The sequence below is a fragment of the Struthio camelus genome, chromosome 2 (genome assembly GCF_040807025.1).
Source record: "Struthio camelus isolate bStrCam1 chromosome 2, bStrCam1.hap1, whole genome shotgun sequence".
Classification (NCBI taxonomy): domain Eukaryota; kingdom Metazoa; phylum Chordata; class Aves; order Struthioniformes; family Struthionidae; genus Struthio; species Struthio camelus.
The window spans coordinates 7,954,418-8,531,133 of record NC_090943.1 but is presented as its reverse complement, the minus strand read 5'-3'; the positions used below and the strand labels follow the sequence as shown (position 1 = coordinate 8,531,133).

At 41.6% G+C, this 576,716-nt stretch overlaps 3 protein-coding genes and 2 long non-coding RNA genes across 53 annotated transcripts in view; 2 read left to right on the top strand and 3 right to left on the bottom strand.

Annotated features, from left to right (window-relative positions):
• The window catches only part of KMT2C (lysine methyltransferase 2C), a 207,594-nt gene extending 33,890 nt beyond the window's left edge, over positions 1-173,704 (top strand). For 3 of the 31 annotated variants that reach the window (XM_068934226.1, XM_068934225.1, XM_068934242.1), the window contains 59 exons: positions 16,891-16,979; positions 28,863-29,001; positions 42,046-42,252; positions 46,134-46,273; positions 47,923-48,032; positions 73,255-73,417; positions 76,980-77,151; positions 78,948-79,062; positions 79,900-80,072; positions 80,915-81,075; positions 83,625-83,735; positions 85,791-86,521; positions 96,199-96,318; positions 98,811-98,927; positions 102,890-102,991; positions 103,171-103,275; positions 104,440-104,621; positions 105,373-105,537; positions 106,157-106,266; positions 112,058-112,123; positions 113,593-113,805; positions 117,471-117,599; positions 119,528-119,647; positions 122,095-122,225; positions 123,907-124,093; positions 130,033-130,137; positions 130,488-130,535; positions 131,727-131,864; positions 132,041-132,073; positions 132,156-132,275; positions 134,417-134,555; positions 134,804-135,018; positions 135,143-135,216; positions 137,793-137,975; positions 138,637-140,517; positions 141,581-141,906; positions 142,753-144,575; positions 145,957-146,068; positions 147,486-147,564; positions 147,684-147,747; positions 149,924-150,156; positions 153,361-155,055; positions 156,644-156,856; positions 157,325-157,489; positions 158,773-158,914; positions 159,696-159,843; positions 161,219-161,397; positions 161,506-161,660; positions 161,852-162,104; positions 162,674-162,813; positions 163,895-163,999; positions 165,980-167,099; positions 168,192-168,328; positions 168,494-168,636; positions 168,917-169,085; positions 169,960-170,076; positions 170,830-170,903; positions 171,292-171,400; positions 171,670-173,704. In XM_068934226.1, the coding sequence (XP_068790327.1) occupies positions 16,891-16,979; positions 28,863-29,001; positions 42,046-42,252; positions 46,134-46,273; positions 47,923-48,032; positions 73,255-73,417; positions 76,980-77,151; positions 78,948-79,062; positions 79,900-80,072; positions 80,915-81,075; positions 83,625-83,735; positions 85,791-86,521; positions 96,199-96,318; positions 98,811-98,927; positions 102,890-102,991; positions 103,171-103,275; positions 104,440-104,621; positions 105,373-105,537; positions 106,157-106,266; positions 112,058-112,123; positions 113,593-113,805; positions 117,471-117,599; positions 119,528-119,647; positions 122,095-122,225; positions 123,907-124,093; positions 130,033-130,137; positions 130,488-130,535; positions 131,727-131,864; positions 132,041-132,073; positions 132,156-132,275; positions 134,417-134,555; positions 134,804-135,018; positions 135,143-135,216; positions 137,793-137,975; positions 138,637-140,517; positions 141,581-141,906; positions 142,753-144,575; positions 145,957-146,068; positions 147,486-147,564; positions 147,684-147,747; positions 149,924-150,156; positions 153,361-155,055; positions 156,644-156,856; positions 157,325-157,489; positions 158,773-158,914; positions 159,696-159,843; positions 161,219-161,397; positions 161,506-161,660; positions 161,852-162,104; positions 162,674-162,813; positions 163,895-163,999; positions 165,980-167,099; positions 168,192-168,328; positions 168,494-168,636; positions 168,917-169,085; positions 169,960-170,076; positions 170,830-170,903; positions 171,292-171,400; positions 171,670-171,762 (14,788 nt within the window). In that variant the 3' untranslated portion in view covers positions 171,763-173,704. Of the gene's footprint in view, positions 1-16,890; positions 16,980-28,862; positions 29,002-42,045; positions 42,253-46,133; positions 46,274-47,922; positions 48,033-73,254; positions 73,418-76,979; positions 77,152-78,947; positions 79,063-79,899; positions 80,073-80,914; positions 81,076-83,624; positions 83,736-85,790; positions 86,522-96,198; positions 96,319-98,810; positions 98,928-102,889; positions 102,992-103,170; positions 103,276-104,439; positions 104,622-105,372; positions 105,538-106,156; positions 106,267-112,057; positions 112,124-113,592; positions 113,806-117,470; positions 117,600-119,527; positions 119,648-122,094; positions 122,226-123,906; positions 124,094-130,032; positions 130,138-130,487; positions 130,536-131,726; positions 131,865-132,040; positions 132,074-132,155; positions 132,276-134,416; positions 134,556-134,803; positions 135,019-135,142; positions 135,217-137,792; positions 137,976-138,636; positions 140,518-141,580; positions 141,907-142,752; positions 144,576-145,956; positions 146,069-147,485; positions 147,565-147,683; positions 147,748-149,923; positions 150,157-153,360; positions 155,056-156,643; positions 156,857-157,324; positions 157,490-158,772; positions 158,915-159,695; positions 159,844-161,218; positions 161,398-161,505; positions 161,661-161,851; positions 162,105-162,673; positions 162,814-163,894; positions 164,000-165,979; positions 167,100-168,191; positions 168,329-168,493; positions 168,637-168,916; positions 169,086-169,959; positions 170,077-170,829; positions 170,904-171,145; positions 171,210-171,291; positions 171,401-171,669 lie in introns of those variants that run through there. The other 28 variants (XM_068934227.1, XM_068934243.1, XM_068934237.1 and 25 more) reach the window with 20 other exon arrangements.
• Positions 173,705-177,546: 3,842 nt separating this feature from the next.
• On the bottom strand, positions 177,547-230,537 carry GALNT11 (polypeptide N-acetylgalactosaminyltransferase 11). Of its 9 annotated transcripts, none has more exons than XM_068934217.1 (13): positions 230,192-230,241; positions 225,962-226,098; positions 213,352-213,684; positions 209,564-209,687; positions 205,967-206,133; positions 202,973-203,098; positions 200,403-200,652; positions 197,292-197,409; positions 195,303-195,455; positions 192,317-192,535; positions 189,459-189,563; positions 180,758-180,895; positions 177,547-178,363 (listed from the first exon to the last, which is right to left on the bottom strand). In XM_068934217.1, the coding sequence occupies exons 3-13, from the start codon at positions 213,644-213,646 to the stop codon at positions 178,232-178,234; spliced, it is 1,827 nt and encodes a 608-aa protein (XP_068790318.1). In that variant the 5' UTR covers positions 213,647-213,684; positions 225,962-226,098; positions 230,192-230,241; the 3' UTR covers positions 177,547-178,231. The 9 variants fall into 9 exon arrangements, with proteins under 9 accessions (XP_068790318.1, XP_068790321.1, XP_068790315.1 ...); XM_068934220.1 differs by lacking the exon at positions 230,192-230,241 and adding an exon at positions 225,673-225,895 and having other exon boundaries at positions 226,075-226,098; XM_068934214.1 differs by lacking the exons at positions 225,962-226,098; positions 230,192-230,241 and adding an exon at positions 230,400-230,537.
• Positions 230,538-262,406: 31,869 nt separating this feature from the next.
• On the top strand, positions 262,407-552,434 carry PRKAG2 (protein kinase AMP-activated non-catalytic subunit gamma 2). 10 transcript variants are annotated; one of them, XR_011139516.1, is made up of 22 exons: positions 262,407-263,066; positions 339,599-339,670; positions 351,267-351,546; positions 425,239-425,453; positions 446,338-446,431; positions 468,380-468,489; positions 483,179-483,260; positions 484,560-484,618; positions 487,175-487,220; positions 488,672-488,726; positions 490,686-490,812; positions 491,591-491,756; positions 492,070-492,107; positions 496,050-496,196; positions 498,655-498,748; positions 529,608-529,679; positions 536,403-536,470; positions 539,548-539,630; positions 543,891-543,947; positions 544,028-544,095; positions 544,621-544,702; positions 551,914-552,434. XR_011139516.1 is itself a non-coding variant. In XM_068934204.1 (22 exons), exons 1-22 carry the CDS (start codon positions 262,965-262,967, stop codon positions 552,004-552,006), a joined length of 2,190 nt encoding a protein of 729 aa, XP_068790305.1. In that variant the 5' UTR covers positions 262,407-262,964; the 3' UTR covers positions 552,007-552,434. The 10 variants fall into 10 exon arrangements, 9 of the variants coding, with proteins under 9 accessions (XP_068790305.1, XP_068790306.1, XP_068790307.1 ...); XM_068934204.1 differs by having other exon boundaries at positions 544,048-544,095; XM_068934206.1 differs by lacking the exon at positions 262,407-263,066 and adding an exon at positions 324,878-325,012 and having other exon boundaries at positions 544,048-544,095.
• On the bottom strand, positions 317,237-324,750 carry LOC104148661 (uncharacterized). The gene is made up of 3 exons (XR_695175.2): positions 323,329-324,750; positions 320,780-320,929; positions 317,237-320,336 (listed from the first exon to the last, which is right to left on the bottom strand). It is a non-coding gene; the product is annotated as an uncharacterized lncRNA (long non-coding RNA).
• On the bottom strand, positions 429,813-445,998 carry LOC138066270 (uncharacterized). Of its 2 annotated transcripts, none has more exons than XR_011139517.1 (3): positions 445,758-445,998; positions 436,612-436,684; positions 429,813-435,770 (listed from the first exon to the last, which is right to left on the bottom strand). It is a non-coding gene; the product is annotated as an uncharacterized lncRNA (long non-coding RNA). The 2 variants fall into 2 exon arrangements; XR_011139518.1 differs by lacking the exon at positions 445,758-445,998 and adding an exon at positions 439,429-439,712.
• Positions 552,435-576,716: the final 24,282 nt, after the last annotated feature.

The window sequence follows — 576,716 nt, the reverse complement described above, 5'->3', positions numbered from 1 at the left end:
CTCTCATGCTGTGTGTTACCAGCCTCGCATTAGTGTACAATGAATTAACCGTTGGAACATGCTGATACGGGGCAAGTCTGTACTGAATGAAACCTTAGTTTGCTCTTGTTTTCGAAGGTAAATTAAACCTCAACTTTTGATTTCGTTATTCAAAGAATTAGATTCTCAAGAGATCTGAAGATTGGCGCGTAGAATTGGATATAGCAAAATAAAATATTGAGGTGTGCCTATCTGTATTTAGACAAGTACAAATTTTTGGTGTATTTTTAGTTTTATGTTTGCCTTGCATCATTTCAAAGCTGTTACAGGGAGGAGCTCTGGTTCTTTTGAAATACTGTACCTCCTTCAAGAAAACATTATTGCCAGGTGTTCAGATGAAAAAGGTTTCCCTGAGGGTCACTCAGCCACGTTACCTTTACTCTAGGATTCACACGCAAAGAAGAAAAACAGTGTTCATTCCTCTGTGGGATGACTCTGTGCTTATTTTCCTGCTTGTAGATCAGAACACTGGACCTGAAAGTTTTGGGTCTCTGAGGCTTTCTCCCAGTCTTGAGAATTAAGTATCTTAGAATATTTTTTCCAGTATTCTGAATGCCACAGATCCTGAATGTCATTTTAGCTGTCTTAATAAGCTTGAGGTAAAAAGGCGTTTCTTTTGGAATCCATTGCTAAAGCAAAACAAAGGAATGTGAAGAAGAAAGGTGATGATCAAGAATTATTGAAAGTATCCCAGTGCGTCTTTTCTGATTATGAAATAACATCCGATGAACTGTTCTCTGGTAATTTACTTACCCATGTGTTCCTAGTAATGGAAATTTGTGAGTTGGCTTTGTATTTACAGGACATTTAAGGCCACGATTGCAGAGATGGTTTTCTGCTGGCTGTACTGACTTCAGCAGTCACCGTTTGTTGCAGCTGCTCGTTTCTGTTCCTCGGCCAGTGCAACTGCTCACGTGCCTGCATGGGGAAGCAGGTCGGGAACCTGTTACATGTGGCAGTACCACCTCTCTTCGGAGAGAGTCCATGTTGTTTAAATGGTACTTTTGCTGCATATTTGACCATTGCCCTAGTCTGCTGTTAGCTTTGTTTTGGATCCGTCCTAACTTTTGGAAATGTTGGGTATAAATCTGTCCTTTGTACTTAAAGATTCTGAAATCATGGTATTTACAGAAGCAGTGCTTTTTAAAAGGAATAGATCTCATCAATAGTAGATGATTTTTAAAAAAAAAATTTTTTTTGATTTTTTTTTTAATTTAAAGTCTTTTTTTAGCTTTGAAATCAATATTTCCTTTCACTTTCTGTGGTTACAGTCTAAAGTCGGTAAGCTTTTATCATTGTTTTCTAGTTAACAGGATTGTTGATAGAATTTTAGTTCTTGCACAAATTTAACTTTTGTAAGTAGTTTGAGATTGGAAATAATTCCAATATGCAGAAAAAAGACAAGGCTTAGGATATCACTAGCATCGTTACCATGTCACTAACATACAGTCAGTTATCAGATTCTGCTTCTGCTATGTCTACTTTGATTTTCCTTCCAATAAGCTACACAAGTTACGCAAGTCAAGACATGCTATCTCTTGGCAACACATTGACATCCAAGTTTCCATTTTGAAATGAATAATATTATTCAAAATTACCTTGGCACTTTTGAAAAGTTTTGCTCTAGGAGCCCAGCCTCTGGCTTTCTTTGTGAGAATTCTTTAGATGATCGTAAAAATAATAATAAAAGACTGTTCAAAATAACAGGTGTCTAAAGAACTTTTGTTGTGATGTGTTAGTGCTGTGTATCCTCTATTTAGCTCAGAGATAAGAAAATAAATGTCGATAATGTATGTATTTTGCTTACGATACTTGCAGCACAGTTGACGAAACGAGAGATATGGGTTCTCCGTAGATGTGTTGTGGAAATTTCACTCGAAAAATCGATGCGAATTGAACCACTATTCCAGGGTGTTTGAAATTGCTTGTATCCGAGAAACATGGAACAAAGCCTGTCTAAAAGACTGGGGCTGGATAGAAATAGTTAATGGCAGATTGTAGGGATTAGTTAGATTCAGCCTTACTGTTCTTAATGAGCTGGAAGGAGGCGGAAGCAGCAAGCTAATGATATTGACGGACAGTATTGAAGTAAATGGATTGGTCAACATAAGGAGAGAGAAAATGGAAAGGAGCGTAGGTTAGGAGTACACAAAATACAGAAAAAGGAAAGAGAGATTCCCCCCCACCACCCCCAACCGATAAAACAACCAGTTTTGAGTCAGGGCTGACAGGATTTCAAAACACTTCACTGACGAGAGTGAGAACTTTGCGAGAAAGTAATGCTGCAAGTGGACAGCAGATAAATGTTGTGGTTTTTTTTTTTTTAACAGATTTTAATTACCTCAGAAACGTGTTGTGAAGATAAATGCATTACAATTTACAGTACAGCTAGACTTTCTGTTGATCAGAACAATAGAAGTGTCCCCAAGATAATAACACTTTGAGAGAATAGTTAATGTTCACACCTAAATTAAAATAAAATGTTGCATGGAAAAAACTTGCAAATGTGTTGCTGGTGAAATCTGGTAGTTAAAAGTTGAACATATGTAAAGCTAGCAACTTCCTATTTTTATTTGAAAAAACGTTCAACTTCTGTTTTATCTTGTAGGCAATGGGGTAACGATAGTTGTACCTTTTAGGCCAAGAATTGTTCTGTATTCTAAGAACTGTAAGGACAGAATTAAGAAGAAGGAAAGACATTTTCATAAAATACTATTTTCAATAAACAGTTTTTCTCTTTGAGAGTGGATGAAAACATGTAACAGTCATCATTGTTTTAAATAAATAAATAGTGAAATAAATAAAAATATCCACTCTTGAACTGCCCCAAACGTAGCCTCAGCTGTTCTACAGACGCTGACATGGAGACGAGACTGGCAGCGTTTACCAGCTGTGTGTAAGAGCTACATTGCACGTAAAGGGATTTCACGTTTTATTATGTGGGAGGGATGATGTCAGTTTGGTTGATTATGCCCCTTTCAAGCTGCTGTGATAATTACCTGCTTGTTACCAGAAGTGTCGAACCCATTTTCAGTTCTTGTTTGCTTTTGCTGTCATGCCCTAATTGCTACATAATTTTGTCCCTGCCAATTACTACCTTGGAGTTGAATTTTACACTGGAAAAGTCGTAAGAAGCAATAAAGTCATTGTTTTTCGGATCTCATAGTTTCAATAGAATATTTTCTTATGCTGCAAACTATATCATGCTACGTGCTACTCAGTCCTGTGAGATGGGGAGATCCCGAGGCGCCTGCTGAAATCAGTACGATTTGGAAGGCACAGCTTTTTGGGAAAGCAAGCCCCTTGACCTGACGGCTGTAGCATGTGCCTAGATAGTTAAATATGCCACATGTGGAAATGAAGAAACATGGAGTATGGATGGCATTTTTTTTTTTTTGGAAAATAAATATATTTAATGCTATATTCTCTAGCATGCACTTTTAGATTTTTTTCCTCCTGTTCCTTTTTTGTCCTTTTTTTCCCTTGGACTATGTGAGTTTAATAAGTTGCCTTTGATATAAATATTGGGTCACCTGATACAATTTTTAATGCATATTTTTCCATAAAGATAAAATGTATTTGGTTTTTTTTTTAAAGGTACTAGGTACAGGAGTGTTTTATGTTCTGATTAAAAATATCCGGTGGACTAAAACATACAATAACTGGGTTCAGGCCTGGCTGACAGATAACCATTTTGCAGGGGGAGGGGGGAACTGTAATTGAATTGTTTTGCTTTTTCTGGATGGCTCTCCAGCAGTAAAGTCCTGTATTATTCAATATCTTAAACTATGATCTGGAGTAATAATTAGTGCTGGTGAAATCTGTATAGGGAATGAAGACAATGAGGATAGGGAAGAGACGAGCGTGATTTAGATTGACTAAGCGTAAGCTGAACAAAATGCACTCGAATGCAAAATAAAACGTGTAAGAAAAGCAATGCTGAAAGGGTAGGATGTAGGGAGTACTTCCGGAAAGGAATTTAAAGCTTGGGATGCTTTTGAGCTCTGTTTATGGCATAGGTTAGACTGACTGCTTCCTTCTTAATGTGATTCTAATATCTATGATTAAAAAACTGAACTATTGAAGGAAATTCTTATCAAAGACCAAAAATTATGGAAAGCTTATGGAAAATTGCTTTTAGGGAGAAAGTTAAAGGTGCTCAATCTGTTTAGCTTGGAGGGAAGACGGGGAAATAAACCAAACCCTAAAACTAAGAAATAACTGCATTACAGTGCATAAATATCTCCAGAAGAGAAAATGTTGAGGACTTGAGGATTCCCTAATGCAGCAGGACAAAGTAGGATAAGAGCCAGCAACTGAAAGCTGAAACCAGAGAAAGTCACATAGGAAAGGAGCATGGATTCCTAACAGGGAAACAAACTGCAAAGGGGGGTGGCAAAGTGATGCCTTTCTGGAAGACAGGCTTTAATCAGTTACAGTTTTGGGGGGATATTTATGGGTATTAGTCAACGGATAATGATTTTGGCGTTGTGTTCAGTGAGTCTGTGAGCGGTCTGAATTTAATTTTGATAGTACTCTTTAGCAGCTTTTTAAGAGCTAATGTATTAAATGTTGGACATCTTTCTCTGCGTTAGAAGATTCTTTTTAAATGTAATCTTTCAATTGTTAATTGCAAAAAGTTGATTGCGAACTGAAAGTGGGTTCTGAGGATCGTGGTGCCTCAGCTGTAATTGTTTTGTCACCTTGAAGATTCTTTGGGTACTTCGGGCAAGTTTTCAGTGCGCGAAAATAAAGTGAAAATACTATAACAAAAATTAATGGCTTTACTTCTGAAATTTGCGTGTGACCAAATTGTGAACTACACCTTATTCTGACCTCTCATGATACCAAGGTGGCACTTGGGTGAATTAGAGGAGCCTTAGGGCTGCTGTAAGTTACACCTAGCTATGCGTACTTCCTTTGGCTGTGTCATCTCTGCAAGCAGTTGCGAATGTGGCTGTTACAGAGTTGCTCTACCAGCTTTCTAATACCTGGAAGTACTTCTGAAAGGTTTGATTAAGGTCATTTTTGAGGCTACTGTATGCCTGCTTAGTAGTAGCACTAAGCTTTCACACTGCAAATGTTAATCAGAAGTATATGTATATGTGCAAAAGGCAAGCTCTCATTCCAGAAGGTCTCTGTTCAGAAAAGATTAAGTGAAGTAAATAAATTGTCTCATTGTAAAGCAGTCTCAGTATCATTTTTGATGATTGCCATTACTCTTTTTCTGGTAGCTTCTGAAAAAAGTTACGAAGCTAGTGATTCATATTGTAGTTTCCAAATGCTTTCAGTTAGCTGAAAGAAGCTGTCTCTCAGTCTTATTACTCCCTGTCTTCCTTCTCTAGCTACTCTTCCCTGTCGCTGCACTTCTCCCTTACTGATACCAGGAAAACTTTTGTGGCCCTCCAGTGAATGAGATCAAATCACAATCTAGATGAAAATTAGCTGAGCTTTGCTGGGTATATATTCAATTTGATGTTAATTCTTAAACTTTTTATTTTTAACATTTTTCTTCTGTCTTCAGGTCAGCTCTGTTTGACTCTTGAATAATTTGGCTTTTTCCCCGTACTTGAACAGAAATTCTGGAAAGTAATTACGTATTACCCTAAAAACACATTTCCTTATCTGCTCAAACTGAGGAACTGGAAATAAGTTGCAGAACTCGAAGATTCTTGCAACGTGTGGCGCAAATAATTGGAGTAAGCGTCCTGCTTGTGTGTCCTTGGGTGATGGCCTCCGAGGAACTTGACCTGGAGATATCATTTGGTCCTCTTGGATGGCTTCCATTGTAGTAGTTGCTGTAACAATGTTCACTGGATACATGCTCCTATCATGTGACACAGATACAATTTTGTTTATAACTCTGACCTGTGTCATATGATAGAGGCTAAGCAGTAGGTCATTCTTCTGCTAGCACTTCTGTCACAGTCTGAGACTGAGGAGTGCAAAGAGGCTGTTCAGATAGCAGAGCTTCCCTGTGGTCAAGTTCTGGAAAACCCACCTGTTTCTTCATGTTTTTGTGTGTGTGTGTGTGAGTTTCTTTAAAGGCATTTTAAACAAATGAAAGAATTAACAGTTTTTGAAGAAAAATACTGGGAATTTATATATCTAACCTTCACTGGTAGAAGCTTAGCATAGGAAAAAGAGAAAGCAGATGGTTTTGGTTGGTGGTCATCTCAAATGTAAAAAAGAGTGAAATTCTGAGGATACTGGTATACAGCAAGAAATCCTCGTCCCAAATAAGATGATAATTTAACATTCCCCTGATCAAAAAATTAGAAGTTCTTTATTATAATAATCTGTGCATTGTTTTTAACATATATGTGGTTGTCAGAAGGCAAACTAGTGTCTCGAGGTTAGAAGACTCCTCTTCAGGGATGCAGAAAAGTGATGGACAGTTTTGTTTAGCAGATTGCAGCGTTTCCTGCCTTACCCATGGAGAGACTGGAGATTGATATCTGTGTGTACTGAACCTTTTAAACATGTTTAAAGACTTATATTAGTTGTGACAGTGCTTTGGAGTGTGCCTATTATGTTATTTCTATTGTTGTTTATATTTCACAATAGTGTTTTAGGAGTTTTGTTTACTCTGTTATAAAAATAGCTTTTGTGATCTGTTTTTTGGGATTTGCTTCTAGTTTGAAAACAATTTTGTTACAAGAAGAGCATTTCATCTGAATTATATATTTAGACTGATACCCATTTGATTACATTACCCGTTTTCTTTTTTACGTCTATTTTTATTCTTTTGAGGTTTTCTAAGTATTGTGGGTGAAGAAGGTTTAATGGATTTTTAATTAGTGAGCATATCTTGTGTTTTTTCCCTTTGGCTTCCCTAGGTTTAGCAGTTTTATTGAAGGAGAAATATTTCATAATACTTGTTGACGTTATTTGAAATAAAAATGCGTTTCTGTATAAGGAGTACTAATGGTGCTAACAGATGGATAAAATATGTGGTGATATGACATTCATTTCTGTTGATTTTTTAATGTCTGAATCCGTTTCAGGTTGGTAATGACAAACTGTAGTTAACATGCATAATTTTCTTTATATGTCATCCATTAATTTGAGTATTATTAAGACAGGTTTCCTGCACCAGATAATTCTAGTTAATTTATTTTAAGCAAAGATCCTGCATAAAAGCACATTGTTTATAACATTTTGGGTGTTGTCAGGCCTTATCATGTTTTGATGCTTCTAGATGAAGCTTAAACACGCGTTAGGAGGAACCAGTAGGGAAAACGCACCACCATTCCTGGTGGTGTTGCATATAGTTTATTCATCTCCTTCTGTAAACACAGAAAATCAGGTGAAATTGGAAGGTGGACACCTTTCTCGGAGCATCTTTTTGTAACACGCATCTGAGGGGCAAACAGTTTTCTGTGATTCTGGTGGGATAAGGAGTACTTCGAAAGCGTACGAATGAGTATTATCCATGTAATTTGCAGGAGGAAAGATTTATGTTTGCTATTAGGGCTCAAGAAATTAGCAAAATTGTCGTGAGACGAAAGCGACTGAACTTTATTTGATGGGAAAGCATGAGATGTTCCGAGTTGGCTGGTACGTTTGGCTTGATTTAAGATCTGGAATCCTCTCAAAACGGTGTCATGTGTGAGTGGGGTTTAGTTTGTGTTAAGGAAATTGAAAGCTTCTTGAATATTGTACCTAAATTAGCAGTGAATAAAAGCAATGGTTAGAGCATTCTATGATCGTTGTATGTGGGCTTACTATGTATGAAACTGTATTTTTGAGTAGAAACTATTAGAAGTTTAGGGTACGAGACCATTCAGTTGTTTGTATACCTACACTGCGTGCATCTGTTTGCCACTGCATGCAGCACAGTCTGCACCAGCACTGAATGTATCTAGTGACAAGAGTTAGCGTAGGCAGACAAACGTAGTTTGAAAGAATCTTCACAATCTTACTCTAGTAAGAGTGTTCATTAGCGGTGTTAAAATTACAACAGTCTGTTTAAAGAGACCAAAACTTCATGAAGTTCCAATAATTAGCAGTTGTTGCTCGCGTGTGATGACTTAGATATATCAAATTTTGTATGACGCGTTGAAATCGCTGAACATGACCGTTACAGTCATTAATGTGTTGTCACCTTTCTGCAGAACACAGTAGCAGTCAAACCCACGGCAGACAGTTGGATAATTCTTACTTCTCAAGAAAGACAAGAGCTTTGTCTTGTTATGGGTAAAAATTTTTGGTATCACTACTGTCACAAGATGGGAAAAATTAGAAATATGCATAGCAGTCGTTATAGAGGAAACATTCTTGTGTTAGGACGTAAATGAAATGCTGATGCTTTCCGGTCAAGAAAAGACAATTTTTCCAATATTCCCTGCAGTAGCAAGTTTGGATAGTTTTGTTTACTTTAAACAAAGGACAGAGCAGTGTGGACAAATAGAGTGTTTTCGATGTTGCAGGTGCACACCTGAAACTCTTGCAAAGGTTAGACGGTTTGTGTCTTTGACAATGCCAGTAAAGTCTCATCTGATAATGTTGGCATATTTAATAATCATTGCTTTTGAAAGCAACATGTCAAAGCGTTCACTGGTCTTGATAAGCATTATTACAGCAAATTCATCAAAGAGCCTCTCATTAACTGCTGCCTGTGGGCGTCATAAGAATATAGCCATTAGCAAGTCTAGAGCAGGGAGATACACAAAAGTAGATGGGGGCTGGAAACGTGCCAATAGCTCTACCTTTAGGAGCTGGTACTCTCGAAGATTTGTCAGATTTGGTTCCGGAAAAGGTTTTAAAAAACTGCACAAGTGCTAAAATGGTGGTATGTTGTTTTGAATCAATTTGATAGTGAATACAGTTAAGTGCATTGGTCACAAACCTGTAAAGGAAGTACTTGCTACAAAAATGCAAATAGATAACTCATCACAAGATTATAAATGCCCCATAAATTTTTTGTGATATTACTTCTGAAATGTGCGTAATGATTGAAGTCTGCATGTTCTGTATTCCAGAACTAAAACTATGAAGCTGCAAGTCTGCCAATGAAACTGTCTATCAACGGGAATGTAGTTCTTGAGAAATAAATGTTCAAAGCTTGCAAAGGGGAAAGAACTTGTGGCAATTCTTGATGCTGTATATTGCTGAGTTAATATGACAGATATTTCATTAAGCGTAATTTTAGCTCATAGATTTTTATAGATGTCTACACAGGCAGTTTGAGAATAGTAAAAAGAAATCTGAAAGCTTTTTCTGTGATTTCTCACTTCATTATTTAGAAATGACTCAACATCTAAACAGTCTGTATACATGTAGGTCAGTCAACCTGATTTCACACTTGTAGCCTCAAACTCAGATTTTCTCGTGTAATGCTGTCACAAAAAAGTATCCAGAAGTGCAAATTCAGTGTAGGAGCCCCAGCCTTGATATTTCTGTCCTTAACTTGACAGTAGCTGCGCTGTGACTCTGTAGATACTGTGTTGGCTCACGTGAAATATTTGTTATTTTGCAACTGTTATCGATAACAAACCCTCCCATTTTGGTCCTTCCCTGCTGCACTCTGTCCCCGTGCCCTTCCCCTCCACCCCTTCCAGTTGTTACCAAAAAAAGGGTATCAAGTTGGGAAGAAGATTTCATGGTCTGGTTAATAAGGCTCTGTTTCAGCTAGGACAGGTTGATCCTCAGCTGCTTTGTCTTTTACAGGAACAGTTCTAGAGTCAAACTTAACAACTGTATAACTGTATAGGGAAGAGCAGAGAAAACACTGAAGACAGAGTCACTTTGGCCAGACCAGCCTCATCACGCAACACAGTTTTAGCTTCAGGCTCCTGGATCTGGTGATCTTCTGCAAAGCTGAATTCAGATTACTAGAGCGATGTCTGAGAGACACTGGTTAGTAGTTATACCTGTTTGATTTGGGTGGACAGTTTTGCCGAATGTCTCCTGGCAGTACATCCTAATTGCCTTTTCCCAGTCTGCCATAGAAGGTAATTTTCCTGGGCACCTTCAGTTGAGAGCACCTTTAAAACAGTTAACTACGCAAGAACAGCTGAAGATTCAGGAAAACCAAACTTCACGTTTACTTAAAACAGTAATTCATTTGGCCTTTAAATTATAGTTAAAACTCTGCAATATGCAAATTCTTTTTGACATGGGATGTTTTACTCAAAACCTGTCTTGAGACAGCTTTTTTTCCTTCAAGAGCTCTGCATGCATCAGTTTTCTTTGTGTTAGCCTACTTTTTATAAATAGTGACCGTACTCTAGAATAAAAGCAAAGATGCAGCCACAATATTCCATGCAAATGATCTTTGAAAGGCTCCTGTTTGCATTTCTTTCAATAGTGTAGGATATCTTTGAGAAATCTCCCTTTCACAGGGGAGTACTGGAAATGTTTAGATAAGAATCATCATTCATAGAGAGGACTCTAGGTTCTTTTCATGTTTTTTCTCAGACATCTCTGATCTCAAAGGCTGTAATTTTTTTTTTTTTATTTCATCTGTTTAGTGCTTTCAATGCTAACTTTAAAAATATAAACATGAAAGAAGCTTCAGCTCTGAACATATTCAAGTCTGGTTGGATGAATAATGTTGAGAGTGAATGACGTTCTTAAAATTGTTACTGGTTAGAGATGTTAGGTGAGAAGCTGCACTGTTTTGCTTTTAAACGTAAACAGTGTCATTTTGCTTGGATGTAGTAGTTAATGAAAAGATTATGATGCTTTTTTTTAAGCTAGAAGTGATGAGATACACACCTTTTTCTGATGGTACTGTAAGACTAAGGATGTTTCAAGTGTATTTTTGAGAACTCTTGAAGATTGAACTGGGTTATGATCTAGAATAAGCTTACAGGAAGTCCATTTATATGGGTGTTAACAAAAATGTTTTTCTAAACTCTTTGACACAAGCCATTCTCTCACTTCTCTGTATCCCTAAAAGCCAGGTTTTTCACCTTTTTTTTCTCTTGTGACGTTGCTGTTGCACCTCTTTTCCATACATCCAAGTCCTTCTGCCTTTAATGTACGCATCTCTAATATAATAAGCAAATAGGAAGAAGGCAAACACTGAGGTCTTTTTTTATAATGTGCGAACTAAAATCTTGTGGAGGGCAGAAGAGCAAATGCAGAGGACATTTTCACCTGTTACTGATGACTCAATTAAAAAAACTCCTCTTAGGAAACTTTTAAATTGGGATCAGTTTGAAACTGGAATCAATGTAATCGTGAGTATCCCACTCTAGGCTCGCTAATGGTTAGAGCTACTGAAATTAATTCCAATTAGTTGGCTTCTGCCTTGCTTCCAGAGCCGTATTATTCACTTCATCCAGACTTAGATGTAGAATTTTCTTAACACTTAGAAGAAGTAAAGTCTCCGCATTGAAAAGCAGAGTTCAGAGGCGGGAGGGAGAAGGTTTCCTTACCAGGTTTTCCCAGAATTGATTCTCAACTTGCTAGCTGTAGTTCCCATTGCATGGGTTTCTTAGCCGAACCTCAGGTATTCGAGCTGATGCATGAGCACAGTCAAACCTTTACAGCCGTACTTAAGATTTACTATACAGAAATAGTGGGATCATGTACTTGAGCACACCTGTTAAAAAGATTCTTGGAAAGCCTGTAACAGCTTTCACTCGTGAAACTGTCATACGAACATTAATTTGTTCCTAGCCATGCTGACTGCAGCACTAATTGAATCTTTTTATAAATCATTCCTGTACCATCTTTCTGGGTAAGGCTGTGGACAGATGTTCATTTAACAAGACATCTGTGGTGGTTTAGGATGTTACTGTATCCCAGATGTTGCATCTTTTTTAAGATTATTGGCCTTGTTTTATGTATTTAGTACCACCATTGTGCTTAGCACTCTGCGGAGCACAGGAAGGAAGATTATTTCTGCCCTGAACAATTTAGAGGTTATGGCCTTTGAGAAGGAGAGTGGAGCTGTGCAACGGTTCTTATGGATGTGTTCTCATAAGCCTGAAACAAAAGCAACTGGATTAGCGAGGTATTTTCAGTGGGTGGTTTGAACAAACTGTCATCTGATTTTACTGGTAGCAAATTACAGAGAACTTGTAGGAACTGTTATCTGACCATAACTTCTGGGTAATCATAAACCAGCAGCCTGGCAGCGATGAAGATCTTAAGGCGTCTTCAGCTGTTCCATGTGGTTCCAGAAGTTATCGGCCCATAGCCTTATTAATGACGACCTTGTGGAAAGAATGAGTAAGATACAAGATATACTTTTGACCTATATTGTACTCATAAGGTTAAGGCGCTGTTGCCGCCATGTATGCATCAAAACAAAACAAAACAAAAATCTGACTGTGAGCAGGCAAATAGGGCGTTTTTCCCTTTTTATCCTGGGGTCTTCATCCACGCTGTTATCTGTGCGGTTTAGCAGAAGCTGCTTACGATATTTGGCAATCTGACTCTGTTAATGAAGTCAGCAAAGCTCTGAAACAAACTCAGAGGTTTTCCCCCAGTGCCAATGGATTACCTAATGATTTACTGAGCTCTAAAAAAGTGTGGGTTTTTTTTCCTGTGTGCTAAATTTGATTAGTTGCTTACACGCAGTAAAATTATGCAATCTTTGTTTACTACAGCATATTTAAAGACAGAAAATAAAAGGAGTTCGCTAAGAAATCTAATTGATGACAAATTTAGGAGTAGGTCACAAAGCATTTTGATAAATGACTCAGTTTTATGTAAATATGAGTAAATTATTGCAGACGATAGTTAATGTTCAACGGAATCCTACTTAGATACAACTTAATACATTATTGACTGTTTCATGCAATGTGGAATGCGCTTTAAACGCTTTTTGTTTAAGAAATTACATTTTTTTCAATAGATCTGTTCTTTTAAACATAAATAGGCATGGTTTTGTTTTTTCCTTCTAAATCGAACTCTGTTGTAGGAAAAAGACAAGTGAGAAAGCCAATTGCAGAAAACTTGGCAGCCGCTCAGCCTGCGTGTGGAGCCCGCTGCCTATTGTCCTGACTAATATTTATTGTTGCTTTCTTGTCATCCTTATTGCTCAGGCTATGCCTGTACGTTTTGTTCTTGATTTGGAGGCAGTGTGGAACGCGGCTCGTCTGTGGGTGCCGTACTTGTGCAGTAGCTAGCTAATGGGCTTTTAGAGTCTACAGTGATACATATAAGACATATTTATCTACCTCAAGTAAGAAAGTTCAGGAGAGGGCTTAAAAAGGTCTATAGCAGAACTGAGGTTATAATGCTCAGCTTGGTAGTTGTTGCTTGGTACTGCCTGGCGGTGTAGGAGCGAAGGATAAATAGGCGCATGCGTGCTTTAGTGCCGTAATTGTTTTAAGGCAGCAAACGCTGGGGCGCTGCTGCCAAGAAGCAGGCCCGCCTGCTCCTTGCCCCAGCGACCTTTTCCCATCTGCCCCCTTTCCTTGGGTCAGTAGAGATGCTCATGCTGGCCGCATGCTTCAGAACCTGATCCAGGTTAAAGCCAACCCCCAAAAAAGGTTTCTCGGCCTGGGTCAGTGTACGGCTGCCGGCAGAGGAAAGGTCGCTCTGGGCACAGGAGCGAGCGATGGGATGGGGGGAGCGGCTGGACTGCCTGTGTCAGCAGCAGTACTAAGTTGTTGTGGAAGAACGTGGAACTGTGTGCTTTCCTTTTGCTTTCCTATTAAGTTTACAGCAGAAATATTTGTAACTCCCTGTTTGAGAAAAAGTAATACTTACAAAAATGCAAAGTTTGGGTAAAACTGAGACGCAAGCTGTCTAAATTGGGCCTATTTCTAGCTCCTTTATGATGGTATTTGCGATGAGCCTTTTGCTTGAAAGCTGAACGCAATACTTGAAAACGCGTATGTACTATTCCAAGAAGAGCAGGAGTATTGCAAAGAGTGGGAAATACCTTACTGACCAATGTCGTTCTCTTTCGGAAATAGGCATCCTTGGTGATTTAAGACATACCGGGCTGCGTACCTCAAATCCAGTGTTGAGAACTATTGGGCTTTGTTGGAAGATACTGACTGATTAGATATATTGCTCTTTTCCGCATGTATCAACTAACCTGTTTTATGACCTGTTCACCATCCTAAAGATTAAACCCCCTAGAAGACTTCTCCGTGAGAAAAGGTTTAGGTTTGAGGTACGTTAGTAGTTTTAGGAGAAAGAGTCAAATCCCAAGAGCAGAACAAAATTGGTTACTTTTTCCCACTTTACTTAAAGGGGAGTGGAATAAGAAATTGAAAAACAACCAAGTTACGGGATTTGTCGGAGGAAAATTTAGTGTTATGCAAACCAGACAGTACCGTTATGCAACAATACTATTAAATAAAATGTATTAAATTTATTAAAAGTAATATTAAAGAAAACATTCTTATTATCATCGTTGTCACCATGAGATATACTATATGGCCTTTTCAAATAGGATTTTCTGTGGAAATACTAAATTGTAGTTGCCAGTACAGCGTATATTTTAGTGTTTTGTAACTTGAATTATTTTTTCTTGAAGCCAGACGCATTTGTTTGAATATAAAATCTCTTCTGATGATTGTGAAGTGAAAGTAATGAACAAAAATCAATTAAAGATATAATCCAGCTTTGTTCCACTTTTTATTCTAATGGATTTATGTGAATCCTGCACAGCATTATGAAGGCTTTTTGTAGAATATTTGCAGGGGGAGAACAATGACGACACAGTAGAGGGGGGATGGTAAGAAAACACCAGATGTGGTTATATCTTCTGCCGAAAAGGAGCAGTTATGTTTAATTAGTTCAAACCTGTGATTTTCCTTAATATTAAATAAGTTACTAAAATGTAGGAGGGATTTCAAAGAGTGAGTACTGCTTGTGGTTTAAAAAAAAAAAAAAAGTTTAAATGTGCTTTGTGAGGTACTTCAGTGTTTTAGCATATTAAATGTAGTTACAATCCAAAACTGTATGTAAATGTTTAAAACTAGATTATTTTTGGATAGTTAGTAGAAAATTAGTTGGAGATAGGTTTTAGCAGTAATCCCCGTTGTTAGCCGGTCGTGTTTTGTAAAGCCTTTGAGCGTTCCTGCATCAGTGGCGCAGCGGCCGAAGGGAACGTGGCACGGTTTCGTTGGGTAGCTCTGCAGTTTATTCTGCTTAAAATATTTGTGCAACTTCTACTTTAGAGAAGTACACTGGAAGCTTGTAGAGTGGCAAATAGTGAAGTGGATGGAGGCTCCGCTCTGTTCTTATAATGCCATTATTTTGTGAGTTACGTATATGATATCTGTCCTTGTGGATAAGCAGGCAAGGCCAAAGATAACTTCGTATGCCTAGGGTTGCCGTTGCTCCCACGTTCTTCGGCACTGTCCTGGACCAATTCATAGGGATGCCAAAAAGATAAAAGTCCTTCTCTCCTTCTCTCTCTCTCTGGGTTTCCTCTTTTCCCTCATTTCTTCCTTTGTAAATTGAGTGGTTTGTTTCAGGCTTTAGTTTTCACCGTTTGTTAATCGTTGTTTTCCTCCTCTACAGAGACAAACTGCTCCCAGCTTGATTAGAAAGGATCTTTTTGTTAGGTATTTCAAAACAGTCCCTTGCACTTAGCAGGAGAATAACAAAGTATAGACTCCAAAGTTTATAGTCCCTTCAAGTTTTTCGCACATCATCATCTTTGATCCGTGAGTGTCAAAGGCAGAGCATGGCAGAGTATATTCCTTAGCTGATTTAGCAGCTCTCCTTCTGAGGTAACGCTTTGCTCGATGCAAGTATTTCAACAGACTGTCCAAAAAAAGGAAATGCTGTTTTCAAATGATTTAATCACTTCAAAAAAATTTTCCCCACCATGGGACTAAGCCCAAACCTTTCAGAATCCTCTGTGAAAGAGGAAACGGAGTGGTTTCCTCTTCGGGAGGGCAAGCTGGGGGCCGCTGTGGTTGCCTGTGTCACATCCTGATTCAGGGCATGTTGGTTGGGTGAATGGTTGCCTGGGAGCTCGGGGACTCTGCAACCACTGAGATGCCCCAAACTGCTAAGAATTTGTGTATTTGGAATGAGAAGCTCCCAGGGTCTCTCCGGCTTTCTGTCAGCGTGCCAGGCAGGTTGCCAAGTAGCCTGAAAATTTGGGAGGCAAGGTGCCAAGCTCTTGGCTCCCTATCAAATGGGCTGCTGAACAGCTGGGAATCTGGATGCTCGGGCTCCTCAGCAGCCCACCCCACCGGTTGCTGTAGAGCCGGGCAGAGAGAAAAGGTTGAAATTTGTGGCACAAACCTGTCTGCTTTCTGTCAGACCTTGGTTGAAATTGAAACGACTGCGAGGTATTTTGGTTTTAATGCGCTGTTTATACCTTTATGAATTTGTTCAGTGTGTTAACGCCTAGCCATCTCTAGTAATTTATAACGTTTTTTAAACGTATCAAAATGATTATTTCACAAAAAATACTACATGTGTTTCAATTCAATTGCTTCAGCGTTATTAGCATCCTCTAGAAATTTCCTCCAAGGATGCTCTGAATGGCTTAGTGTCTATTTGGTAGCGCTTGTAACTACTGGTCTGATTTTGGATTGTATTCTCACTAATACCTCTGTATGTTGTTATCGCCTAGGTAATGAAAAATGTGGAGCAAACAGGACAGTCGTATCTTAAAATCTTGCTGCTTTAATGTATTTTTTGATCAGTAGAAGGGTGTGATTGAATTTTTCTTATAATAATAATCACAGGACTTACAGGGTCAACTGCTGATTAAAGGGTACCCTGTTGAGATTATTACTTAAGCAGGAAAAAAGGGTAGAAAACATTTGAGTTTTACAGGACTCATAAATCACTGGTTAACTTAAATGTTATTAATTATTCCTCTATATGAAATGATTTTAATCCTGGATAAATTTAAAATGGATGTACTTTAACAATTTTTTAAACAATGTTCCCTTTTTTTGTTTGTAGGCCTCGGAGTAGAGGAAAAACTGCAGTGGAGGATGAAGACAGTATGGATGGTTTGGAGGCAGCAGAAACAGAAAACACTGTGGAAACAGGTAATGAGAATATAGTATTGATACTATCTGGTTATTATTTCTCTCTCAGAAAGTAATTTAATTACGCGGGACCTTGATAGAGAAGAAATATTTATTTTTTTAATTGGATAGTATGAGACCTATCTCCATTTAGGCAGATTTAAAAAAAAAAAAAAAAAAAAGTCATATATTAACACTTTGAAGTAGTCTAATAGGAAAGCCCTGTCTGTTGTAAATATCTAGTGGCCCTTTTTCTCTTTTTGTAAGTCTCTATTGAGCAAAAGTAAAACTGTGTACTGTGATGGAGTAGCTGCTATTTTTAGAACACCTGCCAAAATATAGTATAAGTTACTGACCTGTATTTCTAGCTAACTAAAGCAGATTATACCGAAGCAATAGCCAGGATAACTTAATGCTTCCTACTGCTACTTAGGAAACAGAAAATAAATCTCTGTTCTTGCTTTTGTAAATATTTGTTATGGTAGTACCAAAATGCCTCAGTTACCGGAGGGATCTCATTCTCCTGGACAGAATACTGTTCTAACAATTGGAAAATTCTGTTCTGGAGGGTTAGGAGCTTAAAGAGACAAGCAGATGAACTAAAACATGAGATAAAGGCCTTGGTGAAGGACTGTCATCTCTTTGCCAGGCACATGTGTGTGGCTCTTTGCCTAGAGGTAAGAGATGCTCACTAAAGGAGGTGAAGTTGTGAAGTCCTTAAATATGAAGACAGGAGTCTGTGCTCAGTGTAGATTTACAGGGAGAAGTAGTAGAGGACTTCAAAGGAGCTATTTTTGCAGCAACATTTTATGTAGACCACATGGGAATATGGTTGCAGTAGTTTAAAGCTGTAAGAGAGGAGGCTGACATTCCCAAGTGGGTGGAGGCTGAGCTTGGATTGTACGTGCTGGTCTCCTCTCACTTGTCAGAAGCTGAACAGTGTTGAGAAGGCTTTGTGCTCAAGACTGCAGGCTGTAGGGAGTATCATGAGTTTTTAGTCGCTACTTGTGTTGAATTTAAGCGTTGTTAATGGTTTGTGGAGGGAGTCTATGTTACAGGTTAATACAAGGATGCTCCATCGTTTTAGTCTGTCAGTTGTTTTTCTGCCACTGGTAATAAGCCGCTGGTCATAGTGAACTTAGATGGTCTAGCCCAGTTTCTACAAGTAGGTGATTGCCAGTTATTAAAGTTGAAACTGAAAAGTTGTAGCAGGTATTTGTCTGTAGAAAAAGGAGTAGGGTAAAGGAAGACTAACCTTAACTGTATCTTGTATTCCGTTTGTTACTCTTTCCGTCCTGTATGCTAGAAATAGTCCTGTGAAATTTGGTGAAGGGGAAGGAAATTGTGGTTATACATGTGAAGTTTTTATATATTTTAAGGTATTTAAAAAAAGGAAGAAACACCAAAAAGAGAAACTCCAACCAAACAGCTACTGATACGATATTATCTAGGGAATTTAGTAAAAGCTGTGTTGTTCTGGCTTTACATTTCATTATTAACAAAGTTCTTCAGCACTCGGAGATCTGAGAATATGTTTTACTTCAGAATAGACAGGAGCACGGAGAATTATTTTTAAGACGCCAAAAGGAAATGCAGATAAGTCTCTCCATTTCCCTTCATAAAAACCATCCTCAGCATCACAGAGGACGGACTCTCATTTCTAAAGGCATCTGTACAGGGAGCAGTGGAGCGCTGCACTAGGAATCCCCGATAGCCACAGCCGCTGCTGCATCTGCTGCTGGGAGCGATGCAGCAACGTCACTTCAGTGCTGAGCCCAAGAGGATGTAGTGGACTGTACTGTTAAGGATCTCTGCAAATACCTCCTCGCTGCACTTCACCCTGTGGATATGCGAGCTGAGGTTCACTGTGTAGTGTAGCTGTGCCCTTTGTTTCGGCACTAGGAGAAGAAACCCTGCAGAAATAAGCAGAAAGACACCTGAAATCTGACTTGGAACAAGGGAGACCAAAATGGACTTAAATGAACGTTATCACGTTGAGCAGTTCGATAGAGACAATTGCAATTCAGTGATTTTGCAAGTTGAGCATCATGTGACTTGATAGAGCTTTAGTCATATGAACTGAAAAGGCAGCTGCTTCTGAAACGTAGAATTCTAAGTACTTACGTGCATTAATAGTAGTGTCAGAGAAGGAGCAGTCTCAGTCTTTTGCTCCTTGTAAAACCGTGTTAATCAAATTTGTCCTCCATCGTTTATGAGTTTTTCGTTTGACCAAAAAGATTTTGTATTTTGTTTCCTTGCTAATAGTGGACTTGCCAACAGTTTACTGTAGTAGTTGGCAAACCAAAACATAATCTAGTAATATTACAAAACTCAGGATGAGGTCATTTGAACAGAGAAGACTCTTGATGTGTGTCTTCAAACATATTTCAAGTCTCCGTATTTCTAGCTTCTTTGCTATTGTTTGTTCTGGGTATTGAGAATAGTCAGGAATTCTTCTACTATGTGTGAGTAGTTTTGTTTGGTTGGGTTTGGGCGATGGTTTTTATTTCTTATTTTTTATGGAGTGTAGCATAATGGTGCCCTTTTGTGGAGCATTATTTTAATAAAATGAGGAAAAAAGTCTTGTTATTGATGTTGTATTCAGTACAACGAGCACTACTTTTAGACAAGGGAGTAATGCAGGAGCAATGAGAACTTTCCTCACAGGGAGAAGAGAAGGAGATGCCCATGTAATCTCAGGAACCCAGAATAAAGCGATGTTTTCTAGCCATCAGATCCATTGTAGGGGAAAAGCAAAGGGAGTAGTACTAAACATAATTTAGCAAGTACTAAACATAATTTCAGTTAACGTCGGCCAAAATGTTTTGTTCCCCCTCCCCAAAAAAAGGGGGGAGTAGGCAGAAATTCTTCTTGAAATAGCTGTTTAGTAATGCTAGGGCATGGCCATTTTAATTGCAGTCCGGGAAACAACTTGTTACCCTTACGAAAATTGTATAATCTTATTTGTAAAAAGAGGCAAAAGTGGAACCAAAGCAGAGTAAGCTCTGTGACTGTGTAATCATTTCAGTATGGCTTATTATCCTAGCCAGCTAGAATGATTTCCAAGTGTTGCCCATTTTTTGCCAAGCGTTAAGTTCACTGTATTATAAATGAATGTAGATTTCTTAAGGGTGGAGAGGTGGGAGGATTCAGAAACATCTTTCCGGAGCTAAGCCCATCTTTTTCCTAAGCATGCTAACAGCAACCACTTCTACTGAACTGATAGGCTTTTGGATTCTTGTCACCATCAGGAGAGTCTTCTCCTTCCCCGACCAGCCCTGTCTCTTTGGTTTCTTGGCTCCCATAGACTTTTCTTCCTTTGGGGCTCCGTATTTGTCCAGTTATCTGTTTCAGATCTGTGTTGCTTACAGCCTATTTCTTAGTCCGTTTTTCTTCGCTGTGGTTCCCACCAGTGACTTTCCATCGGTATTTCTTCATCCACCTATGTTCATCTTACCCATCCCTCCTGTCGTTTTAGCGCCTTTCAGTATTTTTCACCTTTCTAGCTATCCAAAAAATACAATTCATTATGAAATACCATTTTTTGCTGTAGTTCCTCTTATTTTGCTCTTCTCTGCAAAGCGTTTACTTCTGGTAAGTGAGCCTCTGTAATGACCTAAAAAGAAAAAAAAAAAAAGAAAGGGGAAAAAAAAAAACCATGATAAGGTCTGGAAGGTATGGATCTGTGTGTGCACACGTGTATGCAAATTTAAAACTGCACATCTGAAGAAAAAATAATATAATAAATATGTCCTGGTAAGCTTTCTGTAGGTTTGGTGGCTTTGTTTTCACTGAACACTTGGCTTCTGCTTCTGTTTTCATCTTCTATTAGTTTCAGCATTCTGATTCTGCCTTTAACTTGACTGAAACTGAATTTTTGCATGTTAATTTTTCAATTACTCTCTCCCCTTTTTCAGAACACTTGTAAAATATCCAGCTCTTCCTTTAATCCATAATTCTTCCTATCTTTGTGTCACATAAAGATTCTGGGGTTCAGATTCTGATCTGGGAGAAAGCTTTCTGGGTGAAATAAGTGTACTGTAACTGTTGAGTCTCTTAGGAAACTCATAATAAAACCTTCAGGAATTCTCTTTACTCTCAGTACCACATCAACGAATTCTTAAAATAAATTAATAATTACTAATATTTGCTTACTTCCCTATAGTGTTTGGAGACATCAGAAGTGATAAAACATATGTAGCAATCCAGTTGATTTTATCAACCAGTAGTTCCTTGCTCTGCATTATCATCAGACCCGGTGACATTGTCTGGCCAGTCGCTTTCTTGTGCTGGACTTCTATTAATACCATCCTGAAGTTAAATCTTCCTCTAATTACCCTCTTTTGTCTCTAGACAAAACACAGAAGAACCAGAAACAAACATCTATCAGTAAAGGAAGGTTGTCTGTGTACAAGCTGCCAGAGAATTTTGGGCCAATTCAGGCTCTCACTGGTTTTGAAGCAGCCAGAAAAAACACCTTTCCTGAGAAAAAAATTATTGTATGCCACTCATTCGGGAAAATACAATCATGCTTTGTAAGTGCATGAAGTATAATGAGCACAGCTTTATGAGGAAAAAAAAAACAAACAAAACAAAACAAAAAAACCCACACCACACCTGAGAGAAATCCTGACTTGGGGAAATCAGTGGCAAAAACTCTTATCAACTTGCTAACACCAAAGATTGGCCTTTTGAAATCCAACTTGTCCTTTTCAGGCAGATACTTAGGCCTCATCAGTATCATAATTAATCACTTCTAAAATTAATGGAAGTAAAAGATGACATCACTGGTGGCATTGCCTGTAGGTTACATTTGTTCATAAATATTTTGGGCAAAGAAGTGCTTAAGTTAGGCAGCTGTCTGCTACCTGTCCAGCCCCTGGAAGAACTAATAGAACCAAAGTATCTTTTTTTTTTATTAGAAGTACCTTATTATTTTTCTTCATGTTATGATAGTTGTTTGCAATAAGGAAACCAAGCGAGATAGGAAGTTACTTGGTATTTACGTTTAAATCTTCACAGGCTTAGCTGATCATAGCTTTATAATCATACGCACTTGAAGTAGGTCAATTAGAAAATTGTCATTTTTGCCTTCTGACTGATGAGCTGTATGCCAGGTGTTTTGTGTCTTTATTTGTAGTGGGTAAAGTCTCTTATATGCAAGTAAATTCAAATTTCACCGAGTTTCTCATTGTGGAAGCTATTTCTGAAATACAGCTTTTTTTTTTTTTTTTTTTTTTGCTTATTTGTTTTCTTCAATTCTACTTTAGCATTTTTGGTATCAAATTATGCTTTGCTGAACATAACCAATTGGTTTTTAAAGGAGCTTTCAAGGACCCCAAAACGTTCAAACTTCACTTCCTAACGTTAACCGCTGATGCGGGTGTTAGTGATATGACAGAGGAATTTGCGTTGACGTTGCCAGTCAAATACAGTGAAATAGTCCACAGCTTCATGTTTGTGCTTGTGTGTCATGTACTCTTTTCCTCATTGGAAACAGTGCTGTTCTCTTTAGGTTTTACTTTCATGGCTCTGTCTCTTTTTTTGATAAAAATTGTTTTAATATTCCTTTTATCGGTGTTCCCCCTTCTCAAGAAAGGACAGACTATTATCAGGAAAGTATAAGGAAAGGCCACAAAGTATGATAAAAGATATATAATGACTTCTTTGTGGGGAATAGCTAGGTTACAGGACTTCAGTCTGAAGTGATACGACTGAGGAGAATTTAACAGGGTTCCACAAAATGATGAGTGGCACGGAGCAAATGAACAGGGAATGACGATTCATTCACAGAAATTAAGGGACATCAAAAGCAATATTGGGTCATGTTTAGAGCAGGAAGGTGGATGCGTTTGCTTGCAGCATATACTTAAATTGCAGAACTCATTGCTACTGGATGCTGTGGGAGTGAAAACCTTATGAGAGTTTCATTTAAAAAAAAACCTGCACAGATTCACGGGAAATGCTGTTGAGCACCACTCATAGCTTAGGAAGCTCCTTGGTCACAGATTATCCTTGGTAGCTGCTAATCCAGAACATGAAATGTGGTGTTTGGAACGACCTAAATTATAGTTTAAACGGTCCAAAAGAGGAAAAAATGGCTTCTGTATGAAGTGTATTTAATAAATAGAAATTCGATTTGAATGAAAACTATTAAAATACGCATTGAAATATGTAATTTAAAAAAGCATACTTTCTTCTTGTCTCCATATAATAACTATTGCAGTAAGCAAATCAGTGTATTGTCCTTCAAATATGGAAAAAATAGATATTTAGCTGTATTTTCATTTAGAAGACCCCATTTGCAACATGTGGGGGGAAAAAACTGCTTCTGAAGTTTGTGGGCTTTTTTGTTTGTTGTTATGTGGATAGAATTTTGGAGTGTCAATTTAAAATGAAGAAAGCGTTCCTCTGTCTATAGAAAATGGATTCTTACGATGATTTTTCTTGTCACACTCAAGGTTCAGTATGTTTTCTCTCTCTCTTTCCCATGGTTGTGCGTTTAGCAGGGAAGACTATGTGGCTACAAGCTTTCTGAAGCTCAAGTAGTGGCAGTAGCTATTAGCAACCACCTCCTTCTGTGCGTCCTTAAATACGGTTTGGTTTGGCTCTGCAGTGCCCTGAATGCTTGCTGGTGATCTGCAGAGGCTTGGTTAGCCACAATTTGTTTTCTTATTCTCAGCTGCTGAAACTTATACATACAAACGTAGAGTTTATGAAATATTTCTGTGTTTAAGTGATTGCTGTACTTGACAGTCCTTATTCCGAAGACACCAGAGGGAGAGGAGAGGATGAGGCGGTGTTGCTATTAAACTGCCTCCTGAACGGTAGCAGAGTTAAGCACTGTGACTAGTGGAGACCTGCTTTGTTCGTAAGCTGGGAAAGTAAATGAAACTTGATAGTGTATAGTACTAGACAGGCATTTTAAATTCATGATTTAAATTCCCTTTTTAAGACTTCTTCTGGTATTGTTGCTACACTGGCATGGTTTCTTCATCTGTCTGAGCTACTTCTGCACACTAGAGCATTTTGGAGTTACTTGTGCTTTTGTAGACCCCTACAAGGCTCTGTAAAACACCTTGTCAGCTTAGGTGGTTTTTGCAGCAGCAGTATGCCTTTTTGTGCAAAGGTTACAATTGCATCTGCTAGTAAAATCTTGTTGCTCCCTCTTGCAGAAGAAGGTCTAGAGTAGCAACAGGTGAGACCACTGGAATATCCCTGTAGTGTTTGGTGATACTGGACTATTCCAGCCTATAGTACTTTCTGTTCTTACTGCAAGTTGGAGGCTCATAGCATTTGCTTTGTTGTCTGCCGAAAGAGAAGTAGGTCTGACCGTAGACTCCCAACCACTAAATTGATTGAATAGTCAAATCGTATCTAAACAGCAGCAGAATGTCTGTTTTATGTTTCTTATAGCTGTTTTGATTTTTGTCGTCGTTACTGCATACTCGTCTAAGATGATTTAAAAAGAGTTTGTTTGTTTGTTTTGGCAAAAGGCTTACAGCTTTCAGTTGTTGACTTGGAAAATAGTTCTAACCTTCTTTTTAACTTTCGAAGTGCAGGTATCTTTTCATTGCCCTGTTGCCATAGCAGATGCACTCGCATCTCCCGGTCTGGCTGTGTGTTTACCCTAGTGGCTTGCAGAATAGCATCCTTTGGTTACTAGAAAACAGAAAAGGGTTATTTGTAATAAAAGAGCAGAATAGACCTTTAGTCAGTGTTGCTTCATCGCTCTTGCTTCATCGCGTCCGCAAAGAAATGTGTGATAACCTAATGCAATTCCAGTCATCGCTGAGCCTCCCCTCTCCCCCAAGCATACCATAGGGCAGTCTTCAAGGGAAGCAGCGCACCACAGGAGCGCTAACAAAACGCTGGCGCTTTTGCCCGTGAGTCTGCCTGGTGCACACCTCTTGCCTTAACCCCTCTCCAGGGATCTGAAGACAGACCAGGAAAAGAGGGGATTGTCAGCATGTTCTGAAAATAGTAAGACAGAAGTAGGGAAACACAAGCAGTATGATGGGAAAGTGGTTAATGCAAGAAATCAACTGAGAATTGTACATGTTATTTAATATTGAGTATTCACTCTGTTCTCCTCTAGGAAGAAAAATAAAAACAATCATTATGGGAAGGAATTTTTTAGTGCTTAAGATACAGAACCTTTTAAGAGGTTTTTTTTTAGTGTGAAAAGTTTCAATTGACTTTTGAAGTACTGGGAACCCTGAAACCCATCTTTTCGACCTGAAGCCCAATGCGTACATCTTATTAGTGCAAGTGTTAGTTACAAGAGACCTTTTATAAACATGCTTTAAATCTTACTAATTCAAGTGACTTCCCTGAATATCTGTCCCCTGTCTGTGCAATTTTTTCCCAGAGTATTACTGAAGTTGTAAAGCTTGCAGAAGCCTCAGCCCCTCTGATGGCTCATTCAGATAGGAGCTGTTAAACAGAAGTCTGGGCCCCAGATCGGTACTGGCTGCTTGTTACAATGTCTCTGGCAAGTGCCACTTTACATGATGTCGTGGGCTTTGTACAAATACTATCGTTCTATGTGCAATTTGATAAGCTGGTATTTAGCTTGCATCTAGACGTGCTGGTACTTCTTGTACTTTTGGGGATTTCTTTTAATGTTCTTAAGAAAAGAAAGCCCTTCTGTCCTCTCTAATCAGGTGGGGAGGAATTATTACTGTCTTTAAATTTTTGAAATTTCATGTTTACCTGTTTTAATAGAGTAAACTAACTTTAAAAAGAGCAAACAAAAAACTTGCAAACAGTTGGAAATTGTGTAATAAGTTTTTTCTGTTCTCAGTTCCCCCAATGTCTTATGTGTAGCCAAGACCTTAACTATGACAGAAACAGTCACGAAAATAGGTTGCAAAACAAAGCCTTTCTATGTGAATCTGCAAATGAGCTTCACGTTTTTAAATGATTCGTAGTAGTTCTATTCCCAGAAACTTCAAAGTAGGCTGCCATAACAAAGTCTGATGAACATTCATTAACTGCAGTGAAAAGCGGCTAATGCATAGTGCCAGATGCTTCCAAGAGTACCTCTGAGGCAGCGATAGCAATGTATACAGCACCTTTCCCGTGCCAGCGCTGGAGTCCTGCGTCGCAGGAGTCTGACTCCTGACACGTTCTCTCTGCTCTTCCTCAGGTTTGCTTTTGGAAAACCTGCTCTTTGCTTCTCGTTTCTTTCACAGAGTTAGTGTGTGGCATACACAACGGATATAAATGTTACTCTTGTCATGTTTTCCGAGCATCGTGTTTTCAGTCTTCCACCAGCATATTGAGACACAGTTTGGTTATTACAGAGACAGCAGTAGAGATGATGTTTGTCTCATTTAGTATAATTTGGGTGCTTTCTTTTCTAGGGAAGCAAACAGCGGGGGGAAAATCGCCATAAGGATATAAGCTCATATAGTTGTACTGTGTAATGAAGCAATCTGTCTTCTCACACAGTCCAGAATTTTTGAGAATGAGCTAGTGTGCATGAACTTGGCCTCTCTGGTGGCATGGACGTGTCAGGCTATTAGCTTATAATGAAATGAAAGCTGACAAAAGTGCAAATGACTTTTCTGTACTTGAAAGTCCTGCAGGCACAAAATAAAGCAAAGTTCCTTTCACAGAGTGTAAGTAGGTTGGATAAACTTTAAAAAGATGGAGCAGCAGCAACACTATGATTTCTGGTGGTCTTCCTTGAGCACTTCATGTGTGAGTGTCCTAGGCTGTGTAACGGGTTCTGGTTTTAGTGATTTCAACTCTGCCCATCTTACACGGGTTCATGAATTCTACACAAATTGTCGTGCACCTTCCAGAACACGTAACAGCTCTTCTCTAGTATATGCTATAATGGAATTTATCCTTTCAATTGAAGCTGTATTTGTAAAGTTCTGGTTAGTCTGGAGACTAACCAAAGATTGCTGTGAAAGGTTCAGCTGGACAGGAATCCTAGTCCAGGAACGATTGTAGGGATTGTGTGATTTTTATTTTTTTTAATTTTTGGCATGGAGCCTTTAACTAGTACAAGGAAAATATTCCCAGTAGGGTATTTTTTAGTGTAAAATTACTGTCCAGCCTTTTTTTCAGGATAGGTAGGTGGGCTGGTCCTAAAGCAAGCCGTTTGGCCTTGTGACAGGTTGTCGGTTTTGGACCATTATTCAGACATATGTTACTGAATAGTTTAAATATGTGAAGCAATTCCAGCTTACACCAGCTGAATATCTGGCACATCCACCTTTGCACCGGAATTTCTTATCCTCTTTTCTTAATGTCATGGTTCTCTTAAAACACGTTTTAGATGCCTTCATTGACGGTCTTAAACATTATACATTGTCTTTCTAAATGAATTCACTCCTGGTTAAACAATAATTTTACTTCAGTCTCTGTGCATCAAACAAGAAAGATTTCCCCTTTTGCAGCTACTGTGGCAGGCTAATTATTTTACTGTTACAGACCAAGGAATGCTCTGCTAAAGTTGCAGTTTTATGATGTAAGGATTTTCCTCTCTTTCGTTGTTCTTTGAAATAAAATTAAAGCTTGTAGCGGCGTTTAGTGCTTGCCCACCCAGTCTCGCAGATTCTTCTACCCATCCGTTTCTCCGCTTGAATCGTTTATCCTGTGCAGTACTTGACTGTCTTTTGAAATGTTTGACTTTTTTTAATAGAGTGAATGTATCTCGTTTTCTGCATGAATCATCTAAATCATCTGTCGCTTTACTCAAGTTGGATTTATTTGAAAGTGCTGCTTGCATTGACCTCTCAGCTCAAACCCATGTTTGTTGGGGAAGTTTGTAGTAGTATGCTGGACTGTGGCATGTAACACAGCCACAGGTCCTGTTCTGCCTGTGCTGTGGGGGACTAACGTGGCAGGTGGGGACACTGACAGAGGGAGGCCGGAGTATCTTAAAGCAGATGAAGAACATCTGCCAGAGACCTGACATTTTAGTATTATTTAGGTTTCCAAATCAAGGGATGGAGGAGTGTGGAAATACCAGATTTAATTGCCTCTGCAGCCTTGACCAGCTCCCCTGCGCCTGTGCATTCTGATACCTTCCTAATGGCACATGGCAACATTTTTTCCCAACAAATACCTGACTTGTTCAGTGCAAAGGATGGAGTGAAAGAGGAACAGAATTCAGGGGCACAGACATTGACAACTTACCGTTTCATGCTTCTGAGCAGAAACAAACTTTCTAGATGAACAGCAGCAGTATTCGTTGTAGATGTATATATTTCTGTCTAACAACTACTCTGAATTAAAAGGATGTGGCAAAAACTGCTTATATTCCAACACTTCAGCATGAACTTTAGGCGGGCTTAAGCCACTTCCTTCCATCCTTTTCCTTCTCAACCCAGTGCCAGCATGGGGCTAGCGTAATGAAGCGATGAACTGCTGCAGAGAATTGGATCAAAGGTAAAACTAATCTGGGAAAAAAAAGGTTAATTATAACGCAGATTATTGCAGTCACCCTGATGACTGTTCTGGGATGAAAGAGCGGGCGCCCAAGAGGAGGTGAGGGGGAGAGCAGGAGCTGCTGTTGGCAGCCCTGCGAGCTTGTACTTGCTGAAAATGTGTGTAAAACTGCAACCTCATATGAAAAGGTTATCATTTAACAACACTCCCCCCGCCCCATTTCTCATTACTTATTGAAAACATCTTTAGTTCACTGCCAATATGCTGCTTTATATAAATAACTTTATAAGCGTTCAGTTTCATGCTTTAGTTAAACGTGAAGGGTGACGTTTTCCCACTCTTTAATTTTGTTGTGTCTGATGGAATAGTTACATGGCTTGATCCGTATATAATAAAATGCATGTTTGCATCACAAGAGAAAAGCTTACAGTTCTGATTGTTACGGTCAAAAGAACATAACTCATAACCGTTTTCAATTATTCTATTTTTAAACAGAAGTCAAAGAGCAATCTGCAGAAGAGGATGCCCAAACTGAAGTGGACAGCATCAAGCAGCTAACACCAGTTCTTCAGCGCTCAGTATCGGAGGAGTCTGCAAGCTCCACCGCCTCTGTTGGTGTCGAAGCTAAAACCAGGTTAGTGAGAGAGGAGACAGATGCTGGGGCAAGGGGCAGGGGCAGGGCTAGGACCCCAGTAATGGGGTGCGGAGCGCTCTGAGCACAGGCTTGGGACATGCTGCTGGTGCTTTGAAGCATTAGCCTAGGTTGGCAGCTGCTTGTGTTTGAGGCTGGTGGCGTAATTAGTGTATAGGGAGATCGAAGTAAAAAGCATGTTTCTTGAGTGCTGTCCTCAAACTGCGCTAGAAAACCCTAGGATTGATGCATGTTTAACGGTTTGAATTAAAACACATAAGTGAAAGGAGAGAAAAGGTGATTACTGAAGTCGTCTTACTGAGAAAACAACGTATTAACAAATTGATATAAAAATATCTGAAGTTTGTTTGCATTTATATGTTTTCAGGGACAAAATAAAAAAATCCCCTGTCATCTCTTCTATATTTTCCTTATTTCAGAATTTATAATACAGAAATTAATGTTTGTGTTTCTTTTCTCAATTTTTAATCGACATAGATTACTCAAAAAGCAGTGGAAGTACCAATTATGTGATAGCAGGAAAACGAAAACACGCTATGTGTGATCACTAGTGAAAGTGTATCACAGAATTCTGGCAGAACTTCTCTATTGAAGCCCTGATACAGCTTTTAACCCAGTACAGGTCGGTTCTGCTGCAGAGATTGCTATTTCAGGTATAAGGATGTTTTGACAGATTTGGAGAGGATTACCTTAGTGATCTTGCTTCCTCCCAACCTGTTCCCCATAAACAAAACCATTAAATCATCTACTTGCTTCATTTACCATTTTCATATTTTACATGCTCACAAACTTACTAGTTCCCAGCAGATATTTTCCTTTTTTGGAAAGGAAAGGAAAATGTTTCCTATTTTATTGAGAGTTTCAATAAAATAAATCTTATGGGTATATTTTGCAGTTAAATACACAAAAAGCTGGTTTTAATGGAATTTTCCTAAGCTAGTGTTAAATTGTAGCGTGTATATATAGAGAGAGAGAGAGCACTTTGAACTGAACAGGTGTTTTGGTTCTTTATTTGATCCTGTTTAGGGTTATTTGCAAAAGTTGTTCTTAGTGCTGTTTCATATGCTCTCTACTTTTGTCAAGGTTACTTTATGGCTGTTATCATGAGTAGGTGATTGTAGCATTTTCCCTAGCTATAAACTTGTTCCTTACAAGCTAGACAACAGTCATCCAAAAAAACCTCTGCATGATTCTGAACCAGCCCTTGTTTGTACTCAAGTTACTAATCCTGCTAACAGAAAGGGTAGACTTTGATTACTCGAGGCTGAAAGGATATTATGGGTGCAATTTTTTGGCTGATCAGGACATTGAAAAGTTAAATGCTATAATTTTGCTAATTAAAATAATAAACCTCCGACCCTGTCTGTGATATTTTGGAAAGAAATGTATTAAGGGATGTGAAAAAGATAACTGGGAGTCTGAGGTTTCTCACATTCCAGGTAGTTTTGGTTTGAGATTGGGATGCAGAATTGGTATCGTGCTAGTTGCAAAAGTGGTTGATGTCCTTGTAACAACATTAAAAAAATTAGATGTCAGGTTTTTTGGCACTGCATCGTGAATCCTAACGGAGGAGTGCCACTTTTGATCTATGTCTTCCTGATCGATCGTCTGTATTGTTGTCGGGGATGTGGTGTTGACACATCTGTGGTGCCTTGCGTGGGTAGAAGGACTGGGTTTTGAGGGGTTCGGCTCCATTCTCTTAGGAAGAAGCACAGTTATGTGAAATAGCATGCACTGCAGGCTTTTGGGTCTCTTGTGTTATGGTGGGGAGGGAACGTATCAAGATTCAGGATGAAGCGCGACTCCATGGAGACTTGAAACCTGTAACTTGGGGAAACAGTTCTGAAACTGGCTTCCAAATTAGTCATGCTCATCAGTTTCATCTCTTTAAGTTACTTACACTATATAACAGAATCAGAAAAGTTTATATAATAATCCAATGGAAATGTTTGTATATTTAGTAATAAAATTGATATGTGAGGCATAGGAGAAATATGGAAGTATATTGGAACAGACAATGCAGAAACTGCCTACAACACAGAAAAGTAGCAAAGCCTCTACCAGAAGTAGATGCAGATGTGGGTAGAGTTACTTTTGCATCCCCTTCTTCAGTAAACAGTCGAGAGTATAAGACACTTGTGCGTTTCAGTCTTTGATAGGAAAGAGAAAGGAGTTAAGGAGAAGCATGCATGGCACACGGGGCATAAAATGAAGTCTTTTGCTAAACTAGGTAATTTCTGTTGAAACATAGTAATTATGGCGCAGGATGTATCAGAACTGGGATGGGCAAATTTCAGTAGGTGAGAAATTAGCCGAAGCTGTTCCTTGTATGGTATTTTTTTCTGATCGCTCTTGAGGGTAAATAAGAACATCTAAGAGGAAGATGATTGTGAAGATGGTCAATTTTGGAACCTTTTGGAGGAGCGTTGTACAGAGTGGGATATGTGCGCATGGGAGTCCGAGCGAACTAACTGCTAACTGCAAATCAGATCGCGAGGGGTAAACAGATTTAGGATTAGTACTCCAAAAAGCAATGAGTTGAAGCCATCAAAATAAACAGTATCTGAGCCATACTGGGGTACGGTAGGCTGAAATGGGTAAGGAAAGAGAGAGAGTGTGCGTGCATGCGTGCGTATGGGCTTAGAAGTAATGAGTCAATTACTGACCACGAGTGAGGAGGGGCAATAACATCAAGCAAAGATAAAGTACCCAGCCTGGCAGTGATAAAAGTGGTGCTGCCAGCTCTATGTATTATGAGTGTCATGGTTTTTGGAGCCTTTTCCTTTGTTTCTTACCTTTTTATAAACTTTGTGAGAAACTTCTGTCAGCCTAGGAGTTACGGCTGAGCAGAATCCAGCCTCTTCCAAAGGAATCTGCTCCCTGGGTTTGCGCTGCCTGTAGAGAGCAGGGGGAGTGCAGCCCGTGGGGCAGGCAAGCAGCCAGAGCCCGGCTGTGACGTACAGCAGAGCCCACTGCGACCTTCCTCCTCTGTTTCCCACGTTGTCAACTCCTAGTATTAAAAGCTTATGAGAAGGGCCTTAACAACACCATTTAATAGAAACACAAAACACCTTTGGATTCATTTGATTTTCCTTATACTTTCTGAGACTGTAAATTGCATTAATTGCATATTTTCAGTCTTTTCTGCCATAATCAAGACGGTGGTGAAATTTTGCAATAAAGAAGTAGAAGCTCGGATTTTCATACAGCTCTTTTTTTCTTCTTCTTCTTCTTTTTTTTTTTTAATAGTCTGGTATGCTAAATGTCTGCTCTTGTGAGACCGTCAGTAAAACTACAGAAAAAAATGGCAACACACCTTCCTGCTTTGTTTGTAATTGAAGAGAGTGCATCGGTTGCATTGAGCCCGACTACATCATTCCCCTTTACTTGGTTATTGCTGCTGCTGTGATCAAATTTGCAGTCTGGAGATGTAGGGATAGGGTGCTTTATTCCATAGAAAAAAGTGGTTGGTGAACATCTGCTGATTGTGTGAACAGAGAAAATAAGGTGTCCGGTGAAAAAGCAGCACTGGACTACTTTATCTGTGTGTGTGTTTTTTTGTTTTTGGTTTTTTTTTTAATCTTCAGAGGAAGAACATTACAAAACTCCTTGCAACACTCAGTAGAAAAAGAAATTGCAGAGTGGCATAGAGATTAGATAATCTAGACAGAATAACACTGCATTGATGGCAAGAGAACCTAGATCTTTAGTCAGGAGAGAGTTGGATTTAATATTTCATATAGAAATGTGTTAAAAATTGTTAAAGTTGCAAAGTCAAACACCTGTTTTAGGAAATACCGCCATTAAGTTTATTTATGAAACTCTTAGTTATTTTCTTTCATCCACATGTATTACGATAGCGTTTGTAGTTTTATGTGAATGTGTCCCTTCGCGACCTCTTTCTGCAGAGAATGGATGTGATTGAGGCATAAAGCAAGGCCCCTGAAATCATTGCATACTTTACTTTTAACTTTTAGACATAGATCCGTGCAAGGGTTTACAGTATTCTCCACGAAAGTCACTGATTGACTTCTGCGTCTACATAGTGGAGATTTTACTCCTTTGTGTTGCAAAACTAAATTGCTTAACAGTAGTGAAATATTTATGCATTATATTAATGGCCAATCAAGGCTTGCATGAAATTACTAATTCTGCTTTCAGGGCGCAATTTGAATATTGTCAGTAGATAAGGACAACACACTGAAAAATGAGAAAAAAGTTAAATATTTACCGGTTGTCCGTCCTGTTCATTTCATACACTGATGAGGGAAATAGTCTTCAGATAGATTTTATGACTGATCATTCTTAAAGGACGTCGGTCTCGGATTCAGAAGGTAGGAAGAGACCCTTTGGAAGTCATCTAGTTTACCTCCTTTTTCCAGGGGTGGATTTCTACATTCGTCTTTCCTGACAGAAGTGTGGGTAAACTGTTGCAGATCTTCCCTAAACAGTCTTTACCAATCTCTTCATCGTTTTTGCTGTTGGAAACACTTTCCTAAGGTCTAATCCGAATTTTCCTCTAGTTCCATCTGCCAAAGGATATGGAGGATAGATTACTTCCTTCATCTTTGCAGAAGACTGTCTGTTGTTCCCCAGCGCACTCTGCTTCAGAAGAAAAATCAGAAATTTGTTCATGCTTTCTTCATAGATCCTATTTCCTTTGAGCTGTGATTATTCTCACCGTTTTGAGTTCCTGTGAGTGGCCCATATCTTTCTTGAAGGACAGAATGCATGTTGCGCAGAGGGGGCCTAAAGGAGGTTTCACAGGCAGCTCTAATTATGGCATTTTCTTAAGTTGATGATTGGCCTTGTAACCTTAGTAGTTTTATGGTGCTTTCCTGTAGAACTTACCACTATTCAAACAAACAAACAAACAAAAAAACACAAATTACCTCGTGTGGCATTTAACACTCGTGAATCATCAGCCAGGTTGAAGCCTTTTAGAGCTGTTGCACAATCCTTCTCTACTTCGCTTAACGCTGGTATGTAAGATGGTCCAACCGTGGCAACCACATTTAGAAATATCCCCTGCCCCATGCAAGCAGGTTCCCCAGGTGGGTAGAGGAGTCCCATTCTCAGCCACTGCTCGCCTCTCACAGATGGATGGTTTTAGGCAGTTTCTCTTTGTCTCTCCCATCCTACTCAGGTTGCCTCTCTCCACTGGTTTCTGCCGAGCTGTTCACGTGCAGCTGCCCTGCGCTTGCGAGCAGCAAGCCTAGCTCCGGCAGGTCAGATCCGTTTACTCTTTGGACAGATGTTCTTTCCTCTGAGACATGGTAGTCAGACAAATAGAGGCATCGCCATGGGCTGGGTTTCATATCTGGTGGTCTATCAGACCATGCTGACGTACTGATAGCAGTACTCGTTATGCGGCCTCTTATGTAGACCAAGCGAAGGAGTGGATGAGGTGCTTTGTCAGAGGATATCACAGGTGCATGCTGATTGAAAAACTGTAGTAAGAGCCTGGAAGCTTCAGTTCCGTTCCAGTATTTAGCGAGCACATAGCCTTCTGTCCACTTCTTCTAAGTTAGACCTTTTCTGTGTTTTTCCCTCTAGCCTGTCTTTGTCAGACTCCTGTTGTCTTTTATATTGTTGACTCTTCATCGTATTCCCATTCTCCTTGCTTTTCCAAGCCTAGTTTGTATCCTGTGTGTTGCAGTTTCTTCTTTTTCAGTTCTTTAACCGATCCCTGTTCTCCTTGCCACCACTTACTTGGTAAGATTAGAAACATTTGGAAAAACAAGTTTTCACTGCTTTTCATAGGGCTACAGAAAATGTATCTCTAATTTCAAAACTGGGTGTAGTAAAACTTGAAAAGATTCACAGAGAAGCGGAAAGAGCGATCAGATACGGAATAGGGTTCGTATGGGGAGCAGTTAAGTCAGCTAGAACCCCTTCGATCTGCAAAAGAGACACTGGAGGCGGAAGTGCTAGAGGCATACAAAACCATAGGTGGCGTGAGGAGGGTGGCTGTTTATCGATTGTTCAGTTTGTTTTAATGCAAGAAGCCGGGCGTCATCAAATGAAACTTACAGGGGCCAGGTTCAGAACAAGAGGAGGTGGTTCTTTACCCAGCAGGTAGCTGTGTAATGGAAATCCCTGCCAAGGGCTGTTGTGGATTTCTAAAAGTTTGTGTGAACTGAAAAGCAGATAGGGCAAGTTCACGGAAGAGCAATGGAGAATTACTAAATGTATATAGGAATCACACCTGGTTTAGGAAGGCCCTGAACTGAAACACTTGGAAGCATGGGAAGTATCGTGTATGTTTGCCCTTTTCTGTACTACTACCTGTGTATCTGCTTGTCCTGTTTCTAACCCTGGCTGTATTGGGCTGGTTAGACCTTTAATCTGACCCAGCCGACTTGTGACAGAAGAACCCCACTCTGTTGTATATCTAGTCTCTTCTGTAAATATATTCTCAAAGAAAAGATCACGTAAAATTTGAATTATGCAAAACAGTATGCTTTTCCACTCCCTAATGTGACTAAACAATTTTGATGAGTGTTATTAAAAACAATTTTGTTTAAAATAGCTCAGTATGAGTTAAATTTCAGCAATTTTCTGGTGATAGGACCCAACTTAGTGTTCTTATGAAGTTGCCTGAGACGAATCTCCTAAGTGGTGCTGTGAGGCGTCTCTGTGAGGATTATGCACTGTTGTGTGTTATGTTTTCATTTGCTCAGACATGCAGTTTGGCTTGAACGAACCGTACTTACGGGGCAGGCACAAGGGCAGACTGAAGATGCAAACACAGAACTTTTTTTTCCTTTGGGTTTTGTCGCTCCCAGGTTAAATCTGCTCGCGAAATTGTGTGAAATACCACCTTTCAGGTGTGCTCACGGTTGTTGACTTCTGTGTAGCTTTTTGGTAGAGAGTATTCTTATAAGTTCACCTATACATTAAAGAATGATTTCTAGATGCCCATGGAATAGACCTTTAAACTCACTTTATTGAGCGCTGTCATTCTGATAACCCCTCCTGCATTTAGGGTATGTTGAGATGTCCTAACTGAGCTTTAAACTTTTGTTTAGATTAAAAATGACATCTATTGACTGTGAATAAAAGCATACTTTCATCTTTTTTGAATCTTAAGATGTCACTAAAATGTGTTTTGTTGGCAGTGATGCATTTAGGGGGTAATGTTTCCTTTCTTTTAAACGGGAAGAGTATCGTTAGGTTGACTGTATGGCTGAAAACTCCAGCTGTGCTGATTTGAAAAAATTGGAAAGCAATTAATATTTAATGTGGTTTAATTGCTTTGTTCATTTTGAAACTGAAAAAAAAAAGTTTTAAAATTCTTCCTCTGAAGTCCTTATGAACCCCTTCCCACCTTTTTTTAAGGAATTGTACTATGTAAGTTGAATACTCATTTTTAAAACATCTCTGTAATAGTATAGAGTGTCAAACTACTTGAAAAGTTTAAGTGGTTTTGTGATTCAGCTTCCTGCTGGAAGGAGAACACTTTGCATTTAAAACACATTTAAATACAGCCTGCATCTGAGAACTTCAGCATCTTTCTCTTTGTACTGTCTTCATTAATTTTGCGCTTTATATACTTCTCTGTCCTTAGTATCGTTACTTCAGAGGGTGATCTCTTGGTTCGGTAACGCCGTATCAATCTGAAGTTCTTATTGGGTAGTGAGATTTCTCCAAAGTTTGGTGATTTTCCTTCAAACCTCTTTGTTATCAAACTCCAGATACTTAGGGGAGCTCTGGAGTCTTCAGATGATGGTGGAAAGGTGGTATTCCATACTTGCCGAAGCTAATAACTTCATCTCTGTGAATAGCCTGCATGCCTTAGAACTCGGGCTGATGCAGACTTCTGGCACTTTTTTAACCTGGAAATTTTTTCCAGGTAAAATGCAGTTTGCAGGTCTCAGTTTGGATTGGTGTAAATAATACAGTGTTGCATCTTCACTAAAGAGAACAATCTTCTCTTTAAATAACACAACATGAAATGACAGTGAAGGTAAAATAGTTTGTACTTCAGCCCATCTTGGCATAGCTAAATAAATAGTAGCTCCCCTGTAGTGTTTAAGTTAGGCTTTTAACATATGTTGTTAAAACTACTAACAGTGTTAGGTGGGAGAGGAATTCTCAAGGCCGGTTCTCATCAGTCTACCTCTTTAATCAGTGTAAACGATGCTCTGAAATTCTGTTCTGCTCCCAAATGTTCCGGGTCGTTACATTAAACTAATTTTTAATGATGAAAAATAAATATAGAAACATTTTAAATTTATGCAACAGCTTAGCCTACACAAGCCAAGGGTTTATGCTTCACAGTTTCACCTTCCAAAAATGCTACAGTGTGTGTGAAAAAGACGTCTTGAAGGCATTTTTGAGACGCTGAGGAAAATTATTGCGTAGCAAATATCAAATGATATCCTCTTCACCTCTTTTTTCCTACAGATGGTTATGAGAAAGTTAAGTAAGGCACAAACCACAATGAACGTTTCAACTCAAAGGCTGAATGCAATAGATTTTTATTTTTATACTTTGCAAAATTTGGTATCTTCAGGGCAATCATTGTTGTGGCAAATGGCAGTAGTGTTCATCCATAGATTTGATATGTATTGTTAAGGCTAAGGTTACAGCTAATGGAGTATATTAGAATTGCCATGCCATGGGTTTCCTCAGATTTAATACAGTGCCTTTTCCTGTTTAAACAGCAACAACATCCTCTGCTTTTAATAATTAGATTGTTTGAAAAGATGAACGGACAGTAAAACGATTTTGATAAGTGATGTTCCATAGTAGGCTGGGAGGGATTTGAGAAGAGGTAGAAGAAGAGCGTGAGTTGAGTTCACGAGTTCTTATTTCTCTTGCTGGTCTCAGGTTCCGTTCACCTTTATTTTGGATGGTTGGGTTCATCTGTGCATGTTCTGCTGAAAGAAAGGGACCCTTAAAACCTCTCTGCACAGCAGGAGACTCTGGGATTTTTAGTTTATCCCCCTTGCCGTTCAGTGCTAAAACCGTTGTATGCCTTGAAGCATCTTACTGACAGATGTGCAGAACGCAGGCCACTTGCTTTCCTCCTTGCCGTTCGGCTGTTCAGAGATCCTGGTTGACGGTAAGGGAACTGCAGAGGTACGGGTGTCAGTGAGAGGGGATATCAGTGAAGTTATTCCTAGGAAAAGGAAGAAGGGAAGTGAATTCCCCCAGCTTTATACGCACAGTTGCAGATAACTGGCAGATCCCCAAATCATTGCAGATTGTCCTCGGTTCTACCCTTGTATGAAAACTAGGAAGGAGAATGAGGGTGCACATCTAATAATGTTGAGGGCCACGCCAGTTCATGTGGACCAGTGTAAAGATTTCTGCCAGCGGTCCAGCAGTCCTCATGCAGACAAATCAGTGTAGATCAGAGAGATATGGGACAGCACGTAAGCAAAATGTGTTTACTTCAGTCAGTCTGCACATCTGCTTGTTGTCAGGGAGCCTTGGCTGACACTGGATACCCCAGTGTCATTTGCCAACTCGGAAAGATCCAGAAAGAGCTTGTACGTATTTTTCGATGTTTAACTACAGGGCACTTGGTGCTCTTGAAGTGTAGGTAATGCTGATGGTCAGTCTTATTTCTGTTAAGGAGTTTTTAGGGATAGTCAATTTTACCTTGATTCCCTAAAGGAATATTTGCTGGCAAGCCAGAGGATGTTTTCTGGTTGTGATGTAATATTGTGGAACTAGTTGTCCAGTCCTGCTCGTGTTGAAATGAAATCCTTTGAGCAGGAAAGTCTGTGTTTTAGGATGAGTCCTAATGACTGCGTGTCATCCGTTGAGCTGAGGGAAATAGTGACTGTTCTCCCTTCCTCCAGGATTAACTGACTCTAGGGCATTTGCTTTGTGGATTGGGGAGGATTGTAGCATCTTAGATCCTTGTCAGGGGGTTGAGTAAGTTCTTCTTGTGGAAGAGAACAGTAGGTTGATTCAGGCAACTTAATGAAATAAGAACTTATAAAAGAAAATGGCTCCGGTAGAGATCTGAAATTGGCATGTTTCTTGTCAGAAAGTACATCTCGGGCACCTTGTGAGAAACTTGACATCTCCTCTAATGGCTTGGTAGGAGCGACATCAGTTACAGACATTAGCCTTATTGCCTTTTATTACATCTCCTTAATCCAGCTGTACATCTGTTTTGAAAATTTTTTTTCTTTCCGCATCATATATGAAGCGTTGCATGCATACAGATATATGAAACCCGTTGGGATGAGGTGCTGTACGTAAGCACCTACTGGTAAGGAGCCACCTATGGAATTTTAAAGGTTTATAAGAAGATAGAATTTGTTCTAGAAGAACTTGGGAAGTCAGGTGAAATTACAAATGACGAATTTGTATTTTGGTCCAGAGCAGCATAAATATATTTTAAATGCAGTATTGGTGAGCTTGCTCTTGTTCTTTCCTTTTTTTTTAATTTCCCCTCAGTAACTTACAGAAGAAAACATGACGTCATCTCTTGCTTGTTACCCTGTTTTAAATTGGTCGGTTCTGAAAATATGCTAATTATGATAACAGATCTCGGGCTCAATCTTAAGAGTTGCTAGTGTCTCCGTTTTGTTATCTGCAATGTGAGGGCTCTGCTTGCGTCGCAGGTTGAGGTCCTCTAAGTCAGTACTGACACACGGAAAGTGTGTCTGTTCTGAAGTACTTTCTGCTATTCCCAGATAGTATAAACAAAAAACCTACCTTCTGCCCATAGAGGCATAAATGAAAATATTTCACGAGCGCCTAAGGTGGCAAATCGGTGACGCAAGGCGTTGAGGAGCGAGGGAAGCCGGCTTCCCTGCCGCCGCCGCCGCCGCGTTTGGCTTCCAGGCGCTAGCCAGGGCGCGCGCCCGTGTGTTCGTCACTAGGTGCTGGGTGCCCAGACGTTTGAAGGCCCTCTGCTTACTCCTCCACCTCCCTTAAAAGTGAGAAACCGGTTTTATTTTTTCCTCTCCCATCTACCTCACCCCCCCCCCCCATCCAGTCTTCTGGCAGCGCCCTGAGAGTGAGTGAGCGCGGTGCGCCTCCTCTTCTACGTGCGCTTCTGCTGAGGAGCCGTTAGCTAAGGAGTCCCCCAGCCCCCTCCCTGCTGCGAGCGCTGGAGCGCCTGCTTCGGCCACGGCCCCCGCTTTGCGGGCACCGTAGCGGCGGCCCCGGCCTTGTGATTGCCGACAGCCTCCCGGCTGTCCGCGCCGCGCCGAGGGGTGGCCAGGGCGCTCGGGCCCGCGTCGGCCAGGAGCTGCGATACACGAGCTGTCTTACGGGCGCCAGAAAGCTCCGCATCGCCCTCGCCCTCCTTTATGAAATACCGCTGCTTTAAACGGTAGTTTAATAACTTTTCAGTTTTTTGGGTGTTTCTCTTTTATGAATCTTAACATTATGGTTGCATGTTTGCAACCTTCTTCTGTACTTTAAGGAAGGAGGTTTGTTTGTTTAGTCATAATTATCCTCAAGTCTTTTACTGAAGTTTGTCAGTCTGTCCTAACAGGATGTATGCATAATTATTTATTCCACTGTGGATAATCTTGTGTCTCTGTCTACTGAAATTGAGACACCATTGTGCGGCCTGTTGAAATCTCTTAAGTCTCCTCCCAAGTCTCTCTGGTCTCAACTAGTGTAAATGACTTTGCTACCCCTTTCATACGAACTCTGCCTATAAGGGCAGATCAGGTTTCACCGGTAGTCTTACTGGGTATGTTCACTGACTTACAAGTAATCATTTCTTTGTTGTTTTACCATGCTGAAAGTAAATTATGAAAGAGTAGTACTGATCAGCTGTAACTACTCCATTTCCCCCTTTCTTGCACTACTTTTGTTATCATTTTCTTTACATCTTTTTATCTTTGGGTACCTTCTTCTGAAGATCTCTGGGAAGTGTCAGAGACTTCTCACGAGCTGGACTGGCCCGGTGGGTTGTGCTGCCTCTTGCTGGCCCTGTGTTCGCGCAGGATCAGTTAGGGGCGTGTGGCCAAGGCCACGAATGCAAAGGTGAATGTTTCTTAGCAGTAGTATGGTAGGGTATTAATTTGAGCACTGTGGAGGGAACTCGTTTTACATGCCCACCAATCCGCACATCCCCAGAGGTGCGGCTGCCGTAGAGAAAGTGCCAGTGCCACCTGTACAGTGTTCAGCTCAGATAGGTTAAATCAAATCTGAGGGGCTTTACTGGATTCTGTCTTCTGTTCAGAACTAGAGCTTCCCTTTCTTAAATTTCTTCTTCTGCTACTGCTGGCTGAAAAGCACAGATATTCTATATACTTTTTTCCAAGATTTAATTAATATTATATGGGAATTTAGCCTTAAGATTTCCTCCTCCTTCCTCCCTCCCCCATCCAACACAGAGCGTCCCAAACCAAAATATGCCACTTTGGAGATGCACTTAAATCTATTTAAATGGGATCCACTGAAAAACCGGCCTCTACCCAGATCCTAGATTCCCTGAAGCATCTTTTGGGGGGGTCTTAGGGGCATACATATGAAGAAAACAAAATTGCTCATTTAAGCAGATGGATGTGTTAAATTGCTTTCCCTTTAAACTGGTGTCATGCAAATTGCATTAGTTGCAGAAGTTCACATTTAAACTTTGTAGATATGTTTATTACAGAAATATTTCTCAGTAGCTTCCATATGATGTGACACAAGGAGTGCTGTCAGAGCTGTCATTTCAGAGCTGTTGTTATTTTATGAATGTGAAAACATAATTGCAAATGGTACAGGGATGTCTTAACGATCTCAGTTCTGTAAATATAAATTCCTTTTTTGTAAAAGTTCTAGCTATTGTATTGTTTTTTAATTGTTAAAGTAAAAAAGGGGGGTTGGATTTGTGTGTCATATGCCCTGGTTTGTGTGAACATAGTCAAGCACTTTTGTGAAACAAGAAGTTCTGTAACATAACTTCAAACTAGCTGGAAAGAGGATATTGAATTCTGATATTTACAGTAGTGGGGAGTTTTTATTGTTGTAAATTGGCATGAAAGTTGCTCATGTATAGGATATTCTCTACTGTTCTTCCAAAAAACAAAGTAATTATCTTCCCTTTCACAGTGAACAACTCTGCGCCTTTTGTTACTGTGGTGAACGAAGCTCATTAGGGCAAGGAGACTTAAAACAGTTCAGCCCCACTCCTGGGTACGTTATCCCATGGAAAAACTCGCCTTTAACCAAGAGCGAAGGCAGCGACAGCACCGATGGAGCTTGCGAGAGAACTCCAAGGCAAAACTCAGTGCCGCGCAAACACCGAGGACACAAGAAGTAAGTCAGCTTCGTGATAGATGAAACTTTCTATGTATTGTATGAAGTTCAGGAAGCATGTTTACAAATGTGGTTCAGTGATAGGCAAGTAACTTGCAATCGTGAACATTTCATTTTGTTCATTAATATCAAAACTTTTTTTTTTTTTTTAATGCAAGCAACTATAGATAGGGACTGTCTTCTGCTTTTTAGGTTTGGTTTCTCCCCTCAAGTGAGAAATCTTTACTCTTTAGAAGGACAAAGAAAACAAACATATTTGTTGTAAAGCACAGATCTGTTTGTGGGATCTTAAAATAAATCGAGGGCGGTATGCAAAAGAACAGAAGATAATTGAATTCTGAGGCTTGGTGTGTTTTGTATAGCGGAGTACCTGGAAGCCTCTGCCCATCTTCTGAAGCTTTTTCCCCTTGCCCTCCAGAATTGATTCTTGCAGCAGCGTCATGCACATGCAGTGTGTTTTTGCTCTCCTGGTGAAGTGGGGCTCCTTAGGAGGTGTGCCAGCACTTTTAGTCATTGAAATAGCAGGCTCCTGAGTCCCTCCTGGCGGATAATCGTGAAGAATTGCAGGAACACACAGAACTCCCTGGGAAAGCTTTATTAAATCTATGATCTGTATGGCGATGGCACGTAAGATGCAACTAAATGGAAAAGCGTGTTTTTTAATCTGTCTGCATAACCCCTGAGATTTTTTTTTTTTTTTCCCAAATGTATTTGGATTGTGTCAGCGCCGGCTCCTGCTGTTACCACGGTTAGCCCTGGCTTCGTTCCCGAGGCGCGCTGTTGAGAGGGGACTGCGCGGTGCCGGCTGAAGAGGGGAGCTGAGCTTGCCGTCGCCTAGGGGAAGGGGCACGGGGAGTCGCGCCGCCGCCGCCGGCGGCCCCGCGCTCGGCCCGGGGGGGCGATGACGTCACGAGGGAGCGCGGGGCCGCCCCGCCCCGGCGCGCTGGAGCTCGCCCATTGGCTGCGGGCGCGGGGCGGCCGCCGGCCCGCGGGGCCCGGCCGGGGGGAGCGGCAGCGGCGGAGGGGGAGGGGCAGCGCGGGGGGCTCCCCCCCCCCCCCCCCCCCCGGGGCGCGGCAGCCGGTTTCCTCAGGGCCGGTGCCGGGCGTCCAGGTCTCACCAAGGGGCACACAGAAAGGACCGCAGTGAGGCGAGTGTAGTTGGCTGCGCTAGCCTTAGCGTTTCAGGTATACTCACCCTGCGAGGACTGTGCTTTTCGGTGGAGAAGCCATTCAGTATGCTTTCGTGCTTGCTGACGTTTGGTCAGATACGCTGTCTGAGGTCAGCAGCGTCAAAACGCGCGTTGTGCAATGCCCCTGGAGGAGAATTGCTTCTCTTGAAAGTGGTAACGCTGACGCGCTCCCCTCACAGAGTTACTCTGTTTATGAGCGTGGGGAATGCTACTTTCAAAAAGACTACATACAGGAAAAAAGCGGGATACAAAAGGCGAAAGGTGCATCTGTTCAAGACGAAACTGCAGAGTAAATTGAGATGGTTTTAAAATGGATCAGCTTGATCTAGTGAGAAAGCTTTCATATTAAAAAAATGCCATGTCAGTTGGGATTTCGTTTTTTCTCTTTCTTCATCCTTTATAAACTCTTGTATTCTGCGGTAACAGAGTTGAATGTTAGAGCTGGCCTGAGCGAGCATCAGGAGAGTTCAGGAACTAGCGCTGTTGCCTGGAATGGCTTAATAAAATGCTTTAGGAAGGGGAAGCTCGTGTCGACAATGTTAGACGAAACACCTTCTGTTAGGGGGTGTGGTATTCAGCCTCTGTCATGATATGAGTCATTAGGTTATTTAATAATTGAAAAATTTCAAGCTGTCATTGGTGTGCAAGAGGGATTTTTTTCATGAGCTACGGGTTTTTTTTTTTTTTTCTCCACATCCTTCTCAATGTAATCTTTGCAGTAAAGCACACATTGTACTCAGGAAGACAAAGTTATCACAGGTTAGAATTGCACTGTTTACTGTAGCTCTTGCCTTTACTTATTGGCAGCAAGGTATTATTTATCATCCCCTGGCAATATCAATTTCCATGTGCTTTTTTTTTTTTAGAGGTTATAAGCAATAGCAAAGCAGTCAGGAATAAGAGGTAGTTTCATGCCGTCTCAATTCTAGAAACACAGAAGTAATAGCACGTGTGCAAATTTGGGTTATTAATGGGGAAGAATAATAAAAATCAAAGTATCATAATAGAAATTGCAGCACCTTCTTTCCTACCAACCCTTGGAGCATCAGACCAGACCACATTTCATAGTCAGCAGCCTAATGCAAATCCCTAGCTATCCAAGAAAGTTTTTTACTTGCAGGAAATAAAACAGGAGGAATCATTACTTTCATTTGTGAATGGACTAATCTGTTTGTTGTTAATAATCTTCCGGTCAGATTAGAATTTGGGAGACAAATGATGGTTGTGCCTTGCTTGACCATGATTTTCTTTAATAAGGTTATAAAGTAGATCCTCTCATGTCAGCACAGTACAGTATTTTTTTATATGCTGAATTTTATAATCTCCCTCACCACTTTTTTTTTTTTTGAATACAGTGGTTACATGGGAGAGAGCCCATGTACCTCTTTCCAAGCAGCTTTTCCACTCTTTGTCTTTTTTTACCCTCCCCCTCATACTCATTAGTTGTATTTTAGCCAGGCACCTTACCTCTGGCTGGCATGGCCCTCTCCTTTGAGGATACTAACAGCTGGTCCACGGTAAGCACTGACAAGATTTCAAAGAGAGGGCTATATGAAAGCTGCAGCTGATGCCCTCCATTGACACCACCCTCTTACTTCCACGCCTCTTCTTCCCGAGAGTAGCACAGACTGCTTGATTTTACATAGGTTTCTGTTCTAAGGGGTAAGCAAATTTTAATATTGAACAAAAAGTTTTAATATTAAACAGAAATGAAAAAAAGAAGTGCATGTATCCTGAACAGATAGAAAAGAACGGGCCAGGCGAGGAGGTGCTTTAGCAAGCATTTATTTTTCCCCGCTGAATAGAAGCTCTAACTGAACATTTTGTTATTGGAAAAAGTGTTGGGTTAAAATGTTGGGTTAAGCATGAGCCAGCAAGCAATGTGCCCTTGTGGCCAAGAAGGCCAACAGTCTCCTGGGGTGCATGAGGCAGAGTGTTGCCAGCAGGTGGAGGGAGGTGATCCTGCCCCTCTCCTCAGCCCTGGGGAGGCCTCACCTGGAGTGCTGTGTCCAGTTGTGGGCTCCCCAGTCCAAGAGAGACATGGCGCTACTGGAGAGAGTCCAGCGGAGGGCTACAAAGAGGATGAGGGGACTGGAGCACCTCTCCTCTGAAGAGGCTGCGAGAGCTGGGCCACTTGAGCCTGGAGAAGAGAAGACTGAGAGGCGATCTCATCAATGTGTACAAGTATCTGAAGGGAGGGTGCCCAGAGGATGGGGCCAGACTCTTCTCCGTGGTGAGAACTGTCTTGTCCGGTGACAGGACAAGAGGCAACAGGCACGAACTGAAACCCAGGAAGCTCCATCTGAACATGAGGAAAAACCTCTTTGCTGTGGGGGTGACAGAGCACTGCAACGGGTTGCCCAGAGAGGTAGTGGAGTCAGCTTCCCTGGAGATATTCAAAACCCACCTGAGCGCGAACCTGGGCAACGTGCTCTAGAGGACCCTGCTTGAGCAGGGGGGTTGGACTAGATGATCTCCAGAGCTCCCTTCCAACCTCAACCATTCTGTGATTCTGTGAAAATATAAGGGAGAGGGGGTTTTGTTCATGGACATGGATGATGGACGTTTTTAATCATGCTTAGAAGAATTCTTGCTCTTTTTCTCAGAGTTTTGAATCATATAACAATATCTCACTAGTTCAGCATGAACGTAGACTCTTCTAAGTCTGTTTTTTTTTGCACCCTGGTACAGATCGCGATCGAGTATAGCATCATGTACGAGTGTAAGCACCCAAACTGCTTCTGACGATCAGGTTGTCAAATTTTGGGATGAGCTCAGTCTAGTTGGCTTACCAGATGACATTGATGTTGAAGCCTTATTTGAGCCAACAGGTAAGATAACATTACTAACCTTTCTTCTCTTATTCCTATCTGTTGGTAGGTAGTACAGTAGTTACGGTGACAATAAATGAAGTCTTTCAGCTGTTGGTATTCTGTGCTCTGGTGTTCATCAAGTGTTTGCTTGTGCTTTCTTAGTTTTTGCCAATGTTACCTGGTGTTTTTGGATAGCTTCCTTTTCAAGTACTGGACAGAAGCTTTGTGAGCGATAATTCATTTTTATATGGGGAAGTATTTGTAATCTCCTGCAAAACTGTTGTTTAGAAAGTAGTACCTTCATCTCAGTATCGCGATTGTATTTTGGGGAGAAGAAAAAGAAAGAAATGAGATACGGCTTAATGTAATTCTTAAAGGCCTAACGCCCTACCTTTACCTAATCTCATGCTGCCAGCACAGGGTTACAGAAAATAATACAAGGAAAGATTTACAAGATCAGATATTGACAGAATGGTAAATGTGTAGTACACTTGCATGTTTCCATTGTCTCTGGGTTATCAGTCAGAAAACTGTCTAGTTTGCCTTCTGCTATTTCATTTTAATCAGGAACTTTTCTTCGTATCTAGTTATGAGTTACTTTATCAGAAAGCATTTGTATTTAAGTGCTTTGATGCCAGTAGTCCACTCACATATTTTGCCTCAGAAATATAAATTCATGTGCGATCAGACTTTTGCTGGTATATAAATGTTATTCTTTCGTGATTATGGAAACTGATTTCAGAAGAACCTAATTACAAATTTTTTTAAAATGGATGATTTTCAATAGTTTTACTGTAGCATGAGGCTAATCAATCTAAATTATTTCAAGCCATCGTTGTTATTTGGAGATGACTTCCTTTACAGAGCTTTTTGGGTTTTGTTACTGAGTAATTTGACCGACTACAGGACCTAATTCCAGCGGCTAGTAAAAGGCATCATCTTGAATCTAATAAAAAGCTGTCACAAGATTCCTGCAGATGAGAAAAGAAATATTCATCATTTATATTGTCTGCCAGGACTGAATTAGAAAGTTGACTTTTGACAGATACCTGTTGAATTCTGCCTATTGTCTGTTTTTTTGTTATGCAGGTCTGCATTTATCAGCAAAGCATTTGCAGTTATTTCTGTGCAATATGTTTGTTGTATTGTTAGTCATTTATGTTGTGACCTGTTCATACTGAGTTCTGTTATATCCTTTTAAAAGTTCAACGTAGAATTGTAAAGCATCCTTTGGGCGTGTTTTAAATATACGGATCTGGGTCCTGTCCTTGAGAATCATAAGTTAAGAGTACATATAAAAACAAACATTATCTATGCTGAAATATAAGATCAGTTAACTCTGCGTGTGTGTGTGTGTGTCATACACACAAACGTTATTTGTACACCCCCTTGTTAAGTTTGTATGATTGGGCACCTGAAAATTAGAAATGGAAAGATACAGAATATGCTGAACGGAAAAGGAAGATGCTTCGCGTATCAAAAAGCCTACAGGATATTTAGTGTATGATGCTAAGGGCATTAAATATTATTGCAACAAGAAGAATAAGAGAAAGCAAGACTATTTATTTTATCTGGAAAGTATTTACTGTTAAACCACGTTCCGTACTTGCAGGTAGTTTTGGAGAAAGTTGTAAAGCTGAAGCTCTTTCTCTCTCATAATGCATTAGGTCACTGCTGGGCTCATCACCGCTGTGCAGAGTGGTCTTTGGGAGTCTGCCAGACTGAAGAGCAGCTATCAGTGAACGTGGACAAAGCTGTTGTCTCAGGGAGCACAGAAGTGAGTAAAATGACATGAACATTCAAGCGAGTAAGAAAATTTGGCGGGGGCGGGGGATGGGGGTGGAGGGGAGGAAGGGAGAAGAAAAGACAGTAAATCGATATGACATGAGGTGAGACCAAAAAGATCCTTATGCAGTTCACTGAGCTCACATTCACAATAAGCTTGCATTGGACAAGTCTTCATGATAAAATCTACTGTTTCGATATATTAGAGAGGCTTCTGGAATTGCATGAAATATATTATTATTAACTGACTTTAGGGGCAATTTTGAGGTAACTATAGAGTGTAGAAAGTACCTAGCTGACCAAAGGAAAATACAGACAAAAGACAAATTGAGTTCAAATTAGCAAATGCACTGCTGAATAGAGGAAATGCTTTTTCGTTCCTCTAGATTATATTGTGGAACTGTGAGACTCAAATGTAGTCATAAAATATTTAATTATTTTCATACTAGTTGTAAAACCAATTTAGTATAGGAAAACTAATGTTTGCTGCAAAGCATAGATTGTTATTTCAAGTATTGATATATTTTAAATATTGGCAGAAATAAACATTTGTGTTTGATCTCTTAATTTGAAATGTTACACTCTTTGAAAAAGTGGTTGCCTTTGAAAGGGGTGCACTTCTTTTGGTGTCACTTTGTGAGCAGCATTTTGGAATGATGAAAAGATTTATTTCACATATGTTTTACTATATTTTTGGTCTTATTTAATCATATCTATTGGATTATTTTAGTAATTTTAGTTTGTTCTGAATTCATCAGTTATACTATCAAAAGAGCTGTATGATTTTTGCTGTTTTTTCCAGTGAGCATACTTAGGTTTATTTTAAATTGATTCTTAAAGGTTTTCATACGTTATATTAAGAAAAGACAATGATGCAGAAGAAATCAGCAAATGTTCTCCATAGCGTGGAGTGAAAAGCTGCTGAAGTTAGTCTTCCAGTACAGCTGTACAGTACAGCTTTCCTTGTGCCTTCTACTTGTACATATGCGTGAATGAGCGTTTTACTTTGAATAATTTGATTTCTGTGCCTCTACTTTCAAAGCAACATACTATTCAGAATGAATGAACCTTACAGAATTGGACTCTAAATGAGCCAGAAGATGTTAAAAAATGTGTGTGTGTACTAAAAATAATACGAAATTATTTGAAAGACCATCCAAAATTGGCTACTTTTTTTTTTTTTTTTTTTTTTTTTAAATCTCACTACTGGGATTTTTACAGACTTTTTTTTTATTAGTTTGTTTTGGCTGATTATTATGGTGGTTTGTAGTCACTTTGTGATTAGTGAATAAATGCAGTTCATGCCCATCTATAGTAATTTTCATTTTATTATTCTAATTTAAAACAGAAATCCTTGATTACAGTGATCAAATTTGTATTTTGTTCTATTGAATTCCATCCTTTTTCCATTATTTCTGTTCCATTTCTCTCTGTATGGTACCCTGGTACTGCTCTATATTGATGGTAACTTAACTTCATGTCATCAGTACGCTTCTTTTTGTGTAATGTTCATAATGCAAATTCTGAGGAATTCCTCTCTCTCTCTCTCTCGCGCGTGCTCTCTGTCTGTCTGTCTGTCTGTCTCTCTCTCTCTCTCTCGTGTTATAGCTCCATTTTGATCTTGTCTTTTCATGTGCCACTGTGTAGTATCTCTACTAATCTTTTCAAAATCTGCAAATAATTTTTTAGGTATGCCTGTAACATGTTTTCAGTGTAATGCAGAGAGATGAAAAAATTCCATTTTGCATATTTTGTTTTCAGTCTTTGCTGAAACTGTTGAGAAGCTTTCTTCCCTGTAGTACAGCAGTCAGCCAACAAAGAGAGAAGTTGTTTTGGTTATTCTGTTCTGTCCTTCTTGTGAGATCCCCAGGAGAACAGAGTAAGAGCTCAACTGTGATTGTCTGTTTCTAGAGGAGCAGCTAGATGAAATGTTGCCCGTGGTCACGCTGGGGGATATCCAGGGAAGTTTTTGCTTTTAGTTTTTCAAAAAATAAAGAGCAAAGTCATCTGCAGTTCTCTGTTCCTGACCCTGGAGCAACAACGTCGGGGCTGCTCTAAGTTTTATGTAACTGGTTCTGAGCCGAAGAAATCCTGTGCCTGCTGGTTGTGTCCAGACTATAGAGCTCTGTAATCATTTCTCACTGTTCTCAACACTATTCAACTTGTCGCTACGCTGAAGAAGAGACAAAAAAAGTATAAGCTGCTGATTATGCCAGTTTGTGTGTAGTGGAAGGTCAGCATTAAGTGGAGAAATTCTTCATGTAAGGCATTTTCATTTTTAATTGATAGGTATTGCAGTTGCTTTTTCTTTTTTTTGCATGTACAGCTGCTGGTGTTTTGCTAAAGTTTGGGGCTCCTTTTTAGTGTGATGCTACCTACTGCATTTTAGAAGAGTCCCGTTTCTAGTTAAATGTTCCGAAAACTGTTGGCAATGTAGATGCAAGTATATGCCTAAGGGCTAACAGGAAAATAATTTAAATAAAAACAAGCTGTATGTTATTTCCTCTACTTGCCACCAAATTTGCTTGTTTTTTTTTCTTTTGGTTTTCTTGAAAGTCCCTCTGGCATTACATGAGTTTATGGTGTGGTCTAAAGCGATGACATTTTTCCTTAGCTGGGAAAGTATATTTTCTTTTCCCTATAATATTCGTGTGAATAGGATGATTTTTTGAAAAGCAACAACCTTTTTCTTGATAGCTAAGTCCTTTGTTGTTGTTGTTGTTGTTGTTTTTTTTTTGTGGATCTTTTCTTATCTTGAAGGTCTCTGATTTTTAAGTTACATTCGTGTTGCTCATTAGTTAAGAAGTCTATTGTTTGCAAATCGTTTTTAACTGGATTTGACAGTGTTTCTTATTACTCTGTTTACCAGTTGAGCTGTCCATTTGGCTTCACTGAATTTATGATTGCATTAATAAAGCTTGTGTGGACATATTTTGTTGACCTATTTCAAAGCATATATTAATTCATTTTTGTTCTCCTTGCTTCCTGAGAGTTTGGAATACGGTAGTATAGCGTTTTCAGTATCTGTACGTGCTTCACAAGTTACTCTGCTTAGGATGTTTTTCTTCCTGTGTTCTTTCTTTTGATTCACTCATTCTGAAGGCCTGGCAATTTATTTCATCAGACATCTGACCCATCTGTTACATGTATTTGTTTGTCTAGACATAAGTGGATTCTTGTACTTTTTTTCAAAGTCTTGGCTTTGCCTCTGTTTAATATTAATATATGCATATATATGCACGTATACATGAGGTCTTTGAAATCTTGTGCATCCTGTTACTTTAGAACAACTGACGAATAAAAGCTAGAATATACTGTTAAGTTTATGATACTAGATGTACTTTAGCGCTCAAGGGCAGCACAGGTGACTCGTTTCATCTTAGTGCTCATGTTACTTATGTTGTTTATCTGAGCAATTGGGAGAAAGGAGCATTGATTTTCTCGGAACCACTTTCTAAGTTTAAAAAGTTGGAAGGAAAAATTGGTGATCCAGGTGACAACCGTATTGAACGCTAAGTCAGAATTTTTTTGACGAAGACGCTTAAAAATTCAGATATTTATCCCTGGAGCTTAAAGTAAGTAAGCTAAGGAGTATGAACACCTGGACATGGCAGTTTTGCTTCCCTCAGTATTTTAATAGGCTTTCAAGGGATTTTGGAATCATCGTTTTATTTCAAGTTTTGAAAGGTAAAGCTCCTCAGAGTATGAGAGAGGGAAAGAAAGCTTACAGTGATTTTTCTTGATGCAAAACTTGTCTAAATAGCTTATCGTTTCGAAGTGCTCTGCCCAGTACATAAAAAATAGCATAGCAAAAAAGTTGTTAAACTGTCAGCTTTATGAAGACAGACTTTAATCAGCAAGGTCTTTCTACAGATATTTGTAGAAAAGTGCAAGTATGTTATTAAATAGAAACTTAAGAAAATAAACAAGGAAAACGTTTGAACAGAAGTCACAGTGTATTTGCTGCAAAAATGGTAGACATGGACCAGCAGAGAATTCTGCTTTTCCTTGTGTTTCTGGCTTCAGACTTGCGCTTTCTTAATTGTGCTGATTTTTGATACTTGGAAGCTTGAAACAGGATGATCTTGCTGGCTTTATCATTTAAAATGGAGGCCTGTAGGGCTTGCATGTGCTCAGCTTTTGACAAGAGCAAGTTTTGAAATATTTGCAGGTATTTTTAAATATTGCTTTTATAACTTCCTCGTTTATTTTGTGTATATTGAATAGGTGGCTGTTTCACTTTAGTCTGCTAAGGAAATAGTAAACTTTACCACTTGTCTACTCTAAATCATCCACCCATATCTTTTCTGTACAATACAAGCTCCCAAATCTCTTTTAGTATTGTCCTGTAGTTATTGAAAGTACTCTGCTCCTATCTAGAGGAGCTTACACTGTAAAGTACAGCAGTGTGCATCAAAATTGCAGTAAAGTGCCTTGAAGAACCCAGGTGGGCTGGACAGACACATTAGCAAATAGGGAATACATAGCTTGCTAAGATAGAGAAAATGGTTTGTGGTAATGGTTTAGGAAGTTGTGTAAATTGGCACGAAGAAAGCTTTTTTTTAGCTTTTTTTTTTTTTTTTTTAAATACTCAAGTAGCTCAATTCAAGAAGTGACTTTAAGGAGGACTCAGTGGATAACGTGTTTGAACCACTTCACAAGGAAGGATTGTAGTGGTAACTTTCCCAGACAACTTTCTCTTCTGATAAGACCTAGAAAGTAGTTTACAGTTCTCCGAGACTTTATCAAGGACACTAAAGTCAGAGAAAACAGCGTTAGTGGAAACCAAGAAGGAGGTTCCGTAACATTTACTTAAAGATCGAATAAGGGAAATACAGTACTAATGAAGCATCTAAAACAGTCGTTCCAAAATACTATATTCTTCTGTTTCCATTTTATAAAATGTGAATTTCTGTTTGCTTAAGATATATTTATATGTAACTCTTTGCATATGTATCTACTTTAAAGCTTTCATTTTTCCAGTAACAGTCAAATGTTTTTCTCAGGACCAAGATTTTGGCAGCCAAAGACAGCTGGAAAATTGCTGTCATCTTCTCCCTCCCATCCATTCTTCTCGGTTAATCAGGGCAGCGTGTCCTCTGTGTCCTAGGTACCTGTTTTCAGCTCCCGCTGAGTTTCTGCAGGCTGTATTTCGCGTGTTATCGTTACTGAGAACTGTAGGAGTTGCTGCTTTGCATAGAGGCAAGCTAATCAAATAGTATCTTGCCTCGTTCCAAACTCAAAATGATCTACTGTTTCTGCATTTCTGTCTTGTGTAACCCCCTTTTTGCATGGTAGTGCAATCTTTGCTTTTGTGTGTGTGTTTTATTTTTTATTTCATTTATTTATTTATTTTTCAGCAACTTCCCTTGAATTCTGTCCCCAGAGGCAGATTGTACTGCCTGCTTGCGGATGCTTCCGACTTGGGGCAACCCAAAAAGGCTTATGCATTAAATATCCCACCTAATTGTTAAAGCACTTTCCATCTACTCTTTTTAAATGTTTGCTCTAGGCTCAATTGTAATGTGATGCTTAAATCAAGCTAAAGAAGTAGTAGTAAAGGGAGGGAAAGCTTGAAAATGTTTTGAAAAGTATATATAGTTTTTAAGTGTTTGTCCACATTTTGAATATGCCCTCACCTCGTAGCCTTAGTATATGCCTTATCTTGTTGAGACTTGTCTGTGTTTTCATTGATTGTTTGCTTACTTGAGCTTGATTGAATTGATTGATTGTATACTTATGCTACTTTAGGTGAGTTGAAAACCTGTTTGGCTAAATCTGTATTTCCTTTTCTTGTTACTTGTATGCAAAGAGAAGTGTGAGCACCTCAATATACTATTGTCTTTGTCCACTCTGGAGGATTACACCTATTTAACCACACTAAATTTTCAACTAATTTTATTTTTATCAGTACCGAAACTGTGGAAAATGCCTTAGAGTACAGAATCCTGAAGATAGGGACAATGTTGGGCGTCATATATTATCTCCACTTCACTGAATAAAGCGCATGGTAATTTCCTTCTTCAGGAGAGAGTTCAGAATTTGCAACTCCCTGTTGTTCTAAAAGCTCCCTTCTTCCTGTTTCTTTATTGAAAGAGCTAGTAATTCTTAAAGCCAGGGGAAAATGCATTAAAAATGTCATCTGTAATAATTTATGCCTCGTCTGACCAGAGTCCTCGGTGTTTTATCTGTTTTTCAAAGAGGTGCTTTACAACTTTATAACGTGTGAGCAGCTCTGGTATTCAAAAATTCTTCTTCCAGACTCTGAGTATTTATAGTACATCCGCATATGCACAGGGCACTGAGCTTCTCTGCATCTCCCTTCATTAAAGTTTGAGAGTGACTGCCTTGCTGATCTATTGGATTGGCTTCCGATTTTACTGTAGAAGGTTTTTTCTGTAGTTACTTTTGTCTTGTATTTTGATGCAGGAGGTATTCTGTCCAAAAAAAATCCTTTTCTTTTTTTTTTTTTTTTTATTACGTGTTGCTCTCTATAATAGAGCTGTAGCTCTTCATGGCAAGTGCTAGAGAAAGTCTAGAAAAATATAGTGACATATGTCTCAGAAGGAAACACATTCATATAGTTTTGGGTAGCATGGGTTCCATCATTTATTTTAGTTTTACATGAATAGTATCAGTTTTCCCTCTTGTTATTTAGGAGTTCCTCTGGCGATTTATCGATATTTCCCTGCTGATCAGGACGACAAGTCAAGTCTTGTTGCACTTCAGAGAAAGCGGTAGTGATTGAGGGTACAGCCTTGATACCGTTTCAGTACTGTAAATGATCTTCCATGAATTAGTTAATTTGAAGTCATTGCCCCATAGCAGCTTCTTTGAAAAGCCTGCATCAAAATAGAGACACAAGGCATAGGGACAAAGAAGTAAGAACAAGCAGATAGGAAGAAGAAAAAAGGTTGACATTAGAAATTACTAGGATTATTGAAAATATCATCATTTCCTGTTTTCTTCTCACCTATAATGTGACTGTAGGAGGAAGAGCAGAAAAGCGTGATTTAAAATACTGTATTCAAAAAGAAATTTACTTTGTTGCTTAGTATTTGTTTTTACGCTTCTACATATTCTTTATTATTGTTTTCAAATTATCCAGTGGGAATTTGTAGTTCTTTTTTTTTTTCTACTGCACTGAAACACAGAATTGAAAAACCTGCTCTTTATGCAGCTGTTAATAACTACAGAATTTTCACAACACAGGACTTTTAAAATGACAGACTTTAGGACTTATCTTTAAGAAAACTCTTTCCAGTTTACTCAGTTGTCTCATAGCCCACGTTTTCTAGAACAAAACAAAATACAGTTGTCTGTGTCCCTAGTAATATTTAAGAAAATCCAGTAACAGTTACAATTTTAAGTAAACAAGAAAGGAAAACGCAGTGCTTTGCTTCCAATATATTTTCATTGTTATTTTGGCCTCTAAAGCATCGATACCTTAGGATGTAAGTAGACTACACACTTGGACGTGAACCTTCAGTAACACGTTTAAAAAGTTTGAAAAGATTGCCGTGAACTAAAGTGGTCTATCCAAATAGTATGACGACAAATTAAGAGTCAGCAGCCTGTGGAATGAATGTAGCTAATACAAAGTCTAGTCACTTTCAGTGAGAGGAGGTTTGTGAAATAGATCTTTATTTTGAATTTTCTACCTGTTGAGGAAGAAAATTTCGTTTATCTTATTTTCCTAGGGCTTTTGATGTAAAGATTGCTCATTCATGAGTGCTTTCATACTAAAGCACTATGTAGCCTGCATACGTACTGAAGGAGAGAGAGTTTGTGAGTAAGTGTATAGTGTGATAGTCTAATCAAGGTTTGCTGAATGAACGGCTGGTCTGTGCTTTCTCCTTTCCTTTTTTCCTTCCCCACCAGTTGTTAGCTGGATCAATATTTCCCTTTTTGTACTGTCTGAAGTAAAATGTGCTGTTCCCAATAAGTAATTTTTCAAATGTGAGACAGTAAGAAAAAATAAGAGAATAAAAGGTAAGGTATTAAACATTAAATAGGTAAGTAAAAAATTGCTTCTAGGATAGCCTGATAATTATCAGGCTATCTGACAAACTCTGTGTCTATCCAGACTTTAATTTTAAAGAAATATGTAATTTTTCACTTCGTTTCACATTAATTTGCTGTATTGTTAATGTTTCAATAAAGTTAGTATTATGGTTCAGCATGTAATGGTCTTACAGATTTTTCTGGGTGGAAAGGTCTGTTACAACTGTAAAGAAATGTTTATCTAGAGGCTCTGTGACACATCCTCAATTTAACACTTTTTTTCTCTTTAATTAGGATCTCAGGAAATAGAAAATGCTCTTTTCTTGGTACATATAAAGCGGTGTTTAAATGCTAGTATTTAGTAGAGTATCAACATACCACATGTTGAGAAAGGACTTGATTTAGAGGTTTATATAGGTATTCGTGCAGTAACAAGTACAAATATTTTGACGTGATTTTTCAGTCTTTTATAGCAGTTGCTTGTTTCATAGCCTGTTGTCACAACAATTCTGACCCTTTACTTAGAAAAAGGAGCACACAATGAAGAGACTAACTTAGCTGTAGATAATATTTATATAATCTTGGACATGTTGATTCTATATGCAAGATGAAGAGAGGCATTACTCTATGAACCAAAGTCCGGAATGGTCTTTGGCCTTTCAGATGAGGCAGGAGCAGGGATAGACTTCTTTTAACTCTTAATTTTTTTAAATTTTTTGAGATTTTTCTTTTGACTTGCTTTGTCATGAAGTTTCTGTGAAGTAACAGCTGTATTTGTATCTGTACGTTTTTGTTTCCAAATGTAGGAAAAAAATTATTGTAGATTTGACTGCGCAGGAAGCACTGTTGTCAGTGCACATTGTAACTTCTTATAGTGGAATTGTATCTTGCTCCTTCTTTCTGTCTCTAAGAAATATATGCTAGAGTTTACCTCCTGCCAGCTATTGTTGAGACAGTTATTAGCTTTATTATATTCTAGTGTGTATGTGTTAGGTTAATATAATAAACTTTATTCTAAGTAAGATAAGCCTTTTTGTAAAGTATCAAGTTTTTTTTCCATGCTTTTATAGAATTTCTGTGACTTCGTTGCCCAGTTAGCCCTGGGATTCTACAGATTTGAACAGGAACACAATGTCATTTTTGAGAGACTGGAAGAAGACTGAGCTACATAAATGATTCTTCCTATAATAAATGTCATTCTGGAAAGTAGGAGCAGATGGGGAGGGTAAACTGTAGAGTTACGTACAGAGCATGAACCTCCCATTCTTAAAACTGTTCTTATGTCTTCATCCAAAGGAAAGTGTTTTATTTTTCAGCCTCACCTATTCATTTTCTTCTCCCACCGAGGCATTGTACTTGGTTTCCTGCTGTAGGGCCAGGAGGCTGTTCTGTAGGAAATAACCCATGTGAGTGCACTCTTGGCACTGAGGTAGGAAAGCAGAGTCAGCCTTAAGTTTTCACTCTTTTTTTTTTTTTTGGGGGGGGGGGGGGAGGGGAAGGGGAGAGAGGGAGGGAGGGAGGAAGGGGAGAGGTTGTTTTGGTTTGTTTTTGTTTTTCTCCCAATATGAATGCTTTGAAAAACGGTCCTTCCTTCAACTTTAGATTCTGATTATGTGTTGCTAGAATCAGGGGAGAGAAATTGTTCCTACCAAGAAATTTCCCAGCAGCTTTTGATGATGAATGGAGCAAAGGTAAAGAACAGATGATAGGGGTAGTCTGTGAAGAAAAGTATAGGAAGCAGGCAAAATGGACTGGGGGCATCAAGAGAGACTGAGAGAGAAGCAGCAGTAGCACAGAAACGAAAGCTGGAAGGCCTAGCTGAGAGGCATGAAAGGGCCTGTGTTCCTGAAGGAATTGCCAGTGCCGGTTTCCTTTATTCAGTAACATTCACTGAAATAACTTACTGAAACCTGTGAAGTAAAATTGTTTAGTGTGTGTTCCAAACTGGTGAAGTGTATTTCGCAAAGACCTTTTCTTCCTTTTTGCTTGACTTGAGTAGAAAACGCTTTTTTCCATAACATCACCAAAGGGAATGTTTATATTCATTTTTTTTCCTGGGATCTTAAATGTTGCTCTCGCGCATTAAGGCAATGAGATACTAGTTCAAGTTGAGTCTGCACTCAACTGCTGGGCATTTCGTTTTGGAGTTTATCTACACCAGATTGTTTTGTAGCCTAAGTATCTCATGTTCACCCTTATTTAAAAAACAAAGAGAACCTGATCTCTGAAATGTGAAGAAATTCAACTGGAAGAAAATTGCGCTCTCTCTTAAGTCTTCTTGCTCAGATAGTACTCTTTTGGTATCAGCTTGCAGGAAGGACTAATCCATTTTGATGCTTTATTGTAGAACATGAGAAGACAGACGCTTGCTCTCCCTTTCCTGCTGTCTTTTTCTGTGCTCAGCAGCAGCAAAATAGTCCCTCAAACACTACAAGAGAAATAAAATGAGAAGATAGGGCCCCCAGATTTTAAATGTGGAACAAGGAAATGACAGTGTTGACTTAAGAAGTTATGAAAATGTTTAAACATTTAAATTATTATTCCATTAATATTTTCAGCAATATAAGAAGAATGGAGCTGTATATGGAAAAAAAAATCAGAAAAACTTAACACATCTTTTAATAAGTATGCCAACAGAAAGGCAGTAGAAACTAATAAAACAAAGTACTGCAATATCCCTATTTCATACTACTTGTAGGCGTCTCAATGCAACCCCCATTTTTTCTACCCTAACTGTCATCTCACTCGTTGCGTGACTGATTCATATTTAAATATTTGGCCTTTTCTGTAGCTCATACGAACTGATTTTGTTGTTATTAGTGATTAAAGGCCTAATTTTGCATTTGTGTGATGGTTACTGTTCTAGGAAAAAAAAACCCTAGCTGATCTTTTATAGTTTAATATTAGTTAGTTTTGGTCAAGACCAGGTCCTTGTTATGCTGTTAGCATTGCAGGAAATAAAAAGGCATCCTTCCTGCCTTCAGAAGCATGCTCTTTAATACATGAGTACGTGAATAAAAGGAAGAATATCCCATTGGACAAGCTACAGGTATATTTGCTGGCCTTGGCATTGTTTGGGTAGTGTTGGACAATTGACTCTAGTCTTGATTTTGTAGCTATTTTCCTTTTTAATAATGTTTTATTTAATCGTATCTTGTTAATGTTTCATGGGCATGGGTCATGTGGTTTTTTGCCTTGAGAACTTTAAAGTTCAGACACTTCAGTGAAGTTTGAGTACTGAAGTGTTTGTGACGGTTATTCAAATAAAAAGTCTCAGTAATAATTTGTCCTGCTAATTACAGGTTTCTTTATATTATGGGTTTTTCATTCAGGGTTTTCATCAGTCGCGTCTCCCCCACCCCGAAACCCCCACACAAACATATTTTAATCTAAAACTCAGGAGTATGCTTTTTGCAGTTTGTTGGCTTCAGTTTGCTTTTAAGCAGCAGCTTAAAAACTACTTTGAGATTGGTACTCAGCAGCTTGCAAAATCAGACCATGAGCAAAAAATAATTTTCAACTCCCTGAAGATTTTGGTAGTGACTACCATTAGCATACATTCTGTCCCAGCGTTGCAGATTGAGCATAAATATTGCCAGCATCAGTATGAAGCAGTCCCATTAATGCAGGTGTTCTTGAATGTTTTTTGTGACATGGAACAAATCATGCGAGAGAGATGCATGTTATGAACCATGACCTTCGTAAATATGGCCCAACAGCCCTTCATTTGCAAGTGCACAACGCTCTGTGATAAGTACAGCCATTACTTGCATTAAAGCTATTTTTTCTAATTATCTTAGCTACTATTGCTAGTGGTATCCTTAACTAAAAGAATTAATATTGTTTATTTCCATTTACCTAATTGTCCTCTCCCTTCCGTGAATCTTATCTGGAAATAAAAAGTAGGCAGCCAATGAAAGGTCAGCTGCCAAAAGTTAACTTGTAGATGTACCATGAATCATAGTCATGATTAGTATTAATAAAAATAATCCTATTTAATAATAATAATCAGAAGAACTGATGAAGTGGCACATTCTCAAATCAGCACTTCCCATAAGCTTTTCTACCAGTGTGTCTTGTCTTCATTGATTTTAGCATTCTCTTTAAAGGTGTCATGTTTCTCTTCAGTACACAGGGGGGAAAGTGGCTGTTATTTAAAACAAACAAACAAAAAAATTCCTAGAGCATCTAACATTGATAAAACAACATGATGCACTAAATAGATTGCTCTGACATTACTTCAAATGCAATGTAAATATATGTATTCAGCCTGCAATCTAGCCAGTTTTTAATAACACTGCAAGTATTTCCACATACAGCCTTCTCCCCTCCGATTTTTAATTAGTAAAAGCATGTTTTCTATGTTTTCTTCTGTTTGAAAACATTTTTTCTACTCCATTTTTATATGAAATTGCCTTGCAAACAACTGGGAAGACTGGCAGGTTCTGCAGAGTAAATAGTGAATCTGGATCTGCATAAACTGCTGTCAAATATCCAAACGTATACTTTTTTTTTTTTTTTTCCTTTCAGTTACTGCTAGTTGTTATGGCAATTTTAGGTGTTACCTGTATGACGTTTCCAGGGAGATGTGTTGACAAATCATAAACTTTTAAAAGTGAGTGGAGACTTTTAGACAAATAATATGAGAAGACAGAGAGTTCAGTTGTAATCATCATTCCTCGAGCTTTGTGCGGAACAAAATTCTCATTTTCCAAAATGTAAATGGATTTTGGTATGTTGAGTGTTTAAAAGTTTCAGGTATTCCACATGTCATTACCAGTGACTTTTTTTTTTTTTGGCGAGAGTAGCTTGAAATAGATGGTGAATTGTTGGGGAGACTGTTACAGGTATGCCTCCATAACATCAGATTGCGCCTTAGGCACCTTCAGAAATGTTTGCTTTCTGTCAGATTTAAAGTATTTTGATGGATAAATCCCTAAGTAAAGGTCGAACCGGGCAGGAGTGTTCAGTCATCTGAGAAGCTAAAAGGTCAGAATATTCAAGACCCAGGTAAGACTAGAAGCTGAGCATCACAGCAATGTTTTACTGTCGTACTTTCCCTCTTTTCGTTTTATGTGAGCCTGTTGCGTTTGGTACATCAGGCCAAACGCATTCTGTATTTCTTTAGGTGAGTGTACTGTTAAAATCTTGTGCACCTCTTTGGGTTTTATCCTTCATTTAACGTCTTTAATTGAAATAAATCCAGTCTGTAGTAAGCTATCTCTTGCTCTATGAGTTTTTGTGTTTTTTTTTTTTTTTTTAAAAAAAAAAGTATTCATCCTTGTACTGCAATAGCCTTGTTAGCTTAACATCACAGTATTAGGATGCTCATCTGGCATTAAGATTTCCATGCTATCAAACAAAATTGGTTCTAGAAAATAGCGATTGAATCTTGAATGTTTTAACCGTCTGAACAGTCTGCTAGTATTATTGGACTGCTCACATGAGTTAGCTGAGCAGGCTCTCTCTCTTGAAGAGATTGGTTGTACGTGGTGATTATCGTTAAGCTTGGGAACCACAATATAATACAGAGTTTTCATTGTGTTAAATAGTGGGAGGGCAGTCTGCTTTTAGGGACTTGATTGTAACCTCACTGTGGACTTGCCCTAGTCTGTGGAATGACATAAAAATGCACTATCCGAAGAGCAAAGCAGAATCCAAAATATGACTCTGAGCATCTCAGACTGGCTCCTCTTCTCCCCTGTCTTTTGTTGACCCAAGTTACTTCCCCTTCGCTATTTCTGATGTATTATTCATGTTGTTCTAATGTGGTTTTACTTTTAATAAAGAAATGGGATTTCCCCATTTTATCATACAGATACTGAAAAAAAGCTGTTATTAAGTTGTTCTAGCTTAACTGTAACTAGACAAGAATAAAACTGTCAAAAAACTCTTTTGGCCTGTCATTGGAGATTAAGGAAAAAACCATTATAAAGAAAGAGGACTCTGCTTCATTTGACTGTACTCTGCAAATGAAATGGAGACTTTACCTAATTGTGTGTCCCTTATTCTTTCAAGACTGTAAGCAGTCTGTTATACACAGCAGCCTGTTATGCATTAAAAAACATACAGTTTTGTAGTGGATAAAAGGAATAGTAATGTGAAAGAGACCAGGTGGGAATTGCTACAAGAACAGAAGTAAATATGTACATTTACTAAGGGAATCTGTGACATATAAAACATAACAGTATTTCCTGGCAGTTTTTTTTTCCTTTTGATGGCACTAATATCTCTATAATTAAGAGCAATGGAAGCATTTAGAGAAAAACTGTATAGTGTTATAAACGATTCTTTTTTTAATTGAACAGCTGTAATTTCTACCAATGGAACAAACTATATTATAAGAAAATGATTATTAGTTTACAATGCAAAGTTAAATGAATGCAAAATTAACAAACAGATGGTGAAGAATTATTGTGTTTTTATTTTACTCCTGGGCAAAAGGGCTCATGCATGATTGTAAAAATGTCATCACACTTCGTAAACCTGAAAGCAAACAGAATTTGCAGTTGTACACATCTGTTTTGGGACACTGCTAAAGGGTTGGAAGAATCAATGTTGTTTTCAAATAGGGGTATTCATCAAAAGGATATCATTTACTTAACAGTTACGGCTTCTGCTAAGCATCAGACTTAATGTTCTGTGGAATTCATTACAAAATTTGGCAGCTTTTTCTTCACAAGCTACAGAGGCAGGATGCTGCAAAGCAAGCCCCCCACGCCAGCCCCCCAGAACAACAGTTGAATTACCTGCAAAACGTTCGACCGGTAATTTCAGGGCTTTAAATTCTAGGTCAAGATGTCACACTGCAGAATGCTTGCCCAAGGAATGTCAGTGATCTAATACAAGTTAATTATAAGAGAGACAATGGACTTGTTTGGGTTTTTTTGAGTAGTGAATAAAAAAAATTAGGATATGTAATGTTTGGGGATATAATGTTTTGGGAGGAAGGATGGGAGGAATAAGTGTGAGTGATTAATTTAGTCAAATTGGGGAAAAAAAAAAAAAAAAACCCAAAGCCCTAGCCAGATGAAACATGTGAAGCTTTTATTAGAAAAGAAATTATATTAATGTTTCAAGCTGGTGGTTTCAAAGTATGCCATCTAATTGCTTTATTTGAGCTCAATTTACAAAAATTAGTGAACTGAAGATGTAGGATTTTGTTTATAATGACTCTGTGCCATTTGGAGAGCACAATTTAGGAACAGCCAAGGAAATAGGAATTATGAACAATAAGGTACTGATTGCAGTCAGTGGGGAAGGAATACTAAGGAGGTGCTCGCTAATGAGAAAGGTATTAAAGGCAGGAAATTCTTGTATCTTGTATGTGTGTACATAATCCAGAGCTCCTTCTCACCTCGTCCCTACTATTACCTTATAAATTATGCGTATCGTTGGGCGTATATATAGTGACTTTTACTGGCAGTCACTTTCCGTTAAAATTAATTAATATACCTACAAAATCTTTGTTAAAAGAACACATTATTGAGGTTATAAAATTAAACATACAAAGTTAGGACATGCCAGAAGACAGGTTGTCAGCGCTCAGTTAATTTCCTTTGTCCTTATGCCTAGTTATGCGATCTTTAATTGTATGATCACAAGCAGAAGAACCAGTGCCTAATTCAGTCCACAGGATGGACTTTGTCTTTGTAAAAACTTCTTCAGTATTACTTTTTTTTTGTTCAATGTATGGCTATGCAGACTATTCAAACACCAGTGCAAAGAATTGGTCATTGCTGCATGAGTTTTTCTATGATGATCCTAGTGTAGTAAACATTTGTGAGGAAGTACTTGTGTTTGATTCCTCTAAAGAGCATGTTTATGTAGCGCTTTTATGCATCTTGTGGTCTTTTTCCTCCTTAAAAGAAGTCAAAGTCTGAGTTGGATTTTTATTTATTTATTTATTTATTTTAAGACTATCTGCTAATATTGTATGACAGATTGGAAACTTCTGGAACTTGAGTTTTGAAAATACTTAGACTTACTTAGAAATTTGCATTGATATTGCAGTTCTTTCTGTACTCTGTTGGAGCTGTGAGCGCATAACCTATGTAGAAATCAAGACTGTGTTTTTAGGGGAGAAAAGGAACGCACTTTGTAACAGTAAGCTTAGGGACTGAAAAAAAAATCTGTGAAAATTTTGATTTAGTGACTCGCACAGTATTATAAATGTATTCTATGAGAGAAGTGGAGCTAGAACTGCTCTGTAGGTCATCATTCAGTTGCCGTAACTAATTGCTTTTTTTTCTCCCAAGCAATCTACAACTTCTTTCAATACACGCCTTTTTTTCTACATATCAAGCAGAGTCCTAGAAGTAACAGGCTTATTTAATGCATAACCCAGACTCCTTCTAACAGGTCCGTTTTATGCACTAAATCCGTGTTTGATCTGCAGTCCTTTTTATGTTTTAATGTACATTCATGGTTGTGTATATGTGTGTTTTTTCCTTCATGTATATCTCAGTGTATGTCTATGTTTCCTTGTAGTTATCTAAGCGTGTAATTTCCCAGCATTAAAAAAAGACTAACCTCCCACGATGCAGGTTTAAGACCTTTACAGCTCCCATGCAGACCTCTGCTATTTGAGCTAACTGAGTAACTGGCAGTGATACAGCACTTGGGAGTCAGAGGTTAGTGCACTTTTCCTCCTTGGAGTCTTCATCCAATTTCAGCTGCTTTTCACTTTTGACTCCTTGTCCAGGTTGATTTGCTAGCCACTTCCACTCTTCCGCATCCTTCCTGCATCTCAGCTCTCTAACCTCTCTGTTCTCTAAGATCTGTCTTTTCACCTTTTCCTATGTCTTAGCAACTCTGCTCCCTCAGCTGCTTACCCAGTTTTTCCGTCCAGTTTTAGGTAGTTGACGCTCAGGTGTCATCCCTGCCCTTCCTCAGCTTCCATCCTGGCGCGTGTTTTCTCTCTCTCCTCCCAGTCTCATCAGACTTGTGGGCGCAAGCTAGTCCCATTTCTCGCTTTGACCCATGTGTGTTCATTTGCCTGAATATTGTACAGTCTTGTTGCCCAGATAATTTGACAGTATTATCAAGAGCCTTAAAGATGTCTGCTTTCCGTTCCAGTACCTTTCTGTGCTTGGGCTTAGAGTATTCATTACAGACTTCCTTTCTGTAATCCTGGTCGTGCTTAAACACTCTTTGCAGAAGGCGCACGTGGTCTGATCAGAGTAGCCGCTTCTGTGATTTTTCTCTGATTAAAAAATTTAGATGTTTTTTCTATTAAAAAAAGTTGTTTGCTCACACTTGGTAAGATTTTGCAGGACAAGGGCAAAAGTTGCATCCCACAAATGAAGCTGTCTGTCCTGCCAGATTGCAAATTCTGTGAATGAGCATGTTTTCAGGATGAGCAAAACGTTTTTCCTATTGCCTTTTTATTCTCAGAAACGGCTAGAGAGTTTTCACCAAGTATGCCAAAAGTATTCAACAGAATTTAGGCATATGTCACGTGGAGCTGTAGCCTAAGTTTTTATAACTCAGAAAATTTGCAAGGAACTGAATAGAGAGCTTTTGTTAACGATATTTTGGGCAGGGTTCAGCTCAAGACTGTCATTTAAATTTAGACCTCTGTGTGGACGTATCTACCTATGAGCTGAGGGTTAAATTCCAATTATAGTCTATGGAGGTCTAGTTAGTGCTGTCAGTGTAGCCTGAAAAGGCACACCTGCTGGCTGGGCAACTGAATTGCAGTCACATAAATTCCAGGGAGCTCGAATGCTTGGCTCGTATATAGACACTTAAAGTTAGATGCTGAAGTTGAGATGTCTTCATCTCAAGCCTTATGTCCTTTGGAGACATGTTATATCAGCAGAAAATGTTTCTTATCAGTGAGCTGCTGTTAAATGGCTCTGCCAATGTAATTATGTCAGCCTGGGTGTAGCAGCAGAGAATCTGTAGCATAGACATAACCTACAGAATTCACAGGCCACTTCAGCATCCTTATATCTGATTTAGGAACTTAAGAAGAACTGTACTGGATCAGACAGTCGGTTTCATCCCAGTGCCTTGTGTTCGGTAACAGATGCCTAGAGAAGACGATCATTAAACAGCAAGCATGTAGCAATGTTTCCCACAATTATTTTTTCAAGCCTCCAACAATTTGTGGCTCAGCCTGTGCTCTGCTAACCAAGAGAGATGTCTGTACGTGCCTCTTAAGACCTTTGGAGCGTGAATCAAATGGAACTGATAGAGTAGTCTGTTTTCTGAATCGGCTGTGAAGCAGCTTCAGACCAAAACTGATGATTTCTTTCCTTGCTCTGTCTGCCCAGAAGTTACTGATGCTGAAACCTAATAAACAGAATTTAAATTATATTAAATGTTATTGACTTTCTCACTGTTAACTGTGCTAGCTAAAGAACAGGCTCACGTGCCCTTCTATCACTGTGCATATTAGGTAAGAGTTAAGAGAATGGTAAGTTGTTAGGTGTAAGAAGTTCAGATTCATTCAGAGGGCTTAGATTATCCTAAGTCTTGTAGGAAGTGGAGAGGTGAATTAAAATACTTTTCTTCCTAGAAGACTGAAGTGTGAAAAAAGCGGCAAAGGTAGTCTGTAGAGGAAAATATATGCATGCAGCTACTCAACTCACTTTTTTTAATGGTGAGGAAAATACAACTTTAGGGCACATAAACCCTTCTGTGGGCTTAATGATTAGACAGGCTTTTGGGAACATGCATATTATATGAAGAAGGGTTTATGGGCCATAAGGTTTGCATGTTTTCCTCCCAGCTATTTCAGATATCAAATTTAAAATATCATCTGCCCTTACCAAAGTTGTTTCTTGCGTATTATCAACCTGTTACAACTGTTACTAAAAATCCCAGCAAAACATAAATGCTTCAGTGTTCCTATTTTAATGTGCTTTGATTTCAGCGCCATTTATTTAACTTCTGGTAAAGGTGAAGAAAGCAGTCATTTTTAGACAGCCTGAACCTCCATATTTAAAGTGACGTCTTCTGCTGTCTTCCTTGATTGCATGTCTTGAAGGAGTCACTGGTAGTAGTGTTGTTCATCATCGTCAGTATTTCTTGCCTCTGTTCCTTGTTCCTGCCTAAGTGTGGGGCAGGTAATTACAGATGGAGTGTTTGTTCAAGAATTTTGCAGTAGAAGACAGTCTTTTTCAGTCATGTGTTGAACTTTGCCAAATTGCAGCTCTTCTCATTGCCCATGTTTTTTACGGAGTTCTGGAAACAAGACTTGATAGTTTGTTTCTACTGTTGTGATTCTTTAAAAACTTAAGAGTACTGGGAGCCTGAGATGGACGCTGGGGTAATGTCTGTTCATATACTTTCTCAGTTCAGGACGTTTTAGGACATTTTAGTTTCACACTACAGCGGTAAGAAAACACTACAACATAAGGCAAAAATGAATTAAATCAATCTGAATTTTAATTTCTTCACTTTTGGTGCGTGTTAAGGATCCGGGGGGGGCGGGGGGAAAAGTCGTGATCTCTACTTGTTGCTTGTTAAAAGTCTAAGTCACTTCCAAAAGTGTGGTATAATTAATATCAAATTCAACAGTTAAAACAGCATTTCCATTACTCCTGGAAGGGCAGGTAATTTAGTAGCTTTTCTAATCAGTAGTTCAATGGGAAACCGTTTACTCTTGTTGCCGTTTTCTTGCAATTTACTCTTAATGGCTTATGCTATTTAACACATTGTATTTGATGTTGGAGGTGCTAATGGCAATTAGTGTCTATAAGCAATGTAAAGCTCCCCTTCCCCCCCCCCCCCCCAATCATGGAGTAATCAGTGACGATTACTAAAACTACCGGAGAACATATTTCATTAATCACTGTTTACACTAAAGTTTCTCTGAGATCTCAGTAATGACAGGATCTTAAGGTCCACTTCTTCCCGCTAGAATAGACTGACTTGCATGTTTTCAGTAGCTAAACAATCTGCGATATAAATTGTTCATACAGATAATAGATTATTGTTTAATGAAGGAGAGATATGTTGTATGTGTTCTATTGGGACTCTATTATAAAATTAAAATTGTTCATGGTAAACAGTAGTTTTCTCAGATGACTCTTGTAAAGCTCTATAATACAATCAGTGAAAAAGTTTTGTCATTCTGCGTGAAATACATTTTTGAATATCTAATAGGAATATTTAATTTTACTGTACTAATCAAGCTGCAACTAAGTTTTTATTCAGTGTCCGTATTTTAACCTTTCATTTGTATCTGCCTCCGAATAGTGTGATTTCTTACCTGTCCACTTGCTGAGGCAATAATACTATAAAGTAATTCTAAAGACAATAAAATCGTGATAAAATATGACGTCTGATTTGCCTTAGTACTGTCTGGATAAAATGCCACATTATAACGAACATGTGCATCATTTCTTTATGCATGAAGAACTGAAGTATGAACTTGCTTTATGTTTTGAGATATGCCTTCAAAGTATGGAGCAGTAGAAAAGTTGATGTAAAGTCACAATAAATGTTTTGTAGATACTACTCTGATGTGGGAAAGAGTCGACTGTAAACTTTTTCTCTTATCCCCATTTTAGAGCTTGGCCTTTGGTTTCCATTAAAGCTAATAGTAATTGTGATGTTCAGCTGAGTTTCCAAGCCACAACTAACCTTTTTCTTCGGTTGATTTTAGTGCGACTATGATTTGAGTATGTCAGTATGAGTTCTTGTCTTTCAGAATTTTTCCTTGTAGTTTCTGTCATTTTAGTTCATGAAGGATGTACTTTGAATCTGATTTTTGAAAGGGAATAGGACATAGAAGTGTTGGAAATAAGCTCCCAGTAGGCACCTCTGCAGCCAGTTTTGGGCAGACGTACCAAGGGCGGTGGAATGTCAGAAAAGCAGTTTGAAGTTTTCTTGGTGATGTTATTAAAGGTTGAAAGTAGAGCAAATTAGCAGTCCCCTGCACTGAAACACGTGCAAAGAGACAAGTACATGTAAGCACAGCTGCCTGTGCATCAGCTAAGAACTGTATAAACAGCTGAGGAGTCACCAGCCAGGGGTTCACAGCGGCTTTCCACTGCTCTTGTCCCATTCCACAGCAAAACAGAAAAAGGAATGGGATTATAGTCTGCCCAGTTCCTGCCCCAGGCCAAGATTTCTTGCTTGTGTTGGAGTAGAGCCATGGTCAACCCCAAAGACTGAAGAGTCTAGTCAAGTTGAGGACCCTTTATGTTGTAAGAGCATTCACCCATCCCACTACCTATCTCTCGTAATCTCTTCAGAACCAGGATGACAGTGTGAAACAACTCAGGAGCACCAAGGGGATAAGAGTGAGGAAAATGAAGGTAGCATGAATACATTCCTGTGATGACAGAAAGATGCTATATGCACAACTCAAGAGTTCTGCCTTACATTCTCAATAATTACCTTGTTTTTTGATGGTATGAGACAAGAATAGGTTTTGAGAGATTGAAATAGCCCATGTGATACTGACAGAAGAACCGTACGTTTTCTTTACTTCAAAAAAAAAAATTATTTACTGTATTTATCACTTTGTGAACATTTTCATGTATTTTAGAGGAAGTGTTGGGGAATAACAACATTGAAACTGATATGTGTTGTACAGGGGTTGCCTTTACCAGGTGGCCAAGAAGATTATGATGAATGTAGGGAAGATGAAATGAAACTAATTCTACCTAGTAAAATCAGGCAACAATTTCTCGGGGTAACCAGAAAAGAAAAGGTGGATGGGTCAGATTGTTGTACATCTTCTTTTAATTCCCCTAGTTCGTTCTTTTTCATTTTGTTTGTGTGACAGTGTCACATTTGATCCAATAGCGTTGGTGAATAAAGAGAACTTCAGAATGAAAATTGAAAGAGCGTGTAGCCATTTCTTTTCAAAAATGAGAGATCCTGTTCTGTCTGTATGAAGAAATCAGAAAGTTGTGAGAGAAAAACATGAAAAGGAACAAGATGCAGAAGCAGGCAGGTGTGGGCAGTTTTAAATGATGGAAATGACAGCAGCAAGAAACGGTGAAAGTACGGATGGCATTGGAGCTTTTTTGCCACGGGTGAATGAATGCACTGGGAGCTTGCTGAAGAACATACTTGGTAACCAGTGAAGGAGTTTTTGAATGGGAAAATACTCCGCTGACTCTGCTTTAATGACATGTAGTTTATTGAAGGTACTGTGCATAAGTAATGAACTGTCTCTGTAGTTCTGTGACACTTTGTCGAGGTGTTTGTGTAGGACAGGATTCTAAACTACTTTGGATCCACGAACAAAACCGTTCTGCTTCCTTTAGCAACTTGCCATTTTCCTGTTCCTGTCCTTTGACTACTCTGATCCAGCTTCCATCCCCTTCGCATAAGTCCTTATTTTGTACTCATGCTAATGAAGCTGAAAACTGCATATTGTCTTCCTCTCTTACTGTCCTTATAACAGCGTGTTAAGACAATTGTATTATTGGAAATGTGATTTATTCCTTCCTTCTACCTCCTACAGACCTGATGGCATATTTTGGCAATAGAGCACTAAAGTAGCATTTGTTCTTGGTTTTTATTTAGCAGAGCTTTTAAACTTTTAAAGTTCATACACTTTTGCCGTTCATATATTTTCTTTCTGCATGAAGGTCAGTCGGCTTTAATAGTGGCATACTTGTTCTTCTTGGGTCATAGCATGTGGTCTGTTTTCAGAGAAGTGTTGGCTCCTACTGCTGGAAAAGTAACTCTTCTGATCAGCAGCTGTTGCCAAAATATCCCTTTGGGCATTTATTTCTTCAGACTGCTTTATCTGTCTTATAAATTCAGCAAATGTTGATATTCTGTGCTTTTTATTTGCTTCGGATGATATATACCACATTGTTTTTAAAGTGTGTGTTTTACTTAGCTGCCAAATGCTTTTCATTGCCGAAGTAGTTTAGCAGATGGGTTTGAAGGGTTCAATTAAAGGTAATTTGGGCTTCCATTTTTCTTCCAGCATCTTTATATGATTCCTTAAATCATCATCAGTGTGTTTCAGGGCTTTACTGTTATCCCATAGTTTGCTAATTTCTAATAATCCAGTTTACACCATTCATTTGTGTAACATTTGGAAAAAGGTATATTCTGAACCTACTTACAGGTTTATTATGTGCCATTGTTGACCTGTGGTTTTGCAACACGAATGCAACATTTAAAAATGCTATTACTATCGATATATAATGCATCTTCATTATTTCTTATTTTGAGTAAGTTTTACTCTTTGAATGTTGGCATTTTCTCATAATTTTATCTTCCATCGCATTTTTTTTTAAGGGTAAACTATGGGATCCAGTGAAGTCTTTGAATACCTTCGGGAGGGACTTTTTTTGGACCTTAGTTCCTCCTAAGTTCCTATTTCTAATGTTTGTTATTGAGTAATATCCCTGAAAACTTTGTGTCTTGCCGGTAAGAGCGGGAATTTAGCTGTAATCTGGGCCATCTAAATAGGATGTAGGACTGTTGAATGCAAAATGATGCCATGGGTTGTATGGTGTTGTGCCATTGCAGTTTATGAAGTTGGAAACCTCAGGCTGTATTTTCTTGACTTCCTCTCTAAATTCCGTGATTTATACTGTACAGCATCCTTAATGAGTGTTCAGTAATATATGGCTTCCTAAAATGAGTTTTTTGTATTGCTTGTTGGCAGTCTTTAAACTTAAATGATTATTGTTACCTTTTTCACCTGCTTTAGGAACTCCATTAAATTGTTTGCTTATCTTCTCCCCTGCCCTCTCCCTGCATTTTGGCTAGTGAGGTAACAGAATGCATCTTTTTCATCCTTAAAGTAGGTGTTAGAGACACAGGTAGAGGTGAGAATTCTTGCAGACCTGAAGACTGTAGCACAGAAAACTTGGCAGTAGCTATCCTTAATGAACTGTTTTTGATTTCTGTGCATAAATGTTTTATATTTTTACAATGCAGGTATGTTTTTCTAGCATCAAATAATACTTCTTCTTGCCATTGTCTATGAGTTGCTGCGCAAGGAGATAGTTCACTAAAGACAGTAATTTCATCTGGTTTTAAGAATGTCAACTTCGAAGTTAATACAGACATCTTTGTGATTTGTATATTCATATGGGTTATTTTTAGTTCTGTGGACTCCTAGTAGCATTATTTTATGCCTAACTTCATGCCAAAATTTGAGACAAGAATTACGGTAATAAATATCTTCTGTTTTCCAGGTATTAAGGCAGATCTAGTATGTAACTTTCCTTTGTTTTGAAACATGCTCCTGTCTGGATTTTACTTGCCACTTGATCTAGTAAACAAGCATGCCAGCGTTAGTGTCAAAGTATATATTTTTATCATGAAAAATGAGGGTCACTGAGCTCAGCTGTTGCTTTACATTATGTATATCGTCCTATGAGCCACTGACCTGTTTTTTCTTAAATTTACTCCAGATCTTACAGTGCTGTGCTCTTATCCCTAAAAAGCACTGTTGCCTTGGTGAAAAAGTGCAAAAGCGTGTTACAGTGCTTCAGGGATTGTAATGAGATCCCAGAAAGTAAAAAGACTGATTAACTGAATCAGAAAGGTGCGAGTGATATTTTACAAGCCGGCTGATGGAATCTGTTCCCTCTAGAATAAAGAATTGCAGGGTTACTGGGTAATTCTTTCTGATAAATGATTTCTTTACGAATGTGACTATGGCTTCTAATAATAAACGTGTATTTATGACTTCTGAAAGTTTTCCTGGTGGTGATATTTGTGTAACATTGAAATAAGAGATGAGAAGGAGGTACTAGGTTATATAATGCATTATCCCCCCAGAGAGAATTGTTTTATGCAATGTATAGTGTTGTTATGATGTTCTACCAAAAATCTAGTTTCATTTGTATTCATATTTCTGATAAGAATGTATACAGTGTCACGTTAAAGTATCTAGAGTAACATTTTTAATTACAACCTAGTACCAACATGGTATGGTCTGCCTTTGTTATTCAGAATGAGTCCTCGAGTGTTTTTACAGAGGACATAGCTAAAGTTAGACAACGCACGGAAGAGAAATGCTCCTCCCTGGCAAGAGGAATACAGATCATCAGAGCACATTTAAGCTGGGTTTTGCAGAACATTTTAAGATGTAAGGATTTGAGAGCGTCACTGGAAGACACAGCCCCAGCCAATTTTTCCTTTGTCCTCAATATTCACTCCCTTCTGCTAGCCTGGATTCTTGTGTCTTAAATGAGGCTGGGGAACTGATCTGGCTGAAAATGAACTAATGAGAAGAAAAAAAAAACATGTATATGTTTGTGTTTCAGCGATGTGCATATTGTAAGCACCTTGGAGCCACTATCAAATGCTGTGAAGAGAAATGTACCCAGATGTACCATTACCCCTGTGCTGCTGGAGCAGGCACGTTTCAGGATTTCAGTAACTTGTCCCTCCTTTGTCCAGACCATATTGATCAGGCTCCTGAAAGATGTAAGTACAAATGAGACAATTACCGCTTATGAGGTAATTGTATGTTTTTACACTATGGTGGTTATATCCTTAACCCTTGTCCCAGGCCAGAAGAGCAGAGTATCCTGTAAGATGCCTAGATTTGCTTGAATAAGCTTAATTTTAGCATGTAATTAACTGCAGTGGAGTCAGTGAAAGTGTTGTTTTGTAGGCTTGAGACTGTCACAAGTACCTGAGATTTTTTGGATTTCCATTAAAAAAAAAAAAAAAAAAAAAAGGTCTATTTTATTTTTAAAAGTCATTTATTTGCTAAATATTTATTTTCAGTTTTAATTTAAAGCCGCATGCATTTGAGTATATAATAGAAATAGAATTGTTGCTGTGAAAATTTAGCCTTGTTTGATACATCCTGAAACAGTGTATTAGAACATGAATATTTCTTGATAACACTAAAAATTATGTGGATTCCAGTTGTTACACCTTCTGAAAGCTTAATTATGCCCCAGCATATATTGCACTTAGCAGATTACCATATGATTAAAGATTCTCCATTGTAGGCAGGATACTTGATTCTGCCTGTAGATCACTGGTGTATTGCGGTATGGTAAATCCAACTTTCTTGTTACCTTTTCCGTACGGTTCTTAAGGGAGACATTGTTGAACACCACTTCCTTCAAACTTGGCAGTGCAGTTTGCTCAAACGTTTCTGAAGTTTTCTTTCACCATTTAGTATAATTCCTTCAAACATTGGCTTTTAGTAGTTGGAACAGAGTTGTGCTTGGGTGGGCTTTTTACTACTCTCAGGTCAGCTTGACTGCTGTAAATAACTAGTGGAAGGCAGAGCTAACGCCGCTGATCAGATACTGCCTTTGCTTTTCACTAAGCACATTTTTAATGTTGAAGAATAGCGGCACTTCCAACTTCTTATTTACTGTTTTGCACTTTTGAGTTTGAGGAAAGGAAAAAGGAAAAGCTAGAGCTCTATTTATTACATGTTTAAATCTGCACATTCATCTATTAAATCTATTAGCAAAATAAAACACGAGAATGTAAATGAGAGGAAAGATATTGAGCTAAACAGGTTAACCGTTCCGGAGAGGGCTAAACTCTCTTGAAGAGGGTGGCGTAAACAGGGGACAGGTGATAATTTCTAGGATAGTCTTTTAAGTACCTGTGTGTTTTCTGAAGTAATTGCGGAGTTGATTACCATCCATTAGCATTTGGAATTGAGTTAGTGGAGTAAAATTTTGGGTATGAATGAGTTTTTATGTACTGCTAAAATAATGATTCGTAACCTATTGCTCTTCACTGGACATGGAGACCATAGTTTTCATGTAGTCTTTCACAGCTTGGCCTAGCATTCTTCCCGGTTTTCTCACTGCAGTGCAGTTGCTGATTCTCTGTGTTTTCATGTCTTACGAGTTCGGAAACAGTTTCTAGCAGAGGAACCCTGTGGTCTAACATCCTTCCTGTGGGACACTTCCAGTTAACTGTCCTCAAGTTTGAAAGTGATGTCTGTAAAATGTTTTAAGATATTATTCCTTTGATGTTAGCAGCTGCTCCAAGCAGTCCTGTCGTCCTTTATCTCGACTAGCAATTAATCCTATCCTCACCTTCCCGTGAAGTTTTGTTTTGTTCTGCATCCCCTCCTGTCAGGTCTGTGCTGCCTGCAGTTCTTTAATCTCCTCTTCCCCAGAGCACCCTGAGAAGCGCCACGTACAGCAGGTGAAGGAGCTTTATCAGGGTGAGCTTCCACCCTGTAGAGGGGAGATCCAGAGGAGATGCTGCTCACAGGAGTGAGAAGGAGAGACTAGGACTCTCCGGAGCTGACTGAGAACTGCTTTTTATATCCCTTTCCCCGGAGTGACAGGAGGTGGGGTTGGGAGAGCTCTCTGGGTCTTCTACGCTGGCCTGGTTAGTCATTGGCACCTCACAGATCGGGTATTGAGAGCACTCAGCAGTCACAGTTGCTTTACAGCAGGCAAGCTGAAGTTCACAAGAGGATTGGAGGTCTTTTCCGTCATGAGACTGGCCTGTCTACTCTCACCTAAATTCTTCATCAGCCAGGAAACCATAATACAGTTTATACCCACAGTCAAGTAACGTAGCTGGATTTAAAACCTCCCTTCACCGTTAAGCATGAATCAGAGAACATAAAACCCCAAAGTGGGATGAGTCATGTGTTCAGAGGAGACATAGTCTTGGTTTTCACAAACTGTTAAAAAAAAAAAAAAGTTCTTGTCCTATTAGTCCTTCTAATTGGGTTGTTATTTTCTGTATACTGTATGTCTGTAAAATTCTGCATTTCTACCTTCCTGAAATAATTTGTGAAGCAAGTATAACAGCTATAGAAGTCAATTAAAATGATAAATGCAGTATTTATTTGTTTATTCAAATTGAATTAAGGAAAGAAAAGAACAATTTTGTTTTTTCCTCTTCTGTATTCTGAATGCATAGTCAGATGTTAAGTTGATTAAAGTAAATTTATATGAAAATGAAGTTGTGAAGGTTTAGGAGATAATATTGTAGGATTGTCAAGGTACCCGACCTCATACAATACCGTAAGAAGAGCATTGGGAGCGCAGGAGGGAGACTCTCCCTGCTCTCTGCTCTGCAGGGCACCCCCTCCGAGACCCCCGCAGTTTGGAGAAATAGCTGCAGGAAAAGTCCTGATCAGTCCCTGAAGCCCTAGGATAGAACAGGTTCGGGCACTATGCAAGACTGTGTGAGCTGTCGTCATCTGTAAGAAGCGTGAGAAGATGAGCATGATGTAATTTCCAGACAGTTTAGCTGTGGAACTGCAATACTACTACTTAGTAGATGTAAATGAGATTTATGCGTAAAGGCGAAATTATTATAGGAAGGACAAAACATGCATCTTGGATATCAGGGCAAGTATTTTGTCTTCCTTATTGTCGTACTTTTAATTCAGAGATTGAGACGTTAGAGCTCCATAAAATTATTTTTAAGGGTTTTTCTTGACGTGGATAAAGCTGTGAAGTCTGTATAAATGAGTGCAGTAGAACCAGCTTTAAGAGTATAGTTCTTTAGACCCGTTTTTCCTGTGTGCATACCTGGGTGCACAGCAGAGTTAGTATTTCTCTTTTTTTAATGACTGTGTGGGAAGGTTTACTCAGAAGACTTGTCTTCTGACAATTTTTAGTTCAAATTGATAGGCTTGCCTTGCTTGTCCTAATTCAAGCTAGAGCAACCATATTGCAAACACTTGAACCAAACAGTAGTTTTAGATCTGTTAGGAGCTTTGTTTTGTACTTTGTCCAGATAAGAGTAGGTCCTAAAGCGTTTGGTTTTATAGTGGGGAGAACCAGAGTAAACCTGTTTCTTTTGTTAAGACCTGAGCAAAACTTACAATGAATGTAGTTTTGTTATGAGATTGGTTGAGTACGTCGGAAAACCAGATGGAAGGAATATGTATCAAGTATATTAAATTTGAATTTTGTAAGAATGATCAAGTTCTGTATGCATAAGAAGCGCTAAAGAATTTCTTAGTTTCATTTGGTTCATTGAATTGTTTGTGCTTTTGAATGGCATAATAATTGGAAAATAATTTTTTTTTTTGTAGCAAAGGAAGAAGCAAATTGTGCAGTGTGCGACAGCCCTGGAGACCTCTTAGATCAACTCTTTTGTACAACCTGTGGGCAGCATTACCATGGGATGTGCCTGGACATACAAGTTACACCTTTAAAAAGAGCAGGTTGGCAGTGTCCTGATTGCAAAGTGTGCCAGAACTGCAAGTAAGTGAGAGCTGAAGGGCATGGGGAGGATGTTCTTAGGTTTATGCTCTGTGATTTTTAGACATATTTAGACATTTTAGATGTTTTTAGACATTTAGACACTTTATGAACTGTTTCACCCCCCCCCCCCCCAAAAAAAAAAATATAGATTGCTTGCCCAAATATGTCTGGCGTGATATTATAATAATTTAAGTAACTGATCAGATCCCAGGGTTTGGGATCTTTCTTCTAAAAGACCTGAGCTGGCATTCCTGCATACTACTTCCACAGAGTTGTCGTTATCTTTGCAGGTTCCAAAGAGCAGCAAAAATTTGTGATTACCTCCTTGTATACAGGAGGTATTTTATTCAAATATACTAAATTAACATATTAGTTTAACATAGTGCCATTAGAGTCTGAGAACTTGAGCCTTTTACTCAGCTGACAGTTCATCGGTGCAAGTACCGTATCCTGGCTGGGCCCAGTGCATTAGGCTGTCTCTTCTATTTCATAGTAATTTTCAGAGGCAGTTGATGAGTCATTACGAAAACAAACTCGTGGCTTAGTTGAGCAAAGAAAAAAGCGACTAATTGTCCATGGTTGACTTACTAAGCCAGAGGAGTATTGAGACAATAAAACAATAATTGTTGCAGTATTACAAGGCTTTGCTCAGAGAACTAGGACCACTTGTACACTTGTTCTCATAAAACCCGATCTGATGAGCACTGTAAGATTTTTTTTTTTGTTGGTTTATTTTTTTTTTACAAGCTTACCAGAAAAGAGTAAAGATCAGTTTTAGTCAGGTCAACTGGGACAGTTTGAGGGAATAACCACTTCACTACTGCTTCATATACCTGATCAGTCAGTGCTCTATTATTTTGCAAGTAGAAAACACTTGGTAATTGCCCATATTCAGATTCACTCACTTTAGAGAAGATTGTTCCCTGATCACACACAGATGATAGTAAATGTCAGCAATGAAGGTTTAATAGTGAGGCACGTTCTAGAGAGTATCCCTAAAAGAGTTGGGCAGGGTAATTACAGTATTTGCTAACTAACCCTCTCTCTTTGGGATATGTCCGTGCAAACAGACAACATTTACTACTTTTTAAAATACTGGGTCTCACAGGTAATGAAGCAGCATTTAGTGTGTAATGCCATATACTTTCTTAAGCTCTTTTCAAGCAATCCTTGTTGCATACTCTTTTAACTGAGTTCATTTATTTGAACCTAACACAGCACACAATGGCTTTAGATGTTACCAAAAATATTTAGTCTCATCTTCAGTCAGTATGTTTTATCACTGAACTTTGTGGTGAAGCTCTGTAATCGATGTAGGAAAGTTGAAATCTCCTCTTTTAACAGTTGTCCTACTTTGGCAATCATACTGGTTGACACTGTAGGAATTCTGGTGGTCAGAGATGATGGCTTGTTTTCTTTTTTGGAAGAAATACAGTCAGGCTGTAGAACTGTGTGTTCTCTTCAGAAAGAAATAAAGCAAAATATTTCATTTTTTGGAACTGATTTCAGTACAAAAAGGCGATTAAATCTACCTACGTGTATGTAAATGAGAACGGGCTGATTTCTGGCAGTCATAATAGTTGCACAAGCTCAATAATTTTTAAAGTGAACATGGCGTACCTGATTCATACTTAAATATGAATTTAAGGGCATCATCTTTGGACCTATTTGGTCCTGATGGTATTCATATATTCTAGTGTACCCAGTTACTTCCCTTTCTAATTAGACTTCTCATTAAGCAGATTTTTAATGGCTTAAATATATTTTTTTAGTATCACTCTTGTTATTTTTCTTAGACATTCTGGGGAAGACAACAAGATGCTGGTGTGCGATACGTGTGACAAAGGCTACCATACTTTCTGTCTACAACCAGTTATGGACTCTGTACCAACAAATGGTTGGAAATGTAAAGTAAGTTGAAAGGTTTTCAGCATTATTCTTTGTCACTATAGGGGTCCAAATATTGTTATCCTCGTTATGCCGTTCTGTGTTTATTGCTGACTGCTGTTACTGTTGAACTGACTGTGACCTTGCAGTTTCGGAAGGAATCCCGCTTGTATGGTAGTCATGTGGCTCTACTGCTGCTCCGTGAAGGTAGCTTTCAGTGCAGTGGCTGAAGCATCCTATGTAGGGCAGTAAAGCAAGCAGTCAGTATATGGGAAAAGGGAAGCGAAGGATCCAGGTGGAGTGGATAACCTTCACTTAATGACAGCTGCTCTCATGATTTGATGATTGCAGCACTACAGTGCATGCAAAGAAGTATATGTATCTGTCCTTGAGGACTCCATGTATTTTACCGCTTCTTGCTTGCCTGAACAGCAGTTCTGCAGCTCAAGGTTCCTTTGCGCTGGAGGAAGGCAGGATGAGTTTGCTGTTTTGTCAATAACTTGAGGTGTAGATAGTAATAAAAATACAGTTTCAACATAGCAAGGGAAGTCTCTAGACATGAGTTGAATGTAATTTTGTAAGTCACTTTGTGGTAGTCATGAGAAGACTGAGATTAGGGATAAAAACGTTTGGTTGCATAAGAAAATATTCCTTTCAAGTCGGGGAGTAGTGCAAGGAAACCTCCTCTTGGTTGTTGCCTAAGCTCTCCGTATTCTCTTAACAGATCCTGGATAATTTATCAGTGTTACCCAAGAGTGAATTTCTTTTAATTTAATTCAGAACAGGAAAATGTCAGTTGAATGGCAGTTCTATCACATTGTGAAATATCATAATTAACAACTAAATTCTTGTGATCTCTAGAACTGTAGAGTATGTGCTGAGTGTGGCACACGAACAAGTTGTCAGTGGCACCATAATTGTTTGGTGTGTGACAGTTGTTACCAACAGCAAGACAACTTATCTTGTCCCTTCTGTGAAAAACTGTGCCTCCAAGACTTCCAGAAAGATATGTTGCATTGTCACATGTGCAAAAGGTAAGAAGCTTTATATTTGTTAAACTGTACTAGAGCACCTGAAGTGTATGGTGAGCGGGTATGGCATTTGTGCGTTTGTGCGAAGGATGTAGACTGTGATATACAGTGCTGTTGTACCTTGCTGTGCAGCATCTTGATCTTTCATCCTTACATACAGTGGACAATATTGGGCAGTCTTATTTTAATCTTAGGAAATAAGTGGGAATTTGCAGTTACCTGTTCTTTTTTTGCTAGTGAGGTGTACAGAGAAATATGCTCTGCTGCTGCTCCTCATATTGCATCTCTTTTGTGAGTAAACAGACCAGAAGAGTCGTCGTCATAATTTCTACATGCACTAGTATTTAAATTTTTGTATGCATATTAATTCTGTAAGGCTGTTGTATAAAGAGAGTTGTTTACAATGGTCTCTGTTTGTTAAATTTTCAGATAGGTATTCTCTGTTCAATTTTGTGTGTTATGCTATGCAAGTAATAAAAAAAAGAGAATCTTTAAAAGTGTGAACTGTTTGAAATACAGTGCTGTTGTATCTTGCTGTACAACATCTTGATATTGCTGTACAACATCTTGATATTGCTGTACAACATCTTGATATTGCTGTACATGTTGTGGTATCTGACTGGCTTTAGAGATAGTTGAGGTCTTCATGTTTAAATTTGTTCAGTGCTTGACATACAGATATATTATTTTTATTTCTTCAAGGTGCTCCCAGATAAAGCACTGGTTGAAATATTCGATTTTCCTGAAGGAATGAAAAACAGTGCTTTTTTTTTATATTGATTCTAACCAGGATATTTTATATTTTTATTATTAAAATCATAGTCACACTAAATACATCTCCCCAGGTGGATTCACATAGAATGTGACAGATCTCCAGGTAGTGAATTGGATTCTCAGTTGAAAGACTACATCTGCACTCTTTGTAAACAAGGAGAAGGGGATCAGACTCAGTCATGTGATGTAATGGACACTTCTGAACTCATTCCTGAACCTGACAGTATGACAGGTAATTTTTCTCGAGTCAGTTTTGCTGAAGAAAGGTAGCAGGATGCATCACCGGTTCTCTTTGTACATAGTCTTTATTTTTCCAAAATACTAATATCAAATAAAAATATCTCTAGCTGTCCCACTAAGTCCTTTGTGAACCAGCCACTGATATTCCACTCTGTGGAGCTCATCCATTCCTTTATTTAGCGGTAGCTTCTCAGGCAGTCCGTGTGGGAGCTGTCTTCTCAGTGTGCTTTCTAGCCCTCTGGCTTCAGTAGCCTGTATTAGAGAAATCAGCAAATAAGCCCCTTACTGGCAGCTCTCAACCTTCGAGGTCCAGCTTCCAGGTCCAACCTGTAGTTGCAGATTGTCTGGGCTTTTTAAATCTGGTGCAGTTAGGTTCAAAAACATGCCGCTTTGATAACTGTCTTGGGGGATTCATATCTACCGTGCACATTCCTGATAAATATTCCTGGAGACATCTAGTTTTCCTTTTTCCCTCTTCCTGCTGTTTGCCAGGCTTGTATTGCCCATTTTCCTCACTACGTCCAGATAGGACACAGCGGTGGAAGCTAGACTATGTTCAAGGATCAGGTATAGTTAACTAAACAGGTGTGCTTTTCTTTTTTCAAGAAAATCAAAATTGATTGGTGGTCTTGTTTCTGGGTGCTTCTCGTCTAAATAGGCAAGACAGTTGAAAGGTGGGAAGGGAAATGGCGGGAGAGTGTGCAAAATAGATTTTTTGAAATTACTCCGTAGCGGCAAGGAAGCACAGTCTGTTGATCTTAGTCCGGCTGGACATCCACAAGACCCGTCTAATGAAGTTTCAAGTGAACTCCTGTGTGTATTTCATGCCACATGGATAGCACCTACACTCATGCAGGCAGAATTTCCTAAGGGAAATATAATTGTAGTTAAATTTGGAGACAAAGTGAAATCTATCCGATTAAATGCGCTGTCAGTGCCATGTGCGTTTTTCCTGTCTAAACAGCAATGCCTGTGTGTTGATCTTCTGTTTAAAAAAAAAAAAAAATCAGTAGCTCAGTTGCTTGTTTGTTAAAACTAAAGTTGCGCATAGGCGAGTCATTCTCTTTGATGTTAGCCAGTATACTTAAGTGCATACGTGAGGTAAACAGTAGAGGAATGCTGAAAAATAGATCCTGGAGAAAGGGCAGTGACAGTAGGTAAATTTAAATAAATGGGTGCAAGAAGTTTGTCAATGGACATGTACACCAAGTTAGAATGATTAGCAACTTAAACCTTTGAAGATCACGTCTGTTGTGAAAGGTTACCAGAAGCTATCCGGACTCTCAGACAGCGTCTTTAGACGATTTAGGAAGAATCTGAGTAATACGCAAAACTTATACCGAATATACTCCCAGTCTTCTACTGGAATCACTTTTGAGTAAATGACGTTTATTTGAAAGGCTAAAGTTTTGAGAAATATTTTTATTATTATTTCTAGCTAGGAGAAGCATTGATGAGCATCCTCTTTTCCCCAAGGAAGAATAGGACTGTCATCTCAACTACTAGGAGTAATCTGGAGCTATTATATGAGTACAGTCATGCAGTGTCTTATGCCCAAGAGAGCACTTTTGTACATTTAACTCAAATTTGGAGCTAATCTAAATGATCATTTCCTCAAAGTTAAAATATCACTTTAAAGTTGGCAGAGTCTGAGAGCCACTTTTAGGTGCTAAAAGTGGCATCACCTAATAGTTCCTGGCTTTTTGAACTTTAAAGAGGCTTTCCTGAACAGAAAGCTATATTAATTTGCCCTTTTTTTGCGCTAACATCTGTGGGGGATCAGTTCCTTTTGAGTTGATGCTTGCTGTATACTCTGATTTTCATGCTGCTACTTTGTCTAGTGCATTTTAATTAATTTCCTTAACTGAAAAAGCTTTTAAATGGGAAAAATATGTGCACTTCCTGTTTCTGTACTCTGTGATGATACTGTCAGCTTGAAAAGTATTCAGTACCACCTCTCCCATGCAACTTTCTGTAACATGGGGAAACTTGCAGATAAAGGTATGCTAGTTCTACAGAGGCAAAACTCATTTTTCGTGTTGTTGGAGCTGAGCAGACGAGTTGAAAAATCAGCATTTCAAATGCTGATAGTAGGTGGAATAGGTCTTATTCCTCTGTGTTATAGGTCTTTGTAGTATTTGTATAAAAATTTGAAGCCTTCATGCTACAAGGTCTTTAGAGTTTAGAAGTTTGGAATGTGATAAAAGGCCTTTTATGTTACTTGGGTAATGCAGAGGAATCTGTGACTATGTGTAAATTATATTTCCACGAGTAAGTTCATATAATTGCTTTACATCCTCTTCTCACTATCTAAAAAGTATCAAGCAGCTTCAGTGTTAGTGAGAAAAGACCTCTTAATCTTTAAAGAGCACTATATATTCTCCCTAACCGTCTCATTGACCTGATTTGCCCTCATTCCTATCACATACTTAAATATCATTGCATTTAGCCAAAAGGTCAAGCAGTGATAGCAACTACTGATGCCAAAGTAATAGAATAAACACCTTGTCAAAACTGATAACTTCTTTGCCTCTCCTTAAGCTTGTACAGATGAAATGGAAATTGAAAGTGGTACAGATGTGGCATTTCAGGAACAAACCGTTATTGGTAGTGGCCCTGGTCAAGAATCAGCTGTTGGATGTGTCACAGATGGTAAGAAAGAGTTTTGCAGTCTAAGAAAATACAAATCCAGCATTCAGAACCCTTTCCCACTCAGTAAGGATTTGTGGTGCTTCATAAATTTAATAGAAAAAAATGCCTGAAAAGCAGTAAAAGGAGACAAATTGTGCAAGTTCCAGTGCCTGAACTCTCAAGCAATAGTATTAACTTTTTTATTGAAGAAATATTTTATTGAAGGCAAAGATAGCTGTAAATTATATCTTCAAAATGTAAATGTAGCAGAAAATCCTTTTACTTGTTTGGTAGGACTTGCTTTCTCCAAAAGCTGGAAATACGGTTAGATACTTTTGTACATTGGAGGATTATAGTTTTTAAAAAAAAAAAAAATGTTGCTTTGTAGATTCAGTTATTTGTGTATTCTGTTCAAGTCTTTTTTTTTTTTTTTTGTAGCTGCACATAACAAGATGGGATGAATTTTTCCTTTTGTTTTGTGGGGCACTTAATAGCTAAGAACTTCCAGTTTATGTGCCACTTATTTGAACTCGTTCAAGTATACACTCAGTTAAGGTGTTCTCTTTCCCTTCTCTGCCCCCCCCCCCGATAATTTGTTTATTAAAGTACATTCAGATAGGATGTGCTACAGTAGATAGGATGCGCTACAGTAGTTGATCATTAAGGTTCTGGGAATAAATATATCTTAGCAATCATTTATCATGTCCCAGCCAGAGAAAAGAATGGAGCTAGGGTGGTCTTTGGCTTAAGCTAAATGTTTTAGTGACTGATGTCAATGGCAAACCTTAAAGTGTGACCCACCCATCCCCAGGCCATGTTGAGGGATGACTGCTCTAAGGGAAATCAGGAAACCTGAATTTAAAGCCAAAAGAAAAACAAAATATCTTGCAGCTTAACTGCGATCACCGTTTTGTACACCGTGGCGTGTGATACAGGGCCATGATTTAAAATTTTGTCAATGAAGATACGTTCAGGATAAAGTGCTAGGCTGTGAATGGTAGTGGCTGATGTGTTTGTGTAGCAGCATGAATTTAATAAGAGTGCAAGCATAATAGAAAATAGGTGACCTGTAATGGAGTCAGGGACCGTCAAGTGAAAACACTAGAAGCCACTTCAAAGCAGAAAATAAGATGTGGTGCTTCATGGACTAGATACAATGCCCTGGAACTCTTTGAAAAACAAAGTTGTGGATGAAATAATTTTGATGCGGTTCAAGGGGAGGCTGGACATATATTTGTGAAAGAAATAGATGGGGCAATACTAAATGATAAACCACAAACTATTTTCAGCTCAGGTGATTTCCTACAGTCTCGGTGAGCATTAGGAGGGAAAAGTGTTTTACATACACTTGTCCTGTTCCTCCTCCTAGCTATCTGCCTTTGGCAACTGTTGGGACAGTTGCTTAAACTACATAAATTTATGCTAGCCTAAATCTTAGGTGTGCAGAAATGAAAAAAGGCAGGCTACTTTGAGCTGCTTACATGGAAATGTAGATTCAGATTCCTTGATTTATTGTTTCGGGCCCACTGAATGCTCTTTGTAAGCCAAGTTCCCTGCTTTGCAGTTGTATACTGTAATTTTATTCATTTGTTAACTTGATTCCTAGCAATACAGCTGTGGGAACTTTTCCTATCATATACATTTGGGAGTATCTTTGGTACAGTGGAATCATTGTTACTAGCTGAGGAGCTGCCCCGATAGCCTAACGTAATCGTCTTTTGCCTGAGCGTATTTTTATGGAAAACATGTGAAGGAGAGTGTTTGAGTGTGTCCCTGAAAATGTGCTATTTTTTTCTGAGGTACTCTGCTATGTTTCCAGGAAAAAAAAAAAAAAAAGAGAGAGAGAGAGAGAAAGCAATCAAACAGTTGCGATATGTCTACTACAAATATAGGTTACTGCAAACATAGGTACAAAAACTGATATTTATAAAGTATATTTTAACCTATACATAACATTTTCTTAAGCAAAGTGGGGTGTACTTGATGCATGTGATGTGTACCGGCTGTACTTGGTGACCAGTACAGCTGTGTAAGTTGTTCATTTTTACATTGAGCTTTTAATGTGATTTTACTTAGTTACAGGCATACCACCAGAAGAAAAGACCACGGAACTGGAAACGGAAGTCTCTGGTGAAGTTAATTCAACTGAAATGGAAATATCTCCTAAAAAGACACCAGCATTGGATGACAGTCAGACTGAGAAAATGATGGAAGGTGCTCAAGCTGTAATACAGCAGGAGTCAGACAAACAAGTTGAAGAGACACAGCTGTCACAAAATAGTGTTGAGGTATCAGAATTATGCACAGTAGACTCTCGGTCTCTGGCTTCAGTACCTGAGACCTTAACTGTGATGCCAGAAATAGAAGGGACTGAAAGTAAAGGGGAAATTTGTGCCCATGTAGAACAACAACTGGAAACGATAGAAGTGCAAAAAGACATGGAAAAAGGAGAAACTCATGAAAACTCAGAAACACCAGCTCTTTTAGATGTAAAAACTGCTTCTGCAAATGAAGGTTTGCAAAGCAGTTCGCCAGTTGGAGACAAACCCATAAAATCACCAGCTGAGAGTTACCCTTCACTTCCACCATCAGTTAGTATAAACAAGACAAATATGTCTTCCTCACCAGATGTTTCATTAGACTTGCATTCTGCACGTGATGTACAGCACAGTCAGCCTCCAGCGTTGACTTCCACTGCTGGAAGTGCTCTCACAACAACTTACATATCAGTCACTCCAAAAATTGGCATGGGGAAACCAGCCATCACCAAAAGAAAGTTTTCTCCTGGAAGACCCAGATCAAGACAGGTAAGCATTTCATTATATGCATTTATGAAGTTAGTTCAGGTTTCAGTTTAGTAGGTCAATAAATTGACCTATTTTGGAGAATATAATGTATTTATTCTCCCAAGTGAGTGTATGGTTTATTTCTTGAAGGAGGTAATTTCATGTTAAATAATTGAAGGTCATGCCTAAAAAAGGTTCTCTAGTGAGAACTACAGTTTTTTTTTCTTTTGGATCATACTTAGAGCAAAATAATATTTTTAATACATGCTAGAATACATGTGCTAGAAATGCAGACATGCATAATGTGCTTTTTCTTTTAACTTGTCTCTTATTCATATATGCATATGTTTTGGCTAATATCTTCAAAGTGTGTTAACATTTCTTAAGCTGGCTTCATAGATGAACCTGCAACGACTGTGTTTCCGTCACGCTCCCAGATTTTTTCTTGATGGAAGTTTTTAATGAAGGCAGATAGAGCAGTGGTTTTGTTTTATGGGCAAATACTGTGCAAGAACTTTCCGGTACAAATTGTTGTGGTTTGACGAGGATTGGATTTGATAATTGAAAATTAATCATCAGGTCCATAGCCTTCTGCAACATCTTACTCTCTGTTCTGTTCAAATTACATAGTTAAGGGAATAAATGGTTTGCGGTACTTTATTTTGCGTTTATTTTGTGTTTGCAAAATTCTACCCAAGATGTATGTCAGTGTGACAGATTAAGTTGTGCTTCATTTCTGTTCTCTACACAGAATTTAGTTTTAGACTTTTGAACTTCTAGGCTGATCATTTCACATTTTTTCTGAACTTAGTGTTAAAGAAGTATTCTATATGTTGTAGAATGTTTTCCATTTTCTCACGTAAACTAAGGATTCAAAAATACAGTGGAAGTCTGTTTTTTAAGAGCAGCTATGAAGCAGTGTTCGGAAAGGGTTAAGAGTGTATAATAAAAAAACCAAACAATTCAACTTGGAAGATTTTAGAGCATCACCATTTTTTTTCCTCATTTGTAAGCACGGTGGAGCTTACAGAAATACATATGAAATAAAAATAGACCATAAACTATTGAGAAGAAAGTGTTCAGTTACCCATTGTCTGACGTTGTCTTACAGTAGTCAAACATCACTTTTACCACTGTGAACTGTTTTAAAAATGAAATTTATTTCCCTAGTTTTAAATGTATTCCAGTTTGTCATGCAGATTTAAAAAGGGTGGCGGGGGGGGGAGGGGAGGAGGGAGGTTGTCTGTTGGGGAAGGTTTTTGTCTTGTTTTGTGTTCCAGCAAAAGTCACGTTTATTTTTCTGTTCTGTTTGCCCCCGGTATGTGTGGGGGCCAACATCATGATGCTGGCAATAAAATTAATTACTAGAGAGCCCACTGAGGAAAAGATGGAGGTTGACCCCCAACTGTAAATGCCTGCATCAGAAGTGCATCTCTTAAAAAATCAGCTAAAAAGTATTGGTTTGTGTAGTCTATGTACAATATGGTATAGGCATTAACCTCTGAATATATGGTGTAAGTAATGCAAATAAAACGGAGTTGAATTACTGTTTCAATTAATGTCTAGCACAAACAAAATTCTAGCTGTAATGCTCAATTAACAACGGTCTAGTCATCAGTTTGCACATTATTTTAAAATAAAAAGGAACAAATAGCATCTTAGGAGAGTTAGCATCTTAGCAGTTCCTATTGTACAGTTGAATAAGTTACCTGAAAAAGTAATGAACTTTCTTCTAAAAACGTCGGCCTATGAAGGCTCCCTTTGATCCTCTTGATTTTGATAATCCTTTACTTGTGCTTTAAACACATACTAAGCTGGAACTTTTGTGAGGCTAATAGCAATTTTCTGGTAAGAGAAGCTCATGCATACTTTGTTTTAAGTCGCAGTACTCTTTCTTACTTTCCACTGATTATTCACGTCTGTTGTGGAAATTGGTAGAAAATTGTCTTGAGTAAGGCCTGAATACAAATGAAGAGCTTGTGGATACTTGATGAGTGAAAAATAGACATTGTTTTCCTCGTCTTCTACTAGTAATCCAAATTCAGCATAACTAGTATGTAGGGCTTTGGGATCTTTTTCGGAACCTTAATTGGTCAGTTTTTACTTTTGTTCATCTCATTTTCCATATTGGAGATGAAAATATGATGCTCGTGTCTATAGATAATGCCTTTTGAGAAAAGAGGCTTGTCTATAATCAATGTTTTCTGAAACAGCTCTTTTAGTAGGACCATACTTCTGCTTCCGCTCAGGAACTCTGTGTTTATTTTGCTGGACTTTGATTTTTGTAGGTCGTTGTGCAATAAGGTATATACTGTATTTACATAAATATTTATATGCTTTAGACATTGACAAAATTATCTTCAGTATTGTAAGCTTGCAATGCTAACTTCCTGCTTGAGGCCTTTGCTGAGGGACTGAAACCTTTAGAATGATGTGGTCTGTGGCAGGTAATAGATTTAGAAAAGTACAATCACAGATAAGCATTTTTCCTTTGAGCAATATGTAATCAAACAAGTCCCTGATGGGTAAGGCATATGTTTAAATGTACTAACCTTGGATTGCACCTAGAAATTGCTTTGGTTTTCTTTGCCCCAAGCAGTCAATTTTTTTAAGGAATTGTGTACTTTTTTCCAAATCAAGGGGTTTGGATAGGAACAGAAACCTCTCTAAAAATATTTGATTGTGAAAGAACAACACCTCACGTTTTTACCTAATTGTGCTCAATTTATGCTATCTTTAAAAGGTCATTTCATGTATAGGTTTATATATATGTATATATGTGTGTGTGTGTGTATATGTATATATGTATATTTTTGTGTCAGTTTTCAGGAGAAAAAAAGCTACGTCTTCTGCTTTTTGGTATGTATGCCAGCAGTCCTATACGTGACTTTCTGTCGTCGTATTCTATATGATTTTAGAAACTGATTCTCAATTTGGAAAAAGAAAGAAGAAACCCTGTAGCTGTGACTGCTTTTTCTTTTGTAATCTGCATTCTGATACTCCCCCTTGCCTCCGTTCTGTGTTTACCGTATACTCATATGTGTTGGGGTTTGGTTTGGTTTCCTGTGACATGAGAATTCTTTGGGACGGGTAATTAAGCAGTTTTTCACTAAATATAAAAGCAAAGAATTAAGTCCTTTTGTTTTTTTGTGTCATACTCTACAGATACTTCAAAATGCATATTAGCTCTCAACCGTGGCTCAGAGAGAGACCCCGTCTTGGCAGGTTCTGGTGGCTGAGGAATGCATTGCGTTCTGCTGTCCATCTTGTTTTCTCTGTCTCGCTAGTGAGGCCCCTTTGCTGCAGAAGGTTCATAAACTTATCTTCAAATGCTTTAGCCTAATAAATATCTCAGTGCTTGTCCAGTGGTGAGATATGCGTCGAGGTCCTCTCAGAAGATTATTCCCACAGTTCTACCTTTTTGGAAGAACTTGCACTAGCTTCCAGTTCAGGGAGAAAGTTGGGTCAAGAGAGCTGAAAGGAAACGGGGAATATGCTCAGCTAAGGACAGTTTCCGTTTCAACTTCTTAAGGTATAACTGCTTCCACCTCCTGCTTTCGAGACAGGAGCCGAGCTGCACTGGAGGAGCTGAATCTACTGGAAGGAAAGTAAGCACAGGCTAGGCCAGGTCACGTTGACCCGTAGCAAGTACCAAGTGGGGAAAACAATTCTGGAGGGGAAAAAATGGTTCTGTGAGGTTCTAGGAGTGTGATAGATAATGCATGAGTGCAGTATGGCACCTCAGTTCAGAATAGACCAGGTCATGTGTGACTCTTCTCTGTGTGTCTGTATACTTTGCCAAAAAGGAATTTTTGCCGTCTCAAATGCAAGTTAATTTTATGGGTTCGTGGTCAGTCTCTTTCTATTTGAAGAAAAGCACATAATGCTGTTCTGCTGATTTGCTAGGACCTAGGTTATGAGATACTGAATGTTACATTGATCAGTTCTCAGCTGCATGTATTGGGGGACAGCAGAATAAGAGAGAAAAACTACACAAAATAGGGTTGGACTTTTGATTGAGGAAGTTGTGGCTCCCACGCTTGGCCAACCTAACATTGGGTCCACAGCTACTTTCTCTGCTACATAAAGGAACTATCACTGCAGGACCAGTCACTTATCCAGGACTACGCAGGTTTAAAAGAGATATTTGGATGAGAGTGTGATTACTCTGTGGACCCCAAAGAGAAGCCAACATTAGGCAGTTTCTGCAGGCAGCAGTATTCTCCACTCTCTCCTAGAAGATTCAATTGCTTTAATATATAAACTACCGTGCTGGAATGTCCTGTTATTGTTAAAAAAAAAAAAAAAAAAAAAATATCCATTGCAGTGGATTTGTGGGACTTCATATAGAGAAAAGCAGTAGAAAAACTGTCTGGATCTTGAAATATTTTTTTCTCAGCTTTAGAAGACCCACAGATTTGGCCTTCACCGGACACAGGTGAATCGATATAAATTAATAGTTTCTGATTTGCATTTGTTTTCGTTAAAATTAATTTATTGTGCTGTGTAGTAGGATGAATGATTGTCTCTTTCTTCAAAATCTATTAATAACTTTACTAATAAACTATGTTTGATTATTCAGTTTCAGTATTAGGTACAAAGTTATTCATAATCTGAAGTGTTTTTCCATATTGGATCTTAGTAGTTTGCTTTTATTTCAGGCTTTAGTGATACATTTGAAATGCTGCACTGTCACTGCAATTTTAAAATGACTTAAACCCATCTGACAGAACAGTTAAGACAATATTCCAGCTAGTGCCCTGCTCAAAAAGATGTCATGGCTCCCTTCCAGGGCTGTGCTGTTGTCGTCGTACACCCCACCCTCCCCTCCATTAAGCTACTTTGGGAGCAACAGGAAAAATTCCATCTTTTTTTAAACAGAAGGGGAGTTGTATATGCATCCATATAGGTAGGTGCAGTTATACAGATACAAAATACGTTTGCTGGTGCAAGCTTATTCCACTGGGATAGTGATTTTTTTTTTTCCAGCTGTGTCAGCAAAAGAGCTATTGCCAGTAAGGTGCACCTCAGCTACTGATGTGTGTTAGGACATCTATTATCCATACCCGTAGCTAGCCCAGCAAAAGAACCCTCCATCCGCCTAGCGAAGCATTGTGTTGGCTTCCCGCGTTTGGTAGTCCATGGGATGTGTTTTTTCTGTTTTGGTTATCCTACTCCAAAATGGAACCGAATTATCTTTTTCATGTATCCTGACTGCAGTTGTTGTACATGAGATACTTGCAAGGAGCTGCCAGCATAACAAAGTTCTTACAGTGCTAACCGCCGACTTGTGTCTGTACAGTCTCTTTGCTGTGGATTGTACCGATTGTCCACCCATGCCTATAAATAATTTGCAAGTTTATGCCAGGGGGATCTCTGCTTCAGTCTTTTTTTTTTTTTTTTTTCCTAAAGCAGTAGTCTTAAAAGAAATTATCACATAAATTTGTTAATGATTATTGTGACACATATCTAGTTTGAAGTAAATATTCACAGGAAAAATACCTTATTTTTTTTCCGTGTTTGAATGCTCTTCAATATTGAGGCTATTCTTTTATGTATCTGAATCGGAAAAATTTGAAATCATTAGTTCTTTCACAACAGCACTGAGTATTGGGAAACAATAACATCAAGTCAATGAATGTGGGTATTAACAGCATGTGCAGCTCTGTGAGACTAGTAGATAAATACTTTTCGGAATGATTTGTAGTAGTATATTGAATAGAAGATAACTTTCACTCTTTCTGTTTCCCTGTAAGAATTATTTTAGAGTGTGTTCCATGGAAGGTACTGTGATTAGCTAAAACAAAGGTATTCGTTTTCATCCTGACAGTACTGGGGAACCTTAGTATATGGCACAGTACGTATTTCTAGGTACTTGGAGAGATTTTCTGCAGTGAGAATGCAGAACGTCATGATGGGTTCAGGTGCATGTTCTTTCTTGCGTATTACGGCTTTCTCACCATCTTTGACTATGTGTTGCTCTTTAGTATGTTTCTGTAGTGATGATAGACACTGGAAAAAAGATCAAAAAGGTATTGTTTCCAGAATGAGTTTGTATTAGATTTTTTTTTTAAGGGTTTTTATGGTTTTTTTTTTTTTTTCCTGTAAGGGGATTATATTTAGAACAGATTGAAGTTTTGTTCATATCCCTAAAGTTATATTAAAATGAAAATACATGTTTACGATTGCAGTATATTTCATAAAGCATTAGGCTGCTAAACACAGTAATTTAGTAAGATCTCCTGACCCTTGATGACACTATATTTCCTTTTATTATAATTTAGTTGCAGCTGTGTTGAACGTTCAAGTCTGACGACTCGAGAATATGATGGAGAATTAGAACTTCCTGTTTCTGTCAAAGTGCCTAGTTATTGCCGTGGTTTTGATACAAATGAACTGAATAGAACTTTTTTCTTCGGTGTGGTGTGATAATAGGCATTAATTAAAAGCCAAAATATAATTAACGCATCTCTTTGATTTAATTCATTTGTTCATAGTATTGTGGAAGAGTGTGTTTTTAATTAAGTTTATCTGACCAAGAATTCAAATGTTTCTGATCTGCAATAAAACTTGGATTAAATTTCCAATTTAATTCTTAACAATATGGTTCATGAGTCATATACAATTCATTTTGTTTTGAAAGACTGAATATTTCATATTGAGATTTAATATTCTATTAGCTTTTTAATCTTTTGAATATACTTAATCACTAGAGAAGTGTATCTTCTTAAGCGGAAAATAATTTCATAAGTTCCAAGTAAAAGGAGCTAGTTTCAGTTTTTGATTAATATTTTCAGTGTGTTGTGATATCTTGGATTTTGACCCTTAGCTGGCATGTTCCCTCCCTTACAAGTTTGAAGTAAAGATCGTTTCTACGATGTACAGGTTTTGTTTGTGCTTCCACATTATGAATAAAAGAACAATTACTTACCGCACACAATGCCTGTTAGAAATCTAGGAAAACTACAAGTAAATCCAATAAAAGCTCTAACTTGTACAGAAAACGTTTATTCTGCTCAAATTGAAAGTTACTGTTTCATGTTGCTTGATACTAAAAATCAGGCTAGCGTGGGAAAGTTAAATTTCATATTGCCACAGATCTGCTGGTGTAATTGCCAAGTACTGCGTGACAGTGTTTACGGAAAAGACGAGATTCCTACAAAAAAGGACCAGTAGACTGCGGGACTCACGTAACAAAATTAGACCTCAGCCTTTTCCATTTCCGTCAGGTGGAGATTGCTGCGGAGTCGGGGAGTGGGGTTGATTCACCTGCCTGTCGGCTTTGCAAAGCTCTGCCCTGGTCACCCGGAGCTTCCCCTTTCTAGCCACGGCAGAGAAGCAGGCCCACGTAAGCCTACTTGCGCGTTTATCAGAGGACTCCCACCAAGAATGGGCTTTCGTACGTGTGTTGAACCTCTGTTTCTGCGAAGGTTTGCTTGCTTGCTTTCCCCTCCGTGTCTAACTCGGTGCACTGGTGCTCCCGTTGTGGCATGGCCGTTACGGCGTGGTTTTGTGTCGGTGAACTGCTGCCCTCTCCGTGGCCACGATTGCGGGCGTGAAAGGTTTTTGCTTCCATCTGCTCAACGCTGTTCCCTTCTTAGAGGTAACTGATCCTTTCCCTCGGCTGTCTGGGCCGTCTGAGTGCCGACTAGCAAATTCAAGTCAAACAAAATGAACTGGGATAGCAAAGTCTTACAGTGGAAGCGGTTTGTTGGAGCGTGCAGGGCAGCAGTTGCCGGCGCTAGCCGTTCAGCCGAGCGAGCGTGTGAGGGGAAGCACCTCGGCCGAGCGGGGAGCGACGCGTAGTTGGAAACGCACCAGGAGCTCGCCACCTTCTGGGACCATGAAGCAGTTTGTAGTTGGTGTGTCTGCTTACCCCTTTGTGTGGACAAAGCTGTGAAGATTTTTTTTTAATATAATAATAAAGAAGTGCTCTATTATCCTTGTTCCGTTTCCCCTGCAGGAGTAGCTGCACTCATAAAAGCAGATTTACGCTGGATACCGCTGTGTCCGCGCTGTGCGTTTTACCACTCTGACAATCTTGGCGTTGTTGAAACGCAACTTTTAAGCGTAGTTAAGCTTTTAGGTCACAGCCGGGTGACTTCTTTTGGATGGGTTGTGTCAGCGCGAACACGGAGCCGACCTGAGCAGCTGGAGGTCACTGCCTGCCTGGTTTTGCAAGAAGGTGGCGTCACGTGAGCTTTCCCTGCTCTGCGTGAGGACAAGCCGGCTGGCTGGCTCATGCTCGCTTGCCTCAGCAGCCAGAGCTAACCTGGCACTGCCTTAAACGGATTAGGGAGCACTTGCCATGATCCTTTTGGCCTGAAATTACTTGATGGGGAGCCCCATTTTCGGTCAGCAGAGCTGTTTGCAGCGTGAATGCCTCTTTACAGGCCGAGATGAGCGTACATTTTGATGGATTGTTGATGCCGAAGAAATTGTTTTGCACGCGTTCTCCATGGAGAATATTTCCTTCTAGGAAAACGTACTTTGTAATACTATCTCATTTTTCTTTATGCCTATACTATAGACCAGTATTCAGAAGCACAAATGTCGTTACGCTTGTGCGTGTAAGCCGTTACCCACGTGTGAGTAGTTGCGTTAAGTTACTCCGTATCATCCATGCTGTTCTGCTGCTGGATGTAATTCTGGAGAAGTAAACCTGTACTCCTCTTCATCTGTTTTACTTCTCATCTTAGTGTTGTGTTTTTCTTGCTTATACAAGCTTAGAATTAGAAAGAAGTATTATCCTTTAAGTACGCTAATTTACACATTTAGCCATCAGTGACTCGATAAATAATTTCATTCTATCTTCTGCCGTCTTTATTCCGGACTGAAGACAGTTTTCCACACGTTTTAATGTGTATGAATAACTTCAGCATTTTTTTCTTCTGTATCTTAGCACGTTCTTCTTGTTTAACTATTTTTTTTTTTTGTCACAGAGTTAAATAATTTCCCACAGTGTTGGGAACTATGTAAGTAGGGATGAAAATACAATCAGTTACTTAGAAAGAGTTTCTAGGAACACCATATGTATGCATAATTATGACATGTATATAATAATATTATTTGATACCATAGTGTAAAAATTATCAGGATGAAGAAAACATTGGTATTGGGCTTTTATAATGGTTTATTTGCGATGTACTTGCAGAAAAGAGGTATTTTGTTAATTACCCATGGCTATTTTTCTTTTCTTTTGTTTTCTTTTTCACGTTTTATATTCCTGTTGTTTCCCGTGCTTCTCAGACTAGTTGCCATGATTGTCGGTAGGTTTAGACTCAAAAGTTGATTAAGGGCGTCTGCTCTTTCAGAAATGCAGTTTCAAGTGCAAAATGGAAAACTTTTCATCATCTCAAAGTACTCTCTGTTCAGTTTGATGCAGTAAAATTCAGGGATATAGTTTGTTGTTATGACTGATTGGTTTCTATTTGTCTTCTACTTTGTTTATAAAACACATTTCCTAGTACTTAACTGTCAGTTTGAGGTTAAAATTTTAGTGTAAGTTTCAGTGACAGCCTGAAAATTTCCCACCCTCCTCTCACTCAGTGCGAACTAACTGACTAGTTAAGTTAATGTAGAAATGCCTATGCCTGCATGTACTTTGCTTTTCAGATTTTTTTTTTTTTGGTTGCTTGCTTTTCTTTTTTTATGTTGCGAAGTTTTATACATCTATTTTCTCACCTACCGTATCCTAGGGGGCTTGGAGTACCAATAATACAGTCAGCCCACCTTCCTGGTCCCCAGACATTTCAGAAGGTCGGGACATTTTTAAATCCAGACAGCTTCCTGGCAGTGCCATTTGGAGCATCAAAGTGGTAAATAATTTGAATTTATTTACATGTATCCATTGCTGTCTTTCTGCTGTAGAGACTACTAATGAAATTCTGTATAGCGCATCTGAATTAATCCTCCATTCTATCACTGTTTAAGGCCTTTGAAAATTTTGTAAAACTCTGGAGCTTTCAGGTTTAAAAATGTGTGCTTTCCAGAGTGTACATGTATTATGATGGCAGTGCCATGGTTTTACACGGCAAAGAATAATTTGCATTATCAATTTTTATGTGTGTTTAGTACTTCAGTTCTTGTGGTTAGCTTTAAGTAGCTGTCAAAATAAGTTACTGGAGAAAGAAACGTCCTTAAGACTGGCAGTAAGGTAAGCCAGAGGCTGAAAAAAACCATATCTGAGGTGCGTCTTAAATTTGTTGCTACGGAGAAATCTTGCAGAATGGATCCAAAGTGACACCGATTTTAGGTTGTGAGGGAATAAATGCCTACTTTCCTACCTGATTAGACAGACAAAGCTTGTGTCGACAGTGATGTTTGTCGTTAAAAATACCTGAGGAAACTAACTGGAATTACGATTAAAAAGAAAAAAGAAAAAGCTAACCTATGAAACCCTAACAAATAGCTGTAGGTTCCAAATGATTTATTTTCATCTCACTTTAACTCTCATGCTAATTTTATTTTAATTTGGTATTAGCTTAGCTTTTGCTGCTTCAAGCATTAATTTTCCGCTTAATATTCAGCATTAACATTGGTACAAGTACGTGCTTGTTACTAGTCTTGTGAAAGTAACAATACTGATACCTAGTCTGAAACACACAAAACCGGAAACTTGTCAGAAGAGTTCACATCTTGAAAAGTTCACGCACTTATGTCCTGTGTCTACATATGTTTTGACTGACATATGTATGTGAGGACAGCGTTATCCTTTCCCATTTACTACCTACAAGTACTTCAGCCATCCGTGATGTCCTTCCTTTCACTTCCTAAAATAGTGTTGTCTTGTCTAGTGTATACCTTGTTGTATAAGAGTAAGGTAGTTTAATTTCTCTTTCCATTAGTACACGGACATTGATAAAATGTTAACACTGGGATACTTGGAATCTCCTTTTAATAATTACCATGAACTTGTATATCATCTTTGAAAACAGGATTTGGTGCATTTGAAAAATACTGTTGGCAGTATTGAGAAGTCCACCATGCTCCTTTCCATCCCTGGATCTCTTGTCTCTATCACTAGAGAGTGTTCATGTCTGTTGGTGATACCATCACCGAAGAGCTTTGTGGTTTAGTGAACACTGTTTTATTGAGCAAATGTTTTGTCTTGGTATTAAAAGTAGTTTCCGGCAAACATTTGGATACAGATACTGTAGACATCTAGATATTCTGTGAACAGAGTCGGGCTTTCTTAGCAGTAGATATTATTCACAAATTTGAAATGCAGTAAATAACCTCACTGCTCATTTGGTAGTAAGAAAGGATACTCTCTTGAGTATATACCGTAACTGTCATCATTTATGCAGAACAGAGCTTCTGAAACCGATGTACTCTGTGCAAAGGCATCTTGCCGTACTAGCCAGAACTCAATTAGGAACATTGTCAACACGTTCCTCTTCTCTCTGGAAGGGGTTAGGGAGTTCTTCTTACAAGTCTGTGTTTAGTTCATTTTGAAATGAAAAAACAATTGTGAAGTTCAAACTAAGTCAAAGTAGTAAAATCAGGTAATTATTATTGAAAAAGACATACTTACTTTTCCACAGTTCATTGTAGTTGAACGTACTTTGAGTACTCCAGAGTACATAAGCGCTGCAACTATGTGTTTCTATATAAAATAAGGACGGGGCAAAAAAGGAGCTGCCTAAAAATAAGTGGATATTTTATTAAGAAAACCATAACTTTAGGCGTATATGAAGTGTTGATCTGAGGTTAATTAATATAATGAGCAGAAAAAGCTCTCTCTGTACATGCTGAATTAAAGAGTTTGGTGGAACCAGGTCCTGCTTTTCTTTGGGAGCAGAATTAAAACCTAATGACTTCTAATGTTTGTTTGGTTATTCATAGCATAAGAAAAGTAGCTATGACTACAACTAACCAAGTGTCCAGACCGTATTCAGAAGTCACATAACTGTCTGAGCTGAACGTGCATACACACACACAGACAAAAAAGGCAAAGCATATGGCAGGGAATATTTATTTTGGATACTTTGCAATTGTCAAAAAAATATATTTCCTTATTTCCAGTAGTTCCTGAGCTGAAAACAAACATTACTGGGTTTGACTGCTTTCTCACTGATGATAAAGATGATCATATTATGTCATGTAAATAGTTACAGAAGTTAAAGGTGTTTCAGAGCAATTTATGCAGTAACTTAATGACTCTGGACTAGCGTGCCCATATTCACTTGAAATCATAGGGTTTTTCTTTTTTTATTTATGTTTTTCCCCAGATGCATTGAACAAGTTTGAATCCCGTATAACAAAAAGACTTTAGGTTGCATTTAAATTGTTATCTTATATTGAATAGGGCCGTGGATCAGGATTCCCAGGGAAGCGGAGGCCACGTGGTGCAGGTCTTTCAGGAAGAGGTGGCAGAGGTAGATCAAAACTGAAAAATGGAGTTGGGACTGTAGTCATTCCAGGGGTAAGAACACTTATTTTTAAGTCATATTGTAGTCTGTTAATGTAACGTAATTTTATTCAGCTGTACTTATTTTATTAACATGCTGTGTAAAACCAAAGAGCACTAAAAAGTAGAGGTATTTGGTAAAACCTGGTTAGCATTAAGTATTAGTAGTTAAGAGCTAGAATACAGTTTGCAGCTGAATGTACCTGAAGCGATTTTACACTGCCATTGCCATTTAAAAGGGTGACTGTTGTGAGTCTTGGAGTACTCCTTCCGTTTCCACAAGGGGAGAACGTGCTGGCTAAAGGCAGCATTCACTGGAACAGAAAAGGGCAAGACGTACGCATACAAATGTAGCAGCAGCCTTGGCAGATCAGACCAGAGGTTTGTCTATCCAGGGGACCAAAACTGAATGCTGAGGGAAGAGTACAAAAAAGAGTTTGCCACTTGGGGATTTGGTGAACTGAAGGGGGACGGCTTGTGCTGGAATTCTCTTTTATAAATTTGTCTGTTCATTTTTGAACCTTTTGAAAACCGTGTAACCCTTTTTGAGTTCTACAGCGTATCAGTCTGTAGGATACAGAATTTCCTCCTTTGTTTTAAGTTGCTACCTGCTGCTGGTTTCCTTGGCTGCTCTGTAGTGCTCTTGCAGAAGAGATAGTGGAGAGTTGGTTTTTTTATCACCTCCTCCATGCCTCTCGATTTTTATGCATCTCTGTCATTTCTCCTCCTTTTCCTTTCGCTCTGTCTGTGCTAGACGGAAGAATTCTAGTATTTTTAGTTGTTCCTCGTATGCAAGCCTTTCCATATTTTTGATCATACTTGTCAGTTGTTTTGCCATGTTCATTATTTCAGTTTATCTGTGTTGACTTTCATCTGCCATTTTATTGCACAGCACTCTGTTTTATGAGGTTCTTTTGCAATTCTTGACAGTTGCCTTTCACTTTTTATTGCTCTGAATAGCTTAATATTGTTGGCAAGCTTTGTCACCTTGCTCCTCTTTTGATTTTCTGGATTGTACATGAGTATGTTGAGCAGCGCAGCCTGTTAGCAGACATCCTATCAGGATTTCACTGTTCTTCCACAAAGAAAACTGTTACTTTATTCTACTCTTTGTTTCCTGTCTTGTATCAATACAAGGACCATCCCTCTCATTCTGTGTCTCGTTACCTTTTTTTTAAGAAGCGCTAGTTGAAGGACTTTGCCAAAAGAATTTATTAATTAAGTAGATTACGTCAATCGGATCTCCCTGTCCCCAGGCTTGCTGACTCCTTCGGAGAACCCTGATAGACCTGTAGGGAACGATTTTCCCTCACTAAAGCTCTCTTAACTCTTGAAAAAAATACATATCGATATGACTGCAGGTGCCCTGTTAAGATCAGGTGTCAGATATACCGTAGCATGGTACACAGTGTTCTGGGTTCTCCCTACAGAGTTTTGAGAAAATGGTATCCGCGTTTGCCATCTTCCATTTCTACAGCACTGGAGTGATTTTAGGCAAGTAATTCCTCACGACAAAGGATAGTTCAGCTTTTTCATACTTGAAGTCCTTTTAAAACTCTTAAATATCACAATAACCTGATCTGCTGCTTGTAAGGAGGGATTTTGGTATGAAAAGCCGTGGCAAACGTGCGTTGTAAAAAATACAGTTTTTTTCAGCTATGGACTTGTCTTCTCCAAACATAATTTTTATAGTTTGGTTATCAACCAGCCCTGCAGACTTTGACGGGCTTCCTGTTTCTGACGCGCTCAGAAAAGGATTTGTTCGTTTTTATGTCTTTACCAAGTCACTTCTCGGGCTTTTTAGAACTTTTTTTTTGGTGTTTTTACTTATAATCTGGTTGAGTTTATGTAGCCTTGTGCCACTTTTTGCTGCCTATGTAGTAGTCTCTCTGACTATTCTGCAGGTATTTGTGATCTGGAAAAGGAACAGCTGTCTATATTTTCTTTACTTTTAAAGCTCTGGTTGATCAAGGTGCATAAGCACGTACATAATTTGAAACATAGAGGATGAATTCCACTAAGGCTAATCTTAGGTACCTTCTTGATTTAGAAGCATTCACGTAGTTATTCTGATGTTACAAAGCACGCATTTATATTTCAGAAGAAGCCAGGTTTTATAGAACAAACTTTTCAAGGATTTTCTAACTGAAAAGAGAACTCCCTTTCTAGTGGAGTTCATTAAATTGATGTAAATCAAAATGGCGGTCACTCTCCACAAGTTCCTATAGAAATTTGATCTTATGACTAATAAAATAAATGACAGCTTTTCTGTTCCAGACTTCTAGAGCAGAGATATGGCTGTCTTACGATAAAGCAGAGGAAGGTAGCAATACAAAGAGACCAGCCTTTTGCAAGACAAGTGACTGAAATAGCGTAAGCAAGCTATACTTTCAGCCCCTTTGCACAAACAGATTTTGACTCCACATGGAATCGTGACCAGTGAGCAACTACTCAGACTTGGACATTTCCTGGTACATCTTTGGGGAGACGGGAGAGGAGGTGGAATAGGTTAACCGAAGCTGGGTCATGGCTGGAGTTAAGGTAGCATCAAAATGCAGTGATTCTGTGCTTCAAAGTCTGCTTTCTCATATATGCAAACGACTCTGAGAACTTTGCTGTCATTAAATCTCTCAAAGTGTTTCGGGCATTTTTTGATCAGTTTATTCCATCTACTGTGCTCTCAACCACACAATAGTTAAAAGGGCTTGACAGTATATACTTATGCTCCCTTTTCAGTTATTTCTCAGTAAATGCTGATTTTCAGCAACAGTGTTTCAAAAGGACTCCTTGTAGCTATTGTAACAGTATTTACATTTATCTCAGAGTGATGTTTGGACTAATAAAACATTTAAATTATTGTGTAAACAAAACTGATTATGTAAGATTTCGGGTTTAAGCTGTATTTAAAGTAATGCACCTTTATAAAATTAAAGCAGCTGGGAAAACAGAGTTACATTTCTCTATCGTTCGTTTGCTCTTTTTTTGTAGAAGAACATGCTCTTAGCTTGTAAACTTCCGTGGCCACTATCGGTTCAGAGAGTAAACGGCGAGGTCTAATAGTTTTAAGTTCATGGAACGTTCTGCGTAGAGAGTTTTGCATGAAAGTCAGAGCACAGTTTAAGTAACTCGTTAATGTTTTCATGTAAAAATTCCCAAAGTCACTATGCAACCTCCCTGCCCCCCCCCCTTTTTTTAATCCTCTTTTTCTTCCTGAGACGCTATATAAACCTGTATAAATCAAATCCTTAAAGGCCAGGGCAGAGTAACGATGCCCTTTATCAAAGGGAGAACGACTGTCTACAGTAAAAGTCGAGATCAGAACAGCAATTTCAAGTCCTCTGGTCAACACGGATTTTGATGGGCAAGCCAGATAGCCTCAAAAAACTACTTACTGAGAATATCTTAACTATTGTAACTTTAGCTATTGTTGGTCATTCTTCTAACTTACTTGCGACATTAGCTAAACCGTTTTTAAGCAATACGGGGAGGTTACATTTGTGTGATTGCTATTCAAGTATTAAAGTATGTCCCTGTAATTAAATTTTCAATTAGAGTAATTTCAGTGTTTATACACAGGGGAAAGAGCAGGCTGGTCACAGAAAGATAGTGGCTACTTAGTGAATTTTTCTTAGACTACCCTCTTTCCTTCTGTTTGCGTTTTAAAGTACATGGGATAAATATACAAAGGTGAGCAAAGGGGAGAAAGAGAATGCCTCTTTAAAATGAAATAGAGATGATGCTTGCACAGATGTGAAAACTGGTAAGAAGTTAATATCGTAATCTCTGATGAGGGTAGGTTTTTACAGAAGATCATATTGTACTAATAAACATTTGCATGTTCTTCTGGTTTCTTCAGAGCTTGTATTCTCTGGTACTATGAAAAAATAAACGTTTTTACGGACAGATTTCAACTTGTCTAACGTGTTAGAAAATGAGATGTGCATGCTATTTATTTTTTGGGGTTTTTTTTTTCATAGGTCACAACTATGGATATTTCATCTAGCAAAGATGAAGAAGAAAACTCAATGCATAATACAGTTGTCCTCTTCTCTAACAGTGACAAGTTCACTCTTCATCAGGTTAGGATAATAGTCTGGTTTCAATTTTGTTTATTTCTTTGTTTTTAGTTAAAAAGAAAAAGTAAGGGAATGTCTTCAGGAGGTGCGCTATGCAGTAAGCTAGTTGGACTTTACAGTTAGTATTTTCAGAATTTACTCTTTGGCATAGGTTGAAAATCTGCTCTTTTCTGTAATTTTAGGATATGTGTGTAGTTTGCGGAAGCTTTGGCCAAGGTGCTGAGGGCAGGTTGCTTGCCTGTTCTCAATGCGGTCAGTGTTACCATCCATACTGTGTCAGTATTAAGGTGAGCGCTTTTGTTAAATAAAAAATAACTTGATTACATTGTTTTCATATTGCACTTTAATAGCAGTGTGTTGCCTTTGGTTCTGTGGTAATTAGAGGAGTCGTTAACTTGTTAGATGTTCTTCAGCTAATGTGACCGTTATTTGTTTGCAACTTGAGAAAGACTTTAATTAAATGTCATTTTATCGGATACATTGCCTCAAGAGAAATTAACCTTTCTGTAATTTCACAACCATAAATAGCAGTGATTATCCAGCAGTTGGTTAAAATAACAGTTTGAGATATAAGTTTAAAACCTAAATACAAGCAGAATTAAAAACAAAAAACACACTGCATCTTGATTTACTAGAGGCATAAGGATTAGTTGATTCAATTTGTCTGTTGGCTGTCACAATTGACAGCAGTTGGAGTGGTTAATTAATACATTTTACATTCATTAGTCTGGGAGAGAATGTGTGAAAATTAAATTTGAGTGATATGAGATAATAAGCGCATAATAAGCTATTTACTGCAGTATATAAACTATACGCTCTTTGTTGTTTGTTGTATATGTGCATCTGTATAAAAGTGGGATTTTTTAAAACATGTCACAGAACTTTTAAAATAAAGTGCTTTACAAGATAGCATCTGCATTTTTCATGAAACTATAATTTGGTCTTGCGTTTATATATGGTACTATTAAATTATATTTTAAATTGCATTAAAATTGGTTATTTGCTTCAGGTCACTAAAAGCCCAGTACTGGTTATCAAAGGTAATTTAGGAAAGATAAAAGATAGAGGATTTATAACGAGCTGAATCCTGGTTTTACTACACCTGGAAAGAGCAGCAGTGTGTTCTCAATCTTCCCTGCAGGACCAGCTGTTCCTGTAAGGAATTAGCACTGTTCCACATGTAGATCCAGTGCAGTATGTATTCTCTGGCATGCTAGTTTATCTGCAAAAAATGGTGTTTGAGAATAGTACCAGCTGTCAGCCAAGTACTCACAGCTCCTTTCTATTTAAACCTTTCCCATTTAGCGAAGCTTCGGAAGGTCTAATTGCTACGCTGCTGCTTGTGATGTGCACAGAACAGCTTCCTGTGTTGGCCTAGCCAGACCTTAATTTGTACAATGATCGCACTTCATAGAGCAGTTTCCGAATAATTTTCACCTTCCTATCTGCAGATTACTAAAGTGGTGCTTAGTAAAGGTTGGAGGTGCCTGGAGTGCACAGTGTGTGAAGCCTGTGGGAAAGCTACAGATCCAGGAAGGCTGCTGCTTTGTGACGACTGCGACATCAGTTACCACACTTACTGCTTAGATCCGCCCCTGCAGACAGTTCCAAAAGGAGGCTGGAAGTGCAAATGGTATGTTTGGCTCTGCTATCAGAAATGCTGACTGTTGGCCTTTTTTGTTTCTTTTTATTACTTCACTTTACATTTGCAATGTCAGTTTGTCTGTAATAATGTTTTAATTGTAGTTAAATCAGGCATATTAAGCAAAACAAACAAAGGACCTTCCAATTGTTTCATTCAACTTTTAGTTAAGTATGGAAACTGTTACCTCCAATTTATACTGTTTGTTCCTGCCAAAAAACACTTAAACAGAGGTGGACAATTTTTTTTTTGAAATATTTGGCAAAATATACCAGTTGGAACGGTTGGAAAAATGCTTCACGCAATTGTCAATTCTCAAAATGAAACCCTCTGAAAACCATTTGTTTTTACTTGGGTGAAACATAAACGGAATAGAGCTCTCACATGGTTTAAGTCTGCACATCTCACTGAAGTGAATGACAGCTGAAATCAGGAATTCCTTTGACCTGCTGAACTGTTACAAACATGCAACTGCCGCATTTTCCAGATTGAAAGGGCTTCTTATTTAGGAACTTTATTTTAAAAGTGTCATAAATGTTGATCCTGTCAAAAATCTAAAGGATACGTTTCCATTCAAATAAAATATTATGTTTGACCTGAAACAACTTCTTTTTTTTCTTCTAGAAGTGGCTACTGATCTAAAAACGTAATTATTTATAGAGTTCTAAATAAAAGCATTTTAAAGGCGCAAAATAGTCTTACTGTGAACTGAAAGTAATAAATCATTTTGTCCGTTCTGCAGGTGTGTGTGGTGCAGACACTGCGGAGCTACTTCTCCAGGTTTAAGATGTGAATGGCAAAATAATTACACACAGTGTGCACCCTGTGCAAGTTTGTCTGCGTGCCCAATCTGTTACCGCACTTACAGGGATGAAGAGCTCATAATTCAGTGTAGACAATGTGATCGGTAAGGATTTCTAATATTTTACAGGGTCTTTTTTCTGCTGTTTCAGGCTCACTTTAACTTTTTCCCCCTAATAATGTAAAAGCATAGAGATAAAGGGAATAGTCTTGTGGTAAAGAGCACTGGACTGAATCGCAGAAGTCTCTTATTAATTCTTTCTAAACCGTACCACAGACTTCACTGTGTGACTCCGGGCAAATTGATTAATCGCTCTGTGCCTTGGTTTCCCCCTCTGTAAAGATAAAATAAACTAATTTACCTCACAAGACTGTTGCTGTGAGGCTAAATCTGCATTGCATTGTATCAAGTGAGTACTTAAGACGATCGCATATAAAGGAGAAAATTATGATACTAAAGCATATATGCTTCCGGGACATTGTTTTATATAGTTTCCCTTCCTGTTAAGGGAAATAGGTAATCTGATACTGTATATGCAGTATTTAACACACCTCACCGTAAGAGGAATGCTGTGTATGGAGAACCTGATTCATCATTTCTACCTAAAACAATTTAAGTTGAACAAGTATTTCACATTTACTTGGCCCATATACTGATATTTGGGTCTCCTAAAACACCACATATTTCCTTTAAATTGTATTTTTTTCCCCCACTTAATTTCTAGATGGATGCATGCAATCTGTCAGAACTTAAACACAGAGGAGGAAGTGGAAAACATAGCTGATATGGGTTTTGACTGTACCATTTGTAGGCCATACATACCACCAACAAACGGTAAGACGACAATTGAAACCAATGGCAGGATTGCACACTGCAATAAATAGGTTTGGGAATGTTTTATGGTTCTTTTTTCTGGTGGAGGTTTGGCTCATTGTAGACCCAAGATTTTTCATGTTTATTTTAAGGACCTTCCGGCAGTGTCCTCAGCTCATTCACGCCCACTAGTGATTGGCCATAAGGCCATCTCTATAGCAAAGCAAAAAACCTAGCAGGGGGGCTTCTGGCCAAATTTATTGAAGATAGGTTGGGTAAATGGCTTAAAAGCATTTGGTACTGAAAGGGTAAAACGCTTCTCGCTTTGTTAGATGGAAGGAGGAAAGCCTAGTTCTCTAAAGATTCTCACATCTTTATTTGATCTACAGAAGAACCTTAAAATCAATTCCAAGCAGAAACATTTTCAGTGCCTCAGTTCTTTGAGGCCTTCTGAAGCAGCAGTAGCCATAATGAGTCATATGAGCTTTTTTCCCCTCCTCGCTCACGTTTTATTAATGCCGCTCCCTCAGCTCTCCCAGAACTTAGGATCAGTTTTTCCCTGGCTGTATTCACTGAAAGAATGCCCCATACTTTTCTGTTTAGGAGTCACCGGTTTTTCGTTAGCTAAAATGCATCGTACTTTCTGATGAACTTCGCCCTTCTCTGCCCGTGTTTTCACTGAATGTATTTTCTTGTTATTCTGTATTAAACAGTTCCACAGCATTAGCGCTTTAGGAGCTGAGGTTACTGCAGTTGTTGTCCTTGCGCACAGCTACAGTGTCCGGATCTGTGGGCTGGTATCGGTTATTTTTGTTGTGAGTGGCCTGTTAGGTGATTTATGGCCTAGCTACGAGGGTAGTATCCTGGGTCTGTTTTCTCTGTTTTCTCGTAAGCTCACTGGAGTTTCTGCTCCAGTCTGCTGCTTTAACAGAGCACTGACATCTCTGCATGTTTTTAGAATAATAGCATGTGTAAGTATTCACGTTAACCCTTTCTTGGCTGTTTGGGGTATCACCGGTTTTTTGAAAGTGTGCGAGGAGGAAAGCACAAGAACTAAGAAAGTGTTTCAGTAAATGTTTATATCCACGAGGAGGATGTCAGTAAGAGATTGGTTTTCCTTATCAAGAGTTAAAGATGTCACGAGGCATGCGTTTAAGAGGTCTGCCAAGAAGAGTTCTGTAGAGCATCTGTTGTTCCTTTAGGCTGGCGTGTCCTCATAACAGCTTGATATTAATTGTAACTTATTGACGTGGCTTTGGAAGTTTATAAATTGTTCGACTATATGCAGTCGTGGAGCATTTCTTAGCTTCCACTGGTATCGCTATTAGAAGTTAGAATCACTTAGGCTTACATATTTCTCCAGGTCACTTCATTTTTGAGATCTACTTTCACAAATTCAGCAAATTCAGCAAGAAAAAGTTTTGTAGCTGGGAAAAACAAGAAACTTGCAGAGATGACACAGGTTTTTATTTCTTTTGATAATAAGTTTCTGGGCACTTGGGGAAAAAAAAAACAAAAAACCAGTCCACGTAACAAGTAGTGCCTCTTCCTGCCTCTTATAAGCTGGCAGAGCTACCTTTTTAGAAGATAATTAAAGCCCATAATGTGTGAGATGGGACAGCTTCAGTAGACAGCATCACAGATGTTTCACTTCCAGGCATCAAATGGCCCCAGAGCTGGTCCTTCCTACACACCTTTGTGAAGTTTTGTTGCTGAGGTTTGTCTTCTAGAGAAGTTGTTCCTGGTTTGTTGCCAGGAATCAGTCCTGCACGACCTGTTAGAGAGTTCCCAAGCTTTCTTTGCAGTTTCTTTTCACCCTTTTTTTAATGAGATAAGTTTCTCTGCTTATTATTCTTTGACTCCGTATGTGTAATAATCTCTTTAATGTGTGTACACTTCAACAATTGCATGTCCGAATATGTCACTTGGTGCATGTTCATAAAAAATACTTGCATGTACTTTTGTATAAAATATGTTTTAGTCTTTTGCTAATTCTTTTACAACTCATTTGAAAATTCTTTGTAATTTTTTGTTTCAAGGTGAGAATGGTTAGCATTTGATAAACTTGATGAAACAAACATTACTTAACAGCGTGCTGTTTCTCAGAATATTGCATATTGTGCGTTTCTTAGCGGGATGCTTCTTTCTCTTTCCATTTGATGTGTGACAGAGGATATTAACGTTTACAAGTAGTATTATGGGCTTTTAAACTACTTTCTTTGTAACAGAGGCAAGAGCCCCTCAACCTAAAAACGTACCAGGATATTGCAGGTGAAGAAATAGGTTTGTTGTTGGTAGTGAGTAAAAACCTTCTAGAATGTAGGAATTGAGAAAGAGCTCCCATTTTTCTCCGCTTAAGAAAACCGAAACATCTAAATTTATGAGAGCTCTTCCCTATCTCATCTTAACAACACCAGACGCATATCTGATAATCTTACAAAGTCATCTTCTTCAGGAACCAGAAATAAAAGATGAATTGGTTTCTCTTCTTGAACATGCATAAATATCCGCAGCCACAAGGTGGTAAAACTTGCTCCAAAACACCGTAAACCTGTAATGTCTAGATTCTTTTGAAATAATCATCTCTAATCAGTGTTCGTCAGGTTGTTTTTAATACGGTCTCAAGTTATAGCCTGTGACTCTCAGCACATTGTTGTGTGTTGTGGAAGAGGTTCTCTCATTTCATTTACTTGAGTATTATTGTGACTGGGCGCTGGCAACTGCTATAGGTAGCAGCAGCTTTTCCCTTGGTGCTGTAATTGCTGCGCGCGTACAGGAGGGGTGTGTGCATCTCTCATCTCTAGCCACATGCTCCCACACCAGTACGTCTGGACCATCCTCCCATCACTTCTGCCTCTCTCCATTTACCCTTGTGCATGGCAACTCAACTCAATGCCCCATCTGTAAGCTCCATCCCTTCCTCACTTATTCCCATCCTCTCTCTGTCCACATACTGCAGCTTCCTTCCACCTTGGTGCTGTTCCTCTTTCCTGCAGGAGGCACAGGTAGCAGCTCTGCCTGACTTTCTTTAGCAGGCGACAGAGCTGAAGAGAGGAGAGCTGCAGTGACACAATAACAGCCAGGTTTGACTGGTGTGCCTATAGCTTTTAGTAGCCACCTGCACGCATGTAGTCTTCCTGTGGCTCAAATAAGCTTGTCCACAGAGGCACTGAGGAGTTCATATCACTTACCGCTTCAGAGATGTGCGGTACTGCTGGTGGTGTACGTGTTATGCTTGGAACCTCTGTTGTACAGTCGTCACAAAACCGAATCAAGATTTTATTGAACCTAAAATTTATTCTGTGTGCTTCACGAATACAGGATAAAAAAGCAGTGTAGTAATATATATGAAAATGTTTAAGTTTTGAGTTTCTGATTTTTTGGAATGCTTATTTTAGAAGTTGCTGTTACCTACTTGTAGGTTGTTGTCTGTTTACGAACAAAAAAAACTCTTGTGTCATGCATGTAATTATGCAGGCATCTGATAATATTCTGGCATTGTCATGTTTCTACGTCAACCATTTTGCTCTGTCTCTTATGCTGAATTTGTTTCTGCCCAGAACTGTTCCTTTCTATTCCAGCCTTAAAGATTGCAGCATCCTGCCTCTTTCAAACTGTGATTTTTCGCATCGTATTGTGTTCTGTGCAGTTTTTTTAAACTGACAGTGCAAAACTCTGTCATTCATCACATTTAAACCCTTTAAAATTTTGGTTAAACTTAGCTAAGTGGCTTAGAAAGCAGTGACCCCTCTTTGTTCTGTGGATTTGTTTTTTTGTATCCAATCTCTCTCTAATTTAGATCTCATATTTCTCCGTTACCCTTTTTATTGATTTAATCCTTAAACTGAACTCTGATAGGCTCCTTTTTGGGAACTCTGTTTAATACCATCTGCAAATGTTGTTTGTTTGTGCGACTTCTGTGAGTTGGTCTCTGAAGGCCTCACCTTTGTCACTGTCAGCTCATTTATTTGAGTATTTCAACTCCGTTCTGTTTCCAGAGCTAGAAATGTTCATAATCTGACCTGGCCTTGAAGAATAGTCCCTGTTGTTTGACTTTTAATAAGTATATCAAGTTCTCAGTGACAGCTGTCTTCCTGCATTTTTTATTTTCCTTAGGTTCTCGTTCGATAATTGCTCTCTCTGATTTAAAACATCTTGTAAATTGTAATCAGTTAAATGAACAGATGAAGCCTCGTTCCTCTTTGAGTATTCATTGCAGTCTGCCATTTTCTGTTGTTTCAATTCAGTGATTTTAAATATTTTGCATCCTACAGCCTCACGTGTCTTTTTTTGTTTCTCTCCAGCTCAACATCTCTTTCAAAGTTTCATTTCCAGATTTTTCTCCCTTGTCTTTTCTTTCCCCTTTTGATTGTCATTTTTTTCAGTAATGCTGATGGACTACTTTCATTTACTAATTGCACAAAATATTCATTTTCTGTTGGTTATATCATGTACTTTAGTTACACCTCGCATAGAACATTTTGCAGGTGCAATATTCAGAGACTTTTAAGGGACTGGACTTTCACTTCATCTTTTACATGCTTAGAAAGCGTTCTCTAGATTTCAAGTCTTTTATCTCCTGCACACTTGTTTTGTATTTAGCAACAAATTAAAGCGTTATATGGAACTCTGTGCTTTTCCTAGTCTTGTCTCTGACTCCCATATTTGTGTGTGAGATCATTATCGCTAGCACACATGGAGTTGATCTGACATGTCTGCGAAACACTGAATCTACCACACATACTTTGCCTCGGTGGCCTGGGCTTGTGTAGTACATACAAATTAGGTATTCTGGATGCTTACCTGAGTCTTAAATTTGGCTTGGGTAAGATTTCTAGGAAAAAAAAGGAAAAAATGTTTAAGAAACTTGCATGAATGGTACACCTAGCCATGCCAAAATAACAGTTTTCTTGATTTTAGTTCTGTCTCATTGTTTCTGAGAAGGAAGCTTCTAACTTTCCCCATTCTTACTCTGTCTACATGAGCTCTATAAAGCTACTGCTTACATTAGAAGTCTAGTCTGCAGATCACAGGTTAATGAAGCGAGATTACAGTCACTGTAATTAAGGCAGGTGGGAAAAGCACTTCCACCTACAACAGTAGGAGCCAGCAGTGTAGGACGTCTTGATTGCTGTTTGTTCAGTCACGCTGTTCCAGTGCTTCCTGGAAGGCGCAAGCCATAACTTTCAAATAGAGTTTCTGCTGTTCCATCTATCCGTACTCTTATCTTGGAGAAGAATTACCACATCTGACTTCAACAAGTCGTTATCATCTGTTCCAGATGCTCCATCAACCTCATTTTGTTTCTCATATCTGTTACGTAAGACATCTGAAAGCATAGACCCCGCTGGACTCTTGCGTGTGAAGCTATTGGAGTGCCGAAATCAATCCTTGAGGAAAAGAAATAGCTGCAGATGCCTGATTCTCAAAGCTCTCCCATTAGTCACGCTTAGGTCAGCAAAAACTTGATGTCGTGACTAAGGTAGAGGTTGCTTTACCATCCAGTAGATCCAGCGAATTCATTTTTCTCTGGTCCGGTAGAAGGAGATCATCTACCACTGAATTCGGTGCGGTTCCAGTACCGTTCTTGGCTCTAGCAAATTGGAAGACTTCACTTAATACCAGGCTTGTTTTGTAGTCACATCTTCTGTGACGCTGAAGAGCACTTTAGTTTAAAGGTGCTGCTAAAGGTTGCCAGCATTATAAATTAGGGAATTTAACAGAACTGTTTGAAAGAAAATCAATTGATAGTTTCAGTTTAAATCAAGTCACCGTTTTTAAAAGTTGAAATGATTTTCCTTATATTTTTCAGTGCCTTCTTTGGACTGTTGTGATTCATCAGTTGGAGCTCAGATTATTTCAAAATCAAAAGAACTAGGTAAAAATGTAAATGCTTAATCTGTGATAATTTAGCCTATTTTAAGGGTATATTTTTACATGAGACAAAAATTACTTTCTCTATGATTTTGTAACACACCGCATTAACTGTCTTTCAGTTATCACAGCATGCTTTTCATTTTTTTTTTTTCTTATTCTCTCTTCTTTCTTTTCTGTTGCCTGCCATACCTGCACTGTAATACCTTTAATTATGCTGTGATCTTGCAAAGACTTCCTTGCTTGCCTTAGTACTGGCAGAGAAAACGTTGTGGGGCTGAGTCAAGCGTGTTTCGAAAAGTATTTACGTGCTCGAGCTGTAGGAGGAGGATACAGCTTTTCTGTATTTTGGTTGAATTTGTGCTAGGAAATGTATAATCTTGACAAACCTACTCAGAAGTCATTTATTGTAGTGACAGTACCTAAAAGCTTCCCTCAGGTCAGGATTTTGTTCCATTTGATACTGCCCAAGTGCATTCTGAAGGAAGGTTCTCCCCTCAAATATTCAATCTGAAAGAGTATGCAATCTTTTAAAAATATATATATTCTTCTTTAGTGCCACATAAGAAAGTTGATGTTGTGAGAATGATGTTCCATAATTCTGTTTCCAAGAACCAGCTGTGTTTTGGGATGTGAGATGTTACATAAGAAAATATTTTTGGTTAAAGGGAACAAGCGATATGATGTTTGTGTGCTTTCAGAACGTGTGTTGCCAAGTCATTATTTAATTAGCCCCAAGAGGAGAAGCATCATTGCAGCCTCTTCGTTATTTGGTAACTCCTTGAAAGTTACCAAACTGGTGCTTGCCGGCCCCCAGAACAGGTGACTGGACAGCAACGCCTTTCTCCATGGCGAATCAAGGAATGTTGGGACAAGTTTATTGGTAGACACAGTTGTCCCGTGACAGCTTGAGGGGAAAGCGCTCTTGCAGGTCTTGGGACACTTGGGTTCTAAGCAAGATTTCCCGTTCAATCTTGAGCAGCTCACTTTGACCTGTCCTGGTTTTTTTTTTGTCTGTAGGGTGAATAATTTACCTGTCCCGCTAAGGGTTCTAGGAGGCTGATACTGATTAATGTGAAGCTACAGTGCTGAGGGCTGTGTAAGGACCTGGGCTGATAAGCAACAGGGACCCCAACTAAGACTTGCAGAGTTTATACGAGTGCCACATAGAGGGGAATACCCTGCAGGACATCAGTTGCCAGAATCAGATCATTCTTTTAATGAGTTCTTGGTGTGAGTTGTTTTGTAGCAAAATACTGGCCTTGTTCCTGGGTTTAAGTTCAGGCTCTAAAGCTTTAACTGTAACATGTAAGACAGTATCAGATATCTCTGCGTTATTTATATTGATTTCCTCACTCATGAATCAGTGCCATACATGTGATTATTAACTCTTTAAAGTACAATTCATAAAAATCTAAGACTTGTAAATCAGAGAGTTTTATATTGCTGTTACGATTCATTTAACTTTTATAGACCCACCGAAGACATACACGCAGGATGGAGTCTGCTTGACAGAATCCGGCATGTCTCAGTTACAGAGCCTAACTGTTACAGTACCTAGAAGAAAACGGACGAAACCAAAGCTTAAATTGAAGATAATAAACCAGAACAGTGTGGCTGTACTTCAGACACCCCCAGATGCCCAGTCAGAACACTCAAGAGATGGAGAGATGGATGACAGTAGAGGTAGTGCTCTACTTTTTGGCATGTTTTCTTTTATCTTGGAGTGTTGCAGTAGATGTGTATACTGCATACATTTCTGAGAGCTTTTATTATAATGATTCTCATATGTTCTCTACTGAATGTTTTGTGAGAATTACTTGGACAACAATCACAGCTCGTTGTTGTCCGTGCCAGGGCTTTTCTTACTGTTGTTCTGGTTGTGTCATCCATGCCATATGAAATCTGCCTCTCTGAGGCTGGCAACGCTGGAAACACACATGGCCGTTTTGTCTAATTCTTGGGTTACCTGTGGCAAATATTGTGCGCTCACTGAGAACAAGTGCATTTTCAGGCTCTCAAACTTAGTGCGAACACTGTTTGAAAGTGTTATCATTGGGCTCAATAAAGCAATGTCACTGTAGACCTAACATTTAAAACTAAGGAGAAAGTGAAGTAATGAGCCCTCTGGGGGAGTGAATTTTCTTGTTTGTTTGTTTTTTTTTCCCCCCTCTGAAAGAAAGAGCTTGGCTGATCTGAGAGTCTGAGAGGGAAAAAAATACTTCCTTTTATTTCCCTAGCCAAAAAAAAAAAATGTTTTGTTTGACCTCATCTCCAAAGCGCAGAATTCAAGATAGAATTTAAGTTTGGAATTGAATTCTGGGATGTTGCTCTGGTTCCAATAGCTGACATAATACACAGAGCCCTAACAAAGGATTTCAATTTCCAGGGCAGAGTGTAGGGTCATTGGGGCAGGGGTAACAGTGTTTGCGTTGTCTCTGGGCCTGGCAAGAGGGCTGCTAGTACCTGCCCTGTACCCAGAAACCTCACCTGTGTATAGCGGTGAGACTGGAGTCAATTGTAGAAGTGCATGGGTGAGCTCCTTCGCTCCACGGCTGGACTTGGAGCAAACGTTCAGGTGTCCCTGGGGCCAGCAGTACGTGCCTCATCTGCTTCCCGCACAGCTAAGGCAGGCAGAGCAGCCACAGCCAGACGAGCCCGAGGATTGGAGGTGAGAGTGGGAGAAGACGCGAGTAGGAGCCGCCTGCCTCTTTGTACCTTAAATCAGCATTCTCCAACACTAGACACAGTAGCCAGCATGGTACAGTACTGTTCTGCTGTCCTGTTTGCGGTAGTCTGCCTGTACATCCTGATAAGTATATCGGTAGCATAGGTGTTAATCCATGGCCTGAGGAGAGGCTTACTTAAACAGCAGGTGTGAAAGTCATTACATTAGTCATGCAGGTGTCTGTTACAAGTGGAACACAGGCGCTGCACCTCCCCACAATCTAAAGTGCTTTCTGTTTATGCAACATTGCCTTGTTGTTAATCAGATTAAATGTCATAAGAAGCTTTTTTTAGATACAGAGAGTGTACTTGAGATAACTGGGTAGTTTAACCATCAGCGCAGTTTCCATGTTAACTTGTTGATACAAGTATCGTTCCTGTTGTTTGATTAGCACATTTTTACTTGCCTTCTGCTGTTGACTAGAAGTGTTTTTCGTGTTTTTTTTTTTTTATAGATTCTCTTTATTTGTTTAAAACCTTTAAAACAGTGAAGTAGTTTTTCTTTTGTTGTCTTCAGGAGTCATAGGGTTTGGTAGATTAGCATTACACAGGCTCTAGCGTTTCACCCCGTTATGCCTTTATTTAGTCCATCAGGTGGGTTGTTGAAAGCAGAGAAGCTTTTGATTTTGGTTTGAAGACATGGAGATAGAGAATTACCCACTTCCCTTGTTGTTCTTCTGTGGTTAATCTTTATTTTTACAAATGCGTACCTCTTAACTTAATCAAACTGCATCTTCCACCCAGTGGCCTTTTCAGTGGCCACGGTGTGCCTTTTCAAGTAGATAACAAGATACGTAAATGTAATAGCAAAGTATGAACAGGAAAGTCGAGGCTTGTACGGTCTTTCTTGAATTTCAGTTATAATCGTCTTTCCTTGCCTTTTTTTTCCCCCTGGGAGATGCACATGTTGCACACGTTATCTTTTCATGCATTGGGAGCGAGGGCACGTTTGTTTATGTGGCTGTAACTGCATGGCACGTGCATGGTAGGTTGACTGGGTTTCCTGGGGGGCTCTGGACTTGCTACATGTGCTCTGCAGAGAGCCTGCTCTCTGAAAGTCAGCAATTTTTGTATGGGCATCAGGCTAAATAAAGCTATAGTACTGCTTTCATTGGAACAACACGGTAATTTCAGGCAAACATGAGAAATGCTTAGTTCTACTCCAGAAGTTCCAGAAACGAGAAGAATGACGTATGCGGGAAATCTAGGTTCATGGTAATCCTGTTACCGTCTAACCCATTTTTCATCAAGTGTCCCACCTATCTTACAAATTCACTTGACAATTCAGCTTGCTTTAGGAGCTTCAGTGGACTTAATGTGGCTTTTCTGCTACTATTTGTAGAGCATTTGTGAAGAAATGGGAGCAGCTGTTGTGAAGTTTAGCGTTCTGCATACTGCTGTGGCATGTGGGAACGCTTCAGAACTCCAGCAGGTGTCTTTTCTGCCAGAAGGGGAGGTGTTACGAAGAAGGCTCCCCTGGGCTCTCATCAGCCCTGGTGTTCAGTGAGGACCTGCCTTTGCCCATCCACCAGCAGCGTTGTTAGAACTCCAGAAAGACTCGGTCAATGGGAAAGTCTGGGCAGCGACCCAGCCTTCGAAAGCAAGCGGGGTTATAGTTCTACCACAGTAGAAGTGGTTTGGAAGAGGCCAGTTCTGTCTGTCATAGAAGTATAAACGGAGAGTACACGGCGTGTTTCATAACCAGTGATTCTGTCTCTGTCTTACAGAAGTGTTTCTGGACTGTGTAGAATTATATGCCTACATATAAATCAGAGAATCTGTTCCAGTCCCTGGATTTCAGTATCTTTTCAGGGACTGGAGTATATTTAACATGTTTCAAAAACTTACATTAAAATGAAGATGCAAGGTTATTGTTGTGTTGACATTTTGAGGATATCAGAAACAATTAACTCAGTCTCTCTTCAGCACTAAAGGCTTTTATAATCCCATCGTACCTCACTTCTCTTTTCTCCCCTGCTTTTTCGCAGAACATAAACTTAAAATTATAGTCCTCGTCTTCAAGGTTGATTAATTCCTTTGGGCTGGATTTTCTACAGTACAAGTAAACTCCTCAGCATAGACAAGTCAGCTTTCGGTCAGTCACAAGGCTTCAGCTCAAAAACCCTTCCAACTAAGAGTCGTTATATATTACCTTCCAAGTGCAGGCTGTATTTTTTCAGTCTGTCTTCTCAGTACAAATAAACCCTACCAAACAACAGTTAGGGAGAGGGTGAACAAAGTATACCTCGTATGGTAGGTTGTAGCCATATTCCTTGATGTATTGCAAGAAATTGTTCTGCCACTCAGACAGTGCAATGGCATAGGATTGTGAGAGGACTGCTTAAAAAAAGTCTCCAATTCATTTATACAAAACCGTGACATTTGTTCTCGCTTTTTGAGTAGACGTTGTAATTGCACAGGAAATGTATGCGTATGCTTGGTCTATGTGTGTAGAGAGAGGGTAGGTTTCTTAAAAAGTGGCTAAAGGGCGCAGGTATCTTATCACCTTTTGAAAAACCTGACATTCGCAATCAGTTTCTCATAAATCACTGACATACAGGAAATGTGGAAAACTATCTTCCTTCCCTATTCCAGTTGAGTTTATAATTGCCTTTTTTCTCCAGAAGGTGATCTTATGGATTGTGATGGAAAATCAGATTCCAGCCCAGAACGGGAAGCTGTGGATGATGACACCAAAGCAGCAGAAGGAGCTGATGGGATTAAAAAAAGAAAGCGAAAGCCATACAGACCTGGTAGGATACAGAATTTATATGGTTGTGGGTCACGTGTTTGGTTTTACCACTTTTTCTATAGAGTTAATGGCATTTTAGAAAGAGTATGGAAGTAGTATGGAAGTGTTCCATTCTTAACTGTTGATTTTAGAATTTTTTTCCTGTTGTGATTAAAAATATTGTTTAGCACAGCAGCAGACCTGCCCTTAACATTCTGTCAATTCTAAGTTTACAGTTCACATCTATACCTTGTTATAGATTCTTAACTTGATAGGAAAATGTATGGTATTTATGCAATTGCTGGAGACCAATTGTATGTGTGAATATGTATGTTATGCATGTGTATATAAAAAAAAAATCTACAGTAATACATTCTATTGCATAAAAATGATTACATAGATACTGTGTAGGCAGGATCTGAACTTGAGAGAACTTTTTTGCAGGTTATCTTACCTATTTTCTAAAATTCTTGATATGAGTAATTTCTTAAGTAATTGCAGGTGACTTCTGGCAGTGAACTGTAATGAATTCAGTTATTGAATGAATTCATTTGTTTTAATTTATTAGTGTAGCCAGCTCTTAATTATCTTGACTGTGGATTAACTGTATGTTCTGGATGCAGAAACACTTGAGCTGTCTCCAGGCAGAAAAAGCTAGAGGTACCTAAGTGACTTTGTAGGAAGTAGCTCTGATTCATTAGGGCTAGTAATGAACTCAAGATAATAAGCTCTGCTTAGACACAGCTTGCGTTTTTGAAGAGCCCGTGCATCGCACCCCTCAGTATGTCTCAGAGCATCTATATTTTGTGTTGGTTTTGTTTCTCGTTATGCAACCTCCCAGTACTGTGGGTAGGTTGACTGTAGTCGTTTCAGTCATAAATACTGTTCTGGCCGGTTGTGTCCGTCCTTCTTGCTGTAATGGGCCACGTCATCGGGTTACGAAGATAGTAGGAGAGGGGAACAGAGAAAATGAGATATTTAAGGAGGCGAAGGAGAGGGATACAGCAAAGTAGGGAAAAGAGGTAGGAGTTAAGACGTGGTCCCATTTCTCTTCCTTCGCTGACAGCAGTTAAACAAATCTCTGCCACCTTTTCCACAGCCTGTGTTTTGCATGACACTGAGGAAGGGCCCCGTCGCAGCAGGTGATACCCATGTGTGTATTGCCTTCTGGGATGGGCAGATCCTGTGGAGATGGTGGTACGAACCCACATCAGTTCATAGAGATTTCCTGTTTCTCCACAAGCAATATGCCATAATAGGCCATTTATTTCTACTGAAAGGTCCTCAAGAGAAGAAAACTTCTTTTGCTCAGGAGTGGTTTTGGACCATGAGTTGAGCAGCCATCTGTTAGTTTCCTGCAGCCAGCTATTTCCCTGAAAAATTAAGCAAACCTCTATCTGATATATGTACAGACATATGCAGTAATCGTAAAGGGTCAGGAGCACTGCAGTCAGTCTTTAGTGGAGGATTCTGGAGTTTCCGGCAATGTAATTTTAGTTAATTATCTATTTTATTTTGTGATGCTTCCTTTTCTAATGCCATCAGTTGAAGTGGTGGGCTCCCTACACCAATTTGTAGAGTTTTTGTGATCCCTTAAGGTTCTCCAGGAGGTTTCATTTGATAGACGGATTTTTAATATTAGGAGTTCATCAGCATGCCACGGGAGAGAAAAACTGTCGTGTGAAAGTTGCCAGGTTTGGTGGTTTAAACTTACTGTGGATGTAGTACCGTCCTAAAATTCTGATACTTTTTGATAATTGCATGTACACCTACAGAGATATTAAATTATGAAATGCTTTGCAAGCCTCTGAATGAAAACAAGCACATCAGATTCATTCGTAGACCTCTACAGATGCGGTTATCCTCTTTGACTGCGGAATAATCTTGGCTCCCATGCTTACTGTGAAACATAGTCTTAATCAATATGCTTGACTTTTGCTTCCTTGTTAGGTATTGGTGGATTTATGGTACGTCAGAGAAGTCGTACAGGGCAGGGGAAAACTAAAAGATCTCTCTCCAGGAAAGATTCTTCTGGCTCTGTTTCTGAGCAGTTGCCTGGCAGAGATGAAGGTAAGTTCAGAAAGGTATTTTAAAATATTTGCTCATGCTTAATGCAGTAAAAATAATGGAAATCAAAGCTATATAATTCTGTCTGGAGATGTATTACACAGCAAAATGTTTTTAGTGATTGTCACGATGGCTTCTGTCAGGGCTCTGTTGAGCCTAGCTGTGACCAGTAGAAGACAGAAGAAAGCACAAGAAAAGGGGCAAGATTAGTGCAATCCTTTTTCTGATATACCTTCCTCCTGGTGCGGTCCCGATCCAGAATTGTCTTCTGGACTGTGTCCTGTGGGAGAATTTATGGACATATGATCTTGTTATGAATCTGTTTCACCTCTGTGACTCCTCTGTTAGTTACTTCAATGTTTTATTTATTGTTGAGTGAAGAAATAACTCCTTTAGTTTGTTTTAAACTTGACGTCTGAGAGTTTCATAGGGTACCCCCCAGGGTTTCTGTTAGGAAAGATTATGAAGAATCATTCGGTATTCATTTGTAATGCACAGAGATTTTCTAGGCTTGTGTGATATCCCCTGTCAGTCATCTTTTTTTCCAGGGCTGAAGAACACTACTCTGCTCTCTCTTTTTGTAGCAAAGCCATTTCATGTCTCTGATACTGTAATAATCAGTGGATTGGGCACTGAACAAGAGGTCGAGGTTTGTTTATGGGCCTGGCTCTGTTGCTTGCTATGTGTGATTAGACTAAATCATTTCACCCATCTGGCTTTATTCTCACTCTTTAATGTAGACAATACTGAGACTTGTCTAAGGTGAGATGCCGAATATGTATAGTTCAGAGTCCGTCTCCTGTATATTTAGGAGAAAGAGGCTTGTACTTCTAAAGGGTGGCTGAGAGCAATTCAGAAATCTCTGGCCTTTAATTTTTCCTGTTATTCTCTCTTGTCTGTTTAGATTTTAATTTCTTTAGAGCCAGAACTGTCTCTTGCTATGTATTTGTACAGGATGATGGAGACCTGATCTTTACAGCATCCAGGCAGTGTTAAAAACTAATAGTTAAGATTTTTTTCTTGTTGCACGTGTAAAACTGCTTTAGGAAGACAACCTATGTTTCTGTTATCAGTGCAACCCAGTATTGTGGCTGGGTCCCCTATTCAGAAATAGTAGTTGCTTTTTGTTTAATGTTTGTGTTACAGGTACATTTTTCTGCTTTGTAAATGTTATTTTAGGATATACTAGGTTGTTTCAGCTAGCGTTTAACATTTTTCTGTTAAGCTTTTAACTTCATATAGAGGGACCTGCTCCTTTAACTTTTTAAAAAAAAAAAAAAAAACAAACTTCATTCTGGGTAACAGGACAATGCATATTGTTAAAAAGCAATATTCTTAAGCAAGTATTCTTCAGTTGAACAGTTTGAGCTTCCTTTTTTGCTCATGCACAATTGTTTATTAAGGAAAAAAAACTCAGAAAATCTCTGTATGTTTTAAATCAGCACAGCTTGCTGACAGCCTGGCTCGTAGCTGCCGGGGCTGGTCAGCTTGCAGGGCACTTTGCTACTCTCTGCCGTCCCACTCTCCTTCCCCGCAAAAGCAGGCGCTTAAATAATGCAGAGGCCACCGTGCTGGTGAGCTTCGTTCTGCTCCCTGTCCCCTTAACACGTGACAAGAGATTAGTATAGTGCAAAGCAGAGTACGTTTCACTGCCTAGTAGTAAAGTTTGTAAAATAACTTCTCAGGGTCACTAACGTTATGTAGTTAGCTTTGGCAAGGCAGGGGGGTGGTGGTCTTCAAAAGTTTCGCTCTTACCTGCGGTGTTTTCACTGGTGTGTCGAAATAAAGTATCGATCGATTGATTGATTGAATAGCATACTGTGGTGTTTTGCCTGTTAGAAAAGCCTCTGTGCTACTTGGAATATGATAGCTGAATAAACATTTGGTTTTCCTTGAAGGAATTCTTTTAGATTCTAGATTCCTCTAGACTCTTTTCTAGCCTGTTCGTCGTTTACACAACAGTCACTTCTCAGCTTAAAAAAATCTTCTTTTACTTTTAATTTGAGAAAACTTATTGCATAAACTGAAAGCGGATGAGTACGTAACTCAGCGGTGTTGATTTTGGAGCTGCTTCTTCGGTGGAATTGTCTTTTAAGTATCTGGCTGTATGGCATGTATCGTTCTCAAATTAATACCAAATTCTTCGGTTGGCTTTGAGATATAAAAGTTAAAGGTCTATCTACAGCCAGTGGGTTATCTGCAGCCAGTGAGGTACAACAAGATGGTGATGTGACTCGTATTACCTATGGTAGTTTAGACCTCTGAGCCCAGATGATCAGGTGACGGTTCAAAGCTGGGTAGACAGAAGCAACCTTTACGGTATATCTAGAGTGATGCTGAAACTCATGCACCCTGATAGGTATGAAGCTGCCTTCAGCGAGCAACCGCCGTACCTCTAGAGCAAGAGACAGAGTATTTCGTATATTTGTGCCTGCATGTTACTTTTCTAGGTTGGACAGAACAGCTGCCAGACACTCCAGTTGAGGAGTCTACCCCAGCTTCTGAAAGCACAGAGAAAATAAAGAAGCGTTACAGAAAAAAGAAAAATAAACTTGAAGAAACCTTCCCCGCCTACTTACAGGTAAAGCTATTGGTATGCACTGTCTGTAAAACATGGAAAAATTAATCTGTATGTGTGTTAATTCTTAGTACATTTAAACCGTAACTGTTTCTTTCCTGTTTCCCAATTTATCATTCATATGAAATGGCTTTTGTGTAAGGAATGTTCCTAAGTTTGTATAAGCAACTGTGTAGTATGTGAAATCTCAAATCCTCTGATACCTCTGATATTACCTCTCAGTGTATAGGGCTCTACTTGCTCTGAAAAAACAGCTTGTCTGTTTTTTTCTCTACGAACTAGCACAAGACGTTTTCAGCTTGTCTACTTGTGCACTGCACTAAACTGTGCACGAAGTCTTAGCCAGATGATGTAATTTCCTCTAGATTTTTTTAAATTAAAAAAAATAGAGTGAATGATTTGATGCAGGCAGTGGTTTTCCTACAAATTTGTGTTTTTATATGCCTGGCATCTCTCTGACACAATGATCTCTGCTCTTCCCCGCCTCCCAATTACTTTTGTGATAGCCCTAGCAGGTAAGGGGTAGCACTTGTTATTGGGCAGGATGGCCACTATATTAATGTGGATTCACCAATTTACCTGCCTTCAACTGGATTATAAACCAACCAGTTTATATCTGTCTCACTGAGAACATTATTTCTCTCACTCTTCTCGGCCATGTTTTTTCATGAAAACCTTATTACCTTGTAGGTATTTACCAAATATCGTGACATATAGACTATACTGGGATGAGAAGTTAGCAAAGAATTGACAGAGAGACAGAACAATCTCTATCTAAAAATAACTTGTATTTGATAAGCAGGGAAATGAGCTAGAAAGAAAATAACGAAGCAAGATTTCCTTTGTATTATTAAGAATAAATATTTTTCCTTAATGCACGTTTTATTCATGGAAAACGTAGAATAGCTTCTTGATCCTTTCTTCATTAATGTAGGAATAACTGGTAATAAAGCATACTCACTCCATTTTTAGCTGTTATATCCTAATTCAAGATTTTTTTAAAGACTAAATGAAAACAGAAGAAGTTATATAATAAAATCGACTTGAAAATTTGCTAAGCTGTTTTCAGCTTCCTTAGTACTCGTCTTTAGGTGTCAAGTGCAATTGTTATGCAATATTAAATTTAAATACATAACTTAAAGGATATTAATGTAAGTTAAGCAGCTGTAGGTGTTTTATTCGTCATTGAGATGATTTTACACTAACTGAAATGTGCCGCATGGTAGTTCTAGAACTCAGACTTCAGTGTACTTGCATGTTTTCCATAAACTTATGTGGCCTTGATCAAATTGTTTGGTAGTATTCCTCTTCTTCAGCTCTCATTTTTGAGTGAGGAGCAATACTTTAAACCCTGGGAAAGTCATAGACTATATATACGTGTAATACAGGTACAGTGTCTATGCCATGTGTACTTAAGATGACTGTAGTTTTTCTGTATAATTTAAGATGTGGATATAATAATAACATAATAATAGCATAACTACTTCAGGTAAGTTGTATCCACTATATTTACTCATTGGGCCCTGGAAAAGATAGTGCCATACTAGAATGAGTATGGGATGGAGACTGTCTTTTTATATTTTTAATAATGATTAACTTTTTTTCCCTTAACTTTGCCATTTACATAACACTTTCAATAGCTAGTGCTTTTTTTCTACATTGAATCGCTTTGTCTTCGTTACAGGAAGCTTTCTTCGGAAAAGATCTACTAGACACCAGTAGACAAAATAAGACGAGCCTAGATAATTTGCCTGAAGAATCACTTCCACTTTCATGTAAAACAAATTTGACCACCAATTTCCTGGATCCTTCTTCTGACCCCCTTCTTAGCTCAACCTCCACTCCAGCTCAGGCGAAACTGAGCGCTCAAGGTATACAAAGCTAAAGTTAGTGATGATTCAGTAGTTTGATTGTGGTGTTGTCTGTGGAGCTTTTGCACTCTTTTCTTTCAACGTTTAACCCATACGTGTTCTAACATTCTGTATAGTATTGACTGTTCTTGTAAGATCAAATTACATTGATAATCAGTGATATCTGGCTCCAGGGCTTTAGCTGTTTCAGAAGGAGTATTAGATGGCACAGCAGTTGGCACATCTGAAGCTCTGTGATTGTAATTTCCATGACTACAAAATCCATGAAAATGGGTTAAAGGGTCAAACCCGTCTAAGAATAAGAATAAATTCATTAGAAGAGGAGATAAAAATAAAAAAAAAAGGTAAGTACCTTTTTCAGTAGTTTATTTTTGTCTCCTCTTATAATGGATATATGCAGTAGTCTGTTGAATATTCATTTATAAATGGTTACCATCCAACTTTTACAGTCTTCAAGGTTTTACATTATTTTAGGTTGCCAGGCTCCTCAGCATTTTTGGTTCACCGTGTCCTTTCTGAAAATGAGTGCCCTTTCAAGGTATAGCTTGTAGCCCCCAGGCAATCTTCTGCTTTCACTTTCTAGTGCAGAAGTCTACTGGAGATACTGTTGAGAGATTTGCAAATAGCCAGAGGGTTGTAAAGTGCTGCTGAAAGGGCACTTTCACACCAAGGAGCAATTAAAAGCAAAAGGCTGACTCTCTGCTCCAAGGTTTTTTTTTTTTTTTTTTTCCCCCCCCTCAATTTCTTGTAGTATGTGCTATGTAGTTAGAGCTGTCTTCACCTTCTGTATTTTTTAAAAACTGTTGTTATTATTTCTTGTGTACGTAGTTACTTTGTGAATCACATTTTGACTGATCCTCACCAATTTTTCTATCTAGCAAACATTTACCCGCATTGGTATAGCTTTTCAGTGTCCAGACAAGACTTTTGATGAGAGAAGCTCGCTTATTTGTAATTGTTACTCAGTGAAAATCTACTCAATGAAGAGCAAAAGGCTACGTTATAATTAAACATTGATTGTTATACAGGTCAAATTTTGAGTAATAGAGATTGCGAAGGTTCACATCCCCTTAAGGGGAAAGCGCTGCAAATGGAGTGTTTCATGGGTTATGTTCCAAGCTGCAAGAAGATACATTCATGTGTACTTTTTTCCTCTCCGGCATTCTTTGGAGCCAGAGAAGCACAGATTGAGAGGTCTTTGCTGGCATATCAACCTGCAGTATTAGAGTCATTAATGTTCATGTATTATGTCAGTGTAAGGAGGGTTTTAGAGATACACAATTTTGGTGTTATTTTAATGTTCTATTTGCCCGGTGTTTGAAAGTAAATTTAAATAATCTATTTAAAAAACCCGTGCAATTATAGACTTCTTGCTGGTAGACGTACCTTTTCTTATTGTTAACGTGACCTGTCTTCTGTTTCATTAATATGTTTGCATTTATAAAGCATCAGAAGCTGTCTCCTCAATAGGAGCCAGAAAACAAGTTTTAACTGCTTCTGGTGTCACTGTATGCTTTCGTATTACTTTTTTAGACATATGCTAATCAAGTGGATGAAACTTAGGAGTGCCGTTCCTCCAGAGCACTTTGGTCATTATTGAGACAATTCTTTCTAACTGTTTTGAGCCCTGAGGACCCTGATACATAGAGCAGATAGCTGGAGAGCATGGGAATTTTAAAACCAAAAGACCTTTTCCTTATAAATAAGAAAAGCTGTAAAACTTCATAATTTCCTGTTCTTTTCGTTCTGGAATTACAATGAGATAGTAATCAAAAGCAAATTACTAGCAACTGTTTTAGTGAATAACCCAGTGACCCATTTTATGTATGAGAGACTCAAACGACAGTGATTTCTGGCCAGAGGAATGTTCTCAACAAATGTGTCTCCACTGTTCAGATCCAGGCCAGAACTGTGACCTGTCCAGCCGGAGCTGTTTGTTAGTGTTGAGGGTGCCAGCAGGTGAAGTCGTTGGCCAGTGTTTATCAGTTCTAGTGCAAATATGTCTTCACTCTTTTACTGTGACTAGGTGGGAGACAATTATTTCTGCAATAACTTCCTGGTATCTGAGAGGGCAGATCCATTTTGAGTTACGGAAACACTGGTAAATTTGCTGGTTACTGAGTTGGTAACAGTTACATCTTCCCTTCTGGCTAGTGTTGCACAGGAGCTTGTGGTGAGAACAGTGTCTGAGAGCACCTGTGATGTTTTTGGTTCCTGTCATTTTGATGCAGACCTGGCTTTGGAGAAGCGATGGCACTAACCGCTTTGTTTGATGCACCAGGAGGTTGTAAGACCATACTGTACCATTAGGTACAAGGATTGCTAACTCCTGTGAGAACCCAAGCTGAAGAGGATAGGCCTTTTCTGCATGGAAGATGCTCTTCTCTTGGAAACTCCAGTTGTTCAATCCCAGGATTAAGGGTCGGATACGCTTGTTCATCTTGGAAAGAGCTCTCAAGTATCTTATCAAGGGGGAGATACTCTGTCTGCTTTGCTTTTCAACATACGCAGAGGACCACTAGGGAATGAAACAAAGTGGTGTGTTCAGTCTTCCACTAATGAATTAACAATGCATTTCAGTGGCACGTTCAGCGACTGTTTATTCTCAGAGCTTGGTTAGGGGTAGCTGAGGCTTTTGCCAAACAAGATTGCCGTAGTGATGCACAGAGCCAGCCAAAAGACAGTTTTTGGAGTCATTTGTTCACTGTTAATTACTAGTAACTGTGATCGAAGTGAACTTTAGGCTCCCAGTACTGTTTTCTGTCAGGCACAGAGGTGGCAATTTTTATTTCCAGTTAGAAGATTCCTCTTGGTTTCCCATAGTTTTATAACATTAGTGGCACAATGTTGCAGCAGGAATGTCTGCGTTGGTCCTACGCAGATTCTACGTAGGACCAAACCTTAAAATCGTTTAAAAGAGAAGGCTGGAGGAGAGTGCGGAGGCGTGCTCACTGGGAGCACAGAGCACCAGCTCTCCAGAGTCTCCCCAGCTATTCCTTGGTAAACGCTGGCAAAGCTGGAGGTGTTGATTATAATGTGTTGTAAGCTAAGTGATCTGAGGGCTGGCTGTGTCTCTCCTTGGATTCTTGCTCTGGATGTCCGGCGTGAAAAAGAGGCCGGCTGGCAAAGGCATGTTCTGCAAGGGCTCTGAAATCCATGCTTTCCTTTAGTATGAAGTAGCTTAAATTCAGTAGGTTTTTTTCCAGGGGTGGTAGAAAAGGCGTCATTTAAGTGAGGTCTCTGGAGAACACTGAAGAAATGCTTCGCAGACAAAAAGAGAGGAGCTGGCTGAGTCCCTGTGCAGCTGGTTCACATGCTGCTGGGACGTTTTATAAACTGCATACTGTGTGACTAATCGTGCTAGGGTGGCTGCAACTTTTGGAGAGACGATTTAATTCTTTTACACTTGCTTGTTTTTATTTATGAAGTTGTAGCAGAGGAACTGGGATTATTGCTAAGTGATAGCAATAAAGTTGTGCTCTGTTAGAGATTCAGCATTGCGAGCAAGTTATTTTTCTTTTTCCTTTTTGTGAGTTTCTAGCTCCATTCTGAAGGAGTCAAGCAGTACTGAGCTATTGGTTTGGCACCAGCTGTCAACCAGCTATTGAATCTGATCTGAAGCAGCTGACTGAAGTGATTTAGTTAATTCCAAGATAATGTTTAGCACATATTGGATTAAAACTGGCAAAATAAGAAGAAAAATGTAAAAATATGCTTTATATAAATGTCTTACGCAGGACTTACAGTTCATAGTCTTAGCCCTCTGCTGTCACTAGACCTCGGTCTATAAAAAGACTTAACAAGCTCCATCTTAAAAGCCATTAGCTTTTTCACAATCTACTCACCTCATCAGAAGGCCATTACAGAATCTGATTGCTCTAATAATTAGGAGCCTTTTAATTTGCAGCCTAAATTTATTCATGTCCAGTTTATAACTATGGGGGGGGGGGGTAAACTGTTCAGTTGCGTATTTTCACCTACGCCCTTCTAGGTACCTACTCAATATATTTACATTCAAACTACAAGCTGAATTATTAGGGACTGTGCTGAAGCACGTTACTGAAGTCTGTGGAGGAAAACACCACGACTTCGTAAGTGTTCCCCCCCCCCCCCCGCCAGCTATTTATGTATCTTCAGGTTGGATTTCAGAAAAGTGAAAGGACAGCTAAAGTCAATGCCTCGCCTGCCAGTCAACCGAAGTCATTAACACCACCTTGTGGTGCCTGGTGTTAGCTACGGACTTGCACAATTGTTGTGCTGGAACCAAATTGCTGGAGGGAAAATACGCATCTCCGAAGCAGAACTCAGTTCTGCTTACAGCCTGAAATTTCATAGTCCGTTTTACTCGGTTCACATATAAAATACCTATACCACAGGTGGTGTGATTTTTGAATATTTTAAAACACTACTGATGTTCATAGGAGCCCTATTCTTTATGTACGTGTAAATGGACTAGTCTGCAGTGACACGCTGACCCACCTAGCAAACATGAAACCTTAATTAATTAGGATGGTATCGTTTTATATATATATATATATATATATATATATATATTCTATATATTATTTTATATCTATATTACAAAGGAAAAAATGAAAGGTAAAAATAGCGAAGGGAAGAAAAGCTATTTAAGTCCTGCGCATTTTGACTTGGTAGAAGGTGAAAGAGTTGCCTCTGAAAGACAGGGGAAGGAACTTTAAAATCATTGTAAAGTGTAGCAGATTGGAAGGTAGCCTCATGATACAAATAAATCCCTGGCTCTAGGCCTCTAACTTAGCCTGAGTTAAGCTAGAAATACTTTCCTGGTAAAACTGGGCTGTAACCGTGAGAAAGATACCCATAGATCTATGAAATATGCTGTCCTTTGACTTTCTGGACCCTCTTTAATCTGCCCAGATTTGTTTCCCACATTGTGTACTGTATGATTTGTATTAATACCTTTTCTTTGTTTAATTGCATGCATATTTGCAGATTTTTTTCCATCTCTTCTTATTTAATTGTTCTCTCATTGAGTTTTCATGTAGTCATGATAGTCTACAGTTTTTCTGAAAAAGACTTTTCTAAACTTTTATTTACCTGTCAGAGTAATTTTCTTCGAATGCTGCATGTCTGTGATAGTCCTAAAAGTTAATTACTAAAACCAGATGAGTCATTGTGATGAGAGAAACTTTTAACAACCCCAGAGTTTCTCTCTAGGGAATAGGATGTCAAGAACATAATCACATCCAAAATTTGTTACTCCATATGCAATAATTTATTGCTAACACTGGGCTAGTTTTTCCTAGGTTACAGACAAACATGACATTTATACCTCTCAGTATTCTCATTTCTTCAGGATTTTTTTTTGATCTTAAAACCAGCATCTCCAGTTTGCCTTTGCTTACTACTACTTCTTCCTGTTATATTTTACTTTCGTGTTAGGGTATACTTTATTTAACTAGTTGCTCCATGTGCTTAAGAAAGATAGCATTGGTAAGAGAAGTAGTACCCTGATAGCTTTCTTATTTTTTGAGTACTCCCTACTGATTTACTGTGAACAGTAAACCCTTCCTTTACAAAGCACGTTTGTTGACTTTGACATTCGTAGGCCTTTGTTTCTTAGAGCTGGCAAGCTCTCACTAGATGATGGGATTTTTTCCTGAAGTCATCCATTCCTTTTTCCTTACAGCTGACTAAGTTACACTTCTGCTGCTCTTAAGAAATTGCTAAGCAAGTTAAGAATGTGCACATAGCTACAGTGGTGACTGGGGAGGAGGCAACTGCAGTGCAACACAGCTGCTCATCTCAGCGCGACTTGCAGTTTAAGGCCCCCTAGAAGGGCCTATAGCTTGATAAATCTGTGTTTGAGTTTATAGCACAAGCTGTAGTAGGTCACCAGAGTGCTGTATTAGCATACAAATGCTGTGATTGGTTGAATGTATTTGTTGCATTTTAAACAGGTAGCACGGATGACCCCTTAGCTGATCTTTCAGAGGTCTTGAACACTGATGATGATATTCTTGGAATACTTTCTGATGATTTGGTAAAGTCTGGAGATCATTCAGGTATGTATGCTTATAAGGTCTCTATGGTATTTGTTTTCTTCTTTCTCTTTATTACAGAGGTAGACGTTGTATTAAATCTGCAGGTTATGCTGTAGGTGATTTCAGATGTAATTTTTGTATCTTAAGAATACCTTAGTTTGGCAGAAGACAACAAAATCCCTCTCAAAAAACCCAACTTTTCCAACATTTTATTTTACTTAACTCTTTGCTTTTCTGCTTAAGAGAGAATAAAAAATAGCTTCCGTTGTCTATCATATCTGCGTAGCTTTTTCAGCATGCAGCTTTTTCTTTACTTTTTTTTTTTGTTTTCGTGTTATAATCATCCATTTTATCTGGTTTGGGTCCTGTAGGTCTTGATTTATGCACTTTCCAGGTTGAGAACTCACCCTCCCCATTTGGTAAGAAAATAAACAATGGATGATCCATGGTTAGAAGTAGTCATCTTTCCTAGTGGTCTTAGCTGAAAGAACTGCATGTGTAGAAACTAGTACTCCTTTACTGTGTCACTAATTCGTGCTCTCATTTCCCACTTTTTCTGTACTGTCGGACTCTTAACACAACTTACCAAGTCTTGCACTCCTCACTTTATTTAAATAGAGTACTCCGTAAAGTTTTGCTTACAGTTTTTAAAAGCCTTCCTGAGTTTTTGTGTGTTTCGTGATACAAAGCCATGCATTTTCTTGCTGTCACTATTATTTTTAATATTACTTGTAGTGTGTAGTGTTTATTGTAGTAGTCTCTTGTAAATTAAAAGCGTTTTAACAATGTGAATATATTAAAGCATGGATAAAGCAGTGAACATCAGTCTTTTTGTTGCCACTGGATGATGATTCATCACTTTATGTTAAGCACAGGTTGACAAGTAGAATGGCATGTTTCATTATTTTGAATTGTTTTTATTTGATATTTAATATTGAAATATCTTTTAAATACTAAAGTCTCCAGGGCTTTTTCAAAGATCTTTCACTTTTGAGAGATTTATTGACTTGTAAAGGATGTGATAAAATTTACATAATGTTTCCTCAGTATCCACAAATCACTTTGTCTAATGCAACCTAGAATATTCAGTAGTTGTTTCTGAGATGGAAGCTCCTATCACTGTTCAATATTAGGTACACCTTAACAGCACTTCAGTAGATATTTAATATATAAGGGCATCTGGGTGAAACTAAGGTCAATCAGGATGAAACATACTGACTGCTGGTGTGATAGTTTTTGAAATGTATAAAAGAGGTTTAGTGGAATCACTGAACTGAATACTGAAAACTGTATACTTGAAAACATCTCATACCTCAATTCAGTAATCTTACTTCACCAAATTTTTTTTCCCATTCTTTCAGTTTCATTTCATTAAATTAGCATTCATTAAACAGTACAGCAAACTGGGAGGTAAATAGGGGTTTTTTTCTGTTTACCTTTTTTTTTAAATGAAAGTCTTACTTTGCCTTACCTTTCAGATTTTAGAAAGTCTTGATTTAGTTGACAGCTCAGCTCTAGCAACAAGAAAAATTGAAATTGTGTCGTACTCTTTATTCTGTATCAGTAGGTTTTATTATTTATGTCTCACTAAATATTCTTTCCTCCTTCAGCTGGACTAGATATTGGTCCCATGTCTGATGATCCTTCTTCTCTGCCTCAGCCAAATGTCAACCAGAGTTCACGGCCATTGAGTGAAGAACAGTTAGATGGAATCCTCAGCCCAGAACTAGACAAAATGGTCACAGATGGTAATTTGTTTATCCTTCATCTTGGTCTTCTAGAAAACTTAAGTAGACACCTTCTTTCTTTTCTTTTCAAATTACTACCGGTGTAGGGTAGCCTGCCTGTTTGCATTTGGTTACAGAATTAGTTTTATTGCATTTTTTGATGATTGTTCATTCTGTGTTATTTTTACTTTGCCCAGGTGCTATTCTTGGCAAATTGTACAAAATTCCAGGTATGTATTGTGATCTTTGTTGTCTTTTGTAAAGCGTGGTTCACGAACAAGGCCAGCCAACTCATGCATAGCATTTTTGCAGAACTAGGAGGGAAGGATGTTGAAGACTTGTTCACGGCTGTATTGAGTCCAGCGACCACGCAGCCGGCTCCTTTGCCACAGCCTCCACCTCCGCCACAGCTTATGTCTTTGCACACTCAGGGTATGTTTCTTTGTTAATTTAAGAAATGGCAGCCCGGTCAAGGGAGTTGTGCATCTTCTAAGTACAGATAGGAAAGTAGGATGAGCCTTATTCTCTGCCTTTGCTAATTATAGAATATTATGGAATGCGCATGTAAATATGGCTAATACAAAGGATAGACAAGAACAGAAAGGAAAGACAATTATTTTACATTTTTATGACATTAGGGAGCTATTACTTGAGGTGACGCTTTCACATTCTGGAAATTAGTCTGTAATAAAGTGTGCGCTCTCTTTTGATATTACTCTCTTGTCACCTCTGAGTACTTTCTGCAGGGTAAAGAAAGACTGTATGAGAGTGATTTGCTGAGTGTTAATTTCCTTTAAGAGTTCAGCTTAACGTGTTGGTTAGTCCTATTCAAATAACAGAGAGAGGAGACTAAATAATTTTGAAATATAGCTGGAAGATTATCCTTGATTCTCTTTCTACTAAAATTTCCACGAGCAGTGTGTATCATGAGTTGATAGAGCACATTGTTGCCTTCACATTGGACGTGAGGAGTAGAGTGTGAGTTTATTTGTTGTTGTTACGAGTAGAGTGTGTTTAGGAGTATGCATAAGCATAATTAAATGCACACTTTTCTCACGAGACATTACCTCTGGTCAGTTTTCCCTGAGCTCATGTAAAGAGGGCCCATTCTGTTATACCAGTAGTATTGATTTCACCAGTTCTTTAAAAAATAAAAATAAAAAAAAAATAAGGGGCGGGGGGGGAGGGAGAAGAAGAAAAAAAGATTGGTGTCCTAGTTGGATGGATTTCCATAATAATGAAAGATATCAAAAAGCCCTAGACAGGAGAGAGTTTAAAAGCAAATAATGAGGTGATTTGAAACAAAAGATAATAGAGATATCATTGCCTGTTTCCCATTTATTTGGGTACTTGCAGATAACTTCAGCATTTGAGCTCTGTAAGATTAACTTTCTCCCTCTGGGAACTGCCACGATTACTTAAGTTTTAGCTTTATAATTTGGTTCAGTTATGGTGTAATGATCTACATATTTCTATGAGATAAACACTTCAGTAATGGGGAAGCTTGTATCGAGTTTCAGCAATTACAAATAAAATGAACGCTCTCTCTTTTCGTATAGACGTGTGATTTTGCAGCACACATCAGAGGCCTGACTCTCCAGCCTGTTTCTTTGCCAGGTCTTCATGGTTACCGTGTACCATCTATTTACCGGCTATCATAAAGCATATCCTCTTCAATTCTAATTGTTATTTTCATCTAAACAAAACCTACCTAGTGAATGTAACCTATGTGTCAGAAAACAGTCACCTAAAGCATGAGAGAATGGTAGTGTTTTCCTACAAATGCATCAAATTCCTGAACTACTTTTATGCTTTTAGGAAAATGTTGGGAACACAATTAAAATCTTACTTAAGTGATAGAGATTCAGAGGTCAGTGTTAATTCTGTGTAGGAACATCTGCAAAGACCATCTGCTGGAGTAGATCTGCCTGTGCCACGTTTGCCTAATATTTTAATCAAACAAATAAAAATTTCTGCCTCAATATTGCTAGGCTGGACATGTAATTACAATGCGGATGCTCATTTGACTAGATTTATCTGTTTCATTGGTTACAGATTATGGCTTTAGTAGATAATGAGGCTGGCTTTGGTGCATTGCTGTCTCAGAAGAGGAAATTTTTAATTCAGGTGGTTAATGATAATTCTGCAAGGACTGAGAGCAACCATCTCCATGCTTGTTGCTTGGCAGCATAGATTTTTTTTTTTTTTCTTTGTGTAGCACTGGATCTGGATATAACAAATGTTACAGACCAATAATCTTTAAAAATGCACCTCAATATAAAGTGTTGTACCATGGTGGTAGCATAGCCTAGTGGGAAGCTTTTGAGACTCCCATTGAAAGAACTTAATTGCCAGACAAGAAAAGATTCTGCACAGGGATGTGATGAAGTAGCAAAGAGTCCCTTAAATTTGTAGAGAAGCAAAGTAAATTGGTTTCAAGTCGTATCCAAAAATTTAAGGTTAGTACTGTAAAATTTTAAAGCAGTTAGTTTATTGTTAGATGAAAGAGATTCCTATCTATATCTCAAAAGCACTCATCCTTTAAAACAATAATTTAAACTTTTTCTTTCTAGGAGAGAATGCATTTTCAAGAGTACCACTAATGAATGGTCTGATTGGTCCTAACCCCCATCTCCCTCATACAGCTTTGACTCCTGGAGGTGGACTAGGCACTTTCTCTCCCATTACGCAGCAACCATATACTGATGCGAGGTAAGTCAAGCTGGGGAGTCAAAAATATCCATTGTTTAGCATTTATCACTTGGGGGTTGTTGTTGTTATTAATGTTGTGGTGGTGTTAGTATTTTAAATATTTAGCTCTTGACAGCCAATGCAAAAACTTCTGTGTTCTTACAGCCTGCTGACTACTGAATTAGCAAGCATAATAATTATTTTGCTGATAGGTTTCTCTCAATATGCAAAAACAATCTATAAAACGGAGCTCTTCTCTGATTTGTCAGGGATAAGAATCCAGCGTTCAATCCAATGGTAAGCGATCCAAACAGTTCATGGGCACCATCAGCGCCACCTTTGGAAGGTGAAGGCGATACCATGTCCAATGCTCAAAGAAGCACTCTGAAGTGGGAAAAAGAAGAAGCACTGGGTGAAATGGCAACAGTAGCGCCTGTTCTCTACACGAATATCAACTTCCCTAACCTAAAGGAAGAATTCCCAGGTGAGTGAGTGATTTACTTAATGGATTCAAATGTTCTGTAGCAAGTTAGGCATCTTTATTTGAAAGAGTTAATGTAAAACAGACTTACCACAGTCTTAATATATTAACTCTTTTTTGATTGCAGACTGGGCTACAAGAGTGAAGCAGATTGCTAAACTGTGGAGAAAAGCAAGCTCACAGGAAAGGGCTCCGTATGTGGTAAGAACAACTACCACCTGCATTCCCATACTTTCAGAGAAAATACACTTCATCTATAGGATTGCCATGAGATTTTTAAAATACATTAAGTTCTAGAGTTACTGGAAGTTCACTGTATGTAAGAATGCCTTTGTAATTTAACTGCACACCCCAAATACGTTTACCTATTTTCTTTGCTTTTCAGCCTTGAAATAAACTATACTGATGTTGTTGTACGATCCAAAGGCTTCAGCTGAGAACACTTACAGTTCCCACTGCTTCTTTGCTACGTTTGATTCATGCTTCAGGTCTCATTTGCTCTGTCTCTTTCTGCACAGGATCTCACCAGCTACTTCCCAAGGATAGTAACAAAACATGATGTGACCACCACCTTCATTTTCCCCTCTTACCATTTTCTTTTCCCCTTTAAGGATGCTGAAGTTTTTCACCTGTTGAACTAACCGTTCCAGAGGCCTGAATACCCACGTTCTGCTTTCCCCTTTTTCCTTTACACTTGTGGTCTTGCCTTACTGGTTCCCTTAACTACTTACTCTCTTCTCTCTCTACTCTTGCAGTGCAAACATATTTTGACATCTTCCGTGTTGTGGGGAGCATGAGGGACTATGATTTTTCTCTCTAAATCGTTCTCCTTCTTCACATCTGAGTCAGTAGAGCACACACTTTAGTCGTAGCTGTCTTGGCCATTGATTCCATTCTGTAGAACTTCTCTGACCCGACTTGGGACCCGTGTGCGCAGTTGAAGTTCTTCTTGTTGAAGACTGACCACATGCACATCTCGGAACCAGTATTACTTTCGTTCTTTTTGGACTGCACAGCCGTTATTGGCAAACTTTCTTCAATATTGGCAGACTTTTCTTTACTTTCCTGTTATTCTTTCCTGGTACTTATCTTTCTGCGCAACCAACAGCAATTGGATGATCATTTTCCTTCTCAGTTTGTAGATTTCTGTGAATTTCTAGGTTTTGTCTTCAGTCTCCTTCTCTTCTCCCTACGTTTTTCTAATCGAGTCTCATTAGCCAAAAATTTGACTCCCGTATACGTAGGTAACTCAGAGCTTAACAATACCAACATCATCTACTGTCTAAATTCAGAATTCCCATTACCTCTCGGACAACTTTAGGAGAATAAATTATTAACCCGAATTCAGGATGGGAAGAGGAGACTCAAACTACAGAGCTCCTGATCGCTCTGAAGCCCTTCCCACTTGATACGATCCCTCCTATTGTTTTCTTTTTATCATCGAGGCAGCATCATTATTCTGCTTATTATTCAGTCCCCTGTAACTTGACTCACCAACTGAATATGGTGCTAATTATGTGTAGTGTTTACAAGATGCTGTCTACTTTAATGAGTGTTTTTTTTATCTAGGCATTTATCACTTCACAATTATTTCAGTTACTGAATTTATCTCTTTCACTGCTCTTAACAAATAATAGTCCTATTTTCCTGATGGGTGTCCAAAAAGTAGCTGCAAAAATTATCTCCCTCTTGTTTGGGAGGGTTGGAGGGCACACACATGTACTCACACAAGTATAAACATAGTGAGAAGCAGTTAGGTCCTCACAGAAATTGCACTCCATATACTCTTACCATTCAGCTGTTGCCCGCGTGCCTAGCATTTTGCACACAAGAAGCTGCTGCAGTACTTGCCTTGAGGAGCTTTCACTCTAGGGGAATGAGTAAAGGCTTCCTTAGAAAAGAAATTCAGAAGAGATTTCTTATGCTTTCACTGTTGATTTTTTTACTTTCCCTAGTATGTGTAATCACATGACTTTAAGGGGGGGAATGACATCAATTCTTGTGCTGCTGAGAAACTGCTGCTCTCATCCGTATCACTGTTTGTGTTTGTTTTATGGGAAGGGGACATTAAACCTTTTCTGCTAGGCAGCCCCCATTTGAGAACTGCAAATAAAATTACGAAAAAGCAGATGTGAGGATTTGATTCGGAAAAGGAACCACATCCCATTTTGGTGGCAAAATAGACTCTTTGAAGCTTCCATTAGATGTTTTAAAGTGTCATTGTTGCTTTTAAATGCCTCACTGAAGAGGAATTGCTGTTGTTCGGTCCAATTTTTCTTGATCCCTAAGCCCATATTCTATGCTTGTACTGCTAACTTAACACAGACTGAAATCTATAGAGGCTATTTAATGGAGTAGGCTGTATTTTTCTTGTCATTGAAGTTCTCCACGTTAGTGGCCTTTATCGATCCAAACATCATCAGCCATCTTTTTGTCTTCCCATTTCAGACCACAGCAAGATGTGATTTGAAAGGTAAACTGGAGGATTCAAGCTTTCTTGGCACAGTACAGTACCTGAGCAGAGACTCCTAATACCCCTGCTAATAACTCCTTAGTTTTTTCTGTGTACTTTAAACACAGCCTTTCTATAGAGATGAAGTCTTTTCAGTTTGGAGTTCCCTGCAGAGGTGCATTAACTTGTTTTTTTACCAGCGTGTGTATGATTAAATCAAGCTGCATGAATAATTTGGTTGTAGATTTTGTAGGAATTAAAGATGCAGTGCTTAGCACTTACCAAAAGAAAGCAAGGCACACTACATGTTTTTATCTTTTCCCAGCAAAAAGCCAGAGATAATAGAGCTGCTTTGCGCATCAATAAAGTACAGATGTCAAATGACTCCATGAAAAGGCAACAGCAACAGGATAGCATTGATCCTAGCTCTCGTATTGACTCTGACCTCTTTAAAGATCCATTAAAACAGAGGGAATCGGAACATGAGCAGGAATGGAAATTCAGACAGGTGTGTTGCATTTAGAGTATTTCTTTTTTTTTTTTTTATTGCTGCTTTTTATTGCATTGTTGGAGTCTTTTTTCTATTGTAATAAAACCAAACTTAATCTTTGTGGAAGAGTATAGATTCAGGTGTTCTACATAGGACAAACGTAGACGCTATTGGAAGAATTGGAAGAAAAGCTTATTGCAAACATTAGAAAACTTTGTCTTAAAACTTTGATTCTGAACACCTACCTATTACAGAAATGCATTGTTCTTTCTCTGTATGACCAACTATTGCAGCAGTTTATATACTGTGTATTGCAATAACCTTGTCCTGCAGACTCCATTGCTTTTAATTAGACTGGTACATATATGGATCTCTCAGAGATCCATCAGTGCTGCATTTGTCAGTGCTTTCTTCTTCAGAATATAAGTTTGGGAAGCAGTGCTGCTCTTCAGGCAATCTGGGAAATGCTTTTCTTCCCAGGCAGAGCGTGTACGTCAAGTTAATTTAGCTTTGCAAATAGACATGCCCTCTGATCCTGTTGCGTTTAAGATTTGGAATTATTCTTAGCTGGTCTTTAATGTGTCCTAAAATTGTAATTATTAATTCATTTTCAGTCATCAGAAAGACGGTATCCCTTAGACTTAAAAGTGTAACCTTTTTCCTCATAATTTTAAAACAGCAAATGCGTCAAAAAAGTAAGCAGCAAGCCAAAATAGAAGCCACACAGAAACTTGAACAAGTGAAAAATGAGCAGCAGCAACAGCAGCAGCAACAGCAGCAGCAGCAGCAGCAGTTTGGTTCACAACAGCTTCTGAACCAGTCCGGGTCAGACACACCCAGCAGTGGGATACAGAGCCCCTTAACACCTCAGACAGGCAATGGAAATATGTCTCCTGCACAACAGACATTCCATAAAGATCTATTTACAAAACAGCAGCTACCTACTACACCGACTTCAGCATCCTCAGATGATGTATTCCTAAAACCACAAGCCCCACCCCCTACTCCATCCCGAATCCCGGTGCACGATTCACTCTCTCAATCTCAGACTCCTCAGACGTCATCACAACAGATGTTTTCTCCAGGTTCCACAAACACAAGACCTCCTTCTCCAATGGATCCGTATGCTAAAATGGTGGGAACACCTAGACCAGCACCTGTTAACCAAAACTTTGTTAGAAGAAGTAGCATTGCACCATTAGACACCTGTGCACCACAGTCATCTGTATCTAGGCCCATTCAGGTAACTGAACCATCAGGCAGCAGGCCTTCACCAGTCAGAGATTCCTGCTCTTCATCTCCAGGTAGCAGCGATCCCTATGCAAAGCCACCGGACACGCCCAGACCTGTCATGGCATCAGATCAGTTCTCCAAACCATTGGGGGTCCCAAGATCACCTGTAGTTATAGAACAGTCAGGGAAAGGTCCTTTACCAGCTGGAAACAGTGATCCATTTACTAAGCCAGCCCCTAGAACTGATACGTTTCAGAGACAGAGAGTGACTTCTGCTGATGCATATGCACGTCCACCATTGACTCCTACCCCTGTTGATGGTAGTCCTGGACCCTTTAAAACTCCTATGCGCCCGCCTCAGTCCCCACAAGATCCTTATGGATCAATGCCAGCCACACCACGGCGGGTTGCTGTTGATCCATATGAAAGGCCTGCTTTGACACCAAGGCCAGTGGATAACTTTTCCCATAATCAGTCTAATGATCCATATAACCAGCCTCCTCTTACTCCCCATCCTGCAATAAAGGAGACTTTCGCTCATCCACCCAGGATAATGCGACAGCAGAGTGATTCTTTCCCTCAATCTGGGCCCATTTCAAGGCCAGCTTCTCAGGACCCTTACTCCCAACCTCCAGGTACTCCCCGGCCAGTTGCTGATCCTTACGCCCAACCTCCAGGAACTCCTCGACCAACTACAGTTGACCCGTACATGCAGCAGCCACCAACACCAAGACCTGCTCAGCCAGCAGATTTATTCGTTCAGTCCTCAGCAAATCAGAGACATTCTGATCCGTACGCCCAACCTCCTGGAACGCCACGGCCAGTTCTGAATGATCCTTATTCTCAGCAACCAGCAACTCCAAGGCCAGGAGTCCCAGAGAGTTTTAACAGACCTGCAGTGACAAGACCGGGACTAGTACCAAATAGAGATCCTTTCCTGCAGACACCACAGAACAGGCTGCAAGGCACTTTTGTCAGGCCGTCAGACCCGTGTTCTCAAACTCCTAGACCAGCAGGACCTGCAATAACAGATTCATTTAGCCATGGTCCAGCTGCTCCAGCACGTGACCCTTATGATCAGCCACCACTGACTCCAAGACCTCAGCCAGAATCTTTTGGAACCGGGCAACTAGCCCATGACACTGCTGAACAACCACGGCCTGGATCTGAGGGCAACTTCAGCGCATCTGCAAATTCTCCAATGAGTTCTCAAGCACAACAGTTTCCCAAAGTTTCGCAAGTTCCTGGCCCAGCACCCACTACGGGAGTAACAGATACACAGAATACCATGAACATGTCTCAAGCAGATACTGAGAAATTAAGACAGGTGAGCATAATGTTTAATAACGGTAGTCTTAAAATTCCAAAAGCAAAAGAATTTCCTGAGGCCTTTTTATATATTTGAAGTTGCTTGGCACTAAACATAGCTGAGAATTATCTCCATTCACTCAGTATGTTCATTTGATTCTCCAGGGTAGAGCCAGAATACATAGAGTATAAAAAGTCAGTAATGCCTATGGAGTTTGGACAAGATCCAAAAGGAAGTGAGGGCCATTGCTGAAGCCATTGAAAATGTAGATGCTTGGTCTGCTATAGCTCTTTCATCTGCAGTGTGAGAGAAAGAGAAACACCTTGAAAGGGTAATTAATTCTGTCCTGTAATAGAGGACATGTAGAACAGGTTGTCAGTGACAACCACTCAGTGACTTGTTCCCCAACTGAAAAAGAGAGAGTAAGCAACGATCTTAAATGAGAAGTCTGACTATTTAGGTGACTAACATGCTGAGGTGAATCCTGCCGCTGGTCATTGATGTTCTGGAGCCACAATCACTCCTGGCTTTTATCGGTGAATATTTGACAGAAAGCTCTTACTGAGACATAGAATTACACTGTACTTGGGAAAGCTGCTCAGTCTTCTGCCTCAAAGGAGCCATGGGAAGTGTATTTAGCACAAACATCCATAGCATTTATCAAACAGAGTCAGAGTACGTTCTGCAACTGCCGTTTAAAACTATTGCCAAATTTTCTTCAGAGGACCTCCAATCACGTTTCTCCCTCAGAATACACATTTTCACGTGGTAAAAGGGCTTCTTATTGTTGGAACAGAAAAACTGAAAGAGTGCTGCTTGTGAGTTAATTAGTATAATAGGTCCACCTCATACACTTTTAATAAGTAGTCTGGAGATAAAGTTGTGTTATCAGCATTTTGCACCATCTCATCCTTCTTTTAACTTCTGAGGTGATTGTGGTGCTTTATAATGTTTTTCTGCAGTGAGTGGAGAAGATTTTTTTTTTTTTTCCTCCAAAAGGCTTTAACCAGTGGAGTGTAACACTTGAAAGTATGTCAGTTGCAGTACCAAGCACAACGATTTTATTCTTTTTTTTAAACAGCGCCAGAAATTACGTGAAATTATTCTACAGCAGCAACAGCAGAAGAAGAATGCAGTTCGTCAGGAAAAGGCCTTACAGGATCCAGCAGCTTCTCCCCATGGAACTCCTCTTCAGCACTGGCAGCAAGACAATTTAAATCAAATTTTTAACCGCCCTCCTCCTCCATATCCTGGGAATATTAGGTCCTCTGGTGTCCCTCCAGGTGGGCCAAGGTTCACAGTATTCCCAAAAGATCAACGTGGACCATTTCCTGTTGATGGGCAGTTCAATAGACCCCAGTTTCCAGGCGATATGAGTGCCGTGGGGATGAGACCTCATGGTCTTAGGTAAGCTCTTTGATCTCTTAAAAATGGGATATTGCAATAGTAGTTCTCAACTTATTAGATTTATTAGATAACGAATTTTTTGATGAAAAATCACCTGTGCGGTTTACAGTAGCTGGTAATTTTACTGAAATCCTATGCGCAGTGAGCTAAGTATTCCTGTAAGCTTCTGTAACATTAGAATGTATGTTTTACATTGAGTTTTTTATGCCTTTTACTGAGAATTGTTCAAAAATAAAAATGGAGAAAGTGCAATACTTGCAGAAATGTAGATGAGATGCAAGATCTTGTCACCTGTTGTTTTTGGACGTTTATTTAAAAAAATTGAAGTCTGACTCTGGCTTTGATGCCTTCGCGTTGAATAAATGTAATTTTTTGTTCTCACTTATAAAGAAGATGTGATCAAACTGTGACTTCCATCTGTGCCATTTTTAGAATGAATCTGTGATGTAAAATGAATACCAATACTGGTATATTCTGTAGTCTTGAGAATTATTCTTTTCAACATTTTGGATTGTGTGTGTTTACAAATCACTGAAAACAAAGTTATTTTAGACTTACTGAGTTGAATTAAAATGTAGTTTGTTTATTAAGGTAATTCTTACTGTCACAGAATTTTCTGTCCGTTATTATTAGAATTGAAAACAAGTTGTTTGTTAAACATGATCAAAATAATTATGTTATTCTAGTCATAAAGCTCCTTTAAATATAAGCATAATTAGTCAAACTATTTAAATATTTTAATGAATGTATCATTTAAAGCATTTTGGCGAATTGTCATGTAGTAAATATACCAGATTAGGCAATCCTGAGAAAAAAGATAATTTAGTCTTTGATACTTTGTTTTAGATTTGGGTTTCCGGGAGGTGGCCATGGTCCACCATCAGGTCAAGAACGTTTCCTTGGTCCTCAGCAGCCAATGCAACGCCCTGGAGTTCCACCGCAGCTGAGAAGATCTTTGTCTGTTGATATGCCAAGACCAACAAACAATCCACAAATAAATAATACACCCGGGATCCCTCAGCATTTTCCTCCACAGGGAATTCAGGTTCAGCAGCACAATATATTGGGTCAGGCATTTATTGAGTTACGTCACAGAGCTCCTGATGGCAGGCCGAGACTTCCTTTTAATCCTTCTGCTACAAATGTTATGGATGCGACAGCATCTCATCAGCGACATGCCGGGTTTATACCCAGGCAGGAGTTTCCAGGCCCAAGGCAGGCAGAACCACTGAGACATAGTTCTCAAGGTATGTCTAGCCAGTTGCAGATGTCTACAAGTTTGGAGCATATGTCACAGTCCCAGCAAGATCAAATCAGTCCTGACAACCCACCTGCACTTGTAATACGTTCTCTGAGTCATCCACCAGTTGCTGATGCTTTCCCAGGACCGTCGTTGCCTACATCTGCACCAAGCGAAGAATCTGCAAATTTACAGATTCCCAGCCAGCCAACGGATGGTCTAGAAGAAAAGCTTGATCCTGATGATCCTGCTGTAAAAGATTTAGATGTGAAAGACCTTGATGGGGTTGAAGTCAAGGATTTAGACGATGAGGATCTGGAAAACTTGAACCTAGACACAGAGGATGGAAAAGGAGATGAATTAGATACCTTAGACAATTTGGAAACGAATGATCCTCACCTTGATGACCTTCTAAGATCAGGAGAATTTGATATAATTGCATACACAGACCCAGAACTTGATCTGGGGGATAAGAAAGGAATGTTTAATGAAGAACTAGATCTTGGTGTCCCCATTGATGACAAGTTAGATATCCAGGGCAAGACAGAAGAACCCAAACAGAAAGAACAAGGTGATAGAATTGTTGCCCCTTCTGAGACTCTGTCCCCACAGAAGAAATCAGCTACAGAAAGTGAAATTAAAACAGAAGTACTTTCTCCAAACACTCACGAGGAGAAGAAGAGTGAAAATGAAAAAAGTGATGGAAATGCTGAATCTGCAAGTACTCAACAGGCTGCTGAAGTGGAGTTAAAGGATGGAGAAAAGGCTTCTGTGCAGCCTGCAAACCCAGAATTCCCTGACAAAACTACTGTTGTTCCTAATCAGGAAACAACTGTGCCTAGTTCGGATGCTCAGGGGTCTGCTCCACTGCCTGTTCAAGGAGCAGCAAGTTCCTGCAGTATTTCGGGATCCACACCAGTCCTCTCAAGTTTGCTAGCTAACGAAAGCTCAGATAACGCTGAGGCAAGGACAATAGGATCTCCGTCTCAATCTTTGCCAGAAACGCAAATGAACCATTCGTCAGGTATTCAACAAACACTAATGACACCTGGTGGACAGATCTTGGAAAACACTTTAAATACAAATTTGGCCATGGTTCCGCGAATAAACCATAATTTTTCTCAAGGGTCACCAAATCCGGGATTTATGCAGGGTCAGTCAGCTAATCATAACTTTGGGCCAGGACAAACTTCTAATCAAACTATGGCTGTAGCAAACCGTCCTGGTCCTAGTGGCATATCTGGCCCGCAACAGATAATGCTCCCTCAGCCATTAGCTCAGCAACAAAATCGAGAGAGACCACTCCTGCTAGAGGAGCAGCCGCTCCTTCTGCAGGATCTTTTGGATCAAGAAAGGCAAGAGCAGCAGCAGCAGCGACAGATGCAAGCCATGATTCGCCAACGTTCGGAGCCGTTTTTCCCCAATATTGGTATGTAGGTGATCTGTTTGTGTGCGTGATGGTTAATTGTTTAAAAAAAAAAAAAAAAACGCTAAATAATATGTAGCACCAAAAGAAGCATATAGCTGTTCAGACTCTGAAGTTGGCCTAACAAAAAGCAGCCTGACTAGTAGGTATAATGGAAGTCTGGGAATTGAGCATGTAGGTACAGTTCTGAGCTCTGTGGCAAAGCCCCTCTTGACTTCATTTTGATCAGGATAATGCTGTTTTACTGCCAAATTTCTCTGACATTAGCCCTGACATGTACTCTCTTTATGCTTCAGTTTCTCATTTGTGAAATGGAGTAAAATGCAGCCTTTGTAAACAATGAGATGAAGAAGTGCAGTAGCTGACCTTCAGATATTTGACCTATTCATTTTCAGTTTATGGTTGTTTTATCACAATGTTTTGCAGAGTTCAAAGTGTCTCAAGGAAAGGGACTGTTGAAAGCTGTATGATTAACTTGCATGAAAGCCAGGCAAGGCGCAAAGCTTCACAAATAATTCTGCGCATACTAAAAGCATTTAAGATAAACGGTCCTTGCCTGTTTCATGTAACATAGCTGATGGGGAATTAAGATTGAGAACATCATTGTGCTGTCATTCGATTGTTATTAATAAAATAACGAAAATTTTAGAAATGCGTTAGTTCTAACTACGCTGGCCATCAAGTCTGTTTGTAAGACAGAGCTAGCCCACCCCAAAGTGGCAATTCGTATCCGCAGTGTGGCTTGAACGCCCTCCCCGTGAGGAACGTCAGTCGTGTTTGTTCCACTCGGCATGGGGCAACCGAACGGACGGACAGAAGGCGGGACAGAGGCATAGATCACTGTGCTTGTCATCCTTTCAGATGCTCCCAAGTGATGTGTGCCTTCCTGGTGGTAGTACTACCAATAATTACAAAGCAACTTAACAGGTTTCCTTAGTATATGTTAGTGGTATTGTGTCAATATAGCCAACTAAACTCACAGAAACCGGTCGTCTTCCTGATTCTTAGACTTATAAATAGAATTCTGTATTCTAAATCTGTTGGGTCATAGATCGGATATGGTCTAAGCCCGTCTCAAACCAGTCTACTGTTCCTTTGTGTGTCTTGGCTGAGAACAAGAATTTTTTCTTTTTGTCACAAGAGGCGTTGTGCATCTTATATCCAAGGTAGTTGCTGCTGGATTATTTTTTCTTAAGAGGATACATGAACCTACGTTATTAACCATTAATTTCAAAGCAGAGAGAACAGATATATTTGGAACAGTTAAGCAGTTGCATTGTTTTACTGATAATTTATGCATAAACGAGATCTGAACAAGTCAGTTCTAGTTAAAGTCATGTAATATTGAGCTATGTAATTGACTTGTACTGTTTTTCCTTTATAGACTTTGATGCAATTACTGATCCTATAATGAAAGCAAAAATGGTAGCTCTTAAGGGGATCAATAAAGTAATGGCACAGAGTAACATGGGGATGCCACCAATGGTCATGAACAGGTAGGCAAAGCTTGATTCTATTCTTTAGGCCTACAAAATATAAAAGAAAACAATAGTGCTAGGAGGAACTGTGCACTGAAAATGAAAAAATTTAAAAGTGGGGAAGGATCTATTTGTTGTGTAGTTCATATAGTCCATGTTAATGCCGGATCATTTCCTAAGAAGAAGACCCTTGTGACAGTAGAAACAGTAGAAAGGATTAAAACTTGTTAGATCTCTGTTCCGATTATAATATCGTTGGTCTACTCAATAAACATGGCTTCCCTCTTGATTTCCGTTGTGGTTTCCCATTTACTAATTATGTAGTGGCACATCTCCTGCGCATTGTGTTTGAAAACTGTTGAGGGCCGTGTAGCAGTTAATCTTCATGCTGCAGGACAGTGTTCAATGCTGTGTACAATTTAAATTTAGCCCAAGTAACCGTTTTCATCGTCTCTCTAAATCAGTTCTGTGGACAAAAGGAGGTAACTATGAGTTGTGCAGACTTCACTATGACCGTCTTTACCAGAAGTAGGGAATATATTGGCCTGATACGGTCTGCAACTTTTTTTTCCTATGGTCCTTAAAACAGTACGCTTCCTTTTCCCCTTGTCAACATGTACGTCAGTGCTATCTGGTAGTATGTGGCTTTCCAAAGGTGCTTGGAAGGCTTATTTGATCTTGATAAGAAGATTTTGCACCCCAACCCATTTATTACAGCTTCCAGTATGGTATATTGCTGCAGCCTAATCTGGGTGACCTGCAACAGCACAAGATTCTAACTGCTCAGATACTCGTTGGGTACCTTATGTACCCTGGTTTATCCTTCTGTTTCTAGATGCAATAAGATGATTTTTTTTGTTTTAAATCTGTGCTCTATTACCATTCCATATAAAAATTTGCATTCTTCTACGCCGTTATCGTAGACTAAGATCTTCTGAATTGCGTTTGGTTTTGCTTTGTGAAGTTACGTTGTCTGAGAACAGTTACAGGGGCTTGTTTAAACTGTTTCTGAAACCCAAGCACATCTACCTTACTGCAGGAACTGTGTTGCCGTGATATCTAAACACATTAAATCTAATGTTTTATCGTTATAAAATGTAAATATATATGTTTCTTATGTCATTTTTATTTAGTTTGCACCCATGCATCTTCACTATTAGTAAAATACCACGTGTACTAATTTTACTACAATATATGATGTTTAGTTCATCTCTTTGAAGAGTATGAAATGCAATAGTTTAAATTTAGAGCAGAGTGTCAAATGAGAAATAGTATTTTCCAGACTTTGGAAAAGTTTGGTGTAGAGCTTCAAGCAAATATCTATAAATATCTGGACAGTTTGTTTAGGTTTAATATAGTACAAACCGTAGTCTCTCTTCTAAAATACCCACCAATTTTAAAGTTACAATTTCACCTTCTGTTTATGTATCAATAGGTTTCCCTTTATGGGGCAGCCAGTGCCGGGGGCTCAGACCAATGAAGGCCAAAGTCATATGCAGCAAGTAACCACACAGGTAGTACAACTTGATAGGAAATACACAGCAAAAGTGCCTGATAAAGATAACTAGTTTGTTTGTTTCTAATAGAATCATAATTTAATTTCCTTGTCTGTGTATTTTTCTGAAATTTCTAGGATGGAAATTTGACACCTCAGATTTCTAGGCCTAATCCTCCAAATTTTGGTCCTGGTTTTGTCAGTAAGTACAGCTGTTTCTTTCCAAAAATATTTTCTTAGCTTGACTAATTCATCTTTCTGAAATTGCACCATTTCATCATTATGATACCAGTTCATAAAAGGGCACGTAGTAAATGATATTAACAATTTGTCTGGAAAAGTGTCCTCCAAGAAATACCGTAAGGAAAGAGGGAAGAAGAACAAAGCTGAGTTTTCTGGTCTTAATCACAAAGAGTAATAAAATAATTAGCATCATTTGGATTTGTGTGAGGATAGTAATTGTATATATTATTTGACAGACTGCTATCTCAAGAATGTCGTGTTTTGTTAAGTTGTAGTATTCTGAGCTCAGTGAGAATAACAGCCTACATTGATAGCTTATTTTTTATCTGAGAAGCAAAAAGTTTTGTGTAGCATGATTGTCAGTTTAAAAAATATGAACAAAAGCCTTTCGGGTTTTAGTTAAGCAAGACTGACTGGGAACCACAGCTGGTGAAAACAAATACACGTGGCACTAGTATTTTGCATTCCTTACATCCACTTGCACTAGGTTATTTGTAGATCTTAGTCTCTACAGTAAGAAGTAGATTTGTTAGCAGAACTTTATACTAAGCGTATGATGGGGGAGGAAGACCACATGAGAAAAAGTGCTTCTGTTACTGCAAAAGCTTTTCTTAGTATTTGCTAATAGAAACAGAAGTTAACACTTTTTACCTTTTCCAGAGACTGGAGTAGGAGTGCTAAAAGGCAATGAGAAGCTTTAGTAATGTTTTATGTATTAATTTCTAGTAAGATTTTAAATGACCCTCAACAGTGGTCAGGCACTGGTGAAGGGAGAATTGGAGATGGTTCTGAGCGCTTCAGGAAGTCTTTTTTTTTTTTCGTTGCAGTAGCAGTTATTCTTATCTGGAACTAGTTAATATTTCAGTACTTTCATTTGCGCTTTCAGATTTCTCCCATCTCCAGTTATTCTCCATTTCCACTCAGTTGTCACTTCAGGTTATATGATTAGTTTCACAGAATTTATCATTGGAAGAAGCAGTGCCCCTTGAGACTGTAGCTAGCTCTGTGAATTGATTTAGCAGAGCTGTTAGATTCAGTGACCATCTCTGCAGCAGTGACAACGTAGAACGTGGTGGGGACTGGAGCACAAGGAAGACGTGGGTTGTACTGAAATCATATGTCACCTGGTTAACTTGATTCTTTATATGAGATAAACATGCTTTATAAGGGGAATTCTATGCCTGATTCCTGGTCATCCACTTTATTGTCTCAATGTTACCATGAGACAAGTGATATCGTCACCGAGCCTTGTCGCTTGCTTTCTGGGCTTAGTGCAGGTAAGTATTATTGAACATGATTGTTTTGCCTCCAGGAAAAATATCTGAGAACAGTGGATTACTCAGTCATGAGCCTGAGAGCAGATCAGCGTTCCTCATTTGTCAGAAGAATAATGTCACAGTTATAGTCTATGTGAGAATGCGTTGATTTGCGGGAAGGAAGAAGCATTGGAGGCCGAATGCCCTCTGATGAGGACCAAGAGAAAGTTACCTATACACAGAAGACGAGTTGTAAAAAGCTTATTTTTTCAGTTCGTTTTCTTGCAGTGACTTTGACTTGTAGGGTAGTTTGTATTTTAATTCGTAATTCTGAAAACGATTAATCAGAAATGTCTGCTGTGGTCAAAAAGAGAGTAGTTTGATGTGTTTTTAGAAGACGTAACAGAAATAGATTTAAATGTACAAAACTGTTCTTTGAGCACCAGAATTGATTAGGTCACATCTGTAAATTTGTGTCTTTTAATCTCTTGCCCTCCCCCCAGGTACTTTCGCATTCCCTGTTCTGTGGCACAGCAGGGTACCAATGGGTTCTGTACCTGGTTTCAAAGCCGGGTGTACTGACTGGCTAGCAAGTGCACGTTTTGCTGACTAGATAGTTGGCAAGCATCTCTCAAAATTGAAGGACTGAGTTAAAACTGCTTTCTCTCAATAAAGGCAATAAATTGGATCTCTTTCTCCTTTACTCAAATCACTCTTAAGAACTTCATGTCTCTGAGAGCTCAGCTCCTCAGTTAAATTTGGCTGCACTTGACCAACAGGCTCACAAAATAAGAGGGGAGCCTTACTATTAAATTGCAACTTTAAAAGCTAGATTCTACAGGATGAGATCATATCATGCGTTATTTCCCCTGTCTCTAGATGATTCACAAAGAAAGCAATATGAGGAATGGCTGCAAGAAACACAACAACTTCTTCAAATGCAGCAAAAGTACCTTGAGGAACAAATTGGAGCACACAGAAAATCGAAAAAAGCGCTCTCAGCAAAGCAGCGTACAGCCAAGAAAGCTGGCCGCGAGTTCCCGGAAGAAGATGCAGAACAGCTTAAACATGTAACTGAGCAGCAAAGTATGGTACAAAAACAGCTAGAACAGGTAATCATGTGGAAGACAAGCTAATCCCCTTAATATTGAGCTCTCATACTGGTAAATCTTGTAAATCTGTTAAAATATTAATTGAAATAGTTAAATGCAGTGGAGCTTACTTAAAGGGAACCACACTTTATCATATTTTGTGTGTGTGGCAGCATTGCTTCAGATTGTGAGTGACACAGGAGCTGTAGGAGAAGATGCTACAACAAAAGTTATGGCAAAAAGCTGTTTTACTTTGAGAAGAGGGGAAATTGTTTAGCAGAATGATCTGCAACAGAGTTCCTGGTGCTATGAAGAGCATAAATGAAAGATTCAGATTGTGGAGGAGGAATTTCTTACCGCGTAGGGTTCTGTTTCAAGCTTGAATGAATCTCCTAACAGGCTTTTTCAGATGTCCTCATTTAATCAGAACTTCTTGGTTGTATGCCAGTTAACTGTTGCTGTTCGAAAATCTCTTTTCGTTGTAACTCTAACGTTAGTGGAGTTTATGATTTATCTTGTTCCTAGACACTTATTATCACAGCATTATCTGTTACCATATCATGCAATAGTGTAGGTTGGAAGGGATATCTGGAGATCATCTAGTCCAGCCTCCTGATCAAAGCAGAACTAGCTTCGCAGATCGGGTTGCTCAGGGCCTCGTCCAGTCAAGTTTTGAAAGTCTCCCAAGAGCAGAGATTTTCCAGGCTCTCTGGGCCTCTGTTGCAGAGCGTAATCGCTTTTCACTGTGTGAGGCTTTTTTTCTTCCTGTGTTCAGTTGGAATTTCACTTGCTGCATCTTGTAACCATGACTGTAGTAACTGAGGTTAAAGTTAAGTCTGTGATTGTTTTGATAAACGTATGGTTTGGCCAACAGTATTGAGTGCTATTTTCCTCAAGGTGTAATTTATATATTGTCTGGCATGATGCCTCCTTATTGTATGGGTGGGGAATCTTTTCATTGTCAGGAACAAATAGACCTGCCAAATACTAAAATATTTTAAGAGTTTTCCTTTATTAAGGTGAGGGGAAAATTTGGCAGCAGGCTCCATGGACTGAAGTCATTAGTGGTACGCGACCTTCAGGCTCTTGCTCCTGTGGTGCCTCAGGAGTATGCACTGGATGGAATATTTGTTGGCTTGTCTCTTCACTATGTAGAAGAGAGGTGATGCAGATAAATTATGTCTACGTCATTTCTTCCTTTTTCTTTCCTTTCCACAATAAATCATGAGTAGAACAAATACAAAAATACTCCGTTTAACCAGTCTCTATTGTGTGTATATATATATATATATATTTCACTCCAGACTTAAACTGCAGTTATGTCAAAGTAACAGCTCTTGTCATGACACTGCTGGCAGATTCGTGTTGTGCCCCATAATTAAGTTGCTTTTATTTTTCATTTTTTAAACTTTGAGTTTCATGTACTGCTGGAAAACGCCTTCCACTCCCATTCAAGCCCTGATTTAGACCGGTAGTCTGTGTCCTAGACTGTACTTTGTTATGTGCCTACATGGAACTTAAATAAGCTTTATGTTAAAGTGTATTTTTAAGGACGTTCTATTTGAAGGCGTTTACCGTGTTCTTCTCCTGCAGTCAAGCTTCTGTTAGTTTTTAAAAAGGACAAACGATATATATAGAGAGAGAGAGAGAGCGAGCGAGAGCGAGAGAGAGAAGCTTTCAAGTTACTGTGAGTTGTTGGACCTAATCACAGGTGCAGGGAAACTGGAGTTGAGTTTGTGCAAAGTGAGCTTATGTCTGACAGGGTTATTAGCTCCGGCACAGAGCCATGCAGACACTACCATACTGTTTCCATAGCCAGGGCAGTGTAACTGCTCAGGATGGCGTAGCGCCTGTGCTAACAAGCCCTGCAGGCCAAACCCTCTGCTTCGTTCTCCCCTGCTCTGTTAGAGCCACCAGGTCGATCTGCATAGTTTCAGCTCGGGTCCAGCTGTGTGTATTCAGTGCTGCTCCTGTGAGATCACAGCTAATTCCAAGGTCAGTCACGTGGCTGCTTGCCGCTGCAGATCCTAGGAGGACGTGCTGGTTTGGGTGCCTCATTGCATAAACATGCAGAGCCACCACGGAGTTAGGGCTGTACACCACCTGAGAACTCCTGGAGCACAGGACAGTGCAGTGCAGATACATCCAGTCAGTGGCTCTGTGCAGTGGTAGTGTTTTCGTGGCAAGTACCAGTGCCAAACCAGAGCTCGTAAATCATTTCCAACCTGAGGTGACGCTGTAAATAACCTTTTGGGTGCACCTGCTCTGCGTTCTGAAGAGGTCCCTGTAGCATCTCTGTTGTTCTGACCTTTCTAGCTTAACCCTAGCTCCAGGTAAAGGAGAGTGCTATCAGACATTTTTAATTATGTTACGGACTTTTCACATCAGTGCAAACAGAAGTTGCAGAAGTCATAATCTAGTAAATAGAGAGAGATTTTCCGTATTCTATGCATTAGTAACCAGTGTATTGCAAGTACTTTTAATTTTTTTAGAGGGAAATGAGTTAGGTATCTATCATATTTCTGAAATACTCTCTGTTAGCCTGGTGAAGACACTGGTGACACTGTCATATCCCTCCGCTGGCTTCTCCTATTTGCATTAAAAATAAGCTGTTAGCCTTTACTTTTAACGTCCACGTCCAGTTGATTTTCATCCTAAAATTTAAAACATCAAAGCAGCGTCTTGTTGCTTTTTATTCCCCTGCTGTGTGATGTTCAGGGGATCTGCCTGTGAATAAATGTGAGTGTACCTCATTGTTTTTCTGTAAACTTTTCAGTTTCAGCTTTTAAAAATCGTAGCTGGTGCGTGAAGATCATTCATCTCGTCGTTTCCCTGTATTCCTTTTTCCCGTCTGTTCCCAACTCTTGCTGTTCTGTACATGGATGTTAAGGTTATTAGGGCAAGGATCAATTTCACATTTTGTATAATTTCTGGCGCCATGTGGTCTTGGTACGTAGCTGGGACTTCTGAGTGCTGTAGTAACGCTATTTTCGGTGACAGTAACGAAGTCATCAGTTTTTTTGGTACAATTTGGGGATGGATTGTATTTCGAATCAAATCATGCCCATTTAACCTTAAAAAGGGAGAGAAAATAAGATTGCACAGAAATGCTAATTTTGCGTGAGTTTCATTTTCTGCTGAAAGTATAATGCTGAATTACATGTTTTATGCCACCTCTGCAGTCAGTACATGTCAGAGACAAGTAATGAATTTTGTAATTTTCAGATTCGAAAACAACAGAAAGAACATGCAGAACTAATTGAGGAATATCGAATCAAGCAGCAGCAGCAGCAGCAGTGCGGGATGGCACCCCATGCTATAATGCCAGGAGTCCAGGCCCAAACACCAATGGTTCCAGGAGGAACATCACCAGCAATGAATCAGCAGAACTTTCCCATGGTGGCACAACAGCTCCAGCATCAGCAACACGCAGTGGTAATCCCTGGGCAATCCAACCCAACCAGAATGCCAAATATATCGGGATGGCAATCTGCAAATGCCCCGACGAGTCATATTGCCATTAGCCCAGCAAGGATGCAGCCTCCCATGACGCCATTGCCAATTACTCCTGCTACACCAGCTCCTGTGCCTGGTCCTAATGCAGCTGCACAGTCAGGGCCACCACCAAGGGTGGAGTTTGATGACAATAACCCCTTCAGCGAAAGTTTCCAAGAGCGGGAAAGAAAGGAGCGTTTACGAGAGCAACAGGAGCGGCAGCGCATTCAGCTTATGCAGGAGGTGGATCGACAGCGGGCTTTACAGCAGAGAATGGAACTAGAACAACACGGTATGATAGGGTCCGAATTAAATAACAGAACGTCCTTATCCCAGATACCTTTCTTTAATTCTGATCTACCTTGTGATTTCATACAAACTCCAAGACCTCTTCAGCAGTCTCCACAGCATCAGCAGCAACAAATGGGACAGATTCTGCAACAAGGTCCTGTGAACTCACCTCCTGCCACGACCTTTATGCAAAGCAGTGAGCGAAGACCAGTGGGGGCTGCAACTTTTGGACCTGATGCCTCTGCTGTTCCAGGTGGAGCCCCTAGTTTTCATACCGTTAAACAAACTCACGGAAATCTCCCTGGGGCCACCTTCACACAGAACCAAGTCAGGCCCCCAGTTGCTCCTCCTGTACCTTCATCTGCAGTACTTGGTAGTGGTCCGTCATGTGCTTCAGACACAAGCATGCCCCAGGCAACAAATTTCCCTGGATCAAGCCAGTCTCTCATACAGCTGTATTCTGACATAATCCCGGAAGAGAAAGGAAAAAAGAAAAGGACTCGAAAAAAGAAAAAGGATGACGATGCTGAGTCAATAAAAGCCCCATCAACTCCACATTCAGATATAACTGCACCATCAACTCCAACCATTTCTGATTCTACCTCTACCCCCGCAGTTAATACCCCCAATGAACTTTCACGTCATCAAGATGAGCAAGAGTCAGTGGAGTTAACAGGCCCATCAACATCAAATGGAGCAGAGGGCCGGACCTCTCCCGAGCTGGAATGTAAGCTCCCCAGTAGTAGTTTGCCGCAGAAGCAGCTGACTGTAAATACAGAGACTGAAAAGGCTACAACAGATGCACCTACTAGCATACAAGAAGTTAAACTAGAAAAGGCAGAAACTGATCAATGCGCGGGTCAAGCTGAGCCTAAAACAGAAAATCCAAGCAGCATTAAGGTGGAAGAAGATAAGGTCACCTCACATCCTGCCTCTTCAGCTCAGAGTCCAACGCAGCCAGCTAGCATCCCAGCAGCAAAAGGGGAGTCAGGGAATGAATTGCTGAAACACCTGCTTAAGAATAAAAAATCCTCATCTCTTCTAAATCAGAAATCGGAGAACAGCTGCCGAGCAGAAGAAGAGAGTGCTGGAGATAAGAAGTTACCAGAGAAGCAGAATCCAACTGAAGGAATGGTGAGCCTATTAGTGGTTTTGTTGTGCAGTGGTTATCAACACTCAAAGATTAGTTTGCACCATCACCACAATCATTTGTGAAAAGGCGAGGAGATAACCTGCCTGCGCAAGGGTGGAGTAAAACAGCTGTAAGGAATTTTTTTTACCTCCCTTCCTGTCATTTCTCCCTGCATAAATCATCGTTATTACTAAAAGGAGCAAAGTTTAGTATGACTTGATAGATCAGTGTATTCAGAAATTAGTCTTAAAATGCGGGGGGAAAAAAATCTTAAAACGTGCCACTTCCTAATGTTTGCAAGATTAAGGCAAGACTTTACAGTATGACAATTACCTACTAGCGTATTGCTGTACAGTATACTGTATGTCTGCATGCTTCTAGCTTTGTTTTGAGACACTCACTTTGGTCGTGGGTAGGATGACCTGTGTGCCTTTGCAGAGGCACAAGCTGGGCTTCACAAACCCTCTGCTGCAGCATCTGGAGTGTTCCGTGAATGGACCAAGTCCATGCTCGTTTTTTGCTGTGAAGATCATATATTGTCTTTAATTTTAGCAGATGTCAGAAGTGTGAAGTTTTAAAGTCTGCTAAAATTACTGGGTTCCTCTGTTACGAAATAGTTCCCTAATTAATGATTTTACTTTAATGGAAGGAAGCATTAATTCTCTATATTAATGGCTTTATATAATTTAATAATTTATGAAGTTCTTAGACCTAAAGAAAATGGCTTTCTATAGAGGCAGGATACACTTGACACTAAGTGTGTTTTATTGGTTACTATATTGTAGTCTTTAATCTCTACTTAGTTTTGTTTTATGACTCCTAAACTCTAAATGCATCCTTGAAACAAAATTTAAATACATTCAAAATGAATGCAAACTAATAAAAAGAAAGGTAATGGTGAGTAGCAGGTAACTGAGGTAAGTGTTTTAAGACCCATAGTTACAACGTAAATGGCAGGAATAGTTGTGAGAGTTTTTCAGGTAGGGGTTGTGTACAGCTATTTAGAATAATAATTGATAAAAAGAAATTAATATTTCTTTTTTGCTTGACACTGTCTGTTGTATTACCAAGTGCTGTTCTGATTGTTTTTACACAACTCCCCTTTAATGTGAAGAACGACTTTGAAAACTTGTACTGAAGGTTTGGACCTAGTGGCACAAGCCAGCACCAGAATACCATTGTTGTTTCCAAACTGAAAATACTTTTGTATCATATTAAGTCCTACAACTCTTTTCTTTAACCAAGTCTTCCTCTCATTATGCCCTAACGAATACCTCTAAAGTTGAGTGCCCGTAACTTTATTTTACTGAGCTGAGTATTCAAAAGAAAATGTTTCTGGTCTGTGAGTTTTAATGATGTTTTCAGGCACCAGTGGTGTTAATGATAAGTCACAATTCTGTGTGTAGGATCGGTACAGCAGTTACAGTTGCCATCGTAAACAGTAACAAAGTAAACAAAGTATAAACACAGTTTGTTATCTCTGTGATATATTTTATTGTGTGTGTTCACTTAGACTAACATGCAGTAATTTGAATGAGCTACATCTTAAAACATCAAAAATTCTACTTAACTTTCTTTTTTTTATACCAGCAAACTGCAGGAAACCAAACACAAGGTGCATTTGGGTGTAGTAACAGCCAGCTTCAAAGAGCAGATGTAGGACAGGAAACAAAGAAGCAGAGAAATAAGCGAACTCAGAGGACAGGAGAGAAAGCAGCTCCTCGGTCCAAGAAAAGAAAAAAAGAAGAAGAAGAAAAACAAGCCATTTACCCTAACGCTGATACATTCATCCAGTTAAAACAAGTGAGTATGTAGAGACTGGTTAGTGCATCAAGAGGGTACTTGAAAGAGTGGATCTCTTACGATGAGAATGAGGTTGATAGGTTGAATTTTGAGTGCAGGGTGGTAGAAAATACGTTTCCCAGTCTTCTGGAAGGTTTAAAGGTTTAGGTTTATTTCCATTTGGAAGAAGTTCTGACTTGGCAGGCATTCAGTAGTCTCAAAGCTGTGGGAGTCCTTTCAGCTCTGGCAGCCTGCTTGCTTGAACTGACAGGGAGGCTGGAGCAGGGAGCTATGGCCCCACTGGACAGGGGACCAATTTCCCTAGCAGTCAGGATGCTCTCTGTGTTTGAGACAGTTTTCTGGTAGGGGGTAAATTTAGATTTTTTTTTTTTTTCAATTAGAAACCACTCTTCTAATGTTTGTAGATCTGTGATGCATCTATTTTGTAGTTAAATTAATTTCTAACGTTTTTCTGTACTCTTAATACAGCAGCTTTCTCTTCTGCCTCTGATGGAACCGATAATTGGAGTGAGCTTTGCACACTTTCTTCCCTACGGCAGTGGCCAGCTAAATGGTGGAAATCGACTTGTAGGAAGTTTTGGTAGTGCAACTCTTGATGGGGCTTCAGATTACTACTCCCAGCTCATTTACAAGGTACAGTTTTAATCAAGATTTTCATTCCGCCCTCTCTATGAGAAAAGAAGATCCTGACATTATTACTGCTAGCTGGTTAGGATTCCTGCCTTTTGTGCAAGCACAAGAAAATGATTTTCTGTTGCTAGACTAGGTAGTCCTTGTTTTACTCTCTGGAAGTGGAAGTCAGTTCTTGTAAACAAACTAAAGTACAAGTATTCCATTTACAAACAGATACTAAATGGTGAAAATTGTAATCACAGTTTTATGGAGCAGAAAAGGCTTAATTCCTAGTACTTCACAAAGTCAGTGAAAGCACTAAAGCATCTCTTAATGTGAATTAAGTGGGAAGTAGACTTTACTCGTTTTGTCCACTAAGCCCTAACTAAAAACCTAAGAACTGTTAACAAATAGTCTGTTTACTGTTGAGCTAATAACCCACAAAATTTAAAACTCAAGTCTCTGAGATCAGAAAGGCAGTTTTGGGAGAGTAGGAAGATAGTGAACAGACAGAATCATATTTGCAGCTTGGCTACCCTAATAAATTCAGTAACTGATTAGAAAATGAGTGTCGTTTACTTCAGCCTTATATGAGATAACTGAGAATCTGACCCAGCAGAAATAGTTGCTGGCCCAAAAGTGGAAAAGATGCATTAGCTTTGTAGGCACAACTGCAACAAGAGTAGATACTGAAACTATCCTTTAATTTTCTTTGGAAATATGGGCAGTCGAGCAAGCTAGCAAGGAACCTGGCGCGTGAACTTGCATTGTATCTGCTTCTCCATGGTAACTGTTTCAGTGAAAGCTCATCCTGTGGTCAGTGTGCGGTAGCTTCCCTTTTAGTGAGAAAGGGATCAGCTCACGCGTTTACTGGGACAGAGAATGGCTGTGGAAGAGCTCTCACATTCTTAAGTTCAGGCCTTTGCTTAAATTGTAGTTACTTGCTAGGGCTCCCAGACAGTTCCTAAAAATGCTATGCTTGTGTGTAAATAATTTAGCTATAGATTCTTTCAGCGATGTTTGCTGTTCATGTAAACTGTTTTTCCCAATTATCCCATTGATAATTGGGAAAACATCCCATTGATGTTTTTAACAAAAAAAAAAAAAAAAAAAAAGGAATGCAGTATCTTTTAAAGCAGATATTTTCTTGTATTTCACCCCATGTTTGGGAATTAGTTTTCACTGTTCATCAGCTCTGCCTCTGGATATAAAAATACATGAGTGGGTTACCTTACCTAGTACTGGAACAATGCGAGTTTTCACTCTATTTCACAGCTAATTTATGGTTCTTTAATCTCTTGCAGCAGAACAATCTGAGTAATCCTCCGACACCCCCAGCCTCTCTTCCTCCCACTCCACCTCCTGTGGCATGCCAGAAGTTGGTAAACGGCTTTGCAACCACTGAGGAACTTGCTGGCAAGGCTGTTATGTTAGGAGGTCATGATGGTAAGCCTAATACTTAACTGTTTCCATAATACATGAGTCAGGTTTGTAGCAAATTACAAAACAGATAACAGGGCTGTTTTTCAGGTGATACAGTCTTCTTTTATAACAGCAGCATGCGTAGCCTCCTTTTTAAGGTTGTCATCGTTTTTATCCGGCTTTATTTTACACCAGTTTAAAGTCAAATGATAGTGTTCTCCCTCTCCAAAATATGTTGAGGTTATAAGCACTCTTAAGAAATGAAAACCTCAAAATTAAGTTATTTTGTCCAGTATAAATGAATACCCAGTTCGTTAAGCGAGCTCAGAAACGGTTTCTCGGAAATGTGTCCTCAGTAGGCTTTGTATGTCATCAGTATATATTTCTAATACTTGTAATTTTGTCAAATTAAAACCTGTTTTCTCTTAAAGAACATTTTATGCTGCTCTCTCTAGAGGACTGTTCTGTGATAAAATCCTTCTTTCCGACCCTTTCATTGGTTTTTATAAAGTGGGGTTTTTTTTGTTTTTTTTTAATTAAAACAAGAATACTCTCGTATAATGGGCGGAAAGTGCGCTCAAGAGCGACGTATATCTTTTTTGCTCAAAAATTGCAGGTTTTTGTGAATACAGAGATTAATCATAAACGGTCAAAAGTGTTTGAAGTACAAGTGAGTAAGTAGTGTTACCGTCTGCTGAAATGCCTTGGTTGCATCTGAAAGCCAGCAGCCCCCTGTTACACGGAGCGTATATCAATAAGAAGAGTTGTACCTGTGTCTCATTGTGCTGTATTTCTCTGGTTTTAGTTACCAAAGCTCTGGGACCAAAGCAGTTCCAGTTGCCTTTCAGACCACAAGATGATTTATTAGTAAGAGCAATGGCTCAGGGCCCTAAAACTGTGGATGTTCCTGCTTCACTACCAACACCACCTCATAACAATCAGGAGGAATTAAGGTGGGTTTTCCCCCCATCTTCAAATATTTCCTTGGAACAGATTCTATGCTCTTGCAGTAGGGGATGAGTCTGTGAAGGTGGGAAGAAATGAAATTCATTGTGCACAGCCACACAGTGCAGAGAACATAATGGGGTTATTTATTCTAATTAACTCTCAGCCTTCCACCTGTGGGACAGCAGTGTAGTGGAAAAGGTGACTTTCTGCCTTTGCTAGACACTATATCCTGACCAGTTGTCAAGAATTTATTATCTTGGTTTATTAAAAATGGAAGAAAACTATATAAATTGATCTTCCAGGAGCCAGCATGGTGATGACAGCATGCTGTGCAAATGTCACAGCGCCTACCTGATTCAGCTTTTGTTACATATGAGAAATGCTTGTTACGTATGAGGAAACATACGGGTTTCCCTGCAAAGACCTTACCTTTTGTGTCCCTTTCACTTGGCTAACCAAAGCTTTGAAGCGCTGAAGCCTGTCTGTAGATGCGGGAGGATGGACCAGTGAATTTGACCACAGAAATAGATGTCTGCCCTATTGTGGATCTTGTGTGTGGCCTTGGACCATTCACGCAGTCTTGTCTACCTCAGCTTGTCTCATTTGAAGGAAGAATAATAGCACCTTCCCATCTCAGAAGAGTCTTTGAGAATGAATATAGAGTTAAAGTCTGTGAGGCGTTGGAATATGCTGATATGATAGAGATGGCTGTTTTAAATCCAGTAGGTGAAGGCTTGCTCAAAATGCCATGAATTTTGAACACGTTTAAAAACACAAGTTTGTACAATAATCCAAAGCAACTTTCCAATCTTCTGTATATCCTTCAGGCCTGGTGAAATGAATCCTCATTTTTGCATGAGGAGGTTAATCAGCTAATACTGGGACAGTGAGAGCAGAACAGTGACTTGACTTTTAACAGCAAATCTGTCTCAGATGCCCTTCTTCCCTTGGGAAGAACAGGGAGTGCATAATGGAGAATAAGAGAAACACCAATTGATAACTTTTAATCTTCTTTTTCAACAGATGAATAAGTGACTGTAACAGTAGTATAATAGCCTTAGATAGAAATATGCAGTACAAAGAGTTTAAGTATCAGTATGGTTTTTACAGAGATAGGTGGAGCTGTGGGAAACGGGCAGTTCTGTGAGGGAGCTTGGGCTTCATTAGTGCCTCCTTGCTTTTATGTGTCTTTTCCAAGAAACCACCTTGTGCACTGGAGCAGTAGACCTGCAGAAATGATGGCATACCACGTAACTGTGTTCCCTGACTAGTAGTAAGAAGCAAGTTCACGACAGATTTGTAACAGTCATGATTTATAACTTTGGCTTACCAAAGGTTTTTAGACCATTTCCAAAACAGTTGTTCCGGATTTTGTTCCAGGGTTCAAGATCACTGTGAGGACAGGGACACTCCTGACAGCTTTGTTCCTTCTTCCTCTCCTGAAAGCGTGGTGGGAATGGAAATAAGTAGGTATCCAGATTTGTCAGTCGTAAAGGAGGAGAACCCAGAACCTGTACCATCTCCCATCATTCCCATCCTACCCAGCAGTACTGGAAAAGGTGAGGCTGCAATAGCAGAAACAATTAAAACTAGACTTTTTTTTTTTTTTTTTTTTCCATTCCTACCCCTGTAGGATTAACCTCATGTGTATTTCATTTTATTTCCAGGTTCAGAAGCCAAAAGGAATTATATAAAATCAGAACCTGGTTCAGGAGCATTACCTGGTTCTGGCTTCTTTGCCTCTCAGCTCGGACCATCCCAGAATGGTCCTAAATCTGGCCTTATATCTGTAGCAATTACTTTACATCCCACAGCTGCTGAGGTAAAAGAAATAAGCTTGTATGTTATATGTATAAAATACAGCAGGACTTAATATGTTTTATAAGTAATAACTATTAGAATGGGCTGTCGAATAGTATAATAAAGCAGCTGTTGTAATTTGTAATAATTTATCTTACTGCTGTTTTACTGCCTGTCTGGTTAAAACCAAGGTGTTTTTATTATTGTTTTTAGAACATTAGTAATGTAGTAGCTGCATTCTCCAATCTGCTCCATGTCAGAATTCCTAACAGTTACGAGGTTAGTAACGCTCCAGATGTCCCATCCACCATGGGAGCGGCAAGCAGTCACAGGATGAACCCATCTATGGAGTACAGACAGCACTTGCTATTTCAGGGTCCTCAGGCAGGATCCCTGGGATCTGCTAGGCTTGTAGGGTCGTACGGACTAAAGCAACCTAATGTGCCATTTCCTGCAAACAGCAATGGTGAGTAGGCATTAGTTCTTTGCCGTTTTCAGCACTGACCTTTTAGTTGAGTCAGTGTTGAAACTTTTTCAGCCGTATAAATTCACACTCTAGATCTAAGCATTTGATTCTTGTTTTAAGTAATACTTATGTGATCGGTGCCTGTGGACCTGCTCCTGATGTTAATCATAACTTAACGGAAATCAGAGATGGATCAGACCTATTATATTGTTCATCTCATTGCCAGTTAGGTGTTTCTTGCGGTAATATATAGTGGTGTTAAGTTTTCTGTCAAGTCTGATTCTAAATCCATCATTCTGGGAGATTGTTCCTATGCTAGAAAATTTGACGTATTCCTGTGTTACCTTCATTACTCATTTCACATACGAGAATGTATTTTTGCCTTGAATTTGGCATATTTGGCTTAGGTCTGCTTTAAACAATTTCCCTGTTAGGACATGATTTAAAGCTTGCCTGCCGTGCCCTATCCCAGAGGATGCTAGTCCTCTAAACCGCTGAATGATATTGCGACTCCGGCATAAATTTGATTTAGTCTGATATGGCTTCTTGCAAACTTACCTGTTTTCTAGGTATAGGTGGCTATAAGGATCACAGTCAAAATATTGCAGAAAGCTCAGCATTGAGACCTCGATGGTGCTCTCATTGCAAAGTGGTGGTTCTTGGTAGTGGCGTGCGGAAATCCTTCAAAGACCTGCCTTTCCTTAAACAGGTACTGCAATAGAAATTTAGTTTCTTACACGCAGTGGTCAATGAGCAAATGAAAGCGGCAAAGGTTGCTGCTTATTATGCTAACTGATACCGTTTTCCTGGTTTCTCCATATTCTCACCTCTAAGTGTGTGCTAATTCAAGATAGGACTTTCAAGCACGTTTGTAGTACAAATAAGAAATGTCAAAGGTGTCCCTTGTGTAAAATATATTTCAGTAAATTTCCTCAAATAGGTTACCTATAAATGACACCTTTCTAAATGCTTCCGCTACCATCATCCTTCCATAACCACTTCAGTTTAAGAACTCAGCAAGAGTCTATTTGTAAGGCATTTTGCCATTCTCCATTTTGCCTTTTCAAAAAGTAATAAAGAGCAAGGATACTTTTTTTTTTTTGGGGGGGGGGGGGGGGAGGGATGGGACACAGGGAAACAGTCTGCCAGGTTTCAGTCTCACCTTCTTGTATTTTTCATTATTTGTCTTTGTGTAAAGAAATATCCCAGCTAGCTCCTTATGGCCATATGCAAATACAGAATATTTACACTGGGAATTGTCATTCATTTAAAAAGGCACTGTTGGTCTTTGTTTAAATAAGATTGAGGTGGTTAGTATGCGACAAAGATATATAGTCAAAATGTATATATAAAAGTAATGTGGTGGTGTAGTCATAAAAGCACTGAATTCAGAGTAAAGTCTTGCAGATGGATCAGTAGATAAAACAGTATGATCTGTCTTTGACTAGCCTGAAATGAGACATTCTTTTGTCATCCAGAGATAAAATGGATTTCTACTTAGCAAGTGTGCCTGTGGAGCAGATGGGTGCACGGCACAGCATGCTTTAATTTGATTGTTAAACTTCTGTTCAAGGCAAGAAGTGCTCCAGAGCAAGGTTGTAGGTGGTGTTAACGCTAGATCTGTCAAATAATCAAGTATTTATATCACAGTAGTGCTCCTTATTTCACAAGTTTTCCACAAATAAAGAGGTAGACAAAGTTTCCAGCCCAGATTGGAAGATTTGTTTCATTAACTTACTGTGTGAAGAATGCTTTCAAAATACACTTCTAATAATGTGTTTGATTCCCAGGATTCCCAAGAAGGCTCTGATAAAATGAAGGACATTGTATTCTGTAGCAACAACTGCTTTGTTCTTTATTCAGCAGCTGTGCAAGCAAAAAACTCAGAGAGCAAAGTAAGTGTCAAACTTCGGTAGACCAAGTGAGCAGAGATTGCAGCGATTTTTTGAAGAACAGAAATGGGTTGAGGGATGTTTGTACTTTGTTTTAGAAGTTAATAAATGAATTACTCTATATTAGGATACTGAAATTTGGAACAAGCAGCATGAAGTAGAATTCATATTTACAAAACCTTCTGCCTAACAGAGGTGTACAACAGAACACAAACCGTCTTCTGCTGTCCCTGCAGGCTTTGAAGACCCAATCTCAGAAAAGCAATCTACACCTTTAAGTTCTCTGGGCGTTATAAGAAACCCCCGATACATCTTTTGGGGTGGTTTTCCGCATTTTTGTTTGGCTTATGTACAGTAAAAAACTTACAGCTGTGCAAACTGAACTGCAAGTTTGCAAAAGGACTTTACTTTCTTAGTGTAACTGGAAAAATAATCTTACTCGGTTATTCCTTTTTTTGGACAAAGTTGCCGTTTTCAAGTATTAATTACCAAAGCATTAATAAAGAGTCTGCTGGCTGACAGTGAAAAGGGAAAATAGCTTTGTAAGTATTGGAGATAGCACGGCGTTTAAAAGAAATTTGCTTAATCGAAAGTGGGATTAGGCCAGGAGTTTTTCCCAGGTGCCCAGAATACTGTGCCTCCGTTTTCTGCCTACAGGCACTAGGAGGGATATCCAACAAAACTTAAAGAAACTCAGTATTTTCTGCACAGGGCATTGTTTCTTGTTATGTTCAAATTCCTTTACTTTCAAAGGCAGATGCCAGTTAAGTGTCTTAGGGTGAGGATGGTCCCAGTATGAGCTTAGTAGATCCTCAAGTAGATTCTCAAATCACACTAACAACTTAATGTTGGTAAAACACTTGCATGTATCTCTCTTCATTTAATAATTACAATTAAATAGTCTTCATTCAAGACTAAATGGTCTGGATAGGTTTATTTTCATTTCACAGATAAAAGCTGTTGACAGTTTCTTTAAGCTAGCATAGTTTCTGCTTTTTCTAGTTCAGATGTTACTTTTTTCCCTAAACTGATGGAAATAACTGGCCACATGCTTCAAGCGTTACATAATTAGTGCTCTCTCACACTGTTTAATATGCAGCCTTCCTTCAAATGCATCCTACTTATTTTTTCAGAAGAAACAACAAAAATGATGGATGAGAAAGTATATGGTGACATTCACATCCCTTTAGTGTGCCATGTAACTCATGTTCACTTATTATTAAAACTGGGTGTCATTTCTGCACAAGTGCATCGCCGTGTACATAATTAAGTTAATTAAATTTCATGTTCTGCCTCTTTAATCCTTTCATTTACTCTTTCAAGATTAATCATACAAAGCGCATTAAGCGCTTTGAATCTAAACTTCCATTGTTCTTCTTGTTTTCTCTTTTTTTCTTTCCTTGTTCAATTTCCCCAGGTTTAATTCTTGTTTCATGTGACTGAATAGTTAATACCTCAAGGTATATGACTAATCCAGAGCCCTGCAGGAATTTACTCCTCACTTATTTCCATGAAAAATATATGACATTAATTCCCAGTCTTCCCCCTCTACCAAATAACACATTTCTTATTCTTTCAATTAATTCTGTGACCCGTATTTTAGATTAGTTTGTGTTGTAACCTGTTGGGGGAAGAAGCTATACAAACTTTCTAAAAATACCTAAGCGTTAAATCTTTCCGTTACCTTATCTGAGGCATTTGATTATTTTTTCTCGAAACCTAAAGAAAGGATTATTTGTGTTTCCTCTCCTGTATTAAAGGGAGCCATGCTCAAGGTGGCTTGGGAAAACTGTAGTACTTTGTAGCCCAGCCCAAGTTGTGGTAGCATGGGTCAAGGTAATTTCCATCTTATTTATTCCGTTGCTGCATCGTGACTTCAGGCATTCTGAATAATCTCTTCAATTCAGTTCTGACCTCAGAATGTTTTCAGGGGACGTTTAATGGTTGGGGATTTTTTTAAAGAATTTTCTCTTGATTTATCAGGAATCAGTTCCATCTTTGCCACAGTCGCCAATGAAGGAAAGGCCGCCTAAAGCATTCCATCAGTACAGCAACAACATCTCCACTTTGGATGTCCACTGTCTGCCTCAGCTGCAGGAAAAAGTTTCTCCACCATCTTCACCCCCGATCATGTTCCCTCCTGCATTCGAGGCAGCCAAGGTAGAGGCAAAACCGGATGAGCTTAAGGTAACAGTGAAACTAAAACCTAGGTTAAAAGCAATACACAGTAGTCTCGATGACTGTCGCCCTCCAAGTAAGAAATGGAAAGGAATGAAATGGAAGAAGTGGAGCATTCAGATTGTGATTCCTAAAGGATCATTCAAACCTCCTTGTGAAGAAGAAATAGATGAATTTCTTAAAAAATTGGGCACAACCCTTAAACCAGATCCTGTGCCTAAAGACTATAGGAAATGTTGCTTCTGTCATGAGGAAGGTGATGGATTAACTGATGGACCAGCAAGGCTTCTTAACCTTGATTTAGACCTTTGGGTCCATTTGAACTGTGCTCTTTGGTCTACAGAAGTCTATGAGACACAAGCTGGTGCCTTAATAAACGTGGAACTAGCACTGCGAAGAGGCTTGCAAATGAAATGCATGTTTTGTCACAAAATGGGTGCCACCAGCGGTTGTCACAGGTTAAGGTGCACCAATATTTATCACTTTACCTGTGCCATTAAAGCACAATGCATGTTTTTTAAAGACAAGACCATGCTTTGCCCCATGCACAAGCCAAAGGGAACTCATGAGCAAGAACTTAGTTACTTTGCAGTCTTCAGGAGGGTCTACGTTCAGCGGGATGAAGTGCGGCAGATTGCTAGCATAGTGCAGCGAGGAGAACGTGACCACACTTTCCGCGTAGGAAGCCTGATTTTCCATGCCATCGGTCAGCTGCTGCCTCAGCAGATGCAGGCCTTCCACTCCTCAAAAGCACTCTTTCCCGTGGGCTACGAGGCCAGCCGCTTGTACTGGAGCATGAGATATGCAAACAGACGCTGTCGCTATCTCTGTTCGATTGAGGAGAAGGATGGGCTTCCGTTATTTGTCATCAAGGTTGTGGAGCAAGGCCATGAAGATCTGGTTCTTACAGACGCAACACCAAAAGGTAAATTTTGTAAACTAAAGCGATGACTTTTGTGGATCCACCATTTGTTTTAATACTACTGTTATTTATTATATGTATGATAAACGTGTCAAGTTTTGCATGTTACTTTAATACAGAAATTGCAACGTAATGCTTATACTGAGCTTCCAAGGAGGCAAATTCTATCGTGAATGACTTTATTTAGTACTGTGCGTTTTTAATACAATGCTGTGAAGACTGAGGACAGCTTTGAGGAAATAGGATGAGCTGCAGATAAAAGAAGGGTATTTGTAATAAGCTCACAGAGGGAAACCTAGATGGAGTATTAAAAATTAATTAAAACAGTAGAAATATTAGTGTAGGTTTCCTTTTCTGAAAAGGGACTTTGACGTTATTAGTACACAATTATCTTTGAACCAGCTGTGCTGAAGTTTGCAAGTAACAGACAGTGAGTTGACCAAATCATTCCCAGGGCCTGGGGCCTGGGTTTGTTGTCTGTGGGGGTGGCAAGGGCGGTACATTGGACTGTAAACATACAGGGCAGGTGCGAGGAACTTGGGCCTGTCAGCGTGGCTGGTAACGCTCTGGGTTTTAACCACTTTGGGCAGAGCAAGGCTGAGTGTATCAGCACCCATAGCGCAGTTAGTTAAACCACTGCCTGGACAATTGCCTGGGCATGATTGAGTGCTGACTGCAAGCAATTTATGGAAGTAGAAAATAAAGTTTACTTTTTAGAAAAATCTGCACTGTGCAGGTTTTCTAAGGAGAATCTCTTTAGTGGCTTTAGAAGCTTGTCTGCCTGATTGCCTGAGGAGAATCGCACGTTGTTAGGGAACTGAAGGTTTTCATGCTACGAATACCAAAGCTGCCTTCCTGGGAATCGAGGTACAGCAGAAACATCATGCCTGGAACTTGTTCAAGAAAAAACAATAACTCGTCAAGTGATTCCCCTTTCACTTTCTAAACCCTAGCCTGTTTGTTTATATAACGAGCGATAAGATTGCTTTTCCAGTTTTGAATTCTGGTTCCTGGTATCTTTAGTTTTAAAGCTAGTACCATGGACCTTTTTTATTTCGTTGATCATTGTAATTCTTACTCTGTATGGTTCTGTAGGTGTTTGGGATAAAATCTTGGAGCCTGTTGCTTCTGTAAGGAAAGAATCTGAAATGCTCCAGCTGTTTCCTGGCTATTTGAAGGGTGAAGACCTCTTTGGTTTGACGGTCTCTGCAGTGGCAAGGATTGCTGAATCGGTGAGTCTTCACCACGGCAGCTCTTGCTGGATCAGCCCAAACTGTTGCATGTTTTATACACGCGTGAGAAGGGGGACAGGAAGAAGTGTGGAAAGTGACTATTTTGTTATGTGCTGTTGGCATATAATTACTTGGACTTTTTTGTTTTTGTCTGTTTTCTTGCAGCTTCCAGGGGTTGAGGCCTGTGAGAACTACACTTTCCGCTATGGCCGAAACCCCTTAATGGAACTTCCTCTTGCTATCAACCCCACGGGCTGTGCCCGTGCCGAGCCTAAAATGAGTACCCATGTCAAGAGGTTTGTGTTAAGGTATTTTGTTTTAATTTCACATAGTACAGCCCAGGGTTTATAGGCTGCTTAGGGTTATTTGTGCTTTCGTCTGCTGCTTACAAACCCTGTCGTCTTTGGCTGTGTATGTGCATGCCCAAATCAAAGGAATTGCTTTGTTGTCTCTGCTAGCTGGCTTTAAGTGTGTGTATGTCTTTTAAAAAAAAAAAAAAAAAAAAAAAGATTTAATTGGTTTTGTGGCTGTTTTCAGAGAAATCTTCAGTTTTTCTTGTATTTCCTGTTACATGCCCAATTCCTACAGGCCTCACACCTTGAATAGCACCAGCACGTCGAAGTCATTTCAGAGCACAGTTACGGGAGAACTGAACGCGCCTTACAGTAAGCAGTTCGTCCATTCCAAGTCCTCTCAGTACCGTAAAATGAAAACTGAATGGAAGTCCAATGTGTATCTAGCTCGCTCGCGGATTCAGGTCAGTTCTGGTATTAGGAAATTTATATAGAAATAACGTTTTTGAAAAAAAATGCAGTTGCTAAATTCCTTCAACTCTCTTTCCAAAATTGGCAACTTGTATGTAGTAAATCACTTCCACAGACTTCAAATAAGATTTCTTTTTAGTTAAAATAACTATCTTCCGATTTAATTTGTTATAGCTGTGTAGAAAATAAATGGGTTCTTTTGTTTTCTTTCAAGGTCTTTTTAGTATGTTTCTCAAAAGAAATCAGTGAAACGTAATAAAGATATGAATATTTAGACAGGCAGCATCATTGGAGATGTGATGTGTTCAGACCAAGCTGAGTCGAATGGCATGAGACTAGCCTGAAGACTTAAATACTTGATTGCGTTCATAAAATGAGATAAAATGAATTCATTGCTCTGTATAATTCTCTTGGTGGTTTTGCTGCACAAACTATTTTGCAAAAACTGTACAGTGTATCTTGCTATGTATGAACATAGTTATTGTTTATTCTAGGTTGGATTTAACTTTGCTGTGTTGAGTTCTTGTTACGTTCTTCCAGCCTTGTAAGGCCTCCTCTGCTTTTCAGTGCATTTATAATCTTTAAGCAGCTCAAGCAGGTATAGTGAGAAGGCTGTTTTTTCACCTAGATGGAAGCCAAATACTGCAGTATGTTTTCTTGCATCTTAAAAACTTAATGTAAATCTGGGTTTTGCACCCTTAAGAATGGATTGTTACAGCTGTAGTTACTGAACTGTGCTACTTTATTCTTTGTGGGAAGTTTACTTTTTGCATGATTTTCTCCAGGAATGGTTTTGGGGCACCCAGAAGAATGAAGTGTCAATGTAAATTTATTATGAAATTCTAAATCACAGCATGTTTTTTGTAGGGCCTGGGCTTATATGCTGCTAGAGACATTGAAAAGCACACTATGGTCATTGAATATATCGGAACTATTATCCGGAATGAGGTAGCAAACAGGAAGGAGAAGCTTTATGAATCTCAGGTACTGAGTAGTATTTGCTCACTGTTGCTTTTTTCTGCTTCCCTTGTCAAATGCTCATACAATGAAACAAATGCTGCCTTTCTCTTGATAAAAGCATGGCTGATGAGGGGGCCGCGCTCACTGATGGCTGCAGCAGGGTAATAGGAAGGAGTCAGGTCTCCTGGATTCTGTCTGCTGCTCTGCTGTAAATGCAGTAGGCTAAAAATATAAACACGGGTGCCTACAGTGTTTCTTATCAAAGGCTCTCGGAGTGCCTAAATGTTTAATAAATCTCACAGCACCATAGTCAAATAGGTAATATATATCCTCTTTCCTGGAGGACAAAAAGAGAGCTCTTACAGAGATGTCAGGACCTCAATTTGTACCGAGTACTCCTTAAAATTTAAAGCAAGCTTTTTTGTGTAGCACAGAGGTATTGTAACAGTTGAAAAGCATTTGTGAAGCGCCTCAAGATTCTAGATGGAGGGCGGTAAGTAAAGAAATCCGCGTAATTAGTACGCTACTGGAGGGCAGTATTAATTCACCAGAGATTTATGTTTATGACCCATCCATTCCCTCATAAAACAGTGAGGTGAATGGCAGTATCCCACGTGTCAGATGAAGTGTATGACTCACTAGTGAGCCAGTGTGCTATGTCCGATCAGGAATGCAGAAGAACACTTGGAAATATCCCGTGGCGCTGTTTTGTTTTAATCATTGGCTATTCTTTAAACTCTACAGGCGTCATTTTTTTTCCCTAATTCTGTTTTTCAGAATCGTGGCGTGTACATGTTCCGCATTGACAACGATCACGTCATTGATGCTACCTTGACGGGAGGCCCTGCCAGGTGGGTGGCTCTGGAGAGATCTCTGATCTCATGCTGGGCAATTAGCCGTGCCTCAGTTGCGTGCATTTCTCAGTGGCCTTTATCCTCTGAGCTGGTACACTGAGTCTTTGGACCAGCCCACTAAAATACTGTGTTCTTCTTCGTTAGCTTTATTCGTCCTTGATTACATATGATGGCAGATGTACAGCTGTGAAGAAAGAATGGAACCTTTTTAACATTTGATTTTTTTTGACGTTTTCTAGATAAAGAAGCAAGTACAGAGTAATGTAATTATATCTGGAAAGCCAGTGCACCCCTGAAGCTAAGGTCGTTCTAAGGTTTGCTTTAGATTTACCTCAAGTGATGCATCTTCTTAAAAGATAACCTTTTCCAAACTCTGTTTTCATAGGTATATCAACCATTCGTGTGCACCTAACTGTGTGGCTGAGGTGGTAACTTTTGAGAGAGGACACAAAATTATCATTAGCTCCAGCAGGAGAATACAGAAAGGGGAGGAGGTAGGGCTGTCTCATTCATTTTTACTTAGCTGTTGCTACTTACATTTTATTTCTAGATACTTACATAATTTTATAGCCACTAGCACGAGGTGTTTGTGCTTACGCAGGGTGGGGAAGAACAACATTCCCTTTCCCCTCTTCCAGTTTAAATCTTGACAGTTCCTAGCAATGCAATATCGCATGTATTTTACTGTTTAGAATCCTAGGTACGAGGAAAGATGTAGTAAAGCCCCAGTGTTTCATAACCGTTCTCCTGAATCTTCTTCCAGCTTTGCTATGACTATAAGTTTGATTTTGAAGATGACCAGCACAAGATTCCATGTCACTGTGGAGCTGTAAACTGCCGAAAATGGATGAACTAGAATGCATTCCTTGCTGTTTTTGAGGGTTGCTTGTCCCTGGGAAGAAGTGATTCACATTTTTGATTTTGTCGACAGAAAATCGTTGCCTTTTTGAAGGGAAAAAAAAAAAATCACTTCTGGAAGTACAGATTTCTAGTCAAGTATGAACAAAAAAAGAAAAAAAAATAACAAACAAGCACCAGAAGCAAGCCGGCAAAATCTGAAGCTGTCTTAACTTTCCAGACGTATGGAGGTTAAACTGAATTAACAGAATGGTCCAGCACTTTTGTTTTCGAGCTCACTAAGGAGAAACTGTTTAACTTGGGCAAAGAACTGATGGCTGACCTGCGGAAGGGCAGGTAGGCATATATGAATGTAAGACTGAAATCACCAGCGAAAGGGAGAAGTCCAAAGTGCTGGCCACAGCCTTATTTGATAAAGGGGCAGGCCCTCTAATTAAAGAAAAATTTTAAATAAAAGTAGACACCACTGAACAAGGAATGTACTGAAACGACTTCCTTAGGGATAGAGCTAAGGGAAAAAATAACTTGCACTAAAATACATTTAAATACTTGATTCCATGAGTCAGTTTATTGTAGTTTTTGATTTCTGTAAAATAAGAGAACCTTTTTGTATTTATTATTGAATAAGTGAATGAAGCTATTTTTAAAAAAGAAAGTTAGAAGAAAGCCAAGCTGCTGCTGTTACCTGCAGAACTAACAAACTCTGTTACTTTGTACAAAAGTGTAAATATTTTGAGAAAAAATACAGTATAAAAATAGTTATTGACCAAATGCTACCAGACTCTGCAGCAGTTCGGGTGCTTATTATAAAATGTCAATAGGGATGTTACAATATGATCTCATGTATTAACAGACATGCGATTACAATTATGGAATAACCAAAATCTCAATTTAAAGAGAAGGGGGTTTTTGTTTTTGTTTTTTTAATGTTTAAAGCAGTCTCAACTGTGGTCTATTAGTTTATTTTTTTTTGTTGTTGTTTTTTAAGTAAACCTTAAGCCTGGTGCAAGGCGTGTATATTACAACTATGACTTTTGTAGATGTTTGGGTAATTTAGACTGATTAATTTTATTTGTATTATATTGTTGCATCCCTATTTCTTAAGTCAGGTTTTTTGTGCTTACAATTTGTGATAACTGTGAATAACTGCTAAAACCACCCAAAATAGAGGCTGAACACTGTTTTCTCTTTTGCAAAAGTAGTCAAGATTAGGTGACTGTTCAGCCCAGGTTAAATCATGTAAACAGCATAGAATCATGTAGATGGAGCTTAAGTCTGATACGATAGCCTTCTTAAAAGGAAAACAAGGAAAAAAATTAGATGTAATGTGCTTGCAGCTGCAGGACTCTGGCAATAGGGTTTTGGAAAATGTAATTTAAAGATGTGTTTGTATGGATTGTTTTGTTTACATTTCCTTAAAAAAATAAACACTGTTTTGTGTTTGCTTGTAGAAATTTAATCAGCATTTTGAACCAGGTTAGCTTTTTATTTTGTACTTAAAATTCTGGTACTGACACTTCACAGGCTAAATATAAAAAAAAAAAAATGAAGTTTTTTTTTGTGTGCACAATTAAAGTGGACTGTAAACTGTTGGTATATTCAGTAATACAGTTCTGAACTTGTAATGTATATGGCATGATGTATTTTTATCTTACAGAATAAATCAATTGTATATATTTTTCTCTTGATAAATAGCTGTATGAAATTGTTTCTTGAATATTTTTCTTCTCTTGTACAATATTCCAACATCCTACCAGTATTTGTCCTACAGTTTTTTTTCTGTTCTGTATAATAGTATCTAATGTTGGCAAAAAAAAAAAACAAAAACAACACAAAAAAAAGAATTTTTTGAAGTATACAGAGTGTTATGGGTTTTGGAATTTGTGGAAACAGATTTAGAAGATCAGCATTTACAAATAAAAATATTTTACATCTATAAATTACGTCTTCCTGCTTCCGTTTGGCCTGTCTCTTTTTCAGTGGGTTCGGGATTGCCTTGCCGCTTCGGCCGGCGAGGCGCGTGCGGGCTGCTCGCGGGGCGCCCAGAGGCCCGGCAGGTCGGGCAGCGGCGCCGGGGGGCCGGCTCGCAGCCCAGCCCGGCGCTGCCCGCTGCCGCTCCAGAGGGCCCCGGGGCCCGACCCGCGGCGCTCCTCTGCTTTGACTTGGCGCCGCAGCAGCCGCTTTTCTCTGCCTCCTTGCCTGGTGCCAGCTGCCGCTCTGGCCTACGCAGCGCAGCTGGAAGCGGCAGAAAAAGAAGCAGCTGTTGTGTTGGGCATGGTTTTTCCTTATTCAGCCTTACTGCCCCGACCAAAGTCAAAAGCTGTCCGAGGGCAGTTTGCAGGCTCCAGCGCCGCACTGAACCATTGCAGCAGAGGTAGCAGATTCTCTGCCGCCAGGGGAACAAATTTGCTTTTCCAGCTCTCTTGCTTCCGAAGCGCATGTTGCTTGTTTGCATGAAGCCACAACTTTGTGTCAGCTTGTGGCTCCTCTAGCCTCTCCGAGGTTAAAAACTCCTGAGAAGGTTGAGTCACCATCCCTCACCAGCTCCATTTGGCCCTCCAGCAGCGTCACGAAGCCTCACGAAGTTTGCAGTCAGATGCTTGTCTGGGTTTTCAAAGCTAGGGCTACTCGGCGGCGCAGACCCATACTGCTGCTGTGTCGCTCTGCTCCTTTACGGCCTGGAGCGGATAAAGCAAATGCCTGCCGCCACATCCAGCACCTGCCCTCTGGCTGGGCCCGAGACTGGGCCCGACCTGGCGGGAGAGTGCAGAGCTCCATGAAGCCAGGGGAGGCACCAGGTGAGCGCGAGGGCCTGCTGCAGGGCGTCTGGGTGCTGATGTTCAAGGCCCCCCCCCCCCCCCCCCCCGGGCCGTGTGTCTGTCAGAGCAACAGCTTGGCAGGAAAGCGGTTTCTCTCCTGAACGTCAGCGGCCACCCGGCACAACCTGAGGGACAGCGAGAGAAAAGAGCCAGGAAGCAGCTCTCAGTCCTCACTTTCGAAGTCAGGCGCTCAGCCGTGGTCACTACCAGCTCCATGGGGCCTCATGAAGGCTTACAACTACTCCTAGACAATGTTTTACAAGTAGCAAATGTCGCTGTGTGACAATAGCAAACAAACGGTGCTGTGACAGCCTGTATTTCACAGCTGAGATTTTTTTTTCCTTCACTTCTTCCTATTCAGCTGCGTTAGCAAGAGCCACGTGTTGGTCAGCAAAGACAGACAACTGCTGCCTACCCACAGACAGCACCTGTAGCACCTGTCCGGGAAAGCAACCGCGTCAGTACTGGCGGTTTACAGACAGGCTGCATAACCGGCGCTGTTCAACTGTGGGACTCCCCCTCCCGCCACCCCCGCTGACTTAGTTGTATGGCTGAAGAACAGCTACGGCTCTGGCCAAAAAAAAAAAAAAAAAAAATTCTTCACTGCAAAAAAGCTTGTCACAGTGTGAGAGGGCGTTGCTGCAAGGTGTTCCTGGAAACAGGCGCCAGGGCCTAGGCTCGGCTGCAGGACTGCGCGTGCTGCCCAGGGCAAAGCGCGGTAGTGCGCCTGCAGCCCCACGGCCTGCCATGGCGGCAGTACGACTAATGTGCGGAAAGCTAAGTTTCACCTGGCCATCGGCCTGCTTGCCCTGGCCAGGAGTCAGCGTATGACCTGCACCCCCACGGTCCAGCCCGTGCGGCTGTGCGCCCCTGTGGAAGTGGTGGTGCGCTGTGACACAAGCCTGCGAGCGCAAGCTGTGCGCACGATGAAAAGCAAAAGCAAAGACAGAAGCGAAATTGTTGCACCAGGAATGGGGACACGCGCAAAAGTGAGCGCAGCAGTGCTTGGGAGGCTAACGTGGTGGGTTGTACTGCTGCCCGGGTGGGAAGTAGCTGCTAAAGACATCATCTTGGGTGCTGTGCTGTGCCTAGGCCACGTATGTGCGCGGCAGCTGTCTGCCCCTGCTGAAAGATGCCCAGACACCAGCAACTCAGTAGAAGGAGGATTATAAACCTTCAAATGACAAGTCCCAAAATGTTATATGTATGGGGTAAAAAAGTGACTTTTTTTTTTCCCCTAGAGTGTAAGAATATTTATCAATCAACAAGCCAGCCGCAATTCAGTGCTCCAGCAACTTTTTTTATGCTGTATCCTGTATTTCCGTATGGCTATGTGTAAGCCTGCTATTATTGCAGGCTTGAAGTCCACATTATTGAGCAGTTTTTGATAGCAGCTTCCAAATTTCCCCACAGGGCAGCAAAAGGTCAAAACCCCTCTGTGGCAATAAATTCAGACATTAAATAGAGAAAACAGCTGCTTTGCCTGCTGGAGGATTTGCTGGGTTTGTGATTATTCTGAAGCACGCAACACCATAAAGGCCACAGGGGGGGGAAAAGAAAAAACGAGCAAGGCTCGTGCACAGCCAATTTGAAGGCCAAGAAAAATTGCCCAGCCTACAGCAAAGCCCACCGAACAGCTGGCAGCAGCTGTACCAGCCCCCAGCTGCTTCACGCCGGCTCCCAGGAGCAGTCACCATTAAGCAGCGAGGCATAAAAGAAGCTGCAGCTCACCCTTCTCCCCCACCAGCACTGGAATTAATTCCATGCACAAAACTCACTGAGGTGTCACCACAAGGAAACAGGCTTTCATCCGAAATCCACTCTAGAGCCACTGGCAAACTGCTCTGGTCCATCTTAGGCCGCCTTTACAGCCCCTGCGGCAGGCTGCAGCTCCGGTGGTACGGCCAGAGGCTGCTGCGAGCAGCCACGGTGTGAACCTGTTCGAGCCCTGAAGGCCCAACAGTGCTGCCGCACTTCACCGGGCGTTTGGGAACGACTTCAGACTCTGCGTTCCCTGCAAGGGCCCGACTGCCATGGGGAGGCTCACGGTACGGGCCTCAACTGAAGGACAACTGCTGAAGAGGGCTGGGGTCGTTTCCAGCCTTTCACTGTAGGAAAGAGCTTGGCTGGTGTCTAAGTTACCTGCATTACAACGCTTTATCTGGAAGAACTTCCACTTTGGCCTGCTGGTCTGGGTTATGATAATTAAGACTCCGCTTACCTTGCTGCTGCCCGCTCCTGCGACTCGCCGCTTCCCCCGCTGGGGACGGAGGCAAGGCGCTGCGCAGCAGCCAGGCACTGCTCCTACCTGCTCGGGTTTCTTCACTTGCACGTTCTCTCGCAGCGCGGCTGCCCTGGCAGGCCGCTAAAGGACTGGACGCAAGTTGTCCCAAGTCAATCTGTCCTCTCCGCAGGACGACTCGGGTCTCTAATTACTCCAGCTTTACCGTTATCTGCCGCATGCTGCCAAACTGTCAATAATTGGATGCTGCAGTATTTCTGCGGTTGGAAAATGCTGCTGGTGCCCAAGTTAAAGGGCAAGGCTGTGCCGGCGCTGCTCCCGTTTGGCTGCCTGCGCGTCTCCCAGGGAGGGCTGGCTGCTCCCGCACGATAAACAAGGCCAACATTGGGAAAGAAGAGCTTTTTTCTTCTACAGCAGCTTCCGCACACTGAAGTGTGCGAGACTGAGGCAGGAAGTTAAAGAAAGAAAGTAGTGAAATAAATGAATTTGGGAAGGGAGAAATGCAGAGAAATGGAGGGGGAAAAAAAAAAAAAGAGAGAGAGAGAGAGAGAGAAGCTGCATCTGCCAAACCCTCCTGGAAGCGAGAGCTAGAGAAAGAACTGGCTGTGAAGAAAAGGGAGTGAAAACAAGGGAAGACCCAAATTATGTGAACGCTACTTTGCGTCAGTCTCTTCATTTGTGCTTTCTGGTCCAATGGCTACAGAGCAAAAGGCAATACTAATTAATAAAAAAAAGGGTACTTTATTTTAAATGTAGCTACTGCCATGAGTCATCAAAATAGACTTTGTAATAGTTGCTTTGCTTTAAATACGAGGTGACAAAGAATTTAAAATACATGAAATGTCCTAAAACTGGAAATTAACAGAACTAAACTTAAATATTACAAATGACAATTTTTCAGAAGATAAAAGGGAATAAAAATATTTTCCAGATAAGGTAAAATAATTTGGCCAGTTAAAACCATACTAAAAATGTAAATTAATGAGATACGGCAGAGGAAACACTCAAGGAGGACTCCTTTCTGTCACTGTCATTTAAAAGATCCACAGAGCTAAAAATCTCACAATTTAGACTACATTGCTCTAGTCATTTTTTCTTACTTAAAAAAACAATTCGATAATCCAGGGAAATCCAAGAAACTGCTGATAAATTGCACTTCTACATGCTGATTTGCTGTCGCGGGGCTGCCGCCATTACTGCTGCATCTGACCAGGGAGCGGTGACCACATGGACCTTCTCATGCACACAGCTTTTTGAGGCAGAGTATTTCTAAAGGGTGATCCTTGCAATGGTTGCTGCCCAGTGTAGTAGCCAAGGGCTCCTTGCAAAGCCCTCCAGAATCACTTAAAATCACAGCTGAAGGGCAATCAGATCGTAACGCTTCTCATAGCTGCATCCTTGTTGACTCAGCTCTCAAAATGCCACTGCTGAGGAAGGGACCCATCACAGATGGCCATGGTCATATATCCTTTACGGCTAAGTGGATCTACCACCTTCATGCACTGCCCCACAGACACCTGGTAGAGACGGTTGTTTTTCTGTGGGAGAGAGAAAGACAGATGGGATTTATTTATTAAAACCTCTGTTCTACTCCATTTTCAAACTGAAGCTGAACCTGATGCTTAGGGAGTGTTGCTGGCCGGGGGAGATGCCCCTTCCTTAGGGATGAGCATTTCAAAAACCTTTCTCCCAGGCCCTGGCACACAAGGCCCACAGCAGCAATAGTTAAAGCCAGAGTACAGCACGCCCCCCGCCCCATAACCACGTTCAGACCTTGACACGACAGCTCTCATACCCTTACAGGGGCTTAATTTGGATTTTTGTTTGTACCGTAGTTTCTTAATGAGGCGGAAGGATGATCAAAAACTGTTCCCCGTGCCTCAGCGGCGAGGAAGCCCACAACGGTACCCTGCAGCACAGCGACTGGTGCTCTCCTGCATGGTGGGGGCAGGTATGTGAGAACAGCCGCACTGGCCCAGACCTGGGCTCCGGGGCTCCGCTGACGGCCGTAAGCGGACAACCAGGGAAGCATGAAAACATGGCCAAGAATATTATGATTTCCCCCTCCACCTCCCCCCCCACCCCCCAGAGTGCTTATCCTGCCTCCAGCTATCTTTAGCTTAGAGGATTTCTGGAGCTTGATGCACTCTGTACTTTAGTCACCCTCTCCAGATTGCTCCCCTGAGTATGCGGCCACTCTCCCTGAAGTATTTTTTAACACCCACAGCAGCCTTTGGCGAGGTGTTGTACAGCTCATTGCCCCACCACACTATCAACCACCTCATTTGAACCTGCCTTCTATCATCTTCATTTGACAACCTCACGTCTTGTACTGCAAGACACAGTTCATAGTCAGCCCCCTACCCCCTTTCTACTTTCTCCATGCCACTGACTTACACCTCTACCTTAGTCTCCCTGCCCCTGCAAATCATCACTTTTCTAACCTAAAAAGAGTCCCAGACTACTCATGTGTTTTTCATATGAAAGATGCCCTACACCTCAGATCTTCCCTGCAACCTATCTCTGGACCCTATCCAGCCCTAATTTAGCCTTAAAGGAAGAGACCAGCATGCACAGCATGGACAAACTAAGGTGGTGTGATGACGTTTTTCTATTTTGGTCCCTTTTCCTTTCCTAATAAATCCTCGTGATTGAGTTGCTTTCTTTTGCCGTTGATCATTACTGAGCACCAATGGGACACGGTTACAGATACACCTGCATATGCCCAAGCGGCAATGCTCAGCTCAAAGCCCGTGTTTCCTATCTGAAGCCTGGATTCCCCACCACCACCACGTCCATCACTGAACATTTATACACATTGAATTTCCGCTGCAATTTTATTGTCCAGTCTCTTCTCAGGCTTGTCAATCTTTGTCCACTAATTTAAGCTGAAGAAACCTCAGTAATCCCCCATCACCAGCAACCTTCCTCAGCTCCCTGCTCCCACTCGCTCTCCCAGCAGTGGGCTGTGGTGCAGCCGGATGCAGGCTGTGGCAGAGCTGCAAGGTGCCTCCAACTGTCAGATACGTGCCTAACATCGTGATTGTCTGACAACAATAATGCACAGCAGATACATGCTCCAAATCTGCTTCTCTAGGTCTCTGAATCATCCCGGATTGCAACAAGCTTCCTTATTTGAATTCGTTTAGGAACCCATGCTCCCAAGGAGCAGCAAAACATGAATCCAGGACAGTATGTACAGGGCTGTCCTGCAAGTACACGACGCGCAACAGGCAGTTCTGGCAGTGCTCTTTTGTTTGTTCAATGCTATTTCTTTTACAGACTTGCTGCTATACCAGGGCATGTGAAGAGACAGTTTTTAACTTAACACTGAGGAGTCATATTTCATGTACATGCAGCATTAGTTCAGTTTTGTGAAATCAGTCACTCCAGACTCTAAGCTACTAACAAAGGAGATGCAATTGTACTGCAAAAGCAAAAAATTCTCTTAGTCCTCAGCGCTGCCCTGTAAGCGCTGCCCTGTAAGCCCTGCCTTCAATGAAGCACTAAGCAGAAATAACCGCAAGACTGCTCCTGTGTCTTATTCCTGCTAGTCCTGCAAGGCAACACAACACAGTGCTGTGAGATGGATTTTGTTCTTTCCAGCACTTCCCTGAGAGCCACAGTTCTGTGGGTGGCTGTGACGAAGAGGAAAGAGTCTAGATGGAACTGCAGAAACTTTCCTGCGTTGGAAAGGAAAAAGCCCAGAGCCCAGGGAACTTGTTCAGGCTGAAATGCAGCCACCAAAGCTGTGCAACGCGGGTATGGGCGGCATCACCCGGGGACTGGGACTGCTATGGTACAATTGGCTTAGTAAACGTGAGGTTTGTTCACAATTAAACCCCCATCCCTGATGTCTCAATAGCGTCACTGTCGCTTATCAGGGTGCAATTACAAGAAACGTGCTGCTATATGCCACCGACCCCACTTACCCCAAACGTCCACTGTTGTGACCCACCAGACCCATGGCATTTCATGAGACGTGGTGGATCAGATGAACGGGTTTCAGAAACATCCAAGCAAAGGAGATTATTTAAAATCAGCTCGTGGTCTTCATTGTAAACCCAGACCTGAAAGAGGGAAAGCATTTATCATGAATCAGGGCAGGTGCCTTACATCTTTTGTTCAGCCGCAGAGCCGGCGATGTCGCACATGGAGGCCAGAGACGGGCCTTGCAACACTCCGTTTCCTTCCCAGCGTTACATAGCATTACCCTGGGCAGAGGCACCGGTAGGACCACTTGTGTTCCTGCTCTGTACTAGCATTTTTTCAAAACTAGGCAGCACCCCCACATGTTCCTCCTGTCCAGGCTCCCAGACAAGACACAACAGACAAACAACAGAGGATCTCTGAGCAGGTGATGAGCTACTCTCTGAGCCAAGCCATTAAGCCAGGCACTAAATCCCCTTATCCAAAGGCATGAAGGAAGGCTGGTGGTTTGCCTCAGCTACATGCAGAAAGCCAGCCTGGGGGGCCAGAGGGGGAAGCTGGGAAACAGCAGATGGCACAAGAGCCGTGTGGAAGCAGCTTGGCAGGCACGCAAGGCAAAAAGGCATCTAAAGTCTTCCTGGAAACTGCTGCATTTGGCCAGAAACACATAAGAATTTGCTTAACACTTTGCTCTAGGAGCAGCTTGTGGATGCTGAACGATGAGGAACCAAAATCAGCTGTGCAAATTCCAGCACTAGGCTGCCTATGAGAGTCCCTGCACTGGTCCCAGGGTCCGACTCCTTACAGCCAGTGGCCTAGCACTTGGAGACCTTCACTCAGGTAGAAAATGATCTCTGACATCCAGATGCTGTCACAACTTTCCAGATCACTCTCCGGGGAGCGTGAGAAATTGCTGCTCTACCATACTCATGCTGAAAGCTACATGTTTCACAGCGTAGAGGTTTATGCCCTCTATGTTCCTCAGCCAGGCTGTGTTTGCTAGCTGGGCCAGGCTTAAACCTTTAGGGGGAAACCAGCCCTCCCACTTTACACCCACTTTGTTTCAGGGCAACAGGGGCCTGAATGAAAATCCTTGACCTGGACCTCAACAGCCTTCACAATATCCCAGAAGCCCATGTGGTGGTGGGAATCAAATTCACATTTGAAGCTCAGCTTCTCTCTACAGCCTATCTGCATAAAGCAAGAATGCGTCATTTACATTTGCAGCTACAGATATGTTATGTGATTTGTTCAGAAAGTTCCTCTGTTGCCACGCTGAAAATTACTGTCACCTCCCCACAACGAGCCCTGTCAGTTCATTCTCTCGCATGTGCTAACCCAGCGCAAGCAGGTATTTCTATCATCAGCAGAAAACCACTGTTGGGCACACCTTTGGTTGCTGTGGTTCATGCCCCTACCCTGCTGGTGCTCACTGACCCCATGGGCCTAAGCCTTGCCCTTGAGCGAGGCACATTTGCCATAGCTGAGGGTTCAGGGAAGCTGAACCATCCATCTGGTTTCACTCTGGGGGCTGCTGGTCCCACCTCTCTCCCTCAGCGCCCTTCAGGCTAGCAAAGACCTGAGCCAAGAACAGTTGGGTAGAGGATCCTGGAATTCTCATAACCAACAGCAAACTCTAACACTTGTGCTAGAAAGCAAAGAAACAGGTGTAGCTTTGGTGCGTGCACCTCAACATCTCCTAGGTTACATAAGGGTGGAGGCTAGGAGAAAGTATATGGGAAAACTGGAACTCAAAAATCTAAACAGAGAGAAACTATGACAACTGAGAGACAAAACCGCAGAGGGAACAGACCTTTAATCAAAAGCTGAGTAGTGGGATGCTGGGAGAAGAACACACATCGGTTAACATCCAGTATGATCCTTCTCCAGCCAGCCAAAATTAATTTCAAGGTAATTATATGTTTGAGGTGGAAAAGTAAGGAGAGAGAGAAACAAGCCCCACAGGACACTTCATAGTTCCAAAATTCAGATTCAAGAATGGAGAAAGAGAAGTTCCCCGCTGTGGTTCATGGTTTTGTTTTGCCCTCGTTATATAACTGCAAGCCTTTGCACACCTTGAAATTTATTAAGTTATATTGTTTCCCTGCCTCCGAAGACTGGAAGGATGATGTTCAGCTCTCATGGCTGTGAACTGGGCTGCTGCGCCACCCACAAAGCTGCAGTACAGAAGAAAATATCTCCTAGCAGAAAGCATCTGACCTACCAGGAAAGTCTTCTGCTCGTATGTTCTTTTTGTCAGTGACTTGCCTGGGTTCAGGCTCAAGCCAAATAGTGAAGCTGGGCCCATAATCAGTAAAGTGTCAGCCTGGAATTTACACCTCATTTCTAAGTAATGTCTTGTTTTATCCTCCTACATGTTTTCTAAAAAAAAAAAAAAAAAATGCTATTACCCTTTCTGGATAAGAAGCAACAGACAAGGTGCTCCTGCATCCACCTCCTAACATCTGGGAGACTGATTTTCTAAAAAGGTAAGTGTGCCTAGCTCCTACCACAGAGGAAACACCTTCAACCAAGTCCTCCAGAGAGGCACGCTAATCATCGATCTGCTCCACTGTCTACAGGTCTAAAGAAAGTCACTGACCCTTTTCAAGGAAGTCAGATCAAAGCACTGAGATCTAAATAGAGTCTAATTAATTGCTTGTAATCTTAGAGGCGAAAAACCCTCTCTCTCTCCATAATGAAGATTATGGTATTCCTGTTAAATGTATTATTTGCTGAATGCTGTTGGATTGATCTCTTTCCAGTAGCTCTTTTCCTCCGTCTCTCAGCCCAGAGAGCAGGAGAGGAGGAAAGGTGTGAGGAGCAGTCTTAGAGAGCACCAGCCCATTTACCTGCCAACTAACCTCCTCCTGAGGTTCTACTGATGCTCCCCAGCATTGAGATGCCTTTCCTCAGGGAAAGCATTTCAGTTCTGGTAGTGCTTGACAGGCTTTATACCTTACTAGGACCTATTAACTAGTAGTTTTGCACACTCTACTGCTTGGGCGCGATCTGAGACAAGCAGCAGCTCATAGAAAGGAAGAGACACCCGTTATCCCCAAGCACCCGTCACAGAATATGCACATCCACCCCTCTCTACTGCTGCTGAAAGGAGATGAGCCAACATCCTCCGCTGCTCCCCACCAAAGCAGGAGCTGCTCCCAAACAGCCAAGCACAGGGACCTGAGCATGTTCAGATTTACAAGGAAGAATTTAACATTCACTCCTCCAGGAAAGAAAAAAAAAAAAAAAAAAAAAAACCACACACACACACAAGAAGTCCCAGGTGTTTCACCTGAAATGAAAGACTTGCTCAGGCCTCCTATCAAGGTCAATACCTTCAGCAACAGGGGCCAGAGGTCCTGCTCCCATTTCAGCCAGGCACTTAGGGGCCTGGAGCACAGTAGCTGGTGCCCCTGTCACAGGTGAGGAAAATATGGAAGTGGGAGCTGCAGATCTGGAGCAAACGCTCTCGCTACTAAGGCAAAGGTTGCATGTGTACATATCTTTCTGGTCACCTAAACACACACACACGTGGCACTTGCTCGAGCAGGTTTTGCAGACAAAATAAATGAGAGAAAGGCCAGAGTACGACAGGCAGGCATTGCTGCAGAAATAACCAGGCACTTAAGGAGCAATGCCCCTCCAGCATCACCCCTTCTTTTACTCAAATACTGCTTATGAAGACTTGAATTTAGGCCCCTCGCTGGGTAGTTCAGACCATTTACAGATTTAAGACTGAGGTTTCCTAAGGCTTTTAGGATGTTGCTTTTACCCAAGTTACACATAAACAACCATCCAGCCTTCTCCTGGACTGATTGCCGGGACAACTTCACATTCTCATTATGTACAGACAGGCAGGTACAAAACAGGGCTCCTGCATTATATTATCATATACAGTTTAATGAAAAGTCTGAGGACAACTGTTATACGGCTGTCCTTGCGAGGAGTCACACCTTGCTGGATGCTGATGTGTTTTTTTGCTCTCTTCCTGCTAATATTTGTATTTCTTAATTGAGGTTACAGGTTGCCACTGTTGGTAACTGATGCATGCACTCTTTTCCCTCTATGAACCCCTATATCCCATGAATCCCTCTCTATCTTACCATAACAAAAAGATCCTAGACTATCTTACTGGTTTTTCGTTTTTTAATTGATGAAATTATTGCCACAGTGTGATCAATTAACATAAATGGACAATAGCTACCCAAGCTACTTAGGAGAAAATTCAAGTGAGGAGAGGACTTAAACGTTACCTCATCCTCTAGGAGGGTGGCCCACACTGTCATTTCCTTTTGCAAAAATGGAGTTAACCAAATGAAACTTTGGGTCAAGTATCAACGTGGATATCTGTTTTAACTCCTAACCTAGATAAAAAAAAAAAAAAATTAAGAATCTGCAGTAGGTAGAAGAGGAAAGCCCACTGTTTCTAGGGAATAAATACTTCAAAATGATATGGAACAAAACAGAAAGCAATCCCCCTGATGCCTTGCAGTACAGTGTAATAAAAGGGATAGCTGGCCAGCTGGCACAGCTTCATGCATATACGCTCTTATTTTGTCTGCAGATTGCATTAGCAATAGAGGAATGCACTGAAAAACTTCACTCCAGAAAAATATAAGACAGTAACTGCTAGAAAAACAGCTTTATATGTGAAAGAAAAATCACTGCCATGAACCATGTTGACAGGAGAAGCATTCCAGTACTTTGATCAGTGACAATCCACTGCTTAGATTGGCACTATTGCTTTATTCAGTCAGAGAGAGTTTTTAAAAGCCAAAAATTCAGCTTAAGAGCACAAAGCCGCCACCTCAGCACTGAGGAAGAGCTCTGCCTAGCTATTGCATCACCACAGCTAGCTGCATATACTGTAGTTCCTGTTATTATGGATAACAATAACATCACAGCACCAAATCACTCTTGTGAAAGTCACCCAGAACAGCCATGCTTGGCGTTGTACGATCGTTATCTGAAGCCGTTTTATCCAGCAAACCCAATGTCCACCGGAAGGTCATTCTAAAGCACATGCTTGTTCCCAGTTGTACATTTCAGCAAGTGCGTTCCTGATAGTTTGTAGAATGGATGAGTTATTTGTTAGGAAGGCTGCAGAAGCGTGCTGCTCAAACTGTTGATGAAATTGAAGTAGCAAGCCGATATCACAACCTGCACTTCTCCACGCTCACTCTAGACAGGTGGTGTATCAAAAAAGCAAACTTACATCCATGATCCAGACATACAGGGAGAAAGACCTTACAGAAGAAATGCAATGATTTCGTGAGTACAGCCTTCTAAAAAATTGCCTCAAGAGCAAGAGTCTAAAGTACTTGTTTGGATTTATAAAGTGCTACACAAGCGTTAACAGCGCTTTTCTGAAATTCCCTGCTCAATTATCTTTTAAAGTCCCATTCGGCAGAGTACAGTTGTACATGCTTCGACACCTGAGCACCATCACCAGCTGGAAGGGCAACAGTCACATGATTAAAGCTTAACATATTGCTAAGTAGATGAAAGCTTAAATTATTCAGATGAAGCAAACGCACAGAGGAAAGGTTATAATAAACAGTCCAGAAAGTAAAGCTTCAGAGTCAGCTTAGTGCATTTGAAAACAAACAAAGGAAAAGTCCACATAGCACACTGGATTTTAACAGGAGATGTTTAGGAAAAAATATTTGGCTTTAGGCAGTTAGTCAGGAAGACAAGCACGCATCAGATACACATTACAAATACAATCTTCTTTTAGCTGCTAGACCACAAACACTCCTGCTAATTTGTCTTGTTTTGGCCATTCTACTCCATCCCAAAACCTTCTTTGACGCTCTTTTTCCAAGTTAGTCAGTGGCTACTTCTATTTCTTCTCCTTTGTGGCAGTATCTACTGCAAAGCCTGCTTCAGGATCCTTGCGTCCTGATCACCACCTCATTAACCTTTGGTATGGCATTGCATTTTTGGGTAGAATCCATACCCCTTCAGTTTTTCACTTCTGCCTTTCAGACATTTCCAACCTTTTATGATCTTTCAAAGTTCTTTCATGTTTTCTATCATCCTTCAACATACAGGTCTTGTTGTGTGCACCATCGTCAGCATTCTCAGCCTCTCTTCCAGAAAGGGATCAGATTTCCTACTGACTTCGGGGAGGACAGTGCTTTCTCTGATGATGCTAGCAGTTCCTCTACACAATCTCACTCTTCAGCTACAAGACTTCTCATTCCATGTTGGTCTTCTGCCGGCAAAGTTCACATTCATCTTCTCTGTTTCTTAGCTTTTGTTACTTCAGACTTCTTTGTACCGACCTTTGTTCTGCTAGATCACATCACCTCTCCTACTCATGTCATTTCTAACTAAAAAGTTTTCGTTATTCATTCCAAAAGTTGTGTTCAGTTCCCAGTATTATCCCAGACTGCTGAATGTTTCTGAAACGGCTATAAAAATATGTCCTAATATGCATTATTATTACAGAACAACTCTAATCTTGGAATACTTTCTAGATGCACCACCTGTTAGAACCACTTCCCTTTTGCATTTTCTTACTATATCAAGGAAAAAAACTGCAACGCCACTCTTAAGTTCTAGAAAACGGGTTCCTCTAATGTGAATCATTTTTAACTTTACTTAATAATCAAAGTCAAATTGAGTTATTACCATACTGATGATACGATTGCAAAGTTTCCTAACATCTGTTATATCTTTAAATCAAGGAGTTAAGTGAGAATTTCAGCTTCTCTTTGCAGCCATGAAAGAGAAAACAAAGTAAGCATAAACTAAAGGCAAAGCTGACTTACTTGTGAAGCTAGTCTCATGACTTCAGAGATGGTACATTAAGGTTAGGTACATTAAGTTAGCACTTTGAAGTTTAGCTCTCATGTGTAGAAATTGCCAATACTACACAGAAGACCATTTTTTCAGTCCACAGAACTACAATTAATAAGAGTCTCAAGAAAGTTAAATTTTGTTTTCCCAGGCAGGCTGCATCTTACTCCTTACCAAAAAGTAGTTTTTCAAGACGCTATTTATTCACAAAGCAAAGGCAGCCTGGAAGGAGAGAAACAGTAACTGTGAGGACCCACCTGTTCTTACTGTGGACATCATCCACAGAGAACCGTTTCAGCTTTTTCACTCAGACTGGCTCAGAAAGCAGTTTAGCACCTCTGGCACTGTAAGTGTGAAATCTTTGATGCCAATCACTACATTTACATAGACAGTAAGACTTGCTGACTTTCTTATAGCTTATGGAAAGAAAAGATATTGGAAAACCTCGACCGCCCTTCCCGTTCCAGCTTAAATTCATCCCTCTTTAAAACAGAGGGCCTACAGTTTTGCTCACAGTGCCAGTCCCTCAGTACTCCCGAAGCAGATGCAGAAGAGGGAGGTATTTATCGCTGGTTTCAATGTGGCAGCTGGAGAACATGTGTCTAGGGCTACTCCACATTCACGCAGAGATTGACCAACACCCCTCACACGATCTCTCTGTCATAGCCAACAGGCGAGCCCACAGCCAGGAGCAGTAAGTCTCATAAATTCACAGAGTGTACGTTTTGTTTGGGACTGTTAAAAATATCAGTCAATATTAATATCAATATTTAAAAAGCTTCTACCGCTTCAGTCCTTAAGATAATTAGTCCCTCCCATACAGACAAAGTCATTACTAGAAATACTAATGAAGATCTGATTTAAGATTAATCACTTAAATTCACATCCACATCATTTGCTCTTTTTGTTGCCACTCGTCATTTCCATGAAGCCCCATCTTTAAACTCTCAGACTTTCAACTCTACCACCCATCTCAGCTAAGATTCTCCATACAGCTATAACATCAAGTGCTTTCATTGACTGACTGCTGCAGTTTTGTTGTCCTGAAAAGGACCGTCCGTTTCATAGAGTATCAAGTTAGTCTAGCACAACCCACCGTCGGTAAAGCAATGCTGCGCTACATCGCATGCTCCATTTAGTGTCTTTGATTACTTTTCTCCTTAGGAAAGATCTAGTTTTTAGACTTCGGTCCCAAGAACTCCTAAATCACAATGCTCTCAATGTAGTTCTTAGCTCCCTAAAGAAGTTAAAGGCATTAGGATCTCTCTACCTTGAAGATTATTTTTCTCAGCCCTAAGTTTCTGTTGCCTGGAAGAATGGAAGTGGCTTCTCATTCAGTAGTACAAGAATTCATTAGATTTTCACACCCATCCTCAGTTAAACGTCAGATTAGCAATTCACCTGCAGCCAAAGAACCCTCTAAATTCCTCAGAACTCCTTCTGTTTAATGGTAAGAACAAATCATTCATTCATCCCAAACCACAGCTGCTGCTGCAGCAGATAAACACAGTGGTACACTATACAAGCAGGACTAGGCCAAGAAAAGGCCACGCTGAGTCCCATACGAAGAATTGACTGGAAGCGCTTTTACAAAGCCTGAAGTGTCAATCAGTGGGTTATGAACTCATCAGAAGCTACCTGTGGGTAGTCTTCAACCACATACAGAGATTCAGCCCACAAAGACAGGAGAGTACAATATCCACCACTCAGCACTAGTGGGTACAGAGTACTAAGTTCCACAGGGTCCTTGGTGAGCTTTGCAGTTTGAAGAATACTCGTCAATCAGCCTCCCTGCATCAAAATGAGATATTATGCTAAGGTATTTTGCCAGCAGGAAAACCTACGAGCAATTTGCAATATGCGCTCCACTGTTCAGTATCATTAGGAAGCAAATACCTGGTTTTGATCATTGTAGTCACATTCGCGAACCACTACCAGTCCTCCTTTCTGACTCGGGTGTCCCTGGGCGACCAAGCATTTATTGGTTTGAAGATGATACAACTGTGAAAGCAAAACAGTTTGATGGACACAATAAACAGACATACCAGAGGGAACATATGGTAATGCTTTTGGAAGCTCCAGAACTCAATGTATTCACAAATAAAAATCCTATAACAAAAAAAAAAAAAATCCCTCATTCCCTTTTCAAATACCATTTTGTTTTTCAGATAATTTGGAGAAAAGCCAGCATTACATGATTTGGCTTTCTAACTACATCAAGATTTTTCTCTTTATGGTACAAATACAATATAAACAACCTGACAGTTTGGCCTGTGTACCCCAAGGCAGGTTTCTTTCATTTCTACACCCTGCAAAAGTCTAAGGTCACAGGTACCCACTAGCTCAAGAATTTAAACTGTCTTTATATAAAGTACATTTACTGCAACTTACGTTAAACATGACATTTCCCTCCCACAGCCCCTCTTCAGGAAGGAGGGCAACTTATTTGGAGAAGGAGGCGAAAAGAGGTACTTAAATACAAGTACCTTAACAACATAAGTAACTTGTTGCAACTTCATTCCCAAGAGTGTTTGCATAACTGAAAAACTATACTTATCAGCTATGTTACTTTAATTACAGGTCAGAGGAGAAGGGAGAAGTGTACACAAATGCCGACTGCAGTTCAAGTGAACTGCCTGCTCTGACCTAAAGTAACATGGCGTTGGCATTTGGCAGGGCGGAACAGATTCAAGTCAGGAGCCCATCCTGCTGATGCAGATTGGAAAGTATCTACCACCAAAGCAAACAAGGAGGTTCTGCAGGTTGGTGGAGATTTGGGGTTTTTTTTGTTGTTGTTCATTTAAACTAAAGGCACTTCCGGTAATATGCTAGAAGGAAAGCAAAAATTAGAGAGGATATATCAAAATAACATTCTCCTCTAAGCACCATCCCTGGCAATAGCAGTCCCAAGACACCACAGGCTTCCTCAAGTGCACCATGTTTCTCCAATTCCCTACACACATCTAAAACAAATTACACAAAACCTCCTAAGCAGCATTTCCTCGCACCCCAGAGATTTCCAGTCACAATCTCATTTACATCATTACTCGCTCAACACTAGGCTTTCAAACCGTACAGCTACATGAGTTTCACATAATTTTTTCCTTGTTTTTATTGACCATGATGATCAACACTTGACAATACTGTTAAGAACTGCTGCAATTTGTGATTATTACAGCTCTTCCCAGCTGTCAAACCTGCACTTATCTCCGGCCCAATTAGTTTCTGAGAATAAGCTGGGATTTGGAGTGATTCATTTTGAATCTGAAGAGTCTGGCACAAAGCGATGACATTGGCTGATCATTCTGTTCCTTATAGACATCTGGAAGTAGTTTATATAAATCAGAGCCAAAGCCGACTCTCACACAATGCCGGGTATAATTCTCAAACCCTAGAGAAGCAAGCTGAGGAACTGCATTTTACCGTGTCTTGCCTCCCTTCTTTTACAGGATACACCTTTTTTTTTTTTTTTTTTTTTTTTTTTTTTAAATCAAAGCATGGCAAATCATTGTCAGGAAGGCTTCTCCTTTTTGTGGTTGCTCAGACAAATCGAATCTCTCGGGAGTCTCTCCCCACATCAACTTTCTCTAGCTAAAATTCTGTCTGAATGAAAGCAGAAAGCCACTAAATTTCAGGGCGAGGGGGGAAAAAAAAAAAAAAAGTCTGCCTAGAGGAATGCCTGGATCAGCTCTCTATATCAGCTGTATTCAGGGAAGGCATGTTTGCCCCTATAATTAACTTTAGAACCGGGCTGGCATACAATTAAAAAAATCTGGATTCCCAGACAGCTACTTCAAAGCAAACAACTGGTTCTGTCCATGGATTGTGCCAGTGCTCAGGACCTCCAACCTGAGGGCACTTGCAGGATCAGCAACTGTCAGATTCTGCAGACTGTGTAACGCTGCCCTCATGGAGAAGGCTGCATCCATGGCTTAACAGTTTCAGTTCCTGAGTTAGGCTGGAATCTTTTGTTATCCATAATCTATATGCACATGAAATACTTCATGCAAAGGTCTTCTCTTTCACAGAGGAAACCTTGTATTTAGGCCTTTTTACCCATGATTTTTGGGAAGCATAAAAAAAAAACACACACACACGTGCCAAATTCAGACCTAGAGAGAACATATTCAACTCTGGCTTTGCCTGCATACAAATCCATAAATATAGGAGTCAGAACTAAAGGGTGAATCTTTATCCAGATTTTCTTTGTGAATACATGTAAAGATATATTTCCCTACTTCTACTTTGGAGGTTGGGGGGGGGGGCAAGACTTTTTTCATTATCTAGGAATTGAGAATAAAAACTCATTAACAGTCTCAGATGCAAGTAAGTGCTCATCGTTGCAGAAAATTCTCCAGTAAAAGAAATGAGTTTGGAAACTAATCATGGTGTTCTCTTATCGCAAACCAACAGCGTATGAAAACTGCAGACCATTTCTCTCTATCCAAATCCAGCTACAGAACCAACAACCAAGAAAGAGCATCCTAAAGACTTCAAAACTTCAACCTGGAGTCTAGAGGTAAACCACCTCATTGAATAGTATCTAGTCTGAAGATGACCTGAAATACAGATTAGAGTCAGATTGACTTACCTTTGTCTAAAGACTCAAAATTAATCATTTTCAAGATAGTCTACTGCAATATTAAAACTCTATGGAAACGCACTATTTCACTCATTATTGAACAAATTTTGAGATTCTTCTGAAAGGTAATTTGCGAGGTAGACTTCTGTATTTTTAAGAAAGTTTATCTTACCCTTCCACGCTGGATTATTTTTGGTCGTTTTTGCGCTCTATTAATAAAAACTGGCTGCTGAGCCTTGGCATTGGGGCCAGATATTTGCATCTCAGGATAGATATTATCTAAATACCACTTAAACGACTTGCAGTTCAATCTTTTTCTCAATTCCACACGATCGGTAATATTTCCATAGTTCCTGGTCCTTAGCTCAGGTCTCAAAGCAAAATACTGCTCCTGTATTTAGCAGAAACACAAAGGGGGGGGGGGGGGGAACGTCAGATTACTTGTTTTCAAGTTTCTCCCCGTTTTCAGAATCCTCAGCTTTCTGTTTATAGTAGTTAAGTTTCAATAGCATTTTAGAAATAACCTAAAGAACGTGATTAATCTTATCACTCAAAGGAAAACACATTCTGTACTATTTCTAAACCCCACTTTCAGGAACAACTAGTGCAGCTCATTTAGTAACTACGCATCTCATTTTGCTAGTGATTTAAATCATTAAGTCTGAAAAGTTACTCTGAAACTGTCATTATGAAATTCCAGTGTCTATTCTGCCACAAGATGATAGGATTTATCTTGTGGAACTCTGAGTCAGTCTGCTGCTGAGCTAGTCCTCCTAGACCGCTTTTCTGGACACCACACTTTTCAGTCATGATTCTGCTGACTTACTTTAGATGGTAACTTGAGGAAGAAACAAATCGGCCCTACGCTCCACTGGCTATAAAGGCATCCTAGAGCAATTAGCTCAGATGCAGATGGGTTTATCATCATCTTTATTTAGCCAAGGCTTCTGCTAATAAATTTGATTGTCCAGTTGATTGTTTTTGTTGTTTTAAGGTATTTTTTCCTCACCCACAGCTACCAACTAGGACAAAAGGATCATATGTAAGAATAGTCTTATAAGTGGGATCGTCTTGCCAGCTTCAGTGGGACCACGTATTTATTGCTATGCACATGAAGGATCAAGAGCTTCACCAGGGCTTCGTGTGAAGCTCTCCACTCAGTTGCATCATCTCCAGAGAGGCTCATACAAACATTTCTCATGTTTTATTTGTGACTGTATCCTGAGCGGTACCGGATCAGGCAAGGATGAGTTAAGATTCCGACTGAATCTCAGCTTCCATTCAACTTTAACGGACACAGCAGCGACAAATGGAAATACTTAAGTACATAACGCAGGTGTCAAACTAGAAGGAAAATTCCCTTGTAGATTCTTGAATTTAGCCAGATTTGTGGGGCTGACAAAAAAAGCATTTTATTTGTGTGTTAACTAATTTACTAGGCGTTATTTTGAATTCAGTTGTCAGGGCACTAAGCCATGGTATTCTGTTGACCGAACCTGTACAACAGCTAGAATTTACTAGCAACGTTATTCTGACAGTTTTCAATTACCTGTTGGAGTATACCACCGAGTGTGAGATGACAACGACAGACAGTGTCATCTCAAGACAGATCACGCATTTGTCCTTGCTGAGATCTTTGAGCATTCTGATGAGTGATGCATCACTGCTATTTCAATAATAAAGGAGATTTAGTAATAAAGGAGAGCAAAACCTTAAATACACTGGAATGCTGGACAATTCCAAGAAAGTTTGGAAATAGACTGGACATCACTATATCAGAAACTGCTCTGCTTCAAAAAACAGCTCTGCTACTTCAACTGATTCTAAAATTTGAACTTTTAACTAAAAAAGAATTCTCACTTCTCAGCATTATTTCAATTGCATATGCGAACTTGCACCTGTTCATAACTGTCAAAAGCAAAAAGTAAATTTTGCCGTTTCCTTTCCATCGTGCAGTTTTATTTATTAAATACTGGTATGCATTCTTTGCTGCACAACAGGCCTTTTAAGTCTTATCTTTGTGCTATTTATCAGACAATCATTTCAGTAAACGATATCCATTTGGCACTAATATCTGAGTTACAGTTATACGAATGAAAATATCTCCAGACCTGCCTTCCAAGCTTCTGTGATAATGATAGACTCTGGCAGCTGTCAGGGAATTAGATTAGAAACAGCTGGAAAAGGTCAGGGCACAAAATTGATAAGAGCCTGCTAGAATCAGCAGTTTAAACCCTTGTCGGACAAAGTGGTACTAGCTGGAAATGAAAACAGAGAATCAATTCCAACCTTCAGAGAAAAAAACCATCATTAATCACAAAACAACTGTGCCCACACACCAATAAAGGGAAAGTGTTAGATCAAGTCTACAAACACATTATGAAGATGGAAAATGGAGATAAAATTAATGATTCCTAATAGGTTCCTCAAATTGAGGGAGCATCAAGATAAAGGACAGGTTTTGAAACACAAACTTCTAAGAAATGCAAAGTTAGCAATATATGTCCTGTATAGAAATTGCAGGGACTATAGGATCTGGCTACAAAGCAAACCCTGTGGTCTCACAAGGCAAAAATGACCTGAAGTATCACAGAGAGATGATGGTTCCACAAAAACTGATGAAAGGCTTAATCTACATTTAAAAACACTGGTACCAAAGTCTGAAGACAGGGAAAGAACATTGCGGCCCATGAATCCTGAAGTCAATCCCCACTGACCTTCAATGACAGACTCCAAGAATCAGACTGCTAATTAAAACAAAAAGCAAACAACCAATTAAAGCCCTCACCTCACTGACATGGAACCTGAAGGCACACAGCAGTATAAGGTTGCCATGTAATATTGATTTGGACAGAGAAGAACACAGAGCTTACAAGAAGCTCTTTCATATTTTACCTCATAAAAAAGGCACAAGTCTGAACCTCCTGAAAGCAGCAGGAATAAAACTAAAGGCAGGAGTAACAGGGAGTAAACTTGAGTACTCAGAAGCTACATCACCGTCCTACAGAACTTAGGAATGTATACCAAAATGAACATTAGGAAATCAGAATACAGAAGCAAGCTCCTATTAGGAAGTGGCAGCAGCCCTCACCACAACACAACCCTCGACAAACAAGTCAGTCCATAACCTCATTTTGTGGCCTGGAAACGCCTCTTACCTTGTATTCATCCATCCACACATGTGCCAGCCTCAGAGAGTTATGAGCCATAGTGTCCTGTCCCCCTGGTGAGCCATAGGGGCGTCTTTTACGGAAAATGTGTCCCACCCTGGAGCAGGGGATGATCAGAAGTCTACCCCCACACATCCAGATCTGTCCATACAAAAGCAGAACATACCTCATTGTACGGTATACTGATAAGGCTCACTACCTCCTCCCCTTCTTCAAGAGATACTTAGGTAGCTTTATGCGTGATGACGGGATTAGATGTCAGCACTGTTGTCCTACATGCCATGCTTTCTGACAAGTGAAATTATTAGATTTTCAAGTTAGAAAAAGACCATTTTGGTCATACCATAAGACCTTCCACATAACACACACAATGCCTTTCACAAAACACAAACATGATACAGTTCTGTCTTATTCTCTAACGATCTATTGGAAGACATTGAAATAAGTGGCCTGGGATTCAGCTTGCAGATTAAGACACCTTAATTATTTGCCTACAGGAGAGTAACATGTCTACACTTCCACAACTCATAACGAAGATGAGTCAACACCATCAATGGAGGGTAGAAAGATCTTCAGCTAGGTATAAGTACCTATTTTACACAGTAGTTTGTTTCTATTGACTATATGTAAACTCAGAAACATCGCTCACATTCAGACACTACCTTTAGGTGTCTTAATCAAGCTCTGCTGCATCCCAAACTATTTCATGTATACTTTACTTCTATTTACTACTTATGTTTTTCTTTTAAAAACTTCAGCTTCCAGCAAATTGGTCGCTGGACCATCGTTGGATTAATGTGTTCTCTAATCTCAAAAAGGAAATCTTCTCACATAAGCAGTTTATAATCAAGTCACTCTTAAACCTCCTCCAGGAGGAGATAAATAGACTGAACTTCTTAAGAGCTCTCCCCCAAGGAGACAGGCCTTCCAAGAGCTCTCAGTTTCTCTGAACATAGCCCAATTGTTCAAAGGCTTATCATCAAAACTTGGCAACAACAAAAATCTGTCTCTACTGCCTGCTTTCCTATCTGTACATCTAATGATTACATTTTCTTACTGAAAACTTGGGAATTTTATTATTTAGTACACACTCCTTTAAAGTCACTCCAATTTATGAAGTCTCTATTCTTATTTTTGATCTCTATTCTTGTTATCTCTAATGACTTGATTAGACAATAGATTTCTCTGAAAAAAATTTAACTGCAACTTTTAACCTTCTCTGACATACACGCAAGTGAGATGCATCTCATTTTTGGGCAAGCTTGTCAAATCTATTGATGAATCAACTTCACAAAACTGAAGATGTAAACATGACATTGAACATGAAGTTTTGCTTTTCTTTCCAGGGAGCTACAGTGAGGGGGAGATAAAAATATAGCAACCTCAAAGAAGCATGACTTTAGAATCACCTATTGACCATTTTCTCTTTCTTCTTCCATCCAAGTTGACTCTTCTACATGCTTCTTCTCTATCTACTTATCAAAAATTACATTTCCAAGCCCTCAAAACAGCCTAGTGCGTCTGAAATGCCCCACACATGCCTAAGGAAACAATAAAATTCACTTACAGTCATAGCTGCTGTGAGCCGTACGTCTGCTTTTCAACTGTTTTGTGAAATTCATTAGATAATTCTTATAAACTCATTTCAGAAGTTTACATGACTAGTATTTTCTGTGCTTCTTTTTATATACATATATATACACATATATATGTACATATATATATATATATAAAACTCCCAGCCACACAAAGGAAAAACCACAAACTTAACTATGGCACTCAAAATTCCCTTTAATCTTCCCATTTAAACTTGAACTTTACTGTAAAGGCTGTTACTGTGTGCTGAAGGCATCCTTTCTAGGGATGAGTGTGCCAGTTTCTGCGCGCGCTATTCCAGCGCTAAAGAAGCTGTATATAGAGAATTGAAGGAGCCAGGCGCTGAGGTTAATACTCCAATACACATAAAAGCTAGATTACCCGAAAGGATATTTCCAAGTTCTCTCCTCCCCAGATGTCCATGCCACTATCATACTGTCCAAGTTCATTAAAGTACTCACGATCCATAGCAAACAGGCCTCCAGCCATAGTAGGTGACCTAAAAAGAAACATTGAAAGAGGTTCTCACTTTACTTTGGACAAAAAACATTGATCTTAGCTCAATCTTCTGTAGGTCTAAATGTAAGCTTTAGAACAAGCAAAAGTTTCAATCCTGCAGACATTAAAAAAAAAGAGCAAATCTCACTTTTACAATCTCAACATCCATTTTTAAAAGCAGACCTGTAAGTGGTTTTTGTGATCTTTCATTATTCCCTCACCCATACAGCATATTTTTTTGAATAAAAGAAATAAGCCAATTAAAATTGAGACAGAGAGATGGGTCAGGAAGAGAAATAAAGTGGCTGCCTCTTTTTACTCAAAGAAAAAAAAAAAAAGAGTCTTCTACTATGAAACTTAGAAGCTTCTTTTAATTGGCGTCTGATAAAGAGATCTAATTTCTCCAGCAGCTTGGGGGAAAAAAAAAAAAAAAAAAACCTAAAAAGAAACATACCCCAGGGTGTGGGGGGAGAGTAGCGCTCTAACTTGGATTGTGCAACAGGATAGCAAGTTTATCATGTCACTAGGATCATTAGTTTGTATTTGGCTCTGAAGAACCGAAAGATCTCACCTAATCAGCTACTTAGACCAAGGTGTATGGATGCACTGCTTATTTTACATAGCAGTTCTACAGAAATGCACCGATTTGCGCACAAAACTTTCTTCCCCTCTTACAAGGGCAAATTATAGAGTCTGGCCCTGACCCAGCCAGAAGAAAGAGCAGAACCCAGAGCACACATTGCTTCCCAAACTAAATTAGACGAAGTAATAATTCCTTAGTTATTTAAAACAAGGTCCAGATTTAAACTACGTAAGCCAGAAAGGCAAGGGAAATGCCACTATCTCATAGATAGAATTCAAGTACCAGGAACAGCATTGTTTCATCACTGATGAAACCTGTTTATTCAAAACTTAATTACAATTCCTGGAATCATATGTTCTCTTTAGGGTTCCCCAGCCTTTTGTCCTGCCTGTACATCACCAGAATGGTGCTGTATTTTATAAAAATCTGTATATGATCCCCATTCTGCAATCCATACAATAAATTGCTCCTGAATCACCAAAACTCACTTAATCGGAAAATTATAGTATGGGGATGCCCTAGAAGATTATAGAAGGGAATAAAAACACTTTGTAAACATGACAGATGATAGTGGCTGCAAACGGGCATTTCCTCATTCTTGTTAGTAAAAAGCTGTGATAAAGCTAAGCCTAAGTCTAAATTTTCTTGTTTGAACCCGCACAATTTTCTACTGCAGTTTGTCACCTTAAAATCTGGGTTGAAAGGTTACTCTGTTTTTCCAGGCCTGACACCAAAACATTTCATTTTGAAGTTCTCTAGACTATAAAAGGTAGAACTTCCCATGTGATGGAAAACCAGTCTCAAAGGTTAAACAGCAAACTAGGTTTTGCTTCGAAGCAGGCAGAGCTCTAAGTAGGAAAACCACTCTCACACTCAGAAAATTTAATCATCTTAAATGATGAAACTCCCTTTAAACATAGAGTTCTCTGGGTTTTCCACAGGACTTTTTCCTAAAAGTGAGTTGAACGATGGCAACAGCAGCATTGATTACGGAGAGAACTAATCTTCAGGCATGCCTCAGATTAACTTTGTCAAAGGCTTTTAACAGAATTAGGATTTTAAGATTTTTCTATGCTGTTTCCCCCTACAGATGTTCCCAGTCTGTCCTTTCCTTCTGACTTCAGAAACAGCCACAGCGACACTGTCCAAGCAGAATGACAAGCCAGTCAAACTGTTAAGTAACTTTAGAAGTTTCCTGGCTCCTTGGAGCAAATCTTGTGATGGGCAGATGTGGAAAGATTAACTGCAAAGCTGTCAGACCACAGCAGAGCGAATAAAGGAAAAAAACAAACAAAAAAAACCCCAACACAGCACCCAGTTTCTGATTCACTGTGCACCACGTTCTGCAAGGAGTTAGTCTGTCTCGAAGAAGTAAAGCTCTTCCATTTTACAGAACCTGAAGTCTGTACCGAGATGGAGACCTGCAACTAGAAAAAGCACAGTCAGCTCCCTCCCGTTGCTCTACTGACATTAGCCTGTCTCAGAGAAGGGTTTCACACTGGGACAGCTTCTGTTCTCATGTCTGAACCATATGTGATTGCTAATAAATATGTCTACTGGCATCATTTTGTAATAGGGTTACATGTCCAGCAGGAACAAGACATTGTCAGCTCTGTACAGGTCAAACAGCTATCAATGGATAGAAGATTAAGGAAGGTGCTTTCAAGTCCTAGCGTTAAGTTTCGCCAAGACTTTTGCTTCAGAACTCTCTCGAGCAATTCAAGACCACAAAAACAATAAGGACAGGCTTCCCACAGCCTGACAGTTTCAGACATTTGCCACATTGTGCAAAGACACAGAAAACGTTTTAAAGATGGTTTTCACATCCATGTGTGTTCACTTAGAAGCTTTATGACAAAATAAATGCTTGTCTGAAAAAGAATGATACAAGCAAAAAAGATGTTCACCTAGAAGATTATTAAATGCGCTGACATTCCCGCCCATCAGCTATGAAATCACCTTCCTATTACCACAAAAATGTGTTCTTCCAAACTAGCAATTCATCAGCACTTCATCATAGAAATTTTAGAGCCCATATTAGAGGGATATGTAGATATCGGGATATGTAGATATCAGTAAAGCAAATACTGTTAACACAAATGATCATTACTAAGCCAAACATTAACGGACTGGACAGAAATGCACATCAATGCACAGTTCAAAAATGAAATTGGACAGATGTAGTGCAGAGTAACATAAGCCCTTTAAGTCTTCTGTCTTCAGCAAAACGTGGCAAAAGATGGTGTTGTATAAGCACTCTCTAAAGTGGAGCTTTTTTGACCTAATAACGAGACATATTTAAGCCAAGATTAAACACTAGAAATCAAACTGAAGCTTAAGAAATGTTCCTGATCAACCATATGTTACACAGAGTCGACCAACTGCTTTGCACCACACGGGAGGAATCTTACTTGATAGGAGCTGTGGCTCCCTCGGGTCCTTCCAATTCTGACATAGGAACAAGATCCCATTTGAAGTGCAGGCCCCAGTTAAACCCTCCACGCACAACTGGGGAAGAGCTGTAGGTAAGCGTGTCAGCACTGATTATGTCAATCACGGGGCACACCACAGTCCTGCGATCTTCTCTGATTGGCGTCAGCAAAGGTTGCAACCACATCTCGTTCACCTCACAGTGACTGTCCAGGAAAACCAGCACTTTTCCTAAGGTGGTCAAAGCACGCAAAATGCAAAGATTGGTGGTAACATGAAACGCACAGAAACACACACGTTTGTATCAGCAGCAGAGTATTGACAGTGGCCTCCCCATGCTGTGCAACAGAAGGGAAACACCATCTGCACTCAGAAGATCTGACAAACCAGAGACTCCTCAGGGATTTGTTCAGTCACCAAGGCAGAAGGTAAATCCTGGCTATTCACATTTAACTGTGAATTGCTCAAGTAGCCATTTATTTACATTTCCTTGGCAGGATTTTATAGTCATCAAATGTTCTACCCAGACTCAGCAGAGCTATTGTACTTGAAACGAAACACGATGATCAGACCATTAGCTCAGAGATCAGAGCCCAACATCCACGGTGCAGCGCATATGCCCTAATGCAGAGCACCTCCCAGGTCTGATTCAATACTACCAAGGGAACTGAAGATGAGGAAGATGGGTCAGACAGTCATAATCAGGTCACAGCTGTCTCCATCTACTGACTATAATCACCTTGGGCTTCAGCATCCATCCAGTTACTTTTGCAACTAAGATCTGTGGTTTTTAAGCCAAACCATTCTAATAAATTCATTTGTATTCCTTCAGAACTCAGACCACAGCATTTTAATTCCCGAATATGAACTAACGTAGGACACCTACTTATTTCATTAGTTTTACAGTTATTGTTGACTGATACCATTTTAAAAGGAGAATAAACACCCTAAACCGGCAGAGCAAAATCCAGTGTCAGGCCAAGCAACATTTCTGTCCTGAAAAAATCAGCCCTGTTAGCTTAACGGGATTATCTGCCACGGTCAGGGAGGACAGTTTGGTCCACGGCAGATCTTCGGGCTGAGCTGGTCTAAGAAGTCATTTGAAGTTTTATTGTAAAACTTATTTTAAAGTCACTTTTTCTTTTTCTTTTTTTTTTTTTTTTTTTAAGAACGTGGGAGAGGTGGAAAGGAGCTTTATAGAAAACAATACAAACACAAATATAATGAGTTACCCATTAACAACAGACAGTATTTGAATGAGGGGAAAGAAAAATCAGACTCTAGCAGTTCAGAAGAGCAATAAAATGAATTGCACTAAGTCAAATGAGTCCTATCAGTTTGGGAACTGCAATCACAATTTTCTCTCTGAATTATGCCATTACAATGCCAATGAGTAAATTAAGAGACTTTACCACCACTCAAGAATTATTTGAGAAAGCAGCACATACTTCCTCAAATGCCACAGAATTTAACTAGGAAGTATATTATGGTAAAAGGCAAACAGTGTACATAAAGCACCCAGACACAGTTTATCCCAATTAACACTCAGTGTAATAACAGGAAACCTTGCAGGAGAAACATTTCAATGAGATGGGTGAATTAGGAGCCAGTTTAAAGTTTGCTAAACCTTTACAAGGAAGCAGATTGCCATTCTAAAGCAATAGCTTCCACATGAAAGAGTATTCTGCAAACACAGTATCTGGCTTACAAGGAGATGTTTGAGACAACGTTCCTTCAGAGCTAGAATAAGAAAAATTCTACTCCGCACTACCAAATTTATCAAATATTGTTTTTGTTTTACTATTTCACTGACCCATTCTAATTTTTTTTTTTTTTTTTTAAATCAAAAGCAATCTTACAGAGGAAGTAAAAACAAGACAAATCAGTGTTTCAGATAAGGTTTGGAGCCCAATTTGAGCAAATCTTTTAAATTTGCCAAGTCAGTGTTTGGTGAACTTCAGAAGAAAATTTTTAAGTTTAGTTACAACCTATAAAACCATTGAATTCATTGCATCTATTCTATATTTACATATAAGCAAGAACCAAGTCCTCCTTGTTTCCATCTCATTAAGTGGGTAACACAAAAGCCTCCGGTGAGGGATAATTCAGTAAAGCCATGACATAATGCCACAGGTTTCATATAGATCATAGCCAATAGCACGACGTAAACATTCAAATACACAGGTAGCGTTGGTTAAGGTCTGCAGTCATCACCACACAGGTGCTACTGAATACACTTTGTTTAGCTGTTGCAACATAGTTTAACATAAGGACAGGCAAAGAAAGATGCAGGTAACTTAGTCACTGACATCTTGAAACAAGCATTCAAATATCTTTCACTTAAATTACCACTACCCAAAAATCTTCTTTCCCCTGCTTTAAATAGTGTCGCTTGGAACAGAGCGCAACCTCCCCCCGCCCACACACAGTGGGCTAAAGCCATCACATACGTTAAATATTCAACATCTGGAAGGGCTGCACTACAGGAGGGGAAGTCACCCAATTATATATGGTCAAAGCATGCAAGGAGAGGAGAAAGAAGAAGGCATACCTGTAGCATGAGAGGCTCCAATCATCCTTCCTCGAATCAAGCCCTCCCGCTTTTCATTTCTTACCAACTTCGTGGTTTTTGGAAGGTGAGTTTTAACATATTCACTCAGGTCTTTCTTCAAGTCAGCTGCGAAAAGGAGAACACATCGAACAACTGGATGCAAGCTTTGCGAGAGCCTTGCTTTGATTAAAGTCCCCAGATGTACAACTCAAAGTGGGCCAAAGACCTCTACCAGAAAACGGTCCCCAATACAGTATGGCTTCGAACCAAATTTACCAAAAAGTTCGTCATTCCACAGCTTACATCTGCTCTCCACTTCACCTGCCCATTTTTGTTGTCTTATACTCCCATTATTCTATCAACCGCAACACTTATCCCCTCTGCAGTGGGAACCCATATGCACAAAGCAGGCACATATCCTGCACGGGAAAGGATGACAGACCATATATTGGCCTTCCAGAGCACCCATTCTACCGATATGTATTTCCTTGTATTTTCCCATCCAACTTGACTATGCTCTCCCACTGCCTTGGGCCTCTAGCTTTATATTCAGTCTTGGTTTACTTAAATACAGCCTGTATTTTTTTTTTCCCCCGCTCTTTGCAAAAAAAGCGGAAAACACACAACCCACCAATCCAACAAAACCAAAAAAACTTTAATACAATGTCCGAAGTTTTAACTGAAAGTCTATGCTAACAGGAATGACTGCTGCTAAAAAAATATAAAAAAACACCTCGCACTGCATGGAGTCAGCAGTCTGACATTTGTAGCAAAATTAATAAAAGCCTTTTCACAAAGACAAGTAAATCAAATCACTAGTGTTCCACACACTAGAGCAAATCCTGACAACTTTAAAAAGCAGCATGAGGACATCTTTCATTATCTGCACCTGCCTAGTTGGTAAAAGTCTAGGTTTGCAAAATAATGATGTCCAACAGCAGAAACAGAATTACAACTTACTCATAGGTGGTTGCTTTCTAAAACCCAGAATGATCAAAGACACTCCTGGCAAGCATGTGCTTTTGAAAGACAGTAAAGATCATTAAATCCTAAATAATTAAATAATATTAATGGCAACTATAACAATACCCCCCTCCCCTGAAGATAGTAGCTTCCAACATTAAAGTAGGCAGCAAGCTTTTACCATTGAGGAGAAGAGGGACAGATGAAGACTGAAGTAATGGAGAACTACAAGTTATTAAGCTTATGGAGAAATAGAAAAGAATATAAACCGAAGAAGAAAAACAGCAAGTCAGTTGAGATCTTCTAGAGAACCTTGGTATAGAAGGACAGATGAACAGAATTTCCAGAGCTGATATCTCAGATGAAACAGTACCAAATAAATACATATTTCAAGGAAAATAAATAAAGATCAAAGAGCCAGAGAGATTAAGCAATTCACCCCGGCTCACGTATGCCATCCGTGGCAGAGTCAAAGACAAGTCTTGGTCCATTTACCCAGTCACCATACCAGGTTTGCTTAATTTCAGCTATAAAATTCCATCAGCTAAAACTAAGCAGCAGGGAAAACATCAGTTGTTTCAACATCGAGAGCAGGATTTCTTTCTATAAAGAGCATCTGCTCCCATCCTGGGCTTCAAACCATGTTTATCTGAAGTCAGAAATGCAAGAGTAGCCACTTGAAGACTTCGAGATTAATTTGGCCTTTGAGATACCAACAGTTCAGAACAGCAGTGGCATTGCTGCCTAAACACAGTATGCTAATCAAATGTACCACCATATTGAAAGACTGAGTTTTGACATAATATTAACTCTGAATGTGAAGGTTATGAACTTGAAAGCAACTTGCACAAGGGAATTTGTAGCAAGGGGTGCATGTTGCTTCCAAAGCAACAGAAGGATGAAAAATGCTTTTAAATATTGCATATGCACGCTTATCAGCAAGGGACAGTATTTGATCTTTGCTCTCTCCCGATCTTAACATTCGATCTTGACCCGATCTCACAGAAATAAACCAGTTGCGTGATGACACGAGAATTTCATTCTGTGTTACACATATCTAGTCAGTCTCAAAGAGAAAGTGAGACCTTAACCCAGAAAACAAATTATGAGACCAAGGGAATTAATTATATTAACTAAAAAAAAAAAAAAAAACAACAACTCAAAAACACAGAAAATTGTGGCAGAAAACACAGAAAATACAGGCAAGCAGGGGACTCGCACAGCCCTGCCTGCAAGAACTACTACACGAACACATTCCTCAACAGACATTTAACTTTTGAAGTGCCAAAAGGCTTGAATTACATGTCTGTCTTTGCCTCGTGCATCATCCAAGATACCGCCCTCCAGGGGCCTCTCCCAGATGGTGGAGTAGGGGCTGCTCCTCCAAAACAGCGAGAGCTACTCCCAGGGTGGCCACAAGAGGCTGTACAAGAGCCAGGCAAAGCCCTTGCAGCAAAGGCTGAGCTCTGATCCCAGCACGCCACCATCCTGAAATGCTTAGCAAGTACAAAGACCTGGCACACCCTTTCCATAGCGCCACATCGACTTATTTTCAAGACTGCAGCTCGGCATGCAAGTCCTTTCAGAGGCGTTCACAGGAAGTCTTGGCCTACAAAATTTATAGTAAAAAAATCTATGTAATCTGCTCTGAGCACCAGAGTAGCCCAGCAAGATTTGCTTCATACTGCTACACTGTTGAAATCAGCTGAGCAATCAACAACTGCTTAATCATTCCCCCAATCCCTTAATGGGAGCTTCAAAATCTGTTTTTGAATGTTCATGCCTATATGATACAAAATTCATGAGTAAAATTGGCATCAGTACCCACCAGAAGGTTATTCTGCACTTCTCAGAACATCACGCTGGCATGACGGACATCTATACCGGCACATTTCAGATACGGACCGCAATATAAATTAGTTTTGCACCAGGGCATCTACATTTTTATTTGGATCAGCTCATAAAGAAGAGACGGGCAAGCTAAGAGTCAGTGGAAGTAGTGACCAAACTACTACTGAAACAGTTGCTCACCCAATTCACTGTTGTCATCCACCAAAATAATTTCATGAAGAAGGTATGCAGGGGTGCGATCCAGGACACTGTGTACTGTGCGAAGCAGGGCAGAAAGTGCTTCATTGTAGAAACAGATAATAACGCTGGCAAATGGTAGATCAGAAGGGTAGGACTTCTCTCTACATCTGGAAAAACAAAAACAGCATTTATCACTATTTCTAGTGACGTTTCCATATGACTGTATCACTGCTAAAACTTCACAAAAAAACAAACATGAAATGTGTAGGAAGAACCCTTAACTGGAATGTAAAGAGTCCAGGAGGATAACCTCTATACTGGGACTCAGTATACTAAGTTACCCTCCACATGATACAGACTTTTAATAGCTGTGGGCTATTGCTACACATCAGGAAACAAAATACTATGGACCTGGGGGGGGGGGGGGTTGTCTTTAAGACATGAGCAAAAGTAGATGGTAAGGGCTTGTTTCAACTGTGAAAATACAGTGTCTAATAATGTTGGGGGTCAGACACGTATAAGAACGGTAAATATGACATAAGCCTTACAAAAAAACCCACATCTTTATTGGCCAGCTGCTGCAGCCAGGCTCCCAGAACATCTCAAATGGTGCTATATGCCTGTTTAGACAGCCAAGGTTGGGTGGGATTCAGGCTGCAAATTAAGACACTTAAATCTAGTCAATACTGTCAGCGGAGTGTAGACTGTTCAACTCACCTAAGGCAGAGAAGGGCATTTTGTCAGCAGAAGAGCTCTGCATACTCCAGCAGTTACTACCAGTAATAGATGCAGTGTTGACTGGATCTCTGCTAATTCTAATAAGAAGAGACGACTGACTAGCATGCAGCTATCTAAATTTAAGCATCTTAATTTGAAAGTTGAATCCCATTCAAAGCAGAAAAGCTTTCTTTCTGCTGATCTTCAGATTTTGCCCACACAATCTAATAGGCTACAGTATCACAAATAAATGCCATTTAGAGTCAGATGCCAGGCATGAAGGGATCCAATACAAATACAAAATGTAACAAATGAAAACTCAGAAGTATACAAGAAGAAGTCTTCACTGAATTGAAATGAGCTCAGCTTTTGTGGAAGACATTTCAGCAAGTACAATTCATTACATTTACCCACAGCAGAGCAACCACTAGAAGAATAGATGCAGGTTTTTAAGTAGCCGGTCTGGATCCTTGCTCTCCCTAGGTGCCTTGCTCCCAGAGACACACACTGAGGCGAATCAACCCACAGATCCTACGATCTCTGGCTGCTGGCCAGGACCCCCCGGTCCCTGTGGTCATCAGCTCCTTCAGGTGTGAGTGTGGCTGGAGGGGTGACACAAATGGGTCTCAGAAGACCAGACGTGACTGTCTCTCCAACAGTTTGCCAAGACTCCCCTGCTCCCTCCAGTAGCCAACTCCTCCTGTTGTCTCAAATAAACACACACATACCTGGCCCCACGGCCACTTCACCTACTTGCTGGCTAGTCCAGCTTGACATCTGGTAGCGATCACACTCCAACAAGCATTCCCTCACTCACTCCACTTGCTGGTATCACAGACACATGGGCTCCTGTGACTCATGGTCTAGCTCCAGTCACTGGTACTTAGATCTACACACACACACCCCCACACAGAGTAGTGTCCCTCAACCTGGAAAACAGAAATAAAATTTAGTAAGAAGATAGGACAGACTGCACTGGCCAGGCACAGCGAGACATACTTAACCAGTAACCTATTTACAAATAACTGGTGCCTTTTATCCTCCTATCCCTCTATTTTCCTACTTTTTCCCTCCCCTAAACATCTCATCTTGGTCCCTCCCTTTGGTTCCCACCCTGAACATCCTGTAAGTCTTGTGCAATGCCAAAATGCTCTTCCCCTGTATCCCACACTGTCTCATCCACCTAGGCAGTAACCTCCTTTCAGTTCAAAAGGTGATACTGGAGAGCTGCTTCCATTAACTCATCTTAGTGGGTTTCACACCTGGCCCACCGGGGGCTGATAACTCCCCTGTGACAGCCTCGGGAGGAGCCGGGGCAGGGTATTATTTAGGTTCCCCCACATGCCACTGTTTCTGTGCTCCTTTGTGAGAGTGCAGCTAAGTTTTTTAATCACATAACCTAACGAGGAGTATAGCATGTTTTCTGGTAATTACAGTGCTTAGTATCTCAAAATGAAGCTTCGAAACTAAAAATGTTGTAGAATACTTAAAGTAACAGAGTACCCAGCTAGCAAGGTGAAAGACACAAAGGACATGTAATCCTAGTCTTGCCAGACAGAAAGCTTGCTTCTTAGGACTTTTCATATTGACTTTTATTTAAAATATTTTGTTGGAACCCTGCTTCTGTGAAAATAGCTGTCTGAATCCTACTACTCACAAAAGTTAAATACATTGGATGAAAACTTGAATAAGTGTGTATATCTAATCAGTTTTCCCTTAAGCATTCTTGAAGACACTCGAGAATCACGAGAAAAAAAAAATTTTGGACTCTTGCTTAAGGCTGTGAAACGGTGTCAGTGGGGATGAGGGAAAACAGGGAAGGAAAAAGAGAATAATCCCTAGCGTTTTCCAAGTTACTAATTTTGTTTTGCAATTCAGGAGAATAAATAGTAGATGCTATTACTCTCCCATCTGAACACAAGTCTGTTGCTAGGAATTACAGATAACTTGATGTTTGTCTCCCCATCATAATCACAAATAAATGTATAAAGTTAACAGCAACAAATACAAGAATCACCTACAGCTACACACTCTGCAAGCTTCTTTGTGAAGATCTGCTCCCCAAGCAAATCTCTCTTCCAACTTCCTCCTTAAAAAAATTCCTGTCCTGGCTTAAAAGAGCCTCCTGATAACACTCTAGGGTGAATTCATATACTAACTACACTGAATCAATCTCATTAGTTCCCATTAGTTTCATATACAGATACAATAATCAGCATGAAGATTCTTTCACGGTCAGTCAGCCAGAAGTTAGTTTGCTTTAGTATCATATTTCTAAATTTGAAAATCCCAAACGTCTCCCTGGATTTCTTTTTAGTAAGACATATCTTAGTCAATCAAGTTGCTTCATCTAGCACCTTTCAAAATACAAACCATTTTTGTTTTACCTATTCTGCTTATTCACCTTCCAACTAGTAAGATTCTACCATACAGGCACTTTTGACAGCACAGTAAGCTCTAAAACTAAAAATACAATAGCTATATGTTTTAATTTACCTTAAATTTCACAGATGAATAAACTTTGCCTTTGGGGAGTAGCCATCTGTTTTCATGTAATCTGTTTTCTGAGGGCTTTACCAATCACACTCCCTTTCCAGTCTGCATAAAATTAAGTCTCCAGAGCAATATTCACGTTAAAACACCACCACCACAACACCCCCACCACCACCACCTCCCCAAAGAAGTTCAAAGAATAAAAATCCTAGCCCTAAGCACTCTGGCTTAAACGGCTGGAAGTCTGCCTTCAGTGGCACAGTATAAAGAGTATCTACCACAAAAGTAATACCAAAAATGTTACTAACTAAATCAGTATAATGTGCTTAACAAGCCCTTAAGCACATACAATTATACCACGTTTTCTTCAAAAAATTAAGTACATACTTTGCATCTCTTGTATCAGGTACCTCCCTGTGGTATCCCAGCCGGTTACTGATAAGCATATTGAAGGCATGTTTCTGATAGCCCAAGTCTCTCACCTCCTGATCTTCTTCATTAAAAATCATCCCTGCAACAAAAACATGCTAAGATCAGTTTACAGGCTCAAAAATATCCTTTGGAAACAATCAAGGATTCAAAATAGGCTCTGACGTCCTCTAAAACCCATCATCTTCAGAAGTCTCTTTAGCCTCTGGTTTTGCAAAGTGCATTCTTGTCCAACTATTTATGAGTAGTCCTTGCAGCTGTAATAAAATGAAATTATTCTCCCAAGACTGACGGCTCTATTGTGTTTATTACCTTACCAGACACATTCCTTTCTCTTAAATGACCTCTTATTCTCACCACTGCCAAAAAACCCACATCAAACAAGCAACAGAGGATAGACTTTGGCCACACAATACATCAGCTGCTATCCATACCCAGATGGAGGGTCTAGAAGTAGATTTTTCAAGAAAAAAAAAGGAAAAAAAAAAAAAAAGACAGACAATGGTAGAAAAAAATCCTTAGAATAATGGCTGCAATTTCACATAGTTTTCTTGAGGTCTGCAGTAATGTAAATATAGCTATGAAAGAATTGTGAACTTATTTATCTCATCTCGGACTTGGACAGCAAGCTAAATAGCAAGAGAGCTAGCTATTTCTTCGTTATTCTAGCAGAAGCATCAACCGTTGCTGAGCACATCAGACGCAGCAATCGTCAGCATAAGTACGTACCCTGTTAGTGGCAAAGGTGAAATCCTGAATGTCACCCTGCCTGCCTTGGCTTGGCGCCATAAGCTTCTCTCTCGCCCAACCATATGCTTACCAAGATGGAGAAAAGCAAAATATTACAGTGCACTGAACTCTTACAGAAAAGGGGAGGAAGTGGTAAGAGAGCACAGAAAGATGTGCTTTCCTTACTTCCTCCTATCTCCTAGACACTTCTGCAACAATTAAGGAAGCAGAGTAGTATTGTATTGTCTCCAAATGGCTGCACAGAACGAAATGTGAACGTCCGCTAACAGCTATTACCGAGCTAGAGGCCATTTCACTAAATTTTAGTACAAGAAGTGATCAAGACTCGTGTAATCTATCTCTCTCCACCCTGACCATCATACTCATATGGTTCAAGATCTGAAGCAAGCTATCAGCAAGGGAGTCCCTCATCCACTTGCTTGCACACATCCAGGATAATGTTTCATAGAATCACAGAATAATATAGGTTGGAAGGGACCTCTGGAGGGCATCCAATCGCCTGCTTGAAGCGGGTCCAACTAGATCAGGCTGCTCAGAACCTATCCAGGTAAGTTTTGCTTACCTCCAGTATCTCTAAGAATTGAGATTCTGCCAGCTCTTGGGGATCCTATCGAAGTATTTGACCACTAACACATTGAAAATGCTTTTCCTTTTATCTAAATGAAGTTTCCTGTGTTTCAACTTCTTGTCCTAACGTCATGCACCTCCAGAAAGAGCCTCAGTCCATCTTCTCTACAGACTCCTATTAGGTACTTGTTGACTGCAGTAAGATCTCAACTCTTAGCTGCCTCCACTAAGGTTGAATAAAACCAATTCTCTCACCCTCCAAAACTGGAGAACATTAGGTCTGAGGAGAATTATGTAAAAGCCAGCTGAGCTCAAATCCAGAGCAAATGGGGGAAAAACAAAAAACACTGAGCAGAACCAAGTTCTGTTGTGTTACTGCAGCAACGTCTACATGTAGCAGCAACGGGAAGACCTTCCGGAAGGAATTCTGTGCATCCAGATTCCCACCATTTGCAATTACTATGCTGGCACTTTTAGTCTTAAGCGCAGCCGTGACAGTGCACTGCACTGACAAATACCTCAAGGGTAGATGCCTTACATTTGTGTGCGATACACACGGCCTGTCTTGTGGTGACTGATGCTATTAATCTCACAGATGATCGCTCCCACTATGGGAAAGTTGCATCACAGGGAGTAGGAACAAAGTCCAGTCACAAGGGTCAGTGCCTCTCTTCAGGCATCAGCGGCCTCTAAAGGGATAAAAGTCAGTCTCTCCTTTGAACTACACACATTGCCAAAGAAACGTTTCCAGCTTGTCTGTTCTAACACCCAACTCTATCATTCTTGCATACTCGGCATCACAGCAACACTGTGCCACATGTTGTGCTATAATCCATCCATACCCAACCACTAGCTACTTTTTTCTGATCTTCTGAATACAGATAAGAAATAATGCTACTTCATTGCTCTTCATGAGAATTTAAAAAAAAAAAGTGTATGCAAAAGGCCTGAAAGACTTCAGTCCACACAGCAGATCTAACCCCTTGAAAGATAAGGTTTGCAGGAGAAACATCAACTTGGGCTTTACTTCAGCAGCATACTGTGGATTTCATAAACTTTTAAGGAAAAAAAGATAGATTAACCTAGCAACTTCCAACCTAATACCAACTTCCCCTCCCCCAATCTTACCACAGATAGACAGGAATCCCTTTCCTGCAGCACCAAATCTAATTCTAACAGAGACCCAGCTGTCTCCCAGTGATTCATTTAGAATTTATCCTGGCACCATAATCCCACTTGGCTTTCAGGAACCAAACAAGTCACTCTGCTTGAAGATCAAGGGACTTCTCAGCTAAAATCTCCGATCTCTTTCCTGGCCAGTAATGAATAGTTGGAAAGTAACAGTCACCTCTGCACTGGCTTTCGCTTCACTTGGCTCCCATAGGTTTTGCAGCAAATCGGTAAACATTCGTCATCCCATAGGGCAATGCAAACCAGCATTTTTGTTTTGAAGAATGTTTTTCCATATATTCAGTCACGCAGGTCTAATGACCAACTTGGAGGCTGAGGAGTGGTAAAGTTCTATAAACGCTTGAAGCTGGGGATCTAGCATCCGTCCAAAGCAAGGACAGAGGACCTTAGTCAGCTATGTGACTATTAAACTCCTGGCTCCAAAGGGTACTGTATCATAATTCCCAAAGAAGCAGCAGATACCGATACTCAATACTCAGAACACACAATATCTACCCGAGACTTCCAGCAAGTTTGCAGGTCAATATGCCAAATGCCTCACTTCGCATATTCAAACATAGCAGAGAACATTAAGCTGTAAGCAGCTAAATATACAAAGAATTTTAGTTAGTAGTTGAGGACAAACCTAAATCACCTCATTCATGAAATATGTTCCCAAAAAATCCACATACCTACTTGCTGGTACAAAGCAAGCAGGCTTTGGCCAATAAACCTTCATCTCAATAAACCTTTCATTGTAGTTTTGTCCCAGACTTTTTTTGCAGATGATGATTTCACACTCCAAGGATGTTCTCCACATCAGTGAGTCCCCTTCATTGTGTATTGCTATTAAGATATTTTTAATTATTGCATATGAACAGTTTCTCTATGGCTAATGAAAGCTTATGTATTGAACCCAATCTAAGAGTAAGATCTGAAACAAGAATACACTGAACCTTCCAAAGGCAAGAATTAAAGGCAAACATTCTACCGCAGTTCAGTCCTCCTCTTTAGCACTTCCGCAGCAAAGCTGCATCTCTTAGGAATAGTATATTCTGAACGAAAACTAAACATAGCAGAATAAATTTCAAGTAATACATAATGAAGAGAACTACTAGTACCACCTGCATCTTAACAAACAAAAAGATTTCATTATACAATTTTCCCTAAGCCCCTTTAAAAAAAAAAAAAAAACCTTATTAAATCAAAAGAAGAAATGAAATACTAAGTTGTTGTCACCAACAATGAAAACCACTTACCCATTTCAGGAGAAAAATCTACCTCCCCCTTCACTGGGTCCTGGACATGATTTCCAAAAGGATTTCCTATCTTGCTCTTTCTCCGTTGCAATGCAGGCATACGAACTGGCCCCCGGGTAAAACGGGGAAAGAATTTTTTTGGAAACGGCCTCTGAGGTTCTAGCCCCTTGACGGGCACATTCTTGAAAGATTGGGTCTCTTCACTGAAGTTGAAATAAACAAAGAGCAGAAGTGTCCAGGTCACCGATGTGAAAAGGCACCCATAGCAGAAATAACGAAGTGTGACACTTCCCATTGTAGACTTAGCATCGTTGAGGGCCCATTCTCAATTACCTGGAAGAGAAGAAAACCTGCATTTGAGAGCGCAGCCTGTTAACTCATCAGGTCTGTACATTAGGAAATACATTCTGTAGGTTACTTTTCCATTAAATAACTTTTTGTAACAAACTTTAAACAGAGACCTTAAAACCAAAACCCCATTTTGCTTTGCCATTCAAAAAATAAACACGGCCCCATTTTGCTCAGGCTGTGTAGATGCTATTGCTTTAAAATATAAATCCAACAGGGATGAAAAGCAGTGGCACACTTATCACTATGAAAAATAAAGATGACTAATACTTCTACGGAGCAGTTATGATCATCTGTCTTCCACATCAGCGTATTCCTCAGATGTCTGCATGCTTCTAAACATATCATTACTTTAACTAAGTATATTTCTAAGCAGAGAACCGATCCTTGCAAGTGCTCCTCCCACCCTGAAGCACGGAACGAGACATTACAGACTCAGAAAGCTGAACAGTTTAGTCCTCCATGCCCCATATTTAAGAACAGCCATCATGAGGGTCCCTGCAATCCATCACGGGGTGCAAATGAACACATACACAGAATGAAGATAGTGACATTTACACACATCCTGTCATCAAAATGAAAGGGAACAGATACACAACGGTGAAGAGGGAAAAAACGCCAAGGTAATTCCCTGGCTTCCTGCAAGTCCCTGCAGCCTCTGAACAGCTTCCATACTTACTGGAGTAGATTCCCCCCAAAACTGAAAGGAAGCAAACCAGCCCAGTTTTATTGTATGCACCCATCCACTAACACGATTTCCCCAGCATACACTGAAAATTACTGTAGTAAGCAAATCCTGGAATGAAGCATGCGGTACTAGCGATAACATTTTATTTGCAGCCTAGGAGAACCACATAAACTTTTCAGAGTTTCTCATGTTTAAACTAGGCAAACAAACAATGAAAACAAAACACCAAAAAGCCCCATAGTGCTCAGTTGCCAAACCTGAGAAACAACTCAAGAATTAGATCTCTCTAACCACTATCTAAACACGAAGAATTCTTTCCAGAGCAACAAAAAGTCAGGAAACCATTTAATTATCAACAAGTTTGTGTTAATAAACTAGAAAATATTGGCAATGAGTGCCCAAGTTTTACATTATTGTGCCTCTCAGATTCCTCAAAACGTCAGAGACTACCAGGAACCTTCAGGCCAGCCCGGCAACGAAAACTACCACATTTACAAATACACATTATTCCCTTCTCAATAGGGGAAAACTGCTAAAGAGAGGTAGACGGTGTTCACAACCCCACAGAGATCTATAAAAAAAGCCACTTATTTTGGCAGTGTAATTCTGAGTCTTAAGTGATTCATGTCCAAAAGGAATACCTGTCAAAATTCAAACTCAAGTTTCCCAGACTGCACCAGGTCATTATCTCCCTTCCTGAAATAAAATTCCCCACAGAGTAAAACAAAGCGGAAAAAAAAAGAACTACCTGCTCTTCTAACCATGTCAAACTCCCTCACTCCTGTAAAGCAGCAATCTACACAGCAGTTAAGCCCAAGGAGCTTAAATAGGTCTTAAACAGGGCTTAGACCTCACGCTGACCCTGTGCATACAGACGAATTGCGTGCTCTGTGAAACAGGCTCTTAGTCTCCAACACTGTAGCACAGAAATGTTGCTGCTTAACTGTAACTTGAGGGCCATGAGATTAGTCAGGCAACAATTGCTGTGGGGGCGAAATAATTCAAAAACTCATTTTAGCTGGTAGACTGGTTTCCAGGGCCGTTCGAGAGATGCAAAACATCAATCCCCGCTGCCTTATTCCTTACACTAACAGTGGCCAATGACCGAGGTGAATCTAGACTCAGACAAAAAACAAGGCAGGCCGCAAAGGAACAATATTAGATAAACAGTTATATCTTCTCATTACAATAACTCTTCTTGCCAGACAATCTGGAGAAAATTAATGCTTATCCATAAAAGAAGATCTGGTTGCTTGATCGTTTTCTTGCATGGCCACAGGAAGATCTGCTGTAAGACTTGTCCTCACCTAATACACTGCTCCTCGGAACCTGCTAGAGTTGTTTTTCCATTCACTATGGCAATACAGATGCACAGTCCTAACACCATGGCACACATGCTTACGTTGTGCAACAGAACTGCTCTAATAAGATAACGATTACTCTAACAGAGAATGAACCTTATTTATTTCAGAGCCATTTAAGGACGCATCTACACTGCAGCTTGCACAGGAAAACCAAAGCGAAGCCTTGCTATCTCAGATGACACTAGAAACACAGACAGGGCAGAAGAGACAATTAAGGACTGAGCACCTCCCCAGCTTTTTGGGTCTGTTTTACAGCTCAGGCAGAGTTCCACGCTCTTGCTGCAGCACTTCTGGCCGCACAAAAGTTGTAGTTTGTTGTGACTGAGATTTAGAACGGAAGGGATAAGTTAGTAATCGCCAGAGTGAAAAAACTATCATATATCCCTTCCAACTCGGAAAAGGCTCTGCTCAGGGTGAAATCATGCACTTGGAGACCTACCAGGTTACTGTAGCAAAAGTACCAAATGCAAACGTGTGATATTATTTCCACACGTTCCTTGCTAGTGCAGAGCTGTCTCCCCTTTTCCCATTCGTCACTGTTTCGCAGCTTTGTAAAAGGATACAAAGGCTGAAATACGGCATTTAAAACAAATGGCAGAGCCTCTACCGTGCACAAGACTAGGCCCTTTCAGTAGCTGGTTGCTATTCAACCACGAGATTTGGTAATACCTTTGGCAGGAAAATACGGACTAACTTTTTATTTTCAGTTCCAAATGTTTTGTTAGAGATCTTTCTTACTATAAAGGCAGAGCGGGGGAAAAAAAGAAAACACTGTCTATAAAAGGCTACATCAAGGCTTATTAGTTTATCTTAATTACGAACACATGAATATTTACATGGATCACTCCACTCTTGCTTTCAACCACTTCTACCTGCCGCTAGTTGCGAGCGGCTACACAAGTTATAATCTCCCACAGCTGCTCACTCCAGTTCAGACAGGATTATGTTGCTGGCACGCATCTGTAAGAGAAGTCACAGTAAAAGAAGCAGCAGTAGGTTTTCCAGGCCTGAGCAACGCCAGTTCCACTTAGGTCCTCCTCCCTTAACAGATCTCGGCCAAAGCTTCAAACCAGGCAAAGGGCAAGGAGTCCCGAGACAGCGGAGCTGGAAAACACCCGGGAAGCAGGCTTGGCAGAATGCTCCCGAGACTCGCTCAGGAGCATCCATCACCACAGATTTGTCAGTACCGCTCAAAGCCCCCTCTCTAAGAATGCAAAAGTTCATTCACCAAGACATCACAGCAGGTAGACAGCTTTACTGAGCTCAGCTCCAGAAAAATCCAAATCAGTGCCATCCTTCTAACAAAACCAAGATTGAGGGGAGGAAGGTACAGGAGATAGGTATAAACATACCATGGCATTATATGCTAGACAGGGAGAAAAGCTGCTTGAAGTAAAGAATAACCTTTTTCACAAGGATAAAAATCAGTATAAATTGTTCAAGAATAGATTAAAGATGGAAATTAGAAGGTGACATTTTTCCGCCAGGGAATTTGATTCTGGAACACATTCCTAGTAAATTCTTGGAAGAGAAACCACCACCTCGTTCTAGAGCAGAGCTGCCTCAGTTTATAAGAGGAGTAAGGCTTGGCTTTCTAGTAGCAGGGACCCGGCCTGATGAACCAGGAGAACCTTTCTCGTTCTGTATTTTCATGCACACAAAGTACAGCCATGTCAGTGCATCCTCTCCCCGCCCATACCCAAAGGTTGGTAACCCTTGACTCATTACAGAATACGATGAAACCAACCCCACTTTGATGCACTTCAGAGGGAAGGAGGAGAGAATGCTCCATACTGATCACAGGAATCTAGGGGAAAGCTCACAGAGGCAGCCGCTTGGCCCTTGATTTTTATCTGATCCTTCTCCTCATTCTTTTATTTCTTTTCTGCAAGCCATCTAGAGACAGTGAATGAAAGCCTTTCCCCTGTCCAGAGTGCTTCTGCAAAGTTTTCTAGGCAACACACTTTACCGGTCTGCCCAACAACAGTCTCTGACTATCTATGCATGGTCACAATATTCTGGTGGTTGTCTTCAGGAAACACCTATCCTCTTCTCTCAGTTGGTTTCTCAAAGAAGGATTTTCAAACTTAAGGCCAAACTACGGCATTTAAGTCAACAAGCCACTCCTGAATACGGGAGATCCAAAGGGCCTGTGTTTCAGATCCAAAATATCAGCATCTTCCTCAGGCCTGATACGGGCTGCATGAGAAAAAGAGACACGGAAACTAAAGTTCCAGATTATATAAGCACATTTTTGTACTTCGCAGCCCTAAAGTTTGGGTAATGCAAGCAGAGCCAGCAGGTTTGAATAGTTAGATCTAAAAAAATTTAGTCTGAAAAAGCAGAATTGCCTTATCCGAATCACATCAGTAGACTCATAAGAATCATTTTCATCTGTGTAATAAATACAACAACACTGAACCCAGTCACCATGAAATTGCTATTAGGACAGTATAGTTAAAATGCTTTCTATTTATTTAATCAAATAGAAGCAAAAACACTAATTGCCATAGGAAAAAATCTAGGATTCAAATACATCAAGAAGAATTGTTTTGTAACAGGGTAACCCTTACAGATTTTACTGGTAATTTGGACTAGGCCTGAAGGATCTATACCGTTTCTCACCTTCATCTCTGAAGAGCAATGCAGCTGCCAAAAGTAAGCTTTCCAAATACCTCAAACAATTCTTTTTTCTTCCAGAAACGCAGGTAGCAAAAGACTCTGTTCCAGAATGAACAGAAGACACATATATTGTCTGGGGAATGTATGAGCTTTCACAGCAAATAATGTATAAGTTATGATAATACCTTGGAAGTATTTCACAAGCATTCATTAACCTACACATCATCCTAGGAATACATAGGATTTATGGTTGATTGCACTGGTATACTTAGAAATCCAGTTAGAGAGAGTTCAACATGACAAACAAAATCATTCAAGGTGGCAGAATCTCCTATACCAGGAGACTGTAATCCATTTTAGAGGTAAGTGAGGTGACATAGAAAGGAAAACATTACACAGTCTGGGAAGCTACCTACTCAGCATCAACTCAATTAAAAGAGTTCAAGAGAATGCAGTAGTGTTTTCTGAGCATTTCTAAACAAATATTCTGACTTTCAACCTTGTTGCTCTAAAGTGACCGTCGTATACTTATCGCCTGATAGCTTTTCCACTTTGACAAAGCTTTAGAACAGAGTTTGCACAGCAGGATGCCAGAAATGCCAAGAGTAAAATATTCTTCCCTAATCTCCACAAGTTCCAGTACAGAAATCTCAGTTCCTTGCAGAAGTAGTAAATCATTGATTTTTTTTTAAAAAAACAGAAAGAAGTTAAATACAAGTAACTTAGTAAAAACCTCTGAAAGTCAATCAATTACACAGCTGAAAAAACTCTAGGACCCTGCTGTTAGTCTCATGCTTTAGTAATTACAGTGTAATTCTGATTTCCAGGTCTGATCAACTTCTTGTGACTTCCTCAGAATACCAGCATGACATTCAAATCATTCTTCAAACCCAGTAATTTCTACATGCATTTAATAACTGCCTGACAATCATGCATTCTGTCCCCCTGGACAGCCTGGTACAGTTTGCCATTAGTAACCGAGGCAGTTCTAGCACTAACCTTTAGGTGAGCCTTCCATATTTTTAATGGAGAGGGAAAAAAGGAAAAAAAGAAAAAAAAAAGGTCAATTGGATTTCACAATATTTTGGCTCAAGAGCAAAAGCAGTTACAGGATCTTTAACCAACCACTGCTTAAATGCCAACATTTGCTTGGATGAACCTCAACAGTTTAGTAAACACTGTATGACTAGATATTTCATCACTGTGCCAAAACTCATGTTTGTCAGAGGTCAAACAGAGGATCAGCTTAACCTCAAGTTTTTTGAAGCAGAAATTGGAATTATTTGAGAAAACAACCTCAAAGTCTGTCTTTATTTTTTTTATTTTTTTTTTTTTTTTTTTTTAGAAAAGCTGTTCTTGGAAAAACTAAAAGCAGAGACACAACTCATACTACCCAGATTTCCTGCAAGACTGCCTGTGTATTTTGGACCTATATTAAGGGAGGGAATAGATGTATATAACCTCCATTTTAAAGAGATTCTATTAAAAGTTGCTAAGCTAAGACTTCTCATCTTTCTACAGGGTAATAGTCAGGATAAATTGGTTTATGACCTTCTACAAATGCTTTTAATTTTTACTTTATTTTTGGAGGACAACAAAGATGATAAAGTAACACTACCTACAAATACAAGACTCTGCTCTTTCAATAGCCTTAACTCTTTACATATTTCTTGGCCTCTCCAGCATGTTATGGCTGCCATTATTTTTCTTCCAAAGAAGTATCAGCAGGAACATGCTTTTTTGTTTCCTTGTGAAATCACTGGCAAACAACAGTATTAACAGTATGATGAACAGAGGCCAGATGAGAAAGAAGTAGTACTCCAATAATACACTCATCACACAAGAAAGATGCCATTCACAGTAGCTCTTGCAGTTTTATGTGACAGTTCCTTTTGTTTTCTCTCCTGCCAGACATCCCTTACATTACAAGCAATCTTCAGGAAGCTTCACAGTTAATAGATTAGAAAGATGAAAAAGGCACATCTCAGACAGCTATCGTTTCAGGTTGTTTCCCGGCTGTGGCAGACACCACTACAGCAACATACATTGAACGTGCATTCAGCACACGAGACTTTTGCAGACAAAAGCTTAGTGCTTCACGTGCTCTAAAATCTAAAAGCCAACCTAATTCAACTGCCTATAAAGAAGCTCCTATTGGATTGTTCTTAACACAAAACTGGATCCACCTACCAGTTTAGTTTTACCATTGAGAAGAAAATCAGTCCTTAATTTTTGGCCTTACAGAAGGGACGGGTCGTCGTACTTCACGAATTAGGTGGCTATTTTTGACCCAGTGTAGGCACGTAACAACTCATGTAAATACAGGTTGAAGAAACGGGCCAGCAGGAACGTCATGACATTCAGCAAGGATAAATGTGAAGCCCTGCACCTGGCATAGACAACCACTCTGGTCACTGAGAGACTGGGGAGTAGCTCTGCTGAAAAGGACCGGGGAGATCTGACAAAACACGAGCTAAAAGGGCATCTTTGCAACAATGACAGCTGATAACATGCCACCTATAGCAACAGAAGCACAGCCAGTAGACTGAGGGAGGCAGTTACGCCAATCTGCACAGCACTCATACGACTCCTAGATGGAGCACTGTGTCCGGTTTGGGATTTTCCAGTACAAGACAGACATAGACAAACTGGACTGAGTTGAGTGAAGGGCCACCAAGACGGTTGAGGGCTGGAGCACTTTCCCTGTGAGGAGAGGCTGAGGGAGTTCGGCTTGTTCAGCTTGGAAAGGAGATGGCTTTGGGGGGGACCTAACAGCAGCCTAACAGTACCTATGGGAAGTTATCCAGAAAACAGAGCCAGGCTCTTCACTGAGATACAAGGTGGGAGAATCAAAGACAACGGTTATCAGTTGAAAGGTCCCTGTTTCAACCTGATACAAGGAAAAACTATCTCTGTGAAGCTAATTAAGCACCGGCACAAGAGCCCAGGGAATCTCCATACTCTCCTGCCTTGCAGGTTTTCAAGACCCAGCTGGACAATGTCTTGAGGTACCTGCTCCAAATTCGGTGTCAACCCCAGTTGTAGCTGGAGGCCCCAAGGCCCCTTCCACCCTGAATGATTCTGAATCTCATTTTAAAGCTCCCAGAGAAAAGATGCATTGTGCCTTGTTTTACAGGTGGAAAGACAGATGCAGCTGAAAAGTGACTCAAGATAGTTCACTAGCCACCAAGTTATGAACTAGCCACCAAGTTAGAAAAGACTAACCTAACTCCAGGGACAGCAAACGTCATTCATAGAAATATACCCTGAACCAAAGTCTGTTGTCTTGCACGAGATCATTGCTCCCATTAATTTTAATGAGATGACTATACATAAAGATCTATTTTCAACTAGCCTGAGCACGTTACTTCTTAGTGCAACTTCAGAAGTTTTGAAAGCCAACAATTTAGTCATTTCAGCATAGCTATACCCGTGTCATACCACCTAAAATAAACGCTACTGGAACTAACATAACTTTTGATCAACACACCGTAAAGATAAATAATTTTAAAATACAGATACTTGTCATACTTCACAGATAAAGAAAGGTGCTTAGAGAGACTAGTTACATGAACAGCCAAAGCCCTAAGAAAGTATACTTTCCTATTGAAAGAAACTGTTCTGATCAATCGGAGTTTTCAAGAACTTCAGAAATCAGACCTTACATATCTTGCCTAAGATCACGTGCAATCTGAGAGAAGAACAAGATTTGAGGGATGGGGAACTTGAATTTTAAGTTGTGTTGTTACTGCAGAACCATCTTTCAATTAAGAATAATTAGCTACATCATATTAAATTGCAGCAAGTATAAAGTCTGAAAAGCCAATGATGTCTTATGGAAAATCTTAAAACTGATCATCACCCTAAGTTCCCATCCCTCACTATTCTACCACCGTCAAATTGTTCGCTTAGGTATCCTAGTTTGTAATTCAGATGTTGGACTTTAACCAGAGCACTGCAGTTTTCAAACCTGCGGACTGTATACTGGAATGCCTCCTCTAGGAGCATAACTTTGCTTATCAAGCATTTCGGAATTTCTCACATAGAGTACAAAAGCTTTACTTAAAAGGCTGCCATATCAGAGTGAATACAGATAAATTTCAGAGGTATTTTTAAATGAAAATGCAAAGTTACTTCTTTATCCACTGCCATTTGAAATGCATCCTTACTGAAGGAGTTTGATTTCTTTAACCTATTTCAGTTTGTCAAAAACAAAACATGCTGATTTTCCTTATTGATAAAGAATATTTTATGCCCAGAGATTCCTCCTCTCCAAGAAGTGAGACTATTTCACAAGGTCTCTCATTTAAGGATACAGAATTTAATTGCAAAAAGCAGTTACAAGCTTTGGAAGGAAAAAGTTTCGTAAGAGACAGGATCTCACGTTAACCAGCAACAGAACAGAACACTAGTTTCAGCACAATCAGTAGTACAACATTACATCAAGAAGATTAAAATAATAGTCCAGTTTGTGATTAGGGAAAGCAAGTACTCGGATTAGAAACACTAGCTTATCAAAATCCTAGTGCTCAGCATTGAGTAAATAAGCACTATACAGTAGACGGGTTTATCACACTGCTACAGCGTCTCGTTCCTCTCCCCCAAAATGCTATTGATTTACCAGGACAATAATACGCAAGGAATTTTCTTACCTGTCTCTCTAGCAAACATGTTGACCTGTAGGGCTGCTCTGCTGGATTTTACTCTAAGCCATCTTGCATATAAATACATGTCATGCCATTCATGTAGTCCTAAAAATACCTTCCTTCTTTTAGTTGCTAAAAATACTTTCTTGGTCCAATTGAAACAGTGAGACCTTTTTTTAACTGGCAAAAGCAATGCTCAGAGAAACCAGGATGTTCACACTGTGTCTCCAAAGAAAAACACATGAATTTTGTAATAAGTCACAATAGCCATTCCCTGATTAGTCCTTCCTTCTTCATGCACAGCTTAGAAAACTGCAGCATTAAAAAAAAAAAAAAAAACAACAACAAACCACACTGATAACTGCCTTTACAATAATCTCTCCCTTACATTAAAGATCCAGGTATCGAAACATTAGCGTTTATAACCCTCCAGCGCTATATATAAATACAAAACGTTAGAGAGCCTACAAGGTCAACTACACACAAGTAAGCTGCTTAATACCTTTTCTAAATGTTTAAAATCTACTTAGCTGTTCTTGCATATTATGTTCGTAAAGTTCACTAAAATAACAGTAAAAACAGACGTATGAAAAATCATTAGATAATGATTTTTAGATTCATTAGATAGACTTCTGCATAAACCGCTGAACAGAAAGACGCTCACCTTCTTCCAGAAGAGTCGGCACTAAAGGAGTGCAAGGTTACATTGCGAAAACACATTTACTGCAGTAGCAGTCAAACCCAGTTGGTGTCTTCATTCTCAGTGAACAATAAAACAGGGAGCCTGAAACTTAACACTTTGTTGCTGAGCTCTGCTTGCAAGACCTAACTGGGAGCAGGGTAACAAACACAAGCTTCTCTACGACAACAAGCTAATTTCGATGAGTCGTCGGACATGAATGCTACAAGACCGTTTCTCATTTGACCGCGTATCCCGCGCCAAAAGCGCCGTTAGTGGGGTTTTTTGTTTTAACTGATTCACGATCCACATGTTTGGCAACATAAGCAAGTTTGACCATTCTACTGCCAGTCACTAAAGAAGCGTGATCAGTCAGTGTATTTCCTAATGCATCCTTCATCATGGTATCAGTGCATTACTGACTGTAGTAATGTACGGAAAACCATCATTAAGTTTCCATACAAATTTCCATTCTACTACTCTTCTGCTCCTCATTTTTCAAATCACTAATAATTTTAGAAAACTTCCAAATTCTGACTGAAATTTTCCGGATATACTTTCTGTTTGAAAGTATCTTCTTCAAAAAAAAATTAAGAATAAGTGGTTTAGCCTTTTTTCCAAGCAATGTGAAAATACATTTTCTGATTCTAAAAAAACCACAGAGACTAAAACAGACCTCACTGAAGTGACTCAGTTTTAAGCCTGTGACTACTGACCACAGACACTGCCTTTTGCAAAAATTTTTTTTGCAAATCCCAGTTCTGTGATTAAGTCCAAAGACATCCGCTTGCTCAGAACTCAGTGCAATACTGGAACCAACAGCTGCATGCAGAAAGTACATTAAATGCATCTGCAGCCTCAGACTAGAAACTTCACAGGAGACTATACCCGAACTGGTATGTACAAGTCTGCTGCACTTAAATTTTAGTACTACAGAATTAGAGACTCTCTAATACTGATATCATGGGAACGGTTAAGTTGCATCTTATCCTACAGCGGTAGATCAAATACTTCAAACCTCCAAGTCCATTTTCCACAAGTCATGCACAGCTCCTTCACTTCTCCTTTGTCTGCTGGATTTTCCATTTTCAATCCACAGAAGATTCCATTAAAAAATATAACAGAAGTGTTATGTTTGCATCCCAGACATGTTACATTCATTCGTAGTCAAACATCAGAAATCACCACAGGTAAGGTAACATAGCTCACCCCAAATATTAGTCTATGACCTGTACTGTGTCACTGCAGCTTGCCCCCAGAGCTTAGTTCTGTTAGCTCTGGAACCGACACCTTTTTGGAGCTTGAATAACTGCCATTAGCGTAAATATATAATATTTGTTCAAAAATAAAAAGATTAAATGCAGCATCAAAATTGTAAATGGAAGTTAAAATATTTTGCTGCAAGTCCACAAAAGCTAGCAGATCATTGTCTGAGATAGGAAAGCATTTAACTTGCTAATCTGTTAATAATTTTTAACTCCTGTTAAGTTAAGCTATAAAACTCCAATACATTAAAATAAAGGCATCAAAGATTCCAAGGCCACAGTAACAGAAGGCAATATAAATACTGAATAAGGCTCTGGGTTTAAACAGCAATAACCCATTCCTTCTGCTCCTCCCACACGCCTCTCTGAGTTATACTACCAAACGCTTGTGTAGGAGATGTTTTTGGGGTCATTAAATGTAATACTAGAATGATAAATCAATAGCATATAGAAATTTCATATTACGTGTAGAGAGAGAAAACTGCTGCAAGTTATGCCAAAAATTAATTTTCTCTGATTTCCTTCTCCACGATCTTACAGACTCCCTCCCTTCCTCCAGAGGAGGTTCTTTTCCATCTCCAACCGGTCACTTTTTTTCCTCCTGTTCCCAATGTTTTCAATGCGAAAACACACGCAGGATTTTCACACCGAAATTAAGCATGTTGCAACAAAGTAAATAGTTGATCAAAAGTATATTTTCCTACTTTACCAGGAGCTATACTTTCCAATATACTGATAGCATAGGTTAGCATGCAATTCAAAAATTGTTCTTCTCTTGTTCCACAGGGGATTAATGTGAGCATCTCCTGATGAAAGGCACTCATGATATCTGTCAAAATTAAGGTGTCCCAAGGGTTTTTAATTAGCCTTTCTTCCAGATTTGTGTGGTTTTCTCTTCCTTCCCATCTCCTCTCTTCCTTCCTGATGAACTGCTGCTGAAAACATGCCAATGAAAAAGAAACAAACGTACAATTCTCCCAGGAAGTAAAAAAATATACCTAGGGTGCATAGAGAACTTAAATTCAGCCTCAGTCCTTTAGCTTGCCAGAACTCTCCATAGCATGTCTGGAGAGAGGCAGTTGCTGTTATTCCAAATACAGAAAAGGTTCACCTATTCCCTTCTTCCCTCTCCACCCTGGAAAAAAATAAAGAAAATTAAAGAAAAGAGCATTTTTAGAAAATAAATTCACTAATAAATGCCCAGTGAAATAATTTGTCCTTGGTATTACACTTCAGGAATTAGCAAAATAGTCAAAAGAAAAAACCTACTAAGATTGATTCATGAGGAGCTGTGTGTCAAAACAGGATAGAGTCTGGTGTTTCCTGGGAAAGGATCTCTTACCTTCAGAGGTGGCCTTAATTAAAACAGAGATGCTAATTTAATCCCTGTCTGTACAAGACAGTCTATGCCATTTAGCCAAGCCACGCTTGGACTGTTTCATATAAGTTTAAAAACAAGACCTCCAAGAATATGCTCTTAACATCCATTGAAGTACTCATTTAAATCAGTGTGGCACATACCAATTATTTACTGAGGTATGTTGTTTTTAGTATGCCTTTGCAGGTTATGTATTAGTTCAATCAATTTAAAATTCAGCTTCTTGAATGGTGCAGTGTCTCACGGGCAAAGGTCTTAGGACGGGCGTAAAGAAGTTACGGCAGAAGAACAGTTACCTCACACCAGCTGCTCTGCAACATTTCTTCATGCATACATTCTTTTCCTCTTGCACAGCAGAAGTGATTTTTTTCAAGGTAACTTGCCCCACGTCAAAAGAGAGGTTAGAGCATGCACACCTGCAGTTACTGCAGCATGGTCAATAAGGGTTAACTTGCTGGTCATGTCAAATCTTTAACATCACAAATGCATAATCGCGCAGAACTACTACTGTCACAGGAGAGAAAAATAAAACAGCTCACCCACCGTAAACTGAATTTAGAGCTAATAAAGACATCTTAGTATCTGCCGGTGAGCAGTATGGGATGGTGAGGTCTGGATTCCTCCCCAGCCTGCATACTTGTGTCCTGCTTATACTAAACACATAAAGCAGACAACATAAAATTCGGAGTTTCCCTGCATTAGGGGTCTGTAGCTAGTGTAAACAGTGGGAAAGTTGATTCACACCTGAGCACCATATTCCAGTTTGAAACCTGCAAAGTATCTGGCTGCAAAAACCCTTATACTACACATGAAAGGGCTGAGGTAGGTATAGCACACGACTCTAAGAGACTTCAATCCATGCTCTGTTTTGGCAACACAATCAGGTATTTAGCCTACATGTTTAAAGGTATTTTCCCATCTCAGTGAAGGAGTTCAGAAGGCCATACAATAAAATATTTGAAGCTTAGCATACTTGAGGTCAACTTTACATTGACATAGAATCAACAGCTTCCTAATTTTCCCTTTTTCTTGTTACACTGTATTACTAGTTTGCAGTTTTCAGATATAGTATTTACACTAATTATTACACAATGCTGACTCACATGAGAAACACGCTAGAGCACAGCTGAAGGATGTGGTAGATACCATTAACTCTTACTCAGAATGAGCTGAACAAATGAATGCATTGACTCATGTTGCTAAACACTGGTTTAACAGCCAAAGTCTTTGTACTGACAGTACTTTATAAAATAGCGCAGTAGCTGCAACAGTAGATGCATTCATCTCCATATGTTTTGAAAAGAAATGTTAGATAAGAATCAAGACAGTTTATCTGCCTCCCACATCCTAGCAGAGGCTGAATCAGGATGCACCACGGAAAAAATTTTTGAGGAAAAGAACACCGACTTCCCTACTTGAAACACACAGGCATAGTTTTGCTCATTGACACCATGAAATAGAGTTGTATTGCAGCATTTTTCCAGAATGAGCCATAGGAATGAGAATTATTTGAGTTCAGAGATGCATGGAAACAGTAGCATTGCCTAGCTAGACAGACCGACCTATTTAGAAAGCTGACCAACTCAATTGCCATAGACAGGAATGGTTATGCTTTTTCAAAATTTGACCTTGTCCCTTCAGCTATAAGTCTCCTCTAACTTTTCTGCTTTGGTAATCAACACAGCTGCCACACTGCTAAACTCAGCCTGCCAACTGCTCAGTCCCTGCAATCTCTTTACAGTACCTTCCAAGGAAACACAACCAAAGGAAGCACAATCCTCCCTCTGATCTTTTCACTCCTGAGTACCTTATTCTTTCTTGCTGGAAGGTTTGCAACTCCCACTGTTATTGTTTGCTCAGTTACTGCTAATCACCTCAAATGTTTTGACCCAGTTTGCTCCACTCCGCAGACAGGCCCTTTAACTACTATTCAAACTTTTGGTTTTTTAGCACTTACTGTAAGTCTATACTTATCAGTATAGACAAATTTCTAGTAATTCACCTTTATTTCCCTAACCCTGCTGTTTTGGGGCTGTCTTTCTCCTAAACCGCTTGAACCTCACCTACTGTTGTTTTACATCACTATAAAAACGGTGATCAGATCCACCCATTCTCATAAACTACTGTCACACAGTAGCTTATTAAGAACTCTTTCCAATTCTATCCCTAGGCATAATGGAGTACTGACTTGCCTTCTCTGAAGCAAAATGATTAGATAGTGGAAAACAGGTAACAGGCCCCAAAATCTGCAGTCAGAATCTCTTAACTCAGAACACACATCATTCAGCCTGCTGGCTTCCTCATCTGAGGCTGACAGATGAAGGCTCATTAGAGCTGCAGTGTTATTTCTTTCCTTCCCTGCTGCAGAAGAGCTCCTAAAACTCTGCAGGAGCTTATCTTACCCAGAGATGAGGAAAAGCCTATGCAGAAGGCATGCAGTTCTTCAGAGACAGTTACACTGGGGGAGGCCAATTGCTTGTTAATCAAAAGCCTCTTATCTGAAACCACCTGGACTTTTATGCTGTTCTAAAACAAGGTCTAGGAATCCCAACTGCATTATTTCACATATGCAGAGGCTCCCTAGGGGGGAGGGGGAAAGAAATATACTGCCAAGGAGAGGTTTGTACCACCCTTTGTTGGGCACTGCCTGCACTTGGAGCAGCTTAAGCTAACTGGAGATCTCTGGGAGCAGGTTTTTTTTTTATTATTATTAAGATGGGATCCATGTTGAGGGAAAGCAGATGCTAGATCAGAAAGTATTCAGAAACATTAAATGTCACTTTCACGTTACTTTTTCTATGCAAGGACAGAAGCCATCTGATCTTATACTGAAATACATTTTCCAGAAAAACAAGAATATTAGGAAGTACCAGAGCACTGATGATCCTGCCCACCTGCATAATTACTGTCCTGGCATTAACAGATTTCACCATTCCCTCAAAGGGAAAGTAATACTTCAAGCACCCTAGGCAGAATGGATAAAGCACAGATTGTTTACAGGGCAGCAACAAAGCCAAGTCATGAGGGGTTTTTTGGTTTTTTTTTTTTTTGGAAGAAGGGCTGCACTTGATATCTTGTTATACAATAGAGTTGTGGAAGGTCTACTGCAACCGTCCTGTAATTGATACTGAAAAGACGGTCAGGATACAGTTCAGAAGAGATACTGTACCAAACAGCACTAGTGTTTTAATTAGTCTCAGCGGCAGTTTTAAGCTTACTATCGATGAAGAAGTGACCGGAGGTGAAGCAGCTGTTTGGAGAGGCAGCTCCTGAACGCCCGCGTCGGCTGCTGGGGCCGGACCGCAGCAGAGGAGGGTCAGACCTGCCAAGGCCAGCTCAGAGGCTGCTCCCACCCCAGCGAGGGAGCAAACAACCCTTCTGCCACCTCGCAGGCAACTTGGGAGGCTGCTAAACTGCTCTCAGCGTTTTCCATTGCAGCCGCTCTTACAAGCTTTAACACCCACCAATAAGAAAATAAATAGATGAAGCCACACGGCGATGGGAGCTCCCTAGAAGGGCTGGAGCCCAGCCACGTTAAATAACGCATCCTTGTGAAGAGGAAGGAACCAAAAAAAAAAAAAGGAGAAATGATTTAAAAATAAGTTTTCCAGGCACAAAGCTAGAGAAAGCTTTGGCACAGCAAGCAGCCGAGGAGCAGACGGCGCACGGCTTGGCCCGCCAAGGGAATCAATGACAGGAGCCGCGCCGGCTCCCCGCGTTTCAGGCTTACGGCTGCGCCGCTGCCAGCCTCGCTGCAGCCCCACGCAGGGCTGCCCTGCCCTGCCCTGCCCTGCCCTGCCCTGCCCTGCCCGCCGCCTCACGGCCCCCCGGGGCGGTTAAACGGACGCACCTCCCCGCGCTAACGCCGAGGCCGGACGGCGGCTGAGCGCCCCCTCTCTCTGCGCCCAGCCCGCCGGCGGCAGCCGCAAGCTGGCCAACCCCGAGACGGAGCCGCGCCAGGCACGGCCGGCAGGAAATAACTTCAACCGCCCCTAGGAGAAGCCGGCCGAGCGCCCAGCCCCGGTCCCCCGCCGCCCCTCACACCGCCCCGCACTCACCGCGGCGGCCGGCGGGACGCGGCGGCGGCATCGCCCTCCGCCCGCCCCGTGCCCTCAGCGGCGGCGGCGGCAGCGCGCACCGCTCGCGCCTGGAGACGCGCGGCGGCGCCACGTGACCCTCCCTGCTCCTCCCCCCCCTCCGCCGGCCGGCGGCGTCACGTGACGCGGCCGGGGCGCGGCCGCCATGACAGGCGGGGCGGAATCGGCCTGAGAAGATGGCGGTCGCTGCGGGGAGGGGGTGGGTTGGGTTGCTGCCCGGCTCCTTGGGCTGAGCTCTAGGCGGCTAAGACGCACAGAGGGGACTCAGGGCTGGAGTGAGGCTGGAGGTGCAGCCCTCAGTCTCCCCGGGCCCGGCTGTGCCTCTGCCCAGCTCGCTGCGCACCCTGCGGCCATAGCACTGAGGGCAAGGCCGCTGGAGCTCGCTGCCTTGTCCCCCCCACCCCCCCAAGGCTAAAGCTCTCCCTAGTCTGTCAGGGAAGTGCCTGCTTTGGGCTTCTTGGTCTTAAATGTCTCCTGGAAGTACCTGTGCTGTGACTTTGCAAGGGCAAAAAGTTAAGAGGCGTGTGGAGGTCAGGCCGACGGGATGTCTGGGCCAAATAGTAGTCTCTTCAGCAGCTCCCTGGAGTGTATGGGGCTGATTTTGCCCCCTCTTTCAGGGGATACTGACCCCCCATCTGACAGCAGCAGGTGTCAAGAGCAGAGCATATGCAGCGGCTCCTTTGGAAGCCGTTCTGCTTTGTGCAAGCAATTAAACATTCATTAAGCTGGGAAGAAAAATGTGTTCATACAGGTTGCTGGGTTGGGTGCTTGGAAGGGAAGGGCCTGAAATCAGGCTCTAGCCAGTCATTTATAAGACTATAAGACATTTATAAGACATTTATAAGACTTTTCACTCTTCTTTTGGCCCAGCGATTATTGCTCGCAAAATGGAGCAGTTCAGTGGGAGGGGGGAGACAGCTGAGAAAAGTCCACCATCTAAAACACTTAAAATACCCTAAAATAACTTGAGCTTGGCAGTTAACACATACCTCCGGAAACAAGAATTCACGTCCCCTCGGATAGGGAACTTGAACCAGCAGGTTTTTCCATGTCTAGAATAAGTAATCTAACCATTGACTTTTTATACAAAAGGGTGCTGGAGCAGCTTCACCACTGACGGAGCTTTGTGCAGAATTTGACTTGGTGGGTGTCCTTTGAGGGCTGAAACTGGTAGAAGATGTTGGTTGGGTGAACGCGTAAGAAAAACGATGTGCCAGATTTGCTCGGCACTGCCAAGACTGAGTAGTTTTTTGAGCATAGCCAGATACAGAACTTGAGCTGCTTGCAGTGTTTGATAGTATCTGCTGAGTGAGACTTTTGAGGATGGCAGATTTAATTGTAGTAAAGTGGAAATTAAGCACGGCTGATGCACCTGAGTTTGTTCTTTGGTGCATATTTCTCCCTGGGATCCAGAGATTGTGGCAAGGTGCTTTATAATAACTTGAACAGAGCAGAATACAGAACTTGTCAAAAAAGCTGTAGCTTTAAAGCATTAAAGCATAGAGGCCAAAAAGCCATTGCTTAATCAGAAGCTGCAGTAATAGGAAAAAGAGTGGCAGTCCATGGAGGAGTAAGCAGGCAGATGACAAGACAGTTGTGGGGATCAAGATGAAAGTAACGTGCAGTTACGTGAGATAGTCACATAGCCAGCATCCCCGCCAACCAGCTTTTTATCATTCCTATTTCATAATGCCTAATATGCAGCTTTGATCTCTCATTCGTAATAATTCAGCCTGAGGATTGTAGGTGTGTATTAAGCTCTTCTAGGTAAAAGCAGGCTCAGTATATACACTGTCTGCTTTCTGCAGAACCATTATTATCCTTGCAGTTCTTCTCATTTGGGCCAGTTCTTGCCTACCTTGTAATTCCAGGTATTTCGCCTACTCAAGTAGCTATTTCAGTTCTTATCACATAAAGAGTTTCCCTCGTGCCTGGGTTATTATTTTATTAAAGGAACTAAGAAATTGCTAGCAGCACCATCCACTGTAAGATCTTTAAGAGACATCCATTTCATTTCTCAAAATCCCCGATAATTATAATCTTTGTAGCCAATTGTTTAATATGCTCTGTAACAGCTCCTTAATTTTCACTAATTGACTAATTTCCCATGTGCTCACAGCAAGGGAGGAAAATTAGAACAAAAACGCTGGCAAGAACTCGTAACCCAAACTAATCCTCTGTCAGTATGGATTGTGGTCAGAATTTGGGGTCCACGTGTACTCAACTAAGTACATATGTACTTAATTTAAGAAATTTTATTTATACAGCATCCTGTTCTTGACATATTTTGGACATCTTGGACACAAGAAATGAAACGAGAAAGGGACACTGAGCTATAACTGATATTCTGTAAGTCCCATCTCATTTCTTGGATTGACTCTTCCCGCCACTTCATGAAAAAGGGAAAGGAACATCTTCAAACGGAAGTAATATATATTATTCTTTTAAAGCCAAATTATTTAGAACATGTAGAGCAGTTGACCGATTGTAATAGAGAAGACTGGAGGAAACTCCAACTGTTCTTTCCATAACTAGGAGAAACTGAATTTGTTGGAGTGATTTCCTTTCATAATAGTTGCCTAGGGACAGTTGCCATGACTAAAAACAGTCTGCAGATCTCCTAGTAGGCAGAATTTCTACACAATTAGTTGTGAATGGAGTGAACAAACCCTTGTAGGTGCTGGGCATCTTATTCGGAGTACCTGAGGAAACAGGACATTTATCTGATTGCTCTCCAGTCATTCCTTCCTAGTCTTACTTTTTGTTGCATATCATTTATGGTTTTTTTTTTTTTTTTGCCTGCTTTCCAGACGAGAAGGTCATATGACAAGAGAGAATATGTGTATGGGTTTATCCGATCTGCTCTCTCTTCTCAAAACTTCTGAACTCTTGGGCCACTTTCAACAAATTTGACAGTGGTGGAGATCTCAAAGAGATTATCTTCCTAATAGCTTTGCAGAAATAGGTGTCTGGATAAAAGAGAGAGACTGCTCTCCACTAGGAAGGAAAAGCCTGTAGAACAAGTTCATGCCACGTACTCGTAAATTCATTAGGAGCGCTTAGGGAACAAACTGTGGAGCTGTTGTGGCTAGTTCATTGAAAACATCAGCTCTGTGCTCTGTAGTAGGCGAAAAGGCAAAAAGAATGTTAGGAATTTTAGGACAAGAATAAAGAACACGGCAGGGTTGCACAGTTTGAATATTGTGTGAAATTCTCCCTAAAACACCAAGAAAGTTACAGAGAAAAGCAACAAGCTGGTCAGAGGTATGGAATTGCTTCCTTAGAAAAAAGCTTAAATAGACTAGAGTAGTCCAGCTTGGAAAAGGACTATATGGAGGAATATAATAATGGTATAAACATCTGTTGTCATAGAGAAGGTGAATTCTGTTTCTTGTAACAGAAGACTTAGGTGTCCTGAGCAAAAATTTCAGGCAGTAAATTTAAAAGAAACAAAAGGAAAGATGTTTTCACTTGAGTTAAAATTGTAAGTTGCTGCAGTATATTGTGGAGGCCAAAAGTATAAATGCATTCATAAGTGGATTAGAAATGGCAGTGGAAAAAATGTCCTTTGAGGCGCGTTAAACATAATGCTAATGCAACTGCCAGCTTCGGAAATCTCCAAATAAAGGGGTGGATTCAGCTAGCAGATTAAGACACCTAAACGTAGGTTTCTGTGTGTAGGTGTCTCCATGTGAACCAGATGTCTGAACTCCCGTTATACTCACCGGAGTTCCAGTGTAGGATTTAGTTATAGAAATGTAGGTATCTTAGGGCCATTTTAGGCATTGTGGAATTTCCTACCTGGCCTCCAGCTCCTGCTCAAAAAAGATGCAGGTTTTCTAAAAAACCTGTCCTATCTGTCAGGCCCATATAGGAGTCTGATATCCCAGAGCATTATCATTATCAGTAAGCACGTAGGATTAGGTAGCTGAACCCTGCTCATAGTTGATACAGCAAGCTATTCAGATTGCCTTAAAGTGGGTACGCTGCTCTACTTTTGGTGAGCTGAATAACTCTCTAGACTCCGTTAGCTATACTGAGTAGTTCTCCGTTTACTGTAATAGGAATTTAGAAAACCAATTCACATGAAGACACGTATGCGGGGACAGTTCAATCTAGGTATCAGTCTACAAGCTGCATCCCGCCCCAAGCATCAGAAATTTGAGACTGTACCAAACTGTACCGTATAGTTTTCCATGTTTTTTCATTAAGGTTCCTTGGCTAATCAGACCACTGAGTTAATTCAGTTGGAATTGATTTAGGGGAAGAAGATAGGAGATGATATAACTAGCTACTCTGGTTTTGATCAAACTTCTTAGGACACCCGGATATTATTGATAGCAAGGATAATGCGAAAGCTTAGATTCATGTTGCATTGTATAATGATGCATTGACATGTCATGACCCTTTGAATGCAGTTTTGTAATGCCCTAAGCCCACAAGATACCAGATGGATAAGAATTCAGGGACATCTACAGATAGTGCTCGTGAAGCCACCAGAACGGACAAATCGTTACGCCATTAGATCGTGTAACTGAGGGGATTTTTTACACAGAGTTGAATCAAAGCTAATTTTAAATGACAAGCTTTACACCCTTCTGTGAATCAAACAGGTGTCATCTTGTTAGAGGAGCAGAACTTGCCTAAGGGGAATTTAGGCTTAGATTCAGGCTAAAAAAATTAGAAGGAAGGTAAGATGGTAATGAGACGACTTTTGGAAACCAACTTTGTCCTCAATCTCTTGCACTTAAAAAACTTTCAGTACTAATGCTCTGTGTTCTTTTGGGCTGGTGAAAGTGTTGACAGAACTAGCATTAGAACAACTTGTCAGCAAGTTCTGAGTTAATTTTTTTGATTTTTTAAAACAAGCTATGGAGGAATGTTTATGCTTTTAAACCTGTATTGGTCACCACTTGTGCAGATTCAGCACTTGATGCTTATTGACAGAATGTCTTAATAGTACAGTAAGTAATAAAGACTCCCTCTCCAGCATCACTGATGTTAACAGAGCATCTGTATCTCAGATGTACTGCTCTTCAGTATGAAGCAGGGACAAGAGCAAATCAAACATAATATAATGGACAGGCCCTCCTCCCTTTATCCCATGCATGGGGCACAGAGAAGATCTACCAACCAGCGAAATATATTAACGTTAACCCACCTTTGTGAAGCAAGAAAGAAGTTGTGGGGTAGAATGGCAAGCATACAAATGTGCAGGAACATGAGGAAGAAGCCAGATGCGTGAGTCACAGTCTGTGCTTGGAGAATTCACGGGCCTAAGGCTCTTCCCCTGAATCGTCTCAACAAGGTATTACAGTACTGAGCATGCTCAGAAGAATGGTACTCCCACACTCTCTTCCATTCCCTTCAGCTTTTTTGCTTCAATTTTCAGCCTAACCCATGTTATTTTCCTGTACTTCTCATATGTCTCCTAATATTTTCTGTGGAGTCTCTCCAGAACTGCGAAAAAGTTATGTTTCAGGTTTGAAGCGTTGCTGACAAAATTCCATCTGTTTTTGGTATTCAGAAGTTCGCGCTCTTAGGATCTGGGAGTGAGATGCTAGATTTTCTGTCATTTCTTTTTATTGAAATAAAACATTGCTTGGAATCTGTAGCGGGAGGTAATTGGCCAAACATTCTGTCCAGAGTTGCTCAACTGTGCTCAGATCACTTCACAGGCTTGGGGTTTGGGCCAGTCTGGGCTGCTTTCTGTTCCATTTTGGACTGTTTTGCAAAGTTCTGACAGTGAAAACAATCACATAAAGCCCAGAAATCTCATCACTGAATTGGCTTTTTCCCACTGAATTTTATAACTCTACCAGAAATTTCTTTCCACCTTTGTTTCTACTCTCTGATAAGAAGAAGAAAAAATAAGTTTATTTGCAAAGGAGATCAATCTCATTATCTTCTTTTTACAGATGTGGAAGTTAAAGCACAGAAAGGTGAAACTGTTCATTCCAGGTCATCCAGCAGGTCAACATCAGAGAGGAAAAATGGAAACAAGCCCTTCAGTGCTCCTTCTGTTGCATCACTCTTATCTTCCTGTTATGATGAAAAGGTCTGAAATGTGACTTTCATAGGTAAGTGCATGAGAAAGGACAGATTCAGAGTTTCTGAACCCTGGAAACCGAGAACTTCAGAAATGTCACATAAACGGAGGTTAGATACAGTTAAAATTGAGATGAGGGCTCTTAATTCCTGAGTTGTGCCACTTCTGTTGTCTTGGTATCTTTTTGGTAAATCTTCCTCACAGCTGGTATAAATGTCCCGGTATCTTTCATCAAAAACCTTACCCTTAATCCCCATACCTATTGTAGAATAGAATGCTGACCTTCTATTTTATTTTATTTTTTTCATATTGAAGTTTAATTTTCTCCGTTCTCAAGATTGGGGCTTTCACTTTCCTGGCACAACAGAAACATAAAAAAGAAGTATGTGTAACAAACAAAGGATAATTATACAGTAAAATTGGTAGTCTCATTTTAGCTGTGTTCTTCCCCTTCATTTTACAGAATTGTTCTGATTCATAACAAATGGGGGGCAGTTCCTGTTTTTCTGTATCAAGTTTGCTGTCTCTTGTAATCACAGAATCAGAACTGCTCTGTAACCTTCCTTTCCCTTCCAACCCAGTCTTGGTTCCTGACAGCTGTTTGTATAGCCCATCCTAAAAAATCTTAAGAATTGGTCACTTTACAACCTTCATGAACCACCAGACAACCATTTAGAAACTGCTACCCTAGATCATTCTTATTCTTCAGAGACCTGATGTGTATTAGCAACATGACTCATCTTTGTATTATTTTTCAAAGGAAAATATGTGAAATTCAGTGTCCCATCTTATTATGCGTATGTGAGAAGCAAGCGAAATTATATTCTAACTGCTAAGAAGACAAGAATTAGGAGACATGACTGTCTCTCAGGCTTCCTCTGTGAGTCTGGGTTTATTGCTTGATAACTGCATTTCTCATATACAGTATGTCGATAAGATTCATACCCCTACATCCCTACATTCTGTTTTATCTACTTAGATTAGAAGCACTGGTGGCCAAACACAGTTACTTATGGGGCAGTTAAGTATCGCTAAGAACATGGGCACCTGACTCCTCCTAGGGTATGTAGGCGCTAGGTCAGTACAAAACAAAACAGCAAATCCTCATCAGACATACTCTTCATTGTATTACTGACTCGAGGTTTTTTCATAAAAATGTGCTATGAGATGCTAGCAAAAGCAGTGTCTCTAAAATGTAAGTTTTGTAAACGCCATAAGCTTAAATTCAATATATGATGACAACAAATTAGAAGATAAGTGTTCTAATTGGTTTATGCAGAATGCAGTTACTTCTAGTGAATTTACTCATTATTTTATCATGAACAAATTACATTTGATTAAAAAGCTCAAGATAATTTGAGGGACTGTTAAAAAACCCTCGTGCAAATAACATGACCTTTGTGTTAATGATTTTAGTGAAGGATTATTAGGCAATTAAATGAATGACTTGAGGAAGCCATTATTGCACTTAATCTTAAAATGTCAAATTCTGAAAGAAGTTTTACAGCCTAAGGACAATGGTTCAAATGGAAGAAGAATATTGCTAAAGGCTGTGCTAGGCAGACGTTATACTTAACAAGAGAATAGCATAATGTTCTGTGCAAGCTGTGAGGTGCCCCCTGGCGTTACAAAGCTCAGCTGTTTATCTCTCTCTGTTGAGACATAATACATGGTCAGAGCAGGAAAGATATTGGAAGTGCTGATAGAGGGTAAGACAGTGTAAACAGTAAACAGAAGCTACAGAGAGCAGTAGGGATGGAGAAGGAGGGATTGGTAATAATGCCGTTTATGATCTAACTGTCATTTACAATAAGCAAAATTGGCTTAAGGCTTCTCAGCTGAGCGGGCAACGTTTTTGGTAGCAGGAGTTAGCGGATGCTGGGTGAAGGGCAAAGAGAAGTCACAGATGGAGTGGTGATGGGGATCTAGGAGGAGAAGGAGACCAACAACATTTCAGGGAGCCTGGAAGGGAGGCTTGAAGAGGCTGCAGGAGGCTTTGGAGAGTCTCGGGGAGAGGAGACTCTTTCTTCAGCCAGCTATATCCCCCATGCCTCCTTGAGAGTTATGGGAGTCATAGACCTGTCCTTCCAGCCACATGTTTCAACTCTGATGCCTGCAAACAACAAGGCACCCTCTCTTCCTCTTCCTACAGCCAGTTCTACTCATTTGGGGCTGCTGAAAAGAGGAATGAGAAGCAGGGAGGGGACAAGAGAAAAGGGACTGTTGCAGCAAAGGGGAAGGGAAGAAGAGAAGGTGCAGAGCCAAAGAGGAAGACCTTTAGGAGCAAGGTTTTCTATTCCTACTATTACTAGGGTCAACCAGGAGTGCTCCCAAGAGCCAGCGCTCCAAAAGTAATGCCTGCTTCCCTTTCTTTTAGAGGTACTAATGGCCGTGCAAGCAGAAGGCAAGTATGGCCTGTGTGGCTTGATGTTTCTGAGCAGTCCAGAGCCATGAGGAGAATCCCTGTTTCTCAAATAGCAATGACCTAACTTCTAGGACACACTCATACAAGAACCCTAGTTTTCAGGTAGACCCTTATATGTTCAAAGCCATGGGCAGACATTTAAGTGGAAACGCATAAAAGTATCACTTTTTAGAGAAATGTTAATCTATTGAGTAGTAGTACCTTGAAAACTGAGATAAAAAAAGAAAAAAGTGAAAAACATTTTCAAGATCTCAGATAATGTGTTTGGCATAAGGAGGATTTAGAAGAGTCAGGTTTTTCTTGGAAGAGTCTTGTCAAGGAAGATGGAAGAAGAAAACTCTAATAAGGATGAGATAAAGTAGAATGTTGTTCAGGCCTCTTCATTAGCATGGCTCTTCACCAACCTTAAGTGGCAGTTTTAGATGCTAGCAAGTGATTCGGTGGAGTTGCATTCTCCAGGACTCTACTGGAAATAAACTGGGTGGAATAAAACTGTATAGACCAGATCAGAGTCAAAAGCATGTCATTCTAAGTTTCAGGGGGAATTCCCGCACTCTAACATAGCTGTAACTGAATATTTAGTATTTGCAGGTCATCTTCAAATGGGCAAAACAAAAGGTGGTTGCTGGTTCATTCAAACAGGAAAAAGTATTACAAGTGATTTTCAATATTTTCTGAATACCAAATCTCTGCCCCTTTTGTATGTCGTTATGACAGAAAAAAGGACGTGTCACGTGGTATCGGTAAAGGAAAATATCAATGGTGTAGCCAGCTGGCTGATTTTGATGTCTACACGTTTGCTTTTGTATGGCAGTATTATGAAGATTGATCACTTACAAAGGTTTTGGTTCTCTTGTGGATTAGAGGAGTGAGGACAGGGAAATGAGGAGATGAGGACAAGTGCCTTTGAACAGATTGGTACTGGCCGTAACAAAATTTGCAGCAAACAATTCTAGTATTGTTATAGCCCTAGCTGCCAAAATAAATAAGATAAGAATTTTGGCTATGAAAGCCTTAAGCCCTTGTGGTGATAGGAATAAAACCTTGAAAATTTGACACATACATAAAATCCAACAAAAGTCAGATTAAAAAAAAAAAAAAACTAATTTAAAATGTCCTGTACTGTTTTTGAATGAAGCCATTCTGTCGATTTTATGGAGACCAACTCCTATTTTCTTAGTACTCAGGCTGGTAATACTGAATAGGAGTCTCAAATATGTCTTCTGGCTCTATACCAATTTGAATTAAACCAAAACACATTATCCTTTTTGTTAAATGCAAGCTCCTGCTTTACCATATTATCTGAGAGTTGTAAAATAATGCCAGGTGGTGAATGTAGGTTGGCTGGAATTTGAAGTCTCTCTCATCTTGCCACATGTTTCACCACTTGGAAGCTCCTAAATTATATAGTTCAATTATTTGTTTGTTTGGCTGAATATTCCCTGTCTTTCATTTTCTGATTTCATGCAATTCTTCATGCTCTCACTAGGTGGGTCCCTATAACAGTACACTGGGTAAGCAATTTGTTGAATAGTTTGACACTTTGGGAAACGTATGCCCCGAACAGTTCTATTACCACTTTCTTTGGCAGAAGTTCACTGCACCACACGTTTTGATGTACAATTTAGTGATTTTGAAAACTGACTGAGCATTGGGAAGTTGTTGTGAGGGGACTGGATTTGAGGATCTTCCTAGGACTATTCCATTTCTAAGTTAACCTATTTCAATTAGGATTTAAAACAGAGATGCTTTTCTTGTAGCTAGTTATATATAGTCATATCGAGCTTTGCTATCATTGTACCTTTCAAAAGATGATGCAAAGCTGCTTGGTCACCAGCATCACATATATTCCTGCTTTCTGAAAATCACAAGTAAGCCAGTGTATCTTTAATGTTTTGTGACTTTCCATGCTAGTCAAAACCAAAAAAATCTCTCTTTTTCAATGTGTGTTATGTATTTGCTGACTACACAAGAAACAAGAAAAAGATAGATTTTTTAGCTAAAATCTTCAGAATCTTTCTTTCTCAGTACAAATGTTTTGTATGAATGATAGATTTTTTAGCTAAAATCTTCAGAATCTTTCTTTCTCAGTACAAATGTTTTGTATGAGTGTGTACTTAGATTAAAATGATTAGTCTACTAAACCTGACCAAAACAAGACCCAAACACAAAACTTCTGACATAGTACTCTCTATCCCATAATGCCCCATGAAGAAGATGAAGGAAAAAACGTCAGAGATTAGCCGTATTTCTTAAGGTCCTATTAGAAAGCCAATCTAACACAGTGGTTGGTAGCATGAGAGCTAGACATATGTAGAACTTGAGCCCTTTGTGATGTCCCCCTCCAAGAGTCTTAATATGATCCCTGCCTGGGCAGCACCCATTTTGTCACATGGACCTGGGAGAAAGCTGCAAGTGGGGAACTGAGCAGCTAATCACCCTGTTAATTTTGGGTTAGAACTGTATGGTCTTTTGAAATTTTAGTCATGGTGCTCTGAGCAAGGAGACGTTTACTGTCTCGAGTGGTGCGTTCATCCTGCCAAGGAGGAGGATCAGTTAGCCTGCAGAAAGCTCCATATTGCCATGTCCAGGCTGTTTCTGACATTCAGGCTTGTACGGTTACAGCTAGCTCTCTTTATATGGCATAGTCTGTAGCGTTGATTTAATTTTAGACTAATAACTATTACCTGAGGGGGCTTATCAGATATCTTTTTAATGCCCATTTCTCGTATCTCAGCACTTAGGGAAATGAAATCAACACCGCCTACCTTATGTGTTTCAATTATTGTGAAGTTTGGTTTTATTTTTAGTTCTTCTTTTGTTCCTCCTCTTATCCAGGCTCATGAAGTGAATCTATTTCATCTGCTTATTTGACATGGAACTCGCATGGAAGTCTAACACAAAGTGCAAATTTTGGTGCAACTAGAGATTTTGTTTCATATGATCTACATTTAGAGGTCAAAGAAAGGTTTAGAAAATTTTTACAGTATGTGTTACGAAGATAAACCGAAAACTAAAATTGATTGTTTTCCTACTCAATAATCAACTTGCATTAAATAAAACTGATACTCATTACTGAAAATACTTAAAACTCAGATAATCCTATCAGTCAAATAATTTATTAGTGCAAGACAAGGCAAAGGCTGTCACAATTCATAGAGTCATGGTAGTACTTCATGTCAGAATTCTGACTCAACGCAGATCCTAAACAGTAGCTATAACATCTGATTTCCTAGTTTTTTAACAAGTAGATGGAGAGAATTTTCTGTGTTTTACCTAAGCCATTTTTAATGATCTTTTTGTCTCCACTTTGAAGAAGGTAATTATCTCTTCGTGATCTCCCTATTATCAGTTGCAATCTCCTTTCTTCAGCGCTAGGAATCCAGGGCAATGAAGAACAGTGAAAAATTCCAGTGAAACCTTGATTCACATTTGGAAAATTCTCATGTATCTGAGCTTGGAGACTTGATCTGGGGGGGGATCTCATGCCCTCCTGGATTAGAGTCACTATTCTGCTTCGCTGAGAAATTACATAAAGTATAGTGGGAGTGTTCATAATTTCTACTTCCGGAGTTTAAAACCACAAAGCCAGACATACTGTATGAGGCTGGTCTGCTCACACTTGTCTGGCACCATCATTTCCTCTGGGAAAATGGCAAGAGCAAATAGCAGCTTGCCTGGTTGCATGTAGGCGTGATACTCCTGAGAACATATAATTTGGCACCACGTGCGAGGGAAGTTCAAACATCCTCAAGCTATGAGTAGTTGACAACATCTCTCAGAATAGACGTATAAACTACCTAAAGCAGTTTTGATGCTATCTTATCTCAACATTACCTTCAGAAACTGTAATTGTTCCCAAATTACTAAGTCACCCTCACTGGGGAAATATGCTTACAGCAGAGAAGGTAAGCCACTTAACCTTTGCATCCGCACCTCTGTAGGCAGAGGATAACAAAACTTGCCAACCTCATCAGGACCCTGGGAAAGCAAAGCACACCTAAACTTTGATGTGCTTGTGTATTATTGCCCCACAGTGGCTATGTTTACAAAAGGTGTAATTCTCAGAGTAATGGCAAATAATAAAACATCTGACATTTCAAATAATAGAAATTACTCAGCCAGATCATTAACTGTGGAAAACAGGCATTGCATTCAGAGTGATTCCTTTTTACGCTTAGGATTTTGAATGTGAGTGACATAGCTGGCGGTGTCACACCTATATTACTGTTGACAGACTTGTCCCCCCTTTCTAGGAGGCTGAATAGAAGTGCAAAGTATCACTAATGAATTCAGAAGGAGGTAAATCTACAGCCTTCCAAGAGGTAAATCTACAGCCTTCCAAGGCCTCTCAAGAGTGAGAGTCAGCAAGCAAACTTTGGCTGCAACACAGAATATTTGAGAGTTGTTAATAAAGAGGATTAGGATGGTAGGGATCTTCTAGGCTTAACAAATGCCTGTGAATGTAATGTTCACTAGGACTCGAAGGCAAAAGCTCTACTGTAACTTGGAATCCACACAGAGGGAGAAGAGAAAGCAGTCCAGGTTCAAGTTACTCATTTGATTGCACGTGGCCCTGTTTTCAGCACTACCCCCAGGGCTTTACCTGATCTATCCAAACAGAAGATGTGTGCCCTTCCCACCCTGCAATCATTCATACATAAACAACCTCTAAATAGTTTTCTGACTGTTCTGCCAATTTCAGCTCTTCTTGCTTATTCAGTGCCTGCTCTCCTGCCAAAACAACAAACTGAGCTCGTGTGGGTTGCGGTTGGGGGCAGAGGCAGGCAGCAGCCGTCTGTTGGTTTCCTTTGTTTTTCACGTTGCTGTTTGGCCTTTCCTTGGGTGGAATCCAGGGAATAGATCATTGCTGGTTCCATCATGATACAGAAGGAACAGACATCACTTTTCAAACAATGACAGCTTTATGAAGCTTAACTGTCTCAGCCAAAATCTTGATACTATCTTCAGACATGCCTTTCTTCCCAGTCCCTGCAGGTGACTGCAGCTGGCAGTAGACCTCTGACAGTCGGATTCTGTATGTTATCTCTGCTGGACCAAGCTTTTAAATAATTGGATAGGAAGATCTGGGAAAGAGATATGCTATTTCAAGGCATAAATAATGTAGTGCTGAGTGCTGCAGAGAACCTTTATTTAATTTAGTTCAATTTGGTTCAAACATGGTCATCTGGTTTGGCTTGCAAACAGGATTTCTGGAGATGTATGTTCAATTTCTTCTTAGATCACCGATAGTCATGTACAAATTACTTCTCACTCCTTTCTTTAGCAGTACAGTGGGAATGATAAAATGTCCTGATTTACAGGGACGGGACATAGGAGTAACAGAAAGCAAAAGTATATTAGTTTGTGAGATTTTCTAATAATAGGGATCCATATAAGTAACTAAAACACAGGACTGAAATGGCAACAGTAATTGCTACTAACGGAGAATTGTGGAGAGCGTTACGTGTTGTCATATCGAGTCATACAACAGTGAAATCCATCCCTGTAAAGAAAGCCATTGTAGACCAGGCAAAGTAAAAACTATTTAAGCTCTTAAAGTTGAAGTGGAACTTAAGTTTTGGGGCACTCTGCCTGACAATTTCACCATGAGGAAGTTTAATTCTTCAGTTTGCTTATTGTCACTGTGATGATTACGCAGAGCTTCATCTTAGGCCACAAGACGTTTTTGGTAGTGATCAGCCTCATGTTTTAATCTGCATATACTAACCCAAGGCTATTTCTTTGCTTCCAACACACCAAAATATTTAGCTAAACAAACAAACAACAAACAAACAAACACACACATTCCCCTTTGCCTTTTCTGTTTCCCCGCCCTTTTTTACACAGGGGCAATTGCAACTACGTGGCAGCCTCTTCTGGAATGCAATCTGGGAGGTGATTTGATTTTGCTGTGTAAGGAGGAGCGTACGATTCTAGTAGCGACAGCATCCTGCCAGCTAGCAGTGCTACCAGCGTATCAGCAATGCTGATCAGTCTGAGGACTCTGAGTTCCCTAACAGCTATGGATCTGAGAGCGTAAAGAAGCATTTGACAACTTGACCTACGGCATTTTTAGGACATCTGCTCACTTCCCAGAAGTCTGGGAAGCTTCTGGATTCTTTGGCGTCTGGTTGAGCCAGGGAGATAGATTAACTGAAGGACTGTTACTGTTTTGTCTTGGGTGAGGCCTTCTGGGCAGCCAGCTGTTTTATTTTGTATGTTGCACAAAAGGTTGCTTTAAAACAGTGTGTTCTGGGTATGAGTTGGAAGAGAGCAGTTAAGCTAGGGGATATTTTCTTTCTTTACACAGCAATCTTCACTAGCCAAAATTGTTGGCAAAAGCAGACAGAAGAGAGATACTCCCTAAGAGTAATGGTAATACACGTTGTCCAGTCATGCAAAGTTTAAGCCGGAAGGGTCCAGTCTGCTATGGTGCTAAGGGCCTCATTTTACAATTAGTTAGGTGACTTGGAGCACTATACGCTGAACAGTTCTGAAAGTCAGGATCTAAAACCCTGCTGTTGTAGCTGGAGTAGAATTAGCATGCTTCTGCGTACATGGTAGGCTGCATTGTCTTTAGTGGGTTTCTCCGTAGACAAGTGTTCACCTGGAAATAAATGCATATCTGATTGCAGATACTAGATCATTGGTGTTTTGCATGCTGTACAGGACAGACTGTAAAGTCTTCCTCAGCTATGCTCAGATCATCATTTTGTAATGCAAACAGCATTTGCATTGTAGCTCAATTCTTGCTCTCTTTCACATATGAAACCAGAAAAATCATTGTGTGCTGTCTGCAATATATCCCTTCATACCAAAGCCAACTCAGAATAGAAGGAAAAGACAGTTTGCTCTTCCAGCTATGTCTTTCTAAAACGTTTTTGTCTAATTCTGTTAGATTCCAGGAGAGCATTTAATGGATGTGTAGCGTGTTACATGATTGCCTCAGTGTTTCTATGTTAACACTTTTATTGTTCCAGTGCTCCATGAGATAGGAAAGCCTCAGAAGGATAGGACTTCCTCAGAAGTCCTGGGTTACAAATGAGAAAACAGCGGCACAGAACTTACCCCATAAGACTCCTCTTAGGCAAAATTCCCACATGGGAGGAGTTCAGTGCTTTCATTGTCCTTGCCTCAAACCACTCAAATCAGTGAGGGTGAGCAAAACATGTGGGATCACGTCCGTGCTGGGGACAGGAGGCAAAGCGATATGAGTTGAACTGCTTGCTGTAGCTCCCGCTTACTTCAACCAGAACTGTGAGCGCATACTTCTCTTGAAAGGCAGGTCCTGACTGATCTGGCAATTAACGTCCTCTGACTGCTTGCAAGAAGACTGCCAGTGGACCTCCAAGTTACGTGGTCAATTTGTTTTCTTCCTGCCTGGACAGTAGGGAAGGAATGTGGTGCAGTAGCAGATATACCACTCAGTTTGGGGTACCAAAGAAGGCACTGGTGTGTAAGTTATAACCTCCCTTTGCTTTCTTATGCAAACAATAATGAATAGAAAATATAATTGATAAGCATATTAATAAGTTAATGATTAACGTACTTAACAATGTTGGCCTTCAGATTACCATTAGGAGGCATTTGAGCTAGTAGACAGGTCTCAGAATTCGTGTTCCAAGTTCTGTGCAGACCAGTCTCTTTACTGATCAAATTCTTGGGGTTTTCCTCACAACTGTTAAGAGCTAGAAACTTTGCTCTTTAACAGCACATATTGCATGCGTTGTGTGGCAAGGTTAAAGTCCATGCTGCTAAAAAGAAATGTAGGTATCTCAGGTTTCTCTGGGTTTTCAGGTTTGTTTAGAGATTTTTCTGATGCAACCCATTGAAAAACAAACTCATAAAGAATTTGGACAGAATCCCAAACTGCAGATGAACAAGCTTTAAACCCTAAGACAATATAAACAGAAGAACATTCGGTGTGTTCAGGCCTTTGTCCTAAGTTTACCTAGACGGTTCCAAACTGTTTTTGGTTTTGCTCTCAAGTTTCTGCGTCTAATTATACTCACCTGCATCTCACTAATCTGTTACATAATGTAATGTAACATGGGAAAATCACACCAGTATAATTTAAGATGTAATTTAAATTGTCAGTTTAGCTAGTGCTGTGATGGTGATCCTGTATCTTCAACTCCTCCATTACTCTACTGCCTTCCGAGGAGACTTAGACTCAAACTTGCTAAACAAATGCCTCTTTATATCCCAGCAACTTGTGTTGTCTGCCTGTAACTCAGGCCTTTCAAGTCAGTGGTAGATCCCCCTCATGACTTGTGGGAGTCCCACAAGTGGTATGCAGTAAGCCTTCCAGCGGTTTGCCAGTTATCCCGCAAGTCATGGATTCATTATGCTGAAAAAAGTGCTGTATTTCATATCTATCAGATGTGTAGAATCTGCTTTATCACTAGACAAGACTTAAACCATATGTTTTAAATAAGAACAGAAATTTTTCAGTAACAGAGAAAGTTGCAAAAAGCTATAACAAGATGTGTCATTAAGATTATGCTTAGCAATAAAGACCCTTCATAGCTACTCCAGTATCTCATCCATATTCTGAGGCTGACTTGACTGATTAGTTTCTGCAGTCTATATCAGACCTGGTACACATAGAAAATTTTAGAGCTATGTTTTTCCTGTTCCTATTGATAAAGACGGTTCTCAGAGCTGTCTGGAACACCTATTCTAGGTTAAAGCATAAAGTCTTGTCATCTACCCCTTGTAATACTTTCCCTTCTTACTTTTGTGATAGGACTCTCGACATTGCATGTTAATTAAGGAGATCAGGTCATTTCTGCACACTACTCTCTTTAAAGTGCTTCCTTGATTAACTTTTCTGTGGTACTCTTGGATTAGAATACATTCCTGGCTTCGGCTTTGAATTCTTTTTTTCTTCTCAGGCATCTTCCAACAGGGCGCAAATCATGACTTATAAATATGTAATGCACAATTCCTAAGTAATTTACTACTATCATAATCTCATTTGAAAATGCTACTGGAATTAGCTCATTTTTAGCAATTTTAGTATAATGCTTAGAGAGAAATGGATGGCAAAACTAGGAAGTGGGTTTTATAGACAGACAATTTCAGGAACAACTCCTGTTAGTTTTAGGGGCCTTTTTGCTCCTGAGCTCCTCACCCCTCTGCTTAGCAAAGAGATGGGAGAGTTTAGCCACTATCTCAAATATAGTGCTCAGGCATTCTTCAGTTTGCCTATGTGTGTAGGACTGTGTATAGGAGTGTACAGATCTCATACCCTTACACTTCTGGTGTAACTTGTTTGAGTGTATTTACCTCTGTAAGACTTTGAACTTGGTATAGAATAAATGTGGTCTCAGCACAGTACACAGACCTATAATACAGTCCTCCTTGCATTAAAACTGTCCCATATCTGACACAACAGTACAAAGTTCAAGCAGTTTGCTGAGGGCTGAACTGGACTTTTCTGATACGATTTTCTTTATCTTATCAAAAGTCTCCCCAGTGAGCCAGGTGAGTCCAGGCTACTTCTTGGTCTTTGGTTCTTTGGCTCGGTCTTTCTCTTCTCTTCAGTATACCATGCTCTGACTACCATTCTCTGTTTTGCTGATTGGTTTTTCTGTGATCATTTTTATCTGCGATGACATATTAGGAATGTTTTGGGTCAGGAAACTCACTCACTTAGTGTGTTCTCTGAGTAAAATCTCTCTCTTTCACATTTTCCTAGTTCTTCCTCTGAGTGTAGCCACAGAGATTTTGATTGCCATGTGTACTTTGCCTGGCCTTTTGGGATTCCCTGCCAACTCATTTCCTAAGAACAACAGAAGATTAAACTTGTTTTAAACTTCCCACTGTTACCATTTCTACATCCTCAGAATGATAATTGTATATTAAATAGCAAGTGCACCTTTGCAGGGATAGTCACATGCGCAGTAGGCACTATTAGCATTCCTGTAGGGAAGGAGTATCTTGTTTCAGCTTAGGTAAAACTCTTCCTCACAGACTTCAGCAAAACAAAACAGGTACTAGAATAAGAGCACTCACATCACCTCCAGCAGCAATTTAATTTCAGTGGTTGAAAACCGAGCCTTAAGATACAGAAATGTATCTTTTATAGCTCATGCATATCATGCATACAGCTCCCCAGATATAGGCAGAAAGCCTGTCATCTCATCACAGGGAGACAAATTGGATGAGAGGTCAGAAACATAACCTTATTCCTTTGCTGAGGCTGAACAAAATTACCCTTACATCATGGTCTGGGAAGTTATCACTGGGACAAGTGCCTTTTCCTTGAGGGCCTGTCACGTGGACTTAGTCCTGCTTGGACTGTAAATTTGGCCCGCTACATTTCCTAGAGCTCTCTGATACGAGAAGTGTAGATTAAGGTTTAAAACTGTCATGCACAGTTCACCCAGTTTTAAATGGGGTGAGTGAAGTGCATGTTGATTGTTGGCCTGGGACTGGTACAGAATGAATCGTAGAATTATTTTCATACGTTTAGCCAGTTGTATTCCTCGTTATGTGTGGCTAGTGGCTTCTTGTTCTGAAAGGCCTCTCTTTAACCAACTTACTTCCCATCTGACCTTATAAGGCTGCAATATGTATCTGAAAAATCCATTTAAAAAGAACTGAAATACACTCCTATTATATATTAACACATGTCCTTGTAAAGAAAGGCCGTGATCTGCAAAAGCTAATAATTGACCAGCTTGCGGTACCATAATATTTGATCTATATATTTTCTTTGCACAAGGCATGCAAACACCTTGGAGGGACACTAAAAAATTCTGCAAAATACTCATACAGAGTTTAAATAGGCACATTTTAAAATGTTGAGCAATGATTATCAGTGGTTATCACCAAAGGCTCCAAAACTCTTCTGTCTAACAAAAGAGAAAATGTAGATTATACAGGTTAATGGTAATGCATGAAAAATAGGTTTACTTTGGCTCATTATAAGAATACAGAAAGAGCTGAAGATCTAATGTGATAAAGAAGCATGAAAAGACTGGCTTGTGGTTTTCTGTTTCTCACAAGAAGCAAGTTCAGCATTTGATTTCAGGAAGTTTCTGAGGGCTCCACTAGGTGCTCAATGTTTACCCAACTGTGTTGGCAAACCACTGCAGAACTGGAGCTTAATTGTGATATTTGAGTCGGAGGAGAAACTCTTAGTGACTTGCATTGTTTTGGGGGAGCAAAGGAGACGAAGTGGACCATGCATTCCTGTGTCAATCCCAGGGGCAGAGGGTATGTAGCCTGAGACTCCAGTGTCCTTGGGCAGCTGAGAACTGATTTGGCCTCCGGGCAGATGAGACCCAATCCTCATTTGCCTTCCTTAATTTGTGTGTTAATGCTTGTTTGTCATTCAGTGATTGTATTCATTTTCCACCTACTTGAATTGCCTTCTGCCTTGGAAGTATCCCACTTGCAGAGATTTCACACCACAGGACTGTTTCTTTCCTAAAATGCTTTGTGCTATCGCGAAAGGTTTGTCTTCATGACAATACGAGCTAGGGTAATTGATGTTTGGTCTGCTAACAGTGTACATAGCCACATTGCAAAGTCATTTGTGAGTTGCTGTACCTATGAGGGTGCCATAGCTTTGGCTTAACGTACTTCCATGAGGTACTAGGACCTCTGAAGGAGTGTTGTGTAATGTTCAGAGCTATCTTACAGTGTGAGATATTCTTCCCCAGTGAATTCTGGGAGAACACATCTTCCTTTCTGGACAAACATATGTTCTGGGAAAACGTCAGAGGATTTTAAGCATTTGAATAGCTTAGCTTCTGTCCACACTATTTAAGGGTCTAGTCTTTCACTCAGATGAGTCAATTCTTTAGTTTTGGTTTGTAACTCAAGATGAGCTTGACAGATGAGCTTAAAAGCTAATTTGTGGTGCTTTCAATATAGTATTTCTAACTTAGGAGCATCGAGAATTTAGGGTTAGATTTTTTTCCTTTGAATAAGAGAGAAACTGGGGGCAATGTTTGAACAGTATACCAAGTGAATGGCAGGGAAGACTCAGCTGTGGTATCTATGCATTTTAGCTGTGAATCTGACCTTGGTCTTTTGGTAGTCACACCTTGTTGGGCCTAATTCCGAGATTAGTGTTTGCATCATGGGAACATACTCCAATCACCTGTTATTACACATGTCATATATAATCCCTTTCCTAAGTATATTGCACAGATATTTTTTGACCCCAGTTTCTCACTGAAATTCTTCCAGAACTCACTTGCTCTTATAGCTGAAGCGCTTCTTCTAATTCCCATACTAAATGTATACATGCCAGTTTACAGCCATTTGTTCTTACATCAATTTTAGATTTCAGCTTAATTGGTTTAAGTGGGGGCTGAGAACAGTTTCAGAGTCAGGCTGGTGCTTTTTGAAAGACGTCTCTAACCCCAGTGCTCTCCAGTTTTCTTCACAGAGAAAGTACATGATTCCTCCTGCCCAGTGACAGAAATGCTTTGATACCAACAAACGCCTTTAATTTTCCTAGAGCAGTTCTTCAGTTTGGCAGATTCGTTTTAATTCAGTCTTGTAACTGCTCTCTTGCAGTAGATACTAAACAGGAAAACAGCATACACTAACAGGGATCAATTATATTAGTATGTAGTTACCCAGAGGATAAATAACGAAACAGCTTTATTATGAAAAGACTTAATATTTTACAGATAAGAAAATGATATCTTTCCCTCGGCATTTCCATTGAAGCTCTAATTTTCTGTCTGATTCAGTGGTAAACATCCGTGTGAACTTTGATATATTTTTGTTTGGCTATTGGGCTTTCCTCGGCTTCTTTTTTAGTGCTGGTGAACAAAATGTACTAAAAATATTTTTGCTGGAGTTGCCCTTATTTAGTGGCACATCTGTGTTCTGGTAGGACTAAGCCTTTTGCTAAGCAATTACTGTCAGATTCTGAAGAGGTGACTGTGAAAAGTTGTCCCTTTGTCTCCAAATGGTTTGAAATGAAATGACTGGGCTTCCACACCCAGGAGTCAAGCCTTGCTACTGAGTTAAATGATAGCAAAATGGGGCCTTTAGGGATTTTAAGAGTATTGTAATTATTAGTCCAAATCCCAAGAAGTAAATTCTGAGTGGCCAATGCTGAAGAGTGGCATCTGAATAACAAACATGAATATTCCAGAGAATCAAACACATTGTACCAAGTACTTTACATTTTATTTTGGCAAAGAGATAATATTTGTTTAATATGGATCCCGAAGTCCTGATAAAAGCAAAACTTCCGTTATGATAAGAGAGCAGGATTAGTCCTGGCTTTGGTAGTTAGTGGCATGCCTCCAGCAAAAACTATCAGCACTGTTTCCTCACTAGAAAATATAGTTACCTTGGGGCCAATTTTGTATGGAATGCTTGAGACCAATTTGAGATATATATGCCACAGCACATGTGTTTATGTCTGCATATTAGCAATTCTGCATCTTCACTTTGGCATTTCCTTTAGTGAAAAATCAGACCTGTTTATGGTGCATTTTCCATATGGATGGTTCTCTTATATTCCTAGTTAGTTCTATATTATTTAAGTACTCGTACCGTGTATGCTAGCCAAAATACAGATGTGTTAGGGCTCTACTTTGGAGTTGCCAAGCACAAAACACTTGCCATTATGATCTTGCTGGATACTGAATACCAGTTTGGACAAGAGAATAATGCACAGCCCAGCTTACTGCTGTGCCACAAAAAAAATCTGTCCCACCCTATCAGCCTCATGCCATCAGGAGTAGTGCTGACGGGCAGAAAGAGGTTTGAGAGGATGGCTGCTCTGACCCTCCTTTCACCCAGGCTGCTGTGGGCCCATAGCTACTTACCAGCACACACTGGACTGATGCAGCGGGACGCTCACCTTATGTTCAGCTCCATGTGGAAAAGGGTCTTGTGTGCCACAGTAGTGCTGATGCATGACACGCATATTTCACTTAGTTTAAAGACCCTCCCATTTTTCCCACATGCTTTTTTCTTTCTGGTAAGTATCAGAAGTCAAAGAAGATTGAGACCTGATAATTAAGATTCATATTAAATACAAGGCAGTAAGTACCAGGTTATTCCTGTCAGCTGGGATGCTTGCAGAGATACTTGCCGGAAAAATGCAGAAGTTGTTTGCATTTTACAGTACTTTAATCCTCTTGTTTCAGTCTCCCTCCTGCTGTTTATTCCTCTCCAGGATGTAGGTTCTGTTCCTCTCTAGCAAGCGTTTCCTGATTTTAGTCTTCTGTCAGACAGCAGTACCAGTTATTCAGATTAGGAGCTCTGCTGTGTCGCAGGGTTTTAGTAGTTCATTGGCACTGAGCAGTGCCAGATCCAGCTGCTCTGTTAATGGGGAAAGGAGGGGGAAGAGGAGGAGACATAGTGTAATGCTGGCCTCAGTGACACGGTGTCAGCCAGTGTAGGTGTGCCGTATTAGGTGGTGCTCAGGAGATGCTAGTCCGTTGTGCTGTTGCGCTTCCTTTCAGTCCTGCTGGTAAATATATACTTGATGAGCTGTCTTTTGTCTCTAAATTTTGGCTCAAACACATCTCCTCTTCTCTAGTTTGCTGATAGTCTGTAGATACGGACTTCTCAGGGATAGCATCAGAACTTTTTAGGACTTTATCATTACTCTTTTCATGTTCTTTGGCAAGATTTTTGCCAAGAAGGCCTCTTTCTTTCAGTTGAGTTGACAGCTCTCTGTGATGTATTCCAGCTAGTAGAGCTTTCCTCATTGGGTCTTGGCTAGTTTTCTCCCCAGCGTGATCCTATCTCTTACCTTTGGAGGTGTGACTTTCCTGGTCAGTAGAAGTGGATGGCTTTAACATCTGTTCTTTCCAAGCAGATCTTTCTTCTCCCATCCCTTCATGATTCCTGCAAGCAAATGCACCCTATCTGTTTTTCCTTTTGTCCTCCATACTTTTCCAGCTCTTCATGTGAGCTTCTGACCATGTTAGAACAAGCAATACTCCTGCCAGCTTGACTGTAAGCTGATTGCCAAATACAGAGTAGACAAATAGCACACAGGAGGAAGTCAGTTTGACTTAAAATAACATTTAGTACTTCATAAATTCAAGGCTGTTCTCTATGTTCTCCCTGCAGCGCTGAGCACCCTGACAGTAGGGTAGAGTGACTGCCTGTCGCAGAAAGCGTTTAACATGTCTCAAAATTGAGACCTAAGTTGTTATCAGTTACAAACATAAAAACTAATTTTATCTTGTTAGCTTTCTTTTCATGTTGGGGGGGGGGGAGGTAGTATTCAGTAGAAAATATTCTGATTGCATGGCCAGCATACCTCTGGTGATTCTTGTTAACTATGCCTCGTGCCTTTCGAATGTCATTTTATGCCCTTCCTAGGGACGTCAGAGCTGTAGACCCTCCGCCAGTGACAGAACACAATGAATTAATTTTTCTTTTTGTTCCTGTTTTCTACCTTCAAGACTTGGACAATCTCCTTGAGCCTTGCCCTTCCTTGATTTAACTCCCTTTTTATCCTATGCAGTATCTACTAGCCTTAGGTGTACCTATATGACATTAGCTTTTCGTTTTTCATTTAAGACTCTGAAGTCCAGTTAGTTTTTACAATAAGACATAATCAAAAGCTTAACAGAAAAAATTAAGAATTTCAGTGAAGCTACACTGATTCACGCTAGCTAAACATCTGTTTGGAGCTGGTTGGATCCAGGTTGGGGAGTACCTTTGTATTCTAGGGTTATCTCTAGGCATTTGTTGCTTCTAAAACTCTTACCTGATGAAGATTTAGATCATCACCTTAAGAACAGTCATGTAGTTATTTTGAGTTATTTCAGAACAAAAGTTCTTCCTAACATGGAATTATATAAGCATAATTCTTCTCTTACCTGTTCTGGCACTTACTATGTGAGAGATTTAAAGCTATTCTCCTGGCTTTAGAATCTCAGACTGAGTTGAAAAATGGATTGCATTAAATTTATGCTTGCTACGTTATAAATACATACTTATTTTGGAGTTCCGTCGTTGCTGTGGTAATGTGCAATCTGCAGATTTTAACTAGATATATCCACTGCTGTTCATGTGGCAGAATGATTTGATAATAGTTACGACCCTTTTTACATTCAGCATTGTACAGCTCAGTACAATGTGGACAGCACTCCTCTGAAATCAAAAGGGAGTAGTGTAGCGTATTTTGTTTGTCTTTCCTATGGAAGTGGTCTATTGACAAGTCTTGAGAAGACTAAGGAGAAACTTTAATTTTGTTTGCACAAAGCCCAAACGCACAGAGAAGCCAAGGATTTAATGTTCGCAGTCTCTCAGCACAGGTCCGGGATGTCGGCCTGAGGTGACTCTGTGGCCCTGAGGCCAGTTGGTGCAGTATCCATGTAGTGAAACTCTCTTACACCTGAGGCAGAGAAGCCATGTCCAAGCTTCCTACTGGGAATGGTCCCTGACCAGTGTTAATTCCTGAACCATGCCTTAGCAGTGCCTTGGAGAGAGGTAGCTGGCTTGAGCCAAAACTGCGCAGAGACTATGTGAACAATTTAACAATATAGACAATCACAGGACAGTGCTCAGGTCTGTGCCGTGGCCCTGTTTGGATGTAAGTATTGTTTCTAAGAAACCTTCCCAGCATCTGTAACCCTTTGTTTTGGGAAATGGGATTTTGGACCTGTGTCAATGCAAACTTTGCCTCTGCACCGCTTGCAGATTGCCTGCCTGTGCTCATCATGCATGAAGCAGCATACAAGTGGTTTCTGCAGCACCTTGACTTCAGACATAATAGCTGGTTGGGGACTAAGTAATGTCTAGGTACTGTTGCAAGCAAGACTAGTGTGAACAGACTGTGCTCTCAGTATAACAGAAACACAGTTTATTCATGAAAGCAAGGAGAAGTTACCATCTACAGCTCATGGTTTCTGATGTTTGGATCTTGTTTGGAGCGCTCATGCTCCGCTATTGAAAGGTGCTGCCAAGCTGGGCAGGCAAACAAAGTCGCAGTATGTGTTCTGATAGTCTGAGAGCCTTTGTGCAGGTGAAATTTCATACCATTTTGGACTCAGCTTGACTGGGGTGTCTTCCTCTTTTATTCAGTCCTTTACCTCATCCATAAATGGTCATCTTCTCATTGGTTCTCCACACATAATGTGATTTCTGGTGTTTTGCTGTTTATTAGTTAATACCATGTGAGAAAACACATTTGAATAGTTTTATGCAGGAAATACATTTGTTAAGTGCAATTCAATTTTTCTTTCCTTAAATAGAGCCTAAATACTGGCCTTGAGGAGCGGTCATGTGGAGGAACACTATTGCAGGTATGTTCATGATAGCAGCACCTCACACCAACGCTTTGCAGCGTGATGAAGTTGAAGCTAAATTTGCAAAAATTACATTCTTTGAGATCTTACAAACTGTCCTGAACGGACTGCTTATGACTGCTTTCTGAAACCTCAACTATTTTACATCTGCACCATCAAGCAATAACAGACCGATGTTTTGGGGCAGTCTCATTTTCTTTGCTCTAGGAGGAAAGGGGCGTTACTGCCTAGTATACTGCATGAAGCCCAGAACAGTCTATGGCAGGGAATAATTTCTGAGATTATCACACAGAGAAGGCCGTGAGTTTGTAATTCTTCAGCTCTCTGAATTCTTCCCAGTTCACTGTTGAGTGATAAACATGAAAGTATTTTCACATTTTGACTGATGAAAACACTTTTTGTTCTTGTTCCCACACATAGCTGGCTAGAACTATGCCTCTGCCTCCTTTAAATGCTCTTTGAGATAATGTACTATATTACACATGCTGTCGGAAAAGAAAATGAAAAGCATGTTCTTCTTGTAGCCTATTTGTACTTCTCTGTGTTAATTTGCGGGACTGAGAAAAATCTCACAGTATGGAAAGCAAGTAGATCTTTCCATTGGTTTTGCATCTATTCTGCTACTTTAAATTTTGATTGAGATTATCTGTCTAATTTGTAGGCCTGTATATGCAAATCAAAACCACTAAGTATTGTGTCTGGCTAACAGCCAGAAAGTCTGAATCACAATTAGTAGAAAATGTAACAAAGGAAATCTTCCTGTATCAGTAAGGAGGAAATTAGAGGCTTTACAGGGCTCTGTCCAGTATTTCTGTGATTCTTCAGTACTAATAAAACTTCTGAGGCTGAACAGCATCATTCCAATTAATGGGAATTTTTTATATGTAGAAACCAATATAAAAAACAGATACTGTTTATCTGAGGAGAAATGCTGGTGCATTGGAAGGGTCTCGTGGCTCTCAAACCAACAAAAGTTATGTGAACCTTGAGAAATCAGCTTCAGGGTCTTTTATCAAGCTGTTGTGGCTCACAAAAGAAAGTACTTTTCATGTTGTGCCTAATCAGATCTCCCGGAGACTTATTTTCTATGCAGAGATGACACTGAGAATACAATTTGTGGTTTACTCTTGTACTACGCTGACACAGATGAGAACCTGAGCAAGTATCCTTATCTGTCGCCGTAGCGTGCAGTACAATGTCGGCACTAATGGGGACCATGCAACACAGTTCAGGCCGTACTGTCATGCACCCAGCTAATTTATTGCGATTGTGTCTGTCCGTGTGGTGTCAGCTCTGTCGAGCATGTGGGCAACTGCAGCATCATCTGTGAGCGGGAGGACTAGGGCTGGGGGCGGTGAAGACGGGAGATGGTGGGGTAAGCGCTGCAGCGGGCAAAACAGGGATCCTCCTGCCGTTCCTTGCGCCGGTGCCCAGGCCAGCCATGCTGTGGCACTCTAGGCACCAGATTAATCTGTTTTAGTAGGGACAGTTGCATGAGCCTGCCCATTTCAAATGAAGACTCCTGAAACTGATAGAGAGTCACAGAATCAGTTATCAAGCTGCACACCCAGTTTAGATCTGCAACTGAGATACTTCCAGGAAAAAAAACAAAAAACAGCCCCTTATTTTGGCTATTTGGGAAGAAGTGAGCAGTCAGATTAAATCAGAGAAGCAGCATAGAAAGGTCCTGCGAAACTGCCTCTCTCTCACTTCCTCTCCTCTGTGTTACGGCGTGGGTAGGAAGGCATTCTCGCTGACTCAGCAGGTGGGTCAGCGCAGCAGGCCCGGACTGACCCACTGGCAGAAACGATATGAGGAAGAGGGGGAGAGCTATAGGGCAAAATGGCTCAACCGGAGCGTGCAGCTTTGCGTACAGCCAGGCTTTAGTTGATGAGAGAGAATTTATTTCAGTAACCACTCATTTCCCAGAAGGGCTTCTGGCAGCCTGGAGGGGAAGCATTACATCTGACCACACAACCTCTCTCCTTAAGCGTAAAGATTTGTCAGTCTTCGCTGCTGTTACATACTCCCACCGGGGACCAGAAATTTCTTGCTCGTTAACCTCATTATCCCACCAGTTAGGCTTTCCTGGTGGGCTTGCAATTTTCCCTGCAAAGTTCCCCACAGAAAAAAAAAAATCAATTGTCATTTTGCTACAAACAATTTTGTACTTTATCTGTCTACACATACTTCCTCATGTTGAATGTATTGTACTTTATTTGAAATCTTCCATGCAGCGTAATGGGTTTCTGCATGTAGCAGGCGGGAGCGTGGATATGGGCAGACAGATGTGACGTGCTGTGCCCGCTCTGGCCTCGACAGAGAAGACTTGTTAGTCCATGTCGCATTGCACCCTCATGCTGCATTACATTGATTACATTGCGCTGGGGACTGAACTGAGGAGCCCTGTGCGGCAGGGTTGAATTCAGTCTGGTAAATGTGTTGAACAGAAACCAAATGATCAACTTTATGTACACAGGAAAGTGAGCGGAAAAATGGAGAGCAGAGAAGAATGGTGAACAAAAATGGAAGGATGAGAGTAAGAGGTGGAATGTGAAGCAGCAGAGAGAATGGGAGCAGAGGGATGGATGGAAGAGGAACTGCAGTGACCAGTGTGGACAAAAGGTAGCACAGGAAGAAAATAAAGAGAAAATTAGCTATGATAAAGCATAGCAAGTATTGGGATTTATGCCCTTAACCTTCACAGGTGCCAGTAATAGCCATACAAACTCTTGGGCATCTAGACTTCAAAATATATTAATTTTGGAGTTTTTTTCTTTAAATCCTGGAAACATTTTTAAAAGGTTTGAGAATCCTAAGTAAGAATATATATACACACCTAATAAGAAATAATGTGGTTTATCTGAAAAAATACACTATTTATCCTGGTTTAATGTAGACATCATTTACAGTGCGAAATTTAGTCCCCATAAACGGGACTTTTGTTGGTTTTCCTTTTAATGGCTGCAGAATGCTTATTAATTGCATGTGTGAACAATCTGTGTGAAATGCTGACAGTAAGATAAATATACGTAGACTGAAGAGAAAGAACAATAGCTATTTTCGCAGGTAGTTTTATTCTGTAATAAAACACATGAAACAATGCTTTGTAATATTACTGACAACAAATTTTAAAGCATTAGCAAAAAAAGGGCTATTTTTAATAAAGAATTTAAAAACCACCAGAAACTCACATAATTTTCACCATCCACCGTTTTTTTTAGAGACACTTTTTTATTTAAATGGAAAGTTTTGAAAAAATTCTCTATGTATTGCATGTGAAAATTCGGCACAAAAGCAACTACATATCGCAACTGCAGTCCGTACAACCAAAGCTCAAAGCAAAGTTGTATCGCTATTTTATAAACCAAAAAATGTGCTGTAGGAGGTTATAATGGAAAAATTGACTCAACCTATATTTAAGGAATAAGTAGGGCAAGTCCTGTGATGGGGTGTAGTCCGAAATGCATGTGCTTTTTTTAGTACGGGTATGTCTTGTTAATGTGAAGCAATTATGCAGCATTAGCGAGAAATGAATTGTGGCTTTTGCGAGAAATGAAATGTGGCTTTTGCGTTTTGAGATCATCTTCTGCTGTCCACCTTGAGGCTAAGTACTTTTAAGTACTTTTAAGTACTTAGGGCCATAGTCTCAAAAGTATTTAGGTACCCATTTGTCTTTGAAATTAGTGATTCAGATGCTTACAAATCTCTGAAAACATGGTCCTTGTAAGTCAAATTGATAACATTCTCATGTGGAAAAAGTAACTCTTTAACTCTCGTTAATGAAAGTATTCACAGCGTTGCTTGATACGATGGCTGCATGTGTCCCCAAAAATAAAAAAAGAAAAGTAAAAATATGATGCCCGACCATCTAAAATAATTGATGGTTCCTTTATTTTAGAGTAGAATCTTATTAACACTTGGTTTCTGAGGAGTCGTGTTTGGTACTTAAAGTTCAAATTCCTGAAATAGGGGGACTGTAGAAGAATATTGGCTTTCTTTTTTAAAAGCATCTCTGTAACTCTCAAGAGTTGCAGTGAAAAAATTAAATATATGATTGGGAGATCAAAGGCCATATTTGTGATCAAAGGAAAATAACAACATAATAACAACAATAATAACAACAACCCCAAACTCTATTGTTATTAAAGTTATAAATAGGCTTAAGGCACTATGATGATCTTGGGGGGGACAGGGACACTGGTTCATGATTTTTTTTAAGTTTGGGAGTTTGCTAATACTGTCCTTACGCTAGTCTCGAAAACTTACCTTATATCATCCACCATTATTAACACAAATAATCTACAAGAAGAAAAGAAATGGATTTAGCTTTAAAATATTAAATGTGGAAAATCGGTGATAATATTAAGGGAAACACATCCGTATAAATAAGGGAATGGATTATATGTATGGTAGATTTTATTCCATCTCTGATACCGTTAGTTTAATAAAGAATAGCCCAGAGGTCTACTCACAATACCTTCTGAAAAGGTAAAATCCTTCTGAAGAATGTCTGCCTTTTTTTTCTGTCCTGTTTCTTTATTTTAACTTTAGAAACTGTACTAGCAATGCAAATGTCATAACAGTTTTTTGACAGAGACATGTTTATTAGTGACTTTCTCAGTTGTTCATTCAAGGGGTCGATTGTAGCTCCCAAATCACCCTGCAGCAGCACTCGGTGGGCGGGAGAGTTTATATGAACATTGTGAGAAGCAAGCATTAAGACTTCTGATCTTTGGTGAGGGTGTTTATGGGCTGCCCCAGACACAGCTTCCCCTTTTTCTGCTCCCTCTGTCCATTTGTCATTAGCATCCCTTTTGGGTCTGGTGACAAAGTTATTAACCCCTGCAGTCTCATTTCTGGGTCTGTTTCCCGCCATGCCACTGTGTAGGCATCTGTAGGACAGTTATATGTAACATTAAAGAAGGTTCCTTTTTTTATCTGATTCTGTATGATTTTAGAGGAATGTCTACAGCCCTTGTGCCTGAATTAGCTTTGTATCTGTTAAATCCCGAGATGTCCATGAGGAGGGAAATAAATTGGAGTTGTGTTTCTTCACGTCCCTATTTTTTCACAAGATAAGGAGACTCTTGTGGGAAAACACTTCCCCTTCTCCTTCTCAATGGATATAAATCATGTTTTATAGAATCCCCTAAGTTTTATTGGAGGTAATTACGGTGTAAATTCTGTGAATACACACACGCATGGCTTTGAACTTGGTGAAAATTTGTGTTTAAATAATGATAATGATTGAAGGCTTGTGGTAATAAAAGGGTGGGTTTTTTATGGTATAATCACCAAATTATGGGACCTAAACTGCCCAGGGAAAAAGAGTCACTTCTAAAACAAAAAGTCATATTTTGATTCAGAGTGTAGATTTTTTTTATACATGTCCGAATCAAAACACTTGCTTTTTTAAAGGCACGGACATCTTCTCCTTCATACAGAAAATGCTGTCCAGAAATCAGCCCTGAGAATCTCCCTGGACGCAGAAGCGCAAGGGCATGGCTTGGTCTGTAGCTGTAAGGCAGAGTGCTCCTAAGCCCCAGCGATCAGCCCAGCCACAGGTGAAGTGCGTTTTAAAAGCTGTTAATTTTCTGGTACCCTGTCAATACGAAAATCATTTGCCTGCAGGGTGTGATGTGCCTCTTTCGCTGGGCTGAAGTTGCGTTCACGTTTGAAGGCTTTTTGGAGGGAGGGAGCGGAAAAAGGCATGTCGAAGGGCGGACTGGGGCCCTCCTGGATTTGGCCCGAGTTCCCTGGCAGCCGGGGGGAGGCAGCCTACTGATTTCGCCTAGCAGGGGCGATTTGGGCAGGGGCGCCGGGCTGGTCCCCGTGCCCAGCGCCATCCTTTGTGCCGCGGGGCTGCGCGAACCTCAGTTGCGCAAGGCGGCTGCTGCTGCGGGCGCAAAATATCCGCCTTTCGGGCAAGGAAAATCCTGGGGGTGGCGGGTCGGGAGGGAAGGCGAGCGCGCCGCCTTTTGCGGGCGCGGTTGCGGCAAGGGCAAAGGGCGCGTTTGGCGCAGCGGCGTGCGCCAGCGGCCGGGGCATGCGGGCTCGGCCCCAGCCGCGCTCGGCCCCGCGGGGCGCCGCGCTGCTCGCCGCCGGCGAAAGTTGTGTTTTTTCTCGCTCTGCACTTCCTGTTGAGCCGCCCGGGGCTTTCGGCAGCGCCGGAGCCCGAGCGCCTCCTCCCGCGCCGCGCCGGCGGCAGCGCCCGCTCCGCTCCGCCCCGCTCCGCGCCCGGGGCGCTCGCCGCGCCGCTGCCCGCGGGGCGCGGAGCCGGCCCGGCCCCCGCCGCCTCTGCCGGGAGCCTCTCCCGAGCGCCTTCACCTTTCTCGGGTTTTCTTTTCTTTCTTTTTTCCTCCCCCCCTTGTGGCCCTGGGGGATTTTGTTCATGCTTTGGGGGAGCGTGCCGCCGAGCTGCGCGGAGGGAAGGAAACTTTCTTCCCCCTCCCCCCTTACCCCCCCAGGATGCTCCGGATATTTTTGAAAGGGCGGAAGAGTGAGAAACCGAGCTGCGTTTGTAAGGGCATCTCATGCTCTTGAGAAGGTCCCCCCTGACACCTCGCTTCGGCGATTAAAGGCCGGAGCTGGAGAAACTCCTCCCCTTCCCTCTGCTTCTCCCATCCTCTCCCCCCCCCCCCCCCCATATTTCCTAAGGCCATAAAAAAAAAAGAAAAAAAAAAAGGAGCCTGGAGTAACTGCAGCCGGTGGGGCGGTGGGGAGAGGTGGAAAAGGAGCCTGCCCTCCTCTCCAGATCCATCGCCTAGCACCACGCCTGGGCTAAAGGGATGGGAAGTACTGCCATGGACACCAAGAAGAAAGATGCCTCCAGCAGCAGCAGTAGGAAAAGCTCCAGCCAGAAGAAACTCACGTTGCGAGTGCACATTCCCGTAAGTGCCTCCCAGCCCTTCCTCCGCTTCGGCCGCTGGCGTGGCTTGGGTGCTGGTGCATGTTTTTCTTGACGTTTAGCACAGCTAGAGGCAGGGAGGGAGGTGGCGGAGGTGTTTCCTGCGCCTGATACTGAGGTCCGGAGTTTGGGGGAAGCTAGGCTGGGGGGGTGCCGTCCATGCAACCGGCAAATGCTGGCCAGTTAGGGTGGGCTGCAGCATGGGAGACTGCCCTGGTCTCTGCCCCTCCTGTGCAGGGCTGGGAGCCCAGGGTGCAGTGTCCTGCTTGCAAGGAGTGGCACGGAGGAGCGAGGGAAGCTCACGCTGTACCACTCCTCCCCTGCCCTGCGCTGCGGCTTCAGCATGTTTCACGCAGTTCACAAACAGGCTCCAGTCTGGTTTAGCTAAAAGTCTGTTCACCCTCAAATAGTGGCTTCAACACCCCCAGGTTTGGCTCTGGGAACTGTCCGTGCCTCGTGGCTGAATCGGTATTTAATCTGACTCTTCCATGACTCAAGACTAATTCCCATCTGAATTTCCCAGGGCTCAGGGACGCAGAGCCAGCTCAGATTTTGTCACAAGCCTTTATTGCTGAAAGGGCAGGAATAGTTACATTGTCATGGTGGAGCAGACAAGTGAGCCTTGCAGGCTGTATACTGACTCAGTTCTATATATTCGCACTGTAAAGAAAGATGCAAGAAGCTGTAGCATACAGATACAGAGTAATCACAGACAAAAAGTTTCTATTTCCAGTGAATACTAAGACTGGCTTCTCGCTCTGAGAGTCTTCAGCGTTTACATCCCTTTCAAAACTTTGGTTATTATTTTTCTTTACTATTAACACAGGATATTGTTATCCATGTAAGCATTCCGTTCTTTTATTTTCAGTCCCAGTGTGCTTTTGAATTCAGTGCTTCTGGTGGGAAATGGCTTAGTCCCGACATCTTTTTCTGTGCAATCTGGTTTTTTTTGGTCTCACTATATAAAAGTGGAGACAGTCCTAAGCAAGCCCCTGCCAGGCCACTAGAGACCAAAAAGATAGTTCTGTTCCTAAGCTTTTCTTTTGTTTTAGAGAAGAATAGGAAGTGAAAGCAAATTTATTAGGTGTCTTGAGTATGTGGAATAAAGTAGAGGAGAAATACACAGCTCCCCTATAGAATTTGTTTTTCTCTGGAGTAGAATGCAAGCCCAGGAACGTATGCCAAACTTCTGCTGCGTTGTTTGAGTGCATTCAAAACTAGGGGAAATGGGTCTGTTTCTGCTACCGTGAGTATTCCCCATGCATTTGTGACTGCAGCGTTTAGGCAATAATCTTTGCCATATAACCAGTAGCGCTTCACAACAGGGATATGAAATACCAAGAAAATAAAATGTACCACATCAAAGGGCCGCTCACGTTATGTACCTTCTTCCCTTCCATCCTACCTGCTGCATTGCCTCTCCCATCTCTTTTCACAGTCCTTTGCCTTTGGTTCAGTTGAGCCAGGAACTTCTGTGCAACTGTTTCTAACTCTGTTCAAAGAACTTGCATTTTCTCCCTGCGGAAGAGGCACAGGTAGCCTGGGAGATGCTGCTGTTGCTGCGTGATTCTGCAGGATCCATCCGGTGTTTTTGGGAATATCTACCAACCACCACGCAACTCTGACCACAGCAGTACTTAACTGCAGTTTTTACCATTTTGTGGTTGTGAAGCTAAGGTGGAGAAGAGTGTCCAAGTAACTTGTTCAAACTTAAGAATTTTTAGCAGGTGAAGGCTAATGCTTTCTCCTAATCACCTCCCTAAGCCAGTAGACTGTCTTTCTTCAGGAGTGTTATAGACTCAGTTTGGTCTTGGATAGAACAGCATTAGAAATGGCCCATAATTTTTCCTAATTTTTCTTTTGGCTTTTTTGCTATGCAGTTTGTTACCTAGGCAATGGAAGTTATTCAGACACAAGCCTGTAAACGCCTGATATTGCACTGAAGTCAATGTGAGTTTTATTGTTCACCTAGTTGGGAGCAATTCAAGACTGAATAATGGACTAAAACCGTCCCTCCCTCCTTTTCATCTCAAGAATATTACCCTTCTGTTTCATTCTGCATCATTCTAGCATTTTTGGAATGGACCATTGGGCCTAAGGTCTTTCAAGCTGTATTCTCAGTGCTTTTCTATTATCCGGCAGTTTAAATTTGACTGTGCTATAAGAAAGAACATTTTTCTCATTCTCCTCCTTTGACAGTGGAATATGCATTTGAAAAGCTCCATTTAGAGTGTGTTTTTTTTTTTTTTTCTCTCTCTCTCTTTCATAACGTTTTCTTGGCTCTTGTTTTGAAGCATCATTCCTATTATTTCAGTGGCACCTGTCACTGTAGCGGTAGTTGTCAAGGGAGCTTTCACCAGACAGTAATTTTTATTTTGTTCGTCCTCTTCTTTGTTTTGCTGTGAGGTCGTGTTTATTGCTGAGACATGTAATTCTTGCTCATTGAGATCTTCAAATTAGGAAGAAGGGAAGGACTAATGAGATCTGAGTAGGGAGAGAGGAGTTAAATCTAAAAGAGAAGGCAGTGGGACGGCAAGGTATTGTTGTGATTTAGGGTAGCCTTAAAGTACATATTTACTAGTCGCATAGAAATCCTGACTTAAAAAGTGTTGACAAATATTGGACCAAAAAAAGTGAATAATACAAAATACACAACGGTTAGTAGGCATGTCTGCAAAGAAAGCTTGTATGCTTTTCTTCTCTCTCCCATTTATTTTTATTTTATGAATTTGTTCTGACAGTGGAAACAAATTGATCAGCTAGTTTTCTGTAGCGCAACCTCCTGGGCATTTCACAGGTAAATTTTTTCAAGCAGCATCAGCAAGTCAGGCTACAAAAAGTCTGAAAACGCTCTGTTTTCACCTTCTTCCTGTGCTGAATCTTCTCTGTCAGCACGTTTGCTTGGTGGCACCCAAGTTTTGCTTCTGGGAATAGCGGTTGACCGCTAAATTCCTGCTAGTTGGTTTTCCTAGCCACTCTCAACTTGTCACTCAGTGGACAAGGGTAAAGTGGCAGACCTCTGTATTCTCTCCGCAAGGCAGAGAAGTATTTGCTAAGTTGCTGGACAGATTGAATGAGCGTTTTGTTTTGTTTTGTTTTGATTGTGTGTTTTCTTTACAATTACACAACTGAGTAACAAATTGGCAATTGACCAATAGATAGACCAGTTTGAGAAAGACCATAATAGTCTGGAAATAGTATGGAAAGCTTGAGATAGACCATAATATAATCGCAGGAGCCTGTGTAAGATAGAGGTCATATTAGCCTCCCTCTTTCCCAGCAGCACTTTCAGAAATCTTGAAATTAGAGAGACCTAAATTGAAATTTCTGTTCTAAATATCCTTGAAATCTGCTACAGATCCGGACACATACCTTTGTTTTCTAGGTGCAGCACATCTCTAATATGAAGGTGTTAGCATTACAGATTTTTTTTTAAAAAACCATTAGAAGATAATAGAATCTACATTTAATGCATCACTCACTTTGAACGTATTTTAAAAACTCTATTCTAAGTCAGGATGTGATTGCTGAGTACGAGCTCACGGTGGTGAGATCAGTATGTTCATCATCTCACATAATTGGTCTGTTCTAATGTGAACTTGACTGTTTTAACTCCATGTTGCTGCAAAGAAGGAGAAAATCTGCTCCGGTGTAATTCAATCAGTGCCAGTGAAGTTATTTTGTATTTACACTAGTGTAAGTGAGAGCAGAACCTGTCCCGAGAGCTTCACCATGGCAAGTGCCAAGCACCTGCTGCTTCCAGCAGGTGGGAATTGCAGAACCTTGGCACTTCCTTGGGTTATACCCAAATATATCACAAGGTGACTTCTTAATGCAAAAGAACAAGGAGACTATTCACAATAAGGAAAAAAATAACATTTGTAAATGAATACAAAATCATTCCCACTCTCAGGCCAGTGAAGTGGCTATTGACTGTGGTACTTCAGCCCTGACAGCAGAGTCGATGCAATAGAAGGAGGTTCTTGGGGAGCATGATCCTTTGTTATCCGTGTCACGCAAACATCTCTGCACGCTTTTTCCCATTTCTTTGCCAACTACTGTGATTTTTAAACAGATTCCTCAATGTGCAGATTTTTATGGCTTTTTGTTAACGTCCAGATGCCAGGCTGGAACACTGGATGGCTTAAACGTTTCTAACGCGATAGATTACAATGTTGTTCTGACAGCTTGTGTTGGCTTCCGCTCTGCCCCTCCATCTTGCTTTCCACACTTGCAAAGTCATTAATGGCTGCATGCCTAATAAATCGCTGTGAAATGATTATGTTCTGTCACAGTTTTTTCTGAGTGCTTCTTTTCTCCTGATAATTGCCGGGTGTGCTGATGAGAACTGCACTTCAGTTTAAGGGTCACTTTAGAAAGCAACAAATGAAGAATAAGCTGGTGAATTCTTCCACAGGAGATGAGGAAATCAGCTGCCAATGTGATCTAAGAATGAAAAAAACGTTGTTTGTTTTTCTGGAGAAAAGGAGATGGGGAGAGTGGGAGTCAAAGAGGAGGAGAGAGAAATGTTTCCCTACAATTAAATCTGCAACTATCCTCCCCCTTGCTCTCATAGGCCAGACTCTGAGTTGCCCTGAGTTTCTGTGGCCTTGAAGTTTAAATTTGGATTCCTCCCTAAGGGGCAGATATGTTAAGGATCTGAAGAGAGCAAGAGGTATTTGTCCAGGAGCTTTGAGATTGCACTCTGAATCTAGCTGAAGGGGGGAAAAAAAGGATTAATGTTTGCAGTCGTAATAGCTGCCACTGTAATAAAAGACGGTATTAGTCTTTAGTTGTTTTAAGACATAACACAAACTGGTCATCAGCTAAGGCTTATTGGAAAATACTGCTTCTTTTTCAAAACATCACCTTTTCTGCCCAGAGATTCTACTCCTAAGTTGACTCACCCAACCTTTATACCTGTGAGAGCTGTGGGCTAGCTGGATAGAAGTTAATTTCATTGCAGGACTATGTCATGAATGTGGAAGAAACCGCTGAGAAGCGTGAATCATTAGGGTCTTGGCATCCAGGCTGGATGTTCACATGGTGCTTTTTGGTATTTACTGAAATAGAAGAAAATGTCAGCCTCCTAGAGGGATTAGGAGTGAGGTAGAAAGTCACCTTTGAGGGTGAGAATGAGGTAAAGAGGAATTAAAATTAGTTAACAAAAGTGTAGTCCTTTGCCAAAGAAGATTCATGATGCTAAATGTTAAATCACCTTTAATAGTTCCCATCGTGTAAGGTTAATCACTCCCTTTTTTAGAGAGCAGATGGCATTGCACCAAGTTGGGTCTGCCTCAATGACTCTGTGATCAAAAACTCTGCTAAAAAGTTGGGTTTTTTCCCCATATGCCTGTCTAAGGATATGAGAAAACCAGCTACATTCTTTCCTTCTCATGAATCATTTCTAGTAATAAATATTCCATGGTTAATGTGTGCCCTTATTAGTAACTGGGAGGTTCCACTGCCTGTTTACAGACCTGTAAGGTTCAGCTTATACCTGCTTTCACCTGGGTACCCATGTTACATTCAAGGGACCTATTCACATGTGACTGAAAGCAGAATTTGACCCTGCAGGCAGAATTCAAAGGTCATTTTGTTGATGTTATGTGGGCAGTCTTAGAACTAAGTAGGTTGGTGTGCAAGGCTGATGGGAGTAGGAATAGTCAAAACTTCATCATCATGATTATTGGTAGACCACATTATAGGCCTACATGTTGAATGAAGTAATGTTTTTAACTCTGAGCTTTTTGGAGAAGAGCTGAGTTTGTATAAAAAGCCGTTGCGTGCATAGGGAATAATGAAAGACAGAGCAGAGTTGGTTAGAAAAGAAATGGAGCATCAGGGATGACGTCGTGGATGAGCGGTAGCGGATAAGAGATGTCACAAAACATGTCTGACTAGCATAGAAATACCCAGCCCAGCCCCTTTGCTGGGTAAATTATCTTAGGCTGATCATCAGGCTTCCACAATTAGTTTGCTTTCAGGAGCTGATCCGGTTGCAGAGGAGCGCTATCGCAATTTTCTACTGGTATTTGCACAGCAGGCACAGCAGAGAAAGTGTTAAGGCCTGACAAGAAGGGGGAGTTATGCATGTCTTCAAAGACAAACTGGAAAAGCAGCTTGAGTGTTTGTATGTCTTGTGTATGACTGGAAAGGAGATTTCACATCTGCATGTGTATATAATATGGCATCAATAAATATATATATTATTATTAGTGGCTTGGAGGTACAGTACTATATCACTACAGAAGTATTTCTAGTACTAGCAGTAGGTAGAAATAGTGGTGTATATGACAATTCCTGCTTCGGACTGTCGTGTTTATTCTTCAGGTGGCTGCAAGAGCTTCGGTTTAGTATTTGCTTCTGTAATACTGTCTCTTAAATTGCTTGCATTTTATTACATATGAAATCCTTAAAGCATGAAAGCATTATTTATGTAATAGAGAACCAGAACAGTATGTAGTACTTTAGTTTTTGCGTTAAGCTTTGACATGGAGGAGTTAGAGCGTGGTATATAAGGTTCTTTACATTTTCATGTAATTTAGCGTGACAGTAAACTACATTATGGGAGAGTAACATAGTGGGATGCATAACAAATCCACTGCAGTGTGTGTTTCATGGTTGTCATTTATATCACACATGGTGATTGTTCCAACCTCATGGTCGTTATTACAAAGGGTGCTGGGGATCTTATGTTCCAAAAACAGAACCAATGTCATAAGCTGAAGATTTAATCTATGTTTGTAGTTAGGGTGATAGAGCTATATACCCCTTTTATGCTGCTGGAGAATTCATTCATATATCTGAAGTTTCAGGATTATGACCTTCAAGTTTTAGGAGGAAGTGTGTGCATTAAAAGCATTATCTGCCATAGAATGAAACCTTTATCATCATTATTCACTACAGGCATTGGGCAATTTACAGTCTGTTTTTTAAGTTGATAATGCTGTTGAAGCAATGCCAGTAAGGAAATACCCTGCTTCTGCAAGCTGAGGAAAGGAAAGCTGTCTCAGTAGTAGTATCTCGCTACAAAACGCAGAGTTTTCCTGCTCCGTTGTAGACTTTCGTAGTGGTCTCTGAAGGATCATTGAAGTTCAGATCTGGTTTTTAGAAGCTGTGTGTCTACTGATTCCATTAGAAAAGTCCAGAAAGCTGTTTTCTGTAGAATTAAAGCAATCAATACCTGTTGAGCTGGATTAGGGGTAAAATTTTAATCCAAGCATGAAGAAACATTGTAGTGAAGACAAGCCCTTAGTAGGAGAGGTATAATTGGAAGAATGTGATGGATAAAATGGATGATTACCTGCATGCCACTTAGTTTGAATGGACTTTACATGGAAACCAGGAAGGACGCCTGGAATTATGCACAGAATCCTAATGTATATTAGGATTGACTGTAGTTTTGCCTCCTAGCCATAATCCTTGACAGGTTTCCACAGATGGAGAGCTGTAATATGCCTCTGCATAGTTGTATGTATAAATATGTATATTTAATAATTACTTTGCTAAGCCTGTGTTGCCTTGCTTTTGTTGACGTTGTGTCTAAATGGTGTAACTACCAACAAATATTTTTAGAGTCATGGAATGGTTGGGGTGGGAAAGGAACACTGGAGATGATCTAGTCCAACCCCCAGCTAAGAGCAGGATCAGCTAGAGTGCGTGGCTCAGGACCCTATCCTGTTGGATTTTGATGAGCTCCAACAATGGAGATCCCACAGTTTCATGGCTCTCAAAGAAGGTGTTTGGGCAAATGAAGGCTTATTAAGATTAAATAATGTTCAGCCATTAAACAAGCACATTGAACTTAGCAGCAGAGATGGTTGGAACTTGTCCCAAAACTTGTCACTCCTATTTGGGGAGTTAAATTGTACTCAGCTGTCCATTGTAGAAACTTCTGGGAAAAGCACGCTCTGAGATGAGAGCTGAAAGTGGAGGCACAATGGTGCAGACAGGGCTTATGGAAGAAGGGAAGAGTAGGGAAAGGACTAAAAGAGGTGTTTAGTCACAGTGTCATCAAATAGATATGGGAGCTTGCTAGCTCAGTAGAACATTGTATCTTGTGGAATGTGATTTCATCGTTCATTGCCATTCCCGTTGCATAAATTAATTAGAGTGGGATTTGCTGTTACAGAGTATTAACCGGGGCTTCTGTGTTGGAAGTATGATCTAAATTAAGTGGCATGAGGAAAGGCAGTTCAAAGATAAAAGCACTAAATCATCACTTAGGTATCTGAACTTCTATCTATTGTAATGCCTGAGGCAGGACAGAGAAGAGTCCTTGATATAAACTTTGCGCTGATGAGTGGCTGAGGTTTCAAGTCCACAAAGAACGTTCTACACATAAAGTGCAAAATAATAGTTTTTGTTTCGCCTTTCCATTGTTTTAGCATAGTGACTGGTAAACTGTGAACTATTTCTAATACGTCAGCATGCTACACTGAAACACTGCAACATCTTATGGGACTTCTTTTCATCCATGATTGAATGCTGTTGGGCTAGATGTCTGTGTATGCATAAGGTGCATACACTGCTAGAGACAAGCTCTCTGAAGAATTTAAAGCCTTGATAAATGTTGTAGAGCAGAGGCATGTGAGAGGAAATGATGTTGTTCCAGCTGCACTGACATTCAAACGGATGGTTGGGATTTAAGCAACTTGTCCTGTGTTGTACGTGAGTGTGGAAGTGGGACTCGCAAAATATTGAGGCCTGCTTCACTCCTGCAACGATAAGCCCATCCTTCTTCCTATGGAATTTTCCACATAAGGATTCACGTACAAGCTCAGCCTAAGTCAGCAGTGACTGAAAGTTTTTTGTTTTTTTTTTTTCCTTTTGCATCTGAAGTGAAAGAATTCCAGTCTAATGTCTACAGACAGTGGTGCTGTGTCCTAAAATAACACTGTTAGGACTCTTTTGGCAGCCTAATCAGGAAGACCAAGGATTAAGGAGATTAGATAAATTAGAGGAGACTGCATTAACCTCCAGCATCAAAAGTGATACTTCAATGAGTGTGTCTAATTATCTCACCTTCTGTGTGGTTCATGTGGTTGTCTGAAAACTGTGAAACGTTAGTCTTTTTTTTTTTTTTTTTTTCCCCTCCCCCTCTGAATCTCTCGTGGCACATCAGATGTGCAGTTCTTGACACAAAGGGATCTGCAACCATTTAGTGGGCGGTCATCTATAAACTCAAGCAGATGGTGTTTAGAGTGTCCTAAACAGCACTTTACCAGCCACGTTTGACCTACAGCATCTTCCAAATAGTTTACAGGCCCCCTGCACTCCATGGACTTGTCCTTCCGGTTGCCACAGCTGGGAATTCCCCAGTTTGGCAGCCAGCAAGTGCAGGAGGCAGAGTACAAGTATGGTCTCAACCCTGTTCTTCTTGGATAGTCGTTCCATTAATGCTAGATCAGTTCTATCTTTTTACTGGGAAATGGAGAGCTTCTGCCGTCTGACACGTTGAACCAACGTTATTCATAAGCATTAGATTTGTGAGTGAAGATTAGTTATACATTTTTCTTACTTTTTTATGTTTTTGAGAACGACTATGCAGAGGCAGGAGGGTGCGTGCAAGCGTTCTTCTTTATAAAGTAATACCAGTAATTCAAAAACTGCAATCACTTCAATTGTTTTTTTATGTTGTGTATTTAAAGAGTTCTAGCTCCTTTAACAGTTGTCAGACCTGAGCAGGCATCATCAGTTGGCATGTAAAAAGGGCTGTTAAATGAACTCTTTCTGATTTTCAGCTATGAAATACTGAAGGCAGTAAAAGAGGAAACATGCCTTACTTAACCATATGCGGTAGTGGGCTAGTCTCCATTAGCAAGACTAAAACTGTTTGCAGCGTTGAGCAAAACCTGTTGCCTTCGTAGCAAGCCAAGGTGTTTTATTTTCACAGTGCATGTTTTCAGATAAAAGAGCTCAACAAATGAGTGCTGGCTTGTTAAGCGTCAGTAACTCATCCACTTGTGATGTCCACCTGTCTATAGCCTGAGATACAGAAACCCAGAATAACAGATGACAAGGTAGTTACGTTTACTTGAAGTGTCGTTCACAAGATTAATCCTAGAGAAAAAAATTAGATGCTAAGAAACCTAATAGTTCAGATAGGTGGGGTTTTCCAGATAACTTAGGCACATTAGGTCCCATTGCAATACTGCCGATCATACCAGCCCATCTTCATCAGGAGGTCCTTAAGAACGTTTGAAAATCTGGTTTTACAGCTTTCAGGCTTTCAATATGCTGCCCTTTTTCCTCTGCTTTTATGCCTGGATTACAAAACAAAAGCAATTTTCCACCATTTTTCCACTCGTAATAGGTTTTCAGCTTTGAACAGGAAAGAAAACAGTCTCGTGCATCTGATAGCTATAATGAAACAAACAGCCCCCACCCCCCCCAAGTCATAAACTTATTTTTACTGAATAGAAATTGATAGTAATACTGGGATATAGTTTGGGAAGAGATAAGTAGCAGCTGTTCTCTCATTGATAAAGACTGAAACTGATACAAATATTAGTGCAGTGCAATTCACTGTGACATATGATGAGGTCTGTATATAACCTTATGTTTGACTGTGCGTGACCAGTTACTCCATATGATAAGTACTCCAAAAAGTAATTCCTTTTCTACCCCCTTCAGCTTTTCAATGTAACTTTATAAAAAGCTTCACTCATTGAAACTTAAGAGAATTTTTTATTTATTTGCATATTTTTATTTATTTGCATATTTTGACTTACATATTTTGTTACATACAATAACTTTTTAAAACATTTTCCAAATGTGTCATGAACTACTGCAGACATTAAATGTGTTCAGACACTGTAGGTAGTTATTTCAAATGTACTTTTAAATATGGATGTTGTAAAAGGGAAAATATACTTCACTGCCATAGTATACTACATAACTACATATGCTACAAAGTAGTACATGTACTTTTTGAGAAAATATTCATGGAACAGAGGTATTTTTGGGTAGACATGTATTTGGAATGACTGGCATTTTTGCAAATCAGTGTTGATATTGCTTTGTGGGCTGCTGCTTGTCTGGGTCACTCAAAAGAGGAGAGGGGTTCTCTTCAAATTCTCAGAAGCTAGTGGGGTGAGCCATTTAGTTTTTGAAATTTCTGCATATATATCTTTTGTAAAACTGCTTATAGTCTTGGCTGTATTTGTGTTAAAGCAACTGAGAAAGAGACACACAGCTAAATACCGAAGACTGTCGCTGTCGTTGAGACTAATAAGTGTATTCAGTTTAACTGATGAGAGTTGGAACACAGGCAGAATATCTGGGGACACATAGCTGGGGCTTTACCTTTTCTTAGATAAACGGTAAAATCTCATTTTTCTGGACTTCAGCAACAAAACGAGAGAAAATACTAAGCGTATACTCTAAAGAAATATCCATTTTGGACAGAGAAGGGACTAGTTATTTCTAAGAGTTTATTTCCAGAAAACAATAGACACAATAGAAATAGAAACAATTTCAATTATGTTTTATGGTCTTCAGTGTTTTCTGCACTTGACCAGGATAATTTAAAAAAACATGTAAGGACACAAGTGCAGAGTCTGTGCGTGTATGTATGAAAGGAAGCTGTCTTATGTAGAGCTATATATAATAAACTGAACACATTCATTATGTATGTACAAGCTGGCAAATTGCTCATGTTGCAGAGGAATGAACTGTGATGGAATACAACATATATTTAACGATTTGAGAAAAGGGTTATGGGTATGTTTCCGCCTGATGTTAAAACATCTGGATTTAGTTTCTGTCTGTACTAAGATTAATTTCGGTTTCAGATCCTGTGTTTTAATGTCCCAAAACAAATAGAAGAACTAGCTGACTTTGTATATTTACCTTCATGTTCCTTTTATTTTATTTTATTTTTTGTTTACAAGACTGAATAATCTAAAATCAAGTCACCTGGGTCAATGTCCTAGGAGATTAAGGCTTGACAGTTTGAGCAGTGTGGACTAACTTTCCTCTTTCTTGGCTCTGCCTGCTTCCCTGTGTACAACTGTTGCTGCAGAAGTCCTCCAAGTCATGTCATGTCAAATAATGCATGGTCTTCAGAGCTCACTGGGGGAGAGAAAAGCCTGGGAACAATGCAAACAGGCACAGCCAGCCACTTCCACTAATTGTTGAAGTGGACGATGGAATACAAAAGCAGAAGGAGGGAGGGGGGAGAATGGAAACGTGTCTTGGTGTGGAAACGACTGTGTGAAAACAAATATTGCCTGGGCTTGCTCATTGGGAATGTACATGTTGCACAGGAGAACTCCCCCAGCAGGAATCCTCTGCCTTAGTGTGCCCCTGCCAGGTAGTTCTAGAAAGTTTCTTTTTATTTAATTACCGAGTGAGACTTTCTTGGTTGTTTGAGGATGTGGGCTTTAGCAGCAGTGAACTGTAGCAGCGGCAGTTTACTGCTGAGCTAGCTTGAAGTCGCTGGTTCATTTTTGGTTCTAGTTATCTAGTACTGCCTAAATAATAGGAAGGGGAAATTAAGAAGAATTAACTATTAATTTAACTTGATAGTGGCACTTTAAAATACATTCTGCTGAAGTGGAGTTAAATGTCTAAATGAATCTCTTTCACACTGTATCCTCTAACTCAAACCATGCTCAAGTGCTTTGCAGATGAGTTACATGCAACAAATAAAATGGAATAAAAAGGCACATTTTGAGGGTTTTATTCATAATGAGAAGCAGAATTTCCTCTCAAAACTCATTACACTCAAATGTCTAAACTGTATTTTGCTTAAATGCTGGAAAAGTTCAGGTAAAGACAGTGATGGAGGGATGACCACTTAATAGGATGAGCCCCAAAATGGAACATTTATCCTATAGGATGGGTGCTACAGGAAATTATGAGCAACTGAAAAAGAAGTTAGTAAGGTTCACAAAATAAAATTAGTAAATTTCTAGTTTACTGTACCGTGGAAGTTTACACAGGGGAAGCTGCCAGCCCTTGCTGCAATTCATTGGCACCTGGAGATGAAAAACTCTTTACATCAAGGGAGCAGAAGATACAAATGACTTGTAGGTCACTTGCAGGTTCATCTGTGCCTGAAAGAGCATTGTATTCAGGCTGAAAAATAGCTATTTCTGCAGTAGAAATGCAACAGCTGCAATTCGTAATCAACACAGTGCAACACAGTTGGTAAAAATCCCAGTGCTTACTTTATCCATTTACTAAATGAATCTCAAATGTCGAACTGAACCAAGCCTTTATGGAGGCTAAGAGAAAAGGGAGTAGCCAGCAGAAGCACCAATTTGTTGACTGTGTAATGGACTTATCATTAGTAACTTAATTATACCAATGCAATTTCTTTTTCTCTAAGACAGATAATTGTGCCTACCAGATCTGATTGATGTTTAAAAGTAGTCTGAATAAGCCACAGTGTATTTTAAATGGAGAATGATAACAGAGTTAAGGAGGATGGAAAACTATTTACTGGTCGAAAAATGATTGCTGATAGCACTGCGGGAAAGTGAGAATGCAGAAAAAGAGCATGGTTTATCTAGAGAGTTAGCTTTATCCCTTTTTAGTTAAAATTATGTAAATTAAGTGCTATGAAAGTTATCACAGTGACAGCCCTGAAGACCGATTATGGCTTAGAGCACGGATCAAGTTCATTGTACAAACTTCCTCACAAGAGTTCACTTTGATGCTTCAATTTTGACAGGCAAGATTGGCCTTCAAGCAATTACACCTAAGATACTTATCGCTGTAGTGTGGAAATCCGACTTCCTGGCACTGTCTTGGGAACTTCATTTCACACCAGTGTCCAAAACATTTTTGCTGACTAAGAGTGATTTTGAAGCTGTTGCTAAAAGACATTGGGTTCTCAGTCTTCCTGTCGCTATTCCAGTTTTCACATCAGATTTCTCTTTATTATGTGTTCCTCGTTTTTTGTAATCCATTAATTTGCAAATGCTACTGTATCCTCCACGCAAACAATATTCCCTTGACAGTATCCTCCCAGCCAAAAGCACTAGCTGCTGTCTCTAGATGTAGTGTTTAAAAAGCACCACCATCACAAAGTACAACCCCCACGAAATCAGCTTTACAGAGTTACATGTAGTGTCTTTATTGAGAGGAGTCTTAGTTTTGTTTATGTCCCTGAGACACGGGCAAGCAGTAACGTTGAACGTTGAGCTTTTTAGAATTTTTGATGACTTTGGCTGCCCAAAGTTGGGATGCTTGATGCTAATGGGAGCCATGGTGCTCCTACTATTTCAAGGTGGATACTCGGGTTTAGCATTTTAGGGGATTTAAGAAATATTTTTTGGCCTAGTGACCTGTCCAGTGCTGAACAGAGAGTGAATGAACTCGCTAGAAAAAGATTTCCAACTATGTGAGTCGCTCACCACTAGATATGCTGGGCCTGATTCTGGTGTTACTTTGCCTTAGCAGAAGTATTTTCCCAGGCATCACTGAAGTTGTTGTGATCACTGGGATCGGAGTTGGAGGCAATATCTCTGCACAAAACAAAAATGTTAAGGTTTCCTTTTGACTATCTTGCAGGTTAGAGGGATGGGAAAGGGAAAAACCTAAAGCTTGTGAGTGCTGACAGTGGCTAGCATAAATGAGTGAAGTACAGTGTACCGATAAATACCTCATCAATAAACAGCAAAATGTCATTGTTTTAATTTACTCTTTTTTGACAAACATCTAAGTTTCTTCTAGATATTCTACTGAGAGTTTTCTCTCCCAGCAGACAACCTTTCTAGCACTGCTTACCACAAATCTGAGTGTATCATTTAACAGGACTGTGCAAAATGGATGCTCTGAGAGATGTGTGATGGAGATGAGTGAGTGAAACTTGGGTAGAACAATAATATATGGATAATGCTACGATTCATTCTTCCTGCTATTCTGATTATGTTATGCTATAATTCTGTAGCTGTGGTTTCTTCCAGTGGTCTAAATGGGGAGACAGGTAAGAGGTTGAACTCAGTGTAAGCCGGAAACCTAAAATATCTTTGTGAGTGTTGGCAAAATGCCCAGACCAGAATAAATATATATTCAGCCTTTCTTGTTCACATCCATGTTGTAGAGGTGAAATGCAAAAAAGCCAGACAGAATTATGACAGACCCGATTTTGTTGAAATAGAGGCCTAGTAACTATTTGGATCAAGGGCCAGTTATAAGGCTAAATTCTGCTCTTTGTATTGATTTATAACAGTCATTTAAACTAAGTATTTTTCAGTACACAGGCTAAGAATTTGTAAATTCAAACCATTTTATTTATGTTTGCAAAATTTATGTTTTTATATGTGCGGTGTAGATACTTGGCTGGACGTTTTACGTTGGAATCATCGCGGTGCTTTAGTTTACGTTGGTTTCTTTCCTGAACATCATGTAGGAATTTAACGTGATCTTTTTGATAGGAAAAACTTTCGTCTGTCCCAGTTGGCCCCGAATGCCTCTTCTAAGTGAGGCTTGAATTTTCTGAGTTTTCAGAAGTTCCAGGAAAAACTTTCAATTTCCAACTGGTAATTAATTAAAAACTGCCCTTTAAAAGTTCATCTTTTCCTTTACGGGATTTTCTGTGATTCAGGCCTTTCACCACTGCCGTTCATCAGTGTGACTATCATTGTATGGAACTGTTCAGGAAAAGGTCTATGATGCCAGTGGAGAAATGGGACTTACCTCAGATAGTTACGGTTGGAGATATTTGTCTGGCACATTGGTTGGGCTGTCAGCCAAACCTTGGACTGGAAATTTAATGACGTGTTCTGGTGATAACCTTCATTTTCCTACTCTTGACTTTTTATTTTGGAAAAATTAGCGTAAAGCAACTGCAACTGATGTAATATATTTGTATATTTTGTGTATAATGGCAAAGTAGAGCAAGTGTGAATGTTCATCTTGGTTAAGTCTCTCCAAGTACACGTATTCATTAAGCTGACTGTAGAAATTCGGTCAAATATAAACTCAGCTATTCCTGGTAATTCATTAACGGACTCATCTGAAACTTTGTCCAAAGCGTTAGTTTCTGAATCAGGTAGTGTATGTCTCTTTTCCTCAGAAGTCCAAAATTATGCAGTTGATTTAGGGATTAAAACCAAGTCTAGCCAGATTCTTAGCAACAGTGCAAACTCCCAACCACAAATTTTCTTTATCTCGGATGCAGCTGTGCTTCTACTTCCATGCGCCACTTAGCCTTTTGGCAGTTAATCCCCCGGTTGCGTACAGGGTATGTGGAGTAAACTCTGGAACTGATATATGCCTTTTTATATGAAAAGCTCTGACGTGCTTTGAAAATTGTATTTTGCCATGTATACCTGAAATGTAGATAGCTCTTGTTCAGAAAATGCTAGATATTTCACTGGCGCTCAGCAGGGCTATGCAAACTGAGGCACTAATTCAAGAAGGATACTTCATCTGGCTCGTCTGATAGGGGGGGACTTTGCTTTCATCACCTAAAAAATGCAAAGTGTTGAACAGCATTTGGAGTCAAATTTAATTTTGTAAAGGAAAGTGTCATGAGATCTTAAATGGACACAAGGAGCGTGATCTTGGGCTTCCTTCTGTGTTTCTAAAGAAGAACGCAGGCTTGGTTTTTCCATTTAAACTGAGTGCCTCTCTAGCCTTTGTGCTGCTGTGAGTGCCAGGGCTGTCTTGGGAATTAACGGTCCCAGTGTGGAAGGCAGTGATTCCTAGAGAACCATTAGTAGTATTAATGCCTTAATTATTCCGAAACTGAAATTTTAAAAAGCCACCAATAATCGGGCTGTTGATTCTCAGGTACATACAAGGTCCTGATATTCTTGTTATCCGTAGACTATTCAGTTTATCTTCTGTAGATCATAGCTCTTATTAGACAAGTATACCTGCTAATATCAACCTTCTGTGCACTCTAGTTTTCACTTTTACCTTAAAACAGAGGGAGACCTGCTTTATTTGAAACTGCCCAAGAACTGGCTCTTGGAGAGTATCCAGGTTTTTATTGATGGAGTATTTGATCCAAGTGTTTGTTTTAAAACCCTTCTGGAAAGAAAGCCTAGCAAGAGAGCCAACGTAACATAATAACAGTAACGCACTGCAAACATGGTAAGGGTAATGCACTGCACTTCTATCTCTTTCCTTCTGCAGATTTCTAAATGCTTTGCAGAAACGAATGAGTTAGTCCCTACGTCGCTCTGGAAGTATCGTTATTTCTGATTTAAAGCTTGGAAAGCTAAAGTGTAAAAAGTAGCTTGCGCAAGTCTATAGCTAGATGGAAAATAGAGCTCAAAACGCACCTTGGTCTTGTGCGTTAGCTAAAAAAAGAAAACCCATCACACTTAAAGCCAGATTGTTCTAGGTAATTCAGCACTGGCAGATGACTTGGCTTGCACTGGGCCTGATTCTCCATTGACTCTGTGTGGAGCTCTTCGTTTATAAGACCGGCAATAATAAGACTCCCTTTGGCCTCAGGAGTTTGCCTATGATCAGATCTGTTACCAGACTCTGATGTAAATAGGTTTACTGCCTTCAACTGTATACGGTGTCAGTTTGGCCTGGTTGAGGCAGAATCAGATAGCGCTGTGAGCCTATGGCTCGCCATAAAATATCCATTCTCAGTCATTCATTGCAGTTAAGGCTGGTGGCAATAAGCCAGCGTTAAATAAGGGATGGGAAAGCGTAGCCTTGCCTTAAACTGAATACAACTGCTCTTTTGTTATGCGAGTTGAGTGCAAGGGTGAGCAGTGTTTTGGCATGCTCTTGGCTCCATAAAAACACTGCCGAGGGAGCAACGGAAGTTACTCCCACTATTTTAAAAGACAGGTCACCAGGCTCCCAAAGTTGCAGCAGCTGCTGCCTCTGGAGGGCTGGCTGTTCTCTAAGCCCTGGGGAGAGCTGAGGAAGAGCGTATGCCGTGAAGTGCGCCCTCACCGTGGGAACTCTGGCCCGAACCTGCAAAGACGGTGACAGATCGGTTCAGCGTTCAGCCAATAAGTATCTTGTATTTATAGATACGGTAAAAGCAGTCTTCTAGGTGACCGAGGCAGAGACAGGTAAAGAAGGGACTCTGGTGGTGGCTGACTGTCAAATGCCCCAAATTGAAAAAGAGCGGTGCTGGTATATGCCCATCCCCCCCCCCCATCTTCAGGAAGCTGCTTTTCTTTTCCTTCTGTGTCTTGTTTTACTTGTAGTTTTGCTTTAAAAGCTTTTCCTTCCTGTTTTTGTGCTTCTCTTAAGTCTATTTAAAACAAAAAAAAAAGTTTTTTTCAGATTTGTAGCAATAGCATTTGCTTGCTTGCTCATTTGTTTTTCTAAGCTGTTCTGCAGGTTACAGAGACCATTTCTGCTTATTGGAGAGTTTAGGAAGTTAGGATCGTCTTGATTCCACTTTGGAGGCGTTACATAGCTCTTCATCAAATCCTGGGGCATATGAGATTCTTGTTTAAGCAGACAATATGTTTTTAATAGAAATATCCCTCGTTTGTGGCATATCTGTATATGGGTGTGCCCGCATACACACGTATTTCCATGCACATTTGTGCATATAGTCTGTACAGTACATTTGATGTGAAGTTTTTGAGAAGGACAGGAAGCATGGCATTATGGAACAGGGACTTCTTATGACAGATTTAGTATGTTTTGATGGAGGTTTAGCAAAAGAATATGGCTGGCATGTTCTGAACCCTGACTGGGTTACTCTCTGTGAGTCATAATCCCATGTTGCTCACCAGTCTCTTTCCAAATTTGGAAAATGGTCCAGAAGTAGCTTTCTGAATCAGCCTATATTTTTATGTTGACCCTCACACTGTACAGAGAATGACTTCTTTCCAGATGTTTATAGCACTTCTAAACTGCCATTCATTAAACATCTGGACTGTTTTCATTCTACAGGTCTGCCAGCATCTTGTATCTCCCCAATAGGAGCAAAACTTCTTGGCCCTACAAAATCTGCTAGAAATAATTTTTACTCCTTTCCCTTCGGGCTGTAAAAGAAGCATAAAACAAGAAACAGCCTCCTTTTAATCTGTCATTTATTTCCATTTGCTGCTGTTGTAGGAAAATCTTGTAGGCAGCCCAATCCTATATTCCTTGTAATAAATTTCATCAGTTTGAAGAACAGTTATGTTTCTGGTCCCCGTTGCTCTTGTTAGAATATTGCTCCAGAATGTCACTCTTTTCCCTTTCTAATTTCCAGCCTATATCTATTCACAGTTTGTTTCCATGTTATAATTGCACCCAAGAAATGTCCTGTACTTCTCTTCTCCCTCTTTGGTGTTTATCTACCTTATATAACGTTACAGAGTGATCATATACACTCTTAGCTGTCAACTGTGAAGCAAATCAAGCCACGCTCTTTTAGTCATGTCCCATAAGAAGACTCTCTTTCTCTGAGCATCAAAATAGTCTTTCAGTGCACCTGTTCCCAGCTGAATTAACCTTTCCTGAGCACAGATGACCAGAGGTATACACATTATTCCAGATGAGTTTTCACAGAGCTAATATATTGTATTAAAGCTTTTTATCTGCCCTGGGAGCTTCCTGATGCATTCTCTAATCACATGTGCTTTATCCGTAGCGGCGTTCCAATGATAGCTCCTAGTTAACCTGAAGACGACTGCTACACTTAGGTTCTTCTGTATCCGGCTGTTGAATGCTCAGGTTTTAGACGAAATTATAGTCCATGAATTCAGAGATTAAACTAAATTATTGAGTTAAATTGATTAAATTAAGCCTCATTTCTGTTCTTCCACTCACTGATGTTATCCAGTCCTTCCTGTGAGCTCTTCTGGTGCTTTTGTAAGTGAATGAAGCCCGCAGCTTGGTATCATCACCAAGGTGTTTGCCTCAGGTTGAAACATTTTGAGAGAAACTTTTTGCTAAGAGAATAAAGCTATTTCCAAAAGAATGGTGGAGAAAAAAAATATTTTGTTCACCTGCGTTTTCGTAAACTGTTTCATTGAGAAGATTGTTTCTCGTCTTTGCACTGGAGACTTGAAATTCCTTTCTGTCCTCCCCGCTGTGCCAGCAGGAGGGAGCACAAGAGAGGCAGTCTTCTTACTTTCAGCTCTGATAGCTAGCACTGGAGCGTCCCAAGCTGGTGAAGAGAGAGGAACAGCAAGGGGATGTACGTGGGGTAGCAAAGAGCTTGCCACGTACCAACTAAATTTTGGAAGACTTTACTAAGAAATCTCTCACGCAACTCTCAAATACCTATCACTAGGCCAGAGCTGGGTGGAGTCTCATAGAGATGGCAAAAGACAAAATCTGTCCTACCCAGTGATACCCTAAAAGATTTCAAGGTATTACTGGCAGTGATGGATCTTTTTGAGTCAATACCGTGCATGTATTTTTTAATAGGACAAATCATTTATTTTTCTAGTCTCCTCCTTTTTTCATCCAGATTTTAGCTAGGACGTAGCGTGAAATATGTGCGTGGAAACATCATCCTTCAAAATTTGTCAGATTATATACCACTAAGATAGGGTTCGTAATTGTGAAGTGTTTGTGTAGCCTTTGCTATGGGCTGTATAGGCTACACATCTCTTGTTGCAAATGAAGTAATGAAGTACAAATGAAGATAGATCGATTTAGTGCAGGAAAACAAATTATCTAACCAAACTGTTAAAGATACAACAGAATGAAACACTTTGTTAGGGCTGCATCTGTCATCCTTACAGCGGGTAATAGTGGTCTAGAGGTTTAAATTTACAGTAGTGAGAGTGATTAGGGCAAGCAGATGGGGTGAATGTTTGGGTTTTGGCTAAGACATCACGACCCTTGGAACTAAGCCTACTTATACTTTGAGGTTGGTCTCCCCCTGTTTAGGATGATCTGCTTTTCACGTTTGTACTTTTTCTGACAGGGTATATAGTTCTTGAGAGAAGCTGAGCTCATTTGAAGTAGAAGTCACTCCGATTCTGCTTCAAGATCTTCATCGGCTGGTTTGAGATGCTGATAACGCTTAGAATAATTTCTAAAGCTTTTTCTTTCTTTTTCTTTGTGCTACATTTTGTAAACTGTTTTTATTCCTTCCTTTCCTTTCTTATCTCCACATTTTTCTTTTTCCTCTTTGTTTTCTCTGGTCTGTTTGAACAACAAAGCTTCAGCTTTCTCTGAAGCTGTTTGAAGTACAGCTTCACCTGAGCTGTACTGTGTGTGTATGTAATTTTTCAGTGGTGATATTCAAGGGAAGTAAAAGGTTAATACAAAATCTGGGCAAATAATGATTTGTTTCCAACAGTGCTACCAGCTGAATGCACTTTCGGCTGCATTGTGCGCTGAAAACTGATGACTTACAGTTGGCTGAAGCTGACGGTGGGCTGGAGCATCTGTTGTGTAGCAGAACAGTAGAAACTTGCAGAAAACAACTCTTTTTATTAAAGCTGAAAAAGAATGTGGCTTTTTCCCCTTCCTCTGTAAGTAGGTGCTCTGAAGGTTTTCTTGTGCTGTTAGATACCTGCTGAGAAAGCAGCAAGATGTGAAGAATTTAGGACCAAAGCTATTTGCATGTATCTGTAAACTAATGTAGGGACATATTGAAGCAATCCTTTTAGTAATGTTTATGCTTTTGTAAGGATTGTTTTCCCCTGTGGATTTAGTGCCTTTTGAGAAAGTGCTGGATTAGCAGCCCTGCAGACTGGAGTCGTCCATTTATCCGGACAGCATGTACTGCCCAGACTGGGGCCTGGTGTTGCCTTTGGCTCCCAAGCCAACCTAGACCCCCTTGAGAGGATGCTGGGTGTTCATTTCAATGCCTGTTCAGCCCACAACCATTCTGTGGAGGTGTAAGCAGTTCTGCTTTGCTGAAAGTCACGATAGTTATATGTTGCAGACTGGAGTCCATTTGAAATTGAACCAAGTACAAATGCATCTCATAGTTGTTAAGCCGATTTATGTGGGCATTCTCCGGGAGGGCTGCATGGCATTTGCCATGCCAAGGGAACTCTTTGCGTCTCTGGGGCCAGTGATTCTCAAGAGAAACCAACCTCTGCTCTTTAGACCATGTTTCTACCAGCCCGTCTTTCTGCAGTGTTGTCACTAAGACCAATGTAGTTCTCCTGGAGAGGATTTTCTTCTGGGCAAAGGTATTTTTATGCTATTACCCAGACCATTTTTGTCTGTACTAGCAACACGACTGCTGCTTCCCCTGGAGCTGCAGCATGCACCCTGAAATGCGACAGCGTGCGCTCAACATTGCCATTAACGCTGAGCGTTTTGTTGTTTCCTTAATCTGTGCTGACTCCATCATGTATGGGTATTACCGGAGGAGTACTCACCTCTCTAGCAGTTGCGTATGGTCCACCAGGCTCCTTGTTCTTGCCTGCGTCATCACATGAAGTGACGTTAGAATTGGCTCAATCATCTTACTTACCTCCAGAGAGAGGAGAAAACAAAGGAGAAGGAAAAGCGTAAGTGACTCTTATTATCAGCAAAAAAGAGGATTTGTTTTCTCGCGGACTAAGCTGCTAATGCTGAATGACATAAAGAAAGAGATAAGGGAGCCGCTAAGTCTCTGAGGAGGGTTGTGGAGACAGTGTATGCTCTCCAAGGAGGATACAAAAGACAAAGCAAAGCAAAAACAATGTAGTTATAGAGAGGAAAAATAAGCCCCTCCAAGATGAGACTTAGCAAAGAAAATGGGCAGCAGGCAGCAAAATTGTGTTATCTACATGAAAGAACCCAGTGCCAGTAGAGGATGATGAAGATCATCTTCCAAGTAACAGAGAGAAGATCCATAAGCAACAGAAGAGGAATTCAACATGAAGGAATCCTCAGGGTAAGGGGCCCAATTTTCCCTACCTTCCTTCAAAAAATTTTATTGTAGCTGCACTGCTTAGAAGAATTACTGCACCATGTTGGTCCCAAATAAACTCTCCTGGATTCCATTGCTTGGTACCAAACAAGTTCCCAAGGCCAAAGGTGAAAATGTCTTCTACTGATATCACTTCTATTTTCCAAAAAGGAAAGATGTATATGGAATACCAGACAAATCCAAGAAAGAGTGTCTTTCTCAGAAATACTGAAAGACTGATAAATTAAGTTCTGAGTCTTCAGCTGGGAAGCCTAAATCACCTTCACAAAACACTGAAAGCAAGGAAAAAAAACCTGCAGTGTAGTAGGATTCAGTGAACGGACTGAAACAGAGGTGGCAGAAAATCTAACCATTGCTGACTGGTTAAGTATCCATTAGATCACCTATGGAAAGAGAAGCTCCAGGTAAAAAAATGTGATGAGATGCCTTACCGTTCCTGAAAAATCTGGGAATTTTGTAAGAACCAGACAGGATGCCCTGAGTGTTGTCCAGCTCTTCCGTGTAATTACAAGTGGGGCATGGTGAAAAGAACTGGTGGAAAAAGCAAGAACATCTTGCTTTAGGCATAGACCAAGATTTCTGGAGTTGGTAATGTCTCTCTGTTGATAAGCTGTGTGTTACCTGGATTCTCCACTTCATCTAGTAACAGCATAAATGGAGAGCTGAAACAGCCCAGTCATAGGTTTCATCTTGTGTATTTTCCCCAAATAAACCTCATTGTGTTGACCTGGAATTTTAATATTTTACAGAAATAAAAGTGCCACTGATTACTGGATTAGCTACCCTTAGTTCTTGCCATTAGTTTTGCTATATTTGCCATCTGAGCTTCTCGTGTTCTGGACAACACTAAGCAGGACTGCTTCAAAACAGAACAGTCGACTTGTTATTAGTAGTCTGTTTGTTTGTCCTTAGGCCTATTTATAAAAAGAGCCCCAGGGAGGGAATTCTGCCAGCAGTCCAACCACCAAACAATTACAGATCTTTTCTCAGAGCAGCATATTCAAATCTAAAGCAATAATTCAGCAGCAAACCATGGCCCCCTGCTCACACGATTTTTGTGTGAAAGTAGCCATTTTTGTGTGCAGCACTATTTTTTTCTTAATAAAAACACAGTCTCAATAAGTTTCCATGTTAACGTGTATAAAAATTCAAATTTAACTTCGTGGGGATCACTGATCGTGGTCAAATAAATACTGACCAAAACTACAGATGGAGTGCAACCATAGACCAGGAATTCAAGAGACTGGTACTCAGAAAGGGCTTTCCAGCTTCCTCCCTCACAACAGGCGAATAGCTAGGCTTATGCAAAATATAAAAGAAACCCCCCCTGCAAAGGTTAGTGTTGCAATGCAGAATGAAGTGTGCTCTTTAGTTGTTGGATGTAGAACTGTAAGGACCAAATGGATGTAGAACTGTAAGGACCAAAATTTTTCTTGCTGGAAAAAAATATGCTAGTTGGAGCCTGAAGCTCTAGGTGGGTAGGGTAGCATTTTGGATCTGAATTTTGTTTAAGATGAATTGTGGGTTTGGACTGCTGTGACAAGTATAGCAAGAGGGTTTAGTGGAAATATCTTGTTAAATAAATCAAGTAAATCTTTTGAAAGGTGGGAGCATTCAAATGAGACTTTTCAGAGAAAGGAGAATGCTAGCTGAACAAATCTCTTCAATGGAAGTTACAAACTTTGCACAAGGCTGGCTCAGCTGGAACGCTGCTTTTGGTACGAAGCGCAGAAGTCATGAACTGAAACATCTCTGCCTAGAGAATGTGTTTGTTAACTAGGTTGGTTTTATTTCAAGGGTTTGAAATGTTCTTTCTGAACTTAAAATATTTATCTGGTTTTGATAGACTTGACGCAAGGTTTTGGCAGTTTTGCATTTGACTTATAACTTAAGCCCTAAGGCATATCTGGAGTCTGGGATTTAACCCCCAAACCACTATGAAATACATTAGATGTTTAAATGTTGATTTTTATTATTCTTGGAGGGAAAACAAAGCAAATCTGACTGACTGCTATCATGGAGGGGCATGAGAGGGACACTCTATCCTGGAAATACGTTAGACAGATTATTATTATATAGATACACACCTGAAACATTTAATCCCTCCATTCGTGTCTGAATATTGAGGCAAATCCTGAAATAGTTTAAAAGTCATCTGCAGTACATAGGAACAAGAGTGGAAACGTGGAATCCCTGTTTCCTTTTCCTATGTGCGTGTATTTCTGGAAGACGTGCTCTGTAGTGGTACGAGAGGTAATGACAGAGGCAAAGTCACTACATCTCCAGCGCTTGAAGCAAATTGAAGGGCTACAGAGCATGGATGGCGGAAGTCCACCACATCGTCTGCTTCTCCTCCCGTGCAGCAGCCTGGTAACATGAATGGTATGGATTGCGTGTTAGGATGCGTGCTCTGCCCTGTTCACTGTTCAGGTTCAGCAGCGTTTCTGTGAGCACAGTAGCCTTACGCTTGCTCTGCTCACAGCTCAGGAGTTTGTCCCTAAGTCCATGAGCCAGTGAAGCCACAGGACTTCCTGTCCCAGCTACTCAGATCTGCTCACATTGCTGCTTTAGTTGATAAAAAAGAGTCCAGACAACAATTTTTATATGCTGTGGCTCAAAAATGAGGTCATCCACTATTGAAAAGCGTATATATTTTGCTCTTGAACTGGGGAGATGAAGGAGATGGGAAGGAATCCTCTGGCATGGATACTCAAAAAAAAAAAAATTAAAGTTTTTTAAGTTTTAAATACAAGCACTGCATGGTGCTGTGCCTAATGCAAACACTGAATCGGTGTTATACTGCTAGCCTGTGGAAGGAGAAGTAGTTGCGGTTGCAGGGAAATAAGTGCTTTATTAGTGTGTACTCAGAAGTCATGCAGGTGAATTATTTTTTTATAATATTTACTTTGTCATGTGCAAGCTAGTGTATAACATAATACTAGACTAGTTAACAGATGCAACCTTGAACTATAAAATGTGAATCAAATTCTGATTAGTGGCTTTTTTTTCTTTTTTAAAGCTTAAAAATGGGGAGCTGAGCAGAAATGTGGCGCTCTCAGTCTCAGTTCCTCTTTTGTGCACAGAGCCCTGTTGAATTGCCCTGATCTCCTTTCCTTAAAGACAGATCATTAAGTCACTATTCTTTACATAAAGGGTTAATATCTGATGATGTTGAAACCAGTCTCCTGTTTACAATCATTGCAGAGCTGTAGTATGGAAATTTCCATCTGCAGCAAGATTGAAAAAAAAATCCCTGCTGATTTTGTGAACATTTAGATCCAAATAAAGAAATAGTGGCTTAATCAAGCATATTAATTTTGATTAGCACATACAGTGTGTTCAGCCAAAGGTCTGAAAGAGGTTTAAGCTAATAGCCCCCCCATCCTTTGAAGGTATTAGCTTGCTCTGCTACTACAGACGGCAAAAGTTTTTCAGTATCAGCATAGGAACCACCGTTTCCCTTGCAGAGCTAGCTGTGCTGCTAACCTCTGATAATCTTTGTAAGGAGGTTTTCTAAAGTGCAGTTCTTCCTTGTTTAGGGAGATATTATCAAAATAGAAAATTACTGACTTTGTAATTATTGCTAGGAGCAGCTTAATTTTTCTTGTCAAGCTGACACGAATTATTCTTTTTTATTTAGTTATTCTTTTCTGTTTAGTTCTTTTGTCTGTCTGGGCAGTGACAAGTACGAGATTGTCAATACTTTCGGAGAGTAGCGTTCACAGCACAAGCTATCTCTTATAGATTCAGGTCTTTGATTTGATTATTTTAAGAAGGAAAAAAAGATCTGTGGATACTGTTGGCCTTTTGAAGAAACTAGGCAGTTGTTTAACTTTTGTTTTAACTAAGGTCTGTGCTGCCCGTTTCACATGCTGGATCTTGCATATATCCAGAATTACAGAATTACAGTTTTCCCTAGAAGATGTATTGGTTTTCCCATATCAGTTCTGAGCATGCGTTAATAGCCACAACTACCTCTTGTGCTCCTTCCACAGTGCAGCAGTATAACAGTGATTTAGTGTCTCCATTAGACACAGTACAGTGCAGTACTTATATTTAAAACTTAAAAAAATTTAAAACTTATATTAAAAACTATAACGTTGATATTTTTTATTAACCCTGGATTTAAAAAAAAAAAAATTACTGGTGGCATTTTAAGTTCCTGACAGTATCACATTAGGAAAAGCAAATTTGATGATAAAATTCACACTTGTGGTTTTGGGAAGAGGATCCTTTCAAGTACCACTGTTGATGCTTTGAAGTTGTATCCATGTTAAGGTTTGTCACTGGGCCAGTCTGAGGAGGAGGATCGTATCTGTTTGTGAGACTGTCTGCCTGATTTGTGTGCCATTCTGAGGCAGGAATCAACTGATTCCTTTATTGTGAGCGCTGTGTTTAGTGCTCAGCTGGGCGCTGGTGTGTATTGCCTACTGAGCTTGGCAATCTCAGGCAACCGTGTGCCTACGTATCTTCAGGCTGCTCTGAGTGACGGGGTGTTTTTTCATGAGACTAAAAATGAGGGTGTTCCTCCTCCTTCTATTTTGCGCTTAGGACAAATTATAATTAATCTTCTGTTGCCTTTGTAAACCCACGCCTAAAGTTCTGCATTAGCAATACTAGTCAAGGTTAATGCTCCAGTGATTTTTATTTTTGGAGACCTTTACAAGCATTACAGAATTAACTCTCACAATGTCTTTGTTGTAAAGAAGTGTTATGCTTGTTTTTAAGTTGGGGAAACCTTTTGCTGGAGTGCAGAGCTGCGTTACAAGTACGAATAAAATGAGCGGCGGCACCGGGACCACATTCAGCAGTGCTGTTTGCCAGCACAAGATAGGAAGACTTGGGAGTTCTCCCCCAGCACAGGTGAAAATATGATAATGAATTACTTCTCACTTTGCTGAGAAGAGCGGGCATCTCCAGACAGCATCTGAGGGACCTGTACCACGTGTTTGACCTGTGTGCTCACACCTGCAGATAGCCTCCTATGGGAGTAAATAAGTGACCAGTAAGTGACTGGTCTCTTTTTGTTGCTGTGTTGGTCTTGCACAGAGGTCTTGGCCTCGTGCTCGCTCGTCAGGGGGAGTTTGCCCAGGGAAATGAAGAAGCCATGGTAGAATCACGATCTGAGCTTGCTCTTATCTAACTGCCTTTGAGTTGCCAGTTTCCAAGTGAAATGTTATTTATGGCGCAAGGAATAATTAATGGTCCTTCAGTGACATTATTATTTTTAGAGACTGATTTACTCAGTCAGCAGGGCGTGGAGGAGTTCCCCTGGTAGCATCCTTGTGGGAAAGGTAAATGGACACTGAAGAGGAGAATGTGGGTGTCAGAAAGCCAGATGAAATTCTAGGGTGGACAGTGTTCTTGCCACTACGCTCAACTGTATTTCGTAGACACAGCCCTCATTTAAGGATGCCTTCCAGAGGAAGCTCTGCAAGCTACTGTGTTTCAGGAAAATGCTCTTGTGCCATTATTTAACATAGAGCATGGTCCCTCTAGCTGGTGGGAAAGGCAGTGAAATGGGAGGAAGGATTACGTGCTCCTCCCTATTCCTAAAGCCACTGTTTGAAAGAACAGGAAAATCTGTTTCACGGCTTTTTTCCTAGACTGTTTCATTGTTTTTGTTTGTAACAGCCTGTTTTGTACAGAAATAGAAATCTACTGTGGAAGAGAGAATATTTGAAAAATGAGACAAAACCCACAGCTTTGAGGGAGATCACAAAAAGTTTTCCAGGCTTTATGATTGCAGGCAGAGGCACCCCTAAGATAGGTCTGGATGGGCATGCGTTGCTTTACATGGTTGCATTAGTAAAACATGGTTACCTCAGATTAGAGGCAAAATCCTGGCTGTGGTCAAGTCAGTGGGAATTCTGCCACTGATTTCAGTCAGAGCCAGAATTTCACACTAGGTCTCTAATCTTGTGTAATCTTCCTTTGAAGTCACATGGATTTTTAACCAGTGGGTTAAACAACACCAAATCAATTCACACAATATTTTCTTGTTTTCCAGTGTTACTAAAACTGTGTTGCAAATGTATTTTCCAAAACCTGAGATGCTGTTGTCTTAAAAATCCATTTTTTTTTTCCTTTTTTGAAATACAGGGCTGTTTGTAGTGTCATTTTGATGGTATAAGTATCTTTTTTTCTTTTGTTTAAACCCTTGGTCTGACCTCATAGCTGAAGATGCTTTGAGCAGGAGGTTGGGATAGAGACTTCCTTAGGTCCCTTCCAACCTGAATTATCCTATGATCTTACGATCCTATTTTGGATATGAGAAATGGTTTTTAGACTAGTGTGCTATATAAGAAACTGGCATGCAGCTGAAAAGTTTCATCTCCTTAAAATGAATATAATCATCAAACATAGTTCCAAGTAGGAGGTTCTGGGTGTGGCTATTTCACGGCATATTTGGGGCACCGTAGCCAAGGACTGGCTCTTCTGAAATATGAGGAAATTCCATCTCTAACTTAGAGCCAGGATTTGACCATCAAGTGTAACACCTGGTATTTTAAAGACTGCAGATGAGTTTCGAGTCTCCTGGACTAAAAGAGAAGATGAAGTAGAAATACCTTCACTGCAATAGTATAATGTTTCAATTTCAGAGTAAATTAGAAGGGTAGCACACAACAGCAACAACTGTCTTTTGAGGAAACAACATCCTGTATTGTTTTGAAAGGGTTTTTTTTTTTTCAGATAATCAAAGATTTTGAGTCTTTAGAGGTTTCTGAGACAAGGCTGAATAAAGTCCTGTGCAACCCGGTCTGAATTCAGTGTTGACCTGGTGAGGCCAGACCTGGAGTACTGTGTCCAGTTCTGGGCTCCTCAATACAAGAGAGACATTGGAGCTACTGAAGAGAGTCCAGTGAAGGGTTACTAAGATGATTAAAGGACTGGAGCATCTCTCCTATGAGGAGAGGCTGAGAGAGCTAGGACTGTTCAGCCTGGAGAAGACTAAGGGGGGATCTGATCAATGTGTACAAGTATCTGAAGGGAGAGTGTCAGTAGGATGGGGCCAGACTCTTCTCCGTGGTGCCCAGCGATAGGATGAGAGGCAACGGGCACAAACTGAAACACGGGAAGTTCCATCTGAACCTGAGGAAAAACTTCTTTGCTGTGAGGGTGACTGAGCACTGGCACAGGTTGCCCAGAGAGGCAGTGGAGTCTCCTTCCCTGGAGATATTCAAAAGCCGTCTGGACACAATCCTGGGCAACATGGTCTAGAGGACCCTGCTTGAGCCGGGGGGTTGGACTAGATGATCTCCAGAGGTCCCTTCCGACCTCAACCGTTCTGTGATTCTGTGACTGCGTTGAGCAGGAGGTGGGACTAGAGACTTCTTGAAGTCCCTGTCACCCTGAATTATTCTTTGATCTTGAATCATGCATAAATCTCAAATAAGCATTAGTAGCTCCGTATCAAAAACAGACAGTAAGTTAGCAGCTGATAGTACATGAAGTGGAGTCCTTCTAGCGCAGATAGTTCTGAAGTTTTGTGTTCATGAAGGACTGCAGGTTTTTGCATTACGTTTAAATTCCCCATCAGTTGTTCTGCCTGTAATTAATGTATTTGAGACTTTTTTTGTGCCGGTTGCATTCAGGACTGAAGATCACTTGAGAAAGAAGAAGAACAGCTCAAACACAGAAGTGCTTGGGTTTAATGTAGCAATTACTGTATAAGGTTACTTGGCCTCCACAGAAATCAAACTACATGGTAAGAGTGGCCTTGGCTTAGGGGTTTACAAATCTCTTTATCTTTACTGTTGTTCACGTTGAAGTCAAGTCCTGGTCCCTTAATAGGCCCTATGTAGACATACAGTGAAAGATGAATTTTTGCTCTGAGGAATTTATAATATCAACGGTCAAGGCTGAGGAAGGGCTTGAACAGAAACTGAAACACAGAGAAGTAAAGTGACATACTAAAAGTCGGAAAGTAGGTCAGTGACAGAGATAACTCTTAATTCAGTGTCCTGTTCACTTGATCACATGTTTTTTCAGGATTTAGGAACTTTCATATGATCTGCAACTGGGAATATGTTGTTCTCTCCTACAAACAGATCTTAATGCAGGAGTAGAATTGCTGTTGACCTAGTCAGGTTTACGTATGGATATTTTAATCTTAAAATCTGTTAAGGAAAATTTTCCAGCTCTATTAGTTCATCTGTATTGTTCATTTAATAAGGTACTTCTTTTAACCTCATATTTATTCTTTGGTATTTTGGATTTTGTTAAAAATACATGCCTCTCAGTTCCTGTTTCTTTGTGGCTTCTTCATCTGTGTGATTTTTATCTTAACTTTATTTAACGCTTAATTTCCTTAAAGTTTTCTCTTATCTTAAAAGAAAAAAAAAACTCTGCCTTTACGAACCAGTCAGGTTTGAATGTATTTACACCTATTTAATTCTACCTAAATTTGCTGTGGAGTACTTCTTTTAAAAACTGTGAGTTTTCTTTGGTGAGGGTTAACTTTATAATACTCTGAGTTGAATGTTCCAGTCTGGGAATTATTTCAAGTGGCAGATTAAGAGGTTTATGAAGAGGTTTGTCTAAAGTACTTAGGAATGCAGGATTTGCAATAGCAGGTGAAATAGTTTGTCAGTTAAATCTGGTAACCTCCCTCCAGCAGTTCCCTCCAGCAGTTGTCAGTCGCTAATACCTTGATGAAAATTTGTTCTCTTTTCTCAGCTTGCGCCTTGTACAGTTGGACTGGTTACTCGTATACTTCATTATAAGACGGCTGTGGGAAAATGTAGATTGTGTTTTTAAAGAATCATTAAGCTTCTTAAACTGCAAATTCGACCTGTATTTTTAAATATAGAATTTGGTACAGAAGTTTCTGGACTGTAAGTAACCTGGGTTTAGTTCTTCCAAAAAAATGAGACTTCTCGCCCGAGCTTTGTCCGGAGGCCTGTTCTCTAATTTCTCCAAAGTAACATGCATTTTTCTGTAGAAAAGACTGGATTGGGCTTGGTGATGCCTATAAGGACTGCTTTAAGAAAATAATTGGTAAACGAGAGATGACCAGAATTAGAACGTAGTGGACTAAAATGTGTTTGGTGGAAATAAAGTCCTATTTTTAAACTGAGTAAAGAGAAGTTGACCGTGCTGCTCACTACCACTTTTTGGCATCCTTAGCTGGTAACCAGAAAGGCAAAAACTGCATTGATGCTTGGAGAGTTAGAGGCTGAAGTGAGCACATATTAGCCTGATGGCTGCCAACCTACTAACCTCCGTCTGCCTGATCTGTCACCCGCTGGGCCTTCCTAGTCTTCATCGTGAGGAGTATCTTCACCAGACTGGGATGGAAAGATGGACATGTATGAGTATAATCTCTTTGACTAGCTCCTGAACTCCAGTAGGAAGGTTTGGTTTCCTGCTGTGCTTTCTCCCTTCATTTTTTTTTCCCATCCCTTTTTGTTTGGGATTCCAGAATGTGCTGTAATCTGTCATGCACCTTCTTTTACGTTACCACTGTCAGCGCTTGAAGGAAAACCTTAAACGGCCAGCTGCTGTTGTAAGGCCAACTGCTGTTGTAAATGGAACAGGGGTTGCTGCGTGGCTGATTAGGCATTGTACTGTGCCTGTGTTTCACCAGCTAAAAGTAAAAGGAATAAAGAACTACTGAACAAGCTTTACATTTTGGATGCTTTAAATTCTCTTTCCTCATTTCTGCACCTGTAATAAAATCTTTTTAAAGATGGTGCTCACTGCTTTGACAGTAATTTGGCCAAAGTTGCCATACCTTGAAACCCAAAAACTTGCTTAATTATTAAATATCAGACAGTGATAGGGTCATATTTTGCCCTTATACTCTCAGCACCTATTTATTACACCAATATTAACTCAGCAAGCCCAGTGTGGTGGAGCAGGGCATTCAACAGCATCTGTGCTCTATGTTGTTCAGCCAGTGCCACTGTTACACAAAGCTCTGCATTATGAGGGAAGGTCCATTAGCAAGCAGCAAAGCAAACGAGGGCAACGGCGTGGCTTACAGGGAGGCCTGTAAAGGGGCACTCAGTTCACCTCTCCCAACTCCAGTCTTCATCTTCTTATGCGACATGGAGCTGGTCACATAAGGGTGTGTTAATTGAGGAATATTAATGAGTCAGGACACTTAGATTTTGCTCTTGAACCTCTGGTTGACTTTATGAGCAGTTTTTGTACTGTATTCTCACCGTAAGTAAAATGAAAAGTGCTTATGTATTTTGCAGAACTGCTGAGATGTAGCTAAAGTGTTTGGTGAACAGCTTGTGTGGGATTTTAGCCTGGTTGGAGGATTCTGCTATGTAAACCTAGTATAAAAAAAGACCTGATCAAAAAATCTGCTTGACCTGTATTTGTAGGTTAGCTCTCTTTCCCATAAGTAATCCCCTGTTTTTACCTTAGGGGAGGTGCACGGTTTCCACCAGAGAAATGCCAGGAATCTGTTTCTGGGGCCAAAGAACAGAGGGGTTGTGCAGACAAGAGGACTTTGGAGACAAGCAGGTTGGCACCCAAAGGACCTTACCCATTCACCATGGGAGTGGAAGGTTGGCTAAAACCTACTGTCCGCTAATCTCAGTTAAAGTTCTGAGCGCACAGGGGAAACTAATGGAGTCGACTTGGTAAAAGGAACAAATGAGCATAGATATCGCTGTCTGTGTATTTGTTCATGTATTTCATGTGGTTATTTGATAGATTAATTTTGTAATTTGCTGAAAACTTTGTAGACTTTGGATACAATCGTGGACATGGAAAAATATTCTCTAGCGTGAATAATTTGAATACATAAGCAGTGAAAGGAAGACAAAGTATGATTACAATTGTTATGATTGCAACAACATTTTGAAGACTGTAGCAAGTAAGATGACTGTTTGAACCACTGCAGACCAGGACTGTTCAAATACATTTTTGTCTTTCCATTTGTGATATGTTTTGAAGAGAGCCTGGTCTGATGTTACAAAAACTTTATTTAATTCCTTTGATGGATCATCAAATAGCTGATAATTGTATGGTCTGTTGTAAGAGGATACAACTGAAAGTAGAATGGATTCAGCCTCACGAAGTCAAACGCAAGTTCTTAAGCCACATCTTCTCCATGGGACACACCTTCTAGAAATGTTGGGCTGCTCAGGACCTCAGGAGATCACTTAGTCCGACCTTTTGCATGAAAGCAGGATCAAGTATAGCTAGACGGGAATGATCTCATGGATGGCTGACAAGCCACATCGAGCCAGTAGGACTGATGAAAAGACGAACTGCCTGCTAGAACAGCATGTGTGCTCCCACAATGGACTATCTCATCCTGGACTGCAAACAGACAGATGTACAGGTTGAGGAGCTGCCTCTGCTGAGTCCAGATGGGAGGAGGAGATGGTGCTACGGCCTCCCTCTGTACACGACCAAGGCCTGGGAGCCATGCCTTCATATATGTGGAGCATGCAGTTGTTAAAAACCTGGGATCCAGCCTCCAAGGCTAACAAGATCAGGTCACCTCTAGCTAAGCCATTTCTGATTGAAGATCTAGCAGGTTATGCCAGTTTCCAAAGCAGTAGGTTCTGTAGCATCCCTTGGTAGTCTCTTAAATTTTTTCATCATCTTGAGAGAAAGTTTTCCCTAGTGTCCAAGCTAAATCTTCTTTTTGCAAATCAAGTTGATTATTTTTGTCCTTGGCCATGGAGACTACTCGATGACTTTTGTCTTTATGACAGCTATTGACACATCAGAAGACAAGTTCCTCCTTGTCTCTTCTTTCCTAGTCTTAAAATCCCAGTGCTTTCAAAGTATAGACCATGTTTTGTAAACCATTTACTGATCTCTGGACTGTTCCATTTTGGGGCTTGGTGTTTGGAAAGAGCTTTAGACAAACAGGATACAGTAAGAGTCTCACAAGAGTCTTATGAAGTTGTTTTTAATGTTGTCTGACGGCTCTCCTACTCTGCCCAGTATGGCATTTATCTTTTTTTGCAGCAGTTGGTCTCACGTCACTGACTTGTACTCAAGTAGTCACCCCTTTTAGCAGTCCTGTTAATAGCTGGCTATTCCCTGCTTCGCATTCATGCATTTCCTTCCTCCTTTCTGTAGTACTTTGTACTTTATTGTGTTTCATTTCATGGATGAGTGGCATTTCTCCAATTTGACAAGATCATACTGGTTTCTCCTGCTGCCCTCAAGAAATCTCGGAAACCACGTAGTCTAAATGAACTGCAGTTGTTATCAAGTATATTCTTTCAAGTATATTTCATCCGGCTAATAATAAAAACACTGACTACAACCAGGCCAACAGCAATGCCATGCAGGAGTCTTCCAACTTCAGCAGCAAACCATCAATAGTTACGAGTTCCCCTTTTGAGGGCTATTTTTGTCACACTTACATCTGCTTGACATTGATTTTATCTACACCTTATCTCTAATTTGGTTGTGAGAATGTCCTATGGAACAATGTAAGAAGCTTTATTGACTCCAAGATATACCATATCTGCTGTTTCCTCTTTATTTATAGACTGTTTACCGTTTCGGAGTAAATTAGATTAGTCTGTGATTTATTCTTGACAAACCCATGTAAGACATTTATCTTATTCTCATCCGGGAAACTGCAGTAATTGATTGATCCCCCAAAAGAATCTTAAATTATAAAATAGGGCTCTGCCTACTGCTCTGTGATTTGTCATTTGAATGATAAAATGTACTGCAGTCACAAAGGAGAAACTACAATGCAGTCATGTTTACTCTCTCTATATGCATGTGTATATATGTATGTATGTGTGTGTACATCTATCTATCTATCTATCTATCTATCTATCTATATATAAATTCAAATACATGCATGGTTTGGAATGCTTTTGTTTGCTGCCTGTACACAAATTGAGAAAAAGAGTTAGAGATTTCCTTTGCAGACCTTGGTAGTCATGCAGGTGAAAGTACAGCTATTATTTGAGAGGGATGGAAAGTACTTTTTGTGCTTGCAGGTCCGAGGGGAGAGTCTGTTATTTCCTTGGCTACAAGCATGTTTGAAGAGCTTCTTTAGACTATCTTTTTTCTCCGTATGTGCTTCAAAATAGTCAAGCTTTGTATTACTGCAAATATAAAACTGTTCTATCAAGTAGCATATCATATACCCCTAGAAATGTTCTCTGATTTTTGTCTGCTGTGATATCTTACAGCACCTCAGAGTAGCCTGTGTATAAACTATGTTCTTTCTTAACTACCTTTTTTTTTCTTATTACGCACAAGTGCCATTTATAAACTTTCACTGGACCCAGGTACACAGAGTATAAGAGTCTTGGAAAGAGAGTCTTCTGTTCTGTTGATTTAGGCCTGTGAGAGTCTGGGATATGGACATAAAACTGGAAAATGTAACCCGCAATGGCTCTGGTGGGCAGTGGAAAGGAGAGAAGCCTTCTGTTTATTAGGCAGGCAGGCAAAGTGGGTTTTGCAGATCCAAGGTGCCACTGTCTAGTCTTTTCCCTCAGCTGAGTCTGTGTATTTTTGATAGAGAGCCGAACACAGTATGTAGCTCTTATTTTGAACACTAGTTTAATTGATTGTGAACACTAGTTTGATTGATTGTGAGTGAGTGAGAGTGTGTATGTGTGTGTGAGATAAACGGGCTCCTTTGGAAGAAAGTTGCAGTTTCCAAAAAGCTCCCGGTGCATTTTTGCCAGGTTGAATGAGAGTAGGTATACATCTTCTTCCCTCTGGGCAATTCTCAGCCTTCACTGAACTATGAGCTTTGCATAATGCTTTATGTGAAGTCCTTAATTCTGTAACTGTCTATAGTCTCATCCACAATTATCCAGGTGTTACCTTGCTCCCATTTTTAAAAAGTCAGCAACCCGACTCATAGTAGGTAATTTTGTTAACAACACAAAACAAAGACTTGCATTTCTCTAAGAAAAACTGCAGCAGAGAAGAATGAAAGTACAAATAAATTTCTTTGGAAAGCAGCATCGCTATAGGCCATAACAACGTTCATGAAGTAGTTTTGAACATGACTGTAGTAAAAATGTTGTTGATTGGATTTAAGGCTCGAATCTCTTTCCTTTGTACATAGGTCTCTTATCTCTTGTTAACTTTGCTGAGACGTATGTGCCAAGACTGAAAGGTGAATCAGTCCTTAATTCATCTCAGTGCTGAGCTGTTTCATTAGAAGATATTCCCATATCTTTCTGTTCAAATTTTTGTTAACAGTATTGACCTAGGAATGGACCTTGCCACAGGGAATTCATCACAGGTCTAATAGCTGTGGTGAGAAGCAGTGCCTAGATAGATCTGAGGCAGACACGGGCTGACTAGTTCACGACTAAAGATCAAAAACTCATTAGCTTGTGCTCGCTCAGTGACTCTGGGTAAATGACTTAGTCTCTCTTGTTTTCTTTTCTTAATTTCCAAAAAGGAGGATAATTTGTCCTTATCTCCCTAATAGGGCTATTGTGAAGACGAATTAGAACATGTTTGTAAAACTCTTTAAGCATGAAAAATTTTATTTACACATTATTATTACTATTATTACCCTCCGTATTAAGCCAGTCAACCTTTTTTTCTGAACTTTGATCTTAAACTGTGGTCTGTAATATCTTACACGATTCCATAGAAATGAATACCTGATGAGTGGCTTCACCAAATACTTGCAGTGGCTTCATAAATATGGTAACAATCTTCTAAATCCAGAGTACTCAAAGAACAACCCAGGAATCAGTCACGGCCTGAAAAATCTTCATTGGTGGTTACTCTGCCTTCATCTTTGTAACATTTTTAATTAGCTGCGGTTCTTTTTCATGCAAATTCCTACTATGTATTGCAAAGGGTACTTAGGCCTGTTGGCAGCTTGGGAATAGAGAGAAGCAGACCTGTCACTCCTTGGCAGCAGGTGAATGCCTTGTCTCTTGAAGGGCCTTCCAGTTTTATATTCCCTGGTAGCAGGCACTTCAGCCAGGCCTCTTTGCTTCAGAGATGTTCTGGGGGAAATTCCTGACTTGATTTCAAGCTTCTGAGTAACAGGTTGACATCAGAATTTCTTTCTGTTCCCAGCCATGCACCAAGGGTTCATCTTCTGGGCTGGCTTGCCCCTAGAATTTTAGACATTTTTGGCTTGAAGGTGGCATTATTTAAGAACTGTTCAAAATGGTTACAACAGTGCAGTACATGCAACAAAGAAAACTAAATTATCGTTTTAAAGTGTTGAGATACTTGGAGAAGGTGCGATGTTTTTTCTGGATTCACTCTTGGTTGCTATAATTAAAATAAATATTTCTATTTTTAGGTAATATGCAGATATTTATGGTCAAAAATAGTCATTGATCTCAGTAGCGAAACATGGCCTATGGAGCTTGCTGCTTTGTGATCTTCTGCCGTGGTTGTTGGCAGTATAATACAGATTATTGATTGCAATTAATATTAATATGTTATTTGTTAACATGCAATACTTGAGAGTCACCAGTCATTGGGAGGTCTGCTGGGGATCAATTTTGGCTGATTTGGCTCTATGAGCTGAGTTAGTGATGCCTCTTTGGCAGAATTTTAAATTTTTGTTTATACTGATGAAGGTGCACTGAGATCTCCTCCTAAGTGAAACGTACTGAGTTAAACATAGATTGCCAACTCTGTTTTCCTTTTCTTGTGTTCTTGCTACATTCCTACTTAGAAAAATAAAGTAAATTATGTATTGTCACTTCCTTTTGTAGGTCTTACAAAATGTCTTCAGTGAATAGTATGAGTTGCAGTTGCTCAACCTCTGGCTGTGGCCAGCAATGATGACTATAAAGCACTACGTGGGTGCACAAAATGTTTCTGCCAGCTTGGATTGGTTTTGTGGATATGGATGATAAGATCAGGTTTTTTTGCCTCATATTTCTCCTACAGGGATCTTTACCAGTGTGTTTGGATTAAACAACAGCCAAGAAACAGGGAAATTCTGAAAGCTTTTTTATACTGGCTGTTGGTGTGTGCATGTTCAAGCAAATGATAAATTTGGTAATTTCTGAGTGGTTTTGCTCTGCTGCTTTATTTCAGAGTAAACGACAAATGGGGATATGTCTTTGTACAGGACCCCTTCAACTGGTTGGGTTAGTTTTTTGTTAGGATATAGAAGGAAATACTGGAATTGCTGGGAGAGATCCTAGAAGCATTCTTGTGTTCCCTGAAGCCCTGGAGAAGACTCTGAAGGTAGGAGCACCTAGGATGCCACCTGGGAAGGCCTGGCACATGACTTGCAAGGGAGCTGTGTAGGGTTTTGTTTCTCTTGCACGGGCACTAGCAGGAGGTGAGTCCAGCTTAAGTAGATGTTGCCACTAAGAAGAGCTCTGTGTATGCATGCTGTGGGCTTATGTCTTCTCAAGTGGAGTATGGCTAAATGTAATTGCTGGTGATCAGGGGAGACATGATTCTGTTCTGGAATGCAGTCATTGTGTGAGCTCTGACCAACAAATTTCTTATATTCTCATACCTTGGAAGCTACAAGCAAGCACATATTTATTCCTTTATACGTGAAGTGTTCACCCAGTGTCATTTTTATTTTGTAATAATTTTGCTTGTAGGACTTGTGTCTTGTCCCTAAAATAAGTGACCAGGTAAACTGGATCTCTTGGTTAGAGTCCCTGACTAAGAGTTTTCTTGATCCAGTTTGGATATGCAGACTTCCAGTGTCCTTTCAGATTTTCTGTGGGTGAATCTAAGAGGCTGGGTTTGGGACATGATGCTTAATTGGGAATGATTGTCTTTTTGGGCTGCAGTTTGTATACTGGGCCAGGTGGCAGTTACCTTCAAAGCTTTGGTTTTGATTGGCCTGTGTTTGGGAAGTAGCCACATTTCAGATGACCGTGTTCTTCCCTCGTATTCCTTTAGGAATGTATGTGAAACCTTGAGCTTTTAGGAGAGGTGGCAGGAGGCAGGGGTTGGGGAAGGTTGAGATTGAGCAGAATGATCCTAACTTTCCAGCCCCTCAAGGACAAAATGCAAAATTTACTTCATAGGCCTGTTCTTCTAGGTGGTAACAGCAATGGGACCGAGAAAGGATGTAATCAAAATGGAGTATGTGCATTTTAGGACGTGGGAGGGGGGGGAAATAATAGTATCCTACACATGAAACTAGAGCGTGAGCCTAAGATATAGAGACTGATATCTAAGAAGGATGGAAGTCAAAGAGTGTGTATTTTATATATGTTTTAATTGGCAGGACAAAATGATGAAAGGACAGAAATAGAGAGCAGAAGAGGTGATAACGAGAAATAGAGGCAAATGCGTTATTGTCAGAATTAGCCTGCTGAATTGATACTAGCCAATCAATGCACTAGCTTAAGAAAAGGACGTAACCCTTTGGTTACCCTCCCTAGGGTTACATGGTTTGAGTAGACCACAGTGCATCATAAACAGGTGAAGCCAGTTTACATACCCCTGGTGGTGAAGGCAAGTGTGGCATCACTGCATCACTGCTTTGTGTCATGGCTCTAGCAGCCCAGCTTGTTGTCATCTGTACAGGTAAGCTCTTGATTATGCTGTCTTTCAGACTTTATAAATCTTTTATAACTTCCTTTCATATCTGAAAAAAAAACCTTAATGAAACTGCTTGGAGATACTTGCTTTTCCATTGCGGAAAAAATAAGTACTAATGGATAAACCTAGAAGAGAAGACATGTTCCCAAAGCGTCAGTAGAATTTCTTAAATAGTTGAGAAATACTAGAGAAAAATGAAAGAGCTTTGTAATACACTTTTTAAAATGTTTGTAAGGACCATGAAAGATTTATAAGGCAATTGAAATTTAAAAGGAAGGGGAAGAGATTTAAAGCTGATTTTCCGATGTGGGCCTAGCATCCCATGTTTCTCTCTACTGTTGGCTCTTTCTCCATCCCACAGTGCTGCGTTTTGGTCTTTTGTTTCCTTGTTCCTTCAGTGCTGGAAGCAACAAGTCAGAAAGTTTTAGTCAGAAGAAATAGCAACAAAATACAGAAATCAATTGAAATATATTACATTTTAGGACAGTTTTGGGATGACAGACTGATGTTATGCTAGGGATATTTTGTTTTTGTTCAAGGGCATCTGCTTTCCCACTTAGCAGTGTGTAGCTATGAAATCTATATTGAAATGTTGTACAGTTACAAAGTCAGGCCTAAAAAGCTGAGGACAGCTTTAATTTAACCTTTCTGTATGTATGGTAGGAGGTTTATTTACATTCTGGAATTAATTTGAACATTTCTTCACCTAGCAGCTCTCATGTTTTTTACCGTATTTTTTTACCGCAATTTCCTAATACTACAGGGAACTGAAGGAGCAGATATTCCATAATGTGTGACAATATTGATTTGCAGCTTAATTCGTAAACAGTTCAGATCCCTGTAGCCAAAGACCAGACATCTGGTTACCTGAGCAGACCGAGTGAACTGGTAACAGCAGAAGTCTGTAACTCTGTTATTTCAGAAATGACAGATGTGCTTGGTTCTGACATTTCTGCCATTTTTTTCCATCCTCTAAGTCTTGCCTCATATTCTGTCTGCTCTTACTCATTTCTGTAGACATTTGTCTAGCTCCAGAGCCATTTTTCTCATATTCTCCTGTTCCCTTGCCTCTGTTCATGCCCATCTTTTTTGTCTGTTTCCCCACCCAGTTCTTCTGTCCCCTTCACTTGTCATTACTCCTTGACTCTCACGATTGCTGTCACTCTCTTTTACTCGTTTGCTTTCCTGTCAGGCTTCATCTTCCTCCTCTGTCTGGAATCAGCAAGGGAAGCATTGAGAGAAATTCTTGTTGACCTCAGTTGCTGTGTCCGGGGTCCCCTGATTATAAGGGATGCAAAGAACAATTTTGAGGGAAGTCCTGGCCAAGCCCTGTATCCCCAGGTTGGGACATGCAGAATGGATGAAATCTTTTGATGTTTTTCTCTTGCAGATGTCTCCTGAGTGTGTGTGAAGTGTGATTCTTGCTCATTGAAGATGTTAAGCTTTTCCTTTTCTGAAATGCATGATTTGTTCTAGCTTTGGGTATATTGCCAACAATAAACATTCCAAATATTTTCCATACTTAAAGCTGGGGATGGCAAAACATAGCTGGATACAGTCTATCAGAACCTTTCACCTGCCCCTCTTGCTTTTCCAAAGGGCTTCGGCAGTTTATTTCTTTGTGTCAGATCACCTGCGTGAGGAGGAAGGTCATCTTGGTGCTCATCATGTGAGCATGTCACATCTGATCATGGAAAGAAGTGCAAACAGATGTGCTGGTTAGTGTGAGGGAGGTGCTTAGATGCTGGTCACCAAACAGGAGAAGGACTGGACAAACTGCCCTTCAGTGGCTCCATGGAAGCCCACATAGCCCATCCTTAATGAAAAAGATAGGATGTTTCCTTCCATGGGGAAAGTTTAAGCTTCTGTTCTCTTTCATGAATAGTCTCATAGGATATTACTTTTTTGCCAAAGTAAACTGGTGAGCGATACATTATCTGCATCTTTTTTTTTTTTGAACCTTGATTTCCTTCCTCTTCCTCTTTGAAGATCTGATCTCTTCTTTTGTTGTTTGTTTTTTGCACTGTTGACCCAAGGTCTAGCAGACTTCTCAAACCTTTGCAACTCTGTAGTTACAGAAAGCATTATAAGCACTCAGGAACTGGGGAATCAGGCCAGAAAGTAAACAGCTATAAAAGCCGTACAAAGAGCCATGTTTTCTTTTTTCTTTTGCGCAGAGATTGGTGATTGCCAAATGTCCACATGAGGTTTTGGGTCTGAACTACTTGATCTTTTGTTTGATGTTTCAAACAAAGTTTGCTCGTGGTTAGCATAGTGTGCAACGTGGAGATTTCCATTCTGTCTCTTCACTAACTTAACAGTGTTTCAATCTTCCTCTTTGGTCTTTATAAGATATATAAAGAGTTTGCAGTTAGTTTGAATTCCTCCTAAGCGCTTCTCAAGCACATACAAAACAGGAGGCGAAGAAATCAAACTAGACTGGACTGGCCCGTTCTCAGTGGGAGATCTTGCCTTGCTATCGTCTTTCAAGAATAATTTGTTTGACCATATTTGTCTTTAGTGATTGGGAAAACCAGTGCGGGGTTGCTTTAATTGGCCAAGGTACATATTATTAAGGAACAGGCTGTGCATTGATTATGTATGCACAGTGTTGCCTTATGGATAATTACGAATCCAAGAGGAGTGAGTGTTGAAAGAATCACAGAATCGTTTAGGTTGGAAGGGACCTCTGGAGATCATCTAGTCCAACCTCCCTGTTCAAGCAGGGTCACCTAGAGCATATTGCCCAGGATCACATCCAGACGGGTTCTGAATATCTCCAGGGAAGGAGACTCCACTACCTCTCTGGGCAACCTGTTCCAATGCTCTGTCACCCTCACAGGGAAGAAGTTTTTTCTCAGGTTCAGATGGAATTTCCTGTGGTTCAGTTTCTGCCCGTTGCCTCTTGTCCTGTTGCTGGGCACCACGGAGAAGAGGCTGGCCTCATCATCCTCTTGACACTCCCCCTTCAGATACTTGTACACATGGATGAGATCCCCTCTCAATCTTCTCTTCTCCAGGCTGAACAGGCCCAGCTCCCTCAGCCTTTCTTCATAGGAGAGGTGCACCAGTCCCCTCATCATCTTTGTAGCCCTCCGCTGGACTCTCTCCAGTAGCGCCATGTCTCTCTTGGACTGGAGAGCCCAGAACTGGACACAGTACTCCAGGTGAGGCCTCACCAGGGCTGAGGAGAGGGGCAGGATCACCTCCCTCGACCTGCTGGCAACACTCTGCCTAATGCACCCCAGGAGACCATTTGCCTTCTTGGCCACAAGGGCACACTGCTGGCTCATGTTTAACTTGTTGTCCACCAGCACTCCCAGGTCCTTCTCGGCAGAGCTACTTTCCAACAGGTCAACCCCCAGCCTGTACTGGTGCATGGGGTTATTCCTGCCTAGGTGCAGGACCTTGCACTTGCCTTTGTTGAACTTCAGGAGGTTCCTCTCCGCCCAGCTCTCCAGCCTGTCCAGGTCCCTCTGAATGGCAGCACAGTCTTCTGGTGTGTTAGCCTCTCCCCCCAGTTTAGTATCATCAGCAAACTTGCTGAGGGTGCACTCTGTCCCTTCCTCCAGGTCATTGATGAATATATTGAACAAGACTGGACCCAGGACTGACCCCTGGGGGACACCACTAGCCACAGGCCTCCAACCAGACTGCACCACTGACCACAACCCTCTGAGCTCGGCCATCCAGCCAGTTCTCAATCCACCTCACTGTCTACTCATCTAGCCCACACTTCCTGAGTTTACCTACAAGGATGTGATGGGAGACAGTGTCAAAAGCCTTGCTGAAGTCCAGAAAGACAACATCCACTGCTCTGCCCTCATCTACCCAGCCAGTCATTCCGTCATAGAAGGCTATCAGATTGGTCAAGCATGATTTCCCTTTGGTGAATCCATGCTGACTACTCCTGATCACCTTCCTGTCCTCCAGATGCTTAGTGAGGACCTCCAGGAGGAGCTGTTCCATCACCTTTCCAGGGATGGAGGGGAGGCTGACAGGCCTGTAGTTTCCTGGCTCCTCCTTCTTGCCCTTTTTGAAGACTGGCGTGACATTGGCTTTCTTCCAGTCCTCAGGCACCTCTCCTGATCTCCAGGACCTTTCCAAGATGATGGAGAATGGCCTAGCGATAACATCCGCCAGCTCCCTCAGCACTCGTGGGTGCATCCCATCGGGGCCCATGGATTTATGGATGTCAAGTTTGGACAAAAGATCTCTAACCCGATCCTCCTCCACCAAGGGAGAGTCTTCCTTTCTCCAGCCTTCCTCTCTTGTCTCCAAGGTCTGGAATTCCTCAGGACTGGCCTTAGCAGTGAAGATGGAAGCAAAGAAGGCATTCAATAACTCTGCCTTCTCTGTATCCTTTGTCACCAGGGCACCCGCCCCATTCAGCAGCGGGCCCACGTTTTCCCTAGTCTTCCTTTTGCTATTGATGTATGTGAAGAACCCCTTCTTGTTGTCCTTGACATCCCTTGCCAGATTTAATTCCAACTGGGCCTTAGCCTTCCTTGTCGCATCCCTGCACGCTCTGACAATGTCCCTGTATTCCTCCCAAGTGGCCTGTCCCCTTTCCCACATTCTGTACACTTCCTTCTTCTGCTGGAGTTTGGCCAGGAGTTCCTTGCTCATCCATGCAGGTCTCCTGCCCGCTTTGCTGGACTTCTTCCTCAGAGGGATGCACTGATCTTGGGCCTGGAGGAGGTGATGCTTGAAGATTAACCAGCTCTCCTGGACCCCTCTTCCTTCTAGGGCCCTACCCCAGGAGATTCCCCTAAGTAGGTCCCTGAAGAGGCCAAAGTCAGCTCTCCTGAAGTCCAGCGTTGCAATCCTACTCATTGCCCTGCTCCCTCCTCGTAGGATCCTGAACTCCACCATCTCATGGTCACTGCAGCCAAGGCTGCCCCCAACCTTCACCTCTCCAACTAGACCTTCTTTGTTCGTTAGTACAAGGTCTAGCATTGCACCTCTCCTCGTTGGCGTCTCCACCACCTGGGTCAAGAAATTATCATCAATGCTTTGCAGGAACCTCTTTGACTGTTTGTGCCTAGCTGTGCTGTCTTCCCAGCAGATGTCAGGGTGGTTGAAGTCTCCCATGAGAACCAGGGCCTGTGATCGTGAGGCTACTTCCAGCTGTCTGTAGAAGGCCTCATCGATGACTTCCTCCTGGTCAGGTAGCCTGTAGTAGACCCCCACAACAGTGTCACCCATGTTACCCTGCCCTTTAATCCTTACCCGTAGGCTCTCAACTTGCTCTTCATCCACCCCGAGGCAGAGCTCCATACATTCTAGCTGCTCCCTCACATAAAGAGCAACTCCACCACCTCGCCTGCCTGGCCTGTCTTTCCTAAAAAGCACGTAGCCATCCATGACAGCATCCCAGTCATGTGAACTATCCCACCATGTCTCTGTCACTGCAATGAGATCATGGCCCTGCGACCGCACACAGATCTCTAACTCTTCCTGCTTATTCCCCATGCTGCGTGCATTGGTATACAGGCATTTGAGAGAGCCAGTCAAGCACGCAGGCTTCCCAGGAGAGATGCAAGAGGATCCTCCATAGCCATGTTCCATGCTGTCTCCCCTGGTTGTATGCACCCGCTGGAGGCATCCTGACTTGAGCGGTGTTTTACTGACTCCTCTGCCACTATACCACTCCCCTTCCCCCATCTTGCCTAGTTTAAAGCCCTCCTTACCAGGCTGGCCAAACTGTTGGCAAAGACACACGTGCCCCGCTTGGTAAGGTGGATCCCATCGCTCCCCATCAGCTGTTGATCTTCAGACAGGGTCCCATGGTCATAGAAACCAAAGCCCTGTTGCCAACACCAGCGGCGCAGCCAGCTGTTAACTTGGAAAACTCGTCTACTCCTCCTCCCGTCCTTTCCCCTCACGGGCAAGATTGAGGAGAAAACCACCTGGGCTCCCAGACCCTTCACCACCATTCCCAGAGCTCTGAAGTCCCATTTGATGGTTTCCAATTTGCCTTTTGTATCGTTAGCGCCCACATGGAAGATCAGCAGAGGATAGTAGTCCGATGCATGGACAAGCCTTGGCAGTCTTTCCACGACATCTCTTATTCGAGCCCCTGGCAGGCAGCAAACCTCTCTGGACAAGAGATCAGGTCGGCAGAGAGGTGCCTCTGTCCCCTGCAGCAGGGAGTCACCCACAACAATCACTCGCCGTTTCTTCCGGGGGTTCCTGCACGGCACAGGGTCTGCCAGGCCAGTTGCCTCCCTTGGAGCCATGCCCAGCTCCTCCTCGGCTTGGAGGGCGCTAAACTTGTTCTTCAAGGGTAAGTCTTGAGGAGGAGCAAGAGCCTTTCTCCTTCTACGAGAGGTCACCAGCTTCCAGCCCTCTTCAACAGCGTTATGATGCACCTTTACACACGGTACAGAGCCCTCTGACACCTCCGCTGCAGTGGGGGGTGGGGACTCCCGGAGCTGAACAGTCTCCGAGAACGCCCTGTCAATCTCCCGCTCATCCTCTCGGATGCTACGCAGCCTACTAACCTCCTCCCGTAACTCCTTTATCTGGTGACGCAACTGGTCAAGCACAGCACACCTCACACAGGAGAGCTGTCTGTCAGCCCAGGCCTCGCGGAGAGGCCCCAGGCACTGCCTGCAGCCTGACACCTGCAGAGCTGCATCTGCTGTCTGAGGGTCTGTCTGGGTTGAGGCCTCAGACACAGCCGATGCAGCACCTCCCGCAGCCACTGGGGAACGTGCTCTGCGGCGTGTCATGACCATGCCCCGGGGAAGGACACACCACTGTGCAAAGTGTGCAAAATGGAGAGGTGCCTTCTTTGCCTTCTGGCGCCCTTCTGCGCGAACTGCTGCGCAAACTGCTGTGCAAACTGCTGCCTCTGTTCGCTGCCTCTGTTCGCTGCGCTCATTATGAAAGATCATTAGTAAGGTTACAAAATCACGACCTCAAAAATTAGGAAATGTTAGATAAAGGAAGCTTGTCTAACTTAAGTTCCTTTCTCTTCTACAGGTACATTTAGGTAAAGCTCTTGGTTCAGCTGCCCGTGTGTAAGTCTGTAATACACCATTTGAGCTGTGCTAAAGTATCCTGCCAGGCCTTCAACTTTCTTGCTTGCATGTACGCTAACAGTGGGCGCCACAAGCAACCTTTTGTCCTCTCTTTGGATAGTACAAAGCGTACAAAGAAGATTAGCAAGTCAAGTACAAAGAAGATTAGCACAGCCCCGGTGAAAGAATGCCATACAAATCTGTGTGCTCCTGTAGAACACAGGTCATATACAGATCCTGTGGCAGATCTGCCAGCCCCCTGCCTTAAATAACTTCTCTTGTCTCAGATGACAATGGGGATCTCTCTTTAGGCAACTGAATGCCACTCTTAATAATATCCATTTACTATTCTGCTAGTTTAAACACTATCATGTGTAGACACCTATGCTGACACGTCTGAGTTTAGGTGTCTTAATCTTGAGTTGACTCCTTTCCCATAATGTCAGATGACCCAATCCCATTGTCTTTATTTTCTGCAGGAAGAATCAGTTCTGTTCCGTGTTTGTGTTTTGGAGGATGCTGATATAGTGAACAGACTCTTCTGCCCATTCCTGGCAAAGCTGTCTCACTCACATCCAATGCCCTTCGACCTATGTATCTCTCTGTACTCTCTCTACCTTATGACTTTCCTAATCGCAGCTTCCATTTTGTGGACATCTGAACACAATTTCAGGCCCCTTCCCTAGCAAGTGTTAGATTCTGACCTCTACTTCTCAATCCCTTGCTTCTTTGGAGGTGTTTCCAGACACCTTAGCTGTTTATTATCTAGTTCAGCTAAATTCTCTGCCATGCTTCTTCTCTTTTTTCTTCTTCTGAGGATGTCAGTTTGTCCAGCACCCACTGCCAGTCTCCACTGCTGCCAGTACTTGTCCACTGTGTCAATGTGCCTCTATAATGTTGCCAAGTTTAGATGCATTTTTGTAAGGACAGCAAAGTAAATCCCTGATGCACAGTTTGTCCCTCCAAATAGAAAGTCTTTGATCCAAATGAAGGAGGAGCTAGAAATTTCCCTCTTAAATTCACAATAAAATTGTTTAAGCTATAAGGAAATGACATATTTTCAGTGACACTTTTTAAAAATGACTGAAATATTTTGGCTGATATTTTCCCAGACAGTTCCTATTTGGGGCAGACATGGCCTTGGAAAACTTCTGCCCTTTCTCATTAAAGTTTGGCAAAGATTAGAGTCAGTTTAAAACAGGCTCTTACAATGGGAACTGGCAGACGCTGGATACAGATACAACCCCATCTTGAGCATGGTGGCTGTAGCTGATGCAATATATCAAATTTATCACTTGAAAGCTAGTTCTGTAAGGTATAACAGCTGCCAGCTTGTGCTGGAGCATTCTCAGTAGTTAACACAGGATCTCCGTGATTTTTCTAAACTTAAGAAGTTTAGCTGTGGGGTACAGTCACTGTGGACTGCTCTGCATTATCCTGCTACCTCATTTCCTCTGCGGAAAAAGAGATGAGTTTGGCATGAAAGCTTAATTTAAGCAGCTGCATGTTTGTGGTTACATGCGGAGGAACAAGCTGAGCTAGTGGTTGCTTAGAACAACAAATTGAGTTTCTTAAAAAGATCTATGTGCATTGGTACTTGTTGCCAGTGAGAACGTTGTTGTGGTTGTGCATATGTATGTGTCAGAAAGAAACTTGCTGTGTTTGCTTTTTTTTCAATGTGAATAACTTCAATTAATTCTTTCTTAAGAGGTGCTCATCTGTCAGAATTGTTATTGGGTGTCTCCAAAGACTGAATAGCAGGGCTTCATGCTAGAAGGATCTACAGGACATCTGCTACACCCCTTTCATGGGCGGGCACGCATGCATGCAGCCACCAATCCACAGCATATTTCAGAGCTTCTAATAACAAAGTTTAGACCTGTCGTGAAAACCAAAAGCCACAACCATAAAACACTCCAAGAAGGAGTCTAGAGTAATCAAGACTACTACCTGTTTTTTACTTCCAAATTTACTTTCCTGGCAGGAAGAATTTGTCAGCTGAATTTCTCAAGTGGCCCTGGAAAAGGGACCACACATAAAAAGACAAAAACAACCCCACTTTCACCTTCCAACTTGGGGGCAGGAAGGATGGAAGAAAAGGAAATCCTTTCTGTCCCCAAATCTTGCACTTGCTTTAACCCTGAGCATGTGAATCACCTCTTCTCTCAGTGATCCAATATTCAGTCCATACTAGAACATAACACGTGTCCTTTTAGTACATGAACCTCAAACTGTAGCACTGAGCCTCATAAACCTAATTATTTTTGTAAAATTGATATGAGATACAAATTCAGGAAGAAGGTTAGCCATGTAATAAATAAACGGATGTTATTGGTGTTCAGTTTTCCATGGATGGCTTTGAATCACTTGTCTCGGCAAGCCTTGTCTTGGAAAACTGCAGCTAAAGCGACCACAGACAGCTACCTAAAGGCTATTGGGATACTGGCTGGGCTGGCTTTCAGCTGGGGTGTTGTCCAGAGCCTGACATGATACCTGAATCATCGTGGACTGGAGTGGATGTCGGACTGGACCCCAGGGAAGGAAATTCCACTTTGGAAATGCACTGCTAATACCTCTGGGATGTTAGGAAAAAGCAACAAAACCCAAAGTCCCTGTAGATCGCGCTCGGGCCATATAGCTCTGTGATGCGCTCCTGTCAGTGTTATAGGCTGGGCTGCATCAGTCTATAGGGAGCACACCTGTTAGGATCAGAAGAAGAAAGGGGAATAGCTATTATTCTTACCTAAAAATAAGCAAATTATTAAGCTCCATTCTAATTATAAATATAGCCCCAGTCAGTGGTTGCTTCCATCCATGACTTTGAAATCTAACATTTGAAATGGAATATACCAGGCAGTTTTGGGGGATTAATTTTCTCCTCCCGATTCCCTTCTGCCTCTCTTCCCTTCCTCCTGCCCTAGAGAAAATAAATCAAAATGCTCTATATCTACCAATATTTAAGATGTGGCCACTGTATTACACAATTAAAAGTCTGACTTAACAGCCTAGCTTCTAAAAGCAATGAAATGTTTTATTGCATAGTGCAAGTTAAAGATATTTCTCATATTCCTTTTCAGGAGTATGCTCTTATCTGCTCAGGAGGTCTGCTCTTAAAATTTGAGTGCCAATAATAATGGTCAGCCTATGAGCTACTGGGACTCTGTACGGAGGGTCCTAAGAGAGGTAATCGGGCTCTAACACCGAAGGGTGAATTTTGTAGAGAAAGACCTTGTGCAAAAACTTTAGCTGAAGTGAAAGAGTTTATTACACATGCCAGTGTGCTGTCAGAGTTTCAGCAGGAGGTCCCCAAGGAAAGGTTTGCCTGAAGTTTGTTAGATTTTCATATTCCAGGCCCATTAGAGTGCAAGGCTGAGGGATTGGGAAATTTGTTTTCAAAATGAAGAAAAAAACCTTCTTGGTATTGAAGAAAGAGAGGCAGTGGTCCTGGAGAAACAAATATGTTAAGCTGTACCTGGTTGGAAATGTTTATTCTGTTTCTGGACATTATAATTGGTGTATTATGCCACACCCTCAATGTTTTCACTTCAAGCGCTAGGGCAGGTAGTCCAGGAGTATTTTGTAGATGTGAGTCCTCATTCTTTTTTTCTTCCAAAATATCTGACAGTTTATGCATTCTTGAAAAGCTGCTGCTAATAATGCATTCATGTAATAATAAGCACATTCTAAAATAAATAAATAAAATTCTCTCTTCAGAATATTTTCGTGAACTGTAGGGGTGGGTTATCCTTGGCCAGGAGCATGGTGGAAGTATGCAACACAAAGGGCAAGGCTGGAGGACTTTATAGTGGTTTGGCTAGCCCTCAACCACTAGTCACTGATTGAAATCCAAAGGTACTGCTTGCCATACTTACTCTTGGTGTCCTGGCCAAATCCTAACTTAGGTTTTTATATGATGCCTATCTAATATTGTATTATCATCTTTATATTATAGTCAAATCTAAGCTGCATAACGTTCTGTAAAAAAGTGGTATTGCTGAATCGTAAATAGTCTAAAGAAGTCACAAACAGCAACAACAGCAAAACGGGAGGGAAGAAATTAGAGGTGTGAGGCAGAAGATCCCATACACAGAAAAGTTAGGAGAACAACTATTAATGAATATTCCTTTTCCATAAATAGGTACAAATGAGGAACAGTTGTTGCCATTCCTGTTAGTACTGTTACTACTGCGTGTCACTGCAAAGGTGGCTGCACAGCCTGGTGTGGAAAAAGCCATTCTTGCTGATAAATCTGTAGAAGCAAGTGATAAAACCTGCCAGATTGAAACACACTGTTTTGCCAAGGGTCGTGCAGCAAGTCAGCTTAGAGGCGGGGAGTGAGACCTGAGGCCACTGCCAGCCTACTGCTCTGATGCCCAGTTCTGCTCTGGTTGGAAAATCTGCATAGACTCAGAAATACTAGAAAGAGAAGGAAAAGTCATTTTATCAAGCACGTAAGAGTATGCTCTAAATTACTGAATGTTGCCCAAGAAACAAGACTGCAGCCCCCAACCATCAAAACAGACGATCCTGCTGTTTATGGGACTTCTTCCTGTTCAGAAGCTAATCTAGTGCTGACAGCTGCGAGGAAGCGGTTGGGTGCTTACAGTGTGATTTCTGTAAGCTCCAGCAAGTTTTCAGACACACATTATCCAATAGAGTACTGTAACATAGTGATTAAAGCCAACAGAATATAACAAAGTGGTATTTTGAGGTATGGAAATGGCCTTGCCATGAATGTTTAGAAAAAATTGATCATTTTGATTCATTTTTTTAGATTGGTATGACATAACTTAGCATTCTGGTTGCAGCCTTGAGTATTTTTGCAACACAGTTATGTTTTTGGTTAGAAACGATGATAGATATGAAACCGGGACATCACCGCCGACTTCTGGTTTTCGCTAGGGCTGTTTCTTCAGCTGTACTGCCTGATTTTACTAATCTGAGTTGCAGCTGGAAATGATTCTCAGATGCCTACAAGCTAATACAGTCAATGAAAGCGTTCTTGATGGGATTTTAATATTGGCACACCTTGTAATCATAAGTACTATCCCGGGAGAATTAAAATAAGTGCCAGGAAGATGCCTATACAATAATCAAGCAGGATGGCTGGATTCTGTCTGTAAATAATGCGCAGTAGCTGTTGAGTCGTAAATTAAAAATGGTGACACTTAACAGACAGATGTCCTTGTGAGTGGAAAACGGAAAGGCCAGACAGCTCGGTAACGTTAGTACGTTATTTGCCAGTTCACAAATGCTGGCAGAGTTGTCCCAAATTTGGTGCATTAAACAATAAATGATAGTCAAATAAAGAGCAAGAATGTTAAAAGGGAATTTCAAGGGGAAAATGCTGAGCTAGACATCCAGGCAATGAAACCAATTGATCCAAAATGCTCCTGGCACTCTGCCAGCCCCCATGCTCCTGCTAATTTGAGACGTTCTGCTGTCACGTTTTCAGGCTCAGCTGCCCAAGAAGGCGCTGGCAGGACAACCTTTAGTGCTGTAGTGTGTCTCATCCTTAGGGAGGAGGACAGGGCTTGAATTCCTGACGGAAGAGAGACTTTGACTGTGGTTTCTCGCAGATCTGGGGGGAACTTTTGCCCCGGAATCGTGTAACGACAGGCAGCAGATGCAGGTCCCGGCAGCTTTTGCAGGTAAGCAGCGGCCGCGGCTGCCTCGCGTGCAGTGTTGGGGCCACGTGCCCCCATGCACTTTATTGAACTGAGCCCTGTCAGGGTGATAATGATGTGCCGGGCCGGTCGGCAGAGTGCAGCAGGCCTGGGGCTTGAGGTGCTCCCCCCGGTTGAGAGTGGGCTGTTTGGGACACGTCTGGAAGCCCGGGCAACTGTTGACGAGGACTTTGGCGTTAGGAGTCAAACAAGTGATGCTTCATTTGTGGGTTCTTGCTGTTGTTAGCTGCTGTAGCGGTTGTTTTATTTATGGGTTTAAGCCAATATTTTGTCAAGTGCACAATGTAAAAAAAAAAAAAAAAAGGAAAAAGAAAGAAATAGAACTGCTCTAATTTTCTTCCAGTTTCATGAAAATGCTCAAAATACGTTTTAAAAAGTTAATTAAACCCTTCTTAAGCAAACCTAGACAAGATCTGATTGAGAAGAGAGATCAGACAGCGTTCTGCAGGCTCAGGCCTTCAGGGGCACACCAGAGTTTATACAAACTGCGGCTAGGAATAGCACGTGGATATCCTGCCAGCCTTCATCACAAAGGCATCTTTCATCCCTGAAAATGTAGATGTAATAAGGAGTCCAGACCATGGAAGATGGGAAGGCCTAAAAATATTCGCATGTGACATTAGCTTTTTTATGTGTCTATATATAGCTGTGTATATTTTTAGAAGTGTATACATACTCACACACACAGAAGGAATAATTATTCCTATCGATCAGAATCAGAGTTTGAGTGAGATGAATCCAGTGGTAGTTTACACCCTTTTCTTTGCTGATACTTCCCCTTATAAATTATTTCATGAATCTTCTAAGCCAAAAAAAAAAAAACCACTTTCAGGAGCTTGAGTGATTGCTTTCTGTGCAAAGACATCTCACCTTTACAAAAAAAAAAAAAACCCTAAAGAAATGGGCATAAGCTTTTCTCCTGCAAGGATCATTTGTACTTTTGTTTTTTTTTTTTTTCCATTGGTTGTTTATTCATTGGGTTTTTCAAAACTCAGTTGCATTCACTTTTCTTTAGGCAGATTCTTTTTCTAGGATGTATTTAGAAAGCCTGTTGTCAGAGACTTTGAGAGCACGCTTTTCTTTTGGACGTGGGTAGATTATTTTTAATTATTACTGAAATGGTAAAAATAGGAAGTAAAACCTACGCTCTGTGTGTGCTCTTATTTGTTTTGTATTTTGTTTTATTTTTTGTAAATACGTCCCTGTGGTGGAAATCAAACATTTCTTCTTAAAATAACTGCACTCTCACTAGGTGCTCCCTACATCCAGAATTGCTGTTTGCAAGTTTCTGCCCGTTAAATAAACACTGAATTTTTATCGGAAATGGCATCTATTTCAGAGCTCATTAGAGGAAACAACCTTTGCCAAAGAAGAGGCTACTTAGAGTTTTCAGAAATGCAGTATTCGAGAGCACTGGGAAAAAAACGATCAAGGGGAGGCTAAGTCCAACCCCGACTGCGGTCTCTGACCTTCTCGGGGAAGGCGTCTCTCTGCGCTGGCGGGGCCGGTGGAGGTCGTGCCCACAGCGCAGCGCCGGGGAACCCAGCACCCAGCCTTTCCCCTCTTGCCCGAGAGCCAGTTTATTAAGCAAGCTCCTTAGCAGTGCTTCCTTTGCTTCGTGTCCTGGTCACAGTGCTTTTACACAGACTGTCCTTCCTACACCCCTCTTTTGGATAAGGCAGGCTTGCTCTCAGGCAGGTAAATTGCCCATCTGTATTCCAGAAAGTCCCTGCCCTCATCTGTAGTTACAATTTAAAAATGGGGCTTCTCTTTGCTATTCAAGTGCAGATATTTAATCATCAAGCATTCGTGCCTGTCTGCAAATGTCCAGGTTGCTCATACCCACTATATTCAGCCCCCAACCCCAGCATGTCTCTGTAAGTCAAAATGAGTTGGTAAACTGCTTTACCTTATTTTCATTAAAATGACACGTACATTTACCATATTCTTTATGATGAATTTGTGGCTCCACGTAGGGTATCTATTACATAATGATATATATTTAAAAGTATTTATTTTCTTGCCACACTGACCTGCTTTAAATGCTGCAGGGTGGCGTTACCGCCTTTTTTTTCAGCAGTCAGTTGATACCAGTAGAGATCTTTGTTCTTCAGCTTCTAAACCCTTGGTGACATTACAACTGCTCGTTTCTGCATTCGTGCAGCTGCTTTATCCTTTTCTAGGTGGCCTCTGATTTCAATTCAAAGTTAATGGTTACTATTTATTACATACTTAAAAGTGGCATGCAGTATAGTCAGTACGTGCAGAGAGTGCTTCGGAAAACACAGAATCCCTGGTATGAAGAACATGCAGTTCCTAGCCAGGTTGTGCAAATGTGTAAATACATGGGTAATTTACCTGTGCTCTGGGGTTATGGGAGAACTTAAACGGAATAACTGAGCATCCAGCATGACTGAGTCCTAGGATGGATGTTAATAGCCATGAAATTCAAACAAAATAAAACAGGCTCTGCACCCTGCAGAAACATCTTAGTTCCTGGATAGCTCCACTGTTAAGTTATTGTAGCAGGATGTTGTCTTTTTGGTAAATTATCGGTGGTCTCCAGAGAGCTGCAGGTGTGCTGCATCATTTTAGACACTCAGCCACAAACTGTAGAGCAGTCTTGAAGGCTTTAGACAGTTCAGGTATGGCTCTTCAGAAACTTTTTTAGGTGGAGCTAATTGCCATCATCTTTTTCTCTGTGCTGCCTCCTTGTCCCACCCCATTCCCTGGTTCTTTAGGTGCTGACTCCTCCAGCCCTGCTGCTGCCACAGCCCCGCAGGACAGCGGGGCATGTGGCCGTGACAGGTAGTGCGAGGCAGCCCAGGGGCTGAGTGACAAAGGGGGCAGTAGTAGAGCTGAGGTGTGTCTGTTCATCCATGCTGATGTTGCTATATCCTCATGGAAGCACTGGTCCTTGGCAGCTTCCGTTCTGGTGCGGGAGTTCAGTTAATAAATCAAACAGCGCTCACTAGCTTGGTCTCTGCTCCAGGCCTCATCTTTCACATTGGTGTGTCCTACCGGTGAAGCCATGTGTCACTGCCTAGAGAGTGATATTGCAGAGTACAATTTTTAGTAGACCCTGATGAAGAGCCTTTTGCAGAAATACAGGGATTTTACACTGAAGCCCATGGTAGGAGCTCTTTCTGTTACAGCCAGTTCCTACTCCCATAAAATGTTTACCCACTTCTAGATGCCACAGCACCCTCCTTCTTCTGTTGCCTTGTGGGACTATGTCTGTTTATTGCAAGGACTGAACATAAAGGCTGTTTCTCAGCCAATTCCCTAAGGAGTACATTAGAAATAGGATAAGAGATGTCCCCTGTCTTTCAGGACTTTTAAAATGAAGTGCGTTTCTTAGAGAAGGAAGGTGCTAGGCACTCTGAGCAGGCCTATACAGCGTAGTTCAGGTCATACTGATTCAGCAGTTGCTACCATTGAGTTCTGCACAACTCCGATTCCAAAAAACACGAAACATCACTGATACCAGTAAGCATCACAGCACAGCTGAACATCTGCAGCGAGAGGGAGGGAGGTATCCAGGGGCTCTGTGGAAACAGTGAGGTTATCCTTCTCTTTTCACCGAGTGTCCTATATTAATTGTACTCTCTGATGTAATCTTCCTTGGAGGTCAGGATCTCTCTGAGGGACTTAACTTCTATCGTACAGGATTACAGTCCCAAGTGTCAGGCCTTCACTCCTTGAGTTATGGACACCGTGTCCCAGCCCAGCCCTCCTAATTCTCCCATGTCACTCAGAGACCTCCACTGACCCTGTATATAGAGCAGCTCTGCTCTGGCACTTCTCCAGGAGTGCCTCCAGCCTCATCCCCTGTCCCCTCCTGCTGTGGTAGAACAGAGGCTGTATCTGCCTGTCCTCATAGCTGGAGACATGGCGACAAGTGGCAGGGTGGGAAGGGCAGTGTGAGCAGGGCACAAAGCTCGTGTTGCTTATATTCCAGTACTGTTTGAACACTTAAATCTTTTGATATCATTAGGGTTTGGGTATATTTGTAAACATAGAGAATATACAGGACTGCTTTAGTCCTGCTGACAGGCTAGACAGATTAATTTGAGCAGGTACCACCTGAATGCAGCTATCCAGCTTCTGGTACCTGAGCTAGTCAGGGCGTCTCCGTAGTGCACTGCAGTCTGCTGTTGCTGCCAAGGCAGGCAGGGTGCTCTCTCCCCCAGGAGAGGTGGGCGCTGGCTCGCTGAGTTTTGGTGTTTCTCACATGGATGCTCTGCTTCTGGCTTGTCAACAGTGAGTCATGAATTCCAGCTATTCGGTTCACTGCTTGGTAGATCATGCTGAAAATTTACAAAGAAAAAACTATGACTGCTTGAGATGAATAAAGGGATGAACTGGGTGGATTTTGTTTTGCAAGGGATATTTCTCTCTGTTCCTCTCTTGCTGTTTTGTTCTCTCCCTGCCACGCTAATTTCCAGTCTTGCTTGATTTTGAGGCATGAACTCCATAGTTCATCCCCACCTCTTTTTGTTGGGGTGTTGGGGATTAAAACTTTTTTCCTGAGCTCCTTTATTCCAGCTCTTGCAGATCACAGCTGCCCTTTTCCAAACATCGGTTCTTGAGAGACTGCTTTGGGTATGCTACTCAGAGCAGGTGCCGTTTATGGTGCTCGTCAGCAGTTTTCTCCTTCTCTCTCCCCGCTCCAACTTCCCCTTGGGCTGTGCAAGTTTTCTGCAAGGCCTGGTGTGGCTATTCCTGACTTTCAAGGAGCTACTCCTCTTACCTGAGCTTCTCCCAGGCGTGTTGGCTTCCTGGCTTCCGGCTGTCACTGCTCGCATCGGTACTGCGTGTTGCTCTTGGTTGCTGCTCCCTGTGCTCAGGAGCTGTTTCCAGGAATGGACTGCATGGCAGCCGTGGATGTGACAACTGTGGTCTTTGAAAAAAACAGAAAGAAACTTTCTGAAACTCTCAGTGGGCAAGAACGAATGCCCTGCCATGCCAAGCAGGGGGCTGACTCGCAGTGTACCTCAGTAATCGCTATATACTACTGCGTTTCTAAGTGGTATCTTGCTTTCCGGACGGCAGCTCCACTGATTTCAAGGGTCTGCTTGCTTAGTAAGCACGAGTAAATATAATGGAAGAATCTACTCATCTAATTTATGTTGTACTTACAAAAGCTCTAAATCTGTGTGAAAATTAGACAATATAAATAACAACAACCAATAGCAAAGCATTTTGAGTCTCCTCTGGGGAACTGTGCAAGGTGGCTGTACTGCCGGTTTGAAATGTTTGGGACTTTGGGCTTGTACTTAGACCAAAAAGTAGAAGAAACAGAGTTAGTGTTTTGGAATAACATGAGTGAATCTTATAGGAATTGTGTGCAACAGAACTGGAAATCATGGAGTGCAGCTGAGGATCTGAGTCAGGATTCTGGATCCCACGACTCAGTAAGTGGTCGGCACATAGCAGCCTTTGCAAACCTGAATCCTTAGATTTTTCTCTCTTTCAAAATGGAAAAACAAGACCTAGCTGGCACAACACTGTCTCTGTTCCAGTTAGGCAAATGGTTTCTTTCATTTACCTTGGTAAGAATGTGCCAGTTATGAATCTGTTTTCCCCATATTTTGATTTTTGGACCATATGCAAGTGTTTGATTGATGCGCTATAGAAGGTGCCAGTGGCTTTTAGTGATTTTCCTCCACAGTGTTACTGCCCTGTAAAACATGCAAATCCTAAAACCATTCCAAATATACTAATGTTCTAGAAATGCTCTAAAATGAAATCTTTTTTAAAGGCATGTATTTATAATACAAGCAGTGACTGATGGGCTTTAAGCACAAAGAAAGACTTAAGAATTTGAAGAAAATTTTAAAGATCTAAAAATTCTATTTGAGTACTTATACCTGTTAGACCTTATTGTTGTGCGGAAAGTTGATTATATAAAGCGTTTTCTGAAGGCTTATAAATTGCCCATAATATGTCAGGAAATATCTGGAATTTTGGATCCATGTTCTCGCAGTCTCTTAGAACTTGTGATTAAAGTACGGTTGTAAATATGATTTAATGAGATTATCTGGACGTTTTCTCATGTTGCACACAGTTATGCAATATGTTGTACACTAACTCACTGCTGCTCTTTGTCATGGAGGCTGCTGCAAAGCATCAGTATTTCAAACTGGAGCATGTGCACCTGAAACCACTGCATAAAACAAGTTATTTGTTCAGAAATCAGATTTTTTTTTTTTTCTCAGATCTTACCTAGTTGCCTGACGAGCCACACCTGAGCACAGGTATTTGATCAGGGAATATTTCGGCTATAAGACAGGTGTTACTTAATTAATACAGAGGACATAAATATTTACATAAATGTGATTTTCACAGGCCTATAGCCTCAAGAGTAGCTTGGGGTTCTCTGGCAAGACATATGCTGTGTAAATGTGAGTAGTCATCAAATAATGGTAAGAAATAATAATAATAATAATAATAGAAAAGCTACCTATTTTTCATCCCAGAAGGGTGAAAGAAAATGGCAAATGATTAACTGTTTTTCATGGATGTCAGAAACTGGACAGAATCCAAAAACTCTTTCAGTGAATATTTATGAAACGGTGTTTAAACCATTAACTACGCTGCTTATCTGAGATGTAGTTGTGCAATCTGTTTCTCTTATTTTGTATTCTTTATCCAAAGGTGGGGGAGGAAAAGGCATGTTTTCAAGGCAGAATTTGTGCCAGATCTGACTTTGAGACTCAAATAAATTTTGAAGATTTAAAAAAAAATACCCTCTGAATAGGTCTGCGTGTTTCTTTTAGTTGGTTACATCAGCCTGAGTCCCAGGAGCGACTGGAAAAGGAATGATGTAGGGATGCGAGACATCCTCCTGGCTGTTAATACCCGTTTGATTTTATCTTATCTGTAATCAAAATAATCATCCTTCTCAGTTACCTGTCATGGAAGCATTTGAGCTGAACCTTGTTTTGCAGTCTGTTTTTTGGAGAACCTCTTTTTTTCCAAGACAAAAAGATCTTCCTTTTTGCCCTTTGTAGGTCAGCCACAGATGTCTCCCTTTCTCCTATAGCTAAAGGAGGAGAGACACAAATGTGTTTCACTCGCCTCAGCTGCTTACCCAGGTTCTCAGGTACCACCGAAACAGATTTATAGAAGGTAGTTTGTTTATTTTCCCCCAAAGTATTTGTATGTTCTGCACGCTTAAAATATTTATTTACCCAGGGGAAAAAACCTTCTACATGCTCAATATTTGCTCATTTCTGTCACCCGTGTTAAAAAAGGCTGTTACTGAGCTGCTCTTAAAATGGTGCAAGTAATACCTACCATTTGCGAGTGAACAGTATGTACCATTTTCTGCTCTCCTGCTTGGAAAGGAGCTATTTCATCAAATGGAAGTGCACTTAGCACTCCAAGGGGAGCTGAGGACAGCGGGCATTTTCCAGGCCGCGCTCTGCGCCTGGCTCACGAGGGGCATCAGCAGGCCTGCAGCTCTGTCGCTGGCGAAGAAAGAAATCTGCCGGGCGTCAGGGATGTTCATTACTTGCTTTAGACTGGAGTTAAAGGCAGTGATGGTTGGGCCTAGTTGCCAGTGAGGTGCGGGCTCCTGCGATGAGTCGTGCTGAGCTGCGAGTATGTCTGACCCGGTGTGGGTGATGCACAAGGCAAGCCAGTTGCGCGGTTTGATTCAGAAACTGGTAGCCATTAGTTAAGGAATGCTTGAGAACGTCATCTCGGACGCTGTTTGGAAACGACTAAGAAAGGGCTGGCAGTGCTTCATGGCTCAGTATTTGGCTCCGTGTTTCTCCAAGTAGGTGTCAGTTCGTTACGCAAGGGTTTTGATACCTTTTGTTAAAATTATCGGACGCTGCAAGGATGATCTTTCTGTCTTTTGCCTTAACGTCAGCTTCTTCTACAGAGATGACCCCACCTGTGGCAGACTTACTTTGATAGCGCCTTGGCCAGAGATATGGCCCTGTCGGGTGGGGATTTATTTCCTTTCCAGTAAAAGACACTTTATGAGATTGTTTGGTGGAATAATCAGAGCTGAATGTTATTATAAAGAGGGTTTTTTCAAAGAGTTCCCGCTGAAGATGAAAATTTTAAAAATCCCCGCTATCCCTCAGCTCCTATTTGGAGAGTTTACGCTGCTGTGCTAGCATCCATTTTTGTTCATGTGGTATGCCTTCTTGGATTTTCAGAGTCTGATTCATCTGTGCTCTTATCTCTATTTTTATTGGTAACGTTATCCCTTGCATTTAGCCAACCCATTCTCCCAGTGAGGTCTTTGTAGGAAGCTCCGGAGTCGATTAGGACTTGCTGCGTTCATGTTGCAGAGGGGAGCACTTAAGTGCAGAGAAATAATGCGACTTTGGCACAGATGCAGCGTGGACTTGCGGTTAGGTTGGGCACGGAAGTGTTACAGCGCAGCAGGCAGGCTTTTTGAAATGCATCTGCTGCTCTGCGCCGCCTTCCCTGAAGTATTAGATTATGATGCAGACGCAGCCTCAGCTATGTGAAACTTCTGCTCTTGAAAACAGGATCCCCTTTCCGTCGGATTGCATTAAAAACCGTCTGTGGTTATTTGAACTCCCAAACTTTCCCCGGTGTACCCACACAGCGGTTCGCTAGCGCGCCCAATGCCGTGCTTTAATTACCCGCTCGCCTGGCGCGCGTGGTGTTGTTAGCCCCCTCCGGAGCCGGTGCGACAGGTTGCCGCATTCTTGTAATTGAAGCGGTCGGTGTCTAAAGCGTTTTTGGCACGCAGCCTGCGGCGGGAGGGAAGGCTGCCGCCTGCGCTACCCGGAGTTACCTAGCGCTGCCTGCCGTCCCCGCGCCCGCCGCGCCGCCAGCCAGCCGCGCGCCGGGCCCCGGGGCCCCATCTGTTGCAGCCTCCGCTTCGGGAGCAGAGCCTGAAATGCGAAAATCCGCCTGCCTTTAGGGGGAAAGCTTCCCCGGCAGTTCTTGACGGATGGACGTCTCCAGCCAGACGGCAGGATTTTTCAGAGCTGTAAGTCAGCACGTACCTCGATCGTCCCTGGCTTTCTTCAGTTTTGGGTTGATTTTATTTTGTCAGGGACTCGTAAAGGGAGCAGGTTTTGCAGTCGCCTAGGCGGAGCAGCCTGAGCGCGCTGCAGGACTCGGCTGAGAAGCAGGCGTCCTTCAGGCCGTGTAAGAATTGCATGGTTCTTGGGTATTTTGTTTTTTTTTTTCATCTTGTTTTGTCTCTTTTGTATGCATGGCTGGCGCAGGGTTGTTGTCCTGTTTTTAGAGCATTTAATTACAATAGCTATTCCAAGGCTGAACAAAATGTTCTTTTATCTAGTTAAAGAATGTAGCTGGGTGGTTTTTTTTTTCCTTGCATAACTTTTTCTTAGTGTTTTGGAAAGAGAGATTATCTTTTTGGGGTGTTTATTTAATTTCAGCCTAAAACCATCTGGTCTCTGCATCCTGCAATGCCTTTTTTCTCATACTGATCGTCTAAGAGAAGCCCATACTGCTGTGCAACTAATTGCTGTGGCCGGTCTTTGCAAACCAAAAAACCCCGTTTGTTGGGCAGCTTGTTGACGGCGAGTTGAATTTTGCTGATTGCCTTTCTTTATTTTGATATCTGATGAAAATCTGTCTGGAGAAAGATGCATATTGCAGGCTTCATGTGCTTCTCTTCCATTTTTCTGCTACGAAGCTAAATGCTGAGCACACATCACTTGGCACTGCAATTAATGGGCCGGTGAGATGAGGAACAGCCGATGGGGATGATGCTGACTGTTTCCTAGGGTCGAACCTGAAGCAGCAGGTTTAAAGGTGCCCTGTTAGCGAGGTGCTGGAAGGGGGCTGGTGAACAGTTACTACAGTCTAGTCTGGAATAAGATAAAAGGTATTTTCCCGGCTCCTATATGTTTAGCTTGCTGGTCACTGCTTCTGTTATAGAGGCCACAATTTCAGGTGCAGGGCCGGTTAGGAGAGACTGAGGGTTCCTGCCCTTGGAGAACATGGTCCAATAGCTGTATCCCCCTGTATGGGGCAAATGGTCCAAATCTGAGAGAGGCTGTAAAAGAGAGGTTGGCCTGATTTAGGGCACCCTTAGGAGATGAGAGGAGTCTGGAGTTACTGAAACTGGGAGTGTGGAGGCCTGCAGCATCTATGGGAAGAGGAAATGACTGGGAAGAGGATGAAGTGGGTCCTCTTGACATTGGGCCAAACCCTTGCTTTTCAAAATACCAACTTGATCAAAAGGGTGGCAGCAGGAAGCCCAGAAAAAAGAACTTGGTTGCACTTCAGTTTTGTCCAGGGTTTACTGAGAGTGGAATAAAAACATAATAATTTTGAAAAACTTTTTTTTTTTTTAGTGTTTATTTCAAATTGTGGCAACCTGTACTAGGATGTCTTACGGTCATTGAGAAGAAATTAGGTGAATAAAAAGCAATATTGGTGTAAAGCTTTAAAGGTAAGTCATGCCGGTGGAAATCACCCTGAACCAGAGTTTGCCTAAGGCAGCAAACTGGTTTTCCAGCAGGAAGAGAAAATCCTGGCGTCATTTTAGCTTATTGGACTAGCCAAGTAAGCCCAGTGACTAATTTAATCATTTAAAGTCAAGAGAATTTGTTGGAAAACTGTGAGAGCTTGTTATCATGTGTATATGTATATGAGTCTATGTGTTTACTATATGGATTCTCCTATATGAGAGCATGTTCTGTGTGTGAGTAAAAGCAAAGATTGCCTGTGAGAAGATGAGATCTAGCAGCTCTATATTCTTGGAGGAAATAGTCAGCAGTGGCAATCGGTTTGTGTTTCTCACTGTAGGTACCCATACTTTTGTTTAAAGAACTGATACAGGTTTTGATAAACTTATACTCTTCTTCTGATGACTTCTTCTGCTTGCTTGTAATGGCTGACTGTGTGCAGCTTTAAGTCCAATTTCCATCCTATTGGAGCTCGAAACAAATGTGAATAAAACTTGGATTTAAATGCATACTAAAAGCTGCACAACTTTTTAATGGCTGTAGATACAGATTATCATTTTAGGTCAGGAAAAATAACCAGTGTATTTTAAGGGGTGTATTACTTGCAAAAACTTAATTTTTGATAGTGAGGAAAATTTGATGTTTTTCTATGAAAATAAAAATAGCAAGCCAAACAGGAATAAAAAAGTGTTCTGACTCAAGGTTTCCTGCTTGTGGATTTAATTCACCTTGAGAAATACTAGTTTGGTTCTCGCTCGCCTAGGTTTGTTTTCTGCTGGGGTGACCGTTTCTTTTCTGCAAGGCTTTTGGTGAAGCTCCTTGGCGCTGTGGCTGTCTGTACCAGGGAGAGGCACAAGCGCGGAGGCTCTCCCTGTGCCTCTGGCAGCGACCGGCGTTTGGCGAGTCTTGTACAAGGTTCATTTCTGACGAAATACGAAGGATTTGCGTTGCCTGCCCCCCGCCTTGGAGCGACACCCCGTTGTAAAATGGCCTCTCCTGCGTCAGGCTCATGTTCTGTCCATCCGTCGCCGTGGCCAAAGTGCCCTGCTAGCTTGGAGATGTTTCCCGCGCTCCTGAGCGAGATAAAAGTCTTTGCAACACATTTTAATATATTAACTACCAGCCAGATCAAATACAGATTTACCTGTTTCAGCTGGCCTATACCTGCTGGGTTTCTGAACCAGTGCACGAGGCATAAATGTTTTTTAGCAACGTATATGTAGATATCTAGCTTAAGTTTAAAATGGGATTTACCTGAACGTAAGTTTGTGTGCTTGTCTTTTCTTGATGGCATATTCATATAGGTCCATTGTGATCATTGATGCTTAAAAGGGAACATAAAGGGTAAGATGGTTAAAATTAGAAGACTCCTATTAAAGGAGCCAGAGGTAAATATGGCTGTTTGTAGTTTTTTTTCCCCCTATACTGGGTCTAAAGTAGGCACAATTTCTGGAGAAAAAACAGCGTATACCAGTAAAAGCTATAGCCCCTGAAAGAAGCCTACAGTTTATTTTGGGGAAATACCTGCTTTAAGATCTTAGTGTTGCACGTACAGTACTTAGAAAGAACTTAATGTGCGTTATTTCGGTCCTTCCCTTTCCATGCAAGAATTATTTCCAAACCGAACCGACTGTGACAATTTATTTTCAGTAGTCGCTCTCTCAAGTGAGAATGACTAATCCCGGTGCTGTGTCGTTCCGCGTGTCTCATGGTTCGCAAGATTTTCCTGCTGGGTAAATATTGGATCCATCTTTGTTCCCAAGATGGTCATTGCCTCGGTTGGATATAGGGACTCCTTCACTTCCCCTCCAACGAGCGCTCGCTCCGTCAAAGAGCTAACCAGGCTTTCTGTACGCCAACCAACGCTGTGTAAAGAAAACGATCACTTTAGAAACGCTTAGAAATACCGACGGAGCTTAGGGCTTCGTCGCGCGCCCCGTCCTACGGGTGCTCGTGGTGTGTCTAGACTGCAGGCGAAGACGTGACTGAGGCTGGGCTCAAGCGAGGCTGGCTCAGCCCCGGCAGCCGCACCACGGCAGCAGTGAGGAGCTCAAAGTGAGCTAAATTGCCTGAGTAGTTACTCAGCTTCCCCAGGGGATTTGCCAGCTAGGCCTGGTGTTGTCATGGCTACGCTGTTATCAGCACTAGCTTAAAACTAGCTAGTTTAAAGCCTGCTTCTGATTGCTGGGTAGAGATGCCCGTGAGAGGCCGTCCCATGCCTGGACAGCTTACTTTCTAAATAGAAGAGACAGGGAGAAGAAGTGATTTTATTCCTGTTTTACAGGCAGCGAAGAGGGAGAAGTAAAGGGTAGGCTTCATTTGTCGTCTCGTGAATCATCCAAAGTTTTAAGCAAGTCGTCTCGCCTCTCCTTGGCGTCCCTGAACCGAGGAAACTGGAGTGAAATGCCCATGAGAGACGCCTGTTTTTCTCTGCTGTCTGTTACAGGAGCCTAGGCAAAAAGTGTGGGACGGATGCCGAGCATTTTAGATGGCTAAAATTAGGTGACAGAAATCCTGTCCTCGATGCCTTCCCAGAGGTCAAACAGAAAGCCAGAACAGGCAATGAAAGTCTCACTACTAAGTCCAACCGTAAAGTTATTCCGGACTGGATTTGCAGTTTGTAAAGCAGTTTGGAGTCCCGCAGGGCAAAAGATGTAATGCAGTTTATTGGTTTTACATGGCAGCACTAACTGGAAAAAATAATAAAGGTACCGATTTTTTTCTCCGCAGCTCTCAGCACCTCTCAGCTCAGAGCTTAGGGTGGGAGCTGAAGGACTTACACGCCGAGTTTAAGGCAGAGCCCTGTACTATGACTGGGGCGATTTTTTTAGATTGTCTCTGAGGATTTGATCTTTCTTCTGTCCTTGAGGGTTCTTTTATATTGTCAGCTTCAGCAAAACGTACGTTTAAGTGAAGACATCCATGCTGAGAGTTAGGGTGGAATTTGTGTTGGTAAGGAGCTTTTCTTTTGAGAAAAGCAAAAAGAAATAGTTTAGCCTGCGAAATAAAAAGAGACAGTATGTTTTGCATGCAGTGCTAAAACTGTAAGCAAACTATGGCAAAGCATGTGTAAACTTGGTAGGCATGAAATTGTTTTCCATAGTTGCGGAGTGATGTAGCAGAAACACATGAAGTGGGGAATTGTCCACAGCATGTGCTTCATGTGTCGTCTCCTTTGAACTCCCATCCAGCTCTTCAGCACACCAAGCACAGAGCTATCCTGTTCTTCTTTTCCTTGCCTAATTTTTTCCTTGCTTCTAAATTTTTTCTTTCTTTTTTAGCTGAGGGACTGCTTGATCCGAGCGGGTTCCTCACTTCCCTAGCTTTCCAGCTGTGAGCCTTCTTCTAGTTATTAAGATTATTCATGGTTATTAACTGAAAAGCATGTAAAGAGGAGGGAACAAGCAGCGATCTTCCTAAATGCAGTGATCTGGAAGAATAGTTCCAGTATTGACGGCAGAGTTTTTCTGCCTGGTATGAATTTCACCTTTTTTAGTCATGTATAAGCAAGGCAGAACCCTGCAAGTCTTCCTCAGTTAAAGCCATCAGTTGGAGGTTTTCAGTTCTGATTTTGTTGTATTTTGCTGTTCCCTGAGGAAGTGATTTTCTAAATGATTTTCTGCAATCCCCCATCTGGTCCCCTAGAGAGCTGAAGAATATCAAAATGCAAAATGCCATGACTTTTTAGGTAGCTGAAGTATAGAGATGATTTAGAAAGACTCATGATAACCATTCATTTGAATCCCCTTCAGATTGCCCTCATGCTGTAGCATCTCAAGTATTTTCATTATGTTATGGCAAAATCATCATTTGTTCCCTGTGGTTCTACTGTTTCCTTGGCCAGAGTTATGTTTTATAGAAAATATGGACCTTTCTTGCCTTTCTCTGTAAATCCTGTGAGATATTGTATCTCATTTATGTAAGACAAACATGTAAGTTTTGGAAAGCAATTCTCTTGGCACTGAATATGTGCCGTCTGAAGGGTCACGTTTCCAGTCTCTTGCTACCTTGCAGTGTGTCTTTTGGTTGTTCCTTAATGCTCTCATCATTCTAACTGACCACATTTTCTAGATCTGAGGTATGTGATCTTCTGCTTTTGTCTCAGCTCTGTTGACTCTGCGTGTTTCTTGGATGAAATGTTTCACTGCAGAAAGGTCTTAGGCTGAGCACCTCAGAATAGGACTTAATAATGAGTTTGTGGAGTCCAGCAGAGTCCACAGAGCATTCATACTTGCTCCGCAGTTTGTAGGCAGCTTGATCCCTGCAAATCATGCAAACATGAAAAAGGCAACTGAGTTCTCCCATAGGTTGGATGCGTGCAGGAGCCGGCCTCAGAGAGATTGTGTATAGACTATGTTATTAGAGAGAATATTGAGAATTTTGTTGTTTTCCTCTCTGACTTGCAGTCTCTGCTGTTCTCTCCCTTTCTCTCTCTTTTTTTTTTTTAATGACATTTTGTTATTTACGCTTTAGCTTAGTTATCCATCTGCTGTTGTAATAAACATGCTGTCAGTCACAGTACTGCTTAGTTCTTAGTGTGAAGGAGCTGACAAACCAGGCTGTCGTCGTGTGCATGGGGATCTCATGCATGCTTTGCTAGGGAGCCCTGAGCGATGTTCTCTGATTTACTAATTGGCTTCAGGTAGAGAGCAATATTCTTCATCATAGTATTACCACCGAGCCCTGAACTCTCTGAATATTACAGATCTTATAGGTCTCCAGGGAGAACTGATTGTGTCCCACACCAGCTCTGAGGGCTCTCTCCAGGCTGTGCCCACCTCCTTTTCAAAGGCTGCGTCACTGACCAACATGGTGGTGCTTCCTGGCAGGAAATCAGGAGTCCTGGAAGAAAATTTCAGTTTTTCCATGAAGAGTGTAGGAATGTGTTCTAGCGATGCAACTCTGAAATTAAGAGAAAAACAAAAAAACAATCCGCAGTCTCCTGACTGTAGCCCCATAAGAGCCTCATAAGACTTCATAAAGAAGGATAGATTTGGTATAGACTGCTGGATCTTAATACCTGTAAGGGTCAGTTAGGAGGCTTAGAAATGACGAAGGCTGTGCTGGAGGCAGGCAGCATGCCATGATCAGGACAACTCAGGACCACCAGTTGGGACAGCTTTTTTTCAGGGGAAACATCAAGGAATTATTAGTTTCATGACTCTCCTCCTCCCCTTCCCCTAGAAATTCTCAGTTTTAGCAGCTCTTTTAGGCAAAGTGGTAGCAACCCAAGCCAGGCAACCTGGGAGAGAGGGGGAGATGGCCTAAGCCGCTATTTAGTTCTTTGTTTTTTTGGTGCAGCCTTTGGAAATGCCTTTAAATGGCATACAGGTTGGATTTCTTAGGCAGACTCCTGTGCAACAGGAGCTGAGCTGAGACTGCCAAGGTTTTGATACGAGACATTGTCCCCAGATGGATGATGATTTTTACAAACCAAGATCTAGGTTGGATTTTAGGCAGCCGTAATGCCCTAGCTTTTCAAATTGTATCTCTGCATTTCTTCCAGACAGGACATTTGCTTTAGGTGCTTTACTTCCGTTATTTCAAGTCTGATGCTGTAGCCACCTTGACATCGAACCGTGCACAGCTGTTCCTGCACAGTCACCCACATGACAGAGCTGCCTCTGGGCATCCTCCTGCAGTGGACAAAATGAAATCTCTATGTCTACGATCTGAAGCTCTCCAGACCAACTTGATTGTTTTTGTTTTTTTAATACGAATAGCCTTAAAATTAATAGAAGTCAAATAGAAAGAGCCTTAGGAAGTACAAAGCTGCCTTGCCCAAATCTAACCAGCTTTGTACATCTGTTACTGCCCACTCCCATTGAGTCATACCGAGACTTAGTCACCAGCATCCTAAAGTCTCACAGTACGACTCACATCTCTCTCCAAAACACATACTAAATGTGCAGTCTAAATGGCATGGGGGAGGGAGAAAAGCAAAGCAAAGAGCAACCTTTTCCTAAAGGAATAGAACAATGTAGCAAGTCTTATGCTATGTTGTGCCTAGTATATCAAAACAACAAAAATAAAAGGACAGAAATTTCTGTGTATGTCAGGTACGAATCTTTCCTTGTGCAATAGCTGAATGATTTGATATAAATCCCACAAGTCTGCTAGATAAGATCGTTCTCAAAAATGAAAAACTTCTGTTCAGTCAAAGCTACCGAGATATTCCCTCTGTTCCTTAGTGTTCAGAGTTTGCTTTGAAATCTGCTCGCAGGCTATTAGCGTAGGTAGCACGTTTGTTGCTCAGTTTTACATAGGCTTGCAATAGATACAAATCCAAGGCTGATCTAACAAAATCTGCTGGTGCTTAGGTTAAGCTTAAAGAAACAGTTCACAACTAATGTTAAAAAGAAAGCCTGACTCTGCACTCGGAAGGCTATTTGAAGTAGTCGCAGTTCAGTAATGACAGCAGAGTAGTAGACCCCAAGAGCCCTGTTAGGGTCTGACGATGAAGAAGGCAGTCTTTAGCAGTGCCTTGCGAGATCAGGGCTTTTGTCAGCGCTCTTAGCTTAATTTGTCAGTATCTTTTTTTTTTTTTTTTTTTGATTAAAGGAGCTGTCTCCCCATATTGAAAAGCTGTCTTGGTAAAGTGTCACCTCCTGCTTGGGTTTTGTACTAAGAGAGACTGTAAAGTCTGGCAGGCATTTCACAACCTTAAGTTTTCTGCAATCTGAATATATATAAAGAAGTCAGGGAAACAGAAAAATGATATCTCACAGGTGACACCATCAGCAGTCAGGGCTATGTGATGCTACTTGTTTGAAGGCCTTATAGCGGAGGCCACCAGCCTTTCAGCAGAGTTGGCCCCTAGGGCTGCTGTGAAGCCATTCTGACCTGAAGCTCCCCTGAAACATGACCAATGCGTAGACCATGCTCATGAGTCATGGACCCACCGGCACAGCTACAGGTCTTCAGACAGCCAGAGATGTGCTCTTGCACGGTCATGTCCTGCATTTGAAGGGACAGTTGCAATGGATGGCAGCGGGGAGCTGCTCATGAAATAGTCTTTTAATACCCAGCCCTGAAATGCATGGTGCTAGTGGTATGTCTGGAAGAGATATACTAGTTCACATTATTTGTGCTTCAATGGATGGAAAATATTTTCCCGTTCCCCTGCTTTGTGTAGTGGGAGTTACCGCTGCAAGGTAGCAACACTTGAGGCCAGTACGCTACTAACAGTATGCGGCAAGGAAACAGTCAGACGACATTAGTGAACTGTCTGACACAAACAACTGGAAATACTCACTGTACCGCAGCAGTACACATCTTCAAAGGTTGGCCGCTCTTTGAGAAGTAGTATGTTTGCTTCTGAAAAATAGGAATAATGTTAAATTGTCTATGCTTTAAAATTAAAAGACAGGATGAAAAATATTTTGATCAGATTTTATTCTTTAAAAACTGTCGAAATACTTGTATCCATACAACCTTTAGCATAGGGCAGCTAAAAGAGCCTGAGTTACTTACACTCTCATAAGTCACATGTGTGTATTGTATTCTCTTGATCGGAAATACTATAGATGTCTTCAAAAAACCACCAAACCTCTATGGTGTCAGACACAAGTTTGCATTGTGGGGGGTCCTGTGGCCTCAGCTGTAGAGCTGTAGGCCTTTTTGCATAGCTGTAAATTTATATTAAAGTGTACATCCTTTCTAAGTAGCATGGCTGTCTGAAAAGAGAAAGTAGTTGAATATGAGCTCTTCTTGCATTGGCAGGCCATTACTGGCTTTTCCTTAAGGTTTCTTGGAAGGTCTAATCCAGCACATCAAGTATAAGAGGAAGCCCCATCTCTGCCTTCCTTCTGGCCTCAGAACAATTAACCGTGCAGGTCACAGGGAAGGGGTCTCTGGGGCCTTGGAAGGTGTTTCCCCCACCCTTGGAAACAGGTCTTTGACCTGTCAATCCCAGCGGGCCCTGGAGTGCCTTCCTGGCTCCTTGGCTTCAGCAGTTGCAGGAAAGCTTTATCAGCTTGGCTGCCAAAGCAGCCTTGAAACAAAACAGTAATAAAAAAGGATCCCTTTAATTCTTAATGTCTTGTTTACTGGATTCAAGGCTTTAGTGGCCTGCTATTTAAGCTTGCAGCCTCCGCAACAGAATTGCTGGAAACCCTCTTCTGACACCAAGGTCCCCAACTGCAGCGGCGGTCAGACCAGCGTGTCTGGGCAGGCCTGTCTGGCAGGAGTCATCACCGGCAAGGAAAGGAGCAGTGAAACTGTCTGGAAAAGGTGAAAAATGGCTTGGCTAACCAGATCTTGTTCCTGTTGCCATTTGGCTACACTATGCCCGCTGGTGCAGTTGCTGTCTGTATCCTAAAATACAGTTTTCCTTCCTACTCTCCAAAACAGTTCTGAGAAAGGGATTTTTGTGACTTTGTTTTTCCAGGAAATCAAAGAACAAGAATTTTATTGTTCTTTCTTTTCACATAATTCTAAGCATTTTGGTGTAAGAGCTGTGAGAGGAATAAGAGAAGAGTCAGAAAGGAGTGAGGGCGCATGTGTTCGCTTCCGTGGGAGCAAGGACCTCTCCTTTAGGTGGGGGGGTAACCCAGAGAAGAATCACCTTAGAATTAGTCTAATTTTTGGAGGCAAGATATTTTGAGGTTACTTTCAGGAGTCGTGTGAAGAATCAGTAACCTTCCAGGTGTCTGATTGTGCCCCAGAGGAAGTAGTGAAAGAAGTGAAAGAGAAGGTAAGCGCGCAGGCAGACAGAATTATCCTGATTTATGCCCTGGAAAAAAAAAAACCCAGCAGTTAAACCTAATTAAAAAAATCAGGGTAGTTGCTTTTTTGTATCTATCTACTGCTTCTATGTCTTTACTGCATAAAACTGTGAGTGACTGTTGTCTCTTGTGCTAACAATAAAAAAAAAAAGTCATGGACAATCAGCTATGTATTAGCTGTTGTGGGAGATTTTCCTTCCCGGGTCAGAGACCAGCTGATAGCAGGAGCGCAGAGCTATAGCTCTGCTGTACCACAGCTCTGCCGGTCCTCTGGAAAAAGCAGGTACGGCTTTGATATCCCAGTGGCTGTATTCCTCAGGGAATATAACACAAGCTACCATGACAACTTCTTGTAAATAGAAGTCATTTGAGAACGAAATAAATCTGAAGTGGCCTTGTGGCTGTAAAGTAAATCTAAACTGTACAAGAGGTCTTTTTTTTCTAATTGAGGATGACAGAAGGGAAAGCTGGCCGTTGGAGTGCACCGAGCAACGTGAAGGACTGAGAATCCTATCGTCGTAAAAACACGAGGAAAAATTTCGGTGTTGCATCACTGTATATTAAAGTGATCTTATATCTGACGTGGCATTGGAGTTGAATGCAGCTGCAAAAAAAAGAGACCCCAGAGATTCCTTTCTTCCTTCAACCATAACCAAATGAGACATCAGAAGCTCTCTGAAAAAGAAGGAACATTAAATTTGAAACATTAGATTTGAGATATCACAAAAAGCAGTTTTCAGAATTGAGAGTCTGAATTTCACTTCTGAGGCAGATCTCTCTCCCCACCCTCAGCTGAAAAGTTTTTCTCTAATTTTCCTCGGTTCCATTAACAAGTACCTTACATACAGTAACTCTGCTTCAGAAGTACCATGTTACAGGGATGATGGGTTATGTTTTACTTGACCTGCCTCGTAGAATAGTTTCCAGCGGAGCAATTGCCATTATGTTTTCCACTGTTTGGAGGATTTTCTGTTGGGGTGGGGAAAGAGGAACAGGAACATAGCAGAAAGGCTAACACAACCTTACAAAATAGACTTTACGTAGACTTAATTCCAGATTAGCACCGCTAGGAGCTGTAATCTCTGCCGGCCTTTTTCCTTTATGGAAACCTATAAACCTATAGGTCTGTAGAGACCTATAACCTTTGGTCTCTGCAGAAGTTTTCTACCGGAGGATGTAACGCTAAAACTGATGGATACAGGGAGGGATGCCGTTTATTCTTTACTCAGGGCTTTGCAATCTCAAGGGAGAATGACTCTTCCTTGTACCAAGATGTTACTGTGTGCCTTTGGCGGAAGTTTTTAAAATGTCTCTCCAGAAACACGTGATTTTCTAGGGCACGTAGTCCAAGGACAGTAAAGCAGGACTGAAGGGTGTTAGTGGATAATACCCATGCTGTGCCCATGCGTGAGAAAGCTCATTCTAAGAATGGTCTAATGCTGAGTTAATGGCGAAACAAACCTTCAACATTTATCAGTTGGCATAAGATCAGAGCAGCCAGATATGTAGTAAGAGCTAGGGCTGCAGCACTGGTCCATCAAGATGTACTGCTGATGTCTTACAACACTTTTGAAGCAGTTCTTATCAAAAAACATTTTTTTTTTAGAGAGAGGCCCTATTTAAAAAAAAACAGAGGTTCATCAACCATGTGGTCAGCATCCAGTCATATATGCTTGTGGATGAAGAAGAACATGAAGAAGAAACAAGTATCTATTTTGTATTCTGCAGAGCTACGTGTAAAGAGGAAATACGTATCTAACATTTCCTTGCTTAACAAACTGGCCCAGAATTGAAAGAGCAGCGTTTGCAGGCTGGCCCTTGAATGATGTATTTTTTCCTTCTGTAAAAGGGTATCTTTGCATCTGGAATCCTGTGAAGGAACGAAAGATGGAAAAATTGTTAGGCAGTAGCCGCAGCTGGGGACTTTTTCATAGAAATGAAAGTCCAATTATTTGCCCGTTTAAAATGTTCTCCAGCACAATATTAACACAGAAAGGTCTCATGCAAAGAGGTTCTGGTATAGCTCCAGTTATTTCTGTTTATAGCTAGAGGTCTCCTCTTCTGCATTTGAAGAAAGAGAAAATAAGCATACCTCCATGACATTTGAGAGGTACAAATTAGAATAGAATTATTAGGTGGGTTTCATTATACTTTTAATCGTTAGAATACAATATTTATATATTTTTAAGCTTGGGATTGTAACTGGCAACTGAAATTTAGGTCCTAGGAAAATAGTTATACCTACCCCTTCCTGTTTTTGAAGATTTCTGCTCAAAAGAGAAGTTATGGTTCCTTTCCCAGATGTTCCAGATTTCCTGAGTCACTTACTCAAGCCTGACCGCTAGATATAAGTGCCTCCTTAAACCCAGTTTCTTCAGTTCAGCCTCCAGCCTTGCAATTACAAAAAGCTACCAGTAGTATAGGAAGGTTAATAATATGTGGAGCTCAGAAGAGTTGTTTCCCTGATTTATTCCGTGGAAAAGGACACAGCACACATAAGATTTCATCTTCTTCACTGCCAAAGATGGGTAGAGGAAAATGTTGGTAAATCCTTTGGCTAAATTAAAGTAAACATGAGGGGATATGTTTTTGTGTAACTTTCCATTAGGCTCTTAAAATTCTTCACAGAGATTCATCTTTTAAGTCGTGTAGTAACATATGAAGTAGCAATGTAGTAATTCAGTTATTAACAGTGTTTATTAGTGCTGTTTATGCCTGGATAGTTTTTATGTGGAGTATGTAAGTCATTTTTGGTGTTAAGCAATTGTAAGAGTAAGCAAATTAATACAGAAGCTTTTATTTAAGACCCTGTGGTGCCTGGTTCAGCCTCAGTCAAACCTGGGTGATAGTGAAAATTCAAGCCAAACGAAATGACTCCTCTTTTGGTTTTGATATGCTTGTTTACATTTGCATTTGCAAATGATTGCAATATGAAACACATATGTCAAAGCGTGCTGATGAGGGTGATGTTATATAGTTCTGCCGGTGCTTTGTAGTTTGTTCGTTTGTAGATAGTTCCCATTGAACTTGCACAGATGGAGCTTGAAGCATAATAATTTGTGGTGAATACTTTATAGTTTATGGCCTAACAACTCAGGGCCAGTTTGGCCAAGTGTGACTGCTGCTTTTTTTTTTTTTTTTTTAAAACTTGGCATGAATTACTCCCATGTGCTTCAGTTCCAGTAATTCAATATTTTGTTCCTTATTTTTGTTGTTCATTATGTAACCAGAATATTTTCAAACCCTTGTAAAGATTATGCCTGTTGTACACATTTTTAAGCATATTTTGGATTTAGTATGATTACACAATGTGATGTGATTAGACCTGTGGCTGTTCTGAATTCTGAAGGCCTTTGGCAAGCAAGCCGTGCAAACTTCTCAGCCAGTGGTAATTTTTAATTAAAATCTATTTAATCTCAAATTAAGCTTATGTGAAATTGCTATTTGTTCATGTTTTAAACAATTTAAAATGAGATGCAGGTGTGGGGTGGGGGAGGACTGAATCATTGCATTTAAGGGGTGATGCCTTGCATCAGAGAGATTCTACGTTAAAAGGGAGGCTTGGGATCCAAGCCGCAGTTCTTCCCTGGCAGATCTTCAGCACCCAGCATCAGGTGCTATTGATCACCACTCAGTATTGGCTTTTTTGAGCAGGCTGATGCTAAACTTGACACTTGCAAAGAAAATTTCATTGTGCGTTTAAAAAGGAGCTCTGAAAGTCCCAGGGCTGGAACACAAAATAGCATAAAGAGAGCAGACAGCAGGAGGGGGAGTATAGTTACAATTTGTTTTTGTTAAAGATGAACGTGTCTCCTTGTCTTATGGTCTTGTTTTCTGCACTCTCACGGAGTTGTGTGATCCTCTCTAAGCTGTGAAAATGAATTGGTTAGTTTGTCTCTGTGCACCATGTCTCTGTCTTCTCCCTCTTTGCTATATATCTTACGTATTTTCAGAACATTGGCATATTCTCATTCAGGTTTTGTTTATTGCCGTAAATACGCTCTAAAACAGGATTAGAGTCCCCACTGAAGGCAAGATATGCCATTTGCTGAGCAAGTGGCTATATTTACACTGTAATTTCTTGTGAATTTTTCTGTGGGATTTGGGTACCTCCCTTTGAGTATAAGGAACCTTCAGCTCTGGTTGTCCGGATGCTGAGTGCCTTTTGCAAGATGATGCAGCACAAGCCCTGCTAGGGACTCCGTAACCACTTGTTACTTAAACGTGACACTGATTTCACAGGCAAGGGGAACCGTCAGAGCCCTTATTGTTGCTCACCAGTGGGTGGATGGGGATAAACCACCGGGCATTTCAGAAATAAAACAGTGAACTTGAATCATGGGATTATCTGATGAAAGGAAGAAGACATTAATACAGGACAACAATTTTTCTTCTCTCTCCTAACAGGATCTCAGCTCGTTTGCCATGCCCTTCTTGGATGGTGATGTGGAGAGCACAGACAAAAATGCTTCTCGCAAGGTAGGATATTTTCAAAGCTTCACCCTCACTCTAGTGGCCGATTCCCTTGGTGATAAACACAATGTATTAGGTTTACAAAGGCCTGGAGTTTTAATCTTACCTGCTTTACCTGTAACCTCTTGGGAGAGGTCCACCAGGGCAAAGGTAATGACTTGTGCAGAAGACCCCTTACCATGGCTGTGCTTACGCAGTATATCCTTTAAAGGATGATAATGTCTGTAGTGGTATTGCTTTAAACACTGCGGGTGTTATGTGTAACACTGTTGTAATGAAGTGGTATTGCATAACCGTATTCTTAGGAACATAGCAAGCTACCAAAATTTGCGGTGTTGCTAGAGTAACACAGTCCCCAAATAGGCATCTGTGGCCTGTTTTCCTTGAATTGCCTCCTAATAGTTGTTCTCTGACTGGAGAGGGTTTGTTTAACTATTCATTTTCCTTGATCTATCCATCCTTGGCTCTGGCAAAACGAGCTGTGTTCATCTGCTGAAGCCAAAGCAGTAAACAAGGTGGGAGGGTGTGCCTCCACGATGTGGATTAACTCAGGTTGTCAAGCTGGAGGCATTGCTGTGCTTTATTTTTCCAGCAGCCTGCTATTAAATTAATCCGATACATTCACAAAATTGCCTTGCTTTAAAATAATCAGGCGAGCATATTCAGCAGATAACGTTGGAAATTGTTAAGACATAACCTACATGTTTTCAGAGCAACAAAAGTTGTAGGCGGGATCTTTCATGTTCAAGTCTTGGCCTCATAGTTTTCACAGAGCTTTGAAATACAAGTTGGTCTGCTAAGTGTAAGCCTCCTACCAGCCAAGTTACAGACGTGGTGAAGGGAGCGACTACGCAAACAGCTGATCTGTAGCTACACAGCAGACCAGTTTGGCTTGTGACAATACTTACAAGGATATGGACCTCTGTTAAGATTAAACCCGCTATGGGCCATTTGTCACAGTGTCAGCGGTTGTAGTTCAAGGCAGGTGAAGCAATAAATATCTCCTCAGTGAAACTAATCTACTTCTAGACCGCTAATAATTTAGCTGCCTTGACAGCACGAGTTCCTATTCCTTTGCACCTCACAGCAAAGGACAATTGTTTAAAAAACTTCTGCAATCCATCAGTAGTTGAATATGTTTATAACATTGGCCTTGTCCTTTTCTGCATTGGACCTTTTAAGACTGTGGCCTTAGAGTCAACGATGGACACAAAGGAAATCATGTAAATGCCAGGGAAGCTAAAATAGGCTGTTACTAAAGACACTTGTTTGATGGGTTTGAATAAAGTGAACGATGTGACATTTTTTGAAAGGGTTGTCGTGCTGGAAGAGGGCAAGTGTTTCTAGCTGAAAATTGATTTCTCCGTTTATCACCTCCTTTTCCCGAAGAATGATGAGAGAGCTCCATGAGTCTCAGTCCTGAAAAAATATACTGAGGCTAATCATACTCATAGGCACTACTGTGTAATATATCTTAAAAGTGTTCCTTTAGCATTTGTGATGTCCCTGTTTTTTCTCTTACTGGTCTGGTGATTCTCTTTTGATGAGTAGTTGTCTTGAAGAGAACTAGAAGAGCATTTCAGTAGTCACCTCTTTTTGCAGTTTCAGTGAGCGCTATTTTTCTCCCCAAACTGGGGTCAAGCTCTTCTAATAGAAGTGGGATTCACTTTGGAATAGCCAAAAAGGGGCTTGACATCTGAAATTGCTTTATTTAACTGACTTTTTTGATTGAGCATGTAGGATACAGAGTTTTTTCTAACATTGTACTTAGAGCTCTGTTCAACACGTGCAACAAAGTGTTAAAAAAAACCAGTCGACTAAGCCCAGCTTCTGGTAAGATCATCCAATAAAATCTGTTGCCATGCATCTCATCCTAAGCCTCACTTTTCTCCTCAATGGGGAGGATGGGATCTTTGCTGTTAGTGAACGATGACTTGTGTCAGACTGTACTATCTTATGTAATAGTAAAAGTTTGCCCATCGCTGCTGCGTCTACAGAAGAAAGTGCCTGAGTTACTGTTTACTTTCTAGTTACACGGTTTTCCTTTATTCAGGTTTGAAATCGCAGTCTGATGCATAACTTCTGTATGCTAAAAAAGTCAGTATTTCATTAGTAGCATGGATTTTCTGTTCACCCCTCATATTGGAGGGTAGCAATTAATCAGGGATGTCTCCCTTCTTGCACTTAACTCCTCTATTGCCTGGGCAATAGATCAAGTTAGAGGAGAGTCGTTCACAGCCTGTCTCTCAGCCACAGCTCACAGCCTTTCTGATCTGCCATTAATTGAATTCGGTGGTCTTTGTGAAAGGCTTTTAGAAACTGCGTTAACATTTTTCACAAAGATTCTCAGCACTCGACCATGGAAGTGTCTGTCAGTCATTATCCGATGACAATCGACCTCATTACGCAACTAGGGAACTGAAGGGCAGAGAATTATTTGCTCGGGTTCAGATAGGATTTTTTTGGCAGCGGTGGTAATGTGGCACACATTTCCTGAGGTTTAGTTGAGTACCTTAATCGCTTATCCTTAACATGGTTGTTATTATGAGCAGTAAGTAATGTATTCTTACTTCCTTCCTGACCTGATGGGAGGAAGGGTATAGGGAACTTCAGTTTTCCTCTTTCTCCCTTCAAGGCAGAGAGTATAACGGGCTACTCTGAAGACTCTTGTGTGGAAGTTTGTGGCATGGTGTGATGCATATAGGTAGCTCTTGTTCCTGTGGTAGATATTCTGTGCCTTCCTGTACCCTCACAAAGTACATTAATACTTGCGCTGGTGGCTTCCTCCAAAACAACTGGTATTGTTGATTGGCCAGTGCTCCTAGCCAGGGCTATCCTGAAATGACTTGAATCCTTCTTAGAAGGACCTTAGAGGAGCATTAAGTATAGCAGTATAGGCAGGGATAAGCGGGAGCTGAGAAGTAATTAAGTATACTAGAGCGCCTCAGTCTGGGAAAAAGACAGTGGAAGAGGGGCTTTGCGGATGCCTGGGGAATCATGAGTAAGGAAGAAGAAAGCAGTAAGTCTGGTGTGGTATGGCAGGACAGTGGCCAGATGAGGGCCCCTCTGTGTCAGTTTTAGAGGTATTAACACCTTTAATGCTTTTAGATCCTTCATCTGAAATGCAGATTACAGGATAAGATGTGGAAATTATAGAAAAATAATAGTCATTGCTTTCAGTTGAAAGCCAGGGAACTGTGAATGATTTAGAGAAGAAAATGACACAAAAAGAAAACTGTCCGCAGGGCAACAACTTGCAAAATATATATGGAGGAGGGGGTAGGAAGAAGAAAAGAAATTTGAAGAACAATATTGATCCATTGCTTTATGGAAATAGTAGAATTGTCATAAAATATAGAAGGAAGTTTAGAAAAGAAGTCTTCATTAAAAATTCTGTTCTTTACAAAGGGAAAAATAGGTGAGATGTTCATCTTGGATGATAACGGTGACTGTCCTATTAATGGTTTAAGTGTATTCAAAACAGAAGGCACTAAAGCTAGAAATGTTGAGAGTTAAGAGAAATAACTCAGATGAAACAGTTTTGAAATAACTGGCAGGGCTTTATCTGACGGACTGGTGGTGATTATGAACAAACCTGGGAGCAGAAATGCAGTCCCAAAAGACTGTAAAAAAGCCACTATTGTGTTGATACTCACGCAAAATGTTTGCAGTTAGGGTAATTTACAGGTTTGTTAATCTAAGATGAGTCCTTGGTAAAACAATGAAATATCTGATGTTGGATAATTAATGTGGCTGCTACAATAGACTCATTTTCATTGGAATTAATGACAAATGGTGCTTATTAAACAAATTTGGGTTTTTAAGTGGAATTATACATTTGAATGAAAAATGTAAGAGAATTGGTGTCACATGCATCTACAATCAGTACTGCAGGATGCTTTGATTTAAGAAACGAGAATGATAATAAATAAACAAGGAGTCTATTAAATAGATAAAAACGGAGCTGATAAAGTAAATTGAGACTCATCAGTGGAAAATTTTGTTTCTAGGCAGACAAAACATTCGGTTGCTGTACTCTATAATACTGCATCAGAGATTTGAAAGACATATAAACTCATCATTGATAAAATTTATAGTTTGTACAAAAATGAGAGTGGAAGGCAGTGGTAAAGAATGAACAGGAAGTTCTCCAGTGCAGAATGACCTGAATCACTTAAAATTCACTTAGCAAGCAAGCAGAGCCCGTTTCGGTTGGGCCAAATTGGGATCAGTTACACCTAGGAACAAACAGCGTAAACTGTATTTCTGTGAAGTCTTTCACAAGGCTTGATTAGGTTTTGATACTAATGATAGATAATCAGCTCTACAAGGATTCTGGATATGATATTGTGGCTAAAGGATTGTTTTTTTTTTTTTGGGTGTACAAATGAAGGAATAGGGCAAAAAGTAGGCTTTGTTACCAGTGTGTCTGGTAACTGGTTGCAGTTCTGCCCTCAATAAAGAAGGAAAATGTTGATGAACTGGGATCAAAAGGAACTGAGGAATGACTCCCATATTGAAGGACTGGTTCTGGTCCCAACATTGTTTTTCTGCTTTGTCCAGTGACTCATAAATGGGAACTGCACAACAAACCCTTGGAACAGGGAGGAAAACCAAAAATGCTCCAGTTTTTCGGTCCCCCGTCACTGGATAACCAAATAAATCTCCCTTTGGTTTATTTTTCCCAGCTTTTTAATTATCCATTTCTTTCAGCGAACTGGCTTCAGCAGGAAGGAGGAGGAATGTATCCTGGACAGTGCCAGAGCCTCAGTACGAGGTCCTGGCAGCGTGGGCCGTGGAGGCAGCGAGCCTCGACGGGAGGCCGTGAGCGATGACCGCTGCCGAGCTGTGTGGGTGGCTCCTTTCCATCTGCTGCTTTCAAATAAATGCGATGCGGAGGTAGAGGTTAGGAGGTGGAGCCAGGAGCCTTCTGCTCTCACCCAGACCCAGCAGCACCTTAAGCTTGCTTGCTCTTTGCCTTTCGTCCTGCCTGCGAGCAGTCCTGCCTGCTGGCGCCTAACCCAGATCATCCGTACAGCAGTGCGGGGCGCTCTCATTGCCTCTCACATCAGCTCGCCTCATCCCATTGTATTTTAATTTTGGGAAGTGTAATTATATTTTCATTTTGGGAAGTGACATCTCTGATCCCATAACATACTCCGTCATCTCAATTGTTATTGCTCATGCAGAAGCAAGGACGCTAATGGTGGCGAATGTAACCGCACGGTGCCTGGGAGAGTACGTCCTTCATTATCTTTGAGCCTAATCAAGCCAGCTCTTAGGACTCTATGAGCTCTTTTATTCCCCCAGAATGAGAGAATCATCCAATTAAGTTTATCAAAGAGCTTTTTTTATTGAGATTCAGTGGAAGGGCAGGAAATAAGTGCAGACTTCTATCTGGTGTATCGTCTCTAATTGTGTTTACTGTCCCTGTCAAGGATGGTGGGAGGCGATTCTTTTTCTGTTATTCTCCCCCCCCACTTTTTTTTTTAAGTGGAGAGGCATAATAAAGGTCAAATAACTAACTCACTGCTCTAAAAGCAAAACAAACCTCAAGTGCTCCATAAATGTCCTAACTATTCAAAATTAGAGAAAAAAGGAGGAGAGCTCAGGAGCGTTTAATGGCTTCAGCTTGAATTTAGAAGCATTTTGAAAGGCTGTTTAGTTGGAGCCCATCCCCGTTCAAGACAGTTTTTTCAAACTGTTCTGAAGGCAAATGTAGATTTACAGGAAGCTGAATCGGAGCCGGAGATTTTTCAGGAGTATTGAGCACTGCGAATCCCACGGCACCTGGGCAGATGGTTCTGGCAGGAGTCAGACAGCCCAGAGAGGAGCTGTAGGAACATCCCAGGAGAGACGGACTAGGGGAAGCTGAGAGGGGAGGATCCAGGGAAGTGCTTTAGATCAGCGGTTCCTGAAGCGGGGGCATCCTCCCGGCAAGGCGGTGTGCCTACGAAAGGACGTGTTGCTGGAGCAGTCTGCAGGGGGGCAGAGGAGAGGGCTGGGAGGAGGTGCTGAGGCAGGGGCAAGGGCAGTACCTGGGTTTCCCCGGCAGTCTCTGCCTGGTCTCAACCAGAGCCTTCTCAGCACAGCTCAGTCCTGCTCATGTTTCTTTCCAGGCATTTTTTCTTGCCACTCTGCCTAGCCATGTTTGGCGAGACCCTTTCCTTCCCGCGGTTAAGTGGTTCTTAAATTCTAGGTCGTGAGCAGCGATGGATTCACAGGGAGGACTTCAATCAGTAAAACAGAGAAGAGTGATAGATTTGCAACACAGCACAGGAAAGTAAATTACAATGTTGGGGGGACTTCTATGAGTGAGTGAGAAGAGGCCAGACTGAGATGGAGGGTGTGTGGATGACGAGGGACTAGTTTGTAGAGAAGTATGAATAGTCTGGTCTCTTAGCACATTGCATTTGGGATTATCATAGGGTAGTGATTAAATGTAGCAAACTTTGTTTTTTTTTTTGTAGAATGAACTGAAGAATTATGAGTTAGATAAGAAAACCTTTAGAGGGAAAGATGAGCAACTGATATTGGTGGGTGGAGGGATAGCACTAGTGCAGATTCCCCAAGCTCATTCCTTGGTTGTTGCCAAGTATGGCTGAAACAAAAACAGAAGCACGCTAATGAAATTTGTTGATGATGCAGACAGAGGGTTTTTTCCATCTCTCCCGGGGACGTATCTACAGCTCCTCTCTGGGCTGACAGAGAGAACGACCTTCTAAAGGAAGATCTGGATGACCTTGAGGATAGATGGATCTTAAAAGCACAAGACACACAGTTGTTCACTCAGCATATGTCTCTAGTAGTAGTAAATAAAACAGGTCAGGGACTATTCTTTTGGCCCTGGAGCGAAGGGCTTTGGCACAGCTCCCGTGTTTCATTCCCTGGTATGGCATAGTCTGGGGCTGCTAAGGGTTTATGCCAGGGTTTTGTCATCCAGGAGTTTATCTGTTGAAAGTGATGGGGAGAAAAAAAGCTGGGGCTTTGCTGGCCCGTCACAGGATGGCTCTGAGCCGATAACGTGTGCACTTATGAGAAAGGAAGAGGGAACGAGGAAGAGAGAAAGATTCCTACATCCAGTTGAAGTGACAAAGGGGAGGATGGTGTTTGAGGATGCTGTTTCCTGAGTTGAAACCTTCCAGAGATGCCCAGCGCAGGGCACGTGCCAAGCTATCATTTTCCATTTCATTCAAAAAATTGAAAGAAAGTGTGCAAGATGTCAAGCAGTGTAGGACACCCCTCGTTCTGTTGTTTTATTTTCAGCAGTAGCCAGTTCTGAGTGTTTTGTGGGGGCTTGCATAAGATTGTTCAGGTCATACAACAGAGCTAAGTTTCTTCCCAGTCCCCAACCTATGAGCCTTTTGTGCTTCGAAGCACGAAAACTGAGAGTGTCTTAGAGCGTTTTAGGATGTACTTACTCAGTACTATGCCAGGTACCTTGGTTAGCCTTGAGCAAGCTAAGTCAGTCGCTAGAAACTATATCTGATCTCAGCTTGGTTAGTTAACCTTGCTGAGGGGCACATTATGTTAGTGTAGGCTTGCACTGGCATTCTCGTACTCTTCTGTTACCTGTCTGCTAATTTAGGATTATTTCAGGCACTGTTCTCTCTAGATGTACATTTAGAGCTGAGATTTCTGCCTTTCCAGCATAAGTAGTTTTAAGGTTTAGGGAGTCCGTGTTCAGACATTGAGCTCAAAGTTCCTGTATGTGCTCTCCACAAAGCCAGCACCGGGGATGGTGGGTGTGTGTGTGTGTGTGTGTGTGGGTGTGTGTGCGCGTGTGTTTTTAATAAGGTGAACTCTCTTAGTACTTAGGGCAGTTTTTCAATGGATTTGATTAGACCTCATTTGTGCATTGAGGTGTATTGTACTTTTATTGTGTGTTTGGATTCCTTATCTCCAAAAGCCTAATTATCTGTTCGGGATCAAAAGAGCCATACCACCATATGTATTTATTAGGTGTATGTCATATTGCTGCTCATTTTCATTGCTGGTGCTGGTTTCCCGGCACCAACACAAAATGGTGTGAAAGGGTCCTTGGTGTGTGAAACTAGATTGCAATACTTTTTTGGCCTCTACAACACAGCTGGGTGAAATAGTTGTATTTCAAAAGCAGATATGGGAGTTTTGTGCCCACCTGCCAGTCATAAATTCAGGAAATGAATCCAGAAAGCGTGAAGAACAGGCTGATGATCCATCCAGCTCTGTAACCTTCTTCCAGCACCACTGCTGGAGTCATTATGTTGCATCTGCGTGAGATGGTGCAGTTTATACCTCAGCAGAGATTCTTCTGCATTCCCAGCTGAGGCAAGAAAATTCATTTTGCCTTTTACATTCATATTTATATATATTAAAATTCATATTGCCTTCATATCGGCTTTTTGCTGTGATAACTTATCCGTTGTTGCCGTTGATTTTACTTAGAGAGGTGACTAATCGTCTTTTAAAACTTGTAATGCGTTAGTCCCAAATAATATTCCAAGAAAGAAATACTATTGTAATTCCTGAAGTAAAATCACAGGTATTTATCGTCTTTGATGATGTAACGTCTGTATAATTAACATATGGAATAGCTGGGGAAGAGCTCGTTATAGTAATTTCTTTTAATTTAGTAGCACGCACATGTGTATTTAGCAGTGTGCCCCCTGGTGCTCAGACAATTAGCTAATTCTCCTGCCTAGCATGAGGAGAAGAAAGTAACTGGTTGTGATTGCAATAAATAAAAACATCCTGCTGCTCCTATACAGATTTTGAACACAATTTGCCTCTACGTTGGACTTGTACTTACAGGGGACGCTGCAGTTATTTGACAAATGTTCTTGGACATTTTACATCTCTACAATTGCTTTAGCATATTGCCATAGTTTTTTTTTTTTTTTTTTTGAAGTGTCTCTCAGGAGTGTTTTGTTATAACTAAATAAGCATGCACAAAAATGCATGAAATATGAAAGATGGCACCAAAATGCCTTCCTTCTCTTAGCTGTACAAATTTCAAGGCTTGTCACTTCAGGAAAAATTATAATGAAATTACCCTCCTCAAAACAGTCCTAAATTACAGTAGTAGTGGCAGCTTTGTAGTATAATTAATAATGACCTTGAAAATGCACTTCTCATCCCCAGCTTTCAAGCGGTAGATTTGGCAATAGCCCTCTTTAAACTGCAATGCAAAAGGAGGTGCTGTTGTGTTGCTTGGTTGTTTCCTGGACTGTGCAGTTGCGAGGAAAACAATATGCAAATTAGTTCAGATGATTTACAGATAATATTTTAGTAAAGTTAATGAGCTTTCATGAAGAAGTTACTACTTTGAGACTATTTACCCATGATGAACGTGCAATTTGTTTATTAATTTATTTATAATGCAGTAATTATTCCTGGGCTCAGTGGAGGGATTGTGCTCTATTGTTCTTGATGAACAGTAGAGACCAGGAGATGGTCTGCGTGCCAGAGGACTTATCATGGGAATAAAGGAGATACCAGCCTCATAACAAAAGAGGTGTGCAGCATGAAGTGAGTTTTCAAGATTGCTCAGAGAACTTGTGACAGAGCTGGGAGATAAACTTCTGCTTCCTGAGGCTCAAGCCTGAAACACTGCTTCTCCTTCATCTCTGATGGATGCCACCAAGCATCTGTTGTTGCCTTTTTTCACACAGTGCTTCACTTAGAATGGGTTATCCCTTCCTAACAGTTCCCCTTGAGGGTGACTGCACCTCTCCTGCCGGTGTAAAAGAACAGATATTGGTGAGGTTTTGTCACGCAGTCAGAAATAAGCATGCGGGTATAAAAAGTGGTTCTACGTTTTGCCAGACAGCTCCGTGCTGGGCAGCGGAGCACGGCGCAGAGCTCGTCAGCTCCTCAGGGCCATGCCGCTCACCCACCGGGACACTACTGGGTCTGCATGGCTCTGTGCCCCTACTTAGCCACCCCCTTAGGTATTTAACCTAGCAAGGGACTGTGCTCTAGCAAGGGACTGTGCTCTCTGCAGGCCCTTTCATAGCTCATGCGCAGCAGGTCACACTCCAGCGCTCCTCTGGGGTTGATCTGTGCCATCGTACGTGGAAAGAGCAGCTGGTCCACAGTGCACGTGCAGGAGAAGGAAAGGAGCGTGAGGAGTGTGATCCCATGGTACAGATGGAGCCGCCACTTGGCCATCGTGCTGCCCCTGCGTATTTCTGCGGGTATGATTTGGAGCTGTGGATAAGCATGCAAACCAAGATTTGAAAGGGGAGCTAATTGCTTGTCTGTTTTTAATCTAGCCAAAATCAGTCAGTTGAGATAACTTCCACAAGCCCTTTACTGACCTGTAGGAAGGGCATGTGCACCCAAGAGGTTTTCTGTTTCTTTCATCTACTCTTTCCTCTAAGTCATTCCAATAAACGTCGTTATTTCTCCCTTGGCTTGCATATGTCCTTTGACTCCCATGGCAACAACACTCTTATCTAACTGGAATAACACATAGCATGTGTACCTGGCATTTTCTCAGATATGTGTGGTTCTCCCCTCCATACCTCTTTGTTTTGTTTTGCATGGTTGGGAATACAGGAGCAGGCATGGAGAGGGCTGGAAGCTCAGCACAGCTCATGCAGGACGCAGCACTTTGTGCCTGCGTGCGCTTAAAACGTAGCCTTTGCTTCCGTGTTCCCTGCAGGCCTGGAACCTGCTGCTCCCTTTTTCCACGAAGAAGCCCTGCATTCGTGAGAAATGACCCCTGATAAAAAAGAAGTTTCATGCCCACAGAACTGTTTTGTGCATGTGCGAGGAAATAGACTCTACGTATAGCCCGCGTACAAGCAAATCCCATGGCGGTCTGAGTAGGCCTCTGCGCATCGTATGTGGGGAGAATCTCATCTGTGCTGCTTCTTTTGTTTTTCAGGGTTTTGCCCTCTCCTGGTCACCAACCCTAAACAGTGCAATGCTGTGTTGTGCACAGATATTCCGGCTAGCCGGAAAGCCGGTACAGGTCCAAAAAGAGATACAGTAGGTAGAAGGGTCATACCCAAGCTCGAGGCTGGGCTGATGAGCTGGAACGTCGCCACTCTGAAATGGTTGCTCTAATTTGAGGCCAGAGTTGAAGTCCCTGCGTGGCTCTGTCCGGCATTGTATGGACCTGTCAGGCAGTCTGGGGTCTTGCGCCGTCTACGCTGTGCAATGAACATTTAAACCCTGTAGATGGGTGCTTAAATTCACTAGGAAGACATCGAGGCGCTCCATTCATTTAAGGAGGATAGTTCGTTGCCCTAAATGGGTTGCTAGTCACCTCTCAGTTTTCCAGGGAAGGAAGAGGGAGAGAGATGTGTGGCAAATAAAACCGGTAGAGAAAATCCTGATTAATACAAAATATATGTAAATAGGTTGATTTTTTTAATGTAAAATTCAGGGCGTCTTTAATAGCAATGGGCAGCATGGAGCCCAAGAGGTGGCACCCACACATGGTATCTACGTGTTGGTGCAGGCAGGTATTGGGGAAGGTGAGGTCTGGCTAATCGGCAGCCCGGATAAACGAGAGTTGACCGTGTTGAGACGAGTTCTGAAAACCTAGTGGCACAAGCCGAATTGAATTAATGGTGTTTTTTCTTTCTCTTCCTTTTTCTCTCCTCCTCAGGTGGAAGAAAGCTACTCTACAGGCAGCCCTTCAAAAGGCCTTTTCTCAAAAGGGCTCCAGAACCGACCTTCCAGCCCTGTTTCTGCCCCTGTGAGGTCTAAACATAGCCCCGGCTCACCCAAAACAGTGTTCCCCTTCCCATACCAGGAGTCTCCCCCACGCTCCCCACGCCGAATGAGCTTCAGTGGGATCTTCAGGTCCTCCTCCAAAGAGTCCTCCCCCAATTCTAACCCGTCTACCTCTCCTGGGGGCATCAAGTTTTTCTGCAGATCAAGAAAAAGTAAGAAATTGCTCATGTTATTTCAGGAGGATACACAGTACCTCTGGGCTTGGCCCATTCTTTACCTGCGGTAGTGAAGTAAGTGCAGATGAGGCATGTGCTAATTGTTCATTATTGCTTTCACTGACCGTGTGTTTTCAGTTTCCGACATGCTGACTCTCAACTAGGAAATGGCTTCTGCAGGGTGGCGTTTTCCCACGGGCAGACAGCTACAGAGGGCTGAAGAGGGAAATCGTGCTTCAGAGCTTTGGTTAGAAATCCTTTATTTTGATATTTTAAGTTATCTCCTTTATTTTGGGCACAGATTTTGCCTCTTCAGTAGCCTGTGGGCTCATACACAGTTTCTGGGACTCTGAAGTGAGCAGGGTCGAGAAACTGCCATGATTTTTAAACTTCCTCACTGAATAAACGTTCATAGTGCAGCTCTGCAAACAGGTGTGTCAGCTCTGCTTAGGGGACAGCGCACATAGGAAGGGGAACAAGTTATAGGGGAAAGAGAGGAATAATACCATACCGCTGAAGACGCTGGATTGTCAGACTACAATGCGTTTTCCTTTATGTGAACCGAAGAAATAACTCAATGGTAATTTTTTGCCAAACCACCTGGGGCAGTGTAGGTACAACATTAATGATACATATATCCAAGTCTGGCTGATGTTTTACTGCAGCATAGTGATAGTTTTCTGTGACTTACAAATATTATAAAGAGAAACATTCTGTTTTTTCTTCATCGGGATTTCCCTTTAAAATGTTGATTTTAATCAGAATGGACAATTTCGTGGTGACTTTTGTACACATATATACAGCGAAACACTTAGGCAAACCCGTAGAGGATTTTTATTTATGTTTATCAGGAGTTCTGGCACAATTTAATTTAAATGGCATCTCTACGTGTCCTTGCACCTCTTAGAGATGCCTTCAGGAGACTGAAAGTAGGAGGAGAGGCAGTGTTTCTGAAAGGAGACTCCAAGTGGACAGCAAGCCTCATTTCTGTTCAAGGGCATTTGTTCTTCTCTCTGTTTTTATTATGCTCCCCTATTTTTCAAGTCTCAGCAATTAAAGTCCATTTAAGCTCTTTCTGATAGTCCAGACAGACGTTAAGTGTCACATAGGCTGCTGATTCAGTACGCAGAGAAGAACTTGTGGCTGCAGGAATAATAGCAATATACTTTGCATCGCTAAGCCATCTTTAACTAAGTTATCCAAGTAAATAGTGCTGTGGTGCAGGCCAGGAAGGTTAAGTCCCATCCTAGATAGATGTATCAGAATATTAAATAAAGGAATCTTCCAGGAGTCAGCAAAATCCTTTGATAAGGTCACATCACTGTAGCAGGAACAGGTTTGGAACAGGGCCATGCGATTCTTGAGCTAACAGAAGAGATCCGTGACCCTGCTAGTCGAGAGATGGTTGTAAGGATTATGCTGGGCTTAGGTGTTTGTGTTGTTTGTTTCTAATGCAAGGGGGAACTGTCTCTTGGAAGGGCTAAGATGGTGAAAGCTCATACATTGATAAAGCTTTCCATTCTGCAGCCTTCTACAAAACAGAGCACTCCTTACCAAGTGCTTTTCCACGCTTAGGCCGAGACAGATTTTGTTCTGAAAATGCTGAATAAGGGCTCGTGAATTACACTCATAGGGGTTTCCTATATTTAATTGAATTTAGTTGCATTTTATTTAACAGTGCCTCTTCAGGACTCCAGGAACAGTTTATGACAGTTAACGTTTCTGTTGTATTCTGTAGCTTTTTGTAGGCAAAACTTTTGAATTTTACTACTTCATAAATAAAGAATGATCCTATTTTTTATGAAACACTAAGTTAACAGATGATTAAATTCCATTCAAAACCAAGTCTTTGTGGTTTTAACAGCATTTTCTGAGTGTTAGGACTTCTCAGAGACTCCCCAGACCAGATATCTGAGACCTTTATTTGGATGCTGAGCTGAAGAATTCTGAAAAGAACAAAACCAGCACTTGACTACGCATTTCTAAACGTATTTGAATGCTCCACGTTCAAAATTGTCACAGTGTAACTGATTAAAATGCCATTTTCTAAAGCAGCTTGGAAGACTTATGTTAAAAGTCAATGGGACTAGGGTTCCCTTAACACTTCTGAAGCTGAGAGTGCGGCAGGACCACGTGGTCCTTGCCATGCTTGCATGCTGTCCTAGCTGATCAGCTCTCTTTGGGTTAATACTACTAAAATGAAAATTGCGTGCTGGGCTGCATTCAGCAGAGCATTGCCAGCAGGTTGAGGGAGGTGCTCAGCACTGGTGACCTGGGTCTAGTGCTGGGCTCCCCCGTGCAAGAGAGGCGTGGATGTACTGGAGCGAGTCCAGCGAAGGGCCATGAAGATGCTTGCTGGCTGGGGCACATGGTGTATGAAAAAAGGCTCAGGGAGCTGGGTTTGTCCAGCCTGGAGAAGACATTTTGCTGTCTCCAGTTATCTGGCCGGGGATTATGGAGAAGGCAGAGCCAGCGTCTTCTCAAGTAGTGAGCAACAAAAGCACAGGAGGCAGCAGTCGCAGGTTGCAGCAAGGGAAACTCCAGCTAAATATAAGGAAAAACGTTCTTGATGTGGCTGGTGCAGCAGGGCCTGGAGGGGTGGGAAGCTGCTGCCCTTGCAGATTTTCAGAATTTTACTGGACAAGACCTTGAGCAACCCAATCTAAAGTTGAAGTTAGCCGTGCTTTCAGCAGGAGAGTGGGACCAGGCCCTCCAGAGGTCCCTTCCAGCCTCACCTATTCTCTGATTCTGTGAAATGCCGCTCTGGAGCCTTCCCTTCTGGTATATAGTAAATTTTCACTTTATCCAGATATTCTGCAATTAGGAAAAAGAACCAAGTAAAAGTTCACAGTTTTGTTTTTTGCTTCACCTGAAATGAATCCGTGCTACAGTAATTTCCCTGTCGTCTTGGAGCAGTATGTGGGGGGAAGTATATGCTGTTTTCATTTTAAATAACATAGCCCGTCTTCCCTCCACCTCCTCCTCCTACGCATTGTTCAAAACACAGACTAACCTGTTATTCCATGTATTCCTTGTTTTTCTTGGAAGCAACTTCTTCCTAGCTTGTTTTCATTTTAAAGGATATGTGTGGTATTTGAAGTGCGCTCTTTCCCATGCAGTTTCTCCTTTCCCAGCTAAGTTATTTTACCTTGTGAATATACGCAGTTTGGAAAGGGCATTAATGGTTAGGGTATGACGACATTAAATCGGAAATCGATCTGAAGATGCAAGGCTTAAAGCAATTTCCTCTGTAAGGCTGGAAATTAATAATACTTGCTCACCTTTAACGTTGTAAGCCTTGTTCTGGCAATTGCCAAAGGCTCCTCTCTGTTTCTTTTCCTTCTTGGTTAGCCAGTGCAGCATCGAGTCATAACCCCACGCCTCTGATCTCCAAAAGGATTTGCCTTGAAAGGAAAAATATCTTCCTACAAAATTTGCTTAGCTGTTAGCTGTTTCAGGTTTGTTGCAAGTACAGCTTTGAAGTGGTAAACTGATTACTAGGGCTTCACGTGGAGTATTGCACCTCTGGAAAGGCACTGAATGCTGTGTCCTCTGCAAGGTCCCTTTTGGATGAGGTGCGTGCAGGTGCCAGCTGAGCCCCTTCTGTGTGTGCATAGCAGGTTCCTGTAGAACAGTGTTTTTAAATTTAATTCTTGGCTTTTTGATTCGTTTGTCCTCAAGTTTCTTTTGAGTTAAAACAGCACTACTAGACCAATAATTTAAAAATGAACATGGATTTGGGATGAACTAAACTTAGCTTTGTGGTTATATGGATGACTTGCTAGCGCTGCTCCCCCCTCTATAAAACTCTCTCCAAACATGTTTCATTCCCACTTCCAACAGCGAGGTGAAACTCTCCTGATATGTGAAGAAGCGCAGACCTACCCAGCACTGCCTACAGCCCGCCTTGCATCTGCCAAATCCAAGCATCTTCTGCAAGCACCCTGCAGAGATTTGGGTATGTGAGATGTGAAGCTTAGTACCTACTTTCACTTATCTGTGAAAGTGTGGGCAAGTGAAAAGCCAAGGAATGCTGAGAAATTGCATTTTAATTATTGGTAGAAGACTGGATAAGAAAAAAAAGGCGATTGATGTTTTCTAATTTTAGAACAGTACTTGTGACATGTAGCTGGTAGGATGCTATTATAGAGCAGCTATTAACTTACTTGAGATTGTATTTCAGGGGCTTTAATAACAAAGGAAGAGGTAATAGGTGCAAGTTAAAGTTAGAGGTGCTGTGGAAAGTGAGTGTGAGATTGGCATTGTGGAACTGCTTTCCAGTTTGTCTTTGATTTGCTCAGTTTGCAGATTAACACTGCATCTCGTGGCCAACAGGTTGGGATCTGAGCCCTACTGCTTTGTTGAGTTTTGGCTGTAGAAACCGTCCTAACTCTGAGTCCACAGCTTGAAAGGCAGTGCTCTTCTTCTGTGTGCGAGTTTGCATGAGGAGCTGTGATGCTAACAAAAAATAAAAATTAGCACAAATCTACTGTCAGTAAGGCAAACTAAGGTGATCTGAAGTAAACGCAGGAAGAAGATCTGCTCGATTCAGATTACTTTTTTCCATAGTCTTGCTTGAAAACTCACTTCCGAGACAGTACATGTATGAATAACTGAGGGGAACAGTATTTTACTGAGTGGAAATTAGGAAGTTATCCCTGTGGAGACACTAAAATGAAGTACCATTAATATTTTATTAAAAGTACGTGGTTATATGAAATTTAACTCATTAAAATGTAGCTTTGTACTTGGAGGCAGCTGAATGCCCTTTCTGGAGGACAGCAAGGAGTTTTCTAATCCTGCTTCCCAGTTAGAGTCGTAGCAATAATCATGACACATCATTGCTGGTGCTGTCTGGTCTAGCAGCGAGGGAAACCCATTAAAAGGTTTCCTTTGACCTAAAACTTTGAATTGGGCTATTGTGGATGGGATCAAAACATGGTGCCTAAAAAGTAATCCATAACGAGGACTCCTGGTGCCCCAGTAGCAAAGAAACAAATAGCATTTGTTCAGAAGGATGCATGAAGTAATAAGGAAAGGTTGTCATGCATCTTACTCGGTCCAGTGAGTTGTTTTTTGGCAAAGCAGGTTGTGGTTAGAATACGCACTGTATAAGAAAAGGTTATGACTGTACTAGTTTTTACCCATAGATGGAGCAAGCAGCTCTCATTTCCCATAGCCCAGGGAAGAAATGGGGAAAACCTCCAGGGCTTCATGTGGCCGCGTTAAGCTCTGCTCCCTTGGAGGCCTCCTGACCGTGGCAGATCTGCACTACAGCTTTTCTTCGGGTTTTAGACTGCAATTGATTTTACTCTCCATTCACACAGTTTGGGTAATAATTTGCAGTGGAGCGGTTTAGCCTGAGACAGGCTGACAGAGTTTTTTGGGCGGACAACATCCAAGTGTGGGTGTTGAACGTAGCGCTGGGCCCCGGCTGTTGGACCCGTTCTGGAGTCTGCATTTGGATATCTCGTTACTAAATCGATACGCTCGTCCCACAGTCTGTGACCCTCGCAGCCTGCGGCTCAGCGGTAGAGAGAAGTCAATTATAATTTGCATCAAGAAGTTGGAGGGCTGTGGACATTTTCGTCTTCAATTTTCCAGCCTGTGTTCGCAATCCCACCGGCTGCCGACGCAGCAGGCCTGGAGGCCGCGGGAGGGAACCGCTGCGTGGCAGCTGGGATTCCTGACCGTGCCTGCCGGCGGGACCTGCCCGGCGAGGGGAAGGACGGGCAGCTCAGTGCCGAGTGACCCTTCAGACCAGGTTTACTGCAGCATGCGACCTTCCACCTTCGCCTCCAGCTCAGCGCATGCGTATACAGCATAGCCGTAAAGGAGCTCGGAAAGGAGCAGGGCTATTTCTGCCTTTCGTTGTTTTCCGATCTCAGTGTGCAAAAGCATCTAATACGCTTTTTCGGTCTTGCTTTGCCCACAGAGGCACGAAGGGGGAGCAACGCATTCTTTGCAGTCTTGGCTACACCAGAAGAATGACTTTTTGCAGACAGCGCGTGTCAACACGGCTGCAGTGGACCTGGTGCTGCACGCAGCTTTGTATGGACAAAGACAAGCCGTGCTCAGCACCGTTTCCACTGTGCCAGTTACTGACATCTGCTGTCAGCAGCAGATGATTTTTCTAGTTAAAATCTGCCCATTGTGATTGGTCTTACTTTTATCTGGAGAGATCGTGCAGTGTGTTTCCCATTTTATCTTGGTTTCACATAGCTAGTATTATTTGTAATGTGCATAGGTGCACATGTACTCCATATAGCTATATTTAATACACTTTTATATTCATTACCACTCTTTGTAGGCAATGAGGAATTTTTTAAACTCTCTGCAAATCGCTAATGATTTAGGTGCAATTGTGCAAATAAAGGGAGATTTTTCACCCTAACTTTCATCTGTACGATATGTGGGCAGACCTGGGAACCCGCTTTGTCCCCATCTCTGCTTCTTTCCTGGGATTTGAACTATGGAACATGCTGGAAACCATCCAGCTTGCTTTTGGTGGCTGAGTTGTTATTCCTTGTGATGTATAAACAAGAAGACAGTGACCTTAGATTCGAATTTGCTCTTTTCGGGACTGCTGCTGGCATGCAGGGAGAATAGAAACTACAGTTGGAGCATCTCTAAAGGTTGATGAACCCTGGTGTCCTGTCACTGCGAGTGGCCTTTGGGTCAATGGAAAAGAGAGGTCTGCAAGGCAGTGCTCACACGCAAGCAGCTTTGTTGCCCCACAGGTAGTTATCTAAGCAACAGTAAAGCTACAGATGATGATAGAGTTTTGAAGTCTCCAACTATCTGATCACAGTAAACCATTTAGAAAGAAGGGGGGTTTTGTTCTTTTTTTTTTTAATTATCTATAGTTTAAAAATGCAGGAAAACATGCAGGGGCACATTTTCAAACATGTTTAGGCGCCTAATTTCTATTGAGATCAACCATTGCAAGATTTGGTCCCTAAGCAGGTAGTTAGTTTGCAGTACTGGAGAAACCCTGTTTGTTTTTGTCGGTCTAGTCACACGCTTAATATGGAATTTATATGAAATACATTGCTTTATCTGAATCTGCATGAATGCTAGTCACAATCACACTGAAACAGCATTGTGCATCAAATCTTTTTTGGTATGTAGCTAGAGTGTGCAGTTTTATCCATCTCTTAAGTTATCAGATCCGAACTTACAATATCTAGATATCTCAAGTTCTCAGTGTTTTGTTTCAGAAATAAAGTCCATGGAAAATGCCTGAAAAGTGGGCTGAATACACATGATAAATGTTGAATTAATCAGTGTTCTGATCCGGGAAAATACGGAGTGAAGGAACCCAGTCACAGGACAGAAAAATGCGCAATTTGGAGTAGTAAGTGCTTCATTAAGTACTAGACACAGCCTGGCAGCCCCTAGTCTTTATGTAGCCCTCAAACTACATACACTTGTTTATTTTGTTTTCCTGTTGATCTCTAAAGCCAATTGAAGATAACAGAGACCTCTTTTGGGCTGCCAAGCTGTGAAGCATGGATGGATGGGGAAGGACTCAGGACCCATCAGGGCTCCTTAGTGGCTTGAGCAAGAGTCCTGGGCACCTCCAAGCAAGGCAGGAGAGCTCTGCAGCCACTTCTGCCAGGAGCCCTCCCGTGCGCCTGGTTATGGTCATGCCTGCCAGTGACCGAATAAGCCGGAGGAATGAGACAGCACTTCTATTTGTGCAGTATCTTCAAAGTCTCCTATGCTAGCCAGAGGGCATGAGAAGGGCCTTTGACATTTGATGTCGAATAGGAGCGACTAGTGATTTTGTAACGTGCCCTTGGTGAAGGTAGTGGGAGCAAACTTTAATACAGAAAAAAGCACAACTTCTGAGGCTAAGTGCTGTGGACATCCAGTCCAACTTTTATTACAGTAAATGTCAGTCATACTTGTTCTGTGGACTTTCAGGGGTAATGTTTCTACTATTTCTGGTAACCTGTTTGTATGAGAAGGAGGCATTGGCAGCCCCATCAGTCTGAGCTAGTGTGAACCTTCACGTGAGCTCTGCTCATCTGCTCCAGCACAAAGTCACTTCCAGTAGTAACTACAAGAGGCATGGAGCAGGCAAGGAGTGCTTGTAGCATACGTTTCCATTCAGTCAGTGGCTGGAGTGCCTTCTAGCAACTTAGGTTGTAATCATCTAATTGAACTAATCGGCTGTTGTTGACCCCTTTGGTACACACAAAGAATTTAAAGGCAGATTGGATGTTACTGGGACAAGGGGACGTGAAAAAGCACAGCACACCGTTTACAGTGTAAAGCTCTGCATGGTGCCAGGTTAAAGGTTTTGTTTTTCCCCATCACCATTAGTAAGTCAAATGATTATCAGAGTGGATTAGGAGATCTAACGTGAAGCCTTGTTGTACTTGCAGTTTTACAGAGGTGAAAGGGCTGTGGAAATTGTGTAATACCCAAAGTATGTTAACGTCATTGGCTCTTATCTAACTAATTCCTTTACTTCTGGATCTGTATAATGAAACTTAAGTCCTTCCATGCTGCTCTTTATCTGATGAAAGTAAGCTCATGTTTGCTTGTGTCCAAAGCAGAAAAGAATAAAGATGCTACTTTTTAAAATCAATTGGTTGAGGATTTTCTGCCCTAGCGAGTTAACTGATTGGGATTATAGTACGCTCAAAATAATCAACACATCAGCTGGAGGTCATGTTCTTAGTTTAAAATGAAAACAGGACAGGCAGGGTCTTCTACTTGTAGCGGAAAATGAGGCTTGGGTCTGTTTTTTGGACATTGTTCTGTGAATGATTCCCAGCCATCAAACTCTTTAAAGAAATTTGTTTAAATAACAAATAGGGCAATGTGTGTGTCGGGAGCCAGTAACTGTTATTGCCGGTGTTTTGACAATCAAGCAAAATTTTTGACAAGTTTCCCTGACAAAGTGTGGGACATAGTAAATGAAAGACAACGCTATGCAGAGGACCCAATTCAGGCTTGGAAAAGTGTTTTATTAGTCACAGGAGCACATACGCACACTGGCTTGAGGTTCATGCACCCTATAGTTTGTTCTGTGTTTGGATCTCGAGGATGGGGTTTGTAAAACGCTCAGGAGCACCGTCTGGAGTTTGCAAGCTGGCATATCAGATGGTTTGTTTTGCACAGTCACAGTGTGTGGATGCTGTACGAATTAACGTGCAAAGGACGGGGCGGCGAGAGGATGCTTCGTGACAGGTATTGCGTAAAGCTGCGATAAACAAAAAGGTTTTAGTAAACATAATTTTGAGGGTAGTGTTTTGAATGGTGTCCTTGCTGAAGTGAAGTCAACCCCATACACTAAAGGTAATTATCTTTAATTGGTATTCTGTGCAGGTTGCTTTTCCTTTGGCCCACTTTCAGGAGGATAGGGTGTGGATGCTAACTGGCTAAACAGCTAGACTAGCACACCTACAGAGCCTTGCTGGAAAGATCCAAACCACAAGAGCTGTTTTGTGACAGTCCTATAAATGGACTGACCCAGCAGTCGGGTTACAGAGGTCCATGTGCCTGGGAGCTCTAGCAGGGATCAGGAGACTGAGGGCCTTCCCCTCCCACTGGGGCTGGCTGACTCCAGCACAGGGGGCGTTAAGTGTTTTATGAAATCTAAATAGGATCTTTCCTATTTTAGCTTTAAAAACAGTGTCTTGGGGGTGGGAGGGTTTTTTTTTTTTTTTAAAGAAATTATTTTGCTTTCTCCCTGGGCTTTCTGCTGTGTCATTCTCTATCACAATTCACGCAATGCTTTAAGACTCTTTTCCATCTCATTAAACAGCTCTTATCTCAGATCCGTGAAAAATGTTAATTTGGGCACGTGTCTGATAGGTGAAACAAGCACTCAGCGCCGCCGTGGTGATCAGCCGTCAAAATAACGGAATTCCTTTGTTAAATTACTTGGAAGTGACACGGCGTCCCTGTTAGCCCACGTTATCGGTAGGCAGTTGCGGTGGATCGCGAGGGGTTTCTTTGCAGCTTGCTCCTTGCAGCATCTCCTGCTGTTTGCGGCTCTCGGAGACAGAAACGTGAGCACCGCTGTGAACGCCCAGCGGGCGTAGCAGACCTAGGACCGCAGCGACAGGCGTAGGGAGCTCTGCAAGGTGGTGGGAATCCTCCTGGGAGCTTGCGCGCAACCGTGGAACAGAGGTGCCCTCCTGTGGGCATCCCGCTGATCATCCTTGCTGTATAGAGAGGTGGGACTGCCTTACGTGCCTTTAGTTGCCTTTGACTTAATATTTTGAGCAGGATGCTGATGACTGATTATTACACTTTCTTTTCCTTTGCTTTGACGCACGTTCGAGCAGCGGGGGCTAAAAGCACCTCTGCCTCCGATGCACGCGACAGCAGGAATTTCTAGGTTTGTTCAGGAAACTAAGTTCTCCTCTCGTAGTCCCAGGGGGGTTTGTCGTTGCCAGCGGGGGGTCAGAAGATGGCCCTCAATGTCAACAGAGGTATTTAATCGCGTCGACAAACACGCCTGTCCCAGTGCAGTTTGTTACCTACCCAGTGCAGGTAAGCCGCTATTCACACGCGCTTCAGCAAATGCCGTTATTTGTAACCCTGTACGTCTCATTTCAGGGTTGCTCTGAATGGTTCTGCTTAGTTGCCTCTGTGAGCTGCGCTTGGTGTCAGATGTGTTTACTTAACCTTAGCGTAAGGTTTCCATAGCTCTTAATGTTCATGGTCTTTTAACAGATCTGTTTAACGGGGAGCGAATTGCGCTTAGCAACCTTAGCTGTAACTTAAACAGGTTATGTAGGTCCTCCAGTGGCTTTTCCAGCCCGACATGCCCCCTGCAGAGCCCAAGAGCTGCTCACCTGCCTTAGAGCCATGGAGGCTTCCCTGCTGCGGTCCCACCGAGGCAGCGCACCATGCCTGTGGCCTGAAATGACTTTAATCCGTGCAGAAAAATCCACGTCTAAAAGCCTGTGGTACTTATTGTTTGTCTTTTATACTAGGCACCTGCCGTCTTCGTGCTTGTCAGAGAAGTGGTATGCGGGGCTGCGTTAAACATTGAGCAGCCACCTCACCTCCAAGGGTTTCTGAAAGCCGAAAGGCACGAATGGCGGGTGAAACACGTAGACAGGTAACAAAGTAGTATTTTGGCCCAGGAGTTTGTAGCAAGGCGCTAGCAGTTGGTTGCCATTCAGCACTGGCCTACGCTTGTTCGGAAAAGCAAGCTTCAAAATGAACAGGCATGTACGTTTAGATGAGCAGTTGGCTGATCTTTTCATCTCCTCCCCAGAAGAAGGTATTGCTGCTTCCAGTGGAGCTAATTAAAATGTGGCTTCTTCCCCTGGGAAGGTCAAATTCTGCTGTGCTGTGGTTATTAAACTAATCTGGCCTACTACAGCTGACTTTCTGAAAGAATTACGTGGGGTAAGATATAACCATCACAATCTGAACGCATAGGAAACAATTTCCAAACTTGGGTGTGTGAAGTATTAAGCATAGATCCTTGTTGAGATGCCTATGCCAGGAAGGCAGTTGACTTGCAAAAAAAAAGAGCCTTTTCAATAAAAGAAAAAGAAGAAGAAGAAGAAGAAGAAGAGGAAAGAATCTGGCCAATTTCAGTGACATTTGCATGTGACCATTTTGAAGGTGGTGAGCAATAAGGAAAATGGTTTCCTGTGTGGGCAACTAAGTTTTACAGTGCTGTTTTTATTACCTCAGAGCTAGAGGAAGACCCTATTTCCTTTACAGTCAAAGGTACTCTCGTTGACCAAAGCCTAATTATGACCCTTCCCTCCTTAAAAACATAAATAATAAGTAATGGGGATTAGTGCACAACTGACATCTTGTACATTCTCTGGCGTTCATGGAAGGCTTTCAAGCACATGCTGGCGATTACTGCAGACCAGTTTGTACAGCTGTCTAAATTTTTTGAATCAGAAGCCCAGTCTGCAGAAAAAAATATGTGAATTATCAGCAAATTCTTAGCGGTAAGCAAAGACAGGCAGGAATAGATATTCCAGACTTCTGAGTTTGGAGGAATGATCAAAGCCATGGCTATGGGGTCACGGATTCTGGCTACGTTGCAGTAGGTAGGAACTTTTTATTTTTCCCTAGTGTTGTCTTTGTTGTGCAAACAAAGACCAAGAAAGAAACTGAGATTTAGTGTTTTTCTTAATTAAATGAACGTATTTAACTAAAAGCTATCACTTTGGTATTCCTTAGTGATGGGCCATAATTCCTTCTAATTTGCTTAGCTAAAGTGGATTTATGCTCCCATAGAATCCAGGCTATTAGGGACCAAGCCTGTGTAAAAACGATGAGAGTACGAAAATGCAAGGAAACTTAGCACGTCTTGTTTCTGCGTGGGTCCTTTACCGAACATGTCCGTGTAATGTGTCCATATATGAGTGGCGTATATCCATGCAGCCAGATAGCTCTTGAAGACAAGCACTTAAAGCTGTTTCTCTTGACAGAGTGGCAATCCCCCTGGATTTGTGGGAGGTCTGGTATGGAGCTTCTCTGCAAGGGAGGTTTCGTTAGAGAGATTTTTGTCCCCGGCCCCATGGGCGATGTTTAATTTTTTCCCTCTAGCTGCAGACTTCAGGGGTGATGAAGGGAGGCAAAATCCCCCGCACTGTGGTCCCAGCTCTCTGACTTTTCTTTTTAGGGAATAAAGCATGGTAGGTGCTCGAGGATGGCAGTCCCTCCAGGACTGTCCCCAATCTGAGGGGACAGTGATGAGAGGAGCGTGCAGTCCTTGCAGAGGGCGAGATTTTGGGAAAGGCACTTGGTTACAAGTGTCGACAGCAAGGGCAGAGGCAGCCCTGAGCTGGGAGAGCTCTGGGTGGCTGCAGCCGTCTGGGTGACCCAGGAAAGCTGCTGCAGCACTGGGGCAACCAGGAAGAGGATCAAGGGAGTGCAAATCTTGGGGAAACTGGCTCTAGGTCCCTATAGCATTTAGCCTGGCTCTCGCTCCATCTGCAGTTCCTTGGCATGGGATGTGTTATTAAGACAAGTCTACGCAATTAAAATCCCCGCACTGAAGTCTAACAAGCAAAGCTGATAGTTAGCGTTGGGGGGAGCGGTTCACGCTGTTGTTAAACTGACCCGTCGCTTTGGTATGAGTTTGGAGGCCGAGTGTCTGGAATCGCCAGAAGGTACCGCAGCGAAAATCCCCCCAAAGAGCCGAAGGCCTCTCCTGCAGGCCCCGGCGTACCACGCTGCCGAAATATGTTGCAGAACGATTCCTACTGAGCGGCCTTTTTTTCAATTAGGCAGATTTCCTTTAAACCTACTTTGGCTACAGTTTAGCTGACAGAACCAGGAGAGGGCACAGCTGTTCTGGGCTGGCTTGTATTTCTTTCCTGCGATTGGGAAAGAGCCCTGGAAAGCACCAAAGCCTAGTTCAGACGGCAGTAGGGCCTCCCTCACCTTTTAAAAAGTCGGGTCTGCCTGCGGCTAATAATTTTTAAAGAGGTGATCGAAACACTCACGTATCTCGGGGTTCACGGTGTTCTGCGTCACAATTTTCAGTCTTTTGCTCGCGTGTTGCGTTTGGCATTTGAGGAGAGTGGGTGCAAGTGGGAGGCTGCGAGCTTTCTCGTGCGCACGTTACACATGCTGAATGCTCATTCCTGGCGCTGCCTCCCTGTACCAGCTTCTGCATCTTCCAAGCAGCGACGAGCTGCTCTTACGTTTCCCAGCCGCAAGAGGCTTGAGTGGAAGGACAGCAGAAGCCCTCGTCACCAAGTGGCCCAAGGAGCCCGTTCAGGCGGCTAGCTCGCTCTTTCCGCTGCGAATTGCTGCTGTTTTGTCCATTCCAGTTGTACTGTTGAAAGCAAGAGGCATGGTCTGTTTAGGAACTCACTTCCATTTCAAGCTTTCTGTCTGTCTTTGACAGCGTCAAGTTTTCCATGTAAATTTTTTATCGGTGGTCAAATTGTAGAACTGGGAGTGCTATGGCAGGAAGATGTCTTCTCTTCCCCCCCCCCACCCCGGACTGCTGGAAGTTGGCACAGTGTACAAAATCTGCTGTCTGCTGCTGCTGTCATGAGAAGGGAAGCAGGATTACTCTGAGCAGGTGAGCTTCCCTTCTGAACGCACTGCTTTGCGATCGGAGTCGATCGGAGTGAGTTAGGAGGCTATAGTATATCATGGTCAGACGCAGAAAGTCTTTCGTCGTAGTAGTCAAACATTATTTACTCTCTTAAAGTGATGCTGTTGTGATGTTTAACGTTATGATACGGGGATCGTTTTGGAGGAGAGATTGCAAGGAGCAGAAGAGCGCGCTCCGTGCTTCCGCATGTCTCAGGTGAGCTGTTTCGCAGCCCAGACCAGCTCTCTAGGAACGGGGCACTGGTGTGTGGGGTGAGATTACTGAAGGAGAGAACTGGCTGGGTGAGGATGCCTGCGTGGTTAGTCAAAGCCCGTGGAATATAGAGCTAATAACACAAGTCAGGGATCTGACTGGAAAAATGTAGTGTTTTTTTTAATTCTCTGTCATCTAACTGCCAGAAATAAGGGTTTTGTGCTATATTCTGTGTATTCACTTCTACCCGAAGCCCTCTCTCAGAATCACAGAATCACAGAACGGTTGAGGTTGGAAGGGACCTCTGGAGATCGTCTAGTCCAACCTCCCTGCTCAGGCAGGGTCCTCTAGAGCACATATTGGCCAAGATCGCGTCCAGGCAGGTTTTGAATATCTCCAGCGAAGGAGGCTCCACAACCTCTCTGGGCAACCTGTAAAGTCCCTCTCAAGTCCCTCCAAATTCTTTACCATAAAAGATAATAAGACACTACAGCACTTCACTAAATGGCATCCAGGAGTGTTTCTCCAAACACTAAGGCACAAGGCATATTTGGAGCAGAACAGCGGTAAAGGGAGCGACGGGGGGAAATTCTCTTCCCTTTGGAGTAGCTGGACTTCTGCCATCAGCGAGATCTGGAATCCACCCACTGTAATGCAAAATTAGCAGGTACTTAATAATGCTCCTTTTCCCAAGGCCCCATGGGTGGCCAGCCTGATGATTTCTTGTAAGTGCTCCATGAAAAGCAATGTGAAATTTTGCTCTGTGCTGCTTTGGAGGTCACGGAGAGAAGGCTGAGTGAACCTCAGCAGTGGCAAATGCAAAGCATAAAATAGTCGTTGGGGCATGCTAAGAAAGGGCCAAGTCCTAATCACATAAACAGATTCTCATATACTTTCTCCATGCTATTTTATAAGGTGCTTATATAACTGAAAAGATTAACCTTGGAAAAAGAAGGATAGAAAAATATTGTTACGGCTTCTTATTTATGGCTTTATTACGGTCAAGGAGTTAGTTTGCATTTTACAAAGCCAAAAAGGGGGGAGGAGGGAGAAGGAAGGGTCTGAATACGGAGAGATATTTGCAAGGCTCTCACAATATTAAAGAAAAACTAAAATCCTGTGGAGTTATTGCTGTCAAATGCAGACACACAGGCAAATCCTAGAAAGGAATGGGACTTAGTATCCAGGCAACGTCAACATTTTTTGTTAAACTACTGCCAGTGCTGCTGACAGCTTATGCCACTTTATGGTCACACTAAAAAAGAAAATGCCTGACATCACTGAAATCCTTAGAAATTAATTTCTCATCCATCCAGCAGACGCAAGGCTCGGCAGCAAATAGCACATGCACATCTTGCAAAAATGCAGGGTTTGGAAGGGAAGAAAGCCTTTGATGGGTTTATGGCTAGGAAGGTGTACGGATTCCTTGTTTCTTTTTAAACCAGGCACTTCATTTCCAGCAAAGTTTCTTATCCTCTGCCTCGGACCCAGGCGCTTAATGTGCGTTAGGGAATCGATCTCATTTGATTAAGAGGTTTGTGAGCAACTTCTGCCACTGCGCTATAGGCTGCGGGATTAGAGAAGCCTTTTGCCGTGCTGAGAAAGCCTCTGCTGCTTTTTTCCTGTTGCTGTTAGTACGGCACAAATGCAAAGTGGCCGAAAGAGCGTAGGACCCTCGTTAATATGCTAATAATGCCAATATGCTGGGGGAAGACGTCCCTGCATTAGCATTACCATCTCTTACAGAGATAAGGTGTGACAGATGGCAGAGGGTGCGTACAACCCATTGGGTTGTTGCTGGTTTGCTGTTGCTTGGGTTATTTAAGTTCCCCAAAAAGCAAGTAGTCTTTGTGCTGAGCATTGAACCTTTTTTTGGATCCAAGAAGCTGTAAATGAGTGTGATGAGCCAGCCTTACTCTTCGCCTGACGCAGGGAGACGGGAGCGCTCCCCGGTCACAAGCGCGCATTTCGTGTTCGCGGGCAGGAGCGAAGCTGCCTTTCTGCCTGGGAAGCTCGTAGCCTCCCGTGATGGTCACCAAGAGCCGACCTGGGAGGAACACCCAGCCTCCTCATGGCTAAGGTCAAGCCAAGCAAAACCCTGGAAAACTCGTTGCCGTATGCAGCGATATTTAGCTCACCGCTTGCTAAGTAGCTAAGCACATTAGGAGCGGCAGAAGGAGATCCAGGGGAGCAGCTGAGCTGCAGAAAGCCCGTCTGGCTCTGGTGTACCCTGCGCTGTCCTTGCCATGCCAGATTTGTGTTGTGCTGCGATGGAGCAGGTCAGCAGGGCGATGGCCAGCTGGGCTGGCAGGGACACTGCGCAGGGCAAGGCTGCTAGGCGCATCCTCCTGCGCTCCCCGCTCCGTCGCAGACCTCTTCTGCGACCCAAGCAGATCGCCTCCGGGTTACTGGGAAGTTTTGTTGATTAATGTTTGCCGAGCGCTTTGAGGTCCTTGCACAGCCAACGCCACGGCAGCACCGGGCACACGGGGAGCTGTAGTTCGAGGGTGTGAGTTTTGTAACAGGACTATAAATAGGGAAGGCTGAAGGTTGCAGGGAAGAATATAAAGGACTGACTTTAGGCTCTGCCTGCTGAGGGCTGTGACTCAAAATAACGCCCAGCTGAGCTTGCCTTATCCCTGCTTGCGCTCTATGTTGCCATAGCTCATGTTACGTCTTTTAGTGAGTTGTGCGGGGAAAACCGCTCAGAAAGTTAGTAGGAGCACTCTTTGAGAAGCAGAGTTTCCCAGTAATAAGCCTGGTTTTTGCTGCTGAGGCTGGTGGGAGTTTTGTCACTGCGGACAGGGGGGTTGTTGCTGCCGGCTCTACTTCTGCACTGTCCCAGCCTGAGCAATTTATGAAGACACCTGAGCTCCCTGGGGATTTTGCTGTTTGCCTTTTGAACGCGTGGGATTGTGATAGGCAGCAAATAAACAGAAAGGAAAGCCAGTATCTGTGGTCATCATAAATATCTACTTCATAAACTCTAGGCCTGCATTTTTCTCTAGGATTCTTAATTCCCTTCCTGCTTAGTACGGACCGGAGAAGGATCGGTCAAAGTGTGAGACTCACTCAACACCTGAAGGAAAGCTGCTCATCTCACGGAGATTAGGAAAGGTATCCGTGGTCGTGCAGTGGCCCAGTAGCAGGTTGGAGAAAAAAACAGAAACCTCTAAAGTTTTTAGTCAGTGCTATTTTCAGTACTCCTTCCTCCCCTGCTCTGCCCTCTGTATGGGTATTTTATTAAGACTGGCAACAACCCACACGGTTTACAGGAAAACGTAGCTTGGAGCAACAATTTCTGTTCATATCTTTTAACGCAGAGATTTTTAATATTCTTTGCTCCAGTCACACGCTTGCGAATGCTATGGCTGTCAGGCTTGCCAGGTCTTCTTGCTAGCTGCCAACGTGATGACACGGAGCACTTTTCTACAAAGACGTATTATGTAATAATAACAGCAGCATTCAGTCGGTAGCACGGGTAGGTTTTCGCAGGCTGTATTAGGCAACCTCAGCCCTGAGAGCCAGAATTGCACCAGACTGCAGTGTGGAAGGCTGATAGCAGCAGGGGGTTAGAAGAGTGCGGCTGAAAACAGTGGTGCCCAGGTGAAGGACTACAGAGGCAGCATGTTTCGGGGGGACCAGGAAATTCAAGAACTGGAATTCGAGAATTCCTGATACGGAATTTTAGCTAATTATTATGTTACGGCTACTTTTCTCCAATGCTTTCTACTTTGACGCCAGAGGCTGCCCCAAGATTTGGGAGCCTGGTGGCACTGTGTGACAAGTTCTGGTCCTCGGTAATACTCGTTCAGATCATTTCCAAGTGAGCGTTACCAGGTAAAGGAGTAGTGTGGTTGGGCCACAGCGTTGCTAAGCTAAATCACCATCCAAAGAGGTGGAAGTAGGGATTGTTGGAGAGAGGTTAACGGTGCTGGGAATGGGGCAGTTGGCCTGCAATGCATGTCATGCCCTGCCGTTTCTGGGCACTGGGAATGGCCAGTGCAGGGGTGTTTTCTCATTTCAGTCTCCTTCAGGTCATGGATCTTGCAGGGTCTGTACAGCCAGCCTGAGATGACTCGTACTGATCTGCACCAGCCACGTGTGGCCTGCTCAGACCTCTGAGGATCATCCCGGGTGCTTCTGGTGGCAGGACAGGCCCCGCGCACCCCGCAGCACCCGTGCCTGGCGGCCCGGCTCCTGCCGCCAGAGCTGGCCAAGAGGAGCTCCGTGGCGGTGGCCGAGGCCCAGGAGCGGGGTCTGGGTTCCCAGCAGTCCCGCCTCAGTTTGGTGCTATTTCACAAGCCTTTCACCGGGAGTATCACAGTCCGAGGCCTTGAATCGGGCCAGTTTGCCATGACGAGCTTGGCTTGGCCAGCGCGAATGGTGTGACGGAAGCGAGCAGGGAAAGGCGCCAGGTGCAAGTTAAGCGGCGGTCTGAGAACTGTGTCGAGCTGGGGCTGCCGGAGCCCTGCTACCGGCACTGTCCGCTGAGCTCAGGCAGCGGGAGGCAGTGCGGGAACCTGCGCTGCCCTGCTCTGTGCCATGCTGCCTTGGGGATGCTGATTTTGGCAGCTCCCTTCTGCGGTGGAGGAAGTTTGGCTTTGGGAACGCTTTTGGATTCTGATTCCCTAGGGCATCTTGAAAAGCAAATAACCAAGAAAGCATTGTGCAAAGAGAGGCAGTGATGTGCCCTCTTCCCCGCTCTGTCCTTGGCTTTCAGGGTCTCCTCCCAAGGGCACAGCAGGTAGCCTCTTCGTCCTCTTCCTTTTAGTCAGTAGCTGTTGTGAAAAGGTTTCAGACTTTTTTCTCCTGCCAGCTATTGTCTGCACAGAACGGCAGGGCTGGGTTTTCCAGCAATATTCTCTTATTGCCCTGGAGGTCCCAGGTTCCCAGCCCTTCTGTCACCTACACATAAAGGAAGACTCGTAAAGCTTTCTGCACTGGTCCCAGCCGCTGAGATTTTTCACACACTGCTAAATATAGTCTCTGCAGTTGACAGCGCTTGGTGTTTTCATTTGCACAGTGACTAAATGTGAAGTTTTCTACCACCTGAGCTATCCCCCACTGTCTTTGATTCACTCCCACCAGAGGCTCGAGGCTGCCATGGTCCCTGCAGCTTTCCTGCTGGATGCTGTGGATGTGTTGGGTGCTTTTTCTCCAAGTTTTCCATCTAGCAGTTGCAGGAATTGGTAGAATCATCAAGAAATGGGGGTTAGATCGTTTCTAGACCATCACAGACATTATACAAATTGGTCTCTTTGAAACAAGTCACTCCTTTCACAGCCAGTGTCTTGGTCTGTTCCCAACCTTTCCTTTTGTATCCTGGCAGACTGCTAAATCCTTCAACCCTGTCGGTAAGCTGTAGGGATTTTTCTAACTGTGCATTAGTCTCTCTTAAAAATTCACTAAAGGCTCTTTTGCTAACAAAATTGTTGTTTGGTCTGGGTGCAAAAATCTCACAAAAAAAAAAAAAAAGGGAGGGGGAAAGAAAAGCCAGAAAGATTTGGAATTATTTCTCTTCCAGACCTCATGTATGTGATAATGAATGTTTCCTCCTCTATACTTCCATCTGCTCTGGCAGATCGTCAGTAATCTGGGTGACTAATTCGAGTAATCTCTTCAGAGCTCCAGCATGTGAGACAGCCACATCATGCATATAATGGTTTAAAGCAATGTGAACAATATGGCATGTTCTTGCAGAGGAAAAAGCAGAATCAACTAGTCCGACAGACCTCCGTTTTGATTCTGTTCCTGTCTGGCCTCTTGCCAGCCTCCTGTGGGACTTTGGGAAAGTCACTCTATGCAATGAGGTTACAAATCACGGTGCTTTCCTCTTTTGTGTAGTGCTAAAGATAAAAATGTGCTATATGAGATCTAGGTGGTGGTGGTGTTTCTTGAGTGTATCTCCTTGAACAGCAGAGTTAACAGAGAGTTTGCTGTTTTTTCAGTTATTTGTGACATGAAAGTGTGTATTGTACTTGTTCTGTTCCCTTGCTTGCAACTAAGGATGCTTCAGAATCATTAATTTGTAGAAAAATAAGGACAAGTTTTTCTTTTTTTGGTAAAGGTTTCTTTTTAAAGCCCTTGAATTGTTTCTTAACCAGCAAAGGAAGGTCTATTGTATTTGTTAGGGTTTGGATGAACAAATAGACCAGGAGACACGGATGCAATGCAGAGATGCTGTGCAGGAGGTTGGAAAGTGTCTGCGCCCAGTGGATTCCTCCAATTCTATTATAATCCCCTTGTTGGAGCATTCCCGCTTGCAATGCCAACGCAGTGTTGGATGATCCCTCAGGAATTTCCCCTTTTGGCATTATGCTTATGTTTAGTTCACTGCATTGGGATCTAGTCCTGTGTAATGTCTTTAGTCGTTCATGTAAATACAGAGCCTGTGGCTATGTAATAAGTAGTTAAAGCCCTTGCTGTAGCTACCCGGGCTAGTCACTAGGATTTGGGGAGCTTTGTGTTTGAGCTCAATGAGCGATTCGGACCAACTCCCATCTAGAGCAACCGGACCGTGTGTTCACTGTCAACAGTGTCAAATGTCAGTCATCAACAGAAGATGTCCACACTGTGCAAACCCCTGCACTAGAAGCCAGCTATAGCCAGGCTAACCGTGGTCCTCAGGCTCTCAACTAAGACCAGGAAAGCCACACGTATGGAAACCACTTTGCCGTTGAGCTTTTGCAGACTTGACATTAGGTGCTCACAGTGACTGGTTCATTCCTCCTCTTGCAGCTGACCAGAACAAGATCCCTCTTTCCCTCATCCCTGAAAATCAGGAGCATCATCAGTGAAGTTGCTGGAGTCAGGATTGAGAAAGGCTCCTCAAGCATTAGCTTTTGGCGAAGCATTTAGCTTTCCAAGGTGTGATTCAGTTCCCTCCTCAGTCAGCACTTTCTGCATTGTCTTGCATGTCTAACAGGGTGCTGCTCTCTGCTGTCTCAAATTTTAGGTATAAAATGTATATATTTCTACATGTGCTTTCACTATATCTATCTACTGTGCCATAGGAATGGGTCAGCTATGGGATCACTGCCAACCCCAAAATGGCACGGTCTGCCTTTTTTATTGTTAGGGAACACTTCAGATGATTATTTGCAACCAAAAATAGCAGATAATAATGATCGCAAGCAGGGAGAAGAGTCTCTTGGTCACCTTATTTTGTGCATGTTCAGAGCCTTCTGTTCTTGCAGGGAGCAGAGGACTAGATACAGAACTTGAAATGACTTTGAAATCTCATCTTCTCGTCCAGATTTCAGGATGAGGGCGTTGCTTCAAACGTGCATGTTTGTCACAAAGTTGTATTTTGTGGTAACTGTGCCAGGATGAATGTTAAAACTGCAGTAAAAGTGTGAGAAGCTGTTTCACTGTTAATGCTAGCTTATGGATTGCAAACTTGGCAGCTATGGCAGTGCAACCAAGGGATGCTGGCCAGGTTAATTTAAGGGAGACGTTCAAGGAGCAGCTGAGGATTAGTGCCGACTCTTGCTTACTCTGTGAGTTTTCCTCTTCTCTCCAAATAAATACCTAAGTCTCCTAAGGCAGGACCAGTGCAAGACTATATTTCCTTCCTGAACTGTGGAGTGGTGGTTCTCTGCTTTTAAAGTCTCCTGTGTTTTGGGATCGTCACAGTGGCTACTGGCATGGATTTCACTCTTCAGCTATTGGTCATCCCTCCTGTATCTCTTCTTCGGAATAGTATCTACCTTTATTCATTTACTATCATTCAATTTGCAACCAGTTCAGTATTGGTTGAAACACTTTTTAAAATTTGAACCGAAGGGGATAGTTTGAACTGAACTTAAACTGAAAGGGGTATTTTGTTCAGCCCTACAATGCCAATTACAGCTTTAACATAATTTCAGCTCTTCCAAAACTGCATGAGAAGTGAGGGAGCAGGAAAGAAAGAAGAGCAAGAAGAGGCCAAAGAAGAGAGATGTGATGTTCCAGCCAGTCCTACCTTAGTGGGATTTTGTAGACAGATATACCTGGCAGGCTTGATTGAAGCAAGAAGGAAGAGAAACACGAAGAAATGAGAAAAACACAAGTGGGAAAATGTTTCTAACAAACTTTACTGCCTCTGGTATTTCTTCTGTAAAAGTTCCTGATGAGATGTTTGAGAATTTACTAAATTTTAGGATTTGTGTTTGTCACAGTAGAAATACTGCAATTATTGATTCAAATACTGCTTTGCTGTTTGGAGCCCGGCCAGATTGCGGAGAACATAACAGCTCCATTTTCACATTGCAAACTGATAGCACTAAAAAAATCGAGTGCTGCAAACGTGCAGCGTGTTAATGAGATGTGGCAAAATTATAAGGTTACCATTTGGATGGGATCAAGTTCATTGGTCCCAGCTTACTGGTCTTTTTAGATATGTATTCTAAGCCTGAAATGCAGTACTTTTCTTGCTAGAAATCACCAAAACACTAACTCTACCATCGCTGTTAGTCTTAGTCCTGCTGGTTCATATTATAAGCTCTGGAAGGGTATAATCGAAAAAACATCACAAAGATGCCGGCAATGCAAGTTATCAGTAATTTACTGAGTGATCTGAGGAATCTTGTATACACCTTTGAGTCTTCTAAAAATAAGTAAAATTAAACTTTCTTAGTTTTCAAACCCAAGCAATGCCAGCCTGAGAGCTTCAGAGACTGAAATCGTTGTTAATGCACAGTGAAAGCAGCGTGAAGCATTATAAAAAAGGGATAAAGACAAAAACTCATTACAGTGAGACACTTGGTTATGATTATGGAAAGTAATTGAGCCCAGCTTGGAATCATAAACTTGAAATTTTTTTATGGCGTGTGAGCTGGCCTCGGACCAGATGGATAAACTGGTAGTTCGTATTTCCCTTTGAAAATGCGGGTAAAATAGTCTGTTCAAAGGGTGTGCATATGTTGTTCAGGCAAATCATGCTTTTGTTATTGTGCGTTGCATCACTTACAATCTTGAGCGCTTTTTTCTTTAAAGCAAAGATCTCTGACATGTTTCTTTGACGGTTATTTTGAAATATTTTCCCAATTTTCTATTTATGTAAAATACAGTTGCAATTAAAGCCAGGGTGGCGTTATGAGATTTGTAGGCATGTCTCTGTGTCAATGACAATAATAGGAAATGAAAATTCCTGCCAACATCTGTCTGCAGAATTGAGAAGAGAAATTTAGCGAAATTCCAATTTAGGGAAAATTTTAAGGAGGACAAGGCATAGAAATGTGCTGCATTTAAAAATGGAAACGTGGCTCATGTTTTACCTTTCTGAGAACTGGTCTTAACTTTATTTCTTTGAGCAATAACAAAGTCAGAGGAGGTTTTGAGCAAGGAAGTTTTCAGCAACCAGGAAAGGGAAATATTTGGTTTTGTTGATTTGCAGTCAGAAGCCAGTTGAAGCTTTAACTGTTGCTAAAGGGAATACGTATTCTCTTCAGATTTCCCATTTTCAACTAAGTGAGAGATTAAATTTGGAGGAGGAAAGTATTGTTTTCTTCATTTTCACACCAGAAAAAACCCTGGTGAGACTAATGGGTCCACATTGCCTGCCCTGCAACTTACTGTTGCATTTATACATCAGATGAAATCTTATATTAAAAAGGCCAGTGGGGAAATAGTTAAAAATGTCAGCATTTAAAGTATTTTCACCATCATACAGAATTTACACCTCCTTGAGATGAATGAATCAGTTTGTGTTTCAAAACTCTGATGACGTAGCCATCGCATGCTGGTTGCACTCAGCTCTGCTACGGCATTTCCCATATTGCCAATAAGGGCAGGAGAGCAAAGCTTAACCCCTACAATCCAAATGTACCTTGTAGAACAAATCTTTGCGTCACGCTCGAAACAAGGAAGATTTTTGTTGCGTTTATGACTGAAGAATCACCTTAAATCACTGATGTGGGGGTGGGAGGACGCAAAATGTGCTCCTATCCTAGGAGAAGGGGAACCGAAGAGCAAGAATTGGCAAGAAGTGGGAGCAGTGCTCCCCATCGCCGAGCTCTTCCCAGGCTGCCTGGCAGCAGAAGAGGCTTTCTCGGGTTCGACTGAAGGTGCCTCCTGCTCTGACCTTCCTCTCCTCACGTGGCCCTCGGAATTACAGAAAGAGAGGGCAGAAAGGAGTGTCTCTTTTCTGCTTGGTCTGCTGTAGCCTCCCCTTAAGAACAAAATTCCTCCCGCTCCTGAAAAGGGGGAAATGCAGCGTGAAGAGAAACTGATTGAGCGTCTTGCTTTGCTCGGACGCTGTGTCTGCATAACGGTGTTTCACTCAGGTGTCCAGGATTATAGGGAATCATTTCGCGCACACGCGCATGTGTTTGCTCCCTCCCCCAAATTAAGTTTATTAAGATGTTGTGTGCTTGATACCTCCCAGAGCGAGCCTGATTTTTGGGAGTTTTTTTTTTTTTTTTCCTCATGTGGCTCAAGAAACATAATATACTCTAACTAATTTGGGAGACTTTAAAGTAGCTTGACAAGAGTCCATTTCATGGTTGTTTGGAAGGGATTCGTATTTTCATCCTGCAGAACTCAGATGGCCCCAAAGGAGCTCTTTGAAGCCCAGCTTTTTATTATTCATTTTACAAGAGCTTTCCACTGGAATCATTAAGAAGATGTAGTATCTGGTGTAAATGCTGTAATATCTGCTAGAACATTAGCTGTGGGAGACAAAATGATCATACTCAGCGAACTTACTGGTTTTTTTAACAAATTACTGTGAAACACAGTTGTTAAACAGCGCTCTCTCATTTTCTGGTAGCTCTGTGCAGAAACATTACGGTCTTACTGCTTTTCTTAATAAGGGGAAATGAGTCCTCCTAGTGCAATGGCCCTGCTTGAGAAGGTCGTCAGCTACTATTTATCCTTGGCTTTGACCAAAAGGGGGCTCTTTCTGTGCTGAAGCAATACCAATTTTTATCTCATTAAAAAGGAGTTAGTTTAAATTTTTTTGATTTCTGATGACATGAAGTCATCTCAGCAGTACTTTGGCCACTCGGGAACGAGGAGGGGAAGCTTGACATCCAGATCACATCGGTGTTGTAGGAAGCGTTGTTTGTATCTTTGGCCAAGTGAAGGCTGAAAGGGGAATTTGATAACCGCATCCAAATGCGTTGAAGGCTGCTCCAGAGCAGAAGAGGACACTGTTGTCCATGTACATGGTGAAGAAGCAGTTGGCTTGAATTGCAGCAAGCAGTTTTGATATTGGGGAATTGTTTTTTCAAATGGGAAGGACTGTATAAAGGTCATTGCTGTTACGGGAGTAGCTTGAGAGCTGGCCCATGACACAGGTCAGGACACAGAGCCAGCGCTTGCCCCAGTAGGGCCATTGTCTCAGGCTTGCTGGCATGAGGACGGCAGAACTCCGGGAAGGGACAGGGAAGATGGAGCCTGCTGAGCTCAATGTGACGGTCACACAAGGTTGGGCAGGGCGTGATGGGCTCGGCACTTCTTACAACTACATGAGAAAAATATTTAAGTAACACTGACTTTCCCCTACTGAGCGCTAGACGCTTCTTCATTGCTCCACCTGCTTCCTCTCAGCACCAGATTAGCCATGAGCCTCAAGGGAGGGGCCGGAGAAGTGGTTTTTAGAAAGCAGCATGCTGACAGGCTACTTTATGCAAAAGGTGGTTATATGTGGTGAAAAGCGCTGAGGTCTTTATATGCAGAGTTGGAATGGATGGCTGAGGCATTCATTGCTGAGAGCGCAAAGACTGGGTTAAAAGGGGGTAGGAGGATGAAGAGCCTTAACTTAATTTTTCTGGTTCCTTACTTAGATATAGTGACAGCCTTACCTGGAAGATAATTAAATGTATTGTTAATAATTTCACTAATTATTTTATTTAATAAGTGGAAGAACGAAGCTGCCATTTGTACTGCCCTTGCCCGTGGTCTCCATAGGGTAGATGGGGGCAAGTGCTGATGGTGGCTGAGGGACCTGCTGTCCCTTCTGCAGCTTCACTCGGGGTCCGTGAAGCCCTGGGACATTCTTGCATTGATACTTCAGTGACACACATCTTTTTGAAAGACCAGAGCTCGCAAGGGAGCTGTGTTGACAGAAGTCTTTCTCCAGTACTTGCGGCCATTTTTTCTTCTTTCTAATGATGCTAAGTCACGCCAGCAAACATGGGCACAAAAGGAAGACGTATGCTTCTGTGGGAAGGGAAAAGGTGAGATGCCCTTTAATTCCTTCTAGGAATTAAAAATGAGACTCTTACTGTTCCTGTGGGGTTTGATTTTTGCCAGAAATGAGCTTCAAGTTCCAGTGAAGTCTGGAGGAGAGAGAGGCTCATGGTCCGTAACTTTAAAATAAAGCTTTTTGTTTTACGGAGCATTTACTGTAATCTCAGAAAGACTGGGCATGGCGGTTTGACCATGCCTCAACTCATGCCTGCCCTCGTTTCCAGCTGCTCAAGGTCTAGCCCACACTCTTCAGCCCTTTCCTAAAATAAACAGCTCTACGTCTACCACCTCGGAGCCGAGCGTAATATGCCCCTGCCCCGTATGGAGGAGTAACAGGCCCGTAAATATTTGCCTCTTTAAAAAGACCACAGGGTAGATGGCAATTAACTGCTGTTGCACACGGCCGCGCTGCGCACCCTCTGCTTTGCAGGCAGCGAACGCGACTAGGGCAAGCTGTGCCGCGTCCAGCTGCGTGCAGCTGGCGGTGCGCGCGGGGACGGCGCGCCGCTGGAGCTAGTGCCGCCCGTAGCTCCGGCTGCAGTTTCCAGAAGATATCTGCCTTCTTTTTATGAATTGGCAGCAGCTCTTACCCATTAATACCCATTCGGCGCGGAGGGCCGGGCGTTTCTGAGCTCGTCCATAGGCAGCTGTACTGTGCTGTCGCTGCGAAGACCTCGCGCACATGAATCAAAATAGTTGGGTGATGTCATGTCATGGTGTGAGCGTGCCCGGGCCGCTCGGTGCCAAGAATTGTCTGTACCGGCGTGGTTTCCTTTTACAGCCTTTTCAAAGAGTCATCATGCAGAACGGCACATGACAGTTCCCTTCCAGACGGCCGGTGGCTCCTTTGCGTGTTTAGTGTTTTTTTGGAGGGGGGAGCTTATCAGCCGGTTACTGACCTTTTCCGCCTGAGCTGATCCACTGGGAAATTTTGCTTCGGTCTCGGAGGCTTCTGACGGCTGACGGATAAGAGCTCTGCTGCTGCAAGCCGGACAGACTTTGAACCTCTCCCGGCGCCCGCAGATACTTGCAGGCTAGTTACTGTACGCTGGAATCAAGACTGGCAGCGCCTTGCCCGCGAGGTTTGACAACTCGTGGCGGAGCCGCTCTCCACGAAGACTAAACCAAGCGCGTTCGAGTTGGATTTCCAGCACGCCGTGCTTTTTTTTTTTTTTTTTTGCAACCACACCGTCTTTCTGGAGTTTTGTTTTCTTACACCTGGGCTGGCGGTCTAAGCGACGCCTTTCCCTGCCCCTTGCGCTGCCTTTTGATCGGACCTGCGTTTTCTGCCTCAGTGCTGGGTATGCCTGACAGCTGCTGCTGCTTGGGTGCATGTTGCAGCTCATGAAGCGCTTTGGCAGTTTTAGAGGAAGCAAGAAACGAAAGGAGCAGTGCAAAAGCTCTGAGAGGCGCCAGTCCGACCCTCGTGGCCTCCTAGGTAGGGACGGTCTGTGTTACCCATCGTCAAGGATGGTATTCCGTGTGAACGTGCCGCGTGGTGATATCAAGTAATCGAGCAGCAGTTTTGCGCTTCCTAATTTCATTGACGGAGTTGTGCGGTAAAGACTGGAGAGTATTGCAATGATATTTTGCCCCAGAGAGGAAAACCTAAGCTAACAGCTGTCACCCACATCAGAAATGATCTTTTAGGGAAAGATTTGCATTACAGTAAACTTTGCAGTAAACTTTATGAAATGCGTTACACAGGGGCTGTCAGCTGTATATTTCAGACTAGCGTCGTTTTAATTGAAAAATTGTAACTACATGCTAAGTTAGGGCTAGCATTGTAGCTTGAAAGACAAATTTTCAGTAAAGAAAAATTGCATAGCAAGCTGAGAAGTAATCCCTTTAAAAACATGTCTTTGCAATTATGCTGGACTTGCAGTTAGGGACCTTTCTCGGGTAATCAGAAGTTCTTCCTGGTCATTGAGTGTTAACTACAGGACAGGTGCTGAGCTGTGTGGGAGATAATATCCATGTATCAGATAAGGATAAGTTGACTGGGACACAGGGAGTATTCTGGCAGGATCTAGATGTATTTCTAGTGGAGGAGTATAATGTTTAATGCATCTCCTAAGCTGACTGGTGGGAGTTGTTTTAGAGCTCTGTGGTTCCCAGAAGACCATGAGTTCTGCTGAGAGAATCCGTCCTGTGACTACGATGCTTAAAAATGATCATATACTGAGTCAGGCAGATAAGTTTACTGAGGCTGATGGCTACAGCGGTGAGGCAAAGCTCTTTTTACCCTGTATCAGGCAGGAGTCACTGCAGTAAAGCCAGCAGAATGATAAAGGTACGAGACGCGGTGGACCATATGGATAGTCTGTAGAGGTACATAACAGATTTAGGAATGAGGAGTTGCTATTGACAGTTGATGAGCGGCTGGCCATCCAGAAGGCTTGTTTTTCTATTATTTAATGTTTTGAAATGTATGTGATGGCTGTGTTGTTTTTAAAGTCTCCTCCTTGCAGATGGTTCTTTCTTTTTACTTTTTTGTGCAATTAAGTGTTTTTAAGTCTAAGGTACTGCGCCTCATTCTGAATTTGCCTAAACCAGTCAGAACATGTCTGTGCTGAAGTGATGTTAAGGTCAAGTTGATGTGAATGAGATATGACCCAGGTCTTTGGAGTTTCACAGCGTAAGCGAGATGTACAAAGACGGGCAACATAGCCTTCACGCAAGAAGAGGAGGGGATTTGTTTTATAGATTGCCCAGATCTACAGAAATATTCCCAAAGTTCTGGTTCAAACTCCTAAGTTCCCTTTTGGGCAGAAGCATGTGCATGATTTGTCAACTGAGTGATTAACAGCACTTTGAGCCACTAATTCACCCTCTTGTTGTGGTTTCATCAGTAAGATGGGGATAGGCAACGTGGGCAAAAAGAGTTGCTGCTGGTAGCAACACAGTGTTGCAAGTGAAATTCCCTGGAGGTGAACCCACTGCTAATCTGTCTCTGCAGAGAAAATAGCTCATCCTGCAGCGAGAGCATTGGCTATATGAACCTTCCGCGTTTTTGATAGGGTTATAACAAGACCTGAAAGTGTATCTTGCCAAAAAACATGTTGCTCCTTCATTGTCCTGTGCCTAAGTTGGCTGAAAGGTTTCAGTGTTGTGAAAGGGCTTTACTGTATTTTGGGTTCCTCAGTACTGTGGGTTGCATGGTTTATGATCCAACAGGTAACAAGCCTCCTAACTAGTTTTGAGAAACGGTCTCACATGAATCGAGCTTTGTAGCCCACTCTGTGGTACGCAGGCAGAATTATAAATACATTTACTCTACTGAATTTGCATAAGCTTTTCTTGTAAAGCGCAGCCAGGTCAGTTCCCTGCTTCACCTTGTCCTCATGAATGGAGCGCTACCAAGTCACACGTGTAGGAAAGCAGAATCAGGCGTGCCTGGGCTACCGCCTCCCTCACATAAGCTGCTGCTGGGATTGCCTCTGCGATCCCCGGGGAGCCTGGCTTCCTTTTGGGAAGCAGGTTAACACTGGCAAGTGCTATTTCTTCCCTCAAAGGCCTTAATTATTTGCAGCAAAACATCGAAACAAAAGCTTTGCATTATTTGCTGGATTTAATCTCTGTCTCGTAGCTATTGCTAAACATTTTCCGAGCAGCTCCCGAGGGAACCGAAGGTGCTCAGCAGATTTTATGCTCGCATAGGAGCATTTGTAACAAGCAGACTCTGTGGCTCATCAGGCTTGGTCGCGCGCCAGCGCGTTCCCTTTAGCTGCTGTCTATTGTCCGAGGCGAGAGACGAACGACTGCGATCCGGCGTGGGCTTTCCCAGCAGAACGGGGCAGGGGTGGCTGCGGGAAGTGTTGTGTGTTACTGCAGTTCAGCCAGGGCGCGCGCCCGGCTCCTCCCTGGGCCTTGTGATCGCGCTGGTGCAGCAGCCGCTGGCTGGCTGCGTGGGTTTGACAATTCTTTTTCGGGAAAGGGATGGAAAAGGAAAGAATAGGCAAAAGTCCCGTGACGCCCCAGAATGGGGTGTTCTGTCCCTGGGACTCACTGCATCCTGAGTTTCTGATTTTTCCCAGCCACCTCTTGTAAGTGTTTTAAGGAAGAAAAGAATCCACTCGTCATTATAAAGAGGCCTAGCTTCATTATAAAGAGTGGCTTCTTCTCAGAGTAGATATTACCAGGCCACTGCAACTAAAATTATCAAATATTTCTCAAATAGTATTTATATGTGTCAGTTGAGCTAAACCCAGTACTCCCTTTGCACTGATGAAGAGGGTAGAGTTGCCAAGCATGGAGATAAACTGGGATCTCTCTCACTCCCCCCCAGGGGAGCCTCACAGCCTCCTCAGGCCAAGCAAACAGCAAGAAGAGACCTCAGTATGGCCCAGAGCAGGACAGAGAGCAGGGAGAAAAGGTGAAGGAGAAGAGCGTGAACGAGCATGAGGAGCGAACGCGAGGAGGAAGCGCTGCGAGGTGCAGGTTGGCAGCTTTGCCCGCAGAGGGGAGCCGCCAGCAGAGAGATCCCGGAGCTTGAGCTCTCCACCAAGCAGCGGGGAAGGGCTGTGATTTTGGCAGCTCCGAGGCCTGGGATTACAGAAAATTTCTCCAGCCTCTGGGTCCGCACTGTACGTTTCCTCCTTCCTGCCGCAGGTGCCAGTCATCCGTGCGGGAGAGCTGACAGCTCCTCTGATTGCCAGGGCCCGGGGCAGGCCCCTGCGCTGTAAGTAGATAGACTCTGTGGCATTTCTGAAGAGGACAATTTTTTGGCCCCAGCGAGGCTCATTGCTCTGCTCTTTAAAGGACACCGTCTATTCAGTAAAGGATTGAATAACACATGCAAAAGGTGTAATGTGAAAAGTGTTTCTTCCGTGCCAGAGCCGTGAGTGCCCAGCACGGAAATCTTTCCACTCCACCTGTGGCCGCAGCGACCCCGGAGCTGTCTCGTCCCCTGGCAGTTTGCCTCCAGCGTTCTGGAGCGTTTTGGCTGCACTGAAACCCCTCTGGGGCTGCTCAGCCTGCTCTTTGCTTGTGCTGCTCCTCTCAGGATTTGTCAATGTAAATTTTTAGTGGTGCGAACCGCAGCTGAGCCCCAACGAATCGGGACCTGAGCAGGGCCAAGGGGCTCAGATCCCCCGGTGCAGCTGCCCAGGCTGCCAGCCTCAAGCCCCGGTGCCGGACCTCAGTCCCAGCCCTGCCCTTCTGTCACCCTGCCACTCTCGAGGCCTCTTTCCTTGCCAGCTCGTTGGCATGTTATAATTTAGGTGCAAATTAGGACAAAATGAGGAGTTTGCCGACGTAGGAGGGCTTCATTCCTCCCCTGCTCTCAAAAGGCCTCCAGCGATTTGCCTTCACTTTGTGCAGGGGTGGCCACTGCCGGCTTTCCTTTGGCACCTGCCTCAGCCAGCTCCGTTAATAAGTGAAGAGAGAGAGGTTTTTCCGAAGAGCAGAGGGACTAACTGGCCCAGGGGGGTGAGCTAGCTTAGTCAGCACTCGGTGCCTAGGCTGGGCTGGCAGCAATGCCTCCCAAAGCACCGCACAGGTAAGACTCAAGCCCACGGCAGTTACCCCGTGTGCTGCCTGTGGAGATGAAATTGGACTCAGTACGTGCACGTGCAACCGTGCTTGAGGCCCCCAGGTATGCCGACCTGAACGTCTCAGTGAGAAGGGCAAGGGCATGGTCCAGAGGAGCTCTGTGATGTGTTGTCACTACACTGGTGGGTACCGTGTTATATGATGGCTGTGCTCTAGGCTCAGATAACAGTCCGCAGCATGGAGTTACACCAAGCCAGCAGGTGCATGGCTCATGGCATTTAGAAGTGCAGTGATGGTGCAGACGTAGACCAAGGTAGTACTTCAGACTGGCTCCCATCACACGTTGTCAGCACAGCTGAGATGCCACTTGCAGGTTGGTGCACTGAGAACGGGGCAGGAAGCGGGAAGCGGCTGCAACAGGAGGCAGTACCTGAACTTCTGCTCCTCAAGCCTGGGGAGCTGCAGCCCATCGATGTATTGCCCCAAAGCAGGTGGTGCTGGTGGTGGGAGGACCCAAGCTGAGATTTATTCCATGCTGGCGGGATGTTTCTGTTAGAAGCAGCGAGGGGGAAACCGCAGTGATGAAATTCCTGGAGAAATGAGAGTGATGAGGTTGCTGTGCGTCCTCGGCGTACGGCGCTCCAGTGATGATAGTAAATGAACTGAAAAGACAAAATCCTGTTGCTCCTTAAAAGCAGCTACAAGAGACTGGGCAACCATCAGCATCAGACACTGGGATCTCTTCAGTTTGTTAATGATTTTCACTACTGGTTTTCATGCTCTGTTGAGCTGACAGCGGTTTTAGAAAATGTGCAGCCCTGACTGATCAGTGCCAATTAATCTTGCACGTCAGAGAGCTCCAGGACCTGGGAGCTGTGAAGCTTCTGCAGCTAGTTGTCAGGGAGCAGAAAAGCAGTGAAGAGTTCAGTGAAATATTTGAGACCTTTTCCCACCCTGTTCTGCTTCCATGTATTCACTCTCTTTCTGCTTTCTGGCACAGAATCACAGAATCACAGAATCACAGAATCACAGAATGGTTGAGGTAGGAAGGGACCTCTGGAGATCGTCTAGTCCAACCCCCCCTGCTCAAGCAGTGTTGCCTAGAGCACATTGCACAGGATTGTGTCCAGATGGCTCTTGAATATCTCCAAGGAAGAAGACTCCACAAAGTCTTTGGGCAACCTCTTCCAGCGCTCAGTCACCCTCACAGTAAAGCTCTTCCTCATGTTCAGTGCCTAGCTTTGCATTTAGGCTGACAGGCTCATGGGGTTGCTCCTCCCCACCCAATCACAGCACACAGCAGCAGGATAAATACTCACATAAATCCTCACATTTGAAGGCACTCTGAATGTGGAGGAAAGGGATGTGCCCATGGAGCAATAATGTCAGCAAGGTATTTTCAAGCAGGTGTTGGTAGATGTAGATAGCAATAAACGCCACAAAACCTCCACTAATTTGGTGGTGGATTTGGCGGTGGTGCAGGCAGCTGTTAAGAAATTCAAAGGGAAATACATTAGGCAGAGTCTTCTCTGGTACAGAGCAGGACCCTTCCCTCGCTGCCCATGCAGAGCTGGGTAACTTCCTTCCTCCCCAGCCCTTTGATCACCCTTTTGTGGCCTTAAAGAGGTGGAGACTTCTTGCCCTCAGAATGGGTTGTCTGAGGGTGCCAGTTATCCAAGTAATTTCTTTTCAAAGAACATTATTTTTATATGAAAGGCAGATGACACGTGAGAAAATGCAGTAGGTTGTCTTGAGGAACAGATTTGCAGATTGTTACTGCAAATGGACTGACCCACTGACGCTTCTTCCCTGGTCCTACTGGGCTCCATGCAGCTCTGTGGATCTATTTGCAAAGTTCAATGCAGAATATTTGTATTACTGTAAATGACAGTTGGTGGTGCCGTGCTGTTGCCAATAACATCTCCAGTGGGTGAGACAAGCTGGGCCAACCTGAAAGCAGAGCGGGACATCCCCTTAGGCAGGGCGTTTTGGGAACAGTACTGGTTTTAAGCAGGGGGAGCGCCTGTTTGGGAGGGCTCCTTGTGGCTGTGGACTGAATTCAGCTTTCAGGTGTCAGATGTTGGTTCCTGTCAGTGCATATATTTGTCTCCCAAAGGCAGATGCAGCAGTATAGACGCTTCAGTTTATTAGTCTTAGGTATATTTTTCTTTAATTCTGCTGCTATTCCAATGGTGTCATTTGGCAAAACAGGAGGAACGTTATCCCTGAAAGACAGAGAGAAACTAAACGCAAACCTTGGGATTAAATCTACATAAAGCAGTGAAATACAAGTAGGAGAAGAAAGAAGATTCACTGGGGTGGAAGGTCACTTCTGAAGTACAAAGGAGATCTGTACAGAAGCATGGAAAACTAGCTATCTGGGTTACTTTATCGTATAATTAATTATCTCACTCCTTTTTGAGTTACAAAGGTGAAAAGAATATAATACAGACAAGACTTTCATATATGACATCTCGGTTTAAAGACTGCAGCCTACAGTCTCTTCATGCTGAATGCTAGAGGATCACAATTTATTTGCCGAGAATCATTGGAATTACTGATGTCAGTGTGCGATCAAGATTAGTCTCAGCCTTGTTGTACGAATTTGGAGTAGTGTGGTGATTTTTTTGGCCTTCTTATTGTACTTTTCCAGGGCTCTGACTTTCAGAAGAATATCTGTATGAGAAGCTGTTATGCTAGGTTGACTTCCAACTTGATTTGAGTGTACTAACCTAGACCACAATTTCTGTACACTTCCGTGCATCCATGTTACAAATGCTTTTGACAGCAGTGAAAAGCAAATTTCCAGAACAAATCTGTTTTCACAGCATAAAATTCCACTTGACTGTAGCATTTAGGCAGGTAGGTGCTTCTGTTTAATTAGAAATCAATGTTTTGGACTATTGACTCCCTGCTCAAAGTTTCAGTGAGTTGCCCAAGAGCGCAATTTGAAAGGTGTTGTTAAGGCAGCTTGTTTGCCAGGTTTATTGGATCAGCAAATCCCAGGAATGAGTAGGATTCAGCTGTTTTCTACAAGGCTACTTTCACCTTTATTCCTGTCCAACCCAAAAACAGTTCAAGGACTCAGAAGGGCTGTGAGCAGTGTGAGGTAACTTCTCAAAATTGTTTTAGCCACCTTATGGTCATCACAGAGTTGTATTGCAACATGAAGGCTTGAGTCTCAAGAGATGAAGCTCTGCTCCGTGAGATATCACTGTACTGTTGGCAGGCTTGGCTTAGAGGCTCGAATTCGCCGTGCTGGAAAGGTCACGCCGCCTTACTTGGTGTTAGGACACAGCCCAGCAGCGCATCCCACACTTGCACAGAAGAGTTCCCATCGTAGTCCTTTTTCTGCTGCTCTTACTTTGATAAAGTTATGGTGATTTAGCTCAAGGAGTGATGATAGGATTAGCTCATGTTAATTAAGAACATCCTGTTGTTTCTTCAGAGAATTTTCCAGGCGTCTGAATACAGCTACTTCCCAGCGGCGTGTTCTCAGTGCGGTAACAAGGAAGCTTTTGAAACGCTCAGAGCTACAGTAACCGGATTGTTTCACAGATCCTGTCCGTCTGGCCCCATAGTTTTATTTTGGTCAGTGAGAGAATTATGAGAGGGTACAGAGGAGTCCTAGGAGAAGTGCTGCCTTTCCTGGCTGCAATGCTCTTGGAGAGGAGCAGGATGATTTGTGACACCTCTCTTGCTTTCTGCTGGCTCTGAGTTACTGAGGCAGCAGGAGGAAGCTGCAGTGAATGCTGCAGGCCTCAGCTTAGGTGCGGGAAGGGCTGGCGGCTGCCTATAACCTCTGGGGCCCTGGTTTAGTGCAGCAGCATCTGAGTCTCCCACACGAGGAACAGACATTGGACCTTCGTATTATAAAAAAGCACTGGTGGGAGGAAAGCTTCTGATGCACTCATTTCTAGATAGGCAAACATGAGAGACTTCTGACTCTGCCGTTCACTCGAGCTAGTGGGGACAAACTTAAGAACCGATACTACATTATGTACAGTTTCCAAGTAGAGGCAGACGTCACACAGGCTGGCAAAATGCTGAGAGACATGAGCAACAAATAAACTAAGAACTAGTCTATAGCAGAGCTCCTTAAGGAGATGGACTTCCATCATACAGCATAGCTGAATTCCATTTCCGTGTTTTTATGTAATCCTGTCTATCCTACAGGCAAAAACTCTTTTCACAATTATAACGTGTAGTATAATTGGAGGTAATGAACAAGATTAGTGCAAGAATCCAATTTAAGAAATATAGATAAGGAGCATGGGGAGGTGAGATGGAGAGTCAGCTGCATACATGAGACAGACGGACAAAGTTTGAAATTGAAAGGTTCTTGCTGCAATAGTGGGAAAAACGTAGGGATGTCAGAGACAAGGCCTGTGCCAGCTTTGCTGACAGAAGGACTGAGTTTTAAGGATAAGAGGCTGGAATAGTACTGACGTTTTCCAAGGGAAATACCTGAACCTAGGTATAGTGAACATTCAGGGATCAGTATTGGGACTAATAGTGTTCATTAGCGACCTGGATGATGGGGCAGAGCGTACTGTCAGCAAGTCTGTGAGAGATACGGAATTGGGGGGTGGTTAGCACCCTGAGCAACAGAGCTTCCATCTAGAGGGACCTTGGGAAACTTGAGGATTGGGCCAAGAGAAACCTCGTGCACAAGAAGTGCAGAGTCCTGCACTTGGGGTGAAATGACCCTCTGCAGCAGTACACACTGAGCACTGGCTGAATAGCAGCTCTACAGAAAAGAGCCTTGAGATTATGGTGGATACCATGTTGAAAATGATCCAAAAATGTGCTGCCATTAGGTACTGGGTTACACTGGGGGGAATGGAGCAGTCAGATCAGGGAAAGTTGTTATTCACCTCTGCCTAATGCTGGTGTGGCTACATCTGGAATAGTGAGTCCAGTTTGGGGTACCCCCGTCCAAAAAATGCTGAGAAACTGGAGAGGGTTTCCCTGGAGGGTCACAAAGATGGTCAGAAGCCGAGAGCACGTGACCTATGAGAAGAGGGTGAGGAAGTAGGGTTGTTTTTATCCAGCAAGGGGAAGGCTAAGGGGCAATCTAATAGCAGCCTGCAGCTACCTTAGGGGGAGTTACAAAGGTGACTGATAGAGCCAAACTCTTCTTGGAAGTGGTGGATGGTAAAACAACAGATAGAGTTTGTGGCTGAGGAGGATCAGACTGGATGCTAGTAGAAACACCCTCAAGAGGGTGGTGCAGCACTGGCACAGGTAACCCAGAGCAGTTGTGGACTCTCCATCCTTGGAGGTTTTTAAGACTCAGCTAGATAAAGCATGACTGACCTGGTCTAGGTTGATAATAGGCCAGTTTCAAGCGGGAGATTGGAGTAGAGGCCTCCAGGGGGTCTTTTCCATCCAACATTTCTGCGATTCTGTTCCAGCTGTGAAAAAAGCTGGAGTTGCCATCATCCTGGCCGTGTATCTTTTCCCACTGAATTCTCAATGTTGGCATACATTTGCCCCTGATTTTATAAATTTTCAAGAACAGGGTGACTCCTCAGGCAACTAGGGCTGGTTGTACAGCCGATTCGTACTGGCGGACCAGTGGAAGGAGACCACTGTGAAGACCAAGGCTTAGCAACAGCAAATCATTCATTAGTCTGACAAAGGCAGAGAGATCTGTGTAGCTTGCGAAAGGCACCCAGAGTTAAAGGCTGCCTTCTGGCTATTTTGTACAAATTAAGTGTGGCCTTGAGAGTCCTGGACAGTTATTAATGCAACTGTGAGCTAAGCAGTGTCTGGGCACCCTTGAGCCACTGCCTCACTTGGAGAAGTATTCATTTACCAGCTTGAGGAATTGCAGTGGGACTTGGTTTGTATCAGCTATCTGTCACTATAGCAACTCCTCACTTAACCAGTCCTTGTACTAAAAATAGATCACCTTGATGTCAAGGAAAGAAAACCAAGGGAAATCAAAAGGGGCAGTGATACGCGAAAGCTGCAGCATCAACTACTGACTTAAGGATGGAGCATTTGAAATCTCATAAATAATCTATCATGTAAAACAAATATTTGAGAGGAATCTCTTGAATCTGGAAACCGCGCAGTGTCAGTGAGTTTGAAGCTTCAGCAAAGGGCATACATTGCTCTTTATCAGAGGGAAGTGTTTAGAGTTACCACTGAGCGCACTGGGGATGCTGAAAACTGTGTGGGACATCGCTTAGACGGGTTAAGATGCGTAAAGGATCTTATCATTCAAGTAAGCAGATCTGCAGCTCTGTTATTAAAACTGGTAGCCTCATATGCATTTATATAACATAAAGTAAGCTATCAAAACTCATTACTGAAATTGTTACTATGATCTGTGGAAGCCTGTGAGCCTGTTCCAAACCTGAGAAATGCTGAATGCTAGTAGTGAAGTTTCTGCTGTCATCTCACGCTGAAGTTATGGGAATTGAGTGTTCTGATACTACCTTGTAGGGACAGGGGCTTCCGTACTGCCGGGGAAGTCCACATGATACTCGGTGTTATTTTTCCTCCAAACCCAGCTAGTGCTTACCTCTGAAGGTAATGGAATAAATCCTTGTGAAGAAGGTAGTAGCTGGCTGAAGGCAAAACAGCAACAAGATGAGCAGCTTGTTCCACAGTTAATGAGCTGCAGAACTAATTGAAAATTAGTGATTCTGTGAAAACCTCTCTGATGGAGAAAGAACCAAATTTGCATGAAAAGAGTTCATCAATCACGCATAGTATACATGACACTTGGGAAGGGGTTAATTTAGCTTTCAGAGGTGGCTGGAATTAGCATCGTGTAGTCAGCATTATCAGTCAGCAAGAGTTTGTTCTTGATAAAAGGCCAGATTACTTTAATGACCTTTTGGGGTTGACAGTTTGCAGACCTAATTTATATTGAAATGTGTACGTATTTAGCTTCACCCGCCCTATATATTGTGATAATTATTTTTATTTAGCATTATGAGTTACATTTTTTACGTTCAGTTTATCTTCCTAGAATGAAGATAAGTTGTTTTCATATGGTAACATACACCATCACAGCACATCTGTGCATTGAGGGATAGGGCTATTCCCCAGTTCCCACCATTATAACTTTTCAAACTTGAAACATATGATTATAGGGGAAAAAGAGTAGTATTAATTCTTAATTTCTGACCTCAAGGGAGATCCACCACTTTCATATCACCTGGGGATCAAACTGGGTGCTCTTTTTAATCAGTTTGGGAATAGAAGAAACTATGCTGCAAAGTAATTAGGAAGCCTATGTATATTCCCAAACTGGAGACACAGAAGTGTCAAAATTCTTTAAAAAGAATAAAGTTGTTCACTGAGAAGGTCCAGTGATTCAAAGCCCAGAGGCTTACCCCAGACATGAATCTGGCCTGCTGTCACTGCTGTGTAGGGAGACAGCTACATCAAAGTGCACGTTTGGCTGAATTTCTCAAATATACAGCCATGAGTGAGGAGAAAATTGGAGCAAATAAACCTCATTCAAGGACTTGTGTGCTGAGTTGCCTGGAGATGTTAGTTTTCCTTAATGGAGCTAGTATTGTATTTGATATATATAGAATATAGAATATAGGATATAATATCGTATTTATAATATATGATGTAATTATATAATAATAGTGCGATATATGCTGAAAGGCAAAAACTATCCCAAATCACAGGAGCTATTGCCAGCAAATGCTCCGTTTGGTGCTTGTACTCCCACCTTCAGCCTGGCAGCAGATTTGGCATGGACACGAAATTTGCTCTAGGAATGAGCAGAGCTCCTGGTACAACTATTCTCTCCATAGGACATATTCATGGAAGTCAAATTTTTTTCCTCCCTTAGCTGGCAGGACCTCCGTGTGGTCAGAAGAACTCCTTCCACCTCTAAAGAGGCAGCTGCTTCCTCTGGGCTGCAATGAAAGTCTCCTCAGTATCCCAGAGCAGGTGACAACTTTCTATTGCTGTCGGATTTGTTTTTATTTCCTTACTTCCTAAAAGGAGTCCCGAGTTTTCCTTTATATCAGCCAGGTCCTTCTTTAAAATATAGAGAACCTTCCTGGCAGCGGTAATAGGGAAATTAGGGCCTAGAAACTGTGTGACGTCTATTTGCACTAAAAACTGAAAGTTTTTTTTTTAAAAAGTGTCTTAGTGTAATTAGTTACAAATTTTCCTAGAGATAACACAGGAAGCTCTGATACAAAACACAAGGCAAAGCACCAAGATCCCAACAAGAAATCCCAACAGCGTAAACTAATCTTGAGATGTGAGAGATGAATACAGGAAAACTGTAATACTCAAAACTAATGAGACTAACTTAGGAGACTCATACAGAAAGGATTGCATTATGGGAGTGAGCTGCCAGCTGATGTGAAAACCTCCTACAAAAAACATGAGTGAGTAGCACCTTTTTAAAATTTCTTTGCAAAACTGACTGGGAGATAGATGCTGCTTCTCTGTTGGAGGAGCTGGACACACTGGTCAGGAGACTGAGTGACATGCTTGGTGCTTGCTCTCTCTTGAAAATTAGGAGAACTGTGAAGCTACACAGATGGAGGGGAAAGCCGACCTAAACTAGAAAAGAATTGGACTGAAGAAATCATGATATTGGAGGTTTTTGTCTGTGCAGGGAGGAGGAATAGCATAAGCCTCACAGCAGCCAAACAGCTGCCAAGATAGCTTCACGGCACTGTCTCAGCCTTGGGTGACCATGTAGATGTGAGTGCGGCTCTCCTGCAGTCCCCGCTGTTCAAAATAACTATACAGAAACAAACTTTAAATTAGCTACTTGGAGACTCTCTGTCTCACTGCCCTGTAGTGGAGCTCACAATTTACTTTGCTTCCCAGGCAAGTGTTGCAGCATGTGCTGGCGTGGCTAATCTTGGGTATCTGAGTGTTGTGCTTAAAAGTAACTTGGATGCATCTTCACTGCATTGCAGGCAGTGCATCTCCAATTTGCTTTAATCCAGTTCTCCATTCCTCCCTCCCGTCTTTCCTGATAGGAGTCAGGAATGCACCAGGTTTGGTCCTGCCACTGGTGTTGTAGCATCTTGTAACCATGAACAGGCCACGTAGGTTTAGACTTGAGGCTTCACACTTCTGAAATCAGCAACTCACGTCCCTCCGTTCTAGATTTAAAGATAAACACAAGAAGGAGATTTTGATATTAAAAGGTGCTACTCAGCCACAGTTGGTACTTCTGAAAATCAAAATTAATGCCTGAAGTCTTTTAATGTCTTGTATAAAGCTTTGTCACAGACCCTTGACTATTTGGACTTGAGTGCGGGGGCATACTGACATACTTGGCTGTCCAACATACTGAGAGGTTTGGTTAATAATATGAGTAGTTCTTTGTCATTGTATCACTCATCCAGTTATAGAACCTGGAGCATCTTTAAGAGGTGGATACCATTAGTATCATGGTAATCTTTAGGCTCTGGGAAATTTTAAGTGTTTTATCGTAATCACATTGTATTTGGAACTAGCATAATGGTCACCTTATGCACAGGCACTAGCATACATTATTATTATTACTGCTTTGAAACTCACTGTACGTAAGAACATAAGAATGAATGTACCAGGTCAGGGCAAACATCCATCCAGATCAGTATCTTTCTGGGCCAGTTGTCCGTAACCCAGGAATAGGGAAGAGCATTAAGAACAGCAGAAGACTATAATGGCGTTTCCCACTATCCGCTCCCAGCCGCCAGTACTTTGTGGCTCAGTTCCTGAGCTGAAATGGGTGTGTTTGTAGCGCTTGATGAATTTCTTCCATGATCTTGTCCAGTTCTAGTTACACTGTGTCTCTTTGAGGCGATCTCCGTCTGTACCTTTGTATCATCAAGCCATCTTTTAGCCATAAGTCACCAGTTACTCAGGACCAGGTCACCACGGATGCCGCCCTGTGGGCTGACCAGTAGAAGATGCCCCAGGAGCAGGACACCTTTCTTTTGTGGTATATCCACTTGCCTATGTAGACCGTCCCCTCTTAACCAGACCTCTCTGACGTGTAACCAGAAGTCTTCTCTCGGCCACCCAAGTAGCTGCTGACCTGAAAAGAAATGCATTTGGACTTTACAGTGTAGCTTTCTCCTATACTGATTACAAGGAATGGGTACCTTTGCAAGGTGAGCCATTTATATAAGGGGAAATGCATTTCTTGGCCCACTGGTAGGATTAGGAAGGTAGCTTTGCAAGAACTGTAATAAAGACACTCAAGGATAGTTCACTCTATAACAGATGGGAGAATGATAAACCTGAAAAATATTATGACTGTGATTTATTTATCTCGAAGATTTAGCTCAGTAGCTGGAAAATTGCTAGCTCGAAAAGGGCAGAGATCAAACTATGAACACAAGTTCAACTATGCACACAAGAGCCTATAGTAAAATAATTCCCTGAAAATTGGAGTTGTGTATCTAGTATTTCCTTGGCTTGTGTCTAACTATCTAATCAGTCTTTGCACATGTCAGCAGCACATCCATAATAAGAAAGTGCTGTGTGGATTGTGTGAACTGGAATTAGAGATGCGATAATCAGCTAAACCGTCGGAGACAATGTAAAGGCTGCCTGGCATTTGCATTCCTCTAGCTGAAGAAAAAAACCTTATATGTGCAAATGAGTTGCTGGGTTTTTTTCCTGATGTGTTCTAAACATGGATAAATCGCTCTCAGAGCAGCGCTTCCCCGAGAGCCTGCTAGTTCACACTGGAGGGCCTCGGTGCCTTGTTGGACCTGCTGCAGTATATACTGATGACAGCTTGTGCCATATTCAGCTAGTATGTGAGGTTATGTCGCAGATAGAGGCATATGTACGTAGGCCAGGGAAAAGATTGCTGATGTATAGGCAGGCCCTGTGGTTCCCAGCCAGTATGAAGGGCAATTGAGACCATAATTGGCATTAGAAAACCTGTTCTTTATTCTTACCTAATGTCACAGTCCCTCGGTTTTCCCATCTGTAAAATTCTGGTAAAACTGATCAATCCCATGAAAATGTTGTGGAAGTAACTACAGAGGGATCATGTCGCTTCAGATATCCTAAATCGCTACTGATTCCTTAAGTAATCGGTCTATCAGTCACTCTCCCTCCAGCCAAGCTCAGGGTTTGAGCCCCAAAGGCACAGAGGACATTTCTGTAGCCCTCTTTCTGTTTCCAAAATTCAGGCCACTTGTCCCGGGGCAAACCTACCTGCTGCTCAGACTGTACCGAACGCTATGGTTAAATAGCAAGCGTCTGGGTTTATCCAGGCTAAACGGGCATCTTGAACAAATGAAATAAGAAGGGAGCTTAAATGCCTGCAGAGCGCAGTGTAAGAGACAGTTTGAAGAGCACATAGTTAAGGCATGAGAACACAGCGTTCACTGGTATATTGGAAAAAGGAACTCACATGGAAATCTTGGCTTTATTCCATTACCTAGTGGTAAAAGGAATGTTTCAGGACAAGAGGAAGATGCAGGGAAGCTGGTTATGTTCTTTGCAATAATATTCTTCATCAAAGACACAGAGGCGATGCCTTCTTTTTAAACAGAAATATGAGATGACAAAGGCAGTAATACACTTAGGAAGGAACAATCCTCAGCCTTGTGTTGTTTACACTGGCTTTCTGAAGGATTTAAGGATGAAATAGCTGAACTGTATTAAAATGCAATGTTTTGGAGGAAAGTGATGTGACGGAGCAGACTGTTTTCCTTTTTCCCTCAGTCTTCGAGGCCTCTTTTAAACGTTCAGAAAAGAGCTGACAAAATAAATCTGACTGATGTAATTTTAAAATCCCTTACGAGAGGCTGTTCAGGAACATGAGCCTGTTTCAAGAAGAGAAATTATTGCAGCAGATCAAACTGGTAGCTTGAGCTTCACCCCAGCTGACTCCTGCTCACACGCAGGAGTTTCTCACTTTGATCAAGCGATGCTTTAAACCTGAGCCCCTTGCTCAGCCGGGGGGGTGGGTTCTTGGGGATACTCAGACTACTAGCAGTGATGATGCAGCTAAGTCACAAGGGTGCTGCTGATTAAGTCAGCTGGGATTTTTTATTTTTTATCTCATTCACAAGGAAGAAGTCAAATATAGTCATTTCTGGTTATCAGTGGCAGTGAAGACAGCCCCTAAGAGGGAGGGCAAGGAACACAAGATAGTCTCTTCTCAGTAGAGTAGGAGGATAACAAGGGGAGGCCAGGGGGGACTGTACCAGGGCTGGTGTTAATAGTGGGGCTGTTGAAAAGGATTAATAGGATGTATGCATAATATTTTTAGTGTTACTTTACCCAAAACAAATATTTTAATTTCAGTTCTAAAGAGTCTTTGTGGTCCGTTCTCCATATCTGCTGTGATGTGCCATGGTCTGCTTAAAGAGGGAAGCAATGAGACATAAGAGGTGCTATGGGTACCTTAGGTGGTGGTGTCTGGCTAGGGAGCTCCACTGATCCGGCAGAAAAGGGCGTGAGGCAGATAAGCTACACGTGTTCTTTTTCCAATGAAAAATAAGATGTTTCTATTTAAAACTAGCACTGGGAAAAAAATAAATACATTGATTCAGATGCTGACTTTCTAGAAAGCAGCTGTTTTGCAGGAAATCATCTCTATCCACAAAGCTAGCTGCAGGCCACCCATCAGTACACGTTTCATGTGGCCAGCTGCATTTGCAGAGCGCAGTAACTACTTGTAGTATTTTGCTAACTGAAAGTTCCATCTTCTTTAATCTACCAATTCCTTCATAATTATTTGCTTTAGTAAATAATCCTTTTGGCTTTACCCATTTGTGGAAAGGACTGTGTTCCAAGTAATGGCCAATCATATTACACATTAAACATGGAGTATCTTAGTTGATTAATCCATTTTGTTCATATTACTTATATCTCCCAATAACACTATAGGGGTTCAACTTGGCAAGACATCACATGCTCTGGCCCCTTTTTTGCACGTTTCCTGTTAACCGTAGTGGGATTGTGTTCGTATGGTTGGACTGGCTCCAAGTTTTCAGCATCTTGCATGAGGCATATATAGAAGAGAAAATATGTAAGAGTTGAATCGAGCTGTCCTATAGCTCCAACATTGGGGGTGTCCAGCATTGAGTTTAGATTAAGCTTTTCATTCTGCGCAGAGCTCTTCTGGAAACGTTGAACATTTTAAAAATTTGTGCAACCCCTAGGCTGTTTTTAACTGTGTCTACAGAGGCGTAAATTTTATCTGTGATGGCCTAGTATGTGTGTGCATGCGTCTGTGTATGTACGTGTGTGTGCATATGCAGACTTCCTTATACAGGCACTGCATTCTTGTGCCCAGACACAGCTACTCATATGGGAACTCCTCAGCACTGATCAGCAGGTGGGAAAATGCTGTATATCTCTGCCCATGTTGGTTTTCAGAAGATAGAGGCAAACTCTTTAGAGGCATGAGATAAACAGCGCAATTGCCTTGCCTATTGATGGCTCATGGGCAAAACGTTTTGCATGTGAAGGGTCAGCTCCTAGGCTTCAGTACATAAATGCAAATCCATTGCAGAGTCGCACCCAGTGGATTTTCATTTGCTCCCTTCCTGTCGGGCTCTTCTTCTCTAAATGTCTCTTGAGACCTTCTTCCTGAATATTGTGTCAGTGTATGTATTTTTCCAGACTTTGGAAAAACCGGAACAGGTAGATATTTTAGATTCCTACCCAAATGCTTTGCTGTGTGCCGTGCTGTCTGCTGCACAGGTCTCCCCACAAGATGTTATTGAAAAGGGATATTTTTGAGTGCTATCGCCTTATATGCTGTCCTTGTGCCAGTTTAAGGAGCTCAGTGACTAGCGAGCCTGATATCCTCCCAGGCCACGTAGTCTAAGAGCTGTTTTTGTCAGTACCTCGTGTGGGCTCTGGAAGGGATTTGAAACCCCTGAAAGGTTGCTGGTGGCTCTCCATCCCCTACGCTTTGTCTTGTGTCTCGCAACAGCTTCTGCCAGCTGCCCATGCAAGGTCCTGCAGAAAAACAAGGCAGAGGAACTGGTGTTGTCCCCCCAGCCTTTTTTTTTTCTTTTTTTTGCTATTCAGTTTTTCATATTGCTATTAAATCCTCATCATCAGTAGCTATGATTATTACATGTATTTTTGCTTCTCTGCTCAGGAACAGATTTTGAACACTGTAGTGGAAGAACAGTGCAATTAGGAGCTCCAAGAAAGGTAAAGCAGAAAAATACTGACGCCTCCCTTGAAACGAGGGGGGATCGCTAACTCCAAGACGAACTCACGCAATCTTGTCCTCTTTCTGCTGTAAAGTCGGAAAGGCCACCCCTGTGTGAACAACCGCTGCTGCTCCCTGGCAGAAACCTTTGACTTGGAAGGAAAGCTTCAGCAGAAAGCTCGGCCTTCCCTTGTGCTGTACAGACATGATTTCATTGCAAGTACCCTGTCCCTGACAGACAGGTGTACGGTCTAGCCTTGGCACAGCGGGGCTAACCTTGAGAAATTCGTTTGATCAGCAGGGAGGTGATGAACGGTCATCACGTCTGTGTGCGTACAGAGACTGTTTCACAACACGGTTGAGAAAAGCAAGTCAGGATTTCACAATTAAAGGGACAATTTGGAGTCTAGTCACTTGGGGAGGCCTGAAGGCTGTTTCACGTTCTGTAACAGTCTCAAATCTTCCAGGGATTTTTTGTGTGTGCGTGTGTGCGTGTGCCTGTGTGGTTTTTTTTCTCTCTCTCTTTCTGACTCTGCATAAGCAAAAAGGAAAAACAACAAGAGTACATTTGGGAAGCAAGAAGAACGTCCTGCCTAGATATCCAGAGCAAGCAAACTGAGAAGGCCACTTTCTCTGTGTTAGTTCTGGTTATATCGGGAGGGAGATGCGTTAGTACGAGCAAGCAGAGAGGGTCAGACAGGATGATGTTTATGGGAACTGTGTCCCTTTAAATATGATATTGCTTTTTGTATTTGGGAAAACCAATTGGACACATGGGATAATCTGTTATCTGCCCCGTGATGGCAGACATTACTCAACACGAGGAGAGAAAACTTGTGCGTTTTAATCCACTTAGCTGGCTCGCTCAGAGCAAATCTAATGGATCGTGTCAGTGTGTCTGTCTCTGACCCTGTATAATTGCATCTAGCCACCTTGCAGATGTGCAGAGTAGGCTTTAATCTAGTTAAATCAGGTAATGCTGTGGCAGCCTCCTGCAAAAAAAACCCCAAGGTGCTGGCAGACTTGGCAACTGCACGGCTGCAGTTTCGCATCTCTGGATTGTGGTACAGATCTGTTCTTCATTGCAGTCAGCATGCTGTTTGCCCATACTCTTCCTATTAGGAAGTTAAAAAGGATGTTCAAGCAAGTGTGTTGCTGAAGTACAGATGACTAGGATTTCCCTATCAGATCTGAGCATCAATGTATATATTTTTTAGAACAAGAGAGAGGGAAATGACAGTTTTGGGTTTTGTTCCTTGATCAGAGCTTGCTGCGTGCTCTTGAGTAGATCAGATTGAAAACATGCATATTCAGGCGCCTGAAGTCAAATCCCTGCAGAGATACCAGCAGAGTTTTTTAATTTAAATTAATGCTATGGATTTGGGTGTCAGGTCTGAGTTTACAGCTCTTTCCTTAACCTCTCTGTTTACCCAGCTGGCAAAACACGTGGAAATAAGAACTCCCTCCTGCACAGGAGTCTGGCGAGGCTGCGTTTGGTAGTAGTGCTAAATCTGCAGAGAGGTCTTCGTTTTGCAAGAATCTAACTATATGCAGCATTACCACTAATCTTCCCTAATTTAATTAATCTAAGCTAGTATAATCTCATATATTTTAATATAGGATGATGATAAGATTCATTGATCTGAGATGAATATGGGATGTTGCTTGGTACTGACCTTTTAAATCAATGCCTTGTAAGGTTTTTGGAAAAGCAGCCAATGTCTGCTCTCTCATGTAAAACTTTGCTGCCTCCACAGTCCATTTCAAACTGTGGAATTTTCTCCAGTTTGAGAGCTGTGTGGTTTCATCCCACTTTTTTGGACAGTTTGTGAAAAGAGAGACAGTAGCTCCTTTGTGGAAAGGCAGCCTTGTCCCAGGGAATCAGCTGGAAATGCAGCACCCTCTCGCGCATGTACTTCCTTAGGAGAAGCCAGTTGTCCTGGGGGTCATGGATGTTGTTACCGATGTGGTCACCAAAGCAGAGAAAGCTAGCACACATGGCCTGGAGTCCAAAAATCAAAGGAGTGCTGACATTTCCAGAAAGTGTGTTGTTAGTGTAATTGATAATGCAGTGGGTCACCAAACAAAGAAACCAAACAATCCCCCTTCTCCCCGAGAGAACAGCTTACCAGGCCTTTTCTGAAAAGAAGTAGGAATTGTAAGGCACCTGGAATGGAAAAGAGAGGAGCGGAGTCTTTGAAAGGCTTTTTCTTTCAATTTCTGCTGTCTTTCCTCCTAATGGTTTCAAGTGCCTGGGCTGTGGGACATACCTGGGTGAGGTCTCCCTGTTTAATCCATCTGTAAAGTCTTTACTGTCCTCTCCAGTGCTCATGAGCTGCAGCAGAGCTTCCTCCCTTCCAGTCTTTCGTCTCCAGAAACAAGAGTGGGGACCTTTAGGTGGGTTTCCTTCTTTGCTCCCTTCGGCACACCCAGAGTGTGACTCCTGCATGCAGCGGAGCGAGCTGGGCCTAGAGGGAAGGTGAACCGAGCTCTCGTGGTTCCTGAGCGCTAGTGGGAACCTTCAGTACACATGCTGTGCTTCACAAATTGGCTTTCAAACTCTCAGGATCTTACCCTCTTCTTGTGTTCTACCTTGTGCCTTGGCCAGCCATTAATTGCGCCGACTCCTGAATACGAATAAAATACTTGTGGTTAGGCTTTCTTGTTGCCGTATGATTTAATCCCAAATGATATACCAGATGAGGCAGGGCATCTTAAAAGTGTTCTAAAATGGTGCTTTACCTGGTTCAACTGTGCCGCTCAGTTATCGACACAGTCTTAACTAGTCCAGATCAAGGCAGCTGCGTAGGAGTGGTGGACCAAACGGTACACCAGCTAGTGACATGGCCTGTTGTACTTCTCACTGAGTTATTCTTCAGCCATGTGACATTAAAAGTTGTAAGTGAATTTAGGTTTTGATTGTATTTGTGGGATTTCTGGGCTTGGTGTTTCAAATATTGTAAAGGCTTCCTCCTGCGAATAACTTGTTGAGAGACTGACTGTTTGTAGCAGTAAGTGTTTCTATCAGCTCTAAGGATGTATATTGTATTTTGTCATACATAAACTCTGTCATACTGACAGGACAGGGAGCAGATGTTCTGCTCCACTAACTTTATGGAATCCAACCATTAATGCAGGGTATATTGAAATAAAGGCATGGTTTACAGATGAGTCAGTGAGAGAGGGGGCATTCAGCAGAGGGACTTTGGGGCAGAAAAGCGTGACTATTTTTTACTCTATCGGAAACCGTAGTCCTGGATTTGGAGATGGTAAAAGTGCACGTAGGGGAGTGGACAGTGAATGGGCTAAGTCTGGAGGGAGCCAGACTGCTGTCATATATACTTTAAAGGAGCTGACAGATAATATTCACATGTCCTGTGCAAGCTGATGTGCATTTGGTGGCAGCAAGCGTCTGTGAGGGAAGAGCAGGTGGGGAAGGGGCCGCGCTACAGTCGAGGATCTCACTGTCCTGGCAGGGGGAGCGAAAAGTCTCTGAAATAGCATTTGCCTGGAATTGCTATTACATTTATATCCCGCATAAAACCGAACAGGAGCTGAATTTACATCCCTGTTTGCAAAGCATCAAACTCTACTTCACGTCTTACATCTCCACTGCTTAAAACTGGCAGAGTTGCTTTAAGCTTCTTTATTTCACATTGTTGAAAACTCATAGTGCGTCAGTCTCGCAAGCGGGGTTTCAGCATGTAGTGTGTTTTGGCCAAGCTGAATTTGTGGTGCTGTCTGGCCTATCTTACCATTTCAACAGGAAGAGCGTGACAGTTATCTTCGTGGAGATGTCTCACAAACACCAACCTCTCTCACAAGCAGCTCTGCTTGATGTCCATAAGGGTTTTTCTGACCGCGCTTAGATCTAAGACTACATTATTGGTCCGTCTGGATTGCCATGAGGTGTAGACCAGGTTTGTCCATAGGATGTCTAGAAGGAGCTAACGGGTGCGAGGCACAGACCAAGGGGTGTAAAAGCAGGGGTTTAACCTCAGGGGGCTTCCCCTGGGCTTGCTCCGAACCCAGGTGTCCCTGGGCTGTCGAATAGCGTCATAGTTTGGCAGCTCAAGCTCAAGCCAGGTTCCGTGGCTGGGCAAGCGGACGTGCCCGTGGACTAGCCTTTGACACGTTCAGAGACATTTTGCTGGTGTTTGAAGTCATCTTTGTTTTAAAAAGAGCGGGATTGCAACATCCAGGTTTCAGTCTCGGGCTGCAGGAGTGCTTTCAGTTAATGAACTGGCATCCAGGCAAGTTTGGGGTCAGCGTGAGCGGCCGGTAGTCCTTCCACTAACACACACAAAGACTTGTTACACCGGCTGGTGGACTGTAATTGTGTCTTCTCATTTTCAACATTATTGATGCATAAATGCTTATGTTTCCACTGTTTTTGTTTTGTTTTAATAGTGTAGTCTCTAGATCTACCTTTCTACTTCAGTTTCTTTAATGTACCCTACTGAACACTGGAGAGAGTGTTTTATGTATTTGTTTATATTCTTGGATATGTCTTTATACTAAAAGACTTTCCCCAAAATTAATTCTTCTAAGATGCAGCACAGGTTTACGCACAGGACATCTGTAAGGTGTCCAGTCTGGGTTTTTTTACATGTAACGGCTGCAAATTTGGGCTCTAAAAAGCTCAGTTATCATGATTTTCTCCCTAACTTGCTTATGCACATGTGTACACACGTACAAATACACTCAGGTGCAGAGAGCTTAAAGTTGGCCTGTAAGTCTGGCAATTAATCAAATAAAAATACTATCCCTGGCCCTATCCTAGGTAACTACGCACATTGCTATAGAAACTAAATGCATGCATGGGAAAGACCAAATATCCTTAAAGGGAGGGGGGAGAGAAGTCCCTGAACACTGTAGCTTAAATTCTTTTGAATTTTAAAGGAGTAAGAAGTGAAAGTGAAAAATACTATGCAGTTCAGGTAGGGACAACTTTCTTTAGAAGTTCCTTTGAGGCCGAGACTGCGTAGTGAGTGCCGAGAGGCACAGAATAGGTTGCTCGCTCATTTGGAGCCCAGGTCAGGTTCAGTACAAGTCTTTCTATTGATGTTTATTGGGAATTAGATCAGGCCTTTGCTTGCAAGTGAAATGAGAGAAAGCACCAGTCACAAACCGTTTCTGCTGTCCTGAAATACAGCTTCACTTATGCACAGCCACGATGAAACATATTAGCCCACTGCCACTTTTTCTTCCATTGATTTTGTTTTTTTGAAGACCTGGAACACATAGTTCAGTGTTGCTAATATGATGTAACACTGTATTTTACATTTCCGTAACGTTATTTGTGTGAAGTTCTCAGGAGGCTTAATATACAGGCAGTGCTTCACAGGTCATAAATCACCCTTGTGCGGTCGGTGAGAAAAGTCCCTGGCATTTATAGAAGAGGCAGTGGAAACGGGAATCGGCGTATTTGCTTGAGGAGCTGGTATCTGCTTTAATTTCCCTTTCGATCACCTATAGCATTATTTAAATGAATCACCTACTGGTATTTGTGATCAGGGGTTTCGTGACTGTAAGTCGTAATTACTCACTGGTTTTGTGATCATGGTGTGCACCAAGTAAGTCAGAGTTTTGCTTAGTAAACAGGTGCAAAACAAGAGTAAGATGAATTTTCTTCTTTATGTCTGCATAACTGAGAAAAGAAATTGAAGGCTACTTATGAATTGGAATTACCAAGACTAAGGTTTATTGCAGCGTATTCAATATGTAGTCTCTAGTGTCCACAGCTTCTGGAAACGTGATTTTTCTAAAAGCTTCCATTTTCATTAAAATTTTCTTTTTCTGGTAATTTTATAAGCCTTTCTGGTTGCAGAAAAACATTTGGAAGGGGGTTATGTCTCACAAAAGAAAAGGCAAATAAAAACCCTCACACTTAAAATTTTACATGTTGTGATACTTTGAGGGTTTAGCTGATGACTTTTTGACACTTAAAAGCAGTATTACTGATGAATGTGCTCATGCTGGTGTTGTGCTTGCTACAGTAGGACCATATGGATTAAAATGGCTATATAATTACAATGAAATTTTGAGAGTTTATCCCCAAATTTTCACCTGGGACATATCAATGCAAAATCAAGCATTTTGAGCAGAAGTTAACTTCATTTTCAGAGCTGCATTATACTGCATTAACATGCATAACTGTTGAACAAGGGCATTGGCTCAGTTTGGAAATCACAGAAAAGCCCCGCCGTCAGCTTGAGTGAGGCCTAAAAAGAGATTTTTAGGCCTCACCGCAGAAGCGGAGACAGATCCCAGTGTCCTCAAGCAGAGAGGCTAGGTCTGCATTACAGGCAAGTCATAAAAATCCCCTGGGGGTAGGAGTAGAGCTGAGGGAAATGAAGACAGCTTAGGCCCCATGCTTTACTTCTGAAATGTGTATGTGTTGCAGATGCTAATGTAAGGAAAAAAAGGTTTCATGACATTTAAATAAAATTCAGGCCATCTGTTTCTGCCGGTATCGCAGACCTGGGCACGGCAGCTTCGTGCTAGTGTGGGAGAACTGGAAAGGCAAACTGCCACTAAGGGATAAGAGGAATCAGAGGCAGACTCTGTTTCATTATCCAAGTGGGATGAAATATGTGGAAGACGGAAAGCTGATCAGATCCAAAAGCTCCCTAAAGTGAGAAAGCTTGTCTCTAGGAAAAACAAAACCAAATCACAATTAGCTGCGTTACAGGCTGGAGACAGCCAGCATATTACCGGTATGATGAGCATGTGCTTTCTCCCTTGAATTCCTGTGTCGCGTTCCACGTTACGTGCTCTCTGCAAGCCAGCCTCTCCCGAAGCCAAATATTTGAGCAGGAGTCATCACCATGGTGTTCAAGGGGGCTGATTAGCAACCCAAGTGCGATGAGGGGCAGCTGAGTCAATGGCAGAGATTGCCGCCAGGCGCCGGCCAGGAAGGGGCAGCTTCACATTCCTGCTTGGTGCAGCGGGAGCCCGGCCAGCACTGACTGCCCAGTGCAAGCCATGAATTAATGCGTGCCTCTGCCCGGGACCGGAGATGTGCTGACGACATTGCTGGGCCTCTCTGGAAAGGGAGGTAGTTGACTGGTTTGTGCTTCTGCCCTCTCTTTGAAGATCAACTTTTAACCATTGGGGGTGTAAATCGGTTTGATAAACCCAGCTGTGCGCGTTGCTATTTTTGCCTACATCCTATTGTAGATTATGCTTTACATATTTGATGGAAATGATGCAGTAGGTTTGAGCATGTGTCGCTCGAGGGATAAACTGCACTAGGGCTCTCGGGGGGATGAGAGACACTGCTCTGCTTGAGTCTGACGGAAGCTAATTTATGCAGAGCCCCCCCCCCCCCCCCCCATACTCTGCTGGTGATGCCTTTCCTTTGCCAGGTTTTGTTTTGCATTATTAATTACCTGTACCGCTGCTTCTGAGCGGTCAGGTTTGATCACTTGACGTGCAGCATGCCACAGGTATAAACAACCTTACTGCATTATGTTTTTGAAATTTCGAGTAGCTCTATGGCTGCAGAATTTACCGAGGAAGAACGTCTCTGCGCTGATTCATGACTCCACATTGCCTTGGAAAAGCTTCCACTACCAAATGGTTGCTACTGTCTTCAGAAATTCCTCTTGTTCTGAACAAATATATTCGCTTTTGGAAGAGCCAGAGCAGGATAAAGCATGTAGCATCCCATTTTTTAAGGCATTTTCTTTCTACGGAACAAGAAAACTGCAGCTGGGAAGGGGTCTAGATGGTGGTTAGTAAACTGCTGCAGAAGAGCTCTGTCATGTGAAGGTTTGGGCTTTTTCTCTGCGGCGAGGAGTTTGGGATGGTGCAGCTGCTCCATGGTAGTACAACAGTGCTGGACAGACATCCTTTAATTCGGTGCCAGTTCTTCCACAATCTGGAGGATCTGCAGGAAGAGTTGCATGCCTGCTCCCTGATTGCTTGTGTGGCCAAGCCTCGTTCTTTGCTTTGAACAAAATAGCACAAGTCTGACCCAAGCGAGGTCTGGCAGGGCGAGCTCCTGCATGGGCAAGCTTGCGGTAGCACCTGGCCAGCCCTTGGTGCTCCTGCGTCCTCCTTCCCAGCAAAACAGGGGAGCAGAAGTGGCGTGAAGATGGGGCACTGCTGGGAGAGGAAGGGAAGGAGGAGGTCTCTTAGCGCCGACTCCTGTAACCTCATGGGGATAGAGGAGGACACAGCAGAGTACGCGTTTTTAGCACTGTCAGCGCTGTCGTCTTCCCAAGGGAGTGAAATCCCCAAGGACAGCACGTGGCCCCAACAAAATTCCTCTCTCCACAACCAGTGTTGTCCAAAACATTTACTTGTTTCATGCCGGTGCAATTGTGTGATTATTTGTTTCCAAACTTAGTCTTGAATTTGGACTCTTCCCCTCCTCGGCATTATTGCTCAGCAAAAGATAAGGTCTATGAAGGAAGGAAGAAGCAAGAGAAGGCCTTTGGCTAAGGATTTGAGACCTGCCTGAAGGTCTCTGGGAGAGCCCAGAACTGAATAAAGGAGGGATGAAGGGGCCGTGGACGGCTGTAAATCATCCAAGGCATCTTCTGCACTCTCACCTTCATACATGTCGCTGTCAGCTGAAAACAAGGAAACTACCTCACATTTCTCCAGTCTCAGTTTAACTGAATTTAGATAAATCCCCTGTGTCAATCAAATCAAATGGCTCCAAGCAAGAGAGAGAAAAGCCGACAGCTCCTTAGGGAAGGGTAGGAGAAAAGGAAGGAGATCAAGGGAGAGGAGTGAGCCAATTTTCCTTGATCACATTATGGCACGTGACTGGGAATCACAGGTTCCCCGGTCGTGTGTCCCCCCACTGACAGCAGCCGTCCACATGTCTGTCACACTGTGACACTGGATCTGCAGCAACAGTTGCTTCAGCCTGCTGCTGGCGGGTATTTATCATCTGTGGTGTTGAAAGCAAAGCCAGAGCAAAATGTCATTAAAAAAAATCCAGCTCTAGACATCAGCAAGCAGGAATTGGAGAAGATGTATCTCAACGTAAAATGAAAACAATATATTGTTTTTTTTAACACAAGATTTGGGATGTCTTCTTTTGGCTTCTTTCAGGTTTCAGATCAGAAGAATGATATCAAATACTCTGTTAATGTGCTCTGTTCTTCCTGCACCGCACGGACTTAACTTCTCCCTGGGTCTTGCACGCTGCTGTAGGACGGAGGTGTGCAGCAGCCAGGAGCACCTCTGCGACTGGGAGCCAGGGGCAGTGGGGGAGCAGAGTCATCCCTGAGCACCATGGTGCCCCAGGAATGACAAAGTTACATAATTACTTCCTGTCAGGGATCCTTTTTCTAACTGCACAGGGCTGAGGGGCTAGCACAAACTGTGCCCTGTTTGCCTTGGCCACGTCGGCGGCTCTGGTTCATATCCTTTTTGTTTCCCTAGCGCTCACCTCCTCCTGCGGCCAGCTGTGCCCGAGCCCCTCTTGTCAGGCCTGATTATTTTCATTCACACTAAATCGTTTTGATTCGCTGTCCGAGCCTTTTAATTTCATTGCGGGTTTTTGTTTACTGAGATGAAGCAATGCACTCGGAGCACAGAGAGGAGCACAAATAATCAGCGTTTTGGTGAAACTCCCCGCCGACGCCTGAACTCTCAACCTTCCTGCTCGGCCCGTTCAGCAGGACGGGTACGCCCAGCTCCCCTCTCCTCTTAGCTTAAACCTGCTGCTGCTCTTGCTGCTGCCGCGGTTAAGTGGAAGTCAGCGCCTTCTTTTAGAAGTGTTTGCTGGACTCTAAAGTTTCAAGCCTATGCAAGGAGATTGCTTTGAGCCGTATGCTGGAGCTTTCTCGGGTGGGAGAAGCTGGCACAACCCATGCTTCAGTGCGGGGCCGAGCTCTCCTTTTGCATCATCAGGATGGACTGGGTGCAGGCAGGTGCTGTCAGACATCCCACCCTTGGCTGCGCGCATGGTGTGAATACCACAGGCGTGAGTGCAGCCAGGCTTGCAGCCAGCCACGTGATGGCCTGGAGGCCTCAGCTGGCCTGGGCTGATCTTCAGCTTGTGTCACCTATGGTCCAGCACTGCTACAGCCAAGCTGTCCGTGCTGGGTCCTGTTTGAGTCCAAGATGAAGTCCTGCCTCAGTATGTCTGCTCTGGGCCAGAACTCCCCCTGAACTAACCCGTTTAGTTGTTTGCTTCTGTTTCACCCCAAGATCTATTTTCTGCTTTTCTCGTCCCCTGTTCTCTCTGCAGGAGGGATATTTCCCCAGGTCGTTGCAGCTGCTTGAAGGATGCTGCTGGGATGGAGCGCTGGAGCGACTGCTCTCCAGTGCTGATTTTGGCATCCTAAAAAAGCCAAAATTCCTTCTTTCATTAACATACACCACTTCAGCCCAATCAGTAGCAGCATTGATAGGATCTCTGCTATGGGTTCATGGGTTCAGTGGCATTAGCACGAGAAGGGACTACTGCAGTGACCTAGTCTGACCTCATGCATAACACAACCCCTAAAATAAACATCTCCATCAAAGCCAGTATAGCATCTATTAGAAAAAACATAAAGATTTCGAGTGACAGAGAATCCGTCCTACTTTGGTAAGATGTTCTGATCACTTTTACTGTTAAAAATGTCTGCTAAATACCAGCTATCTTCTACCAAACAATGATTGAACTGCTTTTGCAGTAGTGAAACTTGAGAAGCTTAAATCTGTTTAATTGATGCAATAGTTTTTTTTTTTTTTTAAAGTCTCTTAGAGCTGCTTTACAGCCTGATTGAACCAGGGATGCAAATGAACTGCTGGACTTCCCTGTTGTGACAAGAGTCCACAAGGCTAAATCTTACAGAAACGTGGAGAGCCATGAGCACTGCTCAGTGATCTCCTGTCCTCTCTTGCCATGTTGCAAGGAGAATATTACAGAACTTTTGTGGATGTTCTTTGCAGTCAGTCTGTAAGCTCTTGGTTTGGTAAGAGTTAAAGAGCATGTGTTTATGCTGTCTCTGCAGTGTCATCTTCTGTTTTTCTGGAGGTGTCAGGAACATAATCAGCTGTCAGGAAAATTAGAGGCTCAGAAAAGCAAAGGAGGTGGTTTGCTTGGCAAGCACAGTCTCCTCATCTTATGTCCCCTGAACCTACCTGGGAAGGACTAGACAGCAGTCCCTTCTCTGGAGCAGTTTTTGCAAGGCCTGGCCCAGCTAGTGAACCAGCAGCGGCTCTTTAAAGCTGCTTTTAACATCTAAATGACTCTTTTGTGCTGAGCAGCAGCTGATGACCCGCAGTATCAAATACTATTTAGCCAATGCTCGATAAATTGGGGTAATACGAAGCAGTTTATTACTTGCAGAAGTGCCCGACAACTTGTCGCAGTGTGTTTGCCGAGGCAGATTGGATCTAAATGGCTTTCCAAGGGGGAGCCCTGGGTACCCAGGGGCTGTGCTGGGCTTACGATAGCAATGGCCTTGTCCTGAGCCATCCGTGCCTCAAGGAACAAGGAAGAATGGCTTGTGGTACTGCCTTGCTTTAACGACTGCAAACAAGCAGCTTTCCAGTGCAATAGTTACTTGTTAAAAGGAGAAAACAGCTCATCATTTATTTGCAGAAATGAGGTCAAAACAGTGCAACTGGGGAGGGAACTGGCTGGCGCAGTGAGGTAGTAATGAGATACAAAGCCTCTCCCAGCTAGGTTAAATCCAGCTTCAGTTAGCAGTGACTGAAATCTTTTATCATTTGACAGTTGTTCACCGTGGCCTTTGCGGCACTGGCTTTACTGGGTGCTCTCTGAGTAAGTACTTGTGTATCAGGCACCCTGCGCAGCTGCACGTGGCCAGGGTGGCCACAAGTGCCCTGGTGCCCATGGGCAGCATAGCTGGGAAGCACTTGCTCCGCTCAGCCCAGCCGCACGCAGCCTGCAAAGATGTCTCCATGGGCACTGTCCCTGGGCACTCGCTGCCCTTGGCACTTCAGAGGATTTCAGGCTGAATATATTTTCCCCCTGCTTTAAAGGACTGAACGCCGTCGGTGTTTCCAGCTGCACCACGGGGTGGAGGTTGCAGTAATCATCTGCTACAGGTTGAAGAGCGGCACTAGGCAAATCACCCAATGCCAAGGCAATTGCAATGGCTTCCCCACTGCTTGGTCTGGTCCTGGCTGGTGGACACGTCCTGGCCTGAATCTCCCCTCGGCAAGCCTTGTCCTGCCCTCAGAGTCCTTCCCGCAGCCTTCTCTGGCATCCCCCTCTGTGTCTGCCCCTCTGCACATGCTCTGCTGAGGTCGAGGCCTTGGATAAACCAGCAGAAGGGTCCTCTGTGCAGTTCCTGGCCTTTTCTGTTGTAGTCTTGCAGAAGACAAGACGGCAGATGGTCAGGTCACTGTCCACAAGTTGTTCCCTAATGCAGATCCTCTTCCAGTAATTGATGGGGCTTTCTTACCGCTCCTTCTCAGGAAGAGATACCAAGATCAGGTATTTCAGACCTGCCCATGCTTTTGTCCTCTGGCATGTTAGCCAGTCAGAGTTGTTTCTGCTTTCTCCCCTTGCAGTATATTCGTGTCGTTGACTTTGCATCTCTTATTTCTGGGCTTTCAGATATTGCATTGTCCTAGTCAGAGAGCTAGTGAACTACAAGGAAGGGCCTCTGCAAATGTACCTGCCTGGAGATGCAGTGAGCTTCCACCTTGCTGCAGTGGCAGCACCAAATACCGTGTTCACCTTACAGGATTTTTATGGCTGCTGGATTTGCCTGACTTCTGCAGTTTAAAGTACGCTAGTCCTCTGGGTCTTGTATGTGAATAGACATGGTGCAGTCCTCCTGAGTCTGCAGACTGAAACTGTGGCTATGATCCCTGCCTCTCTTTAGACTATTAACATGAATATGAAATGAGAGTACTTGGAGTGTCAGTGTGAGCTACCTGTCCACAGCTGATGCTTTCGGGCAAGGAATGGGACTAAATCTCTGGAGATCTGGTGGAGGGGAGGAAATATGGAGGAAGAAGGGAGGGAGACACCTGCAAAAGGAAAAGAACTGGTGGAAAAAGGGGTGGAAAAGACAGAATGAAAACGGCAAAGGTAGATCCCCTTAAAGAGATCAGATTTCCTCACTGAGTGACACTGAAAGCAACTGTACAGTATTGCACCTCTGCAGTGCAATGTGCAGGTTTAATTTGAATAGAAGCCATATTCTGTACCTCTATTTGTGTTAGCTTTCCACTGCCACCAGTTGAAGCCTGTGGTGGAATGAAAGTGGCACGTTGTTGTAATTGAGCAGCTGAGGTGACAGAGAGGATTGATTCACTTCTCCTCACAGAATGAGTTTCGTTCCCTGCCCTAAGTCACCGAATTCGGTATCTGGTTTCTGTCCACAAAGCTGTGAGCGACTCCCAGTTGTTCTGCATTACACCATTGCACCAAGACTAGGGCTGCAGTGGGCTGTCTTTTAAAGATGAGGTTTGACTTCTTCTCTTGGAGTTAGCGGAAGGAAAACTAAGTCAAAGCCTGATTGTGCTTTTAATGGAATATATGGCAGAGCAGTGGTCCACAACCAGCAGTGTCTTCACCTTATTAGTATGGCCAGCACTTGCTCGCCTTCCTTTGCCTACAGTGACCCAACTTCTCCTGCTGCACCATCAGAAGTGGTAAGCCACTGCAGCATGCAGTTTTGCTTGACATAACCTGGCTGACTTGCTTCAGTCTGGCTGAGGACAGGATAAAAAGGTGTTAGCCATCAGTGTGGACGCTCATTGCTGAGTAAGCATCCTCCGCCTGATGGGACCTGGACACAGAGTCTATCTGAAGATAGAGGTGGGAAACCTGGAAGGTCAGTCAGAAGCACATACACCAATTGGGAATGCCTAGTTTTGTGCACTTTGCCCACTTACAGTCGTGCAGCAACTTTTTGTGCTCTTCAGAGGTGAATCAAGTGAATAACGTGGATAGTACCGGAAGAGAGGATCTGGAAGGGCTCAGGCAGGGCCATTCCTGGTGCAGGTTGAAAGATGTTTCTGTTGGGATGTTAGAAGAACTGGAAAGATGAGGAGAATCAATGTGAAAAATAGAAGTGTGGAGGCTCAGAGCTTGGTGAGGAGCAGTAGAAGCCAGGGGAACTTAAGGCAGTGTGCAGGACATGGTTGCATGGAGAACAGTAGGAGTTGGGTGAAGTATTTGTATCAGGAAGGAAATACTGGGATTTTGAAAGGGAAGAGGAAATTTCAAAATGGATTATGGGTGGGGGGGAAGAAGATTTATGATCTGAACAGAAGGACGTACTAGCCAGGAAATGAAAATATGTTTATAGTTTGTTTGGGGAAACTGGGTACAGGGCAGAGATTGGATGTGATTGGGCAAGAAGCGGGGACAAGGAGTGCGCTGGTTTGCTACCTGTAGAGGGCTTTACCTCTGGCAGGAAGGTGTCCCCTGCTCCAGAGAGTCTGCTGTTCAGGTGCTCGCTCTCTCAACATGCTGAGTACTTTTGCCTTCTACTGTTTTCAGATGCTTTATAGCAGGATGACAGCTCTGAGGAGTAAAACACATCAGGATTGTGACTGCTGTCATGTGCTGGAGGCTTGCTGTAACAGTGACCTGGGATGGGCCATGGGGTGAAGCTGGGGTTGGATAACAGGGGAGGGGAAGGATTTCCTGGCCTGGCCAACCCTCTGGAAAATGTAAGCATACACTGTTGAAGGGCAGTTGTGCTCACTGCTGCCAGAAGCTTGCAGCACCACAGGGCCTGGTGTTGAGAGGAGACATCAGCTGCAGTCTATTGCACAGCCAGGCTAAGGAAACCTTCCTGTGGCCCCTTTTTGGGGCTAGTCTTAAAGGGGCTCTGGAAAGTAGGCAAGTGCATGAGGGAGGTGTGCAGCCTGCAAACAAAAGTCAGAATAACAAGGTCAGTAGGCCCGCCTCATGCCATGTGGTTGATGCAGAATTATATCAGAAACGAGTGCAGTTGGCCTAAATGCTTGGCAATAGGGATGTGAAATCAGGCCTGGTCTTGGTGGATCCAATGCCATTGACTTCACTGAAGTTTAATCCCCTCCTATGAGTCAAAATTTTACTTTGGAGCAGGTAAGGATAATGATAAGAGCATGGGAAAAGATCATTAGAAAATTCAGGGGACCTCCAAAACGATAGGATCACTGAATATCCCAGGGTGACTGTTGCTCATTCTGCATGAGTCATCCAGGTGTTTAAAGTCTCTTTAGGCTTATTTTAACAAAGTAGAGATTCATTTCTGACTGAATTCCTTTTCCCATTAGGATGGGCCAAAGTGTCCGTAGCTCTCTTGAGCATGTGGCGTGCTTGCTAAGTCTATGAATTCCACAGTCATGGCAACAGCGATATCTAAGACTTTGTAGACATACCTGTACTACACCTAGGATAGCCTCTCAGGGTCCCTCCTGGCTCCATCATGAAAGATGTGCTCTTTAGCCCTATTTCATTGCTGGTTCATTGGCAAGAGTGTGGAGAATCACTACAAGAAGGCAGGACTTCATTTGGTTTTAATCTTATGCAGCTGGAAGAAGAAAGTAGTAAGATGGTGACTTTGATTCGTCATACATATATGGGGAGCATGAACTTGGCAGTGGCATGTGTAAAGGCTGTAGCTCACCCTCATTTAGTGCTTCCCGACTCAGGACAGAGACGTGGCTGCGCAGCTGCCTTCTCCCCGTTTTTCTCCCTTCTACCCTCAACCAGATCCTGGATGCATCCAGCCCTGCTCATAGCAATTGCTAGAAAAAGTTAGGCTGTAGTTTTCTGCGTGCTTCAAATGGCATAAGGCAGCACTGCCACTGGACAAAGTGATTCTCCTTTCTTCCTGCTCCCTTTCCTGCTGCCTTCACACTTAGGCCAAGACGAGCATGAGGAATGCTTGAGGAATGGACGAGGAAACTGCTCCAGATTAGTACTAACCAGAAGGACAGAGATCTGGGGTTAGTTTTAATCGAACACCACGTGGAGATCTACTGGGTAAAGGCAGAAGAAAACCAGTGCTGTGTGAATCGTTTCATGGAAAGGAGGGGCTTAGTCTCTGAGCAGCCCAGCGTCTAGAGAAAGCTGTGATCTTAACAGATGGAAAATCTCCAGGCCGTGCTGTTTACTGCACTAATGTTCAGCTAAAAGTATGATCCAGTACCAATGAAGGTAATGGAAATTATACTACCAGTTGGCATAAGAAGCAAGAGCAATATAGCAATTTATAGCATAGCAATTTATTTTCAATCAAACAGGAGCCATGAAGTCATTAGTTATTTCTTCAGAAGGCTGCAGTAGGTGTGCTAGAAAGCGCTGCACCATCTCTGCTGTGCCATATGTGCACAAAAAGATTAATTCCCAGGTTAGCAAGATAAGAATTAGGCTGAGGCAAGTCTGAGTCAGACACAGTGGGGAGAGGAGACACCACAGGCTGAAGCAGTGCTCGGACTGCTGATGAATTTTGAAAAGAGCTAGAGTGAGGCAGATCTTTTTGTTCTTTTAACAAGAGGAGAACAGAGGTTTAGAAAAACGTGAATTTCATAAGCAAAGAAATTGTAAAGTCTGGCTTTGTCCTCTGCTTACAGCTTTCCTGAGGGTTTGGAGTTCTTTGCAAATATTTAATTACTTGCACCTGAGTGCCCTTGTAGAAAATACAAGTAAACTGTGCTGTGAGACTTGCAGTTCAGCCGTAATGCTGACGCCTTTACTAGCACCTCCAGAGCTATTTTCTTCACTGTATGGGTTAGGAAACTGAGGTTAATATAAATTGATAAACTAAATAGAGGGCAGACCCCAAGATCTGAGCGCTGAAGACTTTTGCTCTGGCAGTCTTATAACCTGCTGTTCTGAACCTCAAAAAAGTGGCATAGTCTAAGCGCTTGCCTTCTTGCTGAACAGTAGCATTACAGTATGAATTCCCCTGGCACAAGCCCTGGAGCTTTCATGCCTACATAGTAAATGGATATCCTAGTGGTCTTTAAATGCATTAATATTCTGTCTCTCAGTTATATAGAGAGTAGATGTACTAGAAAGATGAGATTACCCACAGTGATTTCAGTGGGGCTCTGCAGGCTAGGATTTAGACTGTTCTTTTCATTAACTTGGACCTCTTGTTGACATATTTGTAAAATGAGCGCTTGCAGGTTAGCCTGGGGTGTTCCTCTGCTTTAGCGTATAATAAGGTACGCAGTTAAAGATAAAGCTCTGATTTAGAGCAAGCAAGCAAGGAGAGTGTGATTCATATCTTTGCCTCAATTCCACCTTTTTAAACTCATGTTTGAAAAGTATATGATAAATCATAGGAGAAGCAACCAGTCTCAGCGTTCTGCAACCCTCCAAAACAGGTACTTTAGAGAAAAGTTGCTATTTAGTGCAGTGATCAAGTATGGAACCCATACTAAGCATCTGAAGAGGCAAGTAATTACTTCTGAACTTGGGTTCATACGCTGTGTATACAACATTCCCCCTCCCTGCTTTCCCTGCTAAGTTCCCCTCCTCTTTTCCTTTGCCTGTCAAAGTGTAAACGCTTCAGGTCAGGGCCAGTGTTATCTGTTACGCTTGCGTACACACTGCATGCAGTGGGTGCTACCAGTAACAAAAAATGAAGGACAATAACTGCAGTGTGGAAGCTTTGCCTGTGCGAAGCATGCAAAGCTCATGGAACAAGGGAGAGGGTGCCGGGCCCGAAAGCCGTCACAGCAGCCTCTCCTCCCGCTGTCCTCCCACGGGGACAGTGCAATGCAGAGACAGACAGTGCTGGCCACTGCCAGATCACCCAAGGCATGCAGTTTGCACCTTTTTGCAACGGCAGGGCAGAATGTAGCTCATTTTGAACCCAAAAAAGTGAAGCGCGCCCACAGAACGGACGGCGGAGGTTAGCCTGGAAAGAGCTGTTGAACGTCAGCTTTAGCAGCCAGACCCAGCTTTGCTAAAATAGAAACAAAAGTTATTTCATTAAAGCCTCTGATGCTGAACACAAAGTACTCAGTGAAAGTTTAAATGCCAGGTGGTGTATTAAGTAAATAAAGCAGTCCTGCTGTAGGCATTGTTTCTCACAGCAGCCGGCTATAACCAGCACATAGTACAAGTGAGCATGTGAATCTCTGCCATGTGATGTAGTGCTGTGCCTGGCTAACGCGCTGCTACCGGGCTGGGAAGTCAGCAGAGACTTTTTTCTTCCAGCAGTTATCATCAGGCTGATAAAGGCCAGCTAGTGCATGTGGCTTATTTGCATGGACTGACTTACACTCATTTGTCATCCGGTTTGGCTCGTGAAAGGAAACTTGGGTTTTGCACTGATGTCATGTGTCTTTCCAGAGCAGTTTGAATGAAGAGTAGTGATTTATACTCATTTCAGTGACTTTTTAGATTTGTATCACAGTACTGCACAGTTAGCTTTTGTTGTAGCTCAGTGGTTACCCCGAGGCAGGGGTTGCTGAATGTTGGCTCCTGTTAGGGGTCGTACTGGATTTGTGCACAGCGATAGTCATTTGGAAGGTGGCAGCCCTGAACTCTCATTGCTCTGCTGTCAGTCAGCAGAGTCAGAGAGTTAGCCAGGTGATTCAGAAAACGAAAAACTGGTGTTTGCAAGGTTTGTGCCCCCCATGCTGTCCATGGGGCAGGGACACGCAGGAGGGTGAAGCATTCTTTGCGCACATGGGGATGCACATCCAAACCTCCTGCTTCTGCTTCCTGCTGTACCAGGAAGGGATATTTCCCCATCAGGCTGCTACCTGCTCTAGATCCCTGTTAATACTTTACTCCCATCATTGCCACCTGCGCTGGAAGGGTGCAGGTCATTGACCGTGTTCCTGCCACTGCTTGCTAGCCACAGCCGAACAGTGTCTGGTAAAGTCCTGCTGCTGAGTTTGTCAAACTCAGCAGAGGTACTGTGCTATTTATGTGCTAGCGCCTAAGCTCAGGCTCACTGCCAACCTCAGCCATCACCAGGACCCCTTCGTTTATCACCTGCAAGGCTGTCAAATAGCAGTGGAAAGTGCCTTTGGCTAGCTCAAAGCAAAACGGGCATCCTTCACTGGCAAGCTCATGGCTGATGACTGTTTTTTCACCGAGACCTGTTTGCCTGTGCTGTTCTGCCTGGTTTTTGCAAGATGAAGGAGAAGGAGTAGCAGAAAGTTGGGAGCTGGAAGCCAAACTGGAGCCACTGTCACAGTAGCACATCTGCCAATGAGAAGTAAAAATCACAGAGTGAGTGACGCTCTAGTGTAGGATTTCTGACCTGTTTGCTATATGTTGATCCCATGTATTTGTTGTTTTAAAAGCAACAAAGTCATAATTTTATACACCTCTGGATCCTACGTACTACTTCCGGCAGCTTTCCTATAGCCCTGGGAGCCCAGGTTCACTACCCTTAACAGGCATATCTCCCGACGGTGAAGGCCCCCAGGCCTGCTCATGTAATCTAACAGAAACTTGTCTGCTGAGTAAAGGGAAAATGGAGGTCTCTGTTGAAAAGAGGCAATGCCAAAACCAAAGTGAGTGGCAAAACTCATCTAGTTGTGGAGAATATGTGTAACTATTTATAGCTATGTGTGAAAATGCATGGGCTTGAATGCTGGGGTAGGAAGTAAGGAGCCCAGGGCCACCGTGTGGATTTGAATCCCCCAAAGTGCTTCCTGTATGCTGCCATGGCCTCACCAACGGATATGATGTTCCTGGGGCTGCAGAGCAGTTGGCGAGTTCTCTGACGTCGCCGAAGGCTTAAGGCAAGATGGAGAAAATGGCCTATATGGCCAGGATGTATGGACTTAGGCTGCTCTTTCTCCCTGCCAGTCTCTTCTTCCCCATTTTTGCTTTGGCAAACCCTTTCTCACTGCTTGTTTCCTGGTGTTCATGGTTGTCTGTACGTGGCTGTGCCCTGGGACGTCACAACTGCTAAGTAGAAAAAAAAACCCATGTCGCTGTCTTATTTCAGTTAGACAGAAGCTCTGCTTTTCTCTCGCCTATTTAACAGTTCCCATGAGCAGGCCCACTCACCAGTAAGCGCTGGTGACGGGGCACATCTTCCCTGGGGGGATTGGCCTGGAACATGCCACACAGCTGGGGAACAAGAACCAGAAAAGTCTCCGTGGTGGCAGAGCAGCCAGGGGAAAGCTGCTTGGATTGGTGGCAGCTCTTTCCTTAGCTTAGCAAGATCTGTCTGCAGAATGAGAAGAAGGGAACCATGACTTGGATAATCATTTTCTCACTGCTCTGATTGTTCACGAGTGACATGACACTGGTTGATGGCACATGAAGTCACCAAAGGTGCCTCAGTCCAAAATCCAGCCAGCCCAGAGCTTTATCCCTGACAGTAGATAACAGAGGGTGCCCAAGAAAAAGTGCAGGAGGAGAGAAAGTATATGCTTCATGCTTTACGTGATTACCAGCCTGATTGCATCAGTTTATTGCACAGGGACTTCCCTGTGTTTGCTGCGTAATTAATAATTAGTCCTTGGAAAGAATAGATGTCAGCCTTATCTAGCTTCACTCCACTGCATGAATTAAAAAAAAAAAAAAAAAAAAAGATTCAGTTCGTACGCCTCCATTTACTGCCTCAAAACTGAATCAGCTGATAAGCGATAAGCGTGGGAGAAGAAGAGTATAGGTAGAAGCCAGGTGCAGGGGTGCTTCCACAGGGGGACCAGAGCGTTTCTGCAGGGTACGTCCTGATGGCTGGGAGCCCGTCAGATAGATCCAGCCTGATGGTGCCAAGGTGACGAATGCTTTGGTCACATACCCAGAGCCTAGCAGTGTGCTCTGAAATGGCAAAGCATCACAAAGCTAAAGGCCTGAAGGGCCTGCAAAGCCTCCTGTGCCTGAGATTGGAGGCGCAGCCTGCTCCCGATGCTGCGTATTTGAAACTGCTCTGTGTAAGGACATGAAATATTCTTTTAGCTATGTTCTGTAAGCCACGCTGACAAAACCTGTCAGTCTTTCCAGATTTGCAAGTATACTTCCCAAATGTAAGATACTGGGGAAGGTGGAAGATGAAGAGCGCAGCAGGAATCGGCAGCATTGCATAGCACCATACCCTTGGAAGGACGCACCATTAGGAAAGCGTTTCTCCTCATCAGAATTTTCTCATAAAGGGGTCTTGAGTTCTCCAGAAAGAAAACCAATTCTCAAAACTTTATATATTAAACGCTTTGGCTCCCTGATTTTCTCAGTTTTAGGAGCAGGAAGGGTTACTTGATTCTCAGATTCCACAGACAAGGAGCGGTGTTCAGGCACCCAAACAGAACAAAAGCAGAGCAGAATAGCCTGACTACTGGAAACCACTGTGGTTTTGTCCTCATTTTTCTGGCGTGAAAGGGCTCCCAAAACAAAGGTCAGTGCTTTCAGGTTGAGATATTTCAGTGGTTGAGATAACTTAAACAGTGGTTTTCTTCACTATTTTTGACCGGATCTAAAGAAATCAGATTTTTACTGCAAAAATGCACATTTCCCCATTAAAACTTCTCAGGCAATATATGATATTTTATTGACCTAAAGGGCATAGTCTGCTTTTTTTTGAATTAAAAAACCCAGAAGGATGTTTCTGAGAATAAGTAAGCCTACCACTGAGTGGTGTACCAGCTGCATGAAGAGCCACAGAGTTGTTTCAGAAAAATTCGAGTAGATTGACTTACTAATGCAGCTGGGAAAGATGCTTCCCAACCTTCACTAGGGAGCTTAGCTGAAGAACCGTAATGCCTGGCCATTACGTGAGCGATGTGTTGTTGATCACAGATATAGGCTATATGGTTTGACAGTAGAAGCTGTGAAGTTCCTGTAGGGTGGGAGGCATCCTGAATCGGTCTGCTCATGAAAATGCAAAATGTGGCAGGAAAAGTTCCTGAGCAGCATCTATCTTATTTTTTGGTAGAGTAATTACTGGGAGTACTTATCAGGCTTAATTTTTTTCTTTAACTAAATGGTGTTTTCACAGAATCACAGAATCACAGAATGTTTTACCACATTTCGTGCCAATATCACTACTACTACTTGATTAGAAACAGCCAGTAGCCATTCACCTGCTTATGGGTTCATAGCTTTACAGGCGTTAAGTAACAGGCAGTGGCATTAAGCTTCATTTCCCATAATTTGCATCAATTTGCTTATGTGTCAAAATTAACATAGTATTGTGCCTGAAGAGTGAATCAGCTTAATGAACAGCAGGCTGAACTGAGATTCTCTTGCGCTTCGGACTACTTAAAATGCAGCAGCCACAGCCTGCCTGCTTCTCTGTTTCACTGCCGGCTGAAGAATGCAAATGAAAGGACTGCATTGTCCTGATTTATGGAAGGAATCAGACAAAAATTGTCACTTGGGGCCATTGCAAATGGACATTTCTTTTGTTTTTTCTTTTTAAGAGAAATTTCAGTCTGAATGATGAGTGAATATATCTCTGTGTATAAACTTGGAAAGCTATTTTAGCAGTACCTCTGTAGCAATGCCATTACCTGCTTGATCGGGTACAGGACAAGAGAATGGGAGAACGCTGATGTGTGATACCTTGGAAGTGGTAAACCGCAAAAGTGATTTATTTTTCATTCCCTATAACCCTCACCAGTTTTATCAACTTCATTTTAAACAGGCAAATGCAAAAATGAAGTTTGTCCGCAGGCTGCTGGCTATAACCTTTGGGCCCTCCACAGTGGAGCGCGACTATGCAGATCCACCCGAACCCACTGGTGTGTGGGCAGCAGCCGAAAGGAGCATTGCTGAGCTCTGCAGCAACCTGATTTGTGGGCAGGGGCCTCCAAAGATTCACATGGGGGCAAGGGCTGTTCTTCTTTCCGGGTTGATTTTGCACTTCAGACAGAACCACATGTAGCAGAGCCAAGAAATAAAAGGGAGGCTTTGGCAGGAATCACTGGGCTGTGAGCATCCTTCCTCACCGAAGCCACCAGATGCATCCTGCCAGGTCAGGCATGAAATGTAGGTGACAGAACTAATTGTGGGTGTCACCCGGGAATGTAGGAAATGGGGCAGGGCAGCCACCCTTTTTCCCTCGGGAGTACAGGAATGGCAATGCAGTGTTTTCTCCTTTCCTGTTATAATATGTCAGCGGAAGGCCGCTTTGGATCAGAGCGCCCAGGTAGGTGGGTGGAGATTTTAGTGCTGGGCAAAATAAGGGCTTTATTTAAAGGAAGTAGTTGCACATAGTTAGGGAAAGAACTGAAGGTACCAACATGATTTTTGTTTTTCTGTGACAAACTAAATACTAGTTAGTGTTGCATGCTAACTTGGGCCAACAGTTGTGCTGCTATCGCAGAACTTCCTTGGGGTCCTGAAAACGCAAGTGTTTTTGGTAAGCAAACTAAAAATGATCGCTATTAAAAAGACAGTATTTAAAACATTCATGTTCGGATGTTGGGAATAGGGGGAACCCATCTGTATAAACAGTGATTTGCTTAATAATAAACTTTTAATGGTGAGGAAGTAAAGATGGGAGTCGATCTGTTAAGTACGGTGAATTAGGTGCATCATGCCTGTTATACATTAAAGGAATAATAAAGGTATCAGAGCACTCTTTAGTTCTGTTATGATCTCACATACCTATTTCGGAGTAAAGGTATTGTATAATATGAAAATTACTTCCTTAATTAAAATTAATTCAAAAGAAGGCAAATTGCAAATACTGGGACTTATGACTCATCAATAAGGAAAACAGAGAGCTGTCTTTTTGTTCTTGTTGTTTTGTCACCAGAAAGGAGATATCGAGATGAATTGGAACAAAGCAAAACTTTTGGACTGTCTTAAAACTGGACAGGAACAATCAGTAGAAAAAAGGCAGAGTAAATGATCTGCTAGAATTTTTCCCTCCTTTTTATTTTTTTGTTTAAAATTATTGTTTTAATAATTTAACGGGAAAGGGAAGAGCTGTTGTAGTCTGCTGACACGAAGATACCACATTTGATTAGGCATTTCATTCTCTGATGAAAGAAACATCAGTGTAACAGACAATTACTTGCCATCTCAGTTCGGCTCGTTATCAGAACCAGTAGAGTTTGCAGGTAATGGCAAAGATTGTTTCTTATCCAAAATCCTACATAAATACTGATTTTTTTTTCAGCTTCATTGTAGAAGAGACTAGAACTGTTGGCTAGTTTTTACTGCCTAATTGCTTTAAGTGTACTTTCGCCAAAACATCATTTTCTGCCTGAGTTGGCTGGGAGAGCTCACACATGCTCTGAGTTGCACGTGTGAAGGCGTTTTGGTTTTTAGTGGGTTTTTTGTTGTTGTTTTCCTTCTAAGGGAGTAAGTTAGACCTTTCTTTGGTGTATTTGAACTACGACTGTTAAGTACCCAGTACTGAACTGTTTTCAGCCACAGGATATAGGTGTATCTTACTGTCCCATCAACCAACATCTTATGCAGTAGAACAGGGCAGCTACTGCACACACATATAAATATGTTTATACAGATGCTGTCTGTTTAAATGTCGGTTCAATAAGATCTAAGTTAATGCACAGTTCTGTTATTCCTGAACTGATTTTAGTTTGGGTATATATTGCAGATTTTCTTTCTTTAATATGACGGGCCTTTACAAAATGCTTTGTAGTGTTTACAGGGTTGAGCCATATCATAGCAGCAAAGTCTTTTGTTTTAATAATCATAAAAATATTTAACATTTCTCATGAGATGATTCCTCTCAATCTCCATATTGTACAAATGCAAATAAAATAGGTAGATGCTGTGAGGTAGACTTCTAAATATCAAAGGTTGAAGTCTAACCAGATAATCTAATCATATTCTCCTCAAAATAATGACTGTGGCCCCTCCACATTTTTTGCAGAAACTGAGTCACAGAAAAAATGAATCTGAAATGTATTAAGGTAATAATGCCTTATTTTGAGTACATTTTGTTTTAAGTGCCTAGTAGAGACAACTAGGTCTAAGCACCAAAGTGCTCCCATTAAAGTTGCTGGAGTCACAGTACTCATCATCTATAAACATTCATGCCAAGTGTCCAAGGCTGGCATGCAAAAGGAGGCTCACCGTTAGTGAATATTTTAATAAAATGGAAGCCATGCTTTCTATGAGAAGTCCCGGTCAGGAACTTTCCTGGCTGTGCTCAATAAGCTGTTATACATTTATAATGAGATGACAATAGTTTTCATAGGATGTAAGAGCTCTCCTTTGATCCACCTCTTCCTGTGTCCTATAGCTGTCCTCTATACTTGATCCGCCAGCCTTATTAGGACAGGGAATATGTGGTTCCCTTGTGTCTGGTCATAACCCTTTTGGCAACGCTTGTTGATTACTGGAAATGGTTTCTGTTGACTTGCTGAGTACATTAGCACAGAACGAACACATCCCAGCAGTAAGACTTTAAGACCTAATGGTGTTTTTTTCCCCTTTTAGTGGTTTTACATTTGCATCAATTACAGCTACCATTCACCTCAAACTCCAGTCTAAGTGCTCAGGAAACATTTGCATATCCATAAAGACACGGAAGACAAGAGCACCTTTCCCAGTACTATTCATCTAAATCTGCTTGTAAGCAAAAACTGAACAGGAAAGTTAGCTGTCCTGTTCTTCAGGATGTGGAACACCCTCCAATCCCACTGAAACCAGGAGAAGCTGAGGACATTCAAAATGCTGTGGCTATTCTGCTTGCCTCACTCTGTGGCAGGTCACGTTAACCAACATCTATATCTGCCTGCAACACCCGCTCTCCACCGGATCTGTGATTATTGCTGCTCGATCTGCAGAGCTGCAGCTCTCTCCAGTGAAATATAAGTCCTTGTGGGGCAGCTGCAATTTTGGAAAAGGACTGAAGAGAGGGATTGAGTAGGGGCCTTTCTGATTCCAGTAAAGCTAAAATTTTCCAGTGACAGTTAGGATTTTCATGCAAAGAAATAAATACGTTACACTGCACCACTAATACCACTATAAATAAATAAGTAAAACACATTACAGCATAGTCACTTTGCAGGCTTCTTGGTGAGTGATTCTGTTCTCTTAATTTTAAGTAACTCGTATATAAAGGCCACCTAAAAAGGCTGCTTTTAACAAAGAATGATATTCAAAGAACACTTATCTAAACTCCTTTACCTATTAATGCCTTTAATCATAAGATATGGTAGCTCTCCCCCAGACATGCCAGGGATAATAGTTTCTTAAGTAATATGTGCCTTCTGGAGCTGTTGAGTTACTAGTTTTCTGACTCTAGCATCTTAGTTATTACTGATTTTTATTGCTTAGTTTCCGTAAATACAAAGTTCTCTTTGCAAACGTTGTCTGTGAGGACTGAGAGGTAACTGGACAGCCTTTGAGGTCAGTGGATGTCATGACATAAAAACATTCCTGAGGGTTCAGTCAACCAGAGTTCTTGAAATGAATCAGGCATTTGACTACAAAAGTGCTTTATGAGTATAACGTGAGTAGTACTAATGCACTTAACCCCAGGTTGAAACCGGAGTAAACAGTACCAGTAGAGGCTGTGTTTACATCAGCGCAAAACCTTTGAATGGGGGCATGCAAAAATCTCTGGCAGAGCCTTGAAAGTTCACACTGAGAAAATGAGCTCGATTTATCACGAAGAGGCACTGTCATGTTCTGAAACATTTGTTTGAATGGCTTAGGATTTCAGGCTTATTAAAAGCTATCTCTTTGTTTCCTTCCTATGTACTAAAGTCCCTTCTGGATTAACTGATTACCTGCACAAATCTCTGGGTACAAGAAGTGAATCAAATTCAGAGATCATATAGATGCCTCCAGCCCACTTAAAAGTATATAGCTCTATTCAGCCTGACAGTTTTTAATGCATTTAACGCTATCATGATTTAGGCTGCTATAAGATAATTATCCTTGTTTGTTTACTGATGTACGTATAGCTATACCAAGAAACACAGATGAAAACTTGAATTTTGCAGTCGGATGTGGATGTCTGCTGGTTCTTAAATGGATAACAAAGATAGCTTAAATGATCTATTTGATCACAGTTCAGACGTGCAATAAGAATATAACCTGAAATTACAGCTGAGGTGGATGGATATATGTGTCAAAAACAGGATGCTTACAAGAGAAATGGCCATTACGTGAGCGATGAGAAATGATCTCAAAGAGAAATGATCTACTGTTGACATTAATTTTCAGCAGAAGATTTGAATAATCATTCCCCTCAAATGGTGCTGAAAACAAATCTAGTTTGCACAAAACCACTGCCAAGAGCCTTACAGAAAGCAGACTGAGGATCATGAGAAATATACTCTGTTTCTTTTTGCCTCTACGCCTGATTTTATTCCATCTGCTGGCTGACGTACTGTTAAAATAATGAAAAGGAAGAAAAAGCAACAATGAAAGCTCTTGAGCCATTTGCTATGAGATATAGATAATCCTGAGACTCAAAGGAATATTAAAAATCACAACAATAAAAGTAGGAACAATGTTGAGGATGGTTGTCCTTTTATGTCATTTTAGGAATAAGGAATTGAACAGGAGGTTAATGTAATACAAACTTCCAGCTCTCTCAGCTTGCCAGTGTGCCTCCTTATACCGTGGATCTGACAGCTCAACCAGTCACATTATTAACAGTCTTAATGGGAGGGCAGAGCAACTGCGTTTTATAAACAAGAGCATGAGATAGATACTTTTTAGTCTAGGGAATGCTGATGAAAAAATACAGGTTCACTGTAAAGCTTAAGATTCCTGTCTGCTTTCCTTCTGAACTGGTCTTTAGTAATTATCCTTTTTTTACAGCCTCTGGCCTCTCCTCTTCTCCATCTACCCCAACACAAGTGACCAAGCAGCCCACATTTCCTCTGGAATCCTATAAGCATGAACCTGAGAGACTAGAAACACGGATTCACTGTTCTTCACCTCCAGACACAGGGCAGAGATTTTCTTTGCCTCCATCCCAAAGTGCAGCCAAGCCTCCTATAATGACACCAGCTCCCTGTGCTACCTCAAAAACAGTAAGTAAAGCATGTGCCCGGTTTTCCATTGGGAGGTGTACAGGGTTGTGTGCAAGTATTCCGTATTTTGTGACTGAAAGACTAGGACTTGTACATCCGTTCTGTGGAACAGAATGAAAACAGTTGTTTCACGTGCCTTTTACTTCAGGCTTGTCTCAGTTTCTCTCAATATTCAACTAACGAGGCAGTAGGAATCCAAAGGCAGTAGTAGCTCCTCTTGTGATCTACCAGATAGCAACTATTTTTGGCACTACTCTGAAGCAAGCTTTGCAGTGGCTACAGATCCCAGCATACATTGCTGAGATGCCAGAGAGCTAGCCACCAAGGAGAGCATATCAAAAAGAAACTCAGTCCATGAGCTGCAGTGTTTTGGGCTCCTGCTGCCTCTGGAGTCTGAGGTGACCGGGACAACTGCTAGCTCATGGCACTAGTTGCTTTCATGCCTTCTGCCCCAGCTCAGAGAGCAGAGGAAGAAGAGCAGAAGTACCAGGAGATCTGACCAGCCCCCAGGTTGTGGAGGTGTCTTTGCAGGTGTGGTTTCCTTGGCTCTTGCGACTACATGAATGCTCCTGGGAATACATGAACGCAGCAGTTCCTGGGAATACGTGAATTCCAAGCTCTGATGCATTGCACTGCAACGTTGGCGCTGCATGCCTTTGCTGTGCCTCTTCCCTCCCTCCCTCAGCCAGCCTGAGCCTCACAGGCATCATTGTTCTTCCTTCCTTTCTGTGTTTTTCTGCCTTTTTGTTCCCTCTTTCTTTTTCTCAGTAATTTCTTTGCGTTAACTCTCTTTTGTTTCACTGTTCCATTGCCTCTCAGAACTAGCAAGCTCTGATCTGACACCAGTGTTAACTAACTACTCTGTATTTGTCTTTCCCCAGCTCTTCTTTTTCTCAGAGTGTAAAATCTTTGACGTTTTCTGTATCTAGAAAACTAGAACTGTAAAGGACATAAATGTTCATGAGGTCTGTTTCCCCGTCGAACCACTACAAGTTCTGTTTCATTCAAGTTCTTACTTATTTACTTAAAAGCAGAAAGTTTCCTCCCACTCGCCCTTGGGAAAGCTGTTCCAGGATCTGATTATGCTAACACAGCAATCCCTAAACTTTTTGCTATTGTTGTTAGGTACTGTAACAGTGGCAGCAGCAGTTGCTTTGCTGAATGCGTTTAGGTCCTGGATCAGTATTTGCGTAGCACTTTCAGGTGGTTTGCAGACAGCTAGTAAAACACACGCCCTGGTTTGGGGACTCCTTCTCTAACGGTTAAGAAGTCTCTGGTTTTAAGCCTAAATTTTTCAGAGACAGTTTATGACCATTTGCTCTTAGAATTATCTGCTGTTTTCATTCAGTGTTCTTTACATCCTGCTGTACCTCTAGGCAACCTAGCTAAACTCACTTTGCAAAACAGACTTTTTTGTTCTTCTGCTAAATCCAATTTTGCTTCTGTTTCACTTTGGATTCATTTTCTGGATGATATCTTACCCAGGCCCGTTCGGTAACGCAACTGGAAATATCTCTCCTGTCGAATCTGGTAGCTTGTTCATGGCCAGGTTATGCTGATAGTTCATTTTGGCTGGTGTACTCATGTTCTTCCTGTTTACACCTGATGAACTCCTGCTTTATAGCAGATTTTTAAAATTCATCTTCAATTATATATTTGTGTTTAGTACTGTTGAATTGCCTCTAATTTCTGTTATTCTATATGATATCCCATTTCTTCTGTGTATTTTGTACACCAAATTATGCAAAAGTAAATAATTAAAGTATTAAATAAAATAAATCCTACAGTTTTAGTTGGGGAACTTTAGCCGTAACCCTTCTCCAGTCAGCTCCTTTCAGTCCACTGCCTTTCCATGGAAGATGAAGGCTGAGGATACATAAATTATGAAACCCAAAGGCTTGTAGGATGCAAAAATATTTTTTGTAGACTTCACTTGGCTGGCAATACTATTCGCATGTGCATGTGGCTATCTGTGTTATGCAACTACAGAGGAGTCTTTTGGTACGTATTAAAACAGGAATAGGGAACCAACATAACCTTAGATCATTCCAGTGACTGAAAGACTGAAAAGTTTGTTTTCTTTTTAATTGCTTGCTGATTGGGATAGTATGAAGTTGAGTGGAAGATGCCAGAACAAAGAAACAAAATTCATGGCAGACGTTCATAAACTGGTGTGGTTGTATGTCTGTACAAGAGAAAGTTTCTCTGGAAACTCAGTATCTAGGTCCTGATCTGTATCTGTGCAGAAGATACAGAAATTTATCTATATTTTTTCCATATAGGATGTATAGGACCTGATTATCTTTGTTTTGTATCTTCTGTACTCTTTGCATCTGAGAAGAGCGAGTGTGCAGGGCTGCTCGTGAATCATTAGGGTTTTGCTTTATTTGGGAGCAAATGTCAGTAGCTGTAGATCAGTGAGGAACAAAGCCCTATATGTTTAATTTTCAACAGCCATCATAGATAGAGATTTGCAGTGCTCTTCTAATAGGAGAAACTGTTTGGCTAAGTTTTTGCAGAAGGACACAAATCTAAAGCTGATGGGTGTTTGCTCAGGATTGTTGTGTCTTTTGACGATTGCAGAGTTTCTAGTTTTCCCCTGTAGGTTATTCCCCTCGCATTCCTTGCAAATGGCAAGCAGTAGACAACAACCCAGATTTGAGTATTGCATTTCAAACTTCTTGCTATTTTCCTTAATCCTGAATTTGGTTTCTCTATTGCATGTTAATAAAAGTTTGTTTTCATAATGCGCATGCCATAAACAAATCTATAAAAGGCAAACGCAACTTGTTTACTGAGATCACTGTTCCTGGGCGTGACAACGCCAATTATCTTTAAAACATGCTGTAAATTAGATGATAGACGTTTCATAATGGCAACACTGTTAGATGTACAGATTAGTGAGAGGGAAGCTTCTACTCTGATATCTGAAACAAGAAGTTGAGTCTTATCTATAGGGCACTGACAACTGAAATCTCCTTTACTTATTACACTGTTTACTTAGCAGTGTTAACGTGTGATGATTCACAATTGTTATACATATTGCGGTAGCAGAGAGGAACCCTTGGACCCAGACCCTGAAGTGTTTAAAAAAAAAAAACAACGAAGCAAACAACAGAACAGCAGATGAATATAAGAAGGTGTGGTATAAGGACTTGGAACTAATCTTAGCCCATTGTTATAATTAACTGCATTTCAAAGTGACTGTGTACCTAAAAATAATTGGGTTTTTTTTGTATATCTGAGACTGTGGCCCTGAACTGTGAAATCCGCTCAATAAGAAAAAAGGCATGGAAGAAAGAATAACAATATTTATTCCCCAGTAGAAGTAACCTAAACCTTTCATGTTTTAATAGCACTTAGAAAGTATCTATTTTAATGTGATTTTTAAGTCTCAGATTCTGGAGAGAGGAATAAAAAGCAGGAGGCAGTTCCTGACAGAGGGAGATGCTGCTTCAGGGAGTATCATCTCAAGACAGTATACAAAGCTGAATAATTAACCTCCTGCTAAATGGATGTCTGTGATAATCACTAACGCCTGGATTTATCCCACCTAACTTTAGAAACCTATCTGAGCTGCTTAAGTTGGGAGTATAGTAGCTCTAATTGTCTGTATCCAACAGAGGCATTTGCAGAGGATGAATTAGTTCTTAAGTGGGTTGAACAGCCCTTTGCACTGATTATAAAGGGAGTGACTCCAGGTGTTGCATTTCTAACTGAGGCACTTCAGGTAGGTGCCCAAAAGCTAAATGTGATGAGTCTGTAACACGCTATTGCAGCACCTAATATAGGCTTTGCTCTGGGTCTGTGTAGGTGTTTCTTCTAGTGGTAGAGTTAGAAGGTTAAATTCAGCTGATAAGAGATCAAAGCTAAACCAAAAGATTAGCGTGCACCACATTAAATGGGGCAGGAGCAACTTGATTTTTAACTGTATAGTTCATGACTCTGTACTTTGGCCTTGTGTTGTTTGGACTGCGTAACCTTCAGGCAGTAAGTGGTGAATGATAACTTAATGCTTCTCTAAAGTGACATTACTAACCATGAAAGGAATGCAGAGGTTGCAAATTCGATAACAAACATGTTTCCCCTGTTTCTGCTTTGCCCATATTTTAAAGTGGACTGTAGTATGTTGAGCTTAATGGGGTTGTATTGTTTCCATTTTGTCCTTTTGTCTTCCACTGACACATAAGACACTGTGAAAATAGCAGTATTCCCCGTCTCCGACAAACACAAACATTTTTGTGGTGTATCATTTCGTAGCCTTTACAGGTTTCCTCTTTTCCTACAGGAGAAGAGTCCAGGCCGGGGGGAGAGAGGATGCTCCTCCAACTTGAGGAGTTCCCTTTGAGCCTTCTTTTTCTGTAAAACAGGTTTTGGGCTTCCTCTGCTCAGAAGAAGTGAAGAGGGCAGAACACGTTTTAAAAAGGCCCCTTCCATCTGCTTGGGTAGTCACCCACCAGTTTCTAAACAATTTCAAGCCTAGCAATTTCCCAGCATTTTCTCAAAAAGATGTCATCTCAGCCAGAAGATAGGCTTAGATTTACCCTAGCTTGTGTAAGTCCTGTTAAAACTGCAGATACCGGATACAGGAGAAACTGGAGGAGTCCAGTCTGCATCCCTTTTACACAGCAGTTGCTGCTCCAGTGCAAGGAAGAGGAGAGGTGGAAATACAGCTGGGAGTCTCTCTTCTAATCCTAGGTATAGAGTGGGAAACAGAAGCCTATTTCAGTAATGACCTGCTTGTTAAACAGTAGCACTTCCCTGCAAGGCTATTCATGCTGTTTCTTAGCCAAAACGTAGTAAACTCAAAAACACGTTTGTTAACTTGTTCAGCGTGAAAGACTCTTACATCATGCTCTGCTGCTGGCAAGGAGCCTGGGAACCAGGATATGTGCAGCAGGTCCTTCTTTTTGGCTCTCTCCAAAAAGCCATGCCACCTATCAGAGCCCCATAATCAAGCTGACCGATTAAAGAGATTTAAAACTTGATGAAGAGGACAGAAAAAGCGTTCTTTGATTTTGATGTTGTCTTAAAAAAAATAAAAGCACAGGCTGGGAAAAAAGGAATCCAGTCTGCAAATGTACAAGAACTCCTTATTTCAGCATTCATGTGGTTTAAGGCAATATAGGAGCGTGCCAAGACATTACTATGATTCAGCCCTGACTTACACCACAGTAAACTGATCACAGAAATTAGAGCCAAAAAGGCTGTCATTTACTCGCAAAGAAAGCTCTTGCAGTATTATTGTGTCCAGGCTAGTTTTAAGTGCCTTAATACCAGCAGTCCTTTTGGGAGACGATTTTATTCTCTAAATGGTCTTACGGGCTGTAACATGCCATCAGTGTTTAAACATTTCTCCCTACTGTTGCTGTCCAAGTGAAAGTGTATTTAATTTTAGAATGGTACATATTTATCCAGTAGTTGAGATGTAACAAATTAGTTGCAAGCCTAGTAAATTAATAGCTGTGTAAATTAACTGTGCAACAAATACCTGTGGTATTAATGGAAACATGTCTTGAGCTCACCTGATTTGATTTCACTCTCCTTTGAGTGTAGGGACCACAGGAGAATTATTTAACATGGTGGGAAAGTATATAGTGAGAATCAGTGGAATACAGAAAAATGAATCTGTAAACTCATGTGGAATTGAACCTTACAAAAATAGAAAGCTTCACTTATACTACACTACTGTTTAATTGCAGTTCCTATTTTATTAATATTCTATTCTGTTGTTTCACCTTCTTCCTATTAGTCTTATCTTTTATACCACATTTGGTATTCTTCTCCCTTTTAGCACTTAAAATATGTGACAAACAGCTTACTAGCCATTTTGTATCAGTTACTTTGCTTTTTTAAAAACTACTTATTTGGTTTGGAAAAAAATGCAAAGTCACAGCATCCTGAAACACTAGTTTCCTAATATATTTGTATTCTGGTTGCAGCGTGCACATTCACGGCAATCAATCTTAGGATGCAGAGGAATTATATGACATAAAGATAAATTTCTCTGCCCTAAGGAAATGAGTGGCTGTGTCAGCCTGTGGCCCGCTCTGCAGCCACAGAGCTAAATTAGTCAGCTATCTACAGATTCACTCAGTGGGGAATTTATTTTAATGGCATAAAAGTCCTACAATTCCTGTTCCTCCTCATCTCGGATCAAAAGGAGACAGGCTAGGTAGAAAGGACGAATGGCCAGAATGCTGAGCCCAGTGCATTCCCAGCTGCTTTGACAGCTCTCGTGAGGCTGTGGGTAGGTAAGGCGATTAAAACCAGAGCATCTCGTCTGCTCGAAGTTAGACACTGGCACCAAACTCGTGACCCTAGCGTCCTGAATACAGAGTTGGTGGCTTAAAGCTAAATTACTTTTATTGCCCTATTTCCTGCACTATGCATGGTATAGAAAGGCCAGTCCTGAGGATCTCACGTCATGTGTCCATATAATAGGTATCTTTTGAATAAAAAAACATTACTTAAGATGGTGGTTTAAGATTGACAGCCTGGTTTTATTCATTGTACTTATTTTTCATGGCACAATTTACTTGTGAGTTTTGAGACTTGTTAATTTAATAAGCATCCTGTTATTTTGCTAAGGGACTGGAACCTCTCAAGAAAGTAAGCTCTAATAGCTATCAGAAGCCTGATACGTACTCTGATTTAATGTAAAGCTGCAGCTTGATATAGGACTGCTGCCAGTTTCCTACCAGCTATATTTGGGCAATTCAGGAAGGCCAAAAAATATTTACCGTTTAGGCTGCTCATTCACAAGCGAGTAGGGATTATGGACTTTCCTTGACAAAGTCTTTTCTTGAGAACCGAGGAAGGACGCCCGGTTTCAAACCTGTCCTGTTGCACCCTGCCTGCTTATGTATTGGACCAGAAGGAAAACCCCGTTAGGAATAAGCAAAATTCTACAGAGGCTGGGATCCTCGGGAGGGCACCCTATGAATTCCTGACTGTTTCCAGCTCTCCCAGTCCCTCTTCCGGCCCTGTTTTGTCTATCTTGTATTTTTAGAGGCACTGCCCTTAACAGCCAACAGAGCTTTAAAGCATAGAAAGAGCTGATAGATACCAATTGGACATGGGCTACATAAAGCAGTGATACTCCTTTGCCTCTTCTTCACAGCCTTCCTTAGCCCCTTCCTCTGACTGGACGAAATAAACTGTTGAAATTGGGAGAAAATAAGGGGAACTCTATAAACAACAGTCTCTTTGTACCTCTTATTTCCCAAACTTTCATATTGTATCGTGTCACTGTGTGCTTATGCATGAGGAGAGCAATACAGCTCTTTAAAACTACAGCTTGTGTCTGTGTTGCTTTTCTTTTAAGATTACAATCAGCCAAGTTTGGCCATTTGAAAGTCAGCTGCCTGGGCTGCTGACTCAGAAGAGGACTAGATACCATCTTGGCAGCAGCTTGGAAAAATGTTTCCATTGTGCTGGTGAAATGAACGCAAAATATTTATTCTCTGAGCTTGCTCACAACAGCGTTCTCAGCTGGAGCTGCGGGTGGTGCCGTGTGTGTTTATTTGTGGGAAGACAGTAATTACTTGTAGAGTGCCCAAGGTACGCATGATCCTTTGTTATCATAAAAATAAAATGAGGCTCCTACCATTTGGGGCTTATAAGCTGAAGTATAAAGCAGTGACAGAGTCAATGTACTGCAAAGGAGAGGAAGTGTCAGAGGGAGAAGGTCAGCAAATCGCAGAGTGGGGGAGAATTCAAGAGAGGAGCTTTTAATGTAGTCATTTTGCATGTTTAGGCTTACACTCAATTGCCTGTGATTAGATTAATATCTTCTTAGATTTTAGAAATGTTATCTATCATCCTTTTTCACATGTATCTCTGCAAGCCTGGGCATCCGTGACATGTAGAAAGCCTTCTTCCTTGTACCTCAGGAGAAAAAGTTTCTCAGTGTTAGTTTACAGTACGTATGCCCATATGATGTTCAGCAGAAATGTAAACATGATCCTTGTCCTGACTATCTTATTGTCCAACAGCCCGATCTAGCAAAACAGGCCGGGCAAATTCTAAAACCATAAATAAGCCCGGGCTGAAATAGGATTGCTCCTAAGCACTGCTTCCAGCATATGCTTGCAGAATAGATTTTAACTGTAGCTCTGACACAGCCAGCATTGACAAAAGGCACTGGAGAAAGGTAGTCTGAAGGTTACAGGACGGCATTTGGTTGAGGTTGCTAGGTATTTATGTTGTTGAGTCTCAGGTGGTGTTTTGTTTTGGTTAATGTTAATGTCATTATGGCCCTGATCCAGGAAAGCACTTAAATGTGTGGTTAATTTTAAGCATGTCGGTAGTCCTGTTGGGGTCAACAGTACTAGAGCGCTTAAAGCTAAATGGGTGCTTAGCCACTTTGCTGGATCTGGGCCTTGGTACGATTTGTACTGTTTATTGAAAGATTTACAAATGACTAGCACGAGTACTGCAGATGAGAAAATAAGCTGAGTGCACAGACAGAAAGTGGAAAAAGAGTTGGGGAAAACCCGAAAGGTTTGGAAAAGACCAGAAGAGGGAAAGAGCACAAGAATCAAGAGAAGAGAGCTCCTGGCGACAGTGGGAAATAGTTGATGGCTGAGCAGCACGAGAGCAGCAGCTATTGCTGATTGCTATCTGCCTGCCGTTGTGCGTTTGGCCTGTCAGGCTTTGGGTGTTGGGACCATGTTTACTTGGAAACATTCAGGATGCGTACGACCTCAGCACCCAGCTCCCTACGTAAATGGAAACAGCTATTGATGAAGAAATGGTTTATGAAACGAGACAACAGATTCCCCTGCTGTCGCTTCCCTTACGTGTGCTGATAACGGCTGCACAAGCACATCCCCACAGACTTGTTGCACACAGGGACAGGATGCTGCCAAAGCTATTTCTGAGGGACCACTGCGAGGAACCGTTTCTGCCGAGGGTGCTCAGCCTTCTTTCCTGGAATACGCCCTCAGAAAGAGACAGCAAGATGCTGCTGAGCACCACTACAGTACAAAAGGACATAATACAAGCTGGTCGCCAAGTAGTGTCTTCCATCATCCAAATTTTACGGATACAGAGGTAATATTTTGAAGAAAACGATGTCCTCAGCATGTGTTCTTTTCCTTACGACTCCAGACATTTGATTGTTGCCATTTCAGAGAAGAAATCTTGAATTCAAAGAGCATTTCAGAGTTGTTACGGAAAACAGAAATTTAGAAAAGAGAGAAAATACAGTGCCAGTAGCTAGGTCATGCTCTTGAGATCGGAAAGAGCTGGCTGCAACCATGTGCCCTATCAGAGATCTCTTGTGCAACCCTGAGTAAGTCACCTGGTCTCCCAGGGCCTCAGTTTCCCATTTATAAAAATTGGGGTAACACTTCCCTATGTCAAAGAGCTGTTAAGATGATAAATACCTACAAAAATTCTACAGCACTGCTATTTTTAGAATGAGAGCTGCAAGTGGCTTAAGAGAAGTTAACTGTAGATAGCATGTGTTGTATTTAAAGTCTGTAGCAGTCAGCTTCTGCATTAGAGATATAATAACGTGTAGGAAACTACCACGTTTTCAGAGCACGTACAGATCTACACAAAAGATCACTGTAAAATAGGCTGCTCTTCTGATTTCTACTTTTGTTTAGCGCTTCCTTTAAAATAATTTAAATCTTCTCAAGAACTGATAGTTTTCAAAGAATTATCATAGGACCCTGTCCTGCACATCAGATACAGATTAGTGTATGTATATACATGCCACATATTTGATGCTTTTGTACTGGAATGTAGACTTGCTCATTTTTACTTTTTTTTTTTTTTTTAAACATGAGTAGCTATGAAAATTACTTTAGAAACATGAACCGATGTAGTGTCTATCTGAGTCTATAAGCAATGTTAAATAAATACTTATTGTTTTTAGAGATCTAGAGCCAGGCATCTATTCTAAGCTTGACATGCCTTTCCCAAAAGCTTAAAATATCATCAAAATGAAATAAAAATGAATATAACAACCACTGAAATGTCAAAGCCAAATCAGATCCCCTTCTTTCAGGAATGTCTCGTACTGTCTTTCATTTGCAAGGCTTTTTACTTGGGCATCTCCTGAGAACACCCCAGCTGGAACACGTGTGTCTGACCCAAAAAGCCAGAGTTAGAGAGCGCTTTTGGGATTGTGCAGCCAGCAGCAGTTACCCCTCTGCATTGTCACTGCTCCTCCGTGAGGACTTTCAGTGGCGACCTCTGTGGCAGAAGGCAGAGGACACAGGCAGTCTCCCTGGTACAAGGGTCCGAAGCTCTGAGAACTCTTCATCTCAAAAGATGATGCTTTGTCTCAAAAGATGATTAACTCTGAAATATGATAATTTTGGCAGAAACAACCAGTTAAATCTCAAACTACTGGTTGCATTATCTAATTTAATACTCGACTGCACTTCTTCATTTAAATGAAACTGATACTGAATTTCCAGTCTGCTACTTCAGTGTGCTTAAGAAACTAAGAGGCATCCCCATAGAGCTTATATCCAATTATATCCATAATGTATAGATTATAGATTTAATGATAGAATTTAATCCTAACTAACTCTATTGAAATCAATGCCAAAGTTTCTATGGACTTCAGAAAGGCTAGATCTAATCTCTCATGGTTCAGCTAGTACCATACTTGTAATGACAATTTAAACAGTCTGTTTTCTTACTACCGATGAATGGAAGATACCATGCTATGTACAGAAGCCTCCTCAAATTGGCTGTTAAATATTGAATGCAATGCTTGATTTCCATACTTTAAGAACCTGTCATAAGCTAGAACAAAGCACCCTTGGGAAGCACGTCAAGAAATACTTGGGGGTCATAGCAGACATCTAACTACAGACAAAAACTACGTTTAAGCTTATGTGCTTGTGAATCGAGCGTTTGCCATGTCCACACTATAAGCATCCATACCACTGACCACGAAAACACAGACTTTTGCCTGCACAAGCTCTACAGTAGTGTGAGCATAGTGGCAAGCTTGCTGGAGGCGTATCCCAGGTCCTTAGCAATGAACTAATTTGAGCTTTTTCTGGAACTGGTTCATGGAATGCAGAGGAATTTCTTACTAGTATTTCTAGGTCACGTTACAGTATTGTTTGGAATCATAATACACTTAGCTGAGACACTTGATATGCTTCTTGCTTAGCACGGGCCTCACCTCAGTCCCTTCCAGACAGTGTCAAACCACAGAACCAATACTGTAGGATGATCTGGTTTCACTTGTAGCATACCTGAAATGATAGAAGGATATTTATGATGTTAAGAGGCTTTCAAAAGGGAAAGCATGCGTGAGAGAAGGAAGATATCCATTGCATGCTGCTATCATTGCAGATTTCTTTTACGCAGAACAATAAAGGAGAAGCAGCACACACAAGTTAGGCCTGGAGTGATCAGCATCGGATCTGGAATTAACTCAGGAGGAAGGTTAGAGTCCTAAAGCTACACACATGTAGTGCCGTCTGAAAAGTACCTTTATGTCAAAAAAAAAACCATATCTGGAGATAACAGGTCAACCATGGGCTCTCCGTTAGCGGCGATCAGGCCCGTAGTTTGTTTGCTCTTGGGAGGGCCTGAAATCTACTGCAAACGCCCAGCCCCTGAGTGGTACGAGGTAGTCTCAGGAGTTTAATGTGATCCTAGAAGTGCACTGAAATACACTTCATTATCTTTGTGTATCTCAGGAGATAGCTTCTGACTGCTCCTGCTGGAGCCCTGGGCTGCTAACAGTCACTGTGGCTTTGCGTGACCTCCTCGCCCACCAGCAGCATGCAGAGATGAGATCCTCAGCTGGGATAAGCTGTGCAGAAAGCGGCCAGCTACAGAATAGCTAATTTGCTACGTTTAGCCTGTAGGTATCTGCTTCTTAATGTAGCTCGTGCCACAGAGCTGTTCAGTCCGGGTCTGCGCAACTTTCTTAAAGGAGTTTTGTCAAGATTGGGGGTGACTCAGCTCTGAGCTGGAGGTTGTCTCTTATTTTTCCATAAACCATCCTTGTAACTCTGACCTGCAATCATGCTGCTAATGCCTAGGCTCAGCATATCTGCTTCCAGTCTTTCAGAACTGATGATGATCATGAAAATCACATTTTAATGGTAGGTTACTAGTCAGTTACTAGAATTTTGCAGCGTTTACTCAAGCCTGAAGTGTGGTATCAAGTAACTTCTGGCTTTCGTAGGGAAAAGGGATTTCATTTTCGGTTCAAAAAACATCATCATTTAAAGCCCGTGTAATAGTGTTTGTACACTGAAGTCACTATCCATGACTGAGGCTTTGAAATATAACACTAAGATGAAGAAAGAGAAGTGGTGTATAGTTATGTTATAAGTACCGCTTATAGTTATAAGCGGTAATGTGTTTGTTTAAATCAAATGTGGCTCTGATTTTTTTTTAAGGCTGTTATTCAGAGTGGCTTCAGTTCTCTAGCATACTCAGCAGTGCTCTGGCCTCAATCCAGCTCAAGTACTTAAGTAAATTCTTAACTTTAACTAACACAGGTAATCCTTCTGTATGCAATGCCAGTAAATGAAGCCTTTAGGAAGTGTGGGCTCACTCTTACTCTTTTTTTCCATCCACTTTAAACAAGTCAATGCCTACCTCTTTGGCACCATTAGTATTATCTTAATCTGTTTTTTCTAAATCAAACCAGCATATTTGTCACAACCACACTTAACTACAATAATTCTGCTTATTATCTGATTACTACAGCTCCCTCCTGCAGGAAAACTCCCCTTCCCCTCAATCATGGCCCTAAGTCAGTGTGGTAAGAGGTCCTGTTTCAAAGAGACTCAGGAACACTCAAGCGTATGCTTGCAAACAGCTGAAGTGTATATATTTAAGCATATACGATAACAAACATTTAAGATAACTATCTTTAAAAACATGGAATAGGCTCAAATATTAAGAAACGTTCCTACGTTTGCAGAATCAGGTAGTCGTATTATAACATCAATATTCATAGCAAGCAAACTCAAGGAAGTTCCTCACAAGTATGTAACTTTTTGAACTTTGTGTTCAAAAGGACAGAATTGAAATTATGCTATTTGATTAATAATGTATCATGCTGATAATATTGATTCAGACTCCACCTATATTCTACGGGAGTGATCTGAAGAATGAATATCGTTCACAAAGGCTTATTTAGAAAATTCGTCTTTGATATTCTTAATTCTAAACTCTTGACTTATCTGAGCTGCAGTGATACCAGGAACAGACATAGAGGTAAACAGACATAGAGGTAAACAAATAAATAAATCCTCACTCTCTTCCCCTTCTGCCTGGACTTCTCTGTAAGAGTTTCGCTTGGGGATCTAGACTATCCCTTGGTCTTCTGCTTCATTTGAAGTTTATTTTTCAAAGGTGCTTGACTTGCATCGCTGACATCAGTTTTTTTCCCACAGACTGGAAGCGCAAAGGGGTTGTAGGACACCGTTCTTTGATGAGTTTTTTGTTTCTTATGTTAGATTAAGGGAAGTCTTAATTAAGAGAAACTGGACAGATTCTCATTACAAGTCAGTGGCAGAATTCACTGGAATTAAACGGCAAGGTCATTTCTGTATGGAAGTATTCAGGAAGAGGTCTCCAGTAAAACTGTGAAATCACTCTGCACATTTTAGTTAATGTGTTGTCTGGGTACGCAGATCTTAACCCTCAGTACTAGAACTGCAGTGAAGGTTTAATAGAAATATAAGTTGTCCATTTCATCATCTTTCCTAGCGCTGAACCCATGCCTATATTCCTTTTCTGATTCGGCTAAATTTTGTTGTTGTTCCACTTAGCAATCCATTTAACTTATTAAATATCCCCAACTGCGACTATCACTAATCAATTAACTGCATCAAGTAATTAATATTATGGCTGCTGTTACATCTGAGGACACCTGTAGTGGGAGGCTAGTTACTAGTTATAAGATGTAAAAACAGCAGTGTCTCTAATATTTTGAGGGCCTGGCAGATTAGGAACAGAGCGCTGAACTGACCCCAGTAATGATCCAGCGGGGAACTCGTGGTGCTCATGCAGAGCGGGTTTTCGACACCGGGCTCTGTTACAGGATCAGGTTGCTGCCTTCTAAACAAACTGGAATTGCAGAGTTGTCACCAGCTTCATTTATACATGCTACACACAGAAATGATTATAGCATCTAATATTCCAAAAGCTTTTTAAGACTAGAAACAAATTTGATTGCATTCCTTCCCGGTACAGGAAGAAAAAGCTCAAATCCAGTATTTCGCATGAGACATCCTGTTCCTTACTAGTTTGTTTGGTGAGATTCCTTAGAGTTAATGGTAAACAGAGATTCGTTAGAGTAAACGGCAGAAACTCCACACTCATTGCACAGCTTTTCTGTTTACGCCGAGGTCTTGGAGGGAAGGAGGACTCTGTGTCCAAACCAGGCCCGGAGCTCCACACTGGGACCAACTGTATTCTCTGACCACACAGCAGGCTCACAAAGTGTCACCTTACAGTCACTCCTGTTCATCAAGCACGTAGCATTTTTAAATACAGAAGGGATCCAAGATGGGATCCTAATCTCAGCATCACTGATTCCGGCGTTCTGAGCTGTTGTAAGCCACCGATATCCGTTATCACGCTCTCGCAGAAAACAAGTAGGAGTTTAATTTACAGTTTAACCAGCAGATGAAACCTCATTTTTTTCTGATAACTTTTGTCTTTTTTTTTTTTCCCGCTTCATAAACCAGATTAAATTAAACCAAAAATAAGGAATATTTTTAAATTAATTTTGTGCAAAGAGACTGCTGCAGAGTAGGTATATCTGACATAAATTTGGAAAAATTCTAAAATGTTCATTGACAGCTCATCAGGAAAAGAGCTGTTAACTACTTGAGTTGTGTAAAACTGTAATTGTAGTAAGTAGCACTACCAAATGGTGGGAAAATTACCATTTGTATTTTATTCTTGCATACAAAATGGGTTTGCCTTGATTTGCATTTAGATGGGAATTCCTTCTTGTTGCTCTTCAATCCATTAGGTTTTATAAGGCAAGTAGATTTTTTTTTTTCTTCTGAAGTACTTCGAAGGGCATTCAGTTTTATTGCTGAATTGTGAGTTGTACAAGGAGCACCGCTAGCATATCGGTATTAATCGTGTCACTGCCTTCATTGATCAGAATGAAATGAGCAATCAGAAGTCAGGAAAGGCTTTGCGACAAGCAGCTTGAATTCACCTGGGAATGCATATTTCATACTAAAGGGCAACTAACACTTTTCCTGCAATGCTTGAATAAGTCTGTTCCACACAGACTTAAGAGTTGCAGCAGCCTTTTCTTTTTTTTTTGGGGGGGGGTTGTCTTTTCTATTCCTGAGCCGTAATCAAAGACTAATATGTAACCTTTATCTTGCTCAAATAGTACTTGTGTTAGTATTTTTCCAATTTAGACTTAAAGCTACTTGGTTTGGAGGGGGGAAAGCAAACCAAAGTGCATTTGTATTAGATTGTTAGTAAACCCTAACTTTTGCACAAAGCATACATATAAAGATTTCTCATTGAATTCTCATGCTAAGACTAAATATATTTTTCTAAAGACTGGCCAAACATAGAAATAAAAGAACTCTAGAAAGGACTTTGAAAATTCATTTCCCTCCATAGCAGAACTGACTATATGAAAATAATTCCCAACAAATGTTTTCCTAACTTGTCACCAAAAACCTCCAGTGTGGTAGAGATCTCACTGTTTTTTTCAGCAAAGCAGGCTGGTGCTTCACTGTCCTTATATTTAGAAGGTTCTCCTGAAGTCCAGCCTAAGACTTCCTTGCTGAAGGCTAAGCCAATAACATCTTATCGCATTACCAGTGGACCCAGAAGATGGTTTATCACTTTCCTTCTTGCAAACAATAGATTACATTGGGAGATCATTATTTTATCTTCAGTCGTCGTCGTCGTCTTTTTTTTTTTTTTTTAATGCTAAACTTAGCAAATCAGAAGGTTTTCAAGTCTTTTGTTCCTGGTCATGTTTTCTGAACTCCGAGATCCTAGACTCTCTTGGTTCCTTCTGGAGTTCAATGCCCAGTGCTGAATGCAGTATCCCAGCTGGCGTCTAACCTGGGGCTGCATAGAATAAGCTCTCCCTGTCTTATCTATAACACGTTTGTAGATAGCGTGATGTTTTTTTCCAAGGATCTGGCATTGTTGTCTCATATTTAGTTTCATCCTTTGATCATTTCCTTGCGCAACTCCTGTAAGCCAGACTTTTCCGATTCTGCATTTCCTTATTTTTGCTTGTGTAATTCTCTCTAGTTACCCATATCAACGCACAACTTATTTGTTTCAAGCATTGCTGAAATTTTCGAGATTATGTTAAGTTCTAATGCTATGCCTGAAAGTGCTGCCTCTCGTAGCACTGTGCCAGCTGAAAATGTAATAATCATTATTCCTTCATCAAGTCATCAGTGAAAATGCTGAATGGTATGATACAGAATACAAACCTCTTTGGAACCCTCTCATAAACCCTTCCAGTTAGATAAAGAAAGGCGACTGCCTTCCTTGAGAATATATTTGTGACCTCTAGGAGTAGTTTCATTTAGACTGTCTGGCTTGCTTAGGAGAGCACCATGCTAAACAGTGTCAAAAGCCCTGCTAACTCATGCTATCCAACATATGCTGTATCTGCCTACCACAAGACTTCTAACCTGTTATTAAGATGTCTGAGATTGGTTTGACGTTATTCATCCATGTTTGCTGTTACTGATGATCTTTCAGTCCTCTAACTACTTAAACATGGGAGTATTTGTTCTCTTACCTATCTTGGAACCAAGACTAGTTCCAAGTTTATAGTTTATAGACTAGTTTATAGTTCCTTGGCTCCCTTTCCCCTCCCCTTTAGAAACAGATATTATAAAGTGGAATAATCTAATCAAATGGAGATGTAGAGATCTAGTCAGTACAATGAATGGAGACCAGCATGCCAATTCATTTCATCTTAAGTAGTTGTTTACAGTAGGTCACGTGAATAATGACGTCCCAGACATGGCGGTTTTTCCACTGACTGCAGAAGGAGCCTAGGGTGAATACTTCCGCTATGAATAACTACTAACTAAACTCTGATGAGATGTCTAAGCTGAGGTGAGAGGAATGTCATTCAAAGCATTTTGATATAGCTGGTCTGATCTGATAACGTCCACTGACAGATCCCCACTCCTATCCCAATGCATGTATTCTTGCTCATCCAGGGAGGTAAACTGGAAGGAAACCACCTCAAAAAATAAATAGTTTTCTGCTGATGTTAACTGCTGTCCACATCCCTGAACTGTCACTACAGATTAAATACTTAGCATGTTCTTAGGAAAATAAAGGTATTCCCTTAATAAGGAATACAAGAAATCTGCTAGATCATCAGGTATGTTTAACATATTCATCATTAAGTGCATATATAATCTGCAGGACTGATTTTACTGAGTATGAGTACTCCCTTTACTCTAGAAAATTAACAAAAGCAGAGATTACAAAGTATATTTTTTATACATCCACCTTTTTATGACTTTTGTTGCTGTATCAACCTTGAGTTATTTGTTTTACTTTGCCTCCACAAAGATTGCTGGCAGTGCTGTATCAAACTTCTGCATCAGCATTGTGTCATAGGTCCCTGTTTTTAGGCATAAGTAATGCCCCTGTTAAGAACTGAACTGAAACCTAGCAAAGAAAAAAATTATTCAGGCAATTTCTTTTTTAACATATATTTTTCTTCTAAACTTTTATCATATAAAAGCGTCTTTTGTTTAGTATTTAGTATACAGATTATATACCGTCTCATCACATTGGCATCACCAACAGTTAAAAAGGGTTACCTGACACTGATACCAAACATTCAAATCCTAATCTAGACAAATCCCTAGGATATAGTTAATAGAAACCTCTTGTGGCAGTAGATGAAATAGTCTGAATGAACAGATATTGGAATGTTACAGTATATAACATCGTCTCAGTGGGAATTACAGCTCCTTTGAAAGACTGATCTTTTCCCTACCTTTAACCAGGTAGGGAAATACCTTTTGTAATGTAAGGCAGGCAGTGTTTGTAGAAGAGAGCTAGTATCTAAGACCTTTCGAAATATCTGCTAATTTGTATAATGCTCTAGTAGCTCACAATGAACAATACAGTGGTTTCACCACAGATCTAAGCTGCCTTAAGAGCGGGCTGTCTCCAGAAGGTGTGGTCCCGTTGTCACCCCTGCCCTTGGCATCCCTTGTGCCAGTGCCACCTGGCACAACCGCACTGGGCTGGATCAGGAACTGATCTGGATGAAAACTAATCTTTCCTTTCAGTCCGGTTAGCCTCAGTTCCTTGTTTGGGCTCAGTGTGTTGCCTACAAGCACAAAAGAAGCTGGAATGCAAAGCGAGGAGCAAAATGACCACCACCATCAGCAGCTTGCAGTAAGACTGGCTTAAATTGTGAGACTGCTGCCAGGGCGAAGGATCGAGTTTCTGCCTTTAGGTCTCGATTTCCTTTGTTTTTCTTCTTGAGCAGTACAGAGACTACAGCATAGCTACAATGTTTCCATTACAAATCTTTGTTATATATTAAATTACTGTCTTTAAATTGTATTGACTTACTGTTAGTATTATCAGTCTAGATACAGTTTCTGCCAATGTAAAACCCTGATATCGCAGTAAGCTCTGAAGTTCATGGTGCAGTGTAGCTCATTGCATGAAACAGGCTTAAGTGTCTTATTATAACCATATCTGTGTTTTATAGCAGGTGAAATGGACTGCACACCTTTGAAAATTCACTTTCATTTCCAGTTACAAACAACCTTGGAGCTGTCTTTTCTCATTTCTGTTTTTTACTAGATTAGTAAGTGGAGCAAATACCCATTGTGTTAAAAAAAGACACAAAATCGTGACAGTTAATAACTTCTTTCCAATCAAACGTCACCCTATTTTTCTTCTTGTTTGGTTAACAAAATAGGTAAAAACCCTTATCAGTATCAAGACAAGTGACACAGAAGATAAATTATTTAGAACTTTTAAGGCTGTCTGAGATGATTAACAACTTCCATAGCATTGTAGTGGACTGAAAATATCAGCTGAACTAATCAGCTGAACTAATATCAGCTGCCTGGTATCTTCTGTGGCTCATCAGTTACAGTACAGTATCGCGGTCCTGAAAGTCTTTTAAAAATATAGCTGTGAGTGAAAAGCTTTAGGATTTTTCTTTCCAAAGGATCTTTGCAATAAGGAATGTGTTACTTCCTAGTTTGGCCATAAGAGTGTCCCGAGCAAATTTTAAATACCCTCTCATGGCTCCTGCGAGTCCTTTGGAGGCCCATGCACATGCACGTCTGCCCACACGAGCTGTTGCCGCAGCCAGAGAAATAATCTGCTTCTCAGACAATACTTCCTTTGAGGCTCTCGGGCGACTAGACAGAAGGCTAGAGTTTTTGCAAGCCTTGCAGACCATTTGCAGGCACAGCAAGTTTCCAAGGAAAAAAACAGTAACGTAAGAGGGTGGGGGGAACACACTGCAGAGCATTAAGAAGAAAACAAAACAAAACAAAACAAACCCTCAGAAAAAGGCTGAAAGCGTTTGCTAACGAGGGCTGGAATTTGTGTGACCAACCATGCGCTCTAGCGAGACCCCGTCTGAGCTGGTCACGTTGGGCTTCCTGTACGGTCAGCAGGGACCCACGGAGGTCTAGGTATAACGTAACAAGTCCCACCCGAGGGAAGCAGGGGAGCACGCCAAGGAATAAGCTCCATCCTGCCGCCAAGGATGCGCTGGGGCGCACGGAATTGGTCATAGTCCTCGGCGGAGCGCTCCACGGCCGTTGGTCATAAAAACGCCTGACGTAGGTGGGAGCCCCTGACCTTCAGGCTACTCTTATCGTGTCTGAAGTGTTTTGAACGGAAGCGAGCGCATCTTTTCCCCTGAGAGCGCAGCGCAGAGAGGGGCAGCGGGTGCCCCGAGATGGCGGCTCCGCCCGCTCCGGGCAGCCCTGTCAGAGCCGCCCTGCCCGGGCAAGCCCCTGCGCAAAGCCCGGGAGAGCGCGAACCCGTTTCCCCCCCCCCCCCCCCCCCGGGAGCAGTGGAACTGGCGGCTTCCCCGCTGCTGCCTTGCAGGTGAACGCTCGGGACCATACCAACCCAGGCTGGCGAGGGGGGAGAGGGGGAAGCGGAGGACTTTCCTCCCTTCCCCCCCTTCGCACCGCTCGAGTCTAAAGCAGCCAGGCGAACAGCCCAGCCCGCAGAAAGGGCTGCGAAAGAGCGGGTGGCCTGGCTCAGCTCTTGGGGCAGCGGCGGCAGCAAACCTCTCCCTCCTCCCCCTCCCCTTTTGCGCGTGTGAGTGGTAGTTACCTTCCCCCTCCCGCCGCTGACCAACGGGCTCGACTGCAGCAAAACGGGATGTACCAACCCCTCCGCGGAAGGGGGAGCGCGGGAGCGGCGGCGGCGCAGAGGTGTGGCGGGAAGGGCCGTGGCGCGAGCGGGGCGCGCGGCCGCCGTTGGCGCCGAACGGCCGCCGCCGGCCGCCGCTGGGCCGAGGAGAGGCGGCGCCGCCAGGCGGCACCGTGGCAGGGCGCCATGGGGGCTCGAGGGTTAATGGGCCGGGCGCCGCCGCCGGGAGGGGGAGGAAGGGCGAGTCCCGGTTCCTCCCCCTTTCAGTGTGTGTGTGTGTGTGTGTGTGTGAGTGAGTCGAGTGTAAGAGGCAGCGCACACCCAGCCGTGTGTGTGTGTGTGTATGTGTGAGGCCGAGGGGCAGCCGCCGCCGCCGCCCGCCCTCCTCCCTCCCTCCCCTCAGCGCTCGGCGGGAAGGGCGCCAGCCGCCCCCTCAGCGCGGCCACTCCCCTCCGCCACGCCGGGCTGCTCGGATGCCGCCGCGGGGCCGCTGAGTCCGCGCCTGGATGCTCATCTCCTTCTCCTCTCTTCCCTCCCGCAGGCGGCGGCGGCAGCGGCGGCGGCGGCTCCGGCTCCCTCTCAGCCCCCGGCCGCCTCCGAAGGGATGCTGGAGAAACTAGAGCTCGAAGATGAAGGTAAAAAGCGAAAGGGGGATGTGTGGAGGGGGCGGTGGGTAGGGGCCCCCCACCCACCCTGCGGGCAGAGGCTGGGCCAGCCCGCGGGGGAAGGGAGCGGAGCAGCCGGCCCGCCCTGACCTTGCGGGGCGCCTCGCAGCCCGCCCCCGCCACGAGCCTTTTGTCGCGGCCAGCCCGCTCGCGCCCTGCCCCGCGCCTCGGGGCGGCTCACGCATACCCGCTCCTCCCGCTCGGGCCGTGCGTGGTTTGCAGCCCGCGGTTCCGGCGAGCGGGGGTCGGCGGCGTTAAGGGGGCAGACGGCATCCCCTCCTTCCCCCCCCCCCCTTCCCCCTTTAAAACGCTCTTTCCCCTCTAATACCGCTGCGTTACCAAATATAGTCTCTGAGGACTAGACGTAAGCAGTGAAAGCTCTTTGAACTAAAGCTGCTGTCCCATATGGGATATACGTCCATCGGTTTACAATGGGCAGCCATACACAAAATTTTCCTTTGCCGGCCTCTTTTTTTTTTTTTTTTATGGTGTTCTTAGCTGTCTTATTAAACTGCGCACGGATTGTGTGCTGTTCCTGATAGAGGAACTCCAGGCAAGTTTACGTATCATGCAGCTGCTAAACTATATCTTGGGAAAGCATTAATGCTTTTCACCGACTTGAACAAAGCATTCACTTAACCTCCTAAAAAGATCTGTGCTGAATATCGTGAGCTCTCATTTTTAGAAAGGATTAGATTGGTGCATGCACTGGTGGACATGTAGATAATCTCTATGCTCAGTATTGTAAAGCGGCTAAAACTTCCTGGGATGCGTTTTAATGTAGTTGTTAACTGATCTTGTAAAATGTAGGACAAATATTTAAGGAAAACTTTGAAAATAGTAGGCTGAGTCATTCTGTGAAAAGAAGTGTCTCAGCCAGTGTGCTAATAAGCCAGCTTTTTGGTTACTGTCACGCTTTTTGCAGTTGGTAGGACTGGTCTGACAAAATAACAGCTTTATTCTGGAGTGTGACTGTGTGCGTGAAAAAAGACTCTCTTAACTAGACCCCTTAAGATTTTTTTTTTTTAGAAGTCCAGGCAAAGTTTGAGTTGCAGAGTAATGAAATACTTGCACCTTTGCAAGTATTTCAAATATGGATGAATGTGAATAAATATGGATATTTGCAAGGAATTTGTTACTAACTTTTAGTTATTCTTCTCATGCTGTTTAACTTTTTTTTAGTTACACTTTGATTTTCTGCCTACTCTAGATGCTTAAACTGCAGAGCTAGTTTATATATGTCTGTGTCTATAAATCTGGTTACTTCTAGAGAGTACATTCTAAAAACCTGCTGACTCACTAACAGCTAAGCCATTTTAAAAACTATTTTAAACATCTTAGAAATTGCTGTATCTGAAAAGGATGTCTAGTTTAAAACCCCTCCGTCCTGAAACACCTTTGCCATTTTAACATTAATGTAATGTAGTTATTGTTTGGAGATAACGTGATTAGGCTGAATATCCATACGTCTCTAAATCATTGCAGTAAGATAGATAACCTGACTTGTTTTATTCAGGAAGTTTGGTGGTTGCTCGTTTTCAAACTTCTGATTAACTTTAGTGTCTCTGAATTCTTTTAACTTTAAAGCTAAGCCTTTGCCTGAGGATACTCGGGCTGGTTTGGGGAGAGCAGCTCAGGGATCTGTCAAAAGAGATTGCTTAATAGCAAACCTGTGACCAGTTCAAAATAGTATGTGAACTTGGAAAGGAATTAGTCACCTCACTAGCCTTCCAGGTTAGACGAAAAACTAGTTTTATGCCTAATTCTGAAGCTAGATGGAAAGGATGTCTAATGCAATATTCAGAGGGTAGGATGTAAATAGCATCTAAAAACCTGAATATTGGACCAAAACTTGCTGTCCAGAATGTTATATGAGGAGTCCTGTAGAAGGAGAATGGTAGGAAATTGAGATGCAGAGGGAAATGCAGCAGCTAAGTTGCAGTACCTGTTTTATGACCTAAATTTTTACACTGGTTGCTGTAGTTGCATTTGTGCTAATATTGGGGGTGGGGGAATAAAATGAGATCTGACAGCGCTCGCTATTTTTGTTGAATGGCAAGTAGTAAGTACTCAGAGGTTAGGTAGCTTCTTTGAAATCTTGATTACGTTTCGTTAAGTGGCTGCAGCCACACTGATGATTTGTCAGATTCCAAGTGGGATCTCCGCAGTGATACCTGAAATTATAAGTTAGATGAGAAATTTGAAACTTGTTTTGAAACTGCTTTTCTGACTGCCTCTACTTCTAAATATTTCACCTTTCTAGCTTTCAAGTTTCTGAATCCACCAACAGTTGATAACTATCTTGTGTATCAAGTTATGCTGCAGTTCTTTTGAAACAGACAGCTTAATAAAAAGAGCTAAAAAGTGAGGCTCAATGTGTGTAGAGAATGCCTTCCAATATGCTAAAATGGATTTTTGCTTGTCATTCTCCTCAAAGGTTACACAAATGAGAATGTGAAAGCGCAGAAGGCATTCATTTAATTTGAATTCTAATGAAGAGGGTTAAGTTGAAAAAGTAGTACAAAAAAGACTTACACTCTGAGTAGTACTGTAATGAATATACAGAGTCTGGCTTGATGAGATGATTTCTAAGTAAAATGTCAGCTCAAGGAGAATGTTTTTTCCCCTGGTCTAAACACTCTGTACCTAATTAGTGTGGACAGTATTGTACATGCTGTTACGCTCCCAGGAAGAAGTGCTGGTCTTCCTCTTTCTTGTTTAAAACATGTTTACTTCATGTATCTGACTGGGTTCTTTGGGATCAGCCTAACTTTTTATTGATTGGTTACTAGTCCTCTTCTCTTGTATTGGCTTGATAATACTGTTCTCATGTGATGTGTAAGCGCAGATCCTGCTGAAATGATGTTTAACAAAGCCTCAGCTGCACTACAACTGAAGTAAGAGAGGCTGTAGGCTAATACGTGCACAGAGGGGAAGGACTGGCTAGGCCAGTGGATATTTATTTTATTTAGGATTCCCTAAAGGACCTTTTCCTAACAGTAGTCAGAGCAGAAAAATCAAAACAACAACAAAAAAACCCTTCAAGGATATTCTGTTTAAAATGAACAAAGCTTATTAGGTAAAATACAGTGAACTCATCCTGTTCAGTGTTCCTTGGGGGTGGGAATGACCTACCTAATTGTTCTCTAATGCTGTGAAAGCTACCTCTTGATGGGAGAGGAGTTTCTCATTATAGCCAGAAATAGATCATCAGTGCGGAGACACCTCGTCTAGTAAACGTATATAAGCTATCACAAGTTGCTTGTGCGATGATGTTTTATATTGAGGTCGAACAAGCAAACACTAGAGCTGGTTTTTGCTTCTGATCAACATCACGAGTAGTTCTGGGTTTTATTTTATGGAGAATAAGATGAGTTTGGAAGGGAGCAAGGACAAATTATTCTGAAGATCTAACAGGAAAAAAAGGCTTTAGTTAGCTATTTACACTGATAAAGCTTTAATTTGTTAAGCTGGAATTGCAGAAATGATTGTGTTACAACAGCTACCTTGCTATAAGAGTGGAGACTGGGTTAGAGTAGCAAACCCCTTCCTGTCGATTGTACGGATTTAATTGGTATAGTTTTAGCATGTTATTTTGGAAACTAGTTTTATTGCAGTGTTGGCTCATATCCATGTCTGCCACCCATCCATTTGCTCAATTTGGCAATAACGTAGTAGCTACGGATGAAGCAGAACTAACTCCTTTTCTTTGTCATCTGCTAGCCTAAGGAGTCTTTACAAGCTGTTTTATGCAGACGGAGTGAAGTTAATTGCATGTTTCTCTGGTGCTCAAGTCCTAGTCTAGGAAAAAGAATTCTGCAAACTGCATTCAACAGTTGTAGCATTCGCATCACGGGACTGACGCGCTGGCTGTTGAATGTTCTACTTCTCTGGATTGTTGCACGAAGTAGCATTTAGACAGTTATATGACTAATAGTTTATGTTAGAATGGAATCTCCCATAGCAATGCTCTGGCCTTCATCTCATTTTCTTCTTTTGTATCATCCATCTCCTGTGTCATATGCTTGTTTCTGACTGTCTCTTGAAACAGACTTTTGCCAGTAATTACATCTCTTCTTAACTAATTGTTGCGTCTGGAGTAATTCCATCCCCCCCCCGCCCCTTGACAGATTTTCTAGAAACTAGTGTTTTGTTTTGTTTTGTTTTTTTAAACTTTCCCTATCTGCCAGCCTCCCACCGTCAAATGATTTTCTGAATTAAGGTATGGAAAACAGCGATTATGTTTGGGTGAAAAATAGTTATGAGAATTTAGTAATAAGGTGCACACCAGATTTTTGTTTGGCTGAAGGACCAAGCATTTAGGTTAGGAAATACTAAAATTAAGGTATTTTTTTTGCAACTGTAATTCACTTCTAATAAGCATTCGATATGCAGTTGTTAGAGCTGGAGCTCTGTGAAGTAGAGATGCAGTGTTTTGTACACGAGATGTTCTTTGGGTATTAGGATCTGCAGTGATGGAGGATACCTTACATTACCGTTTCTGCAGTAGATGTGAATCCTAAGTGGACATGGCAAGATACCACTAAGCAGAGGTAATAGTTTTGGTATTGAGAGACGTCATGCTGTCTGAGAGGTGAAGATTATTTCCTTTTCTTGCATTAGGATCCCTCTGTGGTGTCAGAAGCAGCACAATAGGATTTTCTTTAGAAGCTGCTATTACTCTTAGGTGCTTTTTTCTTTTTTTGTGGGTATCTGGTGTGAACTAATACTGAACGCTTGTATCTGACATTGTATTCAACCACTGCTCCTACTCTTTTTACTCAGTTTTTATTTTTGTCGTTTTGCAACAAAACATATCAAAGGGATGAGGGACTTTCCTGTGATATACTTCCCAGAGTTGTTAAGAACAATGCATCTGGGGCATTCGAATTCCCAGCTTTATTGGTTTATGCAAGAAATTATGATCTAATGCCTTCCTGTCATAGGCAACTTCGTGTCCTTTCTCTACCGTTTTAATATATCGTGACGTCATAGAAGAATTTCTCATGGAAACGTCCATCTTCAAAGTTGAAAGATGGAAATTATGTTTAGAATTATATGCAAGTAAAAGTAGAAAGCTTTATTTGAGCAGTGAAAAAGAAGCTATCTGAAGTTTTGTTTCTTAGTTGAACACTGTTTGTCCATGAAATTTACACACAGATCATTACCTTGTGCAGGTAGTGCACGTTGTTCTCTTGGTTATTCCAGTTCTCGTTATCCAGCCAGTCCTAACTACTTCTGCTTCTACGGAAGATACCTCCATTATTCTTAATGTGATATTTAGTTTTAAAATGAGGAAAGCTTTACTTTGTCTTGATGAGGGAATATTCTGTTCCTAGCACCTAAAGAACCCAAAGTAGCAACCAGTCTTTCTCCAGAAACAAACTTTTTAGGGTTTATCCCTTTTGCAAGTGATGTTTTAGTGTCGCAGAAGATGCATCACTGTTGCAGAGGACATGCTCTGAAATTCTATGCTTCTGGTCTTGGGCATGCGGGAGCTTCCCCATGGGAGAGCTTCCCAGAACATCTTAACGTGGTCAAAACCATTAATCTTATTCTGAGAAACAATGAAACCATTTTCACGGTTTCATGGCTGAGGCTTCCTAAAAAAATTAGGGAAAAATGTCTGACGTGGAGACAGACCTTGAGTCCAGATGATTGCTCTGGCAAAGCTGCAGACAACTGAAAATAGAATCTTATAGGAAGTGTTGGAGCTGATTATGTAGTGTTGCACTTGCATGATTTGCAAGCAGCATCTTCCCAGTAAAAGCCATTATTAGCCAGCTGTCATCCATAAGGTATATTAAGACAACTTGGTATTCCCTAATAGTTGAAAGACATTACCGCTTCAGGTGTATGTATGTGTGGCCAAGATGAAATGTTATTTTACAGTAACCAACACTGGATGCTCTTGCTAGTGCTCTTGCTTTTCTCTGCATCAGATAAGGGCAACTGCCAGTTCCGCTAATAACTTCCATGTGGTACTTCCTTGACTTAAACCTGTTTGAGTTCATAGTGGGCTATCACAGTTGATAAGCAGCTGCTTGGCACAAGTTCAGAGGCTTTGGACAGTAACATCTCAATTTCCAAGTGTCCTGAGAATCCCTAGCATACTGATTTAGAGTATTTAGGTATAGAGGTTGCAGAGATGCACGTTTGGGTAATTATAGAGGTGGCAGATATGACAATATCAGTGTTGCCTTACAGCTGACTACCAGATACTGTTACTTGCCTGTAACTGCCTTGCTAAGGGTTAGCAGGATTGAGTAGGGCAGCTATCGAGTCTCTTCCTCGAGAAACTTTGTGTGATCTGCAACGTTCCATCTGGTAACCTCTCCGATGCCCTATGCATGTGGGGAGGACAGTATAGAAAGAGTAATATTATCATGTTGGCAGTTTGATAAACCTCAGCTGTTACATTTGGCTCTTCTGGTTAAGTCAGTGCTGTTGAAAAATCAGTGCTTTGGGGCATGACTGAGTACTAAATGAAGGTGACCTCGTTTAAACTGAAGTAATGCCAGTGTAACAAGAATGACAGCAGAATGTTTGCCTGTGCAAGTAGTATGGTAGGAGCAAGTTGGCCTGATCTAGCTGTTGCTAAACCATCATAAGAGATGTTCATGGTTACTAACCACCCACAGCAGATGCGACTGTCCTTTAAGATAGGACTCTTCCAATATGTGCTGTGTTTTGGATAATTGGAGGCTGGATTATCAGAATGCTTTGTCTGTGGGCCCTTCCTGTAAGATAGGTCACTTAACAGAAAGCAGTGCTGCTGTAAGAATTCTTTCCTTGGGTAGCACTAAGCTGCCAACAATTACTTTATTGATGTGAAGAATTTTGACTTCCAGAACTTAGAACTGTAGTAGCATAGCACGGGGTGGGGGGAGGAAGCAAGCCAAAACGTTTTACGATGGAAATGCTATGTTCCTTAAGTACAAGAGTTGATGGTACTGTTCCTCATAACAGTTCTTCACTATTGAAACAAAACTTACCTATCTGCACTGAAACTGTTTGCCTTTGGATACGTGTTGTGGAGGGTTGTGTCGTGGCCCTTCTTAGAGCGCGAGGGACTTACTAACGAAGCGAAGATCATGGAGTGTGGGTGAAAATCCTTCTGTGGAAGGGTTCCACTAGTGGTTACTATTAACGTATAGCCAAAGTAGTTGAGCAGGGTAAAGTTGCGTTTGACGTTTAGGTGCCCAGCTTGGCATCAAGAAGGAGCTTTGGAAAGCTTAAATAGCCCTGCACTTCTAAAAGCCAACCGTGTCTAACGTGTTTTCAGATGTGAATGTGATGTGGAAATCTTCAAGACAGGCTTTGAATTTTATGTGAATAAACTAAACTTTTTTTCTTTTTTGATTCCTTCCTTTCTGTTCAATTTTATATGAATTTTACTGTTTTATGGAAATCAAATTGGTGAAGAACTATTAGTTTACAGCATATGAAAACTTAAATTTTGCCATAGATAAATTTGGCAGCGTTTTGACTGTCAGACGATAAACCAATGGTTTTATTTTTGATATGGTTTAAAAATTTTTTTTAAACAAAGCTGATTTTTCCTTTTCTCTGTGTTTCGTGACTTAGCAGTTAGCTCTGACAGTGAGTGTTTTCAGAAACTGAATCAAACTTTCTTGCTTTCACCGTTCCCTTAAACTGCAATATTCTTTTTTCCTGCTAAGCAGTAAATTTTGAATTTGTTTGAATTTGTACTGATGTAAAAAGAAGATACTTGAGATGCTGGAAAAGTGAGCAAAGTGGAATAGGTGTAGAAGAGGGCTGTTCATGTGACCAGGGAAGTACAGAACTTAAGGTAGGAAGCTAAAAGGCTTTGCTCGTTTGGCGTAGTAGAAGGAAGGCCGAGAAGAGATATGACAACACTATATAAGTACATCCTGGAAGGGGCGAAAAGGAGGTAAACAGCAAGGAGGAAAATTAGCCAAAGAACAACATTGGCACAAGAACAAATGGGTATAAACTCTTCCTGTATAAGCTTTGAAATAGTATTCTAACTTCCAACCGAATTACTAGAAGAATGAGTTTGTAGAATAGACTTTTAACGCTTGGAATCGTTTTAAGGTGGAGCAGGATCGCCCTGTCAGAGGGATCACATGGTTCCCTGCAGTAGAAGGCTCTGAACAGCATAATGCAGAAGGTGAATGCTTGTCTTGTCTTTGTTTTACGTGTGTAGTTGCATGTTTATCTCCTGCCGTAGCCTTGCTTGAATTTCCTAGTATTCTTGATTTTAAAAAACAAAACAAAAAATCCACTTTGTACAATGTGGAGATCATGAGTTCAGAGGAAGATGAACTTTGAGGGAAATTACAATTAATTGTGATGTAGAGGATGGATCAATAGAATGTCTAAACTAGGATCCAGAAAGGTGTATATGAATGTACTGTGCTGAATATGCCTTGAATCTCACCTACTTTAGTTACAGGAATAGAATTATCAATTTTCTATAGCTTCGAGCAATACACTTGCCAATAGGTGGGTCTCTTAAGTGATGCATTGAAGCCAGATTCATAATCTGGCATTAAAATGTGCATACAGATTCACAAACTGTAAGAAGAAATAGCAATAATAGCTAGTCAGGAAATATTGACATGCATAGAAGGTGGAAGCAGAAGCTATATATGTATGTAGACGGAGTGGCTAGAGAAAAATAAACATGTAAGTATTAAAAGTAAATAATTAAAAATTATTAAAAGCTTAAAGTTAGGATGTTGTAAGTAGTTATTCATGCGAACAGTTGAAAAACTGAGAAATTCCTGAAACTCTCTCTCACAACATACTTCATTAGGTTGGATAAAATTGTTTCTCCAGCAAAACTAAAGATTAAATTTGATCTGAAGTTGTCAGTCTTATGCCTAAAAATTTGATTTCTTCTGTATAACGTTAGATATATGATGTTTTCAGGTTAGAATCTTAGTATACAGTGGAAAAAAATCTTTTAAAGATTAGATGCTTGCTCTGTTCAATAAGGATATGGCTGTGGCTTGTGAAGATGCATTCCTATTAAAAATGCTTGTGTTGTGGACAATATTTTGGTTAAGCTGTGTGTTTAGGTTTGGTTTAAAGTTATTTCCTCACAGAGTTTAATGCATATCTCTTTTTTAAAAGTGTGTTCATAGTATGTGTATGTGGTAGGAATTATGCTTACTTGAAAGGAACTGCACAATGTAGAATTTTTTTAACCCCTCTTCCCGTGTAGGCAGTATTTCTAAGGATGCAGGTTAGTTCATCCTTTCATTAAGCACTTACCTTAAATCTTCCTTGAACTCAGCCCTCCAGCATATGGTTCCTAATGTTAATGTTCACAGGCTTAATAACGTTTTTGGTTTCTTATGTTTTGTGGCCTGCGTCTCTCGATCTTGAAGAGCATGCCTACATTCCAGACGGGCGACATCTTAAATTAGAACTTTGTTTGGGATGCTTAGAGAAAAATCATGCTGCTTGTTGTCAAGGGAAGAACTTGAACATCTTTTAGAAAATTATTCAGGTTAACTCATTGTGGTGAAAATCATAGGAACCTTTTTAGGTTGCAGTCTAAAATTATCCCTTTATTCACAAAACCTCACTGATAAAGTTTTCTTCAAAATACAGATTGTGAACTATGACTGAAAATGTAAGTGGAGCAGGCTGTTTTAAAAGCCTTTAGTTGGACTTCTGATGCTGCTTGCCCGTTCCCCAGTTGTTTAGTCCCAAGGCAGTTCTTACTTGTAAATAAATGAGTCTGCCTGCCTGCCTGGACAAGAAATGGAGAGTTGCTATGATTAGCTCTGGAATGTGAAATTTCTTAAGATGCGCTTCACTTTTTGTCTGCCTCAGATCTCCCATAATCATTTATTTAACCACACAGCCAGTAGAGAGCTACAGTATAAAAGTGTTAATCTCTCAGCCCGTTTACCAGGACCCTTTAACTCCAAAAATGAGAAGCAAAATTCAGTGCAGGATTTTTAAGCATGTTGTGAATACAACGAAGATGGAATACAAATATTGAATCTTTTATTGTTTCAGGAAGCTATTTGTATTAGTTTTCTTTTATAAGTCTTGGGGGTATTACTAAAGTTCTGGGAATTGGAGATGTTTAAGCCTCAAAACCTAGAACTGTGGATCTTTTGAAGTATTCTCAGGTGCTAATTCCCAATTTTATTTTTCACTAAAGCAGGATGTACTCAGGCAGTTGCTGACAACATTTATCTTGTTCCAGGCTTAGGACCTTTAAGGAAGGAGACTGTGCAATATCCCAGGGCTGCCTAGTTCTGTTGTTTAGCCAACTTCAAGAGTGAGGAGTGGTTAACAGTTCTCCAACAGGTGTATGTTTTGTTTTGATTTTTTGTTTTGTTTTTAAAAAGCAAGGTACCTGCTTGCTTTCTTTTTTTTTTTTCTTTCCCTCTCTGTACTGTTTTGAATGGCGTTTGCTCTTCAACTCACCGTGTCACCCACCAGCAGCACAAATCACCTGAATAACAGGAGCTTAGTTCTTTCTCAGTTGTAGTGCTATTTAGTCACTCCCCTAATTCAGGTTCGTCCAGCTCTTTTCTCTTTCTGGTATTTTTTGGAAGATAATATTAGCTCCAAACCATTTATGAATTCAATTTGAAGATATCCTGAATCTTAATGTATTGCAGCTGCTTCTAGCTCCTATTGCAAACTCTTGAAAGCCTATTCTGTTCCTCTTTTGAAGATCACTGAAGAGAACGAATAAAATGAAGCACTGATCCTCTGATACTTCTTTTGGAACATCTTCCCTTGTGAAACGTCAAGCCACTGGTAAAAGTCGTTCAAGAGTAACTTAGAGAGAACTGCAACAAGACATGTGGTCATGCTGTGTTTTTTTGTCCTTGAAATATTTTTCTTTCTATGTTCCTCCAATAATTCTTGTACGTAGTAGCCAATGTCAGTCAAAATTCTTGGAAATGAAGGTTTCGGAAAACTCAATTCTGACAAGCTTTTTGAAAGTGGAAAGAGAGCATCCTTCTTTAAAACTCACCTGTGCAGAAGAGCTATAGTGTGAACTTGCAGTGTTCTGCACTAGCTGGTTCACATGAGACAGACATTGTAAATGCTCCAAATTTGAGAAGAATTTGATTTGGAGCTGTCATCATCTTGAACGCATCCAGTTTTGCAGACTTACTAAAAAGAGGCTTTAATAGTTTTGCTACGACTGGAAGTGCTTATTGTGCACCTGCATTGTGGTGATTCTGCCATATCTTTTTATGTGTATTCGTATCATCTTGCTTACAAATCTATATATCAAATGTATTGTCTTTTTTATTTTTCTTCCCTCTTCTTTCCTTCCACCCCCTCAAGGTAACTCTTTTACCTTGTTTGAGTTGAAAAAAAAACTCATTAAACCCAACTGTTTTTGACAAAACCAGATTGGCTTGCTTTCTTGCTTTCTATCACCTTCTCCTCTAGGCACTTACAAATACATTGGTTCTAACGGCTTGCTTCAACACATAAGAATACCTAGGAATTGGTTACTGTTCTTAGAATCTCTTGGCTTCTCCTTTTAAAGAAGGGTATCGTATTTTCTCCTTCATGAACCTGCTGAGTTCAGAGCTGGTTGTTATCAGCTACAGTGACTCCTGTCTGCATATGTAACAACTTGCTGTGTCTGCATCAAGCAACTCCTTGTGACAAGAGGGAGGGGGGAAAAAAAAAAAAATTCGAGTTACCTCAGTTATCCAAGGAGACTGAACAGTTATGCAAACTCTGGAATTCAGAAGACACATACAAAAACTTGTGTGCAGAAAGGTGTAGATGCAAGCGATCCTGAATTTTACATTTAAGTGTCTTAGGCAATTATGGTTATAGAACTGAAATGTCTAAGGTATTTTTTTTTTTTTTTTGCTTAAGCTCATCATCATTAGTAGAGGCAATTAACCTTTTTTCTGAAGACTGAAGCAATAAGACAGCGTAGGCTTACTTCTCCGTTTATTATTTACCTGTTAATGTACCTATTCTCCCCCCTTATTTCATGGACTTCTAGAACCTCTTCTTATTTGCAGGATGAATTACAATTTGCCGGGTATCGCTTAGTCTTTCTAATGTTATCCTTGCGTGTGCATGCATTTTTTCCTTTAAATCCTCTTCTTGCTATCATAAGTCATATATACTTATTGTAATATATAATTAGATTCATCTTAGATCACTGAAGAAGCTTCTGATACTGATCTCCAGATAGGCTTCCTATCATTTCTTTGTATCACAGTATCTTACTTTTGTAAACTTGATATGATCTTTTTTTAGCTGCTAGCTCATGCATTCCTTTAGATCAGGGATGGGAAATGTTCCGTCTGCAACTTCCATATCATATAGCCTGTGGCTGTATGAATAATGCTACTGTGGAAGTTTAGTGTGTGGTCTGCCAGGATATTTTAGAGTTCTTTTGTAGAAAGAAAAGAAAAGAAGAAGAAAAGATTTAAAGAAAAGATTTCTCATCTTTGTTGTCACACTCTCTTTATTGGTTCCTTACATTTAAAATCCTTTCCATCTCTCATGGAATAGTTAACTCCCATCACTTTCATCAAATTGCTTTCTACATATAGGACTTTAAACTATTTTTTTTCCTCTTAAAATGAAAAATAGTAATAGCTTTGCTTGCAGCAAAGCTGTTTCTGGTGTGTTCTAAAAACTTAATGATGATTTATCTCCTGCTGCGTACGGTAGGCACTTTTGTAACTATCTTCTCGCACCTTTTCCATCTTTTCTTGCCACTAGGTCTTATTCTATGAGTGCTTACTCCCCACCCCCCCCCCCCCCCCGCTTTCTCTTGATTAAACAGAAATTAGATGATACATCAAAACACCACTTCTTTTTCTCTGCTTAAATTATGCCAATATTCCTCTCCTACCAACTATGACGCTGATTATGCTTTTGGGATCTTGTTTCTTGTCCGCTATTTTCTATGCTCCTGCCTCTTGGATAGGCAGCTTAACAGACTGAAAAGTCATGCCCTCACACTGGTATTTTGTGACAAAATTGCGGTTTCCTGTTCACTTCTCCCAGTCCCTTAGTTCCCATGCTTTTCACTGGATATGGTGTGTAAATTTTACTTTGTCTGTTTATGCTTCAAACCTTTAAAAATCCTCCTTACATTGGCAAATTAGTTATCTTTCTCTTACAGAGAGTTGGTTGAAATAAAGCTGTTGCTGATGGTATCATCAGCACAGTATTGGATTCATTTTCAGTATTTGTTCCTGGCTATCCCTCAACTGGGAGTGTTGATAAAGTCCTACCTGTACATTTGATTCCTTGAACGTTGTTCTTAGAACGCTGTAATCGTCCTCTACCTTATGGCCCATCTAGGTAAGCCATCTGAGGCACCTCAAACATCAGGAGTCGTTCCAGGAGCTCTCAGATCTTGTCTCTTAAAACTGACTTTTTTCACTTTCTCCTTCAGATGCATCTCTTTCCTTTGGAAATGACTTTCTATTGGCTGTTGGTCACCTTGTAGAGACACTTCATCCTCTAAGGAGTAGCTTGTGGTTCTTGCTACTTAGTGCTGCTGCTGCTCTTGTGAGTTGGTTAGCTATATCCACTCTGGGTGTCTTTTTAGGTCAATTGGCGTTAGTGATAGACATTGGAACTGCTGTCTCCTACTTCCTGGAAGTTATAGGAGAAGCTATCAAGGATATTAAGGAACTCATGCAGTAAGTTCCGTCTGGATGTTGTTGGGCATGTTACAGCCAGCTTTGGGGACAATTTTCAGATAAAAATGCAGGCAGAAGAACTAGCAGGGTTAGTGATTTATCTTTAACTTTTCGTATGTTCTGCCAAGGAATATCTATAACGACGGAGAAAGAAGGTAGCTCGTGCTGCCATATTTATGTGATTAGTCGTCCTGCTGTCCTCTAGTACAGTTGGATGGAGCTAAGCTGATCTAATGGCTAGCTGCCATAGCAAGGGTGGTGTCCCTGTGCTGTATATTCCTGCTCTTCCCTTGCACTGCAAGCTAATCCGTTCACCACGGGGCTAGATATGGGAGCTTAACAGACCAAAAACTGGCACCACCAAAAAGCAAATAATTTCTAACGAGTTCAGCTTTCTCTGCCAATTTGTCAAACAGTTCCTTATAAATCTAGAACCAGTGTGAAGGAGGGAATGGGACCCTGTGGCCAGTGGAAGGGGAACAGCAGCTGCTGCTACTATGCTGTGGTGCTGTTTATCCTGCTGTGGAACTGCACCCGTTGACATGGCCTGTGAAAAGGCAGAGATATTCTGTCTTTGCTGGCAAAGGAGCGTTGGCCTGGGATGTGAAAAAAACTCTGTTAAATGATGGCTAAAGCCAGATGAAGCTCTCCAACCGCTGTCTTCAGTGTGAAGATAAATGTTTGTCTAAGTTCATTTTGTTGTTATTTCTGTGTTAACAAAAGACTTAATTATTCTAAACGACTAAATGATATGAGCAATAGTAGCACCGAGTGCTTTTGCTGGTGTTTTTAGGAAAGTTTGTCAGCATAATCATACCGCTAAGTCTTTCCCAGTGTATTGTTGATGGATCAGTTCTGTAGTAAACACTGGAATAAAAACTTTTGTTTCTCCAGCTGTAAAATGTCAGTTCGCTAGCATGTGAAACGTGACATTGAACCTATTACTTGAAGTTTTGATTTTTTGGGAGAATCACTTGGAGTAACCTAAACTGCAGATGCGTATGTGGGCAGTGACTGAAAAGAACATGTATTTACTAGTAAATAGGTTTAGTACATGTGAATACCATGGAAAGTGTGTTTTACCCTCTTGTCTCTCTTGCGCGCTCTCTTTTTTTTTTTTTTTTTTTTTTTTTAATTTTAAAATGCACCAGTTGAACTGGCCAAGTGGAAGTAGTTACCTTAATGGCATTCAAATTGAAGTAGTCTAGATGCTGTTGCTGTAAGGAAGCTCTAAGTCTTTAAGGTCTTAGTTTCCCAGACTACTTCTGATTAAAATTCAGTGGAAAAAGCATTTTGATGTGTATATATGTGGTTTCTGTCTTCCTCTCAGTTGTTCATCTAGCTGGATAGTTAACTGAGCACGCTCTTGACATATTACTCCAAGTCGCTTTAGTGTGTTTCAAATGTGATGGTTAACTTGATAGTAAACTCAGAATTGTCACTTATGCAAACAGTTGTTCAAGTCTGTAAGAAGGATTCTTTGTGCTCTTCAAATGTTCAGAGAATTAGTGAAGCTACCAGCTCTCAATCTGATCGTGAGTAGCAGGGGTGCTATAGAGAGTGGTCTCTAGCTGCAGTGACACGATTGTATTCTGTGGTTAAATTAACTTTTAAACCAGATGATAAGAAATGGTCTGTGTGGAACATAAAATCTTTCTTTCAAACACTCCCAGAAGCACAGACTAAACTCAAAATGCTACTTTATATCAGATCAGAAAGACAAAGAGCATAATATAGCTCTAATATTAAAATATAAAATAGAAAAGGTCCTTTTTTTGTATTGCTGTTGAAACTAGGAATTGCTTGTGGGCCAGAATCTTATTCTTGGGCCCTATATGAATATACCACAGAAAGACAGTCTGTGGTTTTCGGTAACAGTTGCTTTTGGGGGAGGGTGGGGGGGGGACAGGACTTGAAATTCTTAGCAGAAAAGTGGGAACTGCAGGTAGCTGTTCCGCAGATTTCTGAGGGAAGGTTTCATTTCAATAATGCCACTGAAGTTTCCTGTGCTTTTATGGGGAGCATTCAGACACTAGTTCCACTTTAGCTCTCTAAACAGACATATAATTATACTTCTGCTGTGGAAAAAGAGCTGTGACATTTTTTCTAAATAATGTTTATCACCTGAAATGAAAAGTCAAAGCATATCTGATTTTGCAGGGGAAGGTGGAGGAGAGGGAGGGAGTAAGTCATTTGATCTTAAGTGCATGAGATTTATTTTTTCACTCCTCTACTCCCCAAGCAGGTAGGCCTTGCAGTCTTTGAAGTATCTCTATCTATGGAAATAAATAAAATGATGATATAGTCAGAGAGAGACCTTACTGTACAAAAGGCTCTCTATGAGGGGGGTTCTGGGCTTCAAGTGCTTGAACCTTCCACAGTGTTGCAACCTTTCTGGTGACTTCTCTTTGCTATTTTGGTCAAAAATTGCAGGAAAAAAGCACTGGGGATCTGGAGTTCTTGAGCTTCACCTGTGAGTGGGGGAACATGCACAGGGAAAACATCCACTTGCAATACAAGTTTCAGATGAATCTTCAAGAAATATACTTCCATGAGTGAAAACCCATATGGAAATATCCACTCAGCTATTTGTTGGTGTATTCTTCTCCTCCCCCCATCCTTGCTCTAGATTCAGATGCCTCCTGCGGCGAATCTGCTTTATCTCCAAATCAACTAGCATCCAGATCATAGGGAGCTGTAGGGAGCTGGGTTTTGCAGTAGGCAGTGCCCTAAGTCTTGGTCTAGACCTGAGTTTAGGTCTGGCAATGTATTCCACAAGGCTTATCTTCAACTGCCTTTGCCATGCCAGGGCAATCATAATTGTTTTGTGCCGTTCCCTCTTCCCACTCCTTGCAAGAGTTCTTATAGAAGCAATATGAGAAAGGCATTCGTTGAGCAGCTGACCAAGGGAGGAAGAGTGCAACTGACATGGATGTCAGGGACAGACTGTGCTTGGTGCAAGTGCAATTTCTGTTCAGTTTTCAAGGAGGAGGACTCACTTTGGAATGCCCTGCGCTTAGAAGGTAGGTTCTAGCACATTGTCTTTCTCCTGTGTGGCCCCCAGTGTGAGATAGCTTAAGGGCATCCGTTAGTGTAAGAGGGTCTTCTGCAAAAGAGGTTTCGTGTGCAAATTTAATGTTTGATACCAAGATCTTACCTTGTTCATGTAGTACACACCATTGTGGCTTCAACACCTGAATATGTTACTGGCTTATGATCACAGAATGGCCAGGGTGTATTCAGAGCTCCTGCACGTAAGACACATGCTCTCCTAAGGAGAACAGAGACAACGCCCAGAGACTGGGTGAGGCTCTAAGCCAAGCAGAGAGGTATCTGTTGCTGTTTATCTGAAGGGAGTATTATTGCCTTGCAGATAGTGGCTGAGACCTGCTGCTACCTGAGAGAATTGAGCTGGGATTGTCACTGAAATGGTCCTAGGCAGTCTAACTTTTCTACAATCCCAATTGAAGAAAGAAAAAAAGCCTACATATAATTTATGCGGAATATAACTGGCATAGTATAGGTTTACACAAGTAAATGCTCTTTAGCAGTGCTAGGACAGAGGACAAGATTCATAAGGGTGGTAAGAAGAAGCTCCATGCTTCAGATGAGCTTTTACAGCATCCAGTATTGATTGGCAGCAGAAGTACCTTGCTAGTTAACTGTTCCAGAGCAATTTTTGTGAATGGATGCACGTGATTTAGAAAAGAATTCTGCCTGTTTAGTTACAGGATTACTTGCAGCAACCCTTAACACCTACTTGAAGAAACTTCATCATCAAATCTTTAAGGGAAGGCATTCCACTTAAAGGTGTAAAAGCTAGCTTTGCAAAAAACTAAGATTTTATTTTCCAGCTCCAAACCTCAGGACTTTGTGGTAATGGTCCTGACCTTCAACAAAATAGGTTTTTCAAACTCCACTGAGTTGCCTTTAGTGAATTTGAGAATCCCTTGTAACAGATCCCCAGGTAACCCGTTTTGTTCATGCAAACGGTAGCTATGAAATTTGTAATGGCAGGTATAACAGAGCTTGCTGCCTCTGTATAAGTTTAGAACAATCCTGTTTATGCGCTATAGCCATAAAGGCTACCAAAGAGGATGGCTCAGACTTTTATCCAACCTGCACCGCTTCTCACTATTCTTTGAAGGTAGCTGGGTAAGAAGTTTGTTCCAGAGCCAACGTAGCTGGAAGCTCAGAGCCACTGTGGTATCATCTGCGTTTCTAGTTCACAGAAGAAACAAGGCTCTGGTTGAAGATTTACCTCAATTGAAGCAAGATTATGTACTGAAGCTAGCTTTCTAAGTAGCACGGGAATTGCCGTCGAACTGCTGAGACTTGAGCATAAGGTCTTTGCAAGCCACTGGTTGCCAGCACTTTATCCAGATGTTCTAATATAGTCATCTTCTGTTGCCGCAGGCTTGGCTAGCACTTACTGGGAGCCTCTCGAGCCCATTTTGTAGGCCAGGAACACTTTGAGTACTGAACCAAGAGCCTGAGTCAGGTTCTCTGAACATGGCACGAAACAGAGCTTGTCTGTGGGCGAGATGGAGCCGTGCTGTTGGATGCAGGCTTCTATTCCTGGCCTTGTACAAACACGGAATAGAAAGAAGTGTAACCCATTAAGATCAAGACTGAAGAAAAGTGCAGAGAAGGAATTTTGAGGTAGTTTTCTGGATTTTTCCTTCCTCAACTTAGCTTAAGGCTCCAGCATGTAGAGCACTAGAGTAACCGCTGGTTTTTATGCAAAGAAATCTGTATTATAGATTACAGAGAATCTCTTTATACAGAGAAATTAATGAAGCCTTGTGCAATGATACAGAGCTTAAAAGGCATAAGGTTATCGAATACAGCCAAAAAGAGTGGGAGGTTGTAGTGAAAACAAATCCAGCTAGAAAATCAATAGATAATAAAATACAAATAATCAAATATAATTACCCTGACCTCCATTAGGATGCCTTTGTTTGCAGTGCAATCATAGTTGGACATAACCAAAAGCAGTAAGCTTGTCCTCCTGTGAAGGTGAGAGGAACTGTAAAGAAGGCGACACAGTTAGGCTATGCGGGAAAGGTGAGGTGTGAGCATACCCCTGAGGTGTACTAAAAGTTTTCAGCTCAAGAGATTTTTCTCCTTTGAGCATGGACTGATAATGCTGATATAATATCTGTACAAAGAACTTGGTTAAGGCATCTGTGTCTGGTAATGCCAAGTAGTTAAAGCTGTCTAGGTCTCAGATGGCTTTCAAATGTCTATCGGAAAGCCTATTTAGAACATAGGAGGGAGATCAGCACTGCTTATATTTTCTATGTTTAGTTGGTAGCTAATAAATCAGTACATTATACATGTTTGAAATATAAGGATCTTCTGTGTAAATAAACCCCAGTTCCAGCTGGACAGTTGAATCCTTGCTGAGATCCGGTTTAGAGTTTCATAGTGATTATATGGGTGTTAAACACAGTGCTCATGGATATCTCTCTCATGCCTCTCAGTATTTCCTGTTGTGACTTTCTGGTGTCTGTCTGCAGAGCTTTTGCTTTGTGGTACCTAAAAGGATATGATTAATTCTGATTTCCAAGAAATTCTGGAAAATAATGTTGGGCGAGTTAGAGTATGTGGGGCTAGTTAAGTGCCTTAAGTGGGTGAGGATTGTTGAGGTCTGGTTGAAAGTATGTGTTTGGTGGTGGGAACGTGTGGTGAGTGAGAAGAAGGTCTATAGGCCCACGTTCACTGTGCTGGTCAATATAGCAAGTTCTTAAGTGCTGCTGCCCTTGACAGCATTACCTGAATAAACTGGGTAACACATCCTGCTTTCCAGTTACTGCATTTGCTATTGTAATATACTAAACTTGCATAATTGTTAGTAAGTCAGCAGAACTGTACAGAACAATGATGCCCTCTGCTAAGGGCGTAAACATTTTTTTTTTTTCAGTTGAACAACAAAACAATTGTTTTTATTAAGTTTGATGTTTTCCAACACTTGCTTCTACCTGCAGTATATTTAATTGTATATAAAACAGCACTGTTAGGGCTACAGAATCAATAGGAAATACAGATTCAGAATTGGAACAATAATTCCCCTGGGTATATATGCTTGTGGTAATTTCCATATACATGATGAAGATCTCATAGGACCTCCGTTTGTGTCGATGCGAAGAACAGACTTGCCCCGAAAATGATTCGGATCTGCTGGGCTGCTGTTCTGTTTGTCGCAGAAATTGGAAAGTATGTAAGGAAACAGGCAGGGGACTAAAGCTGGAAGAAAAGACAGCGTCGTGCTGTTCTGGGACCGACTATAGTTTCTGTGGTTCTGGGAAAAACAGGACAATGCAACATTTTTCCCATGGTAACTGATTACATTAGTAACCAGTCTTATTTACTGGGGATTACCTGTTCAAGCCCAGTTCTCACTGTGTATTGTCCTGTGGGGAGAGAGGAAAAAGAGATATTAAAGTAAATAAGGACTCTGATACTGCATGGAGGGACTGTGTTTATGGTTGTGGAGGCAACCTTAACTTCCTAATGATCTCTTTTATTTATTTATTTTTTTTTAATTTGTCATCTAAATGTTCTCATAGTACTGTTTTTAATGTTTAGCTTTCTTCCTCCCTCTCGTTCCTGGACTTAAAAACAAAACAAGAAAAAAACCCATGCAACTCATCCTATCACACAGTAATTAAATTAGTTCTGTACAGACAATAGCCAATTAAGCTATTGCAGGAGGTAGAGGATGATAAGCGTTTACTTTGTTATGGTGCTGTATAAGTGGTTCTGTGTCCAGGCTGCCTTTTTCAACCTCTTCTTATATGCCCTTGCCAAGTAAGTACCAGTTCACTTTTGGTATCATCTCATCGAGGTTGCTTCTCACTAGCCTCGTCCAAATCTGCCTGCCTAGTACTTTCCATGTTTGCTCATGTTATTTCCTAATGTCTTGTTCTTAGCTCCTGCTCTTTTCACTTTTGGTCCTGATCTTTATAGCCATATAACTCCAACAAATGATTTGATTTTTTTGTTTTGTTTTGTTTTTTTCCTCTTCTGCTTCTCCCCATTTGGACTCTTTTCTCTTTTGTATATTGGTGGTACTGCTATTTCATGCTGCTTGGGTTTCCGTGGGAGAAGGGCTTTTTTAAAAGTAAAAGAAGTCGGAGATGGAGGACTCCTTTAGTGTATAGAAGAGACTGCCGGAGTCTTGGAGTAGCCGTTTATAGGGGAGGTGCAGCCTTAATTATGTAGAATTGAACCGAAGACACTCTGCTGTGCTGCTTTGTGGAGATGTCACATAACTTTGTCCAGCACTGGGTGATTAATTTTGAACAATTTAGCAAACAGATAATTTTGAGAATTTAGCCCCCTAATACTAAGTTCTTCAGTTCTCAGCAGGTTCTTCAGACTTTCAACTCTGCAAAAGCTTAACATAAGACCAAGTTTCTGTGCGTTGTCACAGAAGTTTTAAAGGTTGCATGGCTGATGCAGAGGTTAACCTTGACCAAGTTCCAGGTATAATTTACCTGCTGTAAAGAATGGAGGAGCGATTGCTTAAAAAAAAGTGAACGTACCTGAGCTGATGAGAAGACTAGATGCGTCTGCATCTAAACTCTCACAAGTGTAATTTAAGTTAGCATAGGCTGCATTGCATGTCTGATCCTTGCCACAGAAAATGCCACTCTTTTAAAAACTGCCCAAGTGGAGCCTGTTTCTATAAATCTCTAAGTCTTGGATTTGTGATGGTGCATGTTAAGGAGCCTTGATAGGATGGTACTGGTTGCATAACCTGCCAAACTTGCCTGCTGCCTCTTAAGAAAATACAAAATGACTAAGTGAAAAGTAGCCTGACCAGAAATGAGATTGGAGAAATACTAACCTCAGGAGCTTGAGTCAGTCAAGTCGGATCATAACCTAAGTTTCAAACTGGCTTCCTCTGTGTACAGCTTGAGTTCTGGCATTTATTATGCATATGAGCCTGTTCAATAGGACCATTGGACAAATGATTTTTTTTTTTTTATTAAATATAAATCTCCTGTACTAAAGTCTTTTCTCATCAAGGAAGAACATCACATTTCATCTTTATCTTATGTAATATGAAAGGAAAGATGCATCCGAGATTCAAAAGCCAGAACTATGAACTGTCTGTCCAGATCTGAAAGTGTGAATTTGAGTTTTGCTGTGGGAATGACCTTCTGTACTGGTGCTTAGTTAATTGGGCATGCTTTTTACATTGTTTTACTTAAATAACCTGAAAGAAACATAATGTTTTTACTTACAGCACTTGAAGAATCGGAAAGTGACATTTATGTGCGATTCATGAGGTCACACAAGTGTTATGACATTGTTCCGACAAGCTCTAAGCTTGTTGTTTTCGACACTACGTTACAAGTGAGTATTCTCCTTTCAATCGGTCTCTTTTTTTTTTTCTTGCAGTTCACTTGTTTTTCTTTTAATGTGTATGTTTCCTGAGTGTTAAATGAAATTTGATCTCTTGAAGTTCTCCTGTGACATTGTGCTTTGACTGAAAAACTCCTACTGCTTTAACTGTATCTTTCATGGTCTACTAGAAAGGTACATGGGAGGAGATTTCCTTGCTTAACAGAAAAAGAAGATATAAATTATATTGTAGTTGGAATCACTAGCTTAAACTTTCAGATGAGCACAGAGTTATATTGGCTTCTTCGTGGCTGTCAAATCTTACTCGCCTCCGTTTATGTAAAGATCCCTGATGTAATAGCTATGGAGTATCCAGACACTTTCAGCCTGCTCTTGTTATATTGTTAAGACGACTTAGGACTAGAATGGATGGCTTAATTCTGCACGTTATTAAATTCTCCTAGAAATCTTTGTTTTCAGTTTCTCATTTTGCTTTTCATCATCATCTGCTACACTCTTGGCTTTGCATGTCAGAGGAAAGCACTAGCTGCCCACTATAGAAGCAGAATAGAGAGTTGTGGTTTTCTTTGTTTCCTAGATTTTGAAATTGATGGGAGGTTTCTTTTGTTCAGAGATGCTCCAGTATTGGCTTGACTATGCCCAGTGAAGTAGTATTGGCCTGGATTGTACTGCTCAATTACATTCCAGACTCTCACAGTCAGAGACAACCCTGTAACAGATATGTAGTTCCAAGGTGTTCACAGAACCATCCTATGTATCAGATAATCCTTTACAATGTAGGATTATTTGTACAACGGTCTCAAAGATGCAAAACCTACATTATGCAACAAGGAGAAGTATTGTGGCAGCACTGCATGTGTTCTAGTTAATTTATACTGTTACTCATCCTGGGGATGCACTCATCCTTCCTGAGTTGATCATTACCTGAAGGGGCTGGAACTTCTGATGTAAGCAAGAAAGGTAGTTAACTAGTGGAGCAATATGTCTATTTATGTGGATGCAATGGTCAGATACGTGGAACGTAGGGACTGTGACTTGGACAGACTGAGGTCCGTTTCACTGGAGAGTGTTTAGGCCAGGGCACGCCTTTAAGGTTCAGTTCTGCGGCATGATTAAAAACAGCAGAGCTTGAGCTAAGCTCAATACAAAATAAGCAGCTTGCTTGGATAATCAGAGTCCAGTGCTGAAGCTGCATCTCACAAGTAAAGGGGTTTGCTTCGCCTCCTGACTCCATTTAGACTCTGAGCCTAGTGAAGCTCCAGTAAGTTGCTTCTGATACCTCAGCTGTGTCTGCAAAGGGAAGCAGCTATTGGTACTAGAATTATATTAAAATGTATGCAGGGCTCTGGATAAGATTCTGCCCATGTGCCAAAAGACCTCCTGCTGCTAACTGATCTGATAGCCAGAAGGGCAGCACTGGACATAGTACTTAATATGACATGAGACACTGGTGACTGTTTCTTCCTTTATCCAGAAAGTCAAACTTTTACTGGAAACTTTTTGTTCTTAAATATCTTGGAATCGTTGTAACAGTCACTTTTTTTTTTTTTCCTCCTTCTTCCCAAGGGTTCTTTATTGGGCATTGTGGAAAATACATCTGATCTGTGGTTAAAGATGGAAGAGAGAGTCATGGAGGAAGAGCTTTTGAGCACGCATGCATCAATCCTACAGAGTTTAAATGTTCAGTGTCAATTTTCCATGCCTCTTCCACCTCTTGACTGTTTTGATAGACTTTCAGCTGCATCTGTTGCACTGAACCAGTTGTATGACTCAGTGATTATCCAAGCATTCTAAGCTACCAGTGAAGAACATCTGTTACATTTAGACATAATGAATGCTTCACTCCATTCTTCTGCCACATTCCTTTTCAAAGACCCCCCCCCCCTTCTTTCTCTTTTAGGAGCTTTATTCTGTGGGAGATTAATCCTGTTGACTTGCTTTCACCATCTCAGAGGGAAAGGGTTCTACAGCTTTCCCTTTCTTCTGCCCAAAAGAGAGAATGACTGTTAATCCTGGACTAAAGAATCCAGATCCTTTGACCTGAAAAGTCAAATTTGGGGTGGTGATGTTAATTGACAGTCTTTCAGCTCTCTACAAAGACTTAGCTTCCTTTTTTTTTGTTTGTTTTTTGTTTTGTTTTGTTTTTTCTAATTCCAGAGGATATTTATTCTTGCACTATGAGATAATCTTTTGGGAATTGGTATCTGCAGCTTGCTGTTGGCATGACCCACAATCAATTGAATTCTGAGCTATCAGCGGTCACCTGAGTCAAAGGCTTGATCACGGTCACTATTGCAGTTGGAAAGACAAATCTTCCTCTTTGCTTCGTGAACGAATTAATCTTGTGGCCGTCGGGGCAGATCACCCACTCCTTTTGGATTCCCCAGGTCTGTTGATGAATTGCGTAACATCATGCCAAATACCAGCTGCCAGATACCAGCTTTCTTTACTGGAGCTGTGTTGAGATAACACTATTTGTACTGGGAAGCTAGAGTTTCATCTCCGTTTGGTGAGCCAACGTAGGATAACGCTTGAAAAGAGGCAGAGTGTGAGTGAATGAAATTTGTTAGTCACAGTTGGTCATCACCATAAAGGAAAAATGGTTACTCACTGGTAATAGAACTTTCACCAGTACCCCACCAAAATCCATGTCTTATTTGGGATCCCTAATGATGGTCATGGATTACAAATGGTGAAGAACAAAGGGGATGCTTTGGCCTGTATCATAGGAGCATCATCTCAGCTCACTTCTTCAGGTATTTCTGAATGGTGGTAGTGGTGGAGGGGCGATCTGTAGTTATTCATTCTTACTCTGGTAAATGGCATATGTGAACCATATCTTGAACTTGGATTACTGGTAAGCAGCTTTTCTTCCAAACTGCATGCTTTTGTGCTTTATACCATTAAATTTCATCCCAGTTTCATCATTTGCTCATTTATGAAGTCATAGCTTTCTTGTAAAATAACAGTCCTGGTCCAGCATTGGAACTGTCTTCCAGCTTTGCTACAGGTTTCACGAAATGAGTAAACTACGTATTATTTATGAAAACGTTAAGCAGATTGGTCTGAACACTGATCCTTGGGTACACTGCCAGCAGGTCTTCTAAATACTTCTCTGTCAGTATTTTCCTGTGCAGTTCTTTACCTATCACCTTGCATTAATGTTCCAGCTACGATACCTTCAACACATATTAAATTTCTTTAGTCTTATTGTAAAGCTGGTGCGTTGGCATGTGCGCGCACACACACATACACACACACGCACACACATATCTGAAGCTTAAAAAATGAAGAGTTGTTTTGGGGCCTTTTTTGAAAACAAAGGGATAGAGGAGAAAGTGCATCATAAGAGTAGTCAAACAAAAACTTCTAAGTGTTTGTGTTACATTTCTTAATATATAAACAACTTATTCTTCAGTACCTTGGGACCTCATATTGGTTCTTCTCTGGATAATGTAGTACACAGTCTTATGAAGCATTCACTCTCCATGAATCGCTTTTAAGTGAGTGGGTTTTGCAGATGCTTGGTGTCATTCCTGGATCTGTTTCCTCCCTACCCAAGTCAGTGTTTCTCCTAATTTTAAAAAAAAAAAAAAAAAAAGTACCTTGACACAGTTCTTCAGAGATTTTATTTCGAACTGAAATCAGATTTTAATAGTTCTAGATTCAGAATGTGATAAGGGCTCAGTTTTTGCCTCCCTTAGTGTAAGCTAGTCGCAGCTGATGGAAGAAGAGAAAAATCAGAGACGCATTGTGTTTTTAATGCAGTCCTTTGAAAGACTCTGCCTTTGGATTGTGTTTGACTACAGTATCCTGCCTCCCTCTACTGGTCAGAAATGATGGCACGCATCAAGCCTGTTTCTATCTTGGAAAATTATTTGTGAGATAATATGGAAGGTCTTCTAAAACCATTGTTAACTGTAAGAAAGCTGAAGATGTTCTTTCATATAACGTGGTTTGAGTCGTGCCACTAATGCAATATAAATTCTTAAAAGCAAATATTTGATCCCAATATCTTGGAAGGATTTATTGTAAAGATTTGTAAGGAATCTTGTTTTAACCCTGAACACGAGAGTGGATGGTAAGGTGGCATCGTGCTGCAAAACAGAGAGGAGGTCTTAAGCAGCAGCAGCGTTAGCTAATAAAGAGCAGGAATGGGGCAACGATCTCTTCCGTCCTGCTTATTTGTCAGTCGGATGGTCTTGGGTCCTCTCGATTCCAGCAGCTACCAAACACCTGACTTCCTAGTGATAATATGCCGGTCTGGTCTCTCACATTGAGAATATACCTATGCAACTGGCACCTATGTTACGCTATTGTGAAAGATGTGGTATATCTCATCCTTTTCGGTTACACATCGGATCCTATGCGAAGGGACAGGGGTGCTGTGCTCAGCTGGAGAACGTGTCACTCGGTGTGGACTTGGACAACATCGGTTCTAAATAAACTAGACCTTGGCTTAGTACATTTCATTTACCTGTATGAGGCCAAGTGGCACAGCTTGGTTTGCCTTCATACAGCTTAGTTCTTGTTTCCTGCAAAACAGTATTTGTGTCTACCCTGCCTGCCTAGAATGGTCCCTCGCCTGTGTGGAGCCCTGAGCAAGGGTCAGGTGTTGTCTGGGAGAGTAGTAGTTGATTGAGTGCTAATGGTTTAGCAGTCTCACAGTCAGTGGACTTTTCTTTCATCCTTTTTAGCTTATCATACAGAGGTAGCCTGTAAGTAATAGGCCCTGATAAATATTGAACTCCTGTGTAGTGCTGTGGTGCTCTCCTCTGCCATGAACGTTCCTCGTATGTGACAAGTTCCAGCGTTTTGCTTTTCCCAGAGAAGATGCTATCTTTAGTTAACACACGTTAAGGAAACTTCAGAAGTGTGATCTGAGCGTGAAGGATTGGAGTCAGGAGACAATCAGATGTTATGAGCCATCCTGTGAAGTTTGGCAGTTTGGTTCTATGGATGGTGGGGAAATTAAGCAAGTTGCAACAGCGTACTGCAGCTTACAGCAAGTAACTTCCCTCTCATCTCTTGCGCATCTCCCAAAATGGGAATAGTAGGAGAACAAACACTTTGCAGCTCCTTTGAGTGGGTTAGGAGAGTTCTCCCCTGAAGGGCCACTCTGCACTCGATGAATGAATGTTCGCTTAATACTCTTTGTTCTGAATATCCAGTGTATGGAACCGTATCATCTTTATTAAACTCTAGGAAAATTCTGAGCTGGATGCAGATTCGCTTGTTACCTTGTGTTTTGAACGTAGTATCTGATTACTCTGCAAGTGTTAATACATTTAATTTGGCAGTGTTCCGGGAAAATAAGGTGATATTGGCATCTGCCTTTACTTTCTCTGCTGTGAGTGTCGCTATACATACATGACATGAGTCAAAACCAAGAATCTGGCCTTTTCTTGTCTTTTGAAACTGATTAATACTTTGGGAGGAAAACAGGAATTTGAATAATTCCTGTAGTAGTTAGATTCACATGTCAACAAAACATAGCCCTTTGTTCCTGTTCCATCAGTAAAATTATTTCTCTCTAGTAGTACTAACATCTTTCTCTGGTGTGACTTCATATTGTTTTCCTTGTTACTGCATGACTCTCTGACTTGTAATGCTTTCTTTACAACAGAGCAGTGCGCTTTATCCCCCATCCTAAACTCTATTTGGATTTTTTAGAGGAAATAGCTGACTTGCCAAACTTCAGAACTGAAATTTAGATATCTATAAGCTTATTTAAAACCAGTTTTTTGTCTGGCCTTCAAACATATTTGTTATTTAATTTGTGTTGTTCTTTGCCCAGCCTATGTAAAGATGAGAAGGATTAAATAGTCTGTTTTGCAGTCTAGAGCAATCTGCCCTCCAAAAGGAAGGTAAAAGGTAAGTGTAAGACAGGGGCGTCCCCGCTACGTATCAAGCAGCAATCTGTAGTCCCGAGGATGGTATGTAGCAAATGCAGTGGCTGGGTATTGTGAAGTTCTTAGAAGCTCCTGTGGTGTGAAAAGCTCTGCTTAGCCTTCTGTTCTGACTAAATAACATTCTCGCGTATTACAAATAAATCTGTGTTTTAATACTAAAACGTAAATGGCTTTTGTTCAAGATGATCTTGAAGCTATTTTTAAAGTATTTGTTCAGCACTTCTTTATAAACTGATAAAAAGCATGTTTGTATAGAAACAGTCATCAAAACGAGCTTTCAGAATCCTACAGGTTCTCTCCCTGTGTCTGCTAAAGAACTCTGGGACAGCTAAATCACTTGAAGCTTAGGTTATTTAATGTTTCTATTTGATTAAGTGATTAAGTTGATAACGGACCAGATGTTCCCATCACTGAGGTTGACTTTTGTCAGTAGGTATCACACACTAGTAAGAGCTAAAATACTTATTTTTCTTTCACATAGCTAGAACAATATGTGGTATAAACTTCTGGAAACTTTTTTAGGAGGGGTTTAACAAGCTGGAAGTAAATGTTTTTGCGGTGTGTGCAATGGATTCCGCTTTAGAAGAGTGGAAGAAGATTTGTATTCCTCCTCCCTGTGCTGAATCTATTCAGTAATTGGATTTATTATTCTTGTTCCCTCCAGGTCATTCTTGACTGGGGTGTTGCCTCTCTCCAAGGTAATGGGATAGACCAGGTTTGCAGGAAGAATACTCCAAAATCTTTTCCTTCCAGAAACACATAGCAGACTATAGGTCTGTCATTGCAACAGAATTCTCGCAGTTTTACAGAAGGATTGACTATCTGTTCCTTAGTTGGCTTTGAGATTTCTCCTTTTCAAAGTTGCTAAATCTAAACTAACGTACTGTCTACGTGTCTGAGGAACGCAAACACCCCTCCTTGCTTCCCCATCCCGCAGAATCATAAGAGAACAGTGTAATTTGGCTTCTCCTGGCATGTGGGCCAAGACAGTTGAGCAGGCCACGTAAAAGCTGCCTTCATTTAGATTAGGCCAAAATCAGTACTGTAACACTGGAAGACTCCCCCCTCCCCGAGCTGCTTCTGTTTGTCTGATATGCGGTAAGCGTAGGAGCTTAATTCCTGCAGCTCTCAAAACTAATAGGAAACATTCATTCCTGGATCTTTGGGGAAGATAGTATGAGGTCCTTTGTACTACTTAGGCAGAAATTTCTGTTTCTATACAGCGCGTAGATAAGGTTTATACTAGGCTGAAAGTCGTATATGATCCCCCATCCCCCTCCCTCCCCCCCGCTGCTGCCCCCCTTTTTTGTTCGTTTGTTTGGTAAGATCTCAATCTGTGAAAGAATTTCTGTACCCTTTCCCACGCGGTTGGTCCCAATGACTCTGACTATAAGGCTTATCTTGTTCCTTAGCTCACTATAGCATAGAATCTAGCTGGCTTGAAGTGATTGATTTCTTTTAAAAAAACAAAAACAAAAAACACGTATGCTATTTTTTGACATTATTGCACACTAAGAACGAGAAGGCTTAGGCTCCCCTCACGCATCAGGTGGAAGTAAACATGAGCAGAGTCCCTCCCTGAGATAGGGGAATGGCAGAGTTAGCTGCTGCTCCACGATTACAATCATGTAGAAGAGGGGTTTCTGAAATCAGCACATATGTGACATTAGAGGGAGAAGGAGAGTCCTTAATTATCAGCTTCAGTGTGAGCATATCAACATAGAGCATCCAAATGAATTAAGGCCTCAATTTGGTGTCTTCAGTTGGATTGGGCCACTTGGTTGTTGGGGGGGGTGGGGGGGGAGGATTTCTACAGGAGGCCATAAAGCATCTGTTCTCTGGGGAGAAATATCAAATGTGTGCTTGCATATACTGTAACTTAGGCTTAGGATCGTACCTGTTCTCTCCCCCCTTTTGGGGGGTTTGCCTTGGGTCTGATGAGTCTCCGCCAGCTCCTAAACTTTATGAAGTGCTCTGTGCCCCATAGTATATCTGCAGCGTTCCCTTTCCATGTTGTGTGAATGGAGAAGAAAGATGAAACCAGATCAAAATTCATTTAAGCTTTCCAAAATTTAACATGAGCTAAAGCAGCCTGTCACGTGTTTGCGAGTTGAGATTTTTAAGATACGAAAGCAAACATAGCCTGTAAGTTCATAGTGGGTTTATCTAGTTCTTCTTTACTTTAGGTGAGGGTATGACGGAGGTAGAGTAGGAAATTCTTCTTTTTCAAGACCTTTTTAACCTTAACCTTAGACTTAAGTGTTTATTGTTAAGTCCTTAAATAGCCTCTTTATTAGAAGGTATAATCATACCAAGGAAGGAATACTCCTGCTAAATCCATAGGCTAGAAAAAAATAACTGGAGAATAAATTTGAATGCAACAGTCCTCGCCCTGAGATAATTGATTAGTCTTGTATGCAGTTTAGTCTCTCCAGACAAGCCGGTTTCTAAAAGATAGTGGGCTATATACATGTACTATAAAACATTTTTTCTAGTTAAGTTCTCAAAATAGGTTTTCTACAGGACTAGAATTGGCTGTAACTTAAATAAAAAAGATCTACTCCTCCCCCTCCCCCAGATTTCTTCAGATTTTCTGAGTTTGGGCAGAATTACCTCCTCCTGAAGGTATTTAAATGCCATTGCCATCTAGGTGTGAATCACTTCGAAGCATAAGCGTGTGAGATACTTGGAGAACATTTAGTCTAAGAGCAAGATGAGCTAGCAGGAAGATGATCAGAGTATTTGGAGATGAATCAAGGATTCCAGCATTCCAATTTAGCTGTCAGAAAAATTTCTTATTGTGGAAATAAACCCTTTGGAAGATGATGCTGACAGTGTGGAAGAGGAGGGTTGCCCAGAGAGTTTTCTGTGGCAAAGTTGTAGTATTTGTAACATAGTATTGTCTTTTTCTGTGTTCTCCAGTACTACATCACAAATCACCTTTCAGATGGAAATTGGATGTTTAGCCTTCTCCAGATGACCACCTCACATTAATTGGTGTTCACTGACTTCCAGTGAGAGTGAATAAAGGGGGAAGCCGGTGTGAGTGCCTCCAGTCATTGCTGAAGATTATTTTTCGGATAGCAAAAGCTTGTTTGCTGGACCTGAGTATGCTTGCACTTTGAGTTTTTTTAGATGCTGTATTAGTATGACTCAAGTAGCTAGTTACCTTGTTTCTTCTCTTTACTCGATTCATTTTTGATCTTTTGGCTCACATATGAATATTCTGAGGCAAGTGTTCCCGGTAAGTTCTTCATTTGTAGTTCTTGAAAATCAGAAAGAGAAGACTGGGAATTTCACTTGTCAACTTATCTGCTGCAAAAGGCAGTGAACGTCCTGTCTGACCTCTGAGCACACATCCATCAGGAATCAGGTGATGAAAGCGTCAAGGGCCAACTGGGTCAGGCATTGCTTTTATAGGAAGTCAGTGTGAAGACGTCTCCCTCCTCCTTCCTCTCTATTTTGACATGATAAAATAGAGATTGATTGGGTTTACTTCAGGGGCTTTTTGAGTTAGAAAAACTAATGCCCCAATTGGTTTATGCGGTGACAGATGAGGCAAAAATGTGGACTGATCATCTTGTCCTTGAGTACCAGCCGTACTAGAAACTCTGTCACATCTTTTAACACTGTGCAGGCTACTAGTCTTTCTTGTTGTCCCCTTTCTCGGTACTGCCAGAATGGAAGGTGCGCCATGACCCTGTTTCTGGCTTCTGGTATCTTTCAGTTTTTTCAAGTTAATATCGGTGCCCAGACAACGGTGCAGAAATGCGTCTCTCAGCACAGTAGTGTTCTTGCACTTCTCTCAGCACTGATCCTTTAGCACCAGGAACCGTGACAGCTTTTCTCTCCCAACCTCTTATCAAGGGTAAAAGTATTTTTGTCAAGCAAATGAAACAAGTGATTTTAACATTAGCAGTCACCCTCCTTACCTTATGGGACAGTCCTGGAAGGCAAATTTGAAACTCACTGGTCGTTAATACATGTGGTTGTAGTTTATGTAACATGATGTTACAGAAAACATAATATAAAAGTGTCTGTTTGTGTATATTGAATTTTTTTTTGGAAACAAGCTCATCTCCAGTCTTTCTGTGAGAGGCTTCCCCCGTTCACAGATGTTTCCCTGAGAGAGCATCTCCACAAGGACGATCCCAGGCCAGTGAGATTACTGTTCCAATGTATTGTAATGACCAGTGTTTCTCTGAATTTTTCCCCTCAATGAGGAAGAGCAGCCTGGTGGAAGTCTTCCATGTGGTATCCCAAACTCTGTTGTCACTGCCTGGTAATTAAGTTATTCTGGAGCTTGCTAACATTAAGAGACAAGGTTTTCCAGATAGTTTACTGCCTGAAAGATGGGACTTCCTAGGTATGGGTCTAACGAAATCTTTCTTGGTAGTGACTGTCCTATTGGAGAAGGGTTAGAGGTGAGAATGGAAACATCTGGATGGTCTGTAGAAGCAGATGACCTCCAGAGGTCCTGTCCAAGGTAAATAACTCTTATTCTCTTCAGCATATTCACAGATAGTGCAATACGAAGGTGAAAATATATGGAAAAAACGAGGTAAAGATGCAGAAGTAGTTGCTTCTTTAAATGCCACAAATGTTGCAGCCGTTCAGCACTCTTTGGATAATGAGAACAGTGCCTATGAAATCCTTTGGATATGTCAGCTTGCACCAGCCTAAAGTCAGCTTGGTGCAAGCTTGACCATTCTCAAATGGCTGTTAAAAGCCATGCAGTCTTTGGGTTGAGTTGATGGAATGAATTTCTTGTAGGAAAAAAAGCTTGTTCATGTTCTGCTCGCTGTAGTGCAATAGCACCTGGTTTTGAGGTGACACATGATATAATGCATGGCTTTATTCGCTGTGTTCTTTGCTATAGTATGACCCTTTAAGAGGTAGAATACTGGAGGGGACGAGTAGTCACATAGGGTGGGATAGCTCAACTGATCGTAGATGTTTAGAGTGAAGACATCCCATAGTCAATGGGAAGAGACTGACGTTTGTGGGACAAAACTTACCTTACTCAAAGGCTAGTGAGTCATGCTACGGAAATGGCTAATTCCCCCTGTTGGCTATAAAGAGAAGATGAGGTGAATTTGCAAAGTCAGCATATACATCCGTACAAGCTCTAAATTTGGGCAGATAAATCCTGTCCTTAATAGCTTACTGTATTTCTGTTAGGACAACTACACAGTTAATAGGAATGAAAGTGTTTTGTGTAAAGAACGTTTGTACCTGGTGTTAATGGCAGCAATCTATGCAATCTGGCTAAAGAACAATGGTTTTGTGAAGGTCAGGCCAGTCCAACCCTCAGCTTAAGATCAGAGAAAGAGCTACAGCAGACGGCTGGCCTTACACAAGAGTACAACGCTGTTGATGGGGTTGAGAATGAGCAATGCGTGTTGGAGGTCGAAAGATGAGACATAGTAGAAATTTTCAAAGGCTACAGACTAGATATAATCTGAAAGAAAGGTCCTTGCAGGTTTTTTCTACTACAGACTAGATATAATCTGAAAGAAAGGTCCTTGCAGGTTTTTTCTACGTGAACATCACTGAAACATTTAAATGTCCTGGAAAAGAAGCCTGGTGCCACACCCCAGTGCCTTGGCAGGCCACCAAGTAGTACTTTGGGCAACTGAAATTGGTAAACCACAGAAGCTTAAGGGAAACGTGAGTGGACGAGTGTGTGTTTGTGCTTGCAAGCAGTTTTAGCAAATAAGAATGAAATAATTCTCTCGCCTTGTAACGATCTTGCTTAAATAAGAGAAAACAAGTATTAACATTAAGCACTCCTGGCATTGTAACTATATTTAGAAGATCACGACGTAACGCTTCTTGTTGCATAACTGAGTGAGAGTAGTAGGAATATCGTCTAATCTGAGATCGAGCAGGATGACATAGGGGGATAGGTTCAAGTATTCTCTTACTAAATATTGGAAATCTGTTACTTTAAATGCTTTGTCTCCTAGTTCCCAAGCTGAACCTGTTGGCTGTTACAGCAGGTTTTTAACTGTGAGTTACCTCAGTAGCCATCTGTCAAGCTGCCAAGTGTTTTTCCAAAAAATATCCTCTTGAAGCCAGGTAAGATGACATCTATAAAAGATTCTTGAGATTCTTGGAGACAAATCACTCAGAAATCAGAAAGAATCAGAAAAAGAACTGATTCCTTGACTGTTTTATTTTCCCATCAGGATTCTCCATGAGCTCAGTTATATTGGCCTAGTATGTCTTTGGAGTTCTCTTTCTTGAACCATTGTTGCTGTATCTAAAATAATCCCTCAGTTTTGCCATCTTGACCGTCTGTACGTTGTGCTAGAAGATGTTCTCTGCTGCTACTGTGTCTGAGAAGAAGTACTACTGTGTATTTGGAGATTGCCTGAAGTCTCGTACTTGGCATTCCACGCCTTCCTACTGTGGGCATGATTCTTGTCCAAGTTATCAATTACAGAGTTCATAAACTCTCTTGAGGAGTTGTGTTGCATAATTACTCTTTGGAAAAATTTTCCCCCCCCCCCTCTGTTTTTAATAGATTAGCTGTTACCTTGATGTTCTGACACAGCTTGGGCGGCTTGCTCTTGTGAAAAGGTTGATGCATAAGTTGACAGCGACTCCTAACCTTTTCTTAGGAAGCGTGACAGCTGTTCCAGTGGAAAGATACCAACGTTGAAAGCTCTCTCTCTCAGGAGGTTTGAGTGTACTTCCCTCCTTCTCTGCCTCCCTCCCTCCCTCTCTGCTTCCCTCTCTTCTTCATTAGGGGAAAAAAAAAAAAAAAAAAAAAAGAGGGACAGTTAGAACCTATTTACCTTGGCCCAAGGTGGAGATCATCTGTGAACTCAATTCTATCTCTTTTCTGCTCCCCATATAGCTCACTGCTGCTGATTTTTGCTACGTTTACAGCAAGTGTGATGCTGTTATTTGGGAGCACTTTATTTTGGTGTCTGCCTGGAGGGTTTCTTTGCTGTTTCAGTCTTCCTTTTGAGTTAGTAAGCTCCTTCCGAGGTTGGATATGATAATGTTTACGTTTTACCTAACCTCATCCTGTATAGTTGTTAAAGAAGCGGCTTAGTATCTCTGGGACCTTTCTCATTTAACCGTTTTATAGAGAAATACTGTTGCCTGTATGTTGCGTTCTTATTGGTGGTTCTGGATAATTTTTTTCCAGCATGATTTCTTTAATTTCTCTGCAGTTCAGGAAAGGTGGTTGTTATGCAGATCGTTACTCCTATTCAGTGATCGGTACGGCAAAAGCATTAATGAAGTCAGAAGGCAGCTTTGAGAGCTGTTCTCTGCTTAGGTCAGGAGAGTAGGTTTCCTTCTAACGATCCGAGAGAAAGGAACCTGGCCGAGACTTGGATCGCTTACGGAAGTCTAGTCTTAAAGATTCAAGTTCGTGTACAGTATGATAATGTTGGCTCTTTGAAATGTTCGATGTAAATTATTGTAGGCAGAAATGTAGGCAGAGCTGATGCCTTCTGATGCAGGCTAGAAATCTTGCAAACTTTTAAAAATTTAAATTGATGCATTATAATACTAAGCAAGGTTTAAAGGGAGCTTCTTTCGGATATCGCATGACCCACTGGATTTCACGTGGGTGGCTTTGCAAACTTTCAAGCTTATTGTAACTAACAGCAGCAGACTTGTTATTTTTAGCCTACCGGTAATGGTACCTGCTACTTTTTTGGATACTGATCCCATTGATGGTAAAGTTCTGTATTCCTGAGTCCTTTGTGGAGAGTAGCCCTTCGACACAGAGTTTTTAAAAAGCAGATGTTGCAAATACTGTATTTGTGGTCTATTCAGATTACTGAACTGAGATTCGAGTGATCACAATTGCTACTTCTGTGTTATCTGGATCTGGAGCATTTCCATAGGTATAGGCACATCAGCTATGTCCAGGTTCTGTGCCAGGAGAAGACCTAGACAAGAACCATCACTACTTACCGTAGATTGCCTTCACACGGAAAATAGGCTTGTGGGCAAGAGAGAAGCCATAACGTGCTCAAGCACGTATCGTTGAGGTCAGAGCTTTGAGGAGCACCGCTGCCTGGATCTCCTTCATGCTTTGCAGAACTAGTGCTCACAGGCGACTCTCCTGAGAATGACGACATAACCTTAACTTTTGATTCAGAAAGTGGAGGGAGGAGGGTTAATAAATTTGACGATCAAGAAATATGGTTACAGGTTCTTCTGTGGCAATCGTATTAATTGTTTCAGTCATATTAAAATGCGTTATTTTGTACTGATTACCTTGTAAAATCAGGAGTTTCAAAACTACTGGGATAGGAGAAGAAATGAGACTTTTATTGTTTCTGTTTTTTCCCTTGCAGCTGTTGCTTGAGTGAATGTTAATCAACTAAAGCTTAGTACGATCTTGGCATTTTAAGCCATATGCTTAAATTGGACACTCGTGACTTGTATTCATTACAGATTTTTTTTTTTAAATGTCATGAATTAAAGGGAGAGGGATAATCTTATGTTTAATATCAAACCAGAAACAAATTCGAGGTTAGGAAGCATACCTTTTCTGCTGCAGCAGAAAAGGTATTTGTTCCTCAGAGGTTTTCACTTAGAATATTCACATAGCAAAATAAAAACAGAACCAGTTTTGGGTTTTGCTAAGCATTTTAACCACTTTGTGCAAGTTTTAGGTTTTTTTATTTTGAATACTAGCTACCTGATGATGCTGTGTTTTTCCTAGTAACTGTGGAAATTCTTCTGTATGCTAGGTTAAAAGTAAGGATTTGTTTAGTTGTTTGGTCTTTTTGCAGGTAAAGAAAGCCTTCTTTGCCTTGGTGGCAAACGGTGTTAGAGCAGCTCCACTGTGGGAGAGTAAAAAACAGAGTTTTGTAGGTAAGTAGATCTAACACTTTTTAGGATTATTTGAATTTTCAGAGTGCTTCGTTGCTAGAGAAGGTGATAAAGGCTAGCCATGGTCTAACGGCCTACAGATGTAGTGGTGAAAAGTTTATTTTACTCCTTCCTCATAAAATACCACAGGTAATGTTGAATGCTACAGATACTATGTCTCCAGAGTGGGGGGTTGGAGGGGGGAACACATTAGCTGTGTGTTGTTTGAGTCTCTAACTCTCTCTAACGTTACCATAATAATATTATTCTAAGATTAGAGCTGTGTTGCAGCTGAAAAAAAGGGTCATAGTGACAGTTAAAAATACTATTATGAATACTTCGTGTGGCCTGGAACATGGATTGAGGGTTCTTGGAAATGAATGGGAGATTCTTTTTTATAAAATATTTCTTATAGTATTTTGAATCCATGGGGGAGGGAGCAATAATTTTGTGTGGTGCATCTCAGGAATGCTCTGTACCTTAATTTGCATTTAATTTCAGTTTCTGTCTGTAACCAAGTTCTAGTCAATTAAAGCTGACCTCTGAAATAATTTTTCCCTTCCCCGTCTCTTAGCTCTCTTCAGTTTAGATGTAATTGCTCCACTGATTACTACTCTTACATCTTATCAAATTTAGTACTTGAAAGCTCAAAAAAGATTTATATTTTCAGGTAACTAACTATCAATATTATTTTCAGTAGCTTGGTGTTAATGGTTAAATTGTGTATAGTATGGATGTACTATTTCTAAAAAGAAGAAAAGTCATATCCCAATACAGACATTGGGGATTACAACAGAAATGATTGAGTAAAGTTCTTTAACAGGTGATGATCAAGAAAATGGATCATACTATTTATTTTCTTCTTGAGTTAAATTCTGAGAGTCTCCCTGACTTGGCAAGTACTTAGTGGGAATGCATTTTGAACAAAAAGAAAATTAAAGGCAATGCTAAACCTTAAATGCGTTTTGAAATATCTTTTCTTTCCATTCCTTCGAGGCTGGATGCAGTCTGGGTTCGAGGTTTTGAGTCAGTTTGAAAAATAGGAGGAGAAGCACCTGGATTGTTGCTTTGAATATTAATTCAGACTCATATGGTTTTTATTCTGAAATACTGTATCAACGTGAAAAAGGAATATGCGTAGTTTTGGGATGATTGTCTATTTGTATTGAACTAACCAACAACATACGTTACACAGATTTAATGTCTATTAAATTATGTATTGTAAATAGAGGAAATATCTGGAATTTATACATCTTAAGTATATATCTGAACTTCTCTTTTTTTATATTTCACTTGTTACAGGGATGTTAACAATTACAGATTTCATTAACATACTGCATAGATACTATAAGTCTCCAATGGTAAGTAGTACCATGTGAAGCTATACTTTCATTGGTTGCCATATAGTACAGATACTGAAACTTTGAACTGTTGTTTGAAGGATTGATATTTGTGAAGTCTCTTGAAGCTTAAGTAGTCATGAGTGTACTAAGTTTTTTTTTTTTTTTTTTTTTTTAATATGTTGCTGTGGTAAAGGTAATAGAATAGTATCTGGACATCTGGTTTTAGTTCCCAGCTTTGCTGCGGGCATCCTATGAGCTTGGGCAGGCAACTGGTTCAGTTATACATTTATAAACATGAGAACTTTTTTTTTTTTTTTGGGATGGGGGGGCATTTACTAGGCATAACTAGCCTTGGTTTTGGAGACTGGGCTCTAAGTAGTGTTACAGTTAGTGCCTAATGTGTTTAGGATGAAGGGCATAGCTAAAATACTTTTTATATTACATTTAATTTTTAAGTAAATATGCAGGGAAAATAATTATTGTTTCTGTCCAGGTTGTTTCAAAGTACCTGGTTGCTTCATGAGTCATAGTAATCGGAAGTCTTTATAAATGGACAGCTTCAACCAAAAACTGCTTTTTGGTTTTAAAGTTACATGAAGTAGTTCATCTTAGTTAAAAACCAAATATGTTAATTATGTAGTAGTTCAGATGTTTATATATAAAGTTACCTTTGGCCCCTAACTACAGTAGAGGTTGGGGCCTTATTCTGAAAGGAGTATGCAGGGTTAAGTAGAATTCTAATTTACAGAGGCTCAGATCGATTAAAAGGTTGCTCTGTTGGAAAGATGCCGTAATATGAACAAGTGAAACTAGTTAAATATATGTAAATATTTTAGTTGCATGGCTGAGTTGCACAATCAGTTTGAGATCTCTTGACTTCAATTAACTGTAATTTAAAATTCCCATTGGCAGTCTGATTAAATTCTCACTTACGTGTTGATACAGACATTTACGTGCCTGTCTTGTTCTCGTCAAATCACGATTCCCCCCACTACCGGTTAAAATATACCTACTATGTTTTATTAGCTAATAAATCAAGGCCGGCTGGGTAAAAGTGATAACTGATGTAGGAGGCTTTTCAAGGCTAGCTGATCAAGTTCATTTTATGGTTTGTAATGAAATATCTTGTCAGATGCGTGCAGATTTTTTTTTGTAATAGTAAGGAAGGACAACACACACAGAGAACCTCTTAATGATTCTCAGCCTTCAATAAAACCAATTTTCTCATATAATTTTACTTAAGGTCTACATGTTGTCACTCCTATTTACGTTGTCCAGCATCTTATTCCATAAGTTGTGCTTAAAGTAGCCTCTGTGCAGAGAAAGGGGGAATAGTTGAGTAAAGTGCCAACGTTTAACTGAAGTGATGCAGTCTTCTATAAAAGTAGTAAACCATCTGTTCTGTATCGGGAGGTCCTTCAATCCTAATAAGAACTGTATATTCAGCCTACTTTTGCCCAAGTGTTTTAGTTGTTCTTTCTAAAATTCACACTATATGTGATGTAACATGCTGCTGTACATGTGCATGTTTAAATGATTGATGAGGAAAATTCAGGGAACTTCTGCTTAAAATGTGGTCGAAGTACTAGGTTTAGCCTCATCTCATCGGCCCCTAAGGAGTTTTGTTAAAAGTCGCTGGCGTGATCATTTGAATAGACTGAACTGCCCTCCTCTGTCTTATCTGCCTTTCTTTTGGCAAGTACCCTAAAAGACTCTCAAGGGTGGTTTGATGTTATAGCTGAGCTGACCTCGGGGTTAGGTGCCATCAAAAGGTGCAGAGTTAAGATGTCCTTTGTCTAGTATCGTGTGTTTATCTTTGCTGTGGGTCCGTTAAGGGAGCTAAACCATCAGAAAACTGATAACTTTTTTGGTCGCTTTATTTATTTTTTGCCTATTTGCTTCCTTGAACCAGCTCAACACAGATCAAGTGAGCGTCGTTGCTGGCACGGGGGAGTTGCTGAGAGCGTGCCTAGTTTAGATGCAGTAGCGAAAAACATTTGAAGAATTTAACCTCAGTAAAATGTTAAACTTAAGAAAAAATTGTGGTTTTTGTAGCAGCGGTGGTTCTTGAAGGCTGATGGAACTGATTATTAAAGCCAGTGCTTTTGCTTATGTGTAATCCAGCAACAGTAAAATTCATCTCTCTGCGCGTTAACAAGTCAAGTGTTCAGGGTGAGCTCTTTACTGGTTTGATTGTGTTAGGTATCATCAGAGGGTTTACTCTGGCGTGTTTATTTTAAGAGGGATAAACTACCTGAGGGGATGCCTGTAAGTCTAGAAAAGATTTCCACTGCAAACGTAACTTCTAAATGCGTAAAGATAGGTGGAAATCTTTCCTGGCCCCAGAGATGATAGGTCGAGTATGCTACCCTGCATGGAGCAGGATTGCCCCTTTCCGCTTGATATTGCCAATAAATGTTCTTTTTGACTGGGCAGTTAGTTACCAGGAATTGTTATTCTATGTCTTGCCTGCAATAAAATGTAAGGCAGTTATTCAAATCGAAATGATACTGCTAGTAAGTTGGGGTTTGAAATTAATACTTTGAGTTATAACTTAACATCTGTCCTTTGTAGGTTCAGATCTATGAACTGGAGGAGCACAAAATAGAAACCTGGAGGGGTAAGAATATTTATTACTTGATTGCTAATTGAAAATTTCCTAATCTTTTTTTCAGTGATAGATTTTCATTTAATCACAAACTTAGCTTGTCTCTCTGCACATACTATTTCTGTTTTCATCGGAAAGTAAAAGTTTGTCTACTTGCTCCTGCTGCTTATTTTTTCCCACTAGAAACAGCGTGTAAACTAGGGTACTATGTGCTGCATACTGATTCACTGCTCTTGCATGATAAGCACCATCTCACTTTTTTTTTTTTCCTTTCCTTTGAGAAAGCTGTATTCTGAGTAACAGCTGAAATTTAACATTCTTGTTCTTCTTATTCAGAAGAACTATAAGAACTGGGTCAGACCAGTGGTTCATCTGGCCCAGTATCCCTTGTGAGACACTAGAACTGGTGTTTAGGGAGAGCACACAAACCTGACCACTTCTGTGATCCTTTCCCTTTGCACTTCCCAGTGTATACAGCTACTGTCTTAGGTATGTTACAGCCCCTGCCCTGTCCTCTTAATAACCATTTGTGGACCTGTTATCCTTAAATTTGTCTGATCCCTTTTTGAACTTGTTAATACTGTCTGCTTTCACAGCCACCTGTGGCAGCGCGTTCCAGGTGTTCACTGCTTGCTGTGCAAAGTGAGGTTTTTTGTGCTTTAAACTTAAAGTTCACTAGTTTCAATGGGTGCCCCGTTGTTCATGTATCATGGGATTTGAGGAGCAGTTCCACATTCATCTTGCTCCCTTTTTTTTTTTTTTTGAGGTTTTTTGTAAATCTCAAACTTCTCTCCAAGCAGAAGAGTCCCAGTCTAGTTTCTCTTCATAAGCTCCTCCATCTCCTTGGTTAATTTGGTTGCTCTTGTATTAATTTAAAAAAAAAAAAAGGGGGGGGGTGGGAAGGAGAAAAAGAAACTGGAGTAAGGGGGTGTGTATGACTGTAGAGCTGATGCACATGGCCAGAATGGGAGCGTATACGAGCCAGGATGCAAGAACGAATGGATGAGAGTATGTATTGAGTGAACTGACAGGTGAGCAGCAAGCTGCGCCTGAGTTGCGGGATGTGAATAGAAATCCGTAAATATGGCTGGGTGTGAAGTGCTGAATTCAGGGAGTAAGTTTTAGGGAGAAACTGGCCATCTGCCGTGTTACGTGTACAGAAGTACTCCATGAAAGTTTATGCAGCAGAGTCTTTCAGAAAAGAGGGAAATGGTAAAGTAAGATTGTTTCTGTTATTGTAGTGACCCCTGGTGGTGGTATTTCCCTTGACTCAGTTTAATGCTTGTTTTAAAACCATTTGATTGTCATCTTAATGTCTCTTTAATATGAGGAATATGCATAAGCTGGTAGACGATCTAAAATAATATATTTGTCTTTCATCTGCTTAGTTTTGTGCTAAAATTCATAAAAATGGTAATGCTTTCATATAAAATGGTAATGTAGTATTAATTTTCTGTACACAGAGCTTTATTTACAAGAGACTTTTAAACCTTTAGTGAACATCTCCCCAGATGCAAGGTAAGAGTTTGCTTTTCATTCTGCTTTACTTTAAATAATCTAACTCCTTCTCAATACTGGATTTAAGACTGCTTTGTAGAAAAAGAAACAATGAATACTGTAAACGAGAATACAACAACAAATGAATGTCTTCTAATATCATCGAGAAGGCATAGGTGCATTATATTATATGTGAAGACTTTTTTTTTTTTCAATTGCTCAAAGAGACCTTTTTCTTTGCCTTTTGTCCTTTATCAGTCTATTTGTTCAGGTAAACGAATTAGACACATGCTAACTGAATCAAAATTAATTGCCCCAAAATATGCCTTTTTTTGCATATTTTGCAGATAGCCTACTCGTAGCCTACTCGTCATGTATGTTTTCATGAAAAGTAAAAACTGTAAAGAGCCTTTTAGCTGACTTGCTTTCCGTCAGTCATAATCATGGAAAACTTCCTGTACTTTCAACATGAGTAATTTCCTTTTACTAAGGGAAAGATAATATCCATGCTTTTTGTTTTACTTTGCTACTAAGTTGTGTTTATTAACACGTGAATGACTGTCCTTAGTTCAGTAGGTATATTTTCATTTCAAATTCCTTCCAAACAGTAGTTTTAAAACGGCAATTATACCTTAGTTAGCAAAGGTAACTTGAGAGAGAAATTTAGCAGATCACTTTATCATTCTCCTGTTCTGTGATTTAGTAGTACTGAAGTTAACTTCTGATGCTTACCTTCAGTTTCTGGACTGAAACTGCTTATGTCGCGTGGAAGAAAACCAATTAAGGGAGCAGCAGGGATTTCACGAAGTAATGATTTACTGTATGCTGAGTAGGAATGTGTTTATGTTGTAACTGGTCACAGAGCATACCATAAGAGAATGAAACAGAGTAAATTACTTTCAGTCAAAGGTGCAGCAGGGGAAGCATTGGAAAAAAAATAAGATGCAGTAGAACATACGTAAAAAGGTATTGCAAGTTAACTTAAAAGCTGATCCAGAAGGAGACGTGGGCTCTGCGGCAGTCAGACTGCAGCGCTTACCTCCAAGTGCTTGCTCCAGGAGTGGAATGTGCAGGGCAGTGTCGGGAATTTAGGCTCCATGTACGTCAGATGGGGATAGTTGATTCATGCAGTGGACTCATAACGCGAAGGATATTGTGTGTGGGTAGAAGCCTAGGCCAGCAAGTAGGCATTTATCAAAGTTCTTATGAATTTTATAACGTACTAATTTATTGTAAGTGGTCGTCAGCTGTTTTTATCAGTCTTAATAAGACAAAGAAGAAAATCAGTGGTACTTCTAAGAAGAATAGCTTTATATAGGTTGAAATATTGATAAATCATAGTCTGCAGTTTTTAGAGGAATATCTCAGATCTCCTGAGAATAAATTCACTCCAATTCCCCAATGGTAACTTAGTGGAATGATTAGATAATTGTTTTGGCCTACTTGCTTATGTACCTATGTTCATAAAAAAAAAAAAAAAAAATACTTTAGGAAAGCGTTATAGAAGGAACTGCTGTTGGTCTGTCTCAAGTGCTCAGAAGGAGACAGTAAGGAGGGATTGGGCTCTGCCCCTCCACCCCCACCACAATGGTATGTTCAGCATGAGATCAATATGCGTTGAATGCAGGAGAACTGTGATTTGCGCTGGTTTTGTCTCTGACAGAAGTATCCTTTCCGGGCAAAGGGATTCTGTCAGCACGACAGTCACTGGAAAAAAATTAAGACATGAGACTTAGGAAGGAATGTTTCTGCTTTCCTTTCTACCATAGAAAGTAACTCTTCCTCTTGTTTCTTACTAATATTAAATGTTCATGAGTATATTATTGTAGATTTGTTTACCAAATGCAAAAAGCCTTAAAGATGGTGCAAATAATGACCCGTCAGTTGTACTTTATGTGGGTTTGTAAATGTGTGTGTATATTATTTAACATTGCTCATTGTCAGCCAGAATTCATTAAAAATTTAATGTCTTCTCCTCAGCCTTTTTGATGCTGTATATTCATTGATCAAAAACAAAATCCACAGATTGCCGGTTATAGATCCTGTCAGTGGGAATGCACTTTATATACTTACCCATAAAAGAATTCTCAAGTTCCTCCAGCTTTTTGTAAGTATTTAAAGATGTACTTTCCTTTAGTGTTTTTTTTTTTCAGTACACATCTATAATATCAAGTAATTTAAAGCTTAGAGTGGAAACTTGTTGATAACCTTCCATATTCAAGCGCTTCAGTGTGTGCCTGTGTGTCTGTCTATTATCTTTTCCTCGATAATAGAGAAAGTAAGCTTGATGTAGGAACTGTCTGTTACTTTTATCTTGTTCTAGTCATGTAGAAAAAGGTAAATGCCAAGACAAGCATCTCTAGCACTTGAGTATCTTGCTGTCCTTTCTCGAAGAACTTTGCAGGGCTAGAAGCTTGCCTGATTACGTGAACAGAATAGCCAATTTGTCTCGCAGACTAGTATGTTAGTCGCAGGAATGGATAGGAGACCAAACAAAGCAATATGAGTTTGAAATAAGTGTGCACCATATAGTATCTTTTGCTGTCTTTTCCGTTTCAGTGGAAATAATGACACAACTTAGGATCAAAAGCTTTTAGTGGTTTACCACGAAAACAGACTTATAAGTAAAAATTCAGATTTACGTTATCTTAATTTAGAGCTACTTTGAATGGAAGTAATGCTTCTAGGTCTGAGCTTGTTTTGGTTTTACTTTGATCTAGTAATGGGTTATTGTAGCAACCTGTCACAGTCATTTGGGTTCTGTAGATGGATGCATGAATACCGATTTCCTCACGTAAATCACTATCACACCAAGACCTCGTTAGTAGCCGTAATGTATCTTGCAGAAGACTGCCCTGTAAATACGTTCATTCTGACCTTCCTAGATGTCAGAGATGCCAAAGCCTGCCTTTATGAAGAAGAATTTGGATGAACTTGGGATAGGAACTTACCACAACATTGCCTTCATACATCCAGACACTCCTATCATTAAAGCCTTGAATATATTTGTAGAGAGAAGGATATCGGCATTACCTGTTGTGGATGAGTCAGGTATGTGTTGGGTCTTCTGTATACAAAAGTGTGGTAAGGTAAGTGGTGGTAAAATACTGGTTTGATAGATCAGGTTAATTCTTTTGTTGTTGTTATTCCCATCGGGAAAGAAGAGAAAGGGAATATAACGAAATATTTATGTAAGACCCAGGTTTATGGGCCTGGAAGAACTCATTATGGTTTACTTTTTGCTCTTGCCTTCTTGATCTGTCTGTTTTGATTCTATGTAATGTCAGGTAATGAATGATTGTGGGATGCAAGAAAAATAACTTTGTATTTTAAACACTCTGTTAATGTATGTTTTTCTTTTTAGGAAAAGTTGTAGATATTTATTCCAAATTTGATGTAATAGTAAGTATATATTTTAAATTTTATAAAATTTTTTATATATGTAGTATTTTAAAATGAATTCATTTATTTGTCTTTCAGCTATTTCATTCTTTAGCCTTCAATTAATGAACTGAAGAAAAAAAAAATTCACCCTGTGCAGCATTTAAAAATTAATAAACAAAAAAGGAGCTTTTAAATTGTCCTTCGTAATACTACTTACGCACAGACATCTACTGCTCTGGACATTACCCAGAGTTAGATCTGGCTTTACCGTGACCAAAAAGGGCATAGGCTTTTTTGTATTTGTGTCTCTTCCTGAGATTGGACTTGCTTTTCCCAGCTGCTGCCATTCTGCAGTCTGTTTTCAGGGAGTGAATGCAAATTTCCTCCTGCAGTCTTGACCTTTTTCAGTGTATTAAAATTACTTGGCATGTTCTTTTGTGTGGGTCTCTGGATCCAGAGTGTTGCGTCTGTATTCCTTCTGCTTTAGATCTAGTTTAGGCCAGTATCCTTTTTTTTCCGCAGAAGTGCAACAGTGTAGTCGGATTGATGCCGTAACATCTCAACCTAGAGGGCAAAGGCTCTTATATTCTTGTTATCTTCAGAAACTTGAAAATCTGATTCTCTTCCCCCGCCCCCCCCTTCCTCTCTTCTCCTTTCTCTCCCCTGTGCAACTGCCTCCTAATTGGGACTTTTGTTAGCTATATTATTTTTAGAGACCTAAGTGCCCCAGTTGCTTGCTCCATCAGCCCGCTAGTGATAATGAGCAATCCAGATGTCTGAAACTCTGCACAGAATGCTCTCAGAAATATGGAGGACAGTCCCAAATGGAAAATAGTTCAAGCTTGTAAATATTTCTGGTTGCAAACAGTGCTCCTAATGCTGAACGTTTCAAAATGTCAGTGTTTCTCACTGTCTTCAGTTCTAGCCTTCTGTCCTTCTGTTCTTATATAGATTATCTTCTACAGAAGATACTGTACTGTCATAAAGGTTGGCCAGGGAGTAGCTAGAGATGTAAAAGCAGTTTTCTGACATATCTAAGGCCATGAACGTTCACAGTTACTAGGTTCAGTGTTTCAGTTTAATTTTGCAACTTCATTGGTTCTTGAGACAGGATGTACTTCCTTTATTCTCTGTCCCTAGGAGGGGCACCAAAAGGGAGAGGTTCCTTAGATGATACTAAGAAGCAACTACCGATAAGAAATGAAAAATGTAAATCTAAGTAATGAGACAATCAAATTTCTATAATTTTTAGAAATGCTGGATGTTTTAATTGGAAAAAGTATGTATTGCGAGCCAGAAAAAAAACACAAAGGCTTAAGGATATAGTTTACTGCTAGCTTGTAACCTAGGAAAGAGTTAGGGTATCTGTTCATCATTTGTCCAGAGTGAGTTTTTCCTCGTATACAGTAGTTTGCTGATTAACCAACAGGGGGAGAAATTCATATTCTGTTCTTTACAATGTGGCATCCTTGACCATCTTTTGTGTGTGGCTGCGCTCTTGAATATCTTAATGAAAACAGGAAATGGCAGGCAAAGCAAGTAAGTTGTTGCGTATCTTCAGACTGCTTCATTTTTAAAACAAGATAATCAGCTATGACCTGTGAGGTTTCCAGTCTTTCATCGGGCTGCTTCAACCTATCTTTAGATTTGTTTTTTGTTTTAAAGCTTGGAAAGTACAATCTGAGCTTTCAGTGACCATAGTATTTGGAAGATTCGACTGGTGGGTGTGGTTTTCTTTTTTTTTTTTTTTTAAACCTTTAACTAAACTTGTCAGCGACATAGTTGAATCAGTGTTTTAAATTATGTCTGTAAATACAGTTAGCTAAGCTAATAGACTTTTTTTTTCTTTCTGAGTTCTGTGTATCAATTCTGCAGTTCTTGGGAGAGGAGAAGGAATGGTGTGATGCTATAGAAATAGCTTTACATTACGCTAGATGTGTGTAGGTGACTTAAGTTTGGATGGGCTTTTTGTGTTCTCATGATGTCCACCATTAAGAATTTGGCCTGAACTAAGCTATTTGTATCTTTGATCATCTCAAAACTATCTTGTAACGCTTAAGTGTTACTGTTTAACCAGTCTTAAAACTTGACCACTCACAATAAGTTCCAGCCAAAAATTAACGCCGCTTAAATGAAAACACTGGACCAAGCAAGGAAAAGGTCTGCCTTTGTTCTTCCTTTAATGCTTCACTGGACAAAATTAATAGGCCAAGATGTGCCAACGCTATCAAAACATTGCTATAGTCTATAAAAAGACTTCTCTACAGTCTTAAGCTTAAAAGAATATACGTTTGCAGCTTGTCACTTGTGACTTAAATCTTGATGTCACTAGGAGTCCAGTATGCATAAATCCTCTGAGTAACTGAATGTAAACAAAGTCAACATTTTAGATTGTGTGAAAACAATGAAATGTGCATTTATATAATGTTCATGAGTAGTAATCTGCGCCGCCAAGAATGCGAAACTTGAGCTGGTGTCTCGGTAAGTCCCTTGCAGGCAAACTGTTACTGTTGCAGGCATATGTTAATTTTATACAGAATTTGGGCCTTGGCTGAAAAATAGTTCATAAAAGCACAAGCAAGCAAGCATAGAGAAAGCCTGACCTTTTTATTAGATTGTTAAGGTTGAAGTTTAGGCAGCTTTGAAGTTATTTGCGGCCAGTTTATATGGAATTGCTTCTGTACTGATACCGAGTGTCTTAGATAACACTTCTTCCCTGTTTGCTGTGTTTCTACTGAATAATTATATTCACGTCTTCTCTTGCATGACCTTTTAGCCTGCTTTCCTGAGCAACACTCTTACTTCTGTATTCTTTCTACTTTGAATTTCTTTTCTTGGGAACACAAGCAACTACAGTTGTACGTGGTCTTCGATGTGACGTTTGTTTAGTGTTTTGTTTGTTGGCATTAATTTTGCTTCATGTCTTCTGGTAATACAGAATAATTGTTATGTCTTTCTGGCTGCAAACGATTGTTGATAACTGTCCTCTGATTGAATAGCTAATGCATCTAGGTTTTTTTCCTCCTCCGTCAGATCAGATTGATACCTTTGATATAGCAAAAAGGATATATTAGATCCTAGATAGATACGTAACCGTATTTTTGATGATATTGCACCCTGTTAACACTATTTAAGTCTTCAAGGTCATCTACTTTATATGTAATAATCTGATCTGTTCTGATGATACCACCAGTGTTGTCTCATCTGCAGATGTCATTAATACCTTCTTGCTTAGGTAGGAGAGGATCTTCCATCTCTTCTTCAAGGAGAGCCTTTGCTGCTCTGGAGTGCTCTTACTACAAGCATGGTCCTGTTCTTAAAATAAAAGCCTTGGAGCTTAGCTTTCGAATTCTGTAAAGCTTCTTACCTTAAGTGGTGTTGATGGATTTTTGTTGTTGGCATATAATTTTCAACTTAAATTACTTTCTGGTGTTTAAGGGCAGTGCCAGCACAGTCCAGGAGAGGGAGCGTGAGCTCGGAAATAAGAAGAAAGGTGAAGGAAACCTCTGCTTAGAGCTCTGCTGTGACCTTCCTTATGGGTCATGTTCAGAGCAGTGCGTGTCCTCCCCTATCCTGTGAAAAACAAAAAAGAAAGTAAAAGCTGCATTTTCTTAAAGTCTCTAAAATCTGTAGAACTTGATCCTTATCCTGCTTTTGCACAAGGAGTAGAGAATATGAGTGACATAAAGTCAAATGCCCGATAGCAAATAAGACAGCTTTCATTGGCCTAATGCGTATCACAAAACATACTATTAATTAATCCAGTCTGTCATATGGTATTTAATATAATTGCATGCTTCACTGTTCCTAAAACTGAAACTGAAGAACATTTACTTTGTTTAATATGTGACTTGCAGTAGGCTCAGTCTACAGCAGAAATGTGTGTCTCCTTAATGCCAAAATATTTACTTTATTGATTGATGGTGAGTACTGAGGTGTGCTATGTGCCTTGTTTTTCAGAATCTTGCTGCTGAAAAAACATATAATAACCTAGATATCACAGTGACACAAGCCCTACAGCACCGTTCTCAGTATTTTGAAGGTGTTGTAAAGTGTAGTATGCTGGAAACACTGGAGACCATTGTGGATAGAATAGTGAAGGCTGAGGTAAGTTTGCTTTTCATTTTTTCCACTTCACTTTAGGGTAGAAGTTGCATGACTGAACGAATAAACAGTACAAATGCAGCCTTTCAAAGTCACTTTGGTTACTTGAGGCAAATGTTTTTCGTATCTGTATGTGTAGGTATCGGCTTGATTTTAGTCTTAGATCATAGATATTTATAGGGATGTTCAAAATAGCATTATATTGTACATCCATAGTCATACTTAGTTACTTATGTATCTTGTGTCTTGGGACTTTGAACTGAACACAAAGTTTTTTGGAAAAGTCAATTTTTTTTCCAGTCTTGCCATAAGCTTTACAGGCAACCAAACAATTATTTAAAGTCCAGCTTATAGTTAGGTTGATGTGGCCTATTATTCAGGAAATCTAAGGGGTGCGATTAGTTAACACACACGCAGTGCTGCTCTGGTGTATCAGCAGTGCTACAACTCTTCACTGTGGCTAATTTTTATTAATGTCCTCAGAGACTTTAAATATTTTGGTTTTAAAACCCACTCCTACCCTTTAGTGCAGTCTAAGTGTAGTGAGATTATTTATAAAAATAGGTAAGTCAAAATTACAAGGTAATAATCGATGCTGTTTTCAGCTGCCATAGGAACGCTTGATTGTACTGGAAATGAAACAAGCTGTCCATTTTTCTTGAGCTCGTTACACTGAGAGAAGAAAAAATGATTAAATATGTGTAACGTACAGAAGCTAATAACCCTGTCTGAAGCATCACTGACACAGCTTTATCAAAAAGGCAAAATGTAGAAACAAAATCTCCCCTTTTCTCCAATTCTGTCAGGTGGGGTAAAACTGTTTGAATATTTCAGAGCTCTTTTCTTGTACCTGACTGGTAATGAAGTGGTTGACTTAGGCCATAAATGAGCGTATCTGTTAGAATCAAGACCGCTTGTGCTTTCGTGCTATCATCTCTGTGGTGAAGATGAGGACAAATTTTCTCTTCCCTTAACAATACTTGATAAATTTGATTTCCCAGGCTTCTGCAGCGTTGATGACGCAGTATTGAGGCTGTACTGTTGCTTCACGTGTAAAGTCAGCTTTCTGGAGAATAATGCCAGCTCTTTCCAAATAGCGCTGAAAAGAGCAACCTCTCCACTTGCCTTTTTAGTCTCTCTGTCATGTTTCCTGGGGGGGAAGAGTGGAAACAGAAAATAGATTTGAGCAGTGATTGGGAGGAAATCATTAAATGCTGTGTTTTAACATAACTGCTTTATTCAACTAAGTTTGAAATATGGCTTCTTTTATTAAATTTAATCTAGTCATCTCTTCAGGCTTTCAGCCAGGTAGCATACTTAGGTTGGTGTTAAATTTGATTATTTGAACTTCGAACAGTGAAGGGAAAGATAATCCACTTGTGTAACAAGTAAACAAGTGGTAGGTTCTCAATTTTTCACAAACAGACTTTTGAGGATCACTTATGAGCTGGTTCAGCTGCGACGTTTAGGTTATAAAACTCTGGGCCAAGTTGCCCTGGGCTCCGGTGCAAGGGCTGAGATAGGACACGCCGAGTTTTACTACAGTCTGTCACTGCTGTAGCCCACTTTGGCCGGTGATCTTCAGGATATAGCATTACCACCTCCTTTAGAAAATGAAAGCATTGCTACAGACAAAGATTGTTTAAAAACAAATGAAAAAGCCCCTAACACAAGGTCTGAAGTTTTACAGTGGGAAATGTTTCATAGAATAGATTTGTAGGGATAAGTTCATTATTTAAAAAAAAAAAAAAGTCTTGTTGATAAATCTAATTTTGTTCCAAGTTTTATCCTTTTCTCCTTGATTAACTCCACGCTGAGTTTGCATAGTTAAATGAAATCTTTTTTTCTGTCTTCACACAAAATTGTGATATTTAAAAAGGGTCTGGCATTCAGCCTCATTTGTGTACCCTTATGAGAAAGCTCTGGTTAAGCACCGTTTGGACATGTCAAGGTTAAGCAAGTTTGTGGTGTGCATCTCCTCACTGCGAGTGTTTCTCAGAATGAAGCTTGATTCTGAGATCCTAGGCTAGAGCTGAGCAGAGCCTGAAGTTGCGAGTGTGTTGTGTTCCTGTGAAATCTTCTAGGCTTTTTTTGTTATGGTTTTGAAAACTCTTTGACAGGGATCAAAACTTCTTTAAATATGTATGTTGTGATATCTGAGAAATACTTTTAAGAGCAGAAACCAAGTATTTCAAAGCTTTAGATCTTTGTTCGCTTGTCATTTCAAATCTGATTTTGTTGCCGTGTCAGACCCCTGCGTGCTTTTTAAGGATGCACTTGTTTTTATCTAGGTAGGGTAAGCCTGTTTGTATTGCTGTGTGAGATTAATAATGATAACTTGAGCAGTTCTTTCTTTTTCTACTTGCCTTTCTATATCGTTGCTTTTTTTTGTTCTGCTTTGCTTTAGCTATTATTTCATAAATCGGAAAAATCTCTCTTAGAATATTTTCCCTACTTGCAGGTGCATCGTTTGGTGGTAGTGAGCGAAGCAGATAGCATTGTGGGTATCATCTCCCTTTCTGACATTCTACAAGCTTTGGTACTCACACCAGCAGGTATGGATGTTGCCTTCTGAGCTTTGCAATAAGTGTTTGGTTGGGACCAAAGGTATAGCCTGCTGGTTTAAATTTGTTTGCTGATGACAATAACAAGTCTTACTCCTACCAACAATTTTGTTTTTGAAGTTTCATAACTGCTTGATCATATTTTTCATATATACTTTCATTTCTCTTCAGGAAAAACTTGGCCAAAAACTGTCAGTCTTTGTTCCCTCTGGAACGCATGCAGAAGTTTAATGAATGTCATTGCAGTTCATGCATCTGCTTTTTAGAAAAATGGACTTGGTTAATGCTTTAACAGGAAAGAAAGGATGAGGTCTGAAGACTGCGTGTTTAGACATCTGCCTCAGGCTACCTTTCCCATCTTCCTCAATTTCTGCACTCCTGGCAAAGTGCTCCTAGAGTGGACACAGCTGTGCTTTCCACTAGCTCTCCAAAACCACCTCCTTGGAGCACTGCAGTTGTTCAGCTGTAGCTTGGCACATCTGTGTCAGTAAGAGACCTCATCCTAGACTGACAGAAGTATTCCAGTAGAAATCTCTAGTATGTTGTTAAACGTGATCAGGTCCCCTCCAACAAGAGTTTCCAACAAAAGGTGTAATTATTTCTACTACTTTTAAGTTTGTTTGGTTTATTTGTTTCTTTTTGCCTAAGTTACTAATCCGCTTCATTTTCTTAATTGTAACTTCTCTGTGATCACATAAATGACTACAGTGTCACAAGAACTAAAGCAAAGCCTTCTTTCCGTTTTGAGAAAGACGGAAAATGTCCTAAGGATTCAAGTATTACCTTTAAAAATATTGGGCTAAGCAAAGACCTGATAACATCCTACAAAAAAGAAAGTCTAAATATAAGCTTAATTGGAGTCTTTTGCTTGCGCTGATAACATGATAATGAAAATGTTTTCTTTCTCCATAGATTTAAACAAAGTTAATTGTAGCTTTTAAAAACAGTAAAATTTCTCCTCTTAAGAAGTAGCGATTGGTGATGCTGCAAGATGTACTGTGTCAGTGCACCTGGTCCATTAATTGACCTGGAAGAGCAAGTAACCCAGTTTTCTGTGGAAGCCATGGATGAATATGAGAAATCAGCCCAAAGGCCTGATTGAAATGGACTCCTTGCCTAGAAGGAGAATGGAGGGGTAGATACAACTCCTAAGAGAGAGCTATAAGGAAAGGTAGGCCGAGGGGGGCCCTCCAGGCAGAGAGGGGGTTGCTCCCCTGAGGACTGGAGGGAAGTGCTGCCTCATCCGAGGAGGGTAAAACATTTAGTTATTGTCAATGGAGCAAAGTTTAGACACACAAGATTAATCTAGCTGTGCACAAACTAAAAGATTTGTTATACTGGATTTGCACAGACGCTTAAGGACAGCTCTGTGAGCTGATATAACAGTGCCCTGTAATTGAAAAGAGGAGTTCCTGCTCCCCGTGCTCTGAGACATGGGCTTCTGGCGCTTAGCCTGCGGCAGCACCTGCATTCATGAGACCCCTCTATGAGCTGCTTTAACTCCCTGATCTAGCAGAAAACTGACCCAGCCAAAGAGCTGCACCGTTTTGCTGGTTTAGCAAGCTAAGTTGGCTTGCAGAAGGGTCCAGTGAGCACAGGAGATAGAGCTACAGAAGAGGCGGGATTGTGCCACTGGAAGAGATGGGGCACAGAAGGTGCATATTAGGAGCAGTTAGGTGTTAGACTGCAGTTCCACAGGCAACTGGGCCAGTCTAAGGCGGGGATTTATCTGCATAGCAGACTATCTGCATTTAATCAGCTCTAGTTGATGGAGTTTAGTGGGTGATTTGGCTCTTAAAGCAGGTGCGTAAGAATGATCAGATAAATCATGCCCTAAAAGTGTCCATTTCTCCTCAGTGACAAGAGAGGATAATGTATTGACTGACAGGAATTAAGATCAGTTTGCCTTAGAACAAAACATCAGTTCTGATGTGAAAACTTGATGTATTTAATGGAATTTTCAGTGTTTGTGACTCCAGCTCCAGAGGCCAGGAATCTCTTGCCAGCAACCTGGAGTTACTACTTGTCACATAGTAGTAACTGGCAAGAGATTCCTGATTTCTGGAGTTGGATGTTGAAGCCAAACTCACAACAGGGTTCAGTCATTGCCCAGGAGGTAGCTAGTTTGAGTAACTGGGGAAGAGGTGAGATGCTACGCAGCTCTGAGAAGTTCTTCTGAACAGGTCTTTCAGATGCTTACTCTAAAATCTGTCTCTGAACCAGGAGAAATTGGTCCATCCATGTAATGTAGTTAAAATAGATTGTTCTCAGATAGGACCTCGTTTTGAGGCTGTTTGGATGATTACTCTCATCTTTTAAGCAGACAGGTAGGTTTTGTTTGATTTGGGGATTCTTTTGTTTGCTTGGAGAGACGTGTTTCCCTCCCTCTCCCCTGTGCTGGGAGTTTCGGAAGGCAGCTCTAGTAACTTTACAGAGGAGTGTTACTTAGAGGATTACATCTGCATCGCCAGTAAAGCGAGAAGCAATAGCGGCCTCAACACCTTCCTCACTTCCCTGATGTTACCATTTCCTAATCCTGAAGTATATTCTTTATAAATGGTACTAAGATTCTGATACTTGGTGAGGCAAAGTTGCAGCATTCAGTGTGAGCAATGCTTTGCCATGATTCAAGCTGCCTGCACTGGGGAAATCACATGTGCTTTCCTCTTCTGTTAACAGGTGCCAAACAAAAGGAGAATGAAAGTGAATGACTGCTGTGAATGTATAAACGTTTGTAGGAGAACTTGAACAAAGTTTCTGGGTCAAGTTTGTCTCAAGAACAGTGACTGCAATAGAACAGAGCAGAATGGTTGAGAATGTGTATTGGGACTTAGTGATGGATGATGAGTCTATTCCCCCCAGTGATGTCGCAGAAAAGCAGCATGACAAAAGCTTATGTTAAAATGTAGGCTTGTATTTCAAAATGTCTTCAAAACATTTGCTGGAAGACTTCACATGATGTCCTTCATTAAAATGCACTGTATTCTGAAACTCTTTCATTTTGTATTTGACAGAAGTCACTGGTCAGCAATGGATATATGTGACATAAGGCAAGTGTATGGCATATTCATATCATAGTGCCTTATGTCAAAATACAGCAATATGTCATCACTGTTGCCCATCACTGTCAAAGGAAGTATTGTGCTAAACGAGACACTGTATCTGAATGTGAAAGTCTTTAAACCTAAAACCAAATCAGTTTCAGTTCTCATTAGATTTGTCATAAAAGCTGTAATTTGAATATTGGTAGACTTCTTTAAAACTTTAATGACAGTTTTGTGTTAAATGTTGCATTCTGAACTGAGATGTAAAACGAGGCTGATTTTGAAAAAACAGCTTTATTTATTTTTACTTTCATGACAATTTTTTACACATCTTTGGTGGATAGCTAAAATTTCACCATATCCATTAATAAACTGTTGATTGTTATACAAACAAGCGGTAGATTTTTCTCATTATTTAAAACTTTGGAGTTGCAGAAGCTGTGGCCTGTTGATCAGTCCATATTACTTAAGTTGAAGATTCCAGAAGCATGCATCAAAAGTGTTCTGTACTGTAATACACAGGCACCATGGAGGAAATCAAGTGCCAGAGAACAATGCTTTCCTCTGTATTAAAGTATAAAACGACGTTTGTAAGACTAAAATGAACCTTTTTATTGTATATGATTTGTACAGAAGTGGAGGAGTGAGGAAAGCTGTGGGTTTTTCTGCTAATGTAAATGCACTGTAAAGTTTGAAAATGAGATTTTTTTTTTATAATTGTAGATTCTTGTAGATGGACGAAATTAAACCCTACAACATCAGTTTGTTTTTAGCAGTTCTTGCTCAGTTCTTTTGCATGTATGAAATGTACGTGCATTTTGGTTAGCGTAAACTAAATACAGAAGCAGTCTTATTTTCCTTCTACTTTAAAGGCAACTTATCTGGTGGAAGAGTACATGTAACATTTATTTTGAAATTACTATACTTCTAGTGTGAAACTGCACTAGAGCAGTGACAGTAAATTGGCTAGTTGTGGGGTTTTTTTCCAGGTTATAAACACTGAGGTAGAATGCTAAGCTTTCAGTTATTAAAAACATCACATTTCATAATATAAGAGTAATGAAAAACCTCTTCCTAAAAACTTTTTTTCACTTGCTTTAAGAACGTAAATTTTGATCTAAACGTGTGGAAACTTTGTTCCTAGTGGCCTTTTCTCCTGTATAAAATCTGAATATCCGTACGGTACACAATGGAGAACTGTTCTCGTACACTTTATCTCTCTCTCCTCTCTGATATTCTCTGGAAAACATTGGCAAGCTTTCTCCGGCACCTTTTCTGACTAGATAAACAGTGACTGTTCCCCGCAGTCCTGCGAGATATGAAATAGCTGCTTTGGCTTGACAGTAGCAACCTCAGTGAGTGGGACTGTTTGCTCCCCTCATCGATGACATCAGCACAGCTCCGGGCATCTTTGTGGGGGGAAATGGAATGACAGAAACTAAAAAATAGTGACTCTTGTTCTCTGTATGGTGTGTGGAGGGGATGGATTGTGGTAGGTTAGAACTTCATGTCAAGGATGAGCAGTCAGTACTGCCAGACCTGCCACATGGTTTGGGTGACCTGCCAGATGTCACCCAAATAGTATAGATGCAACTTCTTGAAAGTCCAGAGTTGCAAAATATTCCTCTAGAATTTGCATTATAGACTTCTCCAGAAAATAGGATTTCAGAGTTTGCCCAAATGTATCACTGGGATACCTACCTACCTACCTACCTACCTACCTACCTACCACTACTCTACATGATGAGCATATTCTTCGGCCCTGTATTCAGGGCACCTGTGAAGACCATGAAGGGTTGAATCACTGATCATTTTTTTGCTTCTTTTTTTTTTTTTTTTTTTAAAGCACAAAGTCTTTTGGCCCTATCTCATCCAGACAACTTTGGGCTTGTCTGCATGAATTAGTATGCAGAAAACCAGAATGTGAATTTGCAGTTTTCTAACAACCATGTGCAGACTTCCCATGCTAACATTATTACAAAATGCTGTTCACCTGTTGGGGAGAAATGGCTAGCAAAATTATAGCAAGCAATCTCAGTGCTACAAAAACGTGTTTGGAGACTTTCAGGAATTCATAGTTCTGAAGTTTGAATTGTTGAGAAACACAATTGTGGTATAATTCCACAAGCATGAAAAAACAGCAGTGCTACCAAAAAGGCATGGTTCCGTACCTCCTTTGTACTTGTGCTGCCAGAAGTACTTGTGCTGATGCAGCAAACAAAACTAAGGAAATTATGTAGGTGAAAACTATCTAGGTTTATTTTAATACAGCTCAGTTTACTGTAGAGCTAGAAAAGTGCTTGTTCCAGCATAAGGAAGGGGTAAGAGTAAGTAAATGAGGGTAGAGAAAGGAGGGGCACTCAGCAGCAGAGCAGCATATACCAAATAAAAGTGACAGTCAGACTAAAGTTTTGTTCCTTTCACGTGGCTCATGAGATGCTTCAGCCATGGAAAAGAGTGGATAGTTAGATAGGGATGTTATTCAGTTTAAATTCTCATGAAACTTTTCTCTGGACAGCCAGCAAGCGATACCTATAGATCTGAGATTGTGGCAGTGACTCCAGGCACTCCCTTTCTTTAGATGAATTGGGGTGATTACATTGCATTGGATGTCTCCTATGACTGCTGAAAGAATATTGAATAGTGCAGGCGATCCTCGGTCCTGAAGGTGAGAGATGCTGCAGAAGCGGATTCTGTTTTAACCTATAGGATTATAGAGTATACAAGACTGATTTCTGTGCTTCCCTGTGCGTTTCCTGCCCAGCAAGAGATGTCTGCAAAACAGCTTTGCTATGAGGGTGACTGAGCGCTGGAACAGGTTGCCCAGAGAGGTTGTGGAGTCTCCTTCCCAGGAGATATTCAGAAGCTGCCTGGATGCGATCTTGTGCAACGTGCTCTAGATGACCCTGCTTGAGCAGGCAGGTTGGACTAGCTGACCTCCAGAGGTCCCTTCCAGTCTTGGCGGTTCTGTGATTCAAGTACTTCTTGGTCTTGGGAGCAGATTAACTGGGTATTTGACCTACTTTGGATATTTGTAGCTGTTTCGGTGTAAGACACTATTTCTTGGTAAAACCATGTTTTGGTTTTTATTAGACTTCAGCCTTCAATATTTTTCAGCATCAGTAGAGATACTGTGAGATTTTGCTTCTGAAGGGAAAGTTATCATTTGCTGACATTGAACATTTGACTGACTATCAAAACTTTTTCCTTCTGTTTTACTTCTGGAATGCCTCCAGTTAAAAGGCCTGAGGTCTGTAACCCCCCACAGATAGTATCTGCTGTTCACTATGAAACTGAACTGCAATTGTTGAGTCTCTGAGGCCTATTCATCTTCTGGTTCTAAGGAATATTATTCTGTGGGGAATATCTGGATAACACAGAAAGAACCAGGATCATTTTCAGAGGCTTGAGCTCTTCTCTTCACAGCAGACAAGCAATCTGACTGAAGTAATTCCAAGACTGAATTGCACTGAGAGCGTGCTTTGCCATCTTTCAAGAGAGCGTAGGGGTAAGTTGGAGGCTTCACTTTTGGTCCAGTTAGATGTGAAACCAATTCTTACGTGCATTTTTAATCCTTTCATATGGCAGCCTATTTAACTGCTCATATCGAACTCTCCAGTTCGTTTCAAAGTAGCCAGCTTACTTCAGAAGTTTCTATGAACTTTCACTTACGCTCCCACAGCGAACACTTACTAGGAGGAGTACTTTCCAAGGGAAGATGTCATGTCAAATGATTTAGTACTACCCTTGTTTCCACATAATGCACATTATGCAAGACGAGTGTTCTCCAGACTCTTATTTACACTAATTTCTTAAGGTCTTAATTTCAATGCAGTCCTCAGTCATTTTTTTAGTATCCACCTTTTTTTTCCTACATACAGTCAGAGTTATTCCCACTGAGGTGAATGGGAATAGAAAGTGACCGGTAGTCATACATTAAACTGATTCTTCTAAAAAAAAAAAAAAAAGGAAAAAAAAAAGTCTCTATAGGGTGCCTCCCTGCTAGCTGCATGCCTAGAGCCATATGGCAGTAGCCTCTGTGCAGGTCTGGGAATTGCAGGTACAATTTAGTACTGAATTAGTTTAAGGGGTTTTTTTTTGCTATTATTAGTTTCTTCTCTGCTAGGAGTATTGGGGGCGGGGGGGGGGGGAGACAGCATAGTCTTACTATTTTGCTGATATTTCTAACCGAATTGTGGAAAAATACCGTCATTGTCAAAATGCAGGATGGAGTAGGAACAAGTATTAAGACTTGAACTGAATGTACTTTCTAACCTCTGTGGGCAGCAAAGTAGATGCCGTACAAGTGAAAGCCTGCCCAGTGCCAGGCACGCTGCAGGCACTGGATACACTTCAGAAAGAATTCCTCAGAAAGGTCCTGATTTGCCAAAGGATATAGCAAATAATTAAATCAATTGCTGCTATAGGAAGTGAATGTACAAGTAAGAGCTTTGCTGCATTTGGAGCAAGAGTAGTAATATATTCATGGTTTTGTATGTACTATGTTACTATTAAAATATTTGACCGTTGAGTTTGTGTTTGTTACACAAAATTCGTTGTAGTTTTTCCTCCATCACAGCAAAGCGGATAGAGGCAACAGAAGAAAGATGCGTTCCGTTTTCTCAGTCGGCCTCAGAATTTATTCCTCATCCCAGTGCATATACCTACCAGCTTTGTGCTTGCACTTCCCCATTTTTCTTCCCTTTTTCTGAGCCTAGGCTCATCTGATATTCATGTTTTGTAGTCATTGAGTGACTCTTGTTAATAATTTATAATAACATTAATGTAAGTTATGACCTAAGTTGATATGAAGACTACATTTGATTTGAGGGCGTAAGTCTATTTAATGAAGCTAGGTATAAAACAGGGCTGGAAGACGCCCTGAAGCATAGATCTCCTTTTTGGATCTAGTTCACGGCACGACTAGAAACGACACTGTAGAAACGAAGAACCTGGAGGAGGAATAGGGAATATATAGGTAAAGCTATAATCCCTAATGCTAACATAGCTACGGAATGCTGTACTGTAAAATCACAACCTGAATATCACCTTCATGTGGTTAGAAGTAGGGAAGAAATTTCAGCAAAGGGGCAAAAAGCGTAAGGCTTTTCAGCCCTAAACATACAAACAATAGAAGTTCAAATAAAGCACAATGCCCTAATTAGACACACTGTGAAAAGGCTCTAAAAGTGTCCTCCCCCCCCCCCCCCAACACACACACACACTGGAGTGCTCCAGGAAGCATTCAGGCCTATCCTGAGTAGGGGAAAAGTAATGATAGCCTTACTATGATCTAGACATCTCAGCTCTGCTTAACCTCATCTTAGAGTTTTAGTATGCCAGAGTGCCCTCAAAGGCCACTCTGCAATATCACCATGTCCCATCTGTGTAACTCAAAGTTTGTCTGAAAGCTCCCTCTTTGCTGGTTTCAAGTGTCCCAATCTAGACAGAGAGATGCCTAAGTGAGGCTGATAGTATAAGGATCAGCCACATCCTTCCAAAGAACTAGTGGAAGACAGTGAGATCTACGTTTTTCATAAGTTTAGAAAAAAGCCATGCCCAGGAAGCACGAGTTCTGGGTTCCTGTCCGCCCTGAGGCTGAGCAGGCTGGGTATCCTGAGATGGGACAGCTCTCAGTCAGAGGCAGCAGTAAAGAATTGATGCAGCTGAAGGAGGAGCAGAAAACATGCAGTAGTAAGCTCTCCTGTATGAGAGGAGAGTTAACGAGGGCAAGTTGACAGGAACAAGATAAATAGACAAGGGTCCAGAAGGTGAGCAAGGTAAGAAAAAAGGACAAGGGAAAAGACCTAATCAACAGAAGCAGGGTGTCAAGGAGGGAGCAAAACAAAAAGCCCTAAGAAGTGAAAAGCATCGATGCTAACAACCTGCGCTCTGAGCAGGAGGAAGTATGTACTTTCTGAAAAGGCAGGTTAGGTTTAAGAGACAGAGAACAGAACAAGACAAGCAAGAAGAGATGTGAGACCATGTAAGCTGCCACCAACCTCACTTATGTTCTCAAAACCCATTTATGTTGGTAGACAACCCTTATCTCACTTCTCTTGGTCCTGTGGCTCAGTAAATGGCCCAAATTCAGGAGTGTGCCATGGTTTTAGACAGAGGGAGAAGGTGCAGAGATGACAGCACAGCTGCAGAGCTATTCAGTGGATGGTCCTCCAGGATTGTAGCCACAAATCCTTATGCCTTTAATACATCCTGTAAGGCAAAAAGGAATAGAGTGATTGCGTCAGGCAGGACTGTCCCTCCATACATGCTAGCCTGAGAGCTTTGAACAATTTTCTAAGGTTCATAAAACAGAATTTCTACATGCTACTCTTTTTCCTTGGCCCCACTCAATCCGTCTGTGAGGTGGTATTGCACCAATCCCTATGGTGCAGTCCTCTATAGATATGAAAGTGGGAATGTGTCTTATTGGAAAAGTGGAAAAGAAGGAGGTTGGGCATAGGTAAAAGAGCATGCAGAATGATGTCCACCACAGTTATACATTCATTGTAATCTCAGGAAATACTCTCATTTCATCCTGTACCTATTCACTAAAGACCATCGTAGCTGGTGTTTCACAGTTTACCAATACTCAGCCTTTGGAGATCCTATAATCCAAAAGATGAAGGGTATAATCAAGACTATCCCAAACAGTGCCCATATTCTCCTTAAAGGTAACCTGCTTCTTCAGAATTGAATCCCTTTTTTTTGGATGAATAATTTTCTTTTGCTTTAGTTCCCTGCCCGAGCTCTTATCAGGCCAGATGAATGCTATTACATGGGAATGAACGACTGAGGTCAGGAAGGAGAGTAAGACCATTTTCCTTTTATATCATCAAGCTGTTAGGGCAATTTAGCTGTACCAACCAGTTGTGCCCAGGCGTAACTGCACATAAAACACGAAGGTACCAAAGGAAAGATGAGATAGACGCAGAAAACCTGGTTATTTTCCTTTTTCTAAATATGTTCATTTTCAAAAAAAACACTCGTTTGCAACCCACCCCCATTTGGGGCATTTGCCGGCATTTCGTAGTTAAATCGGGAGCAACGTTTCCCCAGGGCAGACTAAAGTCTGCGTGCAAAAGGAACGCTCTGAAGAGACGTAGAAATGATTCAAAATATAAAGGGGGGGGGGTGAAAAGGTTACAGGCCGGCAGTGGCTCCCCTCACGGAGGAGCCCCGCGGCGGGGGCCGGGCGCCGCAGAGACCGTTGGCGGCCGCGCCGCGGGCCGCGCAGCCGTTGCCGCTACCAACGGCCCCTCCGCGCGCGAGCGGCCCGGGCCGCCAGCCAATCCGCGCCTCGCCTGGCGCCGCCGCTTAGCCCCACCCCTCCCTTTGAACCTGGCCTATCGCCGCAGCCTGTTTCTCTCGACCAATCGCCGCTCGGGCTCCCGCCCCCCTCGCCCAATGGGCGCTGGCGCTGCCGCCCAGCGCAGAGTGGCGGGCGGCACTGGCGGGGGAGGGGAAGAAGCGGCATGACGCAGCGAGTTTTTTCCCCGCGGCGCCTCGCGCCGGCTTTTCGCCGGCGAGGTCGCCGCTCCGGCCTGTGACGCGTGACGCACAGGTACGTGAGGGGCTGGCGAGCCCGGCGGTCACGTGAGGCGGGCGCCGCCGCCGCTGCTGCTGCTGCCGCCGCTGCTGCTGCCGCTGCCAGGCGCCGCGGGTCGCGCGCGGTTGGCCAGTCGCTCCCGCCGCCGCCGCCCCTCCCCTCCCCCGCCGCATGTCGCTGGCGGCGCTCCCCGCTCCCTGTCACCCGCCCGCCGCCCTCGGCCTCCGCGACTCCCGCCCCCACTACTACGACCGCCGCCCCAGCAGCCGCCGCCCTTGATGTGGTTCGGGACCGGGCGGGGAGAAGATGCCGCCGTCCAAGTCCCGCAAGATCGCGATCCTGGGCTACCGTAGCGTGGGTGAGCGCGGCGGGCGTGGGCGGGAGGGAGGAGGGGGGGGGGCGCCACGGCCGGCCGCGGGGCCCGGCGGCCGCAGCCGTTGGGGCGGAGGTGCGCGCGGCGGCGCGGCCGGGCCGGCCCGAGCTCCGCAGCGCCCCTCACCCCGCGGGCGGGCGGGGGGGGGGTGGGGGGAGCCCCCGGCCGCGCCGCCGCAGCGCCCTGCCCCCTCCGCAGCAGGTGCAGCGGCCCGGGCGCGGGGCCGCCGTTTCCCGCCGGGCCCCGGGGGGTGCCGGGGCGCCGGGAGCGCGCAGCCGCGGCGGGCGGGCGGGCGGGAGGCGCCATGGCGGCGCCGCAGAGCGCTGCGGGCCCGGGGCTGCGGGCCGGGGCCGCCGCGCCTTCTCCCGTGCCCTTAATAGGAAGTTTTAACTTTTCTGCCTGCCGCCCTCCGTCCGATGTGGCTTTTCGCAGCACCTGCATGAGAAGGCGGCGCGCTCGTGGCACATGGTGGAAAAAGCGTTTTCGTTTATTTATTTAATTTCTCAAGAGCTTCCTGGCTGGCTGAGAGGAGCGCCGGTTCGGGCATACCCCTTTCGGGCAGGCTGGCGTGAGCTCTCAGCCTGTGTCGTGTGCCCCCCCTTCCCCCGCTGCCTTGTCTAATGGAGGGATCGGTTACGCCAAACCCTTTTAGTACTGATAATTGTGAGCCCTTGAGACGCATAATGGATGCAGTAGATAACTAGAGTGCTCCAGCCCCGCTGGTTCAGAGAAGCTGTGATACATCTCTCGCTAACTCCCCCCAGATGCTTCTGTATGTGTCTAGAGCCTTCGCTGGAAATGCTGAGGGGAAACCAGCTTGACTGTTTTCTTGCCTGTTGCTGATTTCTGTCTTCTTTCTCTGTAGCGATCCAGTTGTATGGAGGTGTTTCATATCTGCGTCAGTAGTACAGTGAAGAAATAGCACTTTAGAGCTGGTTGTACTGATTAACGCTATAACTGTGGGCTTGCGTTGAATCTGCAAGATGTCCGTTCACTGAGCATACAGCGTAGGATCGTGTTGCTCTTGCACGCTGTTGCTAGTGGAATCCAATTCAGACTAATGCAAGTGGGACAACTTCCTGGAACCATCCAGCACCAGTAGCTGACAGTTTTTCTCTAACTGCCCACACCTGTGATTTTTCTCCTCCTGTATTCATGATCTGGATGGCTTTGAGGGAAAACAGTTTCAGATGTTTCAACATTCGTGTTCTTAAAAGAGAGGTAGATAAGCCGTATTACAACTGTCTTAGTCAAACTTGAAAACGTAGATCAATAGCGTAGATAATGTGTGGTTGGAAAAAAGTGTGTGGTTGAAAAAAGTAATGATACTATTGTTCTGCTGTAAAAAGAGTTTCTACGGTAAAGTAACGGGTAAATTAATGAACTGTCTTTGGATACGCTCAGCAGAAAAGAATGCTGTAAACAAAGCTTTTTGTTCAAGATAAAAAAGTCTAAGTAGAGGTGTCTCTTTGACGTCTTGTATGAAACCGCACAATGACTTTGAGATGTGATTATATAAAAAGGGTGCTGAGTTTGCTTTTAAAAGTAACAGCTAGTGGTAGACTGCTCACTTTACATAGTATATTTGACATCACTTGTTGCAGTTTTATTGTCTTCCTTGTGTTAGGTTTTCTGTTCCCCTTTTTTTTTTTTTTTGAGCACTGATTAAAAACAAGTAGTGGGCAGAGTAAGTGGGAAGGAAAAATTAGAAGTTGAGGGAGGGGACTGAGTGAAATTGGAGCTTTCTCTTTCAAAAATGAAAGTCCAGATTTCATCTTTCAAAGATGAAAAACCAGAGCTTTGGTCTTTCATCCGTTGACAATGTAACGCAGCAGTCAAATATTCAGGTGAAACTTAGATATGTAATCAATGGAGAAAACTAGAGGAAATAGCATGGTATTGTTAATCTCATCGGTGGCATGAGCTAAAATGCTTTGGGCAATAACACTGATACAAAAAAAAGCTTCTAGAAAGAGATGGGCAAAAAATTATTTAGTGCCTTTTAACACCTACTACTAAACTCCCTCAACTACAGCTTTCTCGGACTAGCATGGTATTAGGCTTGATGGGACAAAATTAGTTTCATTAGGACAACTACAAGTCCACAGGAGCATAGAATTAGAGGGAAAAAAATCTCTGGTTTGCTGTAGTTTTTATTTCATTACCCTTGGTAATTCATTAGTACCAAACTTGCTCATCTTGCCTGTGAAAACAACTCTCCTTAAATATAGGAGCATTCTAATCAAATACTTGGATAAAAGTCCAAGCAGTAGAAACAGATCGTTGGGGGGTCTTAGCTTTCATCTTGTGAAACTATTTGAAAACCAAGAAGCTTAGCCTGTACGATTTGGGTTGGGTCCTCAGTTTATCATAGTAGGCTTTTTAAGGTCTAGGAAAATGGCTGCTTGATTGGGCTTTGAGGAAACTTCAAGTAAACCTTGCTTTATATGATGATAGAAAGAGTGTTCTTTGAGCCCTGGTTAAGAAAAGATCTACTCTCTTCTTAGGAGAAGCTCCTTGAGAAAACAAGGGGCATCAGTTCTGGAGGAAAATGCAGCCTTTGAATAGAGCTAGTTCTCATGAAGTTGGGAAATAATTCCAAAAGCTGAAGGACTGTTGGAGGAAATGTTTTCTGAATTTCCTTTCGTAAATGGAGAGCTACATCCCCTCACGGTTGTAAATCCTTCTTTACCCTGAAGGAAGGGAGGCTAACTAAGATCTAAGTTGTAAAGTGTTTACGAATGTTCAGGTTAGAGTAGATGCTTAGGTGACTCCATCGGTGAAACTGCCTGTTAGGTGCGTGATTTGCATATACAGTATGGTGTTCTACTTACTTGAGATTAGGCTGGTGAGAAAATGGAGACCTTTATTTCCCATGTTTCATTTAGATATATATTGAAATAGCCCAAGTTTTGATGGCGTATTTCAAGTGGTGAGCTGTTCCTTACGGTTGATGATTCAACAGCTTAGGGGAACTTTCAGGTTATTCCTATGTATAATTGCGGACAGGCCCATCCTCCACAGGGCTTTGTGAAACTGAGTCCAAATCCTATGTTGACTTCATTCTAAGCCTTCTACTTGCATTAAACTTTATTCCAGTGCTGTCAGTTAGAATAGTGTTTGGGAGTGGTATCTGATATAATAATTTCATATCTGAAACTAGTATGCATTGCTCTTGAGCTGTTGTTTGAAGAGATCGCAGGGGAAACCTTGTAAATTCCCATACAGATGTACTTTCTGGGGGAAGGGAGACACAGAGTATTTGACAGAAACTTGAGGAATTTTTTTTGGTGCAGAAGGCTAAAATTGTATGAGGATATGGAATACAGGTTGTGGCAGGAAGCTGGAGTGAAAATCATACAAGACTGTCTCCTTCGGGTTTAGCTGAGGCTGAAATTGGTTTTAAAGGAAAGTTAGTTTCCATTACGTACGTATGCTTGTGTCAAAAGTCTCTGATAGTAGAAATCAGATGGATTTCTCCCCCAAATCTAATAGTTTTGCAGTGAGAGGAACTTTACTTTGATTATTGTTGTTTGGTAAGTGGCCAAAATGGACTGGCTACTTAGGTTCCTCCTTCTCTCCCCCCCCCCCCCCCCCAACCAGTCAAATCTCATCTCATATATGATGAATCATAAGATTTTGAAATGTTACTAACCATCGCGAAAAGGAATCTGCATGCTTGTGCCTTGGTCATAGTTTGTCTTTCCCGAATATAACTGGAAATAATGGATTTCAGTGAAAGTAGTTCAAGCAAGACTAAGATTTTGGTGTCTGGATCAACTTTTCTGAATCTCGTCAGCATAACAGCCACCTTAAAAAACGATGTATAGTTGTCTAAAATGCTTTACTTTGGCTCCTTTTTATTTATAGAAGAATTATGTAAATTATGACTGCAAATGTCCATATCAAAGAAGAGGCTGTTTAGATCGTCATGTAAAGTAGCTTCCTGGGTTCCTCTGTGTTGTATTGAACTGACAGATTTAGGATGGACAGTGAGGTATTCTTCCTCAGCAGGTTGCTATCTCTGCCTGATTCACTTTTCGCTGTTCATATGAGTATTGCTGCTGGTACTCCACGTACACTTGCAGAAGTCACAGTTCCATTTCTGAATTTACATCTTCAGACTGCTGATCTGAAGATGCTTTCTAGGTCAGTGTATAGCTCTGAGAGGAGAGTCCAATTAAGTTATTGGTGGCTTACCTATTTTTCAGCTAAATAGTACCCAGTGGCTTTCAGGACTATACATCCGCCTTTTTGCGTAGGTGGAAAGCAGTCCGTACTGCAGTTTGCAGACAGAAGTAATCATGGTCTATGGATGCAGCAGGCAGACAGATGGCAAGCAAACTGCAGTTGAACAGAATTATCTGTCGTAATGTAAGTTTGAATTTATTTTACTCAGTGCAACCACCTGAAGGCCTTTCTAAGAAACTTTCTCGCTCCCCCTGACGGGAAGGCAAGCAAAGGAAGAAAAAGCAGCGTCGTCAAGGCGTAGCTGTAGATAGTAAGAATAATTAGAATGTTAGGATGGAAAGTAGTTACTGATTTTGAAGACCTGAATTATTTGAATAATAGGAGTTTGTATTGTATCAATGATTTAAGGGTTTGCTTTTAAGTTGCTTCTGAAAGAAGTCCATCTATTGGCACAGTAGTATACCAGTCTGAGGAAGTATCCCTTTAATATTGGGCGGAGGGAAGTTTTAACTTCAGCAGGCCAAAGTAACTGTCGAGAGGAGAACGAAGAAATTACTGCTGTTATGTGATGTAAATTGATTTACAGAATTGGTCAGGTCTGTGAAGATTTGAAGTCCTGAGATTTAGCAGCAGAATTAGGTAGTTCAGGATCCATCTGATATCTAAGGCTACAATTCTGCCGAGTCCCATACAGTGCCAAGATTATCTTCATTTGGACTGCATCCGTTCTGCTGGGATGTAGCAGTGTTGCCAAATGAAATGATTGCAGCTACCAAAGGACTGAAACAAAACTTGAAACGCCAGTTTTAATTGCGTTTCGTTTTGACTGGCTTTACTGTTAACAGTAAAAGTTGCTGCAGTGCATTTGATAGCAGTAGCTGGAAGCACTAGAGGCAGCATGTTCAGCTGTAATATCAAGCCACAGTAAGGTTATTTGAGGACAGTGTTCTAGGATTAACTCTTAAATTGCCTACTCTGATTTCTTTTGATTGTAATGCTTGCAAGTTCTGCCTGTATATTTGAGTCTTTTAGTACTTGATTACTCAACTTAGAGTTAACATCGAAGGAAGAAACTGAATAACATATAGGTTCTGCAATTTATAAGCTATATACAGTTGAAGCTCTTCATTTAGATATATTGCACGGTCTTAAATGTAGGTTCTGTGGTACACACTGCTATGGAAACTTAGTATGCCTACACATTTGGCATTAGAAGAGCAGGCTAAAACATGATAAACTAATGATTATAATTAACTTCCTGCAGCTCTCCTAAAGGTGACATTCAAGGACTTATTTTAAACACTGCTTGACTTAATTGTGCATTCAATCTAAAATCTAAGCGGCTTCTCTGTGGGGACCTTCCTAATAAACGGAAGCTCTGCAAATACTGCATGGGTCAAAATTAACGGGTCCAGGTATCAACCCAAACTATCCTATATCAGAAGTTGCAAAAATGAGATGCAGTAATGAAACCTCTAGTTGCCCTTATTGATCGTAAAGCCATCTCCTGAAGCACTCGAGAGGCTTTCTTGTATTTTCAAAGGCCTATATTTGAAACGAGCAGCTTATTTGTTGTGAATTTATAAGCACGAGAAAGTAAAATGTTGTTCCTGAGTTCGGGGGTGGTTGTTGCTTAACATTTCCCTCTTCTATTCCTATTCAAGAGACTTGCTTTCACACACTGTGCTTGCACACTGATGAGAGCAGTCCTGCAAATTGTGGCAGTATGGGAAAGGAGGAAGAGTGTGGAGAAAATCCGAGTTATATGTTGCCTAATAGACCTCTTAATGAGTTGTGAGTATTAAATTCAGCAAAACCACATAGGAATGTGGGCTATTTAAGATTATATTCATTGTTCGAGAATAATGAAGTACGGTGGGATGCTGAATTGTTTAGCAGAGGGGAAGATACCTGAAGTTGTAGCAAGGATGTAAACTGATGCAGTTTGTCAGAGTGCTGAAACTGAGGTGTTGAAAATGCAGCTTCTCTCTTGAGGCGTAACTGCCACTTTCTTTTTTAATTGCCATTTAATGAAGGCCTGCGCAAGTGAACTGTGCGGGGAGGGGCTTCTCTTGGCATAAGTCAAGCTAATTGTATACACTGCTGCTGGAAGTTGCATGTTCCTGCCCCCACCCATGTGCTGGCAGTAGCATGTTTGCAGCCCTGTTAGCAGGGCAGGGAGTCAATTTCTTTGAAAACTAATGCAATGAGAAAGGAAAGTTTGTTTTTTGTTTTTTTTTTGTTTTTTTTTTTTGTGTGTAGCTCAGCTGCTTCAGCTGGTTGGCTATGCACAGATGAGCACTAGGCAAGAGGGAACGGGGTCAAGAACGTGTGCTGTTTGAGGGAGGGTGGAGCAGCCTCTTTGTGGCAGTGCAGACTTTGATTCAGTCTGACCTATTATGAAACCACATCTGTAAGTATTTTCCTCTGCTACTCTAGATAAGCTTGAACATTTTTTTGTCAACTATCAACAGCAGGCCTCGTGAACTTGAGCAGATCTCTTGCCAGGAGAAGATAGTCTTGTAAAGCTGGTGAACTGTGCGTTAAAGAACCATGAAGAAATCTAGTTTTTCAGGATTCTTGTTTTAATTACCTTTTCAGTCAAATCTAATCCTTTCATGCAGAATCAAGGAAAGGTAAGTTATTTGTCCAGTGGTAAATCTGAACCTTGTTCTGAAGTTGTCAAATTCAAGTAATTCTTCGAATGAAATGATTTGCTTGGAATTTTGTGGAAACAGCTATTTGGTAGTAAAGACGCCACAGAGGATCAAAGCCAAAGGTCCGGATTACCACGTGCGAGGCATTTAGAGTCAGTGGTTGCCCCTTTACTTTGAAAAAGGGGTGGAAACAAATCTAAATGGCTCTCTTGCTTTTCAGAGTTATCGTCAGTGTTTGTAAGAGCCCTGCAAATACCAGTCGACTCCTCTTTTAGATGTAGGTATTTGTCAGTGCTCTTGAAGCATGGAGTCCTTCCTTGGCTTACCGTATGCTTTCGTCACTGTACATGCACGTTTTAGGTACTGTGGTACCTAAAGGGTGCAGGATGAGACAACAGCGAAAACTTTGGGCTTACCGAGTGTGTTCTGCCCATCAAGATGAAGACAGGACAAGCGACAAATACCTTGTGAGCCTTGGGAGCTTCAGCAGGAGGGAAGAGTATTTGGAATTTCTTATGTGACTTCCTAAACCAATTAGAGAACTTCTGACTAGAACATGAAGAAGAATTTATGGTTGTTTAACTTGGATGAAATCCTTAAGAGTTTGTGGCTAATGGCCAGAGATTAATATTTTGAAGCATAAGCGCGAGTAAATGATTTCTGATGGCCTTTTAAGGAATGGAAGACTCTAATGTGTGACATTCAGAAGACTTGTTCAGAGAAGTTGCAGTGTTTATATACTGACTAGATTTGAACTGAAGAAGTGATCTCTGTTGCCTGCTGTGGTTTAACTTACATGTTCATCAGTGAAGTTTCTTTTGAGCTGTCTTTTTAATATAACACTTAACACTTTTAATATAACACTTAACATCTTAACGTTATAACGTCTTAATCCATGGGAGGTTAATGTTTGTGAAATGATTATCTGTGTTCTAAGTATATTAAATTATGAAAACCGCAGCAGCACACGTGCCAAACCTTAGCTAGCCATTTGTATTCTGTGGAATTCCGAGCTGAACAAATCTTCATTTGAGAAGAGGGAAGGTACTAAGTGGTCTTCAGTGTGTGGGGTTGCACATTCACGTGCAAGTGTAATATGAAACGATTATATGAAAAAGTGACTCCTGACCGCATTGTCTCCTGAGTTAGTGCGATACATCTGTCTAGCTTCAACAGCTTGTCGGGTTGCATTGCCAAAACATCATTCAGTCTGTAAGACCTTCTTTAAACGTATTCTTGCTACGTGCAAAAGAGCTAGGATAGATAATATGTAGGAAAACTCCATTATATCTTTACTGCAAACTGGCAAAATCAGATGCTTCAGAATAATGTGGTAAAGCATGTTTTGCTTTCAGATTTTTGTCATTCGTTAATTATAAATTTTTAGCTGCATTGCTTTCTTGGAAATGTTCATTTCAGACAGACTTTTTGCTTCACCCATGTCGTTTGGTACTGGGGTGTAAATTCTGAATAAAGGTGTGAGTCAGGCTGTTTCAACTTAATTTTAAAGAACATTGTTCTCTCCGTGTTTGGAGAAAACGGTTGCCAAATTTTTTGGTAAACCTTTTGTTGGTTGCTAAACTGTAGTCTAAAAGTTGTTTAAACACAAGACGAATCAGGCTTTTCTGAGCAGTAAAGGTAGAGAGAATGAGAAACTGCCTGAGTGTTTGAAAATCACGCTCTTTATGCAGTGTATATCAAAGATTCTTATGCCACCTAAAATTTGTTCTGCTTGTTCTTCCTCCGTTGCAGAGTAAGCTAACCTTTATCCCTGAGTGTGAGGGTAGGACAGGGAGAAAAGTTTTGGTGAGACTGCTGGAACTATTTCAGTGACTAGCTTGTTTAAACTTCTGCTCGGATGTTGTTCCTAGACCTAGCATTGAGTGGTTGTGACTTTGACGCAGCCGACTGCTTATAAACACGTATAAGTTAATGGTAGTACAGAAAAATAAGATGATGCCTTGTCTCTCAAGGCTTCCAGGCAAAGAGATCTTAATCTTAAAAGGGCATTATCCCATATGTAATTTATAGATAACAACAGAACTGTTGAATATACGTTCTTTTTTTCTCCAGAGATGATCATAAGAACGTCCCATTACTTTGGCATGCAGACGCTTATCTGGACGTGGGCTGTACGTCCTGAAGGCTGAAGGGATTTAAAGGTGGAGCTTGATAAAGAGGCAAAGGACAGTATGAGAAGGGGGAGGATGCGTGGACCCAGGTTTTAAGGGCAGCTCATTGTGGGGAAGAGTTGAACCACTCCTCTCCAGTTCTTGTAGCATGGAAGTGTGGAAACCAAGAATGAAGGTAAGGCTTATTTCCCATATAGCCAGGTTAAAGTGGTAAGCCACTGCCCAAAGGCTTTGCAGTACCTAGGGTAAATCTTGGCCATTGACCTGTTTGCCTTTAATTTGTATTTTATCCATTCCTGTCAAATAGATGCTGTTCAGAATAGACTTGAACGTTAGCTTATCGTTTAACTGAACAATAGCTGAGTAATATCACTGCTACCATCTGAGGATTTAATTGGCGTTGGTATGCGAGACTCGTACAGCAGACAGATACACTGAGCTGCTCTGTCTCTTGAGAAGGTCAGCTTAAAGTTAGGATGTCTAAAATTGTAGCCTGATACTCGATTTGTTGTCCAAGTTGCATGGTTGTGCTGAGCACTGGGAACGGAAGAATCCAGTTTCTTTTGGCAAATACTTCCTCATGTACTGGAGCTGGACTGGCTGGAAGACATTTCACTTGTGAAAGACAGTCTAAATGTAAAAACAGTTTGATGTAGGGTTATAAGTTGTCGTCCTCAGTTATTTTCCGGGGCTTTTTCAGCTGTGTGCGTGTGTATGGTGTGGTGGGTTGCGTGGGGCTCTTTGTTTTGTTTTGTTTTTATTTTGTGCATTGCAAAGGTCAGAGTTCTGTATTGTGAGTTTTAGTACTAGATGGTATAAAAACTCAGAGTAGAAGAGTATGGTTCCAGCCCTAGAACTCTTTGAAATACCTTATGATCCAGCAGATGCATATGCACTAGTTTGGAAGGTAAAAAAGCCAGTTGGCTGACATGACAAGCAAGAATTGTATAGTACCTTGTAGGAAACGAGCATTATCTAGTCTGTCTTCCCTGCCCTATGGCAAGATCAACTGTGTCTTGTCATATCTGATAGATCTTTGGCTTACATTCCCTTAAAACTTCCCAAGGTTGAGGACTCTCAAGATTTCTCTAGTAATCTGTATGGTGTTATCCTTATTCCTGGAGTCTTTTTTTTTTTTTTTTTTTTCCCCCCTGTTGTCTGTCATGCTATGATTTTAGCACGCTGTTACTTCAAATATTCTTTACTGTTAACAGGTTGTCTTCTGTATTCAGTGACTACTATATGTTGACCCTCTAGACAAAATCCATTCTCAATCAGTTTTGCAGGTTTTCCAGTGGAGACTATGTTGTACAGGTGTGAAGGAAAACCTAGAAAAAGCATGTATGTGTAAGAGAAGCAGCCTCGCAATACGAGGTAGTGCGAGGCCGGATGTTGACGACTAACTTCAGCTGTATAAAAAGCTGTGCTGTGAAGATGGCGTTTAACCAGTTGCAGCTTTCTTCAATCTGAAGGGGTCAACGAGGGGAGGAGCTTCAGATATTAAGGAGAAAGAGCATGCAAGATGCACATAGTTTAGAAGAATGGGAGGAGAGAAACTTCAGTAGCTTGTCAAAAGGTGGTCTAAAACTGATGGGGAGAGACAGTATTTGTAGAGGAAAGTACAGTTTCGGGCTTACTGTTTTTAACATTGACATGGTTGTGTATGGATTTACCGTAGAGGCTTATACACATTATTACTTACAGAATTTCTGCCCTTGTAGCAGCCATGGCAACGAGCTTTTGCTCTGCCCAGCTGTTTCTTGTGCTAGTGCAGGAGAACTCACCGTATGATCTTTAATCAAGACGGTCTCACTGTCTACCTATGCATCTGTTGATGGAGGTGCAGTGGAGTTGACCATGTCCTGTCCCACTGGTGGGAGGGAGAGGCAAGGCTACATTTTTTTTCAATAGTCCTAAACGCCACCGCCTCTGTTTTCTGTTAAGAGATCTTAAGTCTGTTGGGATTGGTACCATACTTCCTGGTGCTTCATGCAGTTTTGGGAACTGCCAGCAGCACAGGGCAGGGCTCTGAGTGCTCTGCACACATCCCGAGTGCTGGTAGCAGTATGGTTCACGTGAACGTCAGGTTTGGGCTGCCTCATGCGATGCTGGTACTGGTTGGCATTGGGTTCATCAGACTTTGGACTGTCAGCAAAGAGAGAAAGATTCTGTTACGTCGAGAGGCTACTTTAGCCTCAAGGAGTAGGCGTTACTTCTGTTGTTAAGATCTTCTAGTGATTATTATGCAGGATTTTGTTTGTTTGGTTTTTTTAACATATTGTAAAAGTAGCTTGCCTTTAGCTGTTGGAACAAACCAGTATTCTCTTCAGGTTTTGTTGCAGGTTGATCGAGAGCTCTGTGGAGCTTCCTTCTGGCTGAGGCTGAAATCCTTAGCTATAGTTGCTGGGTACCACTGACGCAGATACCACGCTATCCGCTTGGCTGATGTTACCAAAGAGGGAATATTACGATTATTACCTTGTCAGGATTTTGTCAGGTGCTTGCCTTCTGTCATCCTGCAACAAAGGAACACCTCTGTTAGTGGTGTCCTTGTAATGCCAAGGAGATCTTTGAGGCTGATGATCATATGCATGTCAGTAATGCTGTCAAGAAGGTGTGTTCCTCACCGTTTCAGCTGTATTCCTACAAGTTACTTGGTATTATGATATGGTCCAGAACAAGCCCCTTAGGTGGGCTGGCCTTCACTTACCTTTTATATTTATTTATTTATTTGTTTATTTTAAAGCAACACCAGGAAAGATTCTCTGACTTTTCCGTAGACTTAGCCCTCTGCTCGGGTGTCGTTATAAGCAGCAGTGAGATATGGTGGACACAGCTTTGTGAGCAGTGAATGCTACCTTGCTGATGCTATAGCCCCAGTCCTCAAATATTAAGAAGATAAGGTCCTTAGGGAGGACCTGCATTTCAGTGAAACAGTACTGATCAGCTGAAAGATCGAGGTCTTCCATCTTGTAAAGGGTTCTGTGCTGTTAAGGCTTTCTCTATTATTGATGTGGATCAAGTGGGCTAAAAAGGGAAGTGAGGGGTGCAGCAAAATGAAGAGGAGAGAAGGGTTCATTCTGCTTTCTAATAGAAAGCAGAATAGAAAGTTTAAAGTCATACTTGTGCGTGTGTGTTCTAGCTTGTTCAGTGGCATACTGCTCTACCAGGTGATCTGTAGCGTGAAACCGAGAATGCAGCTGCTCTTAACTTCAGATGGCTGAGTAGAAATGGCAAAATGAGCATGATGGCTGCAAACCTGTGATAAACCTAAATGATTGCTTTATCCGACGTGGTGTGTATAGAATGTAGTTCATTAACTACTACAGTATAGTTAGTGAATGTCTGTACAGCTGACAAAGAGTTAGTGCTGGTAACTTCAGTCTGAAAGATGCGCTTTCTTAAGTGCTACAATCAGTTAGTCCTCCTGCGTCATTTTCCGTCTTGCAGAAAGGTAGTTTAGGTTGGACATCCCAGTGGTCTTTTGCCTCAAAAAAGAACTGAATGGAAGTTGGGTGTTCCTTTGTATGGAAACCGAAAGCCTGAAGCTGTAAAAAGAAAATGCATTAAAGTAAGGTATATGCATTTTGTTATTTGTAATGACTTAGAATTTTAAGGCTAATTTAATGATGAAACAATGACTGTTACTAAAAGTGTCTTTGAAAGGCATTTAAGGTTGTCCATATCTGGTGATCCAAGGTAAAGGTCAGGTTTATTCAGATACCTAATAGCTGCCTGACAAGTGTGTACAGTGAGCGATTACTTGGCTTCTACTCAGCAGTAAGAATTGAATGTTGCCTCTTGGAAATTTAAAAAAAAAAAAAAAAAAACAACAACCCAGTATAAAGCTCAGAGCCTTGTCCTCACGAGAGCGTCAAAACTTAGACATTAGGGTCTGATCTTGTAAGTTTAATAAGCTTCCCTTGAAGGGTACAGTGTATCGAGTTGTACTGTCTAACATTTAGTTTGGAAATAGGTTTGTATACTCCTAATTATGGTAGAAGGACACGCCTGATAAGTTACATCTGAGTTTCTATTGCCAGCCTAATAGTTTAGCCATTATGGGAAGGGAGGTGGGAAGGTTCCTTTTTGCAAGAAGTCTGAAGAGAATATGGAAGAACTATTAATCTGGAAAAATATTGGTTGGCTGTCTTAGAGATGAACGTTTAAATTTCCTTTGTAATTAGCAGAGTCCATGGTGCAGTTCACCAGACCTGTTTGAAGTGCCTTGGATGCAGCCATCTACACATGTATACTGTGGCTAGGTGAGATGAATGCCACGCATGGTTTCTGGTTTATTTTATTATTATTTTTAGCATTGGAACAGCTTTTTCATTCCTGACAACTGATAGCAAGCACATAGAATTAAAATTGTTTGCTCCATTAAAAAGGAAATGCTAGGAAAACTGTGGTACTCCATATCTTTCTGCCAACAAAGGTAGCAAGCAGAGATAACTGGACTCTGTACTAAAACGACTGAAATGTTTCTTCTGCCAATCCTTCGCTGAGGTTCCTGACTTAAAAATGTTTGAGACGAAATGGACATTTGGAAGTGGTAGCTAAGCTGTTGCAGCAAAACAACGGAATTTTTCTCTCAGTACTTGCATTGACATCTAGTTCTTGGCAACCAAAATGCAAGTGAACGTTGGAGGAAGAGCGCTGCTGCTGCTGGATAGAGCAAGGTTGCTGTTTTGTATCAGATGGGGGATAAAGCACACTTTCTCTTTTTGCTCCCCTTACAGAAAATCTGATGTAGAGAGCGTTAAGACTTCTTGGTTTATGTTTTGAGCTCATTCCTGCCAACTTTGCCAGGGCCTGCAGATACGATTGGGAGCTTGACTGAGTGCTTTGAAATGTGAAGAAATAAAGGAAGCCATCTGACTTCCTTTCTAAATGACTACATCTCAGATTTCTTCTGGCTTACAGAGGAATACCTTTGATAAACCTCAAGATGATCACGTAGTGCAGAAGGAAGGGAAACGAGCATGTGTCCTTTTCTCCCTGAAGCTCGTGTTCTGAATTATACACTGTCACATGGACGTCTTGTTCTACAGTAGGAGTGGTTCTTGCAACAATATCTTGCCTTAGACTGTCAAATATATTTATTTATATCCTAATCTAGAAATAGGTCAGGAGAAGGCAGAGAAGAGTTGTAGCAATGGGCTAGAGTGCCATAAAAATTGAGACAGGGCATTGTGTCCTCCTGAAATGCTGATCTGCTCTTTAGTTGTCATGAAGTTCTTTTTTTTTATTTTTGAGGTCCTTCACTACTTTAGCAAAAGTTTTCTCATTGAAGTCCTAGACTTCTGCTCTTACAGGATTATAAGGCCAGATTCCTTTGTCTGTCCTTTAGAAAGCTCAGCTGGCACTTTGAGAGGACTACCACCAGTCTTTTTAAGTGTTGAGAACTGAGTGTGATTATAATCCAGTACACCGGTTGAGCTCTAAGTCTGTAGGTCGGTGAGATTCTTCTCTGTAAACGTCAGAACATCGATTTTTATCCTGGTTTCATAGTGTTGCTGTCACAGAGGAATCACTACACAATTGGTAAAACTGCAGACCGAAGATGATGTGCGTACCATGCTTATGAGCGACTAATTTATTGAAAACTCCAATAATAATAGAATTAAGTTGTATTTGAGTAAAAAGTAAAGTACTCTAACTGTACCATTGTCTACAGAAGTTAGAACTCTCTATTGACGAGGAATATCATTTTTATAGTAATTAAAATAATTGACTGAAATACGTAGCAGTGATCAGCAAAATAGCAAATATACATAACCATAAATATTACCTGTTGGGGGGGGGGGGGAGGAGGAGGAGGATCTTAACCAACCACAGAAAATTGCTAACGATGAAGACGTTTAATTCTGAGATCCTCTGTAATCTTGTGGAAAGGTTTTCTCTAGGAATAATGCTGTAAATTTCTCTGCTATGCAGGTACACCCACTTCTGCTAAAAGGAGTTATTCCATCTCTTTCTGTACTCTGAGGACAAATCAATAAACTGCATTGTGGAAATGTTGATGTGTCTATTTGGTAAATCTTAGTATTCTGAATTACAGAAGCTAAAGAACCCAATGTTCAAGTTGAATTGAGTGTAACTTTCAGTACAGAAACTTGATCTCTGTGAAGCGTAATAAGCTGAGCATAGCTGTGCATAAGATACTGGAGACTTTGATACACGATAAAGTTTATCTAATTTTGCGTCGCTGACTTATTTTGAAGTTTCTTGAAGCTTTCTATGACAAAACTTAAACTAGTTTGCTTCATAGGTAAAACTGAGTAGATGCGCTTACAGACTGTAACTTATGTAAGAGGTTAGGCTTGTGGATTAGATGTTGCCAGCCGGTAAGTGTTTAATAATTAAGCCAAGTACACAATCAGTCTTTTTTGGGGAGGGGGGAAGAATTAAACTGTATGGATCTGAAATTCTAGCAGAATAGAGAAGTGCAGCTCTTCAGTAGTTACTGTTCTTGACCCCATTAAATTGTTTGCTGATTACTTGTACAGACCCTTTCTAGTATTGAGAAATTCTTCCTGTTTGGATAAACTGCACTGTGCTTCCAGTAGCTGTCATTGTGGAGGTGCCATGTGCCAGGGCAGCTGAAAAATCAAGCTTGCTCAATCAATGCCTTGCCTAAGGAGCCATTTATTGGACTTGCTAGCTGGCCTATTTCATCAGTTGTTTCTCCTGGGTAAATTGATTTGGGGCACGTTGGCAGCAGATCAGAATTTCATCTGGGCTTTTCCTTTGCCTGTTGTGATGAGAATAACGATACAGGGAGTGGGCAGCAGGCAGCAGGCGGTGGTGCTGTACTGAAGAGAGGGCACGTCATCTTGTGGGAGGCCAGCTCTCAATGGGCCCACAGTTGCATACATTCCTTGAGAAACTGTCCAGTGTTGTAAAGTGTGAGTGTGGAAGGCTAGATGGAATACTACAGCTCTTATCCAAAAAGGAAAAAGATGAGTAAAAACCTTAATTTGGCAGTTGTGTTTTCCTTTTATGATTGCAGTGACACTTGAAGCTGATGTGCTATGACTGCCCTAAGCAGAGTGTTTATAGGCTGTTCTGTTCTATTTAAAGGGTGGTCTGTTGTATAGACAGGAATACGACAGCTTTGTTTTTTGAAATGGCTTTCTATCTGCAAACTGCTCCTTTCTCTGTCGCTCCAGCGTCATATGACAAATAATGAATTGTGTGTGCAAATATCCTTCAGGTACTTCCAGACAACTTTAGTTGTGCTTTTGGTCACCTGGAACTTGCATTCTAGATGCTTGTAAAATCCGTTCTTCCAGACTTTTATCTTCAGTCCTGTTTCTCCGTGGAGAGTCAGTACATTTCCAAGATTTTGCTTACAACACCTTTACTGCAGGATATCTAGTGCTTTTGAGTTCGTGTGCTGAGTATATTTGGAGGAGTCATCCTGTTCCCCTGCCCCAGTGCTGCTCTTTCTCGATCCATTAATGATTTCTGTCCTGTTCGTTCTAAGCTCTCTGATTCTAAACAGAGAATCAAAAGGTTAAACCATTATCTTCTCCGGCAAGGTTTTGCAAGTGCTTTTTCATCTTAAAATCCTAAGTCTGCATCAATTTAGTGAACTGCTTTCAGCTGCCGTTTCGCCTTGCTTCTGGTCATGACACTTCCCCCTTTGGTCTCGACAGATGTTTGTTTTCCTGAAACCTGAGGACAGTGGATGCACTAACAGTACCAGCGTGGAGGATAATAGAAGACAAAGTTTAGCAAACTAAAAAACATCTGGCATTTGCTCCAAGTTGAGAGCGTATTAGAACTGAGCCTTCTTTGTAGTATACAGCCTAGAGTAGTCGACTGCTGCTGGTGTGAGCAACCTGGCTCCAGACTCCCTTTAAGTCCTTTTAGACTGAAATCTGCTAGCAACCTACCTATGACCAAATTGCAGTGCCTCCCCTTGCCCTCTCTGTGCACCGCACGGGGATGCAGTTAGCGCGTTCCTAAGAACACAGTTGTGTGTAATTTCTTGGCGCGTGCCTCAAGAATGTTACGCTGATGTTGTAATTCTCTGAAAATATTTCCTGATCTCTCTGAAGAAAGAGGAGATGGGCATTAAACCTCAGTTTTTCCTCTCCATGAGCATAGTTCAAAGGCCTGGACTAAAACCTGTGGGGCAAAGTTCAAGCAAAGCCCTTGTTTACATGTCCTGTGTGCTTCTTGGGCATGGGCTGTGACAAGGCAGTGGGATGTTAATGATCTAGGTTTCGAATTTCCTGTGCCGCTTTGGAAATCCCAGTTTAGTTAGATAGTGTTGCATGTGCAACGCCGAGGGGGGTATGTGGCTGAATCTGGCATGGTGAAGCGCTTCCCTGTGGCGCACCTAGAAAATAGACATCCTTTTGTGATCAGAAACACATCATGACTGGAGGCTTGCTGGAAAGCTTGCAGGGGTTTGCGAGAGTGGTGGAATATGGCTTTTGTCTTTTTCTGTTTCCTCCTTTTTTTAACTCTTGGGAGGAAAACAGTGATTAACACAGCTGAATGTTAAATGCAGCATTTTCTGTTGGCTCTGATTTTTTTTTTTTTTTTTCTTCTTTTCCCAGTATTCAGTTTCCAAACTTACTGCAGACGGAGCGCTCCAGTCTCGGTCAGTTTAGAATCCCTGTTAGTAGGAAGAGAGAAAGGAAAAATGTTCAGATGTGATGATCTGCAGGACTGTTCTTCTAGGTAGAATACTTGAAGATAAAACAGCCTAAAACAGGGATAATTAACTTCCTGGTTTAAAATAGTTTTTTGTTTTGTTATGCCTGTTTTTTGTTGACTAAGAATCTGGAAGCATGAACTCTGAGTAAATTCTTCATAAACTTATACACTGAAGAAGAAATAGCTTGAAAGCTCTCTTACCTTCTGTCTAAAATACACAGTGCTTCAGGAAATTGCTCAAATGTATCGTCTTAGTTCTGGTACAGCTGTGCTTCTTCCTTACTAGGGTGACTTCAAATGAGTGTGATTATTTTTTCTCTCTCTGATTGTTGTTGCAATGTCTACAGCACAATGTTCTCTATAAACCAATTCAAGATATGTATGATATCTTTAGTTTCAGTGTTATTTAGGAAATGATATCTAATAACTTCATTTGAAAAAGCAACTTTAAAAAAGGGTGCACAACTTTTCGAGTAGTTGTAGGTTGAGTAAACTGGCATGGTTTGTAGGAAGCAGCAAAGGGATAAGCATCGCAGAACTGTGCGATGGTGTTAAAATAAGCCAGACGTTGAGTTTAGGAAGGTTACAGCTATTCATTAATTGGAATATTCCAAAACGATACTCCTCCTGTAACATTTTCTTCCTTCCTCCGTTATGGTTTCTCGGGGAAGTAAATCCTGAAAGTACTGCAGTTACTAGAGGAATTGACTTTATACGTAAATATTAAACTTTGTGCCTTGTGCCTTATTCGTCCGACCTGCAATTTTCAGAACATCTTCAACAAAACAAAATGACTTGCTAAGCGTGCTGATAGTGCTACAATAGAATGTTGAGGGGTCAAGAGCTTTGCATGAGGAAGCAAGAATGGAAAAGAAAAAAGTTGGAAAACGCTCCCCCCACCAGTCTCCTGAAAGACGACTTAGGAAAGAGTTGTTTCCTACAGCAAAGTATAAGCATAGCGTGGTCTAAGCACTGTAAGTGAGCGCTATTCATCCAGAGCAATTAGTGCTTCAAAATAGTTTCACTGTAAACTAGTGTCCCAAAACATCGATTATTTGTAATTTCACTGAAATGCTTCCCCTGAGTGGGATGTTCTTATTGCAGGCAGTTGATAGATTTTTACCTTGAGGTCATGTTTTGTTTGCAGTTCTTGCTGGTGAGAGCATACAAGCATGGAAAGTATATTCAGGTCCAGAAGTAGCTAACACACTTGGCAATCTTTGTAAGATTGTATTTGTCCAGTAAACATAACGTAGTAGGATCTAGTAGATCCTTGAATGTAGGAGATGTGCTGTAACGGAAATTGTGTTAAGATTTTAGTAATGTTTTGAAATGTCTTTGTTTGCAAAGCTTTTAAAGCTACTTTTTGTGGTCAGCGTATCTGGTTCATGTTTTACTGTCTTGTAAATGCTTCACAGCTAACTTAATTTTCCTTTTTTTTCTCTGCTGTTAAATCTAGTATTTTGCATTACTCTTTACTGGGGGGGATGCGGAGGGGGATGATCAGAGCAGGATAATTGAAGCTGGGAAGGTCGCGTTGTCTGCAAAACTCTCACTTAAATTGCTTTAAAAAGAAAAATCTGATGATGCCCCCTCTCCGTTTGTATGCTTGAAATATGGCATCCGCTAGTCTGTTGTAGCGTGACATTAAGAGGGATGAGTAGATGAGAAAAGACTGATCTCAAAATTCTTGAGATCAGTATGATGTGAAGGGAAAGATGGCTAATATTCCAGTCAAACTGGACTATTTTGACTAATCTGACTACATTTGACTAATTCTTTCCAGTTTCTAATTATCCCTGCTATGACTGAAAGTTATTTCTAGCTTTCTTGGCTTCTGGATGAAAAATGTTTCAAGTGTAACCCTTTGCCTTTATGTGAGAGTAAAATTAGCCTTATGAGATTTGGACAGTGCTGCTTTTCAGATGGGTTTTTAAACAGGAGGGTGAAGCCTGAGCTGTGATATAGGACCTGTGCTAAAACAAAAGCAGAACACGTTCTGAGCTTTAGCTTTTGTGCTATTTTCAGTGTATGTTCAGATGATCCAGTTGCCAGAAATAGGCACTTCATTAAAATACGAGTCAGTTGTCTCGTATAGATAGTTTAAATAAACCATATGAAGTTCATACTGCCTCTTATAAAATCATTAGTGTTTCTGTTAGCAAGTGTAACGTGGTAACAGCCTGAAGACTTGTTTCAATACCAGTTGTCTTTTCCTTGCTTTACAGGAAAATCTTCACTGACAATTCAGTTTGTGGAAGGACAGTTTGTTGACTCATATGATCCAACCATAGAAAACAGTAAGTAAAAAGTGACAAGCTGCTTTTCAAGTGACTTCTGTAAATGGCACTAACTCTTATCAGAAGTCGTTTTGAATATACATATTATTTGTGTGGGCGTTTACATATTAATGCTAAAGCTCATTAATTCAACTTTTAACTGTTAAAGTAGTCTTTTTAAACCAATGCGTACCGTGCTTACAGCTTGGAAATAGTTGTGTGCCTGTTTCTGCAAACAACTAAGCTACTTAATACAAAAGGGAAAAACAAACAAATCTGGCTAAAATGTATCTGCTTCTTGTATAGTGATGTGTACATTGCTGAACATGTGCTTCACGTAGGGTCATTTAGGGCAATTCAGATCAAGTATAACTCTGTCATACCTCTGTGAAAATGTGTTGCTATATGGAAGTAATCTAAAACCTCAGATGCCTCTCTAGATGAATACAAAACAAGCAATTCCAGGAGCAAATGACTACCTTAGAAAGTAGACAGATTGTAGTCATGATAACAAGAACTATCTTTAAATTACTCATTTCTACTTGCATGATAACAAGCCTTGGGCACAGTCAGATTGCAACAAACACTAGGTATCTCACCCTCTCAAGTGATTTTTTTTTTCCTCCTCTTAGCAGTTGTTTTACTATTAGTGTCTTTGTGAATAGCTAGCATAGTGGATAAGTAAAGATACTAATACTAAAAATACCGTTAAGAGCAGCAAGTCACTTGAGAGGCAAGTTACCTAATTGTTTGTTGCGATCCGGCCACCTCTTTATGAGCTAGCAGTGGATGTAAAGTATTTGAGCAACTTGGTGTTATCCTGGGGTAACTAGCATAGTTTTCATCATCTGGCAAGCAAAACTGTGATTTCGTGACGGTAACCCCGGAGCTTGTATTTTAGTCATTTCTGAAATGCAGTGATAGCACAGATCTTTACAACTTTGGCCTTGTGCGATAGGATGTTGAGCCTTGTGGCTTTGTCTGGAAATGTGAATGAAATACGAGGATAAAAAGGTTACTTCTTAACGTATATCCTAATAATTAGAACTCAGTGGCTATCAGGATATTTTACTCAGATTTTATTCAGTTTTATTGTCTAGAAATAAAATTTTAGTTACTCCTTTTTGAAGAAACTTTTAACTTTGCTACAGCAAGTGGGTAACTTGTCCTTTGACCCAGATGACCTGTTAGTCCTTATGTGGATGTCATTATTAAATACCACTATTAAATCCTGTTATTAAATTCCACAATGCCTTTCTACTTTGTTAGAATTATAATTGGGTTTGCTTTGAATTAAAGCTACTAACAAACTATTGGGTATTAAGTTTCTGAACAACTTCAGTTCAGTAGCTTTTAGTTCAGTAGCTTTTCTGAACGACTGTATGAAGAGATAGTAACTTTAAACATCAAACAGGTTTAATCTCCACCTGGATTTAGTTAGAATCTCTAAGGTATCTGCTGTGCTTGATGATATACGTGTATATATGCATATAAAGCATTCGACTCTGGAGGAATTCTGGGTTTGTTTGATTCTTACAATCTGTCCTGGTCACCTGATCTGAATTCTGAACATTAGGTATGTCAAGGCTTTAAAATTTTTCTGGGGGTGGAGTGTCTTGAATAAGCTTGTCTTTTTCAATTATTTTTTAATTGTTCAGAAAACAAACGGCATTATTCATTTGGTGAAAGTCTTGTGATTTATGACATGGCTGGAGGAATCTGCTTTAGAATTGGAGGGCGTTTCTTGCATCAGAACTTGTTGCTGGGGAGTAGGGGATGAAAATGGAAAAAATTTGCCTTGAAGTTCGAAACAGTAAGGAAGTCTGTCTTTTCTCTAAGCAGTGGAAGGCCTGATAGGGAGAATATTTTAAAATTATTTCTATGAAGAACAAAGGAAATAACACTTTCAAATTTGCCATTGAAATATAAAATATATTGAAGGTGGGTTTTGTTTTTGTTTTTTGTTCCTTTTTTTTTTTTAAGAAAGGCATGTGAAATTGCAGCTTTGATTGGATTACAATAGAAACGTTCTTTTGATTCAAATTTTTAATCTTTCTGAAATGCCTTTTTTAGATATATTTGATCAATCAAATTTTCTGACTCTTTCAGCTCTGTGCTCCTGATTCTGTGCAGGGTCGTAAGACACTGGAAGTGTTTTGTCAATTCTTTTTTTTGTTTTCCTAGCTTGTATTTTTGAATCTGTAGTTGAAAGTGCTAGTAAGAGATCTTGAGAATTCCAGCTCTTGTGCTAGGAGTGGAGCTGGAGGATATTGCGGTTTTTTCCAGTGTTTCATAGCAGTCTACAAGATCTCCAGAACTTTCATCTAGTGGTAGTGTCTCCTATGGTGTCACAAAACTTAAAATGAAAAAATAATAAAGAGCTGTCTGCTCTGTGTTGTCTATTCTGTCTCTAGAAGATTGTTACTGATAATCGGTATAATCAGTGCTGTTAAAATACTGTAGGACACTGTAGTATGGGAATAGTTAGTATTCACTAGTACCAAGTGATGCACCAGAGTTGATATTTTTATTGGTAGTAGCCCGGTCTTTATAACTTGTGTGCTTAAATCGTAAGGCTTGTAGCAAATGTTGGAGTCTAAAGTTAAATTACATAAAAAGTAAGCTGTAGTTGAGCTCTTACTGGATGAAGATGCCTAGTGCATGAGCCTTCAGCTGTAAGAACATGACCTAGTAATCTAGTATTTTTACTTTCCAGTGCAAGAATCTTTTCCTTCTTTGGTGGGAATGGTGCAGGGAAAATAAGCTGCATCGAGTTTCATTTCAGTGTTCATTAAAGTCAGCACAGTTTCACTCTTGTGTTTTCCTTTGCCTGTGTTGCGTTAGATCCGGGAAAGTTAGTTTACCTAAGTTGAAGAGCAACGTTGAATTCAGCTGCTTTTAGCAAACTTGTGTATCAGGAAGAATAACTTCTAGGATTTTGTGGTAGCAGTGGAAGTGAGAGTTAATTACGTAGCAAAATAAAATTTCCTTTTCAAGGTCCCAACAGGAGTAACACTACAGTGGGTAGCTATTCTTAAGGCAACCAGCTTGAAGAAATAGTAGAGCAATTCCTTGCAGAAGTGTTGGAAAGAGAAGCAGGAACACAACAGAGCAGGAGCGTGTGGAGGGAGTCTGTTTGGACACTGAGCTGGACAGAGCTTTTGAGGCAGATTAGCTCAGGCGTTTGCTTGTAGTGTGCTCCCACAAAGACTGAAAGGATTTAAAACTCTTGAATTTTAACGGAATGAAAACTAGAAACTTAATTTGGAACTCAAAGCAGATAAATAGGCCGGAAGGAGTAGAAAATGAAAATGTGTACACAAGTCTCACTGTGCCCCCATCTTTGCAGGGTTGTCTGTTTATCACCGAATAAGTAACTTTACGCTGCAGCAGACTTGATTTGATCTCTGTAGTCTCAAAAAAGCTCTTGTTCCGGCTCCTTTGAGGCCTAGCTAGCTACTTTTTGCTTTTCGGAGCAGTCAGAGAGGTTCCTAGCACTGTGCTGTGACGCCTTCTCAAGGGGTGGAAATGAGGCTTCTGAGAAAACTTGAGCGTAACTCTCTTGCATTACGCATCTCAAAGGTTATAAAAGATGTCCTGACAGATGAGCAACAGGTATTGACTTTGCAATGAAGATAAGATAGGCTTTAATGGAGGGCTGCAGGAAGTAGCTAAGGAACTCTTACGAGGTGACTATTTAGGAATCTGTTAGTAGTTCTGTGAGAATAATTTTTTGCCACTTTCATACCTTTACTCGGTAGTGCTCGTGATCTCAAAGCCTATATCTGTATGCCTGGCACCGATTTCTTATCGTAACGGTTTGTTCTTAGAGCAGCCATCCTTTGAGTTGTGTATGAAAACCATTTCACTCATGTTAGTCTAATTGAAATATACTTATCTCAGGGTAATGATGATCAGCAGCTGATGGAGTTGCAGTGTAAGTTACACTTCCACCGTCTTACCAGAGATGCAGCACCATTCAGGGCTGCACTCTGCTTCTAATTTTACCAGCAGTTTATCTGACAGCAAAGTGGCTTTAGTTTCTTTGCAGCTCTGCTTTTTGCTGTTACCCCCTTAACTGTATGAATACATCTGCTTGGTGTTGTGCTGTTAACTGTAGCTACCAAATTCTTTGAGTTTCAGCAATGCATCAGAACCGTAAACAGTTGTAGTCACGTACCTGAGGGGTAGAAGGCAGCAGGGCAGGAACAGAAAAAATGGGTGAAGGTGGGAACTGCAGCTTTCTTCCTGTAACTGCACTTGAATCATCTGTTGCAATCTGTAAGCATGTCCTATTCTGAGATGTGTGCTTCAGCTGAGCTAAAACAGGCTTTACCCATGCTTCAGCTGACAAGCAAAGTTTTGCAGATGGTCACATTGTGACTGTGACTGCAGAGATTGTTCTGGTCTGCTGAAATCTGTTCTTACCATCCCAGGAAGAGCTGTAGTGTGCCATAGCTTTTTACTGATCATATTATTGGTAGCGTGTGTCTCGCTGATAGGCACAGCGGAGAACGACGTGTCCCAGAATGATAGTTAATTGAGTGGGAAGGGAAGACTTCCTCAGGGTCGAGGAGAGAAACTTGTAGACTGAGTAGTTGGGGTAAATTGATCGGTTTACTAATTACACTTTTAATATGGCTTTCCTGAGATTGATTTCTTACCAGGAGTATTTTTAACAAGCTTCAGCAAAGAAATGGGAGTTGTTAATTATGACTCCATCAAAACAGATTTATGTTCAGGAAGTGGGCTGTTCTTACTGCTGAAAGCCTCTGCACTAGCAGTTCCTGTTACCCAGTCTGTGGTAATTCCTCCGCTGTTTTCCTTACCCTAGCTCTGTCACAGTTAGGTTTGTTTTGATTTTTTGATTTGGGGTTTTTTTTTGGTACTGGTGGTGATGTGATGCCTTTGCTTAGTTTATTCTAGGCTTCTAGAATGGCCTGAAAAAGCTGCCATCTGTCTCTGTCCCTTCTTAAATATTAGCTTCGTAAGCTTCTTGAAACTACTTTGCAGAGTGCTTTGATATGCACGTAGAGTGTCAAGAGACCAGAAACTTACTTTTCATATACCTGTTAACGTATTGTATCTGTCCAGATGAGTCTATTTTCCCTCTTATTTGAAGCAGTGATTTTTGTGTACAGCAATCCTGTGTGTTAATGCGTTCAGAGAAAGAGTTGCTTCTGTTCCCACCACAGTATTCATATAATGCAGAAAGGTGCTTTTGTGGACTCTTGCTTCATAACCCTAAAATTGTGTGCGTTGATGACAGCAGTGGCCTGGCAGTGACTTGATGGTGACTTGTCTGCTCTGCTTGTGCATGAGCTATAGCTGACCTGTCTCTTCGGGGATGGACAGGGCATGGTAGGAATCCCCTTGTTGAGGCTTCATTCGAGTCGCACATACCAGTAATGTAATGGAAACTGTATGTGTGCTTTAGGCTGTTTATTTAGACATTCTGCATTAGTTTTAGCTTTGCACAATCTATTGAGTTACCCCTTTTAAAGGCGTAAGTTTTAAAAAATCCCTTTGATTTACTTGGCACACTGAAAACTGGCAGCCTCAGATATTCCAGGGTGGAGTCAGCCCACTTATTCAAGATAATATTCACATTGTGAAGACTTGACAGGGCAACAAGCATTGCTAGTGGGGAGGAGGAGGGTTGGCTAGCTTCAGTTTATAGGGGACAGTGTAAAAAAAAAAAAAAAAAAAACCGCCAAAGGAGTAGGCATGAGAGTGAATAGTTGGACAGAGAACATTCAACTTTACAGCTTCTGGGAAGCTGTTAGACAGTTTAGGGTGTGCTAAGTATGTCATTTCGGTGTTGGATGACAGTGAGGATGACATGAAACCTTATTCAGTGTATCAGTAACGTTCAGTAATTGTGCTTTAGGTGAGTGCAATACTAAGGCCGAAATGAAGCGTTGCATCCGGGTTTGTGTGTTCCGGTTGGCTCGCGTAATGCTCTGTAGTACGTTATACTTAGGAGTTGTAACGTTGTTGGCTTTGGTAGCTGCATGATACAAACACTGAGTAAAGCTTCTCAGCTCACAGCGTGCATTGGCATTTCATAAAACCTAGGACGAGAAGCAGTTTTCATCTCTTTTTGGAACTGAATGTACTTCCTGACTGAGGAGTAAGTAGGCTGGTAGCTACAGCAAATGTAAAAGTAACGTGGTGAGCCTCTAGCTGAATTTTGATTATTTAGGCTTAGCCTAGTGGAAGTTAGGCTATGGGTATCTTGCCCCAAAGAATTTTTTTTTAGTCTGGATCACTTACCTCATGGTGTTTCAGTTTAGGGAACTGATCTTGCTGAACCACTTGGAAACTGGGGGGAATATCCTATGTTAAGTTTAAAGTTAGCTTTGATACTAATGGTATTCAAGTGTCTCGTGTTACCACAAAATACAGTTGCCTGGAAGTCTCTCTGAAATATGTGTGAAAATCTTTTTTTATTCTTTCCTTTGGAGTTGCTTAAAATTCAAAAACTGCTGCACCCAGCGTGGGAATCTTCTGGAATTTGAAATTGTAAAGTAAATTTCTTAGTTTCAATTGTCCTATATACTGAAATACATATACTGTCCTAAATACTGAAAGCACAGCCACCTGGTTTAGCCTCTTAGTGTTTAAAGCATACAACTAACGTTCTCTCTCTCTCAACGTTTAAACTCTCATTGGTACAGATTAGTGATTACTGATCTGTTCCTTGCTTATTATTCTGAAATGTGTATGTATTTTTTGTTCTAGCTTTTACAAAACTGATCACAGTAAATGGCCAAGAATATCATCTTCAGCTGGTTGACACTGCTGGCCAAGTAAGTAGTCTTTCTTTGAGTCTTTCTTCAGAATTAAGACTACAGGTAGTTATACTCTGGTAGAACTAAATTGGTAGTGACCATGCATTCAAACGTGAAGTTTAGTGGAAGTGATAGTGCCTCATTGTTTAGTCACCAAGGAGCAATGTTTCTGTAGTGTTTATTTGAAGGTTACTTTTTTCCCCTCCTGTCTATTGCAGTCTGAACAGTAGGTAGTGTTTAAAGTAGATAATGCTTAAAAAAGTGAAGAAGAAACTGTCTTGTCTTGAACGTATCAAAAGTTTGTGCTTGTAAGTACAAGGCTTGTAAGCCTTGATATTTATGGGCTAAACTGACCGTCCTGCTTTAGCTGGGGAACGTCAGTTCAATAAACGGGCCAGAAGCTGTTCATGACTCTGTTCTTTTTGTATGCTCTGCCTACACCATGGGGATTTTGTATCCATGAAATGTGCCTGAGAAGTAGATGGAGATGCATATGTAGGCAGTATTTTACCAGGCTACCAATAAGCCGACACGGTTTGCTTCGATTTTTAGTTAAGTGATGGTTCGTGCATGCTTCTGAGCTGTAACGAACAGGAATGCAGGACAGGGCTCTAAGCAAGTGTCCTATAGCATGGTCAGCAGGCTTCACGAAATACAAGCATTCGTTATACAGTGCTGCTTCTCAGAACTTGTAGGCGAGCACGCAGTCCAGGCACAAAAATGCTGTGTCTTTTGAAAGACTTTAATAAAGGAGAGGCACTGTTAAATGCCTGTAATTTTATCCTGAATTTACTGTTGCTTACATGATCTTATCTATTGCGAGTTCTGATATGATGCCTGTGTTTTTTGTTTTTTTTTTTCAGAACTGAATAGCGTTAAATAATCATAGCATTGACAAATATGTTGCTAGCACTTAAGACTTTAAAGCTGTAGGAGGACACTTGTTCATAGCTGAGGGAGTATTCAGAAGGGTTGTAACCTTCTAGGCATGGTCGATCACTTTCTGTGGAGAGAACTGTATGACTGAAGAATAACCGGGCTTTATTTGTGTTGTAAGCTTGTGCTGACCAGTAATGTTGTATGCTTTTAGAATCTGTCAGATAACTCTGAAGTGATTAGAAACACGGATATTGAGCATGCCTAGCGGGGCAGGTGTTGGATGAGAGGGGGTATTCCGCAGAGAAGAGCGAGGCTGAGAGATGGACGCAATGTGTTGGGATAGTTATCCCTGAAGTGCGAGTAGCAGAGAGCATACTTGATGGGTTTTACATTGTGCCGAAAGCGTGCTTTTCTTGCCTCTCAAATTGTGCACAATTTGTAAATGTAAAGTTTCTCTGTGAGAAAGAAAAGGCATTCTAAGAAGGCAGTGCAGCCGCACAAGTTACATACTTCTTTGCACAGGTTTATTTTCGAGGTTGATTTAATGTTGTACAGTATTATAAAACTCTAAAGTAATTTTTTTCCAATCTGTGGTTATTTCCAGATTTGATTCTTCCTATGAAGGACTTGAACTTTGAGTTCTGGCTCATAGGGTTAGAGGGGAGAGAAGATGCTGGGTTATGGAAAGCATGGTTTGAACAGATGTCTTTCCAAATTGTCTCTTGCTTAATGATCCATAGGAGTTCTCATGCACGTATATAGCATAGCAAAGATTATATTGTAGATGTATGTGATTTGCTTAGTTACAGCCACATTGGGTTATCGCTTACCACAGTCCTTAATTTGAGCCCCAACTTCCAGTAAGCATACCGGTGAGGATGTGACTGTGTTTTTATTTGTGTATTTTAACTTCAAACGAGCCAAAAATTTTAAGTCATGGACTAGAAACAATTGAACTTACAGCACTTCTCTTTTTGGTTCTCCTTTTCTGTCCCATACCTCTTTACCTTTTGCTACTGTCTGCTCAGACTTGCGTAGTTCAGTAAAACAGGAGTGCTGGTATGGGATCGCCGAAGAGAAGCAGCTTATCTAAAACTTTATTCCAGCTGTGGCAATCCTGAGGAATTCCAGATAAAGTCAAATAAGTGGAGTTGCACTTTCACCTGTTTTACATGCAGACTAGCTCAGGTCCCTTCTTTATTGACTTTTGGATTACACAGCCAGCTGAAGTAGCAGTTTGGCATTTGAGCAAAGAAGGGGGCGGGTTGCGTTCAGCGTGTAGCTATAAAGGCAAATAAGGGCATCTTTTGTCAAGTGTTATTCTAGGACCTTTTTTGGCTGAATCTGTGAAGTTGATTTAAAAGGATTTTTTTCCCCCAATTTGCCTGTTACAGAAATTCAATTTCTTTTAGCTGTCTAGATTTAAGCTGAATTGCACTGCTCCATCTGTTCATCATGACAGTATATGTAGAGGTTATGTGATTTTTTTTTAAGCTAAAATTAACATCTTAAGAAACATAGGTTGAAAAAAGTTGAGAACTCTTACATTAAGGTGTATGGTTCTTGTCAAAATGTGAATGTTCCCAGGGAACATCTATTGAAACATTTAATTTGGATTTTTAACATGGGATTTATAGTATTGGTGTTGCATTTTGTGCAGCATTCCAATCTTCTTTCAAAACTACTGGTTCATTAATCTGTTAGGTCAGTTTGTTTTCTATATGAGAAAATAAATTCAGTGACTGTTTAATTTTTTTGAATGAATGAAACACTTGCCATATAATGAAAACCTCTCCTAAAGCACCTAATAAATAATTCTTCCATTTACAGTTGATAAGCCTTAGCTAGTTGATAAACTCCAGTAACTCAGTTCCTTGCAGATCTCTTAAATAATTTCGGTGTGATCAGTGCCACTTAAAATATCGAGCTGCTAGATCCTGTCTTCAGCGGTTGAAATTTGGGATTTGATTGAAATGTATCACTAGCAGGAGGCATAATTGCTAATTAGTGATAGTACTGAGTGGATGTTTTGTAGTAACATAAACTGATAATTAAGCAGAGTAAGAGGATTAGGAGCAGCTTTAGCTGATCCATAGTCTTAGAGGGAATAAACCAGAGAGGCTGTGGATTTTTGCTATACAAACTATACAGATCTGCTAGTATCAAGTTCTGAAGTGTGGCAGTAAGCAATTTTAAATGCAATATTCCTTCCACAGGATGAATACTCCATATTTCCTCAGACATACTCCATAGACATCAACGGCTACATTCTTGTTTATTCAGTCACGTCAATAAAAAGGTAATAAAATCTGTTGCGTTCTCATGGTTCAGGTAGCAACCATATGCATCCTGGGCTCAGCTCCTGGCTCTGCTGTATTTTCTTTACACGTGTATAAATAATTTACTCTCTCTTTCCCTTATAAGTAAAATGGAAATAAAAATAAATGGCTTTCCAGAAACTTCCCCTCAGATCCAAATGTCACAGGCACTTTGCTGATTAATACAAAAGATACTGTGTGAGAAATGAGGCGACGTTGAACTGTGCTGATGAGGTGTAAGTATGTAGATTGATTTCAGAAATAAGTGGAGTTCATTGCTCTAGTGTCAGATAGAAACGTGGATTTAAACGTGAACTGAAAGGGCACCATACGCTTTTGTGAATTACTCAATCACCTCTTAGCTCAGTCCCTCAGCCTTGTAGCTTGTTATAGTACTGATATTTCTTTGACTTCCTGTCTTAACTTGTTCTTGTTAATCGTCAAAAACTTCTATACAGATAGCAATAGATGACTTCTGGCCTGTGAACTGACTCTTGGCGTGTTCAAGCGAGTATCTTTTTGACAGGTTTCCCAGAGTAGCTGTTCTGTCCTCACAGCTGGCTACAGTCTTTTCTGATGTGAGGACAGATTCCATCATAACTGGAATCCATCATTTGCTTGTAAGAAGTATTTCATCCTTCTCACGAGGTTTTGTCATCTTCCCTTATTTTGTCTCCTCCCTCTCTTTTTCTTGCTTTGTTTAAATGCTGGTCTGAATAGGTCTTTGTTTTTTGGAGTTGTACAACAGCTTCATTATGACAGCTAAAATAAGGAAGGGTAAGGGGCGCTTCTTCGTACATAACTCCTGGTAAAATGGAACCTTGCAAGCTTTTATAAATTGCATGCCTTTTCCTCTGAACTAGACAAAACTGGGCATCTCAAGTGCTTTTATGGTAGACTATCATAAAACAAGTAGAGCAACTTGATTTTTTTCCTTACTTATTGACTGTTCTGTGCTTCTCAAAAACGTCCATTGCTTCCAAGCCTTCAGTGTTGAACAGATGTTCAAGATGAGAACTAAGAATGGAAGAGTCCTGGTTCCAAAGTAATAAAGGGAAACTCCATGGTTTGGAGGAAAAATGCAACAGCTGTCACGCTTTAATATAATCTAGAGACGCTAAACTGCCTAACTTTTTTTATTTTTATTTTTATTTTTTTTTAAGTCAGAGATTCATTGTTGGTGCTGAGTAACTTTGTGTGAAATAAGAGTTAGTATTCTTAGCTTTAAGCGGGGATTCGTCCACTTATCAAACAACGTTTTCTCTTTACTATACGTGTGGCACTGCTTCAAAAGCGTCTTTGACCAAAATCGACACACGTTGCTTGGAGGCTTGTGCTGCTCCCTGATGAGCAGCTAAAGGACATGCTCTTTGATAGTTACTGCAGGATGGTGTCTTGCACTTAATGGCCCCTTGAAAAATAAAATAGATAGATAAATAAAAATTTGTTTTCTGTGGTAGCATTCCAACAGTTAAATAGAAACCAATTATGGTGAAAATATTGACAGAATAAGATACGTTAAGACCGCAGGTAGATACTATATTCATCAGTATTTTAGTCTTAACTTATTGCACGGTTTTCTTTCTTCCTTTAAGCTTCAAAGCATCGGTGATTATGTCTTGTGCATATGTTATCTTGTGTTCCGTACCGAGACGGTATTTAGGCAGTAGAACAGATCTTCCGCAGTGCTTCAACTCAGGATGACTCGCCTAGGCAGTCAGATTGCATTCACTGTCTTGGTTTCTGTCACTTGGGTTGAAGTGTACATCTTGCTCTGAGTATTGATCCAGCAGGTTGACAGCAAACAATACAAATGCTCTGTTTCAAAAAAAAAAAAAATGCACACACATGTGATACATAATATTATATGCTAAACTCCAGTGGGAAGTTTAAATGGGGCTTGAGTAAAAGCTAATGCCCTGCTTTTTTAATATTCCCAGACTCTCGGCAGCAAGGTTACTGACAGACTTTTGCTCTAGTTTAGTTCGGTTAAATTCCAGTTTTGTATCTTGCTAAGTTCCATGATTTTGTATAACACGTTGGTCTGACAGTTGGTAAACTTCTGGTTCTTTTCACACACTGAAATGTTTGCTGTAACACTGTTTGCTTGACTGAGCTGGAAAGGACCTCTTCTGATCTTCAGATCTCTTGCTGTTCCAGGAGTTTGTTATGCTCCTATGGGTTGGTCACTGTCTGTTTTAAACTCGGCCCTTGCATGCTCTTCTACCCTTACTACTTTGGAAAGCTTTCTAAATCCTTACATTGGTCTAGTCAAGCTAGTTTCATTCCTGGCTGCTCTTAGCAACTAGTTTCTGTGTCGGTATTGAGTTTAAATAGTGCTTCTCTTTTGATGTCCACCTTGATCTGTTAATAAAGATCAGCTGTTTCTCCTTAGTCTTTTTTAGCTAAAAACTGAGCTGTTGAACTATAGTAGATGAGCAGATAGACAGAATTGGGAGATGAAGAGAATTAGGAACATGAAGAGTCATATTTCTGTAGAACGTTTAGCAGAACTGTACACTGGAACCCCAGATGAGGGCTCACTGGTGTCCTTTGCAAGGGCATGGCGTTTTCCTAGCTCTACTGAAAACGATACCCCTAATAATAAAAAGGAAGCAGGGTATTACATTATATTAGCAATTCGGTTATCCTGTGGCTAGTACCCTAGATCTTCCCTGTTGCTTCAGAATAAGGAACATCTTTGCGGTCTGTAGAAGACTTTTTTATTTCTTTCTCCTATTTCAGTTTGCAGGGTCATCTAGTTCTACGTGCAGTGATGCTTCTGAATTTTTGTCACTAGCAACCTCCCATTAACTCAAATTTTTCGAAATAAGAACATGAAAATTGGTTCTAACACCAGTTCTCAAGGCCAGGATTTCACTAATAACTTTCCAGCATAAGCTGTTTGTAACTTGAAAGTCCTTTCGTGGATTCCTACATTTTTCTATTTAATATATAGCCTCATACTTGATTTATTAATAGTAAGTTGTGCCAGACCGAGTCACTCTTTTCTTTGCAAAGAGACTTTTGCGGACTAAGAGCTGAACGTGAAGTAGCGTTATATTCTAACCTACCCCATTCACTTAAATATGCTCTCTCTAAAATTACTGCTGAAGTTGGACAAACGGACCTAGTTGACGCACAATCCTTTTTAAATACAGGAACCTTTCTTGTTATGGAGGTGAGAGTTCTTAACGATTTAGATGGCTTGAATAGCATTTGTAGGCACTGGTTCTTTCAGAACTGTGGGTTGGTTGGTTGGAAGTATGTTTGAATGCTGCTCTGTTTTTAAGTGTCTGAATTGTAATGAAAATGCAGTGCAAGTCAAGATACTGCCTGTGGCTAACAGCCTTGGAAGCTGGAAAACTTTCAGACGCTTTTTTATTGTAGTATATTTGCGTGTCTGCTCGGTGAACTTGTGCTTCTCTTTCTGAAGAAATCTGAGCTGTGCACTTCATGTATCAGTATTTTCTTCCATAATGCAATTAGAGAAGCACAGCATCCACTCTTTAACCCTGTTTATAACTCATTCTGAAAAGTGCTAAATGTCAAATGCAGTGGATTTTGTTAGCGAGGCTTTAGGCGTCTTGGCATTTCATAGCACTGCTGCTTATTTCCAGTCATTCAAACTTCATGTGCATTATAGGCGAACAGAGAAAAAGTACTTGAATAACCACTGTTTCAGTACCATCTTGCAGATCAGCGTGCTCAGTTTCCTTAGAGAATTAGAACTCGGGCGTCTATTGCCTTTCACGTACGCGAAACCATAGAATTCTGTATAAACAGAGTCTTCTGAAAAAGTGATGTAGTCCTTCAAGACAGAGTGCGCTTAACTGGCTACTTTTTTGGAACTGTGCTTTAATTTGACACGCTCATCCGGGCTTGTTGGAATGTAGTAGTTAAATCTCTTACTGCAGTTACAGACCGTATTGGGGAGGGGGATACTTTCTTAGTGCTTGTATGTTAGATGCATCAGTCCTAAGTAATATGTTACTTATTTGTGCAAGTATTGTAATTGGGGAGACTGTAATGATAGGCAGTAGACTAGCCTTTGTCATTTCTGGGACCATTTTGTCTGTTTTACACAAATCAGTAACGCTTTCAGCATCTCTGCAGTTCTGCCACGATACATAGAATAAGTTTTAAACACAGCAGTCTACATATGCAATTAATTGCTTGTGTATTGGGTATTAAGGATAAACATTGGAGTGCATGTGTGACTTCATCCCTTTATTTTGCAGTTTTGAAGTGATAAAAGTTATCCATGGCAAGTTATTGGATATGGTGGGAAAAGTCCAGTAAGTAGTGACACTTTCATCTCATTTCATTGCAGGCATGTTACTAGTACTTTGTTCAGTATACTATAACTATTCTGAAGTTCTGAACTTTCTTTCACAGAATACCCATTATGCTGGTTGGAAATAAAAAAGACCTGCATATGGAACGGTATGTGAACTCCAGTATATGTGAAACGCAAGACAGCAGCAAGCATTCCTGTGGCTGCAGTACACTAGTTTTGTTCTTGGCTTTCTGTGACTAAAATAAAAATCGAAGGTTAAAATAAGGTGCTGGCAAAGGAATTGTGTCTAGAATGTGAACTAGGAGCCGTGAACTTTTGTTCTAATATTGATTGGTGCTATGAGGTTCCAAGGACCGTGGTTTAACACTTTGGTTTTTTTCAAAACAGCTAACAGAAGTGTATTTTTCACAACTGTAAAACACTAGAAGATATTACAGACTGTAAAAATGAAACTCTTTTGGGACAACTGCTCTTCTGGGTCACAACAAAGTTTTACCTGGCCCAGTAGTGCATTTAATGGTAGCCAGTAGCAGATGCTCAGGATCACAGACTTCACAAAACATTCCTGTTGTATGTATTTATATGCTTTGGTACTCTGAGGACTTTCCTGAAGTATCAAATTCCATTTCTTCTGCAAGTTATAAAGAAACATACCTTTTCTCTTTGGTCAGGGTGATCAGCTATGAAGAAGGGAAAGCTTTAGCAGAATCCTGGAATGCAGCTTTCTTGGAATCTTCTGCTAAGGAAAATCAGGTAACAGATTAAGATTGACTTTGTTTGAATAACAACGTAATGGAATGTCTCCGTAACGTCACTGAATAAAGAAAGCTAAAATACATGCTTGTACTCAACAGCTATTTTGTGTAGATGGCTGGAAACGGAGCGGCTATCTGCATTCAGGTTTAAGTATGCAAGTTTTTCTGTGTATCTGTAAGTGAAAGGAGAAGTGAAGAACTGAAAGCTTAGCTTCACTGAATGTAGCAGAAGAGCTGGTGGCAAACGAAAACTTGAATCTGCATTGTGGGTGGGACAGAGTCTGTGGTCCGCTACAGTTACCTTAAATAGCGAGCTTGTGGTGTTGCAGAGGAGTAGACTGGTACAAGAGGAAGAACCTTGTGTTTTTTAAGGCACTAGGCAAGACGTTGTTGCTCTTCTGTGGGGAGTAATAATTTCGTGGGCCCGTGATTAATCAAAAAAAATTACAACACAGCCGAGGTTGTTGGACACTATTGTGATACAACTGTAGTCAAGTTGACAGAAGGCCACAGTCTGACCAAATATGACCTAGGCACGTTTATACTCGTTGATTTTCTATCAGAGAAAGAAAATGCTTAATTACATGTTAAATAGCATCCTGTAACTTCAACGTACCGCCTCAATATGTTTTGGTATTTGATTGTGTTCCTGTGGCTGTTCGTAATGCTTCCTTGGTCACTGATTCGACACCCTACCTATGTAAGCTACAAAGGTGCGCTAATTTGAACTTGAAGTAATGAAGAACTGCTGTTGTGTTTTGGGGGGGGGGGAGGTTTGGATTTTTTGTGGATATTTTTGTTAGCTATTGCTAGCAACAGCTTGGCATAGTCAATACTTTGCTTTTTGAAAATGCAGACGTCTGATAGGGTCAAAAGGACACTGTCAGGCTGGTTTGAAACAAATGAGTCCATATTAGTCCTTATGCAGAAGAGATACTTATCTTGTCCTGCGTTTAACCTAGGGTATCATATCCTCAGGCTCCTGAATAATCTCAGCACAATCAAATGGGCAGTCCTAGAGCTAGGACAGAAGTTGTTTTGAACAGCCTTTCCTTTCCTCCCTCCCCATCCCCAAAAGTAAAACAAATAACTTCTGTCTGATAATTTCTAGAACTACTGACCATGAGCAGTTGTATAAAGTTGGATTTTCCCTGGAAGAAAAACTTAATGGAAGAAACTTCTTTTTTTTTTTTTTTTTTTTTTGTCCTTTCCTCCAGATGTGGAAGATCTGGATTTAGTTTATCAGTACTTCTGTTTCAGGCTAAAACTTGCATTAACCTTGTCAAAATTGGGCATAATGGAAAGAAAACATTTCTCAACATCCTCTGTATACTACTTGAGCGGTTCAAATGCATGCTCAAGAAAGCTAACTTGCTAGTCTAAAGAACAAATGATTTAAAGCTAATCTGATTTTTTTTTTTTTAAAGCAACTTATTACTTCTGGAGGAGGCAAAGCCATTGCTTTCACTCTTTTTTTTTTTTTTTTTGGGGGGGGGGCAATTGTTCGCTATATATAACAGTGTACTAGCGTACTAATTCATATCTTGCAGTTTATCTTCCCGATAACTCTTCTGAAGTTAGTATTGTCTGAATCAAAAAAAAAAAAAAAAAAAAAGCTGGGTATATTTATGCAAGAAAGCTACAAGCTTTATATGATGCTTGACATGTCTTGCATATTAAATTGCTGCCCTAACAAAGTCCCATTGACTGCCATGTATTTGTGTTTGTTCCTTAGTCTATGGAATGGATTGCATGCCTCAGATTGTCTGTGTTAAGTTATGCTGCCAGCTGAAACTTGTACAGTAAAATTCGTCGTCTTCATGAAAATAGGAACAGTAACTATAAGTCAGATAGTGAAAGCTCTGTACAGTCCTGTACAAATCCCAAGAAAAATCAGAAGTTTTGTTAATTCTTGCTGTCAAAGTTGTTCTTATCAGATCTTCTGTAAGGGTGATCACTGGGTAATGCAAGTTGTTGAAAGTGTAGATTTGGTCTCTCTGGAGACAGAAGCGGGTACTTGAATACGTTTCCTTCTTGCCGTGAGTGGAAAATACTTTCCACTAAGTAAGGTGCTAAGGTTGTGCCTCTTACATAATGTGCTTGGTAAATTTGGCTGGCTTCAGAATGTAGAGCGATGATGTGTTGCTTCTGAGATGGGGGCCCACAATACTGAGCGTCTTTCAGGCCATCTGGTATGCTTCCTGTGGAGGTTCGGGATGTACAGAAGAAAGCGTGGAGGAGTTCAAAACTGGAGCACCTGCCCTAGCCTTTTAGCAAACAGTTGCTGAGGAGCGCTTATTCCGAGGAAGGTGAAAAATTGTGGTTTGAAAGCTCAGTATTAAAGTCTAGGAGAACTGAAGTGCTGGGGGGAAGAGGAGGCAACAGGCAGGTAGCCAGATGATAGTATCCCTTCTTATGAGTTATTATCAAAAGCACCTCTGAATTCCTAGCTTGTTTCCCCCAAACCCTAATCTGATAGGATCAAAAGAGCTGATATATAGACCTCTATCAGGACAGTATGTGTTCTCATACTCTGGAACTGTCTCTGGTTTGGGGAACGAAGTGTCTATTTTCAACTTAGTCACCAGGCTTTTCAATTCTCCTGGTATTGATTGTTCACCTTATGTAAGTCAGTATTCTCAAGGAAAGAAGTCTGCAGACACTTTTTGTTTCTTGGAGGTTCATCCAGATCTTCCCCTGACTGGGCTTGGTACAAAAAATGTAACTTGTCTCTCAGAACTAAGTCTAAACTCCTTCCAAAACTGTGGTTCAGAGTTATCTCGCTTTTCAGAAAGCTAACTTAATGCTTAAAGGGATGAGCTGGACTGGATTTGGAATTTCGAGCTTAAGAACTTAGGCAGAAAGCTCAAGCCTTTCTGGGTGGGGAAGAACTCGGTTAAATGTTTTCCTCCAGAGTCTCTTCATCTCTATTTGGGGGACAGGGGGGAAAAAAAGTACAGTGGTCTGAAATCGGTTTGGTATGTGCTCTTCAGCAGAGAGGAGTTCTTGCTCCAGAGGTCAGCTGATTCAAGTTTGGCTATATACATTCTGTTCTTTACAGCAGCTCTGCTTGCAAGGAACTGCTGAAACTAGAGAAGGTATTTCCTGTTGTATGTTCCCCACAAAATAGGCTGCTCTTGCCCTGAAAGGGGGGATGGGGAAACATTGACTCCTACCTCTTTCTGCTTTTGCCAAAAAATCTCGATCAGAGCATCTGTGGAGTCACAGGACAATATTGCTACAACATCAGGCAACTGGAATAGCTCTGCAGATTAATTTAAGCAAAGTAGACCTATTCTGCCAGGAGTTATCAAAAGATGCCACGTTCTGGAAACGGCATGGTGGTCACTTTGAATACATGGAAAGTGAGAGGCACAAAGATCAAAGTTGCGGTGAAGCTAAACGTTAGTGATTGGCAAGGGTTTCCCAGGTCAAATATATCTGAGGCTCTGTGTCAGTCCTTCCAGAATCAGGTGACCTGCTATGACTTTCAGAGGAGCCTGCATATCAGTCATCTAGGCAAATTGCTAGGCTTTGAGAAGGCGGTTCTGTGACTTAGTGCAAAAGACATCTTTTGGATTACTGCTGGACTAGAAAACATTAACCTGATTGGGTAAACACTACTTACAAGATTTAAATTCTGCATCTTTTTTGGCAGACTTTGCTATGAAACTCATCTTTAGGTTTGAAAGTGTGTTTAAGAGCATCGAGGATCTTGCAAGCAAAATATGAGGTACATGGCATCATGCCCTATTAGGCCCTGGAAGCTAAGGTCAGAAATTAAATTAGCCCATCATCATTGGACTCTGAATGATCTTGTCCTGTTTCCTCTCAAGCTACTTAATTATAAGCGAATACGCTGAACTGCTTTGTATCTACCTGGCCAAGTTTAGGAGCTTAGAGGCTTTATTGTGGAACTCCAAACCTTGTTTCATCTAAGCCATAGTATAGTACTTCCTTTTCCTCTTAATCCCAGGAAAAAAAAAAAGTGGGAATGATTTGAAATGCAGCTAGAACCTGAATTTGCCTCTTTTCCGAGAGTGAATTCATCTTCAAGCTCAGAAGATGCAGTGTTCAGTGTATGCTATAGAGCGGTTTGGGATTTTTAGCCCTGTTCCAGGGGTCTGAAATGTTTTTATTTAGGACACTGTATTTGGACTGGCAAAGGATGGGAAAAAATCTCCTCCTTACTTTACTATTGTTCAAGTTCCTTTGCCCAGTCCTGAGCCAAAATCAACTTCTGTGAGCAGTTGAGAATTTACTCTTTGAAAGAATAGTCTCGTGCTTGTGTTTAAAAAAAAAAATATATATATATATATATGTATATAAATATATATGAGATATATATATATCTCATAACAAAGGATGGTCTGACCATGGCAGCTGTGGGTCGAATACTGGAGTTTGGATCTTACTGCATTGGCTGCTGGCAACGTGTTCCTGGCCGCACGCTAGTATGGAAAGAATTGCACCTCCGAAGCTATCTGTTCCTTTCGTACCAGGGGGCACGTGTTCAGGAGCAGTTCAGCCTCTGGTGTCTCCTGCAGACAGCAAGGTGCTCCGTTCTTTAGGCGGCATGCTTTGCCCAAGCTAGCATCTCTTCTGTTTCCTCAAGGGAAAAGGTAGCAGAAAGCCAGATGGAAGCATTTAGTAGGCTAGATATGACCCACATTTTGTAATTGGACCATATGGAGTCAGATGTGTATAAAGTCTGGCTACGTTCTTTGCCACAAAACATATAAACCTTACTATGTTGTTTAAAAGCAATTTCTAACATTCTTCAGCATTGCTGGGCTGAGTTAGGGATTCCTATGGGTTAGCTGAAGCAAAGCGATGAAAACTGCACAGTGAAAACGTGTTTTGTTTGAACTGGATTAACGTGCCCTGTAGCCTACTCCATCTAAGTGAGTTGGTCAAACAGTGCGTTTCTGACAGAACGTACAGCTTCTTGCTTGGCAGAGTAAGTTGTGTTTGTAATAGGTGTTTTTAAAAAGGGGTATTAAGAATTTTATGCATTAAAATGAAGCTATTGAAAATGTCAACTCTAAGTAATGAAACATTGGTGCAGTGTATTTGTAAGTCAGTACGTTTTCACCAAAGGAAACTTCACTAGTTGAACCAGTTTGATAGCAGCTGCGGTCCTGTCCGTGCCTAGGATCCGGTTTGCGCTGGAAATGCGTTGTAGAGTTCGAGGCTACTGAGCCCCTTCTGTCAGATTCTGTTTAAACTGCAGGGAAACTTCATTATATGGAGCAATACTCTGTTTCCAACTGGTTAGATATTTTAAATAATTTCTGAGGTAATGCTGTGCACATGGTGGCGTAAGTACGGGAAATGCTAAAATTCAGTCTGATCTTATTGGGATTACTTTAAGATTTTGTGGGACTAGTTTAGTCAACGGGATTAATTTGGAAGTGATCCAATTAAGAGTTATACCTTGTGGAGGAGGAAAGACATCTGCTGGGTCAAAACATGTGGTGATAAATCACAGGGTGCTCTTCAGCATACTGATTAAAAACAAACAAAAAAAACCCCAACTTTTTTATCCTTTCCTCATAATGTTGATTGCTTTTACATAGTCAATGTGCTTCCCTTTTTAAAATAGTGTGTGTGCTTGGTATTTGTGGAAACTGATGGCTAGAATTAGATAAACTGCAAATGACATGTTAGGGGACCATCACCAATCATGCAGTACTTAGTATGTGAATCTTTAATTTGGAAATGCCAAAATATAGACAAGCACTTCAGCATTATATTTGGCTGTAGTATAGGCTTCCTTTTAAAATTACTTTCAGGAGCTCTCATAGGGATGTTGCCTCTTTTGACCTTTGAATATCTTGATGGAGGCTAGTAGCCTTAAAAGCCCTTTAAAACTGAGCATTTCCTAAAAAAAAAAAAAAAGAATAGATTTGTAGTCTATGTTCTTTGTTACAAGTAGCACTCATGATTTTGTCCCAAGGGCCCTATTCTCATCCTCTTCCAGTATCTTAAAAAACAATACAAAGCAAAACAAGTTAGGTTAATCAGCCTCTTCCATAATATCTGCTGAATCAAATTCAAGTGTCTTGCATCCTTTCTTAGTAAGTCTGCTTCAGTAAAATTTTATTTTCATGAGAAATTATAGCTTTATATGCAAAAACGTTAACTTGCGCTCACCAGCAATCTCGTATTTAGGGAGGTGTTACCCTTCTGAGCCCATATGCTCAGTTTCATGAGCTGAAATTTCCTTATTGGAGAACCTTTTCTACTAGACTGCTTTATTTTAAATATGAAGGGAGAAGACTTGACGTAGACCAAATGGAAATGTTAGCAGGACAGGTGACTCGTGTCGTTCACTTCAAGAGTAGCTGCTGTCTTGTTTCTGAAGGAATAAAGGGACAGTGTATGCATGATTCATGATTTTGCAGAGGGATTCTCTACAAGCCTTTATGTTCCATGAAAAACAGTAAGCTAGGATATTGATGTAAGCCTGAACACGGTAATAACAGCTATTTTATAATTCAAGCCGTTTCAGATACAGAATAAAACACCTATGCTGTTAGAGTGACTTTATTAAAGGCTGTTACTTAATGTTAGATCATTGCCTTGGTTTGACTTATGTTTCCTCTCGTGTTCTTGTACCAAGTCAAATACTGGAGTCACCTATAGGTAAGACGGGAGCGTGGCAGTATATGGGAGACTTGGCTCTTTGCAGATCAAGTATGTTACTGTAACCCTCCTATGCTGGGCTGTGTGAAGTCAGTGCTTAAAGCTGAAAAATCTGCCTTTTCTTCTGTAGTTACATGGAGTCTTAAAGCTTGCTTGGAGAAAATGAATTGGTTTATTTTCTGGAGAAGCAAAACATTGAAATCTTCAGTGCTGTCAGTCACTCAGCACAACCTTTCTATCTAAAACACTTAAAATGTAAAGCAGAATTATAATAATTAGCTCTGTTTTGATGCATCTCAGTTGAAACTTATTCCTCCCTGCAGCAACAGAGAAAATAGTTGAGGATTGCTGTGGAGAAGGGGATTACACTCTCCTTCCAAAAGGCTGCTGTATTCAAAACTGAAATTGCCATGTTTTTCCTCTCAGCTTTTTGACTTTGGAATAAGACTTGAACATACATTTATCTGTTGGTGTAGCCGGTGAAATTGCGCTGAGATTTTTTTTTTTTCTAGTAAGTAGGAGTTTCTTCCTACCCACTAATCTTGTACCCTCTCTTTGCAGACTGCCGTTGATGTTTTTAAGAGGATAATTTTGGAGGCAGAAAAAATCGATGGGGCAGCTTCACAAGGGAAGTCTTCATGCTCAGTAATGTAATTCCACTGCAAAACACGAAAACACTGGGAATACATTCTACCTGAAGAAGCAAAACTGCCCATTATCTTTAAGGATAAACTATGCTTCTTTTTTTTCTTTTTTTTCTTTTTTTTTTTTTTCCTTCTGTTAACCTGAAAGATAAACAGTTGGTTTGGAGCCTTTCCCTTCAGATTATGTTAAACTCTGACTCCTGTGCAAATGGCTTCACTTCCATTTTCAAATTTTAAGCAATCATATTTTCAATTTATATATTGTATTTCTTAATATTATGACCAAGAATTTTACTGGCATTAATTTTTTCAGTGTAGTTTGTTGGTTAGAATCATCAAAATGATGCATATTGTTACACTACTATTAACTAGGCTTGGATATCAGTGTTTCTTTGTGTTAAATGTATACTTGTAAATAAAATAGCTGCAAACCTTAAAGTTCTGTTGATAATTTTTTTTTGTTAATTACCTCATGTTAAGTTGTTTTTGTGAAAAATGTTCAGCTACTCACCGTAAGAGGAGGTGCGAGATCCTTGAGGCTGATGAATTCTTTGACTTTTCCTAGTGATACAAACTATTTTTGCTACTTAAAACTCCAGGCTGGCTAAATAGCTCAGCTGTTCTTTGTGGCAGTTGATGGAAATGAGGCACAAGTAACACCTTTGTCTAATTTGGAGGGAAATACTTGGGTTGCATGTCGAACAACCTGCACTCTCTTTTCCTTCCTGTGACCGGAAGAGTCATGGACTGAAGGTTGCACAAATCTTTCACAAGTAAGTGGTTAATATACACCTGCGCTACAAATCGTTCCTGTGGACTTGTAACTAGGAACACTTTCAAGATTGAGTGGATTTATTCAGCTCACAAACTTGGACTTGCTTAAAAAACAAAAATGCCATTTAAAATAAATTGCATGTCTTGACAAAATTGATGTGGGTTATTTGTCATGTATTTCTATACTGCTTTTACATCCAAATGTCACTGATAGAGGTGAGTGGTAGTCCCCATGATGGCCTGGCCTTTGAGAATTTCAGGGTTCCAGTGCAGCTTCAGCCAGCTTTACTTAACCAGTAGCAAGTTTTTACTTGGGTTTTGGATTTGAAATTTAACCATCCTGAATCTCTTAAGCCTGAAAACAAACTACTGCAAGTTTGTTTAAAAAAAAAAAAAAAAAAAAAAAGCAGGTCAAGTTTTTTTTTTTTTTTTATCGAATACAATAATGAAATAGGAAAATGCTGTATTAAATGAAGGTGTGTTTCTCGTGCATTTCTGTTCCCATTGAAGACTTTTGATTTCTGGCAGGAATAAAATGGAATAGAAGCTTGTAATGTTTTTGCAACCAGACCTATCTTTGCATTTCAGGCAGTGATACAAGTGTAAAAGATACAAGTTCAGCGTGTCTCATCTCTTCATTTACTGTACAGGGATTCCCTCATATTACTGGGTAAACTATTTAAAACCCTTGGTTAACAATTCGCAGGTAGAGCAACTTACTATTTTCTTTGGTTACCATGAGATTGGTTACTTTGATTGTTCACCTGGCTTCCTGGCAAAAAGTTATTCTTTCTTTGCAATTAAGCTATGGACCAAGTGTTTTTTGAAAGCTGGTTTCTGTTCCCTGAATTTTCATAATTTGTGCCAAATACAGCTTCTAGAGATGGATGATTCTCATACATGAGAGATCACTGAAGTGCAGCAAAGTCACAGGGATCATTCCGAGAAAACATGTGTCTTGATTTCAGAATCAGACTGATCCTGAGCTGGGCGTGGGTTTCTTTCATGAGAGCCTGCAACGCTGGAATAAGCATAGTTTGGCTGATGATGAAGATTCAGATGATGATCTTCAGTGGAACTCCGGACAGTACGTATCTGTTTTGTAGCATCCTTTGTTACCTCTCATTGGGTGATAGATGAAGTGTTGCATGACCAGAGACTTCGGCATTGCACCACGAACAAAACATCAGTAGAGTTATGAATTCTCATGACTGTAGACATGCATCTAGAAGTGGGCAACTTTAGCGTCTAACTTCTGTATCTTGAAAATAGTCATCAAAGACTAGGAGTTACAGAGTACCAGGAGACTCGAGCAGCCACGTTTACTGGTTTGGTGGATTTTTTTGTTTGTTGGTTTTGGAGTATTTCGGTTTGGTTTCGGGATTTCTTGGGTGTAGAATAATGGCTGCATGAGAACTGATGATCTCTCTAAAGCCTGAAAAAGCCACTGCATTGATACTGGAAAAGTACTGGCTGCTAAGGCTTTATAGGGGAGGAAAGAAGAAATGCACAACCCAATAGTTGTGGGATAATTAAGTGTAGTTTTCAGGGAGTGAAGCTTTGGGGAGAAAACTTGAAGCCAAATGCACGTTCTCTGGGTTATTTGCGAAGAGAACTTCTAAGACTTCCCACACTTGGTACTCTGAAGTATGAACTGGTCTGGCGTTCTTTTCCTGTAGTAGTTGGAAGTATCACGTTCGTCAGCCTATGTTACTTTCTTTAAGCATTAGCTTGACTGGATTGAAAACTTCTGCAATTGTACAGCACTCTTCTGGAAAGGATAAAACTTGCAGAGGAAAGGAGAGAAAATCCTGCATTACTTGCACTCTAATCCAACTCCTTGCTTTGCATGAATACTGAGAAGGCTTTCAGTTTGCTGAGCTCGAGATTCTTTGAGGGTCGTCTTCAGCCTTTAGTCTGCTGAGAACCACGAAACCTGTGGGGCAGGTGTAATTCTGCACCTGGAGGGGGCATCACAGGCAGGAAGCCGGTATGTGATTATTCTTTCTCCTGTCCCTGTTGCTTCTGTGCATAGGGAACTTTATCCCCGCTGATAAACCCTGCGATGGGGATGGTGTGAAGGCAGCCACGTTTGGCTCTTGAGCCTCATGCCTAACCTTTCCTCCCGTCTTCAGTAAAGGCACTTTGCGTGGTAGGCGATGGGCAAATATACTTAGTTCCCTCGAAAAGTAGCAAGCTGTAGAAGTGGGTTTACTGCTCCCATGTGTCTGCAGTAGTGTTATCGTAGTGTTTGGAGCAAGCAGACATACGTTGTTCCTCAACCAAGGGCACAGCAGCGTGGACTAAAACTGGGCTTGTGCTTAGGAAGTTCTTGCAGCCCTGGAGGAAATGGAGGAAACTTCAGACTTTCCATTTTCTAGCTTCTCTGAATAGAGAAGTTCCTACATCCAAACTTACTCCCTGGAAGGAAGCGCCTCCTGCACTGCTGTAATACTAAAATGAAAAGGGTAGCCCTGTGTCGTGACACGTATTTTGTGTTTTCACCTTTTAAAAGAAGCATGCAGTCTTGCACCTTTGTAGCTAAAGAACTCATACCGCTACTTTGTGCGGGTGTTGCAGGCTGCTGTGCTACCCAGGGCTTGGTACAACTGGGCAGGAAGGCGCTGGAGAGCGACTTGATGTCCGCACCCGTGCTTGCTGGGCTTATATCGCTAATTAGCAATGCTTTGCTGTAACCTTTTGAGAAGGAGAAATCAACAGGTTCTAATTAGGCCTTATGTAATCAGCACTGCTCATCTTCAAAGTATTTTGCTAATGCTGCCTAATCGTCACAAGCTCATCTAATAAGGTCAAAATTTTTCCCCTTTTATGACTGGGAGAGGGAGAGCCTTTTATGCAGCTGGCCTTAATTCATCAAGGGCGCAGAAGAAATGTCGTTAAGCTAGGTCTAGGTGACGGGTGTTCTTTGCTTCTGGCTCTGCCCTGCCTTTTTGTAGGTGTCGTGTTTCCCTAATTAAATCCTTCCTTTTGAAATAAAAGAAAACTGAAAAGGGTTTCACTAGAAGCCATGGGCTTTCTGGCGTTCTCCAAGAAGTCCTGTCTCAATCCACTCGTTCGTCTGGCCCAGCTTGTTGAGATGTGAAACGAGCTGTGCTAGTGCTGATCCCTAGGCAGAATATTGCTGAAACCAGGCTTAGGCTTTTTTTTTTTTTTTTTTTCCCCCTTCAGTATCTGCCTCTCTCATGCTGCTAGTAAATATTTGACTAAGTCTGACCAGTTGGGCAGAGGATGGAACTAGTTCTTCAGAGCATAAAAATGTCCCATTCCGCTTTCTAATTCCTTTGGTGGAAGTGATCTCAATTCATAGTGGGGGTGGGGGGAGGTGTTAGGTGTTTTTGTTTTAGTTTTTAATCTGATATTACTAATGGTACAGAATTTGTTAATTTGCTTGAAACGGTTCTGAGACTTTATTGAAGAATCCTACCGGCTCCTTTTCTGAAGAGCTGTGCTTCCAGGCGGTTGGTTTTTTGTTTTTTCTTCTTCTTTCCTTCCTCTCTCTGGTGACAGACTGACTATTCTTGCCTTGTTACTTTGCTTAGAAGATGAGATTTTTTTCCTGCTGCCTCTTTACCAGAGGAAAGCTTCACATGGGAAGGCACAGCCAGAAGAGCACGCCACCTAAACTAGCCTTTTCAGGGATGTGGGAAACTGATGGTTAAAGGGAAGTGGATGGAGTAGGAGAACACTGAACCTTTTCCCTTCCTTTCCAGCATCATGCTGTTTTCATTTCCCTTGTTGGACCTGACTCTCAGGACTTCTACAGAGGGCCAGAACTCATCTAGTACAAGAACTTCCCTACCTGTAGGAAGTCAGTTATGTATGCCTGGCCTCAAACTCAAGGTGCCTTGCTTTAGACCAAGAGTAAATAAAATTAGCCTAATGAATCAGTATCAGCTCTCCTTGCTTTTACCAGCATCACCCATTTTATAGACTAGATACTGGGTATTTGGGTATAAGGTTTTGGAAGTGGTCCTAAATAAAGAGAGAGATAGTGATTAGTTAAAAGTTCTGGATGCGTGTGGGACCCTAGATGTTGTCCAGTGGTCTGCTCCTCTGGTGAACGCATGTCTGGCACAGCGCGGTTTAATGTGACCCATTATAAGCCATATGCTGATGATTTACGCTACCGTATGGTAAAACTTCTGTCTAATCCATCCAGGCTTGTAACCTATGCCAGACAACACCAACAAATCTTGCTTTTTACACACTAGTCTTTTACTGTAACACTTTTTGTTATTTATGTGAGCCAGGGATCCTGAGAAGCACATGTTCATAAATTCTGTGTGTATATACACACACGTATGTGTCTGTATGTTTGTTCAGGGTGTCTTGCTTTCAATAAGCAAAGCAAGAAAAAGATTAAGCCACTAGCGTATCGTTAGAGCGGGATGGTTCATAAACATCTGATCAGACAGCTCTTCCCCGAAAACCCATGTAAGCCAGGAAACCTCCTCTAAATATCTGTCCATTGAGAGGGAAATAAGGCCGTAGCAGAAGACTGGTGTGCAACCTGCACTTTCAGAAACTGAGTGCGCTGGCTTCCCAATACAAGGCTGAGACCTAGCATCCTGCTTGCTGTCTTTCTGGCGGTTTTTTCAGTTCTGCCTCTTTACGCTGAGTTTGCTACAGAGCTCGTCTCTCCTTCCTGCTCCCTTCCAGCCTTGACAAGCCTGGAGATCCTGCTGCGAAACTCCCCCCCGTCCAGGCCCTGCTGAGAGCGGAGCGAGCCAAGGGAGGTGTTAAGACAGGGACTCCCAGCAGCTACTGATTCCAAGTCGAGGGGCTGTTTTTCCTAACAGGAACCTGGCCAGATCTGCATCACAGCTCTGTTATGGGGTTTCATCAGGCATTAAGAGGTTTTTCCAAGTCTGTTTTCCACGTGGGGTACTGCAGTGCGTTGCGTAGCACAATACGTGTGGTGGATATGGTACAGGAGAGCCGCCTTTGAGACGTGACCACCAGCAGCTGCTTGGCAGTTGTATGGCTTCGTACTTGGCAATGAAGACAGTGCCCAGTTTGTATAACTTGTGACGTCACGTGCGGAGTGTGGTCACAGGAGCATTGCCTGGCAGCCAGTCCTCGTCTCCCAGGGAAGAGGAGGCAACGTACGCTGTCGTTGCGGGGGTCACGCTGGCTTTCCTTTCTCTATTTGAATGGTTTGCAGAGATGTTTTGCGTTTGCTGCAACCACCCTTCCCAGCAGCTCCAGGAAGCAGAATGTGGAGAATTTGCATGTGGGGAACGGGTTACTCATCTGCAGAAACAAATGCTTTGGCAACTGGGATGAGGCGGTCTAGGTTTTAATCGAGTAACGTGGCTTTAAAATAGAAACTCAACCTTGAGTCATGAAGGTAGTTTCTCCCTCTGAGGTGTGTTGCTGCTCTCAAGTAGCCCACAAGATGGGCTAGTTTTCTCTAGGAGTGAGCAAGAAAAAATCACTAGATGTCTGCAGCATAAATCATTCCAGGTAAGTGTGAATTGCTATTAGGAGTAGCTAGGCCTAAGGCTGAAAGGATACACCCATGCCATCTTAAACACTTCGGAAAGCAATTTTTTTTTAATCTGCATTTTCTCTTTCTAGCGATGCCTGAAACATCATCGCTGCAACAGGAAGATCTGAAAGGGAATCTCATCGCCTGTTTACAATAAGCAGATGCTGAGAAGAGTAGGAAGAGCGATTGCAATAACCTCTGTAAATGAGTGCTAGGGGTTGTTCCCCATCTCATCAGCTAGAAGTATTTCTTACTAAGGTGAGTGAAGAAATCTCTTGTTTAAAGCTAGATGGCCTTTTAAAAGCACTGGGGTGTAGTATGGGCATTCTTTGTGCCTGTCCTTGCAAATCTTAAAAGCTTTTCTAGAAGCTGGAGTGTGGCCCTTAGAGTGTGATGTTAACTCCTTGGCTATTGCTCACTTAATTATTATTTGCATGTAGTTGTGCCTCTGAGCAAAGGACAGCATAATGTGGTGCTGGAAAATATTCCTGTTTGTCTTAGCTAGGTCATTCCTGAAGACTCACCGACAGGAGCCATGTCGCGCTCTTTTGAGGAAATCTCTGTCAGAGAAGGAGCAAGTCTGACTTCCTGCTACCTTAACTCAGTTATTTCAGCTCTCCTTCTGGTGGCACCACCCAGCGCTGTAGATCTTTGCTGTCTGTTGCAGTCCGTGGGTGGCTGCCGAGCCAGGTGGAGAAATCACCCTGCGTAAATTTTACGTCACGCTCTATGGAAATACGCTGCGGCGTCTCACGGCTGCGTTTTGGGGACTGGACGTACGTATGCCAACATGACCTTGCTCACAACCCACGGGCAGGTCATGGCAAGCGTCTTGCCTGTGAGAGAGCGTGCACACGCGGGCGTGCCGCGAGCGCTGTGCGCCTGGCCGCTATGGATATATGGTGCGCCTGGGTTCAGAGCCGAGTGGCTGCTCTGCCGCCCGGAGCCTGCCTGCCTCGGCAAAACTTCATCCGCCAGCATCCGAAAATCACTGCGTTTGCGCTGAGCTTCTTCTAGTCTTAGTAGGGCCTGTTGTTGCTTTTATGTGGGCAGTATGTTTTGGTATAACGGTTGTGTTTTGTTTTTTATCATGCTGTATCTATTTCCGTGATAAAGCAGTGCTCCTTAGGCACTAATTCCCACTCGTGTCCCAGCTGAGAAACAAGACAGTGCCCTAATCTGCAGGAGGGTACCCACTCCCCACCGAGCTGATACCCATTTAGTTACTGCAAACTTACCATACCAATAAGCAGTGCCAGAAGCCTTTCTGGAGACTACGTAAACTACCTGCTCACTGCATCTGCCTTATTGGTTGTCTTGCCTCTTAGAGAGAAGTGGTTTGCTTGGGAGAAGGCCGTTCCCAGGTGCCTCAGACAGGAGTTTGCTCCAGGAAGGGCCATTCCGAGTGAGAGCAGACGTCCGTCAGCACAACATCCTCTTTTGCTGATAGCATCTGCCTCAAGGCAAATACATAAGAGCAGGGCGAGCGTAGAGCGGTTCATACCCGGCGCACGTGTTAAGGGCCTTGTGAATTGGGGCCAGGGCTCTGCGGTTAGTAACCGTACGGGATTCTCCTTTGACTTGTCTAACATTGGGATGGGCTTTTGCTGGATCGAGGTACGCAGCTGGCAGCGATGGTGTCCTGTAGCAGCAGATTCCCCCATTTACCTCCCTTCCGAGTATTTTGCCGGGGATGTGACTGCTACGTTCCCCACACAGCTGCATCGAGGGAGCCCCGCTCCTCGCAGGAGCAGGTAACCGGCCGGCGACCCCCTGACACAGCACCGAGAGCGGAAAGCCGAGGGGAGGGGACGTGCCCCGTACCACAGTGGCACTTCGGGATCTTGCTTCAGGGATGTCTCGGAGGTGGTCGCACAGCAGCCAGATGTGTCTCCTGTTTAAAAGCTGCTGCTTTTGCAACCCGTTCGGTCAGCCTGCGTCCCGCGAGCTTGAGGGAGGCCGCCGAGCCGGCGGCGGCGGCCAGCTGTGCTGCGGGGAGCTTGGACGGGGCCCAAAAGCTTGGGGCGTTGGAAGCTGTGCTCTGCCGAGGGGTGCCGCCGCTTTCCAGGCCGCTGCGCTTCTCCGCAGCGCTGCGACGGCCTTGCCCTGCCTGCCGGGGCCGCCGAGACGGGCGAGAAAACAACCCCTGCAACACGCGGGAACGGAGAGGGCTTTGGTGGGCGGCCGCGGGGCCTCACCGCCTCGCTAGACCTCCAGGCCTCTGGCGTGCCCCAGCGCTCGCCCGTGCGGTGTTTTTCCACTCTGTTAAGATAATAAACAGGTGAGGCTGAATGTCACTCGTGTTAAGAAATCAGCCATGTTAAAAAAAAAAAAAAAAAAAAAATCAACCAAGGAGCTGAGCTGAGGATCCCAGCTGTCTGGTAAACGTTAACTTCTCCTTTCATGCCCCGAAAAACGTTCATCGTGTATCGAAAATACCCGTTTGCATAATCAAAGCCGCCTCAGTTACATTGCCCTGAAGTGAAACAGTTTCTGCAGGTTGAGCAAGCTGAGCTTACTCCGAATAAAATACTGCTTCGGTCAGGTGAGAGGTTTCGTTTTGACTTTGAACGTTAACGTTTTTTCTAAATACAGCAGAAGCAGCTCCCCAAACGCGCCAGACTCGGGGAGGGAGCGCTAACCTCTGCTTCGGCACAGTTGAGGGGTTTTTTGCCTTTTTTGAGCGCGTCAGTGTTTGGGGTTTGGATGGGACCAGGGCCCCCACGGGGCGATGCCGGCGGCGGGCAGGAGCAGCAGGTCCCTCGACTGCGAGGGCAGGCAGAGCACAGGCACGCGAGCGCCAGCAGCCTCTTGTCCCCTCTAGTAATCGGGAAAGACGAGGCCTGAGCACCCCACGCCGCTCCGAAGCGTGAACAAATTCCTTCTCCACCTGAGATATTGGTACCTTCGGCGACAGAGCCCGGTGTCCTGAGCGTGGGGCAGTCCCCCTCGGCCTGTGTCTGCGCTCCCCGTCCTCCCGCGTCTCCCTGGGCGGTGACGGTTGGGGACGTGTCAGGCTCAGGAAAGCACTGCCTGGGCTCCTGCAATGTCACTTGGAGGCAATCGTGAACCTGCCGGCCGCAGGCAGCGCGGGGAAGCCTGGGCGCCAGGGCCCGTCGGCGCGTGATGTGTCTGGGGCTTGGTGCTTCCCGAGAATTTATCGCAGACGCTCCTCTGATCCTGCCTCTCGTGGCCTTGGGGACGAGCGAGAGACAGTGACCCGTGCCGTGGCCCTCTTCATACTGTCAACCCCATCTCGCGTGGTTAAAATATTTATTGAGGTCTTGCCCCTGGGTCCAGCTGGGGCTTGGAAGAAACCTGCCATGCCGTCGCGGTGGTGGTGTCTGCAGGCTGGCGGCAATACGGAGACCGGGAGCAGGGACGAGTGGGGGGCAAGGGCTGCTCCAGGGCCCGCTCGTGTCCCAGGGCTGCTCGGTTCGCCGGGTCACCCTCTTCCGTTTGCGACCTTTGCATCCTTTAGAAGGAATTGAAGGGTTTTGTCTGGGAACTGGGATTTGCAGCTCTTCCGTATTCTTTTTTCCTGTTGTTTCCAGCTTTTTCCAAGGACAGCCGCTGCGACGCTACATGTGTTCAGCATGGGTTCTCCAAGAAATGCAAGAATAATGTCGTTGCAGCTGCTTTTTGTCTCTCCTTAAATAGCTTTTGAACCTGCTGGACAACTCCTAACAACTTAGCAGCCGGGCAGCGGTCTCGGGAGCGTCAGGTTCCTGCGGATGTGATTAAAGCTGGCACCGTGGGAAAGGCAGGAAAAATCCCATCGCGGCCCAGAGCCGCGGGAAACAGGCTTTAGCAATTCCACGGCTCCAGGAAAAAAAACCTTGTTCTGCAGGTATATTTGACTTCCAAGGTACTTTAGGATGACTTTGTGTTGCGTGTTATACTTCTCTTCCTCCTCCAGCAGCTCCTGATGCCAAATATGGAGAGAGCCCGCGTGCAGCTCTGACCCCAACCATGAGGGATAGCTGGGCCCAACCACCAGCGATGGCAGCACCTTGTCAGCGCGATGCTACCTGACGCACAAGAGGGACGCATCTTCTCCTCCGTCCCCGGAGCATGGGATGGCTTTGCCTGTCGCGGTGCCGGAGCTGTAAAGTGGGAGCCGCTGTGGCTCGGTCCCATCTTGCCCGCGGACCGCGACCTCCTGCTGCCCGAAGGACGCCGCTTCCCGTCGCGTTGCTAACGCGCCCCGAGCTTGGTGCGGTCCTCCAAAGGCCGATTTCAGTACGTTGGCGCTTTTTTCGCACCATCTGATGACTTAATTTAGCACCTAGAAAGTAAAACTAGCATTTTGAAGGTTTTTTTTTTTTTTAAATTAGATTAGATTTTTCTTCTGGATTTCCTGCTTCCTATCAGAATATTTAGACGTAACCGGCATTTCTGGCCTCTTCTCTGCGATGGCGAGGCAGGTTTTCCCGGGCCGGTCAGAGGCTGTCTGCATTTCTTTTTCCGAACGCGCCCGCCGCCTCCTTCCTTCCTCCTCCAGCAAATCCAGGTAAAAGCGACATCTCCCCCCTCAGCCTACGTGTGTGTGCACGTGCCTTTATTAACTTTTGCATCTTAATTGTAAGGGTGGCGTGTGTTTAATCTTCAGTAATTGCATCCTTTCTTCACGAGTGCTCTTTAATCTTAAAAATGAAGCAGGAGCAGGGTGTGAGGGCTCTTCCAGCCCTCTGAAATAGTATAAATGAATTTTTAAAAATCTTGTAGCACCCTACCTTGTGAGTTGTAACGTGGCTGACGTGTTACGCCTGACACATCCGAGCTGCCCCAGCAGCTGGGCGTCTGCGTTTGCCTTTACCCCTTCCTAGACTGGCTTGTTAACGCAAACTGGTGTGGTTCATGGGCTGGGGCTTTCCCTTGCTATTTGTCCCGGGAATAAGGCAGTTGAAGTCTCTGAATGCTCTTACAATACAGGGAAGAATAATACGAAGCAGCGTTTCCTTGAGCTGGCGTTTAAGAGGTCAGAATAGGAAGGCCTACGGCAGCAAAACGAAATGGGAAGTACTACTTCATGGCCAACGGCGTAGCTCAAAAATCCCTCTAATCCTGAGTTATATACGTGTCTCGGTGCTTCAGTGATGCAAGACGGGGAGCGTTCATAAAAGTGACGATAATGAACAGCGCTGCTGAGTTTTCAAGATCAAGCTTTGCGCTTCGATCCTCGGCTTTCAGAGGTGCCATTTGAATAGGTTCGAAGGTGGGACAAGAAGCCGTTTTTCGGACAGATGGGGCACGATGTGTTAGGGTTAAGGAGCCTTCCAAGGGCATTTGCTTTTGGCTGCCACGCTTCAATAGGGGAGAGTAAGCCGGGAAAACCCAGCAGCCTTCTCGTAAAGGGAAGCCAACCAAACACAAAGAAATCGGAAAAGAGCCACGTGTCGAGCTGTGGCCTTTTTCTTATTTCTTGTCTGTTTTCTTATTTTCTTTTTAAAAAAAAAAAAAAAGTCCTTCAAAAGGAGCAGTAAACGCGCACCGCTCATCGACCAAAGCGCTGCCAAGCAAATCTTTTGTTAATTCGCCTGCCCTAAATCAAAACCCTGGACTCAGCAGGGCCCGCTACCCGAAATTCTGCCTGCTAAGCACGACCGCTTAAAGCCCCCTGCTCCTGCAGCATTGTTGAAAAGCCTTTGCGCTACCAGCCCCGTCTCCCCGGCTGATATATAGCTGGGTGTCCACCATCTCTGTAGGTCACAGTTTGGGTTCGGCTTTTGGTTTTGGAGAGCAGCCAGCAGCAAATGTCTCAATATTCAGGAAAAGTAAGTAAAAACCCAACTGCTTAGCTTTCAGCGTGGGACTAGAAAAGCCAGAGTTTTCTCTAGGTTGAAAGAGCAGGTTAGAACAGCACTGCGTCGGATGATACGGAAGCGATGATGCTGTTAGCAAGTTGGTTAGGAGGCGTGGGGAGGGGAGGATGCAGCAAAACAAGCTGCATTTCGAGCATAAAGTGTCCTGGTTAAACATTTGTATTAGCACTATTTTTGAATGAGCAGGAGGGAGGCTTGCTCAGGGCTGCAAGGAGTGTCGTAAATGCAGGATGCACTGTAGTTCTCAGAAAAACAAGTACCGTTCCTGGAAAAAATACCAGTGATAGTTGCATGTTGCTCTTGCTGGAAAGCAGCTAAAAAATAAAAACCCCTGGTTCATCGGCTTGCTCGAAATCGGGGTCTGGCTGTGCCCACGTGCCTCACCTGAGATCTTTTCTCCTTCCTCGCTCCAGATCGCTTTCTACGAGGGCAGATGCTTCACCGGCAGAAAGCTGGAGGTCTGCGGGGCCTGCGAGAGCTTCCAGGGGAGAGGCTTCCCGACCCGGGTGAACTCCATCTGCGTCCGGAGCGGCGCCTGGGTCTGCTTTGATCACGCCGGCTTCCGCGGGCGGCAGTACGTGCTGGAGCATGGGGACTACCCCGATTTCCACCGCTGGAACGGCCACAGCGACCGCCTGGGCTCCTGCCGGCCCGTCGGGATGGTGAGTGATGGCGGCCGGCTTTCGCCGCCCAAGCGCTGGCGGGAAGGAGCTGCGATTAGGCTTCGTCAGATTAACTGGAGCTGCGTGAATCAGCACAACAAAAAAAAAATCTGTGCTCTCTATAAATAATATGGCCCTTTGAGGAGGAAATAGCTTTCTGGGGAAAGTTTATTTCTCCGCCTCGCCGCTGCCTTGCCCAGAGCAGTCTGTGCAGGCCACAAAGTGGAGTTGCAGTTTCTCAGGTTCCCGAGCAAGGGAACTCGTCTCGTGCTTCCCACAGCACGAAACCCGGCAGCGTTAATGGGGCAGGGTTTTCCTGCAGCTTTCAGATGAGGTGGCAATGTCCGTAAGGCGTCACGTGCCTTTCGTTTTTTCGCGTAAATTGTTAGGAAATGCTCTCAGGTGAATTAAGATTGAGGTTCTTCATCCAAAGCAAGTTTCAGCCGTGGCAGCCCGGCCTCCCCATGGGCTCCCCAGACCCAGCCAGCAGCGGATCCTTATAGCTTTACAAACCTGACCCATGGGGTAGTTGCAACACTTCCAGCACGTTTTACCTGAATTCCCTGTTATTGCCAAAACTGAGTAATCTAGGACTAAAATGAATTTTGTCCCAGACTGGATACCCTCCCCTTAAAAGGCTTATGAAGCCTTCGACAAACACCGCTTGGAGGACGGTTTAACTGGGAGGACTGAAAAGCACCAAAGAAAAATTCGTCTGGTTTAGTTCTTCCCATTTGATTCCCACATCGCCCGTGACCCCTGGGCCAATGGCCCAAGAGATTTATTTTGAGGATGGGAAAACCGTTTATCAGAGGCGGATGAGGCAAGCCACCAAGCATCCTTCCCACGCCGCACCGCGCTGCGGCCTCCGAGAAGGGAGCGAGCGGGGCCCGGGGCTGCCGGGAGCCGGGCGAGCAGCCGCCCCTTTCGCCGCCTCCTGGCTCAACCCTGGGCGCTCACGGCCGACCGGTCCCCCGGGACGATCCTCTTCCAGACGCTCGGGAGCTGCAGCTCGGGGGTGTTTTACACTTATTGCCCCTTGGATAGATATTTTTTTCGTCCGTAAACACGTTTGATGCCGCGTGGGTCTTGCACCGGGCTGCCAAAGCACAGCATCTGGGGCGAGAGCGTGTCCCTCGGTCCACGCACAGAGGGATGCTTTGCTGCTCGCTGTCGCGAGCCCTGCAGCCTCTCTGGGGAACCAGCACTGCTTTCCTCCCTCCCCTGTTTTTCCTCCCAGATGTTTGTGAGCGTTTGAAGGCATCTGTGCAACGCAGCTTCGGCGAGGAATGTTTGGTCAGGCGCGGTATTCGATCGGCTGCTGCTGGGAACGCCTGCTCCGGGGGGGCCGGCGCCCCAGCGCGGCTTTCTGCGGGTCCGGGCTGTTTATTTGAAAAATACATTAGCTCCTCTTTGAACTCGGCTTAAAAATATCCTCCGTCCCCCATACGTATGGAGCAGCCTGCAGAGCCCTCCCCAGAGGGATTTACCTCGTGTCACCCGCAAGGGCTTGACATGGCCGCGGCTCCGGGAATGTTTCTTTTTCTTGTCCCTTTTTTTTTTTTTTCCCGCCTCCTTACAGAAAAGCACAACAGCTCGTGTAAGTCACTGCAGATATGAGTGGAACTGGATTTTGCTTATTTTGGATATATTTTTTTTTTTTTCCCCACTGTGTCTGTGCTTCTTGACTTTCGCTCATGCAAGGGGCCAACGCTGCTGGGGCGGCGTTTTGGTTTGGGGGTTGCGCGAGCGCAGCGAGAGCAGGGGGGGGGGTCCCGGAGGTGGCGTTTGTGAGGTGTGCGCCTGGGAAGGACGGTTTGTCGTCTGGCGGGGCTGCGGGGGGGACTTTACAGCTAAGGGGAGGGTGCGTGTGACCGAGCGCAATGCGTCCCGTGAGCAGTCTGTTTGCGTGTAAAAAGCAGCTGCAGAAAGGTATAGATGTTTGCAGAGATGAGCGTTTTCTGGATGTGTCTTTTGTGCAGTAGTGCGGTTTGCTGGGAGGTGGCAGGACTTCGCGTGCGTTGGCATTGTTACTGTCGGACTGGTTTTCACATTTCCGTTACAAAGTACCCTTGCATCTTTTTCTTTGTCTTGCAAAAGCTGGGGAAATAATTAGATGCATCTTTTTGGTTTCCTCAAATCCTTTTGTCCCCAGCACGGAGAGCATTACAGAATCGAAATATTTGAGGGGAACCGTTTCAGCGGCCGCAGCCTGGAGTTCACTGAAGATTGCCCTTTCCTGCAGGGCCGAGGCTGGGACAAGAACTACGTCAACGCCATCAAAGTGTACGGCGACGGAGCGTAAGTAGCCGTGTCGGTGCAGGAATGCAGTGGTTGCGCGGCTCTGGTTTGCAGCGTGGGCTCCCTTCCCCACGCCGCCCCCCCCCCCCCCCCCTTATCGCACACCAAAGGAGATGCAAAGAAACGGATGGCATGGAAAATCCTGTCAATGTCCCTGAGCAGGCTAAAAATGTTAGTTAAGCATATGGTTTTGAAAGATATTTTTTGATGCCTCGGATATTGAGTGCCCCACAAGAGCTGCTTCAAAGGGGCATGATTTTTAGAGGGTGACAGCACAAGCTACAGGAGCTCTGAGACATCTTGTTAAGGTGTGTGGAGCAAGGCACCTAAAAGCACTTTTTTTTTTTAATTTTTGTGTAAAGACCTCCTCAAAATCCACACAGAGGCTCCCATGGGCTGGGCCTGGGGAAATGTCCCTGCCCATTGGGGAAGGCAGGCGGCTCAGAGCTATGCAGTCCGTGACTTCCGCTTTTTAAGTGGCATCTCGAAGGCTTGCTGCGACAGGAGAAACATCCTCCCCTCTTCTGACGGTTAAAATTAGGCAGCAGCATCTCACCTGAAAATTAAATTACGTCTCGGAGAGACAGCCGTAACTTGCAGCTCAGCAGTAATGGATTCAGTAGAGTTAGCGGCTGTTCGGGTTCCCAAGTCCTGAATTTGGTGAGGGACCGTGAGTGTTTGATAACTGCAGATCAAAATAGCCGGCTACACGAGTCTCTGGCACAGCAGTTCCCAAACCAGGGATCTCCAGCCCTCAGTTGGGGTCATAAGAGGAGCAGCTCGAAAGCTGAAGCTTTCCATGGAGACGTGGAGCTGTTCATTCCCCAAATGTGGCCCAGATTAGTACGGTGAAGCTGCAGCTGATGGCGAGCACGCACAAAGTTGGTGGCTTCTCTCCCGCCAGGTCACAGTGTTTGCATGACAAAGCCAGTTCCTCTTGGGAGAGGACCTTTCCTCAAAACGAGCTGTCCTGTAAACGGGGCCGGCTCCTTCGGCATCTGCATCATGGAGGGGGGCTGCCCCGGCATGGGGCAAGCTGCTCACCTGCCGGCACGCGGATGAGTCCAGGTGTGCGGAGCAGCGGAGGAAAGCGAGAAAAGAGGGGAGAGAGAGGAGCAAAGGTGCTCTGCGAGCGCTGCGACGACACTTCACCTCCAGTCTGCTCCAGCCTGGCAGAGGTGCATCTCAAGCGCACCTCGTTTGTGATACTGGGCGCTTTCTGCCCACAGTGTTTTTTTCCTAGACTAGGAAAAGTCTGTAGCATTTTGAGACTGTAACATCCTGACATCGAGTGTCATGCAGGACCCTTTCTAACTCAGCCAAAAACCTCTCCCCTTCCAAAAAACAGGCTTTAGGCTTAGGCCTAAAACCTGAGCTAACAAGCAAAGCGACTTGCTCCAGAAGGAAGCAACAGCCAGCTCGCGGGCATCCACCAGGGACCCCATTAGTGCTGTGCACTGATGTGGAAAGCGTTTGGATACTGCGGGGAGGACCAGCAACATAAAGCCAAGAGAGACTCTGCAAGTACTTTGACAAGAGTTTTAGACCAATTATTTACCACGCCACGTGTGTCCCTGTAGTAGACACTGGAACTTGAGAAACTGGGATGTTATCCAGAAACTTTCAAGCACTTAAACTGTTCAGATTGATTCCCCCACCACCATCTCTACCAAGTATATAAGGGCCACAGAGCTTTTTTTTCCCCTTGTACATGAGTCTAGACTGTTTGCCTGCTTATGTTGTCATTAAATGACTTCTCGAAAGCTTAAAGTAGCTTTAAGAAAGAAAAATACGGAAAGGACTGTGGTATAGTTGCATTTGGACCCTGAAAAGAGTCACTGAAAGTATGTGGAAGGATCTGTAAACATCATTAAACCACAGTTTGGTGCAGAGGGTCCTGCTGGCAGAGGTACTGCTGCGGAGAGGTGGGAGCCGGCAGAGAGCAGGATGGGAAGAGCTAACCCAGCAAGGCGTGAGAGAGCCCCAGAGGTGGGAGGAGGTAGTGGATTAATCCCAGCCCTCCGCCTGGTCGTGTTTTACCTTGCTGAATGGAGGAATTGATGTTTTTCTGTAAGATGCACCTTGCAAGGAGAAGAGCTTGCTTTGAGTAGAGGCGTTTATATCTCCTGCTCCCACGGGCAGCTGGTGTGGGCACATGCGGCCCTCTCCCCCCGGCCCTGGGGCAACACTTCTCTCTTTTCGTGAGAAACACAGGACGGGACACGTCCCACAGCGATGTAAGCCCAGGCTACCTCTGAGAACAAGTCCTCCCGGAGCTATTCTCAACTGTTTGGGGAGCGGAGGAGATGGATCGCTGGAGAGGAGAGGAGCGTCAGCTATGTGCTGTTTCCAGCATCTCCCAGACGCTCGCTGGCAGAGAGCCAGCATTGAAATTGGGTCAGTTTTATTTGGTGTGCGCTAAAAGCAGATGTGAAGCAGGCTGACCCGCTTTGCTCCCATCCTGCCTGCTTCTAGCAGCACCAAAGACTCACGCTGCGTCAGTGTGAGATTGTTGCTAGCTTGTATAACTCTGTGCAATTTTCTGCCGATCTGTATATCTCCAACCACTCTCTGGAGGTGGGAAAATCTCCTTATTCCCATTTTTAAAAGGCACAAAGGTGAGACGTGTCTCATGAACACAAGGGAGGAAGCAGACTCTAATCAGACGGCCTGCTCCTTCGCTGGCTCCTTCTCTGATTCCCTGTCCTTCAGGCCAAGCTGCTCCCACGGAGACCGAGGGGATCTGTTATCCCTATTTGTGATTTTTCCCAATTACTCACCTAATTCCCCCAACGCAACATCTGTTGGATACAGAAATATTCCCTTTCTCTCCAGAATCCTTGTGTGATGTCACGTGCTTCTAAGTAGCTGCTGCCCGTGCTACCAGCAGTGGCTGGGTCTGTGGGAAGTGGTGCCGGGTTGGCTGGAAACGTGTTCCTGGAGAGAAACGTCTGCTACTGTCACTGCGCAGGTTGGGGCTGATGGTGTCCAGCACCACCCCGCTCCGCATTCGGGATTTGGGAGCGCTACCTCCACACATACAAATGGTGATTGAGCTGTTCAGACGAGCGCTGGAAATGAGAGCTCTTTCCTTGCAGTTTCTAAGATGTTGCTGCCTCCTTCGAAGCTGTTGCAGTTTGTAGGGAAAGGAGCTCTGCCATCTGCATCCTCATTCCCACCAGCAGTGTCTGCTCTGGTATCACAAGTGACATAATCTGGTTTTATGTGAAAACATGTGCTGCTTCCCCTGTTTGAAGGCTCAGTCATTCACAAAAGATGGTTTAGAAATAATAACTTTAAAAAGCCAATGTGTTTTTTTTACAGTCTGGGAGAGAGTACCCAATAAAAGGATTTTCTAAACTACAGCGACGTGACTTGAAGGAACCAAACGGAACATTTATTCTGCTGAAGTATTTGAGTGTATTAGCATTTGGTAGAGTTTTTGCAGTCGGGCTAGGAAATTTCCGAGTGGGAAGTCAGACGTCACTGCTTCATCACCATGGACGCCTGCTAGGCATGGCACCCGTCAAAGAGCTCTTTTCTGGGGAATCAGCATACTTGAACAATACTGGAAGCTCACGGTTTGACTAAAATTGAACCCGTAAGACTCCCCTGTTTAAGTAGTACCTTGCTTTGAGATTCTCTCGTAGATCCAACCCGTTGTCTGGTTTTTGAGCAAGACAGGATGCTTTTCCGGTAGAGGTGGTTTAGCCCTGTGCAGATTATTGGTTTCTTCATGACACTTCAAATTCCCAGGTCTGTGGTGTATCTGCGGATAAAGTGGGTGATACAACAGGCCTTTCTAGCATGAAAATCCAAGCTGTGGAATCCACTGTAAACGTCTCATTGACTTCAATGTAGTTGAATATTCATACTAGTAATGAATTGGGCCCAGTGTCCTTCAGAAAAGACAGGCTGAATTTTGTTAGGGACAGCACTTTCAGAGCAAAGGGGTCCGTTCACGCCCAAGTTGGACTGTGTGTGTTCCTCTGTTCCCCATCTCCTCTGCACTTCTGTCTCTTCCCCTTCCGATAAAAACACCCTTTATCTGGAGCAGCTGCAGAACTGAGAGTGGGATTTATTTCAGTAGGAGTCTTTGCTAGTTTTTCAGTGTGAGCAGCCAGTTTTGGCTTATAGGGCCTGGGCTGGATTCATGCAAATTTTATTTCAGTGTCCTCTGGGTTTATGTATTAATTAAACACAGCAGAGAGATTTTTGAGGCTTGTTTGCTATGTGCCTGAATCAGCTGAACCATGCTGGGCTTGGGGACTGGATTGTCTTCCTTCTGGCCTCCTAACTTGCTTTGTTGCTGATGGTCTCAGAGAATGTAAATTTTAGGGAATAAAGGAGTAGCTAAATAAGCCATACAAGTCTTCACTCATCACCATCTACTGCCAGTATACTTCCATCCGTTCTGCTATCCTGCTTTTCCCTTTTTTTGCAGCTTTCTCCTAAGCAGAGGGACTAACCAGTGGGCTCTTATCACCAGACCAGTTTGTGCAATCTGCTTCCATTTACCCCAGGGGCCTGTCCAGTTCCCACCATGCAGCAGTGTGGTCATGAGTCAAGTGCCTGGAGAGAAACACAGAGGTCCTGAGAAGGACACGGCTATGATGGGCTGCTCTACCCCCAAGCACTATTTCCCTGGGTCCATGAGCTGTTGAAAGATACCCTAGAGCAGAGCTGGAAGAACTCCCCTGTCCTGTTGGGCCACTAATGTGCTGTGTCCACAAGATGAACGTCCCTGGACTCCCACCATGTAGCCCTATCAATAATGCTGGCTGTTCTCAGCAGAAAGGAGTGAATGGCAGGTGCAGAAAATAGGCAACGGCTCTTTTCAGGAGTGCTCGAGGGACAGATGGCGAGCTGATGGAGCAGAGAGGCCCATGATTATGCAAAAATATGGAGAGGGATGGAGGTAGAAGAAGAAAGACTTGAGTGCCTTATGAACAAGGCTGGAGTGGATTCTACGGAAGGAGGATAATTTTATAACTTGTTCTTAATTAAACTGAAGAGCTTAGCACCCACTCTGACAGTCCATAGCAGGATATGCGGAGAGGGACATTTCCTCAGGGCAACCTGCCATTCCGCCCACGTGAGCAGTGGGCAGCCTTCATGCACTGGAAAATAAGTTTCAAAGGAAAGTCTGAGGACGACGTTGTAATTCTGGTCAGAGTATAAATCGGTTGCAAAAAGTGCCAAAGAGTGAACTTGTTTGTTTGGCTAACGCCAAGGCTAAGGATTCAAATGCCTTGGTTGAGCGTGTTTTAGAGATGCTGCTTGCTCGTAGAAAGGGGTTGTGGAAGCACAGGCAGCACGATGAAGTGGGGTACCATACAGGTGTGCACCCAGCATGCCAGCTGTATTGGTGCTGCACAAGGCAGATGGGAGCAGGGGCCCACCGCAGTCCAACCCAGTGTCCTCTCAGACTTAGAAGATAGATCTAGGTATGGCCAGGAGTCTGTAGGGCAGCTCAGTTAAATGCCCTAATGCCTTGCATTTTCTTTATAATGCCCGTGGATGGCTTGATATACAACTTTTCTCCTAGGGACTGTAGCTTTTTGCCCTGGGTTAGACTCATCTGAGTTTCAGCTATTGTTTGACTTTGGAGGCTAAGCGAGTCTTTGCCCCACCCAGGACTTAGCTGGGTTTCTTCTTGCGAATTCCACGTACATTAGGTCCCAACCAAGATGTCATTGCTGAACTCCTGGCAAGGGATAGGCTACAGAAACCAAATGATTTGGAAGACTTGTGCTCCACTGTCTTTGCTGAGTCAATAGGTGGGACAAGCAGCAGGGATCCTTTTAAATTTACCTATGAGCTTGGGAAGAGAAGAACAAGGTAGAGATGAGAATTTCAGCAGTGGTGGGGTGGAAACTGGAGTGTGACACTATCAGAGCAATAGCATAATTTGATTAACAGGCATGGGAAATTTAAATAAAGGAAAGAGGTAAAAGTTGTGGCCGCATTAAGATCACAGAATGGTGCATACTGGAGGCATGAAGGGAGGAAAGAGCAGCAAAACTCGTCCCTCTTGGCTACCAGCATCGCTGCTGCCTTGAAGACCTTCAAACGGAGGAAGATATGTTAAAGTAACTGGTCACACTAGCTGAAGAAGTCAGGCATGCCAAAGTCAACAAGGGTGTTGATTGATGCATCTGTTTGACTCTACTCCAAGGGAAAGTGGTAGTTAACTCTGGAGGTAGAGATTAAAAGAAGAAAACAGAGCCAAAACCTGCTCTCTATTGGAAAACATCAAAGAGAGGCAATTGAGAATTACTAGCAAAGAGAGAAATTATTAAATATGGCTATGGAGAATCAAAATCCCCATGATAGGAAGGAGGTAAAATGCATTTCAGCTGTTGCAGTAAGGATGTATCTTCTTATAGTCCAGAATGGATTTACCCAGGCAGCTAAGCCGACTTGTGTCCTTCGTTAGCACTGTTGAGTGCTATGTTTGTGCTTTTTTTTTTTTTTTTTTTTTTTTTTTTATATACGGTGAAGCTGCAGCCGGGTAGCCCCTTCAGTGCTGTCATGACTCGCTCTACTCTTGCCATAAATGGACCGTTCCTACAGCAGGATGAAGAGAGGATTGCCTGGTTGTGGAGGGCACTGAGTAATTTAAGCCTCCTTTGTGTTCAGGTGGGTGCTGTATGAGAAGCCCAGTTACCAAGGCCCTATGTACCTGGTGGAGCGGGGAAAGTTCAGCAGCTGCCACGAGTGGCAGGCACAGCGGCCAAATGTCCAGTCCATCCGAAGAGTCATCAACTACTTCTAGCCAGGCGTTCATCATACTGGTGGTGTCCTGCTGCAAGCTGGGGACTCTCCTCTCTTCCTGCTCACTGATGCGTGGAATAAATTCTTAAATATCAGCTTTGGGCTCTAAGGTTTGTTTTATTTCCCCCCTCCCCTCCCCTCCCCTCGCCTGAGTCCGAGAGGACTTGCAGCCTTCGTTAGCTCGATTTCCACCCTGGATTTTTACTTTTTTATCGTGCAGTAATTTTTAAGGAGGGGTGATGTGACAGGCTTCCTCCCAGGAGGACCGCTGGAAGTGGCGGTGACAAGCAGCCGCGGGACACCTCACAACGTGCCCCCTTGCTGTGGTTCTGCTTTGGTACATGTTTGCTGTGCCTTGAGGAGGGGTCACGTTACCGCACGTGTGTTGCAGATGCATAGCTGTCAGAGGAGTGGGTGCCTGCTCATGCTGCGTGAGGACACATGTGAGTCTCGTGTCAAGATCTGACCAGCTCGCGGGGGCTGTCTGAGTGCGATGTGCTGGTCCTGATGCAAGAATGATAGAAATCATTATGCAGCTTCATCTTGACTTAGTTTGACCTTAGATCAAGCACATGTTAAGAAAACATACTGAAAAAATTCCCTGCAGGCACAAAACCAGGGCAATCTTCTCTGCGCTCCCGGATCTGTAAGCCTTTCTCTGCCAAAATCCACTGACATTTTGAGGGGGCGGCCAGGAGGAAAACAGCCACAGCATTGTCATGTTTGGCACCGTGCTCTTCCCCTCTTTCTGCCCCTCTGGCAGCAAAAAGACACTCCCAGCCCATTTCCATCTCCTGTTGTTTCAATACGCCCGATCCCCGTTTGCCGCTTGGCAGCGCTTCCTCGTCCTGTGCGGCACTTCTGCGCATCGCGGCGTTTCGGGACGGTGCTGAGACACCAGCAGGCCCTGCCTGCCTGCTCAGTTATTGACCAGCTCCTACAGCTTCTGAGTTTCCAGTTGCAGTCAGCACCAGAAGTCCGGTAGCCTTCCTTCCATTAAGTCATAAGCCGTGTTCACTATTAGCTAAGAGGGTTACTGGCTATCTTATAAGGGATATCTTATCTATATCTATCTTATATTTATTCTTTCCGCTCTGTTATTCTCTGAGCTGCTTAGGCTTGGCCGTTTGATAGTCCTTGACAGGTACTGGCGCGGTGCCTGCAGTGCTGAACCAGAGCTTCTTCCCTGCCAGGCTTCGTGTTAATCCACTGGAAAGTCTGCTGATGTAACCACTTTCCCCGGCCCTTGGAAGGGATGTGCGCGAGGCTGACAGGCTCCCACTATATCGAAGCGTGAGGCGCACGTGCCTTCCGGGCTGCTCTGCTCTGTGGGCTTGCAATGGAGGAGAGCAGGCAGGGATCCTTCCCTTCGGAGCGAGGCCAGGGAGCGGCAGGGGTCTGCACTCTGCACCCGCTCAGGGGCTGTGCTCAGGACGGGGGACCGTTGGCCCTGTACCTGCATCCCAACTTGACACCAGAACTGGCTGCCGTTTGATGAAGGAGGTCTAGGGTATGCTGCTGCTAAGTTTCGCTCCCTGTCTGCCTTCCCCACTGGCGCCTTAAAAAAATTAAACAAAAGTGATTTTGCTGCTTCTTTGATGCCCAGAGTAATAAATCTTTTGGCACCTGCAGCTTTCCAAGTTTGCTTTTCGAAACCTGAATCAGTGGATGCGTCTTTGCGTTGTATTTCATCTTTCCAGTTAAAGCTTCTTTACCAGCAACAGAAGTGGGGCACAGCTGGGCCTGTGCCCGTGTGTGCAGGACGTGTGATGTGCTCCCGTGACGTAGTGGTACCACAGGTAGAGTTGCACTGACTGAGGTTTGCCCCGAACGCGCATGTGACGCGTATGTGTTACAGGGGTATGGGGTAAGGAACTAGAAAAACACCCTACTTTATGAATTTAACAACAGCCCTGGCGGATGTTTGCCTTACCAGTGATACAAGTGATTACGTCCTGTTGTAAACACCCTACAATCTGGATGTCCTCCTCCACTCAAATCATTGCAGAAGTGCTATACTTATGCCAGAACAACTCTATATTGCAATGGCTATTTCCGGTGACATGTGGTCCACTGGAGCCTTAAAAAAATCCAAGCATCTTTAATGGATTGCAAGGTATTTCTGTGTCAGAAAAAGAGACAGGGAAATGATTCATTCATCGAGTGGGATGCACAAATGTACAACTCATGCATCCACTCTTGCGTATTTCATTTTCTTTTAATTAAATGCAGCTTATGAAAGATTTTAGGAGTCCTTCCAGGATTAGCATTGCTCTTGCTTCGTGAACACTCTAATCGGCTCCTGAGCTCAATGTGCTCTATTAAAAGTTAATATTCAGTCATATGCATTGCTCTCTGTTGTGACCTCCTTGCCAGTAATCTGTTAAAAAAATCCAACTGTGTTCCCAAAGACAGACAGACATGGCATTGTGACTAGTTTTAAAGGCGGATTGTCATTCATTTGAAGAACTTTCAATGTCACGCTGCAGTACAAGGGATAAAGAAGCAAGGCTTTAAAATAAACTGCAACTGGAAATCTCCACTGCTCCAGGTATTCTGAGGACGGAAGAAAAGAAAATAAAACCCACAAGCAACCAGCCAAATTTCCCTGAGGACACTAGACAACGCAAGATCGGAAATTTCACACACCTCTGTTACTTGGCACAGGGTGTCCACAGCCCGTGTAGGTATCTGTCCCACTTGGGCGAATGGGGTCAGACCTGTGAAAGTGCAGAATATTCTGCTGTATGAATTCAGAGTTCAGTGGTTCAAAACCCCTTGTGCGGACCAGCCCTCGGATGGAAACGCGGACAGCCCCCTGCTTCCTTAACGGCGTATGTGTGACTGTGCACGTACACCCAGATGCACA

Coding starts and splice junctions, on each gene's coding strand:
- PRKAG2 (XM_068934204.1), top strand. CDS start 262,965: ATGGGAAGTACTGCCATGGACACCAAGAAGAAAGATGCCTCCAGCAGC. Junction 339,671..351,266: donor ACAAAAATGCTTCTCGCAAG/GTAGGATATTTT, acceptor TCTCCTCCTCAG/GTGGAAGAAAGCTACTCTAC. Junction 490,813..491,590: donor TCAAGTTCCTCCAGCTTTTT/GTAAGTATTTAA, acceptor TGACCTTCCTAG/ATGTCAGAGATGCCAAAGCC.
- GALNT11 (XM_068934214.1), bottom strand. CDS start 213,646: ATGGGAAGTGTCACACTTCGTTATTTCTGCTATGGGTGCCTTTTCACA. Junction 200,653..202,972: donor TGGAGCCTCTCATGCTACAG/GTATGCCTTCTT, acceptor TGACCACCTTAG/GAAAAGTGCTGGTTTTCCTG. Junction 195,456..197,291: donor ACTTGGAAATATCCTTTCGG/GTAATCTAGCTT, acceptor TTGTATGGACAG/ATCTGGATGTGTGGGGGTAG.